This window comes from Microtus pennsylvanicus, chromosome 11 (genome assembly GCF_037038515.1).
Source record: "Microtus pennsylvanicus isolate mMicPen1 chromosome 11, mMicPen1.hap1, whole genome shotgun sequence".
NCBI lineage: Eukaryota > Metazoa > Chordata > Mammalia > Rodentia > Cricetidae > Microtus > Microtus pennsylvanicus.
The window spans coordinates 7166548-7738851 of record NC_134589.1 but is presented as its reverse complement, the minus strand read 5'-3'; the positions used below and the strand labels follow the sequence as shown (position 1 = coordinate 7738851).

Genomic DNA, 572304 nt, shown 5'->3' with positions numbered 1-572304 from the left:
TGTTTGTTTGTTTGTTTTTGTTTTTCGAGACAGGGTTTCTCTGTGGCTTTGGAGCCTGTCCTGGAACTAGCTCTGTAGACCAGGCTGGTCTCGAACTCACAGAGATCCGCCTGCCTCTGCCTCCCGAGTGCTAGGATTAAAGGCGTGCGCCACCACCTGCTTTTTGGTTTTGGTTTGGTTTTAGTTTTTCGAGACAGGGTTTCTCTGTGTAGCTTTGAGCCTGTCCTGGAACTTGCTCTGTAGACCAGGCTGGCCTCGACCTCACAGAGACCCACCTGCCTTTGCCTCCGAGCGCTGGGATTAAAGGCGTGCACCACATCACCACACAGCTGATTTCCTATTTTTTTTCCTTTTTTTTCTTCTCAGAGACCATGTGATGATTTCCTATTTCTTTCTTTTTTATTTTGTTTTTGTTTTTTGTTTTTCGAGACAGGGTTTCTCTATGGTTTTGGAGCCTATCCTGGAACTAGCTCTTGTAGACCAGGCTGGTCTTGAACTCACAGAGATTCGCCTGCCTCTGCCTCCCGAGTGCTGGGATTAAAGGCGTGCGCCACCACCGCCCATCGATTTCGTATTTCTTTAAGGAAAAGCAGTTTACAGAAATGACCAGTTGCTGAGAGAACACACCTCTAGCTCTAATAACCTTTCCCCAAGATCCTCCACAGGTCCTACCCAGGACTACATCAACAAGGCCTTTGTATTTGTTTTATAGCTTCCCTTTACCAACAGGGACATTGATTTGCAGAGAAATAACCATTCTGTTTTCCACTCTTATTTTACATATGATGTCATAGTTTATGAAATTATGTAAAAGCTACTAGAAGGTCTACCAGCATAAGCAAGCCTGGGACAACTGGGGCTTTGTGGAAGCCTGGCTCAGAGAGGGGAAACAGGCCTGCTCTCAGGGCTCTAGAGGGGTCGCCTTGCTCCGCAAGGGAATCTAAGGCATGCATTGAATCCAGGAGTCGGGTCAGAAGAGGTCAGATAAGAGATGTCTGTTTAGGTCACGTTGCAAGCCCTGTGTGCTATACTTTACAGCCATTTGATAAGGGGTTCTCAGTGGTCATTTTGACTACACATAATTTCTATCTTGTATATAATTTGGAACCCCATTCCCACATTAAAAGTAACTTCTAGACCGGGCAGTGGTGGTGCACGCCTTTAATCCCAGCACTTGGGAGGCAGAGGCAGGTGGATCTTTGTGAGATCAAGACCAGCCTGGTCTACAAGAGCTAGTTCCAGGACAGGCTCCAAAACCACAGAGAAACCCTGTCTCGGGAAGAAAAAAAAAAGTAACTTCCAGACCTAGAGCCTGAGGATGTTTGCTTAAAGTATAATAACAGGGGCTCTTTCAGGTTGTGGCTTCAAGACGAGCAAAAAGACAAGGAACAGCCGTCTCACCGAAAAGGGCCGCAGCCATGTATAGTAAATTTCTTGTAGGAACCGTGCCCGGTGCAGGCCCAAGGACAAGGCCATTTAGGCTTCAGCGTAGTTGAGGCATCCGCCATCACGGACATTAATAAAACAAGTGTTCTCAATGTGTATGTACTTCCTGAGCTCTGCGTCAAGCTGCTGCATGACTGCGTGAGCTGTGCCCTTCATAGCAAAGTGCTCAGGGGCGGAGCCCATGAAACCCGGAAGGACCAAGCAACCCCACCTTAATGTGGACACGACCCACGACCTCCACCAAAGCCCATGTAAATAACAGGTTTCATGAGAACGGAAGAAAAGCCATCTGGGGAAAATAAAATGGAGATTATATATAAAAAGAAAAGTATAATACCATGGGAATCAGGAGGATTCTAGAACTGTCTCTTGGGACTCAGAGTGCTTCCTTGTTTTCTTTTCCTTTCTTCTTAAAAAATATTTATTTTATGTGCATTGAAGGGCTTTTTTTTTTTTTTTGCCTGTATATATGTCTGTGTGAGAGTGTCAGATCCTCTGGAACTAGAGTTACAGACAGTTGTGAGCTGCCATGTGGGTGCTGGGAATTGAACCCAGGTCCTCTGTAAGAGCAGCCAGTGCTCTTAACCATTAAGCCCTCTCTCCAGCCCCATTTTTTCCTTTCTTTTGTTCTGTTATGATAGAATTTCATTATGTAGATTTGTTAGGGAGCCCAGACTGGCCTAGAATTCATGATCTTTTTACATCCATCTCTCAAGGGCTGGGATTACAGACGCGTGCCTCCGTGCCCAGCCCTCTGAGTTTACTTGGGAGAATCGATGAGCCCTGATCTACCATCAGTGAGATTTCTGGGGATGAGGGCAGGGAAGCCATGGTGGCACATGCCTTTAATTCCAGCACCCAGGAGGCAGAGATAGACAAATTTCTGTGAGTTTGAGGCCAGACTGGGCTACAAGAAGCCCTGTCTCCGAAAATGAAACAAGGGGGCTTGGGAAATGGCTCAATGGGTAAGAATGCTTGCTCTGCAAGCATGAGGACCTGAGTTCAAATCCCAGTGTAAGAAGATGGGCAGGAGTGTACGCAACTGCAACCCCAGCACTGGGGGATGGAAAGAGAGAGGCACCAGCTCTCCCGACTTCCATGGTCCTATCCAACTGTGCTCCACTCTCCTTCAGGATGCTCCATAGCTACAAGTTATGTCTGAATAAAACCTGAATCCTAGGAATTCAGGAACCCTTGGGAGGAGGTAAACAGGCCTATCAGAGTCCACAAGGCAAGCTTCAAGACAAACTTGCACCCAGATGAGGCTCAGCTGGGGAAAGGTAGGAAAAAGATCAATGCTGATTAGGTCCATTTTATTTTATTTTGGAAACTTGTCATAAACTACAGTCACCTGGGATGAAGAATCGCCTCCATCAGATGATCCTGCAGGCAAGCCTGTGGGGCCTTTTCTTGATTGTTGATTGTTGATTAATGTAGAAGGGCCCAGCCCACTGTGACTCTGGGCACGTGGTCCACGGTTGTATAAGAAAGCAAGCTGAGCAGGCCACAGGGAGTAAGCCAGAAAATAGAATTCTTCCACGGCCTCTGTGTGCATCGGTTCCTATATCGCCTTCCCCCAGTGTTGGACTTGGCCTGTAAGCTGAAATTAGTGTGTTTTTTGTTTGTTTGTTTGATTGATTGATTGATTGTTTGATTGATTGGTTAATTGGTTTTTCAAGACAGGGGTTCTCAGTAGCTAAGGAGCTGAAATTAGTGTGGTTTTTTTGTTTGTTTGTTTGGTTGGTTGGTTGGTTGGCTTTTCAAGACAGGGGTTCTCAGTAGCTAAGGAGCTGAAATGAGTGTCTTCTCACAGCAACGGAAAACAGCCCAGGACAAAATCGCTCCCCTCAGTCGTGAGTAAGGAACAGGACATTACAAGGGGTACCCTAAGACACAGGGGGCTGACAGCTGAATGCCATTTCCTCTGATGCATAGCATGGCCAATGGCAAGGGCTTTCTAGAACTTGCAGAAAAGGTTGAAGGGAGAGAAAAATACCCAGTGGAGGTGAGGGTAGGGCTTACCCTGGTCCCTCCCATGCCATCCTCTTGTCTGAGGCCCTTGTCATCCAAATCCAATTTCCAACAAGAATTCGAGGGTGCTAGAAAAGACTCCCTGTGGGGTACAGAATAAGGCAAGGCATAGGCATGAGGGCGGCACAAATAAGAGACGGCAGGCACATAACGAAGTCTACTGGTGTTATTATCCCCATGAAAAGTACCACACTGGAGTCTACCACATGTGATATGTACTTCCTGTACAGTCTTTTCTCAGCATCCCCTTAGGGAGAAACAGTAAGGTTTCATGAGGCATCTTGGCTTCTCTATTGCTTGCTAGTACAGCACATGCCTGCCCTGAGACCCCACTGGTACGTCAGTCAGTCCTCACAGCACCCCAGGGTGTGGAAACATCTCACCAACATTCCCTAAAGAGACCGGATATGGAAACACCAGAGCCAAGATTTGAACCCAAGCCTTACCAGGTGCTATAGTGTCCCTTATTTTAACCAGCAAGCAGCTTTGGCTCAAAGTTTAGACACTACTCAACTGAACAGAGGAAGTTTCAATACTTGGGGAGACTCCCAAACTCTGTGTGGGTGGCCGATTAGCAGGAGGTCTTGTCAAAGCTTCTACCATCATACTGGCCATAGAGGATACATGAATGAATGAGCATGTCAGTGCTCTGGGCAGATTTCATGTATGAATATAGAAATTTGAGTCCGATATGATTTCATGTGTAGCCAAATAGCATTCTGGTTGGTTTGTGTGTTTCCCTGACACACCAACCATTTTTTAGCTCATGAGTCAAAAAGATACAGAATGAACTAGTGGTTTTTTGGTATCTAATGTGTCTTGGGGTCAAATATGCACTTGCTGGACCTCTGTAGGTTTTTGGCACAGCCCCTGGATGAGGTAGGCAGGTTAGAGTAATGTTTTCCCCAAATTTACAACCTCAGAAGTTGGGTCTTTCCAAACGTAGTTAGTTAAGAGGGGTCCAAGGACACAGGAAACATCCAGGAGAGAAGGCCAGTGAAGGCAGAGGCAGAAGGCAGGGCGTGGTGAGCTGCACTTTATAACCTTGGCCCTGGGAGGCAGAGACAGACCAATCCTTGGGGCTTGATAGCCAGCCAAGCCTAGCCTAAAAGACAAGTTCCAGATAAAAGTGAGAAACCCTGTTTTGAAAAAAAGGTAGACAGTGCCTTAGGGATGACACCCAAGGTTGTCCGCTGGCCTCTGAGTGCAGAGGAATAGGTAGGTGTGCCCACCACAACTTCATACACATAAGCACACGAATACACAGGTGGAGACCAAGTGATGCTGATGCCACACAAGCTAATGATGGAGGAGTTGCCAGGAGCTATTAGAGGTTCCAAGGGGCCGGACCTAACGCTCCTCGGGCCCCTAACACCCTGAAAGTACCCTGTACACATCTTGATTTTGAACTGCTGGTCTCCTCCTCTGCAAAGAATACTTCTCTGTTGGTGTAAGCCACATCGTGGTCGGTGGCCATTTGTTACAGCAGACCAAGGCCCCACTTAAGAAACTGTCCTTGGAGTTGATGTACACATCCTTTCTCTCCAGAAGTTTGATTCAATAAACTTACAAGAGATCCCAGAGCCAGGGACCTCAGGTCTCTGTTCTCCTGACTTAAATTGGCAATTACAGGGTGCTTCCTTCCTGCCTCTCCCTAGCCTCCCCCTTTTAAATTGTTTCCACCTGTCACTAAGAGCCAAGCCCATCCTTTGCCAAAACTCACCACTGACCATCAGAAAAACACTAATCCCAAATGCTGGGGACCAAAACTCAGGGCTTCTGCCCTCTGAGGGGAGCATGAGGTGACTGGGGAGCACAGAGGACACAGACAGGCCTGGTTGTGACGGAGGACGGACCTATTGCTTTCTAGGTTGGCACCAGGCCTGACACGTGGGAGGCACAAGCAGGCATCTGGCCTGGCGGCTAGGACCTCATCTCCCTCACCCTTCTCCGGGATTGCCAGAGGGAAGATCAGGCTAAATTAGCACGTGTTCTAGAAGTCAGCAGCCCAGCAGCAGAGAGGGGAAGGAAACCAGAAACCATCAACGCAGGGGAACGCTATGATAAGGATAACACTCTCCAGGACACGGCTGGGCTTCATAGAAATTTTGTGTCACAGTGACGAAGACAAGCCTGGCCATCATCTAAGAGGAGACAGAACTGGGGATGTCAGAGATATAGTCAATGCCTGGAGACCGTCTCAGACAAAGCATAGCTTAAAGAAGGCTCAGCTCCAGGGGTGATCTGCCTACCTTCTACAGAGACCCAAAACAGCAGGCCTTGCGTGACTCCAGGCCTGGGTCGCTCAGCCCTGGTTTGCTGGGTGGAGATAAGTATAATCCAGTTTAAGGTCCCTGGGGCCACAGAGAAACAGTGTTGACAATCTCAGCATAGTTTGCTTCCATGGCATTTGTCCCTTAAAGGACTTAGGGAAGCCTTGTGAAGAATATTCTAGACGGATGGGAATGGCTAGAGGTTGGAGAAGCCACCCCAGAATTAGTCCGGATGTCCTCCTTAGACTGAGACCCATGGGGAGGGCCAGAAGAAGGTGACTGAGGGTTGTGATAACCACATCTGACAGCAGTTGTCCTTCAGCCTCCCACCCCCACCCTGTCCTTCCCCCGTATTCTGCTCACTGCCCGAGCTTGCCTAGCCCCACCCTCCTGCCTAGCCCCACCCTCCTGCCTAGACCAGTCCTGCAGACTCTGGGGCCCATGAATCAGAGGCCGGGCTCATTTCTGCAGCCTTCTGTGGTTCTCGGGGTGTTCAGGTCAGCATGCTTGGATTTCACCATAGTGGGAGTTCCCGGGGTTCTGCCCCAGGGAGCTTCCTCTGGGGGGCACACCCTCTGACACCCAAGGAACAGGCAGCAAGGAACCAACCGCGCCAGAGGACTCTAAGGGAAAGGACAGCTCAGTAAAATGACTCAATGGCAAGTGACAGAGGGCCTCGGAAGAGGCAGGCACAGGAAGCAAATGGGTCATTTGGGGAACCCGCTGGCCTCTTAATAGGGGCTGCTCTTAATGGCTGCTGACACGGGGAAATGAGAGCCCGAGGCTTTTCAGGTTCTTCTGAGTTTGAAAGGCTCAGAAGTCAAAGTTACGTAAATTCCCTCATGTTTAAACACTAGCAACTAAAAACACCACACATTTCAAAGGCGTACTTGCGACAGATGAGTCCTCTAAAAATGACTCCAACTGCCTCCTGTCTTAGACACGCTTGATGTTGCTCCATCAAAAAGCTAGACACGGTGGGCCATGCCTGATGTCCTAACACGTGGGAAAGAGAGCCCAGGTCTGGGGCTGGAGTTTACCGATAGAATGGTCGCCTAGCACGCGTGTGAAACTTTGGGTTTGATACCTAGCATGGCAGGACACAAGCAAATTAAGGAGGGGATGAAGTTCCTGTTGCCTCCCTTTTCACAGTGGACGGAGGTGTGAGGTATCCACTCTAAGGCTGGTCTATGGGGTGTTTGTTTTCTTTTTGTAACACAATTTCACCCCATAGTGCAGGCTGGACTGGAACTCACTATGTGTCCCAGGCTGGTTCCCAACTTGAGGCAATTCTCCTGTCTCAGTTTCCTAAGTTTTTTTTTTCCTAAGGTTTACAGATATGAACCACCATCTCAACATTTTGGGTCCTTGTTGGGAACTGATTGCCAGATCTCAGGAAAGTCCTGTCTTGGTTTCTCTTGCCCTCAGGAGGCAGAGGCAGGTAGATCTCTGCCAGTTCAAGGTCAGCCTGGTCTACACAGTGAGTTCTAAGCCATCCTCAGCTGTGCTGGAAGATCCTGTCTCAAAAAAGAAAACCAAACCAAACAAAAAGGAACCCTAACAAAACCAATTTAAGGGCTTGAGGGAGAAAAGCGTTTACCCCGCCCACAGTTCAAGGGAACAGTGGAGAAATCAACCTGACAGGAGGGCAGGAGCTTGACACAACTGGTCATGTCCTCTCCACATCAGGAAGCGGAGAGCAATGGATGCTGCTGCTTTAAAAAGTCTATTTTTTTTTTATGTGTTTGGAGATTTTTGCCTGGATGTGTGTCTGTACATCGTGTGCATGCCTAAGGCCCAAGGTGGCCAGAAGAGGGCACTGGATCTCCTGGAACTGGAGTTACAGACAGTTGTAACATGTCATGTGGGTCCTGGGAATTGAACCCAGGTCCTCTGGAAAAGCAGCCAGTGCTCTTTACTGCTGAGCATCTCTTCAACCCACTTTCTGCTTATACAGTCTGAGATCCCAAGCCCAGGGAATGGTGCCACCCACAGTGAGCGGGTCTTCCATCTCAATTACCCAATAAGATAGCCCCCATAGCATGCCCAGAGGGTCACTTCCAGATGATTCTAAATCACATCAAGCAGACAACTGAGATCGACTATCACATGTTCTAACCCCAACACCTGCAAGCATGATTTTATTTGGAAACAGGTATCTATAGATAATAGAGTTAAGATGATGTCGCTGGAACAAGCCTCAATCCAACATGATGGGTGTCCACATAAAAGAAGAAAAAAACTGAGCCAGGCACAGTACTGTATATCTGCATAGCAATGAGTAGGCTGAAGCAGGAGGATTGCAAATTGGAAGCCAGCCTGAGCTACATAGTAAGGCCCTGTACCAAAAATCTAAAACATAGGTGCAGGCAAAACACCCATACACAAAAAAATAAAAACAAGCTGGGTGGTGGTGATGCACACCTTTAATCCCAGCACTCGGAGGCAGAGGCAGGCAGATCTCTGTGAGTTCAAGGACAGCCTGGTCTATAAGAGCTAGTTCCAAAACAGGTTTCAAAGCTACAGAGAAACCCTGTCTCGAAAAACAAAAACAAACAAAAATAAATAATCATCTTTTAAATAAATAGTAAAAATTAAAAAGAGAGAAGTTCACATTTCCCTGTCTTCAGGTTATCATAGGTTCAAAGATTCAGAGATTGCAAAGGCTCCAGATACCTTTACCCTAGCCTTCTATGACACTCTTCGGGGACCTTGGGCTAAGCTTACAGGACCATCTAATGACAAGGGACAAGTCCTTGGCTATGCTGGTGCTCTGGGCTCAGGGCCTGGGTCCAGAGAACTCCTCCACCCTCACTGTGGCTTACTTCACATGTCTCTCGCCTTCAACTTCAAGTGCTTTCTGAAGAGCAACTGACTCCTGGAGCTGACAGAGGGCTTGGGGAGGGGAGAAGGCAGCATCCTGCGGCGTGAAGCTGTCAAACCGGGAAGTTAAATCAGCCTTGACATCGACTTCGTTGAGTTATCGTTATGACTCCAAAGCTTCCTGGTACTAAAGGACACACACACACGCGTATACACACTCATGTTGTATACACACACAAATACACACTTATGTGTACACACACACATGTATACACGCCCCTCCAAGACCACATTTAGGAGACCAAAACCTCCAGAGAAGGGATAACAATCACAGGGACAATGGCAACGCATCCTTCTCCTCACCCTTCCCTTGCGAATAATGGCTCCCCACGTGATCTCATTGACAATCAATTCTAGGTTGATTTGTCTAGACAGGAGAGTGAGAGAGATGTTTCTCACAACCCTTTTCTTCCAGAAAGCCTCCCTTCCACGCTCAGAGGTTGGGACCGTGCAGGTTAGGGTGAGACAGAACTATGAAAGCATCCGAAGCCCAGTCCGGGTCTGAGATGTTGAGGCTCACCATGAAGGGAAGAAAGGGGAGCTAGAGGAGTTTCCTAACCAAAGACACAGACACCTGAACCTCCTGCTTTGAGGAAACTTCCTTTAAGCCTTTAAGCCAGTGGTTCTCAACCTTCCTAATGACACAACCCTTTAATATGGTTCCTTGTGCTGTCCCAACCATAAAATTATTTTCATTGTTACTTCATAACTGTAATTTTGCTACTGTTATGAATCATAATGTAAATATCTTAGGTGACCCCTGTGAAAAGGTCATTTGACCCCCAAGGGGTGGTGACCCACAGGTTGAGAACTGCTGCCCTAAGCGTTGGGGACAGCTGAGCAGAATGTCACATCATGTTGGGCTTCAGAGCGTGCGGAGTGATGCCTTCAGTTCTAATCAGCTCCTCCTTGCTCCTGGACTTTGCAGTGAGCTCTAGGGAACAATTTAATTGGTAGTGGCAAAGGTAGTAATTTTAGCCATTTCTGTGGCCGTCTAGAAGTACCCAGAAGCAGCCCAAGTTTCCTTAAAATGCTATTGACGTTTTTCTAGACAGACACGCGTCTGCTATTTTGGTAAAGATAGTGTCCAGTCTCCCTGGTAACCTCCTTTTGCCCACCATCTTCAACCTAGTGATATGATCCCTTATACAGCTAGAATCTTCCTTCTGTCCTGCTTCCCATTGAAGAGCCCTGGTTACAGGGGCCTTCCTGATTCGGGATTGGGACTTTCCTTGAATATTATGTTAGGCAAATTGCTCAGTCTTCCAGGTTTTTTTTTTAAATTACTGGTGTATGTATGCATGATGCATATTCGTGAGTGTGTATGCCACCGTGTGCACCTGGAGGTCAGAGGCAGTTTTATGGGGTTGGTTCATACTCCACCGTTATGTGGGCTCTAAGGATTAAACTCAGGTCAGCAGGCTTGCATGGCAAGTACCTCTACCCACTGAGTCATCTAAGTGGAGCCCAAAGCTCTGGCTAGCTCTTTCTTGAGGCAGAGGTAGGCGGATCTCTGTGAGTTCGAGACCAGCCTGGTCTACAGAGCTAGTTCCAGGACAGGCTCCAAAGCCACCGAGAAACCCTGTCTCGAAAAACCAAAAAAAAAAAAAAAAAAAAAAAAATTTAAACTGAGAAATGGCAATAAGGCATCTACCCCATGAGTTTAACATGCAGAATCAGTAATTACTAGATCAATAAATGAGGTAAGCCCAACGTTGGCTCCTACTTTCTTTTCTTTTTTCTTTTTCTTCTTCCTCCTTACTCTTTTTTTTTCTTCTTCTTCCTTTTCCTCTTTCTCCTCTTCTTTGACCGGGTTTCCTCTGTAGCTTTGGAACCTGTCCTGGAACTCACTCTGTAGACCAGGCTGGCCTCGAACTCATAGAGATCCACCTGTTTGTCTCCCGAGTGCTGGGTTTAAAGGCCTGTGACACCACAGCCTAGCTTTCTTTGTTTTGGAGTTTCCACGTAGCCTTGGTTGGCCGTGAACTATGTTTTTGAAGATCATCTTGAACTTGTAATTAATTCCCTTACCTCCACTTCCTAAGTGCTGAGGTTACAGGATTCATGACCATTCCTGGTTTGCACAATGCTGGAGAGCAAACCCAGGATTTTGTGCAAGCTCTATACAACGGAGCTACCTCCCCAACTCTGGATCCTGGTGTTTCAGTGTTCCTACTGAAGGCATATTTGCCATGAGAGGGAAAAAGGCCTCCTTCCTCCCAGAGTGCCTGTCATTTTCCCATCACTCTAGGGCCTGGGGGAGTTCCAGCTAACGGGGTCTGATCTTCTCCAATGGAACTGCAACTCTGCCTGGCTCTGCCAGCTGCTGAGAGACGGTGATGGGAGAGCCACACCCTGGGTGGAGAAGCCCACCAGTCTTTAGTAGATACTCAGGCCTTAGTGCCCAGGGTGTAGTTTGTCCCAGCAAAGGGGGTTGAGAGGCAGCGGAGGCCTGCCTCCTGCAGATAATGCTCCTAACAGTTTTCTGTTAGCTCAATTCTGGGAAACACTGGCGGCGGTGAACTGGTTCTGTGCAAAGATGGGTGCCAGAGACCAAGCCAGGTCCAGCTGGCACTTGACTTTGGGATTGCTTGGTGCCTCCTGTGTGTCCTTAGCTCTGATTAGCTGCAGCCTCTTTTTACTATACACAAATACCATAGGGTGTGTGCCTATGTGGTCCCCGGTGCATAGGCCTGGGAGAGGTCAAGTGACACCCCTCAGATGGTGCAATGACAACTGGGATTCATGCCTAGGATCCTTGTCCCCAGAGCCTGTGTCCCTAGTCTAGGCTTGTATGGGCGGTGGTGGCGCACGCCTTTAATCCCAGGCAGAGGCAGGTGGATCTCTGTGAGTTCGAGGCTAGCCTGGTCTACAAGAGCTAGTTCCAGGATAGGAACCAAAAGCTACAGAGAAACCCTGTCTCGAAAATCCAAAATAATAATAATAATAATAATAATAACCAAAGAAACTCCTAGTCTAGGCTTGTAGACACTGGGACACCAAGGAGAGGCCTGCTAAAACAGCAAGCCTGGACTCTCCCCGTCTCTCCTGGTCTTCAGGGGACAGTTACCTAGTGCATTCCTGCCAGGAGCAGTTCTCCCAAGGCATTCTGTCTCTGGTTGAAGTTTATGCCAGCTTTGTCAGGAGCCCAGAGCTCTGGCTGGCTTTCTTGCCCACTCTCTTCAGCCACTCACCGCTATCTTGGAAATGTCCCAGCTCAGAATCAAGGAGCCTGTTAGTAACAGTAGCACATAGTGGCCCTAGATTTTGTTGGCAAACACCGGCAAACAGGCTCAGCTGCTCATTAATCATCCATTCTCAATAGACCAAATAGAAAGACGGGATAGTGAAAAGCAGAGAAAGATTCATTCAATGTGGCTACCCTGGGAAGAGCGAATGGCGAGGTCCACTGACCGCACTAAGTCATTCTTTGGGATACTGTCTTGAGGTTTGGGTTGAAAAGAAGCCTAGGGGTAATCATAGCTACCTGATAGTCCTAATCAAGGCATGATTCTGCCCATCACTGGTCCATCATTGTCTCAGCTCTAGCCCCTCCCAGAAGATGCTCCCATAAGTCATCAAAACCGTGTCAAGACTCTCTGCCTGTCACCAGGCTTCAGCCTCTCCCTTCCCCCAGTGTGAAATTCCTGGGCAGGTTTTCATTCTCTGGGGATCCTTGTTTCTATCGCTTGAAAGTACCGGTATCTGTCTTCTACAGATTCTCTCTCCTTCCAGAATGCTCCATCCTTTCTGTTATAGAGAGATGGAGGAGACCTGACAGCTGGTTTAGCAACAGTAATAGTAACTTGGGTCTACCCTTTACAGATCAGCAAGCACGATCCAATGCTTGCTTCCCTAGCCGCTGAGGAAGAATTCCTGTGAGCTAAACTATGACCGTCTTCTTCACAGATGTGACTCAGACATGTGACCCCAAGTTCTCACAGCTAGGAAAGCACAGCCAATTTGTTTATGACCCCCTGAGGTCAGGCCTCATTTCTGGAAGACTTCATAGCCTGTCTGCTCTGTTACCTTCCCTTAATCTACTTCAGCCCTTCTTTGGTCCTACCTCAACCCCAATGTTACTCCTGTCCCCAGAGGTGCCCAGCCAGGCATGCGACATCTCCCAGGCCAAGAGGGTCTTCTGATACAATGGCCTCCATGGTACCAGAGTCCATGTGTGCTGTGAGGTTTCTTCAGGGCTGTCACATGGTCCCAATGCCCAGCTCTGAAGACAGTCAACAGAGCACACATTAGGGAGGACGTTTCCAAAGTTCAGTCTAAAACAGGACTTCTTTGCCGGGTGGTGATGGTGCATGCCTTTAATCCCAGCACTCGAGAGGCAGAGGCAGGCGGATCTCTGTGAGTTCCAGGTCAGCCTGATCTACAAGAGCTAGTTCTAGGACAGGCTCCAAAGCTACAGAAAAACCCTTGTGGTGCCCGAACAGGGAAGGTTCGCAAGTCAGGCAAGGGGCTAGAGATTGAAACACACACACACACACACACACACACACGGGGTGGGGGTCATCCTTGAAACAAGAATGCCAATTTTATTGTGTTCCAGGGCAGCTTATATAGGGCTCTCCTTGACTAATGGCCACACCCTAGCTCTCTCGGGATTTTTCAGCTGCAAGCCCACCAGAAACCACTCCCCTAATGAGGATCTTGTGCCTAGAGCAGCTTAGAAAATTCAGGTTCTGAGGGTCTGCAGTCCCCAATAAACCCTGTCTCAAAAAAAAAAAAGCTTCTTAAATTGTCCTTACTCTCAACTTCTTTCGGCCCAAGAAATTTTTATGTGACCCCCCAATGTAGATGGATGTGTAAAATAAACATACAAACCAAGCTTTTAGTAATAATAAATCACACATAAATTCATTATAGAACAATTTTGGGGATGCATATAATTTTGCCATTTATTAAAGGAAGATGAAAGCAAATTTGTACTAATGAGATGGATGTGCTTGTTTATTTTTACATAAATAATTCAATGTTGGATGAATATTTGATACTGCAGGGAATAGTGCCTCTTGCAACATTTCCAGAGTTGACGGATATTTTGATTTTTCTAACAGTCAGTAATGACAACATCATTTTACATGAATATGCAGCACAAAATGGCAGAAGTATGTTCAGGGCCATTTCAGAAATTGTTTGAAACTCTGTCCTAATCCCAAGCCAAAATTCACATAATGTTTTTTTTTAACTTAATGAATTTATTTATTTATACAATACTTAAGTCAACCACTCAGAGATCAATGTTTACAATCAAATACTCTAACAATATAACCCAGTTGACTGATGGGGGGGCTGGGGAATGGCTCAGAGGTTATGAGTGTGCACGGCTCTTGCAGAGGACCTGAATTCAGTTCTCAGCACCCACTCTGGGTCTCTTACAACTATAACTCCTGTAACTCCAGCTCCAAGACCTGACACCCTCTTTTGGGCTCTAAGGATACTGAATACATATGCACATTCACACAAAGGAACACATATACATGATTAAAATTAAAAATATTTTAAAAGATATACTAATTTGATGCTTACGTGCTGAGGAATAATTATAGGAAAACCTTTTAAAAATTAATTTTTATGTGTATGGGTATTTTCCTTATATAAAGGTCTGTGTGCCGTGTGAGTTCAATGCACAGGGAACCCAGAAGAGGGCGTTGCATCTTCTGGTACTAGAGTTACAGATGTGGGTGCTGGGAATTGAACCCAGGTTCTCTGGAAAAGCCCTTAACTGCTAAGTCACCTCTCCAACTCCATTTATAGGAAACCATTAAATGTCGTTTTAGGTGGTGGTGGCCCAAGCCTTTAATCCCAGCACTTTAGGAGAAACCCTTGTCTTGAGAGAGAGAGGGGAAAAAAAGTCATTTGTAGTTAATCCTTATTCACCTGTAAGTGCAGAAAGCTTTTTGTGTGTACAGTAAACATGTTGCAATTCATAACATACAATTGTCTAGGTCTGAGTGGAGGCAGAATTTGCTGGTGTTTTGTGGTGTGGCAGCACACACCGTGCAAAGGACAGGTGTTTACCGAGGCTGCAATGAAGCCGTGCAACGCTACAGGGGCGAGCAGGGCTGTGGGAAGCACCTTGAATTCATTCTGGGTATTTTGGTTGTTATGCTTTCAGACAGCACCTTTTTCCGCGTGTCAGTTTTTTCCCAGCCTCCATGGTTACAGTCCTCCATAGTGGCAGGAGGCAGGATCTACAGAAGCCAGCTCCAACCTCCTATCTTTCATTCCTTTGGAGACAGAGGTGCTAACCACCCTCTGGGAGATTCAAACTATGGCCCAAACTCCCCACTGTCTCCAGGAAACTTGGGAGAGACTTTGTCTGACTTCCTAAGATCTCCGGTCACTTAGACCCCAGGTGTATCTGACCTGGGGCCTGGGTCTAAGAGCCCCCAAATGAGGTACTTTAACCCCACAGTGGGGCATAGAGACAGGCCCCACCTTGAGAGCCAAGAACCATTTGATTGTCCTGGGGATTTTCCCAGGAGCTCCATTTGAGGTCAGCCCAAACCTTGGAGGTGCCCCAGGTGGTTCCCGAGGACTGGAAACTCCAGTGAAAATGTCTTTGTCCTGAGGCCAGAAAGTGAAGGAGCCCAAGTCACAGACAATAGTTCTTGACTTGGGTCGCTCCGGCTCCATCCTCAGACTCTCAGCACCAGGCTTTCCTGTGTAGAGGGGTCCCGGATAGAAAGAGATGAAAGAGATGTGAGGATAACAGTGTTCTCCTGGGAAGGGGCTCTGCAGACAGCTCATTCCGAAATGGAAGTGAGGGCTGGGGAGCATGGCTTGATGGTAGAGTGCCTGTCTAGCATGCACCAGACCCAGGTTCAAATTCCAGCACTGCAAAGAAAGGAGCTGTGACCCACCTGGAACCACACCGCAGGGAAAATACCCGAGCAAACTGAGTGTGGTTTCCAACTCCTCCACAAGGAAGTGGGATTAGCCAATCCTTTAAAGGCTGGGGCAACCGTAGTAAAGTGAACTAACATCCCAGGGTTAATACCAAGAGGTATGCCTGGGGCTAGAGGGTGTTTTGGAGGGGCATGCAGCTGCAGGAATCACCCGTGCTCAACTCCAAAGGCAGGCTCCAGCAGCCTGGGACAGGCGGAGACACATGCCCAGGCCTAAAGGCTTATAGGTCAGGTAACACCTTCAAGGTTCAGTTAAGACCTTAAATCCCTCCCCAAACTCTGGGGCGTAGCACTTACTACAGCTTTCCAGCTGGGCATTCAAGCCTCCATTTGGTCTGGCTGATTTCGCCTGGCTGCCCACAGACGGCAGCAGCCTAAAATGTTGGGGTGACATTTACCTTCAGTGGAGTTTTTGGGGAAAGGGGAAAGATGGAAAGGACTGGGATTGTCAACAATGTGGGGGGGATTAGCATTTTCTTTTTGTTATCTTCTCACCCTTGACAAGTGCTTAAAAGGAGCTGGTCTAGACCCCCCACGGAGAGAAGCAAGGGGGGGGCTGGGGGGTGTTCCACCAGGCAATTTGAGGACTGGGACCCAGGTGGCTTTTGTCCTCGAAGGGGACCTCTTCTAAATCCAAATGTTTGTGGAAGACACTTGCATTTTAAGAAAAGGAGAAGGAATTTCAAAGGTACTAAAAGAAGGAAGGGAAACCCAGGATTAAGGGGGAAATCTGCCACTTGAGAAGAAGGAGCCTGGGAGCCTGGCCATCTGCTGGGGATGGAGCCTGCTCCAGGATGACCTAGGGATAGCATTCACTCCCGACCTCACCCGCAGGAAAAGAACCTAATTTTCTGTAGGGAGGAGGGGATAATGTACCCCTTCCCTTACTGGGGCGGCTAGCTTTCTCTTGAGGCAGGTCGGCATTCCCAAATGATTTACTGAACATGAAATAAGAGATGAGGGTGAGGGAGAAGTCTCAAAGAAAACCAGAAAAGCATTTATGGAACAAATAAGAAAGAAGGTGAAAAAGTCCTAGGACTCAAGCAGTACAGGGAGGCGCCCAGCAGGGAAACACTGGGGTGCAGCATCTGTGGGAGGGCCATCAAGAAACTGCATCTGCCGGCTCTCTCATCAGGGGAGTGTTAACATTTGGGGGTGTTGTACCCATTTTACAGATAGGAAGGCTTGGGGGGCCAGAGTTGGAATGTTAAGCCAGGGGTAACCCCAATCCTATCCAACTAGTTTGTCCTAGAGCGCCCGCTACAGCCGCCTCTGACCCAGATTGTGACAGCCCTATGAATCCGCGGAAACTGCTCGGTACCTACACCAGGTTTCTCCTCGACTACCTCCAGGTGAAGTTAGGAAGGGACCCACCCACACAGGGGTAGTCGAGATAGGGGGAGGAGCTATAAATTCCCCCGGGTCACCCAGTCAGGGTCAGAACCCCAGGGCTATTCCGTTCCCTAACTGCTTTGGGCGTGTGTGTGTGTGTGTGTGTGTGTGTGTGTGTGTGTGTGTGTGTGTGTGTGTCTAACTTTTGTCTCTTAGTTGTCGGTAGTTGGTTCTGAGGCTTGACCGCAGTGAGCTAGCCTCGTGCTCTGCCGCAGGAGCTAGCCCCCTAGACCAGGCACCCAGTTTATGGATTTGATTTTCACACGAGAAAAGTTTTTTCGGACAGACTGGAAAAGGAGGCGCGATCCTGAGAAGGCAGGGTTTCCAGAGGACGCAGAAGGAGCTTGAGGGACTATGAGTCAACGCTGGGGGAGTGGAGGATGGGGCCTCCAACGCTTCCACGCCCACTTCCTTTAAATAGTTAGGAAACTTCGGCCTAACGTCGAATTTATTTCTTTCAATGATGATTCGTAGCTGGAACTTCCTCTACAAAGAAGAGAGCTCGATGGTGGCTGCTTCTCAAAGGATCGGGTCGGAGAACTCGGGAGTGAATTCCAGGAGGTTCCCTGAGAGAGGGTACTGACGATGCTCGTGGTCGCCAGGCAGAGCGATCAAAGCCAGTTCACCACGCTGAAAATTTACCACTGCCCAATCCGGGTATGGACTCGGGCTGGCCTAATCCTCCCGCGTTCCAGATTGAGACGGAATTCACAGAAGTCACGGAGCCCACGCTCCTGCTCGTGTCCCCAGAGTCTCTGGCCCAGAAGTGGGTAGCTGGAGTTGGTGGGGGCGCGAGGGATGCCTCCTGGGCAGGGTGGGGAGTAGATTCCTTACCATTGTTCAAAACTGGAAGAGCCCAGAGAGGGCCTTCTCTTGGGCTCTGGGGAGGGGATGCGCTCCTGGTTCTGCGGAGTCCAAGTCTGGTTCCGCCCCAGAGCACGGGGGCCGTGGGGTGGGGGCGACTCCTCACAGCAGGACCAGCTCCAGCTACCCCACAAGGAGCTGGGGGGGAGTCTAAGGCTTTTGGGTTTGAACCTGGGAGGCCGAGCAGTCAGGCTGAGTTCCGGGACAGCCATTGGCTGCTGCTGCGGCGTGACGTAAGCGCGGAGGGGTGAGGGAGGGAGGGCTGGGAGGAGCCAGGGAGGGGAGTGTCCCAGAGCCTAGCACACCCGGAGCCCGGGAGCCAGAGGAAACAAACGCCCGCGCTGCCATGGGTCGTCAGCCCTGCCGAGGCGCCAAGCACACAGAGGGGAGTGCACAGCTGTGTCCGGCCCGCGCTCGGGGAGCTGGGGACCGAGGTAGGCGATGGGCACCCGTTTGTGGTCCTGCAACCGTGTGAGGCCTGGATTGGCTCGAGATCCTTGGTCGCGTGGAGAGGATAGAAAGACCCCGGGGATGGGGAGACGAAGAGCAGGGCGCGCGCACACACACCTCTGCGCCCAGCGTTGGTAGGCATGGCTGGCCAGGGGCATCTTGGGTGTCCTGGACCCAGAGCCATACGCCACACACCGTGTCCCAGAAAATCGCAATGTGCGAAGGAAGGGGTGACAACAGGGCTCAGCGTCGCCAAGACTCGCCAATCTGGCCACTGGAGCTGCTCCGGGTGGGGTGAGTGGGAAGGTTTTAAAGGTCCACCCCCTCGCGCAGGAATGGGGTGTGTGTTGCCGTGGGCCTGGCACACAATAATCGCGGTCACCCCGAGGGGGGCGTGTTCGCACAGACTTCTCCATGAATAACAGCCGAGTTCCTGTGTAGTGGCAGAGAGGTGTACTCGCGCTCTCCGGCTTGTACACACGCCGCAGTAGGCGCCACCCGGTGTCGCCCGGCCCGGGAGAAGGAGGGCAGGAGCCGTCTGGAAGGCAATAGCCTAGCGAACAAATACTCCCCCCCCCTCCCGGCCCGCACAAGCCCTTCCCTCCCCCGCCCCGCCCGCCTCCCTCGGAAGACTTGGAGGCCAAGGCCGCAAGAGGCGCAGGCTCCTGGCGGCAGGGTGGAGCTGCCCGAGCTGGCCACCCCATTTGCAACCCCGGACGAGGCTTTACGCTGGGGCCCCGCGCGCGCGCCGGCTGCTCCCCGAGCACCGTGCTCGAGGCTTGTTCAGGGGCGGGTAGGTAGCGGTCGGTTAATGATTTAACCGCTTGCTCGGGACGTTGGAGCAGTGATCCTGGTCTCTGGCTCCTCCCCATTCCTGGAGCGCCCCCAGCCGGGGGAACAAATCTGCCCTCCTATGTCTGTGGTGTCGCCTGCAGGAACTGCCTCTGACTGTTAAGGGGTCCTCTGGCTGCTGTAGGTGAGTGCCCCAGACTGGAGGGGTGGATGGCTGTTGAGCTTCCTGGGAGAAGACGGTGGGACTTGCGTGAGTGTGTGCCTGAGGGGGGAGGGGCGCTCCCTCTCTGTTAACTCAAACCAGGTTCCTTGTGTTTGCCCAATGAAATACTGCGGCCTGGGCTTCGGAAGTTTTCTTTTTCTCCCAGGGAGAATGAAGAGGAAATACAATGCTTTCTCTTTTCTTCTTGGCTGGGAACTTTTCCCCCCCTCCAACACGCTCACCTCTTGCAATCTGACCGGCTCCCACGTCCCTCTCTGGCCCACAGCTTCCATTCCTTGCTCAGGTAGTCGAGCAGTGAAATGGGCAAAGAGCCCTTGTGGGCGTCTCTTTGAAGCCCCTTGTCTAATCTTTCAGGAGAGGATGGGGTACTTCCCTCCTTACCCCCAGCAGCCATCTGGACCAGAGACCTGGGGAACATAAACAATGAGAGGCCCCTGGCAGGGGGGCTCTGCCATGCAACTTCTTTGCCCTGTCTGGGATTTCAGTAACGCCTGCAGCAGCTCCTCCCGCCCTTTTCTGAGGCCAGGCTGGAGGAGGGGACCACCAGTGGGGTGAAGTGAATTTTAAAGAACAAAGGACAGGGCCCACAGCAGGGGGAACTCTGCTGCGGGCTACAGGTTTCTCCCAGAACTTGGGAAGGAGGCCGGGTTGTGCTGGAGCCGAGCCAGGCTTCTGGGCAGCCCAAGGGCAGTTGGCAATAATGGGGCATCCACTAGAGGCCTAGGAGTTGCAGTCCGTGTTGGGTAGCTGGGACTGTGCTGCGTGTGTTGCCATGTGCTACCAGCTCTGGGCAGCGGCCGGTATGTGTCTACTGATTAATGGGTTTATCTCCTCGGAACTGGGACTTTGCCCCTCAATGATTTCCCACCTTGGGGAACATCGGGAGACATGGAGGGGAGCTTCTCGGGGGTCCTGGGGACCTGCCTATGGAGGGATTTGGGGAGCTGGTGTGCTAAAGTGAGTCTGCTCCCAAGCAATGGTGATTTAGGGATGTCTGCCCTCATGGTAACTTCTCCGCGTTCACAGGGTCCCTTGCTCACTTGGTGTTCATTGTCCTATACACTCAAGCCACTCCTTTGAGCGTTTCTTCCATTTTCTGGGGCTTCTGTCTTTTTTTTAAGTCCTCCTTTCTCCCTTGGTTTGTTTCTCACACAAGCTGGCTCTCTCTTCTTGTTCCAAGCCTATGTGTGCCCAATGGTCTCTTGAAACTGACAATCTAAACTTCGGAGCAGGAAGTTGCAAGCAACCTCCAGTGGTCCCCGGGGGTGGGGGGTGTGCTATGATGTTGACCTGTAAAAGGAATCCCAGACCCTCCTTTCAGATCTTTTCCAGAAGGCCCTTGGGTTGCCTCTGGTTCAGGACCACCCCCTTCCCCAACTGATTTCTATGACCAGGATAGGCTGTGCCCAGCTGTGGCAGGTGAGGTGTCTGATGTTGGTGTCTCTGTCTCCTTCTCTTCCTCCTGGTTTCCCTGCCTCCCCATTTCCTTGAAGTTTGGATGGAACTGGCAGAGGAGGGAGGTCCACAGCCAGCATCCTGGATGACCCTGGAGTAGCAACTCCAGCTGTTCTGGTTAGGACATCCCACAGACACTTAGGCGCTTGCCCCTGTTGGGGGGAGGGAGGAGTCTGTCCCTCAGAAGAACAGAGGAGCTGGATTGATGCCAGCGATAAGGCTGGGGAGTGGAGAGGGGTTGAGCAATCTCACCCTGGGAGTTGAGCATGGACCGGAGCTATGCTTAGGGCTTCTGACCTAATGTCTAGAGGCTTTTCCTCAGCCTTGGGAGAAAGGACCAAGTCCCTGGGCCAGGGAACACGTTGAGCAGTAGTTTAGCAGAAGTCTTTTTGACTGCTGACTCCAGCTTCTGCAGTGCCTCACGAAGGCTCAGCCCATGTCAGCCAGAGTCTGGGCAGGGCCTAGGACAGTCATTCAGGGAGGGACAGGAGAATGGCTAAAAGTAGCCCTGCCTACTTGCCTGGTGGAGAAAGTTCAGCCATTAGCTTCCCACATTCCTACTCCTGGTGAAGCCCCGGCTTTAAAGTGGGCCTTCTGGAGCCTTGGGCTTCCTTCCAGTGGAGGAACACTGGAGCCCTTCCCTGCACCCCAGGCATCGCTAGCTTGCTCCTCCGGCTCAGTGCCAGGAGGACAGTGCTGGCATGCTGGCATGCTGGCAAGCAGAGCCTCCTCTACCTGAGACTGGTGAGGTAGGATCTCCTTTTTCAGTGTGAGGTGTAAACAGTTTGGGGGTGTCATGTATGCACACCTAGTGTTCTCCCCCTTAATCCTAGGGCCAGGGCAAGAGAGACCATTGTATGTCTTGGTGCTCAGTCACGGCTGCTTGGTTCTCAAGGTGGCAGATGATGCCAGCTGAAATCACCCCACTCCCCGCTGTCTCTGGGTTCTCCTTTCTTCTGTCTCCATTTAGTAGCTGAACTCAGTCTAGAGACCCCAGTTTTCGATCTTCCAAGATGAGACAAGAAAGCGGGTCTTATGTCCCAACTTCTCCCCGGCCCACCGCTTCCTCTCTGCGTTGCAAGCATCCCTCCAAGCCTCCCATTCTCTTATAACCCCCTCCTTTCTTCAGAATGTTTCCCAGACCCCAAAGCTTCAGAGAGGGACCCTCTGCTCTTGTCCCACTCTGTCCCTGGAGATTAAGGCTTGGAGAAGAAGAGCTTGGAAGGAGCAGAGACTAGTGGTACCCTGTGTGGAGGACTGGGGAGGAACTGCTCTCTCCAGGGGTTTGGCAATCTTCTCTTTTGAAGTCTGTATTGTTGTTGGTGGCATCCAGGTCTCCCAGATTCTGGTGTGGTCTCTCCCTTACCCTTATCCTAGGGAAGAAAGAGAGGTCTCACCATCCTTACTGAACTGAAATCAGAGGGAGACGGAGTTCTGCCTGAGAAGAGCAGGCCCTCTCCATCTTGCATCAGCAAAGGTCAAAGGTGAAGAAGAGGAGAGGCTAAAGCCACAGGCAGGGTTGCCTCACGACCCCGCCCCGGCTACTGGGTGGCAGTGAGGATGGACTCTGTAGCCCGGCTTTAGGGGTCAGTTTCATGTGGCACCCTGGGACCTGTTGGGTAGGTGTGTGCCCAGGGCTGACCGAGGGTCCTGTGTCAGCGAGCATGCTGATGTCTCCCCAACACCTGTAGACAAAGCACATCTCAGTGTCGTCTTCATGTCGCCTCTTGCCCAGTGCTGTGCTGAATACTCCATGTGATAAGCCTGTTACATCTTCACCTTAATGTAGGTAGGTGGCTTTGAAAGATAATGAGGAAACTGAGGCACAGATAGCAAGCTCGGTGTGGTGAGCCAGATTATGACCTGGGGATTCTGGCCCTTGACCCATTTAGCCCCAGCTCCAAAATCAGGAGTGGAAGATGGGCCATCCCTCCTGGGGGTTTCCCTGGAGATCCCACAGTGCCCTTGTGTCCTCCACTCGGCCCAGTACCACTTCCTAGGAGATGTGAAGTCTCCACTCAGCTGAGTACCACTTCCCAGGAGACGAAGTGAAAGTGAGCCAGGCCTGGGGCGGATCTGGTTTCAAGTGCGGTGGCTTCCTTCTGAGATGAGATTGGGAACAGAAGCGCTGCCACCAGCAGGAGGACCACTTCTAGGCCCGGGCAGCTTGTCCTGCATAGGGACAGCTCACTTCCCCACCGGACACCCTTTCCTGTTCCCTCACTGGTGGTGGCAGACTCCTGGAAGCCCACGTTTCCAGGAAGGGAAGTGTAAACAAGTGAAGCCGCCGGATGTCGTGGGGCACTGGTTGTGCGGTGGCTTGGCTCCTTGGTCAGTTTCCGGTCCCTCGCAGGCTCTGGCTCCTTTTCTCTTCCCTTGTGGGCAGTCCACATTCCCAGGCCATGGGTGAGAGAAGCCTTTTCCTTCACCCCACCCCCACCCCACTGGCTTCCTTCCCCTGGTTCAAGGCAGAGAGTTCTGGAATGAGGATAGAGGTGGATACGGGGCAGAGACTAGAGCCCAGCTCACAAGGGCTCCCGGAAGGTGCACCCCCTGTCCTACCGTCTGTTTCTCAGGATTAATCAGCTTTCTCTGGAATGGTAGAAAATGAGGTACCCAAACTGGTGATTTAAAAAAAATAAATAAAAACTTTTTTTAACTTTATTTTATGCACATTGATATAACAATGTCATATTATCTGTAACTGGAGTTACAGACAGCTGCGAGCTGCCATGTGGATGCTGGGATTTGAACCCAGGTCCTCTGGAAGAGCAGCTGGTGCTCTTAACCACTGAGCCATCTCACCAGCCTTGGTGATATTTTTTTAAAGAATTTTTATTTATGTATATGAGTGTTGGCCTGCATGTATGAATGTTCACCGTGTGTGAATTGCCTGCAGTGGGAGCCAGATTCCTTGGACTTAGACTTGGACACCTCCATTTGCTTGCTGGGAACCAGACTCTGGCTCTCCGCAAGAGTACCAAATACTCTTACTGAGCTGTCTCTGACTTCTGAGATATTGAGATATTCACACACACACACACACACACACACACACATACACACGAATGGGGGTGAGGCATGTGATGCTGTGGAGGTCAGAGGGCACTGTCATGTGCTCGGTTCTCTCCTCCCACCATGCTGACCATCAAGCTTGGTGACAAATGCCTTTATCTTGTTGATCTGGGGAGATTTTTAACAGGAAACTGTGGAGCTCTGGGCTTCCTCTGGGTGTTCAGCACCTGTAGTCCCCACCACTTCTTCAAGACCTGGGGCCCAACCATGAGAGTCCCCCCCAACCTCCAATATGCTTTATACCAGATTGGAAAACACCAGAGTTGTCTTGATTCTCCTCTCAGCTCCATCTTTAGGAGCTGTGTGGCTAGGGTGACTTAAATGGACTCTCTAAGCCTCAGCTTTCTTGTCTATGGGATGGAGACTCGGTTGTTGAACTGTGGTATTTGGTATCGCAGATGCCCAGCACAAGGGGCTTAAGTACCAAAAACAGTTTAATGAGAACAGTGCATCTAGGGCCTGGAGGGGCTGGTCTACCTCGCACTTCTTGCGACCTGTACGCTGGGGAGAGGACCCCCTGGTGCAAGATCTGGCTGTTTCCCTGAGTCTAGGTGACATCTCACATCTGAGATGTCCGACGATTGGACCAACATTGGGAGGCATCATTCCAGACGACTCCTGATTCCAAAGTAGACGGCAATCCCTCCTTTCTCACAAGTACAGGGCTGATAACCCTGCCAGGTTGTGTTTCCCAGACTTCTCAGCCTGGCTCAGGTCTTGGAGTTGTATATCCTTATACATGTTAAGGATTGCAGATTTGAGTGGGACGTGGTAGCGGACATCTATAATGCCAGGACCCCAGGGCTGGGGGCAGGCAGGAATATCTGTATGTTGGAGATGATGAAGAATCTCTGTCAATCCACTGGAGAAGGTGACAATGGCAGTAACTGTAGGACAGTGCTGTTACTAGGAACATAACACTGGGAACCGAGGGTGACTCAGTGGTAGGACACATGCTGAACATGTGTGAGGCCCTGGCTTCTGTGCCCACTTCTGAATGCCAGTCCCACTTCCCCCAGTGAAGGAATAGAAGGCCAGGCATACACGTAACTTTAACTTTCTATAAACATTTGCTGAGCCAGGGTTTCTCTGTGTAGCCTGGCTGTCCTGGAACTTGCGTTATATACCAGGCTGGCCTCAAACATATAGAGATCTAGGCAAATCTGCCTCTGCCTCCAGAATGCTGGGATTAAAGGCATGCACCACCACTGCCCAGCCTACTTTTTTTAAAAAATAAAAAAAAAGATGAATTTTTAAATTAACCCAGCAACTCAAAATATTACCATTTCCGTGCATTTGTTGAAAATTTGAAATGGTGGGGCTGGGGAAGTGGCTCAACACACATACACACACACACACACACACACACACACACACACACACACACAAATAAAAAAGTCAGTGGACATAGTGAAGTGCACCTTTATTCCAGGACTTGGAAGACAGAGGCAGGCTGTTCTACATAGTGTGTTCTAGGCCAGCCCCGGCTACATAAGACCCATCTCAAATAAATACATACACCTGTGGTATATTTTATGTTCTTTAAGATAAAAAAGCTTCCCCTGGACAGTGGTGGTGCACTCAGGAGGCAGAGGCAGGCGGATCTGGTCTACAAAGTAAGCTCCAGGACAGCCAAGGCTATTACACAGAAAAACCCTGTGGGGGGAGGGGGATAGAAAAGCTTGAGGATCCGTCCTGTCTCTCACACTGTGTACTGTAGTCTGGATGCCAAACTTTATAAATATTTGATTAGTGTTTGGATTTCAGAAAATTTACAGTAACAGCCACACACTCAGGTTTTCCCAACACGCTGAAGTTTTCCTGTAAAAGAACCAAAAGTCTGACTTAACATTTAAAATAATTTGAATTAGATGTTAAGAATTTGTTTCCCAAGTCATACTAGCCACAGCTTAAGCACTTGGTGGCCCCTCCTGGCTGGTGGCTACCATATTGGGTAACTAGGTTTAGGATATCATGGGGACACTGAGCTGTCTCCAGCCCTTTTTCTGTGTTGTTTTGTTTTGTTTTGTTTGTTTGTTTGTGAAGACCTGGCTGGCCTGGAACTCACCAGATAGACCAGGTTGTTACCAAGTCACAAAGATCTGCCACCATACCCAGATTTGTTTTTAAAGAACAAACAAACCAGATAACATCCTGCTCTGTGCCTCAGGCTAGGCTAGAACTCCCATCAACGCACGCTACCTCAATTTTCCTCACGCACTTCACCTCCTCAGTGCAGAGATTATGGATGTGAACCACTGACCTCGCTAACTTGGTTGCTCCTGCTTGTTTTTGTTGTTATTTATGTTATATTTTATATAATACTATTTATTACCTCTGTGCGTGTGTGTGCGCGCGCATGTGTGTGAACAGGGTCCAGGTGAGCATTCTACCATTGAGCTGTAACCCCGACTTAATGTTGAAAGAGGCTCTGGCCTACATTGCCTAGGTTTACCCTTAGTTTACGGCATAAATCATGTGCTATACTTGAACTTGCGTCCCTCCTGTCTTAGACTGAGGAGCTGGGCTCCCACGCCGGTAGCTCCAGGCCTGGCACTTGTCTGTTGCTGGTCTTTGTGTCCCCTTTTTTGTGACTCTGTAGAGGTCACAGCCGTCTGCACTTTCCCGCACTTTTTGGTGGGGGTTGTTCTGTCTCCTATGACTAGTTAGTTTGCACTGCCTTTGCCCATACTCTCGCTTTGTTCTCTCTTGGGAGGAGAAGCCTTTGATTGGTGAGATGAAAGCCAGAAGACAGGGAGCAGCTTGGACCACATACAAATGAGGCACTTGGCAAAGCGTAAATCACCATAATGTAAACAGGCATATGATAAGTTAGCCAAAATATTTGCAGACTATGTCTAAGATTTAAAGAACCAGGCAAGTCCACTGGAAAATGGGAAGCCCCTCCTGCCAATAATGGAACGGGCAAAAAGCTTCAGTGAGCAATTTCCATTAGAGAAGGTATGAGCTACAATGCTACAGTTTTTTTGTTTTGTTTTGTTTAAAAAAAAAACAGTCATTCTTAGTAACAAGAGAAATGCAGACCTCAGGTTTGGAAGGAGAGGTTGTGTTTGCATTTTAGTTTGAGTTCAGTGAAAGCCTGGTGTGATGCATGCTTGCCATTCATTACAGCAGTTGGGAGGCAGAGGCAGGAGGATAGCTGAAAGTCTGAGGTCAAACTGTCTGTGTAGCAAGTTCCAGGACAGTTGGGGCCACATAGCGAGACCCTGTCTCAAAGAGGAAACAGAAGCTCGGCAGTGGTGGCACACGCCTTTAATCCCAGCGCCAGGGAGGCCGAGGTAGGCCAGCCTGGTCTATGAGTTCCAGAACAGCCAGGGCTACCCAGAGAACCCATCTCATAAACATAAACATAAAGCAAAACAGGAGCTAGAGACTGAGACAAACAAAGGGAAGGCGCGGGTGCCGAACGTTGGGCACCGTCACCCTGTGTTGCTGGAACTGTACCATGGCACAGCATCCTGAAAACAGAAGGACAATAAGAAAAAGAACTGATTTTTTTTTTCCCAGCAATCTTACAGAAATAAATTCAAGCTGGCATTTTTAGGGAAAAATGGAAGTTACAGAGTCTAACCAAAGAATAAAACATTTATGAGAGACTGGCTGGACGGACACTGGGGGCATCAGGACTGCATTTGAAGTGGCGTGTAATTTACGAGCGCAGGAGCGCCTTCAATTCCAGAAGGAACAATGGTGGGCTTTATTCCCTGTCTGCAGTGCAAGGTCCTAGCTGGGTAACGAGGGGGAACTATCCAAAGCTGTGCTACCCCACAGAAGTATGTGAGCTTTAAAGTCAAGTTTTCGTTATGCTTTTAATGTATTTATTTTAACTGTATGTGCATGAACATGTGCACATGTGGAGTGCAGGTGCCCACAGAGGCTGGAGCCCTCCAATCCCCTGGAGCTGGAATTACAGGCAGGGGTGAGATCCTGGTGTAGTTGCCGCAAACAAAACCCAGGTCTCTTCTAAGAGCAATTTTACATCCTCTTAGCCCCTAAATCATCTGTCTAGCCCTTCTTTTTTTTCTTTTTTTCAAGACAGGGTTTCTCTGTGTTACAGCTTTGGCTGTCTAGGAATTTATTTTGTAGACCAGGCTGACCTCAAACTTAGAGACCGGCCTGTCTCTACCTCCTAAGAGCTGGGATTAAAGGTGCCACTACTGCCTGGTTTAGCCCTTCTACTTTATCTTTTGAGATAGGGTCTGTCACCCGTGGCACAGGAACTTTCTTGCCTCCCTGGGGCTGGGATCACAGGCACGTGCTACTCTGCCAGAGTGTTTATGTCGACGCTCACAAATCCGAACTCAGGAGCTCATGCTTGCATAGAGCTGCCTCCCCAGCCTCCAGGATGGCGTATTTAACAGCTCAGCAACCACACAAAGCCAGTGGCCACTCTACTGGATGTCAGGTGTGGAGTGTTTAATAACCTGAGGGTGAAGAGGTGGCGTGGGGCCAAGAGCACTTTCTTCTCTTGCAGAGGATTCAGGTTCAGTTCACATTACCTCTATCACGAGCTACACAACTGCCTATAACCCCAGGATCTGGGTTCCCTGGACACCTGCAAAAATTGCATGCAGATACGTACACATAAAAAAGTAAATATAAAATCTTTTTTGTTTGTTTAGTTTTGGTTTTTTGAGACAGGGTTTCTCTGTGTTAGCCCTGGCTGTCCTGGAACTCACTCTGTAGATCAGGTTGGCCTTGTACTCAGAGGTTTGCCTGCCTCTACCTCCAAGTACTCTGATTAAAAGCATGTTAAAAATTAAAAGATTCAAGGCATATGCCACCACCGCCCGACTAATATAAAATTATACACATACATACATACACACACACACACACCCATAGAGAAGTGGTGGAAAATGGGAACTGGGGAGATGTTCTGCTATGGAAGACTGCTTTTTTCCTTGCCTGATTCACTCTGTGGTCCCTGCCCTGGCTGACTTACGGCCGCCCAGCTCCAGCATCCTGCTACCTCACCCCAGCAAGCAGAGATGGCCAGGCCATGTGCATCCCGTTGCAGCTGTGGAGAGCATGGGGTGATGGTGGCGCCTCAATCACTTTCCCCTCCCGGAAGGAGCCATCAAAGACAGGATGTTTCTCTCTAGGAAGCAGGATGTGTGCCCTGGCTCTGCTTGGGCAGTGTCAGCCTGGCTTGACTGGCCTCTGGGAAAGGTGGAGTAGACGCCTAGATGTGAGGATTAAAGGACTGCCTTGGCTCAGGATTCTGACCTTTCTCCTTGAGATCAGCCTTGGATCGGGGCTTCCTTGGGAAAATTTGAAGCTAGACCTTGTGCTGACCCCATTCCTAAGTACCCAGGGGAAACCTGGCCTGGACTTCTGATGGTTCCTTTCTGCTGGTTTCTCTGGAGGACCTTGGGAGGCATGAAGTTGAGCCATCCCTAGGGCAAACCTCTAATCAGGGAGCTGGGAAAGCAGATTCTGATCCTAGTCATGTTCTCTAAGCAAGCCCATGCTCCTGAGCCCCTCTGAGTGTATGTGTGCCAAGGACGGCCAGAGATGGCCTTCCATTGATTGGTTCAGAAGTTATGAGAGGGAGTGAGGACATTTGACCTGCCCGAGCCTCAAATTCCCTTCCTTTAAAATAGGGGTGATCATTTCACCCTCCTGCATGGTTGTATTGAGGTGCAGAAGCTTGCATGCCTGTTCTCCTGGCCTTGGTGCTAGACACACAGAGCTATCCAGTAAAGGGGAATAGTTGACAGCCAGAATTTTCCTGTGCATGGTCAGTTGAAGGGAACACCTTGTGCTCCTCACCCTTGAGTGACCCCTGCCCTTTCCTGTTTCCCCTTGTCTCACGCTGTTGCCTCATAGCATGGGGTGGCCAAGCTGGGACTATGGGAGGAGCAAAAGCCCAGCTTTCACCTGCCTGGAGTGTCTCTTGACAGGCTGTCCTGTGGGGGATTGACCTCTAGAGGTGCTGGCTGGAGGCCAGTCTCTGTTGGGTGGGCATGGTTACCGGTCACCTGCTTGGCCAAGAAAAAGGGTTGAGCACCAGGAAGCAGCTGCTGGGGAGTGAGTTCTCTTTCTGGGGGTGGGAAGTGTGTTGGGGGAACAGGTGATCAGTCTTTGCAGATCTAGGAGTAAGTCTATTTAATCTTTTTTTTTAAAAAAAGATTTATTTATTATGTATACAGTGTTCTGTCTGCATATATACCTACAGACCAGAAGGGAGTGCCAGATCTCATTACAGATGGCTGTGAGCCACCATGTGGGTGCTGGGAATTGAACTCAGGACCTCTGGAAGAACAGCCAGTGCTCTCAACCACTGAGCCATCTCTGCAGCCCCCCTATTTAATCTTTATATCTTTTATTTTATTTTATGTGTATGGCTGTTTTACTTGCAAGCATGTAAGTGCAGCTAGTGCCTGCAGAGCCCAGAAGAGAGTGTCAGACCCCCTGTGAACAGCCGTGTGGGTGCTGGGAATTGAACCTGGGTCCTCCAGAAGAGCTGGCAGTGCTCTTAACCTGCTGTGCCATCTCTCCAGCACCCAGAGCTTTATATCATAGATTGCCCACTCTTACCCCCTAGACATTTAGCAGAAAGCATGAATCTTGGGGGTGACCTGGGGGAGGAGGGAGGGACAGTTGTCAGTGGGAGAGCACCTGCTGAGGTGCAGAGCCACAGGTCCTTGGTGCTGTCCCTCTAGATGCTGAGCCCTGACAATGGAGAAGAGTTTTAAACTGTTTTGAAATTAGTCTTTTCCTTAAGGCTTTGATGCTTTGGAAATTATTATTATTATCATTATTATTATTATAAGCAGTTTCACCACATTAAAGGGAACTTTTGGGGAAGAGAGGCTGGGGAAATAGCTCAGTCAGTAAAGTAGAACAAGAACCTGAGATTGATTCCTGGAAGCCATGGTTAAGGGTGTGTGTGGCTGGGGGCGTGGTTTGGAAGGTAAGGGCACTTGCCCACAAGTCTGATAACCTGTTGCATACCTGGGTTCTACACCGTGGAAGGAGAGAACTGACTTGTGTAAGTCATCTTTTACTAGTGTGCCATAGTGCACATGTGCACACACAGACACACATGCGTGAACACATGCATGCACATGTGAGTGGCCACCAGGAAACACAGGGTCTCACTGTGTAGACCAGGCTGGTCTCAGACTCACAGAGGGCTACTAACCCCTGCGTCCCAAGTGCTGGGATGAAAAGCACGCACCACCACACAGAACCTTAGTCTGTTCGCCTCTTGAGCCCAACCTATTCTCCAAAGGGTTGAGCCCAGTCCTTTTCAGGGATTGCATATCCAAGCAGTTGAATGGATAAATGCCCGCCTCTGTGTGCCACTGCCTGCTGTTTGGGGAACTGTTCATGTGGCTGCGTGGCCTCTGGACAAGCACCCCACCCCTGCCCCCACCTCTCATGGTTTCGTGACACTCCGCGAACCTTATGCTTCCTCATTTTCTCAGCCCGCCCACCCCTTACTGCTAAGCATCTGGTTCTTCCCTGCTTGTCCTCTCGTGAGTAAGGCTTTGATGGTGAATATTTGTGCATTTGGGGTTTTCTCCTCCTTTGACACAGTTCCATGAGGTCTGTTTCCAGATGTGGGGTTGGCTGAATTACTTCCGCTCCCGGCCTCTGCTCCTCAGCTCCCCGACAGTTGTGCCCCTCGGCCACCCGGTCCTGAGGTCGTTAGGATGTGAGCAGTTCCTGGGATGCTGTGCTATGACTGTCCCTGCCTTGTGGAAACGTCCCCCCCCCCCACATACACCTTTTCTGGCTCTCTATTGACAAGTTGGTAGACTACACAGGAAGGTCTGACATCTCCCTGGGGGGGGGGGTGATTCATTTGCAAGTGTTACTTGGGGGAAACTTTCAGGTTGTCAGAGACGTGAGTTCTCCTACCACCTGGGTCCCCGAACTCCGTGACCTTTGGCAAGTCACCTGTCCTTACCCCACCCCCTCTGTGGCCCCAGAGAGCGACATTTTAGCACCCACCCCTACTCCTGGGCTACGTGACAAAAATCCAGTCATGTGTGGGAAGAACTTAGCGGAGCGTCACAGCTGTCCTTTGGTGTCCACAGTGGATTGATTCCAGGTCCCCTGGGATACCAGAGTCCACAGATGCTCCAGTCCCTTCCATGAGATCTCACGGGGCGCCTAAGCTCTCGATTCCCACAGTACCAAATGAGATGTGGAGGCTGTGAAGATAGCTGTGTGACATCGTTCAGGGTTCTGCGTGTTCAGTATGTATGTGTGTAGTGGAGGGAAATAGCTGTGTGACATCGTTCAGGGTTCTCCGTGTTCAGTATGTATGTGTGTAGTGGAGGGAAATAGCTGTGTGACATCGTTCAGGGTTCTGCGTGTTCAGTATGTACGTGTGTAGTGGAGGGAAATAGCTGTGTGACATCGTTCAGGGTTCTCCGTGTTCAGTATGTATGTGTGTAGTGGAGGGGTATGCTCACCTGGGCATGCTTGTGGAGGCCAAGCTGGACGCCGGAATGCCTTCCCTCTTTCCCCACCTTTTAAAAAACTTAATTTTATTTATGATTAGTATACCAGTTTGTATATGTGTCTGTATTTGATGATTGCTTGGGTGGGGGAGGGGCACACACTTTTCACAGTGGATGCAGGGATTGGATTCGGGAGGTCAGGTTTGTGCCACAGGAAGTCAGGTTTGTGCAGCGGGTGCTTTCCTGCTGAGCCATCTTTCCAGTTCGCCACATTTTTTTTTCCCTCCACATTTCTTTTACTTATAAAACCTGTTTTTAGCCGGGCGGTGGTGGCGCACGCCTTTAATCCCAGCACTCACAGAGGCAGGCGGATCTCTGGGAGTTCGAGGCCAGCCTGGTCTACAAGAGCTAGTTCTGGGACAGGCACCAAAGCTACAGGGAAACCCTGTCTCGAAAAACCAAAAAAAAAAATAAAAATAAATAAAAAAATAAAACCTGTTTTTAAATTTATTTATTTTTATATAAGTGTTTTATGTCCAGATATGTATGTTGTCATATGCATACCTGGTACCTGTGGAGGTCAGAGGAGGGGATTGAATCCCTTGGGACTAGAGTTACAGTTAGGAGCCACCATGTGGGTGATGGAGATCCAACCCAGCCATCCCCGCCAGCACTGTTGACCACTGAGCCACCGCTCCAGCCCCCGCCTTACTTTTCAAGGCAGGTTCTCACTAAACCTGGCTGACCAGGGATCTCCCAGGATTCACCCATCTCTGCCACACACGTGTACCCCAGCCTGTTCTGAGCACTTGTATTCTGATCGAGTCCCCAAATGGGGACTCTGCAGATTTAGAAGGCTGTCCATCTATGGATTTTATTTCTTAAAGGACAAAAAACTAAACCTTAGTAGTTACTGCATGGTTGGCAGTTTAACCTATGCGGAGCTGAGCGTGATGGTGCATGCCTTTCACCATAGCACGCGTGGGGCAGAGGCAGGAAGATCTCTGAGTTCAAGGCCAGCTTGGTCTACTGGTGAGTTCCAGGACAGCCAGGGCTACATAGTGAGACCTTGTCTCAATCAATCAGTCAATCAATAAATCAGTCGATAAATCAATCAGTCAATCAGGTAGGTGTTTCTTACATGGTACCTCCACACTTTTGATTTTGCGCCTCTGTTTCAGCAGATGGAATCTGGAGGAGGATTTAAAACAGACTTCAACCTGTAGTCTGGGCTGAGTCCCTTAATATGATGTTCCCATCTCTCAAAGCCTGATTCCTTACCCAACCCAGGTATTTTAGAGAGATGTTTGTCATGGAGTGGGAAGTGGGGTCATGATGGTGATTGTTCGTGATTCATCCCCAGCTTTTATTTCTTGGAATCAGGGCTGTTCAGGACAGAGAGTATCTTAAATAAGTACAGCCCAAGCTCCTTGTACAAACAGCAGACTTTGAGATACCGGGATCTGCTGCAACCACAATACCACACAAACGCTTAGAAGTCCTCCTCTTTAACAGTGTGTGGCAAAGCCCCTACAGCTCTGCTGTCCCTCAGCTGCCCAGCCCTGGCCTCTCCCTGTCTTCACTTCATAAAGGCTAGTGAGTGTTCTGGAGAATACCAGATCTTTCTCTATTGGTCTTTCTTAGAGGTGCTGCCTGCGGCAGCTTGGGTTTCTTACCCCTTAGATGTAAAGAAGCACTGGAAATTTGGACACTCCATCTTTGGACAGAGTTAAGACATGCCTAGGGGCAGGTACAGCATTGTCTCTGTGAGAGAAGGCATGACTCAGCTCTGGGAAAGGATCCCTGGTGTCCCCTTGGAGGCTGCCCTTTGACCCGCCCTGGCCACAACTCTGAAACCCTCCCAGGATGTGTCCCCGGTGTCCTCCCCAGCCACTCTCATGTCTTGCCTCCTCCATGCCTAAACTCCAGAAAAAATATTCAGACTGAATTTCTGTTTCCCCCTCCTCCACGACCCCCAGGTCTAATGCCACCAGGAACTTCCCAAGGTCCGTGGTTTATATTCAACACCAAGGACCAAACTCAGCTGGCCTGTCCTCTGACCACGTGGGTTTTCATTCTACCCTTTAAATACTACAAGCATGTTCCCACCCCAGAGCCTTTGCACATGCCATGTAGGTTTCACAGGCTGCCTCCTGGCTGCTCAGGGTTCAGTTCACAGTACCCCTTCCCTAGTGGGCCCTTCCGCTTTGTCCCCATTTCCACACTTCCTCACATCACCCAGTCCCCCTGTTGCACACACACCCCTCCCCAGTCTCCATCTGTGTGTGCCTTGGGAATGATAATGGGCCGTCTGTTTTCAGGGCCTGGAAGAATACAGTCATCCCTCAGTATTCATGGGTGATTGGTCCTGGGATCCCCTCAGATACCCAGATCTCAGATATTCGAGTCCTTTGTCTAAAATTGCATGGTTTGCATATAACCTGGGTACATCTTCCTATGTCCTTCAAGTAGGCTCTGGGTTCCTTGTGCACACACAACGTGTGGGAATGGTTGACAGAGTTGTACAATCTTGTTTACAGTAAAGGATATGTGTGCATGTTTGGTGCCTGTAGATTTTTCCCCCTGCAAACTGTTTTCAGACTGTGGTTGGCTCAGTCTTCGGGTGCAGAAGGAACCCTTGCAAGCACAGAGGGGTGGCTAAATGTCAGTATTGTGGGGTCTGCAGTAACACAGCGAGTGAGTGAGAGAGCAAATGCATGAACGGCAGATGCAGCCTCTCAGAACCAATCCATCTGAGTGAGGGGCTAAAGTTACCACGCTTAGTGTCCTCTTCTTTCTGGTCACATTGCCTGGAGCTGGTGTCAGAGGGAAACCAGGAAAGGATGGACAGAGGGCGTGGCTGCCCTTGGCAGTGGTGGTGGGTGGGCGTTGAAGCATGTGTAACTCTGTATACTGACGGGGTGAGCCACCGGTCAGCTGCAGAGGGGGAGGCCAGCCTGCCTGCCTGTGTCAGGAGCATAGCTCTGGTTCCTGCCTAGGACTGGGATGCCAGGGACAGGTCCCTGCCTGGGCATTTAGAGTGGGACATATTGGTGCTGCCTGACGTGTTTGTCAGTCTGCTGGCCAGTCTGGGAGGGTACTTTTCACCGTTCATCCCTCCAGAGAGGGTGGCAACAGGTCCAAGCAAAGGCTGTGCTTTGTTCCCAGAGTCCTGGCTGTGTGTGGGGTTGGTGGATGGGCTTGTTGGTGTCCTAGGGAAGGTGCCAGTTCTAGAAAGTCTTGCCCTTGGAGGCTCAAGAAGATTAGGGAGCATTGCAAGCTGCTGGCCAGTTTCCCTTGTCTACCCAGGAAAGTGGGTTGAGGCCTCCGGGTGGGATGGGGTATCCACCTGGTCTCATGGGACAGCCAGTTTTAGCCACTTCCCCAGAGCTGAGTCATGGTGTTTAGCAACACTCCTCCCAAAGCCACAGCCCCTGCGGTCTGATCCCTTTCAGAAGGGAGGTGGAGGGCCTCCAGGGCCAGCCCCAGGCAGGTCCTCCTAGCTCTGCTTCCCCCAACGCCCCTGACCACCTCGTAAGTCCCAAACATTGTCTGTTAGAAGCTTGGAGGACTTGCTGTTGCTTGGGCCCTTGAAACCAACACTTCAAGGTTAGGTTTTCATTGACCTTAAAGTCTGTTGCTGTGCTCAAACTCTGAGACCCTGGAGGATGAGCCTCATCTTACGACCGGGGTGACAGGAGAATCTCTTGCTAGATTTGGAAAACGTTGTCTCGTGCCACACAACCTGTACCTGGTCTCGTGAACAAGATCACAGGAGGTAGATAGCACCGCACAGACCTGTCATTGTTTTTCAGGAGGCAGAGAAGGGGTTCTAGGTCTGGCCTAGGATGGCACGCATGGACGTGGAGTGCCACACTGATTTTCATTAGGTGTCCCTACTCTCTCTCCCTTTCTCTGTAGCCCCACTGGCAAAGCAGTGTTGGGGGAGGAGACAGTCAATGGGATGATGAAGGCTTCCTCCTTCCCTCTAACTGTTACACTCTGGATACTTGGTCCCTCTGGGTGGCTGCGTGAGCATCTCTGGAGGATCCTGGGCTGCCGAGCCTGTGGTTCCCCCACCTTTTCTTCCTATTGAGCTCTTCAGATGGGAAACCACAGTATGGCCAAGCTTGCAGGAGGACGGGTTCCTAGACTTAACAGTGTGGCCTTTCACAAATCGATACAATTGTGGGTGCCCCTCCTGTCTCTCCCTGGCTCTTGCGTTCCTGTTTCTTATTTTCATTTTTGCCTCCCGGGGAATTAGGGAATAGGCGCCCTGGCCATTTCAGATGCCATGACTGGGGGGTTGGGATGGTGGTGGAGGCTGCTGGTATCTTAACAGAAGAGATCGGGGTGCTGCAAATGACCTACTACTCAGCCAACACCACCCCCAATTTAAAAAAATTGACTGTCCCCATGTATCCTTAGGCCATCATAGAAAAATGTCTGTTTTTAGAGGCAGCGGGCTCCTTCCCGGACCTCCTGGGCAAGTGGTAGGGGGCACTCCGTTGGTGGCGGGCAGCGAACAGGGCTCTAGTACAGTACCCAGAATCAGAAGAAAGCCTTAGCAGGTGCTCGCCCTAGGCTGGCAGTGCTCATTGGGGTGTGAACCCAGCTGAGGCTGAGTCACTACCTCAGTGACCCTGCTTTCTCATCCGAAAGATGGAAGAGTCTGGTGTCCCTTCCAGCAGTGTGGGAGTCTAGCACGCTGGGTGAGGAACCTTCTGTTCACCTGGTAGCAGAGAAACCAGAGGGGTGGCCGGGGTCACATTTTAATGACAGAGACCATGCCTCCCTTTGTTTTTCCTTTTTTTGTTTCCTAATTGGGGTGTGGGGATGAGAGATGGCTCAGCAGTTAAGAGCACTGCTCTTCCAGAGGACCCAAGCTTGGTTTCTAGTACCAGCTCTTACTCCATTTGCGGGGGATACAACACCCTCTTATGGCCTCCCTGGGACACTGTATGCATGTTGTACATATACATACACCCCACACACTTAGAAAAATGTATATGACACATACATCACACCACAGTCCATGTGTGAACCTCCCGCCTAATCTCCCACCTTGTTTGAGACAAGGTCTCTTGGTAACCACTGTTAGGTCAGGTTAGGGAGCCTCCATGTGTCTGTGAATTCGTTGTCTGCCATCTCTCTGTAGGTGGAAGGATGCAGATACATCTGGCTTTACACAGATTCTGAGGCTCCAGACTCAGGTCCTCACACTCGAGTGGCAAGCATTTTACCCATTTCTTCAGCCCTTTTTTTGTTAGGCTAAAGAGAGTTTTTCTCAGAATTTGCTCAGGGTTCTCCCTGACCCTAAGGTGGCCCAGGTCACCTGTATAGTAAGTAGATCTACCTGCCGTTGTGCCTGGTTCCTCTTGGTATTTGCTGAGACAGGCAGTCTAATTGCTTGGCTGTTGCTCTCGGTGGTGGGGGATCAGACTGGCTGTTTGACTGGAATGACAGACCGTAGGGGAAGGAAGATGCAGGGAGCAAAGAGAGGTCAAGCAAGGCGCCCAGGGGCTGTGCTGTGGGCTGAAAGGGCTGACATGAAGGCCGATGGAGAGATACTGAAGGACTGCATGAGGTTGGGGTGGTGGTGGCCCCACTTTAAATGTTGAAATCCAGCTGTGTGACACACGGGTGCTAGACAGGAATTAGAACCGGGACCTGTTAGAACCCTCTGGAAGCCTTAGCCTGACAGGAAGGTTAGAGTCCAGCCGGCAGGGACAGAGTGATGTAACAGGTGCCTGTCAGGAGGGGGGACATTTAAAATGCTGCGTGAAGCAGGTGGCCTGGAGGACTAACTCTGGATATGGAGGCCTTCTGGAGCAGCACTGTCTCTACTTAGGGTTGTTGTGGGCTCCGGATGTTAGGGTGTTGGAAGAGGATGCCTCGTATCAAACGCAAGGGAAGGGTGGGTGGCTGGCAGTGACATCTGGAAGTCAGCAGAAACAGTCCTGGGAGGTTTGCAGGGAGGGGGATGTTATTGTGGTTGGGTTTTGGGGGGGTAGGGGTGGGGGGTCATTTGTTTGTTTAGCTAAGAAAGCAAGAACAAGAGTGAGAGGCATGGGGCAGGCAGGAAGACCAGTTAAGCAACAGTCAGGGAGGGACAGGTGGCCTGGGTGGCCTGGCATGGGGCAGCGGGAGCAGCCCAAGCCTGCCAGGCCTCACTGAGCCCTGCAGTGCAACAGGTGGGCCCCAGTAAGACCTGGCTGTCCAGCTGTCAGTGGGATAGGGAGGGAAGGGGCAGACAGCCAGGGGCCCAACTCTGCTGGGGAGAAAGGACCTGGCTTGGGACCTTGACACTAAGCTTTCCTTGCCAGAGGCTGTGCCCTGAGATCCCCCTGTGCTGTCCCTGGACTTCTAGTTAGTCACCCAGGGCTCTGCATGTCCCCAAAGAAAGTCATCTAGAGTCCCATCTCCCTCCAGCCTCAACAATAAAGAAACCAGGAGGGAATTTCCCCCAATTTCATCTCCCCAGGGGATGGGCGATAAAGTGAGTCTCTAGCAGAGTTTGGGGCCTCACAGTGATGTCACAGGCAGGAATCTTCATGCATGTGGCACCCCACAAGAGCAGGAAGGTCAGGGAGCTGGTTCTGTGGGTTCCTGCATTCCCCACCCTAATTGTGATTCAGAAAGAGTGAGGCTGGCCAGTCGCCCGCATGTGTGGAAGTGACAGGCTCGGTTTGGGCCTGGCCTGGCCATTCTGTTCTCTCTGACTCAGGCTGAGGTGTCCACCGACTCCACAGGGATCCAGGTTAGACAGCAGGAAGCTCCTGTCCACCACTGGCTGTCTGGAACCTGTTTGCTTTAGTACCTTTGGGATTGTAACTACCATTTAAAGTGGTTTGTTCAAACAACAGTCCAGCTCAGGCAGGGATAGGGGTGACCATGTGGAATTTGAGGAGATTATTTCCATCTCAGGTGTCAGAGAAAAATATGTCTCTGCTACCAAACTCTCGCCCAGTTTATAAATATCTTTTCGTGTTAGGAGGCGTAGGGGAGGAAGGCCACTACTGGCAGTTTTCCAGCAGTTTTGATGAGAAGTCAAGGGTTAAATGGTGGTCCTTTGGTGGGTGGACATCGTGAGGCTCGTCTATATTAACCCTTTGCTTTCTGTTCTCTGCTTACAGCCCTCTGATTACCCTGCCTACCCTTTGCGCTTGCTGGACTTCCGATCTCACCCCACAGCTGCCTGTTACCTTGGGAGTGTCCGCCTCCCCTCCCGGCCGGCACAATGCCCATCCTCAAGCAGCTGGTGTCCAGCTCTGTGCACTCCAAGCGCCGTTCCCGGGTGGACCTCACAGCTGAGATGATCAGTGCCCCTCTGGGTGACTTCCGCCACACCATGCACGTGGGCCGGGCTGGAGATGCCTTCGGGGATACCTCCTTCCTCACTAGCAAGGCAGGTGAGGCTGATGGGGAGTCCCTCGATGATCAGGCTTCCACCTCCTCGTCTTCCAAACGCAGCCTCCTGTCCCGCAAGTTCCGGGGCAGTAAACGGTCACAGTCCGTGACCAGAGGGGACCGGGAGCAGAGAGATATGCTGGGCTCCCTGCGGGACTCAGCACTGTTTGTCAAGAATGCCATGTCCCTGCCGCAGCTCAATGAGAAGGAAGCCACTGAGAAGGGCTCCAGCAAGCTACCCAAGAGCCTGTCGTCCAGCCCTGTGAAGAAAGCAGATGCTGGAGATGGTGGCCAGGAGACTGGCTCGGGGGAGGTGGGTCCTCATCGGAATGGGGCCACAGGCCCCCACTCTCCTGACCCACTCCTTGACGAGCAGGCCTTTGGAGACCTGACAGATCTACCTGTTGTGCCCAAGGCCAGCTATGGGCTGAAACATGCTGAGTCCATCATGTCCTTCCACATTGACCTGGGGCCCTCCATGCTGGGCGATGTCCTCAGCATCATGGACAAGGATGAGTGGGACCCGGAGGAGGAAGAAGGTGGTGGTTACCGTGACAATGAAGGCCCCGGCAGCATGGTCCAGGCACCCCCTTTGCTGGAGGTAGCTCCTCCTATAGGAAGACAGGAAAGCAAGGCCAGCTCGGACCAGACCTCCATGCTGCCCCCACATGCTCTGGAGGATGACGGGTGGGCGGCAGCGGCCCCCAGCCCCAGCTCAGCACGCAGCGTGGGCAGCTATACCACCCGGGACAGCAGCTCCCTGTCCAGCTGCACCTCAGGCGTCCTGGAGGAGCGCAGCCCAGCTTTCCGAGGCCCAGACAGGGCCCGGGCTGCTGCCCCAAGGCAGCCAGACAAGGAATTCTCCTTCATGGATGAAGAGGAGGAGGAAGATGAGATCCGCGTTTGAGCTGGACAGAAAGCTGACGGTAGCTTCCACAACTCTGGGCTATATCTTCTCCCTGCTGCTGCCTTCACGATGACCTTTGACCTTCCTATGTAGGTGCAGCTAAGAGCCTCATATTGGAGTAGACCCTGGACCTCGGGGACTGGGGTGCCAGGGAGGTAGCATGGGTACTGATGGCCTGACTCTGACCTGTCCTTCCTCCACCGCAGCAGCCTGGGACAGAGCTGTGTCCCAGCAGGAATCCATTCTCCTCTCTCTGGGCCCCTTGCTTCCAGCCTGACCTCAGATGGATGCCAGATGTTAGTCTGTGTTCCCATAGCGATGGCAGGGCAGCCGGGTGTGGCCTTCTCGCCAAGGTCATGGACCCTGGGGACCAGGGAGGTAGGGTGGCCACATGTCCGGGATCTTCTTCCACCCCTGGCTCCTCACTGGAAGCCTGGTGCTCTTAGGGTTCAGCTGGAGCAGGGGACAGCCTCAAGCAATACACTAACCGCAGTCCTTCCGAGGGGCCAGGACAGGGTGGGGGGCAGAAGGAACTCCCCCGGACCCCAGCTTCTTGGTTTTTTAAGAAGGGGCCCTTCCTCGGTGACACTAGGAGCAGGAAGGGCTTGCTCTGCCCTATGGGTGCATTTGTTGGTTGTTCTTACGTTTAAACCGGACTAGAGCAGTGTCAGTCCCCTACCAGGGGACTGTAACCCTGTTAGCAAGATTGTCTTGGTGGCACAATGACTGTTAGCTTACTCCAGTCTGGGTGTACAGACCCCGTCCAGGCTGAACCGTGTGGGGCAGCCGCCACCAGTGTTTGTCCATGAACCCCACCTCCATAGCTGTTAACAGCTGAGTGAGGACTATGTAGGAAAGTTCTGGAATATGACCGTTAAATAATGCATTGTTCCCCGAAGTGTGAGCTGTGTTTTGACCAGGTGGTTCCCTCCCCCTGCCCTCCTCTGAAGGAGGCAGGGTCTCCTTTTCTTCTCAACCTCTTTCAATTTGGGGTGGGCAACGGGCCAGGCTTAGCAAGACTGTATTCAATTTGAATTCCAAGTTAAGGAAAGTGGGTTTTTATTTGTTTGTTTTTTGAGACATGGTCTCTGTAGCCCAAGATGGCCTCAAACTCAGAGCAAAGCCTCACCCTAGGAGCTGAAATTACAGGTATGCACCACGGCTCCTGACTGCTTGTCTGAAATCTGTTTGCTCGGTTCCTGTAACTCTACCCAGAACATAAGCAGAATCAGGGGCCTAAGCCCCAGGGGTGTCTGTGCTGGGAACAGGCTGGCCCACCTCCTGGTCTAGTATCACCAGTAGGAATCTGGAGAGAGAGCAAGCTAAATTACAGCAGGATTCTAGCCAGATGAGGGTGGTGGCCTGCCATGGGCTGTTCTCCTTCCAAAGTCCTCCCAGATCCTGACCCTGGAACACTCACTGGGCTCCTGACTGGTGCTCCTACATAGGTAGGCTTTGACAGAGCCACAGACCTGTGCCTCTGGCCAACAGCACACGCCCCCTCCCAATCTACCTGGTCATTTCTAGACTCTAAACTTTGTATTTTTTTTCCATGACATTGATAAAGCAGTAAGAAAACATTAAAATTTCCTCCTAGCACCCCTGGTGTCTGCCTCTCCTTCCTGGGGTCTTATTTCAGGGTGTGGGGAACTGGTCAGTGTCTCAGTTCTAGCAAAAGCAGGAGCTTGAAGCAACTGATCATGCCCAGTTCATAGGAGAAAGGGCAGTGAGTGCTGGGGCTCGACTCATTTCTCTCCTTTTCATACAGCCTAGGAGGGCAACCCAGGGAATGGTGCCACCCATAGTGGGTGGCTCTTCCTACCTCCAGTAACTCAGTCTCACACACACACACACACACACACACACACACACACACACACATGCACACGCCCAGAGGTTCTTCCAGGCGATTCTGGATCTCCTCAAGTTGACCATTGAACCATTACAGTCAACCAGGAGCTTCTGGCCTCAGTGAGTTTCAAGGTAGCTTCTTTCCCTGCTTGCAGCCACCCTACCTTCAGGACTCTTGGAGGGACAAAGCCTCCTGTGCCTCTCAGCTTGAGCAGGCCCCTGCAGGCTCTGTCTTCTCCACGGCTACCTACCAGTTGGGGGCCCCCTCAGTTACTGGGCCTCTCTGTTCCTTGGCCCTTTCTGTAAAATGGGAGTGCTGCTGCTCTTGCAGGATGGGGTGGAGCCTGTGGTGCAGGGTTTATTCGTGTGTTCCTGGAATGGGACTGCTCTGTCCTCAGGCCCCAGGAATCATGCAGGATCCTGCAAGCCCCGGGACTTAGGGAGCAAAGATAAATGGCCTCCTTCCCGTTCCACCATTTGTCTTGGAGAGCAGACTTCCAGATGGCATCCTTTGCCAGGGCTCAGCCTCATGCTCAGTAAGGACCTCCCTATTCCAGAGCTGCTAGAAAACAAGCCCCTCAGGCTCAGTGCAGCCTTGGAGCCACCAAGGCCGTGCTGTGCCAAAGCTGCACCATAGTGTAGAGATAGAATCGGAAATCATTGACAACCTCTGCCCCTTTCACCACTTGCCCTGGGCGCATCTCTGGAAACGAGGTCAGGGTGCGCCTGCCCTGGGTGTGGGAACCAGGTGACCCCTCCACCTACAGCCCCTGCTCCCGTCTCGACCCCGCCTCTCCCACACCCACACTCTAACAGCCCCGCTGGCTCTAAGAAGCTTGGACAGGGCCCCTGCTTGGCTCTCTGGAAATTTAAGGAAATGAAAGGAATTCTTGAGCTGAGTTCTGGCGGAGTTTTCCAGAGTCGACAGAAATCTGGGCTTCCTGTGCATCCTCTCCCTGGGAAACAATTAAAGGCATAATTAGAGTGTCACCCGTATCTCACTGTCCCCAGACAGGCTCATTAAGACTACTGAGAGACATGTTTAATGAGGAGTTAAGAGCAGGGTGGGGCACGTGGGAACCCTCTGAGAGTATTAGGGCTACTCTGGCCTGAAGCCTGTCTTCAGTGATTTGGGTAAGAAGGAACTATTGGGGTAATGGAGCAAGAGATACCCTTCCCTCCCAGTCCCTCTGCCCACCCCAGACTGACCTAGAAGTCAGCAGCCACGGCACGGTAGGAGCCTTCCCACCAGGCCTTCTGGGGACTTGAACAGTGACGGGCTCCACAGACCCAGGAGATGCAGGTAGGAGAGCCTCGCTGACTGCCCCCCACCTTCTAACTCATGTGGCTGTTTTTGGTCTCTGAACTGTACCAGAGAAACCTAGGGGTTCCATACCGCAGACCATACCCCACCCCTTTCTCAAGCTGACCTTGAATTCTGATAACTTGTCCTCCAGTCTCAGCCTCTAGAATGCTAGGATTTCAAGCGTGAGTTCCAGCTCTCAGGTATTCTATGAGACCTTGTACGTCGAATGACTTGAAACCGTCATTTTAATTCAGCTCTCAAAACCTGAGGAGACCCCCAAGGCTTGTGGCCCAATAACAAGCCAGCGTGGGGCCTACTGCCTGCTCTTCCCCTGCCCGGGCCCAGCTCTCCTCCACACATGTTCCCTCCATGCTACCCCCCAGGCGCTCTGTTTCCGTCTTGGACCCATACCACCCTGTCCTGTTCCACTAATGTGATAAAGGGATGCGTGTGGTGTGACTGCCACACATGAGAACCATTCTCAGTGTTTGGTCTCTCGAGTGTCACGCAGCCTTTATGAAGTGGGAGTATTTATAGCACATCTACTTAAGCATTTTTAATGACATTTATTGAGGGCTGAAGTGGGAGGAGTGTTGTCCACAGTGTACCTGGAGAGGTCTGAAGACCACTTACAGGACCCGGTTCTCTCCTTCCACCACGTGGGTTGCAGGCGTCGAACTCAGGTCCACTTAGAAGCAAACACCCTTCCCCACAGAGCCACCTCGATGGCCAGCACACGGCCGATGAAGCAGCTTAAGATAAAGGACCTAAGGGACTCCACGCAGCTAGGGAATTGTGAAGTTGGGACACATCAGGAATGGCTTCTGGAGTCACTGCTCACAACAGCTCGGCCTTTCCGGAAAATGATCTACACACTGGGACCCAGAACGACCAGGTAAAAACTGCCCAGTGGGCAGCACCTGGCCGAGGCCTGGCTGGCAACCCCGCTGGGTTTAAACTCCTGACTTTTCAGTGACAACTGTTCACTCGCGGAGAGGCTGCTGGCTCTGCCTAGCAGGCAGTGCAAAGGTCCTTCATGTCCCAGGTCCACCTTGTCTTTTCCGTCTCAGCCAGGCTGGACCTTTGCCTCTGGAGCCCACAGCCTCAGATACAGTCAGTTTGATCCCGTCATGCCACATACCCAACAACTCTTCTCTCCACCAAGACTCAACACTTTGTCACAGGGAGGGAGATGGAAGATGACAGGATCTTGACATCCTGGGGACTCTTAATATCATTCAAGCCTCAAATCTGGTTCCCCAGTTGTTCCCACATTACAGATTGGAAGACAGAGACTGGAGGATGGGACTGAGGAGAACCACAGAGCAGAGAGAAACTTGCCAAGTTGGCCAAGCTTGGGAGGAGAAGAATACTGAGGGTTGGGCCCTGTGTATCCCAACTGGGAGGGCTTTAGGAACTCAGGGAGAGATGCAGGGGGATGGCCTTCACAGGTGTGCAGGTGCTATTGTCCTCCCAGCCCTGGAAACATCCTGTAACAGCTTTTCAGAGACCCCACCCCCACCCATCCTGTCCACAGGTTGTCATTCCTGTACCCTGGACTATAGCCCTAACCTGTGCACATCCATCCCTGGCCGAGGTCCTGATGGAGGATGCAGGAAGAAGTTAGGAATAAAAAGAACATTCATCTGTTCACTCATCCTTCTCCCTTCACAAGCCCCACTAAGCCCCTGAGGCTTCCTGCCATCAGCCAGATGGGAGTCTATGAGGAATGATCTGAGGGAGGAAGTCAAGTTCGCTGACAGATGGACGTTGGCGGTTTGGCCTCTGCAACCTGTTGCCCAGCCCCACTTAGCTGCTGTTCCCCTGGAGAGAGACTTTTGGGAGCTGGTGGGGGCAGGGGGGGGAGAGTCAAGGTTAGCTGTGACCCTCCACTCCAGGAATCCAATCCTAAGGTTACACTAGGCAATAAATAAACAAAAAGCAACCTGCCAAGCCCACGGGAGCTCTGCCGAATTGTGTTTACTTTTTATGTCCCACTCTAATCCAGAAAGGTTTGGAAGCAGCTTATGAAGTTACACAAAATACAATAGGGTAAAAATAGACCAGAGAGAAAACAATACTAGAACAAACAGTACCACGAACTAAGTGCCCGGTGGGCCTGCCCCGGGCTCTGAGCTGTCAAGGTAGGAAATATTCTCCTGTTTGTTCATTTACAGGGTTGAGATGGATGGATGAAGAACAGGTTAGTGTTTGTTTCTTGACACTGAAGTCTCAAAGGAATTTTTGTTTTGGTTTGATTTTGGGGTTGTTTGTTGGTTGGTTTTTTTAAGAGCCCTTTTCTTGCAGAGGACCTGAGTCCAATTCCCAGCATTCACATGGTAGCTCACAGCCGTCTGATCCCAGGGAGCCAATGCCCTGTTCTGTGTCACCTCTGTGGCACAAGGGATGCACAGAGTACACATACACGCAGGCAAGACATTCATACATGTAACTAAATCTAAAAATTAAAAAAATAGTCTGCGTATGGTGGCCCACAGCTTTAATCCTAGCACTTGGGAGGCCGATCTCAGTGAGCTTGATGCCAGCCTGGTCTATGTGGTAAGTACCAGTCTGGCCTGTATCATGAGTTCCGGGCCAGACAGAGCTACAGAGTGAGACCCTGTTGTAGTGATATTTTGTTTATGCTTTAACAAATAAAGCTTGCCTGAAGATCAGAGTGCAGAGCTAAGCCCCATTAGAGGTCAGGGAGTGGTAGCTCACACCTTTAATCCCAGGCCTTGGTAGGGAGAAGCAGAAGGATCTCTGTTAGTTCAAGGACATCCTGGGCTACTAGATTGAATCTGTCTAAAAGAGAAACAGAGCTTCACAAAGGTGATCCTGCTGACATTTGGGATCCCATACCTTTAATCCCAGCACTAGGGAGGTAGAGACAGAAGTGATGTGGCTGGGCAAAGAGAGGAGTATAAGGCGAGAGGAGACAAGAGCCTGGTACAGTCTAAGGTTTGGTGGAGACAGTTGCTGTCTGAGGACCAAGTCTGAGGAGACAGTCTGAGTATAGGATCACCCCTTTGATAGAGGTAAACACTTTGATAGAGGTAAACCCGTCAGCTCTTACCCCCTAATATCTGACTCCGGGTTTTATTTATTAAGACCAATTAGAATTTGCGCTACACCCTGTCTCAAAAATATAGGAATAGGCATAAACTGATAGGTATCCTAGCCCCTTAGGAAGAGCCATTCAGCTGAGCCCCAGAGGACAGAACTCGCCACTTGAAGACCAGGACAAGTTCTTACTTAGCCAAGGGCACACAGTTGGATCGAGCATGGATTCGGGCAACTGTGTAGGAGGGGAAGGCTGAACAGGCCAGTAGCTGGGGGAGTTTGTTGTCAGCTTTCTGTCACCATAACAAATGCCTAGGAGAATCGCCTTAGAAAAGGTTTGTTTCGTGCAGGTTTGGAGGTCCCCGTTCAGTCTGTTGGTTCTGTTCTCAGGACTGGGTGGAGACAGCATCATCGTGGTACAGACAGACAGAGATAGACTTCTGGGAGGAGAGGCAGGGGTGGGAGGAGGGGAGCATTGTCCTTTTCAAGTAATGGTCTTAAGAGGTGGGGCCTCTGGGAAATGACTAGGTTGAGATGGGGTCATAAAAGTGGGGACCAGAAAGGGACCACAGCTCAATCTCCTCCTCCTCTGCAGGCTGTGATAACAGGACCTTGCCACCCAAGTAGAGAGCCCTCCCCAGATATCTGTCACATCCTGGATTTGCCAGAATTGTAAGAAAAGTCTGCTGGGCCTTGTGGTTTATGACTGTAACCCCAGAGGCTCTATGCAGAAGGTATCTTAGGTTCTAGCCCAGTCTGTCTACAAAGCTAGATTCTGTCTAAAAAAAAAGAACAAAACCAACCAACAACAACCACCAGAGGCTGGCCGGCATGAGGGCACGTGCCTTTAATCCCAATACTCTTGAGGATGAAGAAGGGTTATTGTAGCCAATAGCTAGCTTTGGCTACATAGGGAATGAAGGCCCTATCTAAATAAAACTCAGTCCCCAGTGCTGCTGAGGTGCAGTTCAGTGGTTCAGGGCTTCTCTAGGATGCACGCAGCCTTGGGTTAAATCCTTAGCACTGCCCTTCATGAAAGAACTGTGAGTACCAGGGGCGACTTCCTCAGTCTCACCCTTCGCCTTATTCATTGTGTGTATGCACATGATACACAACTATGGTACTCATGCCATGGCACGTGTGGAAGTCAGAGGACAGCCCTGTGGAGTTATCTCTCTCCTTCCAGCTTTATGTGGGTCTCAGGGATTGAACTCAGGTCATCAGGCTTGCAGACTAAGCACTTTTACCCTCCGAGTCATCTTGTTGGCCCTACCTTATTATCATTATCATTATTATTATCATTATCATTATTATTATTATTTATTTGTAGCCGGGCAGTGGTGGCACACGCCTTTAATCCCAGCTGTCAGAAGGCAGATACAAACGGATCTTTGTGAGTTCGAGGCCAGCATGGTTTACAAGAGCTACTTCCAGGATAGTTATGACTGCCTTGAAAAACAAACAAACAAATGAAAAGATTTCTCTTGTGTGTGTAGGTGTTTTACTCCGTGTATGTCTGTATACCACCTGCATGCAGTGCCCACAGAAAGCAAAAGAGGGTGTCAGATCCCCAGAAACTGGAGTCATAGATGGGGGATAGCTGCCATATGGATGCTGGGAACCAAATCTGGGTCCTCTGCAAGGACAACAAATGTCCTAAACTGCTGAGCCATTTCCAGCACTCTCCCTTTTTAATTTTTATTTTATTTTATTTTTTTGACAGACTCTCTTACTGAATCTGGTACTCTGGTTTTGCCAGTGAGCTCCAGGAACCTGTTTGTTTCTACCTCCCCAGTGTTTTGTTTGTTTGTTTGTTTTTGTTTTTAGGTTTTTCAAGACAGGGTTTCTCTGTAGCTTTGGAGCCTGCCCTGGAACTAGCTCTTGTAGACCAGGCTGGCCTCAAACTCACAGAGATCCGTCTGCCTCTGCCTCCTGAGGGCTGGGATTAAAGGTGTGTGCCACCACCGCCCAGCTCCCCAGTGGTTTTTACACAGGTTCTAGGGCTCCAAACTCAGGTTCTCAAGCTTGCATGACAAGCACTTCCCCCGCTGAGCCAGCCCTCACCCTTGACTTTTGGAGACAGAGTCTTATTTCTGAGGCCCTGACCTTGCTATGTAGCCAGCCTTCTGCTCTCTTCCTCCACCTCCAGAGTGCTAAGATCGCAGGCATGCACCGGTACACCACTGCGTCCAGTTAATGATGTGCGAGGGATGGAACCCTGGGCTCCCTGCCTGCCGGGGAGCACTCCACCAGCTGAGCCACAGCCCTATCTCCAGGGTGTGCGCTTCTAAAAACAGTCTGTGTTGTTACAGCAGCCCAAGCCGACAGAGGTATCCACCAGCTGTCTACTCGTCTGGAGAAGATGCATCGGGACCAGGAAATCAACCAAGAGATGGAATCCACCACCTCGTCTAGGAGCCAGAGCCAGGACAGCTGTGGGTTTGATGAACTCCAGAGGAAGGCAAAGTCCTAGCGGACAGGAGGTCATGGAGGATGCGCCTGTGCCCCTGTGTTGTTCTAAGTCTCCCTCTCATATCCTGGCCCCAGGTCAGGGCTGTTTATTCAGGCAGAGAGGAGGGTCCACCCTCTGTCACCTGCTACTGCCACCCACGCCTTCTGGGCTGTTGCACAAAATGGGCACAATGGCTTCCCTGTCAATAGTGGGGCCTGGAGGGTGTTTCCATCTGTGCTCTGTCTGTCTGCCTTGTGACCCAATAATTATTTAGAAATAACAGGCCAGAGGGCAGTTGGTGGGGATGAAAATGGAGTTTTTCTTATGGACACAGTAGACCTCAAAGAGAGATCGAATCTGTGACCTCGGTCGGACTCACAGTGAAGGACGCTGCACAAAGCCAGGCCTGGGAGAATCATTCCTTCTAGGTCAGTGGGTGCCAGTCTCCATGGACCCCTGCTGCATGACCATCCAGAGTCCTGGGTGGTCATGCTGCACCCCTGGGGGGCCCAGACCCCCAGGTTAGAAGTTTGCTAACAATTACAGTCTACTTTGGCGATTTACAGGTTTGTTTGAGAAGAAACAGAGTGCCCGAGGCGTGTGGGAAGAGCTCCTCCTTTCCAGGGCTGCCTTTCCAAGGCTGAGAGCTCCTAGCACAAGGACTGTGGATGCCACGGTTTTAGCCTTCTTTCCAGAGTGAGTTCAAGGCTTTGTAGGCAAAGGATTTTTTTCTAAAATACACGTAAGTAGGATATCATAAGGTGGCTGTCTTTAGAGCCACCACCGCCCCAGAGCATGTGTTAAGGACATATTCTACCCAGGGCAGAGCATGTGTTAAGGACATATTCTACCCAGGGCAGAGCATGTGTTAAGGACTTATTCTACAACTGGACTTCCTCTTCGAACCTTCTTCTGCGGACCCAAGACTGATCTCAAACCAAAGCATAGGAAGACTGTCTTTTCCAGGTTCAAATAGGGACTCTGGCCAGGCAGTGGTAGCACATGCTTTCAATACCAACACTTGGGAGGCAGAAGCAGGCAAATCTCCAAGAGTTTGAGGCCAGCCTGGTCTACAAACTGAGTTCTAGGACAGCCACAGCTGTTAGAGAGAAAAACCCTGTCTTGAAAAACAACAAAAACAAGAAAAAAAAACACCCAAAACCAAATAGGGACTCTGTTTCTGGACTTTTCAAGAACATAGAGCCTCGCCTGGTGTGCACACCTTTAATGCCAGCCCTTGGGGCAGAGGCAGAGGCAGAGGCAGGTGGATCTCTGTGAGTTCAAAGGCAGCTTCAACTACATAGTGAGTTTCAGGACAGTCAGGGCTATGTAGAGTCCCTGTCTCAAAAACCTAAAACAATAAAGTAAAATAAAAGCACACTGAACCTGTGTTCCTTGGCTCATGACCCCTTCGCCCACCTTCAGAGTAAGCAGGTCAGCATCTTCAAATCTATCTTCCTCTGCCTCCAGATACTTGATTGCTGGGCATGGTAGCACACATATGCAATCCCAGTACCTGAAGGCTGAGGCAGGAGGATGGGCAGCGAGGGATATGTAGTGAGACTGTCTCAGAACAAAATACCTGTTTCTTTATTGCCGTTGAAGGTCTCTCTTGCTGTTTTAGTGGTGGAGTCTCAGGTTCTGGAGACCAGGGCATGGGCTGTCGTTCTGCTGTCCACACTAGAAAGCAAGTGGTTATGTCTTCTTCATGCTGAGTCTTCCAGAGGGAGAAGGTGGCAGGTTACTTTGGTCTGCCTCGGACTCCTGAGTCTTGGGATTAAACTGTGTGATTCTACTAGTGTCAAGTGCTTGCCGTCTGAGTGAGTGAACGAGAGGGTCCCTCCCAGGGACTAGTACACTATGATGTTTAGTATTTACTCTTTTGGCTTTTTGGGGGGGAACCTGCCACCCAGCTCCAAAATAAATCACATGGAGGCTTATTCTTAGTTACACACGTCCAACCTTAGCTTGACTTGTTTCTTGCCAGCTTTCCTTAGCTTATAATATCCCATATACCTCTTGCCTCTGGGATTTTCCCATTCTATTATTTCTGTAAATGTTACTCTTACTCCATGGGTTGCTGCATAGCTGGGTGGCTGACCCCTGTTCTTCTCCTTCTCTGGCTACTTCTCTTTCTCCTCCCAGATTTTCCTTCTATATATTCCCTCTGCCTGGGGGCCCCATATATCCTTGCCCCTGCCTTGCTATTGGCTGTTCGGTTCTTTATTAGCCCATCAGGTGTCCTAGACAGGCAAAGGATCACAGCTGCACAGAGTTAAACAAATGCAACATAAACAAAAGTCACACACCTTAACATAGTTCCTCAACAGACTGGGTGGGCCAGAGGCCAGACAGGCAAAGGACAATGGAGACATGGGAAGAAAGCAGGTGCAGTTCCAGCTGGCCCCATCTGCCACTCCGCCTTTGGTTGACAGTGGGGTCTGCAGTCTTCCCCGAGCTGTAGCTTATGAGGCTCCTTTTCTGTAAGGCCTGGGGGATAATGTGTAGAGGTAGTGCAGGCTCCTCTCTGCTCTCAAGACAGGCCCTGGGAAGCCACTGCTCAGCCTGGAGGGGCTCTGGGCCCAGAACCATAGACAAATGGTGAGTAACCTGAAGACCAAGCCAAGACTCCTGGAGGAAACAGTGTAGAAGGGAAATGAGGGGATGACCACACCAACCTGCGCTTGCTTACTGAGACTCCCAAAGATCCTAACTTACTGACTCTTCAGTCCCTAGGCCCTCTCGTAGGTAGGTATAAGCAATGACCCTGTCACAGTCTTGGGCCTCAGGGGCCTTGTGTTGTCCTGAGGAAACAGGGTCCTCTTCCTCACTGAGGCCTGGGAACCGCAAAGGAGTGAGGTCTTGGGAGCAGACCTGAACTCACGGTTTTTAGGAAGCAGGGTGCAGACCCGCCAGGCTCAAAGGCATGGAACTCTGCCTGTTGGGCCCCTTTGCCCTGCAGTGTAGGTGGCTGTTATGCAGTCAGTAGATGTCCCCACTAAATGGCATCTTTGGGACACACAGAGATGGAGAGAGCAGGGCACACTAGGTCACTGTCTCTGGAATTGAGCAGCAACAGTCGCAGCTGTGGGTCACCTCCCCAAACAACCATGACTCTCAGATGGCAGGGTTCATCAAAGCTTTGAGTTTGGCCCACCCAGAGCACCTCTTACCAGGCCCGCAGGGACAGAATAGTGAAACGGACGAAAGGATAGATGGCACTGTAGACTGGGGACAGGGAAGCAGGGCCCTTGTGCCTCAGGCCCCATGTATTCCCAGTGTCATACCGAGATAGCAGATAGGCCCTGTCCTCTCATGGAAAGACAACTCCCATGGAACTGGTACTTGTAGGGCAGTGGGGCGGCTCAATGGGTAGTGGGGCTTGCAGCCAAGTCTGATAATATGAGTTTGATCCCTGCAACCCATATTGTGGTGAAAGGAGAGAACTGACCCCATAAGTTGTCCTCTGGTCTCTAGAAGATGCCTTGGCATACACCTTCCAACATACAAAGTAAATAAGTATAATAAAAAATAAAACAGAAACATGGTTTAAGCCAGGTATGATGGCATACGCCTTTATTCCCAGCAGTCAGGAGGCAGAGGCAGGGGGATCTCTGTGATGTAGAGGGCAGCCTGGTCTAGAGAGCAAATTTCAGACCAGCCAGGGATATGGAGTGAGAGCCTGTCTCAACAAAAAAACCACAACACCCCCTCCACCCTGGTATTTATCCAAAGTAGGTAACACTTATAGATCCATATAACTGATGGGGAACCTGGGATGTGGAGAGATGATCGGAAATTTGGCTGTCTCATGCCATGGGAGTCTTTCTATGAACTCAGGATGAGAGTGTAGGGGTAAGACAGGTATATAGGATGAAAGGGAGATGGGCCCTGGGCAAGGCTGGCGAGGTGAGGGGAGGACACCGGTGGGAGGTGCAGAGCCTGGCGAGGTGGGGGAAGGATGGGTTGCTGACCTCACCATTCTCTGCAGCCAGAGAGTTCTAAAGCTCTGGGCACTCTGGGCAGATGCTTTTCAGAATGGGATGTTTATAAAAAAGGCAGAGCGGCGGCGTAGTGGTGATGATTCATGGAATTTGTAGCTGGGGTTGAATGGGAGCCTCGTAATGACAGTGATTAAAACTTAATGCCAATGTGCAGCAGTTTTGGTGTCCACTCTGCACCTGTGAATTCATTAACAAAGGACAACATGGGTATTCGGGGCAAGCTACAGGGCACAGAAGCTGGATCTGGAATGACTCAGATGGGACGTTCCTGCATGGGGCACCTGTCCCCATCCCCAGAGCATCCCTAGACAGGGGTTGCTTTCTTTCTTTGTACAGAGGGATGCTGATCCACCCTGGGAGCCACGATGTTGTCTAAACTAGGGGACAAGCAAGTTTCCCCTAGTCCCAGGGACATTTGTCATCAGTAACCGAATATAACTGGAGGTGGCCAGTCTGAGTCCCCATGGTAGCCTCATGGTATGGGTCTCAGTCCAACCTTGCCTGGGACTCAGACTCTCTGTATAGCCAAGAATGACTTTGAACTTCTGATGTTACTACTTTTACCCCTCAAGGGCTAAGATTACAGGCATGGGCCACCACACCCCAGTTCATGTGATGTTAAGGATTAAACCCAGGGTGTGGCACATGCTAGACAAACAATTTACCAACTGACCTAAACACCCAACTGTTTTTTTTTGTTTTGTTTTGGTTTTTTTTTTTGAGACAGGGTCTCACACTGTAGCCAAAACTGGCCTGTAACTCACTATATAACCTAGATATCTTGGTTACTTACTTTTCCATTGCCATGAATAGACACCATGACCAAGGCAACTTACAAGATACAGCATTTTGTTTGGGGACTCACAGTTCAAGATGCCTACAGTTTGTGATCATCATGGCAGGGAGCTTGACAGCAGGGAGGCCGGCTGTCATGACGGTGGAGAAATAGCTGAGAGCTTACATCTGATTCATGAGAGAGAGAGAGACTGTAGCGAAATATTTCTTGACTCTGTGTGAAGATGTGTCACTGTGATTGGATTACTAAAGCGCTAAATGGCCATTAACTAGGTGGGAAGAGGTTAGGTGGCACTTCTGGGGACAGAGAGGACTCTGGGAAGAGAAAGATGGCGTTGCCAGCCAGGCACAGAGGAAATGGGGTGGGTAGTTACAGAGTAAAGGTAACCAAACCACGCAAAAGAACATAGACCTTAAAATGTGGGTTAATTTAAGTTATAAGAACTAGTTAGGAACAAGCCTAAGCTAAGGCCAAGCTTCCATCATAATTAGTAAGTCTCTGCATCATTATCTGTGATCTGGCGGTCCTGATGAAAAGGTTTGTCTGCATGTGGCATTCGATGTGGGGGCTCGAATATCCAAACATAGAGCCCGAGAAAGGTAAGAAAAGTTCTAAGCAAGGAGCTCGATGCGGCTTCTTAGTTCTGCAGTCTCTCAGGCGGGCTGGTAGTTGGCAAACAGAGGCATGACTAACTACTGACTGGAGCCAGCTGCCAGAGCCATGTGCCAAGCCGAGCTGCAGGCAGTCGACATGGCAGTTAAGATTTGTGTCGCATGGTCAGAGAATGCTGCAGCAGGTGCCCAGTAAAGACATTGCTAGACTGAAAAGTCTCTAAACAGGTTACAGTATGTTTTAAAACTGTGCATAGGCTTAAAAAAGAAAAGAAAATGCATATAGACAGTCATATAAAATAGTTTATTAACAATAAGATAAAGTCTTTAAAGAGAGAAATAATTGATATAAAAAAGATAAGAAGTAAGCCACATAAAGATGGAAAATGCATGGAGAGTCTGGATCCTACATAGTATCTTGTTGACTTTGAATTTTTTGACTGCTGATGAATGAATGATGCTGTGGTCCAAGCACTATACAGTAAGAGTGCAGCTGACAATCTCTAGGCTAATACCCAACCTGCAAAGCTTTGGGGACCTGTCTTTTGAATAGTCATTGTCATTTCTGTAGGACCTTTGTGAAGTCATAGTGTTCCCCCCTTTCCATAGTGAGATTCGTCCCAGCAAACCTCAACAGTGTATTAACCATTTGTTGAGCACAGCTTCTTCCTGTACTGGTAACTGAATGACCTTTTTCCCACACTGTGGGGCCCTGGTGTGAAAGTATTTACTCAATGAAACCTTCATTCTCACAGTCAAATCTACATAAAGCTAGTCCCCCACAAGTATCCTTTATGCAGAACATCTGACAAGGAAAGGAGCCTTGCAAATAGACCACATAAGAACCTCAAAAGACGGGTACTGAGTAGGAGAAACAGCATGTCTGCCCTTGCTGGTAAGTATGACCGCAAGGCCCCGAATTCTCTGACAGCCGACCCAGGAGAGTGTAACCTACTGGCCTTTGCTCTACCCTAACAAGCTATTGATATTCTGTACTTACCTTCACCTTGGTTTCATCAGACACAGATCTTAGTCTAGAAAATCATCCATTTGTGCCTTTACCCCTAGAGATACAGGGGAAAAAAGCTTGGATGGCTTAACCAGCCCCAGAGAAAGAAATTTCCTTCTCATCTAGGTGCCAGTGGGCACCCCGACGCTTAGCCAGGGACTGGAAGTGACAGTCTCTGGATTTTACATGTTCCAGCTTTTCACTTTTTTTTTACTTAATATTTATTTATTATGTATACAATATTCTGTCTGTGTGTACGTCTGCAGGCCAGAAGAGGGCACCAGACCCCATTACAGATGGTTGTGAGCCACCATGTGGTTGCTGGGAATTGAACTCAGGACCTTTGGAAGAGCAGGCAATGCTCTTAATCTCTGAGCCATCTCTCCAGCCCCCAGCTTTTCACTTTGATCTAGTGCTAAGAACTAGCACTTTAATTCACCTTTAATTCAGCTAGCAAAAACGCCAATGCACAATCGCCATCGCTTTCCTCCTGTGGCTCACTCTGGTTGCCATGATTACCACGATGCTGTGTTCCCAGGGAACCAAGCAAGAGTGCTCAGAGAGAGTGCAATGGCACCGGCGCGTGCATTTTCCTCCATCTTTTTCTACACTTATCAATTACAAACTTCTAGCTTAACTAACCACACAAATGTCGTGAACACACAAGCTCTCTCCCTCCCCTCCTAGAAATCATAGCCCTTTCCTTTGTTTACCCTCTTCAGAGGGACCCGGATGCTTCACAGCCCCCTCTGAGACAGAAGCAAGCTAACAGGTGCCTGCTTTGTCTGCCTCTTCTGATTTCTTGACCCTGTAAAATGCGTGCCTGATATCATTGTTATTGCCAAAGAATTGTTAATTGTGTCTGTGTGGATATGTAAACTGGAAACCTTGTGTGATGGAAGAGAACACATCGAGAAGGAACACCAAGAGAGAGAACATCGAGGGAGCATTGGGGAGAACATTGGAAGAATAAATTGGACATGATGAGAAGACTCATGTGAGCCGATTCACTACTTTTACTCCCAGATCCCTTTTAGTCAGTTTTTGCTTGCTATAGCATTTCTTCTGGATCCTGAGAGGTTTAGGGGCTGGTACCCCAACATAAATCTCACTAGAAGAATAGTTGTAAGAGAGACTGCTGAATTAAACCAGCCTAGATACTTTAAGAATGCCTTAACTTGTTGGGTGATGGTGGCACATGCCTTTAATCCCAGCACTCAGAAGGCAGACAGGTAGATATCTATGAGTTTGAGGCCAGCCTGGTCTACAAAGCGAGTTCCAGGATAGGCTCCAAAGCTACAGAGAAACCCTGTCTTGAAAAACAAAATAAAACAAAACAAACAAAAAAGAATACCTTAACTTTAAAATGAAAGTCAGAAAATGTGTTGCTTTGGGGAAGAGGTTATGGTTTTGTTTCCACAGAAAACAAAAGACTGTCCTTCAAGATTGATAGAAATCAGGTTTGATCCGGGAAGACCCCATGAAAACCTTGGCTATAGACATAAAGAAATAAATCTAGAAAAACTACAAGACAGGAGATCTATATTTTATCTGCTCCGACATAAAACAAACAAAAAATCTTTGGCTGTCTTGTGTACAATGCATAATCCATACTTGTGTTAATGTAGATATGTATATTAACTTTAAAAGTTTGTGTGTTTTCAGAACAAGGGGACAGGATACCAATGAAAATGGCGACCCAACCTCTCAGTGCACCTCTATTGCAGTTTCCTCAGAGTTCTGTACCAGAACAACTTCAAAGCAGTTAGCTATGATGGTCCAGCCTCATAGACTCCTCCAGTCAGGACTTCAGATAAGCCTTGCACCCTCCCATCACACTGAGACTAAAGCTAGCTAACTCTCCCAGAACTTGATCTTTTTTATCTCAATCTTCTCAGGTTCTCTAACAATTCCCTTGCAGACAACAGAAAGCAGTCTAGGGTATACAACCCCCACATTCCCAAGAGGTAGGGTAGGTGGTTTTTGGTTGTTTGATGAACATTTGTCATCATTTAGGGGGCTTGGTCACAAACTGTTATTGGCTAGGTTCAGGGAGGAAACTAAGCAAAAGAATTCAGACTCAGGGATCTCGTTCTAAAAAGAAAAATGGCGATACAGAAATTATAGAATAAAAAGGTAGATTATTGTTTCTACTTTCAAGCTCAAAAAGCAACTACTATGCCAGACAGTGGTCACACATGCCTTTAATCCCAGCACTCTAGGAGGCAGAGGCAGGCATATCTCTGTGAGTTTGAGGCTAGCCTGGTCTACAGTGAGAGTTCCAGGACAGCCAAGGCTACACAGAGAAATCCTGCCTTAAAAAACCAAAAAAAAAAAAAAAGCAACCACTAGTCTCATATAATTTACATAGGTAGGAATTTTTGTATAATTATACCAATTTAAGGTAATTTTGTTATACTGTATATATGTTTCTATTCTTGTTTAAGGTATTGTACCTATGCAGCTCATTTAAAAAGGTAATCTAAAGTTTAAGCCTTGAAGGCTGTTTAGGATACTAAAGAAATATAGGTTAATAGTCACCTATAACAATCAAACTTATAGTCATGTTAGGTATATTTTCAAGGTCAAACAAATATATTTTAAATAGATAGTTGGCCTTCGAATACTTCAAAGACCTAGAGAATATAGCATTTTGATATTTTGGTAAAATAAAACATTTCATAATAGGGAGACAATCTGTTCCTGGCAGTACCAATTACTTTAAAAAAGAATAATGGGCATCGAAGAACTTCCATATGGGGTTTGCTTTCTTTGTAACAAAAGCTAGTCATTTGGGCGAGAAACTGCCCTTGCCTAAACTGTTGACAGTGTGTTGTCCAAACTGGACAAATAGGTCACACACACACACACACACACACACACACACACACACACAACTGCTGAACTTTGCAAGACATGGTATGATAAACATTCAAATATTCCTGCTTCACAGAAAAGTCTGTTGGATACTCTAGGCCTGTAGGACAAAGATGGATGCCTCAACGATGCAGAGGAAACTTGGGTGACTGTCCAGGCAGCTGTTTCTATCATTTCTATAGCTTTGTAAGTTGCTTGCTCTGTACTTCTTGTTTACTTAGGTAATATTGTATCCTTCTCGGGTCTCTGATGGAGCTGAAGATGAGATAAGAATACTTAGTTTTTTTTGTTATCAAATTCAAACAATAAACTTACAAAAGAGATATAAAATGTATAAGGTTGAGAGACATAAAAACTTAAATTGTTTATCTAAGAAAATGTTTTGAGGTCTCCAAAGATAGTTTAGGATGGTAATATAAGTTATGACAGAAATGGTTTGGGTATAAAACTTTAAATTCACCAAGATAAGACAGATAATAGAGTATTTTCTCTGAACTTGCCAAATACAAATGGACTGGACATTGTGAATGTAATTCTTACCTGATAATTGCTCTTATTATTTATAGTTTTATTATATTAGAGTTAAAACCTTTCTTTTTTTATTTAGACAAAAAGGAGGAAATTATACGGGAATATTTCTTTACATTCTGTGAAGATGTGTCACTGATTAGTTTAATAAAGGGCAGGAAGAGGTTAGGTGTGGGGGGCCAGCCGTGATAATCTAAGTCTGAGCAGGTCACCCAAAGGAAGTTCTTTGCTTCCAACCATTATCACCTGGGACTCTGGCTATCAATAAATTTATTTATTTATTTATTTATTTATTTATTTATTTTGCATCAATCGACCTTTAATATCCAAAAGAGGCGTGGATGCAGAGCATAGATGTGGCAGGGTCTCAGTCCCTGCACCAAAAATGAGAGATGAACAAAAACTAGACACTTCCAACTGGCCAGTCTTGGAGGGTAGGGAGAAACACAGATCTGGACATTCGTAAGAAAAATAAAACCTAAAATCAAACATTCAAATCTTGTACCCAATGAAAGGTTGAAACAGGGAACTCAGTCACTACCAGTTCCCACCCTCCCCTGCCAGCATTGAAGAAAAAAACAGCTCAATACACACTAAGGGATCAGGAGGAAGGGGCATTCTCCTGCCTTCCCCCACCCCCAAGAATGGGCTGGGGGAGCTAGATTTCCCCCACACTTACAGTGTCCCCCACCATCAATAAATTTAAATAAGAGGCCTGAGTCTCAGTAGTTTACCCTGAAGCAATACCTGGTAGCCAGAAAACACCACAAATTGAGATTACCCGACCCCCACCCAAGAGCAGACCATTCAAAGGAAATGCCTGACATTCCAACCTCTGTAGATAGGATCACCTGCCAGTGTACCTCACCAGGACAAGCTTTCATAATTAATAAGTCTCAGTGTCATTATTTGTGAACTGGTGATCTCGATGAGAAAGAAAGTTCATCTGCAAGAGATAGAGACACAGATAGTGGAAGCATCCTAGCTAACTGGGAATGGCACACCTCCTCCAACAAGGTCATACCTCCTAATCCTTCCCAAATAGTTTCACCAACTGGGAGAGACCATGATTCCAAATATATGAGCCGATGGGGACCATCCTCATGGAAACCACTATCCTAGATTAGCCACGCAATCACGGCAATTCTCCTTCCGTAGCTTCCAGGCATGAGCCCCCATGTTGGGTTCGTTCCTGTTTTTGTGTCCTGGTTCAGTTTCATTTGTCCAGCTTCTTTCTGTGTTTTGCAGGGGATTGAACGTAGGGTGCCATGCACAGTGGGCAAGTTTTCCATCGCTGAGCCACACCCTCAGCCCTTTCTTCTGCCTGCTGTTAGCTCACCAGTGAAAGGGGTGAGGTGCCTAACACCCCAGGGGCGTATTTGTGGCAGCTGTTGCAGAAGGTGACAAGAAGGGGACTGAAAGCTACTGACGGGTGTGCTCTCTAATGCTCTTGAGGTCAAAGGTGCAAAGTCCGGCGATCGATATCAGGTCCCTCTGGAGCCTCGGGAGGCAGTGTATGACTCTCGTAGCTTCCAAGTGATGACTGCCTGCAGTTCTTAACTTCCTGGAGTAGCAGTCTGGTTCCGGTCTCCACTTCTCTCTTCATGTGGCCTTCTTTCCCACATCCTCAGGATCTGGATGTCTCCAATCATTCTTTCCTTTCTCTGCTTTCTAAGATAGACTCTGTGTCACCTGACATGGTCTGTAACTCTTCTTGCTCCTGCTTCAGCATCTCAGTACCAGGATTACAGGTGTGTGCCATGCCTGACTCCTCTCCTCACACAAGGGTATCCACTAATATGGTTGAGGACAGACCCAAATTCCAGGGTGATCCTATCTCCAGACCCACAACTTACTGATGCCTGTAGTCTCTATTTCCAGATAAGGCCAAGCCCACGATAGAAGGCGGTAGACCAGGTAGGGGTCAGTTCAGCCCACTACAGAAGGACTCTTTCTTGTATTGCACTAACCATGAGAAGGCCAGGGGAGGGAGCCCATGCTTTGGCATTCAGGAGCGTGCTCTGCAGACCAGATACTAGAATGTCCCCTTAACCTAAGAGAGGAGAAGCGGGGCTCCACTCAGGGGAAGCGTTTCAAATGAGGGTCTGAGGTTTCATTCACTTTGGGGCGCCAGAGTTCCAGAAAGTACCTCAGGCCACGACTCAGGTCTTCAACTACTACTTTCACATCCCCCTTCCCGCCTTTCCTCTCAGCCCATCCTCCAGGGCATCCATCCTCTCCAGGGAGTCATTGGGAGGTTAGGCTACCTTTGTGATAAAAACCTACAACTCTGGCAGCTCCTGCCTTTCAACCCAGCAGGGGCAGGCCTAGAGGGTCTTTGTAGCTTGTTCTACCTCCTGAGTTCCAGGTTGATCAGGGTGATGTATAGAGACCTTGTCTCACAAAACAAAAACAAAAGCAAGCCACCAAAGTGGCAAAAGACTCCACTACCTTCATCCTTTCTATCCTGCCATCCACTGTACCCCTTCATTGAATGCTTGTTTCTTGCCTCAGGTCTTAGCTCTGGTGGTCCCCTCTTCTGGAACACCCCCCCCCTCCCATCACCCTTTGTGTCTAGACTTTTCTCCTAGCATGCTCTCCGCCCCCTTCTCCCTGTCTTCACCACTCCATCCAGCACTTACTGTCTAGAGTGTTGAGGGCAGTGATCCACCATCTTTAGGACATTGCTCTGCACTGTGCTCTTGGCCTCGCGGCACCTGATTTCCTGCTCTGTTCTACCTTCTCTTAAATGAGCCCAAGGTGACAGTCCTGGGACCTAATCAATACCTAGGGGTAGGGTCAAGAGATGCAAGGGATTCTTCCCCAGGGACCCTTAGACCCTAGACCTAGACAGCACCGTAGCCATTCTGCCTTCAGTGCCCAGCGTGGACAAGGACAGTGTGAGTGATCCCAGGCAGCTCTTACTCCAGCCTCACCCAGCTCCCGCGCCATTCCCACTGTGGGCTTATCTCTCCAGCTGTTTTCTTTTCAGATCTGGAGTTCAAAAGAACAAACCTAGGTGTGGCAACCGCAGGAAACAAAACTGGCAGGCTGGATCTTGTCCGCTCAGCCACAGGCCTGGGGCACTGCTTACCTCTCCCTACTGGGTCCAGGGAGGAGAACACTCCGGTTCTGGTTCTGTTGTCCTCAAAGGCCAGTGTGTCCCATAAACAGTGGTTCCAGGAAAGGCCAGGCCAGTTCAGGACCCAGCAAGGGAAGAGGACAGCCTAGTTTAATTAGAGTTTTAAAAATGTTCCTAAAAAAGCTAATTCAGATGTCCTCAGCCCTGCAAGGCAGGGCTGGCATCATCATAATAAAACAACGTCTGCATGGAGATTTCATTTTCAAAGCACTTTGGGGGTGGCTGGGAAGGGGAGGCTCTGGGGTGGCCCAGTGGATTCCTAGCTGGGAGGTCACTCCCCCCCCCAAACCAGCCTTGGGTTGGTTCCACCGGCCAGCCAGCCGAGTTTACAGTTGCGATTGCCTGCAGGGTAAACAAAGGGCCCTTCACGCAACTATTTCCGATTCTTCTGGACTTCATTCCTTTAGTGCTCTTCCAGGAAGAGAGCACACTTGGGGCTTGTCATTCAGTCTGGAAAAGAGGCTCTGAGGGCCTTGTGAGAGGGAAAGTGGCTGGGACCTAAGGGAGAAAGCGTTCCTCTGTCCCACGCCACACCCCACCCGAGGCTCAGGCAGTCGATAGCACTTCTGTGGTAGGTTAGAGCCAGCATCTCCCTTGCTCACCTGTGGCTGTGTCCCCACAGGCACAATGGGAGCCTCAGTTTGGCTATGTTTGGCGATACACAGAGATAAACAGGTGTGAGTCTGCCAATCCCTCCCCACCTGAGGATGGGGATTGTGGGAACAGTGTGGGGGCGTCGGGCCCTGGGGTGCTTGCACCTGCTTGGGTAGGAGGGCTGAGACAGCTGTCAACCCAGTTAAAGAGTCATATGCAGTCACCTAGCCACTAGCCCCCTGAATGAAGAGGTGACCTGGGGGAGAGGCTAGGGGCAAGCACCAGCTAGGGTCTGGCCCCTTAAGTGTTGATGGATTATATAGGGACCACCTGTAGGGGCTCTAGCAACTTGGAGCGATCCCAGTGAGAGACTTAAGATGGAGGAGATCATCGCGGGGCTGGAAGGGTTCACGTTCGCCTTCGAGCAGGATGTGGAATTGCAGAAGGGGACTGGGCTCCTGCCTTTCCAGGGCATGGACAGTGAGTGGCAATGGCCTGGTTCACCTGCTGTCCTTGAAGCTGTCTTCCCTGACTTCCTTCTGTCTGTCCCGTAGGGCTTCTGGGTGGTTCACGGTCCAGGATAGACAGATTTCCGAACTTCTCCCTGGCCTTCAGGGCTTCCTGGCTGCCCCCAAACACTTGCACCTCCCGTCTCAGAGATTTCCTGAGTTTAAGTGGAATTTAGAAGCTGGCTCCAGAAAGCTGGGTGGGGTGGGGGAAAAGGGCTTAGGAAGAGGGTACCTTTGACTAATAATTGCCACAAGAGGGGACAAATGAAAGCTGCTTCGGATGGTAGAAACTGTAGCCAGCACAAGGCCGAGACAGGAGGATTGCTATGAGTTCCAGGCCAGCCTGGACCGCAGAATCAGATCTTGTGTCATAAACAAAGAACCAAGCGAACAACACCGGAAAGCAAGAACCCAAATGTGGTAGCCAGGAAGAATACTTGGGGGGCTCACACAGATCCAAGCCCGTAGGAGGCTTTGGTGGAACTTGCTGAAGAGGAACTTGAGGTGCCTTGGCGGGGTGCTCAGCTCTGGGGAAGCTACCTTCTCCTCTGTTCTCTTCTCCAGAGTCCAGCTCAGCTGTATGCAACTTCTTCGCTAAAGGGCTCTGTGAGAAAGGTGAGTGAGGCCGGTTTAGGCTGGGCAGGAACAGGAATGGCTGCATGGGCCTTGCTGTGTTCAGCCAGGGCCTAGAGAGAGTGTGAGATTTGCACCTGGGGTAGGACAGGATTCAGCCTCCTGAGGAGAGCAGTGGCCTGGAGGTGGCCCACCCCCTGGCATTTGGACTGGGGCTACCCCATTCCCTTCCTTAAAAAATTTTTCTTTAATTATTCATACCTGTGTGTGGTTATACAAACATAAACACGTGTGTCCTTGGAAACCAGAGATGTTAGATCTGTCTGGAACTATAGTTACAGGTGTTTGTGAGCAGCCTGCCGTGGGTGCTGGAAACCAAACTCAGGGCCTTTGGAAGAGCAGCCAGTGTTCTTAACCACTCTATCAGCTATCTCTCCAGCCCCAAACTCCCTTCTTGATGGAGGTAGTGCTGTGCAGGCTTTTTGGCTGTGTTCTCAGGCTTCTGTCTGCCTTACTCTAACCCATCCTCTTCCCAACCAGGCCTCCCCACCTTGAATCAACATGGAAACTAGTGAGTGCCCTTAGGGAGCCTCTGGAGTGCTGGCTACTGCTGTTTAAGGATCTCCCTCTCAAATCCCTCCCCTTGAAGTAGGCTGACTACTCCCAGGCCTCTGGCCTTCTCTTCTGAATTGTGTGTCACTTTGAGGTTCCTCCAATAGAGACATACAGTTGCCAAAATACCTTACCCTTAATGGCTGGGTTTCCCATTCCTCCCCAAAGCCTACCTATAGATCCAGATGGAGAGGCTCTTTAGGAGCATGCCTGGGGAACCCTTATTCTTCTGTTCCTAAAATCCAGGAGGTAGGAGGTCAGGCAAGGAGGACCCCGAGCCTGTTTGTTCACTTTCAGATGGTTGGATGCGAAGGGAAAGGAGCTCACTGATCATTCAGGGCTCTGGGCAACTGGAACCTTCCAGGTCTATTCCAGACAGAGTCTCCGAGGAGTCATTGGACTCAAAGAGATGGCTTCTTTCTTGCAAAGATAGCAAGTTGCTATTGAGGAAGGTCATAGCACTAGGGATGTGCATGGGGAAGGGGGAAGAGGCACTAGAGGGCACTCCGGTCAGGCATGACACAGGTCCTGTTTAGCCACAACCCTCCCTTCTGCTGGCAGTATCTCCTGAATAAAGACACCGAGGTGGTCAGACCTAACTTTTCTAGTGCTTGCCCATTATAAGAATCACCTATTTCATAGCTATGTTCTTCTTTAGTTTTTTTTGTTTTGTTTTGTTTTTTTGAGACATTGTTTCTCTAGCTTTGGAGCCTGTTCTAGAACTCATTCTTTAGGCTGGCCTCGAACTCACAGAGATCTGCCTGTCTCTGCCTCCCAAGTGCTGGGATTAAAGGTGTGCGCCACCACCCGGCGGCTGCATTGTTCTTAACATTTGAAGTCATGAATGCATGCTGAGCAGGTGCTCCGTGGGTAGCCTAACATATGTTAGGCCTGTGATCCCTAGCATGCATGCATACACTGAGCATGCCTGTAATCTCAGCACTCAAGAATTGGGGGCAGAAGGACCAGAAATCCAAGGTCGTTCTTGGCAACATAGTAATTTGAGCCCAGCCTGGGCTACATGAGACCCTGTTTCAAAACATAAGAGAGATGATTCAGCAGGTAAAAGCATTTGCTTCTCTAGCAGAGGACCCTGCTGCAGTTCCCAGCAACCACCCGGCAGCTGACAACAGCCTATATTGCGGTTCTAGGGGATCACATACCTCTTCTGACCTCTGAGGGCTCCTGCACACACAATGTGCACACATACACTCAGGCACACACACAAACACATACAAAGAAAAACAAGAAACCAATCCAAAACATTTCCCCCGCTGCAAAAGTCATGAACTCAACAAGCCCTTATGGTATGCCAAAAGCTGAGCTGTCTATGGTTGTGGGGTGAGGCGACTGCTCTCTTACAGGGGCGGCGGGGCATCCTGGAGGTTCTTGGGGTCTTCTGACTCTGGGAGAGAAGCCCACTGACTCTTAAGAGAGCCTCTTGCCCAGTGTGGTACTCTGACCCCTGTCCCAGCCCTTCCGAGGTTGTGTCCAGGTGATGGACACAGATGACAGAGGTGGCCAGTGGCGGTGTCATAGGCCCTGGGGAGCTCCTCCAGGCAGGTCAGGTGAGGCCTACAGCAGGTGCTGTGTTCTGCAGGGATGCTGTGCCCGCTTCGACATGAGAAGGGCAAGAAGATGGTGGTGTGCAAACACTGGCTTCGAGGGCTCTGCCGAAAGGCTGATAGCTGTAAATTTCTACACCAGTATGACGTCACCAGGATGCCGGTGTGCTACTTCCACTCAAAGTTCGGTAATGCCCTGCCTGGTCTGTGGGGGTGATGGGTAAGGGTCGAAGAGGCCCGAAAGACCAGCCTTGTCTGTCTGAGCCCAAGCTTCCTGCTTCTCTGAACCCTAAGAAAATTGAACCAAGGCTGGGCCCGGTGCAACACACCTGTAGTCTCAGCACTAGGGAGGCTGAGGCAGGAAAATCAGGAATTCATGGCCAGTCTCAGATACAGAGAAGTTCAAGGGTAGCCTGGACTGCACGAGACTTTGTCCAAAAGCAACAACAACCAAACAACAAACCAAAAGGTCAGTTGTGGTGGGGTATACCTTTCATCCCAGGAGGCAGAGGCAGGCAGATCTCTGGATTTAAAGTCATCATCGTAAACTTCAGGCCAGCCAGTAGGGGCTGGGGAGGTGGTTTGGTGATTAAAAGCACTTCAGCATTTCCAGAGGACCTGGATTTGGTTCCCAGAATCCACACAGCGGCTCATAGTCTCCTAGAACTCCAGTTCCAGGGCATCTGATACCCTCTTCTGGTGCTCTCAGGTTCCAGGAACACACATGCTTCATATACACACATGCAGGCAGGCAAAAACACCCATACACATAAAATAAAAAGAAACAAACCTTTAAATAAAAAATAAAAATAAATAAAGGCTGCAGACCCAAATCTGCCATGGGTTAGTCTCAGCACGGCAGTCAGCTCCAAGGGAAAATAATGTTGTTTTCCACTTCAGGCATGGCTAACCCACACCCAGAGACGGTCAGGAACAGCCCTGAATGACCCACCTCTCAGTCCTACGGGACCAGTCAGGCCTTCTCACATGAGATGCATTTGGTAGCTGCACTCAGAATGGTCACCAGAACCCAGGAGACTCCCCCTGCCCCCGGCTTCTTCCTGTTCTCCTGCTATTTCTAACTTATTTTAGATGAAAATGTCATCTTACCTCCCAAAGTGGAAAGCCTGCATTGCTTGATGGAAAGAGAAGGTCACTGTGTATATAAAGCCACGAAGTTCAGAAGTCTGGTCCCTAAAATTATCTTGTGTGGTCAGGTCTGCTCCAGACTCCCTTGGGGCCTCAAGTCCTTGGTCATCCCAGGAGCTATTTAGGGCAGCCACAGCCACCTTTCCAAACTCACCAAAAGATGGAGCCCATAAATGTTTACCTTCCCAGTGTCAAGTCTACATCTTGGTGTTTGATTAGTTCCAGTGTGGCTGGGATTATCTAGTCCACTGGTTTCTAAACTGAGGGGTTGGAGGAGGGAAGGGGAGAAGAGTGGGAGGAAGGGAGCCTGCTGGATCTGTGGGCCCACCCCTCATTCAGGAGACTTCAGGGCCACACGCCTTGCAGGTAGCTAGTTCCATCAGTGCTGATGGAAAGGGTCCTGGCTACCCTGAAGCTGGCACAGTCTCTCTGGGGATGGGGAGGGGGCAGGCAGGGAAAGTTCATCCCATTCTTCTAGTCCAGCATTCCAGACTGCCTGCTCCAGAGAGCCGAGTCCTGTGGCAGTTCATGAGGGCTGCCAGAATATCTATCCAAAATAGAAGGACAAAGTTTATCTGGAGACAGGTCCCTGAAGCCAGGACATTCACTTAGAAATGTCCTTTTACTCTCTCAGCCCAGGGTTTCTTGTTTTGGTGATCAGATGTGGTACTGGACCATATTTCCCTACAAGTAATTTAGGACAGATGTGTAAACTCATGATTATATGTAAACCAAGGTTTTGCTTTTTTTTTTTTAAAAAGATGTGTTCTGCCTGCATGTATCCCTACATGCCAGAAGAGGGCGCCAGATCTCATTACAGATGGTTGTGCGCCACCATGTGGTGGCTGGGAATTGAACTCAGGACCTCTGGAAGAGTAGTCAGTGTTCTTAACCACTGAGCCATCTCTCCAGTCCAAGGTTTTGCTCTTAACAGTGAGTGAAGGTCTCTAGCATTACACAAATAATTATATAATTATATGCTAGATGTGGTGGTACATGCTTTTAATTCCAGAACTCCAGGGGCAGAGAGAAACAGGCCAATCTCTGTGAGTCTGAGGCCAGCCTGGTCTATTTTGTAGAATTTCAGGCCAGCCAGAATGACATAGCAAGACTGGTTTATATATATGTATATATATGTGTGTGTGTGTGTGTGTGTGTGTGTGTGTGTGTGTGTGTGTGTGTATGTATATGTATATATGGTGCATGCTTTTCTGCTTTTTACCCTAGTATTTTGGAGGTTGAGGAAGGAGGGTTAAAATTCAAAGACTGCCTGAGCTACATAGGTTGTCTTTTAAAAATCATGTATGTATGTACGTGTGTGTATCATTCTTCATTCTTCCTTGTCATGCCGCCTCCACTTTGATACAGGGTCTCATTATGTAGCCCTGGCTGACCTGAAACTCACTATGTAGACTAGGCTGGCCTGAATCTCACTTTGTAGACTAGGATGGCCTCAAACTCAAAAGATTTGTCTGCCTCTGCCTCCTAAGCCCTGGGCTTAGAGAAATGTGCTACTATGGCCTTCAGCAGTGTCTCTATTTAAAAAACAAAAACAAACAAACAAAAAACAACACCCGGCATTCCTTTAAATGGTGGCACATTCCTCTAAACCCATCGCTTAGGAGGCAGAGGCAGGTGGATTTCTGTGAGTTCAAAACCATTCTGGTCTACAAGAGTGAATTCCAGGGCAACCAGGGCTACACAGAGAAACCCTGTCTTAAAAAAACAAAACAAAACAAACCCAAACAAACCAAAAAAAAAAAAAAACCCCAAAACCCCTGCTGGATCAGCAAGTGCTGCAGAGAAAACACGAGAAGTAGACTGACCGGAAGGGGCTTGATGCAACACTGTGAAGCTGTCCTCGCGGTGGGCCAGTACTTTGCCGGAATGACACTGTTTTGGGGTCAGTAATGCCTTGTTCATGGTCTGTAACTAAGCCTAAGAAACTCGCATGCATGCACACACACACGCACTCATACACTCACTCACTCACTTGTGTTGAGGCTTGGGAGCCGGAAAGAACATTTAGAGACAGGATGGCCAACGCTGGAAAGGAGTATGTGCAGTTACAAAGGAGAGTGGAGGCTGGAGTGTTGCTGCCACCTGCTGGCAAGGAGAGGGTATAGCAACATGCAGTGGCTCAAGCGTTCACCAGCTCCATGCTTGAGGTCGTTTTGAGTCCTAAAGAGGCTTAAACCCAGGGGACAGCACTCTACCAAGTTGGCTAAGGATGTGTCACTAAATGCTTTTGGTGTGAGGGCGAACAGATGAGGTACTTGCTTCTCCCTGAAGGCTGGCATTTGCATTTGTGAAATGGAAGGGCTGGGAAGGAACGACAAACGCTTAGGAATCAAGAGACCTCTTCCTCAGGTGAAGCATCGTCTTGGAGAAGAGCCCTGTGTTTAAGCTAACTCTCTGGCAGACCGTATGAAGTTCCTCTTTGCTCCAAAGCGCACAGTCGTAGGGTTTTAGGGAGGGTGAGAGCAGAAACGTTCACAGGTTCTCCAGGGAAAATCAACAGAATGGGCCATAATCTCTCTCCTTCAGATCTGCCTAAGGGAAACCTAAAAGCCACAGAATGCAGGCAGCCTATGCCCAGAAAGCTGTCTCCTTGTGAGAATGCAGTAGAATAAGACTTGGTTTACTGCATAGACAGCACGGCCTAGGCTCACAGCTAAGGGGTGGGTCCTCTGAAAGGGGCCCCACTGGGTCCAACCAGAAGCTCTGCTCTGTCCATGGTATTCCCTCCAAAACACCCCTACCCCTCCTTGGGCTCTGGGAATAGTGGAGGGGAACTTCCTCTTCGAGTGGAAGAGGTCTTCCGAAGATGATGGACAAACAGAAGACGGGCCAGTGGATCCTATGGGAGGGAGGACCCCGGTAAACCAGGTGGGGATGCAGAAGTGGTCAAAAGCATGGACCTGCTTATATACAGAGCGCGACGGGTTTTTCAGGTAACTGCAGCAACAAAGACTGCTTCTTCCTCCACGTGCAGCCAACTCCCAAGCCCCAGGACTGCCCTTGGTACAACCAAGGGTTCTGCAAGGATGGTGAGAGCTCGGCAGACAGGGATGGGATGCAGTGAGGGACGAGGGTTGCCCAGACGGGGATACTCAGCAGGCAAGGAGGAATACTCCCCACCAGGAATTGTGCCATCTACAGGCCCCAGTGGAAAGCCTTTCTGAATTTGTCCGAGGCTTGCACGTCAGTGGAGAAATCTCCTGAGACACTGGGGAATTCAGGCTGGTGTAGGGCATGGGGCTTCCCAGGGAGTGCTGGGGGATTCACAGCCTATCCTTCTCAATGGGTGGATGTGGGACCTTGGCTGAGAAGCCTAGCAGGCTAGGCACATGCTGAAGGCCACTTAAGTTCTACCCTTTGCCCTGCTCCCAGCCAAGCATAGAAGGTAGGGTGCCTGTGGGTCCTGGGACTTATGATCACATGACTTCCAGTGTGATGGGGGAAAGATGGCTCCAGCATGCTCTCGCCTTTTTTTGTGCTGGGGGAAGGTAAAGAAAGGGATAGAACCCTGGGTAACATGATCTACTCCTGCTTTACCACTGAACCACATGCCCAGCCCTTCCCAGAGGCAAGGTTTCTACCCCTGTCTGTCTCCTGGCTTCAGGGACATCCATGGCAGGAAGGCTTATGCACCCTCTTCCCAGTGGAAAGCCTACCGCAGCCCATGTTCTTCCTCATGAACTATTTCATGTTTACTCCCTCCTTGGGAAGGAAGGCTCTCTTGCTGTTTGTTCTCTGTCTACTAGGTCCCCTGTGTAAATACCGCCATGTTCATCAAGTCATGTGTCTCAACTACTTCACCGGCTTCTGCCCCAAGGGACCTAAGTGCCAACTTGGGCAGTAAGTATGATTCTTCCGTTCCTCAATCCACTGGAGCGCTGGGCCCTACCATCTGGATGTAGACCATTCTGGACTTTCCTTTGCCCTTAGTGGGAGATTATGTAGCTAGTGTATCCCTAGTGATTTCCATCTCAATTTTATTTTATTTTTATTTTATGAACATTAGTGTTTTGCCTGCATATATGTCTGTGTAAGGGTGTCGGGTCCCCTGGAACTGGAGTTACAGACAGTTGTGAGCTGCCATGTGGGTGTTGGGAATTGAACCCAGGTCCGCTGGAAGAGCTGTTAGTGCTCTTAACCACTGAGCCACTTCTCCAACCCCATCTCCCTAGTGATTTTTACTGCACTGTTGCTCTCACCCTGGAGGTCTGGGTGCCGTTGGCTGGGTAGACTCCAGCCCTCTCTCTTAACACGTATTCACAATGGGGCATTGTGGAAACATTCCTAGTCACTTCCTGAGTCCTTTGAAGCACTGTGCAGGGCTTAGGGCGAGGACTCCTTCCCTGGTGGCTCTGGAATGGGAAGTCTGCAGCAAGCTAACGAGCAGGACTAGAAGGCTAGAGCTGACTCTAACACACACACTCTCTCTCTCTCCCTTGCCATCCTGTTCCTCCCTCCCTCAGTCCCAAGATGAGTCCAGTCCTGTACCCCAGTAATATGAAGGTAAGTGTAGCCCACATAGTGTTTCCCTCTTTTGGCCCCCACACCTGTCTGGGTTTCCTGGCACTGTGCTGTTCTCAGGAGACCCCACTTTTTTGAGTCCCAGTCCTATAAAAGACACATGTGGTCCCGTGTATGGGGCACCTTGTTGAAATAACCAGGCTAGCTAAGGATAACACAATTATATTCTATTTATTATAAGGGGAAAACTCACGAAACAGGAAATGAGAAATCCAAGCACAGCAATGTCCCGTGGGAAAAGGCGCAGAAAGCGGGCACACGGGAGGTGCACACGGTTTACCCTGGGTCCCAGCACCTGCATACAGTCGTCTGTCATTTCTGCACCCCTCCAAAGGACCCCTCCATAATCTCCCCGAGGCCTTCCTTTTCTCTAGCTGGGTAACACGAGGATGGTTTCTTTCCTTTGCTTGCTGTTATGTTTTTTTGTTATTTATTTACTGTGTGTGTGTGTGTGTGTGTGTGTGTGTGTGTGTGTGTGTGTGTGTGTGTGCATGCATGCCACAGTGGGTGTGTGGAAGTCAGAGAACAACAACAGGGGGCCATTGGTCTTTTCCTGCCACCCGAGTCCCGAGGGCAGAGCTCAGGCCCTCAGGCTTGGCAGAAGGCACTTTCACCCACTGAGTCATCTTGCCACTGACAAAAACCCAGGACTTCCAAATGAAGTCTTCTAAATGAAGACTAGAGCAATTCATAAATTTCCCTGGTTCCTAGGGAGATACATATTATCGCCATTGTTACTAGACATCAGTGAGAACTCACACCAAGGGTCAGCACACTGCTGTCTTCAGATGTCCTGCTCAACAAAAGTCCCCACCCCTGCCTCAATGCTGGAAACTGGATCCAAAGTCCTAGGTGGCTAGGCCAGTGTTCTATTACTGAGCAACAGCTAACATCCCCAGCTTCCTAATGAGTGACTCCCCCTCCTTCCCTCCCGTTTTCTCTCTTTTGAGGTTTTTGTTGTTGTTTGTTTTTTAAAGATATATTTATTTATTATGTATACAACATTCCTTCCCTGTATGCTTGCATGCCAGAAGAGGGCACCAGATCTCATTACAGATGGCTGTGAGCCACCGTGTGTTTGCTGGGAATTGAACTCAGGACCTCTGGAAGAGCAGTCAGTGCTCTTAACCATTGAGTCATCTCTCCTGCCCCATATCTCTTTTCTTTTGTAATTACTGGGAGGCAGGTAACTTCTTCCAAAGGCAGTGTTAGATAAAAGTGTTGATAACACTGTGGAGGTGGAGGCAGAAGGTTCAGGTTCAAGGCCACCCTTGGCTAGTCTAGAATTCGAGGCTAGCCAGAGTCACATGGGACACTGTCTCAAAAATAAAGTGTGTGTGTGTGTGTGTGTGTGTGAATATACTCAAGTCATGTCATATAAAATTCTTGAAAAACTAATTAAAAATACATTGGGAACACCAAAACAAATCAATGCCAGCCCCCCATCTCAAAGCAATCTCTCATGTCAAAATACAAAAACCAGACCCCAAACCTCAGAACCTGGGTATTTGAGTGACCATGTCTACACCGGGAGTCTCTGCAGCACGGGTACCTCCTGGCCCTCTGTCTGCAGCTTGTCAACCAGCCCGGGGATGGAACAGCTCCAGCTTCCTCTGGCAACACTCTAGCAACCCCTTCCCTGGCAAGGTTCACGGTCTACCATCAGAAGAGGCCGGCCCTGCCTCCTGCCTGCAGCTCAAGCTTCCCACCTGCCCTATAGGTAAGTGAAGGAGCCTGCAGGTCAGGGAGAGCACTTTGGTCTCCTGAGGGCTGCAGGGGAGGTGCTGAACATCTAGATGGAGACCATGACTCCACATCTGCAGCAGATGAGGATGCCACGCTGGGGTTCGGGGATGTGAATGGAGAGAACCGAGGGTCTGGTGGGAAGGTGCATGCTTGTAATCCCAGAATGCACCGGGCAGTCTGGAGGACTGCACCAAGTCCGAGGCTCATTTAATCTACTTAGGGAGCTCCAGGCCAGACAAGGTTGTGTGCAGAGTGAGTCCCTGTCTGAAAAGAAAACTGAACTGCTGGGTGTGGTGGTGTGTACCTTTGGTCCCAGCACTCTGAAAGCGGAGGTAGGGGATCTCTGTGAGTTCGAGGTCAGCCTGGTCTACAGAGTGAGTTCCAGGTAATCTAGGGCTCCATAGTAAGATCTTGTCTCAAGATAAATAAGTAGAATACAAAAAATAAACAATGCCTTTATGAGGTAGATTACTGTCTGTCCTGCACTGTGATTTTTCTCTTTAACCAATGATCAGGTGGCACACACCTTTAATCCCAGCACTCGGGAGGCAGAGGCAGGTGGATCTCTGTGAGTTCGAGGCCAGCCTGGTCTACAGAGGGAACTGAATTCCATGACTGCCAGGGCTACACAGAGAAATCCTGTCTCGGAAAACAAACAAACAAACAAAAAAGTGGAGGCAGGAGGATCAAAAGTTTAAGGTCATCCTTGGCTATATAGAGAGGCAACCTGGGCTACAGAAGACCTAGCTTCAAAAAGAAAAAAAAGTACAGTTACACCCAGATGCTGGGTAAGAGGGCAGAACTCTTTATTTTCTTGGAGGTTTGACTTTGAAAAGCACGAACCACCTTGTCTGCAGGATGGGAGCTGAATGGGAATCTGAAGTCTCTCTTTTGGGTCCAGATTCTGCGATTATTCCCAGGCTGGTCTCAAACTATTGTACTTACCAGGTCTTTCCACCTCAACCTTCTGAACAAGACCCCTGTGAGGCTGGAGTAGCCAATAAGTTTTTGTTGTTGTTTGTTTGCTTGTTTGTTTATTTTGAGACAGGGTTTCTCTGTGTAGCCCTGGTTGTCCTGGAACTCACTCTGTAGACCAGGTTGGTCTCGAACTCACAAAGATCCCCCTGTCTCTGCCTCCTGGGGAACTGAGATTAAAGGTGTGAGTCACCACTGCCCAGAGCTGATGAATTCTTTAGAAAACTAGCCCATGGTTCTCCAGACAAGTGGGGACTTTTCTTTGCACAATTCATAAGAAGGCATGACCCTAACTTTCTCTCTTTTCTTCCAAACCCAGGCCACCAATGCCAGTGACGAAGGCTGTACCAGTCAGAGTCATCAAGACCCAGCCTGTAGCACAGGAACTGGAAATCCTCCTAGTAAAGGGGCTCCAATGGCCTTCCCCAGGGAATTCTGCACCCAGTGGTCCAGTGAGCCCCATCACCCAGTGAGATACAGGATGCAGAAACAGCCTACAGCATCTGGCCTATTTCCAACTGCCCTGTGTGTGAACAAGCTGCCAAAAAAAATACAACAGGACCAGAGATCGGCTGACTGTGGGAGGGAGGAGTTATCTGTGAACCAGTAGAGCCAACTGCACTGAACTCAACCAGGTCAGTCAGTGTCCCATATTCATGCTCTTGCTGACTACTCTGGGCCAATGGTCTCAAGAGCTCCTGAAAATGGGCAATCCAATCAAACGGTGGCTTTCAGCCTGACAGCTGCTTCCCAGTATGGTTTGTTTAAATCTGAGAATATATTCTGTGTCTTACGTGAAGTTGTATTAATTCCTTCTTCTTCTTTTTCTTTTCTTTTTTTTTTTAAGGTTGTGACAAAGCAGCTATCTTGGGGTTTATTTTGAGAGGACATAGTCAACCATGGCAGGAAAACCATGGTGGGAGTGTGAACTGGCTGGTTGTGTTGAATCCATTCAAGGAAGCCTAGAAAGAGAAATGCTCAGCTTCCTTCTTTTTCGGATTTGGTCTGGGAATCCAGAACATGGAGAGGGTGCTACCCATGTACTGTAGCATGCTACATGGATTGCGTGGATTCATGGGTTCATGGCCTGTCTTCTCCACTCAGTGAACCCTAACACCTTCGCAGATACATCTGGAGGTGTAGCTCCTAGGTACGCAGCCTAGCTGACATAGATTAACCCTCACCGGGGGATTAGGCCTTGGTATATAGAAAAGGCTTATCCTGCTGAGCTAAGGCAGTGACCAGGACAGTCTCCACCATGACGAAGCAGACACAACAATGCCGTTTATCCACTGGGAAGAAGGGGGCAGCTAAGTGGACTTTTTCAGTACAGAAGAAGGCAGTCTGCAGAAGGTCTAGGTGGAGCATGGCTACCTGGCCTCCTTCAGCATGAGGGCTTTGCCGAGGCAATGCATAACACAGGCCCAGGGGGGCAGTTTGTGTGTTCGGATACCATTTCAAACCACCCTAGGATGCTATGTGATAGCTTTTGGCCATGTAGGAAAACCGCCGAACCTCCTCTAGCCTGCTTCCTCAATCTAGAACTCAAGTAGCCACAACACAGGGCTGTCATACAGGTGAAATGACCCAGTACATGTGACAGAACTCTGCAGGACACGTGGTGGCACGGAGCACTTGGTGACCGTTGCTGTCATGACAAGCATGTCATGACAAAGCTCTAGCATGTCGACGGTGGAGATCACATGTGACCAGCGCCTTTTACTTTCATTTTTAATGGCTTTCAATATTAATGCCTTTCCCTTTGGGAAATTTTGTGTGGGATAAAAATATGTACAATGGTTGTTAGCATCCAGGCAAACACAAACCTGGCCCAGCCCCTTGGGGACCTGGCAGAGACAGAGTGGGCACCCCGTATGCATGGCAGGTAGTACCCTGACTCTAAGCAGGTGCAAAGGTCCTTTTAAGAGACAAGTCTCCCCTACTCCTGTTCTCTTCCTGTTGCTCTAAAGAGGCAAGTAGGTCTCTGCCCCTCCCTCCCTCTCTCTCTCTCACTCCCCCATCTCCCTTTCACCTTCCCTCCCTTCCTCTCTCTCTTCCCTTCCCTTTGCCCTTCTCTCAATAAACTCATGCTCTGTCTGCTTGGCCTATTTGTCTTTCATCTGCCACGGGACCTGCTAAAGGCCCCTCCCACTTCACCATGTATTCATAACAATGGCCTCCCCTCTAAACAAAATAATTCTTTGGGGAAAAAGAAATCCCTGCTACGATGGAACCAGAAATTCCATCGTGCCCTGCTAATTATACCAAGAACAGGAGCATTAGAGATTTACTAGGTGCACCTGATCGCAAGGATGAAATGCCTACAGTTCAGATCCAGAGCCTGAGGCCATTAAAGGCAAAAGTTCAGTTAATAAATACAGAGGAATCAGAATTGTGTGGTATAATGAGAAAAGAGTAAGACATCAGGACCTTCCCTTTTAGGAGAGTTATGAGGGGTACAGGCCCATATAGTAAGACTGAGAAACTGTAATCTAGCCTGAGGAAAGTTCCTACTTGAAAAAGCAGTCATTCTTATCTCTGGCAAGAGGAACTTGTGATCCTTTCATTAATGCATAACTGATGCCTACTGTCAAGTTCAAGGCCAGCTTCAACTCCAGGTCTCAAGCTACACCCCAGCTCACAGGCCCCCTGTCTCCAGTTTAATCCTATATGCAACTATGCAGTATACAGGGGTAACCTTTTCTCAATTAAAGGCTTCAGGCAGCCATTCCAATTCACCCTCAGATTGTGTCCATCTCTCTGTGCCCCCTCTCCCACCTCCTCACCTCCTCTTTGGAACCTGACCCCCCCCCTGCCGAAGCTGGTCCAAGTGTGGGCTGCTGTGAAGCTTCTCTTTCTAGGTTGAGAGCTTTTAAACAATGTGTGCGTCCCTGTGGTGGTTTGAATGGGAATGGTTCCCATAGGCTCGTATATTTGAATGCTTGCTCCCCTAGTTTGTAGAAATGCTTGGGAAGGATTAGGAGGTGATGGAGGAAGGTCATTGGTTAATTAATAAAGAAACTGCTTGGCCCTGATAGGTTAGAACATAGGTGGGTGGAGTAAACCGAACAGAATGCTGGGAGGAAGAGGAAGTGAGCTCAGACTCGATAGCTCTCCTCTCTGGGGCAGACGCGATGAAGCTCCGACCCAGGATGGACGTAGGCTAGAATCTTCCCGGTAAGCGCACCTTGGGGTGCTACACACATTATTAGAAATGGGCTAGTCTAGGTGCGAGAGTTAGCCGAGAAGAGGCTAGATATAAAGGGCCAAGCAGTGTTTAAAAGAATACAGTTTGTGTGTTGTTATTTTGGATACAAGTATACAACTTTTGATTTCGTTAGTGGGGGTAGAGGGGACTTTCAAAACAGTGATTGTCAGCAGACAGAAATTTAAAAACAGCCGTTAGTCAGATACCTAAAAGGACCTTCGAAGCAAGCAGATGTTGTTTGGATACCCTGGTTGGGTCACTTTGGTCCAGTTTATGATTGCTTATGATTTTGCTGGGCTGCACTCACCCCCTAGTTAGGTCCTGTATAAAATATTCTTTCTCAAAATGGAGTTTGTTCTGTTCCTTCACCACGACGGTCATGGACTTACCCGATATAAGCCTCTATAAGTTGCCTTAGTCATGGTGTCTTAGCAGAGCAGTAGAGTAGGAAAGTAACAAGTCCCCGTCAACCATCCCTTCTTGGATTAGAGTTACATATCTCTTCAGGGAGAGTCAAATCTATCCCAATTTAAGTGTTCAGAAAGGAGGCTCAGGGAACCTACAGCACCCTTCCCATGGTGCTGCCAACCACTTCTCTGAGGGCAGAAGAGGTGAATGATCCACTCAGAGGTATTTATTTTTTAAAAATATTTTCATTATGAAGAGTGTTGACTGGTTTTCTCATTAAGATAGCCTGTGAATAATACGATAAATTGTATTTTCCTTTCTTGATACAGGGTCTTATGTTGTAGCCCAGGCTGTCCTCAATCTCACTATATAGCTGAGGTTGACCTTGTCTCTAACTCCCGAGTGATAACTACATATACAGCTCCACTGTATTTGTGTGGTGCTAGGGAACGGAACCCATGGCCTCTAGTGACATGCGCTCTTCCACTGAGCTACTTTAACCCTTAAAATAGCTTTTAAGACAAGTTCTCATTATGTGGATCAGATTGACCTTGAACCTGTGATTTCGTTGCCCTGATTTTTTTGAGACAGGGTTTCCCAGTAGCTGTGGAGCCAGTTCAGAACTCCCTTTGTAGACCAGGCTGTCTCTGCCTCCTGTGTGTGTGTGTGTGTGCCAGCGAATTTGTCATCTCCTTGCCTCAACCTCCCAAGGTGTGCTTCACCGTGCCTGGTTTAAGACCCAGCATTGCTTTTGTTGATGCTGGAGATCATACCCAGGGCCACATTCAAGCCAGGGAAAATCTACCTTTGGGATACACCCCCAGGTCCTGTGTGTGTGGCGGGGGGTGGGGTGGGGTGTGTGGGGGGGTGGTTGGGCATGCATACCACATTCTAGTGGAGGTCAGAGGTGTGGGAGTTGCTTGTCTCTCTCTACCACATGGGTCCTGGAGAGTCAAACTCTAAATTTGTTTGTGTGTATTTTGCCTGTTATGTGTAAGACCATAAGCATGCCTAGTGCCCTTGGAGTTCAGAAAAGTCTAATTTCCCCTGGAACTGGAGTCACAGTAATAATCTGCCATAAATACGGTGTTGCGGGAGGTCCTCCCACTCCTCCAGCTTATCGCCGCTGAGATACCAGCCCCTTGGGGCGTGGTCTCTCTCCCTTTAAAAAAGCGGCCACTTCCCTCTCCTCTCTCTCTTCACTTCCTGCTCCGCCGGCGACTAGACTCCTGGTCGCGTAGAGGGCTGTTGCCTGGGACAGTGATCTGTAAGTTTTTCCCCTTTAAATAAATATCACCCTATTAATCATAATCCCAAATTGGTGTGGCATTGTTTGTGACTTACGCCTTCATTTTGGCACCCAACGTTTGGTTTTAGAACCTCTCCCGGCTCGCAGCCGCGAGTTCGGCTTGGCGGCCGGAAGTTCGGCTTGGCGGCCGCAAGTTCGGCTTGGCGGCCGCAAGTTCGGCTTGGCGGGAGCCCTTGCTTCCTCAGCCGCTGCCTGTGCCTTGCAGCGGCGGCCTTGGCCTCCCGTGGTTTGCTCTTTTCTGAGTTGTTTTTAAATCTCCCTTGCAAGCACAGCTCTTAAAGTGGCACGAACCAGAGCACGCGGTTGCTGAAAGCTGCAACCCCTCAGGGTGACTCTGTCACGTGGAGGCATAAGCAGCTTCCAGATTGCTCTTCTCTACCCCTGGATTCTGGGTTTCTGGTTCCATCTCTGGAATTGATTTAATTACATTTACTTTGTTGAGAAACTTGCGTTTTCCAGTTTTTAACATCTACTAAGGCACTGAAACAGGACCATGTTTTCATCGCGATTCTGCAACAGCGCCACCTGCTGGACAATAGGTAATATGGCAATTTTCGTTTCTAACGCAAATTTTACTGCTTTGTTTTCACTAATACAATGGATTAGTAATTTTGTATTTACTAATACAATGAATTACATCATACAAGGTCTATATGATTATGGGAATACCTTAATTTGCTTGTTACTAGGCTTCAGTTTTCTTTTCCATATTCTATCATTAAGGAAGAATATGGCACTCCTAAGAATGATAGAATCTTTACGAACTAATAATGAACAACTAATTGACAGGATTAAAATTATTGAAAATCAGAGGTTATCTGAACAAGTGGATACTATGACAGACAAAATTGATTCCATATCCAAGGGTATTAGAAAGTTACCTGAAAGGGTTCAGGCTATTGAATTTGACCTTCAGAGTTTATCACAAAGTTTTGATAAGGTAACAGACAGAATGTACCTCCAAGATGGGAATCTACATGATATACAAGAAAAGTCTAAGGAGGACATGTTATCTTTGAAGGAAAAAATTAAAGCTTTGGAATCACAGGTGCAGAATGGGGACCAAAAAATTGATACCTCAGTGAAATCACTGGAAATATATACAGGTCAAGAGATTCAGAATTTAAGAGAGACAATGATAAAAAGATTTGAAAAGATTGGAGAAATTATTGCAGCTGGTGAACAGAGTAAGGAGGCACAAGGACAGGATACAATGCCTCCACCAGCTATTAGAACTGGCTTACCCAGGGTTCTAGCGACATACCCTATACTTGATTCTGACAAAGCGTCAACTTCTAAAGGCTCAAAGGGAGTCAGAGAAGCTAGATGGACACCAATAGCAATGAATGATCTGAAAGAAATTAAGCAAGCTGTTGTTAATTTTGGCTTGCACAATGCATATGTAAAGGAAATGATAAAGACTTGGGCTTCTAATGCTAGAGCTATCCCCCATGATTTCCATCAGTTAGTGTCTGCAGTTTTAGATAAGGGACCTTCCTTGATGTTTGGAATTTATTTCAGAGAAGAATCCAAACATATGGAACAGCAAGGAAGAGCAAAAGGTATTGAGGTTTCCCAAGATCAAATTCTTGGTGCAGGAGAATATGCTGATCCACAGGTCCAAGCTCTTTATGATGATGAAGTACTGTGTCTATGTCACCAAGCAGCTTTAAATGCTTTGAATAGGATACAAGATCCAGCAAAAAGGGTTGAATTATATACCAGAATTAGGCAGGGACAGAGAGAACCCTTTATTGACTTTTTGCAAAGATTGATTAAGGCTCTGGACATAGGGGTAACAGACCCAGAATCTAGACGAATACTTCTTGAATCTCTAGCTTTTGAGAATGCAAACATAGAATGCAAAAAGATAATTGGGCCTTTAAAGTCTAGATCAGCACCTATGGATGAATGGATTCAGCATACGATGAATGTTGAGACATTTAGCTAAAATGATGAATCTTGGGTAGGAGAAGTGATTTCCAAAGCAATGAGGAGACATCAAACTGCCAGGTGTTTTAATTGTGGTAAATTAGGACATTTACAAAGGGATTGCAGGCAAAGAATTTCTAGGAATAATATCTCTTCTGGGAATGACAAAAATAGGAGACCTCGGCCTTCAGGTATATGTAGGAGATGTGGTAAAGGCAGGCATTGGTCCAACGAATGTAGGTCAACAACAGATAGACGGGGCAATCCGATATCATCGGGAAACTCCATGGGGGGCCTCTCGCAGGCCCCCAAGCCAACAGTGGCCCAGTCATTCCCAGTCACAGTGGAGAACGTGCCTCACCAAGAAAATTAAAAGCTCCAATTTCTGCTGTAAAAAGTAATACTGGTCTAAATGATGAATTACGTGTGGAGGATGAGTCAAAAAACCCAGTAGGACAGAGTAAACGTATATTTTGGCAGACTTCTATTAATGATCAAAGACCAAAGCTAAGAGTCTGTATAAATGGCACTTTTATTGAAGGCTTATTAGACACAGGTGCAGATGTAAGTATCATTACCCCAGAATCTTGGCATCCGAATTGGCCTCTTCAAGAGGTAGATGTTCAGTTCCTAGGAATTGGAACCCTATCTCGTGTAAAACAAAGCACAAGATGGGTTGAATGCATAGGGCCCGAAGGGCAAATAGGAAGACTAAGGCCATATATAGCCAATATTGCCATAAATTTATGGGGCCGTGACCTGCTACAGCAATGGAATACCCAGATTAACATTCCTGTATTTCCAGGAATTCATAATTCGGGGAAGGATATGATGAGGTATTATGGAAAAAGGTCACCAGCCATTCAGGCTGTACAAGAACATACAGCAAATACCAAACCTTTAGAGGTACCAACAGCCCTACCTTTAAAATGGCTAACTGAGAAGCCAATATGGATCAAACAGTGGCCTCTAGCTGAAGATAAACTACAGGCATTGGAACAGCTGGTGCAAGAGCAACTAGATGCTCACCATATTGAAGAATCAACCAGCCCTTGGAATTCTCCTGTGTTTGTTGTAAAAAAGAAATCTGGTAAATGGAGAATGGTGACAGATCTAAGAGCTGTCAACAAAGTAATTCAACCTATGGGCCCACTACAGTCTGGAATTCCTTTGCCTTCTCTGTTACCAAAAGGATGGCCTCTTATAGTTATTGATTTGAAAGATTGTTTTTTCACTATACCGTTACAAGAAAAGGATAGAGAAAAATTTGCCTTCACAGTGCCTACTTATAATAATTCTCAGCCTAATAAGAGATATCAGTGGACTGTCCTCCCACAGGGTATGCTCAATAGTCCTACACTGTGCCAATATTTTGTAAGTAAGCCATTGGAAATAATTCGTAAACAATTCCCCAAGTCCATCATTTATCATTACATGGATGACATCTTGTTATCTGATTCAAATAAAGATACTTTAGAAAGGATGTTTGAAGAAGTAAAGAAAGTCTTGCCTAGGTGGGGATTACAAATTGCCCCTGAAAAGATTCAAAGAGGAAATTCTATTAATTACCTAGGTTACAGAATAGGGTTAGAGAAAATTAAAACGCAAAAGGCACAAATTAGGAGAGACCGCTTAAAGACTCTTAATGACTTCCAAAGATTGTTAGGAGACATTTCCAGTCTACGACCAGCTGTTGGGATAACACCTGATCTAATAGTTCATTTAAACAAAACCTTAGATGGTGATAAAGATTTGAATAGTCCAAGAGAACTGACAGCTGAAGCAGAAAAGGAACTGACAATGATTGAGGAAAAATTACAGGAGGCACATGTGGATAGGGTGAACCCAAATCTTAGCTGCATCCTAGTCATATTGCCTTCCAGAATTTCTCCTACAGGGATTCTAATGCAGAGGGAAGATATTATTTTAGAGTGGATATTTATACCTAATAAACCAAGTAAAAAATTAAAAACTTATGTGGAAAAAGTCTCTGAATTAATTATAAAAGGTAAGCTGAGACTTCGTCAACTAGCAGGTATAGACCCAGCAGAAATTATAGTGCCTTTTACTACTGAAGAAATAAAAAAGTTATGGGAAGACAATCAACCGTGGCAAAGAGCTTGTGCTAATTTTTTGGGAGAAATTAATAGCAACTATCCCAAAAGTGGTAGACTTAACCTCATAAAAAGAACTTCTTGGATTCTTCCTAGAATTGTACGTGATGCTCCAATAACTGGAGCCCGTACTTTCTATACTGATGCAAATAAATCAGGGAAAGCAGGTTACAAGTCAGATGAATTGAGTAAGGTGGAACAAAGCCCTTATAATTCTGTCCAGAAGGCAGAATTATATGCCATCCTTATGGTGCTAAGGGATTTTAAAGAACCTCTTAATATAGTTACAGATTCACAATATGCAGAAAGAGTTATCTTGCATATTGAGACAGCTGAATTTATACCAGATGACACAGAGTTGACTTCATTGTTTATCCAGGTACAAGACATAATCAGGAACAGGCTTTGTCCGATGTACATAACACACATCCGGTCCCATACAGGTCTGCCTGGTCCTCTAGCCCAAGGCAATGCTGAGATTGATCAATTATTGATTGGAAGTGTGTTGCAGGCCTCAGAATTTCATAAGAAGCATCATGTCAATAGTAAAGGCCTAAAGAAAGAATTTTCCATTACTTGGCAACAAGCTAAGGACATTATAAAGAGATGTCCTACTTGTTCTTTCTATAATCAAACACCGTTGCCTGCAGGGAGTAACCCAAAGGGCACTAAGAGAAATGAAATCTGGCAGATGGATGTGTTCCACTTTATGGAATTTGGTAAATTAAAATATGTACACCACACCATAGACACGTATTCAGGTTTTCAATGGGCTACTGCCCTGAGCTCAGAAAAGGCTGATTCAGTAATCACACATTTATTGGAAGTTATGGCCATCATGGGTATACCTGCACAAATAAAGACAGATAATGGTCCAGCATATGTATCTAAGAAAATGAAATGCTTTTTTGATTATTATAATATAAAACACATTACAGGTATACCAAATAATCCTACAGGTCAGGCAGTTATAGAAAGATCAAATCGTACTATAAAGGATATGCTGAACAAACAGAAAGGGACCGAAAATACCCCCAGAAATAGATTACATAATGCTTTATTAACCTTGAATTTTCTCAACGCTAATGAGAAAGGAACGACAGCAGCAGAAAGACATTGGATAATGGAAAAGTCTGCTGAACTAAATCAACCAATTTATTTCAAAGATGTGCTGACCTCTCAGTGGAAGCCAGGAGATGTGCTACGTTGGGGAAGGGGTTTTGCTCTTGTTTCCACAGGAGAAGAAAAATTGTGGATACCATCAAAATTAATAAAGTTTCGATTTGAAGAGGAGAAACCTCTTGGAAAGGAGAAATGACAACTCATCCACAATGATGATATTCATACAGGTGGTAAGAAAAACATATAGAATGGGGGCAGGGTTCTGTTCTTATCTCCACAGGAAAACACTCATCTTTGAAAAATTCAAGGGACCCTGGATATTTGGATACTGACAGATGGAAAAATACCTGCCCAATAGGAAATATCAAGAAAACTGAAAGGGTTGTGTAAGTAATATTAAACCATATTTCTAAATTTATAAAGCTGGTTTTGAAGTTGGACTCTGGCTCAGTCCTTCTCCAATTCCAAGCCTGTTAGTAAGAGAAAAACCCAGAGTTTCTGGAGTTTCTGTCTCATGTCAAGAGCCATGATATGGGACAGAAAGAAATATGAGTTTAGAAAACATCTTTGCTTTTCTTCATATCTATCATACTTTTCATTGAATATATCTATCATGTCTTTCATTGAATATATATATATATATATATATATATATATATATATATATGTCTATATGATTAATGCTTAAGTTTTTCATAATGAACAATGAGTTTTTCCTGAAGTGACATTTGAAGTTTCCAGGAAGAAGATGGGGCCCCATAACAACAACTCCACCTGGTTGATATGACGTCATGATACTGATAGCGCTACAACAAGACCTGCTTTGGATACCAGCTGCACAAGACAGTTCCAACTTGGTTAGCTGAAATGGTGCACATCTTATACAACATTTTGGCCAGACCTGCACAAAATACTCAGAGACTATTGGCAATTTTAAAAGACATTGATCTTGAAATTTAACCATCATTTTACTTTCACAGGATCCCCCAGAAAGAACGTCGCCCCTATGACAGCTGGAAGTAATTTTAGAGGACGACGTCCCCTCTCCCAGTAAAGTTTGCCCTTGGGTTTAGGGGCATCATTTAGGGGTTGATTATAATTAGTATACGATTGAGGGTTGGGGAGGAATTTTATAAGCTCAGGGATCGTTTTGAAAAAAAAAAAAGAGGGATGATGGGATAATAGATTTGTAATTGTGAGTTACTGTTGTTAGACAAATATATTGATATAGATTCTTGTATATTGATACAAAGTTAAATTGTATTGACTATTGTATGCATTCATGTTTCTACCTCTGTTTAAAACATTTTTTATGTATTGACATATATTGTATTGTATATATTTACCATATTGCAGTGTACATTTCTACCTCTGATTAAGATACTTATATAATGTTCGTGTATTGGTATATATTTACCCACTGCAATGTATATTTGTACATTGTTTATATTTGGAGGTCATTGTCCTCATTTGTTTCACAGTCGTTTATTGTCTTAGTCTTTAAGTTAGATAGATATTGAGAATTATATAGACTAATAGTCATCTAAGTTTGTCATTTATAATTAGACTAATCAGGTTCTTTAGATATAGAGATTATACTCAGTATAGATAGATAATCTTCAACTTCTTCAAAGAGCTGTAGAAAATGGCCTTTAATCTAACTCAGAGTTTTGTGGTAGCGAGACACAATTGCTCCTGGCAACACCACTCTATTCCCGAGAGAATGTTGAGCACCAAAGACACTCCACCTGGAGCCTTTCCTTTTGGCAGAACTGGCCTTGGGGCAAAGAAATGCCCATACCTCAACCGCTGACAAAGATACAGAGCGTGCATCAATGGATAAAACAGGGCTGTCTTATCCTGCCAAGACAGGGTAAGATAGTTTTGAAAAGTTGCTTGCCTTTGAAAATGGTGTGTCAGTTATGTTAGGCCTTAGCCAAAGTTGGTTGCTTCAACGCTGCTAATGTGACTTTGGGTGATTGCCTAGGTAGCTAGTTGTCTCTGTGATTTGTTGCATGTTTTGGAAGTTGTTTTACTGAACTTCCTAATTACCCAGGTAACATTATTTCCCTTCTCAGATCTTTGATGGGGTTGAAGACTATATAAATGTAGTTACTTTCTCTCATGACTTGGCCAAGTTATTTATTATACAAGACCTAAGCTAGTTAGAATAGGATATTTGTACTTATTGTATATAATTTCATAGTAGGTTTAGAACTCTCTTATTTAAACAGAAGGGGGAGGTGTTGCGGGAGGTCCTCCCACTCCTCCAGCCTATCGCCGCTGAGATACCAGCCCCTTGGGGCGTGGTCTCTCTCCCTTTAAAAAAGCGGCCACTTCCCTCTCCTCTCTCTCTTCACTTCCTGCTCCGCCGGCGACTAGACTCCTGGTCGCGTAGAGGGCTGTTGCCTGGGACAGTGATCTGTAAGTTTTTCCCCTTTAAATAAATATCACCCTATTAATCATAATCCCAAATTGGTGTGGCATTGTGACTTACGCCTTCAAAATACCTCCATAAAACCCAGCTGTGGGCTTAATTAGTGATTCATGTGGGAGGGCCTATGGTGGGTGGTGCTATAAGAAAGCAAACTGAGCAAGCCAATAAGCAGCTCCCCCTTCCATAGCCTCTCCATCAGCTCCTGCCTCTAAGTTCCTGCCCACTTCTATCAAAGATGAACAATGTTAGCCGGGCGGTGGTGGCGCACGCCTGTAATCCCAGCACTCGGGAGGCAGAGGCAGGCGGATCTCTGTGAGTTCGAGACCAGCCTGGTCTACAAGAGCTAGTTCCAGGACAGGCTCCAAAACCCTGTCTCGAAAAACAAAAAAAAAACAAAACAAAACAAAAAAAAAAGATGAAGTGTTGTGGAAGTGTGACTTACCCCTGCCTGGTGGCCCACACCTCTAACCCCGCAGTCTGCAGGTGGATCTCTGTGGGCCAGCCAGGACGACAGTGTGACCCTATGCTCAAAACAAAACAAAAACCTGCGATGATTCTACTCTTTTCTACAACCGAGCAGCTGCTGAGGCTTATAGTTCGTCTGCCCCATTTCGTCTCTTAAACGCTAATAGAATTGTTTTTTAACGAAAGAAAGAGTTGGTTTCGGTAGTTTTATTATTGGCACCCTCTCTGTCTGCAGCACAAACTTCGAGTGTTTCGTCCGCTCTGGAGCTTCTCTGTCACACCCTCCGTGGCTCTCCGACGTGCTCGGTCGGCATTACTTGCGCCAGCGCTGCAGCTCTTGGGACAAACAGAGACAAAGATGAGAACCTGGGAAGACGTGTCTTACTGGCTGTTTTTTTTTTAAAAAAATATTTATTTATTTATTATGTATACAATATTCTGTCTGTGTGTATGTCTGCAGGCCAGAAGAGGACAGCAGACCTCATTACAGATGGTTGTGAGCTACCATGTGGTTGCTGGGAATTGAACTCAGGACCTTTGGAAGAGCAGGCAATGCTCTTAACCTCTGAGCCGTCTCTCCAGCCCTTACTGGCTGTTTTTTATCTTTGCTTTTTAAATACTTTTGTTTCATACATTTAGGAATCTTCTTGGGCCTAAGAACATCCTGCTTCAGTCTTCAGAGATGAAAAAAAAATGTCCAGGTCAGGTGCGTAGCACCAGCAGCACTGGGGACAGAGGTAGGACAAGGTCAACCTGGGCTAGACATTAAAACGCAACGTGACTAATACCTTTGGACTGGCTCGCCTGGGAGCAAGCACTGTCTTTAGAGAGATGGGATTCTGCTTTTAGGCTTCTTGTTTGTATCGGGATCCCATGTTTCACGAATGGCCCACTGCCTGCTACAAGAACTTGTGTCTATGGCAGAATGCTCAGCATGCAGGTTGCTGCAGGCCCCTTCTGCTCAGTCACCTCTCACCCTGACTCTCCAGACAGGGACTGAGTCAGTACACTGAGTTTTCATCTGAAATAGCCTAGGCTCCTGCCACCTCTTAAATTATGAAAAAATACTAAACTTTTTTGGGGGTAGTTTCCTATGAACCATGAGTTTTTTCTTTCTAAATCCGGAGTTTTTTGTTTTTTTTTTTTTTAGACCAGGCTGGCCATGAACTCAGAATTTTGCCTGCCTTTGCCTCCCAGTGCTGGGGAGGTTTTTTTTTGTTTTTGTTTTTTTTTTTTTTTTGCAGTACATGTGTGCCTGATGCCTGCAGAAGTCTGAAGAGGGTGTTGGACTCCTCGGAACTGAAGTTAGGAATGTCTCTGAGCTGCCATGTGGATGCTGGGAACTGAACCTGGATCCTCTTTAAGAACGACAAGTGTTCTAACCACTGAACCAACTCGCCAGCCTCCAGATATGTTTAAATGAACAAAAGTTATCTTGGATTAAGAGAAAAGAAATTTGGACATTTTCCTCCTGTCAGGACTTCGTATGAGCACAAGTATAACTAAACAGGCCATACAGTTTGATTTTCAGAGACAGGGTACCATGTGTGCATAGTCTAAACCAGCTTTGAACTCATTACCCTCCCACCCTAGCCTCTCGAACGATGGGATCACAGGCATGAACCACCATGTCTGGTTCAGGGAACTTGGTTGTGAACATTGAAGGCAGCCAGACTCAGTGGCTGGAGAGATGGCTCAGAAGTTAAAAATGCTTGTTGGATTTTCCTTAGGTCCTGGGTTAGATTCCCAGCACCTACAAGGCAGCTCAAAACCATCTGTAACTCTAGTTTCAGAGGATCAGATGCCTTCTCTGGTCTCCACGGACACCAGTCATGTACTTTGTATACAGACATAGACATACTTGCAGGCAAAATACTCATACACAAAAAAAAAAATTAAAAAAAAAAGAACTAAAATACAAAAAAGCTGGGCGGTGGTGGTGGCGGTGCACGCCTTTAATTTCAGCACTAGGGAGGCAGAGGCAGGCCTGGTTTACAAAGTGAATTCCAGGACAGCCAGAGCTGTTACACAGAGAAACCCTGACTTGAAACAAAACAAAATAACAACAACAAAAAGATATGCAGACTCTAGCCAGGTGTGGTGGCACGTACCTGTAACCCTAGCACTCACAGGCTGAGGAAGGGGGATGAGAGCTCAGGGCAGAGGTCAGGGCTGGGGTCTGAGTCTGGGTCTAGCCTGACCTGCGCAGGGAGACCTGGTGAACAAAAGGCTGAAGCTGCTTAAGCATCTTAAGCACATGGTCTGTTCTGTTCCTCCTGCTCTAGGTGGCAGAAAGCCCTTCTAGTCCACTGTGGAAAAGGGGTTCTCAGGCACGAAGGACGGCGCCTCCCCCTGGCGGGGAACAGTTTAAAGCAGGAAAAGCAAACCAACCCACCAACTGAAGGCCTCTGGTCCATCACAGGTATCACTAATGGGCAGCGAGAGCAGCCATGTAAATATAACTCAAATCTTGCGGACCTTTAATGGAGCCCAAGAGACCCAGCGACATCAGGGCTCCCGGATACTACCACCAGAGCCCAAAGGGAGGTGACGAGTCACTTAGGCTACCTATTACGATGGCTTACTCAGACGCTTGAAGCTCCAGTTACAACACAGGATGAAGTAGCCAGCGAAGAGCATGGTGAGGCTCCCGACGTTGCTCTTCTTTATGGTGGCGTTGCACATCACCCAGCCTGTGCAGGGGGGGGGGGCGTAGATCACATGGTTAGTGGCCGGGGCATGGCCCAGTATGTGCACACCATTCAAGTCAGTCCTGCTAGACTGTGCAATGAACTCTAACTCACAGAACTTCTGGGCCTATATGAGTGTGGGTTATACAAAGTATATACATTTCCATAGCTGGCAGCAAGGTTCAGCTATGGAGGACTTGAGTAAATTCAAATCACGTGTTCCCACGTTGGGCTTTGGGTTAAACTCTGGAGCAATGCAAGTGTAGACGATTGGCTAGCTGAGGTTCAGCATTGCCTCGGCTGATCACTGTGAGGAAGGAGTGGTTAGGGACAGGTGGCAGGGCTGTCTTTTAGGAAGAGTTGCTGCTCTGTTAGCTTTGGGGTTCCGAATGACACTCGACTCTGAAATGGAAACACGGAGAACGACAACCACTCCTTTCTCTTCTTGGCTTAACAACCTACAGTGGAGAAACTTCTCCACAAGCCTGGGGCCAGCAAGAGAACCCACCAGTCAGTAGTGACAGCAACCTCACCTTTGTGCACGGCTCCCAGGAGCCTCATAAGAGGGAAGCTGGAAGTTGTGTGCGCCGGGGCTTCGGAACTCCAGCTATCAGCCGAACTTCGTCCCAACCAGGGAACTACGGTTCCAAACAGAAGTCGCTGTGATAGTCCATCTAGAATCGCCCCTTCCCACCGTGCAGCTGCGGGGCCCCATGGCTAGCCCTCAGGAAAAGCACACCCCGACAGGAGGGTCAATGAGCACCTCACTGGGATGCAGTTACACCACACACTGAAGTGAAATCCTCCTCAGAGACCCTGTACTGTGATAGACCCATCAGCTGCCCCTTCTGCTTGCACATGCCTGGTCAAACCACGGTTTATCATCTGCTGAGATTTCAGCAAGAAGTAGCTATTTCTACTACAGGTTGAGTATCCTGAAATGCCTGCACCGAAGAGTTTAGATTTGGGCCTGAAAACAATCTTGAACCATCTACATGTGTACAATGAACTGTCTTAGGCCCCAAACCAGAACCAACTATGGAATCTCTCTGTTCTCTGCTCCCCTGCCCCACTGGCGACTGAGCCCAGGACCCTACACACAGTAAAAATGCATGTCTGCCTGCCCTCTACCACTGAGTTGCATCCACAGCCCCCAAATCCATCTTCGCTTCTGATGAATTTGTCTGACGAACCCTGTCAGCATATTCTGAAGATTTTTTTTTTAAGCATGCCTGTTTGGACTGCGACCGCCTATGCGCAGCTAGGCTTGGGATCATCTTCTCCCCAGGACTGTAGGTACCCACGTCAGCACTCAAGATGCTGTCGCTCTGGAGCACTGTGGATCTGAGCTTAGGGACGATCGTCACACATACCCCTACTCCCTGTCAGTCATCTTGATCTGGTATGTCTGCTCTGACCCCACTGCCAGGCCTCGGCTGAACTGTCCTATTTATGCTGACGTGTGACTAACAAGTAGGACCAGAAAAAAAGGCACGTGTTTCTCTTTCACGTTTTCCTCTGTGTTCAAGCCAGAAGGGGATCCCAACTGGCCGTGGTTTTCTGATCTCAGTTTGGTTTGTCAGGACAAAGGATAAATTAAGATAGATGGGGTCAGCAGGTGTGCTGAAAGCTGCCGTGAATATAAAAATGCTCAAATGATCATATTACACATGGGGGCTGGGACAGAGGGCTCAGCAGTAAAGAGCACTTGCTACTCTTGCAGAGGACTCGGTTTTGGTTCCCAGCATCCCTGTAGTGACCTAAACCATTTTGAAATATGATTCCTAGCAATCAGACACCCTTTTCTGGCTTCCATGGGCAACTGTATGCATGTGGCACATGACACATGAACTCACATGAATTACCACACATATAAAAAAAATCTTTAAAAACAAAAGCATACTCGTGTCCAAGGAATCACACAGTATGTATTTGTGCAAGGTCAAAGTCTCTTAAGAACCAACAAGAAAGAGAAAAATCATGGGGCTGGAGAGATGGCTGCAGTGCTGAAGAGGACCTGGGTCCAGTTTCCAGCACCCACATCTAGTAGCTCGCAACCACCTATAACTCCAGTTCCAGGGTCTCTGATGCCCTCTTCTGGCCTCTACAGGCACTGCACTCGTGTGCACATTTTACCCCAAACTTTCACATACTTGAAAACAAACAAAATGAACAAAAAAAGACCGATCATAAAGCCTGGAGATGTAGCTCAACTCAAAACACAACGTGTACCCTCTAGAAACTGCCACTGTTGGGCCAGGGTCTCAGCGGTGTTGGTGACCATGGACTCTGTTTTTCCTCTGTTGTTCAAGCTGGGTTCACTTCCAGGTACAGGTTCGGAGAAACATACACAAAAAAAAATCTGAGCTATGATCACGGATGGAGCGCAGAGGCCATGGTCACTGCACCCACAGGCCTTTCTTTCCTATGTGCCGCTCCGGACACTGGGCTCTTATCCCTTATAGCCTTTCCCATCCAATTTCTTTTCTTTTTCTTCAAGACTATGTAGCCCTGGCTGTCCTGGAACTCATTCTGTAGATCAGGCTGGCCTTGAACTCAAAGATCAGCCTGCCTCTGTGTCCAAGGGTCCGGAATTAAAAGCGTGCGTTACCACGCTCAGCTTGCCCATCCAATTTCTGTTAGGCCTCTTCCCAGTATAGAAACGCAACTGCTGTCAGGATAGCAGCCTGGCCCAGTCTAACCCTTAACTCTCGATGGAGAAGGGAGAAGAAACATTCCAGTTGACTCTGGACTGAGAGGTCTCTCCTGTCGTTAAGTCAAGCGTGGGGTAGACTGTGTAGGTGTGGCTAAGTTAACTGAATGAAAACAAGGACTGTCATCCCTATTTCAAAGGTGCAGAACATTCTGGAGGGGCGGGGTGGTCCTCACAAATGAGCCTGCTTACCTTTCGAGACACTCACACCCTGGGAAGTGGCAGGGGGAGGCATCTGAGCCACTGGGTTCCAATGCTGAGGCCCCCTTGGCAACACTCCTAGACCGATGTAACCTGGATAGAGTTCTGGAAACCACTCGAGTCCCACAGACCGGGGAAGAGCCTCTGAGTCCGCAATAGCAACATGACTGACGAGGGAGCATTTAGACACTGGGTACTGAGCTGAATATGACGGTACCTGGTACCCTGTCTGAGGTGAATGGGGTTGGCGGAAAGACACGGGTTCCAAAACGTCCCTCTTGCTTCCCACTAATAGTGTTATGGCAGAAACTTCTGGAGGAGACTTCACAACTGGAGAGGCGAGGCACTGATGCCCTGATTCTGGTACAGAGAGAAGCTTCCTCGAAGTTCCCTCTGGTGGAGTAAGTACATTCAAAAGTGCCAGGGCCGCCTGTGTTTTTGCCTTTGTGGGTAAAATGGGGTCCTTATTATCACGGCCCGAGCAAGCTTGAGCCTGTGCTTCTGTGGCAGACATGCTGTTCTCAGGATTTCTGTTGTGCTGGCGCAACTCTGTTCCGAGGTCGAGCTCCTGGTGCTCTCTGACTAGTGTTTTACCCGGTGGAGCGGAGAGACGGTCCAAGAGGAGTGATTCTGACTTTTTTTGGGTCTCAGCATTGCCAGGGTAGGGAGAGACTTCTGAGACGTGGTCTCCATCTTGGGAATTGCTTTCCTTGTTCAATATCAAGGGTTGGCCTCTCTGAACCCCATGGTTGCTATTCTTTGGTGAATGACAATCACTAACAGGCACGTCTAATAATTTTGCCAGAGGTTTCTGTCTTTGGGGATCGACTGTGTCCAATTTCAAACTTGCAGAAGTGGCCGGTTTAGCATGATGCTGAGTTGAGGAATATTTTTTACCTTGATCAGATAAAACTGGTTCCACCGAGCCAACCAGCAATCCTTCTGTTTCTGAGGGATGACACAGACCTCCCTTGGATCCAGTCACATCTTTGGCAAGTTCTCTCTTGGGAGAGGTGGCCTCTGATGCACTAGACTGAGGGGTTGTGACTCTCTGCAGAGTCACCTTTATCTTGGCGTGACTGAGAACTTGGAAGGGGGGCTGATTTTGATCATTGGTTTTTCCTCCTGCCTCTGTTGTACCCGCTCTTTCCAGGACACCTGCTGTCAGTGGAAGGGTGGTAGCCGTCCATTCTGGGCTGCCCTTTTCTGAGGGGGCATTTCTTTTTGCACCCTCTGTCTCTTGCTCTCTCCTTTTAGCTCTGGTTAGGTCTTTGGTAGGCCCCGCCTCTTTTTTAGCACGTGAAAGTGAAGCTGGCTTGGACTGATAAACTTTTTGATCAGCAGATATGGGCGGTCCTATCATCTTACAGTGTGGCAAGTGGGATTTTAATCGTTTAAATGGCTTCTTACAATAAGGACACACCTCCATCCCGGGGCCAGCATCAGCCATCCTCTTTCTGGGAAAACAATGAAGAACACAGGTAATCATTTTATGCATGATTTTTTTTTTTTTTTTTTATTTTTCGAGACAGGGTTTTTCCGTAGCTTTTTGGTTCCTGTCCTGGAACTAGCTCTTGTAGACCAGGCTGGCCTCGAACTCACAGAGATCCGCCTGCCTCTGCCTCCGGAGTGCTGGGATTAAAGGCGTGTGCCACCACCGCCCGGCTTTATGCATGAATTTTAACTCCTTATTTTGTTTGCTTTTCTTGGCTCAATGGTTAAGAGCACTGGCTGCTCTTCCAGAGAACCTGGGTTCAATTCCCAGCACCCACATGGTGGCTCACAACCATCTATAATGAGATCTGGCGCCGTCTTCTGGCATACAGGAGGAACACTACATAATAGATACATCTTAAAGAAAAGAGATCTTGCCAGGCGGTGGTGGTGCAAGCCTTTAATCCCAGCACTTGGGAGGCAGAAGTAGGTGGATCTCTGTGATTCTGAAGCCAGCCTGGTCTACAGAGCGAGTTCCAGGACAGGCTCCAAAGCTATACAGAGAAACCCCGTTTCAAAAAACAAAAACAAAATAAAAGATAGGCTCTTGTAAAGCCCAGGCTGGCCTCAGATTCACTCTGGTCTATGAAGTTCCAGGAAAGCCAGAGTTACATAATGAGACCACCTCAAAATAAATAAATAAAAATAAAAAAACCCACCACCAACAAAACAAAACCAACAACAACCCCACCCCAAACAATAACCACAGCAAAACTAAACCAAAAGATTTAAGTCTAATAAACTAATGCTTAGCCAATGGGAAAGACATTAAAAATGTCAGCCAGAATTCAATTTTGTTATTTATGCCAAGTGGAGGTTACATAAATTTAATGAAATTGTTTAAAAACCCTTAAACATTAGAAGAGGAACTCCTTAGGGCTTTTAAGAGCAGTTAAGTATTGCGGGATATTTGATCTCAGTGTGTAGCCTTGTCTGCCCTGGAACTCGCTAAGCAGACCAAGCTGGTCTTGAACTCACATAGACTGGCTTGCCTTTGCTTCCCGAGTACTGGGATTAAAGACTTGTGTTAGTTTGCCTGACCTCTACAAGACCCCCATGTTTGTGGATCACTGTTCACGTGTTTGGCAGAAACTTTGAACGTCAACTTCTATAAAGATTAAAACTGGAGAGCTGATGCAAAAGGTGGCCAAGTACTGACTGATTCCTATACAAATAACTGGATTATGCCCCTGGCAGATAACTGAGAATGCTTCTGAAAATCAGAGTCAAAACTTCCCCAAGTATCCTGGGCCCAGCGTACACTTATTCGAAAAAATAAAACCAAACATTCAAAATCCGAGACAAGGTCTCAAGTAGGCCAGGCTAGCTTCGTTTCACAATCGAGAATGACTTTGACCTACCGGTCCTCCAACCTCCACCTCCCAAGGGCTGGGATGACAGGTGCGCGCCCCACACGCCCCGCTGGGACCTCGTGATTTCCCCTGATCACGCTCACCTCGCCACGAGCAAGGCGTTCCCACGCCTGCCGGCCTCCCCACACCTTTCTGCCCGGCCTCTTCCAGCAGGTGGGCGGGACCGCTCCCCGTGGGGGCTGGGACTCCGTTAGTCCGTTCTCCTGATCTGCATTCCCGACCTACAGAAAAGGTCGTGGGAAACAGCCCAGCCCTTGGACACTCCACCGAACCGTCTCCGCACCGCTCGAGACGCAAAGTTCCACGCGGCGCTCCCTTCGAACTCGGGACTCACACCGCCTTCCAACCATCGAACCCACAGCCTGTGGCCGTCCGCGTCAGTGCCTGATGGAGCTCGCCCAGCTCTTTTCCTTTTCATTTTCCACCGCACAGAGATTTAACACAGATACACGTATCAGTTAGTGTTCCAATAATTGAATGTATTCAAATCCGGCTTGACTTTTATGGCTTGTCCCGATTTGTTTTTGAACAGGCCGATGCCTCGGACACCTACACGGGGTCCTGGAAGTGCCCGGTCTGTTTTTCCCTCTCCGGACACGCCTCTTCCTGGGGGCGGGGTCGTGGGTGAGCGCGGCCAACGGCGTCCCCTCCACTGCGCAGCCGCAGGAGGACGGTACCACGGCGCCTGCGACATGGGGGGGCGCGGAGGAGACGCCGGAAGTCGCGGTGGTACGGGTCGTCCTGAGGGGTACTCAGCGCCCGCAGCCTCTACCCGCGCGGCGGCCAGAGCCCAGGCCCGTGGGGGTGGGCGTGGCGGTCGTCGCCGGAACACAACCCCGTCCGTTCGCTGTCGGCGCGGGGCGGCGCAGCCGCGTCGCTCGCCTTCACCAGCGGCCATGAGCGAGCGCCTCCGCCCCAGGTGAGCGAAGGGACCCACTCACTCTCCCCGCGGCCCCTCGGCCGAGGATCCCTGCGCGATGGAGCCGAGGGGCGCACGAAGCCGGGGTGCTGCGAGGCCCCGTCTGCGTCGCTCTGCGGTCGGAGGAGGCGGGGAGAAGGTTGCGCCGCCTAAGACACCTGGACCCTGCGGGGAGCCAGAGAGGTGACTCTCTGGAATCCAGGTCTGCTCCTCCTCCGTCTTTTTCTGGTTTTCTTCGACTTCTGCCCTTTCCACTTTGGAATGAGGTTTGTTCGGTTCTATAAGACAGACGGTGGACCTAAAGCTTTCCTGTCCTAAATTTAGGCGGGCGGTGGTGGCTGCGGGGGGTGGGGGTAAGGACTAACTGAGCTTGAAGAGGCCAGCCCCCCAAGAAGGCGCCTCCGAGGGGGACGGGACGCGACGGGGCGGGGAGATGCTGGCGCCCCAAGGTCAGGGGAAAGGCGGGGGTTGGGCTTAGCCCTGCAGATGGGAGGGCTTAGGGCTGTTCGCAGCTCTTTCTCCTGAGCTGTTGTTAACCCAGAAGGGCAGATGGACCCTGGAGGGTCGTGACCCACTCTCGGTTGTGACATTAACAGGCAGCATTCTAAACTGTCTGGCTGAGGAGCCGTTTGGCTTTGAGGCGGGAGGTGGAAAACATTGCGAGTTAAAGCTCGTTTGCCTTTCCCCTTAGCGTAGCCTCAGGCCCCAGGCGGCCTCTGAGAGCTTTAGGCCCCCACGCAGAGGAGGTTTCTTTTTCCCTTCTCAAGAAGGTGGGAAGAAGTAAGTTGGGATGCCCTGCCTCAGAATGAAGAGGGTCCGCATTATTTCCTATTAGAAAGTTACCTCTAACTACGGAGCTCGACGACCTGTACAAGTTTTACTTTCTGGTTTTTCTCATGAAGAATAGACTCAGAGAGCGTCGTTTAATTATTTAAGTTTATCCAGATTCACGTCTCTTTATTTCATAGTAGTTTCAGGTGCATCATAGCATTGCTTTTTTATTTTCTCTTTTAAAAGATTTTATTTATTTTTAGGTGTATGGGTGTTTTGCTTGCGTGTACATACATAGACCACGCGTGTCCATAGAAACAAGAGGAGGGCATCGGATCTCCTGGACCTAGGGCTGTAGTTGGATGTGAGCCAACATGTGGATGCTAGGAACCAGACCTCAGTCCCCTGCACCAGCAACAACTATTTTTCAGTCTTGAGCATCTCCCCCAAGCCCTGTATCTTATTACATGCATTCATTGGTTGTGAATGTAATCACTGTTTTCTATTGCTTCTCCTTGAAATAGTTATTTCTTGGGATTAAACTCACCAACATCCTGAGCATATTCGGTCCAGTGTTGAAAATCTAGAGGTCCCTAGACGGAATTGAATTGTTGATTTTGTTTATGTAGAAATTGTGGCAGAAAGTCTGTACTTGTGTGAACAAGATGTTCAAGCTAAACTGGAAATTACAAGGTGCCTATCAAAATTATTATCTGGTCTTTGGCATTGATGCAGTACCTAAAGGTTTAATCTTACTGATTGTGCAGATAGCATGAGGTCATAATCTTGCCAATTATTGAAGATGATTTATGGTCCAGCTACAGTCACTTCTTTAGGATTAGTAAGCCTGAGCTGACTGCCATTATTTGGATTCTCTTGGAAAGTCTCCCTCACCTGACAAACCCCAGCATTTTCTACCAAGAATAGATTTTTATTTATTTGTTTGTTTGTTTGTTTTTGTTTTTCGAGACAGGGTTACTCTGTGGCTTTGGAGCCTGTCCTGGAACTAGCTCTTGTAGACCAGGCTGGCCTTGAACTCAGAGATCCGCCTGCCTCCGCCTCTGCTGGGATTAAAGGTGTGCACCACCACCGCCCAGCTAGATTCTTTTCTATAGTTCTGTAAACTAGTAATCTGAGTTTGTACTGACAGTAGATTCTTTTATATAGTGCTGTAAGCTAGTAATCTGAGTTACTGACTGTAAATTCTTTTATATATCTAATTTACAGGAGTCGTAGTGTGTTTCTATCTTCTGGTGACTTCTTTAAAATAAGCCCTTTGGTGAGGACAGATCTTTCTTGCCTACTTTTCTCTTCACCCATGAGCTAGCTTGGCCAGCTACAGTGTCTTTATCTCCAAGGCAGTTCCTGTCTCTGAATCTGGTCCCTCAGTTAAAAGATGAAGAGCTGAGCTCAGACTTTTTTCAGACTTTGACAGTCGACTGTGCAGGTTGTTGAAGGGTGGTAAGAAAGCCTGACTTACCACACATCCCTAATTTTTACGTATGAATCGTGGGGAGAGATGCCCCACAGCAAGAAGTAAACTCGTTTAAAGAAACACACGACATGAGGTGTAGTTAAACTTGCTTCTGATCCCAGCCAGCACTCATAAGACAGATAATCTGCATTTGAGGCCAACTTGATGTCCAGGCCAGCCAGGCTACATAGTGAGACCTCGTCTCAAAACAAACAAACAGACACACAAAACCATTTGAGAGGCAGTTTCTGTACTCTGATTCCATCTGCCTAGGTTCTCCAGAGGACCAGCAAGATAGGACAGAAGAGAAATAAGGAAAGTGATGGAGTCTGCCGTCCTTGGGGTAATAGATGTCCAACAGTTTTCTTTACCTAGGTAGAAAGGAGAGAATCTGATCAGTTACAGGGCGCCTTAGTAATAAGGCGATTGAAAGCTGCTTCTAGTTATCTAATAACAGCCAAGAACAACGAAAATGGAGGATTCATAGAGCTCATTCTTAGCTCATTACTACCCAAAGGAGAGGACAACTCAAAGGCCCAAGAGATGGCACTTGTACCGTGAGAAAACTGACAGCTCTCTCACATGGCTTTCTCAGGGGTAGATAGATGGGAACTAGAGAGCAGCCCTTCTGCTAGTCTCATTACTGGGAGGAAGCATGCCCTGCTACCGATGAGGACATAATAGTTTTTGGTCAGGCTCATAAAGTTTGGTGGGAGTGACTCAGCAGCCCCAAGCATAACCAGCTGTTGGCGTACTGATAATAGACGTTTGGGGCCAGTCTACTGCCTCTGAATTTTTCTTTGACTGTCATGACTCCCGGCAAACATTGCTTTACTTTACATCCCCAAGTAAGTTACCTGTTTTATAACATTTTCCATAATAAATTAGTCTTTTTTCCCCCAGTGAAGCAGGAATTCCTGTCTGTGGTCTTTGATAAATTTTATTCTTGAATTTTTTTTTTTTTTTTGCTTTGTATTTGTTTGTTTTTTGGAGGGGGTCACTGTGTAGCCCTGGTTGTCCTGGAAATCGTTCTATGTGGTTAACTGTGGTTGTGCATGAAGATGTTAGGGATTGTGTGCTCCCACAGTATTTATGCTGGGCATGGCTACAGCAGCAGTAGCTGCAGGGCTGCAGCCAGCCTCTCATGAATGCGCTAGTAGCACATTGGGTTGATGTGACTCAGCCTGTGAGGAAGTTAGCTTCAGTACTGAAGGCTGTTGTAAGAGCAGCAGGGACTGGCATTAGACACATCTTGGGATGAGTGAGTCCTGGCACTCTGAGTGGTCCAGTGAGTGCTTGGTCATAGTTGAGCAGTGAGACTGGGAAGGCAGTAGGTGGCATGTCCGAGTCTGGGGTAGCTGTGTGAAGTAACCTGAAGGAGGTGCTGGCTGATGACAGGGTTGGGCACAGCCTGTTTTTTGTTTTGTTTTGTTGGCCATTCTCTGTATACTGGTGATGAGATGCGCCTGGCACTCTGTGCTGAGTCAAAGCTCCATATGGTGATCCAGTAGAGCTTCTGTAGCGAAGAGACTGCTGCTCAGTGTAAGGAGATAAGGTCTCACGATGTGGCCAGGCTGGCCTCAAATGTGCAGTGATTGTCCTGCCTCAGCTCCCTGCTTGCTGGCATTGTAGGCATAGCCACTGTGCCTGGCAGTAACTAGATTTTTTTTATTTTTAAATTAATTAATTTTGCTTTTTTTGAGACAGACTTAGATTGCTGACTTGGAGCTCACTGTACAGAACAGGCCTTGAACTTGCAGTGATTCTCCTGCCTCTGCTTCCTGAATTCTGGGATTAGACATGCAAGCCATCATACCCAGCAGGATGTGGATTTTAAATTTTGTTTTATTTAAATTTAAATGGCCACATTATTAGTAGCTGCCATTTTGGGCAGGTTATCCCAGACAGTTGGGTCTGGAGCTCTTCCTCCTTGGATTTATTCCTGTTTTCTAGTTTGGGATTAAAATCCTTCTGATAGCCCTAATTCTTGTAGATAGTTTAAATAAACATATATTCTCTTATACTGACTGAAAGCACTTGCTGGAGAAAGATGTGATTTATTCTCCCCCTTTTACCTGGCAGTTTTAACCAGAGTATTCTGTCACTGAGTTACAGCTCAGCGCAGTGATGTAACGGTGATAGTGGTGTAGCCAAGCGTTTTCAGTGTTGGCTCAGAAAAGAAACTGCCACCCCACCCCACCCCAGCAGGGCCTTAGGACCTCTCACCTCTGCATTCTGTATGGCAGCATGTTGTGTGTATTTCAGGACAAACAGGCAGTCAGTGTCCTCACTTCAGTGCTCCGTGGGGCAGGGAGTGGAGTGGGGTTAGAGTTATAATTTTAGGATTTGTGGCAAAGGAGATTGAGTTGGTACCCTCCTGTTTCTCTGTTCCCAGCAGGTGCTTGGAAACTAGTCTTTCTCCGTAAGGCTCGGCCTCACTAGCTGTCTCTGCTTAGTGTCCAGCATTGAAATATTAGAATTCTCCCACTGGGGTGTCGTGGTTGTAGTAGAACTCTTAAAATAACTCTCAAGCCATTTCTGACAACTCTGAGGCCTCTCAGCTGTAGTGCCCCCCCCCCCAACCAGGAATCTAACAGTTAGTCTTTGTGAATGTTCTCCAGAAACTGGGGCAGATAACCTTTAAGATGTTGACCCAGTTCCTGATGTATGTGCCAGGTGGGAGGCCTCCCGGAGACTTGATTTGATTCAGCCCCTGGGAAAGGGGTCAAAGTGACCCTTAGATGTTTTATCTTACCTGGCAACCGCTCTCCAGCCAATTATTGGTAATAGCCCTTTTGAATAAGCCAAACATAATAATCAAAGAACAACCCCCAGACACCCACCTTGCTTCTGTGGCTTTTTCCTTTAAAAGTAGCCTGTACCAGCTCTTCGGGGTTTTTCTGGCCTCCCAAATGCTGAAAGACCCTGTCATAACAGAATTAATAAAATCCTCATGCTTTTACATCAGCTGTGGTGTGAGAGGTGGTCTCTTGGGGTGACTCCTCCTCGGTGTTTGGACTCTAGGATCCAACAGTGGTAGATTAATTTTTTTAGCCTAGAGGGTGCATTTTTGTGTGTTGTTGTGGTTTATAATTGAAGTATCTGCAAGCTCCCTAACTGCTTATTTTTCTTCTTTGTGTTTAAATTTTAGGAAAAGGAGAAGAAATGGCAATGATGATGACAACCACCTACCACCCCAGACCAAAAGAAGCAGTAGGAACCCCATCTTCCAGGACTCCTGGGACACAGAGGTAGGCAGAATGACCGCAGGCTCAGCTGCATGACCTGGTCTCCATTGCATAATTGGAAGAAGTTCATTTTTCCAAGAACACCTCACCTGCCTTTACTTCTTTGCATCATTATGTTAAGGCAGAGTTTTGATGAATAGCCCTGGCTAGCCTGGAACCCAAACCTGGTTGGCCTCAAGTTTGTGGCTGTCCTTTCCCTTAGTGCTGGGGTTGCAGTTATGTGCTGGCACACTAGGCAACCTGTATTTCTACTTTTGAATCAAAGCCTCTTTGAGGAAGATAGGGACTGACTGTCTGTCCTGTCAGGTAAGCAGTGTGCACATGTTCATTTTCACCCACCCCCACCCCATTTATTTATAATCGTTTCTTGGACTTTGGAAGCCATCTTTGAATCCTCTAATTTTACATTTCCTGGTGGTTTATGGGAGGCATATTTGCAGCTCTAGACAGCAGAGTGTGTACAGCGTATGCACATGGATCCCCTTTTTGTTTTGGGATTAAAGGCATGCACCGCCACCGCCCAGCCACAGATCCCTTGTTACAGGGTTTTTATTTTACATTATTTTTAAACGAAAGGCCAAAAGAGGGTACCAGATCTCATCTGTGGGCCACTATGTGGTTTCTGGAAATTGAACTCAGAACCTCTGGAAGAACAGCCAGTGCTCTTAACCGCTGTGCCATCTCTGTGTGCTAGAAACTGTTCTTCCATAAGGCTGTGAGGGGAGGAGAGTGAGGTAAAGGTGGGAAGCACACTCAAAGTTTTTTGCATTTTATGTTTTCCAGAAAGAGTACTCTGCTTTGGGGGAGATATATATATATATTGGTGAAGTCGGGGATTGATAATAGGACTCAAGGTTAAAGTGCTGTTGGTGAATCATGCTGCCTAAACATTCTGGCTCCGAACAGTTGTCATGCTACGGTGACAGACATCTGGGTTCTTAGACACTGAACACATCCTGCTGTATTTGGTTCCACTAACAGGGTTTGGCTCATATCTAGACTCTGAGCTAATAATCCAAAGTCACCAATGGGGGCACTGACCTTAGTGTTTCAGGACCAGCTAATAAACAAATCTAGAGTATGTTCCTGTCATGATTAGGCTTGAGTTCTGATAACATTTCTTTTAAAATCTTAGTTTACTTTTTTCTTCTTTAAAAAAGTGTTTAGCCTGCCTGGGGATGGGTGGGGTAGGTGGATGACATGCCCTTAGTCCCAGCACTTTTGTGGCAGAAGTAGGCGGATCTTGTGAGTTCGAGAACAGCCTGGTCTACAAAGTGAGTTTGAGGACAGCCAGAACTACACGGAGAAACCCTGTCTCGAAAACAAAAAAGTCTTTAGGTGAAAAGAAGTTGAGGTTTGGTTGAATGGAATGATTGAGGAAATACTGGGGGTGACAGAAACCAGAGGCCAGAGTGTGCTGTGAACATCTTAGGTCAAAAAGTAGCAGCCATGGCTTGTCACCATCCTGTCTGTGGTTTTGATGCTTTAGAACAGGCTTAAAAATGTCATCTTCTTTTTTAACCTAAAAATTTTGTTTCCTTTTTAAAAATTAAAAAAAAAAATTATCTTTACTTATCTTCATTTGTGTGTGTCCTGGAGGTGGGCACTGTGGAGGACAGAGGATAATGATGCATAGAGGCACTGGTTCTCAAATCCTTCCACCGTGTCGGCTTAGGAATCAAGTTGATTGTCAGACTTGGGCAATGTCTTTGCCTGCTGAACTGCCTCACTGGACTTGATTTTGTTGTCTGTCTTCTTTTTCTTTTCCCTCCCTTCCTTCCTTCCTTCCTTCCTTCCTTCCTTCCTTCCTTCCTTCCTTCCTTTCTTTTTTGAGACAGGGTTTCTCTGTAGCTTTGGAGCCTGTCCTGGAACTAGCTCGTAGACCAGGCTGGCCTCGAACTCACAGAGATTCACCTGCTTCTGCCTCCCGAGTGTTGGGATTAAAGGCGTGCGCCACCACCATCTGGCTTTTCTTTTTCTTTCTTTTTTTAATTTTTAATTTAATAATTTTTTGTTTTGTTTTTTTTGGGGGGGGGGTTCAAGACCGGTTTCTCTGTGTAGCTCTGGCTGTCCTCAAACTAACAGAGATTTCCTCCTCTCCACCTTTTTGTTGTTGTTGTGTTTGGGATGGGGGTGGATAGGATCTCTCCCTGTAGCTCTTGTTAGCAGGAACTTGCTGTGTAGACAAGGCTGGCCTTAAACTTGAAGAGATTCACCTGCCTTTGCCTCCCGAATGCTGGGGTTAAAGGTGTGTGCCACCATGCCAGGCTATGTTGTTTTAATTGTAGTTTGTAGAAAATACCCTTGACTTATTTTCTACCATCCATGCATTGGTGTCCCAGAAGAAAATAGTGGCTTGTGACTTAATCTTTGGGTCCACATATCTTTCTTGTCCAGAGAAGTTTCACTGTTGAACAAGTCTGGAATCAATAGTCTGAAGTGTAGGCTAGCTGGTCCTCATTACAGTTTAAGGCCACGGTAACAACCTTTGTCTGCACCCATTGGCAAGCTCACTCAACTTGGTATCTTAACTATTACTTTCAGTGTTGCTTTCTGGCCACAGGCTGCTGTGCTGTGCTGTGCTGAGCTTACTCAGTGCTGGGGTGATGAGTAAACAACAGGTGATCTTGGAGAGTCAGAGGCTGGGGTCTTCTAAAGTGGGAAGTGAAGCCCGAGTGACTGACTACCCCACTGGAATAGGTTCTTTTGTTTGTAACTCTTTTCTGATAATTGTATATAAAAGAGAAGAATAAATTATTAATATTGTCAGTTGATGTAATAAATAAACTACTGACTTAATACAAGTGTTACTTAACCTTCTAATTCTGAGGCTGAGTCAGCAAGATATGCTTCCTTTAGGATGAGATAACCCATTTCCTGGGGCTGGAGAGATGGCTCAGTGGTTTAAGAGGACTGGCTGGTCTTTCAGAGAACCCAGGTTCAATTCCTAGCACTCAACAACTGTCTGTTACTTCAGTTCAAGGGGATCCAACACCCTCACACAGGCAGACAAAGTGCACATAAACAACACCAATGCACATAAAAACAAAACAGTCATTTCCGGGGCTATCTTGAAATACTAAAATAGTTTTAGAGTTCTTTTTCTGGTAATTTTTTCCATTTGTGAGACATTTGTTTAAAATCACTACCTCTAATCAACTTCTAAGACTTGCTCTTTTCTGCTACACGTTACAGTTGGCCGTGCAGCATTTGTCTCATGCAGCTGTTCCACTGGGTCAGTTGTCTAAAGCTGGAGGTAGCGGACACCTCTTGCCTTGATGTTCTGAGTGAAGGGCAGTGAGACCTGACTTGGAGAGTTGCTCTGCCAGCAGGAGCTTTGCTTTGTGTGCGTTTTCTTCCTTTCATTTTAATTAAGACTTTTCCCCACTCAGGTGGAAAAATTGGGCCACAGAAAAATAGCATGGTTGATAGGAGGCAGGGAAGGGGCGTACAGCCTGGCTTTAGAGCTGCTTGCCCTCAGCTGGTGTGAGCTTCTTTCAGAAGACATGCCAGCTCAGATGGGCTTTGCTAAGTATAGCCATGAGCAGCCAGACCCTAGGTTTCACTTCAGTCACAGCAGAATTATATCATCTGGAAAGTTTTCCCAAAGTAGATGCTATGATATGTAGTATCTGGGGAAGTAGACAAGAAAAAGCGGAGATGAGTTATTGTTTGAGGACTTAAAAAACTTTAACTCCAGTGACTTAGAGTTAAGGACATGTAAGCCTTAGGATTCTCCTTTGCCTGGCTTTCCTTCTGTGTGCATGGTGCATGCATGTATGCAGGCCAAAGACTGTGAGATTGGGGGTGGTCTGTTCCTCTATTGCTTTCTACCTTGTTGCTAATTTTTAAAATTATTATTTGTATGCAATTATATTTGTGCGGGAGTGTATGTGTGTGTGTGTCACACTGCATGTTTGGAGGTCAGGGAACAATGTTGTGGTTCTTTCCTTCTTCCTTTACATGGACTCTGGGGATCAAACTCAGGTGGCCAGGCTTGCACAGCAAGTTCCTTCACCCACTGAATCATCTTGTTGGCCCTCCACCTTATATTTTGAGACAAGATCTCAGTGAATCTGTAGCTTTCCATTTTGGCTAGTTTGGCTGGTCAGTGAGCCTTCAAGTTCTTACTGTCTCCAACTCCCCAGTGTAGTCCCCTGGGGTTACAGATGCATTCCTTCCACTGCCAGTTTCATATATGGGCTCTGGGGATACAAAGTTGAGTCTTCAGACTTGCGCAGCAGGCACTTTGCCAATTGAGTAATCTCTCCAGCCCCTGGCACTATTTTTAAATTAAAGTATAGTTTGCTAATGTAAGGTTAATTTTTTTAAGCAATTCTTAATGAACCCTGATAGTTAACACATAAGCCAGGCATGGCTCTTTGCTCAGTGAGCAAGACAGGAAGTGATTTATTAACTTGTATCTTCCTTTTGAGTCCTGTATAAAGGCAGCAGAATTCTCTCTTTACTCTTTCTTTTCCTTCTCTCCCTTCCTCTTTTCTTTTTTAAAGTTTACTTATTGCACGAGTGTTTTACCTGCATGTATGTACATCACATGTGGCCCTGTTGCCCCCGGAGATCAGAAGAGGCATTGAGTTCCTTGGAACTGGAGTTTGAGTGGTTGTGAGTTGCCGTGGAGATGCTGGGAACTGGCCCCTTTGTCCCTTGTAAGAGTAACTCAGCAATATTATTGAGCACCTTCTAAGGCTGGTAAAAACGGACTAGATTAGGCTATGTCTGTAATCCCACTACTTGAGAGGCTGAGGTAGGAGGCTCACCATTAATTCGAGACCAACCACAGGTTCTTGAATTACCATAGTAAGTTCTAGGCCAGCCTGGGTATAATGTAAAATCCTGTCTCAAAAGCAAACAAACAAACAAAAAAAAACTGTAAAGAAGCTGGTTGGACTCACAGAAGCTACTCTGCTGTTTGAGTTGTGGTTGAACACATGTAGGAGTTTTCAGAGGCAGGATGAGCACTGCTGTAACTGAGAAGTAGCTGTTAGCTGACAGTAGGAATGTGTATTGTGTATATTTATTCACTCATTTATTATTTACTGGAGGATTGGACCTAGAAACTTGTGTAAGTGCCAGTCTGTGTTTACTGCTAAGCTACATTCCTAACTCAGTTTAAAATCTTTTTTTTTTGCTTGTTTTATTTTATTTTTTTTTATTTGTTTTATTTTAGCTCCCCCCACAGGGTTTAGCTCTGGCTGTCCTGGAACTTGCTCTGTAGACCAGGCTGACCTTGAACTCACAGAGATCTTCCTGCCTCTGCCTCTTGAGTGCTAGGATTAAAGGCATGCTGCACCACTGCTGGACTAGCATAATCTTTTAAAAAGATGTTTTCAAGTTTCAATTCATGTGTAAGAGTGTTTTATTTTCATGTTTATCTGCACTATGTGTCTGTGGAGGTCAGAAGATGATGTAGGTTTTTCAGGAACCAGAGTTATGTAAGGTTGTGAGCAACCATGTGGGTACTAAGAACTAAACCCAGGTCCTCTGCAAGTGCAGCCAGTGCTCTTCACTGCTGAGGCATTCCTTCAATTCCAAGTTGGGCATTTTTCTTTTGAGGTTTATGAAGAATTTTGCTGTAATTTTGATGGGCATTGCATTGAATCTGGAGATTGCTTTTGGTAAGACTGCCATTTTTACTATGTTAGTTCTACCTACCCAAGAGCATGGGAGATCTTTCCATTTTCTGGTGTCTTCTTCAATTTCTTTCTTCAAAGATTTACAGTTCTTGTCATACAGGTCTTCCACTTGTTTGGTTAGAATTACTCCAAGATATTTTTTATGTTATTTGTGGCTATTATGAAGGGTGATATTTCTCTAATTTCTTTCTCAGTCCAATTTATCATCTGTGTAAAGGAAGGCTACTGATTTTTTTTTTAATAAATCTTTTTTTTTAAAATATTTATTTACTTATTATGTATACAATATTCTGTCTGCAGGCCAGAAGAGGGCACCGGACCTCATTACAGATGGTTGTGAGCCACCATGTGGTTGCTGGGATTTGAACTCAGGACCTTTGGAAGAACAAGCAATGCTCTTAACCACTGAGCCATCTCTCCAGCCCCCTGATTTTTTTTTTTTGAGTTAATCTTGTATCCTACTACATTACTGAAGCGTTTATGAACAACCTAAATGCCCCTCAATTGAAGAATGGATAAGGAAAATATACATTTACACAATGGAGTGCTACAGAGTGCAAAAAAAAAAAATATGACATCTTGAAATTTGGGGGCAAATGGATGGATCTAGAAAACACAACATTGAGTGAGGTAATCCAGACCCAGAAAGACAAATATAATATATACTAACTCATAAGTGACTTTTAGACATAAAGAAAAACTCGCCTATAATTCACAATCCCAGAGAACCTAAACAACAAAGAGGACCCTGAGAGAGGCATACATCGATCTAATCTACATGGGAAGTAGAAAAAGACAGGATCTGAGTAAATTGTGAGCATGGGGATAATGGGAGAGGGTTGAAGGGGAGGGGAGAGGGAGGAGGGAGTGTTGCAAGGAGAGCCAGGCCACTTGTTCTTCCTGGCTGCCTGGCTAGCTTAGCCCCGAAATAACCACACAGATACCGTATTAATTAAAACACTGCTTGGCCCATTAGCTATAGCTTCTTATTGGCTAACTCTTATATTAACTTAACCCATTTCTATTAATCTATATATCGCCTCATGGCAGTGGCTTTCTGGGTAAAATTCCCAGCATCTGTCTCCAGCGAATCCATGGCATCTCTCTGATTCTTTCCTTCTCCCAGCACTCAGTTCTGTCTTCTCTGCCTACCTAAGTTCTGCCCTATCAACAGGCCAAGGCAGTTTCTTTATTCATTAACCAAGAAAAGCAACACACAGGTGATTCCCACATCACCAGTCAGTAGAACATGGGACTCTTTATATCAGGGTTGTGGGTTCAGGCCCCATGTTGTGCGCCAGTTGTTGCAAGGAGAGCTAGGCCACTTGTTCTTCCTGGCTGCCTGGCTAGCTTAGCCACCAAATAACCACACAGATAGCATATTAATTAAAACACTCCTTGGCCCATTCGCTAAAGCTTCTTATTGGCTAACTCTTATATTAACTTAACCCATTTTTATTACTGTATATATCGCCAAGTGTCAGTGGCTTACCAGGTAAAATTCCCAGCAATTGTCTCCGGCCGATCTATGGCATCTCTCTGATTCTTTCCTTCTCCCAGCATTCAGTTCTGTCTTCCTTGCCTACCTAAGTTCTGCCCTATCAACAGGCCAAGGCAGTTTCTTTATTCATTAACCAAGAAAAGTAACACACAGAGGGGACTTCCATATCAGGGGAGCAGAGAAAAAATATTTAGCTCAATAAAAACAATTTAAAGAAAATTATTTTCCTTCTTCCCTTCCCTCCTTCCTTCCATGGTAAAGGGAGGATAAAGAGAAGCCTGTGAGTCTAGGTGATAAATACACACAAGCTTTCTGTTTCTGATTATTTTAGTTGGCATATGTTAATTATACACAATAATAGGCTTTATTATGGCCACCTTATGCATACATGTAAGGTATTTTATCATATTTACTCCCTCTTTCCCCCTTTCTTCCCTTCCTTCCCAGAACCTCTTCTACTCTGTCTTCATTTATTTTTTGATTTACTATTTTTGATGACCTACTGAGTTTCCTTAGGGTTGTTTTTAAGATTGTGGATGAAGTTATTCTAGGAGCATATAGGCTTCTTGCAATGGATGCACCACAGAGCATGTTGAAACCTTGCCCTGCAACCATTAGCTTTCTATAGATACTCAGGAGGAGTGAAGGTTTGTGAATCCCTTACCCCTCTGCTACCATTGTGTGCATATGGGTCACGGGGATACTGTTCCACCTGCATGTCAAAAGAGGATGCTATATCTCATGGTTGTGAACCACCATGTGGTTGCTGGGACTTGAACTCAGGACCTCTGGAAGAGTAGCCAGTGCTCTTAACCACTGAGCCATCTCTCCAGCCTAATCTTTAACTTTTAAAAATTGCATTTATTTATTTAGTATTACATTCACCCAGAACAGTGGAAAACTTGTGGAAGTTGGTTTTCTTTTTACAGTATGTGTGGGTCCCGGCTGCTGAATTCAGGTTGTTAGGCATGGCAGTAAAGTACATTTACCCCTGAGCCATCTCACTAGCCTAGACAGGTCTGATCTTGTAAAGGTCTTGGCCAGTAAACACTGCTCCTCTGAGACAAGACCTCACAGGCGTTCTGTATCCTCTAGTCCTCCCTCTGATGCCTCCATTCTTTCCTTCCCAACCTTTGATGTGAAGGAGGAGGCATTACGGAAGTCCCACCTGTGGCTGAGTATCCCTTACCACTTGCCTATACTAATCTGTAGGTAGAAACACCATAATTGAGATAGCAGTTTGATGGGCAGGCACATCATGTCCATTTAGCTTCTCTGCTGAGGCCTAGGTCCTCTCCACCCTCCAGCATGTGGACAGGTTTATGGAACCGGTTGAATCCTTCCCTTGGAATAGGTCTCACATACAACACGGGAGGTTGGTTTACCTTATGGATTCAGTGCCATAGGCACTGGCCGGTAGTAGTGTAACACAGCTGAGAAAGACTCAGTGAGAGTGCTCCCTCAGCAGCCTGCATAGCGTCCCGTCCTTTAGCAGTGTGACAAGTAGCCGTCAGGGAGAAGGCTTCCATCCTTGATGGCTTATTTCTCTCTGTCCTGTACTCAGTTTTGTTTGCATTTTGAGAGTCTTACAGCCCAGATGGCCCAGGCTGGCCCAGGCTGCTCTTCCTACCTTCATCTCCAGAGTGCTGGAACTGCAGGCATACTGCCATGCCTGGCTAAGTTATGACTTTATGAAGCAGAGAGACTCCACGGTTAATATGCTTGCTTGGGCAGTTTTTGAAAGTTTAGGAGTAGAAAGCCATATTTAGAGGTGTTTAATTTCTGCTATGATATAAAGAGGTTATCGTTTAAGCTAATGTCCCAGCCTGGTAAGGATAGAATTACAGGCAAGCCTACCCAGAGGAGCAGCATTTCTGGTGAGCAATTTGAGAAACTAAAGATGACCTTCTTTGTGTATTCATTCTACACCGCAGTCCTGCATCTTCCTGTCTGTCACACAGCTTACCAGTGTTCTGGGGTGACTGCTGGTTTTTCTCATTTCTTTGCACCTCTCAGCTTGAACATGGATCTTCTCTGGTCTGCTACTTTGCCCCTCTTGCTTCCTAACTCACCCATCTATAGCTTCCTAGGTGCCTCTTCCTTTCCCTACCCCCAGCTGTCTTTGCTTGTCTGCAGCCATCTGGTGTTTTCTCAGGGACCTTCCCTCCCTCTTCTCCTTGCTGGGCTTCCTTGTTGACTAAACTTCTTGGGGGTGTGAGCAGTGGTTGATACTCAGCAAATGATTCCGGGTGTCTCCTGCTCTTATGTGCATGTCCTACCAGGGCCCTCACAGCCCCCTGTTGGGTATGACACACACCTGCAACACATCCAGGCCCTGTGCCTGCTTCCTGCTTGGCCTATGAGGAAACATTAGTAGGCCTCTTTTCCATCTCTCCAGACCTCATCATGTACAGATCTTTGGGATCCTAACTCCCTGGGGCGGATCTGAGCATGACTTGAATGTTTGGAACCTCTGCTTGTGCCTCAGTGGCTCTTGTAATCTGGCCATGATCTCTCTTTGTGTTCTGTTTTACCAGCTCCTGACACCGTCCAGGTGTGTCACACTGAGCCTGTCACCCTCAGGACACTCTTTTTCCATTTGTACTTTGAGTTTATGCTGCTTGCCTTGGTTTGTCATTCCCTGCCTATTCCAAGTTTTCCTCATGGACCAGTGGAACTTACCCAGCATGCACCACTGCATTTCTTTTCTAGCAGTAGCTGTGTACTGGTTATCTGTGGATGCATTACCACCATTTTCCTCAGTTGAGCTCAGTAAATGTTTACCAACTGCTTGAGCAGCCCTGGTGACTTGCTCATAGTAGCCAGTGGGCATGAGAACAGCTGGTGTTCTGGCAAGTCTGCCAGAAGCCCACAAGTGACTCCAGAATGTCTGGTCAGGACAGCGCCCTTCTGGCTGCACCGCCCTGCAGCAGTCATGAGGATATAATAACCGCCTGTACTCTTGACTCTCCATGGGTTTTAGTAACGGGACTCTTCAGAGTTGTCAGTGTTTCCATGAGATTATTAGCAAACAGCAGGGAACCAATTGGGGCAAAAGAATTTGGTGCCTTCAGATGCAGGTATAACAGGGATAGGATAGTTCCTCTGGGCAGAATGGCAGTTTGAACTCAGAACTGTGTTTCATCACATAGGAGCATCTCCTTCCAGCCATCTGATCCTGAAAGGTAGCATCACTGACTGAGAGCAGCTTGATCAGTCTTTGCCCATTTCACCATTTCACCTGTGGCTGAGAGAGCACAGGGCGACTGTTTGTGCTCAGAGACGGGTGAGCAGTTCATCCCAGCGGTTGGCCTGCCTTCCCTGCCCACAGGCAGCTCCTGGATGCCCTGCACCACTTGTCCCGTTCCTCCTCTCTTCTGGAGGGTGAGGGAAGGCCTTGGTGAGAGGCTCCCCTGGAGGACTCATTCCAGCCACAAGCTTCTCAGTTCTTGTGGTTAGTCATGGAAGCAGAGCAGCCTTCCTAGAGTCTGACTGATAGATCGGTAGCTTTTTCAGAGTCTGTCTCAAAGTTGTAAGTAACTAAAGACCTTACTCTGTTTGTAGTAACATTCTTTCCTTATGGTTCTTGTTTTCTCTCTCGCTCTCACTCCCCCCCTCCCCTCGTTCTCAAACTCTCTCTCTCACACACACACACACACACACACTCATGGGGGCTTTAAAAAACTAAAGTAAACAAATAGTTAAATAAGTAGTTAAATCAAATAGAAGATCCCAACTCTAAATGCCTTTTTGTGATGTGATGTACACTATACACACAGAGATGTATATATATGGCAAAGAAAAGGTTTTTTTTTTAAAAAAAAATCAAAAATATTCTGTTAATATTTCCAGATTTTTTTTTTTTTTCCGAGACAGGGTTTCTCTGTGGCTTTGGAGCCTGTCCTGGAACTAGCTCTGTAGACCAGGCTGGTCTCGAACTCAGAGATCCGCCTGCCTCTGCCTCCCGAGTGCTGGGATTAAAGGCGTGCGCCACCATCGCCTGGCCAGAATTTTATAGTGTGGTTTGATCATATTAACCCTCTTCCCCTGCTCCTTACTTCCCTACCTGCCCGACTTTGCGTTTTCTTTCTCTTTTAAAACACTCATTGAGTCCAATTTGTGCTGCCCTAATACTCTTGGGTATGGGAGGAAAGGTTTTTTTTTTTCTCTCTCTCTCTCCAAGACAGGGTTTCTCTGTATAACCCTGGCTGTCTTGGAACTAGCCAGCCCAAGAAAAAGAAACAAACAACCCAGATGATACATTATATGTAGGGTTTAGTCTGAAGAAAAAGTGACTTTTTAGATGTGTAAGTTTCTAGTGCTGAGAATAATTTTGTGCATATATATGTAATGAATGTATTACAATTTAACTAGTTTGACCAGTTAGGTTTGTTTGTGAGACATTTTACCCATGTTACCATGAGTTGGTTTGCAAGATTTAAAAATGAACTAGGAAACAAACAAAAAAATGAACTGGAGCATTGGACATGGCGACATCTACCTATAATCTTAGCACATGGGAGGCTGAGGAAGGCATGATACACATGCCAGGCCAGCCTGGACTACATCTGGAGGCTGCAGCTCGAGAAACCCCAGCAAGACCAGCTAGTTAGAAGCATACTTTTTAAAAAAGAGCTCCTTGACCTTTTAATGAGCTTTCATCTTTTCTCAACAGTGTAATTTTGGCTGATACAGTTTGAAATATGTGCAACTTGACATGCAAATTTGACTCACTAAAGACTTAACTCTGGTTCTGCCTATGATTTTCAGAAAGTGCCTGTAATGAAAGTAAAGAAAGCAGACTAAGAAACAGAACTTTTTGCTCCATGAGTTTCTTTCTGATCTAGGGTAGTGACCTACTTAAATATCCATGACCTCAGTGTAGGTAGCCATTCTAGCCTGTTAAGGTAGCTTGGGAGAGGCCTTCGTAGAGTAAGCTTTTTGTTTTGGCATTGGCTTTAAGACTTATTTAACTCCAGCAGGGCTGTGATGGTGCATGCTTTTAAGGCCAGCACTCAGGAAGCAGAGGCAGGCAGACCTCTACGTTCAAGGCCAGTCTAATCTACTGGGGAGTTCCAGGATATCCAGGGCTATAGAGCCCTGTTTCGAAAAACAAATAGACAACAACAATAAAAAGGAAAAGAAAATTGAATACTGCTTTAATTGCATAGACACTACCTGTGAGCACTGAGTATGTGCTTGTGCTGAGTAGCTTAAATCATATGTGGGTGTCAGGTGTACCAATCGATGCTTCCAAGCAGTGCATTTTGACTGTTTCAGGTGAATTACCTGTATGCATATTAGTACCTAGAGCTAGGACTTAATAATCACTTTGAAAATGTAGATCTGGAAGCATTTATAAACCTTGTTTTTATGGGATGGAGAGATGCTCAGTGGTTAACAATGCTGGTTGTTCTTACAGAAGACCTGAGTTCAATTCTCTGCACCCATATGGTAATTGGCAACCATTTAACTCCAGATTCAGGGGAGCCAACATCTTCTAAATTCTTTGGGCACATGGTGCACATACATATATGCAAGCAAAACATTCATACACATAAAATAAATCTTAAATCCTATTTTTAATGGAAATATATAACTACAGAAAAATTGATAGAGGGGAAAAGGTATCTATAATCCTCCCATTCTTTTTTTTTTTCACATGGGAGTTTTATTGGAAGAGGCGAGAGAAGGGGCAGAAAAGGGGACAGAGAAAAAGAAGAGAAGGAGGCAGAGATGGGTCCCTGGGGACAAGAGTGGCCAGAGAGAGACAGAGACAGAGAGAGCGCTGGGAGGTGGGCAAGGCCCACCTTTTAAAAGGAAACATAGCGAGTGTGCACAGGGAGTGCTCTTAGTCCTCCCATTCTTTTAAAATTTGTTTTATGTATTTTATGCATATGAGTGCTCTATTTGTATGTATGCCTGCATGACAGAAGAGAGCATCAGACAAAAGAAGCCATTAGATCCCATTATAGATGGTTGTGAGCTGTCATGTGGTTGCTGGGAATTGAACTCAAGTCCTGAGGAAGAGCAGCCAGTACTCCTAACCATTGAGCCATTTCTCCAGCCCCATAATTCTCCCATTCTAACGGAGTAACTACTTTGGCCTGTTTTCTTTCTAGTCTTTTCTTTTATGTATAGACTTTACGTAGCTGTAAACATATTTCAAAGCAAATATCTTTGTTAAGGGAACGTACATTAGATATATATAGCAAAGAGCCAAATTTCAAACCAGATTCTAAACCAGCTCAATTTGTACCCCTTCCTTAGGTTTTTATTCCTTCCCAGATAAAAGAGGGTAGTTTTAATTCTAGTGTTGAAAGGCAGACATTTTTCAAGTGACTTGCTCTGATAAAGCCTCTGATTAGCTTCTTTAAGATAAGTAAATGTGGGCTGGAGAGATGGCTTAGGGATTAAGAGTGCTGCCTGCCCTTCCAGAGGTCCTGAGTTCAACTCCAGCAACCACATGGTGGCTCACAACCGTCTATAATGAGATCTGATGCCCTCTTCTGGCATGCAGAACATTGTATATGTGATAAATTAATCTTTTTTTAAAAAAAGATAAATAAATGTTAGGTCATGCTGTGAGAGGGCACAGGGGCACATACTCAGGCACACATTGTGTGTTGGCACCAAGGTGGACAGGCTAATTTTTAAGTGTGTTTTGTATTCTACTTAAGTAGTTACAGGACATTGTTTTGTGTGCAAGTTGTCAGTTACCTGTGTCAGTGGTTCATTTTGTGGACAGGGCATGCCTTTTCTATCCCTGTACCAGTAAGTAGCTGATACTTTCCTTGAAGCTGAGAACTAAACACCTTTGTTTATGGAAGTGGTGGATTGAATGAGAGGTTAAAACAGAGAAGTGAAAAAATAAGATGTAGGTGAAGGGCGTGCAGTCAAGGTCCATGTATTAGACCCAGCACTTCCTACCTGACAGGGTGGTTGTGTGTGAGAAGCCCAGTGTTGTGAGTACATGAAATAGCAGTTTCTTTGTTCAGTATATACTTTTGGGGGGATTTTTCCTCCTCCTGTGTCACCCGAGGAGCCCTCTTCCCACTTTCATGTCTTGTATGTTGTATCACACTGTCCATCCCACATCCTTAAAATCTTTTTTCTTCTCATGACCCCTCTCTAGTTGCACATAAAGTCTGGGAGAGCTTAATATCATGCTTTCATTTTTCTTGCCGTACAACCCAGAGGACCACTCCTGGGCATTCCACCATACAGCACTTGTGCATTTGTGTGTATTGCTCTTTTCATAGCAGCAAGATGGAGTCATCTTAGGTGTCCATCAGAAGATGAGTGACTGAAAGCGCTGAACACATACACAATGGATCTTTTGTTTTGTTTTTGGAGACGGTTTCTCTGTGTATCCCTAGATGTCCTGAAACTCACTCTGGAGACCATGCTGGCCTTGAACTCACAGAGATCCACCTGCCTCTGCCTCCTGAGTTCTGGGATTAAAGCCATTTGCCTTTAATTTAAAGAAAAATCACAGTGGAATTTTCCTGAGCCATTACAAAGAAGACTCTTAACAGGGTGTCTTATTTTAAGCCCAAGTAAAGTCATTTTTCAGGAAGACTGGCTGATATGACCCTGGCCTTTTCTTTTTCTTTCAGTCTTCGAGCAGCGACAGCGGTGGGAGCAGCAGCAACAGCAGCATCAACAGCCCAGACAGGGCCAGTGGGCCAGAGGGCAGCTTGAGCCACATCATCCCTGGATCCTGCCCCAGCACCCCCCAGCCGGTGCTGCCCGAGCAGTCTGCACTGTGCCAAGGCCCTTACTTCCTTATCAATCAGACCCTGAAGGAGGCCCATTTTCACAGCCTACAGCACCGAGGCCGGCCTCTGACATGATGCTCGAGCAGTTTCTTGCCTTCTGTGAAGGGACAGCACTGTGCATACTGAATATTTCAACTTAATGATTTGTTTTTAAAAGTTGCACACAGAAAAAAAATGCCTGTTGGCTTTCAGTCTATATTGAGTATTGGGTCAGCAGGCAGCTGTTTACGTGGGGTTTTGCTGCATTATTGCGATTTCAGAGGGGCTTGGGAGCAATTTTTTATAGGATTCTTTTGAGAGGGGGCATCAAGTCCATGTCATGGCAGTGTTTGAGGAAGTCTCTGACTGATTTCCACATCTGTCAGTTAGACATTTATTGTAAGAGCCTCTTAAAAATGTGGGATCTTCAGTTTTTTTTTAACTCAATAAACTAGTAAAGAATATCTAGTTTCCATGGGGAAAAAAAAATATAAGTTTTCTCTCCAAATATAGGAAGTTTGACTCAGTCTTGCACTGATGTTAACTGCCATACTACCTCTTAGTGTGTAGGTGTCCATGGAAAATCCTTCCTGGAAGGGAACAGCCGCCTGCCCTGAAGACCGGGAGGCCAAGCACTTTCCCTGCCTGGTTGTGTCTGTTCCACATTTGTATTCCCAGGGAGGATGTCACTTGCATACCTGTTTTCTTCTAGTCTTCACTGCAGATGCTACAGAGAACCCCGTAGTCTAAGAAATACCTAGTAATTATCTTATAAATCTGCGTATTAACAGCTTAACTGCTAACCCGTGCAGTGCCCATAGCCAAGGCAATGGTCAGTGCTGATGAAGCACAAGCTGCCTGTTAGATAAAGAGTGAGGATTTAATTCATGCTTGACAGCACCCCTGCCTGCTAGGGGGCCGCATTCCATCATCAGAACCGGGAAGATTGGGGCAGTGTAGAAACACAAGCAGAGGCACGTCTGGGAAAGCGATGCAGTAGTATTTAATTAGAGCCTGGGCCTTGTTTCCATGCTACTTTGTCATACTAGAGAGCCAGGCAAGCTTGAATAAGGAAGATGCAGGTGAGTCGTCTTCCTCGCTGGCGAGCTGTCTGAACAAGGAGCCAGGATGTGTCGGGTCACCTGCTCTGGAGAGTGCTGGGGGGCCAACCTGCTATTAGATGAAGAGGAAGTGCCTTAAGCCTCCTGCCAGCTCCCCCGCCACTGCACCCCACTCAGGCCACACAACACAGGCAGCAGCACTGAGGAGCAGGGATGGCTCTAGTAAGAAGGGTCCTAGGGAGTTGCTGGACCAGAGCAGGCCACGCCAGGAAGAGTGGACACGCACTGCTGCTCTGAAGGCCACAGCATGGAGGCCAGCTGTGTTGACATGGGAAATAGTGTTATGAAGCCCGGAGGTCAGAAAGTTGCTTTCTTTTAGGACTGCCTTCCAGATTTTAAAACCCTGTGTTTGTTGAGGACGCAAATCTTACTGGGTTTGCTGGCAGGGAATGTGGGAAAGGACTTTTCTGGAATTCTATCTAACAAACAGTCAAACAGTGCTCTAAGAAAAGCTGTCAAGCACACATGTACACAACACAATCCAGAAATACCCAGGAGGGCTCCGGCAGGCTTAATGGATGGCATCCTACCAAAACAAAACATGTATTAATAAAACAATGATCAAGAAAGCCCGCTTCCTGCTTCCCACCCAGCTAAAGGCACAGATGGGACCATCTGCAAGACAAGGGTCTGCTCCCATGCTCTGATGGCAGTGCTGGAGCCAGTCACCAGTCAACTCTCCCTACCCTCCAACATGCAAGAAACCACCTCTGTCCTGTGCTGTGTGTTCTTCACGGGCTCGAGCCAGTGGGCGTCCTTCTATGAACTCAAGCTAGAAAAACCTTGTATTCTTGTGCCGCCATTAAAAAGCAGCCTTAGTGCATTGCCATATGGTGCCTAATTGGTTATTTCTAAAAGAGCTGGTGGGGGTTTGGCTCCCGAGTGGAGGGAGGGGGTTGGAAGAACCAGGAGAGCCTCTTGGCACTAACCTGGGCTTGTGTTTCGACGCCTCTGCCGGTTGTTTTTGCCTTTCTCGTGCTTGTCATGCTCAGGGGAAGCAGCCCAAACCTCAAAGAAGAAAGACAATTTCACACGGTGAACAGCCAGCCGTGGCCCGCGGAGTCTCTCGAGCTACTCACCTGATCTGACTGGAGGCCAGTGGCAGGATGTTGTGGGGTTCCTGGGAGTTGAATGTGCTGCTCCGGGAGGCAAACTGTTTCTCTGTACCAGTAACCAATCCAAATAGAACCTGCAGGTCAGAAAGGGAGGGGGCCCAGTGACTCACCCCAAGAGACAGTGGCTTTCCTGTCTAGCCATCGTTTGGGAGAGTACTTTTAAGTGCTAATTTTTCAGAATTATTCCTTAATCTGCCAAGGGTGAGACTCTCAAAGCCATGGAGTTCACTTCTAAAACATTTATTGTGTATGCGCACAGCCGTCCATGTCCACAAGCACACCTGAGGTCAGAAGACAACTTTCTGGAACCAGTTTTCTTCTCACATATAGGTCCAGGGACTGAACTTGGTGTTGGTGGCGCACACCTCTCACACTGAGCCCGGCACCCATGTATTTCTTTTTGTGAGGCTGCATAAATAAACTAACCCTTACCTCCAGCATTGCTATTGAAGATCTCACCCCTGTGCCCGAAGGACTGGGGCAGACTTGCTTAGTGATTTGAACCAGATGCACCCACTCTCCTCACTAGTCACACTAGCATGACTGTGACCCAACTTACAGAAGTCCGCTGTACCAGGCGATTAAGGTTGCTGTTGAGATGTGGTGTGAAAACATCCAGGTCAAAAGGGTCGATGAGGGCCTCTAGCCTGTCGGTCACTTTCTCAAGTCTGCGAAGAGTCAGAAACTTTATTCTCCACACACTTCAGGACAGAAAACGACCTGGCAGTAACCCCAGAGGTGGGCATTGTCCAGCCGAGTTGCAGTGTCCTTAGGACAATCAGCCAGACATGATGCCTAAGTTATGTGCCTTCTGCTTACCAAACAGGTTCTGCCTGCTTCACTTGGCTGTGAAATTTATTCAGCAAGTGTTACTTAACCTACCTGTTACGCAGTGACTCACTGTAAGAGAAACTAAACAATGTGCAGGATGTGGCAGGCTTTCTTTGGGAGTACTTCAGGAAAGGGGCCTCAGCTTAGGCTGTTGAACACCAGCATACAGACTATTGTAAGATTGTGCCCAACCACAGCTAAGTAGTACAGGACACACAATGGGAGATGTTTCCCTGTGGTGTGGCCTCAGGGCTGCCCAACTGCTCAGCTCATGGACACCACCACCAAGACAGGGTTTCTCTGCTTGTAACCCTGGCTGTCCTGGAACTTGCTCTGTAGACCATGCTGGCCTCAAACTCAGAACCGCCTGTCTCCGCCTTCAAGTGCTGGGATTAAAGATGTGTGCCACCACTGCCTGGCAGCTTTTAGATATTCTGCACAGTGCAAGACATAGTTTATTGCTGACCCAGACAAAGATCTAAATCCTGGACCTGAAGTGTGGTTTCAACTGAACGCTGCACTCTCCTGCCACTGTAAGTTGGGAAAACCCCTAGAGGAAACCTAAGTATACTGTCCATTAATTGCGTCAGGAAAAGGCTGCCTTGGAGGCGTCCAGAAGGAATAGTCAGTCACCTGGAGTCTGGCTTGCTCCGGCCACTCTTCACTTCCTCCCCCTTGCTGGTCAGAACGATGTTGAGGTAGCGCAGGTCATAGAGGAGCTGCAGGGCTCGATTCTGGGTCATTGGAAATGTCCCTTCTTTCTGCAAGTGAAGGCTGGCTGGTGAGGGGCTGATTGCTTACATGGGTCTCAGAGCAGCTGCAGGTTCTGCTTGTATTACAGCTTGGTACAGTTTCAGAAGGTGCCGCTGATACCCACAGGTTCAGTATAGAACCCTGGTCTTAAAATCTCAGAGACCCAGCCCTTAAAGTCAGGCTCTGGACTGAAGGTGGCTATCACAAAGGGGCAAGGCTTCTTGCCTGGAGATGTATGTGAGCTCTGAGGCTCAGAAGGGAAGACTTCTAAGTCAGGATGGCCCTGCCTTTAAATGTTCCCAATGAAATAGGACAAGTCAAGGGTCAAAGACACAGGTGTAGTGGCGGCCGAGAGGCTAGGGCCTCCTCCCATCCAAAAAAGAACCCCTGGTACCACAGGATCCTCCATCCTGCATCTTACTCAGCAGCCAGCATGGAAGGGATGGGTGTATCTCCTGTGTGTGGAAGCCACTCCCAGCTGGGCGGCCCATCTACTGCTGTCTGATCCTGCGTACATCAAGGGTTTAAAGGCTTGCCCAGAGCCTGCATGAGCAAATGGTGGCACTGGTGCCAGAGCTTAGCTGTTTTCACTGTGAAAGCTTTTATCATGCTGTTCACCAGTCCTGACTTCAGGGTGACAGTCAACCTGCAGAGCTGAATGCCTCTCCTAACACAATGAAGCATATTTATGGGACCGGGGCCAGGGGTGGGCAATGATGCCATTCTGTGCCCTTCATACAAACTGCCCAAATCCAAGAAAAAGGTCTGTTCGTTTGGGAAAACATTGGATATCTACCGTTATCTGTTGTTCCTCTGTGAGTTGCTCATAGGCAGCTGTGACTTGGGCCACACAGGTCTTCAGCATCTCCTGCAGGGTCACCTTGGGCAAGGCATGGCCTCCAACCCGATTAACTTCCTGGCACAAGCTAAACAGGAAGGACTGTACATACCAGGATGGCTGAAAGATAAGAACATGTTGCTAAGTGCACTCAGCAGGCCCCACGCAGTCCTCACTTAGGATACCTTGACCTCTCCAATCAAGCATCTGCCCACTGAGCGAGTGCTCAGCTGGTCCTCGGAAGGCACACATGGAAATGGCTTTCTCAAAGCACCCTGCTCCCTCAGAGCAGTTTGTCCCCTTCGGTGGCCCAAGCACCCGTGACGGTGGGACGAACTCACTTGCGTAGGGAGGCGTATCTTGGACGTGACACTGCTGCCAGACTCGGTCTCCTCTTGAATTTCTAGTTCATCCCAGTTGGTGGCAGTGGCCAGGATTGAGCCAGCATCACTTAAAAGCAATGACTGAGTGAAGCCACAGATCAGGAACTGGTGATAAAAAGAGAACAGACCATCAGTTCCTTGGGGCCCTTGCAGCTTCGGTTTAAAGTGGCCAGTGTGTGGGTGGCAAACAGCCAGCCCCATTCCCTTGGCAAGTCAACACCCAGGAGGATGCAGTTGCCAGCCACCTTAGTAATGCCTGGTGTCACCTGGATGGAGACCACAGGGGGCTGTGGTATTGACACACAAGCAGGAAGCAGGATTCCCTGTCCAGGTTGGTAAGAGGAAAACATGCCATAAAGTCTAGGGTGAGGAACAGAAGTTTACACAGGAGCTGCCTGGCGCAGGTTATGGCAGATATGAATAAGCATTAGCTATGAATAAGTCAGCAGGACTGAGAATGGCCAGACTGGAGTAAGGCCCCAAGAAGTCCCGTCACTCCCTGTCACTCACTTTCACAAGCGCTGAGCTCCAGACCCGGTAGGCCACGACACTCTGTTGGAGCAGGATTTCCTTCACTTCCTGCCACTGGGCCTGCATGGGGAGCACCTCCTGAGCTTTCTCCTTCCCCTGCTGTTTCAGAGCCCTGGCCTCTCTTGCAGGTTTTTCCGAGCCCCCACACTTTCCCACAATACACTGCTTCAGGTGAGGGCACAGTTCTCCCAGGGACTGGCAAAGTCTGGCCATGAAGAGGACTGCATGCAGTTTGCTGCCGTGAAGGATATCCTTCTGATTGCGTGTGACTTCTTCAATGGTCTGCAGCTCTGCCTGGATGCAGCCCACAATGTACTTGATGCAGGCCACAGACTGAGTCCGCAGCATGTCCTGCACAGTCCCGGCATCTGCATGTCTGTCAAAGGCAGAGTTCTTAGCCTGGTGCACGGGAGAGGGGTCCTTGGGCAGTGGTGTGTCACTGGAGGGAAGGTAGGCCAGGAGGTCGTCCAGTTTAACCTTCAGCTTAGAATCCAGGGCAGAACAGAAGCTCTGGACCCCAGGGCTGACCGCTTGGGCTTTCATGGAGAGGCCACTGTTGGCAAACTGAGGCCGGTTTGCCACGCTGACCCAGGCAGCATCAGAAGGCAGGTCGCTGGGACTCTCGGACCAGAGGAAGAGAGACATGTTCTGCTCAAAGTGGACATGCTTATTCGATGTGGAGTTGTTGCTCTCCAGTTCCTGCAAAGCTGAGACCAGAAGCTCTTTGGAGCTGCTGGAGATGGATTCAAAACCTTCTCTGGTCAGGGTCTAAAGAGGAGAGCAGAGTTTCAGTCATTACTTCATGGAACTTTCCAAACGAGCTGAAATGGCAATTTATGCCAGCATCTGGAACGTTCTTTACCACACTCAGAGTGAGTATTGGCGCCTGAGTGTGGAATGCCACGCAGGCTCAGGGGTTAACGGCTTGTTCTACCTTGGTGGCACTTTGGGAGGTTGTGGCTACTTTAGGAGTGGGTTTAATGAAAGCAAGGCCACCGGTGTCTCCTCAGGGTCTGTGTTGTTGTCCCTCCCGCCCCATCTGCTTCCTGTTTGCCACACGGTAAAAAGGTTCTGCTGCATGCTCTGGTCACGTGTTCTGCCTCATTACAGAGGCTCTAACATGCTCTGGTCACGTGTTCTGCCTCATTACAGAGGCTCTAACATGCTCTGGTCACGTGTTCTGCCTCATTACAGAGGCTCTAACATGCTCTGGTCACGTGTTCTGCCTCACTACAGAGGCTCTAACGTGCTCTGGTCACATGTTCTGCCTCACTATGGGTCCAAACCAGCCAAGTCACCATGTACTGAACTCTCAAAACTCTGAGCTAAAATACATGGTTCCCCAAGGTATTTCATGGCGATGAGAAAAAGGGCTAACGCTGTCAGCACTGTGTGGCAGAGGACAAACCATCATGGAGGGGCATCAGACAGGGACCTGCTAATTCTCTTAGCTTTTAGAAAATTTAGATGTGGTAAGAAACAGGGAAAGAAGGCATCTAGTACACGAGGGCATTTTCAACGTGGACAAAAGGGCACACTAGGCTTGGGCATCAGGCAGTCCAAGAGATGCTCACCGCACCTGTAACCGATCTAAGAAGAGCTGCTGCATCAGGTCCTCCCAGAACAGGAGCGGCTTCTCCAGAAGCCGCCGACACACCACCTCCCAGCTGTGGCTGGCAGACTCGTTGGTGAGCAAGTCCCATACGGCATCTCTGATCCCTGCGAGACCTTTCATGCTCTTCACGTACATAAGCAGGTTGGTGATCCCATTCTTAATGTCTTCACTGCACCTGCAACAAGACCACTTCCTTGGGCTCCACTAGATTCCTGACTTCTGCGTGTGTGTGTGTGTGTGTGTGTGTGTGTGTGGGTGTGTGTAAAGAGAGGGTTCACTATAAACTCCTGGCTGGCCTGGAACTTGCTGTTTCCTGCGCACTGGGATTGAAGGTGTGCACTAGCATACCTGGCCTTGATTTGTGGTTTTTATTTCATTAAGAAAATTCCTCAAACTTCATCTGAAGCCTCTGGCCTGGGTCCATCTGCACATTTCTAACTGGACTGACGCTGGGGCTCTGCAGCCCTTAGCACGCCACGTTTTATATAGAGCTCCATGGCATGGCGCAGAACCAGCACATTAAACAAAAGCTCAGAGTAGACATAACTCAAACATAAGGAGAAAAGCTTTTACTTACTGTTTCAGAAAGATAAATTATTTTAAAGATATTATTATTATTATAGACAGGATTTCTCTGTGTAGCCATGGCTGTTCTGAAACTCATTGTGTAGTTCAGGCTGGCCTCAAACTCAGGGATCTGCTTGCCTCTGCCTCCCAAGTGCTGGGATTAAAGGCGTGCACCATCACTGTCTGGCAGAGATTTTATTTTTAATTATGTGTACTTGTGTGCTTGTGTAGGTACCCCCAGAGGTCAGAGGCAGCAGATCCCTTTGGAGCTGGAGTTACAGAGATGGATGTGGGCTCTGGGAACTGGATCCACATCTTCTGGAAGAACAGCAAGCGCTCTAGACTGCTGAGCTATTTCTCTAACTCACGAAAAAATAGCTTTCTGATTCTCCCACACAGATAACTAAGAGGGTACAAGGGGAGCAGTGCACCCCGAGTGGGTGGCTGACATGTGGCACGTCACCCAGGTGACTGAGAGTCTCAGCGTATGCCTCCCAAGTGTGGCCACATCAGAGGCTGCATGCAGGTCAAGCCTCGGGGATGCTCTCTGACTGCTTACATGTCGATCCACTTCTGCAGCGTGTCCTTCAGGTACTCCTGGCTGATGGGATGAGCGAGCGTCCGTAGCTCTGGCTGGAACTCCATAATGGAGGCTGGCAGGTGTCTGAACCAGCTGCACAGCTGCATCTCCCCTTGCAGGACACCGATGCCCTTTCCTGAAGAAAAGCCAAGGGAGAAGAATCCAGGCTGTGCTCTGAACAGCATATTAAGAACTAAACAACCAGTAGGGAAATCCTAGTCCACTGCCCTTGTGGGGCAGTCTGGATAAAGGTTAGATAAAGGAAGAATAGGAAATGTCAGGCCTTCATTGTGTGTGGCAGCTTCCTAACACTCTGCCATTCTGCTGGTTGAGAAGAATAGTACAGCCAGGAGAGAAAGGAAGGCAAAAAATGGAAGAAATGAAAGAATGTTGTACAGTCGTGTGTGGGTGTGAGCATGCATGCACAGGTGGGATCTTGCTATGTCACTCAGACTGGTCTCCAACTCTGAGCCCTAGTGGTCTTTCTGCCTAAGATTTCTGAGTAGCTAGGGATACAGGCACATGGCAGGCACCGAGTATTTAGGGGCAGGGTTTCTCTGTGTAGCTCAGGCTGTCCTGGAACTCACTCTGTAGACCAGGCTGGCCTTGAACTCCTCCTGCCTCTGTGTCTCCTGTATGACAGCAAGTAATAGGCCTGCCACCTCCCGGTTTCAGCTTTTGGTTTAACCTCACTTCCCCAGGGAAGTCCTCTTTGGCCTTGAGAAGATCCCTCCAATGTTGCTAGGCAACCGGTACTTTGCATTTACAGCAATGACTATGCTTGGCATCAAGCAGCACCCTGCACCGCTGAAGATTCAGCATCTGCTTTTACAACTCAACTACGATGTTCGCGGAGTAGGAGACGAATCTTCTCAGTTCACTGATTTATCCCCCAGAACCTGGCATAGGAGCTGGGACATGGGGCAGATCAGCTGACGGAATGAGGAGAAAGGGTCTGAGCTCACCTGTGGGATGCTGGCTTGTGATTGTCTCCAGGGTGGAGAAGAGCAAGCCACAGGGCAGGGATGGGTCGGGCAGCACGCCTTCCGGTAGAGTGTAGAAAAGGGCATGGGCTTGGTTCAGAGTGGTAGCCAGCAGCTCCACCAAAGAGCAAATCTGGGTCTTGATGCTAGCACCTGGAAGAAGAAATCACCCTCGCTTAAACTTTCCCTTTACCGAGGCTGGACACGGGACACTGATGCCTCAGGTTGTCTCGACACATGCCACTCCATCTCGTTAGAGAATTTTAGAGGAAAGCACACCCACCGTGGTGAGGCTGGTTCAGGAGTTTCTGAATAGTCGCCTTTCTGGCCATCAGGAAGTCTGTGAGGGCTTGGCGGGGAGAACTCTCCTCCAGGAGCATTACAGAGCAGAGGGCCTCGGCCACAGCCTGCTCTGACACATTCTGGCATCTGAGCAGCATCTTGCTTTCATGCAAAATAGTTGACCTAGGAAGACTCACAAAGATCAACAAGGAATGGCTAACATTTGGGGTGAAGTATCTCACCCCAAACTAGGTGAGAAAGAAGAGGGACTCCGGGACACTATCGGGATTAAGTGAGGTCCAGACATCCTTAGAGAGACTGGGCACGCTCACTTACCGGAAGTGGCTGGCTGCTGCCACCTGCCGGATGAGAATGGGGAATCTCGAGAGGATGGGGCTGTATCTGGAGCTAGAGGAGTCCAGCTGGAGCAGGCTGTGCAGGTGGCAGCAGAGCAGGTAGAGCTGTGTGGCCTGGAGATGCTGAGAGGCTTCCATGGAGCTCCAGATCTTCTCGGGGATCTCGAACAGCAGCTTGATCTGGGCAGCCATGCTGTAGAATTTCTCGGATGGCGGCTGCGGCTGGAGGGCAGAAGGAGAGCGAACAAAAGCATGGCTCCCTTTATATGGGCTTGGGGAGAAGTCGTGGGATACTTTAAGGTTTGAAGCTTTTGCCAGATGTGGTGGTGCACACCTTTAATCTCAGCACTCAGGAGGCAGAGGCAGGTGGATTTCTGTGAGTTCAAAGCCAGCCTGGTCAACACAGAATGTTCTAGGACAGCCAGGGTTAAACAGAGAAAAACCTGTCTTTTTTTTTTTTTTAAATCAAGTTTCTTTAAGCTAGACTTAGTCATTCAGCCATGGGGTAGTGGGGTCTGACGCAGGCCAACATCTCCCCATCTAGTTATTGGTGGCAGGAACCCTTTATCCAAGTTCCTCCTTTGTCTGATGTCCAGCCTTCCTACTTTCTCTCCTCCCTCTTCGAGGGCACCAAAGATTTCTGTGCTCACTGCTCATCTGGCCCAGGCTTCAGGCCTCTCAGTCTGCCCTCTCACCTCACGATTCTGTCTTCGCAAGTGCCATGCGTGTGTGTGTGTGTGTGTGTGTGTGTGTGTGTTGGGGCAGGGCAGGTGGATTAACTTTGGCTCTTGTGCGCTCCTCCCTATCCGCCATGAGAGGCAAGCAGGTCTTCAGACATCAGATGCTAACAGTTTGATCTTGGACTTCCCAGGACCCAATGCCGTGGGAAAATTAATTTCTAGTCTTTATGAAACACACAGTGTCGAATATTTTGTTAACAGCCTAGCTGGCCGGAGACAATCTCCCAAACCTTAGTTGTCCTCACTGAGGAGGACCCACACCTAAAGCACTTCCTCTGGAACTATTATGTTAGATGGACACAATTTTGGTGATTAATCACTTTTATGCTAAAATATTTTCTACTGCTATTCTAAATTATTTAATTAAATAAATTGAACTTCTCATGGATTTATTTCCTTGGTTAGAATGTAAGCTGCAGGAAAAGGATTTGGGAGGCTTCTTTTTGTGATTTGAATGGGGAAGGAATTTGTGGGGCTGCCCTAGAAATACAACAGCCATAACTATGAAAATCAATACATTTTAAAAACTAGGTTTATATAGTTAAAGTTTTGGGGGGGGTTGTTTTATTTTTATTTTTTTGGTTTTTCGAGACAGGGTTTCTCTGTATAGCTTTGGAGCCTGTCCTGGAACTAGTTCTTGCAGACCGGGCTGGCCTCGAACTCACAGAGATCTGCGTGCCTCTGCCTCCCCGATGCTGGGATTAAAGGCGTGCATAAGTTAGCCAACGAAGTCTGGTCCTCTGAAGGGGGCTGTACTTAATGCATAGACTAGGGAGTGATAAGGGCCAAGGTGTTTCCAACCTTCTATGTCCATTTTCATTATACTCGCCCAGTTTTTTGGTTTGGATTTTTCTGAAACCCAAGTAGCACGAGAAAGCTAGCTCTGAATGAGAGTTAGATTGTGCTTTTGTTGTTTCTTTCTTCTGGTTCGGTAAGTTCTCCCAGGTTAAAAATATTTACTCTATATGCTCTCTGTTTATACCTAGGCCAATGGACATGCTTAGGATGCGCTTCCCACCCCACCATTCCGCATCAGGTCTTTAATGTTTCAGGGAACGGAAGACAGGATGCCCTGAATTTTCTAGACCAGCTTCGTTGCCTAAAATGAAATTGTTCGCCTATTACAAGGGGGAGGGCCTGACGGCTGAGGTTGCCCTCCCTCAATCCTCCAGGCTCGGGTACCGGGTGGGATGAGGAATGAATGACTTGATGGGAAGGTGTGAGCAAACTGGAAGAATCTGTTCCTTGACTGTCGAGAGACCCCTGGCGTTTTCAGTTAAAAGGGAAGGAGAGCACCGGGAACCCGAGGGACGCGAGGGAATCGTCCGGAAGTCCGGGAAGGCTCCTGGAGCAAAAGGCCGGTCGCCTTTTCGGGAGCGGATCTGCGTCCTGAGCAAGGCCAACAGAAGCCCGGACCGGCGCGAGGGGCGGGCTCCTCCAGCGGAAGGTGAGGGGTGGGGTCCGCCGGACGCCGAGGGCGGCGGGACGTGGCGGGTTCGGGTCCCGGACTGACCTGCGGGGCCCGCGGGAGCCGGGGTGCCGCGGAGCCGGCCTGGCGGAGGCGAGCGCAGTATTGATCGGTGGCCCGCACGGCGTCCACCAGGCCCTCGGCGCAGCGGCGCATCTGGCCGATGGTGTCGGCCGCCTCGATCAGGTCGCGGTAGCGCTCGCCCACCATCTGCCGCAGCTCCTCCTTCTTATGCTCGATCTCGGCTCGAACCTGGCGCTCCAGCCCGCGGATTTCCTCCGCTCCATGCGTCTCGAAGAGCGCGTTGGGATCGCGCAGATCCAGCCGCTTCAGAGCCGGGGAGGCGGTCGCGGCCGCCATGGTGCTGAGCCAGTGGCCACCCGGCCGCTTCCGCCTGCCGACACCGTCCCGCCCCCCCGCCATCTTGGATGAGGGCGGAAGTACTTCTGCCAGGCCGGGAGCCGGTCCGGTCCCACGGCCTGAGCCACGGTGGCAATGTTGGCCTTGAGCGCTCGTTTTTTTTTTTTTTTTTCTTAACATCAGAACCTCTCCTCTCTCCCTCCCATCTTCCTTTTCCTCCCCCTTCTCCTGTCACTCCGCGTAGGGCAGTGTGGAGGTCACAGAACAACTTGCGGGAGGGTCCCTCCTGCCTTCTGGGTCTCAGGATAGAACCTTAGACAGAGGCTATTCGACTTGGAAGCAATAGCCTTTACCCGCTGTGCCTTCTCGCCTGCCCTGAGCACTGGTTTCCTTGGAGAAGCGAGGTTGTTAAGGTCGCTGAGTTAAGCGCTGAGCTGGTATTTGCTGGTCAAAGCCTTACAGTGACCTGGAACCCCCTACGTCGCACCCTTGCCCTTTCCTTGTGAGAGAAGAGCTTCGCAGAGCGGGTTAATCACGTCAAAGACGCACCCTTGGCCGTGTTGCCGTCACTCTTAAGTGCACACCTGTGCCCTGGCAAGACCATGTCATCCAGGACAGGACCTTAGGACTCCTTCCTAATCCTCTGGCCTCGACAGCTGTGGTCGACCCAGTGAGCAACGTCAAGGTATAGCTTCCTGGGTGGCCTGGCGTCTGGGTGCAGTAGCCCCAGCTCCTTCGTTTTTCAAGAACGTTGGTCAAATGCAACTTTATAGGAAGACTAGTTTGAGCCTGTGCTTGTTGATCGTAAAGAGCACCACGTACAGTGGTCACCCCTTAAAGCATTTGTTTTATTGCTGATTAGTTCTTTGGATCTTCCATTTTATTTTCATTACTGTTTAGTAGCCACAAAGCAGGTTTCCCCTGTTGCAGTCTCCTGTGATGGAGACCGGTGGGGAATCCATGATGCCTGAGGATAGGGCACCTTACGATTGAAATCCTGGACATTCTGCTCTGCTCCCCTTCGTTGTGGAAAAGTTTGCTGTTGAAGAATCCCTACCTACGTTAATGCAGAGAGAAAAGTATTATGTATTCAGCAGTGCTGTGTCACAGCCTCTGGGTTTTCGCTCCCATTTTCCACCGTCACTATTTTGAGACAAATGTCACAGCAATAGATTGATATCTAAATAAGCGCTTTATTATGACAGTGTTCCTGCCCGTGCACAGGGAATTTTATTTACCTTGGGGAGAGGTGTTATCTCAGGAAGAATTTTATTTACTTTGGGGAGGGGTGTTATCTCAGTAATCATAAGCCTCTTGGCTCTAGAGTTCCTTCTCTGTCAGTGTTCCCAGTACAGCGCGCCCCCTGGTGGCGTAGCTGCGATGTGCAGTCCTTCCTACGATCTCACTCTGCAGGCTGCAGGCGGTTTGCTTCTGAGCCTGAGAATCTGTTTCCTGTGTTCGGCAAGAGCGGCTCTGTCTGGCAAGACCTTTCCGCAGGGCTCCTTGTACCTGTGCGCCTGCCTGGGAACTGGGACTGGTTCAAAAGACAAAATTAGCTGGGGATTTGGAGGCTTCGTGCTGCCAGAGTGCGGGGGTTTCATCTTGGTGGAGGCATAGGTGTGGCTTGCAGCATCTTATGAGGGGTGGCAGGGACAAGACTGCAGCCATAGCTCGCAAGGGCTGGTGCCGGTGACGGGTGTCCTCAGGCTATGCCCCGCCCCCATCACCCTGTGGCCTGCTTTGGATTGGGAATGCTCTCCCCCGCTTTTGTGCCTGCCTCCTCGACTTATTTGCCCATCCTTCCCAGGAGTTATGCAAGCTGCTTGATGTCTTATTGATGCACCCAGTTTCAGAACCGTGGGCTGTGGCTTGTCCTGAAACCTAATGCTAGTTCCTCAAGCTTCCAACTCCAAAAGAGTTGCTAAAGCCTTCTCCGCAATGAGGGGGATGGGACTGGCTACAGACCAGTTAGTGTGGGACTTGGGGCTCTCTGTGTGAGAAGCCCCACTGCTAAGCGTGTTTTGAGATCGGGGTTCGCTTTCCCGGCCTTGGTGCCGTTTCCTTGGCTGAGTTCGCCAGACTGGCCTGAAGATGCCACTGTTGCCCCTCTTCCTGCTCAGGGCTCTTCCCAGATATCTTCTCAGCCTGGCCACTGGAAAAGCTCCCTGGGCCCTGGGAACATGTGCCTTTGGCCCTGCTTTCCAAGCCTCCAATCTTTACCCCAGAATTCGTGGAGCAGCCCCCCTCCTTTCCTGATGTTTTCCGCCTATCAGCTAGAACTATGAAAACCAGCAACTGGGCAGAGAGTGCAGCCCAAGCAGCTAGAGCAGGCACTGTGCTGGGGATGTTGGGGACAGAGGTCACTTAAGCTAGTAGGAAGTGCAAGGGTACTGATAGAGTTTAGTTTCAGTTTATGATTGGATGCAGGGATGTGTTGGATGTGGCTTTGATTTTAATTTAATCTTTGAAAAATCTATGGGTGCGTGTACCTGTGTATGTTTGTACAGTATCTGCAGAGGCCAAAAAAGGGTGTCATATCCCCTGGAGCTAGAGCCACAGGTGTTTGTGAGCTGGGAACCAAATTCCTCTGCAAGAGCAGCGAGCACTCTTAACCATCTCTTCAGAACCTTGAGTGTGACTTCAGGTATCAGTCTTCCTTTTAGCTCAAACTTTAAGCTGTAGCACTTCAAGCAGCCAATGTTTGACCAGCTCTGTTCGGCTCCACCCAAGTCCCTGGAATCAAACAGGAATTCTTCCCCAGTCCTCGCTGCCATTCAGAGCGCCATATATTGTTCGCATATGTCATCTCTACTTCTCATAAGGATCCTATACAGAGGTGGCATCACAGATAACTAAGGTTCTGGAGGACTAAGTAACCCGCCTGAGGTCACCAAGCTGCTTGGTGGCCAAGCCTGTTGTCATGGTGTCAACTGGACACAAACCTAGAGTCACCTGGGAAGAGGGAACCTCAGTTGAAGAATTGCCTTGATCAGATTGGCTTTTGGGCGTGTCTGTGAGGCATTTAAAAATGTCGCTAACTGTTGTAGGAGGGCCAGCCACTGTAAGTAAGGTCATCCCTGGGCAGGTGGGCTTGGGCTCTATAAGGTAAGCAAGCCAGTAAACAGTACTCTTTCATGGTCTCTGCCTCCAGGTTCCTGCCTTGAATTCCTGACCTATCATTCCTTCCATCAGTGATGAACTGTGACCTAGAAGGTGTCAGGTGAAATAATTCCCCAAGTTGCTTTTGGCCAGAATATTTTATCACAACAACAGAAAAGCAAACAGGTACACTTGTTTTTGGAGTCCGGGATCTTTTTACTGAGTCTCCTGATTAGCTTTAAAAAGGTTTCAGAATATCAAGATGGCCCAGACAGCACTGACCGACATTCACTGCAGAGGGATCTCTGCAGTTAGGTTGACAGGCTGGGGAGCACGGTGCAGCCTTGCCTGCTGGCCAAGTATTGGGACGTTAGCAGGAGGGTTGCCTTTCCAAGTTGGGGACATAATGTACCACTTTTTCTCGAGGCCTGTAAGTGTGTACCCTTGTGTCATTGAGAACACTGAGGGGAAAGGTTTGTCCTTGGCCTGTTTTTCTTCCTCTTAGGACCTCAGCAGGAGCCCAAGCTGGTCCCCGAATCCATGGCAGTACTCCTGCATTAGCCTGCTGAGGGTTAGGGTTACTGGTCTGAGTCATCATGTTTGTGGTTTTGCTCTTGTGTTTTGGGTGTGTGGGGGAGGAAGACAGGGTTTCTCTATGTAGCTGTGGGCTGACTTTGAATTTGAGGTACTCTTTTTTTTATTTTTTTAAATATTATTTATTTATTTATTATGTATACAATATTATGTCTGTGTGTATGCCTGCAGGCCAGAAGAGGGCACCAGACCCTATTACAGATGGCTGTGAGACACCATGTGGTTGCTGGGAATTGAACTCAGGACCTTTGGAAGAGCAGGCAATGCTCTTAACCTCTGAGCCATCTCTCCAGCCCTGAGGTACTCTTTTACTTTTGCCTCAGCATTGTGAATGCTTGGGTTTGTAGGCATGTGCCACTACAATGCTTGGCCCTTGCTTACTTAACACAAACAAAAACACAGAAATCTTTTTTTTTTTTTTTTTTTTTTTAGGACGGGGACTGTCTGTGTAGCCCTGGCTGTCCTAGAACTTGATCTGTAGACCAGGCTGGCCTTGAACTCAGCAATCCATCTGCCTCTGCTTCCCAAGTGCTGGGATTAAAGGCATGCACCACCATGCCCAACTGAAATCAACTTATTTTTATTCTAGGCATATGGGTGTTTTGTCTACATTTATGTATACCATGTGCATGCAGTGCCCATAGGGGCCAGAAGAGGGCGTCAGAACCCCAGGGAGTGGCATTATGGAGGGTTGTAAGCCACCATATAGATTCTGGGAACAGAATTCAGGAGTCCTGGAAGAGCAGCCAAAGCTCTTCATTGGTGTGGCAGCTCTCTAGCTCCTCACCCTTCTTACTTTTTAATAGAAATATAGAAAGCTAGCTTGACTAATGCTTAAAACAGAAGAATCTTGCTGTACTTTGGATATTGAGCATCTGCTACAGGTTCACAGGCTAGAGGTTGGTTCGTGGGGTGGTGCTTTGGGGATGTGGGGAATCTTTAAGAGGTAGGGTCTCGTGTGAAGTCAGGTCATTGAAAGTATGCCCTTGAAGGGGACTATGTGACCTTTGCCCTCTCCTTGCTTGCTCTTTGCTTTCTGGCCATGAGGTGAGCGTCTTCACTTTCTGCTGCGTGCTCCCCCTGTGATGGGCTGACTCACTGCAAACCCGAAGCAAGGGGTCAACCAATCACTCAAACTGGGAAAAAGCAGCCCCTTTCTCTATTTAAGTTGACGGCTTCAGGCATTTTGCTACACGAATGCAAGTTCCTAACAGATTTTCAGATACCGTGCGCCTTTCTTGGGACAGCCTGGTGCCTGGGAAAGGGTCCCATACTTTAAGTCTTATGCAAAATGACCCAGATGATACTTAGAAAATATGCCATGCTTTTAGATTGTATAACGACAAGGTGTCTACACAAAGGATGCATAGGAAAAGGCATGAAGGACTTTTAACCATCCCTTGCTGAATGGTTTCTAGACATCCATACAAGACTGGTTTCACCCAGATCCCGATCCAACCCCTGTCTCAAACCTCCCCTCAGATGTGACATGGCCGTATTCCTGCATGCATACACGGACCTGAAAGGCGAGCCTGTGAGCTTGGTGTGTGCCCTTGCCCTGGAGGGAGTGATATTCACATCTCGGATACGCTCACACAGAGGATAGTCGGGGAGACAGATTTGAAGTGGAAATCAGAAATTTAGCTCTGGCTAAGGGAGAGAGCAAGAAGGAGGGGAAAAAGGAAAGTGGGGGAGGTGGCATTTGAGGAAGCAGAGACTAGACCGTGTCAATAAAAGCCAGCTAGGGGTTGCATAGAAGGCTGAATCCTACACGCTTGCCCAGTGGGATTCAGATAATTGGTGTTTGCTCTTGGCCTGAGATGCCGATAGGATTAATGCTGGCTGTCTTGACATCTTATCTTTATGGCAGCATTTATCAGCCTGTGTCTGCTGGAGGTGACATTTGTGGTAGAAGGGGTGGGTATTTGACTTGGCCGTTTGCAGATACCGGAGGGATTACCTTTCCACTAGGAGTTAGGTACGCATCTCCTCTGGTGAAGGAGACTGCGTGTCTGGGCTCCCCAGGTCCTCAGCGCTCTGACTGTAAAGGGCGTTGTGAGGACCACAGTCCATGCCTCATGCTGGCCGCGCACAGCTCCTGTCATGGGGCCTCGTGCCGTGCTGGGTGCTCCAGGGAGCACTGAGCTCCTGCTTTGGCTTGTCCTCTTCTCCCTTCCACCCAGCTCTATTCTCCAGCACTAAAAGAGTAGAAGAGAACCATCAGGAATGGCCTTAGAGGCCTACCACTAAGTATCATGTAGCCCAGGCTGGCCACAAACTTCCTTTGTAGCCAAGGATGACCCTGGACTTCTGATTCTCTTGGCTTTGCTTCTGTGCACTAGACTTACAGGCACACACCACCACACCTATTTTATGTGATGCTGGGGATTGATACAAGGGTTTAGCAGCTCCCATGGTCTCTGTGGCACAGTCACAACCACATAAAGACCAACAGTAGACAGTAGATGCTTGCCTGGGAGTGGCCATGTTCCAGTAGGTAGGGCCTGTATACCAAGCCAAGCAGAGAGCCCTGGCTCAATGACCCCTGTGTGACCCCTGTTCTTTTTCAGCTCCACTTTCTCCACTGTGAGTCAAGCCACCGGCTTCTCAGTGAAACTCGAATTACCTGCAGTTCCTCCTGTTTCTACTCCGTGCCCCCCTTGAGTTCCCGCTCCTCAATGCAAAAGCCAGCCAGATCCTTTCTGTTTGCTTATTTGAATAGTTAAACCCTTGAATACCTCCTGCATGGAAGCTGGCTATCCTTTTTTTTTTTTCCCAGTCAGGGGCTGGCTGGTGAAGACCTTCTAAGCCCCTGCGCAGCCTCACTTCTCCTTCCCTCCGTCACCCGCAGCCTCCCTGGTCTTTGGTTCTTAGGAAGGAAGGCTTTCTTGCTGTTTCTCTCGCCAGGTCATCCTAGGCTGGGGAGCCAACCTGGACCAGTGCAGGTGAAATAACAAAGGCGCACATTGACCAAACGTCACGGTGCGAGCAACCTTACTCCGTTCTCTCATATCCGACGATGCTCCAGAGCAGGATCCTGGTTCTTATCTTTATGGAGGAGGAAATTGGGGCAGGGAGGCTTCCGATTTGCTCCCAATCATTGAGGAAGTAGCAGAGCTGATGTGAAAGTCACCTGGCTGCCCTCTGGAACTGGTGCCGCAGCCCCCACGCTTTATTGCCTATGTATTTTCATCGCAGCATTTGCTACTGTACTGAAATTGCAAGGTCATTTATTTGTGTATTTTATACACACACACACACACACACACACACACACACACACACCCCACACGGGGGGCGGTGCAGGTGGAAGTCTCAGGGCAACTTGCAGGAGTTGGGGAGTCGGTTCTCTCCTTCCACCTTGTGGGGTCTAGGGATCGAACTCAGGTTCTCAGCTTGGGAACAAGCACTCCACGCACTGAGCCATCTCACAGGTTGATTTGTATATTTTGGATCAAGTGTCTCCTACTACAAGGAGCGGAGAACTGCACTGTCTTTTGTCTCCCTGAATCCCCAGCTTCTAGAACAGCCGCGGGCATATAATTGGCACAGAGTGTTTGTAGAATCCATGAGTAATTTAACTTCGTCAGTAAGTAATTCTTGGCATGCTAAAAATGTATCTATGAGATATAATCACATTGCATCTCACTCTAAAGGAGAGAGACAATTCATATTGAGTTCATTTATACTGTTTTTATGAACATTGTTTATTTTAAAATTTTTTAATCACCCCATAATGATATACATGGATGGGCTTTATTATGCCATTTTCACACATGTCAATAATTCCCTTTGATCATATTTGTCTTCCATTACCGTCTCCCCCTTCTCCATTGATCCCTTCCCTTTCCCAGTCTTCCCAACCATCTATTTTCAGGTCTTTTGTTTTAGTGACCCAGTGAGTTTAATTATGGTTGCTATCTCAGGAGCATGGACAACTTACCAGTGGCTACCTCACTGAGGAAAACGTCTCTTCTTTCCCCAGCAACTGCCAACTGCTTAGGTCCTCAGGGACCCCTTCTTCCTTCAACATCCCCACAGAATGATGATGGACCCAATCTTGTGCCCAGTTTCTTATGTGGTGGTAATCATGGCCGCCGTGAGTTCAGGAGCATGTCGGCCATGCCATGCTGGGAAGACGCTGTTTCCTGTCTCTCCACCTCTTCATCAGGCTCTTACGTTCTTCCTTCTGGTCTTTCATGACATTCTTTGAGCCTGGAAAGTGGTGGTCTGGAGACACGTTGAAGGGTGAGCCTGCAGTAGTTAATCAGCGGTGAGACCAGTTGTGAGCCTCTGCAGCAACTGCCACTCACTCAAGAAGGAAGCCTCTCGGACCGAAGCGGATGGCAGCACTAACGACGGCAAACTGGCAGGCACACCATGCCCACTTAGCAGAGAGTAGCTGTAGCTGACTACTAGGGCCTCTGTTCTCATTTATATTCAAATCCAGCACTGGTGTCCTCATGCCAAAGTGTGAGACATCTTTGCACTTTCTTTTTTAAAGATTTATTTATTTATTATGTATACAACATTCCTTCTATGTCTGCCTGCATGCCAGAAGAGGGCACCAGATCTCATTAAACCACTGGGAATTGAACTCAGGACCTCTGGAAGAGCAGTCAGTGTTTTTAACCTCTGAGCCATCTCTCCAGCCCTGTCTTTGCACTTTTGAATGTTGTGTATGGAATTATGCAGACGCTGCTGCATGGGAGCCCTCTGATCTCTCATCTGGAAGTTTCTGGGCCGAGTCTGTTTACAGATGCATACTCCACAACAGCTATACTGCGTATGGTGATTTGAGTGATAAAAGTCAGCCTTGGTCTCAGGCATTTGAACACTTGGTCCCCAGTCGGTGGCACTGTTTGGGGAGGCTTATGAGGTGTGGCCTTGCTGGAGTGTGTATGTCACTGGGGGTGGATTTTGAGGTTTCAAAGCCTCGTGTCCTTTTCCATGTGTCTCTCTACTTTGTGTCTGGGGTTCAAGATGTGAGCCCTCAGCCTCCTGTTCCTGCAGCCATGCGTTCCATCCGCCCACTGAGAACCACACTCGGGTCCACTGCAAGAGGGTCTTCTATAAACTGAACATTGAGGAAAACACAATCATTTGACTGAATCATGGAAGAGCCTGGGCATTTAAACAAACGTATTGATTGGGGATGGAGAGATAGCTCAGTGGTTAAGAGCACAGAGCTTGGTTCTCAGCACCCACATAGCAGCTCACAACTGTCTATAATTACAGTTTCAGGGGAACTGATGCCCCTTCTGACCCCCTCAGGCACCAGGCATGCACATGGTGCACATGTGTATGTGCAGACAAACACTTATATACATGAAATAAAAAAAATCAATTATATTGTGTTTATGCAAACTGACATGGTGTGCAATTGGAGGTCAGAGGATGACCTTGTGTAGGTGGATGTTTCTGTCCTGCTGGGTCCCACAGCTGTTCAATTCCAAATAAAGACACAGAGGCTTATATTAATTATAAAGGGTTTGGCCTATTGCTCAGTGTAGTAAGGAGGAGGCCGCTCATTGGTTCCTGGCCACTTAGTCCTGATATAACCACACAGTTACTGTATTAATGAAATCACTGCTTAGCCCATTAGCTTTAGCTTCTTATTGGCTAACTCTTACATCTGAATTTCACCCATTTCTAGTAATCTGTGTATTGCCATGTGGCTGTGGCTTACCAGGTAAAGTCTTGTCCGGCTCCAGTGGGTCTACATGGCTTCTCTCTGACTCTGCCATTCTTTCTCCCAGCATTCAGTTTAGTTTTCCCTGCCTATCTAAGTTCTGTCAATAGGGCCAACACAGTTTCTTTATTCATTAACCAATAAAAGCAATGCATAGACAGGACCTCTCACATCAGCTCATGGCTTTTACTAACTAGCTTTTGCAACTTAAATTAACCCATAATTTTTACTAATGTTTAGCCATGTGACTTTGTATCTTTTCTCAGTAAGGCATTCTCATCTTGCATCCTCTGTGTCTGGTTTATGACTGTGTCTCTGCCTTTCCTCTTCCCAGAATTCTCCTAGTCTGGTCGCTGCATCTCTATTTCCTGCCCTGGCTACTGGCAAATCATCGTTTTATTAGACCAATACAAGTAACAAATCTTTACAGTGTAGAAGAGCACTATCCCACAGCAACCTTTTGGAGTTGCTTCTTTCCTTCCATTTTAGCATGGGTCCCAGGGATTACACTCAAGTCATCCCCTTGCACAGAAAGTGCTTTGCCCACTGAACCATCCCACCACCGCCTTGCCTTTCCTTTTGACTGTGCTTTTGGTACAGATGCAGGCAGCAGTCTCCTGCGTTTGAACACTCATGTGCCAAAGCTCCATTTTCCCAAGGGAGATAGATACAAGCAAGATTAGAATTGAGTCCTTGGGCGCTGCCCACTTCAAATGCCTTTTGAGAAGCTAGAAGTCCCATCCTTCATCTCTGTTGGAACCCACAGGTCCTGGAGTTATTTTTGGAAAACTCTTTAGGATCTGAAGCACTGTCATGTTAGAAAGCCTACTGGTGCTTGTCTCTTGCTCTGAGTGTTTATTCATTATCATTATCTGTGTGGGGTGATGGTGCATACGCGTGTGTGCAATTGCGTGTGAGCACTCTCATGGGGTCATGTAGGGAAGCCAGAGGTCAATATCAAGTGTCTTCCTCAGTTGTTCTCCATCCTATTTTTTGAGACAGGGTCTCTCTTGCTGAACCCAAAGCTCACCATTCATCTGACCTGGCTAGGTGGTGAGCCCGTGGGATCTCTGCCTGTCTCTATTCCCAGCACTGGGCTTACAGACATGCCCCATGGTGCCCTGCTTCTATATGGGCTCTAGGAACCCAAACACAGGTCCCCATGCTTGCATAGCAAGCAGTTTACCTACTGAACCATCTCCCTAGCTCCCGAAGTATTTACTTTGTAATTGATCTTGTCAGTTTAGTTATCTTATGGTTTGCTGTGCTGGGGACCAAGCCCAGGGCTTCGTGCATGCTGGGGAAATGCTCTCTGTCACTGAGCTATAGCCCCAGTCTCTCTTGGTGGAAATTGTGCACCCGCTATCGGAACCGAGCATTGGGAGACAAATGAGAGGATGTTCTATGCCTTCTGTGTGTGCCTCTTCCCTGCTTCACCGTCTCAGTTGCCCACTGAGCCAATCAAGCCCAGCCAGCAAAGGGAGATCAAAGGAATCTACTGTGATTTCAGTGGCTCTTAGACTGTAGCATTTCCTCAGGGCCTCTCTTGACATCGTTCCTCCTTCACTCTTCTGCTTCAGGGTTGGCTGACCTTGTCTCCAGACCCATCCCTTGCCAACTTCCTTACTGCCGCTCATTCCTCTGCACGTGGTTCCTTTATGGCATGCGTTTCTCTGTTTCTACTGGGCCATCTGTTTCTATTGGACCCGTGACTGATGCAGGAAACGACAGACCCAAGACAAAGGTGCTTCTCTTTCGGCTTAGCACCAAGACATAGGCTGGGCATGATCCCAACAGTGGGGGAGATGAAGAGTGTGGGGTGATGGTTTAGTGGTTAAAAGCCCTTGTGGTTCTTCCTGGGGACCTGGGCTCGGCTCCCAGGACCCTTACATCCACCTATAACACTTCTTCCAGGGGATCTGATACCCTCTTTGTTGAGGGAGCTGCGGGCTGTGTTCCTGCCGCCCCAGCTCCTGGTCGCCTGGCTAGCTTATGCCCCAAAACAACAACACACAAACTGTATTCTTTTAAACACTGCTTGGCCCGTTATATCTAGCCTCTTTTCTGCTAACTCTTGCACCTGGACTAGCCCATTTCTAATAATGTGTGTAGCACCCCAAGGTGTGCTTACCGTGAAGATTCTAACCTATGTCCATCCTGGGTTGGAGCTTCATCGCGTCTGCTCCAGAGAGGAGAGGGGAGTATGGCCTCTGAGCTCACTTCCTCTTCCTCCCAGCATTCTGTTCTGTTTACTCCACCCACCTATGTTCTAACCTATGAGGGCCAAGTAGTTTCTTTATTAATTAACCAATGAAATCAACACATTGATATATGACATTTCCACATCATTTCCCCCTTTTCTGTTTAAACAAAAAAAGAAGGCTTTAACTTTAACATAGCAAAATTACATATAACAAAACAGTTATCAAGCAAGAATTACAGTTACAATATTTACATCTACCTTATCTTTTATCATAACAAAAGAAAACAATAACTATCTATATATTCTTCAACTGCATCAAAGACTCCAGAAGGATATAATATTACCCAAGTAAACAAGAAATAAGCAACTTTCAAAACTCTAGAAATGACAGAGACATTTTGCTGCCTGGACAGTCACCCAAAGTTCCTCTGTACTGTTGGGGCATCCATCTTCAGCCTACAGGCCCATAGTTTCCAGCAGACATTTCCATGAAGCAGGAAATTTCAAAGGCAGTCACTATCTGCTTGTCCTGAAGAATGTCTTGCAGACTCTTTCATGAATCAGGAACCCTGAAAGACCATCTCACCTTTAGGCAAGTTCAGTAGTCCTCTCTCTGCGGGTTCTCTGTGGCCAGTTTATGTAATAGTCCAGGTAAGAGCAGTTTTCTTGCCCAAATAGCTATCAAACTCCATAAGAATCCTCTCCGATGCCCATCTTCTTCTTGAAGTAGATTGGTGCTGCCAGGAGCAGAGTGTCTCATTGTCATGAAAAACCCTAAGTTATTAAAACATTTAAAAATGCTATATTCTGTATTCTTTGAAAGATACGAAAAATGTCTATTTAACTGAAACATATCTTTATATATCTAGAAAATCTAACTAACATGACTACAAGCTTGACTATCAATGATTATCCATTAACAACCTATATACATTACATTTTTAAATGAACTACACAATCATAATACCTTAGTCAAGATCAGAAATACATACATATATGTACATATAACAAGATTGACCTTAAATTTAAATCACTAAAGCAAAATCCATATCAATGCAAATTATTCATATCTATATGAATGTAAAATGTAAAAGAACATTTATAAACAATATTTGGGAACATGGGCGCAGTTTTTTCTCTTCAAACTGCTTCCTGCTGAATGGGGGTGCTATTATTCAGGTTTTTTATGGGATAACCTGTCTGCTAGGTTCATCTCAGTCGGCAGTTGAGCAAAGTAATTTTTTGAGGGTGTTCACAGCAACCTTTCAGGAGGGCATGGTCCATCATACCATATTGGGATAGAAGCAATCCACAGACTCTCACCCTCTGTGAAAACAAAATAAGAAACTCCTTTCCAAAGCATCATGTCCTTAGATCCAAATTTCAAAGTCAAGGCATTTTCAAATATCTATGTTGGATTAGTTCATCAGCATTTATAAACAAATATCTTTTAGCAGCTGTTGCTCTTTTCTCAGCATTCAAACAATTCCAACAGAGCATAATAGCACATAGTATCAAGATTCTCACTGTATTTTCCATCTTTGTGTGGCTTTATTATAACCTCTATTTTGTTTATTTTTACTTTTATTTTATATTCTCTGTATTATCTTTGTCCTGGAATAACTTTGTAGACCAGGCTGTCCTTGAACTCTCAGAGATCCGCCTGTCTCTATCTCCCAGGCATTGGGATTAAAGGCGTGTGCTACCACACCTTGAAGTCACAGAGGTCAATCTACCTCTGCCTCCTAAGTGTTGGGATTAAAGGTGTGTACTACCACACACAACTTCTCTCTTTCTTCCTTTTTTTTTTTTACTTTAAGAACTTTAACTTTTAGCATGCATAAATTTTTAACACACTGTAAATCATTTAAATATTTTCTTTGACTTTGAATCTTTCTTTTCTGTATCTCTCTCTTTTTTTTTTTTACCACACGAGCCTTTAAATTACTGAGCAATATGGGTAGGATTAAAGCCATGGCTTTGGCAACTAGATCCAGCCCATTCCTTTGCTTTCTGTCATTCCAGCCTTGTGGCTGAGGTACCGGCCAGAGCCTCGTCCAGTGCCACAAGTCTACAGTGTTTCAAGGTCCTTGCCAGCAAGTAAGCTGCAGCATTATGTCCACAGACAACACTCAAGTCCTCTCTCTGTAGCTGTCCCTCCTGCCTCAAACAGTCAGAGTTTGCCCTGGCAGGACGGCCCAGAAAGCCGGCATTTTAAAACAACTCAGCTTTTTTCCTGCTACTGCTGAAAACCGAAAAGCATGCTTTCAGCTTTTCATCAATACCGTTTAAGTGTTTCGTAGCAGGACCTCTTTAAGAGCTTCAGGGTTTTGCAGCTAAAGCTGAGTCAGGAAGCCTCTCTTAGATGAGAGCACTTGCTTGTCTCTAGCAAGCAGAGCAGACCCGAGAAATTGCTGCTACCAAGAAAACGTGCTTTACTCTTTCCCAAGCTTTCTCAGGCTTTCAGTGGATTCAGTTGTCCACACATCTGGGCGCCATTCTGTAGAGGGAGCTGTGGGCCTCTTTGGGCACCAGGCACACACACTGGTATAATACATACATGCAAGCAAAACACTGACACAGACCAAGGCAGTGGGGCTGTATTGGGTTTAATTAAAGATGTGATGATACCCATCTGTACCTATGTAAAGCCCGTCTCTAGTGCAGGCTCTCAGGGATGCAAGGTTGCTTACACTCGGAAAGATGCTCAGCCATTTCCAGAGGCAAGTGGGGACAGAGGGGCGTGCCCATAGCAGCCCTAGTGGGCAGGCTTCAGTCTGAGTTCCTCTGGTGGAGAACACCATTTCTTCTGAAAAATGCCATATAAGCAGCACATTGGGAAATGTTTAAGAAGTAAGTCACCGGAAAAAAAAAAGAGAAATGTTTGCCTTTCATTTTCTGGTATTAGTGGTTGTCCAGCTACTTTAACAGCAAACACGGAGACCAGTGTATCTCCAAGTGAAGCCGACAATGACAGGAAGGAAGGAAAGATGGTTCTAGGTTCTCCATTGAAACCTGACAGATGAGCAAGAAAACCAGCATTGAAAATCATAAGGACATATTGTAGGAACAGAAAGAAGTCTAGTGATGGGCTGGGGGAGAGTTTTGTTGGAAGCCACCACTTATGTACTTGAAGCTGTTGCTGCAGTCTGGACTGCCAAAGACTTTCCTGGGTACCCTGGGTTATCTTGTATCCACAGGGCATGGGAGGAGAAGGGAGACCCCATTCAGCCCAAAGGCAGCATGACCCTCATGCCTCAGAAAAAGACATGAAACATTGTCTGCACCTCTCAAGATCCGGAAAAGGGTATGCAGCATCCGTGTGTGCTATAAGAATGTTCAGTCTCGGTATTGGCGTAAAAACAGACAGGAGAACCAATGGAACCAAATCGAAGACCCGGATATTGATCCACACCCCTACGACCACCTGATTTTTGACAAAGAAGCAAAAAAAAATATCAAATGGAAAAAGAAAAGTATATTTAACAAATGGTGCTGGCATAACTGGATATCAACATGTAGAAAAATAAAAATAGACCTATATCTATCACCATGCACAAAACTCAAGTCCAAATAGATCAAAGACCTCAACATAAAGCCAGCCACACTGAACCTCATAGAAGAGAAAGTGGGAAGTACATTTGAATGCATTGGCACAGGAGACCACTTCCTAAGTATAACCCCAATAGCATAAACACTAAAAAAAACAATTAATAAACAGAACTTCCTGAAACTGAAAAGCTTCTGTAAAGCAAAGGACACAGTAAACAAGACAAAATGACAGCCTACAGAATAGGAAAATATCTTCACTAACCCCACATCAGACAGAGGCGTGATCTCCAAAATATACAAAGAACTCAAGAAATTGGTCATCAAAAATCAAATAATCCAACAAAAAAGTGGAGTACAGATCTAAATAGAACTCTCAACAGAGGAAACTAAAATGGCTGAAAGACACTTAAAGAAATGCTCAACATCCTTAGTTATCAGAGTTGCAAATCAAAACAACTCTGAGATTCCATCTTACACCTGTAAGAATGGCCAAGATAAAAAATACTGACGACAATTTATGCTGGAGAGGATGTGGGGTAAAGGGAACACTTGTGCATTGTTGGTGGGAGTGCAAGCTGGTACAACCCCTTTGGATATCAGTGTGGCGATTTCTCAGAAAATTAGGAAACAACTTACCTAAAGATTCAGCAATACCACTTTTGGGTATATATCCAAAAAAATGCTCCATTGTGCCACAAAGACATGTGCTCAACTATGTTCATAGCAACATTGTTTATCATAGCCAGAACCTGGAAACAACCTCGACCAAAGAGTGGATAAGGAAAATGTGGTACATTTATAAAATGGAGTACTACACAGCAGAAAAAAATAACATATTGAAATTTGCAGGCAAATGGATAGATCTAGAAAACATCATTTTGAGTGAGGTAACCCAGACCCAGAAAGACAATTATCATATGTACTCACTCATAAGTGGTTTTTAAATATAAAGCAAAGAAAACCAGCCTACAAATCATAATCCCAGAGAACCTAGACAACAATGAGGACTCTGAGAGAGACATACATGGATCTCATCTACATGGGAAGTAGAAAAAGACAAAAATCTACTGAGTAAATTGAGAGCATGGGGACATTGGGGAGGGGTGAAGGGGGAGGAGAGAGCCAGGGAGGGGGGCAGAGAAAAATGTAGAGCTCAATAAAAATCAATTAAAAAGAATGTTCAGTCTCCTTTGACAGTAACCGGTCTCTTTTGTAAAAGGCGGCCATTATTTCTTGGCGACAGTCAGAAAGTGATGGATTAGAAACAAAGAAGCATGCTGAGAAACACATACAGCATGAGTTCAATGCACCGGAAGCAAGTTTTAAATGTGAGCTCATATGCTCTGTTGTGTGTGTGTGTGTTGGGTGTATATATGTGCATGCAGGTACGTGTGCATGTGTGTGGAGGCTGGAGGTATAGCTATGTTGTGTATGTTACTCTTCACTTTTTAAACAATGTTAAGTGTACGAATGTTCTTTTGGCATATATCTATGTAGACTGTGTGTGTGTTTGTGTGTGTGTGTGTGTGTGTGTGTGTGTGTGCGGTGCCTGTGGAGGCCAGAGAGGGTGCTAGGTTTGTTGCAAGTGGAGTCATAGATGGTTGTGAGCCTCTGTGTGGATACTGGGAATTGAACCCTGGTCTGGTGGATGAGGAGCCAGTGTTCTTAGCCACTGAGCCATCTCTCCAGCTCTCCTCCACCTTGTGTTTTGAGATAGCAGCTCTCATGGAATCTATAGCTCATCAATTGGCTGGACCGGCTATGGGATCCCGTGGGCTCTTCTTGTCTGCACCTCTCTAACATCAGGATTGTAGGCTTGTATCACAGCTTCTGGCTTTCATGCGGACGCTGGGGATTGGAACTCCGATTCCATGCTGTTACTAACTGAGCCATCTCCCGGCCCCTGCTGCTCGTTGATAATGGGATATTCCCAGTGTATTGGAGACCTGAAAGGGGGGGAGGCTTCCAGTCTTTGGGAGCAGTTGAACTGTCCCTTGTTTTTGGCAGCTCATCAGACAGAGTGATTTGGCTCCTGGGGCTTCACTGGCTGGCTGAGCTGGCTCCCGTCCTCTTCTCTATTGGAACAGATGGGAGCCCACTCTTCATTAGCTGTCATGCTAAGGGTCTTTCCCTCTTGCTCAGCTCTGTATTAAACTCCCCATGTCAGTGTCATTTAAAGACCAACAGGAGGAAGAGATGGAGGAAGGGGGATCCTGGCACCAAACCATCAGCTCACGGGGAGTCAGAGTCTCTTGGCTTGTACCCTCGAAATCACTCCCCAGCCCTGCGAGACGGACATGGAGTTCTACTCCATTAAGGGAAATTTTAAAAATACGTTAATTTTAATTAATTTTTTTAATTGTGTGTATGTGGGTGTTTTGCCTGCATATATGTTATGTCTGTGCGTCATGTGCTTGCAGTGCCTGTGGAGGCCCGAAGAGGACATCCTATGCCCCGGGGCTATAGTTACAGATAGTTGTGAGCCACCGTGTGGCTGCTGGAATTGATCCCAGGTCCTCTGCAAGAGCAGCCAGTGCACTTCACTGCTGAGCCATCTCTCGAGCTTGACTTTTTTTTTTTTAACATAAATTTAAAACTGGACTCTCTGAACATGGCGAACAATGAGGGCTGATGAGACGCCAAAGACAATGGCACGTGGTTTTGATCCTACACAATCTGCTGGCTTGGTGGGAGCCTAGCCAGTTTGGATGTTCACCTTCCTAGATATGGACGGAGGGGGGAGGACCTAGGACTTACCACAGGACAGGGAACCCTGACTGCTCTTTGGACTGGAGAGGGAGGGGGAGAGGAGTGGGGGGAAGGGGAGAGGGGTGGGAGGAGGGGGAGAAGAGTGGGAGGAGGGGGAGACGAGTGGGAGAAGGGGGAGGGAAATGGGAGGCTGGGAGGAGGTGGAAATTTGTTTTTTTCTTTCTTTATTGTCCTTTTATCAATAAAAAAATTTTTACTTCTAGAGAACACTTTCATGTTTTGTTAATTTTAAGACAGATATTATGTAGCTCAGGCTAGCCTCAGCTAATGGATTTTTTTTTGTCTCTGCCTCTGCCACCCTCAGTGCTGGGTGTTCACATGCCCACCATCGGGCCTGGTTTGAGAACACACTTTTGAAAGGTAGGTAGGATAGGATGGATATAGACAGGAACGCGAGAAAGAGGCAGAGACAAAGACAGAGAGACAGCATGCTAGTTCAGAGACTTGGCCTTTACTAAGAGTATCTGGGTCTCTCTCGAGCACAGCACTTTTTTTCCTTGTAGTTTTACCACGTCCCCCTGACTGGCCTCAAACTCCAGGGCTCAAGTGATCTTTCTGTCTCAGCCTGTGGGTTCAAGCCACCATCTCAGTTTTCTTGGCACTCTTTGAGGGAAAGCAAACTTCCCCAACCACACTCTCGTGGTAAAGTGGCTTGCTGCAGTGGGGCCCCCATGAGTTCTTCCTCTGCCGTTAAGATGTCCTTCATCAGGATGGTGGCAGCGCACACCTTTAACCCCAGCACTTGGGAGGCAGAGACAGGCGGATCTTTGTGAGTTCAAGGCCAGCCTGGTCTATAGAGCGAATTCTAGGACGGACTCCAAAGCTACATAGAAACCCTGTCTTGAAAAAACAAAACCAACCAACCAACCAACCAACCAACAAAAAAGGTGTTTTTCATAGGTACATCCTGGAGCATCAAGAGCCCTCGAACCTTCTAGCAAGTTTCCATGTCTGCTCAGCAGCCCCAGGACACATTGCCAGTGCCAAACCACATTTTGTGTGTCCTTAGTTGGACTAGAGATGTTCTACCTTACTAAGAATGAGCCGTCTTGGCTGGGAACATGGCCCCTTGTGGGGGTTAGGGTGTCCCTTCTGATATCTTGGAGTTGATGAGTGTCTTGTTAATGCCTAGTGAGAAGTGACTTAGGGAGAAAGGGTCAGAGTGTGAGGAGGTACAGCCTATAATGGCCCAGACAGCAGGGTGGCAGGAACAGGAGGTGGGCTGATCACATGGCATCCCGAGTTAATGCAGAGAGTGAGCAGGAAGTAGGACTGGTTTATGGAATCTCAAGGCCCACGGCCCACTTCCTCCAGCAAGGCTCCACCTCTTTTTTTTTTTTTTTTTTGGTTTGATTTGTTTGTGACAGGTTTTCCCAGTGCAGTGCTGGCTGTCCTGGAACTCACTCTGTAGTCCAGGCTGGCCTCAAACTCAGAGGTCTGCTTGCCTCTTCCTCCTGAGTGCTGGGATTAAAGGTAGGCACCACCACTACCCAGTAAGGCTCTGTTTCGACATCCCCCAACATTCCCAAACACTGCCAGCAGCTGGGGACCGGTGTGAGCCTATGGGGGGCATTCCACAGTCAGACCTCAACTGTGGCCTTCAGAGGGAGCAGAGGGAAGGAGAGACATACTGTGGTCTGTCCTGTCCCAGGTCTCTGGGCGGGAGCGTGGAAGAGAGTTTTAGCTAACTGTCTGACTCTGCCAAAGAGCATTTAGACAGAAGCTGAGCAAAGCCTTCATTGAGGCCTCCTCTCCATTTGTGGCTTCACTGAGGTGTCCAGGGCTGCTATCCATTCACGGCTTTCCTGAGGCCAGGGCTCCTTGTCATTCTTTCCCACCAGGCTCTGTTGGCAATGCGGAGGCAGCTCAGCTAATGGAGTAATCCCAGGCTTGAACACTGGAGGTCAGACTGCGGATCATCACAGACAGGAGTTACAGCATCCTCCACTCTAGCTTATAGACGTGGGCTGGAGCAAGGCCAGGCAAGGGAGGCCAGAGTCTCCTGCTGGAGTGGTCTGAGAACCTCCACCCCCAACCTCCAAAGGCTCATATGTTTGAATGCTTGTTCCCTAGTTGATGGAGCTGTTTGGAAGGATGAGGGGGTGTGTTCTCATTGGACGAGGTGTGTCACTGGAGATGAACCAGTCCCAATCCTAATGCACTCTTTGCCTCATGCTTGTGGTTTGAGATGTGAGCTCTCAGCTATTCCTGCTACCCGCCATGCCTTCACTCCGCCATCATGGACTCTAACCCTCTAGAGCCATCAGCCCAATTAAACTCTTCCTTCTCTAAGTTGCCTTGGTTTTGGTGTTTTCTCCCAGCAATAGAAGAGTAATTAAGAGCCAGGAGGTGGTGGTAATCCCAACACTTGGGTGTCAGAGGCAGGGGGATCTCTGTGAGTTCAAGAAAAGCCTGCCCTTCTGGGATAGAGGGACCTACAGCCGCAGGTATTTTCCTAGTACTGAAGTCCCAGCTTCCCCAAGGTGCTTAATATTCAGTTTACATTAAGAAACACAGGGTATCTAGGATGCTCTCCCATAGAAGGAACAGTGGGCTGCATTCCTGCGGCCCGGCTCCCGGCCGCCTGGCTTTACACTCTAAATAATCACAGAAACTGTATTCATTTAAACACTGCCTGGCCCATTAGTTCTATCCTCTTATTGGCTAACTCTCACATCTTGATTAACCCATTTCTAATAATCTGTGTACCACCATGAAGTGGTGGCTTACTGGGAAAGATTCAGCATGTCTGATCTGGTGGCTGGCACCATGGCGTCTGCCTCACTGCCTTCTTCCTCCCAGCATTCTGTTCTGTCTTCCCCGCCTACCTATGTTCTGACCTATCAGGCCAAGCATTTTTCTTTATTAATTAACCAATGAAAGCAACAGATAGATAGAAGACCCACCTACATCACTCTCCTACATGGGGTGTCTAGGATGCTCCCCTACATGGGGTATCTAGGATGCTCTACTACACAGGGTATCTAGGATGCTCTCCCACATGGGGTGTCTAAGATGTTCCCCTACATGGGGTATCTAGGATGCTCTACTACACAGGGTATCTAGGATGCTCTCCCACATGGGGTGTCTAAGATACTCCCCTACATGGGGTATCTAGGATGCTCTACTACACAGGGTATCTAGGATGCTCTACTACACAGGGTATCTAGGATGCTCTACTACACAGGGTATCTAGGATGCTCTCCCACATGGGGTGTCTAAGATGCTCTACTACTCAGGGTATCTAGGATGCTCTACTACACAGGGTATCTAGGATGCTCTCCCACATGGGGTGTCTAAGATGCTCTCCTACATGAGGTATCTAGGATGCTCTCCCACACGGGGTATCTAAGATGCTCTCCTACATGAGATATCTAGGATGCTCTCCTACATGGGGTATCTAGGATGCTCTCCTACATGGGGTATCTAGGATGCTCTCCTAGTGTGCTTCTGTTGCTGTGATAAACACCACAACCAAAGGCAACTTGGGGAGGGAGGGGTTCATTTGCTTACACCAGTTCACGAAAGAGGCTGAGGCAGACACTCCAATCAGAAGAGGCCACGGATGACCAAGCTTACTAACCTGCTCGCTCCCCCTGGCTTGCTCAGCCACCTTTCTTATACAGCCCAGAACCACCTGCCCAGAGATAACACTGCTCACAGTTGGCTGGGCTCTCTGACATCAATTTGCAATTAAGAAAAATGCCTCAAAGTCACGCCGACAGGCCAACCCAATGAAGGTGACTCCTTGGGTGAGGAATCTTCCATGGTGTGTCTAGGTTTATGTCAAGTTGACAAAAACTTTGACACATGCTGTCCTTGTGGGGGACCCATTTAAAATTGTCTTCAATGATTTTTTTTTCTTCTGGAGAAGCATTGCTGTTGGACGGGTATGCTTTATGCTGGCTGACCACAGAGTGACCAGCCTTTCATACTCTTCGTCAACTCTATGTATTTTTGCTTTCAAATGAATGACTTCCCTTACCCGGGAACAAGACTGCTACCCCAGACCCCCACAAGGCATAGGAATTACTGATGAGGAATGACTGGCCCCTGCTGTCCTTGTGTGATGGCTAATTGTGGATTTTGCTCCAGGGACTCTAGAAGTTGACCACTGGGGTCCCTGCCCTGGCCCTTTACAGTGTCTACTTTGTGAGGAGCTGTGTGCAGGGCTAGCAAGGCTTTATTTAGTAGACCCGCCCCTAGGCTGGGCTCTCTGTAGACCTCCATGTTACTTTCTCTGGTGGCTTGTACTGTCAAGGAACCTTCTCCACTGCTTAGACAACTGGGGCCCCTGCTGCTTAATAATGAGTGGACCGGGCCACGGCGCAGCAGTTCTGATTCCTTTGGGGGTGGGCCTTGCATCACCCCTCCCCCATCTTTTTTGTGCCTTTGGGTGTTTTGCTGGCATGTTTGTCTGTGTATCACATGTGTGCCTGGTGCTCACAGAGGCCAGAAGAGGGCATCAGATCCCCTGGAACTGGAGTTACAGGTTGTTTGAGCCACCATGCTTGGAACCCAGGTCCTCTGGAAGAGCAGAGAGTGCTCTTGGCCTCTGTGCCATCTCTCCGGCCCCTTGTATCACATCTCTTAACAGGCTTCATAAAAAGGCCAGACAGTTGTCTCTCTAAGCCAGGACATTTCTTTTCTGCTTCCGGTCCCGGTGGCAGCAGAACAGAAGAGGAACAGGCGTGAGTAGCTCTTCCTGCTGGATACGGTCTCCCAGGAAAGAAGTCTGGTCTTTCTGCTCCCCACCGATGCCAGGGAAGAGACAGATGCTTGTCCCCATCCATGTGTCAGCTCTGTACCCGTGCACTGAGAGCCTAGCCTGTGCCTTTGACTCCCTCCTGCTTCCTGTCTTGGTCCACCGGGAGGCAGGTGCTCACTGGACCAGGTGAGCCAACCCCAGCATTTCATTTTAATGACATTACCCTCGCTTCTATCTTAGGAGAATCAATAATGCTTTACAGTGGGTTCCGCTAGGGCTTGGTTAATATTTAGCCCTGTTTTCAGGCAGAGTCCAGATACGAACAGCCAGAGACATCTCTAGGACAACAAGCAGCTCACCCGCTAGTACGGTCAGCCCCTCTGAGTGCCAGAAGGGGTGGGCTGGTGTTGAAATGGCCATCGGGGAGTCTTTGTCTTCGAGACAGTATTCTCTGCCCAGTGGTTGCTGAATCGAATAAGTAACGACAGCTATGAAAGATTGTCCTCTGTAACAGAACTCTGTCCCTAGATGAGCTGCTGGAAAAAAACAAAAACAAGCCGGGTGGTAGTGGCGCAGAGACAGAGACAGGCTCGGGAGGCAGAGACAGGCAGATCTCTGTGAGTTTGAGGTCAGCCTGGTCTACAAGAGCTAGTTCCAGGACAGCTAGAACTATTAACACAGAGAAAACTCTGTCTCAAGAGAGAGAGAGAGAGAGAGAGAGAGAGAGAGAGAGAGAGAGAGAGAGAGAGAATGCCAATGGGAATTTATTCACAGAGGGTAAATAAACTCTTATGTGAAGATTGCTTTGATGGAGCGTTTGCTGGGGAATTCAGTCTTTGGAAGCTGGCAAAAATGTGGATGAGACAAGTGATTGGTTCTAAGTTGTTACTTAGGAACCCTAATCACTTTCCGAACATGCACCCCAACCGCTTGGATCCTCCTGCTGTATATCCCCAACAAGGCAGAAAAGCTTGGCTTTCACCCATTGTGACTTCCCTTCATTGACCCGTCACCATCGGAGCTGCTTGGGGGCGGGGACATGGCTGTCAGCCTCCGTTGTCTTCCCACACCCCAGGGCTCATACTGAACACCTCTAGGAAAGCTGGGGCCAGAAGCTTCAGTGAGCAGCGCTTGCACTGTGCCCACGGAGAGATCAGATCCATGTAAGCAAACAGGCTCCTGTCTGCTGGTCCACATTGTCCCCTCCACTGACCTCTTCACGTCATCAGTGCATGTTCTAAGCTAAGGCACAAACCTCACACAGAACAGCTCCACGGCCAAGGTTACTCAGCTGTCTGGTACTGAAATCAAAGCTAAGGTCATTCAGCACCCCACTGCCATAGCGTTGCCCAGTGTGTCTCCTGCTAAGTTTTTGCAGGATTAATCAGCCCTTAGCAACCCCCACTAATGGGAGATGAGAAGTAGTTTGCAAAACCCATCAGACCATTGGGAATCACAGATTCAATCTGAGGCATTAATTAAAAAAAAAAAAGAGGTTTATTTTACTTTAAATTACACTCATGTGTGTGCTTTTGTGTGCACCTGCGTGCAGGTGTTCACAGCAGCCAGAAGAGGGCATCAGATCCGTGGAGCTAGACTGTGAGCATGGGTCCTAGGAACCAATCGGGTATTCTGCAGGAGTAGCAAGTATTCCTAACTGCTGAGCTTTCTTTCTGGCCCCGATGGATTACTTTTTATTGTCTCACCCCCAGCTCCAGAGGACTTATCTTCACGATGTTGAGTTGAAGCTAAGAGTGACTTTCTGAACCAAAATTGTGTTAACATCCTTTTTTTTTTGTTCCTCTTTTGGATAACAGAAATCCAGAGAACAAGTCATCTTTAAAAATAAGATGCTTCAGGGACTGGAGAGATGGCTCAGGGGTTAACATCACTGGCTGGTCTTGTAGAGGACCCAAGTTTAATCCCTAGGACCCACATACAACCATCTGTACCTCTACTCCCAGAAACTCCAGTGCCCTCTTCTGGCTACCGCAGGTACCAGGCATCCACATGGTATACAGACAGACATGCAAGCAAAATACTCATACATATAAAATAATATATATTTTAAATTTTTAGTTAAAATATATAGGTGCTTTAACAGGTGAAACATAAATTTTCATATCATAGGACCTGACTGCTTATCTGTAGAGAATTAAGCATCCATCTTGTATGTGTGCTTGTATGTATGTGTGTCTGGTATGTATGTCGTGTGTATGTATGTATTTTGTGTGTGTGGTATGTATGTGTATATATTGTGTATTGTGTATATTATGTGTTGTGTGTTATTTGTATGTGTATGTGGTATGTGTTTATGTTGTATGTATGTGTTCATGTATACAAATGCACATGGGTTGGACGTGTGTGTATGTGTGTGTGTGTGTGTGTCTGAGGAAAGCCTTGAGTGTTGATCCATAGGCACATCTACTTTTTGTTTGAGACAGGGTCTCATTGGCCTGGACCTTCGCCGCTTAGGCCAGGCTGGTTGGTTTGATGCACTTCCAGAGGTCCAGCTCTCTCCACCACCCATCTCTCCATTTCTGGAATGTAAGCACTGCCCTTAACTTTTCATGTGGGTTCTAGGGATTGAACTCAGGTCCTCAAACTTGCGAGGCAAGCATTTCCTGGACTGATCCACCTCCCGGCCTTGTACCACATGTGTTAAAGTTCCCTTCTCCCTGCCTTCCAATGACCTCTCTGTTGCTGAGTACCCCAGACACCACTTAGACGGTCCATCTTGAGGTATTGGTGGTGGCTTAGGATCAAAACCTTGTTGGAGACAATTTACCAAGCTTTGGGAGCATGAACACTATAGGGTTACTCTGACCTATCTTCTTGGAATGACTGTCATCCATTCTGGGTTTCCTAGAGAGATTTCCCTAAGTGGAAAAAAAAAGACATTTATTCAAGACGAATATTTTCTGATTGTAATGATAAAGTTGTATCTATAGTGTTTCTTTCCATTTTTTCCCTGTTAGCATTAAAAAGAAAAAGAAGCAGTGACCACTGTTTGTTATGGCTGCCAAGAAACCCGCCCAAAGCTGGACTCGTAGCTAACTTGGCCTTTGGTAACAGTCTGGGATTTTTCTGTATATGTTTGTCTTTTTGCAACAACTGTCCCTGTAGTCTTGTTTTATGATTGTGCTTTTACTTTTGGGTAAATTTATTTGTCTAGCATAAATCCCCAATGAATGTATCTTCCTAAGCCATAGTCGGTAGTTTTTGGGAGCCAGGTGGTATGAGTGACGTAGCCTGAGAATTAAGGTGGCCCACTAAGGGAGGATAGCCACAGGCAGGGCAGTCAGCCATTGTGACCACTAAATAGTCCTTAAGGAGACAGAAGAAGAAAGCACATTTTAAAATACATTTGAAGTCTACGTGTGGGATGCTGAGAGTGATGCTTCTAAAACCCAGAGAGCACAGCATCTCCCACACCTGCACCTGTGTTTCTTCATCTCCTAGAGCCGTGATCAACCAAGGGACGAGGGCTGGACCTTTTCCTGTCATCTGTATACAAATCCATCCATAGCTGGAAACAAAAACCACTGGTAGTGTGAGGGACAGCTTGGAGAGGCCACACGTGTGCACAGCTGATGGAGGAGACGTAGCTATCCCTGTGAAGAAAGGGGCTCCCAGTCCATGCCCTGCACATAACTATATTCTCCATTAGCTGGTCTTGATTGAACATTTCCTATACACATTCCTGAGTCTCAGTATTGTGATTTTCAAAATGCCCAGCTTTGCATAAAGTTCTTTAAAACTGTCTTTGAGATAGGGCGATGACTTGCTGGACCAGCTTGGTGACCTGAGTTTGATCCCCATAACCCATTAAAGAGGTGGAAGGCAAGAACCGTCTCCATGAAGTTGTCCACTGACATCCACACATGTGCCATGGTAAGCATGCCCCCTCCCCACTAATAATAATGACATAAAAACTCCTTTGAGAGTTGGGGAGATGCTCTTTTGGGTAGCACACTTGATGCTCTTGTGTGAGGGCCTGAATCTGGGTACCAGAGCTCATGTAAAGGTTGTCTGGACATGGCAGCATGTTTGTAAAGCTCCGTGGTTGGAGATGGGATCCTCTAGGCAAGCTGGCTTGCTTGACTGGAAAGCTCTGTATTCAGCAAGAGACCCTGCCTAGTAAGTAAAGTAGAGTATAATGGAAGGAGACAGCAAGGTCAGCCTCTGACCTACACACACATGGGCACATGCACACACATGCTCATGTACACACACAAACACACATATACACATGCACACACACTAACACAGGCATAAATACACACATATACATAGACAGGAAGAAAGAACAGCCTCCCCCAAAACCAAGAACAACAGCAAGACCCCAAACCACCTTTGAGGAGCTGTCAAGTTACATTTCTGTTTTCTTTCATTAAGAAGTCTTATCCGGCATTAAAAACAAAACACTTTCCAGGTTTCTCTTAAAGGGATAATTCTACTTCATTTTTCTTCTCATTTGTGTGTGTGTGTGTTTGTGTGTGTGTGTGTGTGTGTGTGTGTATGTATGTTGGGGAGCAAATTGTTTGCCCGCAAGAATCATGGTCTGTCTTTTACCTTTCAGGTCACAGATCCCACCCCTTCCCCAATGTCTCCCTAAGTAAACCTAAAGCAATCTGAGGAGAGAAAAATTCAGTCTGGTAACAAAGCATGCTTTGTCTTGATAAACACAGTGGTCAATGACTCCGACCCTTGAAGTTCTGGGTAAATGAGTAACTGATTGTATCCGAGAGGCGAACTCCCATTTGTATTCCGACTCTCACAGTGCGCTCCTCTCTGTTTTACTCGGACCTAGCTTGTTTGAAATTGTTGAAACAACCGTCCAGACTCAGGGGCAGCACCTGTGAGGCAAGACACTTATTTAGCTTAGGGGCCCTCTAGCAAGAACAATACAAAAATACCTTGCTTTCACCACTTTTTCTTTCTTTTTTTTTTTTCCTTTCCTTTTCTTTCTTTTTTTTTTTTTTTTTTTACAAAAACATACTATAATATGAACATACCGCTCATGCTCCTCCTGGGTCTGGGAAAGGCCCATGCAAGAGAGATGCTGGAAGCTTAAACTTGATTGGTTTTGTCGTGGAGGGTCCATTTCTTTAGGTTCAGTGTTGCGGTACATGTTCACCTATACTAGACACACACGAACTAACTACTTCAGCTTACAATCACGGGACATGTATGTGCTGGCTCCGAAGACACTAGGTAGGAATATACAAATGTAAATATCAGATCACGAGATTACGTAGTGTATAAGCACATATTCACAGGTTTTGGTTTAGTTTAGTTTTGTTTGTTTGTTTTTTTCCCCCTGATTTCTCCTGGGCGGCTGCTTTCTTCAACGTCACACCCAGGCAATGATGTCCTCTTCTCCAGGCTTTGAATTGTCTGCCTGCAGGAAAATGTTCACTTTAAGGGAGAAGTAGTCAGCGGAATAGACTCAAATCCTGTCCTCTGAACTGGGCTCATGTAGAACAAGCCAGCTAGAATGGGTGGGGAGGCAGGAAGCAGGTGAGTGGGAAACGCACTGCCTGGAGGCAGGCTTGGCTTGTGTGTGTGCCTGCATGGTGGGTTTCCGGCTATCTCAGATACTGGTTTGGAGGTCTCCGTTGAGGAGGGTCCTCTGGGTCTCTGTGGTCTCATTCAGCCGGGATTTGTCCTGCTTACTGTCGCTCCGTTCCCCATCCTCGGTACCACTCACCTTGACCAAGCAGAGAACATTCTGGAAGCTCTTCTTGAAGTTGTCAGATAAGAAGGCATATAGGATGGGGTTGGCACAGCTGTTGGCGTAGGTGAGGATCACTACAAAGTCAAACATGCCTTTCAAGGCAGGGGTGGGGCTGATGGCCACGGACACGGAAGAGACATTGAAGATGTAGAAAGGGAGCCAGCAGAAGATGAAGACAGCCACTACGATGGACACCATGCGGGTGACCTTTTTCTCTGACTTCTTCCTCTTGGACGATCCTACTCGGATTCCAGAGGACTTCACCTTGATTATGATAAACAGGTAGCAAAGACAGATGATGGTGAGGGGTACCAGGAACCCCAGGATGAAGGCATAGATAATGAACCCTGTGTACCACGCCCCAGATTCACCTGGCCAGTTGATGGTACAGCTGCTCCTCCCCCACTGGTTGCTCCGGAGGCCAGCATATATCATGATGGGCAGGATGACCAGCAGAGAGAGGCCCCACACAGCCACATTGATCATCTTGGCTGTCCGGGGCCGTCTCCACTTGGCTGACTTGATCGGGTGGACCACAGCTAGGTAACGGTCGATACTCATGACCGTCAGGCAGAAGATACTGGTGAACTGATTGATGCCATCTACAGTCATGACCACCCGGCAGATGGCCTTGCCAAAGGGCCAGTGGACCAGTGCCACCTGCATGGCCAAGAACGGCAGCCCCAGCATGAAGAGTTCATCCGCAATGGCCAAGTTGAGGATGTAAATGTTGGTGATGGTTTTCATCTTGGCGTAGCGGAGGATGACGTAAATGACAAGAGTGTTGCCGCACAACCCAACAACGCACACCACAAAGTAGATGAACGTGAGGACCGCGTTGCTTGTCATGTCGTAGTACGGCTCGGTCTGGTTGGAGCCATTGCTTGGCCCCAGTGAGCCATTAATGTCAAATGGAGAGGGTATCCATAGTTGACTCCCATTGCCTTGCTCAGATGCCATCTCCATGGCTGCTTTTCAGTCAGCTTAGAACCAAGCAGAGATCAGAGATCTTCCTTTCACTTTGGTGGGCTCTGGGGGCCAAGATTCTACTGTGACATCTGGGAAGAGAAAGAGAAAAGTGACCATAAGTCCCCAAGCTATTTAGACTCCCGTGTTCCATGTTTAGACAGTTTCCTACCATTCTCTCTCTTTTGTGTCTTCATGTGTGTACAGCTGTGTGTGTGTGTGTGTGTGTGTAGGCACAGTACCCCTCCCCCCTTTTTGAGTCTGTTTCTCACCATGTAGCCTAGACTTCAGGGACCCACTCGTGTCTTCCCCACCACCGCTGTGATTACAGACATGTCTCCGCAGTTTCCACCTGGGTTCTGGAATTGAACTCAGATCTCTTGCTTGCAAGTTAAGTGCTTTATTGACTGAGCCATCTCCCCAGTCTCCCTCCCTCCTTCTTTCCCTCATTCCACCCCTCCCCCCCGTTTTTAGAGACAGGCTAGCCTAGAACTGCTGCGTAGCTGAGGCTGGCTTTGCAATCAGGGCTCTCTCCCTGTCTTAGCTGCCAGGGCTTGGGGTGAGCTACCTCGCCTCGTTCTTTTAGATGTGCCTTTCAACTGAAAAGCAAGTTTTCTTTCTTTCTTTTTTTTTTTCTCATCTAGCTGCCAGCCTGCCTGTCAGCCTGCAGACTTTTTGAGGTCTTTGGAAATGGTGGGGGAAGGGTTTGAGTTAAACCATCATCTTTGATGACGCACGTGAGGCGAAAGGCTATGGCTTCAAACACATGGACTTTGACCCCTAAGGAATTGACTGGTCCAGACTATAAAAAGGCAGATCTTGGAGGGGTCTGACTCTGACACCATCACTCTGAGCCCTGTGCAGAATCCCGTGCTGGCTTGATGCCCGCCTGGGAGAGTTCCATTCAGAGACTCCCATGGTGGGAAAAACCCAAGAATTTAAAGGAAGAACAAATCTGGGCTCCATGATTGAGCCCCACGTGACCTCATGCCCAGCCCTTAACTGCTGTTTCTTTCCTTTGTCAACATGGGGGTGTCATGAGGGTTAAACAAGAGAAGGTATATGCAAATGCCTAGCACTGTGCAGGCTCATAATCACAGCCTCATAAATGTTAGCCCCTCTACTGTCTCATTATCTCTAATTTATTGAAACCTGCCTACACAGTGAATCAAGTTAGAGTCTTCAGTATTAAAAGTTAGAGTCGGCCCCCCCCCCACTTTAAAAATGTGGGCTTCAGGCTGTTTTTTGGCTTGGATTTGTTTCCCCAATGCCTGGTGCCCTTCATTCCCCACCAGACTCCCACTTAGGAAAGCCCTTTCCTGAAGTTTCTACTCCCTCAGGGGTGGCCTTTTGCCTGCAGTCAATAGATTAGGGCAAAAACAGAGGCTAGGTAACAGGCACAGACTCTTCATGAAAGTCAAAAGAGGCTTTTAAAAACTGACGACCTTAGGCCACACCCGTTTTTCCCTTTGTCTCCCTAAACATGTGGGAGTTGTGGATACTGTCCTCCCTCACTTAAAAAAGTGGAAACTGAGGCACAGAGAGTTAAAATCCTTGGTGGAGTGGGTACTTCAACATGAGCCACCTGGCACCACGTCATCTGGGATTTTCAATGTGACCTGGCTGATGCTCTCTGGATGGAAACCCGTGGCTGGGTACTTGAGCTTAGTGTAAAGCAACCGACTCCAAGTGACCTCCATGCTGAGAAGATAATGAGAACGCTGTTGGCTTGGCCTAAGATGTAAAACACCAGCTCAACCTATAATTAACTGATTTACCACAGATATAAAACATCATGGGGGTGGGGGCCACTGTGATGGAACCCCCTCTAGCAGCTAACACTTCAACAGGGGAGACAGGCAAGGGAATCAAGTCCTATAGCGTGTGACTTGCGTGGAGATAGGGCCATGAACAAAGGATGTTAGGACACAGCCCTTCCCTGACTGTGTAGGGGGATGTTCTCAGGAATTTGGGGGCTGGGTCTCGTGTATATGTAGAGTGAGGCAAGAGCTCAGGGTAGGGGTCCATCCAGGAAGAGAGGAGCTGGTCAAGGACTGGAGTATACAGGACCACTAATTCTCTTGCCTGACATCTTTCCCCAAAGCATACTTTTCCGAATCAATGCCTAATGCTGGCGCAGACTGCAGAGAAATTAAAGACGTAGCCGGCAACAGGCAGGTGTTCCTTGCCCTCCTCTGCCTCCGATTCATTCTGTACTGCCAGGTGCCTGGCTTTTCTTTCTGCATTAATTCTTCCAGCCCATATTTGGTACAGTGAGGTCGGAGATTTTGCGTTTGTAATTTGGGGACCCACTGCCTTGTGTCTGCCTTGGGTAAGCAAGTATAAGCAGGCAGCTCTTAGAGCCAGAAGATGTGAAGAAACTGGTTTTGTATCCCCAGATTAACTTGGGTTATTTCCACTGTTCGGTTTTTTTTCTTCTTTCCCCATCTTGCCAGCTCCTTAATTCTACAGACCCAGAATCTTATTCAAGCTGCATGCAGAGGAACCTTTCAGTAATCATTAGCTCGTGCCATCTATATACCATGAGAGGGCAAACTTCAGTATCTGACCGAGACTGAAGAACCCCCTGGGGCTGTAGAGTTCATACCTAGAGCCAAGAAAGAAGGAGGAAAGAAGGAGAAGGAGGAGGAGGACAGGAAGAGGAAGAGGAGGAGGAGAGGAGGAGGGGAGGAGGAGGAGAGGAAGAGGAGGAGGAGAGGAGGATGAGGAGAGGAGGAGGAGAGGAGAAGGAGGAGGAGGAGGAGGAGGAGGAGGAGGAGGAGGAGGAGGAGGAGGAGGAGGAGAGGAGGAGAAGGAGGAGGCGTGGTGGTGGTGGTACAGGGCCCAATGTGATTCTTCAGTTCTAACTATGCCCGTTGTGCAGAATGAATGGGGTGGGGGTCGCTTTTCTCTGGAACTGGCTGAGACACACTTCCACTTTGGGAAGGTAAGCCCTACAGGGATTCAGAGCCTTGGAGGTGGGTGGAGGTCATATGCTGGAAACCCCACTGGGAAGAGGGGGGACTCCTCCAAGGAAGACAGGAACTTAAAACCTAGGGGGTCCTGTATAACTAGTCCGGTGCCTAACATCTCCAAGTGATTGCTCCTCATTTTGCGTTTGTCTCATCGAAAGAGAATTCCTAATGCCACCAGTCGATACTTGTTGAATTGTGGTTAAATTAAATGCACCAGGAAGTCTGATTTTTTGCTTTGTTTTTTTTTTTCAGCCACTAGCCATGGCTTGGTGGGTGGTTTCCCCTGAGAGAGTCCTGGCTCTGTTTTAGAGGAGGGTTTCCCACTGTCTCAGGGAGCCTCTCTTGTTCCCGTATGCTCCCTAGCCCATGAATTCTGAGGTGGGATGGTTGAGATTCCACCCAGCTTTAGTTTTACTGACTTCCCAACATCCTTCTATTGTGATCCCTCAAGACCCCCTCCCCTAAATCTGCTAGATGCCCCCACCCCCACTCTGCTCGAAAAATCTGGGGCTGGACACTGAGCCGATACCAGCAGCCCTGTGTGGTTCAGCATGGCGCTAGAGTGCCCCTCAGCACTGGCCGGTGGGTGGGAGGAAGATAAGTGAGCCTCTGGACCGCAGAGTTAGTCCAGGGATAGGGATATTTGGGGTCAACAACTCGCTGACCCGGGAAACAAATTGTTCCCTAAAGGATTTCCCACCATTTCCAGGAAATTGTAGAGAGAGTGGACCATGGTGCCCGCCCGCACAACCAGCTTCGATACGCAGAGGGGACTGAGGTGCCAGGGACAGCGAGGAGCGCCAACAGTCGCTTGGGGACTTGACCATTCAGTGGTTGGTTCTCTCCTATCTAGACAGATGTCTCTGCTCGAGGGCGGCTGGGTGTAGGAGGGACCTGACCGCATACGAATCTGGTTTGCCTCCCCATCGGGGGATGGAAGAAAAACAAAAACAAAACAAAAACGGAAAAACCCGCTTTCCTTCTCTCTCTGCGATGTCTCTATCCCCTGTTTCCCCGCAACTTATGTCTCAGGGTATGAACTCAGGAGCCCTGTGGCGGCACCTGGCACGTCCCTTCTCCTCTAGCTGGTCTCGCTTTCCTTGGACCGGGGCTGTTTCGCAGGTGGCTAGGATATAAGTTGTTCCCATCACAGCTACTAACCGGACGGTCAGGCTCGCAGAGCACACGCCACCGTACCTGGGTAGTGGCTGTGCGGACCAATCCGTCCTGGAATATACTACCTTTCCACCCGTGACGCCAGGATACGCATCTTTCATTTCTACCTGTCACCTCCAAAGGCACAAAAGCAGAGAACTGAGCGCCGGAACCAATATACAGGTCGCTGGGATCAGCGCTCTATCCCTAGCGCGATGCACGCAGGTGCCCAAGTGCGCTCGTCGCTCCCACCATCTCTCTGTGACACACACATATGCACACACACGGGTAACTACACACACCCCTCACCTTGCTTTCCACGAACACTCGGTTCTCTGGGTTCTCCAGCACCCCAAAGCTGTCCTTTATCCAGTCGTGCGCCGGTGAGTGCAGTAGCTTGGCTCCTGGGCTCTCAGCTTCCTTGGCTGGCTCCTGCGAGCCCCCTCTGGCATTTGAAAGAGCTAGCCTGAACCTCGAGAGAGCTAGCCTGGCTTGCAGATCATCGACACCCAATAGCGGACTGGTGCTCTGGGCGCCGGTGGCCTCGCGAGCGCGCCGGTGGCTGCACAGCTTGCATTGGCCCAGGCGGGTGGCAGCCCCTGGGCACACTTCCCCACGCCCCCTGCTCGTGACGTCACAGCAGCTTCGCTCCGCCCACCGGTCCTGAAGCACCGGTGAACAGAGTGGAGAATCCTGCGGGTGACCTAGGGCACCCGGGGAGGAGGGGTCAGCGGACCTGGATGCTGGTGGAGGGGGAAGCGATGTCAATGTCCCTATGACTCCTCCCGGTGAGGACCCGCGCTGATTTTTCTCCGATTTTAGAGACTCGGTCCGATTTTACCCAACAAATTCCAGGCAGTTGTCGCAGGGGCTGGGGTGACCTAGACTTGCTCCGGGACCTTTAAGTCATGTTCTCAAGTTTACAAAGCCGTGCCGTACCACGGACTAGTCCCAGACACAGCGCACGGGTTGCAGATCCTGGCAAAGGACAGAAGAGAAAATGTGTGTGTGTGTGTGTGTGTGTGTGTGTGTGTGTGTGTGTGTGTGTGTGAAAACAGCAAGCAGGTCTCCCGCTGCAAGCGCCTGCAGGTGTGTGTGCCGCACCTGGCTTCAGTTCCTGCAGCCAGCAGGGGCTCCGCGGGGCTCGACAGGTCTCCCAACCGGAGGCCCCGGGGCCGCACAGTCTCTCCTAGCTTTAATTTAGCCTGTCAGTCAGTGCTTGCTGGTTTGACCCAGCCCAACCGCTCCTCCTACGCGGCTGTGTCGCTCTGCGGGAGAAAAGAGGGACCAGCAAGAAGTGGGAGATGTGTCGCATCAAGTTGCAGCTATTTATTTTTGACTGTGATGATTCAGTCGATGTTCCAATAGTTTAATAAGTCGTAATCAATCCTATAGCCTCCCTTCCCTCTCAACACACACACACACACACACACACACACACACACACACACACACACACACACACACGGATAGTTCCTAGAGCATGGGAAATCAGAAAGCAAACCCCAATTAGCTTTCTCTGTGGTCTTAGCTGACCTCATCCGGCCATCCTGTTTATTATTGGCTTGTGGGCTCATCTGGGCAAAGCATAAATCCAGAACTACGTGTGTTGCAGAGAGGCCTGGGCTCTGCCGGTGGTTAGTTCTGACAGCGAAAGGGAGCCAGAAGGTAGAAGCAGGCGGAACTGCTTCTAAGTCAAAGTCACTCACAGGCGCTCACTGGCACCATCTCTGTGAGATCTTGGTTAGTTTGGACCCTGTGGGCTTGGTAGAGATTGAACTAGGGCTTCAGTTAGGTCGCAGTAGCACTAGGGGTCAGCTCGCCTTTAGATTTTTATGGGGCAGGGTTGAGGGGCCGAATAGTGCAGCTCTCATGAAGAGGGGAGGGACCCTGGGGGAAAAGGGACATGGAATGAGCTCAGGAGAAGACCTCCCATCCCTGTGTTACAGCTGCTAGGATGCATATTGCCACCTCTAGTCTAAAACCAGTGACCCCAGCCGGCTTTCAGGGACAGCGAAGAATGAAAAGCTAGTGCCCATTTTGAGTTCAGATTTCCCCCAGGTCTCGCGTGACCTTGTAAAAAGCTCTTCAAGGGTTGCTGCCCAGTTGGTGGATTGTTTAGAAAACTAACTCACGCAAAAGAGAAACCCCTGCTTCTCAGTGGGTCCCTTTCCTATACACAAGGCGACCCCCAGGGGGCGGTGTACAGTTTTTTCCGCTTCTATACTTCTGGTTTCCTATCAGCACCACCAGCGCAAGCAGGCTGCTCCAGTCAGCTCAACACTCCTCTCCCAAACAACCTGGGGAGCATTTCTGTGTGTTTTTAACGTGCTGAGCACACCCAACGGAATCCCACCCTTCACACCCTTTGTGAAGTCTTACCCCAGCGCTCTCTCAGTCAGGTCTGGCGAACTCAGCCCCGTGGATGAACTGCAGACACGCCCATCTCTTGTGCGACTGACCCAGTGAGATCTGAGCACTGCCCTTGACAGCGGAAAATGTCACCTAGAACAATTATTGATTTTGTCCTCCTCGTGTGTGCCTCTCCCCTCCCCCGACCCGTGAATGCCTCCGAAGAACTCTTTGAAATCGCTGCGGGCTTTGCTGGGCGCCCCCAACATGGAGTTCCATTCCCTGTTTGACAATGCCCTGCTCTTTTGACAGTGTCCCAGCAATCTGCAGCTCTCCTGGCCTTCCTCAGCAGCTCATTTAGGAACGAAGTAAAAAAAACCTTGAGCCAGAAAAATACAGGGGTCGCGGGTGGGGGAGGTAACCTTCTCTCTGACTTCTCTGTTATCTTTAAGGCAATGAGATGGCAGCCTTCTCCCTTCTTGCGCTTATCAGAAGGGCACTAGGTGGCAGGAAATGAAGAATGGCAATGGACCGAAGGGCCAGGCCAGGGCTTAGCACACTCTTTTGGCGAAGTTCACCTCCTGGGAGCTCAGCAGGCAACAGAGACCAGGGAACTCTCAAGTAGGTCATTCTGTCTGGTCGCTTAGAGGCACTATCAATTAAATGGGGGGAGAAATTGTTCCTCTGACATCAATTTGGTGGGAACAAATATTGCACTTAGGCTTAGGGGAAAATGTGAACCCCAGGAGGAGAGCTGGAATGATTGGGGGTGTTAGATGGTGGACCAAGCGTCTGGCATGGTCTCTGTCCTTGCGTGCGTCCTATTTCTGTGAGTGGAGAAAGGGCAAGGCCCCTGAGCTGCAGAATGTCAAGTGTGCAGTGGTTTGGAACTCACTATGTCACCCAGGCTGGCATCAAACTTCTGGTCCTCCTGCCTCTGCTTCCCGAGTGCTGGGATTGCAGGTATGTGCCACCACACGAGCCTTAATGTTTGGTTTGGAAAATATGGCATATGATTACCATACTTCTTTAAAGATATAACCATTTGACCTAGTAGGCTTAGTGGCCTCTTAGATGCACCAGGGGCAACACGAGCCCCTTTCTCTGCCCACCCCTTGCAGTTTCTATTCTGACTTGGCACCAACTTCACCTTGTCTCTTTATGTGGATGGACAGTGTGGAGCCTGTCTGGAAATTGCTCCTAAGCCTGGCATTCCTTTCCTAGCTCCTCTTCCTCTTCCCTTCCCCACCTTGCTGGTCCCAGGAGGGACCTCAGAGCCTCTGACGTATAGAGCCAGTGCCCCATCATGGTGTAAGTAAGGAGACCAGACTCCAAGGGGCCAGGTAACTTGCCCAAGGCCATCCAGTCAGGAAAGAGAAAGGCAAGAGTCCATTTGGTTGGGTGAGGGGATGAAGTCCTACCAACCACAAGTCTCAGCATCTCCCTTCCCCCAGTATGCCATTCCTGGTAACATAACAAGATTCTCGTGCACTTAGCCTGGAGCAAGTCCTTGGTGAGAGTTGGGAAAGATGGAGCTGTCTCCAAGATGTCGTCCGGAGTGCTTACGGGAGTACTCATCGTGACACAGGCTTTTCAGGAGGAGAGTGTGGACAGCTCAGGAGAAGCGGCCCACCACGCCTGCCTTGCAGGTGTAGAGTGCCCACTGAGACTACCACAAGGTATCATTTCTCCTGGCCCATTGTACGGAGCACATGCCTATAATCCCAGTGACCCTTGAAGACTTTCAGCACCTGCCACTGGCACCATTAGTATGGTCATTTCAAGACCTCTTGCAGGAAGCAGCTGGTTGACCTTTACCCCTTCATCTTCACACTTGACTTAGCCCTGGCAACCTTCCTGAGGATGTTTTTGAATGTGTATTGGGTGCTTACTGTGTGCTGTCCTGGGTACCTAACTCTCACTGCAGTCCTATGTTGTGATCAATGTTCCCTTAGTGTGAACGGACCATCCAGGCACAGAGAGGCTGGATTCTTGTTCCAGTGACAGAAGTTACCTGCTGTGTGAATACCCACAGTACAGTTCCCCAGAGCAACAGAGTTTGGGCAGCTCCATCTTCTACATCCTGATTATACAGAAGAGGGACCATTCCCCTGATGGGTAGCTTTTGCTGTCTTCTCCCCCATCCCCCCCTCTGTGTGTGTGTGTGTGTGTGTGTGTGTGTGCGCGAGCGCACAGGTGCATGTGTGTCAGAGTCCCTGTGCACATGTGCGTGCATATATGTGAAGGTCTGAGGTCTGCCTTTGCTGACATTCCTTAGGCACTGTCTATCCCCCCTCTTCCCTGTGTGTTTGAAGCAATCACCGACTGGGAAGAATTCACCACGTATGAATAAGGGATCCACCTGCCTCCATTTCCCTAGCACTGGGCGTTTCAGGCAATGCATTACCATACTTCCCCTACACCAAGTGTGGGTTCTAGGGATCAAACCCACATCCTCAAACACAGCAAATACTTAATGGACTAAGCCACGCCCAGCCCTGGTTTTAATTGTCTGTAGTTATCCTTAGCCTCAGGATGTCTTTGCTGATGGATTCTGATTAGTTCCCAGATACTCAGCGTCTCCGACAGCTGTCTAGTCCTCCCCCGACCCACTTTCCTGCTCAGAAGTGTCTGGTTATGGTCTGCAGTGTGGGCGTGTGACCTGCTGCTCGTCTTTGGGCAGGAGGGAGAAAGGACAGCTGCCTATAGAGTGGGACGTATGACACACTGTGCAGAAGAAGCACCTGGGGCTTTTATCCAGAGGACTGTCTTGGCTCTGTTCTTAGAGATTCTCAGCCTCCAGGCCTGGGATGGAGCCCAGCTCTTTGCAGCTATCAGGTGGTTTCACTGTGAGCTGGACTGGAGATGCCCCAGAAACTAAACCTCTTGGTTTTAGATGAGGGACATAGGAGGAGACTGTACTGGGGCAGCCCCCAAGTGCCCAGATCTCTCTTTACTCTAGTGCTTCTTTGGGATTCCTTGTGGTCTAGCCCGAGAGCCTCCCCACTGTGTAGGGCTTGTATGGTAAGCACGGGGTCTTGGAAAACCTTTGCACTCCTGCACCGGACCAAAGTTCTGGAATCTCTCACCTAGCCTGTGCCCCACGTGACAGAACAGGACAGAACGGCAATATCTCCATGCCTTCTGGTCAGTTGCCATCCTGAACGTGCTGTGTCTTTTAGGAATGATGTGGTACATGAGAGGCACAGCATCTCACAAATGGTTCAGAAACTGTGCATGGATCTCTGAGGTTCTGTCTGTGTGTGCAGTTATGAGGGCTTATTACCTAGTCTCAGTGATAGTATGAATGGTGGCTTCAGACGGATTCATCTTCCTTCTTGGGGTCTACATGCTTGTGTGTAACCAGGAGTCAGGAGGTGTAGGAGTCCTGCCCTATCTCCTCACCTCCCTTTATGTTGTTCCTGTCCATTTCTTCCTGTTCTATGGCAAATAAAATGGCATTGTCCTTTAACGGGATACTCGTTTGCATTTTAGCATGGCTTTTGGGGGAGGCGCAGACGCATGGAGGGTCTCCAGCTGGAGATGGTGGCTTGGTATTGGTGGTTTGTGCTGAATTATGTTCCATCTCTTGTGGCTTCGGCTCTCTCTCTGAGTAATTTCTGCTGCTGAAGGACCTCTGTCCCCAGCAAGCCGAAGCTGGGAACTGCCCCAGTAACTGTAGTTGATAGACAGGTATTTTCCTTCCTTTGTGGGGGCTGCCGCCTAGTGCCAAACCCTACGTAAGCTATGTTTTACCTCCACACATGTACTTGTGATAAAGTTTAATTATTAAACTAGGCATAGTCAAAATGAACAATAATAACTAATAATAAAATACAGCAACCATAGTAGTATATAAGAAAGTTTTCTTTTTATAATACTCACGAATGACTTATTTCTGGAATAATTTCATATGTTCAGACCTCAGTTTACCATGAGAATGGAAGAGAACTCTGGAATGAAGGGACTTTGCTTCCAAAGAGATTGCAGTTCCCATGCGGGCCTCAGGGTGGCGTGAGCACACAGAACTCCTCACAGGGTCCACCGCTGTTCTCTCACCTCCAGCCCTGCAGAATGGAACCCCAAAGGCTTCTCTACAGCTGTGCTTTTTTTCTTCTTCCCCCTTCTCCGTCCTTCTGCTACTCTTGAGGAGTGACTCAAAATGATGGCCTTGGTGCCATTTCGGGAAGAGTCACCATGGATCGGGAGAATGTCATGAGCTGCTACAAGGGATTGGCTTCAGATACTCAGTCTCCTGGAGTAAAGGAACCGCTGGATCTTTCTACCTCAGCCTCCCAAGTAGCTGACACTCCAAGTGTGCCTCCTGTGCCCCGCTTCTGGCAGAGGCAACCGCGCGATAGAAAGAGCCTTGTTACCCAAGTGGATGCTCACAGGCTCTTGAAAAGCTGTTGCCAGGAGCTGCCTGCCTATTTCTGCTTCTGCTGAGTGCTACCTGAGTGCCTACGAGGCAGGAAACCCTCACCCTTCTCAGTGACACAGGAGTGGGCTCCCTAGAGCCCTGGATTTCAGTTGCAGGACCAGGAGAGGCCTTTGTTCAGCTGGGCGATGCCCAGGGATGGGCTCTGGCCACTTTACAAAACGACGGTTCAGTGGTGGCTTCTCCCTCGTGGGACAGCTGGCTGGCTGACTTTGTTCTGTGGTCCGGCTGCTAGTCCCCAGGCTTCACGGTACACGCCTGCTCAGGGGCCCCAGAACAGATGGCCAGTCCAGGGAGGGTCGGGGGAGGCTTCCTCATGCAGCAATTCATTATTGTCTCCTCTTGCCCCCACCCCCAACCGGGCTCCGTGCGTTTCTTCTGTCCTGCTCCTGCCCCCACTTGCTCTCCTGTGACTGGATCTCTTCTAAACAGATTAGCCCCGTGGCTGCTGCCAGAACTTCATTTCTCCATGCTACTTCAGACACCCAATCTTTCTCTCCAGAAAGGCTCTTTATTTGGGAGTTAGAGAGAGCATGATAATTCTTGGGCTCTGTTTTTGCCAGCTAGGACACATAACTGTTTGGAATGACGGGATGTCAGGCTTAGGGGGAATCCTTACACCTAGGAGAGGCGGGTAAGAGCTGGGAGGGTACCAAGGTGACTTGACAGAGCAGGTGACTGGAGGAGGGGGGTGGGATCAGAGCAGAAGGGCCCAGTAAGCTCACTCAGATAGAGCTGAAACAATGTTTATGCAACATATATATGCATAACATATAAAAATTTTAAGCAACTTATGAGACTCGAGACGCATCTAAACATTGTGTCCATCCTGCCACATGAAGATCTGGCACCTAAACTTTGTGGTTTCAGCTCCAAGCTGAATTTTCAAAGACAAGTCCCCCCCACCTCAAAAAACAAACAAACAAACAAAAAACTGTTTGGCAGCGGTGACACTGGGTGCATGTTTAGTTTTCTGGGACAGGTTGTTCTGAGTGTGAGTTGACTGTTAGACTGTTTAGAAATAGCAACCGTTCATTCGGTGTATAGCTCTAGTGTGACTGGCACAAGCAAAACACCAGTAGAGAACACACAACTGACAATGTAATCATGCCTGTGAAGACCGTCTCTCTTTGTGGTGCTCCCGTGTTAGTACAAGCGCCTTCATCTATACATCTGTCCAATCTATTTTCTATCCATGCAGTTTTATCTCCTCATCATCATCCATATATCCATCAGTCCACCCATCCATCCGTCATCCATCCATCCATCCACCCATCCATCATCCATCATCCATCCATCCATCCACCCATCCACCCATCCACCCATCCATCTATCCACCCATCCATCCATCCATCCACCATCCATCTATCCATCCATCTATCCATAAATCTATCCATCCATCCATCCATCATCATCCATCCACCATCCATCCATCATCCATCTATCCATCCATCCATCATCCATCCATCCATCCATCCATCCATCCATCATCCATCCACCATCCATCCATCATCATCCATCCACCATCCATCTATCCATCCATCTATCCATAAATCTATCCATCCATCCACCCATCATCCATCCATCCATCATCCACCATCCATCATTTATCATCCATCCATCATCCATCCATCCACCCATCCATCCATCATTTATCATCCATCCATCATTCATCATCCATCAATTCACCCATCCACTCATGTATCATTCATCTGTCTATCTTTTCATTCATCTATCCAAGTATCCATTCATTATCCATCCTCCATCTATCCTCCACTCTTATTTCTATCTATTCATCATCCACCACTATCCATCTATTCCTCTTTCTGTCCTTCATCCACTTAACACCCATTCACCCATCTATAAATACATTGTCAATCACTTATCACCTAACCATTGAACCATCCATCCATCCACCATGCAACCAACCTTCTATCCATCAATTCACTGATCCATGGATCCATCTATCTGTCTGTCCATCTATCCTCTAACCATCTGTTATCCATCCATCATCCATCTGTCTATCTGCCCATCCATCCATCCATCCATCCATCCATCCATCCATCCAGTCAACAAACCAAAAAAGCATATCAGAGAAAAGGGAGAAATCTTGTTTTCTAAGCCCCAAGCTCGAACTTTCAGTCGTGTTTTTGGAAGAAAGGATCCCATAAAATCCAACCCCAAGCCTGAATCCTCAGCAGGAAACATGCAGGGAAGTATTTAGATTTGAGGTGCCTCTGCTTCTGTGGCTCTTCTAGAAATCAGGGGTTTTCTCATGGTCACTTACACTATATTCAAGGGAGACTTTAGAAGGTTGTTATGTCTAAACAGTTTCTGTCCCTGGTTTTGGTATATTGCCACAAAATTGGCAGTTTGTCAAAAAGCAATTAGTGGAAGCTGACTTTGTGGCTATTTGATGTAGGGGGCTGGGAGGGAGGGCAGCTTGGTGCCCTGCATGGGAAAGGCTGCCTGGTGGGTTTGGATGACTCATCCCGGTTAATTTTCCTAAACTTACATCATCTTCCATAACTGGGGTATATATAGTAAAATATATGCTGATTATACGAGCCAATCTTTAATACAAGGCAGGAGTAGGATTTGTTTAGCCAGTAAAATCTTTTGGTTTTGAATTGAGCTTTCTGTTTATTAAGTTATATATGAAGCGGTCTTAGGAACTCAGAGGGTGGAGGAGTTGGGCTGCTGAGGACAAACTGCACAGCCCTGCTCCATCCCTCCAATTCTGATACCCTCCCCCAGGACAAGCACTTCCAATAATTTCTGCCTTTTTTCCCTGCTAATTTATTCCTCTGTGTGTGTGTGTATGTTTTCGAGACAGGATTTCTCTGTGACTTTGGAGCCTGTCCTGGAACTAGCTCTTGTAGACCAGGCTGGCCTTGAACTCACTGAGATCCTCTTGACTCTGCCTGCCGAGTGCTGGGATTAAAGGCGTGAGCCACCACCGCCCTGCCTGATTTACTCCTAAATGCTATAAATGGTGCATGTACACTTCTGTGTTTTTTTTTTTGAATTTTCTCTTTTTAGGTTCTGTTGACTTCCCAACTCAGTACTTCCAAATCTCCCAATTCTCACCTCTCTCTTTCTATTAAATCAGTAGCCAGTGTTTGCATTTTTCTAACTGGAAATATTTATATCTGAGCCATGTGCTCTCCTCTGTTGGCCCCTCTTTCTTGTAGAGCCTTTTGTTTTCCCTGGGTTAATGATTACCTCTTTTCTTGACTTTTTTTTTGCTTTCTTTTCTATGTGTTTATCAATGATTCATTCTCAAATTCTTATGGTTGAGAATTTATTCCATGTGTTACTTTCATTTTTGGTTTGGAAACCTCTTGGGTTTGGTTACACATCCTTGATGTCTCTAGCACGGTTTAACCCTTCTCTTCCCTGTCATGTTCTTCCTGCTTTCCAGTGTTAGTTAATGTTCTCCCTCTTATTTTGAAAGGTTTATTTATTTTTATTTTATGCGTGTGCATGTTTTGTCTACATGTCTGTCTGTGTACCACGTGTGAAGCAAACTCAGAGGCCAGAAGAAGACATTGAATCCCTGTGGAACTAGAGTTACAGACAGATGTGAGTCATCACCTGGATGCCAGGAATTCAACCTGGGTCCTCTAGAAAAGCAGCCAGTGCTCTTAGCCACTGAGCCATCTCTCCAGGTCAGGCTTCCCTGCTCTTCCTCTGAGTTTAATTTACTTGGTTGTGTGGGTGGAACAGTGGCTCCTAACCTGTGGGTTGTGACCACTTGGGGGGTGGGGTAACCCTTCCACAGGGGTCACCTGAAACCACCAGAAAACCCAGACATTTACATTATGATTCGTACCAGTAGCAAAATAACAGTTATGAAGTAGCAAAAGTAAATTTATGGTTGGGGGGCTCACCACAACTTGAGGAACTGTATGTATTAAAGGGTCGCAGCATTAGGAAGGTTGAGAACCACTGGTCCAGAGGAAGGGAATATTACAGCTGGCCTCACAGATGATCTGATCTCCTGGTCCAGACAGCCCATGTATTCACACCCCATATTGGTTGAGAGACTGGGATGGAAATGATATTTCATGTCCAAGATTAGGGAAAAGAGCTGTTTTAGAGGTAGGGGTGTGTGTGTGTGTGTGTGTGTGTGTGTGTGTGTGTTGTGTGCGTGTAGAGGTCAGAGGACAGCCTAGTGTTATTCTTAGTCCCCTTTAACCTTTTGTTTGGAACAGGATCCCACCATATAATCCTGGCTGGCCTAGAACTTGCTATATAGACCAGGCTTGCCTCCACCTCAGAGGGCCTCCCGAGTGCTGCTATTAAACCATGTGTCACCTTGCCTGACAATCTTTTTAAGTAAAGATTTAATAAAGCATGTTTTGCATTTTATAAAGATTTCTTTATTTTTATTTTCATGTGTGCAAATGTTTTATATCTCTGTACAACATGTGCGTGCAGTGCTCATAGCAGCCTGAAGAGGGTGTGGGGTCCCCTGGAACTGGAGTTACAGATGGCGGTGAGCCTCTGTGTGGTGCTGGGAACCAAACCCAGGTCTCCTGCAAGAGCAGCCGGTGCTCTTGACTGCTGAGCCTTCACTCCAACCCCCAGATTCCTTTTTCTTAAAAGCTATTGCTACCTTAGGCACTTGGAATGATTTCTCTTTGCTTTAGTTTCTTCTTTCTGGGGTTCTCATTCAGCTAGACCACGTTTCTCATTGTTGGCGTTTTTATCGTCTTTGTTTTTCTTTCTGCGTGATATTTTATTGCCAGCTCTTGTGTTGCTTTTTAAATTTTTCCACTGTAGGACCTTCCGTCTCTAGGAGCCCATTCTAGAAGCCGTCACTGTTTATAGCCTTCTGGTATTATGTCATGGACATGACCTTTCCTCTGAGTCCCAGAGGACCATTCTTATTTTTAATCTTCTACCTCTTGCTTGCCCGTTTCCGTCAGAGTCCCTTAGCATATGTGTTTGGGTCTGTCATTCAGGGTGTTCTGGAGATGTCCTTAGTGATCCTAGATGCATTATATTCCAGTGAAGAGCACTTGCATACCTTCTGGAGACTCTCCTCACGTTGGTGTGGTTAACTAGGATGAGGTCACTCTGTTGATGAACCTGTGTACCTTATTCCTTCTCTCACCGCCCTGATAAAGCACTTGACAAAAGCAATTTCTGGTTTGATTTTTGGCTCAGCATTTAAGAGGACAGACAAGCGGTGGGAAGGCCCGGCAGCAGGAGCCTGAGGTAGCCGGCCAGTCACATGGCATCTGTAAGTCAGGAAGCAGAGAGAGATGAATGCAGATATTCAGTTCACCTTCTTCTTTGCATGGAATCCAGGGCCTGGCATGCATAAGGGGATTGCCCACATTTAGGATAGGGCCTCCTCGTGCCTGAACTGGCCTTGTTCCGTAGTCAGACTGATGACTATCTTTGTTTGTTTGTTTTTGTTTTTTTGAGACAGGGTTTCTCTGTAGCTTTGGGACCTGTCCTGGAACTAGCTCTTGTAGACCAGGCTGGCCTCAAACTCACAGAGATCCTCCTGCCTATGCCTCCTGCCTCCTGAGTGCTGGGATTAAAGGTGTGTGCCACCACCGCCCAGCCTGATGACTATCTTGAATATCACCATAGAACCTTCATCCTGCGACAGATGGATATAGAGACAGAGACCCACACTGGAGCACTGGGCTGAGCTCCCAAAGTCCAGTTGGAGAACAGAAGGAGGGAGAATATGGGTAAGGAAGTCAGGACCACGAGGGATTGGTCCACCCACTGAGATAGTGTGCCTGATCTAATGGGTGCTCACCAAAGCCAGATCAACTGGGACTGAATGAACATGTGATCAAACTGGACTCTCTGAATATGGCTGACAATTGGGGCAGACTGAGAAGCCAATGATAATGGCACTGGGATTTGTCTCTACTGCTTGTACTGGCTTTTTGGGATCCTAGTCTATTTGGATGCATACCTTCCTAAGCCTGGATGGAGGGGGGAGGGCCTTGGACTTCCCACAGGGCAGGGTACCCTGCCCTCTATTAGGACTGGAGGGGTGAAGGGTGAGGGGGAGTGGGGGAGTGGGAGGGAAATGGGAGGAGGGAAGGAAGTGGAATTTTTGAATGGTATTATTTATAAAGCAATAAAAAAAGGATAGGGTCTCCCCCCTCAATCCAAACTAGAACATGCACCCCCGCTCCCAAGACACACTAGGTGATTCTAGATCCTGTCCAGTTGACAGTCGCTTTACACCACCAAGCTCTACAACCCCCAGAATGTTCTCATTGGCTTGTCAGCATCCTCAGAAATCCAGCCTGCATCCTGGAGTTCTGGAACACTGCATAGTTCTAGTGCTTACAGAGCCAAATGGGAGGTCGTGCAGGATGTCACCATTCGGCTTGCCAGATGGGTAAAGTCCCTTTCCTATAGTCTTGGACCTCATCTTCACCTTCTGGAAGACCTCAGAGCTCAAGTCCAGAGCTCTATCAGCCTGACCATTGCAAAGATAGCAACGTAGGAGGAGAATTGCAATGTGGAGGCAGGTCTAAGCATCTAACTGAACAACATGAACTCCACCAACCGCCCTCCTCTCTCCAACCTGGAGCCCTCCATCCCTGCCCAGCATGGATTCCACCCACCCCAGGCAAGCCCCCAGTCCCTGGACAGCTTCTGCAATGTGAATGGCATTTTAGTCTGATTGTTTTCTTACATTCAGGCCCATCGTTTGTTTTTTCTCTCCTTTTTGAAGTCAGCTGTCTCCCTGGCCATTTTCCAACTTCTAAAATGGTGTCACGGTTTCCTTGCTGGATGCCGTTTCTTTCATCATTTTCTGCTCCCTTTGAAACGTTGGCTTTGTAGTTTTTCTTTACTGTCATTTTAGAGTGGCGTGGTGGCTTGAATGACAATGGCCTGCAGTTGGTTGGTTTTTACTCTTACTCTTTGGGGGCCCGCCAACCAACTCCCAAATAAATCATACAGAGTCCTATTCTTTCTTATGAATACCCAGCCTTAGCTTGGCTTGTTTCTTGCCAGCTTTTCTTAAATTATCCCATCTATCTTTTGCTTCTGGGCTTTTACCTTTCTCTATTTCTGTTTATCTTTTTTCCTCCTTTTTATTCCCTGTCTGGCTGTGTGGCGGGCCCTCAGCATCTTCCTCTCCTTTTCTTGCTCCTCAATCTTCTCCTTCCAGATTTATCTTCTTTATTCTCTCTGCCTTCCAGCCCCACCTATCATTTCTCCTGCCTTGCTGTAGGCCATTCATCTCTTTATTAGATGGTTCAGGTATTTTAGACAGGCAAAGTAACACCGCTTCACAGAGTCAAACAAGTGCAGCATAAAAGAATGCAGCACATCTTTGCAACATTAAAACAAATGTTTCACAGCATAACCAAATGTAACACGTCTTAAAATTATATTCGACAACAATGGCCCTCATAGGCTCAAGTCTTTGAATGGTTGTTTCTGAAGTTTCTATTTGGGAAGGATTAGGCAATGTGGCCTTGGAAGTGGTGTGGCATTAGAGTTGGATTTGTGATTTCAAAAGCCCACTTTGGGTCCAGCCTCTTGCTCTTTGCCTGCTGCTTGTGGATCAGCTATTGCTTCAGTGACATACCTGTCTGATTCTCACCATGATGATCACCGGCTAACCCTCCAAGACCTTAATTAAATGCTTTCTTTTATAAAGAGTTGCCTTGGTCATGGTGTCTCTTCAGAGCAATAGAATGGTAACTAAGATAAGTAGCTTGGAAGCAAGAAGAGAAATTCACAGGGATAATCTGTTTGGATTTTTAGAAAATACTTTATTATTTATATGTGTAGTAAGTATACTATCTGTTTGCAATGCCCATGGAGGCCAGAAGAGGGCATCAGATCTCTGGGGCTGGAGTTACAGGAAGTAAGCCACCTGATGTGAGTGCTTCGAACTGAGCTCAGGTCTATATGGAAGGGCAGCAAGAACTTCTAACCACTTAGCCATTTCTCCAGTCCCCAATCTGACATATTTAAACAGGCATCTTAGTAGGCAGTCTGCATTTGAGTTTTGTTTGATTTTATTAATTTATATGCACAGATATTTTTAAAAGGTTTATTTACTTTTATTTTGTGTATGAGTGCCAGTAGAGATCAGAAGAGGAGTTGAATCTCTTAGAACTGGATTTACAGGCGGTCATGAGCCACCATGTGGGTGCTGGAAACCAAACCTGGGTATTCTATAGAAGCAGGAAATTACCCTTAACCAATGAGCCACCTCTGCAGCCCCATGTGAAGGAATTTTAAATTCTTATTTAATTACTTTAAACCTGTTGAACATTGTCAACCTGGTTAACTTTGGACTTGGTTATCAATTCGGTTGGCTAAGTGCCTTTTGGTTTGGACAGCTCACACGAGGTCCCCACCCCAGGGATGTTCTGGTGCCTCCCTCTAGGTCAATCACGAATGGTACTGGTGGTGAGACTGTACCCTTGGACTTTCCATCAGACGGTGCCATTGTTGTTGTGCCTGTCCCTGCAATCGGGGATGACTTGAATTCTGCTGCATGCAACCCTTTCCTAGAACTAGGGTCTCTAGCTGGTGACATGCAGTGACGATGCCAGATGTGTGCTATTTCTGTCTAGTTGGGGTTCCTACTCATGACAGACATGTGAGTCCTTTTGGTCTTGTGGGGTCAAATGACTGCAAGATCAGCTCTAGTCCATAAAGCTCTCTTGACTTGAGCCTTCCTCTTGGGTGTCACAGCCTCCCGTTTTCTTCCTCTTCCTTTCTGATCTCCTCTGTGCTTCTACATTCACCTAATAAGATCTATCTAGTACTTGCTTTGTGCCCGCTCCTGCCCAGGGAAGAAACACGTGGCACTGATGGAGAGGCATGCTTTAGGGTTCCCATGCAGTGCGTTCTGTGTTCTGATGGTAGAATGGTGTCCTTTGGGGGACATAGTGGGTTAGGAAAGGGGATAGGGGAGAGGGAGAGGCAGGCAGGGCCATGGTTGAATTGATAGGGCCTCAGGTACTGTTGTGAACTGAGTGGCATTCCTCAGAAGACGTTGGTATCCTAACCCCTGGTTCCCACGACTTGGTCTGATTTATAATTAAGCCCCACTAGCTGTAATTGAGCATGGAATAAGTGGAGACCACACACCTGAGAACTAGTGAAATCTCTTTGTTCAGAGCTTGCTAGAGCGAGGAGTCCATCGTCATCATTTATGTTTGGCAGAGATTTGTGGCTGGGCACGGGAGCCAGGAAAGCTCCAGTGTAGGCAGAAGGGAAGGCTTGCCTAGCATGGGGACCGTCGGGATGATCAGGATGTTGGCAGGCGGCCTAGAAGCAGGACTCCTTACATGCTTGGTTAGAGAGAAGATTTGGCTTTCTTCAGTATATTTATGACCCTATGGGGCTGTTAAGGTGCTGTCAGTACTTTTCAAGTCCTGGTCATTTAGGGCCATCCGTGACAGGGTTATGCCTGGCCTGGTCACTGCAGGCAATCTTGGGCTAGGCACAGGTTCTGGTCAGAGATCTGTTTATGCATATGGCCTGGTATTTCTTGTCTATCCAAACCCTTGAGAGTTAAATGGAGGCTCTTAGGGTGAGTCCTAATCCAACAGGACTGGTGTCCTGGAAAGAAAACAGAGATGAGGGTGAGGGGAAGGGCCACATGCTGATGCAGGCAGAAAGGAGAGCAGTGCAGTGTGGACCAAAGGTGTCAAGGTTAGTGAAGTGGGGAAGTCCTCCCTGAAGCCTCCTGGGGAGTCCTCCCCAAAACCTCTGGGGATTCCTCTTTGAAGCCTCCTGGGGAGTCCTCCCTGATGTCTCCTGGGGAGTCCTCCCTGAAGCCTCCTGTGGAGTCCTCCCCAAAACCTCTGGGGATTCCTCTCTGAAGCCTCCTGGGAGTCCTCCCTGAAGCCTCCTGGGGAGTCCTCCCTGATGTCTCCTGGGGAGTCCTCTCTGAAGCCTCCTGGGGAGTCCTCCCTGAGTCTCCTGGGGAGTCCTCCCTGAAGCCTCCTGGGGAGTGAGGCCCTTTCCATGCCTTCACTCTGACTCTTGGCCTGAAGAACTGTGGGACTGTGGGACAACACGTAGCAGCAGGAGCAGGGCAGGAAGACAACCCCTTTGTAGGATTAACTGGCATCCAGAAGAGCGGGGCTGTTTTTCACACATCCTGGCCATGGGTCACTGGCTTCACACTAACCCAGGGACTTCTCAGAATGTGATTCCCTGGTCTTTTACATGGACCTGTGGAGGAGGAGTCTCCGAAGAAGGGGTCAGAGGACTTGATCTGAAGTCCCAGGTTCACTGAAGTTCCGGAACATTTTCTTGTAGGCGTGTTTCATTTGTATTTTAATAAATAAAGACTGTCTGAAGATCTGAGAAAAAAACAGCCCCACTGGTCAGCCTTATAGACTAGGCAGTGGTAACAATCACCTTTAATCCCAGTAGACACACTAGTTGCCATGGAAACCAGGTGGTGCCTGCCTTTAATCCCAGTCCTAGAGAGGATTATAAAATGGGAGGAGACAGCTCTCACTCACAGTCTCATTCTGAGACTCCTGGAGGCAGGATCATCATTTTGGAATGAGGTAGAGGTAAAAGCCAGTGGTTGGTTGCTTTGCTTTTCAGATCTTCAGGTTGAACCCCAATTTCTCTATTTTTATTAAGCATGCTTCATTTTCTGTTTTTAATTTCAAGATTTTTAGTTACTATTACTTTTATTTGATTTTTTAAAATAATTTTACATTGTGAGTGTTTTGCCTGAGTGCATGTCTGTGCAGCATGAGCATTGCCTGATGTCTGCTGAGGCCAGAAGAGGGTGCTGGATCTCCTCAAACTGGAGTCAGAGATGGCTGTGAGCTGCTGCGTGGTGCTGGGAATCAAACCCATATCCTTTGGAAGACCAGCTAGTGCTCTTAACTGGACCTGCATGGTGGAAAGAGAGAACTGATTCTTGAAAGTTGTCCTCTGACCTTCAACCTTGTGCTGTAGCTTGGAGGTGGACTGCAGATACATGTGCGTGCATGCACACATACACACACATAGACAATAAACAAACAAATATAAAAATTAAAACCAAGACAAAACCCACTGAGGGTGAGCATCACCCCCATACCTGGGTAAAAATTCATATGATCTTCCAGTTTTTTCTAGGCTAAACTGTAGCTTCCTTTAGACATGTTTTCTTGACCATGTGCAGTTAACTCTTGGCTTCTCCAGCCTGTTCATTCTCCCCATCCCTTCGCTCTCCTGGTTTTGCAGCCCCATTTCAGCCCAGCAGCTGATGAGAGCCCCTCTTCTGTTCCTTCCACCAGGAGTCATAGTCTTTGACATGCCAAAATCCGACTCTTCTGCCCCTCTTGCCTAAGAACCAAGGCCGGTCCTTCTACATCCCACCTTGGCACACAGCAAGGAAGAGAGTCTGGGACCCAGGTTCCTGCTGTTGTTTTGAAAATCAAACAGCTCCTTCTAGAGCAGCCTCCTTCTCTTCCCTCCCTCCCTGAGGCCCATAGGTCATCCTGTCCCCACCACCCCCACCTCCCACGCTGTCAGTGTCACCCCACCCTAGTGCCCAAGGACAGTTATTTTATTTGGAAATCAAGTGGGCTGCAGCACCAGGAAGAAATTCTTTTCCATGCAAAGACAGTGTGTGTGCCCTGAAGAGCCTGGTGGCTGGGAGAACAGGACCGCTCCTCTCCTCACACCGCCTCCTTCAATCCTCAGAGTTACCCTAGGTGTGTGTGACCAAGGCGGCAGCTGGAGAAGCATCGAGAAGCGTGGCCGTTGTCGTTAAATTAAGAAAAGATGGGAGAGCGAGAAGCAGGTGAGGATGGCTTACCTGCTGGCAGTGTAAGGCTTTCTCCACATTGTAGGCGAGTTTTAAAGTCTTGCTGCAGGTGGCAGGAGCTCTGTGCAGAGTCTCAGCTTTGGGTGCACAGAGACTGAGAGGCAGCGGGGGTTGAACATTTGCTACGAGCCTTCTAGGCACCTACCCTAATGATCATATTTGGGGAAGGGGGCAGAGTCCTATGGAATCTTCTGACAATACATGGGGGCTCTCTGTCTGGGAGAAACAACTCCCTGTCTTGGATGGCAGTAGCTTCCTTAAGATAACTGACGCATAATCGGAATCCACCAGCTTAGCTTTCCTTCCCTGCTTTATTGAGGTAGCGTTAACCTGTGGACACTGGTATGTTTCAGGTGGATGCCAGTTAGGTTGGGACAGTACGTGTAGTGAAACGGTCAGCACGTTCAAGCTCAAGTTAATTTGCCCACAGTTATATCTTGAATATACAGGAAGAACACCCTGGTGACAGTCGTTTAGAAACCCAAGCTCCTCCCTACACCCTTCCTCGCCGTTCTTGGACACTGAGGTCATCACAGGCATTTAGAAGTGACGTCACTATCCTCATGCCCACAGAAGACCCCCACAGGACCTGAAGACAGGTTCGGGCTTCCAGGAAACAGAAGTAGAACAGAATGAGGCTCTTTAGAGATCCAAGAGTCTGGGACACTTCTGGAAGAAAGAGAGGAACTGCTCTAGGGGGAGACAGCAGCCAGATGGTCCAGGCGGCACGTCAACTTCATCTTCCTGACCAGCTGTCACTGGGGAAATGTGCCCTAGGCTGGAAGGGAGCCAGAGAAAGAATGGATGAGAAATCGGGCATCTAGATATCTTCAGGTCGTATTCTCCAGCTCCAGATGACAGTGGTCTTCGTGAATATAGACAGGAAGTGAGGCCGTCTAAAACCCAGTCTTGAGCTGTCTGTCTTTAGTCGGCGTTTCTTCCTGACGCCGCTGTCCACCGTCAAGTCACCTGCAGGTCCACCTGCGTGGGCTGCTGTTTGCACATGCTGGCACTGGGTTGATCACCAGCTAGTGGGTGACTGCACAACGTTGGGGCCTGGCCGCATGACAGCAGCATTGCCAGGCAACAGCTGGCTCACTTCTCACGGATCAGCGGCTGAGCTCCTGGTGAAGACCTCTCCCTGTCCACCCCTCTGCAGAAGCATTTCCTGTAGGACCAGGGACAGGGCAATAGAACACACTGGTCAAAAGCCTAAGGTAAAAAACACTTGTGTCGTAGGACGGTTCTAGCTGCAGATAGTGTGTTGTGAGAGAGATACGTGGCTCACAGAAGAATTGATAGTTTGGGTATACCATATAGACAATTTCATAATACTTTTTTGTTTTGTTTTTCAAGACAGGGTTTCTCTGTGTAACAGTCCTAGCTGTCCTGGAACTAGCTCTTGTATACCAGGCTGGCCTTGGACTCACAGAGATCCTCCTGCCTCTGCCTCCAGAGTGCTGGAATTAAAGGTGAGTGCCACGACCGCCCGGCTATAGTTTCATAATACTGTAAAACTGTTTTGAATGCATGCATGTGCATGTGTGTATGTGCGTGTTCTTGTGTGCACATGGAGGCCAGAGGGAAACCTCTGAGGTCATCCTCGGGAATGCCACCCAGCTCCTCTGGGAAAGGATCTCTCAGTGCGTGGAACTCACCAAATAGGCTGGCTGATCAGCAAGCTCCAGGGGTCCTCCTTTCTCTGCTGTGCCAGTTCTAGGATGGCAAACACGTGCTCCTGCAAGTATGTGTCAGCACACCCAGAAGTTTCCCATGGGTTCTGAGGATCAAACTCGGGTCCTCATGCTTGTGAGGTAAGCGCTTTACCAACTGCCCAGATTAGCTTCAGTTGTCAATGTGACGTAGCTAGAGCAGTGGCTGTCAACCTTCCTAATGCTGCGACCCTTTAGTACAGTTCCTCATGGTGTGGTGACCCCTGATAACCCCCAGCTATAACATTATCTTCATTGCTACTTCATGACTGTAATTTTGCTACTGCTATGAACTTTAATGTAAATATCTGGTTTTCCAGTGGTCCAGGTGATGACCCCTGTGAAAGGGTCCTTCGGTCCCTTGAGGGGGTCTCGACCCACAGATTGAGAACCACTGGTCTAGCATCACTGAGGACCTCTCAGCCTGAGGGGTTGCCTAGATTAGCCAGTGACCATGTCTGTGCGGGGATTGTGTAAACTGATGATGTAGGAGGGCACAGGCCACTGTGGGTGGCATTGTCTCTAGGCAAGTAGACCTGAACTGTCTGAGAAAGTTAGCTAGCTGGGCAGTGGTGGCGCACTCCTTTAATCCTAGCACTTGGGAGGCAGAGGCAATGGAGGATCTTTGTGAGTTCAAGGCCAGATTGCTCTACATACCAAGTTCCAGGCCATCCACAGCTACATGGAGAGAACTTGACTCAAAGGAAAGGAAAGAGGGTTGGCTAAGCCCTAGGATGGAGCCTATGATGGAGCCAGTAAGCAGCATCCTTCCCTGGTCTTGGTTTCAGTTCCTCCCCAGGGATGACCTGGAAGCTGAAGAAAACCCTTGCCTCTCCCCAGTTGCTTTGGTCATGGTTTTACCACAGCAACAGAAAGCAAAAGCAAAGGAGCCTCTCCCTTAACCCCTTTACAAATGTCCCCAAAAAGTAGCCAGGAAAGAGACAAATGGGGAGAGAAATGAGGGGGTAGGTGGGCACATGGTGCCATGGCGTGCTTGTGGGAGTCACCTGGGTCCTGGGGCTCAAGCTCAGGTCCGCAGGCTTGGCGGCGAGCATCTTTACCCGCCGAGTACTTCTATTGGCCCTGTACTTCTATTTTTTGGAAAACCCCCTATACCGCTTTCCACAGTGACTTGTCCCAGTTTTATGCTCCCACCCACAGCCAGTGTGTATTTATAGCCTCTACTTTGTATACGGAATTTGTTTATGTGAATTAGTGGGCTTTCAGGTTGTATCTAACACTGGGCTCATGAATCTCAGCTTTTGGGAGGCCAAGGCAGGAGGGCTCAGAGTTCCATGCTAGCCTAAACTTTCCAGCAAGACCCTGACTCTGAATGAATAAATAACGAATAGAAACAAAAGAAAATGACAAGGTTGACTTTTTCCCTATTCTACAACAACCAAAAAGAATTGATCGGATCTACTTTGCTTTTTGAGACAGGGTCTCCCACTGGCCCGGTACTCATCCATTCGGCTAGACTGACTGGCCAGCAAGCCCTGGGTCTGTCTGCCAGTCTCTTCCTCCCCAGCCCTGGGATTGCGAATGTGTGCTGTCCGTCATATCTGGTGGGGATCAGATTCAGGTGCTCATGTTTGCATGGTAAGTATTTTACCAGCTGAGATATCACCCAGTCTTTTTTTTTTTTTTTGGTTTTTCGAGACAGGGTTTCTCTGTAGCTTTGGAGCCTGTCCTGGAACTAGCTCTTGTAGACCAGGCTGGTCTCGAACTCACAGAGATCCGCCTGCCTCTGCCTCCCGAGTGCTGGGATTAAAGGCGTGTGCCACCACCACCCGGCTATATCACCCTGTCTTAATCAATGGCACCATCATGCAATAACATAGACGGTAGGAATAGGAAATGCATCCACGACTGAGAATTTTCCAGAAGTCCCAGGCTTTTGGAAACAATCGAAGACCTTTGCGTGATTAATAAGATGAGATATCTGCATGAGTAGTTTAAGCATAAAACTTTATGGAAGCCCCTGAAAACAATTCTGCAGGGACCTTGTTTCTTTTAATTTCCAAAGGCCAAGCGGGTTGGGATGCAAACATTGCTTCTAATGAGCCTCACACTTAGTCATTTCCCCAAGTGGAGTACATTTCCGTAGCGGTGGGAGTTGGTGATGAAGCCTTTTGATTCCCCACATCGCTGCAGTTCCAGCCTGTTTAGCACAGTGGCCACATATTGCTAATAACCTGTGGGTCAGCCTTGAACCTCGGAAGTCTCAGTGCTCGGAGCATAACCAAGAGAAAGAGAATGCTGCCAGCCATCCCCTTTTCCCACGGAAGTGGCCAACCACATGCAGATGTAATTAAACCAAGGTTTCTTTTTTTTCCCCTGAGTTTTCCAACCACGTATTTTATTAGAGTTTTCCATGGGGTTAGTAGGAGGAGAGAGTCTGGGGGTCAGAATCAGGAAGGAGAGACTTGTTCATTTATGCCACAGCAAGCCTGCAACAGATGCTCTGACCATGCATTTCTTGCAATGAGTTTCCACTCCAAGCAACAGAAAGTCCTAAATAACTGGGCCTTGTCTTATAGAGAAAAAAATCTACAAGGAGTCTAGGCCCAGTAGAGTGTCCCATAACATCAGTGACACTGATGCCTTTTTGCTCTGTGGAAGGTTGCTTTCATCTTCGGGTTCCTTTGTAGTCCAAAAGGGCTGCTGCCCTGACAAACATTGCTTCTTTCCGACAGCAGGAAGGATGGAGCGGAGGAAAGCTTGCTTCAGCCTTTTACTACGGGATGCTTTGTGGTTAAAATGCTGTCACATGGGCTCACACAGCTGCAAGGGCTACTGGGAAATGTAGACCATATCCTAGCTGTCCTAGTGTCCCTCCAAGAGCTAGCGTTTCCGCCGGGCGGTGGTGGCTCATCCCTTTAATCCAGGCACTCAAGAGGCAGAGGCAGCCTGACCTCTGTGGGTTTGAGGCCAACGCTACGGAGTGAGTTCCAGGACAGCCAGGGCTACACAGAGAAACCCTGTCTCAAACCTCTCCCCCACAACGAAAGGAAGGAAGACAGGAAGAAAGAAAGAGCTAGAGTTTCTTTTAGGGAAGAAAGAGGAGACTAGGTTACCACAGATAACTAGCTGTCTCCACTCCATGTAGCTGCAAAAAACTAGAAGAGGTAAATTTAATCCCAGCACTCAGGTGGATCTCTGTGAGTTGAAGACCAGCTTTAACTACATGGTAAGTACCAGGCCAGCCAGGGTTATACAGTGAGACCCTGACTTAAGAACAAACAAACAAATAAGAAAGTAAATAAGCGAATAAATATTTAGATAGGTTTATTTTCCAGGGGATAGAACCAACTGTGTGTTGCCAACTCTGCCCACTGTATATGAGAGAAGAGCCTTTGGGGTATCCAGAAGGGAGACCAGTATGGAGCCATCAGCCCCCTGGCCTGTCTTTGACTTTTCCTGGCTGGTTGACATTAGAAAACTCATGAAACTTCTTTGTGTTTGAGAGTTGCCATGGATGACACCCAGTGACCCAACACTTAAGACATGCCCATACTAATAAGTCATTTATCTGAATTCCTTTTTCATATTTTATAGTAGTTCTTTGAGAATTTTGCATGATGGACATTGATCATATTCAACCCCCCCCAACTCCTCTCAGATCCATCCCTGTTCCCTACCCACTAAGCTTTGTGATCGATATCTATCTATCTATCTATCTATCTATCTATCTATCTATCTATCATCTATCTATCTATCTATCTATCTATCTATCTATCTATCTATCTACCTATCTACCTAAATATGTCATATATATAAATATAATATATTAACTATATCTGTAAAGTCCAATTTGTGCTGCTCATAGGTTCTTAGATTTGGGGCCTCCTACTGGTGCGAGGTTGATTTCTAAGGGACCCCACTCTTAAAGAAATTTCTTACAGCCATTTGTCATTTGAATGCCCCCATGGCTCCTCCTTGCATGGTGGGGCAGCCCCTTGCTTTGATGTTCCGTCCCTCTTTGAGAGCTTCTGTGTTCAGTGGGTAGGGACAGGCTGCTCTCAGCATCATTCTGAGTCACACATGATTAGGAAGATACATCTGCCAGGGGACAGAGAGGGAGATAGGCAACTCCTATTAGCATCTAAAACCAATTATGAAGGCTTTTTGCCGTATCTGCGGCGAGGGGTTGTCTGAACAGCCTCCAATACAACTGGGAGTTGGCTGTGCTTGGATGTAGACCAGTGGGGAGAAACAGAAGGGAACAGGAGGTTATCAGTCCCTGACTAAGGAATGAAGCATTATGTCCCCTTTACAGTGGGCTGCTTTTCTTCCTCTGGAGTGGCGGTTCTCAACCTGTGGGTGGCGACCCCTTCACAGAGGCTGCGTATCAAATATTCTGCATTTCAGATATTTACATTATGACTCATAACAGTCACAAAATTACAGTTATGAAGTAGCAAGAAAAATAATTTTATGGTTGGGAGTCAGTGCAACTTGAGGAACTGAATTAAAGGGTCGCAGCATCAGGAAGGAAGCCGTGCAAACTTCCTATGTGTGGCTGGAGAGAAGATATGTTAAGCTTTGAAGAGCATGTGTTTGCTGTGGTAAATACCCACTGCTCCTATTACTTGGAAAAGTCGCTGTAGGCAGACATAGGAGCCAGTGACTTTGATGTCTCCCCACAAACCTTCATCTGTAGGGGCTCAGGAGATGATTCTGTCAGTAAGGTGCTTGCCATCCAAACTTGAGGTGGTGAGTTCGCTCCTCAGCACCGCAGCAGAAGTTGGGCCTGGTGGTGCATGCCTTCAACTTCAATCTCAGTTCTGTGCTGGGAGGAATCAGGAGGAACTCAGTGGCCAGCCAGTTTACTGGAGTCAGTGAGAGACCCTATATCAAAAAGTAAGATAAGGTAAAGAGTGATTGAGGAAAACAGCCAATGCTGACTTCTGGCCTCTATGCACCTAAGTACACACTTGTGTATGCATGAGTGCCCTTCTCCATTTACCCTATAAAACCAGGTAGTAACTAGGTTTGGCTTGTGATCCACCCTCTGCTAATTTTTGAACTAACATTTAGTGAACTAACTGGTCAGTTCACGTCTTCTCTCCTTCCTTTGGATGTTTAGACTGTGGGTTAACATATCCCTATACTGACTCAGCCCCTGCAGCTGTGGCGGGTTCCACTGTCCCACAGGAAAGACCCACTCTGTTGCTGATCTTGATGTTTTCAGGGCCCAATTTTCTAGAGTTCTGGCAAAAGATCATTTTAGCTGATTTCTTGTTAACGACCGTCCCATCGGTGGGTTTGGATGGCCTCCCCGATGCTCCAACCAGTCATAGAACAGTTTTTCAATTTGAGCTGATGGGCTCCAAGAGACAGGAGTTAGAGCTGTCTCGCCTCAAGAGTTTTGGCACCCAAAGCACCACCCACTGGGATAGACTAACCCAGGCGCAGGTGTCAGGGCACTCAGGGACTTCTAAAATGTTGTGGATACACAGCTGTGCATTGGTATGTATGTATGTATGTATACATGCATATATGTATGCTGCTGTCCATTGGTTTATACATATGTATGTCCGTAATGTCCTATAATTGTGAGAAAAAACCCACATCTTTCTTTCTTTTTTTTTAATTTTTATTTTATTTTTTTTATTAATTTATTTATTAAAGATTTCTGTCTCTTCCCCGCCACCGCCTCCCATTTCCCTCCCCCTCCCCCAATTAAGTCTCCCCCCAGCCCGAAAAGCAATCAGGGTTCCCTGTCCTGTGGGAAGTTCAAGGAACCCCCACCTCCATCCAGGTCTAGTAAGTTGAGCATCCAAACTGCCTAGGCTCCCACAAAGCCAGTGCGTGCAGTAGGATCAGAAACCCATTGCCATTGTTCTTGAGTTCTCAGTAGTCCTCATTGTCCGCTATGTTCAGAGAGTCCGGATTTATCCCAGGCTTTTCCAGACCCAGGCCAGCTGGCCTTGGTGAGTTCCCAATAGAACATCCCCATTGTCTCAGTGTGTGGGTGCACCCCTCGCGGTCCTGAGTTCCATGCTCGTGCTCTCTCTCCTTCTGCTCCTGATTTGGACCTTGAGATTTCAGTCCTGTGCTCCAATTTGGGTCTCTGTCTCTGTCTCCTTTCATCGCTTGCTGAAGGTTAATATTCAGGAGGATGCCTATATGTTTTTCTTTGTGTTCTCCTTATTTAGCTTCTCTAGGATCACTAATTATAAGCTCAATGTCCTTGGTTTATGGCTAGAAACCAAATATGAGTGAGTACATCCCATGTTTCTCTTTTTGGGTCTGGCTTACCTCACTCAGGATAGTGTTTTCTATTTCCATCCATTTGTATGCAAAATTCAAGAAGTCCTTGTTTTTTATTGCTGAGTAGTACTCTAATATGTATAAATTCCATACTTTCTTCATCCATTCTTCCATTGAAGGGCATCTAGGTTGTTTCCAGGTTCTGGCTATCACAAACAATGCTGCTATGAACATTGTAGAGCATATACTTTTGTTGTATGATAAGGCCTCTCTTGGGTATATTCCCAAGAGTGGTATTGCTGGGTCCAGGGGTAAGTTGATCCCGAATTTCCTGAGAAACCGCCATACTGCCTTCCAAAGTGGTTGCACAAGTTTGCATTCCCACCAGCAATGGATGAGTGTACCCCTTTCTCCACAACCTCTCCAACAAAGGCTATCATTGATGTTTTTGATTTTTAGCCATTCTGACCGGTGTAAGATGGTATCTTAAAGTTGTCTTGATTTGCATTTCCCTGATCGCTAAGGAAGTTGAGCATGACCTTAAGTGTCTTTTGGCCATTTGAAGTTCTTCTGTTGAGAATTCTCTGTTCAGCTCAATGCCCCATTTTATAATTGGGTTGATTAGCCTTTTACGGTCTAGTTTCTTGAGTTCTTTATATATTTTGGAGATCAGACCTTTGTCAGTTGCGGGGTTGGTGAAGATCTTCTCCCAGTTGGTGGGTTGCCTTTGTGTCTTAGCGACAGTGTCCTTTGCTTTACAGAAGCTTCTCAGTCTCAGGAGGTCCCATTTATTCAATGAGGTCCTTAATGTCTGTGCTGCTGGGGTTATACGTAAGAAGTGGTCTCCTGTGCCCATGTGTTGTAGAGTACTTCCCACTTTCTCTTCTATCAGGTTCACTGTGTTCAGACTGATATTGAGGTCTTTAATCCATTTGGACTTGAGTTTTGTGCATGGTGATAGATATGGATCTATTTTCATTCTTCTACAGGTTGACATCCAGTTTTGCCAGCACAATTTGTTGAAGATGCTCTCTTTTTTCCATTGTATACTTTTAGCTCCTTTATCGAAAATCAGGTGTTCATAGGTTTGAGGGTTAATGTCAGGGTCTTCTATTCGATTCCATTGGTCGACTTCTCTGTTTTTATGCCAATACCAAGCTGTTTTCAATACTGTAGCTCTGTAGTAGAGTTTGAAGTCAGGGATGGTAATGCCTCCAGACGCTCCTTTGTTGTATAAGATTGTTTTGGCTATCCTGGGTTTTTTGTTTTTCCATATAAAGTTGATTATTGTCTTCTCCAGATCTCTTTGGTTTAATTGTAGTGGGGCGATCTGTTCTTGGTGTTGCGTGCGGTCCCTGCAGCCTGTTTCTGCTGCTGGGATGGTTCCTGCCGCCAGCAGCCTGTGTCCTCTGCTGCCACTCTGGTCCCAGTGGGTCCCCGCAGGCTGTGCTGGGCGTCCTCCGGCCGCGTTCCGCCACCCGGTGTTCCGGCCGCGTTCCCCCACATCTTTCTGTTTGCCACCTTAACCATTTGTGTGTGTGTGTGTGTGTATGTGCGTGTGTGTATGTGCGCATACACTCTTGTTATTTGCTGCTGTGCAGCCCAGGCTAGTCATCCTATGAGATTTGGGAGATCGTGTCTCCACTGACCATCTCACAGTAGACATATCCAGCTTGATATGGGTCCTGTCAACCTCAACATGTGCCCTCATACTTGTGTGGCCAGCATGTTACCCACTGAGCCATTCCTCTCACCTGTTTTTGTTATTTTGTAAGTGGGCCAGTGAGCAAGCCTGCCCACTGGAGTCTGGTCCCAGAGACCCACACGGTGGAAGAGAAGAAGCAGGTTTACAGTTGCTCTCTGACTTCTACTGGTGTGCCTTGCTACACATGCTCCTCCTCGCTCCAGAATAAATAAAGTTTAATTTTTTTTCTGGTTTTTCAAGACAGGGTTTCTCTGTAGTTTTGGAGCCTGTCCTGGAACTAGCTCTTGTAGACCAGGCTGGTCTCGAACTCACAGAGATCTGCCTGCCTCTGCCTCCCGAGTGCTGGGATTAAAGGCGTGCGCCACCACCGCCCGGCAGTAAAGTTTAATTTAAAAAAAAAGCAAAAGCAGAAGAAAAATGCAAACAGGATAATCTTCTAGTCCCTTATTTATTTGGACATGGTTATTGGTATCTCCCTTAGGCTAAGGCACTGGGCTTCTGCGGGAATTCTCATCTTTTAAGGACACAGCCAATAAATAAGTAGACATACCATCCTACCGAAGAAGAGAGATTATTTAGCTGTGGGTGTTTTATAGAAAGATCAGCAAGTGCTGAGGTTGTGGCTCATCAGTCAAGAGCACTGGCTGCTCTTCCAGTGGACTTGGGTTCAAGACTCAGAACCCATATATTGGGTCACAATCATTTGTAGCTCCAATCCCGGGGGAATCCGACACCCTCTTCTGACCTTTGAGAGCACCAGGCATGCATGTGCTGCACAGATATGCATGCAGCAGAGTACTCGTGCATATAAAATGAAATAAATAAATATTTCTTGTCAAAATGTGGCATCTAGCATTCCAGGACAGAAGTAGGGGAGTGGACCTGTGTATAGCCCTTCCTACGTCAGGTTCATGTGCCTGTCTGCAGAAGCTCACAGCTGGAAGTAAATTACAATAAAGCTTACTCATGAGACTTTGGAAAGATGGAGGTAAAATTCACATCAGATCAACTATTTTCTTTCTTTTTAAAAATATTTTTATTATATACATATATGAGCATTTTGCCCACATCTATTTTCACCTGTATCACAGGCTGTGTACCATATACCTGCAATATGCCAGGAGGGGGTGTCAGATCCCCTGGGACTGGGGTTACAGATACCTGCGAGCCATCATGTGGATGCTGGGAATTGAACCCTGATCTACAAGAGCAGCCAGTGCTCTTAGCTATGATGCCATCTCTCCAGTGTAACCATTTTCAATAAATGGTTAAGGGTCATTAACAGGATTCACACTCACGACCTTCATGTACATCCAAAACTTCTCATCATCCTAAAATAAAACCCTGTATCCACTAAGCCCTTCCTACCTGTTCCCTCTTTCTATAGCCCCTGGCAATCAGAACTCCTCTTTCTCCCGTGGAGTTACTACTCTAGCTTTTGCATGTGTGTGTAATCAGAGAGGACATGATCCTTGGTGTCTGGCTTCTTTCACTGCGATATGTATCAGTGCTTCATTTTCATGGATGAATAATATTCCATTGCATAGATATACCCTTTACGTTTATTCATCCACCAGTCCTTGGACGCGTGGGTTGCTTTGTCTCTTGGCTGTCTTGAGTGGTGTTTCTAGGCACATTTCCGGGCAAGGATTTTTTTTTTGTCTCCATCCACTGTTCTTGGTGGGGAAGGGGTTATGTGATCTAGCTTGATTTAGAGGTCATTCCGTTTCCAAACCATTATAATTAATAAGTGGAGAGTGACCTACATTCTCTTTTTTCTCTTCACTGAGCCCAGACTTCCATTTCTCAGGCTTGGGATAATAAAAAAAAAAAATCTCTGTCCTCTTTGTTCCAAAAGAATCTCCCCATGTCAGCTCCCCTGTTGTCCCAGGGCTGTCACCTTAGGGCTGCAATGTCTTCCATTCAGACATTGTTTCACATTCTCCTGATGGTGTCTCCCCAGGTCCTGCCTTGGGGGAGCAGGAGCAGGAAGAGGTAACTGAGAGAGGTTGTGAAAATCCCTCTTCTGGAGGAATGCACCCTCCTCCTTGGTGGATTTCCTGCAATGCCTTACCCCACCACATTCTCCTGTGGACAGGAAAGAGGTACTCACTCCAGGACTGGGGCCAAAGGAGTTCAGGGTTTCCTGTCCAGCCTTATTTCTGAATTGTTCTCCTCCATCTTATGTAGCCCAGGCTAGCCTTTGACTAGATCTGTAGCCATAAATGACCTTGCACTTCTGATCTTCCTGCCTCCACCTCTCCAGCACGCCACTACGCCCTGCTTTCCTGACTTTTCTTTAAGGAGATTGCTCTATTTGATGCTACCTGGGAGTTCTGCTGTGAACGGGATGGAATATAGGAGAGAAAGAGGGAAAAGGAAGGATGGGAGGGTAAAGTTTAACATGCGGAGTATATAAATACATAGGGACAAAACTGTGTGGAGACATCGGTTAGTTCTTTCTCTGTCTTTGACTTTGAAAGCTTAATTTCTCTAGCATTTCAGCCTCTCCAGCATTTAGCAGAGAAGAGAGCCCAGTGTTAGGAAGACACAGATTAGTTGACTTCAAGGGACTGAGGCAGGATGGAGCCCGTGCAGTTCCTCTACCACAGCTGTGCCCAGACCTTGGGGATTCCCCCGATCCTGGGATGGGAAAGCACAATGGGGCATCCTTTACTCTGATAGACTCAAAACGAAACATCAGCTCCTCTTTGAGGTTTAATTCTGGAACTAATCGTGTTTCTTGCTCAGGTCATCCTGCCTCCAGATTTCTCATTGTCTGTTGGGCTGGAGTCTGTGAGGACCCCGTGTTTGCTTGTTAATCTAAGGGGTGGCCGAGCCCTTGGCTTCCCAGGGCAGGGCCACTTTCGTTGTCAGCGGGATGCCTTGGGTGTAACTTACCACTGGGGGACATCTGCATTATCTAATTTATTCCTTTGAAGCATTTCATTCTTGCTGATTGCTGCTTAAAGGTCATTCCCAAGTAAACACGGACTGAAAGGTCAGCGTACCCAGCTGAAGAAGCCTCTGAAAGTGGCTTTGATCCTGCTCAGTGTCAACTTCAACCTCCTCTGACCTTCCCTGCTGCCGGGAGAGCCTCTTCTGGTGGCCTGTGGCTAATGGTGTTGCCTTTGGCTTTTAGGCACTGGGACTTGGAATGGGTAGAAATTGTACTGCAAACTTAATTTTGTTTGTGTGTACATATGAGTGTTCGAGTGTGTGTGTGTGTAAGCAAGAGGTCAATTTTAAGTGTCATTCCCCAGAAGTCATTTATTCTGATGTTTTAAAAATGGCATATATATTTATGGCTTTTAAGACAGAGTCTTCCAGGCTGGCCTGGAACTTGCTATGTAGATCAGACTGGTTTCACATCCTCAGATATCCACCTGCCTCTGCCTCCTGGGTGCTAGGATTAAAGGTAGCACCACAATACCCAGCTGCTTGTGCACATATGTGTGTTCACAGGTATGCACATGTGTGGAGGTCAGGTAACAACTTGTATGAGTTGGTTCCTTTCTTCCACTGTTTGGGACCCTGGGATTGAATTTAGGCTATTAGATGGGCAACTGTCTTGACCCGCTGAAGAATCTTTCTGTCCTCACTCTGTTTTTTTGAGATAGGGTCTCTCACTGGCCTATAGCTCGCAGAGTCAGCAAGCTCCAGGCTCCTCCCGTCTCTGTCTCCCCAGTGCTGGGATGGCAAGCATTTCTCACCAAGCTTGGCTTTTCCACATGGGTTTTGAGGAATCACTTCATGCTTGTGATTCAAGTACTGTATCAACTGAGCCATCTCCCCACCCCCCCTCAATTCCAGTCTGGACCAAAGTGCAAACCAACCATGAGGCATAGGGGCTGGGAACAGAGCCATCACCAGATGGCAGTGAGGAATCCTGCCCAAGTCACTGAGCAGCCGGGGCAGCCAGGCTCCTGCCCACAATGAGTCAGCTGCCTCAGACAAGTCCACGCGATTGTAGGTTTGCTGAGCAGATTCTAGACGAACATAGGGCAGGGAAATTACAGCAAAAGACCAGGGAGTGTCCCTTGGCATTTCTCAAACAATAAAGAAGGGGCACACGCTTCCATCCAAAGTCTGGGTGTATGCTCCTCAGGGGCAGCGGACAGGAGATGAGCCACCCAGAGAGTCACACTGGACTCTGGCCTTGGCTTCCTGTCACTTTCTGTGTGGGTTCATGCAGTGGGATGTAAGTGCTGTGGCTGTGGACTCACTGATTGTCACATGCCTGGGCAATGCGGCAGGCTCAAGAACCAAATACAGAAAACAGTCAGTCAGATTTGGGCCCAAGGAAGGGTCCCTGTGGGGAAAGATGGATTACCGCGGTAAGGAGGAAGGTTCACGGTTGGGAGAACCAAGGAGGGAGACTAACGGTATTGACAATCAGTGGGGAAGGCTAATAATTGTGGGGAGCCAGATGGGAAATGTGTGGCCGTGAAATGAGTGAGGGGGAGAGAGAGAGAGGAGAGAGAGAGGGAGAGGAAAAGAGGGAGAGAAATCACTGTCATAGAGACATTCCAGAAGCCGGCTAAATTTCATTGTGGCACAGAGGTTCCCTGTCACGTGCTTCAATGTAGCATTCCAACATCGATTTAGCTCTATGCAGTATGTCTTTTTGGGGGGAGGGGAAGGGGGGGAGAGAGTTTGGTTTGGTTTTTTTGAGACAGGGTTTCTCTGTATCCCTGGCTGTCCTGGAAAGCCCTGGTCACCCTGTAAACCAGGTTCTCTAACTCAGAAATCTGCCTGCTTCTGTCCTGGGTACTGGGATTCAAGGCATGCATCACCACACCCAGCTTGACGTGTGTCTTTTTCACAGGTGTTGAAATCGAGGCAGGTACAGGGCTGGGATGTTCAAACATCTGCTTCTCAGAGGGCGAAGCTGCCATTACAGCACCCGAATGGGGACATTGGTGAAGATCCATGACTAACCCTCAGCACTGGGCAAAATAAGGAATGTCCATTTACCTGTGATGGCAGTGACATAAATGTGGAGACCACTTTCAGGAGTGGGACTTGGCAATGCCTGTCAAAATGAAGTGTGTCCTTTTCTTATGACCCAGCTTGCCTTTCGTGGAAGGGATGTTGTGGAAACAGCCTCAATGAGACATGCATAAGAGTGTAATCTAGGCTGGGTGGTGGAGCACGCCTTTAATCCCACCACTCAGGAGGCAGAGACAGGTGGATCTCTGAGTTCGAGGCCAGCCTGATCTACAGAGCGAGTTCCAGTACAATCAGGGCTACACAGAGAAACCCTGTCGATAAAGCAGAGAGTGTTATCTATGCCAGGGAGGGTAGAGGTATCCCGTAGGTTTCTCAGGAAGGTATGTCAAATCCAAACGCACAGTCCCACAGTGGGTACCACACGGCAAAGGAGGGAGAGGCGAAGTGGCCCTGGTGGCTCAGAAGGTGCCTGTGATAGGCCACCAAGTCATCCAGTATGTTCCTGAGTAACACCATCATCATGGAAGGATATAAGGGTACATGCAAATGTATTTGTTTTCAAATTAATATTTACATGTATAAATATGCACAGTCACATTATATAATTTAGCTTTATAGACATCCATGCATGTATCTCTAAGAAGATAGATTTGTGAACATACATGTGTGTCAAATATGTATATGTCCATTTATCTATGTGTATGTTTCTGTATGACACACAAAAATATTTTAGAAGACATTACTTTGAACTGTTAATAGTAGTTATCTCCATCGTGACCACTTAACTCCACCCCTTAAAGGCTTCACAACCTTAATAATGGTATATTGGGGTGAGCTTCCAACACAGGAACCTCTAGGGAACACAGCAGTTACCTAGGGAATTACGAATGCATACAGGCCCCAGGGGATAAATTGGCTTTCAAGAGAGACAGAAATTGGGTTTCGAGATGGCTGAATGGATGCTTGTCAACTTAGCATTACCTGGGGAAGCCTCTCTGGGTACCAGAGAGGGTTTTATCCCTACTCATAGTCCATCACAGATGCTCTGACTCAGTCCATGGCAGGAGGGATGCGTCACCCAGAGACGTCCCACTCAGCCAGCCATAACCTTTGTTTTTGACATGCTGTAGCTGGGGAGGGACACAAATGAGTTGAGGAGAAGCCTGCATGATGCTGAGAGGGTTAGGCTGGCCTCCTTCCTAATGCAGGACTCAGGAAGAGCCCAGTGGAGGAAAGCAAGGTTGAGAAAGGCAGATTCGTGCCTAGAAGGTGGTGACTAGCAGTGGGCTGTCCGCTGAAGAAAGGGCCCTACACAGATGCACAGGCTAGACTGAGTGAGGCCAGAGTGTATAATTTACATCTGACACTAAGGCCCTGCCAGCCCAAGGGAGGATTACTATTCTGTGACCCTCCAAGAAAGAAAAGCTACCCCAAATTATAATACCCATTTATGCTTCGAAAATCTTGCCTAGGCAAACAAAAAGATCTCTTTTAGGGCTGGAAGGTAGCTCTGTCTGAAAGTTGTTTGTCCTGTGAGGATGAGGACCGAGTTCCAACCCTCAGAATTATGAGTCAAATCTCATGGTGGACACTGTCATCTCAGAGGAAGGTGGAGACTAGAGGGTCCTAGCCAGCCATGCTGAACCAGTGGGCTTCAGGTCCAGTGAGGGACCCTGCCTCAAAACATAAGGTGGAAAGCGATAGGGATGATACTGGTGTCGGCACATGCACACACACGGGCACACACACACACACACACTCACACGTGCATACACACAGGCACGAGTGCACACACAGACTGTGCACACGCATGCATACACAGAACCCAAAAGAAAACTGGAAACCCTTTTAGGCTTAGTTTGATCATATGTTATACATATCCATAAAAGAAACCATATACATAACAAATACATGTTTGTACACATGTATGATCCTCATATACACAGAAAAATTGTAGAATAAATTGAAGAGGAATTATTTCTTAACACATCCCTCATGGTTTGAATCTGATACTTTGCTTTTATTTTTCAAATCAGTTGAACTCAAGGGAGTTTTCTGTTTTTCTTTTTGGCGTGGTATTTTGCCTGGGGCCTTGCTGATGCTAATTCAGACTGGTAGATTTAAAACATATATTCAAGTCAGGCTTGTCGGTGTGTACCTGGAAACTGAGGCAGGAGGATCATGTGTTTCAGGCCAGTCTGGGCCGTGAGGAGCATTTGAAATCAGCCTGAGTAAAGTGCATTGGAATCCTATCTCAAAAGAAAAGGCAAAAGCCGGGGTGGTGCAATGGCTTGGTGTGTATGGTAGCTGCTAAGCCGGACATCCTGAGTTCGATTCTTGCTCGAAGGAGATGATAAAAGGAGTATACCAACTCCAGCCAAGTTGTCCTCTGCCAGGAGCTGTGGTGTGCACAGGTTTTTGGTGTTTTGTTTTGTTTTGTTTTGTTTGAGACAAGATCACCTGGAATCAGGCTGGGCTCAAACTTGTTCTGTATCCAATGACAACTTGAAACTCCTTCCTGCATAAGTCTGGGATTCCAGGCACGTCCCTCCACACCCAGTTCCTGCTACCCTGAGGATGAAGCCTAGGGCTTGGTGCTTGCTGGGCAAGCGTGCTAGCAGTCCCCGAATCCAGCGTTTCAAGATGCTAAATTGTGGTGAATGGAGGTCAAGAGTGCATCTTACAATCGGCAAGATATATATGGGTCCGCTTTCCTTCTACGCCATAAGGGTGGGGAAGGCCCAGGCTAGCCTGGAGGCAGACATGGGAGGCTTTTGGCAGTCCCCAAACCTTGTGCAGTGACACATATAGTAAACACTCTTCTGCAGTGGGGGCGCAGCGTCAAGTGCCCCCGCCTGGGACGGCTTCACGCCTTCTGTTAGATGGCTGAGGAGTGTGCAGACAGATTGCCCTGGGTATCCTAACAAACGAACAACCCGGCCCCCCCCCCGCCCTTCCCCTCCCTCTTTTTTTTTTAAACAATGCCATTAGAAAGCGTCGGATATGACTCATAACGGCACACGAATAAAAGGCAAAAGCCTCTATTGCTTTCTGTGGGTTAAATAATAAAGAGTGTCTGTGGGTGCAGGGGCAGATGGCAGAAGCTCCCAGCAGCTGGAGGTTGCTTGTCTTCATTAGTGTCACCGACAGAAGGCCTCCCCTTAGACATGGGATAGCCCTTGGTCGCCCAGCTGATTCTCTCCAGGAGCCTGCAGGGTTCAACTTGGCCTCGTTTTCAAGACTTTAATGAACTCCTTAGCTGGCAGGAGGATTGCCCTCACTCCCGTAAGGACGTCTCTTCCCTTTGTCCAGGCTCTTGGTTCTTAACTGAACACTCTGGGAGACTTCCTTGGTTTGTCACATCTGGGCGTCTGCTAAGCAGGTTATTGTGTCCTAGCCTTGCTGTCAAGGATGGTCCGGGCATGGGCGCTCCATTGTGCTTTGGTTGGAAAACTATAGCCAAACAAAGTAGCCTCTGAGGGCCAGAGGTTCTAGGTTGCCCCACCCTCTCTTGAAACCGGGAGACAAGAAAATGGGCCATGGATTTTGTTGGTGTCAGCTGCAGCCTCTTATAGGGCAGTGTCATAATTGTGCACAAAAATGTACAATTATAATCGTTCACCCAGCATTGAATTTGGAAAGTTCCTCTTGGTGTAAAATCAAAAAAATCATGCATGGAGCCATGGAGAGGGTAGGGGACAAATTTTGTCCAGTGGTTCTGCATCCTTCAGGTATGACTGCGTAGGGGATGTCCTGGGGTGCTGCCTGAAGTTCGGGCCTGGAGTCATATACTCAAAGCTGGACATTCTGCATCTTTACTAGTCCCCTGGTGTGGGGTCTGTGCTTGATGTGCAAATGTCACATCACATCACATGTTGGGTGGCAAGGAGTGAACTTGACCCTCGAGTCCCGATGGTTAGGACTGGTACTTTTTCTTTCAGTGCTAGCAATGGGAAAGCCCCTCCTGAAACCCCAGTGCTCAGCTGCCCTTCCCTCTTTTTTTTTTTTTTTCGAGACAGGGTTTCTCTGTGGTTTTGGAGCCTGTCCTGGAACTAGCTCTTGTAGACCAGGCTGGTCTCGAACTCACAGAGATCCACCTGCCTCTGCTTCCCAAGTGCTGGGATTAAAGGTGTGCGCCACCACCGCCCGGCTGCCCTTCACTCTTGTAACCCAGGCGACCTGAGTACCAACTCAGTGACTCTGGGAAAATCAAGATGGTTGATCCCCCAAGGGAAAGAGTGTGTTTATGTGTGTACAGGTGTGTGTGTGTGTGTGTGTGTGTGTGTGTGTGTACACACACGTGGAGGCTGGAGGATCCCCAGGAGTGCTGTCCCTCTCTCCAAGACCTCGTGAGTAAGTTGGGAGCATGGGGACCATGGGAGAGAGTTGAAGGGGAGGGGAGATAAAGGCAGGGGAGCAGAGGGAAATATATAGCTCAATAAAATCAATAAAAATATCTAAAGTAAAAAAAAAAGGAAGGGGAGAGAAAGGGTATCTTATTGGCCTGGAACTCATTAATTCGGCTGGACTGGCTAGCCAGCCTGGGCCAGGGATCTTCCAATCTCCGCCCTTATCCCTGGAGGATTGTCAGAGAACGAGTTTAGGTGTCAGCCCTCGTCTTGTCCCTTGTTTGAGACAAGTTCTCTTTTCCGATTGATTGATGGGTTGCAGCTATGTACCTCAGGCGACCTGGCCCTTGAGAACTTCAGGTTATTCTCCTGCCTCCATCTCCCATCTTGCCATAGGAATTCTGGGATCACAGATGTGGCTATGATGCCCGACTTCATGTGGGCTCTGGGGGTTCAGGCTCAGGTCCTCATGCTTTTGAAGCAAGTGCTCGATGCACTGAGCTATCTCTGAGTCCCCAGTTAGGTCTTTTGACTGTCCCTTAGAGAAGAAAACTCTCTGGGTCCCCTAGCAGTCATAAGCTTGTGTCCTATAGAATACGTGGGACACCATGAGCTTTTCTGGCAGTTTTGGCCCCTGGATGGTTTCTCACCCGCCATGGGACTTGGATTCTCTATTACAGCATCTCCTCTGCTCCGGCCTTTTCTTCCCCTCATCCCTATAATCCACTGCTTCCTGATTTTTCTCTAGTGGTCCTCTGAACAACCCACACTCTCTACTGGGAAACCTTACATATTTCTCAACATATAATTTTTAAGGCTTCACTCTCAAGGAAATGAGTTTGGGGTGAGTAGAAAGAAAGTTCATTTTTCTGACTTTGAAGTAATTTGTATGCATAGTGGGTGGTAAATCGACCTAAGCCGTGTTTTTTTTTTTTTTTTTTTTATGGTCTAAGAGAGTTTGTGGTGGAGGGTTGCGTTGCCGGGTGGGTTGTGGGATTGTGCGGATGTGGGTTTGGGCGCATCAGGGCAGACTCAGCAGGCATGCCTGTTGAAACCCACACAGCTTGGCTTGCTAAGTGTACTTGGCCAGATTCTTGCGGTTAGTTTCTGCCTCTGTGCCACTGACTCTTTGTTTGGTTTTGTTTTTGAGAATGAGTCTCCTCATGGAGCCCGGGCTGGTTTAGAGCTGGTTGATGATCCTCCTGCCCAACCTCCTGAGTACTGGGATTATAGGAACACATCCCCACACCTGACTGGTGCCTTTGTTCACCTTGGTGTTTCCACCAACAATGTCCGACCTGGTCTGGGGATGTCAGCCACCACAGAACAATGGTAGACCATTTCCCAGCATGCACGAAGCCCCCATCATGGCACCAGCACCATCCAACCCAAACAGAACAAGAAGGGAGAGAGTAGGGATTCCTTCTTCCTCGGCCTGTTGACTGTTCACATCCTCCACATCCTCTGAGGGTCCTGCCCACTACCCACGGTGCCCTTAGTGACCTCCGCCCTATGATGTGTGGCATTTACAGGCTATGGCATAGGGTCCTGGGGAGAGTGGTAATCATGGCCTGGCCAACAAGGGCTCCTTGGGGGAGATGCTCGGCGAAAAAAGGGAATGATTAGCGAGCACTTGGAGGGGCAGGGGCATTTCAGGGTGAGCTCCCCCAGCCCCCTGTCAGCCTAATCACCTGGAGTCCCACCGGCCCCCTGGAATACCAGCTGCGCTCACTTCTTTGATTAATTCCTGGCTTAGCGATAGCTGTGAGATTTTTCACTAGGAGTCCGGCTGGGCAGTGTGCATTGTAAAAATTAATTGTCTTAAAAAATGCAGATCGCTGCTCATTTATTTGACAAATGCTTATTAAATGTCCCCCCTGCCCGCCAGAGAGGGCTGGTCCACACTCACTGTAGTCCCCTTCAGGGCTGAGCAAGTTAATTGATGTACGTGTTAGGAGCGTGGCATCATTGTTGGGAGCGACTTGGCTAGTTAACTGTTTGGAGTGATGTGTCTCTGTCATCGCTCACCTTGCTTCTCAAACTCGTGTCCGTGGGCTTCGTTTATTCCTTAAGCTCCACAGCAGTGACGTCCGACCTGCGATGTCTGAGGTTGAAGGCACTGCCTCGTATCATGTTTATCAATTATTAATATTTCCAAAAGTCGAGCAAGGAAGAGGCAAATTAAAATCCTATTTCTTTGCTCCGGGCTCTGGTAGCAGCCCCTTAGTTCCCTATCTCTGTTGGTCACATTGATCCTAAGTGCCGATTGGTCGTGGCGTCTGTGTGTTTTTGGTGCATGAAAAACGGGAAAGAATTAATTCTTAACTTTCACTGGACAAATTTGTGTCAAACCAATTTTTTAAAAAATGATTTATTTTTATTTTATATTTTTGCATGTTTTGCCTGCATGTATACTTCATGATGCCTGGTGCCCTTAGAGGCCATAAGAGGAAACTGGAGTCTCTGGTACTGGAGTTACACATGGTTGGGTGGCAAGTCACCGTGTGTGTCCTGGGATATGAACCTGGATCCTTTGCAAGAGCAGCCAGTGTTTTCAGATGCTGAGCCATCGCTCCAGAACCTTCCAAACCGTTTTGTGACTCTTGTTTTTAGAGGCGGGTTAGTGAAGTAGCAATCGGAGTCTTATAGTCAGCAGAGAGCTACTCAGTGGCTAGTAAAATGAACACAAAGTAGATTTTTAGTAAAGAGGGCATGTCTCTGGAAGGTTCTGGAAGAACTTGGCATAGCCCTCTCAGCCCCAGAAGAAGCCACATCAGGGTACAGCGTTCTAACATCTAGCAATCAGGTGATCCCCTGGCAGCAAGTTGGTGTGAGCCCAGAGCCCGTGTATTATGATTTTCTGGGCTGAGGGAGGAGAACAGGACTCTGGGGTAGATACCCTGCTGTGACCTCATGGTAATCTGGAAACACGTAGAGAGCTTGCGGTGTTCAGAGAAATGTGGACCTCTGGTGTATGGAGGGCTCTGCCGGGCTGGAGACTTGTAGCCTGAGCCACGGCCTTGCCAGCCGTCTGTCTGTGGACTTGTTGGGAGTAAAAGAAAGTCACTCAGTTATCGAGGCTGGCCTGGTGGTGACAGGCAGCCCTGGGACCTGTGGGCATGGGAGGGAGTGTGCAGTGGGGGAGGGTGCCTCCCTTAGGACTTTGACTCTGGTCATATGACCCAATTCTGCAGCTGGCCAATGGAAGGGAGAAAATTCTTGGGAAGCAATGGATTAGAACAAGTTGTGGCAATTCTCATGGGAACCCGGTGTTCCAAATTGATAGGGATGTCATCTACCCAAGAGGCTTAGGGGTCTTGGTTTCTTGGCTAGGTTTCCCGGCTGGTTTGATTAAGCAAGTAAGATAAAAAAAAAAAGCTTTCATCCAGCATTTTTTAAAAAGCATGTTGGGATTGTTAATTTCTTTTGTTTTTAATTTTTTAAAATTTATGTACATTGGTGCGAGGGTGTTTGATCTGGAAGTGGAGTTACAGACAGTTGTAAGCTGCCACGTACATGCCCGGAATTGAACTCCAGTCCTCTCTGTAAGAGCAATCGGTGCTCCCAACTGCTGAGCCAACTTTCCAGCCCCTCAATCCCTCATTCAGTATTTTTCTAGCTTAATAAAACTATTTCCAAGTTATGAAAGGAACCTAAGAAAGGCAGGAGAATCTTCTGCTCTCATCTGGACCCAGTGTCCTAGCTCGTGATGTATAACTGGTATGGCTTCCCCTCTGGCCTCTGCTACTTGCCTATTATTTTTCTGTGATAACAAATGGTACATGTGTAGGCCTTTAATCTGTGTGGCTAGCTAGCATACAGAGCCTCCCCGCTGCCCTGTGACAAGAATGGCAAAAATCAGTGTGTATTAGTGTCTTAGGGTCGCCACGGCAGAAGCAGAACCAAAGGCTTATCTACTGGGTGGTATGCAGACTTTATTCTCTTGCTGGTCTGAAGCCAGAGGCCCCAAATCAGGGCATCATCAGGGCCATGCTGCCTCTGAAGGCTCCCGAGGAAGGGCTTCCTGCATCCTCCAGCTCTTGGCGTCTCCGTGCATTCTTTGGCCCATGGCCACATTGCCCTAATCTCTGATTCTGTCTCAACATTTCCTTCTCCTCATCTCACGTGTTGCCCTCATCTTCCCTTCTGTCCCACAACCTCATCATTGCCTACCCGCAGTGTCCTGCATCTTGTGCTAAAGTGTTGAACACTAGCATGTTGAACTACAAGAGCTCCCCCTCTTCTGTTTCTTACAGTGCATGTGTCACAGGGTTTAGGGGCCACTTGGTTAATCCAGATGATCTCACCCTTAGGTTTTTACTTAATGACACCTGCAGGGACCCTGATTTAAATTAGGTGAAGTTACAGACTCTGGAGTTTAGGGTGTGACTATCTTTGTATTGCAGGCTACTCTTCAACCCACCCACAAGACCTTACCTGACCTTACCCAGAGCCCACATCAGGCCAGCTCTGGCCTCCCCCCTGCCCTGCCAGTAGCATGGAATGTGGAGTCCCTTGACTGTGCACAGGTGAGGGACTGGCTTTGCAAGGTTAATCTCAATTACTTTAGATCTAGAATCACCTTGGAGACAAGTCTCTGGGTGTGCCAGTTAGGATAATCGATAAGGGAAGACCCGTCCACTCTGGGCAGCACCATCCCCTGGGCTGGGACCCTGGACTGGATAAAAAGGAGGAAGTGAGCAGAGCACAGACATTACTCTCTTGTGATTCTTGTCTAGGAATGTAGTGTGATCAGCGGCTTCAAGCTCCTGCCATTATGATTCCCTCATGATTGACTGGACCCTCAAATTCTGAGCTAAAATAAGCCCTTTCTCCCTCCATGAGAGTATTTTACCACAGCAATAGGAAAAGCAATGACTAACAGCCCCCCTTCCCCTCTACACATATGCTCGGTACTCCCTCCTTTCCCACACTCCCTCCCCAACACCGGAACCTTGTATCTTTTGCAGGTCTTGGCTTTCTGGCCACATGCCCTACAGTGTTGGTGACAGCAGGAAGGTACCCTCCTCCTAGCAAGGCAATGCCCAGCCTCTCCCTGGCATCAGCTAAACTGCATGGGATAAGCATCTTGAAACCCTTGCTCTGACTTCATCCCAGGGACCTTTTAGCATTTCTGAAGACCTGCTTTTTGTCAAGATATAAAATTTTTTGATAACAGATACATTAAAATGCTCTTATGTTCCAAAATAAAGTAATTCTCTGTCTCCCCCCAAAAGTCAGAAAGAAGGTTTTATAACTTCACTTTGGAACCGCTTAGCTTTAAGCTTTATTTAATTTATGATTGGCTATGATTTCTTGGCTTGCATCGTGCATACTTAAGAATTCTCTCTGGAAGTGAGAAAAGTCAATCCTCGGATTAGTTTTTGAATGAGATTAAATCTTTATGAATACTAAAGTCAATAATTAAGAAGGGTTAATGGGCGTTTAACTAAATGTTCATTAATTTAGGTCTGGGCAGTTGTGTTTTTCTTTTGTGTGAACATGCCTCTTTTTTCCCATTCTTAACCATTCCTCAGGCCCCCTTGGAGCTCAGAGCCCCAGATTCTGGTCCATTCATTTCTGATTTCTGAGACTCCTCTCCTTTTTTTTTTGTTTGTCTTTTAATTCCCATTATGAATTGAGGGTGTTCTCCTCCCTTCATCTCAATCTGAGGCCCCAGCCTGTAGGGTTCAGGCTCTATTTTTGAGACTGAGGGGCTGTCTCCTGTTTCCATACCTGAACTAACTGGCTTTAGGTCTCACATCTGCTTTCTCTGTCGCTAGAGTAGTGGTTCTCAACCTGTGGGCCACGACTTCACTGACAAACCTCTAGCTCCCAAAGTATTTACATTGCAGTCCATCACGGTTGCAAATTTACAGTTATGAAGTAGCAACAAAAACAATTTTATGGTTGGGGTTTCACCAATCATATGGTATGGTTTCATCACAACATGGAACTGTATTAAAGGGTTGTCGCATTAGGAAGGTTAAGAACCACTGGTCTAGAGCATTCTGGCTCTAAACCTTTCTGGGACAGTTTGATGGGACAGTGGACAAGGAGGTCATTCAAGTGAGGGACACTGGGAAAGGCTGGGAACGGAACTTAATTGCTGACTGTTGTTACTACGCTTCTTAGCGTGGCCCCCGTGGACTTACTAACTGGGAGATGCCAGAAGAGGCAGGTTTTGTTTTGAGTTTTGAGACATGTGCTTGTTCTGTAGTTCAGACTGGCCTGGAACTTATGAAACTCCCGCTTCGGTTTCTGGAGTGGCTGCTGGGAACACCGTGACTGGTTCAGAGGAGTTATTTAAAGCACTAACAGTAGAGAATGGGGGAATTGACTTCTGCTAATTATTGTCTCAGATGATATCACCTGAGGGTTGATTCCATATTCAATCGGTGGTAGTTTTTACTTAGTAATTGGTATCTTATTAAGCTGGCAGCTGAGCAAGCCGGAGTATGAATTTTAAACACCTTGCTCGGGGCTAGAAGCTTCCACCCTAGCAATAGATTTCTGTAAGTAGGCAAGATGTATGCTTGGCTCCTCTAGAGCATTTGTCTTAAAGCCTCAGAATCAAATGTTAGACAATGGTGAGTAGGGACAAGACTGCTGACTCAGTTTCTTCCCTGAGCCCTGGAGAACAGCTCTGGTCTGCAGCAGGCTCAGAGAAGCAGTGCCCAGTTGCTGTGACCTCCTCTGCTTAGGTTGGTCACTGGTTAGGTGCCTAGATTGTCCTTTTCATGATTTACTTGTTTCCATCAAGGAGTCAACCTGAAAGGGAGTAGGTAGTGCTGTTTCAAATATGGAGGAACCTCTGTGTCCCAGTTAGCCATAACTGTCAACTTAACATAGTCTAGCATCATCTAAGAGGAGAAGCCTTGACTGAGGCATTGCTTAGATCAGATTAGTCCATGGCTGTGTATGTCAGGGAATTGTCTTGAAGTAGGAGGGCTCAAACCACCGTGGGTAGCATCATTCCCTAGGCAGGCAGTCCTTGGTTGTATAAAAAAGCTAGCGAAGCATGATCTTGCAAGGAAGCCAGCAAGCTGTGTTTCTCTGTGTTTCATGCTTCTAGGTTGCTGCCCTAATTTCACTCAGTGATGGATTGTGACCTGGAAGTATAAGCTAAAATAAACTATTTCCTTCTCTATATCGCTTTTGGTCATGGTGTTTTCTCAAAGCAATAGAGAAGAAACTAGTTCACGCTGCCAGAGGCTTTCTAGGAGTTTCCATCTATAAAGCTCTGGGATAAACCAGTGTGATGATGCTACCAGAGCCTTAGATTACTAGTGCTCAGAGAATTGGAGGGAGCAGAGCTGTAGCTTGCTTTCTTTGGGGTCACCAACCAGCTCCCAAATCATGATATGGAGACTTATTAGTGCCCCAGACTGTGGCAGCTGTTTTTACTTAGCTTTCTTTCTTTCTTTCTTTCTTTCTTTCTTTCTTTCTTTCTTTCTTCCTTCCTTCCTTCCTTCCTTCCTCCCTTTCTTTCTTTTTTAAGGTTTCAAAGGTACTTTATTTTTTCTTCAATATGCTATATTTTAGTGAATACATGATTCTTTGACTTGGCATCATTTATAGGTTGGTTTTGAAACAATTCCTTGATTATTGCACCAGCTGGCATGACTACTGATCATTCCATTCCTAATAAGGTACCAAGCCACATGGCTAGCATAGACAAAAATAATGGGCTAATATAAGTTGTAAGAGTTAATAAGAATTTTGAGCAACTAGGCCTATCAGTTTACAATTAATATAGACCTCTGTGTGATTTCTTTGGGTCTTAACGATTGCGGGAGCCGGGCAAAACAGAAACCTGTGACAACAGAATGGCGTGCCAATATGGGGCTGACCAAATCTACTTGAAAGCCCGAAAGAGCTTGGGAAGTTATTCTAGATAAAAAAGAATAGAGTTAAACATGGCTTCTTAATAGCAGCATTTTCTTGGGTGGGCTCTGCTTACTAGAGGCAAGCGCTCTCATTTAAGACTGATTTCCTGACTCAGCATTAGCTTCAAAACCTTGCAGCTCTTTTAAGAGGTCTTACCACAAAACACTTAAATGGTGTTGATAAAAAACTGACTGTGTACTTTTTGGTTTTCAGCCATAGCAGGAAAAAAACCACACCGTTTTAAAATGCTGGCTTTCTGGGCTGTCCTGCCAGGGCAAACTCTGAATCTTAAAGCAGGAAGTCCAGCTACAGAGCATTTGAGTGTAGTTTGTGACCAGATTGCTGCAGCTTGCTTGCTGGCAGAGACCTTGAAACACCATAGAGTTGTGGCAATAAACATGGCTGCAGCTGGTATCTCCACCGTGAGGCTGGAATCTCAGAAAGCTAAAAAGTGGGCTGGATCCAGCCATCAAAGCCCATGGCTTTAATCCTACCCACATTGCTTAGCAAATTAAAGACTCATGTGGTCAGAAAAAGAGAGAGAGAGAGATAGTAAAGATAGATTCAAAGACTAAAAAAAATCCTCACCTCTTGGGAATGTGGGCATTGTGTTCTCTAGACTGCTTCCTGTTGTCTGAGGGCAATGTGGTATCTCCAGGGGATCCTGAGAAAATTGAGATAATGGTCAAGTCGTGGGAAAATGGTTGTCACACTTGCTGTCCAGTCTCAGAATGTTCCCATGCAGAGGGATCAGTGTAGACATCACCTGTCTTGTACGTTTTCTTGGTTTATTTCTTTATATCTGCAGCTGTGATTTTCAGGCGGTCTCCCCCTGAAGACCCTCTATTGATCTTGAAGGAATAAGCTTTTCCCCATCATAATACATTTTCTGGATTTCCTTTTGAAGTTAAGGCATCCCTAAAGTATCTGTGCTGGTTTAATTTAGCAATCCCCTTTACAGTCCCACTTTTCTTAGCAGCTGCTGTTTGCTCATCAGCATTCAAAAAATTCAAAGTCAACGCAGCATCATACAAGACTCAGACTCCCTGTGTATTTCTCATTTTTATGTGGCCTTTTTCTTTATGTACTTTACTCCCTCTTTAAAGGTTTTATTATTTTTAAGTTATTTATTTTTTCCTATGACTCTCTATACCCATTTTCTTTTCTTTCTTTAAGCACATTTTAAAACATACTTTAACCTGTTTAATGGTCACTTCCATCTGGACCTGCCTTCACTGTGTATCTCTAACCTTTTCTGACTACATGAACCAAACTTTAAACTGCTAAGCAGCTTTGTGCTGACGACTGGCTCTGTCCCACTAGGGTCCGAGACAGCTGAGCTCTACACCTGGCAAGTCTGGCTGAGAGCTACATTCAATCACCCCAGTCTGGGAAGTTGGTGCCCTGCTCTGTGGCAAGTGTTTTTTCTTAGCTTGCTTGCTACTTAGTATACTCAAGTGCTCACTGTAAGGCTGAGCCTCTTAAAGGAGCCATATCTTTTTCCCCCAGCTTTCTTAGCCCCTATGTGGAAATCCATGCCCCATTTTGGGTGCCAAGCATAGCAAGCTTTCTTTTGGGTCACCAACCGGCTCCAAAATCACGACACAAAAAATTTTATTATTTACAAATGCTCTGCCATATTTTAGGCATATCCCACTAGCTGTTATACTTAATTTAACCTGTTTGTCTCCATCTATGTTTTGCCTTGGGGCTTTTTACCTTTCTTTCATTCTGTATGTCCTACTCTATGTCTGACTGTCAGAGAGCTGCCTGACTGGTCCCAGGCATCTCCCTCTCTTCCTCGCTCATTCTCTCGCCATCTATTTCTCTTCTCTTCTCTTACTTGTTCTCTCTGCCTGCTAGTCCTGCCCTATCCCTTTACTGCCGGCGATTGACTGTTCAGCTTTTTTATTGGTCCAATCAGGTGCCTTAGGCAGGCAGAGCAACACATCTTTACATTGTTAAACAAATGCAGCATAAACAAATGTAACATATCTTTACATAGTTAAAGTAATATTCCACAACACAGAACTTGTGGGATGTTTGTTGTGGTGTGTTTTCAAACTGTGCAGGAGTATGAAGTTGAGTTGGACCGTCACTTCTCTTCAAGTTTTGTGGTAGGTCACATGTTAACTAGTGACTGAATAAAAGTTTTTTTTAATTAAATTTTGTTTCATTTATTGGTATGGTGGTGATAGTGAGGTGTCTGTATGTATATATGTATATATACACATATATGTATATATATTTATGTATGCACACACATATATTCATTCTTTGGTACATGAATGGAAAGCAGAGGACAATTTGTAGGGATTAGCAATCACCTTCTACTGTGTCAGTCCTGGGGTTTGAACTCAGGTCCTCAGGCTTGGCTATAGATGCCTTTATCCACTGAACCATCTCCCTGGTCTGGCAAATGCTTCTTGAGACTGGTGTAAAATGCCACTGAGTGATTTGATCTCTGAGATTTATAGGTTGACAGCAGGGAGTCACACAGCTAGTTTTCGAACCTCTGGCATTTGGGGTCAGATAGTTCTTTGTGCTGGGGTTGGGGCTTTGTAGGATAATTAACACCCCTGGCTTCTACCCTCTGGATGCCAGGAGCACTTCCCAATCCCACTTACTAAAAGCCTCACTGGGTAGTGATCAGAGTGAGTTTTTCTTGGCTGAGAACCTCTGTGTGCTACTATGGTAAATGCAATAGGATTCCTGGGACAGTTTGATCCAGTGTGCACACGTTAGTCCTCTGATAACTCTTAAGAAAATCTTTATAAAGTATAGCCAACAGATAACGCTCTTGTCCCTGTTTGACTTACTCACTCAGTAAGTAGGGGCCATCTGCTCTAAGTCCTGCAGAAACAGTAGTGCAAAATGCAGGCATGGTGCTGTTCCCATGAGCTGGCATTTAGGGAGAACAAGGAAGTCAAGAAAGGACTGTGTTAGGTCAAATAGTCAAGGGCTGGCCCTTTGAATGGTAGCATTTGAGGTGAGGTCCAAGGGACAAGAGGGTCCAGCTAGGTGCTTCTGGGAGCTTGGTGCTTCGGGCAGAGGCAGTAATAGGTACAAAGGTCATGCAACAGGAGAAGGCTCTTGGGGTCAGAGGTGGGCAAAGAAGAGACTGTGTTGTGGGGAGATAGAGACCCCTGTTGAGGTGGAGGGTGGTGGGCAAATTCTAGGAATTGTGTATATGATTATATATGTAACATGTACTTTAATTTTCAAATATTCTATTATATAACTGTACTGGCTGATGTTGTGTGTCAACTTGATTCATGCTAGAGTCATCAGAGGGGAAGGAGCCTCAGCTGAGGTAATGTCTCCATGAGCTCCAGCTATAAGACATTTTCTCAATTAGTGATCAATGGGGAGGGCGCAGACCCCAGCCCATGGTGCATGGCACCATTCCTAGGCTGGTGGTCCTGGGTTCCATAAGAAAGCAGGAAGAACAAACCAGTGTCAGCAAGTCAGTAAGCATCATTCCTCATCGCCTCTGCATCAGCTTCTGCTTCCAGATCTGCCCTGTGTGAGTTCCGGTCCTGAATTCCTTTGATGATGATCAGGGATGTGGATGTGTAAGACAGATAAACCCTTTCTTCCCAGAGTTGCTTTTTGGTCATGGTGTTTCATCACAGCAATAGAAAACCTAAATAAAACAACTTAGTAACAAGTTGGTACCTGGGACTGGGGTATTGTTGTGATAGGCCATGCTTTTGTTTGGAGTAACATGGACTTCAGGAGTTTGGTTAGGAAAGCAGAGGAATGCTTTAAGCACTGCTTCATGAGTCATCCTAGTAGGAACATAGGATACAGTGGAGTTAAGAGTTATTTAAACTGTGGTTTCCTGGTTTCAGAGGAGAAGAATATTAATATGTGGCCTAGAAATAGTTCTTGTGATATTTTGGTGAAGAATGTGGTTGCTTTTGGCCCTTGACCAAAGAGTCTGTGGTAGGCTAAAGTGAAGAGATTTGGATTAATTCTGTTGGCAGAGGAAATCTGGAAACAGCCTAGCATTGACTCTGTCATGTGGTTACTAGTATTCATGCTTATAAAGACTTATAATGAAAAGGAGCAAGCTGAGGAGAAAAAGAACACCAGGAAGTAGAATGAACTAAATCTCGTGTTCAAGGAGATAAACAGATTAAGAAATGGAATAAAGGGTGTGATGACCTCAGGGTAGGTAAGTTCACACCCAGCTGAGTTTCCAATTTATGGAAAGGAATTAAAGAAAAGCTTAGAGCAGGATGTGGGGGTACACACCTTTAGTTCCAGTACTCTAAAGGCAGAAGCTGGCAGATCTCTGAGTTTGTGGCCAGCCTGTTCTACAGAGCAAATTCCAGAACAATCAAGCTTAGGCAGCAAAGGTAACCATCAAAACCAGAAAGCTGGCAAAGATGTAATTGAACGAGGGGCCATGTTCCAACCCCAGTAAGCAGCAGACCTTGGCAGCTTTGCCTACATGGTTCTGGCTTTAGAGTTAAGGATAGAAGAAATGGGTTATGGAATTTGCCTCTGCACCTAAAGAAACTTGCTGAGCCCAGGTTTGTGTCAGGGGTGTCCCTCATTGGAGGCTTAGAGAGGCCATTGTGTGAAGCTATGAAGAGGAAGCCTGGTTTGCCTTGGAGACCCCAAGATGTTGGAGATGCCAAAGTCTGGGCTACCTGCTGAGGAAAGCTGCTAACAGGAGTGGAACCAGCCCAAGAGAAAAACGGTGTGTTGTAGTCAACAAAACGGAAAGGAATTTGGAGTTTGCCCAGCTGGTGTTTGGTTTTGCTTTGGTCCAATATTTCCTTGCTACGCTCCCTTCCCTATGTTTTGAAATGGTAACATATATACTGTGCCATTATATATTGGAAGTATCTACTCTGCTTTTTGATTTTACAGAAGATTATAGTTAAGAGATTGCATGAATCTCAGAAGAGACTTTGAACTTTAGACTTTTAAATAAATCTGAGACTGTGGGGACTTCTGAAGTTGGACTGTATGCAGTTTTGCATTGTGATATAGCTACAAAGCCTTTGGGGGTCTAGGGAAAGGAATGTGGTGGTTTGAATAGCTCCCAAAGGGAGATGGTACTATTAGAAGGTGTGACCTAGCTAGAGTCGGTATGGTCTTGTTGAATGAAGCATGTCAGTGTGGATGCAGGCTTTGAGGTCTCATATATGCTCAGGCCACACCCAGTGAGACAGACCACTTCCTGTTGCCTGCACAAGATGTAAAACTCTCAGCTGCCTCTCCAGGACCATGTCTGCCCACAGGCCCCCATGTCCCACCATGATGATAATGGACTAAACCTCTGAAACTGTAAGCCACCCCATTAAATGTTTTCCTTTATAAAAGTTGCTGTGGTTGTGGTGTCTCTTCACAGCAGTAGAAACCAACCCAAATAAGACAATATCATATAGATAAGGTTTTTTTTCAAACTCCCCAAGTGAATGGTAAAAACTGTAAACCCTCCAAACTTCAATACCACATCAGCTTCTCATTCTATTCACTTCTGTGGTCCCTACCTGCAGATATGAGAGCTAGCCTTAGCTGGGCCTATTGTCCACCATAGGCCACTGGGTCAGAGTTTCTACCCATTTCCCATGCTGTGTAGCATGATTAGTAAAAACCCAGAGACAGATATTGGGGTTCAACCTGAAGGTTAGAAAAGTAAAACAGCCAGCCATTGGCTCTTACCTCACTACCACTCAGTTTCTATGACAAACTAGTGTGGCTACTGGGATTAAAGGTGTGTGTCCCACTGCTTGATCTGTAAGGCTGACCAGTGGAACTGTTTTACTCTCTGATCTTCAGGCAAGCTTTATTTATTAAAATGCAAATGAAATATCACTACATTTCCTCCCTTTTGTCTAAAAAAATTATAACTAATATAAGAAAACTATATGCAACAAGTACAATGACTACATACATTATATTCAGGCAATAAATACATCAACAATGTCTAGTCCATTTGCATTTGACAAATTCAGAGAAAATACTCCACATCTACCCTAACTTGGTGAGTCCAAAATCTTGGACTAATTTACTTTCTATCATAACTTGATTTCTGCATCAGGTAAATCTTTTGTGTTTTGCTTGCCTAATTAGGACAGCGTACTGTCAGCAGTTGAGGCAAGGACATTTTCTTGTCCAGTGGTTTACTTTGGTTACAAAGAAAGTAAACTCCATATGGAGTTTCTTTGATGCCCATTATCTTCCCTGAAGTACATTTCCAATCAATAATTGATTGATTTCTGCATTAACTTGTACTAGAGGATGTAGCAGACCAGTATGGGATTGGATGTATGTTATGTATATGTATATGTATATGTATATGGAATGATGCCTATTCCTAATTATATTTTGTACCTGAATAAATAATAAAGTCAATTCTGCATCATTCGGTATAAATTTAATGGTTTCAATATGCAAAACAACTCTTTCTGTATATTGCGAATCAGTAACTATGTTGAGAAGTTTTTTTATTGTTTTTGTTTGTTTGTTTGTTTTTGGATTTTTCGAGACAGGGTTTCTCCGTAGCTTTTGGTTCCTGTCCTGGTTGTAGACCAGGCTGGCCTCGAACTCACAGAGATCCGCCTGCCTCTGCCCCCCGAGTGCTGGGATTAAAGGCGTGCGCCACCACCTCCTGGCAAGAAGTTTTTTTAAAATACCTTAGTACCATGAGGATAATATATAATTCCAATTTTTTGACAGAATCACAAGGGTTTAGTTCTACTTTACTTAAATTTTCTAATTTATAACCTTCCCTTCCTGATTTTCACTCTTTACTGATTTGCATCAGTATAGAATATAGGGGCTCCAGTTACTGGTGTATCCTGTACAATGTGAGGAAAGATTCTCTTGCTTTCAGGATAGTTGTTGTTAATCTCCCCAAAAAATTACTACAAGCTCTTTGCCAGGGTTCACTTTCTGCCCATACTTTGTTAATTTCATCACTGGTGAATGGTGCTACAGTTTCTACTGGGTCTACTCCTGCTAGTTGACGAAGCCTCGATTTTCCTTTTAGAATTAACTCAGAGACCTTTTCCATAAGTTTTTATTTTTTACTCAGTTTATGTGGTAAAAAGATCCATTCTAAGATAATTTCTTCCCTCTGCATTAAAATTCACTGTATCGGCGTAAATAAATGCAATGCAGATATTAAAGAATATTTACCACTTTAATGATAAACTTACAGAACCGAAGTTCCCGCGTGGCACAGCAGGTAGGAAGAAAAGGGCGGAGCCGCCTCCTGTGTGCCCATTTATCGGTAGGCATTCGTCCGAGGCAAACCCCGCCCCCTAAAGGGGCTGTCTTAACCCTACAATTCACTACAATATCACTACAAATCACTACAATTCTGTATCACACAGTAATATATTTTGATCATATTCTTTTCCTTCCCCCCAAGTCTTCCACGATCCTCTCCATCTTCCTACCTACTCACCTCTATGCTCTCTTTTCAAAAACAAAAAGTCAAAACAAGCAAACAAAAATACCACCAAGACAATAAGTACCAAAACAAAACAAAAACTTCACACACACACACACACACGCACGCACACGCACACGCACACGCACACACACACACACACACACACACACACACACAAAGACATGGGTCCATTTTGTGTTGGCCAACTTCTTCTGGGCATGGGGTTCCATCCTGGAGTGTAGTTGATATATCCAGGGACACTCTCTCAGAGAAAATGGACTTCCCTTTCCCAGTAAATGTCATCGCAGTAGCTGCTTGATCAGGAGTCGGACTTTGTGTCCATGTTCCCTTCTCCACTGGGCACTTTACACGTATGCAGATGTGCAAGGGGCATATGCAAGGTTTTCTGTACCCCGATATTAAGTCTCTGTGCCGATGCAATAAATTAGATCAGGCCAAATTAATAAAACCAGGCTTAATCTGAACAAAGCAATTCCCAAGTGGTCTCCAGGGGAAGGAGAAACCACTTGGCAGGTCTAGAGTGTCTTAAATACCCTATAGGAGTGGTCTTGAGCATCTCACGGGGAGGAGTTGCCCCTTGGTGGGCTTTCTGAGGGGTTTGGAGAGGGAGGAGGGGGAGCTGAGGCAGAGCTTCCACCCAAACAGCTTAGGCTATCCACGTATTTTTGGAAGGTGTGTGCTTGTTTGTGTGTAGGTGGAGTCTGTTGTTTCCCAGCTTCCCAGACCCGAAACAATCACACAGAATCTATATGAATTACAATACTGCTTTGCCAATATCTTAAGCATATTTCTAGCTAGCTCTTACATCTTTTAATTAACCCATTGTTATTATTCTGTGTATCTCTACAAGGCTGTGGCTTACCCGGTAAAGTTCTAGCATCTGTCTCCTCCGGTAGCTACATGGCGTCTCTCTGACTCTGCCTCCTTTCTCTCTCTATCTCTTCCAGCCTGACTATATTCTACCCTGCTATAGGCCGAAGCAGCTTCTTTTATTAACCAATGGTACTTATTTATAGCATACAGAGGGGAATCCCACACATTTGTGCGTGGGATTTTCTGTGAATATGGAAGCATCCTTGCAGATTGGCTCTCTTGGTGTAGGACACCCTTATGGCTTAAGGTGTTGAGATGTTCTCTTACTCAGTTGGTCCAGGACTAGTCTTGAGTGCACCAGATGTCCAGCACAGGCATGGCCCTGTCCACTGAGTCATCCGGGTCTGGTATTCCATACTGCCCTAGTGACTTGGGCAGGTCCCTCCAGAGCTTCCCAGAGCCTCGGTTTCCTTGTCTGTAAGGTGGGGATGGTGGTTCCCAGCTCTCATCACCACCTGTTATTAGGAAATTGATTCTTTAGTTTGTTATGGTGTTTGTTTTCCGAGGCAGGATCTCACGGTGGATTCCAGGCTGGTCTTAGCATCTTCCGGCTTCAGCTTGTGGAAGCTGCAACTGCACTAGTGTGGGTACTACACCAGAGCTGCCGTGAGAGGATGTCCCTCCCCTCTGCATCAGCATGAGTTACTGTGACCATTGCTGTGACCAAAATACCAGAGGAGACACAACTTCAGGAGGGAAGTATTACTGGGGAAGCTGGGTCTCTCTTTTGAGGTTTTGGTTTTGTTAATAAAGAGTTTAGAATCAGACTCAAAGGGCGATTTCATTAGAGCTTAAGAGAGAAACAATAGAGCAGGGAAACTGTAAATCTTAGACTAGGGAGGTGGAGAAGGAGGAGAGAGCCGGACCTCTTCTCTTGGAGTGAGAACCTCCAGAGTGTCAGGGAGCGCATGCCCAGGCTTTGGTCCATATCTGAAAGGAAAAGAGGTGGAAAGAAGAAAAGGCAAAGATTCTTTTGTCAAGAGTTAGGAGCTGCATGTCAGAAGCTGTGTAGCCTTGTCTTATAGAAGCTTGGCAGCAGTGTGTGTGTGTGTGTGTGTGTGTGTGTGTGTGTGTGTGTGAGAGAGAGAGAGAGAGAGAGAGAGAGAGAGAGAGAGAGAGAGAGAGAGAGAGAACAACAGGGGGTAGGGGAGGGAGCTTGACTAAAGAAAGGGCTTCTGGGAAGGAAATGGGAATAATGAATCCTCCCCTCTCCTAGGCAATGTCTTTAGGTGACTCAGATTTCTTGGTGATGGTTGTGGTGTATGTGTGAGGTGTGGACTCTTGGCTGGGTGACTAATAGGCCCAGTTGGATTAACTCTTAACAGGAGGAGAACGTAGACCATAATGTTTTGGAGCTTTACCCAAAGGCAGGTATATAATGCTTAGATTCTGTTCTTTTGGCTGGGAGGAAGTAGCTTGGCCTTACTGGGCCTCAACTAAACCCAGGAGCCTCCACTTTTTCGTGTGGTGATTTAAATTCTAAAGAGTAGCAAAATATACAGGATAATTTTTGATTGCTGATTATGTGTGTGGGGCCCAGCCCCCCGTGGGTAGTACCATTCCTAGGCAGGTGGTCCTGGGCTGTGAAGAAAGGTGGCTGAGCAAACCAGGGGAGCAAGGCTAGATGTAGCATTTCTCTGTGGACTTGGCATCAGTTCCTGCCTTGACTTCCCTTGGCTATGGACTGGAACCTGGAACACCCCCCAACCCTGCCCCAAGTTGTTCCTGGTCAGTAAGAGAAAGCAAACCAGGATCATTTTTTAGAGACCACGTGACATTTCGCAGTCCCTGGGAGGATGAACATCTCCTCTCTAATCGGGATTAGAACAGGAGATTGTGTTTAACTGGAGCATTGATGGATGCAGGGAATTAAAGTGGGGAATGGAGAGACAGGCTGGCCATAAGTAGAGATGGCTAAAGGGGCAATCCAGGACGAGGGAGGGAGGAGGCCTCATGTTACCCTGGAGGGTAACCAGGTGCCTAGGACAGGTGAGGCAGGGTGGGTCCCAAGAGGTATGTCTGTGACCCCAGAAGAAAAGTCAGGAGACTGTGTGCTTGAAATGGTGGAAAGAGGGAGAAGGGCCCAGGCCGGAGAGACGCTCTGTAGGTTGATTTAAAAACTTGGCTAATTTTCCTTTCTGAAAATTTCCAACATATATAAAAGTAGGAAAATGCAGTGAACCTGCGTGGGGCTGCTCTTCAGCTTCAACAGGATGCGTCTATGCTCAGTTCTGCTCAATCTCAACTCTATTCACTTCAGCTCTCCATAGACTTTTGTGTGAATCCAAGGCATGGTGCTAGGCAATGACTACCTTAGTGGGGGAGTTCTGTGGCCTTTTTTTTGGGGGGGGGATTGATGGCCCTCACCCCCGGTCTTATTTTGTGTTGTTTATTATAACAAGTTGTTTTGGGGCTTGATATTTGTTTACTTTTTTTTAAAAAAAAGTTTTTAGACAGGTTGGCTTTTAACCATACCCTTACTTTTCAGCTTCCCAAGTCCTGGGATCACAGACATGTGGCACCTTGCCTTGCTGACTATCCCTGGCCTGGTGAGTGTCTTGAGGGCATAAGACCAACCCTCCAGGTCATCTCCTCCTGATATAGCACCCTATGTGTTCACCAAGAGCAGCTGACTCTTGCTGTACTGATGTAGAAGAAAGTCAAAATGATAGAATTGGTATTATAAAGGACTTACTAATGGATCTTCTTAGGAGACAGTAAGTCACACAGTGGAATTTAACTAAGGAGCGCGGCCTCTAAAACACCCCAAAGATGCTGGGCAGTGGTGGTGCATGTCTTTAATCCCAGCACTTGGGAGACAGAGGCAGGAGGATCTCTGTGAGTTAGAGGCCAGCCTCATCTACAAGAGCTAATTCAGGACATGCTCCAAAACTACAGAGAAACCCTGTCTAAAAAAAAACTACAACAACAACAAAAAAAAAACAACCCCCCCCCCAGAAAACAACAAAACAAAAACCAAAAAAAACCTAAAAAAACCCCAAAGATAAATAGTGTAACAGGCCTGTAACATGAATTCTAATTTGCCTTAATAATAAAAGCCCAGAGAAGCAGAACAGCCAGCTACTAGTATTTACCTCTACCTCACCTCAGACCAAAATGGTTATTCTGTTTCTACAAATCCTCAGACTGCATCTCTGACTGAATTCTCAGACTGCACTGAGCTCCTGTCTCCTCCTGCCTTTTATTTCTCTCTCTGCCCAGCCATATCACTCCTGTCTCCAGTTCCCTAGTGCTGGGATTAAAGGCATGGGATCCCAAGTGCTGAGATCACCTTTATGTGAGCTCTATTTCTCTTTTAGACAGTTTTACTCTCATGTAGCCTAGGGTGGCTTTGAACTCACAGAGATCCATCTGCTTCAGTCTCCTGAGAGCTGGAATTAAAAGCATGTACCACCACTGCCTGGACTCTATAGCTAACTAGTGGCTTAGCTCTGCACTTTGTTCTTCAGGCAAACTTTATTTGTTAGATTACAAACAAAATCTCACTCCACAGGCCTGTTAGAAATGAGCAAAACCTAGGATGCTAGGGTGTGAATGCGTCCTCGCCAAGTCATTAGACTCTGATTCCCATGACGAAGGAGAATAGCTCTGTCTCACAACCGGCCTCTAGGTTTTTCCCAAACCAAAGAAATATCTCTAAGGGGCAGCTGGAGGTAGGGGCGGATATGGTGTAAGGTTGCTACTACCGTTAAATACAGATCTGCCATTAAATCCTTTGGGCTCTCATCAGGAAAGCCATAATTCTGGCAGGTGGACAAAATCACCCCAGGCAACAACTGTTCGAACAAGAACAACTCCGATGTACTTAAAACATAATTCTGGCACTATGTGATATCTTTGCTGTGTAAATCTCCTAGCTGCCTAAGTGGCCAGAATTGTAGTCTCCTGTCTCTGTTTTCGTTGTTCCAAAGGTCACCTGGGTCAGGACCCGAAGGAGATTTAAGGTTGACAGCGGATGCAGAATGCACAATCCAGGGTGCATATAACAGTATATACACCAAGTAACAGAATCTGCTGCGGGATGATGCGCATTAGTGGAGAGCCAGGGAAGTGCTATACAAGAGTTCTTCCTTCATCTCTAAGTGTGTGGACTGATTTTCAATAGGAAAGTAAATTATTCCATAACAGGGTAAAGGAAGCCTACCCCTATCTATGTGTGTGTTCTTTGATCTATGGCCGCTCCACTGGCAGGCTGTTTTTCTGCCCTGATTCCTCTCTGCTAGGTTGACAAATACAGTAACTTTACATTTCAGAACAAAACAAAAAACAAAACAAAACACGACATTAGTGTGAGTATGTCCCCTACATCGCCAGGGACATGCTTAAACTAAGAAATTATTTATTTTCTTAGTATATTTCCCTGACATTCAAATTGAATCAGGACTCTGGCCTTCATTTTGTTGCAGCTAAATCTAGTCATGATGTTTTCACAGAAGCCTGCAGTGCAAAGCCCCTGACCTAGCATTGTTTCTTAGAGTATGGTCCTCAGCCGGTCCTCAACCTTGGCAAGGCTGGGTTCAAAGTGAAAGACTGCAGGCATTTAGAATGCAGAGCCCACGTCCTTCTAAAGGAAGCTGTTGACCTTGAGGATAAAGCCACTGACCTTCGGAATGTAGCCTGTAATGACCTCTGACACTCAGCACAAGGGCCCTGTTGCTCAGTTAGGGCTTAGGACCCGTGACAAAAGATGTAGACTACATTAAGTACGTCAGAACTGGTACAAAGTGTCCCTTAGGTAGGGTGTCTGTAGCCTCCCCTAGGCTTCCAGGGCCGTGTGTATGTGTTTTGCATTGACTTTGGCCCTGGGCTTTGCATTTGAGGCCTTGGGGCTCTGTTTTTGCCCGCCCGCACCTGTTTCTGCGCTCATTGAAGTCTGTGAACCAGAGACTTTATTCTCCAGGCAGGATTCGACGGTTGCGGGGGGCGGGGCCTGGAGGTGGAGGCCACGTGTGCTGGAACTAAGCAGGAAGTGACAGCGGGAGTGGAGCCCGGCGAGCCAGTGGCTTTCGGGGCTGATGGAAGTGGAGAGGGGGCTGGAGAGGGCACCCTAGTGAGTCGCCTTTTCTCTCCTTCAGGCCCGGGGTCCCTGGCAGTCACAAGAGTGTGCAGCGGCCTGGAGATGGCAAAGGGTTGCCCTGGGGAACGCAGGTCTTGGAGGAGCAGCAGGGGGCTGTGGCAGGTGGCAGAGGAGGGAGGGTGTTCGGGTCCCTTCTGCTCCACCCTAGGATGAGCTGGAGACAGAGATCTGCGGCCCCTCTGTGCACAGCCAAGGGCCACTTCATTCATTCTTTCATGGTGGCGTGTAGGGGGAACGAGGGATCGCTGGGAGCCAAAGGCAGCAGTTCAGAGGTCCGGTCCCTCCCACTCCCCGCTGCAGCTGGTCTGGGGAGGCCTGAGAGTGGCGGGGTGCTTGGTAGAGAACTTTTTCACATTCGTGCTGGCAGCTCAGCGCCTGTCTCCAGGGCACCTCTGCTGGAGCCTGGCCTGCGTGTTCTGTGTGAGCTCACTGAAGCCAGACTGTGCCTGACTGTAACTAAACCAGCATCTCGAAAAGGGGGAGGCAACGGGTTTAAAAGAGGAGGGGAAACAAAACAGAACAGAACAGGCCTGAAGGAAATGTACTGGCTTTATAGGAGGTGGCTGCTCTGTGTGCAGTGAAAACGCACAGATGGGTGATATCATTTTTGAAGTTAGGATGGGCGGAGGATGGTCCTCTCTTCTGGTCACTGGTCCACTTTATGATGCTAATAGCCGGCCCTTGAGGGAAGTCCGGAGCAGACTGCCTGGCATGATATGGAAGTGTGATTGGCATGTCCTGTTCCTAAGAGCATATTGGGACAGCCGGTGCCAGTCTCCTATAGGGTAGGCCTCACTAAACCATTGGTAGTGTAGAAACTGGTCTGGATTTATGCACTTAGCTGTGTGCAAGAATTCCCCATGGAGGATAAACCTGGCGTGCTAGCACACCTGTAACCCCAGCATTTGGGAGGTGGAAGCTGGAGGGTTGGGAGTTCAAAGTCATCCTCTGCTATACAGGAAGTTCCAGGCTCCATTAAAAACAAACCGGAACTAAGTAGCTCCCTCCCCAGGGGACCAGAACTAGTGGCCCTCCACTGCCTTTGAGTAGCCAGAGTTTTCAGTGAATGGAAGAAACCTCTCCAAGGGGTGCTGGGCTCGCCTGTCATTAATGCTGTTGCTGATGGACAGATGGACCGGGTATGGCTTCAGTCTAATACGTTCTGCTTAGGAGAGGATTGTCTTATCCCACCAGCCTCCATGATCACCCACAACTCCCTTCTGTTTGATTTTTGCTGGGGTAAATGAGGATTTTTTTTTTTTAACCAGTAGCTGTCAAAAGACACAGGTACTTTGTGGATAGCAAGGATTGAGGGGATGTTAGCTTGGTGTCTGTTTTTGTAACCTGTTAACATTTTACTCACCAGCAACTGGGAATGATCATTGTATTAGTGGTCCAGTGAGGGGCTCAGTTTAGAAACAGTTGCAAGTCCCTCTCATTTTTTTTTGTTTTATTTTTTTAGACATAGGATCTCACCATGGAACTCTGGTTGGCCTGAAACCCACTATGTACTGGCCTCAAACTTGCAGAGATCGGCTTGCATTGGCTTCTGCGTGCTGGGACTAAAGACATGTGTCACCGTGGCTGGACTTGGGGGATGGCTAATTGTTTGCTTGCAGTTATTTCTTTTTTAGTTGTTAATTTGTGCAGGCCACTGTCTTGAGTGCCTCCCTCAGGGGTGTTCAAACTGCACCCCAGGATAGAGACGAGTACAGCCAAGTACAAAAAGTAAACTCACTTGAACATGGTGAGATTTGGGAGAGGATGCATTTTCAATCTGCCTTTTAATTTGCTTATGTAGTGTTTGTCTGTGGGACTTGTGTCTCCCATGGTGCAAATGTCAGAGGGCAGCAAGTTGGTGCTTTCCCTCATGTGAGTATTGGGAATTAGACTCAGGTTGTCAGGCTTGGTGGAGCTTTTGTTGTTATTTGATTGCACGGTTCTCATACAGCAGTGTCCTGTTGAAATGGTAAAAGGTTGCATATATTTGGAATCTGAACCCACTTGGTGGTTTTACCTTAGACCTAGCACAGGGGCCCAGCTGGGCTCCTCTGAGCCCACACCCTTTCCTGAGTGTGGATTGGGTACAGGGCCCTGTCCACAAGTTGCCATGGTTTCCTCTAAGGTCAGCAGTGGGAACATCTTCAGCCCTTGATATGCAGGCATGGAATTCCTGGCTGCTCAGCACTGAGGGAGCCAAGCCAGGTGGGGCCAGGTCCAGTCCTGTGGGTGCTGGAGAGGGAAAGGGGAGCTGAATGAGGCCTTTCAGCTGAGGCCCCACACCTAGTGTGTGCCAGGGCACAGGGCTGCTTCTCAAGTGGACTTCCTTGCTTTGGAACTTTCCACAGGAGAAGCCTGACGCTATCGCTTCAGAGCTAGGAGGGGGTGGGCTGACTATGGCCTCAGTGCTGAGCATGGCTAAGTCTGAGGAGGTTCTCTGGACCCACGCAAGAGAAGCCCTTTCTTTTCTTGGTGGGCCATGCTGCCGCGTCACCGTCAAGAGTGCTGAGCTTCAGGGCAAGCGCCGCTCATAGTTTTATTTCTTTGTGCTCTCTGGTTCTCCTGTCTGGGTAAGCTAGCTCCTTCTCATTCAGCAAGTAGTTCCCAGGGGGTGCCCATGCCCCTTTTCACAAGGCCTTGGCAAAGCGTGGTCTCCATCCTCAAGCAGTTTAGGATAGAAGAGATGAAGGAGGCAGACTCCTATAGAGAGCAGCAAGGATATGTGTTTGGACACGCTGGGGGATTGTGGAATGTTTTATCACAGAGCTGGCATCAGGTGGGCCTCAGAGGAGACTCTTGGGTTCAGAGGGTAGGAGCCATGGAGGGAAGGCATCCCTGAAGGGGCTTATGGGAGCAAAAACATGGAGGTACGGCTGTCTGGGTCTGTAAAGATGCTATAATGAACTGAGTTGAATGGGAGTGTGGCCCCTATACGGGCATTGTTGGACTTTGGCTCGGAGACTCCATGGAGGAGTGAAGGGCTGTCAGTGGAATTTCTCCTGTGTTTAGCCAGGAGCCTGGCTCGGGGAGCCGGGAAGGCGTGAGTAGGAATCAGATGGAATTTAGAGGGAATTTGAGCTAGAGGCTCACATTGGCAGGGACTGGGACGAAATGGCGGGCAAGGGCAGGTGCATGGAATGAGTGGGGAAGGCTGTGGCAGGATCTCGATGGCCCCTTCCCTCCACCTTGTGCAGCTCAGACTCTTCATGCTTCTCTCTTGAGCAACTTCCCAGTACTGCAGCCTCTTGGGAGGGCTTTCTGGCCTCTTTCTCCCTGTGTTCTCAGGTCGCTTTTTAAAGTTATTTGACTTTTACTGTTCCTGGAGCCCGGATGCAAGGCTGCTTACTGCATTGGGGCGACTGGAAGGTACACACCACCTACTCTGATGGAAAGCCCCGTAGGCAGGGGTTTGGGGCATGCATATGTCACTTTCAGGGCCCCTCAGCATTTGACTCTCTTGTTCTGTACACAGCTGTATCCAGCATGCTGCAAGGCTACAGCTCCGTGTTCCAGGCCTTGCTGGGGACCTTCTTTACCTGGGCAATGACTGCTGCCGGAGCAGCTCTTGTGTTCGTATTCTCCAGTGGGCAGGTGAGTTGCTTCCTTTCTGGAGGTTCACAGGGACCCTTTGTGAGCTCCGAAACTGTCCCTCTTCTGCACAGCGATTGGCAGCGGCCACACGGGCAGTTGGTGAGGTGGCAATGTTCTCTTACCTCCTTGTTTTCTCTCTGTCCCCTTACTAGGTCAGGAGGTAGGCACCTGTTGGTGGCACACAAGCCACACATTGTTTTGCCCTCACCTGCCTCTGGCACCCCAGCTCAAAAGGGCGTGGCACGGAGTGACTTGCTATTTCGCCTCCATTAACTTGCTGCCTCATTCCGAGCTTCCATCTAATTTCCTGCATGCCTGGAGCAGGGTGTACTGTGCAGGATCCCAGCTGATTAGGTTTCAGATGGAACTGCCCTCCCTGTGGCCTTGAGTTAGTTAGACAATTGGTTAGTTAGACCTTGCGGGGAGGAAGAGAGCTGCTTCTCTTCTACCCTCCCCGCCCAGGGCATTTCGTTCCTCCCCCTTGGCTAAATATTGACAGGCTCACCTCCTTAACCCCTGCAGACTTCTATCTGCCTACCTCTATTCCCGAATGAATACAGGTAGTCCCACTCCCTCATTTTCTCTTCCGACATCATGTAAGCCCACCCTTACCTCAAATGCATCCTCTCTTAGGTGAGTACAGATAAACTCCTAGCCCATATGCATACTGTGTCTGTCCAGCCCTTGCCCCACACGTCCTACGGATAGCCCCCAGTACCTCCATTCATTCTCATGTCGTACATTCTGGCCCCACATTCTCACGAGATCTCCTGTATCTTCCTGTCCTTCTTCCTCTACACTCATCCTTACATCCTCCTCTGCCCTCAACATACACCCTCCCACACTCTATACCACAGGTATAGCCCATACCCACCTCTTATGCCTGAAATTCCACTCTCCTCCAACCCTGCCATCTGCAGCCCCGGGTCACTCATGGCTCTCTTGAAGAATATAATTCTTGCTTTGCTCGGGGCACTTGGAGATGCTGTAAGGGTGGCCCATGAGAGAGCCCTGGATCTAGAAAGGAAAACTCTAGAAAAGTCAGTGTCTCAGGCCCCATGTGTTATAGACCAGTTTGACAGGTACTGGCTTCAGCAATAAGGTACCGCCTCCCACACTGCTGCCTCCACCTTAACTGGGGAGGCTGGTTGGCCCAAATCTATCATGTGGAGACTTGGATCTCAAATTACACAACCAGGAACTATAAGGCACCCAAGATCTCGGTGTATAAGACACCTAGTTAGGTCAAATTCACAGATAGAAAATGGCCCTTGCCAGAAGCTGAGAGGAGTGGGAGGGAGTGAGAGGGAGGTTGCTGAGTGGGCACAGAGAAGCCTTGTGTGCAAGGACCACTGTCTCACTTAGCATGGTGTCCATGAGGTTCATCCACACTGTCCCAGAATGGGGCATCTTCCCTTTTTAATGCTGAAGACCATTACATTGTATGTGCAGACCACAAGAGATTGTCTACTGTATGCGATGGACGCAGAGTAAATTGGAACAGATGTGCACATTTTATACCTATGCAGTTCATTATTTTATAAAGGCCCATGAATCTGGGCCGAGATCAAGTGACAGCTCCTCATATTTTCTTCAGGATCCTTCCCAGTTACTACCCTGATCTGGACTTCCATTCCATGTATGATACCCTGACTGTGTCCCGTGTCCCCCACAGGGTAGATGTTCCCGTCTGGGTGCTGTTGTGAGATGCTAGCCTCACGTAGCGTTTACTGTTTGGTGTCTGGCTGAGTTCACCCTGTTCAGTTCCCAGTCTACCCACTGCTTCTGTCTGTTGTGTATATGTGTCTATGCCTATCTATCCACACATGCATGCACACAGTGTGTTCTTTGTGCATGTAACGTGTGTGCGTAATTTCTTCACCCTGTGGTAGTTGGTTGTCCTCCTCGCTGTATCTGTCTTTCTGTGGGTGGGACTTGGTGTAGTTTCTGGTTTTGGGGTCTTATGAACAGTGCACAATGTTCATGGGTTTGGTGATTCCCAGCATGCATTTCTGTCATTTCTCAATAGTGGCATGTGTACTGTAGTCGACTGCCATTAGTCCCACCACATGGCTTTCTGTGTGACATGGTTGTGCCAGTTTATGTCCCAGCCTCTGTGACCATTTTGGTTGCTTCTTATGTTCCTTACCAGCCCTTGGTCATTTCCACATTTTAGATCAACTACATACTAAAGGCGTAGGGGTGCTGGGTAAGAGAGAATGAGTGGCCCGTGCACCCCAAGACCCCCTCCCCCTGCCAAGGATACTTCTGATTGACTCTGGACTGGATGGAATGTTTAGCTGATTCCTGTCACACCCCACCCCCCTTGGCCCGTTCTGTAAGACTGGAGGTCACCACCAGCTTAGGAGTAGGCCAGTGACTCCTTTGGGTTGTGTGGCACTGTTCCGGCTGAGGCACATCATCATGACCGTCATCATGTCCTTGGAAACTGAAACATCTCACTTTTTCATTTTCAGAGGCGGATCTTAGACGGAAGTCTGGGCTTTGCTGCAGGGGTGAGTCGCTTCTAGTGGGTGAAGTGTGTTGATCCTAACCTTTGCCTCCCCGGGGCTGCCAGCCCCTCACATAGTCCAGATGTGCTTCCTATGAGAGCTGACACCTCCTCCTGTCGCTGACTGTGTGAATTTCCCGGCTTATTCGGTACTCTCTACTCTTTAGATGGAGAAGAGACTTAAAAAATAAGATAACATCCGGGGAGGGCCTAGCCTGATAAATAACATGAATTAAACATCTCCTTTCTCTCTTCTTGAAGGACTTTTTAAAGGATTTATTTTTATTTTGAATCATGTAATGTGCGGGAGGTGGGGTAGGGGGTGGTCGTGGTATATGCAGGTCCCCCTTAGGTCAGCAGTATCCAATCTCACTGGAGCTGGAGTTCCAGAAGGTTGTGAGACTCCTCTTGTGGGTGCTGGGAATCAAACTTGTCATCTGTAAGAACAGTATGTATGCTTGCCTGCTTCACCGTCTCTCCAGCCCCGGGACTTTTTATTTTTGGTACTCTGAAGCAACAAGAAAAAAAAATCATAATCTATATCCTCAGTACACATCACCCACCTGCAGCCGTGATTGACATTTGGCAAATCTCATCCCATCTGTCTCCCTGCAGCCTTCTTGGGAGCTCAGAATGTTTTATGAAAGCAAATCCAGATCCATGTAATTTCACCTGGAAATTCAATATGTATCTGAAACTGAGTGACTTCTTGTGAAACCATAATCAGTATGCCACCGTCACACCTACCAAAATGCAAACAGTAATTCCTTGCTGTCATCAAATGCTCAATCCGTGTTCACATTCCCTCTGTCTTTCCCAAGTGACCTGTAAGATTATTCTGCAGGAGCTGGGATCCACAGAAGATTTGTTGGCCATGTTTTCTGACTCTCTCAAGCCTTCCCCTATCCCATATCCTAAGCTGGTAATTTGTTGGAGAAACTAGGTCTTTGTTTCTAGAACGTTCTACATTTTGGGTTTGGTGGATTCCTTTCCTGTGGTGTTTACCACTTGTTCATTTGCTGATCTCCAGCCAAGAGTTAATTCACCTAGAAGCTTAATTCCTATTTGACTTTTCTTTAAAAAGTATTTGCATGAATTTGTGTTTGTGTGTGAGCATACCTGTGCCATAGCGCACATGTGGGGGTTGCAGGGTCTTTTGCAGGTCATGTCCTCCTTCCACCGTATGTGACCCGAGGGTCAGACTCATGTCGTTAGGCCTGGAGGAAAACTCCTTTCCCACTGAGCCATTTCGCACTCCCAGGTTTTATTTCCCAAACATGGGTACTTCACGGTGGTGGGGTAGACTCCCAACTGCATGGCTGTATCAGCCAGCGCATACTGTGAGCTTTCTCTCTTAGTCCGGCAGAGCTCGGTTCCCATTTGCTGTCTCTATAGTCCACTGATATGGGAAAACTTGTCTTAGGGTGGGACCTCACTGACATCGCCTGAGTCTGAGCTGTCACATAAGGGTCTGTCCTCAGGGAACACAGAGATCCTCAAGCTTTTGTAGGTACATAGAGAGCAGTAGCCGTTTCTAGGCTGTCAGCTTGCATACACTCCTCTCCATAAAGCTGTTCTGCCTAAGAATGCTCTGGAAGCTGGCTCTCCTTTCCAGCCTCCCCTAGGAAGATGCCCTCTGCCTATTCTCTTGTCTCCCAGCAGCAAAAACACTCCTGGCACAAATTGAGATTTAGGGTGATGTAATTCCCTTTGAGGTGAATGCCTCCAGTGACCTACGGACCCCTCATAAAGCCCCACTTCTCAAAGGTTCTGTTACCGCACAGGAATGCCACCCTAGAGACCCAGCCTTAAACTTATGGACCCTTGACGGCCTCTCCCATAGCAGCTTGGTAGGACTCTGAGCTATCTGCTGAGGGTTCCCATATGAGAAGCTGGTGTGTTGTAATGTGTGAAGATGCTGAGGGGCAGGGTCCTTCTCCAGCCACTGTCCCCAGACTCACCTCAGGGTCCGTGGTACTACTGTTAAGTGAACGATCGGGACCCTTCAGGTTGGCGTAAGGCAGCCTTTCACGTCTCTGTTTGTGGACTCAGCCTGACTCTCATGGCTCCCAAAGGCCAGTGATTTCTGAAGGCTCACGGGTACCACGGTGGCATCTCTGTCCCCAGCTTTCCCCTGGCCCTGCTCGGTCTGTGCAAGCATGGTGGAGGGTGGCCTGACCCATGCTGCTAGGCGAACAATCTATGGCGAGAAGAGGGGCACCGAGGCACAGCAGGAATGAACCACTCAGAGAGAAGATAGATTGTTGCTGTTATTATTGTATGTTTTCTCTATGATTTCACACTCAGGCTTCCTTTGTGACTCTCAGCAGTGTGGGGGAGGGAGTGATTTATATCACCCCTCCTCCACAGTGCGGGGATGTAACAGTGTTTATCTCGGGGGAAGAGCTCCTTGCTTTTTCTTGCCCTGCTGAGTGTCAGGGTGGAGTGTTTCCTAACCGAGTGGCCCTGAGACCTTCCTCTGGAGTCTCTCGAGTAGCCACCACCCATCTCCTGCCTTCATCTATTTCTCCCTGTCTTGCTTGTACTGGTGCCTAGTTAGTATGTACGGTGCCTAGTTAGTATGACTACCACCAGTCTGTATTCCTGTCACCCCCACTCTCATCCTGCTGCCCCACTTTGGAGGCCTGGGCCTATTGTACAAATTAGCTGGAATGCTCTTCTTGGGGATGTAATCCTTGACGAGGATGACTCCCGTTGTCCTTGTAAGGAGAGTGATGTGAAGATGAGAAAAAGCTAAAATGGTCCAGAGATGGGATGTGGCTCAGTTGAAGAGCATTTACCTAGCATGTGCAAGGCCCTGGGTTCAATTCCCAGCATCTCCCTAAAACAAAACACCTAGAGATTCAGGTTACATGGCCGTGTATATGTTTGAGTCACCCCATCTTTGTAGTTTCTCTGTAGGAACTGGTAGATGCCTAATAGCTGCTCCTTTAATGTGATTGGCTCAGGCAGGTTCTCACAAGATGCTCCTTTAGCATTATGGGGTTGGTTGCACCTGTCTGTCCATCCATTCACTCACCCACCCATTCATCTGGCATCTGGTGGAAGCCTGTTCTTCTCTATTTACTGTGATGAGTGCAGGGCAGCCGAGGGACAAGAAAACACTTGTGTCTGTCAAGAAGTTGTAATCTACTGGCAGGGGTGTGCCAACCAGTCTGGTGGGCTAACTCCATCTGCTACCTGTTCTTATGAATAGAGACAATGCACCAGAGCAAGCCACACCCACACGTCCCAGTGCCCTCGGCTGCTTTCGCATCGCAACAACAGCACTCGCAAAGACACAGCTATTTGTTCTTTGGACTTTAAGAAAAGTTTGCTGGCTCCTGAGGTGATGTGGGGGGCTGGGAATTCAGAGCCTGGTGCCTATGTGAATAGCCGGAAAGGAGAGGACCACAGCTCTGTTCTGTTGGGCCCAGCTGTGGGTTCCAGAATGTACCCTGGAATGTCTTGGGAGCAGACGGTTTCCTGGGAGATGCCTGGCCTGTGTGATCCTGCAAAAGAGGCTTGGTGTTTCTTTCTTCTTTTGCTGAGGGTCCTGTGCAGACAGGAAGGCTTTGTAGTGTAGTATGCTGACTTACATGGACTCATACACCATTCTTCATGCTATTAAGACCCAGTGTTTCAGAGCTAGAGAGCTGGTCCAGTGGTTAAGAATGTGCGTTGCTCTGCAGAAGACCCGGGTTTGGTTCCCAGTACCTGCATGGGATGACTCATATCTACTGTAACTCCAGCTCCAGGGGCTCTGACTCTTCTGCACTCCATGGGTACCCATGCTCACACATACACACCCACATGGAGACACAGGCATACACATAATTAAAATAGAGTAATAAATATTAAGAAAGGACACCGTCTCCAGTGCTGGTCAGGGCAAAGGTGCTGTGACGGCAGATGTTGATTGGAAACTTCATGGGATTTAGACTCAAAAGGAGGCAAAGCTCTGGGTGTGTCTGTGAGGGATTTCTCTGGTAGGTTAACTGAAGGGGGACGAGGAACCCTCCATGTTTACAGCACCATTCGTAGACCAGGGCCCCAGGCTGAATAAAGGAGAATCAAGCTGAGCAGCAGCGGTCATCTCTCTCTGTCCCTAGCTGTGGAAGCCGTGTGACTGGCCACATCATGTTTTTGTTGTCAAGACGACCCCCACCGTGATAGACCATATCCCCTTAGACCGTAAGCCAGACTGAACCTCCTTTAGGTTTTCGTCTGGGATTGTGTCACAGCCACAAAAAGAATATCTAGTCCAAGCGAGATTTTGAAAGCAAGCTCCTGTCTCAGCATAAACCCAGTTTAGCTTTACAGCTGCCTTTAGTAGCCCTGGCCTAGAAGTCTGAGGCTGCCTGACCTGGCATCTTTGGCGGTTGTGTTAAGCAGCCCTCTGGCTTTGAGTATGTCACCTTCACTATGACACAGTGGTCTCCACCCTGGTTGCATGTTGCAATCACTTGGGAAGCTTGTATTAAATTTTTAAATCACGTCTATCTATCATCTATCTATCTATCTATCTATCTATCTATCTATCTATCTATCTATCTATCTACCTACCTACTATCTATCATCTATCTATCCATCCACCTATCTATCTATCTATCTATCTATCTATCTATCTACTATCTATCTATCTATTTATCTATCTATCTATCTATCATCTATCTACTATCTATCTATCTATCTATCTATCTATCTATCTATCTATCTATCTATCTAGTCTGATGGGGGAAGCATGAGTGGAGGTCAGAGGCCAACTTGCCGTAGTCAAGTCTCTCCTTCTACCATGTGGATCCCAAGGGTCAAACTCGGGTCCTTAGGGTTGGTGGCAAGCACCTTTGCCCACTGAGTCTTGCTTGCCTTCACCTGGAGAGCTTTCATCTTGCCCTGCTTGCAGTTCCCTGAAGAATGCCAGCCAGCACCAGCGTGTGTGGCCAGTGGCAAGGATTTTCAGTCTCCTGGGGATCACATTCTAATGAAGGGAGGGCTGCTGTTCAGAGAAATCAAACTCCCCTCAAAATCACCAGTGCCTGTGAGGCTACGAATTGAACTGAGTCACCCTCAGGGTTAGGATCTTGCTTAGGGGTTCCAGGCATGGAAGACAGGGGCCTGAACTGTGTGGGAGAAGAAACTCCTTCTCTACTGCAGCCCTGCCTGCTGAAGGCCCATTACATCCGTCGTGAACTTGCTAGAGGATTGGCTCCCAACTGTCAATCTAGCCTGGCAAAGTGGGCAGTTGCCTTACTCCTGGTTCATTTCCAGTCAAGCAGGCGATAGTGGACAGCCACCGGTTGGGAACACAGGCTCCTCTTTTTTTATTTGACTCTTGCAAAAGAAAGACAGGAGGCAGGAGCTTGGGAACTAGAACTGGGGCTGAAATCCCACTTGGTGCCTGAATGCTTGTTGGATTACATACTGCCTGTGAAACATCACAGGACTGGCTGGGACTCGTGGGAGTCAGCCCTGGCATCAGACAGGGCAATGCTTCACTGGATCCAGACAGATGGCAGGGGCCTAGATTGTTCCCCAAGACTTTTGTGAACCAAGAGTCCATATTTTAAAAACCTAATTGAATGTTTAGCTGGCTTGTTATAGACCTATCTGATCTCAGTGTCTTCTGCTGCATTTGAATAATCACGGGTTCCTGGCATCATTTTCCTTGGGCGTTTTCATCCCAATCCTGTTGAAAAGCATTATGTTAAACATCACATCTCTTGAAAGATGTTCCTAACTGACTACACAGGATCAGGTGAGGTTGCCTCACGTCTGTCCTTTAGAATCTCTAGGACAGGGGCAAATCTCTGTACGTTCTTAACTGCTTCGTGGAGAGGCTGCTGCTGAACCATGCACAATCACTTTTTAGCGTCAACTAGCACACAAGAGGAACACCGGCCAGTAATCTATGCCTTGTAAGGGGCCGGTGTCATTTGCCAGACTGTCAAATATGTGTTCAGTTTGCAAAATAGCCATTGTTTTTTTCCTTTGGAGTGTGGAGCAAAGTTGTCTTCAGACCAGTCAGGCCCTCATCTAGTGAGTGTCTACTGTGTGCAGAGCATTATGAAGAGTAAGCAAGGAAGTGATACTCTAGCTAGTTCTGCAAGAGTCTCAGGGTCTCTTGGGACAGAAATTACTTTTACCCATAGTGAAACATGAGCCAGATTAGTATGTGGTAGTTAATGAGATGATGAGCAGAAGGTATTGGGGAGCTAAAGGTGGCTTCACGGGTAAAGGTCAGGAGGGAAGACAGGTTTTGACAGGTGGGGATGCTGCAGGGGGAGGACGAGGAAATGAGTTACAGGCAGCATAGATGACAGCATGGAAGTGCTATGTATGGAAAATTCAGGGGTGGAAGGACTGGGGAGATGATGGCTCACACAGGGGAAGGACTGGGGAGGTGATCGCTCACACAGGGGAAGGACTGGGGAGGTGATGGCTCACACAGGGGAAGGACTGGGGAGGTGATGGCTCACACAGGGGTGGAAGGACTGGGGAGGTGATGGCTCACACAGGGGAAGGACTGGGGAGGTGATGGCTCACACAGGGGAAGGACTGGGGAGGTGATGGCTCACACAGGGGAAGGACTGGGGAGGTGATGGCTCACACAGGGGTGGAAGGACTGGGGAGGTGATGGCTCACACAGGGGAAGGACTGGGGAGGTGATGGCTCACACAGGGGAAGGACTGGGGAGGTGATGGCTCACACAGGGGAAGGACTGGGGAGGTGATGGCTCACACAGGGGAAGGACTGGGGAGGTGATGGCTCACACAGGGGAAGGACTGGGGAGGTGATGGCTCACACAGGGGAAGGACTGGGGAGGTGATGGCTCACACAGGGGTGGAAGGACTGGGGAGGTGATGGCTCACACAGGGGAAGGACTGGGGAGGTGATGCTCACACAGGGGAAGGACTGGGGAGGTGATGGCGCACACAGGGGTGGAAGGACTGGGGAGGTGATGCTCACACAGGGGTGGAAGGACTGGGGAGGTGATGGCTCACACAGGGGAAGGACTGGGGAGATGATGCTCACACAGGGGAAGGACTGGGGAGGTGATGGCTCACACAGGGGTGGAAGGACTGGGGAGGTGATGGCTCACACAGGGGAAGGACTGGGGAGGTGATGGCTCACACAGGGGAAGGACTGGGGAGGTGATGGCTCACACAGGGGAAGGACTGGGGAGGTGATGGCTCACACAGGGGAAGGACTGGGGAGGTGATGGCTCACACAGGGGAAGGACTGGGGAGGTGATGGCTCACACAGGGGAAGGACTGGGGAGGTGATGGCTCACACAGGGGAAGGACTGGGGAGGTGATGGCGCACACAGGGGTGGAAGGACTGGGGAGGTGATCGCTCACACAGGGGAAGGACTGGGGAGGTGATGGTTCACACAGGGGAAGGACTGGGGAGGTGATCGCTCACACAGGGGAAGGACTGGGGAGGTGATGGCTCACACAGGGGTGGAAGGACTTGGGAGGTGATGGCGCACACAGGGGAAGGACTGGGGAGGTGATGGCTCACACAGGGGAAGGACTGGGGAGGTGATGGCTCACACAGGGGAAGGACTGGGGAGGTGATGGCTCACACAGGGGAAGGACTGGGGAGGTGATGGCTCACACAGGGGAAGGACTGGGGAGGTGATGGCGCACACAGGGGAAGGACTGGGGAGGTGATGGCTCACACAGGGGTGGAAGGACTGGGGAGGTGATGGCTCACACAGGGGTGGAAGGACTGGGGAGGTGATGGCTCACACAGGGGTGGAAGGACTGGGGAGGTGATGGCTCACACAGGGGTGGAAGGACTGGGGAGGTGATGGCTCACACAGGGGAAGGACTGGGGAGGTGATGGCTCACACAGGGGAAGGACTGGGGAGGTGATGGCTCACACAGGGGAAGGACTGGGGAGATGATGGCTCACACAGGGGAAGGACTGGGGAGGTGATGGCTCACACAGGGGAAGGACTGGGGAGGTGATGGCTCACACAGGGGAAGGACTGGGGAGGTGATGGCTCACACAGGGGAAGGACTGGGGAGGTGATGGCTCACACAGGGGAAGGACTGGGGAGGTGATGGCTCACACAGGGGTGGAAGGACTGGGGAGGTGATGGCTCACACAGGGGAAGGACTGGGGAGGTGATGGCTAACACAGGGGAAGGACTGGGGAGGTGATGGCTCACACAGGGGAAGGACTGGGGAGGTGATGGCTCACACAGGGGAAGGACTGGGGAGATGATGGCTCACACAGGGGAAGGACTGGGGAGGTGATGGCTCACACAGGGGAAGGACTGGGGAGATGATGGCTCACACAGGGGAAGGACTGGGGAGATGATGGCTCACACAGGGGTGGAAGGACTGGGGAGGTGATGGCTCACACAGGGGAAGGACTGGGGAGATGATGGCTCACACAGGGGAAGGACTGGGGAGATGATGGCTCACACAGGGGAAGGACTGGGGAGGTGATGGCTCACACAGGGGAAGGACTGGGGAGGTGATGGCTCACACAGGGGAAGGACTGGGGAGGTGATGGCTCACACAGGGGTGGAAGGACTGGGGAGGTGATGGCTAACACAGGGGAAGGACTGGGGAGGTGATGGCTCACACAGGGGAAGGTCTGGGGAGGTGATCGCTCACACAGGGGAAGGACTGGGGAGGTGATGGCGCACACAGGGGAAGGACTGGGGAGGTGGCTCAGTTGGAAAAAAACTTGCTGTGCAGGAAGTTCTATCTCCAATCCTTCTGTAAAAAACCAGGTGTAGCGGTGCTTGCCTGTAATCCCAGTGCTGGGGAGCTGAGCTCCGGATCCTAGTGAGAAACAGGCTGATCGGAGGGGCCTGAAGAGATGGTTCAAAGGTCAAGAGCACCTGCTGCTCTTCCAGAGACCAGTTCAGGTCCCAGCAACCACCTGTAACTCTAGCTGCAGGGGATCTGCTGCCCTCTTCTTTATGGGCTCTGCACTCACACACACATACACGGACACAGACACAAGCACATATATACATAGCACACCTTATTAAAGCCTTATTAAATAACAAGCCTTATTAAAAAAGCAAAATAGATGGCTCCTGAGGAAAACAATCAAGATTGATGTCTCCACCTGTGTGTCCACACATACCCACACCTAGAAACATGTGATCATGCTCATTTGTGTGTGTATATATATATGTGTGTGTATATGTATGTACACACATACACACACACACACAGAGAGAGAGAGAGAGAGAGAGAAGAGAGAGAGAGAGAGAGAGAGAGAGAGAGAGAGAGAGAGAGAGAGAGAGAGGAAGGGGAAGAGGAGGAGGAGGAGTACAAGAAGGAATATACAGGGGTGGTGTTGGGTTTGGCTGGTGTATAGCTCCGGAATAACTGCCTGGAGCCCAAATCCAGAAAATCTGAGTTGCTATGGAAAAGCACTGGTCCTTTCTTTAGATAGACAGGGAATCCCTGGGGTCTTGGGGATGGGGAGAAGAGCAGAGCTATATTTTGGGGAGCATGCAGGGGAACTGCAAAGGTGAGGGGAAGTTACAGGAAGATAAAACTAGAGCTTGAAAGTCCAGAGCGAGCTCTAAGGGTAGTCCTGCCTTCAGGCTCAGAGAGTTGATTGACAGGTGTCTGAAGGTGAGGGTGGCCAAAGAGATTGTGTTTCTGGTGTCTCCATCTGGCTCATGGGTAGAGGGGGAACCTATCAGAATGAGGGGGCTCTTCCACTCATTTGAGTGAGTTTGTACTTTGGAATCTGCATATGTTGGGGTGGTCTCCATGGCAACCAGACACCTACAGTTTACAGTGTTGGTGGTGATGTTTCTCCCGCTGCTCTGCTGTTGGTGATTCCTGTCTGTTAAGATTAGATTTGACCCAGGAGTGAGGCTTGGAACACAGTGGCCTGGGAAAGAAATCTCCCTTCTGCAGCACTGTGGAGAGCGTGACTGGAAAGATCTGTGGGATCAGGAGTCAGGGGCAGTTCTTCACTGCTCTGCCCCTACAGGATTCCCTTTTCCTTTCTGCTCCAAAGGTCATCATGTTTGTCTTCCAGGCAGTTAAATGGCAGTGGGGCAGGGAAGGGGACATTCCCTGCAAGCCCCAAATAACAGCTCTCGGTATTTCATTGACCAGGACTTGCTCACGTGATCAAATCTAACTGCAAAGACAATTAGGAGACATGGTCCTTTAGTAAAACAGCCACATGTCTAGTTGGGGTTCTGTGCTGCAAGTCAGCAGAGAACAAAATGTGGGGTGAACAGCGAGCATGCTCAGTCACAAGGCCTAGAGTGGTGAGTACGTTGAGCCTCAGTGCTCTTACTGGTTTGACCTTCTCTGTGTGTATTTTATGCCCTGGTTGGGTTCCTATGCTGTGATGAAATACTATGCTCGAGACAACTTGGGGAGGAAAGGGTTTATTTCTTCTTATACTTCTCGGTAGCAGTTTGTCACTGAGTGAAGTCAGGACAGGAACTCAAGCAGGGCAGGAACTGATGCAGAGGCCCTGGAGGGGTTCTGCTTACTGGCTTGCTCCTCGTGGCTTGCTCAGCCTGCTTTCTTATCCTATCCAGGACTACCTGCTAGGGTTGGCACTTCCCATAGAGAACTGATTCCTTCTACATCAATCAAGAAAATGCCCAACAGGCTTGCCCCCAGGCCAATCTGGGAGGGGCATATTTTCAACTGAGTTTGCTTTTCCTCAAGTAACTCAAATTGACATAAAACTATCTGGCATATTTTATATGTTGGTTTCTTGACAAGTCATGTTATTCTTTCATGAATGACTTTCTTTCTAAATGATTGATCATAGTGTAGGGGTTTGGTCAGAACGTCAGGTGCTACTCAGGGTGCATGGTAAAGCAAGTCCTTTGGTCTCGGCCTCAGCCAGATGCAGAGAGAATATGATAGGAAGCCTAAACCAGGCGTAAGGGTTTGGTTCATTCATCACATCTTTTGTGTGTATATATGCATATGTGTAGATAGATGCACATGAGTGTGTGTGTGTGTGCATGCACATGTGTGCCTATGCACGTGAGTGTGTGCTGGGTGGGGCAGAGGGCAGTGTTAGCTGTCATTCCTTAAGTAGCATCTCTGTGGGACTCGCTCCACAGTAGACCAGGCTGGCCAGTAAGTCCCATGGATCTGCCTATCTCTGCCTCCTAGGTGCTAAGATTACAAATGCATGCTATCGTGTCCCACATTTTTATGTCCTCGTGTTTGCAAAATAAGCACTTTATTGACTGAGTCCAAGCCCTTCATGCATTACAACCCTCCAGCAGTAGATCCTGCCTCAGACACTGAAGCCTGTGGACCAGTGTTGTAAGGAGGCCGCTCGTTTGTTTCCCGGCCAACGAAACTCCAAAATAACCACACAGAAACTGTATTAATTAAATCACTGCTTAGCCTATTAGCTCTAACTTCTTATTGGCTAGCTTTTACATCTTAATTTAACCCATTTCCATTAATCTGCATATCGCCACGTGGTTGTGGCTTACTGGCAAGGTTCTGGCGGTGGCTCCATGACTTCTCTCTTGACTCTACATTCCTTCTCCCAGTATTCAGTTTAGTTTTCCCCACCTAGCTAAGTTCTGCCTTGCAATAGGTCCAAAGCAGTTTCTTTATTAATCAATGGTAATCATAGCACACAGATAGAAATCCCATATCACCTCCCCTTTTTCTGTTTAAATAAAAAGGAAGGTTTTAACTTCAACATAGTAAAGTTACATATAGCAAAATAGGTATTAATCAAGAATTACAGTTACAACATTTATATATACTTTATCTTTTATCATAGCTAAGGAAAACTATAACTATAGCTGTCTATTATTCAACTATATCAAAGACTCCAGAAGGATATAATATTACCTAAGTAAACAGGAAGTGCATTTTAAGCAACTTCCAAAACTCTAGAATTGACAAAGACATCTCACTGCCTCTGTAACATTGGGGCATCCATCTTTACCCTACAGGCCCATAGTATCTGTCACTATGGGAGGTACCTTTTCCTAGGCAGGAAGCTCTGAACTGTGTAGGAGTGGACAAATCAAGCTGAGCACAAGCAAGCAAGGACATGAGCAACAACCAAGTGAGAATGCGCGTACACAGTCCTTTCTCATTGCTGTTGACTGCGGATGGAATGTGGATAGTTTTAAAATAAAAAAAAATAGATTTACCTCTTTTATTTACATTATGGGTATGTTTTACCTGCATCCAAGTATTTGCATCATACGGTGCCAAGTGCCCATGGGAGTCAGAAGAGAGCACTGGAGCCCCTGAAGTTGGGCTTACCGATGGCTGTGAGCCAGAATGTGGGTATCGGACTTCTCTGCAAGAGCAATAAGTACCCCCACCTTCCGAGCCATCTCTCCAGTCTGTGACTAGGTGTTTGAAGTTACTGCTTTGACTTCCCCAAAATGACGGACTGTAACTTAGAATTCCGAAGTGAAATTAACCCATCCTGCTCAGGTTTCTTCTTGTCAGGGTGTTTTCTCACATCAACAGAAATGAAACCTGGACAGAGACCCCTCAGTCTGTCTCTCCTTTCTCATCCCCCCCATTCCCAGCCCCCTGCCTCACTCTCTCCAGCTGGCCTCCAGGCTCTCCCATGCCCTGGCTCTCACCCAGAGAGAACAAGGGTTGCTTTCTCAGCTTCCCTTCAGTTTTCTACTGTGAAGATCTAGGGAGGAGGAAATCTTGAGCCCCAGGCCATAACTACCTCTGTCTGTAGGTGCAGAGGAACCGAACCTCAAGAACCAAGGTTAGTTGTCGGTGTTAATACCTATTAAGGGTAAGTGCGTTCTTGGTCCTGGGGCTGTGTTGTCTCAGAAGCAGAGAATTCTGGATAAGGCAGCCTCCTATGGCCAGCAGGAAAATGTGATCTCCCAGCATCTGCAGCTGAGCAGGGTGCAGGGTCCCCAGAAGCCAGGGCTATCTTGGCTGTGGAACTGGAAGAAGCAGGGAAATAACATTTTTGTAAAAATTCTACATATTAACATTAATCTTGTTAGCCTGCATTATTTTTAATCTGTCAGTCCACCAGCCTGTCTATATAGATTCTTTTGAAAGTTATTTCTTTATTTATTGATCTCATAACACAATTACATCATTTCTCCCTTCCCTTTCCTCCCTCCAAATCCTCCTGTACACCCTCCATGCTCTCTTTCAAACTAATGGCCTCTTTTTTCATTAATTGTTATTACATGCACATATATATGTATATACATACATACATACATACATACATACATAGATTTATTATAACTATAACCTGTTTAGTCTGCATGATGTTTTCAGGGCTGAGCATTTGGAATTGGGTAACCCTAGGGAAGACTCTTTCCCCAACTCTCAGCATTCTCTAGGTGCTTGTAGTCCTTCATGTGGGGTTAGGGCCTTCTGGGCTTTCCACCATCCACAGCCTGTCTGTTGTTGTTCTTGTTTAGTTCATATTTGGGTCGTCATGTGGTGAGGCTGTATGAGTGTAGCTTTAGTGTTCCTAGGAGACACAGTGTCACAGCACACTCCCTGACCCTCTGGCTCTGCGATCTTCCAGTCCCCTCTTCTACAGTGTTCCCTGAGCCTTAGGTGTGGGAAGTGTTATACAGGTTTTTGATGATGTGTGCTGGTCTTGATCTAGTGATCCTCCTGTCTCAGCCTCTTCAGTGCTGGGATCACAGGTGTCGACCACTGTGTCTGACTTGAGATTTTTTTCCCTCCCTCCCTCCCTCCCTCCCTCCCTCCCTCCCTCCCTCCCTCCTTCCTTCCTTCCTTCCTTCCTTCCTTTCTCTTTTTGGTTTATTGAGACAGGGTTTGGAACCTGTGCTGGAACTCACTGTGTAGGCCAGGCTGGCCTCGAACTCGTAGAGATCCACCTGCCTTTGCCTCCCGAGTGCTGAAATACCACCACCAGACAAGATTTTTCTTTTTGCAGGAAGAGAACAAGGGATCAACATGAAGTTCAGGCTAGCTTTGAACCCACAGCAGTCTTCCTGTTTTGGCTTCCCAAGTGCTGGGCTTATGGGCATGGCATGCACCACCATGCTCAACTTTTATTCATTTTCCCTTAATCATGAAGTTCTCTTTCTGAATCAGGACTCACTCTTCCTCTGTCTTTGTCATGGAGTTTCTATCGCATTGTCTGTGTCTCCAGATGGTGTAACTGGAGTAGCCAGCGTGGCAATAGTAGCCAGTGTGGCTGTAGAAGTCAGTGACAAGCTCTGGTTGCTCTGCTTACCCCCAGAACTTGGTGAGGAGGAGAGCAAGTCTCTGGTTTGTAGCTAAACTGTCCATGCCTGTAAGTGACAAGACCTTTAAATTCCAGGCACCTTGAGGTTCCAGGAGACAGAGCCCTTCCCCTCCTAGTTTGTGCTCCTGGTGAGGTTAGATTCAGTCTGTTTAATGTGTCCATTCTTTGCAGAGAAAAGAAAGCACTAAGTACCAGGGAGGTGAGAGTGTTAATAGTTGGCTGTTGCAAGCTGCTTTTTGCTATTGGGCTCCTGGCTTTTTAATCTCAAACCTGACTTTGGCCCTGGGCCTTTCTCCAGACCCTTCCTGCCCAAGCGAGAATCGTGCATCACTGGCTGTACACTCACCTACACACCAACGCCCTTTCTTCCTGATCTTCTCTTCTGCTCTGGCCTTTCTTTGGAAACCTTTCCCTGTGTCTGAAGCTCTCCTCCTCCTGTGAAGAAATCACTCGTGACAGCCCCGGAGCTAAGCGAGTTAGCTCACTAGGAGGGTGGACAAAACAAGATAACTGTTAAATTGCATAAATAGGGGGAAAACAGATTAGCGGTGCATTTAAGATGAGGAAGGGATGCTGTTATTATTGAGGCAGACACTTTAAATAGATTCTGAACTCAATTTTTTGCCCAGCACTTTGTAATCATGCATGAATGTTGGCGGAGGCTATTCATTCGTTCCTGGCCCCTCAGACCTAAATAATCACACAGAAACTATATTATTTAAAACACTACTTGGCCAATAGCTTAAACGTACTGCTAGCTAGTTCTTATATCTAATATTAACCCATTTCCACTATTTTATATTTTACTACGAGGCTCCTGGTCTACTGGCAAGGTTCCTGTGTGTTTGTCTCCCTACATGGCTTCTCCTTGACTCTGCCTTTTTTCTCCCAGCATTCAGTTTAGTTTTTCCACCAGCTCTATTCTACTAGGCCACTGGCCGGTGCAGCTTTATTCATTAACCAAGAAGAGCAACACATATACAGAAGGACTTCTCATACCATTTTCCCTTATCTGTTTAAATAAAAGGGAAGGTTTTAACTTTACCATAGTAAAATTACATATAACAAAACAGTTATCAAACAAAAATTACAGTTAAAATATTTATATCTACTTTATCTTTTATCACAACTAAGGAAAACTTTAGCTATCTATTCTTGAATTCCATCAAAGACTTCAAAAGGATATAATATTACCTAAGTAAACAGGAAGTGCATTGTAAGCAACTTCCAAAACTCTAGAATTGACAGAGACAACTTGCTGTCTGGACAGTCACCCAAAGTTCTTCTGTACTGTTGGGGCACCCATCTTCAGCCTACTGGCCCATAGTATCTGGAAGACTTTTCCACGAAGCAGGAAATTTCAAAGACAGTTCCACCTATCTTGGCAGTTTGTCAGCACATTCTCCTGTGTCCTACAAAATGTCTGGCAGATTCTCTCAAGAAGCAGGACCCCAAAAGATGGTCTCACCTTCTTTAGGTAGCTTCAGCAGTCATTTTTCTGTGGGTCCTGCAAATCCAGTTAAGCAGTGCAGGCAAGAGCAGTGTCGTGCTCAAATGGTTAACAAACTCCATAAGGAGCCTCTTCGATGCCCATCTTCCTCTTGAAGTAATTGGTGCTGTCGGGAGCAGATGTGTCTCATTGTCATGAAAAGTCCTAAGTTCTCAAAACATTTTATATGCCATATTCTGATGGACTCTGAAAGATTTGAAGAATACCTATCTAACTGAAATATATCTCTATATATCTAGAAAACCTAACCAACATGACTAGAAGCTTATTATAGATGGTTATCTATTAACCTATATTTCTTAATTATACATTATATTTTTAAATGAGCTACACAAACACAATACCTTAATCAATCAAGAACAGAAATATACATATATAATAAAATTGACCTTAAATTTGTATCAATAAACCAACATCCATACCAATGCAAATCTCTATAGTGTATTCCCTTTTAAATGTAAACAAACATTTATGAACAATAATTTAGGAAATTTGGGTATAGTTCTCTCCAACTGCTTTCTGCTTTTGCCAGGTGAAGTATTTTCTTTTTGGGGGTGTTCACGGAGACCTTTCAGGGAGTGTTGGTCCATTAAAACACATTAGTCTGGAAGGAATCCACAGGTTCTCATCCTCTGTGGAAACAAAAGAAGATCCTCTTTTCCAAAGCAACAAATCCTTAGGCCCAAATTTTGAAGTCAAGATACCTTTAATATATATATCATGGTTTAGTTTTGCAGCCCATACAATGAAATGTCTCTCTGTACTTAGCTCCTTCACTGTCAAAAAATTTAAAGAAAACACAATAATATACATAATCCAGACTCCCTGTCTATATTCTATCTTTACGTGGCTTATCTTTTTACTCATTTTATCTATGACTGTCTTTACTCTGTCTCTTTAAAGACTTTGTTTTAATGTTTAAAATCATTTACTTCTTTTTATAACTGTCTATATTCTTTTTCTTCTCTCTCTCTCAAGCCTATGTACATTTACCCAACACTGTGATCCATTTAGAGGTCTTTTCCATCTGAATCTGTCCTATTGCATATCTGCCATTTTTTTTCTGACCAGGACTTCTTAAAATGCAAAGCAGTGTGGCTAGGACTAAGGCTGCTTTGCCTTTTGGCTCCACCCAGTCCAACATAGCAGAGGTCCATTCACTGCCTCTGAGACTCATGGGTGGGAGCCATGCTCACCACCTCCACTCTGGGAATTAGTTGGCCCATGCTGCCACCAAGTAACTTGCAGCACGATGTCCACAAACCCCATTCAAGTGCTTGGCCTCCTGAAAGAGCCAGACTTAGTGGTGGCAGCATGAGCCAGGAAGCTGCCATTTCCAAACCATGTGCTTTTTTTCCTTATCTCTGAATCAGGAAGACCTCTCTTAAAGGAGCCACAACGCTTTTACTTGCTGCCAGCAAACAGAGCCCATGTGTGGTGGGATGCTCTCTCAGATTTTATTGATGTAGTCACCCACATTGGTGCCAATTTGTTGGTGGAGGCTGTGTGTTCATTCCCGGCTGCTCAGACGTGAAATAATCATGCAAAATCTGTATTATTTAAAACACTGCTTGGCCAATAGCTTAAGCATATTGCTATCTATCTCTTATATCTTAAATTAATCCATTTCTATTATTTTATATTTTACTATGAAGCTTATGGACTACTGGCAATGTTCCTGCGTGTCTGTCTCCGACTTCTCCTTGACTTCACCTTCTCCCAGCATTGTTTAGTTTTCTTGCCTAGTTCTATTCTGCTAACCACTGGCTGAAACAGCTTTATTCATTACCCAATAAAAGCAACACACATATAGAAGGACTTCCCACACCACATTAAGATTTCTGGGGGGTTGCAAGTGTCTCCCCAAGGAACACTGGTACCTCTGGGGCTCCTGAATTCCTGTCTTGTCAGATGGCATTATTTTATTGCTTTATATATTTCAAAACACTTTCTAGTCTGTGCTTCCAGTTCTTGCAGTGACTGCACAGCTGTAGGTTTTATTTATTATTTGCATCTGGTAGATGAAGACTGGACCACATCCCATGCTGGGATCCCTTCATCTGCTCTGTTCATGGGATGCTCATGGCACCATGGGAAGAAAGAGCCTCTGCTGGTCCTTCTGGTTCAACACCAGCACTGCAGAGTCCTCTTCCTATGAGCTGGTAAATCATCCATTTATTGGACAGCTCATCCCCGACAACTCTAGGGGTCAAACCTGGGGCCTGTGCATGCCACCCCAGGCCAGTCTTCCACCACTGGTTCATGTCCTCAGCCCCTCTTCTGTTTATTTTTTACTGTCAGGCAGATCTTACCTACGTCACTTAGGTTGGCATTGATCTCAAGCCTTAGTCCAGGCTGACCCTGAACTTGATCCTCACTGTTCAACCTCTGAGTATTGGGATTCCCAGCATGCACCACCATACCTGTTTTATGGAGTTCTGGGACTTCGTGAATGCAAGCTAAACACTCTACCAACTGGTGTCTCCAGCTCTCATTTTTATTTTTTTTGAGGCAGAGTCTCGTGTGGTTCAGGTTGGTTTCTAACTCACTCTCTGTTATTGGGTTATTGTTTCCTGCCTCTGTCCTCTGGGTCCTGGGATTGTAGATATGAGCCAACATGTCCGGATAAAAAAATATCTCTGAAGCAAGTGTTGGGCTCAGGTGTGACAGGGGCTGGAAGTTTCTTTTGTGGCTGACTGCCAGCAGGCTCAGCCCGGTTTCTCCAGACTCTCAACGCATGCCGGAGCATCAATCTGTGATCTCAGAACAGGCCCTGAGAAACCATTCTCACCAAGACTTTAAGGAAATCATCGCAGTGATTCTCCCAATGAAGGAAGAAAGTAATTGAATGCAAACTCATTACATCTCTGAAGCTCCGTGAACATCTTCCCGTGATTTAATTTTGATGAACTTCTCAGGATGTAGTCAGGCCAGGAAATGTCTTAAATGGTTGGCCGGAGCCGGGTGAGCTCAGGACAGGTGCAGCGGGCCTAGGGCGGAGCCTTCTTTCAGCCAGACAGATGCTCCTGTATCAGAAAGGGCTCCCATCACCGGGCTTGGGCAAACTCGCAGAGATCTGCCTGCTTCTGTTCCTGAGTGCTGAAATTAAAGGCAGCGTCACCATGCCCGGCATAAACATGCTGTTTTTAATGAGTTACTTGTTAGACATTTAAATTCCTCTCATGTTTTTGAACAACACCTCCTCACCCCCTTAAATTCAGAGACTAGAAGCACACATCTAGAATGCTGATCAAGAGGCCTATGAAGAAAAGAACACAATCTCTCTTCCTCATGGAGTCCCACAGGCCTGTCCTCCTCTTTGGAAGGGACCATTTCCTCTTGCATTTCTAAACAATCTTACAGTTTCTGGGTTTGGGCGCTGGGGCCCTTACATTTTCTTGCACCCTCTGGCTTGTTGGTTAATTGCCTGGTGGGCCTGTCATTTTCCTCTTTCCTCTGTGTGTCAACCATAGCTGTCTTGCTCTGCTTGGTGGGGAAGTTCATCCACTTGAACTCCAGTAAGAGAGCAAATGCTCCTTCTGAGGTTGGTTTTTCAACACTCTGTTGTTGTCCCTTCAGAATTCTCTTTTCTTTTCTTCAGCACCAATCCTATCTGTGGGCTTGTTCCCACTCTGATATGAGTGCACGTTTTCCTTCTTACACATGTTGACTCTGAGTTCTCTCGCTTCCATCAGAGGTTTGTCTTCTTCCTGTTTGGTTGCTGTGGTCTCCTTTAGCAATGCTGGAAGTTGGCACTGAAAAAAGACTTCCAGTTGGGTAGAGGGGCCAGCATTCCTGTGGCCAGTGTGTGTCAAGTAGCATATGTTTGCCCATTGCATCCTTCCTACTTGAGGGAGCTGGGGACCGTTACTCCAGTCCTACAGATGACAAAAAGCCATATATCCTCAGCTCTGTGGGGTTCATAATCTTCCCCGAGCCTGGCAATTCTATCCAGCCAGTGAACCTAGGCATCCTCCTGATCCACCTCCTCAGTGTTGGAATTACAAGTGTTGTGTCCCCATGCCCGTTTTATTTTTTAAATTTGGGTTCCGGGGCTTGAACTCAGCTCATCATGCTTGTGAGGCAAGCACGTTACCAACCAGTTTGTCCCGCTGGGCAGTGGTGGCACACATCTTTAATCCCAGCACTCTGGAGCAGAGGCAGGTGAATCTCTGTGAGTTTGAGAGCAACCCGGTCTACAAAGTTGGTTCTAGGACAGCCAGGACTGTTATACAGAGAAACCCTGTCTCGAAAAAGCAGACCCCCCCCAAAAAAAACCCAACCAGTCTCTCCCTCCAGCTCCCAGTTTGTCATGTACTTTAGAATTTCCGTTTCATTTGTGGGCACCCCCCCCCCGTTGTTTGCATGTGCTCGCATGTGCCATGATGACATGCGTGTAGAGGTTGGAAGACAATCTGAGGTAGTCCGTTCTCTCCTCCATTGTGTGGGGCCTTGGAGTGAACTCTTGCCCTTGAGCTTGGCTGTGGACAACCCCCTGAACCATCCTGTTGGCCCTGCGTGTTAAATTCCTCTTTTTAACCAGAGGCTTTTGAAGTCAGCCATTTAAAAACCTCTCTTCTACTTTCTGAAGCCGTCCACTAGTTTTCCACCTTCCCACCCACTTCTCGCCTCAGGCCGTCAGTCACTGCTGTGCTCTCCTGTCCCGCCTTTCTGACTGCAGTGCCATCTGTGCCCCACCTCTGATTCTAGACTCCAGGCTAGCTGGCTGGTGGATGGCCTGTCCCGCCGCTTCAGCCCACAGTGACTGCTGCCCCCTCCTTCCTCCCTATTCTGCTCCACACTGCTCTTCCCTGAGGCCTCTTTTCTCAGTCAGGCACCACAGTTTTCAGGATGGGGAAATAGGGCTTAAAATGCCCAAAAACTGCACACATAGATAGAGCTTGGAAGGCTTTGGTTCAGCCTCTCAGCTCAGGTCACTGGCTGTTGTCATAGTGGAGACAGAGCTGTAGAAACAGGCAGTTCCTGACATTCCTAGGCCTGCTCTTCTGTTGAGCATTTTACATGGAAAAGCCCAGGAAGCCCTTCTTGTACCAACCCCAGGAGATTTCACCATCATGGGGGAAGGCAGAGTAAACACTGGGAAGGGCATGAGTTTTTTGAAACCTCAAAGCCTGCTCTGCCCCCAGTGACCCAGCTCATCCAACAAGTCCACACCTCCTAACCCTTCCCAAATGGTTGGATCAGCTGGCTTCCTGTATTTTTGTTTGTTAGATCAGGCACTCCCAGAAGAGACTTCCCATGCTATGTCAGTCCCTTCCTGAGATTCTGCCGTTCCTCCTTCTCTTCATCTCCCAGGAATCACCACCATTGTCCACGTGGGGTCCTTCACTTCCTCTGGGGAGGTCAGGGCAGGAACACTTTGACTAAGATCTTAGTCACTTTTCTATGCTATGGCCAATCACCATGACCCAGACAATGTATAAAAATACATTTAATTGGGCCCGTGGTTTCAGAGGGTTTAGAGTCCATGACGACAGAGCCAAGGCATAGTAGCAGGTGAGAGCTCACATCTTGATCTGCCAGTAGGAACCAGAGAAGAAGCACACTGGGAATGGCTGGAGTCTTTTGAAACCTCAAAGCCCACCCCCAGTGACACAATTCCTTCAACAAGGCCACACCTCCTAATTCTTCCCAAACAGTTCTACTAACTAGAGACCAAGTATTCAAACCTATGAGCCTGTGGGGGCGGAGCAGTCTCATTCCAGACCAAGCCATGTGTATTAGCCATGTTTGCATAACCATGTCCATGGTGCCTGAGGTGCAACTTAAAGCAGTGAGGATGTATTTGGGCTCTTGGGTTCAAAACCAGAATACCAGAGCATGTGGCCACCTGTCACTCACAGATGCCAATGAGCAGAGACAGGAATTGAACCTTAAAACCGTGCTCCATTCAGAGAGCCAGAAATTTGAGAAGACAGTGGATCAACATCTTAAAAATCTGTCTTCCTCCTCATCTCTATCGGACATGGCAAGAAACGGGGCAGTCAGTCAGCTGTTCCGGAGTGTTACCTTATCCCTCTGGTTAGAAGCTCGGCATGCTTTTGAGACTGATATTTGTGTTTCTCGTATGAACCCTCACACTCTTCCATTATGTTCTAGATGTCTGAACTCAGGCACTACTTGAGACAGTGAGAGTCTGATTTACATCTTCTCCTATCAGCCTTCTGTCCCAGACTGGCTGGCTTGGGTCAGGATTAATTTAGTGTGTATGGGCTCAACTCTCATGTGTGTGTTGATTCGTTTTTACAGTGTGGGGTTCGAGTGCGTCTTTATAGTACAGACTGCAGAAGTGTTCCTGTCCTTTCTGCCATTGTTCCTCCTGTCCCCTGCCAGTTTCAGTGCATCATGGAAGGGAGTCTTCACATGGGACAGCTCAGTTCATGGTCGTGGGAGCATGTGACAAGAGGTCGTTTACATCGAGGTAGTCCAGAGGACAGAGAGCAAAACAGGAAGTAGGCCAGGTTAGCTTATTCCCAAGGATGCACCCTCCAGTGGCCTGCTTCTGCTACTTGGGCCATATGCTCAAATTTCTAGAACCTTTCAAAATAGCACCAGGTTAAGACCAAGTGTTTAAAACATGAGCCTGTGTGTGTGTGTGTGTGATTCCAAGCATGACTGTGCTTTCTTGAGTGGTGGGCCGAAATGTGAATCTTGGCCCTCGAGGGCCTGCTCCTGAATCTTACTGCTAGTGACAACCAAGAGAGGCACAAAATCTCCCCTGAGGGAGCTGAGCAACACTGGGAAATGGAGATGCTCATTCCTAGATTTCTGGGTTTTCTCTCAATGGAGCCAGGCAGCTCGTCCCACTCCCCTCCTTCCAGTGTGGGCAGGGCTGCTTCCTTGCCACCAGATCTGGGACAGATTGGCTCAGCGTGAGTGAGTGGTGGTGCTGGAGTGGGGAAGCCTGGCCAGCTGGTGCAATTGTCCATCAACAAGCCCACGGTGAGAGGTGCTGATGGATCGGTGGCTGGGTGCCACCGAGAGGCTGTTGAGGGCAATGTGTTCACACCCTCTTGGTGGGCAGCTGGTGGGAAGGGCTAGTGAGCATGCTCTCCCCTCTGCCATCACCCCCGTTTGTTTGTTTTTCTTCTTTTGTCTTCACGAATTTAATAATTTTGGTGATCTTAATGATTTTTCTGAGAATCTTCTTTCATTTAGCGAGTCTGGGGTAACCAATAAACTAATATGCTCACCTGTTTTGTTAATTCCAGGAACAGATTTGTGGAAAAGGGGCATTGAAGTCAAACAAAGAAGCTAAGTTTTGGGGCTGAGTATTGACATGGTTGGTCAAGTGTTTGCCTTGCAAGCATGTGGACTTTAGTTGGATACCCAGGACCCATGTAAAAAGCCAGGCAGGGTGGCCTGCACCTGTAATCCCAGCGTTGGGGAGGCAGAGACAGGGTCTCTGGGACTCACCAGTCTGCCAGACTGACAGAACTGGAAAGCTGTGTTCAGCAGGAGACCCTGTTTCAAGCAATAATGCGGAGAACGAAGGAGGAAGTCACCGAATGTTGACCTCTGCCCCCCATGCACTTGCACACATGTGCATACACACACAGAATGTAACTGTACCTTTGAAGCCCAGACGTGAGTGATGGTATTTGATTTAAGAAACTTATTGTTTCCTGGTTCTTCATCGGGGATGATCCATGGCAGCCAGTTAGGTGCTGGGAGGCCCCCTTGGGTCTAGTCTTGCAGGTACTTCAGTGTTTTATGAGAACTTTCGTCTCAGCTCTGAGCCGGGGCCTTATAAAGTACTTGGGGGTCACAATGGTGACTCAAGTCTATTACAGGGACTTGTTTAGGATGAGCTCTAGAACCCACATGATGGTGTCCAACATGAGCAAAGTTGGCTCATGAGAATCTGGGGTGCACACATCCTTCCAAAGACTTACAAATGGATATAACTTACATGCAGTATTCCCAGATCATAAAGTTGCAAGTCTAATACAGTTTTTATCTTTTAAAAATTTTAATAGGAATATTAATTGTGACTTTATTTGTATTACCCACCACTGGTATCAGTCTAAAGCTCTGACTGCAGCTAAGTAGAATAATGAATTATGGCCTAGCCATATTAAACCACTTATAAATAAAAGTAACAAGGTACTTGAACATTGATTGGATCTTTTAATCATGATGAATAAAAAAGATATAAAAGAAAATGAACATAAACTGGAGAAATGGCTCCATGGTTAAGAACACTTGCTGCTCTTCCAGAGGACCTGGGTTCAGTTCCCAGCACCCACAGCTAACAACCGTCTGTAACTCTAGTTCCAGGTGATCTGAATCCCCCTTCTGGCTTCCACAGCCACATACACCCATGTGGTACACATAAACTCATGCAGAAATGTTGTAAGGAGAGTGGGGCCCTTTGTTTGTCCCCGCTGCCCGGCTAGCTTACACCTGAAATAATCACACAGAAACTGTATTTATTAAAACACTGCTTGGCCCATTAGCTCTGGTTTCTTATTGGCTAATTTTTACATCTTAATTTAACCCATTTTTTATTAATCTGTGTATCACCACGTGCTAGTGGCTTACTGGGAAAGATTCTAACCAAAGTCCGTCACAGGCAGTAGATTCATGGTGTCCCTCACTCTGCTCTTCTTCCCAACATTCAGTTCTGTCTTCTCTGCCTACCTAAGTTCTGCCCTATCAGGCCCAAAGCAGTTTCTTTATTCATTAGCCAATGAAAGCAACACATGAACAGAAAAACCTCCTACACCACAGAAATACATATAAAATACACATTAAAGGGTCACAGCATTAGGAAAGTTGAGGACCAATAATCTCAAAAGTCACATTTATTTATTCTTCAAATAATAGATATAGTTTATATCTATTCTGTCTCACTAACTCAGTTTAAAAACTGATTCTGCCAAGACAAAAAAATAAACCAGAAACTCACCTGGATCTTCCACACATAAAAATATGTAAATATTAAAAAAGGAATTAGACATTATGATTTCATTCACTTACAACTCTACAAATGGCAAGCAGGTTGACCGAGGGTCAATCCCTGGCTGTGGAGATGGGAAGTCAGGAAGTGACAATAATGGGGACCTTGTGACTCTAGGGGCAGCAAGCATATGTGCCACTGTGGTTACAAGGGTCTCGAGTTTAAATCTACTCTAAAATAGCAGTTCTCACCCTGTAGGTCTTGACCCTTTTGAGTGTCAACCGACCCTTCCACAGGGGTCTTTTATCAGAAATCCTGCATGTCAGATATTTACATTATGATTCATAACAATAGCAAAATTACAGTTGTGAAGTAGAAAGGAAATAATTTTATGGTTGGGGTTACCACAACATGAGGAACTGTATTAAAGGATCGTAGCATTAGGAAGGTTGAGAACCACTGATCTCAAAGTAACATTTATTTATTCTTCAAATATGTTTAGTTTATATCTATTGTGTCTCACCAACTTAGTTTAAAAAGTGATTCTACCAAGACGAAAAACAAATAAGAAACTCACCTGGATCTTCCATTCCTCTTGAGAAACAATATTTAGCAATACACACATTGGTTCAAGTCAGGTCCTCCCCAGCCTCTGGCAAAGGCAGTTCTACTAGGATGAAAGCCAAGGCCCACAAACATTGATAGCAAGACTGGGGAGATGACTCAGTGGGTAGGGTGCTTGCCTCACAAGCATGAGGACTGAAGTTCGAATCCCCAGAATCACATAAAGCTTGGTATGTAGCACACATCTGTGTGATTTTATGACGAGTGGGACATAGAGACAGGAGAATCCCTAAAAGCGTGTGTATCAGCTCACCTGCCACACTCAGTCAGTGGTGAACAGCAAAGAGACTCTGTCCCTAACAAGGAAGAAAGTGTAGATTGACCTATGGGCTGTGACATACGCGTACCCATGTAGGCATGAATATGTGTACACACACACACACACACACACACACACACACACACACACACACACACACAAGCATCCAAGTTGTTTCTTTGTGAATCACCAAAGTCATTGTTTTCACCTGGACTTTTCCCTTCTGCCTCCATTTTCCTTTCTCTGCAGCAATAGACTCAAACTGAGCAACTTGAGGCCATGTGAATGCAGAAAAGCCTTTAGATTTTCTGAGGGTGACCATGGCCTTGAGAGAGACTTGAGTGCTTAGATCCCTAGTATGTACATACCCCCATCCCCCAGACCTACGATGTTTGGGTAGGAGTCTTTCTCTGGAGCATGTCCCTGCTCTTTAGCTGCTGTTCAGTGCCGTGATTTGACACCAACTGTAATTTTGTTAGATGGCTGGGGATTTCCTGCTTAGGAAAGGGATGAAGAGCCCAGAAGTGTGTCACTGAGCATGTTGGGATGGATGACCTCTTCATGCTTACTGACTAGCCGAGGGAGTAGCCTCGGCCCCAGGGACTGGCGGTGACACACCTCAGGCAAAGGACTTGGGCAGGCTAGGAAGTGGAGCCCAGGTCTCCCTCCACATCTACCTCTCAAAGGGAGGCTCCAGTGTGTGCTGTGTTTTGACAACTGTACACAACTGTATATACCTACCCAAAGACACAGAAAATCCATGTCACATCTGGGGTGTTTCCAGTTTGGAGCCCTGGGAACATTCTGTGCAAGGCATTGTTAGTTATGTGCTTTCATTTGTCTTGGGAAACTAGCAAGGGAACGAAATACTGGGTTATGTTGTAGATTTTTCTCATGTGTATGGGATTGTTTTAAGCATATGTGACGTGGGTTGTGTAAGGCAAGCTTTGACTGTCTCTGGTGCTGGGTGAGCATGGGTAAGAAACGTTAGCTGTGACAGCAAATAACTGTAATTGTATGGGACTGACATTGTCTGGGGCTTGTTGATCACCTTACATAGACTGAGCCACTCTTTGAACTTGGTTCATACCTGAGTTATGACCAATTACTGACATGCTGGATTGGAAAGCTGACTCAGTGTAGAACCCCTGTGTCCACTCATCACGTGATTCAAGATTGGGGGACATGGAAGTGAGGGGTACCCCACTCTGGAGCATCCCATGTACATTCCTTCCTTCTTTCTATAGTCAATCCATTCTTTTCCATCTCAAATCTGGAGCATGGCTGTAGCCCGACTCCTGGTCCTTGGTTTCCAGCCTTATTAACTCCGTCCTACTTTCTGATATGGTGGGACTGGAGTTATACACCCTGGGAGCTATTATGTCGGGGCTGGGAATCAAACCCTGGTTCTTTGGAAGAACAGTGGTTGTGAGTTGTCTTAGGGATGAACCATCTATCCTGCTCCAAGCCTCCATGTGTTAAAGGTTCCACGACCTTTCCACACAGCACCACCAACTGTGGACCAAGGATCCACATTTCTCAAAGTCCAGCACACTGGAATGTGACAGTAAGCAAGATTCCAGGTGTGGGTGTCACCTGTTCCCTTCTTCATGTCCTTTTTGTGTCTTAGGATCCCATCTGGGGGCATAGGTCACGCTGGAGGAAGGTATGGAGTTGAGTGTATACATGTCCCTCCTTTCTGTCATTCAAGGCTGCTCCTGGTGGCCTCAGATCAAGTCACTCAGTCCCAGCAGCCATACTTCTTCATTGTCACCAGAGGGGCTCTAAATGCCAGCTAGAAAGCTCCCGTTCTTGGACTTTTAACCTAAACATGTCCAGCCTTCAAGAGGCTCCCCGTGTAATCTGTGAGGCTCGGCTGTAACGTCTGTTTTATCCCGCTAGTGTCTCCTTTGATGTGATGATGATGATGGTGGTGACTTCTCCACATGTCAGTCTAGATGCCTCTGTCCAGATGTCTCGCATGGCTTCTGGAATCTTTCCTTTGTGGAACACAGTCAGCTCCTGGTAAAGGCAGGGCATGGATCTGCTTTGGGTCTTTTCTTCTTTCCAGCCCTCCAGGATCTTAATAAGTTACATAATCACTACCCAAGTCTTTGTTGGTTGAATAGAAAAATGTTTATACCTGATTTGGAGACAGAACATAGAAGCATTGCTTGGCTTTGTACCTTGGGAGTAATTATTGCCTTGATTTTTATGGGTTGCAAGTTTGTGCCTATTAGTTAATTATACTGTAGCTGTGTACACTCTGTGTGTGTGTGTTGTAGGCTAGAGATAGCTTCAGGTGTTGCTCCCAGACTGTTTTTTTTTTGAGACTCTCAGTGGGGCCCGAGAGCCCACCCATTAGGCTAGCCAGTGAGCCTCAAGGGTCTGCCTGTCCCTCTTACCCAAAGATGGGATCAGAAGCATACACCACCATTACTGGTTTTTTATGTGGGTCTTGGGGATCAGACTCAGGTCCTTGTGTTTCCTCAGGAGATGTTTTCCGGATGGAGTCATCTTCCCAGACCCTCTAAACTAGAGTCCGTGTTCATTTCCTTTGCCGCCCATTTGCAGACAGCCCACTCCGCAGCAGGTGCAGGGCCACCTGAACTGCAGACACCGTTTGAAAGGGGCAGAGAATGGAGAGCAACAAAGTATGTGTGGCCATTTCTGGTCCTTCTTTCTCTTTAAGATGGAGACTTTGTTCTGTCATTCCAATACTCTTTCTGTGTTGAACCCCAAGTTACTGTGATAAAGGGAAGGACGGCTTCACGGCACCCATCATTTCAGCGTTCTGTGCCATGTGCCTTGGGGAGCTCTTCGCAAACTCACTTCTATTTCTGGAGTGGAAACTGTCCCAGGTGGAGCACCACACAGATGAAAAGGCTTACCTGTGGTGGGCTCGGTGTTTGGTTGCTTGTGATTATTTTGTGCTGGTACCTCTGACATCAGGGAGAAGTTATAAGCAATGGGAAGTATGGGTCCCTGAGACATGATATTTGGAGAGCAAGGCTCATATCATGAACTTGGCTAGATTATAAGAACGATAGATGGGAAATGAGGAATTTACTCTAAGGGAGTATAAGTAAGAATCTAGAATATTCTGTTTTTCCTGGACTCCCTTTTACCGTGTGTGTGTGTATGTTTGCATGTGCATGCGTGTGTAGATGTGTGCAGATGTGTGTGTGTATGTGTGTGTGTGATGCATGCCTGTGTCTGTGTGCAGAGGCCTGAGGAGGACACTGGATATCCTGATCTATGACTTTCCACCCCAGTACCTTATGACTGGATCTCTCAATAATGCTAGAGCTAGGCTGGGGCCAGCAAATTCCAGTGTCCTTAAGTCTCTGCTCCCCCAGAGTACTGGAGACACGCACGCACACACACACACACACACACACACAGCCCCTCAAACATTTTTGTATTTGTTTCATTTGCTTGAGTAAAATCAATGACAGTTCAGTTTTGATTTTTACTCAAATGCAAAAATCAGACTAGCTGTCCCAATACTCCCAATTTACTTAATGAATAATCTCTCTCTGTGTTTTGAAATGTCACAGTTGTTATTAATAAAATCTATTTATCTGCTGAAACCATCAGCAACAATAACAGAAAGCTTGAGTAATATCAAACACCCAAGAAATAGCGTGTGCGGCTTCTGGGTGGGGACTGTGAGTTTGGCGTCGGGCCATGGTTCCAGACAGATCCTCGCTGGTCATTTTCAGCAGCATATCCGTGGGTGATCCTGAATTACTCTGAGCTTTAGATGGGAAGCCCTGGCGTTCAAGGAGGTGAAGTCCATTGTCGCTCTGGCTACCACATGCTGAAGCCCCAGGCCTGTGCCCTGCTGACATCACAGAACAAACCCTGGGTGCTCTTGTCTTCAGGTTTATGCACCTTGCTGGAGTGACCTCCCTCAGCCCCTCCCTCCTTCTGCAACCTATTAGCAATCTCTAATAAACTGGTCACCATGGAGGTGTTTTCTATTTTTAGAGAAGTTCCTAAAATGGTGCAGAGAATTTCCATGTATCTTTAGGATGTGAGCATCTCCCACAAGTCAAGTCTGTGGAAGCCTTGAGACACCACCACTGAGTTCCCCTTCCTCTTCTGTTGCTGTGGGGGAATCCCCTGACAAAGAGACACTTAGATGAGAAAATGGCTTCTTTTGGCCTACAGTTCCAGACGGGACACAGTTCATCATGGTGGAGAAGACCTGGCAATAAGGAGGAGGAAGAGAGGAGGGAAGAGAGAAAGAGAGAGAGAGAGAGAGAGAGAGAGAGAGAACACGACTGAACGTGAGAACATGAAGTGTGTCCAAGTTCTAAAATCCCAGAGCCTACCATCCCCACCCCGTGATGTACTTCCTCTAGCAAGGTGTTTTGGTTTGGGTTTTTATTGCTGTGAAGAGACACTATGACCATGACAACTCTTATGAAGGAAATATTTAATCGGGGTGGCTTGCTTACAGTTCAGAGGTTCAGACCATTATCGTCATGAAGGGAGCATGGTGGCATACAGGCAGACTTGGTGCTGCTACATCTTGAACAGAAGGCCATTTTCTTTCAAATCACCACACAAGGCTTCAGTTTTAGATTTTCTTCCCTTTTATTTTATTTTGTATATTTGGATGTTTTGCCTGTGTGTGTGTCTTTGCACCATGTGTGTGCAGTGCCTGAGGAGGCCAGAAGAGGGTGTTAGATATCCTGGGTCTGCAGTTATACACCATGTGAACCATAATGTCAGGGCTGGGAATCAAACCCTGGTTGTTTGGAAGAACATGGTTGTGGGTTGTCTTAGGGATGAACCATCTATCCTGCCCCAAGCCTCCATGTGCTAAAGGCTCCATGACCTTTCCACACAGCACCACAACTGTGGACCAAGGATCCCGAGGGAACATTTCTCAAAGTCCAGCACACTGGAATGTGACAGCAAGCAAGACTCCAGGCAGTGGGCGTCACCTGTTCCCTTCTTCATGTCCCTCTTGTGTTTTAGGATCCCATCTGGGGGCATATATAATCACATGAGTCCTTCTCTGGGGGCCTGGGCCACCCTGGAGGAAGGTGGGGAGTCAAGTGTGTACATGCTTAGTGTTGCAATCCCTAGGTCAAGGTGCTCTTCTGGGCGGGGATCACACTGTACGCTCCTTAATTGCCTGTTTGCCCATCTACATCTGGGGCACTCAGGGACTATTAGAGTCATAAATTTATTATGCCCCATTCCTCTTCCGGATGCAGGTCCTCAACAGGCCCATTCCGTCGTTTATTAGTGGCCTGTAGTTCTGGTATGAGCAGAAGTGTAACTAGCTCTTTTATGGTCTCATTTTATTTCCTTCAGAAACCTCCCCGGTAGCATGGTTCTAGTTTTAATTTTTTAAGGACCCTCTACATTGTTTTCTCAGCCAGCGTTCGTCAGAAGAGTGAAGGCATCTGAGTGTGAGCCTGTGCGCTTCTTAATTTGGAAGGTTAAAAAATCACTTTAAATGCAGGCAACAGACTCAAAAGGCGGGTTGAATCACTTCCTGATCATTCGTTCTGGCTTCTCCACCCCCGCTGCTCCCCTTCATTAGCAGGGATGACAGAGGACTTGTTTAGGTGACAAATACTAAACACGTCCCCATCCAAGGCTGCTCTGCTGAGTGGCGGCAGCACACAGAGATGCTGTGAGCAGAGCCAGAGCCTACCATGTGCACAATCCTGGGAGCTTGGGGAGAGAGCAAATCCAGCGAGATGGATAAGGGCCCCGGTCAGAGGGGAACTGGGCTCAGTCAGGGGAAGGAGGAACATGCTTAGTGAGCAGAGAGTTGGGAAGTGGGAGGATCCAGAATAGTCCCTGCCTCCTGCCAGCTCCGGGGTTGGTGTGGGGGCCCCCGTTGCTACATTCTCCCATTAGCCCTGGTTGGTAGCATCACTTCCAGTTGGCCAAGAGGACTCATGTTGTGTGTTGGGGCCACCTCACTAGTTAGTGCCTGATCGAGCCTCTGAGTCCAAATTCTGCGTTATGTTGTCACGAACACAGACTGCCAGCCAAGGGTCAGAGATGCCAGGTCCTGACGTTGCCACAGATGGAGACACAGAGTTGCAACAAGAGCCAGAGAGTTCAGCACACCTCTGAGGGGGCAGTAGTGCAAGATAGGGTCCTCACAGTTGCTTAGGTCAACCCTAACTTTTTAAGTAAGTTGTGGTAAGATTTATACAATGCAGTGATGACCATTCAGTGGCGTTCAGAGCATCCACAGTGAACAATTTTCCCATCCTCCACTACCAGATAGTGATGTGCTCTGTCTGTGTGAATGTCTATATTTGTGTATTTCATATAAATAAAGTCAAGCATCTGGTTTGGTGCCATCTCTCCTCTCCAAGGGCCTTCTTCTCACACCCTTGTGAAGATCCTTGGCACGATACGGGCCCCGCTCTGATGCCATCTCCATCTTAGTGTGGCAGAAATTCTTCTGACCCAGAAAATAAGAAAGTCACAGGTTTGACATTAGCACAGGGGCATCATGTCCTCCACACATGCCCTTGAAATAGCTTTTCTTTGGCCCCACTCAGTTTAGACAGGAGCCCAGTGCATTGTACAAATTGTTCTTTTGCCACTTCTCAGTTCATGTGTAAAACAGGAGGCTGGCAAGGAAATAAAATAAAAAAATGAAGACATTCCACAGTGGATCTAGATTTGTCTAGAAGGGCGAAGAACAGCGATTTCTGTGGGGAGGTCCACCTGTGTTGACTTGGATGTTCCTCCATTCCAAGCATCCATCATTAACTTCTATCTTAGTCAGTGCTCTATCGTGAAGAGACACCACAACCACAGCCACCCTTAGAAAGGAAAACGTTAATCGGGGCTGGTTTACAGTTCAGAGGTTTAGTCCATTGTCATCATGGTGAAAAGCATGGCAGTATGCGGGCAGACATGGTGCTGGAGAGGTAGCTGAGAGTTCTACATCTGGATCAGTAGTCACCAGGAAGAGAAAGACACTGGTCTTGGCTTGAGCATCTGAAGCCTCAGAGCCCACTCCGTGTGACATACTTCCCCCAACAAGGCCTACTTACTTCAGTAGGGTGACAGCTCCAATAATGCCACTCCCTGAGTCTGTAGGAGCCATTTTCATTCAGACCAGTCCACACCTTAGCAGGGGCATGCCTCTCTGCTCCATATTGAGCAATATATTTGTGGGAGCTTGGCATGTTTCTCATGTATAGTGACATGTATTAGTTGTGGTGATCCTCTAGAGGTTCTAGAGTACAGAATCAAAAGGATAAATATATATTAAAGTGGATTTATTGGGTTGTCTGACCTGATACAGTCTAGCTAGTCCAGCAATGGCTAGAGAGGCTGAGAGTCCAGAGGTTCTTCGGTCTAGGTGGCTGGATGTCACAGCAGCCCCAATCTGGTGCTGAAGGCCTCGAGGGTTCCTGGAGAGCTTTTGCTATTTAGTCTGCACTGGAAGCCTGGGGAAGTTGGTTCTGATATTGGTGAAGGAATGCTTCAGCAACAGGAAAGATGAACTCACCAGCAGAGTGAAGGCAAGCAGGCATAAAGCAAAGGCTTTTCTGCTATCTCTTTTTATCCGGGCTGCTATTGGGAGGTGCCACCGATATCTAGGATAGGTCTTTCCTCTTCTGATAATATAAGCCAGGAAATCTCCCACAGCAGTGCTAAGGGGCTTGTCTTTTAGTTGATTCCAGACCCAGTCACACTGACTACCAAGATTAGCTATCACAGGCAGGAAACAGATTTGGTACCCAGAGATGCAGAAGATGGACATTGCAACAGAGGTGTTGGAGTAGGTGTTGAGACAGGAAGGAACCAAGAGGCTGGGGAAGTAGTTCAGGTGATACTGGAAGAGTTGCTTCATCTCCTCCCTGTATGTAGAGCAGTCTTAGAAGGTCTGATGAGAGGGTTCCATGGGTCTTAGGGTTTTGAAATTGTTGAAGCGGGAAGGCTGTGTTGGAAACACGTTACTGATTGGGTCAAGTTCACAGAAGAGAATGAGAAAGTTTCCAAGTCTGTCCCTGTGCAGGTGGTGAGCTTACATGGGCTGTTGGAATCTAAAGCTGGTGAAGTGAAGTCTGGGTGGGGAGTCCTTAAATCCTTTTGTTGTCTTTTACGACAGCCCGGACTCAAGGCATCGAACTGTTCAGTCTTTGCTCCCATCTAGTTAAGATGCACCTTTCATCCTTCCTGGGCGCTTCAGAGGCTGAGGCAGTTTTCCATGGGTGCCCTTAAGACCTTTGCTGGAAAATCATTTCCAGGGCAAGTGACTTGGTGCGAGCAGTCGCTGGGAGAAGGGACACCACGGCTTCCTGCCTTGCCCGTTCTTTCTTCCCGCTGCCCTAATGCCTGGTTCTGTCACTGTGTTATTTCGGAGATGGGTGACGCGGCATAATTAAGTAAATTTTAGAAATCCATTCGGCATTTTATATGTCGTCTGTGACTGTTACGACAGGCGGTGGGTGTACTCTCACCATGAAGATGTCACAGCATGTGTAAGATTAAAAAGTCACAGGCGATTAGTTAATTTGGTCAACTCTGGAGAACAGGTTGTCAAATTGAGCTTGTTGACCTCTGAGACCTGCCTCATTTTTTCCTTCTAGTCATTGAATTGATTATGGTACAGCTTGGTTTGTGCCCTGCAACCGGCACTTACTGCCTGGGTGAAAAGGAGCAAATTGCCTTAGTATTTAAGATTCAGTTTCTTTTCATATTTAATGTGTATGTTTTTGTGTGTGGGAGTGGCCCGGTTTGCTTTTCTGTTGGTCTGAGAAAACACTGACCAAAAGCAACTTGGAGATGAAAAGGGTTTGTTTTAATCTTACAGCTTTATCTTATCTTAGGTCACAGCCCATCACAGAGGGAGATCAGGGCAGGAACTCAAGGCAGGAACCTGGGAGCAGGAAATCCGACAATGGGGGAACACTGCTTACTGGCTTGTTCCAAGGCTTACGTTCTTATACAGCCCAGAACTACCTGCCCGGGCATGGCACTGCCCACAGTGGACTGGGCCCTCTTACATCAACCGAGAAAATGCCACGCGGATATATACCCATAGGCCATTCTGAGGGTGGCTGTTCCTCAGTGGAGGTTCCCTCTTCCAGGTGTGCCAAGTTGACAACCAAGGTTAGCTGTGGAAGTGGGAGGACATCTACATGCATGTGCACTCTTGTGGAGGCCGGAGATCAACTCTGGTGTTGTTACTCAAGGGCATCGCTATGTTTATTGAGATAGGGACTCTCATGGAACCTGGAGCTGGCTAATCCATCTACACTGGCTGGTTAAGAACACCCACTATGCTTATTGAGATAGGAAACCTGGAGCTGGCTAATTCGTCTACACTGGCTGGTTAAGAACACCCACTATGCTTATTGAGATAGGAAACCTGGAGCTGGCTAATCCGTCTACACTGGCTGGTCATCAACCCCCAGGGATCCACGCTCTCCACATTCCCAGAGCTGGGACTGCAAGCACGGGCTGCCACACTCAGCGTTTTCAGCACAGACTCTGGAGGATTATACTTAGGTCCTGATGCTTACCTAGGAAACAGTGTTCTGACTGAGCCCATATCCCCAGCCTGAGATTAAGTTTCTTGTTCCACAAATAACAACGGAAAACATTCTCCTCCTTGGGCTGTGATATGAAGACAGGATCTCAGATGTCAACGTTGGTGGCTGGAAATGGCTGCTGATCAATAGATATTAGCTTCCCTCTTCATTTTTAGAGACGAGGACACCGAAGAGACCCGTCTGACATTGACATACTGGCATCTTCAGACATTTCAAATGCTGTCGCATGGCACAAGGGGCAGGCCCACCGTTTTTGATGTGCCAGAGAGCAGGAAAAGAGATGAAGAGGCAAACATGAAGAGGAGACACATGTCAGTTCAACACAAAGAAGATCTCTCTAATAACCAGCCATGATCTCATGCACTGGAGCCTATGTAGTTTGGAGCAGTTTGTATTGGGAGCTTTAGAACAGCACTTCTCAGCAGCCTTAGGACTCACATCTGGGGCCAGATGTCTGTTGGTTGTCAGGGGCTGTCATGCATATTGTAGATGTTTATCATGAGACATAGCCCTTCTGTCCCACCCTCAGTGACTCTTGCTTGACATTGTCATCTGTCCCATGGAGTGAATCACTCTTGGATAAGAACTCCTATGCCAGAGGCTAGCAAACTGGAGTCCATCCATTCAGATCAACACTGTCCTGCACCAAACTGGGTCTCTTTATTTTTATTTATCCTTATTAGCATGCATTAATTATATTATACATACCAATGGGTCTCATGATGACCGTCTCATAAAATATGCTACATATTCTAATCATTTTCATTCCCCTTGTCCTCTATGGCCCTTCCCATTCCCGCTGATCCCTTTCCTCTCCTCAGCTAGCCTGCCTCCATTTTCATGCCTTTGCTGTTGTCGACCCAATGGGTCCATGCTTGCAGGAACGTGAGTGAGGGGTTATTTACAAGAGCATGGGCCACCTACAGTGGCTTCACCTTTGTTAAGTTAGGTTCATAAAACATGAATTCTGGGAGGAACTTTTGGAATTTTGGGGGGTAGTCTTTTGGTTGAGATAGTAGCTACCACCATATTATTATGACATAGATAATAGTGAGGTCCTCCTGGAAGGCCTTATGCATTGGTTCCTCCTACTCCCAAGGCCTTATGGGTTTCCCCCACCCCAAGACTTTATAGTTTGGTTTCCCACTCCTCAGAAGGCATTATAGGTTGGTTTTCCTCAGAGGCCTTATGGGTTGGTTAATGAGAGTCCCTCTATAGGGTCTCCACCTTATAGGATCCCCCACCCCAAAAAGCCTTTATGGGTTGGTGTACTGGCTGAATTTGCATGTCAGCTTGACGCAAGCTAGAGTCATCAGAAAGGAATGAACCTCAGTTGAGGAAATGCCTCCATGAGATCCAGCTATAAGGCATTTTCTCAATTAGTGATCAGTGGGGGAAGGTCCAGTCCATATGGGCGGTGCCATCTCTGGACTGGTGGTCCTGGGTTCTATAAGAAAGCAGGCTGAGCAAGCCATGAGGAGCAAGCCAGTAAGCAGCACTCCTCCTTGGCCTCTGCATTATATCCTGTCTCCAGGTTCCTGCCCTGTTTGAGTTTCTGTCCTGACTTCCTTCAGCGATGGACTACAGTGTAAGCCACCATTTCCTCCCCAGCTTGCGTTTTGGTCGTGTTGTTCAGTTGCAGCAGTAGACGCCCTCACTAAGGCAATTGGTCAATGACTTGCTCCCTGTGGTTTCTGCAGGTCATGTTAGCGGCTTCCTATTGGTCCCTGCTAGCACCAGCGGTTGAGATGGCCACGTCCTCAGGGGGCTTCGGTGCCTTTGCCTTCTTCCCTGTGGCTGTTGGCTTCACTCTGGGGGCTGCTTTCGTCTACCTGGCTGATCTCCTGATGCCGCACTTGGTGAGTATCATGATCCCCTGAACTGTCAAGTCAGGAGCCATTCGGTTCTGGGCAGTACATCCATTTCTGTTTTGCCTTGCTGGATCCATTCATATCTCAGGTAGCATGGTAGATTCTTCACAGACAAGACAGTAGTGGAAGTGAGTGGTGATTCCTTCCTTAAAGAATGTGCTTGCTCATTAACATGACGCATCCATCACAGCCCAGAACCACATCTTGCTAAGTTCAGATTGTGAATGTCAGATATGTAAGTTGTACCTGATGTGGTGTTACATGTATGTATACATGAGCAACCGGAACTGGGGGAAGGGAGTGCCTTATGGTCCTGGTTTGGGCCTCAGGAACTGCTGAACTCATCAGGGAGGTGACAGCACACCTAAGGACAGTGACAGACATTTACTAGTTCATCACATCTGCATAGGTGAACAGGAAGTGGCTGGAAGAGGGGGAGTCTGGGAGGTTGAGGTTCACTTCTGATGTTTATGGACCACATCCCTTTTAGCTCCTGATTTCCTCCCTACCATGTGGGAGGAACAAACAACAAAAGCATTGGTGTCGGGGAGAATTAGAGCTATTGACTTCTGTGTGGAAATCAGGAGGTGATCTGGGTTTGGTCCGGCATCACTTTCTGGCGTGAACTACTTGGCCAAGCAGAGAGCCAACTCCAGGCTTGTGTGATGGCAGCTGGAAGAAGCCTTTGGCTAAACTCTTGTTACCACGGTGAATGCTATTGGCAGTGGGGGAGGTTGATGCCAGTCACAGGGTGGGATGCATGTGGTTCACTTACCACATTCATACCCAACAGGTCTTAGAGGTGGGCAGAAGTACTTCCAAGTTGGTGCCCGGGTTCCCTGATCACACAGAAAGGGAAGAGGGAGAGGAAGAAACTGAGATTGTTTCTTCTGTTAGTTTGTGGAGTGGTTGGAGTTAGGGGATATATGCTCCAGGATGTTGGTGAGACCTCTTGTGTGCGTACTCCCTCTCCACCCCTCCCTCTGCCCTCTAGTCATTCTCCACCCCCTTTCTCTGCCTACCTTCTTCTTTCTCTCCTTTCCTCCTTTCATCTTTTCCTCCCTCCCCCCCCCCTACAGGTTCTCTCTACGTAGCCCAGGGCAGCCTTGAACTCCCAATCTCCCACTTCAGCTCCTAGGTGCTAGGATTTCAGGCCTGAGCAGCCATGCCTAAGCCTTCTCCTGTCTTGCCTTAAATTACCAACTAGAGAAAGGAAAGAGTGACCTCATGGGACCTAGACTGCTGGGCCCCGGGGCCATCATGAGGCTTCTGTCACTTGCAGAGGAGACACATTTAAGCACATTGCCTGAACCAGTTGGATGTGATGGCTGCGTGGACGACTGTGATAATATCCCAAGGAAACACCATCTGTCAGCTGTTTTCTCATCACGGGAAGCTTGAATGACGGTGTCTGTTTTTGCCCCCTGGATGTTTGGCGTCCTTGCTGTCGGATGTGACTACTGGTGGCTTTTAGAGGCTGTCACGGGGAGCTGTTTATTCTGCTCTGAAGCCCATCTAGCTATGTGTGAACTTCTTAGTGGAAGGTTGTGAATACAGTGTCCTTAATTCCCAGGCAGGGGATTGACGTGGCTCTGTGGCTCCGTGGCTCCGAGTGTCTCAGTGGCTCCATGGCTCCATACAGCCTGCGCCTGCCTCTCATTCTTCTCTCTCACTGGGGCTACCCAGGCTCCTAAGCCAGTCTCTCATTAAGAGCCCTTCCTGTCATGATTGGTCTTCATTCCTGGGACCTCGGGAGAGATGGGACTGGTGGACACCAGGCTTAGTACCAGGTGTGTTTGAGCAGCTGCCTGAGCAGAGGGGCGTTCTCTGGGCAGTGTAAATAGTTGCTGGCCAGTTTGCACTGGGCTACGGGCTCTGTTGTTGTTGTCGTCAACCTTCGGTTCCCGTTTGTTTTCATATATGCTTTAGATAAGGACACAGTTGCTCCTGGGTTGAGTTCTGGATAGATAATAAAGAAAATCAGAAATGGCTATGGAGAGGAGGCTCAATGTTATGGGGTGGGGTTGGGGAAGGGTTGAGATAAGAGACACCCAACCGTCAGGAATCAGACCTCGCCTGTTGGCAGAAGACTCAGTAAACATCTGTTCTGGGGCACTGGAGAAAAAATTAATTGCCACGGTTAATGTGAGAAGGGGAGCGAACACGTCTCAGAAGTTCTCATAAATAGGCAGGCTTTGTTTCTAATTGCCCCCGCTCCTGAATACAGATGTCCACGGAGTCATGCTCAGAGACAGCCCGCTGCCCTGCACTGCGAGGCTAGCTAAAGGTTTCCCTCTGTGGCACTGGTAATTTGCTTCCCCGACTTGAAAAGGGCTGCAGCTTGGCCCTTCCGCAGGTGCCATGTGGAGTGTGAATTAATGGGTTTTGATATGGAGTCCCTGTGGTTCTACGGTATCGATTGAGTGCAGGCAGGGAATGAACCTTCCCAGGGCAGCAAGACTCGATTCCCTGAAAGCTGACTGCTCCTGGAATTTGGGAGCCAACCACTTTTGAGGTGGGGGGGATGAGTTGCGCCCGCGGCAGCGGTGGGGGGAGGGGGTGTACATTCAGCTGAAGCCACTTCAGTTTTTTATTCATGGAATCTTACCGAGGAGTCAGAGTGGGCAGGAGATGGCTCTGGAGGAGCAGAGGGAGAACTCAGCTGAGAGGAACAGGCCCATAACTCTCGTGCTGCAGTTTTTGGTGGGCAGGAGTTCCTTCCAGGAACCACACGTGACTAATGTCCGAAGTGACATGTCACAAGGGCAAGCTTTGACAAGCAGAGGGTTGTTTGCTAGTACCTTTCTCTTTTGTAGATTTTTTTTCTATCACTAGCATGCCTTATTCTAATTTGCAAAGAACGAGAGAGAAAGTGTGCCTTTGTATGGGCGGCTCACGAGGATATGGGGTAAAGCTGGTACCATGGGGGGCCTGATTGGAGCTACAGGGAAGTGAGACATGGTCCTCACCCTCAGCTGTCCCAGCTCACTCTTCCTAACGTTTCCTTGAGGGTTGAGATATGGGCTCCTGCCTCCCCCCGTGAGGTGCACTTTGGGCTGGTGTATCGTTGGCATTTAGCTGGGCCAATGGCAGCCTCTGCAGCCGTGGTTGGTTCCTTCCTGAGGGACATGGTTGTGCCAATAGAAAAGGCTGGAATGTAGGGTGAACTTTTATGGTCCCCGGTCAGGGAAGGATGCAGCTTTGAAAGGGGACCTCTTGGTTACCTGTCTGCATGTTTGTATCAGCTTGTTTTGGTAACGAACTTCTCTAGGCCAGGTGACTGAAACAGCGAGGATTTATTTATTTTTTCCTTCCTTGGAGGCTGGAGGTCCAAATGCCCAGTGTCCCCATGCCTTTGCTGTTGGGCTGTTGGATTGCCATGTTCTCTCCGAGTCCTTATGCGGTCCTCTTCTGTGTAGGTGATCCTTCCTGGTGTCTCTATGTGTCCAGATTTCCTCTATAAGGATGCCACTCCATTTGGTCCATGGCTCTGCAATAATTTAGCTATATTTTTTTTCAATTTTTTTAAAAGATTTTTTTTTCATTTTATATACCAACCACAGTACCCTCTTCCTCCTCTTCTCCCTCCCCTCTCATTTTCACCCTTCCCAACCCTCCATCCACCACTCCTCAGAAAGGGTAAGCTCTCACATGGGGAGACAACAAGTCTTAAATATCAAGTTGGGGCAGGGTCAAGCCCCTCCCCCTGTATCTAGTCTGAGCAAGGTATCCCATCATAGACGTAGACTCCAAAATGACAATTTATGTACTGGGAATAAATCCTGGTCCCACTGCTAGTGGCCCCACAGACTGCCCAAGCCACAAAACTGTCACCCATGTTCAGAGGGCGTAGTTAGGTCCTATGCAGATTCCCCAGCTATCAGTCCAAAGTCAGTGAGCTCCCACTAGCTTGGGTCAACTGTTTGTGGGTTTCCCCATCATGATCTTGACCCCTTTGCTCATGTAATCCTTCCTCCCACTCTTTGACTGGACTCTGGGAGCTCAGCCCAGTGCTTGGCTGTGGATCTTTGCCTCTGCTTCCATTAGTTACTGGATGAAGGTTCTATGATAACAATTAAGGTAGTGGTCAATCTGATTACAGGGGAAGGCCAGTTCAGGCACCCTCTCCACTATTGCTAGGAGTCTTAACTGGGGTCATCCTTGTAGATCCCTGGGAGTTACCCTAGCGACAGATTTCTCCCCAACCCCATAACGGCTCCCTCTTATCAAGTTACCAGTCATCTCTCTTAAAATCCCATCTCTAGACAGTCACATTGTGAGGTGCTGGGGTTAGGATTTTAGCATACAAAATTTGGAGGGGCTTGATTCATCCCAAGAGAGCATCTCTGAAGTTTCTGGGTATTTATTTAATCAGTTAATTAGATGTATTATTTATGTGTGTACGCACACACATGTGTGAGTGTGTGGATATCAGAGATCAACTCTGGGTGTTGTTTCTTAGCCATTGTCCACCTTCACCTTGTTTTTTGGCTTTTTTGGGGGGGCTCCCATTGTTTTTTGAGACAGGGTCTCTAACTAGGATCTGGGCTCACTAATTTAGCCAGGCTGCCAGCCAGCATACTCCAGGGATCCAGGCACGGCAAGAACTTTACTGACGGAGCCATCTCCCCAGCCCTTCGCAGTTTCTCTTGATACTTGTAGGGTTAAGCCAGAGAGATGACTGGGTAGAGGAAGCTCATCCTGTGGATGCTGTCATAGGCCACCGGGCAGGCACAGTACGTTCCTAACCAGAGCCCACTCTGTGCATCATGTCCCTAAGCACTTCCCGGTGGCTACGTGGGGGTTCCCCGAGGGGCCTGCTGTGCTGAGGAATCTGTGACTCCAATTAACACTCCACTCCTGAGTGGAGAATCAGCATGTATGACAGTGGGGGTCCTGGTGGGGGAGGGGGCGAAGGATGTTAGGAAAGGCTTCCTGTTCACAGAGCCTCAGAGACTGAGGTGCTCTTGGCCCCCTGAAACCCCAGGTCTTTCCTCTAGGTGAAGCTTTAGGGAGTTGGCATGCCTGGTACTTTTTCACAGTTAGAAATGGCATAGCCATGGTGGAGGCAACTTGTACAGCTCTTGGGGATACCTACAGCCTCCTGTGGCTCCGAGAAGTGTGATCACATACAGCTTTGGGTTCTGCTGGCATGAAACAACTTCCTAATGCCGAGGCCTTACTGACTCATATAAAAAACAGTGACCTTATGGGTTTACTCCCCAGTACCACAAAACAGCAACAGCACACAACCCAAAAAGCCAAACAACTTAGCCATTCTGTGGCCATGTGTGAGTGCCTGTGTATGTTGGAACACCTGCCATGACCTCCCTTTCTTCCATCTATGCCCCGTGCTTTCTGGAGCGGGCAGGATAGATGGCTTACGTGTCTGTAATGCTTGTGCTTTAGCTGTTCCTGTTGTCCTGACTCATTGAGGTGTCACAAAAACTAACTGAGGCTTTGCAGGCAGAGGACTAGGAGGTTTCAGGACTACCTGCTCTTTTAGCTTTCGACCAGGGTATGAAAATATGCCTGGACAATGAAGTTTATTCCCAAAGGAGCCGGAGTGGGACAGGTGTAAGCATACGCAGAAACAAACACACACATACACACACACGAACTTGCTGAGGGAGACTCCTCAAGCACTGAGTGGTTCTTGTCGTCATAGGTAGGGCTTCTAAAATGTGAACATGGAATCTGTTAGAACCTGTGCTCATTCTCCCATTTTTTCATATGTCAGGCTATAAAGTCGTGACTGGTTGGTTCTATTGCCACTACTTGAGTCAGGCAGCATTTCAGGCACCACCTTGGAGTTACCTAGAACCTGTGGGTGGTTGGGGTGGCAGAGACGACTTGTGGAGTGGGTGCAGAGACACCGAGAACGCACCTAAGTTAATGGCATACCTTCTTACTCTTCAGGGGAACTGGGACAGGGTTTGGCTTGCCCGCAGGCTGCAGCTCTCTCTCGTCAGGTGGCAGGTGCTTCATGGAACACACCTCCCTTGCTGTGTCTTGCTGCTCAACAGATCTCAGATTGATTGGGCCAAGGAGTCAGAGTCCCAGGGAGTTGGAGGGGAAAGAGCCAGTGTCAGGGAAAAAATGGACAGTCAAGTTTAGGGACAGAGAGGAGGTTTGGCCAGTTTGTAGGGAAAGAGGGGGCAGTTAAAGCCACTGGGATGTCATTCTCTCTCTCATGCAGCCTTGGGGATGCTCTAGGCTTAGGTGGAAGAGATGGGATTTTTCTTTTTAAACACCGTGTCTTGGAGACAACCCATGAATCGGATCACAGCCGTTGTGCTTTGGAAATTCCCTTTTCCAAATACACAGGTGAGAAGTAGGAGGGCTGCCTCTGCCTTGATGTGCTGAGGTGGGGAGCCGTGAATTTATTATGCAGACCTTAAAATCATTAAACATAATAAGATAATGACAGCGGTTAGCAACGGCTGCACAGGCCAGTGGGTTCTTGTTTCTTCCTGCTGAAGGGCTGGGGGCTAAGCGTGTGTGTGTGTGTGTGTGTCTTTCTTGCTGTGCACATGACCCTTACTTGGTGTGGTCAAAGAAGGACCTGAAACAGAGTCAAACTGGTGCCCCATCCCCACCCCACATCTCTTCAGCAACATCCTTCCTTGATTATAGCCATCCTCACACGCTTTCTCCTTTTAGGATTGGACAGTGCTCCCTGGACCAGTATCCTCTGGACCAGGCCAGCTTTAGCCAAAAAGCCAGAGTTGCTGCTCACTCTGAGAGCTGGGACTGGCCCTCCTGCATATCCAAACCCATGCCAAGAACAGGGCTGAAGCTGGGGTCTCTTCCAGGCTGGCATGGTGGAGAGGATTCTAGGTTTCTCTAAATGTTAACCTGAATGTAAACATAAAATACAAAACACAATACAAAGGAGCGATAGAATTGCCAGCGGGGAAGCTGCAAAGAAGCAAGCCCTGCAGCCTGTGGTTGAGATAAGCATCCTTAAAGCCAAAGATCTGCCTCCATGAAGCAAGGGCTCACCTGGGTGGCCACCCACTCCAGATCCCTTGGCCACAGCATTTGAATTAGCAGTTTGCTTTCTGCTGGTCTTCAGAAAACTGGAGATCAGGCATGTGTTCCCGTGAGTGGTCATGGACATGCATGTGGATGCATTCACACACACATTCACAGTTACGTATGGCGCGTACACACACACACACACACACACACATACACACATACACATACATGCTTTCATGTGCACACTGATGGGCGAGTGTACACACACCTGGGTCCTGTCAGACCCATGGACTAAGGACCTACTGCCGCACAGGATGGCAGTGGTTACAAAATGCAGAAGAGTGTCTCGGGACAGGTTGACAGAAGCAGCCTACGGCAGAAACTGTTGTTCAGCCCTGGTACCCAAGGAGCAGCCTGGACTTGGCTAGTGTCAGCTCTAGGCATGATGTGCGCAGTAGTGGTTTGGTTGTACAGCCTGAGGCAGATCTGAGAGCAGCATGCTGTCCCGAGCTCCGAGACAGTGTGGGTTTTCATGGTCTTCTGGAGAAGAATAGTGCCGTGCCAGGTTCTTTGAGGACCTTACTTCTCCTTTCACAACACGATCCTGAGCACAAGCAAGGCAGATGCCACCTAAGTGTGTCCCAGCTGTCCTTCAGCTTGCTCTGCTGAAATGAGACACCAGTCTGGGGAGCTTGAATAGCACACGATATCAATGTCCTGGCTGATTTGATTACAGGTAAGGGCCATATCCTCCCAGTTTGCAGATGGCTACCTTCCCATTGTGTCTGTACACGAGGCAAGGCAGAGAGATGCTGAGCCTCCAGTGGTCTCTTCTCATTAATACACTAATCTTTTCATGAGAACCCCACCAATATGACTTCGTATAACCTACTCGCCCCCTCTAGAGGCTGCTCGTAGCATTGCACACTGCTGTGCTTCAACATAGCAGTCTTCTTTGGTGGGTAGATAGGACATGGAGATTTTGTTTGTAAACACCTAGTATAAAGAATGTGAAGACCTCCTTTCTTCCTTCTTTAGGACATAAGAGCGCTTTGTGAAATTTTCCAAGCAGAACTCCAAATGGACAGCTCTCAGGAAATGGGCAGCTCTCTCTGGCTAGCAGGAAGAGAACTGTGCTATCTTTCAGTGGAATAGAGTTGATGCTGCTCTTGTATTAAGCTCTGTTTGTTCTGAAAGTAACAGCTGGTCCAGTTTCCTTCTGGTAGTGCACTCATGGCTTGTAATTTCCCATTCTGATACGTTTAGCATTGTGTTTTAAATTTAATAAGCAACAGAATTAGGTCTTGCCTTTTTTATATTGGTGTTTGGACATACATGTTTGCATGTGTGTGTGTGTGTGTGTGTGTGTGTGTGTGTGTGTGTGTACATGAGTGTGTAGAGGCCAGAAGTCAGCCTAGGGTATCTTCCACAATATTTCCCACTTTTTTTGGGGGATGTCTCTCACCGAACCTGAAGTTCATGAGTTTGGCTAGGCTGTCTGGCCAGTGAACCCCAGAGATCTTCCTGTTTCTGGCTCCCCAGGGTGGTCACTGGTGTGCACTCCCTCGCCTGGCCCCCTTATGTGGTGGCTGCCTGTGAAGCTCAGTTATCCTGCCTGCGCCACAAGCACTCTTCTGACCTGTGAAGCTCAGTTACCATGCCTGCGCCACAAGCACTCTTCTGACCTGTGAAGCTCAGTTATCATGCCTGCGCCACAAGCACTCTTCTGACCTGTGAAGCTCAGTTATCATGCCTGCGCCACAAGCACTCTTCTGACCTGTGAAGCTCAGTTATCATGCCTGCCCCACAAGCACTCTTCTGACCTGTGAAGCTCAGTTATCCTGCCTGCCCCACAAGCACTCTTCTGACCTGTGAAGCTCAGTTATCCTGCCTGCCCCACAAGCGCTCTTCTGACCTGTGAAGCTCAGTTACCATGCCTGCGCCACAAGCACTCTTCTGACCTGTGAAGCTCAGTTATCCTGCCTGCGCCACAAGCACTCTTCTGACCTGTGATGCTCAGTTATCCTGCCTGCGCCACAAGCACTCTTCTGACCTGTGAAGCTCAGTTATCCTGCCTGCCCCACAAGCACTCTTCTGACCTGTGAAGCTCAGTTATCCTGCCTGCGCCACAAGCACTCTTCTGACCTGTGAAGCTCAGTTATCCTGCCTGCGCCACAAGCACTCTTCTGACCTGTGAAGCTCAGTTATCCTGCCTGTGCCACAAGCGCTCTTCTGAGCCGTCTCCCTTGCCCTGGGCTTGCTTTGTGTCTCACCTGAGCTCAGTCTCCTAATGGGGCGTTTAGCTGATTTCGCCTTCACACGACGATTGCAATGCTTAGATTCATGTCCCCCACCTCACTGTTCTCTGTTCTTTATCCCCTTTGGAATTTTGTTCTTGCTATTGCTCTTCTGGGGCTCTTATCCTGCTGTCTTCTGGGTTAATCTAGTGTTCCGTTCTGTTTCTTCTACTGGATATAAAACTGTATAACCCGGGGTTGAGGAGATGGCGGGGTGAGTAAGAGCCCTTGTCACACAGCATGAGGACCTGATTTCAAATCCTCAGCACCTTTGTTAAAAAAACAAAACCAAAAATAGATGTGGTTGACACACACATCTCATCTTGGTGCTGAGCGTGATGGAGACAGAAGGATCCTTGGGGCTTGCTGGCTCCAGGTACGGTGAGAAACCCTGTCCTAGGGAATAAGGGAAAGCATGGCAGAGCAATTCCTGGTGTCATCCTCTAGCCTCTGAGCATGCGCATAGGTGCATGTACTCCCCCCCGCCATGTATATATTCAACACACACACACACACACACACACACACACACACACACACACACACACACCTCTTTGTGTTATATTTTGTGTGGTTGCCATGGTGATCCCTGCACCATTAATCACTATAGCTTACCTTGGGTTAACACTGTGTACCGTTTCTTATGTGATATTAGAGCTGCCTAATAATAGGCAGCTTCCCCTTCCCTCCTGGGTCCCTTGTGTCGTTTTTTTTTTTTTTTTTGCCACACATTTTATGTATTCAAGTGTCCTAAAACAGTCAGCGCACGGCTGCTGGCACTTTGGCTTCCAACAATCCATTACCTTTAAAGGAAACTGTGAAATCATGCATTCTGCCTTTTGCGAGGATCACAGCCCCGGGCAGTCCATCCACCAATTCCCAGAAACGTTTTATTGCCTCTTCTATTACTTTATTGAGCCTGAAACAAAAGTCATGATGAATTTAATTCGAATCATTGCTCCAGATCCGTTGTAAGAGATGTTGGCCTCACCATTTTTTTCTTTTCTTTCCACTCTTTGACCCCTCTGGCCTTTCAGATAGGGCCAGTCTGACTGTAAGGCCACTGTGTGTGTGTGTGTGTGTGTGTGTGTGTGTGTGTGTGTGTGTGTGTGTTGAGGGCAGTGATGGTTCATGGATGTGTCTGTGTGCCTGTGTGTGGAGCCCTGAAGGTTGACTTTGGGTACCTTTCTTCATCACTGTCTACCTTAGTTTTTGAGGCAGGGTTTCTCGCTGAACCAGTTCAGTAAGACTCTGAAGTCACAAGGCTCTTCCCGCCTCCACCTTCCTACTGCTGGAACTGCAAGTATGTGTTGCTGAACCTGGCTTTTACGTGAGGGTTGCTTGAGGTTCAAGCCAGGCCAAGCTTGTGTGGCAAGCGCTTTGCCCACTGACCCATCTTCCCAGCCCTTAGGGTCATTTAGAAGGAAAAGCCACATACATTTCTGAACAAAAGTTTCTATTTTTCCTTTTTGTTCTTTATCTTTCTCCTTTTTTCGGTTTGATGTCTGCTTCTGGAATAGCGGCCGCGTTCTGGCTGCACGCTTCTGAAGACTTTAATTAGCCGACACTCGGATGACCCTGGTGTTTAACGGGGTGTTGCGTGATGGCAGGGCTCAGAGTAATTGGATGATAGCTGCGACACCGGCTGATTCACACAATCACCCGAAGGTGTCACTCCAGAGAAGGCGACTAGATTTAGCTTCGGTTCAAGGGTTCTAAAGCATTGTTCCAGCTGTCCCAACGCTTCTCAGTTTCAAGGAAACTGCTTACATTGAGAAAATCACCTCTTGGCAACAATGGGATTAAGTGCTCTTTGAGAGATTCTGTATTCTAAGGCTTGGGCGTATGTTAGAAACAGAAATGACATGCTTTTAAAACTCCAGCTTTCTGAAGCTCTCCCACCCTGACGGTCTGTCTCCAGGGAGCTGGAACAAAGCCAGGACTCTGCATTTTTACCAAGTGTCCTGGAAGATTCTGATGTAGGAAACCCATAGACTTGCTGTGTCTGATGGATTGTATATAACAATTTTAACAAAGAGGTATTTTGTCCTGTTCATTATTTTTATTTTCTTTCAAGAGAGTGTAGAGGCAGCATAGGCATTATTGATTCACGATGCAGATGACGACCCTGTCCAGGAGATATATGAGCTTCACTGAGTCTGATAGCATCTTGATAGTGGGGCAAGGACAGAGCCCAGGCTTCCCACGGGCTCTCCTCCACCTCCTGTTTCATGGACCTCGGGTGGTGATGCTGAGATGTAATGGCTCATATTGGTCATCAGCTTCACAGAGTCTAGAGTCACCTAGGAGACATATACCTGGGCATCTTTTACAAGGAAGTTTCTAGATTGGGTTGGTTGAGGTAGGAAGTCCCACTGTAGCTGTGCAAGACACCATTCTCTGGGCAGAATCAAAAGGAGTGAGCTGAGCACCAGCGTGCATCTCTCTCTGCTTCCTGAGTGTGGATGCGATGTGGCTAGTTGGCCCCAGGCTCCTGCTGCCGTGCCTCTCCCGCCATGGTGGACTGGACCCTCGGCTCATAAGCCAAAAGGATCCTTCCCTTCCTTCAACTGTCTCCATTACAATAGCGAGAAGGGTAATGGGTGAATATCATCTGAGATGGGACAACACCCTCTGCATTTTTCTCTCTCTGTGTAGCTGCCCTCATGGTGTAGAAATACCGTTCTGTGGGGTGTTTTGTTTAGGGTGATTTATGACTGAGACCACCTTAGCAAGAAGGTGGTGCCCATTAGACCATTCTGAATACACAATACTCTTGCCACCGCAAGGTGCCATTCCCTGGGCTTGGGGTCAGAGGGAAGAGAAGGTTTCTGTGTAGGTTGTGATGTTGTCTAGGATATTTGTGTCTCTTAACCTGGCAGTGTGTACTTTAATAGTTCAGAAGGGTAAGAGAAGATACCTAGGGCCTAGCTGGAAGATTGGATGGTGGCCTTGACTGGTAGACCAGGCATGTGCTATGCCTGTTAATGGCAGTGGATCTGGGCGGAGAGGCTCACAGGAGATGGAGAATGGGATACGTGTTATTCAGGCACCTGGAACTGGAGAGACCCCTACACGTTTGGTGAGGGCCCTCCATAGCATAGGGAGATTTGACGCTTGACTGAGTGAGATAGTAGCTGGCTCAGTTTGGTTCGGAGCTCGTCTCCAGACCAGAATCAAAAGAATGTGTCAGGCAGAGAGCTATCCGAGACTAAGAGTGGGTAGAGCCTGGTGGGCCTCAAAAGCTGGCCAGACCCTTTTTGGGACTCAGTGAGGCAATGTGGGCCCCAAGGCTGCCTGTATCTGTCTACCACGTGGCTGCCCCAGTGTCTAGTGGGTACGACAACTATGTGTAAGAGAACAGATCTGATAGGCTAATTGTGCCAGGAGAGGGAGAGAGGACTAATGTTTCCACAGCACTGGAGGCCCAGGCCACTCGCTTCACCCCACCCGTCAGGTCAGGTCAAGGTTTACTGGCTGCTTCCTCCTGAAGGAAGGGGCTTCCAAGAGACCAGGCTGAGGCTCTGTCCCCTCAGGGGTGGGGACTGCAGGAGGATGAGCTGAGGTGGCCCGAGAGGGTTCTGTGTTTGTTGTGTGGGAGAGGCAGGCTCTGCAGAGCATGAGGTGAGGGTGAACTGCAGGCTTGTGTGGGTGAGCTGTAGGCTGGTGTGGGTGAGCTGCAGCCTGGTGTGGGTGAGCTGCAGGCTGGTGTGGGTGAGCTGCAGGCTGGTGTGGGTGAGCTGCAGGCTGGTGTAGATGAGCTGCAGGCTGGTGTGGGTGAGCTGCAGGCTGGTGTGGGTGAGCTGCAGGCTGGTGTGGGTGAGCTGCAGGCTGGTGTAGGTGAGCTGCAGGCTGGTGTGGGTGAGCTGCAGGCTGGTGTAGATGAGCTGCAGGCTGGTGTGGGTGAGCTGCAGGCTGGTGTGGGTGAGCTGCAGGCTGGTGTGGGTGAGCTGCAGGCTGGTGTGGGTGAGCTGCAGGCTGGTGTGGGTGAGCTGCAGGCTGGTGTGGGTGAGCTGTAGGCTGGTGTGGGTGAGCTGCAGGCTGGTGTGGGTGAGCTGCAGCTGGTGTGGGTGAGCTGCAGGCTGGTGTGGGTGAGCTGCAGGCTGGTGTAGATGAGCTGCAGGCTGGTGTGGGTGAGCTGCAGGCTGGTGTGGGTGAGCTGCAGGCTGGTGTGGGTGAGCTGCAGGCTGGTGTGGGTGAGCTGCAGGCTGGTGTGGGTGAGCTGCAGGCTGGTGTGGGTGAGCTGCAGGCTGGTGTGGGTGAACTGCAGGCTTGTGAGGGTGAGCTGCAGGCTGACGTGGGTGAGCTGCAGGCTGGTGTAGATGAGCTGCAGGCTGGCATGGGTGAGTATGCACATGGGAGTGTTAGGCATTAGGGCATCTGCCTGTGTGATGTGTGCACTTGTGCCGTGTGTATGGGCAGTGCCATAGGGACTTGCTTTAAGGCTATGGTCAAACCTCTCTGATGAATGAAGCAGTGGAGACAGACCCCTGAGGGCTGCTTTCATAATACTCTAATCAACTGCCTGACCCTATGACCCTGTGATGTCTTTCTAAAGGGATTGGTCAAATGCAGCTCAGGACCACATCAGCTACATCCCAAAGGCTGCCTTCATGTGGTGGGTTGGTGCGCATGCTCACTCGGCATCCCTGGGGAGTGGGCCCTAGGAACCCCCTCACCAAACACTACCCAAATCTACAGATACCTAAGTCTCTAGTATAAAGTGACATATAAGCCATACATATAAGCCATTCATAGCCCCGTGAGCTTTAGTTCGCCTGTAGGTTACCGGAAGTACTGACTGCAGTGTGAATGCCTGTCAGGTAGACCATGCTGTGTAGGCAGTGGCAGGGGAACCTCTAGGGTTCACTACAGATGCATGTTGCGGGCTGAGCCACACAAGGGAACAAGATGGGAGGGGAAGAGTGCAGAAGAGGCAGGACGTGTAGGATGATGGGGGGAGGGGGAGGATGGGACACTATACATCCTGTCCATACATACAGCTCTTTCATTGGCGTGGGTTGATATAGTGCTTGCTCAGCCACAGGTTCAAACTTTGCTTTGGAACTTTCTGGAATTTACCCTTTTCAAATTTCTCTTCTTTCCCCTCCCAATTGCAAATATCTGTTGTGTGACCCCTGTGGACTGTGACCTGCAGGTTATGAACTGCTCACCACTCAACCTGCCCCTTCTCTTTGCACCGCACTTCCCTTCCCCATCCCCTCCTCCTGTCTCTTGCTCCTTCCCCACTTCCCTCCTTTTTCTTTCCAAGGTTGCAATTTGTGGCCCAGGCAGACCTAAAACTCTTCATCCTCCTGCCTCAGCCTCAAATGTGCTAGAATTAGTAAATATATTATAAAAAGATCGATTGTTTTTAATTATGTAAATATGTGGGGGGCATTCAGAGAGGCCAGAATCAGATTCCCTGGAGCTGGAGTGATGGAGGCAGTGCTTCAGTTGATGGTCCCTCTTCCTGGCTGACTCTAGGTTTCTACCCGATTGTCAAGTGAAGCTAACTGTGGTACACACTGAGGTCTGCCTTGGTCCCTGCTGGGTCCTGGCTAGCAAAGGGTCCATCATATAACGGATCTTCAGGAAGTATCTGATGGATGAACAAGTAAACAGGGATATTTAGATTTCCATAAAAGTCCCTCCTTTCCATTCATTTCCTCGCAGCTGAACAGCGCAAAGGAGCAGCTCTGTGCCCTTTACAATTGACCACTTTTTCAGTGCTCCAAACACGAGGCTCAGATAATTAAACATGCAGGGGAAGAAAAAATGTGAATTTTAATGTGAACATTGAGTGTGTTCTGTGGTGGTTCATGCTTTATTTACTTTCGTAATTATATTTGCCTAAGAAGCTAAAAGACCTCCGCCATTTGTAGTCAGTGCTTTTTGAGCCAGAAGGGAAGGCAGGGGAGCAGGGAGAATTGTCTGTTGTTGTGCTTCAACAACACTGATGCTGGGACCTCCCCACTGGAAAGTCACATTTCCTGTAGCTAGGTGAGGTGTGTGTGTGTGTGTGTGTGTGTGTGTGTGTGTGTGTGCATATACATGCATATGTATGCATATGCATTCTTCCTCGTGAGGACTACACTCATGAGGACTACACAGGTGCCTGCCAGCAAAGGCTGCATCTCACTTCTATCCAGGCCTTGGACTTTGGATGAGTTGTTGCCATTGCGATCTTATTTGTTACAGAGGACTTATTAGTGAGGGGAAGAATTTCTTTGCAGAGGATTGGGGGCAGGGGCAGTCTCAGGAGGAAGGAGAAAAAGCCCTGGCCATGTGGGTTTCAGACTTTGTGGTTCTGAGACAGGCTAGCTCAAGCTGACCTTAACTCCTGGTCCTCCTGTCTCCACCTCTTGGGTGCTGGAGTACAGGCATGTGCCACCACCTAGCACCCAGTTTCATGTGGTGCTGGGTACAGAGTCCGGGCCTCATGCGTGCTGGGCAAGCACACTACCAACTGAGCTACGCTGCCAGTCCTGGATCACAACCTTGGACCCCAGGAGGACTATCTGTGGGTCTGCCACACTTCGAGAGCCAGGTTCCACTCCATAAAAATGGCCTGAGCAATGGTCCTCAACCTCCCAGAGCTGCGACCCTGGAACACAGCTCCTCATGTTGTGGTGATCCCAACCATAAAGTTACTTTCTTTGCCACTTCTTAACTGAAATTTTGCTGCTGTTATGAATCGTACTGTAAATATCTATGCTTTTCAATGGTCTTTGGTGACCCCTGTGAAAGGGTTGTTCGACCTCCAGAGGTTGAGAATTGCTGGTTTAGAGGTTCCCAGAGTAAAGCCCTGGCATCTGTGTCTTAACTGAGGTCACCAGTGGCCTCCGTGTTCCAGGTTCGGTTGGTGCGGCCTTGCTCGAGGAAGTATTGTCACTGGGGTGGGCTTTGGGGGTTCATAACCTCACCTTACTTCCTGTTTACTCTCTGCTTCATGCTTGGGATTGAGAATGTGAGCTCTGAGCTTCCTACTCTGACCACCATGCCTTCCCGTTGTTAGGTCTTCTCACCATGATGGACTCTTAGGCCTTTGGAGCCATAAGCCAATATAAACCCTTCCTTCCATAAGTATCTTTGGTTGTAGTGTTTTATCTCAGCAACAGAAAAAACAACAATACCGGGTCAAAATAAACCTCTCTTCCTTCAAGTTGTCGTGTCAAGCATTTCGTCACAGTGATGAGAAAAGCAGCTAGCACCCTGGTTGTCATTTAGCTGCCTGCTTTTCCTTCTCTGGGACTCCCTGAGTAGTGGCGTATGTATAGTAGAAGGTGTCTGGAAATCAGTGCGAAGGGGAACCATATAGGTTAGGTCGGCACTGTGGCCGCCTAAGACTTCAGCAGCTGCCGGCCACCATGTCCCCATCATTTCCTTTGTGGCACCAAGCAGAAAGCGTTTGGTGTGATACCACCGTCCTTCTCTCTGTCCAGTAGTCTTTTACTCTTCTCTGCATGATGTCCCCATCTGTGCCCAGAGGCCTGTGCCTTGCTTTGCTGCGCTGTCTCCACCGCCCCTACCCCTACCGCACTGGTACAGCCTCTCTTTGGAACCTGGTACAGGAGAGCCTGAGGACTCTGAGACTCTGACCCCATCTCCCTTTGTCTCCCTCACTGTGAGCACCATCTCGTTGTACACAAGATCCTGCTTTCCAGACTTGAGGACCTTGAATACCTTTCCAGTGCCAAGGAGTTTCTTCTTGTTCCGCTCAACTTTCTGTTGCTGATGTAACATAAAGCAACAGACTAGGTGAGTTATAAAGAAGCAAGGTTTGTAAAGAAATGGACTTTGTGCTTCTAAAGATGTAGGATGAGAGAGTGTGTCTGGTGATGACCATGCTGATGTCAGAATCCCAGCATGTCAAGGGGCCCCAGTGTGGCATGGGGCAAGAGACAAGGTGGGGCACGGGAGGGGTACATGCATACGTGTACCAGTCCAGCCCTTCTCCCTCTTTTCTGAAATGCGTGTATATGAGTGTGTGTGTCATGTGTTTGCAGGTACATGTGCAAATGCCTGCATGTGTGGAGGTTGAAGGACAGCTTCAAGTGTCATCTCCAAGAATGCTGCCCACCTCCTTTGAGACAGGAAGCTGTCCCATTAGTCTTGACTGACAGCCAGTGAGCTATAAGATCGTGTTGTCTCTGCAGTCCAGAGCAGGGATTACAGGCTCACACTGCTGTCTATGAGCCGCCATTTTATGTCAGCTGGACATCAGGTTCTCATGATTGTATGGCTTGTGCCTTATCAACGAGACATACCCCCCTCCCAGGATTCAGTAATGGAGGCTTCACCCTATGACCTTATCCAATCCCAGTCCTATTAATGCTGTCACAATGGGGGTGAAATTTCAATGCATGAAGATTTGGGGATACCAAGATCATATCTAACCATAGCTCATGAAAAGTTATTTCCTTCTTTATTTCTCGAATTCTCTTCTCTCTGGAGGCAACGGCTGTTTTAAAGGTTGTTCTCTATCCATATGAGTCTATACCGAAAGGGTTATTTGAGCAGGGGGAGCTTACTGCAGAGGATTGCTGGTCAGGAACCAAATTGTTACCTGTCACTAGAACTTGGGTGTGGCAGAGGGAGACTTCCAAAAGCAGCTGCTACCCCGCTAGGGCTGATGACCCAGAGGAGGGAGTTAGTCTGTTAAAGCTTAGAAAGGGCAGGCCCCCCTCAGAGCAGAACCACTGTCATCTGAGGGGAGGTGGCTACAGGCTGGCGTTGGCATCCTCAACTGAGCACAGTGACGGTCCTTCTGTGAGTGTTGGAAAAGCTCACGGCGGGGGCAGGAGGAGGACATTGCTGCCGCACTGCAGGGCGATGCTCATAGCAGCAGCCAGGGAACCAAGGGGCTTCAGCTCCCCAGTTTCCCCAACCTCAGATGGCAGAGCCGGGAATGGAAAAGCCAGCACAGCACTGGTGGAGGCTGCTAGTTGTTATCTGAACACCACAGAGATAGAGAACGGTGCCCTGGGCTGAAAACAATCGAGGTGCTGCCTTCACTTGGCCCATGCGCCCCATGGCACCATATGCAAAGGCAGTAAGTCTGTCTGCCCGGGTTGCAGATACTGACTCTAACTGGTTCAACAGGGTTGGAATTCATGAAGGGACACTGGCTAGTTTCTGAAGCACTGGAGGGAAAAGGGAGACAGAGAACTTGGCTAAGGATTCAGTTTTTAAGAATAATGGTTAATATTATCAATTTATCTCCTAGGCTCTAAAATCACCTAGGAGTCAGGTCTCTGGGTATACTTCCGAGGGACTGTCTAGGTTAGGTTAGCCTCTGGTCTGTCTGTGAGGATTATCAAGATTAAGTGATGAGGTGGGGGGACCTCACTGATTGCCAGGCCTATGGTCAGTTTGACAGTATTAATAATATACTCAGACTTACCAATAATGCACTGATGTTACATTAAGTGAAGAAATCAATAAAGCATTTCCCCTCAGAGTTACTTAACCAAGAGTGAGTCCAGATTTGACTTCTCTCCTGCTTACTGCCCATGTCCTCTGTCTGTTGCTTGAGTCTGAGTCTGAACCTTCCTGGAGGCTGTCTTGTGAATCTGCGCCCGTGTTTGTATCCCTCTCTATGTCTCTGTGTGTCTGTGTGTGTCCGTATATATCTGTTAGCATGTGTGTCTGTCTTTTGTGTGATTGTGCGTCATTCCTAACAAAGGTCTTTGCCCTGTATTTATTGAGCAACCTAGAAAGCACCACATGGGGAGAAGGAATGAGGGATAGTTTGCAGAAATCTGTAAGAGTTTTACGGGGGATTAAGTCGCTGACTCCAACTGACCCAGATACCAAACAGTACTACAAACATTGTTTATCAGGCATTATCCAAATGTTCTGTTCAATATTTATGGTGGATATTCATTTAATGAGGTTGCCTTCAACCTATATTTTCTGTTCCCAGCCAATGGCTGTCACAACACAGGTACAAACACACATTATTCTTGGATCAGGGGCATTGAGGAATACGTGGCTTCAGATTACAGCTACACCTTAGCTGCTGTTGTAGAGTTAATCACAGGGGAAATCCAAGGAAAATAAGGTTGACTGTTGCATTGTTCTCTTAAACAAGGTTAAACCAACAGGCTCAGCACACAATAGGACAGCAGTCTCAAGTCTGAAATGACTTTAAGTTGTGTTGTTAACTCTGCCTGTGAGGTCTAGCAGAAGTTCCAGTCCCTTAGAATGTCAGAGATATTCTTCTCATAGTGCCTCACAACAGGTCCCCCTCTGTGTTCACCCAAGAGCATGCCAGTGGAGGATGTCTCTGGCACAGAGCAGCTGATCAAGGCATGGTGGACTGTAGGGGAGCCTGATCAACGTCACTTTGTTCTGGGTGGTCCTTTATGGGGGGGGTAGCCTGAGTCAGCATCGTTCCCATGGTCCCTTAGGAACGGTGGCCAAGTCGACTGTGAGGAGGAGGAAGCCGCAGAATGGCTCTTTCTGGAAAAGACCATGTGTTAAGGTTAATCCTGAGAAGCAATTTATCAGGGTTCAGCTAGGCAGTTATCAAGCGTCACCTCAAGGAACTCATTTCAGAGATAGGCATTTGCAGCTGCTGCAGTTGGAGTGGCTCGAGTTAAGGCCACTGGTGCAGCGGTAGTGCCACTGTGGCAGCAATGACAGCTGCAATAATCGTGCAGCGAATATTCTTGTCCCTTTCCGTTCCGGGACGTAATGAATTTGTTCTAAAGTAGATCCCCAGGCCATAGATGAGGCAAGTTAACAGGTATGGACTCACTCTCTAAGAATTAATATCGAAGGATTTTGAGCACTGACAGTCTTCCGCTCTTCTGACTGGGGACACAATGTAACCCTCAGTTTAAGTCCCCGGTGGCATGTCTTTCCTGCTGAAAGGAACTGTGTCCTCAAACTGAGCCAACCAAAGCCCTTCCTCCCTCAAGGTGCTTATTCTGAATTATTTGGCCATAGCCATGAGAAAAAGTATCCAAGGCAACACCCCAAATGAAGTATTGGACGGCTCTGTTGAGCAAACCAATGTGGGTCAGAGAGTGCCAGCTGCCTGCGGGCTGCCCTGCGCTGCATCTCTGTTAGACACACGTCAGATGCAGCTGCTGCTCGTCTAGCCAGCGCCAGAGGAGGTTAAGGGAATGGTAGAGGTAGGAGACCTAGCTGACTCTGTGCCTGCCTGATCACATGACCGTGCCCAGCCTGCAGTGATGCCAAGGACAGCTTTCTAGCCCTTTGAGCTCCTGTGATGAGAAGCAGATCAGTGTGGGAGGACCCAGAAGATAGGCAGCCACCTGGTACATGGGGTGTTAGTGTGCACCAGCAGGAACTTGGAGCCTCCGCCTCCAGAACCACCTCAGCTGAGTCTGCAGTCCCAGGTATCCCCGTTGCTAAGGGTTGTACATGGGGAACATCTAAAACACGCGTCTAGAATGACCTCACAGAGCCAGTAAGGGCCTGGTCGTGAGAACCTATTAATTTCAGCCTCAAGTTCTCCCCAGGTCTCTGATGATGCACCAAGGGGAGTGTTACCCGCAGAGTGCTAAGCCCCATGGGATTCCCTGGCCAAAAGGACCTTGGGGAGTCCAGTCTAGGTTTTAAATAATTTCCCAGCAGCTTCTCAGGATAAGAAGATCATATGGGTGGGTTCAGCTGGGGGCAGAACACATTTCTGAGTGTGGTGGTGAAAGCCGGAGGGGCGGCATTGCCCTTTCATCCCCACTGACGTTTTCTTTTTCACAATTAACTGTACATTTGACAATTCCGATTACTCTCTGTTCCGACCCGAACCCTCTCTCCAGTCCCTCTCATCCCTGTCAGCCCCACTCTCCCTACCTGTCTTTCTCGTCCTTGTGATTTTAGTTTGGTTGTGACTCCGTTGAGTCTTCTGTGTGACCCCTGGCTAGGCACTGTTCATTGGAGCCAGGAAGAGACATCAGTGGGTTCACAACCAAAGACAATGCTCCTGCCCCCGGCCCCTGATCTATCAGCAGGAAAGAATCCAGAAGAGAGGGTTAGAGTCCCTGATCCCCTCTTGCACCCCTGCCAGGCTGTTGACAGGTCCATTCTAGATTTTTTTCAAGTCAAAAAAATTCTTTGAAACTTTCATAGTTGTATATGATGTATTTGATCCTATCCACTCTTCTAAGGTTCAGATTTTATTTTTTGGGGGTGGTGGGGTGGATTTTTTTGTGCTTCAACAGTATTTTCCTTTTAAAAAATTCTTTTATTAAATTTATTTTTTTAAGTCTTATATATGTGTACTGTGTTCACTTATTTCTCCCACCCCACCATCCCTCCAACCCCTTTTATGTCCCTCTCACCCCCTCCCCCGCTCACTCTCAAATGCTTGGCCCTTTTCTTATTATTCACAGACACACAGACACACACACGCCCCCCCCCCCAAGGAATATACAATGCACACATATGTTAATAAGTATATAAATAGAACTCTGTGGTTCTGCTTAGTGTTGCTTGTATGTGTGTGTTTTCAGGGCTGACCACTTGGTACTGGGTAACAATTAGGGGTCTTGGTTCCCAGGGCAGAATAATTCTCCCTCTCTCAGTAGTCCCTGATGGAGCAGGCCTGTTCTCACTCAGACCCCATCCGGGCATCAGCAGTTGATTACAGTGATTACAGTGTCTGTGTCTACCTGAAGGTAACTTTCTGCAGCCCTTCCTTCCTGGTTTCCCAGCTCTTAGTTCCTTCTGCCCTGTCTTCTACAGTGTTCCTGGAGCTTTAGAAGAGGCAGTATATATGCCATTTTTAGGGCCAAGCCTTTGCCTGTCTTCAGTGACTCTTTGCTATGTGGGGGCACTCCCTGGAGAGGGGACACAGGAAATTCTCTGTCATAGTCACTTAAAGACTACTTTCTTCATTGACTCCTTCTCTGTGTTCTCCCAGAATGCCACCAGCTCTCAAATTTCAGCTCCAGGCATTAGGGAATTCCATGAGACTTTCTCAGGGGTCTCAGTGGACTTTGGTCCCAGGTTTGGTAATTGGGTAAGTTTTTGTTTTGTTTTGCTTGTTTTGTTTTGCTTGTTTTGTTTTGTTTTGCTTTTTCGAGACAGAGTTTCTCTGTGTAGTCCTGGCTGTCCCGGAACTTACTCTGTAGACCCGGCTGGCCCTGCACTCACAGAGGTCTGCTGGCCTCTACCTCCTGAGTGCTGGGATTAAAGGCGTGTTTTGATTTTTTTTTTTGAGATGATCCTTGTAACAGCTCTGGATGTCCTGGAACCAGCCTTTGTAAACCAGCCTAACCTTGAATTCACAGAGATGTTCCTGCCCCTGCCTCTGCCTCCCAAGTGCTGGGCTTAAGGTGTGTGCCACCAAAGCCAGGCGGGTGAGTTTTTAACATCCTCAAGGGATCCCAGCACATTGAGTGTAAAACGACATTGTGCTATGAGGTGAAACTGGAAGACTGTCACTTACTTCCATATTCTACCCTTTGAGGCTGTGAGTTCTCGTTTCTCCCCATCACCAATGGCTGCCATGTTCTCACAGGGCCTCTGTATTCTCTGGTTCATTTAGTGTTAGCTCTCGGAGCCAGACATTATTCTTGAAGAAACGCAAGCAAACAGCAAGGCTATGGTTGCTGTTTGTAAGATGGGCTCTGGTGTATGACAGGAGCCTCCTAGTCTACTGGTTCTGTGTCACAGGAGGCTTCCTGGAGCTGTCTCGAGTTAACACTTTAAACATTAGATCACAGTTTGCCAGGGGGATGGACTTGATGGCAATGGGGAAGGGTGGCTGCATTCAGAGGAAGGTAACAGAGTATCTAAGGTCAGGCTCAGTGGTCTGGTCAGTTCACCTTGGCCTGTGTGTTAGTTAGCAAGTGCTACTGTGTAACAGATGCGGTGCAGTGTTAGTGGCCTACAGTAGAGGTGACTTTCTAGGTGTCTGTAGTTGGCTCCACTGATCATCCTGGTATCGGCTGGCTGGCTTCCTCAGGTGTCTAGAGCCAGCTGGGGGCTCATCAACCTTCACAATATTAAGCTCCAACTTTGCAGATTGATGGTACGGATCCAAGTGCCTATCACTTGCTTGAACCTGGATGAGTTCTCATGGCAAGAACAGAGGCATAAAGCGGGAGAGCAGAATTGGACAGGTCTCTGATGCTAAGGTGTAAATGGACACAGTGGTATTTCTTCCCTGCGTCATTGACTTGTCAGATCCCACGGCAGGGCTTGGGAAAGAACCTTTGCAATCTTTATAGCTGATAAAAGACTAGTGTCTAGAATATATAAAGGTATCCCACAAATAAATGAGAAAAGGGCAAGCCGTGCTCAACAATAACAGTAGCATTAACGAGTAAACTCTTCGAGTAGGAGTTTAAGACAGATAGACTGCCAAGGACCAAAACATCCATGAAAGGATACCGAGCCTCTAGTGGTTAGGACATGCAACTTTAATATCAACTACTATATTTGTCCCCAAATGAAAAAAAAAAGTTAATTGATGCTAAGAACTGGCAGAGTAGGATTTGGGCAAATGGGAGCATGTCCATCGTGGGCACTGGTGGCAGTGCAAGCTGGTACAGCCATCTGGTGAGTTAGTGGTTCATATCTAGTAAAATGGAGATGTTTGTTTCTGGTGGTCAGACATTTCCAATTCTAGCTGAGCAGTATCTAAACAGCTCTACAAATGTACGTGAAGAGCTGCTGTATGCTCATTATAGCAGTTTTTGTAATGATGAAACATTAGATACAGAGAAGCTATCAGTCACCTGCAAAATGGGTAATCAAATTGTGTTAAGGTAGTACACTAACAGCCACTTTTGAAAGTTGCAGGCTGCCACGTACTATTAAGTATTAGTTACTTACCACTTGAAAACATGAAATAATAGTGGTTTTTGTTCTTGTTCTTGTGTTTTGTTTTGTCTTCGAGACAGGGTTTTACTACGTAGCCCTGGCTGTCCTTGTGAGACCAGGTTAGCCTTAAACTCAGAGATCTGCTGGCCTCTGCCTCCTGAGTGCTGGGATTAAAGGTCTGTGCCACCACTGCCTGGCTGATAGTGTGTGTGTGTGTGTTTTATAGGGATATAAGCAACATTAACTTGACATTGTACTGTACTGGGAAATAGCAGGATATGACTATGAAGGCCCCCCAGGGTCTTTCCCAAATGTTGAGTATCTCTCGTAGTTGGGCGTTGAGAGGAAGAGCTTCAGCTCACTCTGTAACGGCGTATTACTAGGGGTGGATACCCATTTTCATATTGTTTCTCTTCCTTTTATACATTGCTGAGAGTGTCTGGAGTGATTTAAAGATGATAGATAATGACATTGACGGTGAGACACTTGAAGTGGATGAGTGGATTTGTAGGTACCTCAAATCCCCCTTCCAGATTTTATTGTAACAGCCCTGGCCTTTGATCGCCCTGGAACATATGTACCTTAGCTTTTTTGTGTCTAGGTTATGGAAGAACTATGTAAGGTTTTGATGTGTGTGTGTGTGCATGCATACTTGTATTGGTTTTGGGAGGCGTTACCAAGAAATCTTGATATAAGGGCTGGTAAGATGGCTTAGTGAGCTTACTGCCAAGCCTGAAACCCTGAGTTGGTTCTCTAGGGACCCACGTGGTGAAAGGAGGGAACTGAGTTCTCTAAGTTACTCTCTGACCTACAGCACACACACACACACACACACACACACACACACACACACACACACACACAATGAATGAGGAAGTAAAGCCCTGCTATTATCAGGTAACTGATTATCCCCTGTGCTTGAACACCCCCACCCCACCCCCAGGTCTCCTTCCTGGCCGTTTTGCCAACAACTACCATAACACTAAGTCATAATAACTACTGAAAAAAGCGACCTGGATTTGACAGCCTCTGGGTTTGTAACACACAGGAAACATATCACTTGTGACTCTGAGGGCACCACCCTGGCTTGAATCTCGGCATTCTTCCTGCAAACCCAAGCAGGGCTGGTCACCTGTTCCCACCATAGCTAATTAAGCTTTCTGTGCACTGCCGGCTCTGCCGCGGTGGGTGTGAGCGATGCCAGGCCTCTCCTGTAATGAGATGTCTCGGCCTTGACAGCATCATCTGCAACAGCCTGATCTCCATCCACGGCTGTGCTCTGTAATTCAGGATGACTTCTCCCTGAAAGAGCGAATTGCTTGACTGATGAAGACAAAAGGAATTGCCGGAGAGCCCCTTACACATGCGTTCTTTTTATCCCAGATGACAATCGGGACCCTAAATAATTCAGCTTCAGTAATTAGGTTTTGTCACATACATACATGAAGCTTGTCACGGAGGGAGCACTACGGCTATGCTCACAGGCTGCTGCTGCTTACCCCAGGCGATGGCCTGCTTGCTGTTAAGATGGGAACGTATCACCTTTCCCTGATGACTGCCATGTTCTACATGCCTCCTCTCGAAATAGTGGCATGAGAGAAACCTTCACTTGAAGCCTGGCTTGATGAGCTGTGGGTGCGAGGGTGCTTGACAAACTGTCAGGGTGAGTTAGCAAGCGGTGTAAGTCCGCTGATGATTCCTTAGAACAGTGGACGCCCTTACAGATGTTTTGTTAGAAGGAAAAAGCCCCTGAGCAGCAGATTGTTTAAAGGTAACCTGTATCCTCAAGACATATCCCGAGATGATCTGAATAAGAGAAGCTGACAGAAAAGAGTGGGTATGCCCTGTCGCCGTCATGTTGGAAGGCACGGTGGTTGCTCTCTGCATGGAAGGGAAACTTGAGTCATTCTCATGATGGATTCAGTTCACTGCAGATGCAAATCTTAAACAAGAGGAAGGGAAAGTCCAGAGTCTGGAAAATACTGGGAAATGCAGCCAAGATCATTTTATACAACAGCTTGCCCATGTTGGCGAGGATACTGGCTTTTTATTTATTTTTTAAATGATGTTTGTGTTTGTTTTTTTTTGTCATGGTGGAAAAACACCACAGCATCCTCCATCTTATTTTACCAGGGTTCTGCGTGTGGTTCAGTCTTGTTCAGTATAGCCACAGTGCCATGAGAGTAATTTCCAGAATATAAACAGGTACTCCCTTTTGTTCACTGCTCTCGACCGTGAGCAAACAGAGCCTTGTGCTAAGGGGACAGTTTAGCTAATTCCTTCCCTTACAGACATTTGCACATTGGGTGGTTATAGGGAGAGAAACACAAATACCTTGTTGAGCTTCTTGGGCTGGTGTGTGTGTGTGATGAGTGTGTACAGAAGGACATCAGCACTGTAGTGTGTGCATGTGTGTGTGTGTGATAAGTGTGTACAGAAGGACCCCAGTACTGTAGTGTATGTGTTTGTGTGTGTGTGTGATGAGTGTGTACAGAAGGACCCCAGTACTGTAGTGTATGTGTTTGTGTGTGTGTGTGATGAGCGTGTACAGAAGGACCCCAGTACTGTAGTGTTTCCTTTGCCTGGGAAGCAGTCTGGCAGTGCTATGGAAAACAGTGGGCACTTCCCCCTTTACTCTTTCCTGGGGCCTCTTGTGACTGTATCACCTGCGCGGCGTACACAGGTGCTGCTCTGAGAACCGCCTGTGCTTGGCTCCCGTCCTCGTGGCCCTAGGAAGCAGATCTCTGCAGCAAACCATTTTACAGATCAGAGAACTGAGGCCCAGAGCAGCGATGGAACGGAGTCTGTATGACTACTGCTCAGTGCTGCCTCTCAGGTGGTTTGGATTTATTATTCTTTCCTTTTAATCATTTGCCTTCCGTCCCTCGAGGCACTTTTCATCCCAGGATATGTCCCCACTTCACCCGGGGATTTTGTTAAAACACATGTTCGTGGCTCGTGGCTCATCTCTCTAATCCCAGCACGTGGGAGGCTAAGGCAGGAAGATTTCTGTGAGTTCGAGGTCAGCCTGGGCTACACAGTGAGTTCTGGGCTAACCTGGGCACAGTGTGAGATTCTGGTTCAGAAACAGAAAACAGGGCTGGAGAGATAGCTCAGTCAGTAAAGTGCCTGCCTTGCAAACGTGAGGACCTGAGTTCAAATCCCAGAACTTATGTCAAAATGCTTGGTGTGGTAGAACATACTTGGAATCCCAGCACTGGGGAAGTAGAGACGCAAAGATCTCTGGGACTTTCTGGCCAACCCTCTAGCCTAAGTAATGAACTCCAGGCTAGTTGGAGACCTTCTCTTAAAGGAAGTGGAGTGTTCCAGAGGGTAAGACCTGAGGTTGCCCTGACCTTCATATGTATCCATGCACACACACACCAGAAGTAAGAACAGAAAACAAACCAAAAACTACAGTCCTAATGGAGCAGGCCTATAAAAGGCTTGGGTTTTGCCTGGAGCCAGCTCAGTGACCAGCAGTGTTGGACACAACAGCACAGTAGTCATGGAGCTTGGGGTGGGGCTCAAAGTGCCGCATTCTGAAAAGCCCCACTGTGGCTTCAGATGTATCCCCAGGTTTGGAATCACCGTCAGTGTTCTCTGACCTTCTCAGTGTCTCCCCTTAGTGGTTGTGCGGTGACTCGGTGGACCGGGTTTGGGGAGGTAGCTAAGGAGCCATATTGCTTCTGGGGAAGACTCTTATTGCAGAATGTATTGGTTTGCCATGGTTGCTCTGATAAGGGGCTACAACTTGATTGCCATCAACTACGGAAATCCATTGTCTCAGTTCTGGAGGCTAAAACCTAGAAAGTTCTAGAAGCACAGTCAAGGTAGAAGAGAGTCCTGTTTTCTGAAGATACGGGGAAAAGATCTTCCTCACATCCCGCAGTTTCTTTGGCCTTTCCTGGATAACCTGTATACCTCTCTTTATATACATTCCCAGATAACCTATATACCTCTCTATATACATTCCCAGATAACCTATATACCTCTCTATATACATTCCCAGATAACCTATATACCTCTCTATATATACATTCCCAGATAACCTATACACCTCTCTCTATATACAAGTCCCCTTTCTTTATAAGGACCCCATAGGTCAATAGAGTTAGGGACCACCATCACCACTACCTGCAAAGACCATGCTACTGAGTATAACTGTGAGTAGTGGGGGGCCAGAACCATGCATTTGCTATAGTCCAATCTGTGATAGGGACATAGGGCATAGAGAGCCGGAGGATTAATAACTCAAAGCCAATACCAAAAAGTCAGACACTGGCATTTAGAGCGGAAAAATGAAACTGGGGTCCCATGTGAACACAAAGAGTTTGGCTGGAAATTAAGGGCACTAATGAATGCCACCCAGCAGTGTAGGGGACGGCATCCAGCCTCACCATCAGTACCATTTTATCCTCTGGGTGTAGATGCTGTTACAGGGCCCTTGCTCGGCGGCTCTTTCTGCACAGCCCCCGTCGCTCTCTCTCAAGCGCTTCAGCATCACAGCTTCCTACTGGCTCGTGGCAGAGGGCTGTGTCCATCATGCTGGGTACTGGGAGAAAGGCCTTGGAAAAGTTACCGTGCTTTCCCCTGCCTCTAGCCTGTGCCCCCCCCCCCCCACTGTGCTCTGATGAGCAAATCAAAGCCAGCAGAATTTGTAGAGGGAAGACGTCTTTGTTCTGAAGAGAAGAAAATCAATTATGTAAAAAGATTGCTGATGGTGGGAGCTTTAGTACCTGTACTGGGTAGCAGAATTATTAGCTTTGGAAAGAAAAGAAGTTGACTTGGGATGTTGTGTTGCAGATAAACAAATGGCCTTATTCATTTAGTGTTCTGGTTCTGGGAGAAGGAGTGGAAGAGTCGAGGCTGTGTGACTTGGCCCTCCTTGGCTTCCATGAAAGGCACAGCTCCACGTGGTGCCCTCTCTAGAGAAAGTGCCCTGGGATAACTGGAAGGCCTTCCTCAAGCAGACTGTGGGGCCTACCCCCAGGCACGCAGGTTCTGGATGCCTAAAGGGGGTTCAAGAGTTTGCATTTCTTGCTGGTTCCTGGGTGTTGCAGATGTTGCGCTCTCATGACCCTACTTTGAGAACTGCTATCTTCCTGAATTTAAATTCCGTGTGTCTGCAGCTTTCTGGTATCCCATAATGCTCAAGGAAAAGAAAGTTAGTTTGTTGAGTCAGCAAGAAGTGCCGGCCCAGCTGATTCCTTTATTAAACATTTTGCAGAGAACATTCTCTAAAGTCGTGTGTGTGTGTGTGTGTGTGTGCATATATGGAATCAAAGGTCAATTTCAGATGTCATTCCTCAGGACAGCCTTGTTTTGTGAGACAAGATCTCTGGTGGGACCCGGGCTCCCTGAATTAGGCTAGGCTGGCTGGCCAGTGAGCCCCAGGGATCCTGTGTCTCTGCTGCTGCAGTGCTGCTGGGTTACAAGCTCAAGCCACCACGACCAGCTTTTTAAAATTTTTCAGTTTTTAAATTTTTTTTTATGTATGTGAGTGTGTTGTCTGTGTGTATGTATATGTACCACATGTGTGTCTGGTGCCAGGGAAGGCCAGAAGAGAGATTCTTCTGGAACTGGAGTTACAGACAGGATTCCACGTGGGTGCTGGGAATCCCGCTTAGGTCCTCCAGAAGATCCACACTTTCTCTTACCCGCTGGGCCGTCTCTAGAGTCCACACACCCAGCTTTTTATGTGAATTCTGGGGATTGAATTTGGGTTCTCATGCTTTAGGTCAGGTACTGTATGAACTTAGAAGCCCCCCCCCCCACCCTCACTAAGTCTTTTTATGGGGAAGCATAGGTACCTTTTCTAAGCCAAGCTGGTACCAAGAGTTGGTTATTGCTGTGACAGACCTGACTGTGTTGTTTATTGGGATGATTGTGGAAGAACTTTGAAAGTTTGGATGTTTCAGTGGACTGTTCTGTAGTTGTTGAGTATTGCAGATGGAGGGCTGGCTTGTTGTTGAAGGAGCTGCAGGCTGCGTTCCTGCCACTCAGCTCCCAGCTGCCTGGCTAGCTTATGCCCTGAAATAATGACACACAAACTGTATTCTTTTAAACACTGCTTGGCCCATTAGCTCTAGCCCTTATTGGCTAATTGTTATATCCCGATCAACCCATCTCTAATAATCTGTGTAGCACCAGTCTTACCGGGAAAGATTCAGCATGTCTGACCTGGCAGCTTGCTCCATCGCATCTGACCAGAGAGGAGAGGAGGCATCTGCCTCACTTCCTCTTCCTCCCAGCATTCTGTTCTGTTTACTCCACCCACCTATGTTCTAACCTATCAGGCCAAGCAGTTTCTTTATTGATTAACCAATGAAATCAACAGATTAATATATGACACTCCCACTTCAGCTTGTGAAGGTTCAGAGGGCAAACAAGACTCCAGTAGGCTGTTTGCATGGAGAATTTATAGTGTGTGGTCAGCTCTGCCTAACAAGAGATTGGTACTATTGAAGTGAAATCTTTGAGTTACTGGGACATTTGATGCTGTTTAGTGGGAGCTGAGAAATGAGTGGTGGTTAAAAAGAGGCCATCATCACTGAGGTGGCATCTTCTGAGAAGTGGTTCCTGAGAGTCAACACACAGAAGCCGTGTTCCAGAGGTGGTCAGGGGTGTATCTTGTGCTGGCAGCTGAACTTGGTAGTGTAAGAGTCATCCAGGTGGTCCTGGCTTCGAAGGCTTGAAGGGGCCATAGAAGAGTATGGCACAGTGTGCCCGGGCTGGAGTCCTAGAAGAGAGCCCAGGAGAGGCCATTGGTGAAGGTGCAGCCTCGGCAGCAGTTTAAGGCCCAGGACTGAAGGAGTTGTGCAAAAAAGTCAAGGATTGGCATTGTGAAGAGAGCCTGTGAGAGGCTGCTGGTGAAGGTGCAGCCCAGTTGTAGCAAGGGACCCCAGCAGTACCATGGGACAACCACCAAGAACAGCAGCAGCAGTGGAGGGGAGCTGGCCGGAGCCTAGGACACAAGCTGTGTGTGTTACAGAGGGGCAGAGCTGGAGGAGTGACCCACGCCCTTCAGAGGAGCCCAGAAGATCATGAGTGAGTCCCTGATCATTGGACACTGAGTTATGCACGCTGTTGGAGTCTGGTTTTTCTTTGTTCAGGTTGTGTCTGTGCCCTGGTTCCTCTCTCTTGAAAATGTTTAACTTAATTTTGATTTTTATAGGTGCCCACAGCAGAAAGACTTAGACCTTGTAAAATAAATTTTGGATTTTTAAGAGATTGGCTATATTAATGAGGCTAAATTTTTAATGTGTTTGAATTCGTAAAGGCTGTGGGACTTTTAAAGTTTTTTATATTTTGAATGTGAGATCTTAGGGATGAATAAGAAAGGAAAGATTATGGCCTAACAGTGATGTGTTTGTGTGTCAAGCTGATAAGAGTTGTGTTGACTAGTCTTATGTCAACACACAAATGAGTCATCTGAAAAGACACCAACTGAGAAAATGCCTCAGTTAAGAAAATAAGATTAGGCTATAGGTAAGCCTGTAGAGCATTTTCTTAGCCAGTGATTGATGGGGGAGGGTCCAGCCCATTGTGAATGGTGCCATTCCTGGACAAGTGATCCAGGGTTCTCTAAGAAAGTGGGCTGAGCAAGTCATGGAGAGCAAGCCAGTGAGCAGCACCCCTCTCTGGACTCTGCATCAGCTTCTGCCTCCAGCTTCCTGCCCTGCTTGGGTTCCTGTCCTGACTTCCATGATGAGCAGTGATATGGAAGTGTAGGTCAAATAAACCCTTTCCCCCCAACTTGCTCTTTGGTCGTGGTGTTTCGTCTCAGCAGTAGCTACCCTAACTAAGACACTTCCTCTCTGTACTCAGTTCGCACCAGGTCTTTCAGGCCCGGCTGGTCAGATATAACAAGAAGCTGCATTTCGGGGGATGGAAAAGGCTTATGTAAGGAAGCCACATCTAAAGATGGCAGGTGAAAGGCTTAAATGAATTTTCTAGACTTGGTGACATAAGCAGGCCATATGTAACTTCACAGGTCTTCGCATGCCAGTGTAAGATGGACAACTTGATGCGCATTTATGTGCTTGAAGTGAAATTATTTTGGGGACTAAAATTTCTTCCTCATCCTCCTCTCTTCTCCTCTTCCTTCTTCTTTCCTTCTCCATCTCTCCCTCCTCCTCCTTTCTCCCTTCTCCCTTCTCATTTATTCTACTTTTTAAAATTTGGTTTGGCTGCACCAAAGCCACATCAGAGAAAAAATTATGCACCACATCTGAGCAATATGAACATGTTTAATACAGTATTTTAAAAAAGATTTATTTTTGTTTGCGTGCATAAATCTCTGTCTGTGTGTGCATATATGCTGGTGCCTCCAGGGGTCAGAAGAGGTGTTGACTCCTTCCTTGGGCTGTTGTTACATTTGATTGGGAACTGCCTGACTTGGGTGTTGGGAACCAAACCCAGGTCCTCTGCATAAGCAGAAAGCACTCTACCTTGGAGCCATCTCTCCTTCCCCAGGATATGTTTTTAAAAGAGATTATATCATGGTTTGTGGATTTTCTTTTTTTCTTCTTCTTTTCTGCTTTTTTCTTTTCTTTTCTTTCTTTCTTTTTTTTTTTTTTTTTGGTTTTTCGAGACAGGGTTTCTCTGTGGCTTTGGAGCCTGTCCTGGAACTAGCTCTTGTAGACCAGGCTGGTCTCGAACTCACAGAGATCCGCCTGCCTCTGCCTCCCAAGTGCTGGGATTAAAGGTGTGCGCCACCATCGCCCGGCTTTCTTTTCTGCTTTTAATTGAAAATTTCCACTTGGCCTTGGCAGAACTTGTACCCATTTACAGTCTGCCCAACAAAGTATGAGATGCCCCAGGGTCTTAGCCAAAGAAAGGTGCAAAATCCCGTTTCATAGTGTCTGAACTCTGCCCAACCGTCTTCCGTAGTTGTGCCATTCTGGGGCCTTCTGTGTCGTCTTCTTTCCAGGTGCACTGTGGCTCTTGCCTGCTGCTTATGTCAGAGTTCCTTACATATTGAGGAAATAACCTGTCATGGCTATGTTTTCTGTTTGTCACTTACAACTCTGTTTATGTGCCTCTGATCATATGGGTTTCTATTTAATGTGTACTTCAATTATTACTCTTTCTGGAATGATGCTTAGTAAGTCTTCATCATTCCATCATGGTTAAAGCATTATTGTAGTAGGAGCTGCGGGCCTCTTCCCACAGCCCAGCTCCCAGCCGCCTGGCTAGCTTATGCCCCAAAATAACAACACACAAATTGTATTCTTTTAAACACTGCTTAGCCCATTATATCTAGCCTCTTCTCGGCTAACTCTGGCACCTGGACTAGCCCATTTCTAATAATGTGTGTAGCACCCCAAGGTGCACTTACCGGGAAGATTCTAGCCTATGTCCATCCTGGGTCGGAGCTTCATCGCGTCTGCCCCAGAGAGGAGAGCTATCGAGTCTGAGCTCACTTCCTCTTCCTCCCAGCATTCTGTTCTGTTTACTCCACCCACCTAAAGGCTAACCTATCAAATGGGCCAAGGCAGTTTCTTTATTAGCCAATGACCTTCCTCCATCACATTATCTATTTTCTATTATTTTATTCTCATTTTTCTGCATTCAAATACTCGTGTGTGTGGGCACGCGTGCATGCATGTGTTTGTGCAGGTTTGTGTAAGTGCATATGAAGGTGTGAGCATGGGTGTTTGGAGGCCAGAGGGTCAACCTGGAATATGTTCCTCAGGAGCCTCCCTGCACCCCCTTTGGAACAGCTTTTCTCATTGACATGGAACTTTCAGGAAAGCCCCAGGGATGCACCTACCTTTATCTCCCTGGCACTTGGATTGGAAGAATCCACTACCACATCTGGTTTTAACACGGATTCTGGGAATCGAACACAGGTCCAAATGCTCATGCCGCAAGCACTTTACTGACTGAGCTGTCTCCAGCCCTATCTGAGTGCTTAAACCATTCCAAATTCATTCTGTTAAAAAAAGTGAGATGGGGATTAAAATCTGTACAATTCCCCTGGGCCCAGAAATTACAATGCCATTGTTGGACAACTCACCTTTTCTTCATGGTTATGAAATGCTAACTGGATAATTTACCAAGTTAAAGGATACATTTGGCTGCTATTTTCAAATTTTTAAAAATTTCAAGATAAATATGTAGTAGGCATTAGCCCTGTGTGCTTGCCAGACATTTAACCCATGGTCTGGTTCAAATGAAGATGTACTGTAAGGGCAAAATACATTCCAGATTTTTGGGGTGTAATAAAAAATAAAATCCATATAAAATGACTTATTAGCATTTTTACACTGCTTACGTATTGGGGTGGTAATAGTTTGGCTATAATTGGGTAAAGTAAAATATATGATTAAAATTAATTTTACCTATTTCTTTTTTTGTTTATAGCTACTACTAGAGAATTTAAAATTCTATTTGTGGCTCATATTATATTTTTACTGTTTCATGTGTCACTAATCTTTTCTGGGTTGTCGTCTCTGCCTCGATGCTGTTTCAGTTCTAAAAACGCCATGTTTTGTTCTTTGTCTTCTGTATTACTTTTCCTTGTCCAAAGTTTCTCTCTTCTGAAAATAAATCTTTACCTGTGAAGTTTAGAACCAGTGCTCTCATCCCGCAAGTGTCTTCTAGGTACTTACTTATTTATCATTTATTTATTTATTTCTGCTAGCTTTGTTTCAGATGTGTGGATCCACATAGGCAGCAATGACAGGGTGACAGCCATTTGAGCTGCTGAGGAGCAAAGCATGCCAGTCCATTTCCATGCCGTTAATTATGTCGGTCTTGGAGTCTTTGGTGTCATTCACAAGCTGGCCGCATTTTTGATTGAGCAAATTGTGGAGTTTGCTTCCTTCAGAGATGATTGCAAAGGGATCTTTCTGTCCAGCACACTGACAATGAAGCTATTGTTTTTGCCTAAGATAAACTGTTGATTTTTCCCCCCACACTAGTTTTGTTCTAAGATGCCAGAGTATTTTTAATTTTTTAGTTTTTTGCTTTTGTTTGTACATGTGTGCACGTGTGTGTTTGTGTGTTTGCACATAGAGGCCAGAGGTCAACATTGGTGTGTTTCTTACTTGTTCTCACCTTTGGGTTTCTGAGACAGAGTCTCTTACCCTACCTGGGGCTCACCTGAACAGCCTGGCTGGCCAGTGAGCCCCAGAGTCTCGGCCTCTCCAGTGCTGGGGTTACAGTCACACGTTCCCAGGGGCCAGACTCTCACTCTTGCCCAGCATGCACCGTCTGCTCCTTACCAACAACATCTCTCCAGCCACAAATTGGGCATTTTCCATGTAAGCAATTATTCTGCATGCTTCTCTGAGATTTGCATATATACAAAAGCATCTTCACAGTTATGAAGCTTCCCTTGCCCCCACACAATTTTTTTTTTAATCTTTCATGTTTCATCCCTCATGGCCTGTGTCTGACAGTCCTGTATCTATGACCTGGCCTTTATTTATCAGACATACTGCTTGCCCCCCTAGGCTTTTATTTCTGTCTTTTCCACATCCCCTCCCCCTCACTGAAGTTTGCATTTTACTTTTAGTGTTGAGCTGTTCTTTTCTTCCCCTGAAGTATTCATCTGAGTGATGGGGCTGCCTGCCTGGGAGAGCCTCTGGGCGCAATGAAATTATGGAATAAAGCCCTTTTACAACCAATAATTAAAAATATTTTCCTGCCATACTTGACACGGAAATTAGGGTAGATCTGGGGAAGCTCATTAGTACGAGACATTTCCTTTTCATTTTTCTTGTCCCCTGAAGGAGACCAGCTTTCTCTGTGACTCTTGTGAGAACACTTGCTCTTCTTTCGTAGTGTCATTTAAGAATGTGTCATCTGCAGGTTTAATAACTGTTTTGCTCCAAAGCTCAGGTATGACGGGACACAGGCTGTCTTCTCAGTGTGGTTACTTGTCATCTGTTGATCCCCTCAGGACCGGCAGGCATCTCCGACCTTGTGACATTGTGACAGATAATGCCGTTCATAAAGCTCTGGCTTGGGAACCTTGCAATCGAGTTATCAAAAAAGTTGAAAGGAAAAAAGAAACCTCTTGGTGTCTTAATTAAATTTAGGATTTTGTTTTGGACTGTACTGGTAGTTTTCCTTGGGTACAGGAAGACTGTGGCCTCAGGTCGGACCTCCCTTAATGATGTATACAAACTATGAGCCCAACACCATTGCCAGCATTGGGGTGGGCACAGTCCAGAGGACAGCCATGCCCTAACACTTTGTGATCATCTGCCCCTTGATATGGGCAGGTTCTCTGAACTGGACACTTAGGACTCCATAACACAGCATATTTTGCCTCTGAACACCCTGGAGAGAAAGACACTCTGATTTCTCTATTAAAATGTGACCAAGAAGGGTCTGGGAATATGGCTCATGAAGCCCTGAACTCATTCCCCAGCACTACATAAACCATGAGGTAAGGTGGTACCTGCCTGTAATCCCTGTACTCAGGAGGGAGAGCCTTGGCTACATGATGCTACATAGGAGTTCTGGGTCAACCTGGATCTCAGGAAACCCCATCTCAAAAAAGAAAAGTAAAGGAGGCTAAGGAGCGAGACAAAGGTGATGTTGAGACATGTACTCCAGATTTCTCTTTGGCGGCGATGGACAGATTTCTTCTTCTCTCTCTAAGGCATGCTCATTAAAAACCCTGCTCTCTTCCCCATATTCCATGGTTGCAGCGAGACAGCTCTGAAGAGCAATCGGCAAATCTGTGCTCCCGAAACTGGGGGTGTTGGTGGGTTGTGAGCTGCGTTTCTGCTGAGCAGCCCCGCCTTCATGGTGGGAATCAGTCCCTGGGGGTGGCTGCTGCTGTGGAGGTCAGAGGCAAGCCAATGCCATCAGAAAATGGGAAATGTTTCTTTTTTAGTTCATGTGGGATCTTACTAAAAGAAGTACAACCGCAGGAGACTCTTGGCGAGTCTTTCCCATGTCCCGTCTCGTCGTCTCATCGTTGTGGGTTGAGTTCTGTGGCTGAAGGTGGGACTTTACATGCCCTTTGGGAAAGAGAAAACTTTGTAAGGAAGTCATCCTTTGGGTGTGTTTACATGTGGAGGTTTCCCAGCTTAGGCAGCCACCTTCCTTTGCCATGTATTTTTTTTTCTGAGTCCCATGAGGGACAGGCGGCATTTTTACCAGCTGGGAAACAGTTTACGATGCTCCCACTGGGAATGTCAGTGGCTTGTAGTCAGCTCAGCCGAGTGTGTGCGGAGGAGAACCTGCGATGGCGAAAGGGTTGTGGCCAGTCGCGGAAAGTGTGTTTGAGCTGGTTGTGCATGTCTGTGGATGTTTGGTTTATTGTTTTGGACAATGATGGAGCCCAGGACCTTGTGCCTGTTCATAAAGTGCTCTACCCCTGAGCTACGCCTTCAGCCCTGTTGTGAATAAGTTTGATACAGATAAATCAAAGCCATTGAATATAAACGCTCTTGAGTTTTAGGCTTAGGTATAAAAGGGGTGGTGGCATAGCCCCTGCTATCTATCTATCTATCTATCTATCTATCTATCTATCTATCTATCTATCTATCTATCTATCTGTTTAATTGCACTGTTTTGACAAACACTCAGCAGACTATAGCCAGTCTGGAAAGCACAGATTCCAAAGGAGTTGCTGGATGCCCTGTGTAGAAATGGCCTACTTGGTGGTGGTGAGCTCTGGAGAGGGCCAGTCATAAGTTTCATTGAGGTGGCATTGCGGAAGCCTGAGTCAGGGACATCACTGTACACACTTGTCAAGAAGAGAGACTTGGGGGCTGGGGAGTGGCTCAATTGGTAGAGGCTGGATCATGGGCACCCAAAGGAAAAGGCCAAATGTGGTTGCCTGTGTCTGTAACCACTCCTGGGGGTAGAGGTGTGGGGGCCGAGACAGCAGATTCCTGGAGTTCCTGGGCCAGCTAGTTCAGACTATTGGTGATCGTTGGGTTCAGTGAGAGAACCTGTCTTAAAAGAAAAGGTGGAAAGTGACCGAGGAATTTACCTGACACCAACTTCTGGCTTATACATGCATACATACATGTACATGTGCATGTACTTAAGCACCCATCTGCCTATGCATGTGCGCATGCACACACAGAAAAAGAACAGAGAACGGGGTGCTAAGCCACAAGACTGACCGGAACATGAGATTTCAGAGTGCGAAGAAGCTTTCTGAAGGACTGGAGGGGTGGCTCCTCTTTTATGAGCTCTGCTCTTACAGAGGACCCAGGTGCGATTCCCACCTCCAACGTCAGATGACTCAGAGTTTCCTGTAACTCCAGCTCTTGGGGATCCTGTGTTCTCTTCTGGCCTCCGTGACCACCCGCACTCATGCGCTCGCACGCGCGCGCGCACACACACACTCACACACACACTCTCTCAGTAATTCGATGTGTTAGAGTCTTTCGGGAGGGCTGGTAGGTGGTGAGAGGTGCTGAGGGTGGCAGCTCTAAGAGCAAAGGTGGAAGGAATATTTTGGGACGAGGTTAAATGTCCTAAAACAGCTGCTGGAAGTTCACTCCGTGGCTTTCAGAAAACATCTGTCTGTTCCTTTCTTAGACTCTGTAGCCCAGTAACTGACATGTGACTCAAGGAAGGAAGGGTTTGTTCTGGCTTGCAGTCTGGGGGTGCAGCCAGCAAGGTGGGGAAGGCGTGGCAGCTGGTTGCACTGTATACACAGTCAGGAAGCAGAGAGCAGCGAATGTTGCCACTCAGCTCGCTTTCTCTGTATGTAGCCCATGACCTGAGCCATCCAACAGTGTCACCACATTTAGAGTTGATAGTCGATCATTAACTCAACCTAGAACCTTCCTCACAGACACGCACAGAGATTTGTTTCCATAGTGAGTCTAAATTCCATCAAGTTGACGATCAACTAACCATTAGAGTTTTCTATTGCTGTCTTAAGAGAGACTCCACCAGTAAAAATAGCAACTGGCTTATTTAAATAGGACTCAGGGTCCAGGATCTTGGGTTGGAGGTGTGGTAGGTGTCCAGTGGAGTCCAGCTGTTTGTTTTCTCCCCCACTTTTGACAATCATCTCTCTTCCTGTAGTTTGAAACCCAGTACCTAGCTGGGTTTTTTTTTGTTTTGTTTTTTGTTTTTTTCCTGCAGACCAACAGTTCAGAGTTTTGGTTACAGAAAAGGAAAGAAACAATAAGAACACCAGGCTTGCAAAGTTCAGAATGACAGCCGGGATCATGGGAGACCTACACTTGTTCCCATAACAACAAGATCTCCTCAGTTCATCCACGCCCGTTGTCACAGCCTCCCAGACATTGCTTTTGTGTCTGCTCTTTATTATTATTATTATTATCTGTGTACTCATAACTTTTCTCTCTGGTCAAATCAGGGCAAAGAACCTCAAAGGCTGAGGGAATTCCCAGCATGCATTCTCTTCCCACAAATTATCCCCCAGAGGGTCTTGACTTTGTTGCATGAGGGGGCATGGTCTCTGATTACATCTTTATACATCTTCCTGCCCCATTGCAAGACAATGAGAAAGTCAGGCTACCATGTTTATTATGACTTCTCCCCATCTCCTTTGTGGCTTGGGCCAGCTGTCCACTCAAGGACACAGCATCTACTTCTGAGTCTCCTGGCTGGTGGTTGCTGTAGCCTGGACTCTGGCTAGTGTGCTAGGAATGAATGGCTGAGAAGAGCTGGATGCAGGACGGGCTCCATCTCCTTGTCAGGTTCTGATGCTGCAGCAGGTTAGGGGTAGAGTGTTTTTGCAGGTGGCCTTCCTTCCTCAGGTAAGCCTGTGTGGGAAACTCCTCACAGACATAGCCAGAGTTGTGTCTCCATGGTGACTCTATAGCCTATCTTCTTCTTTCTGCACACTGTGCCATCTCTCTGAAATTTTCTTGCAGCTCTGAGCATGACTTTTGAGGTACAAATTGCTCATACTTCCCAAACCCCTACTTCACCCAAAGCCTCCTGCCTTCTCGTGGTATATTTCTCTTTTAGAGCTTGTTATCATCTTTCCTTATACATTTATCTCTATTATTAGACTTCTTTACAAAATTACATTTGCGTTTATTTTATGTGTGTATACGGGATGCATGTGTGTGCACGCATGCATATCTGCCTTGGCATGCTTGTGGAGGTCAGAGGACAACTTGTGGGAGTCCTTTTTCTCCTTCCACCACATGGGCCTGGGGCTCAAATTCAGGTTGTCAGACTTGGTGGTGGGTTCCTTTGCCCACTGAGTCATCTTGGCAGCCCCGTTACTCCGCTTTTATCTGTCTTCCCCATTGGAATGGAGGCTCCTTAAGGACAAGGATTTGCCAGTCTTGTCTGCCAGCACTGATACAGGGACCTCTGTGACTTCTCACCCAGGAAAGAAGGGAGGGAGAGGGAAGGATTCTCGAGGACAGGGAAGATAGGAGCTGCTGTAATCAAGTTTACAGATGGGGTCTACACCCTAGGAAGTCAGGGGCAGCCCAGATTCTTCTGTGTAGATCTCTCCTCATCTGCAGGCTACTTGATGGCCCAGTGGTCCCCAGACTTTTGGCTAGAAAGCTGGTGATGACAAGGAATCCAGGGACTGACATTCGTTATTATTCCCCTGGTGACCCTGCGACTCAGCATTCCTTCCCTTTCCTGTGGCTTCACGGGAGGGAGAAGAGCCTGGGAACACAGGCTCATCTGGTCAGTCATTTCCGGGCACCGTGGCTCTCCCAGGCAGCTGGCAGCTGATGGTGTTGTCTAGGTCGTCTCTTTATTGTTTTATGGAGTGGACTTTCATCTACTGTGGGAGCTGTTACCCTGTGACTGCTTCCCCTAATGAGGCTCCATTTTCCCCAGACTCATCACTGTGGTGTGTGTGGAGGTGGAGAAGGGGACGTGTTTCTCTTCTGCTGGCTCATTTTGCATCACTCATAGAAGGTGCTAGAACCTTCTTTCCTGCTTATCTCCCAGTGTCCCCCTGGATATTCTTGACGTCTTCACTTTCTCTGTAGCTTTTACAGGTGGCTCATCTATGTCCTGTCCTTACTCATCCACCCAGGGAATGGGGCTGCTTTGCTGTCACCTCGGTGATTAAGAAGCCTGTTTCCACTTGGCCAGGACCTCTTCACTTTCTCTGCTGTATTAGTTTGTTCTCACTGTATACAAATGGCTGCTAGTTCAGTGACTCTAGGTCACACCCATCTGTGAGCCCAAAAACTGGGATAGAAGTCAGGGAGGATGTGGCTGGGTTGTCTGTTAGGGCCTCTGTGAGCACTAGAGTCAGAGTGACTGATAAGAGACTTGTGTGGACCCTGAGTCTCTGCTAATCTCATTTCTGTCAGCAGAGTTCAGTGCAGCTGCAGGTGTGGGGTCTTAGCTGACTTTTGTATCCTCTTGGGTCCATCTATATCCTTCCCACACAGCCCCGTCCGTATCCTTCCCACACAGCCCCGTCCATATCTTCACACAGCCCCGTCCATATCCTTCCCACACAGCCCTGTCCATATCCTTCCCACACAGCCCCGTCCATATCCTTCCCACACAGCCCCGTCCATATCCTCACACAGCCCCGTCCGTATCCTTCCCACACAGCCCTGTCCATATCCTCACACAGCTCCGTTCATATCCTTCCCACACAGCCCCGTCCATATCCTCACACAGCCCCGTCCGTATCCTTCCCACACAGCCCCGTCCGTATCCTTCCCACACAGCCCCGTCCGTATCCTTCCCACACAGCCCCGTCCATATCCTCACACAGCCCCGTCCGTATCCTTCCCACACAGCCCCGTCCGTATCCTTCCCACACAGCCCCGTCCGTATCCTTCCCACACAGCCCCGTCCATATCTTCACACAGCCCCGTCCGTATCCTTCCCACACAGCCCCGTCCGTATCCTTCCCACACAGCCCCGTCCGTATCCTTCCCACACAGCCCCGTCCATATCCTCACACAGCCCCGTCCGTATCCTTCCCACACAGCCCCGTCCGTATCCTTCCCACACAGCCCCGTCCGTATCCTTCCCACACAGCCCCGTCCGTATCCTTCCCACACAGCCCCGTCCATATCCTCACACAGCCCCGTCCGTATCCTTCCCACACAGCCCCGTCCATATCCTCACACAGCCCCGTCCGTATCCTTCCCACACAGCCCCGTCCGTATCCTTCCCACACAGCCCCGTCCATATCCTCACACAGCCCCGTCCGTATTCTTCTCATACAGCCCCGTCCGTATCCTTCCCACACAGCCCCGTCCGTATTCTTTTCATACAGCCCCGTCCGTATCCTTCCCACACAGCCCCGTCCGTATTCTTTTCATACAGCCCCGTCCGTATCCTTCCCACACAGCCCCGTCCGCATTCTTTTCATACAGCCCCGTCCGTATCCTTCCCACACAGCCCCGTCCGCATTCTTTTCATACAGCCCCGTCCGTATCCTTCCCACACAGCCCCGTCCGTATCCTTCCCACACAGCCCCGTCCGTATCCTTCCCACACAGCCCCGTCCGTATCCTTCCCACACAGCCCCGTCCATATCCTCACACAGCCCCGTACGTATTCTTTTCATACAGCCCCGTCCATATCCTTCCCACACAGCCCCGTCCGTATCCTTCCCACACAGCCCCGTCCATATCCTCACACAGCCCCGTCCGTATTCTTCTCATACAGCCCCGTCCGTATCCTTCCCACACAGCCCCGTCCGTATTCTTTTCATACAGCCCCGTCCGTATCCTTCCCACACAGCCCCGTCCGCATTCTTTTCATACAGCCCCGTCCGTATCCTTCCCACACAGCCCCGTCCGTATCCTCACACAGCCCCGTCCGTATCCTTCCCACACAGCCCCGTCCGTATCCTTCCCACACAGCCCCGTCCGTATCCTCACACAGCCCCATCCATATCCTTCCCACACAGCCCCATCAATCTTCAAGCCAGCCATGCACATAAATTCTTTCTTTCCCTCTAGTGTCTGATTCTGCATTCCACCATAACCAGAGGAATCTCAGCTTCAGTCATGCGACTTCCCAGGCCAGTTCATCCAAACTGGGTAATATTCTTTGGCTATGAGCTGATGGCCTGTTGCAGTCCCCGAGTCTGGGGAGTTGGGGAGGGTTTCTGTTTAGAAGTCTGCCTGCCTCATCTGTGCTAGGGGTTGAAATTCTAATTCCCAAACAGGAAGGTTTCCTCTACTGTTTGAGTTCTCCAAGAGACGAATAAAGAGGAAGGAAGGCGTGGATCACCCATGGTGGACATAACAATCTCTCTGGTGGCCTTTGCAGGGGCCTCAGCTGTGAGCCTGTGAGGGGCTCTAGAAGAATCAGATCGAAGAAGGTGATTGCAGTGTCAACCAGCTTGCAGCTTTTTTTCTGAGAGACCCAGACCACCTCAGAGCTTGGTGATTGTTTTTGAGTCCTAGTCAAAAAGACAAAACAGAAAGTCCAACAGGCAGTTTGATCATAGCTTGTTCTTGACCAAGAAAATCTCTCTCTCTCTCTCTCTCTCTCTCTCTCTCTCTCTCTCTCTCTCTCTCTCTCTCTCTCTCTCTCTCTGTGTGTGTGTGTGTTGGAGGGGAGCGGGTGTTTAGACCAGACTTTGACATGAAATTACCACAGTGCTTTCCAGGAGAAGAAACATTTCCTATTGCCAAGGCCAGCTCTGGTGGGCCCCGCAGGGGCTGTCACCATTGCTCCAGTCTGTGAAGGGGACTCCATGGACCACAGTAAATAACCTTAGAAAAACAGATGAGGGTAAAGTTAGAGAATGCATATATATATGCATTCTCTCTATATATATTCTATATATATATATAGAATCTCCTAGGATTCTAATGAGGGAAAATGATTATCAAATCTGCATTGTTGGCTCAGGGCCCTTGAATGGAAGTGGGAGAGGGTATTGATTAGCTAAATGGCTCTTTAAAGCACCGGCTATGTTTGCCCTCGTGCCTCTTAAGCAGGCAGCTCTTCTCTGTCTCCGTACTTATTGGATTTCAGATGGCAGTGCATACAAATTCTGCTTCTGCTGGGTAAACATTAGGCCTGTGATTGGATAGGAGATCTCGGAGCAGCTCTGCCAAGTGGAAAGGTTGGAGAGCAATCTAGACCGTGATGCCCAAGCCTGTCTGGACTGGGAGCACCTCCTCCCATGGCCACTGATTTTCACCCTCACTTCTCCCGAAGCGGGCATCCACAATGGCGTCAGGCATAGGGAGGACAGAGAGCAATGGCCATGATTATGCAGGCAGTCTCTTTCCAGTCTACCGGGGGAGCAGGCTTGTGTGCCCTCACTCAGAGCTGAGCAACCTTGATCTTGTTATAGTCACACTGACAGTCCCTGCTGCCTCGAAGGCAACTGTTTGGTACTTGCTGTCTTTATTCTCATTGTGGAGACAAGCTCAGGCCCCAGCAGGTTGGAAGTAGAATTTGGATCCGCAGCAGGCATCCTCTTGTTCTAGAGCAGGATTGTGGGACCTGTGTTGCAAACCATATATGTTTTATGGATAAAGTCTTGTTCCTCCAAATGGTGATGTTGGGGGCCTACAGTTCCTGCAAGCCCCAGGCCTTCTCTTTTTTAACTGTACAAACTACAAGCAAGTGTTGATGCCATGTGCCCAATCAGGTAGGTAGAGTAGATTATGCATGGTGAACAGTTGACTTAAGGGAGTCATTGGCATAGGATTGGAGCTGGGCTGTCTTTCTGAGGGGATGGTCTCACCAAAGCTCTTCCACTCCCCAGCCAGAATGGATTCGAGAAGCTTGGAATACTCCATATCCAGGGTTCACCCCTATCCAGCAAGTGCTCCTGTTTGCCTCGCCCTAGCATTGCACAAAACACTGGGGGGTGGGGGTGGGGTCAGTGCCATCATGATTGCATGGCTTCTGTGTATGCTTTTCATCTGATGGAAAAGGAGAGAAAATGCATTGTCTGGCTGGAGAAGGTTGGAAATAAAGGCTCTCATTACCACTGGGGCAGTGTGCCATTTCCTGGGGGGGGGGGGTATGAGCAGTGTGCCTCCTGAGAACTTGAATGACTTCCAGAGAGGAAGGGGGAGGACCTGTGTGCATGGATGTAAGGTGAGGGACGGTAAATACCAAACTTGATCTTTCCTATGAGTGGATTCTTGGCATGGGCTGTCATTAGAAGTCTCATTAAAAAAGATATTTTGTTTATGTATGTGTCTCTGTGTAGTGTGTGCATGTGTGTGCACCTGTGAAAAGCCAGGAGAGGGTGTTGGATCTCCTGGAGCTGGTGTTAGAAGGGGTTATGAGCTGCAAGTGTTGGTGCTGGGAACTCAGGTCCTCTGCAAGAGCAGCAAATACTCTTGACCATTGAGGCATCTTTTCAGATGCCACTCCTGCCCCAGCCCTAGTCTGTTTTCATTCTCAAGTTTGTCATCAGACATGGCTGTCATAAGCCCTTAACTCACACTTTATTTTCTTTCTTCTGGATCATTCCCTGTAGAGAACAAAGAAATAGGAGCCCGAGATAAAAAGCATAGAACAGGAGACCCAAAAAGTCTGGGGGATTTGGAGACAGGATACAGGCCTGTGGGGGACAGCGTTGAATAAGGGTAACACTATCGAAGGCCAGCTGTGTCACTGGCATGGAGGAGCACCAGGGATCCTCCGAGTCTCACACCGGTTACAGGTGCAGGGCAGGGAAAGGCCAGTAGGGAGCCCAGTGCACTCGCTCGGAGGACTTAGAACTCCCTGAGTGAGACGAGTCTCCATCCTCTGCCTTGCTTTGTCAAGAAGCTCCCTCTCATTTTTTGGTGATGTTAGGGCCTTCAAGTAGCCCAGGAATCCAGTGTCCCTTCACCCAGACCCTTCTAGACAGTGATATCTGCTAACCAATCGTCTGCCACCTTTTCCGTCACCACTAGATGAGAATCTTCAGGGCAAATGCTGGTGGCTGCTTTCTCCTCTTTAGCTCTCTTGCTGCTGGAGAGTGGTCTGAGGTTGGATCTGCATGAACCCCAGGCTGATGGGGCTGCCACACATTCCCTCCCTACAGCAGCATCTGGTCTCTGCCTCTCTGTGGTTCAACCATGGTCTGCTGGGATTCCTCTTTGCTTCCTACCTGAATAGTGAAGTTGATGTCACTGAAATGTTGCTATAGGCAAAGGCCACCTGCTGAGATTTCCAGGGTCACGTGTCTCAGAACAAGCAATTAGACCCAGGATATGTGCATAGTGGTAGATACAGAGATAGGTTTCCTGGAGAGAAAGGGTGTAAGTGGACCAGGGCTGGAGAAATGTCAAAGGTTCAGTGGTGTTTATGTGGGGTAGATGGGGACATTTATGTAGTGTGCACTTGTGTGTATACTTATTATGGCTGCCATGGTGATGGTGGGGTTCTACTCTCTCTACCTAGACCTTCTTTTATGTAATAATGGTTACTATTAGAATTATTTGGGAGATGGGCCTCTTTACATGCCTGTGGGGGGGTCACCCTGATCACATTAATTAATGTAGAAAGACCCTTATTAAGGGAAGACTCATTATGAGTGGTCCGCTACCTGGGCGGGGGACCCAGGATGGCCTAACGTGGAGAAAGTGAGTGAATACCAGCTTGCACACACACATTGCTGTGTTCCCGATGAGCAAATGCCACATGACCAGCTGCTTTAGGCTCCTACGCTTCCCCGCCATGATAGACCATATCCTTGACTGAGTCAGAATGCACCATTTTCCCCTTAAGTCGCTTTGGTCAGAGTAGTTCATCAGGGTAATGGGAAAAGAAATGAAGAAGCACGTGTTAATGTTAATGCCCCCTTTCTGCCCTTCTCTGGCTTCTGAGCGCTGTGGCTACTGAGTGGTTCCTCCTATGTCTGTTTCCAGGTCCAGATAAAGCAGCATGGCAAATGCCTAAGAGGGGCAAGTGGGAATGTGAGAAGCAGGAGGCTGTAAGGGAGGAATCTGGCTGCTGGTTCCGAGTGAAAACTCAAGTCCTTCTGGGGACGGGTGTGACCTTCTATATCCGGGATTTAACCCCTGGCTTGCTTGTTACTTGTCCTCATTTATTTTGGGAATGCTGGCCTTTTAACTGCAGAAGATTAAAGGCTAAGTGTTTGGGGACTTATAAAAATCATTTGAACTAAAGCTAACTTGTTTGACTCTCACTGGCACCCCCACCCCCAGTTCAAGTGCATGGACTGGGGAGTCGGTGTTGGATTGTGCTGGCCTTTCTCCTGGGTACTAACCCTCAGGCTCATGGTCTCAGGGGAAGTGAGCTCTGTATCTTTCCAGATACATCTGTGGCCCTGGGGACAGTATTCTAGGTTCCATTATATGCTGGAATGCATCCTCTGCTGTCACTTGTATGAAAACCAGGTCCTCAATGCTTTCTAATTTGAAAAAAAATATTAGTGATAAAATCAACATTTTCTTTGATGAATAATTGTTCTTAACGTTCGATCCATCTCCCAGGAGCCAGAGAGATGACTCCATCTTCCCCTAGATTGTTTCCTGTGTACTAATACTCATATCTTAAAGCTGTATATATTGCTGAATGAATTGAAAACCTAGAGGCAGGGGTGGGGGGACAAAGAAGGAAGGGGATCAGGAATGTGGTGACACATTGTACTTACCCTGGTTTCCTGGTGTCCACTCCAGGACAACAGAAAGTACTGACTTCATCCCCAAGAGAGGTCTTGTTTATTCCCCAGGATCATCCTCCTCTTTCAAGGCATTTTTATTAGCACGTCTTACTCATGTGAAATGCTGTGTTTTGTTATGGCCTGCTTATACAGGCACACCCTGTACTTTGGTCATATTTATCTTAGGCTCCCTTCTTATGCCTTCTCTCTGGTCCTCCTCACATAGGCCCAGGCCATCTTCTAGTGGCTCATTGAAATGGATCCTGTCTTCTGGTACCCTCTCCCTTCACTACGTTTTTCATAAGTGGGGAGGGCTGGCTGGCTTGGCGGAACTGTCTCTCCCATAGAGGGGCACTTGGTATCTTTTTTTCTGGAACTAGAATGTAGAGGTAGATGGACAGATGGGTGCACAGCAGGTGAATGCCCTAGACTCTCATGACCACATGGTGCAATGGCAGGGGCACATCAGCAGAACTTCCTCTCTGCTCAGAGTTGTCTGCTCTTAAGGTGTTGAGATAGAGGCCTCTGTCTATCTGGGTCTCCTCCATCCTGGGATCCATCCTGCTTGTTAAACTTCTCTTCTTCCTGTACTTCCCTCCATCTGGGCATCTTCCCATCCTTGCTGCCACCCCAACTCTTATTGATAGTTCTCTTCCTCTTGCATGTTATTCTAACCCTACTACACACTCGCATGTCCCAAACTTCAGTTCTTTTCCACTTAAAAAAAAAACCCAGGATGGTTATCTAATTGATATTGTCAACAACAAAGAGTTTTCTGCCTGGTTTTTGGCATTTGAGAAGGATTTTATTGCTTCATTTAAATCCTCCACCCCCTGGAGGTCATCAACTCTCAGCTATGAGGTAGCTGATGGGACTAGAGGCCCAGTGGGGCTGTGGCTCTAAATTCTAAATGGCTCATCGAGGAACCAAAAATGGCCCCATTAGTCCTGTGCTTATAACTCGAGGCTAATTTGTTCCCATCAAACTAATAAGCAAGCTTGTGCTGCTCCACAGTGTCCTGGGAACTACCCCATTGTCACTCAGTGTCGTTCTCATTAAGAAGAGGGTAAAAGTTCAGCCTTGTAGGAGGATCGAGGGCTTAGTTCACTGTTGCTGAGACAGGTTTGGGTACTCTCTGGACTCACCATAGGCCATACATCACACACAGAAAATGTGTGCACCTTGAAGGGGTATCCCACCTTTGCATCCCACCTAGCCCATCTTTGGGTTCTTGAGGGCCTTGGAAGCTCCTGCCTTCTTGGACTCATTTATCCCTAGAAATACCACAAACCACATTATCATGACCATGCTGGTATAGAGATGAATATGATTGTGCCTAGACTCATGCTTTTTAAAAATTTACTCATTTTTCTTATTTATTATTTGTGTTTTTAGGCTTACCATATTGTTTCACTTTGTCTTTTTTAAAAAAATGTTTTACTTATTTTTTTGATAATTTCATGTAATAGTTTTGATATTCTTTCTCTTCTCCCGACTGTTCTCAAATCTCCCCACTCCCACCCAACTTCATGTCTTTTCTTTTTAAAAAATCCAAACCCTTGTTAGGCGGGGTGGTGCACACCTTTAATCCCAGTCTTTGGTAGGCAGAGGTAGGTAGATCTCTGTTAGTTTGAGGCCAGCCTGGTCCACATAATGAGTTCCAGGCCAGCCCCAGCTAGATAGTGAAACCCTGTCTCAAAAACAAATAAATGCCTCCAAAACCAAACCAAACAACAAAATCCCCAAACTCAAACGAACAGAACCCGCCCCCTCCCTCTAACCCATGGATGGAGTTCAATCTGTGTTGGCCAACTCCTTCTGAACACAGGGCCTGCTCTGGGCTATGACCAATGCAGTCATTGTCACTCTGGTCATCTGAACGTAGTTGACCCCCATAGGCTCATAAGGAGCAGCACCATTAGGAGGTGTGGCCTTGTTGGAGGAAGTGTGTCACCGTGGGTGCAGGCTTTGAGGTTTCCTATGCTCAGCTTACTGCCCAGTGTCTCAGTCAACTTCCTGTTGCCTGGAAGACATAGCTCCAGCCCCATGTCTACCTGCATGCCTCCATGCTCCCCGCCATGATGATATTGTACTGAACCTCGGAAGCTGTAAGTGAGCCACCCAATTAAATGTTTCCTTTCTAAGAGTTGCCATGGCCATGGTGTCTCTTCACAGCAATAAAAGCCCTAAGACATACTCCATTGAAGGAAACTGACCCTCTCTCTCCCGGCAGCTATCAACTACAAATAGCTTCTTGGTCTGGGGAGAGACTTTGTGTCTCCTTCACCTTTTTAGTGCTGGGATTTTGTCTGGCTTGAACCTTTGAGCCGGTCTTGTGTGTGGTGTCACAGTCTCCCTGAGTTAGTTTGTGTGTATCATCTCTGTTGTGTCAGGAAGATGCTGTCACCTCTGGCTCTCAGAATCTTTCTCCTCCTTCTTCTGTATAGATTTCTGATCCTAGAAGGGAGAGATGTAATAAAGACATCTCACTTAGGGTGGAGTAATCCAGAGCTTTCAACTACTTGCACATTGTCCAGTTTGGGTTGTAGTTTGAATAAGAATGTTTAGTCACCACAGAGAGGAACTATTTGAGAAGGATTAGAAGGATTAAGAGGTGTGGCTTTATTGGAGGAATTGTGTTCCTGGGGTGGGCTTTGAGGTTTCAAAAGCCCAGGCTCTATGACTCTCTGTGTGTGGATCAGGATGTAGCTCGCAGCTACTGCTCCAGTGCCTGCCTGCTCGTTGCTATGCTTTCCACCATGATGATGACAGACTAAGCCTTTGTAATCAATCCTCCCGATGAAATGCTTCCCTCTGTAAGAGTTGCCTTGGTCCTGTTGTCCCTTCACAGCAATAGAGCAGTGACCAAGACAGGCATGTTTGTGTTAATTATTGTGTGTTATTGTGTTAACAACCTTTACTCATTGTTGTTCATGTTTTCTTTCTGATTTGAAAGGAAGAAACTAAAATATCTTTGTGGGCCCCTGCAGTGGGCACTGGGCTTTGTGTCTAGGGGGCCACTTGACTCTGAGGCCAACAGAACTCATCGTCACAGAAGCTGAGCTCAAGACTCTGTCTCAAAGTTTCTGGAACATTGTTTTGCAAGCATTTACTGATGAGTTAAGAGACGTGTTACTTGGTATTTGAGGTTGGTGTTCTGGTTTAAGAGAGTGTCCTGAGGATGTGGTCTGGTACTATGAGGTTGGAGTTCCAGTTGAAAGGGTGTGTCCTGGGATGTGGTCAGGTACTATGCTTTCTGATAATATTGTCTTGAATATTCAGTAAATACTCAGTAAACCACATCAATCCCAGAAATTTCTGTGATGGAGGCCTCAGGGAGTTTTGGGTGACAGGCATCACTGTGGATGAAGTTCTCACATGGCCTCGGCTTGCCAGTTTGTTTATGTTTTCATTCCCATGAGGTGACCAGACAGCTTCCATGTGCTCCTGAGTTAACATGACCCAACAGACCCTTACACTAGGGACTGGCTCCTATTTTGTTCAAATTGTTTTTGTTGAGCTTCTTCTTCCTTCCTCTTCCCTCCCCTCCTACCCTCTTCCATGGTCCTCATGCTCCCAATTTACTCAGGCGATCTTTTTTTTTTTCCTACTGCCCATGTAGATTAGATCCATGTATGTTTCTCTTAGGGTCCTCTTTGTTATCTAGGTTCTCTGGGATTGTGAATTATAGGCTTTTTTGTTTGCTTTATGTCTAAAAGCCACTTATGAGTGAGTACATATAATGTTTGTCTTTCTGGGTTTGGGTTACCTCACTCAATATGATGTTTTCTAGATCCATTCATTTGCCTGCAAATTTCAAGATGTCATTATTTTTCCTTCTCTGTAGTACTTCATTATGTAAATATACCACATTTTCCTTATCCATTCTTCAATCAAGGGGGCATTTAGGTTGTTCACAGGTTCTGGCTATGACAAACAATGCTGCTATGAACATAGTTGAGCACATGTCCTTGTGGTATGATTGAGTATCCTTTGGATATATACCCAAAGTGGTATTGCTGGGTCTTGAGGAAGGTTGTTTCCTAATTTTCTGAGAAATTGCCATAGTGAAATCCAAAGCGGCTGTACCAGTTTGCATTCCCACCAGCAATACAGGAGTGTTCCCTTTACCCCACATCCTCTCCAGCATAAGTTGTCATCAGTGTTTTTGATCTTGGCCATTCTTACAGGTGTAAGATAGAATCTCAGAGTTGTTTTGATTTACATTTCTCTGATGGCTAAGGATGTTGAGCATTTCCTTAAGTGTCTTTCAGCCATTTTAGATTTGTCTGTTGAGAATTCTCTGTTTAGGTCTATACCCCATTTTTTAATTGGATTATTTGTTCTTTTGATGACCAATTTTTTGAGTTCTTTGTATATTTTGGAGATCAGCCCTCTGTCTGATATGGGGTTAGTAAAGATCTTTTCCCATTCTGTAAGCTGTCGTTTTGTCTTGTTGACTGTGTCCTTTGCTTTACAGAAGTTTTTCAGTTTCAGGAGGTCCCATTTATTAATTGTTTTTCTCAGTGTCTGTGCTACTGGGTTAGATTAAGGAAGTGGTCTCCTGTGCCCATGCGTTCAAGTGTATTTCCCACATTCTCTTCTATGAGGTTCAGTGTGGTTGGTTTTATTTTGAGGTCTTAGATCCATTTGGACTTGAGTTTTGTGCATGGTGATAGATGTGGATCTATTTTCATTCTTCTACGTGTTGATATCCAGTTTTGCCAGCACCATTTGTTGAATATGCTTTCTTTTTTCCATTTTATATTTTTTGCTTTTTTATAAAAAATCAGGTGTTCGAAGATGTGTAGATTAATACCCGGGTCTTTGATTCAATTCCATTGGTCGACTTCTCTGTTTTTATGCCAGTACAAGGCTGTTTTCAGTACTGTAGCTCTGTAGTAGGGTTTGAAGTCAGGGATTGTGATGTCTCCAGAAGTTCCTTTATTGTACAGGATTGTTTTGGCTATTCTGTGTTTTTTTTTTCCATATGAAGTTGAGAACTGTTTTTTCGATGTCTGTGAAGAATTTTGCTGGGCATTGCATTGAATGTTTTCTATGTTAATTCTACCTACCCAAGAGCATGGGAGATCTTTCCATTTTCTGGTGACTCCTCAATTTCTTTCTTCAAAGATTTACAGTTCTTATACAGGTCTTCCACTTGTTTGGTGGGACTGGCTCCTCTTTGAGGGCTAAGCAGTTTGAAGAAAGACACACTAGTTAGCTAGCTTTGAAAAAGCAAGTATCCATGCTGTGACTTGCTCTTGAAGGAGGCCACATGGCCAGAACCCAAGAGTGGCCGCTAGGTGATAGGAGTTGTGGCTATCTAGTAGCCAACAAGAGAATGGAGAGTTGTATCATTTATATGAAAGGAGCTGAATTCACCCAAAAGCCACTGTCTTGGATGAAGACTTTGGACCTCTGATGGGACTCAGCCTCTACTCCAGGCTTGATTTCAGCCTAGTAAGCTCTGAGCAGGGGTCTAGCCAGCCCACACCTAGACTCCTGAGCCCTGAAAGTCAGAAAGGGGCTTCTTCAAATGGCTGCATTTCGGACAGCTTGCTCCTCACGCGAGCATAGTCTCTATTTGATGCTATGCTTTGGAATTTAGGCAGAGAAAAAGAGAGAAGGGGAAGGTGGCAGTCCCCACATCCCCACAGCGGGAAGCAGAAAAACAGTCCCTTAGAAGCAAGCTGCTTCAATACTGTGTCAGCTGCCAGCCCTCATCAAGCTCAGAGGAGCTGAATAATTAACTCTGCTCCAAGCAGAGAGATGCCACGGATAAAGCCCCATCCCGTTAAAAAGAAATCAGATATGTTTTTCAAAGCCCCTGCTTTCTCTTTGAAGTGGTCTCTACGCCATTCACAGTTTCTCTATTGCCAGAGCTCTCCTTCTCCTCTTACAGCCCGTCTCTTCCTCTCTACCTTCTGTCACCTAATGGTCCATCTTTTCCGGAAGGCTTGGTTTGTGTTGATTACCCCAGTGGACAGCTTCTTCTATGAAGCTGTGTCTCAGCCTAGGAGGTGGTGGTTATCAGGATGCAGAAAAGCTGTTTTTTGGAGAGAATTGGGGGTTTCAAACTCTAGTGATCAAGATTATGTGATGTAGTTGAGAAGGCAGTGGCCTGGGAGGCTCGGCAGAGACCCAAGGATTGACAAAGTCCTGGCTGCGAAGATGAGAGGGTGCGATCATGACTTGCTGGCCTCCTGACACTCAGTGCCAACCCATGTCCAGCATCCAAAAGCCAATCCTTTGACCTGTGAGAAGATTTTGGGAAACATCATGTATGCTAACCCGGAAATGCTGCAGGAATCTAGCACCGGAACCCTCTTGACATGTTTGGGGTCCCAGTCTTTCTCTCCTTTCCTCTTACTGTTAGTCTTTAACTCTTCTGATGTGATTCCCGTAGTGAATAGTGAAGGCATTAGTACTCTAGTATGGCACGAGGACATCTCTGTCCCTACCGAGAATCAAACTCTCTTAGTCTTGCTTTTCAGGTTAGACCATCTTTAACAGTAGCAGGGTCATTTGTTAGCTTTTTCTGGCGTAGCCCAGAGATCTGCTCTGCAGGCTAGGCTCTTTTTAAAAATTTTCCTTAACAACTGTGTGTGTGTGTGTGTGTGTGTGTGTGTGTGTGTGTGTGTGTGCGCGCACATGCCTGTGGAAACCAGAAGATGGTGTCAGATTCCACTGGAACTGGAATTGCAAGTGAACGGCTTAATACGAGTGCTTAGAAATAAGCCTAGGTCCTCTGCAAGAGCGGTAAATGCTCCTCTCTGCAGAGCCATCCCTCTGACCCCTGTTACCTTTCCTAAGGGTACAGTCCATCCTGCCTGGGGAGGCATGTCAGCAAGCACTTAAAGCAAGCAGCCACATTGCACGTGAAGTCAGGAAGCCGAGAGACGAATGCCAGTGCTCGGTTCAATTCTCCATTTTCTGTTTGCATTCAGTCTGGACCCCTATGGGATAGTGCCACCACAGTCAAGATGAGTCTTCCTGGGCTGGAGAGATGGCTCAGTGGTTAAGAGCATTGCCTGCTCTTCCAAAGGTCCTGAGTTCAATTCCCGGCAACCATATGGTGGCTCACAACCATCTGTAATGACATCTGATGCCCTCTTCTGGCCTGCGGACATACACATAGACAGAATATTGTATACATAATAAATAAATAAATATTTAAAAAAAAAAGATGAGTCTTCCTTCCTCAGTCAAACCCCTCTGGAAACACCCTCACAGACATGCCCAGGAGTGTGTCTCCCAGGTGACTCCCAATCCGGTCAGGTTGACATCCAACTGAACCTTGCTTAGTTCCTGCTTTCTGTAGACGGAGATGAGTTCTCTGTGTGTGGGGGATGGGGGAGCTACATGCATTGCAGATAGGAGGTTGAGGTTTAGGACTCTGTGATTCTACCATGTAGGAGACAGAGACCACACCTAAAGGAGCACCGATTGCTTGGTGGTGGAGATATATGGGTGAACATAGTAGTTTATAGCTGAGTACCTGTTGTGCGCAAGTAAACTCTGCCCACCATGTGGCCCATGTCTTGGTGGTGGTGGCTGTTTCATTTCTCTTCTTCCCCCTCCTTTTCTCTTTCTCACCCATTCTCCTCTAGGCCTTTTCTTCCTTTTTTGATTTCTTCAGTGGGGTCTTGTTATACAGAACAGGCCAGCCTGAAAGTCACCATCCTGACTCCCTGACAGGTGCATCCTTGCGGTGTCTGGCGTCATGTTATTCGGAACCACATCCCTTCCAGCACATTGCTGGTTGCCCCGTGGGAGCAGCACAGTGCTGGGTGAATGATGGTATTTGGAAGCAGAAGATCTGGCTTCAAATTTTCCCAAACGCTGAGGCAGGAGAATTGTGAGTTTGAGGCCAGTGTGGGCTTCATAATTAGTTCTAGACCTGATGTTAAACAATGGGAAAAGAAGAAAAAATCTTGGAGGAAGGGGATCAGTAGGAGGGGGATAAGAGAGGTCAGTATGGAGTGAATGTGGTCAAAATTCATTATAAACATGCATGGAAATGTCAAAATAAATCACATTATTATATATATTAATATATGCTAATGCAAAATTAAAAAATGCTGCTTGCTCTTCTGATTGATAGTGCGATGCTCAGTGAGTCATTAGCTTCTGTAAACACTGTTTCCATAAATGAAAAAGTGATTTCTAGGGCTGTCACGACAAAGTCCCCCCGGACTGGATGGTTTAAAGCCTAGAGATTAATTTCCTCACAGCTTTGGGTGCCAGACATCAGAAGTGAAGGTGCTGGCAGGGTGGGGTTTTGCAGATGCCTGGAGGAAGGCTCTGTCCACACCTCTCTTTAGCTGGGACTGACAGCTGGGTCTCCTTCGGTTTTCACACTGTACTCCTGTCCAGATCTCTTTGAGATCTCCCCTTAGGAGGACATTAGTCATTGGTTTTGGGCCCACAAGGGTTATGTGGTCCACCTCATTCAATTTACTATTATTTATAATTTAATTACTCTCTCTCTCTCTCTGTTTGTGTGTGTGTGTATGTGTGCATATGTATCTCACACTACATAATAGGAAGACTACTATCCTACAGCTTAAAACAATCCCCCCCCCCGCATACTGCCACCCACAATTAGAGACCCTTGCCTTTGAATTATGCACTGGTACAGAGGATGTGGACAGTCACATTGCTTTGCCACATTCTAAAATACTTGCTTAAGCTAACACTCCCTGGGCCTACTCTACAGAACAGCTTATGGAGCTGGCTCTCTCCTTCCATTTGGGGCTCGGTGATTGAACTCAGGTTGCCAGCTGCTATGGCAAGTGCCTTTACCTGCTTAGTCATCTCCTGTGTCCTCGAGTCCAATCTTAATACAGGTGCCTCTTTAAATACCCTATCCCAAGATTTGGCTGCTGAGGTATCAGGGTTTGAGATATAAACTTTCTTCCTAGCAAGGGGAGGGAAATGACCCCATATCTTAGTGCCACCTGGCCAGGTGCATCACTATTGGTCTAAGACAAGGTAAGAGAAAGCGTGTGAGAAGCTGAGCGCTTACAGATGACAGTTAGTGCGGGCAGCTCCATCCCACTAACCCCTTACCTGATTGGGGTCCAGCCTGTTTTGTTCTAGACCTTTCCCTCTTCTCTGTCCCATGCCGCTGGACATGGCTCTCCTGCTGAGGGCTGGGACTGGCTGGGGCTGGCTCTTGGACAGGTGTGGTCAGCCTTTCTTTCCTTCTGGTGTCAGCTTGTCAGCAGTGAGTGTCAAGGCTCTAGGGATTGCTGGTGAGCTGGGCTGTGCCTTTTCTCCTCTGCAGTGCTTTGACAGAGAGCTGTTCTCCAGCATTGGTGTTGAAAGGCCTGGCTTAGCCATTTCTATCCTTATTTCTTAAAATTGGGTCTGGTTTTTTAAAATAGAGTGATCACCGAATTAGTTTTCTTAATCTTCAGCTAGCATAGGGAGAAGGGTTATGCATACAAGCCTGTCTGACAAATTCTACGAAACCATTTTCATACATGGTGAACATGAAGTGTTGCTTGCAGAAGTGATAAGATTGGAGATCGCGGGTTCCAGCTACTTTTCCCCCCGACTTAATGAAACAGAAACAGGTCCAGTGCATGTTGCTGAGCCTGGACTTGCTCAGAACACTGCTCCCTGTGGCATCATGTGCTGAACACTGTTAGGTCCATATATGACTAAATGACATGTGATTACATAAACCCTGTGCTCTCTACTGGGAGAGTTCATGGAGTCACTGCCTGCTTGTGTATAGATTTTCCCATATGTGTATATCTGTGGAATCTGTCCTATCAGAGCAGCCTATGAAGCAGGGAACTCTGAGAGGTCATGGGCAAGAACGGACAGTGTCATTAGGAGTTTTTGGGTTTTTTTTGTTCACAACACAGGTGTGCCTGAGGTCTCAGAAGCCCAGAGAGTGATAATTTAAACAGGTCACTATTCTAGAGCACAGTAAGCCAGTGACGGGGCACCTGCAGAGTGTTCACAGCTGCTGCGCTGGTGTGTGATTCAGAGGCAGGAAAGCCTGTGTTTTGAGTGGCAAGATAAGGAGGCAAGAAGAAAGAGTGGCCAGTTGTTCCAAGGTATAGGACAGTGTTTTCCTCTTTGACTAATATGTTTGTGCATCAAATAAAATCAGTACATCTCGAGGTCAATATAAGTGTGTGTATGTGTGTGTGTGTGTGTATTTATAAGCACAAAAATGCACAAGTATAAAACTAAGTGTGAGCTGGACTCACGATTTGGCTCTTCAAACTGTCATAGAAAATGGGACAATACAAATCAATCAAATCCAACAGTGTTTTTTTATCCACTGGCTGCAGGGTGTCAGTGGTACCGGCTTCCACCATCTGCTCCTGGGGCTCCGAATAGCTCTGTCCCATGAGGGTGCTGAGTGGAATTAGCTCACCCAGTGAAGCTCTAGAGCCTTGTGGAGACTCCTGCCATCTTCCTGGGGCTCCAGGGCTGTGGAGTGAGTGGCCTGCTCTGGCTCCAGACAGCATTCGTCTGCGGAGCCGACCTTGATGCTCGCCCTGCCTTCCCTCCACAGTCACACAGTCACAGCACCGTAACCCATTTACCCAGACATGCACATGTAAATGCGGCCCCGAAAATCCAGCAGTGGGGCGGCTGACCCTGGCATTTCTTCAGAATATCATTGTAATAAAAATATAACACAAAAAGCCTGAAGCCTGCAGACCTCTAGGATGTGTTCTGTTTTGGGTGGAAGAGACTGAGCTGGGGTTAAACTGGAGTTGTTATCTATAGTCTGGATCTACAGGGAGCTGTCAGGGGCTAGGTCCAGTTTCTCAATGTTGCACGGAATAGTCTCTGTGCCCGTGCATATGCTGTGGATGGCATCGGTACCACAGACTCCTCCCGGATGACACTGACCCTCTGTACCCACAACACTGCAGGTGCTCCCAATAAGGAGCAACCAGAGATTTTGTCATCCTTCCACACAGTCAGGAAGCCCTGGCTTGGTTTTGTCCATGAGATGATAGCAAATTTGATACAAGCAGAGATTGGACAACTACTTGACACTGGAGGCAAGTTTCAAGTTTACCGTGCACAACCTAGCCTACCTGCATGGAGGATAAGCCATCACAGAGAGAGGGGTCAGTGGCTCACAGCCGGTAGTTAGCCAGCTCTGGACATCGACCAGAAAGATGCATGTGTCAGCCCAGACCATCCACCCCTCGGTGAGCCACTAGCTTGCCTGAAGCATGAATGAGGCCCAACAGCATCAGAGCCCAGTGGACTGCAGAACAGCAGTAACTGATGCTGGTTTAAAGCAGCAGTTGGGGTTGGGGGTTGTTACCTTAGCAACAGGTACCTGAAACACATGCTCATTTTTCTTTGGTGAAGATTTAGTGATCTGAGATTCTCTTGTCAGATAAGTCAGGAAAACATTGCCTAAGAAGGACCAGAAGGGGCTCACTGGCTTACACGGATGCAATTTAGTGCTACGAAGGATGAGGGCTGGCATTAGATGGCAGCCATTGAGTCACCTGTGAGTGTAGAGCAGAAAGCAGATTACTTTATTATACATAGTTCTTTGCGTTCCTTCACATCGTTTTAAGGAAAACACATTATGAACTAAAAGAAGTTCCCGATTTGGGAAGCTTCTGCACCATCTCTGTCACCCACACCAGCAGGGCATTCAGCTCTTTGGAAACTTGCACGCCGTCTCTCTGTCGCCCACACTAACAGGGCATTCAGCTCTTTGGAATCAAAGCTATGAGTGGCCTACCTAGAATGCCTCTTGGCTACCTCTATAGATCCGCACCTTTGTAGAACACTGTCATGCTTTGACATCTGTTCGGTGTGATTAAATAGCCTTGATTTATGAATAGTAATTGATTGCCATCAGGAATAGGAGAAGCCTTTGTCTCACAAAGGCAGTCATCACACACTGACGTAGCTCAGGTGCAGCCAGAAGTCAGTGATGGATGGCGTCCGTGTAGCACTTGAAGGCCTTGTCGAGATGGGAGGAAAGAGAGCTGTGGCCTTGGAGGGTCATCAGTTTCCGGGTGGGAAGGGATCACCTGAGCAGGGAGCAGGCTGGGTTGCCAGTCCTGTGCTTGCCAGGAAGGAGAGCAGAGTGGAGAGTTCCAGGCTTACATCTTCATGAGGTTTCAGACCTCATACTGATGGCTGCTCATGACCACCTCTAGCATGGAAATGGGGGATCCCCACCCTTTGTGATAATTCAATTGAGGTGCATTTGAGCCCCCTTTCCCCTTTTTGCCGGTCTCACTCCTTCCTTGTGTGCCCACATCTTTCTTCTCTGCAGCATGTAGATGGCTTGGAGATTTCATTGTATTGAGTTAATTCCCTCAACTTAACTGTATGTCTAGCAGAGTGTGGGGCTCATGGAAGCTATGGATATATGGAATATACAGTGCCTTCTTGAAGAGCCTCGTGGTTCTAATAGGACCATAGGACACGATGAGCTTTCATTTTGGTCATCAGATGGCAGGAGCATGTAGATGTCAGGGGAGGACACAGGGGACACCCTGCACCCAGAGGAGGCTGGGTGTATGCCTGAAGGCTTCCCAGAAGAACAAAAGAACTCAGAGCTCTAACCCCACCTTGCTGACTCTTCATTGGATGTAGCATTCTTGTTGCCATGAGAATGAGGGACCAAAGCTGAGTTAGAGATGAAACACTGTGTCCTGGAGATGCTGAGAGGGCTGCACTTTACAAGTCACTAGGGGTTCTCAATTGTCATTTCTGTCTCTATGACCCTACAGTTCCCGGGTGTCTAGGGAACTTGAGGTAAAGGGGGACATCAGTGTTAGCAATCTGAGGGCCTGAAGTCAGACTGTGCCCCAAGCCCCTCTGTCTGTTCAACACGGTGTCCCCATTTGCTTTGAGGATGGCCATTCCACATCCTGGGCCAATCTGGCCCTGGGCAGAAGGCCATGCTGGGTTCCCTTCAAGAGAAAATCATTTATTATGTAAGCGTCATTCGTATTCTAGCTGGCAATCGAGGGAGACATTTATTTTTTTTCCATTATGTGGAATAATTTAAGATTATGTTATCAGTGTCATTTTTATGGCAATTTCTCAGCCATAAAAGCAGCATCAATTATTCAGCATCACCTTGTGTGTCTGGGTTAAGTGGGGATGGCGGAAGGTAAAGGCGGGCAGGGAGGAAAGTGAGTTCAGGTGTTGCTCCAGGTAGGCCACCCTGTGGCCCCTTCCTCATCTTTGCTGAGTCCCTGACAAGAGCCCCCTTTAGGGCCCTGTTCCCTTCTCCCCTGGTGTAATGTCCGCCAGGGGGCGCCAATTAATTACCCGACCTCTCTCTTGATTCTTCTCCAGGGAGTTCTGACCTCTTCTTCACAGACCATACTTAAAGAATCTCTGTTCTGGGGGATTTGGAAGCTCAGCCCGCAGAGTCTAGGTTGTCTAACACCAGAGGCAAAGTTAAGGAGTCCCCATCCCAAACCTTGTGAGCATGTGGGCTTGGAAAGATCGAATCCTGTGAACCGCCGGCATGAGAGCCTGGCCAGCTTTTCTTTCTCCCTAGATTCCATTGCTGGTAGCTTTGGGATGCCCAGCAGGGGAGAAAGAGGACGTATGACTTGAAGCCTAGTGAAGGCCACTATTGGGCAGATGTGCCAGTCTGTCTACAGAGAGTTTGGGAGATGGCAGGCCCTTTAGGGGTCAGGTACCTGTTTATGTAGGTGTGTTTTGTGTTTAGGTCGCTGTCCTGTCCTCCATCTGAGGCTAAAACAAGGTCTGAGAGTGGAAGGGAAGGACGTTGGGAATGCCATCAGTGTGTGAGCGAGAAAGGAGTCCTGGGGTGCTGTTGCCTGAGGATGACTGTGTCCTTCTCATAATGTTAATGTTCTCTCGTGTGTGTGTGTGTGCTAGCACATCACAGGAGTCTAATTTTACCTACCACCTTGTTTAAGACAGCATCTTGCTCATTATTGCATGGGTCAAGGCCACTGGCCTAGAAGTGCCTGGAGAGTTTTGTTTTCTGTCTCACATCTTCCTGTAGGACACAGGGATTTCAGATGTGCGCATCTTCCTGTAGGATACACGGATTTCAGATGTGCGCATCTTCCTGTAGGATACAGGGATTTCAGATGTGCGCATCTTCCTGTAGGACACAGGGATTTCAGATGTGCGCATCTTCCTGTAGGACACAGGGATTTCAGATGTGCGCATCTTCCTGTAGGACACAGGGATTTCAGATGTGCGCATCTTCCTGTAGGACACAGGGATTTCAGATGTGCGCATCTTCCTGTAGGACACAGGGATTTCAGATGTCCGCATTGTTGGGCCTGTGCTCTTAAGTGGGTGCTGCTATCCAAACTCAGGTCGTCAGGCTCAGAGCAAGCTCTTTATCCGTGAGTCACTTCCCTAGCCATATTGACTTGTTTGGGGCGTGTGTATGTGGGCGATTTGGGCAGTTTCTTCCTCACCTGGGGGCAGCCAACCAAGGTGAGCAGAATCATCTTAGGTTCTGGGTGTGAGTCCTTTTGTGTTAATGTGAGACATTTGTAGAATCTCTTCCCTTGCCTCTGTCTGTCCTTCCTCTCCCACCTCTCTTTCATCTCTCCTTCCCCTCCTTTGTTCCTCTGCATTCCTTTTACTATTCATCTCAGCTCCTGCCTCTTTGCAGGAGTGGGCGGAAACTGTCTTGTGTATTGTGGGCCGGACACTGGCCTCAAACCACGCATGGTAAAAATAATAATAACAGTAATAATTGTAATTCCACTGCATGCGCATGGAGCTCTCCAGGTCTGGAACTGTGGATGGGTGTTGCCACCTACCTCCAGCGGCCCACCTTGACTTTCCGCATGGAGTTGGGTTAGGAGTCATGGGTGGAAATGGGGGAGGAAGGGCAGATGAGAGGTCGGAGGGGAGTGGGAAGGGAGGGGAATGTTCTTCTTGTGGCTTAGAAGGAGCCTCCGGTTTTGCACATCACCATTTGGAAGCCGTGAGGTGACACAGCAAGCCCGAGCTGTCCAATGCCCTTGTGGTGGTGATGGGAAGAAGGTGACTCGCTCTTCTAATCACCAACCAGGCACTCTCAGGGCTGTGGCAGAGAGTCAGGAACCTGTCACATGTGTCCTGGAGACTGAGACGTTCCCTTGGCCCATCTTATGAGGTTACCAGGTTTCAAATAGGGAATGTGAATGGAAAATCATCATGGAGATTGGGATGAATTAGCCCTGGAAATGGAAGGAAGGCCAGCACCTCAAGGTGGTTACCACAGCATCCGGAGAAAGGCACGAAAGCTTTCGCCCTCCTTTCCTGATGCCTCCTGCACAGGCTGAGGCTGTGTTTATGAAGGGCATCTTTACCCAGAACTCTCCCATTCTGTCACTCTGTCACCTGGACACCAGGCGCACAGCAAGGCAGGGTCCCTCAGAGCAGCAGTGTTGTCCTCCCAGGTCAAGAGCCACCTTGTGCCTGGAGATGCCTTCTGACCCCTTCCCGTTCTGCCAGGGACATCCTGAGGAAGCTGCCAAAGCAGAGTTCATGTGTCCCACTGGGAGCTGTTCCTGCAAGGGTAGAGGCAGGGTCGTCTTTCTACATTTTCCACATCAAAGTCTGGGAGTAGAAGGTGATGAGTGTTTGGAATGCAATCAGCCAGTGAGCAGCAGTGAGAAAGGAGCCCTGGGAGGCTGCAGCCTAAGGGTGGGAGACAACGGAGGGGTCACAGGTGTCGGAGAAGGGTGCCACCATCCCAAGTAGCCTGAGAGAAGCTTCTGTAAGCCGTTTGCATACCTGGGCTCTTCTGTCTTTTTAAGTTAATACTTGCCAATTGTCCATATTCCATCCATGCCTACAACAGGTAAGGATCAAGTCTATACTCCCCTACTTCCACGCTCTCTCCACCCCCTCCCTGGAAAGCGCCATTGCATTTCTCAGGTTGACTGTCCAGTGCCTGTGTGTGTGAGAACCTGTGCTGCTTGTTGGCCGTTCTGTGTGTCTGGCTGAACTCACCTAGCCTCAGCCCTCCTCTCTCATCCATTTTGCTGTAAATAACAGTGTTTTGCTCTTCATTGTGGTCAAATTGTATCTACATCCCATCTTCTCCCTCCATTCTTGTATTGACGGGCATATCTTAGCTGTGACCAATACGCTGTAACAGTCACAAGGCCTTAGCCTTCTGAAGGGTAAATGTGTGGTCAAGTTCGTTCCAGTTTTTTAAAAGGGAAGCCTCTTGGGGCTGGAGAGACGGCTCAGTGGTTAAGAACACTTGTTGCTCTTGCAGAGGATCGAGGTCCAGTTCCCAGCACCACATGGTGTCTCACAACCATCCATAACTCTGGTTCCAGGAGAACTTATGCTTTCTTCTGACCTTTTTGGGAATCAGGAGCTCATGTGGTACATGAACATAGAGACATGTAGGAAAAACACACATGTAAAATAAGATAAATAACATTTAAAAAGGGAGTCTCATTTAAAAAAGTTTATTTAGTTGTATGTGTGAGTATGTGCAGGAGAGAGAGAGAGAGAGAGAGAGAGAGAGAGAAGGAGAGAGAGAGAGAGAGAGAGAGAGAGAGAGAGAGAGAGAGAGAGAGAGGGAGAGAGAGAGAGAGCGCACACACTGGAGTACACATGCAGACAGAAATGTATGAAGACAACTTTTGGGAGTCTGTTCTCTTCTCTCTACTGTGAAATCTGGGGAGGAAATGCAGGTCTTCAGATTTATACCTCCTAAGCCAGTGGTTCTCAAACTGTGGGTCATGACCCTTTGGGGCTGAGCTACCCTTTCACAGGGGCCACCTAAGACCATTGGGAAATACAGATCTTTGTGATTCATAGCAGTAGCAAAATTTCAGTTATCAAGTAGCAACAAAAATAGTTTCATGACTGGGGTCACCACAGCATGAAGAACTGTATTAAAGGGTTGCAGTGTTAGGAAGGTTGAGGATCACTGCCTTAAGCCGTCTTGCTGGCCCTAAAAGGGCAGCTTCCCGTACAGCTGGGGTGGAGGCTTCTAAGTGTACTTCCTCCTACTCCCTAAAACATGAATCCGAAGCAACACAGCCACCGGGGTCTGGGTTAATGAAGTGGTAGAAAGATCTGAGGGCTATGGGGATGCCATGATTTGTTCTCCTTTTCTTTTTTTCTTAAACGCTTGTCTACACAGAGAGGCCACTGTCCCAAGGATCACAGCCAAGGTCACTGTAATGCAAGGATCACACACACCTCCATGTTTAATAATGGCAAAGCTTATACAAATCACTGGACAACCATCCGTCACAGAGCCGGGAACAAGAGTGGCTATAACCCTTGACTGTGACATATTTTTCTTCATTTGTTTCTGCATTTACTCAATTTGTTTGTGTGTGGTATATGTGTGTGTACATATGTGTGTGGTATATGTGTGTGTGCATGTGTGTGTACATATGTGTGTGGTATATGTGTGTACATATGTGTGTGGTATATGTGTGTGTACATATGTGTGTGTGATATATGTGTGTACATATGTGTGCAGTATATGTGTGTGGTATATGTGTCTGTACATATGTGGAAACGCACATATATGAACGTGCGTGTGGAGGCCAGAGGTCGATGCCAGATGTCTTCCTGGGCCATTCTCTGCCTTATGAAGCTGGAACTCCTCAGTTCTCTCAGCTGGTTGACCAATGGGATCCAAGGATCCGCTTGTCTTGGCCTCCCCAGAGCTGGGTCACAGGCATCTTCACTGTGCCTGGTGCTTGAATGCTTGGGGTCCAAACTCAGTTCTTCACACTTACACAATAAGCGCTTGACCCACTGAGCCACCTTCCTGGTCCCTTTCTTCCAAACATTGTCACTATTCAGGTCTCTAATTGTTCAATCTGTCATTGATTGTTTGTTATGGTCTCTCAAAGGAGAAGGGACGGTTCGTGCAGAATGGGAATTGGCTCTTTTATATCTCGAGGAGCTGCAGAGCTCTGGTAGACAGTTGATGCTTAATTAAAAATGTATTGAATCGTGAGGGCAGGCAGGCAGCAGTCATCCGAGAAAGTGACAGAATTCTTTTCCTGGTAGGAACAAGAGCCCGGGATTCCCAGCATTAATCTGTAATAACGCGGGGAGCTGTGAGGTCTTGGTCAGCCCAAATCTTTCAAAACCAGGGCTGCTCCACATAGCGATATTGTCATTTGATTGTCCTTTGCTCTGAGGCTGTCTCAAACATGATAGAATATTGAGAAATATCAAAGGAACCACCCACACACCTCCGTGTTCTGAGGTCTGGGGAGGGGAGACTAAAATCATGCTATTAAAAACCATTGTCCTAAATCAACCTGATTGTCTTCAAGTTGTGCCTTCCTGGAGGGTTTCAGTTGGATGAGTGGTCTCAGCCTCAGCTTGGTGCACAAGAATGCAGTGGCATTTCCCCTGCAATGAAGTGATTCCCCCCTACCCCTCCATCTTTCTCCCAGTTCTTCGCCGATCACATCATCAAAGAAGGAAGACAAAGGCGAGACCGTCAGCTGTTCCCCTTTCATGGTGAAGCACGCTTTTTATTGCTGCCGTGATCTGTCAGATAGCAGCGGGAGATGTAGAATTAGAAATAATTAAAGCACACAAACAAACAAAGAGCTGCGACTCCGTGGCCCACGGCTCATCACGCAGACACCAGCTGTCACCCGAAAGTGGTTGAAGGGGCCTTCTGCAGAGGTGTGGGCTGCCTTGCTCAGGGTTTCTCATCCACCCAGGATCCTGTCCATCTGTGGTGTCAGCCTTGACCATGATGCCAAGAGCCAGATGTCATGCAGTGTGACAGAGGGGAATTCCAGGATTCAGTGTAGAAGCTGGGGACTGTGTGGGACTGGCCAAACAAGGATGGGGGCTTCTGCCCCTCTCCCCATTTTCAGACAAGATTAAATGAGGCTTTGGTACTCTTGGTAAAGTACTCCATAGAAGGTTTGATGTGTAAAGAATTAAGAAACTATCGAAAAAACTATGGGAAAAAAAGATGTGAGACACCATGAAGTATTCATGTTTAATATTTAATTGGAAAGAAATGATGAAATAAAATATCAGAATCTTTAGTTTCTTTTTGTCCTTGATCATCATGGCCATGATAAAACAAAAAGGGGTATGTGTGTGTAAGGTACAGCCTGACACACCTTTTCTGAAATTCTTTCCCAAAAGAAATGTCCCCAAGGAAAGCTGTAATTTGTATGCCTTTTTTGCTTTTTGACCTGCTGTTATGAACCGCTGTCCAATGCTGTGCCCTCTCCATGGTGATGGACTGAAAGTCTCCAAAACTGTGAGACAAAATAAATGCTTCCTCCTCCTCTGTTCTTCCGCCAGGAGTTTGTGTTATGGTGATAGAGAAGTAGCAAATGCAGAAAACTAATACCAGAATTGGGGGATTGTCATGACTAACCCTGATTATACCTTTCTTTGGTGTGTGGGAACAATTTGGAACCATTTAGAGGTGTGGCCCATACATGCCCTAGAAGCTGTAAGCAGACTTAGTGTGTGATTCTGCTGGAAACTCAGGAGACCAGAATCCCATAAAAACTCAGACAGTGAAGAATGTTCTCACCTGGTTCCTGATGCGAGAAGCCCTCTGCTGAGAGCCGGGCTGCAGACCGTGCCTGTTATGTCCTAGCAAAGACTTCTGTTTATATTAACTGTGTCCTAAAATTTCATGGGAGGCCAACTTTAAAGTTATGGATACGTCTAGAGAGATGGCTCAGTGGTTAAGAGCACACATAATGCTCTTGCACAGGACCTGAGTTTGATTCCCAACACTCACTCACACCCCCTGTAACTCTAACTCCATGGTTATCAGTCGCTCTGGCCTTTGTGGGCATCTATACTTATATATACACATACACACACATGTACACACATATACACACATACACATACATGTACACACATACACACACTCTCTCTCTCACACACACACAGACACAATTAAAAATAATAAAAAGAAAGTAAAGCATAAATTAACTTGACAGAGGAGATTCCCAGACAGCATAAGCTTCAGGTGATGGGATGGTTTTATCGCTGGCTGCTTTTAGTCAAGTTTATAGTGAGAATTGTGAGCAAAAAAGCAGAGCAGAAAGATTTGAAAATATGTAGGCTGTCTGGAAAAGGAGTAAGCTGTAAGTTGTGGACAAGAAGGGCATAGTCTGTAAAGAGATCAGTTACGTTGAGGAGAAGCCAAACACTTTCCACTGAGACAATCAAATATTAGGCCAGACCTCACTCACAGCACATTTCCAATAGAAATTTACACACTCCTCCGAAGGATTTTTCTTGTGAATAGTGAACACCAGGGTTTCTTGCTTACATAGGGCTATCTATGGAATTCTATTTTTAGATTCCTTCACCTGGACCTTTACAGGCCTCTTGTAGCTATGGTCAGATCTGGTCTGTTAACATGGGAGCAGATTTGGCATTGTCTGTATAGCATTGGTTTAGCAGGCACACTGAATGCACGAGCCATGGCGGTGTAGAGGTTTCTACCAAAGTAGATGGAGTTTTCTCTGGGCCGCCAACTCACAAATAATGACATGGAGACTTATTATTAATTATGAAAGCTCAGCCTTAGCTTAGGCTTGTTCCTAACTAGTTCTTATAACTTAAATAAACCCATATCTCTTAATCTATTTCTTTTACACGGCCCAGTTACCTTCACTCTGTACTGCCCACCGTACTTCCTCCATGTCCAGCTGGTGACTCCACTCCTTCCCAGTGTTCTCTCTCTGCCCGGGAAGTCCCGCCTATCTCTTCTGCCCAGCTATTGGTCATTTAGCTTTTTACTACACCGATCACGGCAATATATCTTCACAGTGTCCGAATAGCCACAACACCCAGATCTTGGAGGGTGCTTGCGAGATCAGCCTGTATGTGATCGAACCAGGCTCACTGTGAGGATCTCCTGGGAAGCCGCTGTGTGCTTCCGCGCGAGTGTGTGCCCTGGTCACTCGTTGTGGAGCTGTGGGGTCTCATGTTTCCCCTGCTGCCTTTCAGTCTGTCCTCCCTATTCTCCCACTCCTCCATTTTGAATTAGGGATCCTTACTCTGTGCTTTTGTAGATGGTTAGCATACACCTCGAATTTTGATTTTCCAGGAATTCACAGCTGGGTATTGCCTTAGGTGTCAGAAGAGACTTTGAACTTGAGATTTTGAGTGACATTGAGGCTATGACTTTGAGGACTTTCAGAGGACAGAATGCATCCTGTTTGGTGGGGTGGACACGACCCTTCTGCATCCTAGGAGCAGAGCGCTGTGGCCTTATGGGAGGTGTCCTAGTATCGTGTTGACAAGTGGTGGCCTTGTGACCATTGGTCTTCAGGGTTGACTGGATTCACAGTAACCGATGCTGAGACTCATCTGTGGGTGTGAGGGTATTTCCACGGGAAGATTGCCTGGAGTGAGAAGATCCCTTCTGTATGTGGGCAGGACCATCTTCTCAGCCTAGGGCCTGGCTGGGTTAAGTGGAGAGAAAAGGGAAAGGTGGAGAAGTTGGGGCTTGTCTCCTTTCTTTGCTTCCTGGCTGCGGTGAGGTAAACTGCATTGCTTTGCCGTGCCTTCTCCACCATCATAGACAGAATCATATGAAATAATCAGCAAAATTAGCTTTTTATTAAACTGCAGGTTTCTTGTCTGGCATTCTGTCACAGACCCCAGAAGAGGCAGCTACGGGTGGGATGGATGAGTGTCCCCATGTGCTTAAACAGGTCATGTTCCAAGTCTGTCATACTCAGTACCCGGTAGTGACAATCTCAATCTCTCTCTCTCTCTCTCTCTCTCTCTCTCTCTCTCTCTCTCTCTCTCTCTCTCTCTCTCTCTGTGTGTGTGTGTGTGTGTGTGTGTGTGTGTGTATGGGGGTGTTATCATTTAGGGGATCAGTGCCAACTCCTTAGACCTTGGGTCTTGGAACCTGCAAAGTCATCTACCCAAAGCTTGCCATCTTCTCAACAGTCCAGTTTGTGAGACCTGGATCATGTCAGGTACTCAGCCCTTGGTACTCTTAGCAGGACATGGGTCCTTTGTCCAGATATCTGTGGTCCTGAGGGTCTGGAGTTTCCGAGGACACGGAAGTGCTGTGGTGACGTCCTGCTTCTTGTTTCAGGGTGCTGCGGAAGATCCCCAGACGGCCCTGGCCCTGAACTTGGACCCTGCACTGATGAAGAAGTCTGATCCCGAGGGCCCTGCCACACTGCTCTTCCCTGAGAGGGAACTTTCCATCCGGATAGGTAGCGTTGGGCTTCTTTCAGGCAAGCTTTCTGCTGCGGACGCTGAGCTGGACCGGAGGGAGGGTCCAGACCTGGGGCTGGTGCTTGGAGAGGAGGGAATGCCGGATGCTCTGCCCTTCCCGGCTGCTCGCCTCACTGCTCACAGTGGTGCTCTGTCTGTGCTCATTCATCTCGTGTTCATGCAAACGCTTGTCCATTATACAGGCAGTCGGAAGAGCTTTGTTGCTGTTCCCAGCTTGGGTGAATGGGCAGGGGTCACTCTGAATGGGACTGATTTAAGTTAGAAAGGGTGAGCCTTGATTGGTCCACTCCCCATCTCCCCATTCCCGGTGAACCCCAAGTGCCCTTTTCATTTGCGTGATGTTGACCCTCTGATTCACCTGGGAAGGAGCACATGCGTCTCTTGCATTGTCTATATGGGGTCAGAACACTTTAAAGACAAGAAAACAACGTCATTTCTGCTGAGTTGCAGGGAAGAGTCTCTCCAAAGGAGTCAGATATTCCTCAAACTCAGATGGGTCCAGGCTGAGCTTGGATTCTGCCCTGTGCAGCTCTCAAGCTCCCTGTTTCCATTCAGATTCTGCCCAGAGTGCATTATCCAGGAAGAACCTTGGGTGCCTTCTTTCTGGTTGACCCTCTCTGCCTCCCACCACTTCCTGGCTGGGATAGAACCGGGAAATAAAATCCATCTGATAGGCTCTCAGGCTGTGGAGGGCCAGTGACAGCTTCCCTCTGCCACCTATCACACACCTCCTACACTCTCAGTGTCCCTGTCGTTCTCTCCCTCAGGACTGTGGTCAAGGGCTGTCTTCCACCAAATGCGTCGTTCTTCATGTCCAGTCCTGAGTGCATAGACACATAGATCTCTGTGAATGCTCACTTGCAATTTTCTTTGCTTTACTCCTGTGTGCCTTTGTGAGGCTGTTGTGGCCCTAACTCAACGTTTTTGTAGGGTAGAAAAATTGGCCTGGCCATACTTCTTTGTCTTTTCAACCAAAGGAGTTGGGGTTTCAGGGTGGCTGTCAAGAAACAATGTGAAAACTGCCAAACACACACACACACACACACACACACACACACACGCACGCACGCACGCACGCACGCACGCACGCACACACACACACACACACGGGTGTGGATGCGTGTGTTGTGGAAGCCAGAGGACAACCTTTGCCCTTATTCCTCAGCTACTCTGGACCTTTTTGTCCGTTTGTTATGAGACCCGACGGTGGTTGTTTTACTCACCTGGAACTTGCCAAGTTGACTAGGCAGGCTGGCCACATAATCCTAGGGATCTGTCTCTCTGTGTCTCCCTACACTGGGACTTCAAGTACACATCATCGTGTCCTGCTTTTTTAGTGTAGGCTCTGGGGCTTGAACTCAGAACCTCATGCCTGAAAGGCAAGTGCTTTATAGACTGAGTTATCTCCCTAACCCCTCAGGGTACCTTTTCCAGGGAGCTTTGGGAGTTTTCTGCATCTTCCCAGGCAACCCGTATTCCATGGTGGGGCTGCATGGAGGGAGCTGCAGGCCTCTCACCTGCCATAGAACATGAGGCACCACCTGTTACCTGGTTGCCAAGCAATCCTTGTAGCTGTTGCTAACCGTTCTGCTGCAGGCCTGGATGCAGCTCTTGAAGATGGCTTGCTCGCTGCCAGCTCGTCTCACCTGGATGCACCTGTGGGTGTCAGGCATCTGGGGAGTTTCAGACTGATAATGTTTTTGTGCTGCCTGGCCTCCTGCAGACCAAGCCTGAAGGGGCACTGCTTGTGCCATCTGGATTTGTCCTTTAGCTTGCTGTAACCGGAGCAAGGAGGCCAGCTTAATGGGCATTTAGTGACAAACACCAGCCTTTAAAAAACAATCATGGCACTGCTATCATGTTCTGTAATTGATTCAGCAGGGGGAAAAGCCAGAGAAGCCATGCCTTGGGAGGGAAGTTCAGCTGCCCTGGGTGGTAGCAGCAGCCAGGCTGGGAAAATCATTTATTAGACACTTAGCTATTGATGGTTGTCTGTGTCTAACATTTATGGTATCAGCTATTCTCAAAGCTGGGGCTATTTGGGGATGTACTGAGGCCAGGAGTTCCTTTAAAGCTCTATCATTCCCTGTTTTTCTCTTTCTCTTCCTCTCTCCCTCTCTTCCCCATCCCTCACTCCCATTTTTCTTTCTCTCTTTCCATTAACCTCCTACCCATCCCTCTACCCACCCACCCTTCTTAAGTCTTTCTTCTAATTCAAAATGTAATGGCAGGGATTAAAGAGAAAGAGGGACTTTACTTCCAACCTCAAATCACTTGTAGCTTAACCCCCAGCCACAGGCACAGGCACCATCTCTGGCTTCCTGTGTGTCCTCTGAGGATCTCCGGGCCTGTTCTGTGGTCGTCCTTGGCCATCGTTCTGTGTCTTGTGATTTTGAACTTGACCAAATGTTATTATTGGATGGGATACTCTTGGATCCATCCCATTTTGTTACTGGCCTTGACCTTGCATGACTGATAGTCCTTTAGATTAATTCTACTGTTCCTTGTTATCGAGAATTTGGCAGAGAACATTTTGACACTAGTGAATAGTTGTTTGTCTGTCTGTCTGTATGTTTGTCTGTTTGTTTGTTTGTATGTATGTATGTGTCTAGGGGTCTGTATATGAGCATCAAATGCTTAATTAGCCTCTTAAAGTATGCAAAATTTTTGTGTACTTGTGTTGTTTTTTGGAAGTTTTATATACGTAAATAATACATTCTGATCACTCGCCCTCCACCATTTTATATTCCTCCCACTGTTATCAACCCCTCCCCTCCAGTTCCCTTTTCAGATTCATGACTTTTGGTTTAGTTGTGTGACCTGACCTATGTGTTTTGAAGGCAGAGGGCTGTAACTTCTACTATACTTCAGGTTCCCCGAGACTCTAATGTATCCTAAGTCTTTGACATTTGTGCCTCAGTTCCTCCCACCAACCATTTTGAATTATCATCCTCTTTAGGTTAAGAATGGATTTCTTTTCCTCCATCCCTTCTGGGCTCAGGCCTGTAACCTTGACTTCTTCATTGAAAGGGTGGGAGCAAGGCATGGTGGTTGTTAGAATGTGCCACAAGGTAAGAAGGGAAGCAAAATGAAATATGGTAGGACTTTTGTTTTTGCAGAAGGCTGAAAAACAAAGGATTAAGATGATGATGGTGATGATGGTGGTGATTGTTGAAGGAGCTATGGGCTGTGTTCCTGCCACAGGCTCCCGGCCCGCCTGGCTAGCTTATGCCCCGAAATAACAACACACAAATTGTATTCTTTTAAACACAGCTTGGCCCATTTCTATTAATGTGTGTCGTGCCACTAGGTAGTAGCTTACCGAGAAGGATTCTAGCCTACGTCCATCCTGGGTCGGAGCTTCATCGGGTCTGCCCTGGGGAGCAGCATGGCGTCTCTGACCTCACTTCCCTTTTTCCCAGCATTCTATTCTGTCTACTCCACCCACCTAAAGGCTGGCCTATCAAATGGGCCAAGGCAGTTTCTTTATTAGCCAATGACCTTCCTCCATCAGGTGATGATGGTAGTGATGATGGTGGTGGTGATGGTAGTGATGATGTTGGTGGTGATGATGGTGGTGATGATGGTGGCGGTGATGATGATGATGATGATGGTGGTGATGATGATGGTGATGATGATGGTGATGATGGTAGTGATGATGGTGATGGTGGTGATGATGGTGGCGGTGATGATGATGATGGTGGTGGTGATGATGATGGTGGTGATGATGATGGTGATGATGATGGTGATGATGGTAGTGATGATGGTGATGGTGGTGATGATGATGGTAGTGATGATGGTAGTGAAGATGTTGGTGGTGATGATGGTGATGGTGGTTATGATGATGGTGGTAATGATGGTGATGGTGGTGGTGATAATGGTTATGATGGTGGTGATGATGATAGTGATGATAGTAGTGGTGATAATGGTTATGATGGTGGTGGTGATGATGGTGGTGATGATGATGATGGTGGTGATGATGATGGTAGTGAAGATGTTGGTGGTGATGATGGTGATGGTGGTTATGATGATGGTGGTGATGATGGTGATGGTGGTGGTGATAATGGTTATGATGGTGGTGGTGATGATGGTGGTGATGATGATGATAGCCCAGATCTCTTTATCACTGTGGGTATTAAATAATGTAAATAAATGACCAGATCTACTTTCTTGCTGTGGGCTCTGTACAGGCAAGTGGACCAATTATATATCTTTGATTATGGGACTGTTGTCCGATGATACACTTTCAAAACTCTTTCAGCTTCTGAAGAGTGATGCTATACCTGATCCAAGTGAGCTTAGAACCCAGATAGCACTTGGCTTACTTCCTTGCCTTCCTTTCTTTTTTTATGAGTTAGGCAGTGGTTTGGGAGCAGTTTTCTTGTGGGTTGTTCAGAAGACAATGTAGTATTCCCATGAACCTGATTGAGCTGCCCAGACAAAACAGGCTGGCATGCTGAAACAGAGGAAATACTCTTCCCACCCCCTTCCCTGCCAACCCTGGGGGCAGGAAGTCGGATGGAAGTATCTAGGTGCAGGGTAGCTTCTTCAGAGGCCTGTTCTTGGCTTGCAGGTAGCTGACTTCTCCTCTGAATGTCTGCTGTGATGTGACACTAGACCTGGGGAGATGAACGAATGTCTACTCACCCCAGATAGGGTTCTGACAACAGACCAAAGTATGGATACCACCAAGGCCAAGCTGGCGAACCAGTGAGTTTTGCTGAGGTCTATAGGAACAGAATACTCAAAGATGGCTTCAGCATTAAAGCCCACCCCAGCCTGAGTGACAGCTCACGAGGCTGGGACCCTGGGGCACACTGCACAGTCTGCAAGCAACATGTTCAAGAGGCCACAGAGTGTCCTTTGCTGGTGACAGATCAGCTGGTTTCTGCTTCTTCCTGGCTGCTTGGCTTCTCTGAGAACTATTCCCAGCAGTCTTTCTGTTTATATACATTTTGGGGAGTGGGGACAAAGTGAATCTGGTTGGTTTCAGGGACTTCCTAGAGTGATTTTGAGTTGCTTACTTCCTGGATTAAGGAATTCCACCTATAAGGTAGAGTGCTTTGTTTCCCTTTAGAACCTCCTCTTGTTTCACCTCTGCATAAACATCCTCTCTTAACACAATCCTCTTGTTTCACTTCTCATTACATCCTAGTCTTAAGATGTTTCTCTCCAAGACGCAAGGGTTTAACCTTAGAAGAAACACAACACAACACTGCCCCGTCTCCTTTGTAAGGACATGGCCCTATGGGATTAGTTCTGAGTCTTAATGACCTCACTGAGACTGTCTCCAAGTAGTGTTCACGTCCAGATATGCAGTGTTAGGACTCTGGACAGCGGGTAGGGATTCCCAAGTCAACGCATCTGTGTTACTTTTCTCATTGCTACGGAAAATACCTAACACAAACAATCAAGGAAGGGCGTGTTTGGACTCAGCAGTCTGAGGGTGCTGTTCATCACGGCAGGGAAGGCATGGCTGCAGAAGCTGGAAGCAAGTGCTCACATCACGCCCACCATCACTCAAGGAACGGGTGGGGGTTGTTCTGCTTGGATTGCGTTTCTCCTTTTATTTCAGCCTGTGACCCCAGCCCACAGAATGATGCCACTCACATTTAGGGTGGCTTTTCCCCTACTCAGTTATCCCAATGAAGAAATTCCATCACAGGCATGCCTAGAACTTTGTTTCCATGGTGATTCTTAAAGCCATCAAGTTGGCAATCAAGATTAACCATTGCACCATTTAAGCACCAAACTAGTTTTGAAACATCTTCTCACAGATGGTCATCAGCCCCAAGGAGTCACACATGGTGAGAAGAAATGCTTCTCTTGGCTTCTTTTAGATTCTCTGACTGTTGTTCTAGTCCCTCATGCCAGTCGGGTTGGGGTAACTTGGTGTTGGAGAATGTAGGTAGACTTTTCTTTCCCACCAGCCAGTTCCCAAATAACCAGAGACTTACTAATTATAAACGTTTGGCCATTAGCTCAGGATTGTTACTAACTAACTCTTGCATCTTAACCCATATTTCTTATCTACCCTCTGCTAACCTCTACCTGTCAAGCTATTGAATAGTCAGCTTCTTTATTAAAGCAATCATGGTGACATAGATCCACACAGTGCAAAGAACTACTCCACAGGAGAATGCTGTCTTCAGAGCAAAACAGCTGCCATCTGCATCAGATCAGCTACAGGAGCAGGCCTGGGGAATGTTGATGTTTCCTCAGACAAGAAGGGGACAGGGGGGTGACTGGCCCCTCGCCTGAATTGTAAGCTCCACCCACATACCCCTCCCAGCTGTTCCTATATAATCCTACCCCAATTGTATGTGACCTCAGGTCTGGAGAGGTACTGAATTTTATAGCTTAGGGAAGTTAACTAGAGGGGAGGGCTCTGTCTGCAGCTCCGGGGAAGCCATCTTGACATGGTGGAAAGACACTCTCCAGTGACTACATTGGGGTCCCCCAAGCTCCTGTCATAACCCTGCACCCTTGCGTGCTCTGTAGATATGCCCAATAGACTCATGAGTTCCCTAGAGTGAATGCTCGTGAAGCTGATTGTTGGTTCCCTCGTGACTGCATCTTTTTGCTCCTTGATCGGTGCTCACCCAGCTACACACACAGTCCTAGATTCCAGGTGAAGGCACCTTCTGAGGTTCCAGGGGATGTCTTGGTGTGGGCTCCATTCCACAGGGCACATGCACACCCATCGTCTGCTCACACATACCTGAACGCAGGAGCACAGTTCGTTTAGTGGATGTGTGTCAGGTACAAGTAAGGGGGGCGGGGGGAGAGAGAGAGAGAGAGAGAGGGAGAGAGAGAGAGAGAGAGAGGGAGGGAGGGAGGGAGGGAGGGAGGGAGGGAGGGAGGGAGGAGGAGGAGGAGGAGGAGGAGGAGGAGGAGGAGGAGGAGGAGGAGGAGGACAGGAGAGGGAGCCTGGGGTGGTGAATCCTGACAGTAATAGAATGAAACCCCTTTTAATTCATCCGGAGCCTTGGAGCCCGCTGCCTGCAGAGCTGCTTGAGGTGTTCATTAAGTCCTACAGAGGAGTTAAGGATACTGTCTCCTTATGCAAAATTTAACATTTGCTTGGTTAGCAGGCTCCATCATATTTATAAGAGCCCGACGCATTCATTTCAGCTCATAAGTCTATTAAACAGGGTAATGTGTTTTTAATGTGCGCTCGGAAACAACTGAGAAGCGGCCAGAGCCCCACCAGCTGGGTCAGGATACTCCTGCCGGGCTTTTATTACTGGGAGATTTAGAGGGCTGCTCCCAGAAGCAGCTGTCTTGACTGCTTCCTATATATCTTGTTTTGCTTTTCAGCTGCTGCTTTTCTTCTTTCTGTTCTTTAAACTCAAAATTCTGGGTAGCACTTGAGTATTTAGGATTTTTTTCGCCTGCCTTCAGAGCTGGAGAGAGGTGGTCAAACTCACGGCCTCAGGCCTCATGCGGTTGGACCAGCACTATAAGCCTGAGCTACAGCCGCAGTCTCTAAGTATGTGGGATCCTTAGAGGTTTATTTTTCTACGAGTTCACTCCTGGCTCTGATTCCTGTGTTTCTTTTCCTTCTACTGTTAGTATCTTGCCACGTAATGAGCAGAAGCTTCTTTTGATCATGGAAGATTGGAAGGAAATACTTTCAGCCTGAGAGGTGGAAGGCCATGAGCGTGGTGCGCAATTGTGTTTTGAACTCAGTGACGTTCACCATAGCGCTGGCGTCTGGAATGTGGTGGCTGCTCCCCCACCTTGAGGAAAAGGGGTTGGTGATGGGGTCAGTGATGTGCCCAGCTTGACCTGGCTGCTGTAACCACTCCACAATTGGATAGGAAACAGCACACCCCTCCAAATTCCCATTGGCCACACATGTAGTAAACCCCAACCATTTTTCTTTCTCGTTTGAGACAGGGTTTCTCTGTAGCTTTGGAGCCTGTCCTGGAACTTGCTTTGTAGACCAGGCTGGTCTCTAACTCACAGAGATCCGCCTGCCTTTGCCTCCTGGGTGCTGGGATTAAAGGCATGCACCACCACCGCCCGGCTCCCAGCCACTTATTTAACTTGGCTCTGTGGTTTTGCTCATTCCAGAATGCCATCTCAGTGGAATCATACAGCCTTTGCCGCCAGACTGCCCTCACTTGGCATCATGTATCTGAGAACACTTCATGATGTCATAAGTAATAAGAGTCACTTCTTTTATGACTTAATACTATTCCCCGTCATGTGACTCCACCCCAGGTTGTTTATCCACTCTGCAGCTGGAAGCTGTCTGACTTGGTTCCGTTTTTGGTAATTGAGCAGCACCGCTATGGATATTCACATGCAGCTCTGTGTGTAAACAAGAGCTTTTGCTTCTTTCGGAGCAGGGTTGAGAAATGATGTGATGTGTGTCTGCTGGACTTTGCAGCAACCGCCCAAACTGTCCTTCAGAGTCATTCCACCAGACTTCCACTTTCTGTGAGTCCCGTCTAGCCCTTGGCAGTGGGAGCTTCATTTTTCTTTATACATCTTAGCTCTCATAGTGGTCTCTTGTGACTCTAGTTCGGGTCTCCCTAATACCGTGTTTGGCGTTTTGTAGTAATAGGGGCGGCGGCGGGGCTACGTCCCCAAAGCCCCAGCCGCCTGCCTGGCTAGTTTATGCCCCGAAATAATTACACAGACACTGTATTCATTTAAACACTGCTTTGGCCCATTCCTATCTAGCCTCTTCTAGGCTAATTCTCACATATTAACTTAGCCCATTTCTAATCATCTGTGTAGCGCTCCTAGGTGCGCTTACCAGGAAAATTCTAGCCTAAGTCCATCCTGGGTCGGAGCTTCATAGCGTGCGTCTTCCCTGGAGCAGGTAGCATGGCGTCTCTCTCTGAGGTGTCTGCTCCCGAGAGGAGAGCTGTCGAGTCTGCCCTCACTTCCTCTTCCTCCCAGCGTTCTGTTCTGTTTACTCCACCCACCTAAGGGTGGGCCTATCCAATGGGCCTAGCAGTTTCTTTATTGCTTAGCCAATGAAATCAACAGATTGATATATGACACTCCCACATCAGCGTTTCTTCGTGTGCTCCTTTACCATCTATATATTACCTTTGGTCTCCAGATCCTTTACCTGGAAACAAAGACAAATATTTGTTTGTGTTCCTAATGCAGAGCCCTCGGGGCTCATTACCTGCATCGCAGATGAAACCCTGTGTCAGACCTGTGGCTTACATTCATTTTTCTCCTGGTTTCTGCCTTATTTCCCTGTTATTCCTGAACGATGCCTTTGAGGGGAAAAGGCAAGCTTTTTGGAAAAATATAAGTCCAGCTTACCAGTTTTTTTTTTCTTTTTCCAAATTGTGCTTTTGGTGTCCTATCTGAGAATCCTTTGTTTAACTCATGGTCACAAAGATTTCCTCCTGTATTTTCTTCTAAAGGTTTTACATTTTCTGTTTAGGTCTGTGTGATGTTTGGTTCATTTCACGCAACCTGGAATCACCTGGGAAGACTACAGTGAGGGATTGACTACACTGGGTTGGCCTTTGGGCATAGCTATAGAGGATTGTAAAAATTACATTAACTGAGTTGGGAACAGCCACCCACTGTGGGCACCATACCCTGGGCCTTAGAGTGGGGGGGTGGATGCTGATGTGTTAAGATACACTTTAAACTTTCTGGGCTCTGTATCACTACAAGGGTCCAAGGCCCAGAGACCCGAGGGCAGGACTTTACCGGGGACTTTCCTCTGAGAGTCATGGTTGAGTAGCCTGATGCTCCGAGATGCCCCAGGCACAAGCCTGCCTAGCACATCTGTGGGAATGGCGGGGCCCAGGAGCCTGTGGCCAACACTCCTCCTGTGACTCCCCAGCACACAGGATAAGGGCTCTTGTGGCATTACAGTCTGGGGCGGCAGATGAACCAAGGTGGGTTCTGGTGTGGAGCTTGGAGTGTCGGGGTGGAAAGCTGGCTACAGGCTTTACTACACAGGTGAGCGGATAGATGCAGCAGCAGGTGCAGCCACTGGGGACATCAGCTACTTTCTCTGGTCTTGCCTTTCAGCCAGGTGTTGCCATGGTAACTGTAACCTTTCCTCTTCTCTGAGGCCCACCAGCACTTGATAACTTTGCTAACTGGTTTTGTTACTCCTCTCTGGTCTGATTTCATCTTCCTTCTTTTCTCTCCGTCCTTCGGGACTTCTCTTGTTCGCTTCTTTGAGCACTTCTTTCATACTGGTCTCGGTGATCTGCCTCTCTCCCCTCGTCCCCCAGCCTCTCCCTCACTTCTGAGCATGGCAGCTCCTTGGAGGATGCTCTTGCAGCCCTGGGGCCTGCGGTGAGGACATTTTTCTGCCCCAGTAGTACCACAACATTTGGCGATACTACTAACTGGAAAAGCCCTCCAGAGGCGTTTTCTTCTCCCGGCAAATAGAGATGTACAGGGGCAGATACCACCCCGGGGCTGTTCCCTTCTTTCTGGAAAATTCAATCTGGGTAAAGTTTCCTCCAGGCCCTTGCTGTGGGCTGGCGTAACAGAGCAGAAGCCCATTAGCCTACGGTGCTAATTAAATACATTCTAGTGGTGGGTCTCAGGCCTGCCATTCACTGGGTATCAGCAAGAAGTCTGCGGAGCCAGACTTGTCACAGAGAGGAAGCCAAGCTTTGAAGCCACCTTTCCCAGAGCCTTGGTGACAATATTTCAGCTGCACCTCATCAGCTCTCCTTGATTAGCTGTTAGCCACCCATGTGTCAAACTGTTTGCACTTCTCCCGTGTTGGTCTCGGTCCCACATGGTTCCCACATGGTCTTCGTTCCATCACAATCACCTGGAAGAGTCTTCATTGCGTGGCCTTTGCATTGTGGATCCGTCTGTGACTGGGGAAGAGGAGTAGGGCCGGAAATGGAGACTGCACGTGCATCCGAGGGGTCTTGTTATCTAACCAAGATGTCAGAACCCTTCTTTGCTAGGGGTTGGATTAAGGAGTGCCGAGGCTCTGGCTGGTGGTTGAAAGCCTTTGTAAGGCGAGGAGACAGGAAACACGACAACAGAATGTAATTGAAATGACTCTCTGAGAACTAACAAGCTGCCCTCTGGCTTCCTGTCTAGCCTGTTGTTAGGAGGCGCTATGGCTGATTTGACATGCGGAAGGCAGAGGGCTCCACAAAGCCGGTTTTGATTGTACATCTCGACCACTAGTAGAAAGAACATTTTAAAAAACCATACCTGCATTCTGAAAGCCTGGTTCTGCCACAGGGCACCATTGGGAAGGTCGGAGGGGCGGGTCTCTGCTGTGCAATGATAGGTGCTTCCATTCCTGTTTCCCTCTATATAGAAATGTCACTTCAAGCTGAAAATGTGAAATTTTCATATTTGCGAAGGTTCTAGTTGAAGGGATTGTAGAGAAGGTTCTAGTTGATGGGGATTGTAGAGAGGTTTTAGTTGTAGGGGATTGTAGAGAAGGGTCAAGTTGAATGGAAATGCTAGCTGATCAGATAGCTTTTAAAGTCTTCCAGGAATGCTCTGGTCTGTCTAGATACTCTGAAGGAGCTATTTATTGATTTCTCATTTGTACTCTGGCTGGGATGGACCCCAACCCTTTCTTCTTATAGCCCCTCCTCGTGTGCTTGTGTGTGTTTATAAGCTCATGTGGAGGTCAGAGAACAACTTGGACTGACTGTCACCCCTCAGGCACGCTCCACTCTTCTTTGAGGCAGGGTCTCTCACTGACTTGGGCCTTCACCATGTGTTAGGGCAGCTGACCAGCGAGCTTCAAGGAACCCTCCTGTCTCTACTTCCTACCTCACCAGCAAGGGGAATGTAAGCATGTGTCTCTGTTGTAGGGGAAGCCCCAGCCAATCACCTTGCTTGTAGGGCGGGATCCCCTCAGGATATTTTTTACTAATAAATATTGCTGGTGTGCTCCCCCCCTTCCCTTCTGCTTTCCTGTTCTCCGCGGGAACTTCGGTTCTGTAAGTCTTTCCCTTATTAAAGCTAAATATTTTATTATAATTTCTGTCTGCCGTTCATTTACACCGCTACACTCCATGCCTGGCTTTTTATGTTGGTTCTGGGAATTGGACTCAGGCCCTCACACTTGTGAACCCACTTAGGTGACACATGAGCCTTTCCAGGAAAGGTTTAATATCCCAGAGGTTTACTTTTAAACAGAAACTGTGTGTGAAATTCAGAGATTGCCTTCCATGCTACTGAACGCTGAAGGCTGTGGTTTTGCCCTCTGTTCTGTTGAACCCCAGCGATGTCCTTGTTAGAGTGAGCCTCAAACTGTGTGCTTTACAAGCAAGGTGATGGACTTGGTGATGTTTCAGGGAACACTGGTTCAAACCCAGTCTGGGAACTCAAGCGTTGTCAGCTGCATGGAGTATTTTATTCTCAGCTCTTAGTGGGCAGCTGTGATCTCTCTCTAACAGTAGCCATTAGGTTGGGTCATAAGGTCACCGACTTGTCTTTTAGCCTCACATTCGCCTAAGCCCAGCTCTTAGTGTCCCCTGGGATCTGGAGCAGAAAGGGCCACTAAGACTTGCGAGCATCCCTTCTGAGGCTCAGCTATCCATGGGGCTAGGATCATAGGACATCTTCTTTTACTTGCGTCTGGCTTCTGTGGCTTCTGATAATTTTCTTTTGGTTCTTGGAGCTGTCAGGGGTAGGCATGAGGCTGTCATCAAATGTGGGGGTCACAAGCTGTGCCCAAGACAAGTCTGGCCACCTATCCTCAAAGAGCTGATAAAAAGAGCCAGATTATAGTGGATGTAAAGAAAGGAGGTTTATTCACTGTGGCCACGCTGGGAAGGGATATGGCAAACCCTGACTTTAAATGTCAACCTTCCACAGGTGAACTCTGAGCTACAACAGTGACTGGCCTGACATGACATGCCCACTGTGCAGTAATGGCATGAACATCATGGGGTAACCAACCATTTTCATTTGGATTTAAGTCTCACTGTGTGTTATGAAACTCATAAGTTGGCACCATTGTTGACCTGAGAATCTATGGTTAGTAAGATTAAACTTTAGAGGGCCAAGGAGATGCATATCTAAGCAGTCCTGGTCAAGGTGTGGTCTTTCCTACCACTGACCCATCATTTTCTGGGCTTGAGTCTTGTCCTGTAAAGTGTGAAATCTCTTTCTGGGAGACCCATTCCCACACTGGCTGGTGCCCTTTCTTTCTCCCAGTGTGAAATTCCCATTTATTTAGGGCCCACTGTTCAGATAGTCTGATACTCAGATTGAGAGACACAGGTATCGCTTTCAAATGTCATCATATCTCCTAGGCAGGCAACCAGGCTACCTTATGAGTACCCCAAGGACAGAGACGAGGCACGCTCTTGATACAGCAGCTGTCCAAAACATGGTTGGTTCAGAATAAATTTGTAGTTTTGCTTTCTTCCCCATTGTCATTAGCTTTCGCAGTTAGATGACTCACAAAGATGATGGAATTTGCCCAAAGTTTCTAGGAGCATTTATGTAGAGCAAATTGTGCTCACAGGCGCTTTCCCCGGGAGGGGGAGGAGGACTGAAAGGCCCAAGGCTCGTGTGGGGCTCCAGGATTGTTGCTTTCATTAAGTTCTGTGCCGCCCAGAGCTGCAGCATTGACTTCATTTGTCTGTTGTAATGGTGCATGAGTCAGCTTTGCCTTAAGATGCAGCCGGAAAGCTCAGCAGTTTGCATCGTGAGGGGATATTTTGCTTTCATATAACACGCAAGCAACAGGGTGACTCTGTCTCCAACCCTCTTGCTCCTTGGTCCCAGGCTAGTGAAGCAGCTCTTACGAAAGGCATGCCCCGTGAGGATCAGAATAAATGAGCTGGTAGATGCCCGTTTAGAATTCTTCATGGCAGGACCAGTGATGTCGCTCATTTGATAGAGGGCTTGCCTAATGTAATCCATCCCTATGTCACTTACACCCATCCTGGGAGCACCAAGGAGGCAGGACCAGAAAGTCAAGGTCATCCCAGCTGCATAGTGAACTCAAGTCTAACCTAAGCCGCACGAGCACTTATCTCTTATTTATTTATTAAAAGTCTGCTGAACTTTAACACGTTCGGCTCAACTCTCTCTCCACCGACCAGCAGCAGACTAAATGGCAGATGCTGACATTGTGCAGAAGTAAACACTTGGCTATTTGCCCCATCCTCTCTGTCACAGATAATATGTTTGTGTCTAAGTTTTAGGAGGCCACTGTTCTAGGCTAAGCATCCGTGCCCAAATACTCCAGAATGAAAGTCAAAATGGCGTCACTCATGATCCAGTGTCCCCCCCAAACTAAGCTGTCCATCCAAGAACAGAGGGTTAGAGAGACAATGGCTCACGAATCCCGTTTTCCTCATGAAAGTCTCTTTTACCTTTGTTCTCATACATGGGCGCATGCACTGTGCTGGTTAGCTTGTGGCAACCTGATGCAAGCTCCTGACTTCTGGGAAGACGGAATGTCTATGGAGGAAATGCCCCATCAGACTGGCCTATAGGCAAGCCTGTGGAGTATTTTCTTGGTTAGTGATTGATGTTAGAGGGCCTAGCCCACTGTGTGTGAAGGTTCTACCACTGGCTTGGCAGTCCTAGCATAGATTTGAAATCAATCTGAACAAGCCAAGGGGAGTTGGTCAGGAAGCAACATTCTTCTGTGGTCTGTGCCTCAGTCCTGCTCCAGCTTCCTGCCCTACTTCCCTTCGATGGATTAAGGTCAGGATGTGTAAGACTAATGAACCCATTCCTTCCCAAGTTGTTTTTTGTTTATTTTTCAGCACAGGAAGCAAACCAGTATGTTCCACACTGTAACCTGACCTAATCTGATATTAGCCAGTTATGTATTTTTCTAGTTTTCTGCATTCCTGTCAAGAAAAGTGACTTGGAAGATGTTCCTTTAATTAAGGCTTCTATTGCTGTGATAAAACACCATGACCAAAATGTGGCTTAGGGAAGAAAGTATTTATTTCATCTTTTAGCTAGTCTGTCACCCAGGAAAGTCACGGAAAGAACTCAAGGCAGGAGCTGATGCAGAGGCCATGGAAGAGTACTACTTGCTCCCCCTGACTGCCTCAGCTTGCTTTCTTTTAACTCTTCGGCCCACCAGTCTAGGGGTGGAACCACCCACAGTGGGCGGGGCCCTGCCACCGTCAATCCTCAGTCTAGAAACTGCCTCACAGGCTTGCCTACAGGCCAGTCTGATGGGGGGCATCTTCTCAGTTGAGGTTCCCTCTTCCCAAATGACTCAAGGCTGTGTCAAGTTGACCTAGAAACAAGCCGGCACAGAACCAGGGTGCTTTTTGGGGTTTTGTTTCTGTATTCTCAACCCTTTTCTGTGCATAAAACCAACCGCTCTGCTTGGCTCAGGGGAAGGCTTGTTTTCTGTCCTGGTACAAGGTGTTGCCTGATTCTAGTATTGAAAACGAAGCCTTTAAAGAGCTTTAAATGGCTGTAATTTGATCATTTGATACAGCCAAGAAGAGGGTACCTGTCACTATAAGTCTTCTTTCAATACTAGAAAGAAAGGAGAGGAGAGACAGCCTTGCCGGTGGTCCCAACAAAGTCCTGCTTGTAGGGGGACCTGGAGATAGGCTTAGAAATGGGCCTTACTAAGGGGATATTGGGAGATAAGCTTAGAAATAGGCTGGTTTGGGGAAACCCAGCTTAGTGTGATCTTGTCCTTTTCTCTGGTCAGCATCCTCCTATTCCCCAAGTTTCTTAGAAACTCCTCAAGGAGGAAACAGCACCCCAGCTTGTGAAGATAGCCAATGGGATAGGTGTGTTTGTCCCTCAAAGGCCTCCCTTTCTCTCCTGTGGTGTCTCCTTACCCTGGGACTCCCCATCACAACCTGGCTCTTTCCTTGGTGAAAAGGCTGTATTTCAGGCCCAGTAAGGAACCGCACACCTTTGTTCTGTATCTCTTTTTCAGCTCAGAGCGCTGTCTGTCCCAGGTCATTAAATTCCACTTAAGCAGCTGGTTATTGCAGTATAAGAGGCTGGCTCTACAGCTGGAAAAGCCGCTGCTCCCTAGAATGAAATATCTGAATTCTCTTCTGGGCTTCTGGGAATGTGCTTGAACTCTGCTGGGACCTTCTGCGTGTTTGGTCCCTGGCTCTGACGGCTTGTCTGTGGCCCTAGTATAGCTTCTGCCGTGTTTGGTCCCTGGCTCTGATGACTTGTCGGTGGCTAGAGTTGGTTTTTTTTTCCTTTCTTCTTTTTTTAATGACAGTATCTCATTTAGCCTAGCCTACCCTTGAACTCCATTGTGGAGGTCGCGATGAATGACCTTGAGCTTCTGAGTTTTCTACCTCCACCTCTCCAGTGCTAGGATTGTAAGTACAGGCTGCCATGTGTAGATTTATACAGTGCTGGGGATCGAACCCCAGGCACTGAGCATGTTAGGGAAGACACTTTACCAACTGAGCTGTGTTCTTTTTTTTTTTTTTTTTCTATTTTTCGAGATAGGGTTTCTCTGTAGTTTTTTTTTTTTTTTTTTTGGTTCCTGTCCTGGAACTAGCTCTTGTAGACCAGGCTGGCCTCGAACTCACAGAGATCCGCCTGCCTCTGCCTCCCGAGTGCTGGGATTAAAGGCGTACGCCACCACCGCCCGGCTCTGAGCTGTATTCTTAAGAAATCCAAATCATTGGAGATTCTCATCTTACACGTGGCCATTCAGTCTTCAGCCCAGGAACTGAGTCTTGGTTGGAAGGCTGTATGCTGAAGGGCAGACATTCACGTGGCCTGGGATTGAGCTCCCCTTGAATTCTGACTATATTCTTACTTGTAATTTCTTTCTTTTTTCTTTTTTCTTTTTAGTTTTTTGAGACAGGGTTTCTCTGTAGCGTTGGAGCCTGTCCTGGAACTCGCTCTGTAGACCAGGTTGGCCTCAGCCTCACAGAGATCTGCCTATTTCTATCTTCTGAGTACTGGGATTAAAGACATGAGCCATCACTGCCCAGCACTTAAGTGCTTGTATTAAATAGACGCTTGCACATCTATTGATTATCTGGGACCAAGTGAATACTAGAAGAGACGAGTGGTATTTGAAGGATTTGGGGTCCAGGAGGTGAGAGGAAGGAAGAAATCAGAGGCACAGCCATATCAGGCCTCCTAAGTCACAGGAAGTCTTTGAATTTTGTGCTGAGAATTTCATTAAAACCACCAGAAGGTTTGAGCCCAGCCTGACTGAGATTTTGAAGGACAACCCTGGATCCTGCACTGGAGATAGATAAGAACAGGGAGAGCATTGATCCATACCCCCGATGCTTTTTCTCTTCCACCTCAACTGCTTCTTTGGTCCTGGAAACACTCAGCAAGCAGAGGAAGCTCACGTTTATAAAATGCTTCATGAGAAGCTCCTTTGAAAATGTCCACACCATCCAATTTTGCTAAAACTGCTCTTACTCCTGAAATAGAATGCAATCCAACCTCCATCCTGCAAGCTACTTCTCTGAAATATCATTTAGGGCAGTGAAATTCCACAGCAACTAAAGTCTTGGGCGAGTTCCTTGAGGTTTCTGGCAGCTGGACTTAGCCTTGTCACCCCCCCCCCCACACACACACATTGTTCTCACAATCAGTCACAGACCCCTCCTGCATTCCCAGCAGGGCACTGGGGATGAGCTAGGGTGTCACAGGCACCAGGTCACCCTGAATCTCTGACCCCTTCACAGGTCACAGTCGAAGGGCTGGCTCCAAGTTCACGCCATGTGCGGGTTCATGTTTTGTGTTTTTTTTTTCTTCTTTTAGAAAGAGAAACCATCCAGCCAGCCCTGAAGTTGGGTGTTTTGTCAGAAGTGTGTCCGGTTGTTCAGCTCTGCTGTGGTCCACATCCCTCTCTTCTTTCTCTCTTAACATTTATGATCACTGGAAGAGTAGTGTTCTCAGATATCCTGTCCCTTTTTCCCCCAGACAACCCACCCCTTTCCCAGCCTCTTCCTCCCCTATCTCTCCCCCTGCTCCCCCCACTTCATTCTTTTTTTTAAAAAAAAATTTGTTTGTGTGTGTGTGTGTGTGCGCATGTGCACATGTGCATGCCCACCCATAGCAACCAGAAGAGGGTGTTAGATCTTCCGGAACTAGAGTTACAGGTGGCTGTGAGAGGCCTGATGTGGGGGCTAGGGTTGTCTGCAAGAGCAGCAAGAACTCTAACCCCTGACCCATCTTTCCCACTCCGTCTTTGTTGTTCGTTTGCAAGACAGAGGAGAGAGGTTTTCAGCACATCCCGTCTTTCCTCCCCTGACATCTCAAGAGCTCATGGTGGCAAATTGGGAAATCCCAATTTCGAATCCCACAGAGAGCCACATTCGGAGGTGAGGGTTCGAGGATTTCCTGGGCCCAGCCGGGGTCCTGCTCTTCTTGGGTTCGGGGGTGTTCTGCAGGCTGACTGCTGTTGACTTGAAAGGTGTCATCCGTTGGTTTGTGTCTTTACAAACTGAGGACAGAGTTTCGGGGAGTTGACGTTGCAGAGGGGGACATTGAATCTTTGTCCCCACTGTCTTCTAGTGCCAACTATCATCCACTCACAAGCTCCCTCCCCATACACACTTTTTGGACTGGGGGGTCATGCCTTTGTGGGGGACCTTTAAGATAAAAAATCTACCAAGAAGTGTGTGGGCTCCAGCAATTGACGTGAAGTGGAAACTGAAAAGGCGTCTAGACATGAGCCCTCAGCATACCCAGGCCGATCTGAGTTCAGCCCCTTCCCTGATCCCTCTATGTTCTGTGAAGACCAAAGGGAGGGTTTTGTGGGGACAGCAAGCGGGAGGAGTGTGTATGCAGATGAAGGTCTCATTTTTAAAAAAATTAAAAGGGCACGGCTGCTATTATGGTTTGGATTTTGAGTGTCCCCAAAAGACCCATGTGCTGGAAACCAGCCTGAGGTACTAATGCGATATGGTGGTATCTTCAGGAGATGGAGCCCATGGGCAAAGAGTGATGTCATTGGGTTGGTCCCCTCTTTTCTCTCTTCATGAGGTGAATATTTTCTCTACCACATGGTCACATTATGATGTTCTGTGTGCCCCAGACCTAAGGTGACTGGGGAACAGAGCCTCTGAAGCCACAAGCATACATCTTTCCTTCTTTAGAGTTGGTTTCCTCAGGCAGTTGGTCTTGAGTTCACAGAAAGCTGATTGACATAGGTTTCAGATCAAGGCTGTGTGCATTGGACGTGGATCTTTGAAGTTATCACCTGGTTTAATGGCCTTTGTCATAGACAAAGACACCATGTTTCCCAGGGGAGGAGTGGCGGGTCTCTGATGGCCTGGTGCACCTGTGAGTTCTGCCCTGTTAGTCGCTCTCCTTTCTTTTGTCCTGTACCCAGAGGTAACAGTGCTAATAAGTCTGGGTCTGCAGGTCCCATTAGCCTTCATCCCGTACTGGGTGACCTGCCTCAACTTCTCATCCTCACCGTGGTCCTTCCTGCTGGAGGAAGGTGGTGATCCCTGTAGAGACGGAAGAACGGCCAGATCAGACTGATGCAAGCCTATCTACTGGAGGGTCTGGAGAAATGGCTCAGTAGGAAAGAGTTTGCTCTGCCCAAGCAGGAGGATGCGAGCTTGCATCTCAGTAGCTAAACAAGAAACCAGGTGTGATCCCATGTACACCTGTAACCCCAGCAATGGGAACTGGAGGACAGAGGAGCTGTGGTGATGTTAGCTGTTCTTCACCTGCCCATGGCGATCCCACGGCTTCACTTTCTCCCCCATCTGTCTTCTCCAGGTCACAGCGTCCTCCAGGTACATGTTAGTTGGAAGCGTTTCCCTGTGAGATACAGCCTGGCTTTCCTGGTCTCGGAAGCTGGAGCAAAACACATTACCTGTCCTTAACAGTGCCCAGCAGTTGTTGCAGAGAAAACTATTTGGAGGCTTCTAGAAGGACATGGGGTGGGCAGTCTTTCTTGCAGATCCTTGGATGTGGGGTGTAGAAGACCCCTCCCCAGCCAAGTCCTCCCTCGTAGCTCTTTTCTCTGTGCACTGGCTGAGGCATCACTGGGAATATGGAGTTAATTTCTCTTTTGAGTGCCCTTTACCAAGTACTGTCTGGCATGATGTCCAGGGAGACATGTACAAGTAACTGCTCAATCTGGATAGGAAATTAATGACGGATCATATCGCTGATACTACCAAAGTCAAGTTTGAGGAAACAGTGAGTTTACTGGGGTTCCTTCCAGGGGTCTGATGGAGAGGTTAATTTCAGGAGCAGGATGACTCCAAGGCAGCTGCATCACCGAACCCCCCGCCCCGCCCAGCATGGGTGATGACTTTTGAAAGCTGGAGTCCTGGTGCTTACTGCAGATCTTTGAGGCAGGTTAGTAGGTTAGAGTCTCTTTCAGGCAGCTCTGCTGCTATCTGTCTTTCCCTCAATCCTTACTGTGTGCATAACCTCCAGGAGGGAGGGGCTTTTGCACCTGGTCACTTTCAGGGACTTCCTGAGACTTGTGAGTCATTAATTTCCTAAGTCTCAAGGAGTGTCTCTCCAGAATGGGATGTTTTAACTCAGAGGAAATTGCTGTACAATACCAAGCAGGTACACAGTGTCATGTCAGGTCACTGACCGCAGAGTAGACAGACAGCCCTGGACAATTCAGTAATGACCCAACTACACAGATGCTCTTTCCCCTACTTCCTTTACTCTCTCCAGCTTTCCCATGCCCCTCATTAATTTGAAGATGCTCTGAAAAGTATGTCAATTCCATCTCAGTGTTAATGAAATATCGTGTGTGTGTGACAGAGAGAGAGAGAGAGAGAGAGAGAGAGAGAGAGAGAGAGAGAGAGAGAGAGAGAAGGGTGGAAGAGATAGACAAACAACAGACAGAGAGAGAAAGAGGGGGGTGTTGAAATATTTCTCTCTCCAGCTGAAGAAGTGTCTGCTAGTGGCATTTGCCTCTGCCTGGACACGTTTGGTAAAATCCCTTTCCTGACCCCACCACGAGCTGAGGTGTGGCAGCTGTACCATATCTGCCGGCAGAGGTCGTACCTGGTGAACAGAAGCCAGATCCACCTGCATTCAGGAAGACAGCTTCAGTAACTGCAGAAAGACTTTAGTGTACCCATGTGAACTTGACCTTTGGCCCATGTCCGATTGTTAGTTTCCCGCCTAGATATAGAAGGGAAGTGGGCTGGGCAGGGCTCTTGTGGAGGGGAGAAGTGGCAGAGAGATCTGGTGGCCTTGGGACAGTACTGTCCTGGTGAAGTGTCCACTGCTTTGTAGGGACAGCCACACACAGCCTTGACCAGCTTAGAAAGCCCAGAACAGAGGTTCAGAAAAGGAATGGAAGGTGCCTTGCCCAGTGGAACTCAGGGACCAGCCTTCGGGCTCACAGAAACAATTGCAGGACAGAATTTGTAAGAGGACAGGGACCTGCCTGGGCCAGCGAGACAAGAGGTAATGATGAGGGTCATATATGTTTAAGATGAACAAATGAAATTAAGTCTATTTTTCCTTCCCGCCATAAGGTTTTGAGATGTTTTTGTTTGCGCGTGTGTGCCTATGTGTGCTTTTGTGTGCACGCATGTACAATGGGCACTCTTGTCTGCCTGCATCCACATTTCACCTCTTGATAGTATGTCATGTCTCAGAGATGAAAAGCAGTGTGGAGATTAATGGGGTACTCAGAGCCGGTTAGCTCTGGAGCGGGCTCATTGACTGAGCAAAAATTCCATTGTTCTGAAGACAAGCTGCTCCCACTTGATCCCCTCTCGGGAAACAAAAGCCGCCTTTGTGTTCGCTTGTGTTCCTAGGCAAGGGCAGATGTGCGGACGTGTGTTGCACTAGACAGCACTAGACGCTGGCATATGGTGGTGTGGGTGTGAGTGGCTGGTTCCTGTTTACACAGAGAAAGTGTGGGTTTCTGAAAAATGTCTACTTAGCAGACTTTTTATTTTCGTGGATTCAGGGACATTTCAGTTAAAGGTGTGAATCCAGGAGCTGTGGGGTGTAAGCTGCTCCAGGCTGACGGCGCATGGGACCATCTGGGCCGTGTGGCGGGTGCTTACTGTCAGCCTGGCTCAGCTCTGCCCACTGCCAGGATTAATAAGGTGCCAACACGTGAGGGTAGTGCACATGGAGGGTGGTGGGATGGACAGAGGGAGGTCAACAGGAGTGGGCCAGGGTGGAGAGTCTCATGCATACCCATAGCATTTAACTTATAGAAAAGACCGAGTAGGAACAGGGAGAGGCCAGTGCTATGGGAAGAATGTGTGACTTTGATGTCCTAAGAGAACTAGACACACCATGCAGGTAGGGCCAGAGGAAACCAGCAGGAGGCAGAAGTCAAGATTGAGGGGACAGTGGAGGTCAGAGCATGGGCCTCTCTGAAGAAGTTCCTGCAGGACTGGAGAACCAGCTCAGCCATCAAGTTCACAGGTTCAGGTCCGAGCTCAGCCATTAAACTTACTGGTTCAGTTCTGAGCACAGTATCAGGTGGCTCACAACTGTTGTATGAGTTCTAATTGGTCTTAATAATAAAAACCCAGAGCCAGATATCAGTAAATGCTGAAAGATCAGAGAGACAAGGAGCAAGCCACAGGCAACTTGTACCTTGCTACCTCCTCAGCTGAAAAAGGTATGAGCTCCTGTCTCCTCCTGCCTTATATCCCTCTCTCTATCTAGCCATATCACTTCCTGTCTGTCTGTTCAGACCTCCAGATCTCTGTGGTTAACTAGTAGCTAGCTCCGCCCTCTGATCTTCAGGCAAGCTTTATTTGTTAAAGTACAAACAAGATATCACCATACACAGCTGCCTATAAACTCCAACTCCAGGGGGACTTTTATCCCCCTCTTCTGGGTTTGCAGGCACCTGCACTCATGGGCTCACAACCCGCACATATATACACACAATTAAAGATGAAAACATTAAAAACCAAGAGGCAAAATCCAAGGCTGGTGAAGAGTTCAGGACGGGCCAGTGTCTGGTCTCTGTGTGCTGCTGCTCTGTCCCTGATGCCTGGGAATAGTTCTGTTCACTGAGGAGGAGAAACATGCCCCTGAGAATCTCTATCCTCTTTGCTGTCTTTAGGAGTTAGCTCACTGTGGAGGGCACAGTACCTCCAGAGTCCATAAGACCCCACAAATATGAAAACAGACTAAGACTGGAAATAATGATGATGACGATGATGATAAGAGCCCAGGATGGGGGATGGCAACACGTTCTTGAGGTCATACAGCAAAGAAAACCTGGATGATTTTTTTCACATAGCAAAACGTTCACAAATGTAAAGAAAATTCATTTGTCTCTGCTTCAAAAGAAGCAAAACCTCTACAAAACAAAAAGGCTCAGATATTCACACTATGATATGGAGTATAACTTTCTTCCCAACTGTCACTTTTTGGCAACATCACATCTTAACTTTCTAATGCTGGTATGCAGACTTGACATTTGAAACCTTTCCTGGTAGGTGGGAACTAGAGACATTTGAAGACTTATATAATGGATTATAGATGATGTTAATTATAAGAATGTATTGATGTATACAGCCTCAGGTCCCCTGATTCCTTTGATGAAGGAAGTGTCCTGGTTGCTGGAGAAATGTCTCACAAAGCTGCCATGCTGTAGGTGGTCTCCATGTCAAGTTCATGGTCCCCAGCCTCAGTGGAATCTTGAGTGACAAGTCTCAGATCTGGGATGTACACCAGGTGTGTGCCCCTCATGGGTTCCCTAGGAGTTAATAGTCTGTGTATTTACCTCTTTCCCCACCCCTAACCTCATGCCCATGTTTGGACTTTTCCACTTCCCCATGTGAAGCCATCTCCTACTTCCCTGGGCCAGTTGAGGCCCCTAGAACTCCATCCACTCCTACACTCTTGACTTCGCCTTCCCTCTTTCTCTGGCCTGGTCACTTCAGAGGATGTCAGCTCTTTTGTCCATCTGCAGGATTCGTCTGCCCAGCCCCACAATTGATCTCCATCTCCTCTCTGCAGGAGCTCGCCTGCCTGGTTAGCTTTCCTTTATTACATTTGTAACATTTGCCCTGAGGGCTTCTTTTATTCCACTCAAGGATGCTCAAAATTTCTCATTAAAATTGGTATTTTTGACCCCACACCCTACAGTTTCTTCCTTGCCATGGCTCTGTTTCTTTCCCCAATGTGGATTTACTTGTCCAAACAGTTATAACATGGCCCAAGGACATTTTGCCATTATGGTACAGATCAGGACTTTCCAGAACAGCTAGAAGGTAGCAGAATAGTTTTTGTTGCTGAAGAAGGAGGGGGAAAGGTGTGGAAGCAGCTATGTTACATATTTTGATTTCATCCTGGAAGCACATCTGGGGATGCTCCTGGTAGCCCAGGGCTCTGAGAGGTCAACACCTGCAAGCTAATTGCCAGTGGAGGCAGGAGGGCTTGAGAAGGTAGGTGGGGCTTGTATCTGGAGTCCTGACGTAGGTGATAGAATTGGGGCTTCGATGAGGGATCCTTATAACACTGGCATTGTGGTCACATCTGCCTTCGCCCATGTCACCATGTCTTTGGTACACATGGGACCAAGTTCAACACTCCTCTCTGGTAGGGCGTTGATGCTCCTTATCCAGCATCCTTTTGTAGCCGTCGTTGTTGTTGGAGGCAAACTTAATTTCGTCTGTGAGATTTAAAGGAAGTTCCAGGTATAGAGTTGAGAACTAAAAAATCATTTACATTTGGACATTAAGCATGGCTCACTGCTGTTTTAATATTTTTACTTGAATTATCTTTGTAGAATAGGGAATATTGTCTCTATGTAGGCAATGTTCACAGTAAAAGTCTTGACTGTGAGTTGGGGAGAGACTTCGTTCAGACTACAGTGAGGGGCCCTCTTCCCTTTTTATGCTTACTGTGCTTCTCCTTCATAGTGACTGAATTTCCCCTAAAGACTTTGATCCCTTAATTTTATTTTTAATTATTTATTTAGTTTGAGACAGGTTCTCAGGCATCCACCCCGGGGCTGACTTGATTTTGCTATGTAGTTCAAGGGATGGTGAACTTCTGATCCTTCTAGGTGTTGGAATTACGGGCTTGGGCCACCACATCTGGTTTCATGTGGTTCAGGGAATGGACCCCAGGGCTTCACACATGCTTGACAGGCCTTGCTAAGCAATTACACTTACAGTGGAGCTACACTCTCAGCTCCTCCATCCCTCAATCTTAAAGGCCCGTGAAGGCCGAAAATCAATTTTCTGATACATCTTCATTGATTGAGAGGAATGTAAACCCTGTCTATCCAAGGGTCAAAAGTTTTGATCTGTCTGAACAAAGGGGGTCATGAGAAGGCCTGTATTTAGAGACTGGAAGACCCTTACCTAGAACTTCTCTCCCACAGATGCCTCTAGCATCTTGTTACAGTGCGAAGGAAGGGAGATGCCAAGGATCCCATATCCCCTGGGGCTAGTCCCCGCTTAATAGCCCCAGTGGCTAAGAGCGCTGTTGCAGATACCAGCTGCAAAATTCCCCATCTAGCATTTTGGTGGGAAGATGAAGTCATGCTGTCCACAAGCTGTTTGTCTCCTCTCTGCCGTGTCTACATACAGTTTCCCAGCCCCAGCACGCACACCGCTGGCTGTGGCCAAGGAGCAGCCACTCTACTCCTGCATCTCCACTTTGACCCTCCTTTCTGTGGAGGCCCCCGTAGTGTTGATCCATGGCCTAGCATGGTTCCTACTGTCATGTGCGCATTGTCTGTTTCTGGAGTTGGAGGATGTGAGTGGATTCACAGGGAGGACCAGAACTGAAGTGTCTGGTAGAGTGGAGAAGAGGGGGAGGGGACGAGTTGGCCCCTTGTGTTGTTTGGGGGTAGGAGGGTGTGAAAGGACATCTATTTCAGGGTGTTGGTGGGATTGGAAGCCCTTTGCCAGTTCTCATGTGAGTCCTGCCATGTGGATGTGGGCAGGAGGTCTCACACCGTTCCCCTGAGTCATCTTCTGACTTCACTCCTTGCACACTCTTCTAGAAACTAGAGAAAAGTACAGGAACTGTGTCTGCTTCCTAAATGTCAGCCCTCCCTCCACACTTCTCTCCTCTGGCGACTGCCTGACGTCAATGGCCGCCTTTTGGTCTCCGGTCTTGTCTGCTTTGGTAAATTTGGCTCCCAGAGCACTTCGGGCAGGAGCAGGGATTCTGAATGGCCAGCCAGGGCTCTCAGGTACAGGACGCAGCCCAGGCTGTGTCACCTGAAGGGTGTGCTCCATCTCATCACACATTTCCGAGGCAGAGTTCCATCTGAACACAACACAGGCAAGAGCTGTAATAGCTGCGGAGAGGAGAGATTATGTGAGAGCTATGTGGGTTTGAATTTAGACCTCTAGTGAGATTTGTGTAAGAGGGCTGTGCCTTTGGCTGTTGGTATGATCATACCGATCATATCATGCCAGCCTGGTTCCACTAAGCATGAGCTATGTTGTATCATGGGAGCCTGGATGGTGCAATGTGCCTCACACAACATGGCAGCCTCCTTGACTTGGATATCTTCCCAAGCCGCATTCCATCAGGAACTGCCAGGTGTTGCATCTCCCAGGCCTCTCGCTAACACTTGCCCACTTTTACCTCCTGTGAGTTCTGAGTTCCAGATGTGGTAGGGAGGGATCTCACCATCCCAGTCTTCATCCTGACTTCTCATACTTTGCAGTGGGCTTTCTGGATGCTTGTGGCTCAGATATTTGACAACTAACTTTTATTTCCTGTGGACGCCTGGTCTGGGATGGGGATCCCTCTCTGTATCCACTTTCCTTTCTTCTTTGGTTCTGATCTCTAACACATGCGACTTTCTGGGATCTTAAGGGGGTTTGAAGGAAAATGACCCCCCAAAGGGAGTGGCACTATTAAGAGGCATGGACTTGTTGGGGGAAGTGTGTCACTATGTGGGTAGACTTTGAAGTTTCCTATGCTCAAGCTACTCCCACTGAGGCAGACCATTTCCTTATGCCTGTCTATCAAGATGTAGGCCTCTCAATTCCAACACCACATCTGCCTGCACGTCACCATGACTCACTGATGATAATGGACTGAATCTTTTAACTGTAAGCAAGGCCTTCCAATGAAATGTTTTCCTTTATAAGAGTTGCCATGGTCATAGTGTCTATTCACAACAATAGAAACTCTAAAACAGATATCTACTGTTGAAACTCTACATCCTGGTCATTCTGGAACACTCTATTCAGTTTTGACCTGAAAACCACCATTAGGTATTAGAACATTGCCAGTCTTCATGCTAAAGGGGTTAGCTACAGGGTTAGGGTATTAGTGTACAAGTGGTGACTTGCTCACCAAGTGACCCCAAGAGGCACAAAGGTGCCTCAAGAAGTGGTGCTTAAGTATAGACCAGACTGCAGTCTCTTGGTGTGAGGCTGGAAGTGCCATCCAGATTGAAGAATGGAGATGAGTTGGAGTTGGGGGCTCGTCTGGGATGACTTCTGCTGGGATTAGCATTCGTCCTTGTACCTTTGACTGGGGATGTGTTCCTGAAGCTGGAGTCATTCTAAGCCCGTGTTCATATCCCCACAGTGAGACAGATATCTAAAACATTGGCCATGACTTTCTTTCAGAGCCTTAGATGATTTTTCTGTGTGCTGCCATTGTCTTTTTGCTTGTCCTATGGTTGACTTTGTTTCTTCCATGCAATTCATGAGAAGTCTTATGAATAATTAAAGGAAGAGGAACAAGGAAGTGGGGTAGAGAGCAGGGCTGCATCATGCATCTGAAGTTGTTCCTTGAGTAGCTCAGCCGCATGGTGCTTGTCTAAGGGAGTTCTTGAAAGTGGCAGCTGCTCCCCTGAAATGGGGGCAAGAATGCTGGGAACATTGTTTTCTGCTTTGTGAGGTTCATGTTACTGAGTTGTCTCGTGAGTGCACTGGCAGGGACTTTGTAACTAAAATGTAGTCCAATTACAAATGGTAGAACTCAGTGCTTCAAAAGTTTCCTTATTCCATGCAGGATTTGTATCAAATTACCAGTAACTAGGCTATAAGAAACCCACACACAACACATTTATTCTCTTTCAAGTTTTACAGATCATAAACACAAAGTCAGTTGCGTGGGCTAATGTAGGTTAATGTCCATTAGGGTTGGTTCCTCTCCCAGCCTGAGCCTGTGACATTCCGTGACTTTTATCTGAATCACTCCAGCCATGACTTCCGGCTTCTGCCATCACATGGCCTTCTCTGACTGTCCTCCTGCTTCCCACTAATAGGAACAGTTAGGATTATATAACCCTTACCCCTCAGCTGGAAGCTAGTGCAGTCCTCAAGAATTTATATCCTTAGCTCAATTCCATTGGCAAACATCTTTGCCATACAAGGTAGAGTCATAGTTTTTAGGACTTAAGAGGTAAACTACGGGGGAAGGTATTATTCAATCTGACACAGCATCCCATTGAATCATCACACTCCCTGAATCATGGATCCTATAAGTTCCCAGCATCCTTCCCTTCTGAACACCAGGAAAGGTATTCAGCATGATCAAAAGACAGAACTAGGATCCGTGCAGCCACTGGTACCCTCACCTCCACACTCCTCCACCACTTCTGTGAACATAACTACATGAGGGTTGCGTCTCCCAGAAGTGGATGGGCTCAGTTACATAGCCACACCCTCCTTTCCTACTGTCTGGTCCATATATGGTCAGAGAATTTCTTATATCTTAGGAGTGGATAGTTGCCCTCAAAGATGCCAAGCTCATTAGGTCAACAGTCCACAGGAAAGAAACATAGCATGCCAAGGTCCCATTGGAATTTAGATGGCTCCTTCTTAATTAGCATTCAGTTGCTGTGATGAAGACCATGATCCAAGCAGGTTGCTGGGGTGGAGCGCTCATTTCAGCTTACACTTCTACATCACAGTCCACCACTGAAGGAAGTCAAGGCAGGAACTCAAGCAGGACACTGGAAACAGGAACTGAAGTAGAAACCACAGAGGAACCATGCTTGCTGAGCCCACTGTCCTATACCGCTCACCTGTATCACAGCAAGTACCAGGGCTGGTACTGCCCACAGCAGGCATGGCTCTCTTGTATTAGTCATTAATCAGGCCAGTCTGATGGGGCCAGGTCCTCAGCTGAGATTCCCACTTCCCAGGTGACTCTGCTTTGTGTTGAGCTGACAAAAATTAACCAGCTCAGCTCCTCACCCAGACACCTGGCTTGTCCATCCGTCCATGGCCCAAGGCGCTGGGTCCATCTTTGTTGCTTTAAGCTGTAACTTGTTTACTGGGGTGACCATTTCTGAATGGAGCATGGCTTGTAAGGATGGTCCGGAAGGTGACAGGAGATGCTGTAGATAGTGTCACTAGCAACCTCTCCCTGTTCTGGACACCACACTGAGAAACCCGGTGAAGGCTGAATACTCCAGGCTCTCTGACTAGAAGCACCATCCTCTATATTCCCAGGCTTCGGTTGCCATGGTCACCTTTTTAGAAGGAGCCTTTCCTCCATTCCTGACCCTTATTCATCATCCCCCCTGTCCCTAGAAATAGCTGCCACAGGTGATTAATGGTTTGGGAAATCCCTCCCCCAGTGAGAACCTCACTATGTCTTCTCCATCGCAGGGTATCAGTGCCCAGGACAGCCTGGCATGTACTATGGGAGAGCAGCCTCCAAGGCCAATAGCATCACGAGCTGGCAGAGGTCTCCGGTGCAGGAGCCCCCTGACTGCCATTGTGTATGCAGCAGGCATGAGGACTGATGAGCCATCGCTCCAGGGCTGGAGATGCTGCCTGCCGACTTGTTTGAAACTTGAGATTTTTTTTTGTCCTCTTTTATCCTAAAGGCAGACAGATCTTTCTAGACAATTGAAAAGACCCATCAGGCCCAATTACTTTGAAAAATTCTTATTGTTTCCTTCCATTACCATCTCTCTCTCTGCTGGCTCCCTCTTGAAATTTAATGTGGAGAAAACGTGAGAGTAAGCAGCACAGAGCTCCCAGGCTCTGGGAGATCGCCTGCTTGCCTGCCATCTCTGAGGCTCGGCTGCCCTTTTGTGTTGCAGGGCTGGCTCGAGCTTTGCATGGCCATGACTGCCAAGGAAGCCTTTGAGAGCTTATTGGAGAGCAGTATTTCTAGTGGTGGCTCCGGGGCGTGACAGTGTGGGAAATGCTACAGATGGGAACGGGGCTGAAAGAGTCCTGGGGGCGGGGCATTGCTAGTGGCTCTTGGACAGCCATGCACAAAGCCAGCCTTGACCTTGTGTTCATGCATCTCCTCTGGGCTTTTCCAGGAACTATGTAGCCCAGGCTAGACCAAAACACCTGGGTTCTATCAGTTTTCCTTTCCCTGGCCTCCCAAGCAGCTGGGACGACAGGCCCATGCTACTGTCTACTGTTTTTGTTCACTTCGCTGGAGTGTCTAAATTACTTCTTGCTTCCCAGACTGCAGTTTACGATCTTTGCCTGAGATACAGAAAAATCGCAAATCAATTTTAGGTTCTACTGTGTATTTGCAGTGCAGGACCCATGCTATATGATATCTCTGGAAACTGGAGGTGATTAGCAAGAAGAGACGCGGGCCATGGGATAGCTTTCAGAAGATGGGGCTTTCAACGGAATCTGGGCTCATTCATCAGCTGCACACGAATCCCTTCTTCACTTTCTGGTTCTCAGCGTTGTATGGTCCTTCCATCTTCTTACTCTCCACCTGTGGGTGTGGACCCCTTGCCTTTCGCTCACTTGTTTGTTCATTCTCTCATTTATTCACTCTCTCACTATTCTCTTCCCAGCTTTCCCAGTGCTGCTGTAACACACTGTCGCATACTTGGATGACGTCACGCAATGTGAATTTCTCTTCTCAGCAATGACATCGGGTATGAGTGGGGATGAGTCCCACCTGGCGGCTCTTGGAGGAGATCTTTCCTTGCCTCTTCCCAGATTCTGGTCAACTCCATCTATCTGACGTAGCTCCTATCCCACACTCCTCTCGGGTTCTTTTCTGTGTGTTGTCTCTACATTTGCTTTGAGGTCCCCCTGATATGATGCCATCTTAATAATGTCGGCAAATGCTCTACTTCCAAAGGTCATGATCTGTAGTTCCAGGTCATATGAGTTTGGACCGGACACTGTTCTGGTGTCAGCCCCAGCCTTCATGGTGTTAGGTACTGCCCATTTGAAGGGTACCAGATCTATGGGCAAGGGCAAACAGGCCCACAAGCCTTGAACCTGCGGGCTTCTGGGGACAGTGATGGTTGCATCATTACCAGATATTCAGGTGTGAGCCAGAGCCATCTTCCTGTGCCTGCTTTTCTGGCCCCCTGCCAGATCAGTTGTTGTCACATGTCCCCGTTCTGCACTCAGTGCGTACCTGGTCCTGTTGTCTGTGCTCACAGACAAGGGCTGGTTCTGGTGCCAGCCTCTGCCTTCTGCCTGCAGTCTCTGCCTCTGGTAGGATTTCACAGTGAGCCGTGTGTCAGCTGACCACCAGGATATAGTACCCCTTTGCTTTAGCATGGGGCAGCAGGTCAGCCAGTAAAGCCTATGGCTGGTATAGCGATTTCCCATGACCCAATAGCTGCACAGATCTGTCAGCTGCAGCTCTGTCCCCAGCATTGGAATTCTACTCATGATGCCCTCATTGGCTTCCAGCCTCCACTCTCATAAATCCACAGAGAAATCGTTCTGACTTAGCTTGTACCCAATTTTTCAAATTTTCTCAGCTTTGTGGATAGGCTCTTAGACTTTTTTAGTTCCATGACCTCCTGCAACATAGTCCTGGGAGGTGACGTGTTTGCTTTCTCTAGTGGATACAGGCATTTGGGTGATATTTGGTAAGCTTGGTTTCTGCTTAGAAAGAGGGAGACATAAAACTAAGGGCCTCTCCTGCACTATTGCTGGTGAGAGGCCGGGCTCTGTAATTGCAGCTGGTCCCTAATTAGGGCCTACTTCTTCAATGCACTAACTCAACATGCTTGTTAGCATGGATGTTAGTGTGTGTGTGTGTGTGTGTGTGTGTGTGTGTGTGTATGACCAAAGATGAACCCAGCATCCTGGGCTGTGCTAACAAGTTAAACTGCAGTGTCTCGTGGTGGTACCAGTGTCTACAGATGCCACCGAGGCTGTCGCTAAGTTATCGTTGCCTACTCTGCACCACCGTGTCCTGTCCTGGAAGGTGACCTGGCCCTCTTTAATCTCTTTATCCTTGTGATGGTTGATGCTAACTGCCTACTTGATAAAATCTGGACCCACCTGGGATGTAAGCCTGCTGGCACATCTGTGTTAGTCTCTGGGAATTCCAGGGATTGTTTTATCTTCACCAATATGGGAGGATGCATCTGAATTCTGAGGGGGACCCTTCCGTAGGCGGGGATCTGGGTCTGTGTCAAGTGGAGGCAGCAAGCGAGTACCAGAGCGTTTGTCATCTCTGTCCCTGACTGTGGACGCCATGTGACCCCCTCTTTCAGCTTTTGCCATCTGACTTCCCCACTGTGATGGAGAACACTCTCCAGCTGTCGGCGGAAACAAACTCTCTCCCGCTGAAATTGTTTTTGTCGGAGAAACTTCTCATAACAAGAGGAAAAGAAGCCAAGATGGGCTTCATTCTGCCCTCGTACGAGAGCCCTGCTTGGCAGCCATAGCAGCCAGGTCAAAGTGCAAATCTGATGGCTTCAGGCCAAGTTCAAGTTTTTAGGCCCAGTAGGACCAGGTTCATGGCGGCTTCTCTTCCTAGCTGTTACTCTTGCAGGTTCCCAGACCCCCTGCCATTCCTTCTCAGAGATGCTTGCTTGTGCTTCCCTCCAGACTTCTGCATGGCCCATCCCTTCCTCCATGTCCCTTCCAGACATCATGATGGCACCTCCCTCCCATTTCCTTGCCTTGGTGGCTCTCTCTGCCTGTGCTCACAGCATACCTCATTCTGCCACATCTGCCTCCTTCCCCCAGTCTGTGTATCCTGCCCACCACTGTGACCCTGAAATATGAAAATGGCCTCACACTTCAAATGTGGTGTGTGTCATTCAGCTGGAATAGGACTGCGAATGGGTTTAGCTCTCCACGAAATTCTTCTGTCCTTTCTTTAAATTAAAATGGCATGCAAAGAAAATGGGGTTTAAGATTAAAAAGACAAAGCAAAATGGAAGCCATGGTAATTGTTTGTTTGAGGATGAGAAAACCAAATAAGAGTCAGTGTCCATTTCAGGTTTTGGTGAGGAATTCTCTAGGGGACTCTTCGTTAATCTCCGGTCTCTAACCAGCATAGATATTACACTATCTTGTGTGTGTGTGTGTGTGTGTGTCACACGTGCACTTGTATAGATGCATGCATCCCCCCGTGTGTGTATGTGAATGCTCATGCAGGGAGACAACCCCAGATGTTGTTCCTCAGTTGACATCATCTTGTTCTATTTATTTTTATTTCTAATTAAATGTGGGTGTATGCATGGTGATAGATGTGGATCTAGTTTCATTCTTCTACATGTTGATATCCAGTTATGCCAGCACCATTTGTTAAATATGCTTTATTTTTTCCATTTTATAATTTTTGCTTCTTTGTCAAAAATCAGGTGTTCAAAGATGTGTGGATTAATATCCGGGTCTTTGATTCAATTCCATTGATCCTCCTGTTTGTTTTTATGCCAGTACCAGGCTGTTTTCAGTACTGTAGCTCTATAGTAGAGTTTGAAGTCAGGGATTGTTATGCCTCCAGAAGTTCCTTTATTGTACAGGATTGTTTTGGCTATCTTGGATTTTTTGCTTTTCCATATGAAGTTGAGTATTGTTCTTTTGATGTCTGTAAAGAATTTTGCAGGGCATTGCATTGAGTCTGTAGACGGCTTTTGGTAAGATTGCCATTTTTACTATGTTAATTCTGCCTACCCAAGAGCATGGGAGGTCTTTCCACTTTTTGGTGTCTTCTTCAATTTATTTCTTCAAATATTTGAATGGCCAAGATCAAAAACTCTGATGACAACTCATGCTGGAGAGGTTATGAGAAAAAGGGAACACTCCTGCATTGTTAGTGGGAATGCAAGCTGTTACAGCCCCTTTAGATATCAGTGTGGCGATTTCTCAGAAAATTAGGAAACAACCTTCCTCAAGACCCAGCAATACCACTTTTGGGTATATATCCAAAGGATGCTCAATCATGCCACAAAGACATGTGCTCAACTATGTTCATAGCAGCATTGTTTGTCATAGCCAGAACCTAGAAACAACCTAAATACCCCTCGACCACAGAATGGATAAGGAAAATATGGTACATTTACACAATGGAGTACTACACAGCAAAAAAAATATAACAACAACTTGAAATTTATAGGCAAATGGATAGAGCTAGAAAACATCATTTTGAGTGAGGTAACCCAGACTTAGAAAGACAATTATCATATGTACCCACTCATAAGTGGTCTTTAAACATAAAGCAAAGAAAACCAGCCTACAAATCACATATTAGAACCTACATAACAAAGAGGACCCCAAGAGAGGCATACATGGATCTAATTACATGGGAAGTAGAAAAAGACAAGATCTCCTGAGTAAATTGGGAGCATGGAGACCATGGGAGAGAGTTGAAGGGGAGGGAAAGGAGGAGAGCAGAGAAAAATGTAGAGTTCAGTAAAATCACTAAAAAATGTGGGTGTGTGTGTCAGCATGTGTGTGGGGGGGTGTCAGCATGTGGGTGTGTGTGTTAGCATGTGGGTGTGTGTGTCAGCATGTGGGTGTGTGTGTCAGCATGTGTGTGTGTCAGCATGTGGGTGTGTCAGCATGTGGGTGTGTGTGTCAGCATGTGGGTGTGTGTGTCAGCATGTGGGTGTGTGTGTCAGCATGTGGGTGTGTGTGTCAGCATGTGGGTGTGTGTGTCAGCATGTGTGTGTGTGTCAGCATGTGGGTGTGTGTGTCAGCATGTGTGTGTGTGTCAGCATGTGGGTGTGTGTGTCAGCATGTGGGTGTGTGTGTCAGCATGTGGGTGTGTCAGCATGTGTGTGTGTGTCAGCATGTGGGGGTGTCAGCATGTGGGTGTGTGTGTCAGCATGTGTGTGTGTGTCAGCATGTGGGTGTGTGTGTCAGCATGTGTGTGGGGGGGTGTCAGCATGTGGATGTGTGTCAGCATGTGGGTGTGTGTGTTAGCATGTGTGTGTGTGTCAGCATGTGTGTGTGTCAGCATGTGGGGTGTGTCAGCATGTGTGTGTGTGTCAGCATGTGGGGTGTGTCAGCATGTGTGTGTGTGTCAGCATGTGGGTGTGTGTGTTAGCATGTGGGTGTGTGTGTCAGCATGTGGGTGTGTGTGTCAGCATGTGGGTGTGTGTGTGTCAGCATGTGGGTGTGTGTGTCAGCATGTGGGTGTGTGTGTCAGCATGTGTGTGTGTGTGTCAGCATGTGGGTGTGTGTGTCAGCATGTGGGTGTGTGTGTCAGCATGTGGGTGTGCGTGTCAGCATGTGGGTGTGTGTGTCAGCATGTGGGTGTGTGTGTCAGCATGTAGCTTGTGCACACGTGCAGGTGTCCACAGAGGTTAGAAGCAATGAATCCCCTGAAGCCAGAGTCACAGGAAGATGTAAACTACCATGTGGGTGCTGGGAATTGAACCTGGGTCCTCTGTAAGAGCAGCAGGTTCTCTTAACCGCTGAGCCATCTGTCTAGACCTTGGTCCTTGAGACAAGATCTCTCATTGTTCTGGAACTTGCTAAGTGAGCGAGGCTTGCTCAGCAGCAAGCTCCAGGAATCCACTGTCTCCCTCTCCAACAGTGAGTTCACAAGAATTTCTCCAGCTTGCTTTGTTACATAAGCCTTAGGTGGCTGAACTCAGTCCCTACTGTCCAAGCCATTACCTGTGGGGACATTAAATGTCATCCTCAGGGCAAACCGTTCCTTGCTCTCATCACCTTCGATGGGCTGTGTTGAGCCTCTCTCTTTATGTACACTTCAGTTTTTACTGTGAGCTAGTATATCAGAAAGATTACCAAAAATAGACCTGCTCCCCACTCGGTGACGTCTCTGAGGAAGGACAGGCTCAGTCATCATTCTCTGTTGTCGTATTTAGTGTTGATGTCACCGAGCACATGAAGGTATAGCTTGAATCACCCTTTAGTGTCTCCATTGGCTCTGGACTGCACGGTAGGCTCATAACTGCTATCAGACTTCCAGCTATGAAAGTCACATGATCTGAATGCTAAGTTTTTTACGGCACTGGTAAACAAACTAGATTCTGAGGACTTTTGGGGTTTTAAGGCATTGAATCATACCAATTGCACGCTAAAGACAAAAAGATTTCAAAAATCTTTAATAGGGCCTTGGGATTACAGGCACTTCATTAAACACTAATTCCTTCAAAACTGGCAATTTGTGCATGATATATATTAGCAATTTTCGCTTCACTGCAGCATTTGGCTAAGCAATACCCTTTCCCAGCCATCCTTCACAGAGGAATTTATTGAACATTCGCAATTGGGTTTTGCTGATGGTTATGCTCAGATGGAATTTCCTTTCCCTAAACACAGAGTACGTAGTTGTGCGAGGCAGAGAGAATAGAGAACAGAGGGGAAGAGGGGGGTGGACATGGGGACATGCCGTGGAGGACAGTGAGATCAGGTGTTTGTTTCTCTTTAAGGGGAAGCTTAGTCGGCTTCTTCATGTGTGAGTGTGTGTGTGCTTGTGTGTGAGTGTGCATGTGAGTTGCTTGTATGTGTGTGTGTGCATGTGTGTGTACATGAGTGTACATGCGCCTTGTTTTCTGACACTGGATTACAAGTGTCAGAAATGGATCCACCCATTAGGCTAGGTTAGCTGGCCAGTGACCTTCAGGTTCCCCATCTCCCCTCCCCCCGCCAGTCTCTGACTCATCAGTGCTGGGATTCTATGTGCACTTCATCACACTTGCCTTTCTATGAGAGTGTTGAGGACCAAACTTGGGAGTGTGTGTGTGTGTGTGTGTGTGTGTATCTTTGAGGGCTCACCACCCAGCTCCCAAATAAATACATGAAAACCTATTCTTACTTATACATGCTCAACCCTAGCTTGACTTGTTTCTAGCCAACTTTCCTAACTTAAACTAGTCTGTTTCTCTTCTATGTTTTACTTCTGGGCTTTACCTTTCTTTATTCTATGTCTTTCTTTCCTTCTTACTCTGTGGCTGGCTGTGTGCCTAGGTGGCTAGCCTCTGGAGTCCTCCTCTCCTCCTTTTCTCCTTGCTCTTCTTCTCTTTCTTTTTATTCACTCTGCCTGCTAGCCACGCCTATTTCCCCCTCCTGCCCAGCTATTGGCCATTCAGCTCTTTATTAGACCAATCAGGTATTTTAGGCAGGCACAGTAACACAGTTTTACAGAGTATAACAAATACAACATAAAAGAATGCAATACATCTGCATCATTAAACAAATATTCCACAGCATAAACAAATGTAACACATCTTCAACTAATAACCCATGACACTTGGGCATACCAATCACTTTATAACTGGAGCTAACTCTTTATTATATAAACTGTATACCTCAGGGCTCTCTATAGTATAAACAGTATATTCACAGTGCTATTGGGTTTTTTAGGTAGTTTTCAAACCAGATCAGGGATGTTTTATTCACCCTATAGGACTTCTTGCAATCTGGCTTCTCCCTGTCCCTCTTCTCACTGTTCCTGGGGTCTCCCAGTCTCCATGGTACCCATATTCCTTCACAATGTATCTCAGTTCCTTCAATACTGCCAATGCAATGTCCCGTAAAATCACCAAGGAGAAAGCCAATTTTAGTTAACCAGTTAAGCAAAGGTATGAGTGGGTATTTGCTTAGCTATATTATTGTTCCAGGATCTGGGGAAACAGAGTAGGGTGAACCTGCCTGTAATGGGCTGCATCCTCCCAGCTCAGCCACAGTCATGGTAGCCACACCTATGAAGGTGACTGCCTTGTCTGAGCTGCTCTCCTCTCCTCCTGGCAATTTCCAGGATGTTTCTCAAGCCTTAAATACTCCATCCTCTTTGGAACCCTCTTTAGCGAGGCTGCAGTGTCAGTCCCTTTTAGATCCAGTACTTTTCCTATCTATGGTTATTGACATTGACCGTTCTGCTTTGGACTTCGTCAGTCTCATGTATCAGTTTCTCTTGCTGCTTGCTTCTGCCTTCAGATACTGTGCTGTCTTACCTGTCTCTGTATTCCATCATGTGGTTCTAAAAGTACCTGGGATATGACAAGCACTTGGCAGATATTAAAATGTCATATCTTTTAGGTTTTTAAAGATTTGTTTTATTTTTTTCAAATTATTTCTCTGAGTGTGTCTTTGTTTATATGCATCTGATTGTCAGTGCCTGCAGAGGTCAGAGGCATCAAATCCCCTAGGAGCTGGAGTGACAGTTGTGAGTCACCTGCCTGAGGGTTAGGAACTGAATTCTAGTCTTCTGCAAGAATAGTATGTGCTCTTAACTGCTGAGCCATTTTTTCAGTCTAAAACAATGTTTTAATCAGGTAGTGTATCTGCTGCTTTTTAATGTTTTCTTTTCTATAGACTAACTGCTCTCTGACAGTTTCATACATATATGGAGTACTTCCCGTGTACTCCCACCCACATCTTCTCTCCATTCCCACAATGCTTGCCACCCCCACCCTTGCCTACAGATCCTGTTCCACGCCTTTGTCTTTCTGGTTTGTTTTGTGTCCCACTGTTTATAGGCTCACTGTTGGGCATACAATTGAAGACACTGACTATCCCTCCAGCAGAATTCATCAGTAGCCAATGGTTCAACAGGGAGGGGTACCATGATTGACTTTTGAAAGGCCCAGTCTTGGCATTCATCCTATAGACCAGGTTGTCCTTAAACTTACAGAGATACACCTGCCTTTGCCTCCCAAGTATTGGGAATAAAGGTGTATGCCACCATACCCAACTCTTTCTTTTTTTTTTTATTTTAAGGACTTTATCCTTTTTCTTTTCTCTCCCAAGCCTACATATATTTTTTTAACACACTTTAAACAATTTAGAGGTTTTCTTCATCTGAATCTATCTTTCTCTTTCCATATGAGTCTTTAATTTGCTAAGTGATATGGCTAGGATTAAAGCTGTGGCTTTGACAACTGGATCTGCCCGATTCCTTAGCTTTCTGAGAGTCTAGTGTCATGGCAGAGGTACTGGCAGGAACCATGTTTATTGCCACAACTCTATGGGGTTTCAAAGTCCCTGACACCACCAAGAAGCATGCTGTTGGCAATTCATAAATACCATTTAAGTGTTTGGTGGCAGAGCCTCTTAAAAGAGCTGCAAGGTTTTTGCACTAAAGCTGAGTCAGGAAGCCTCTCTTAAATGACAGCACTTGCCTCTAGCAAACGGAGTCCACCTGAAAAAATGCTACCAAGAAGCTGTGCTTAACTCTGTTTTGTTTTTGTTTTTTGTCTAGAATTATTTCCCAAACTCTCTTAAGTTTTAAGTGGATTTAGCTGTCATGTTGGGTGCCATTCGTTGACAGTGCTTTCTGTCCTGTCCAGACCCACAGCCCTTCAGCCCCAAAGAAACACACAGAGGCTTACATTAATTATAACTGGTTGGCCTGTTAGCTCAGCCTTCTTTTTAACTAATTTCTACATCTTAGTTCATAATTCTTGTCTGTGTTAGCCACGTGGCTTGGTACCTTTTCCAGCGAGGCATTTTCACCTTGGTTCCTTTGCTTCTGGGTGACGTCTGCAGACTGTGCTTTCCTCTTCCCAGAAGTCTCCTGCTCTCGTCGCTCCACCTCTACTTCCTCCCTCGTCGTCCCACCTCTGCTTCCTCCCTCGTCGCCCCACCTCTGCTTCCTCCCTCGTTGCCCCACCTCTGCTTCCTCCCTCGTCGCCCCACCTCTGCTTCCTCCCTCGTCGCCCCACCTCTGCTTCCTCCCTCGTCGCCCCACCTCTACTTCCTCCCTCGTTGCCCCACTTATTCTTCCTCCCTGGCTACTGGCCAATCAGAGTTTTATTAAAATACAAGTGACGGGGTACAGCATACATTGTCCCACAGCATACTGTCTCCAAAACTGTGCCACCAGTGGGGAAACAATGTTTGCCACATGGGGGACACATTTCATATCAAAACCATAATACTTTTTTGTATGCGTTTTGGATTTTTAATAGCAATTAAAGCTCTACCCCCTCCATAGTTTACCCATTAGTCTTCCGACATTAGGTTCTCAAGTTATGTAGCAGGAGGCACATTTGAAGAACAAGTTGTGCTATATAGGTATCCAAAGAATTAATTCTGTTTTGAGCTTCTGTGGTCCCCATGGTTTTATCCAATTGTATCAGGCTTCTTTCTCCTTCTCCCCCACTTCATCTTCCTTTTTTTTGGGGGGGGGTGGAGATGAACAGGGGGTATTGTTTTCTTTAAACTTCATGTAATCAATTGTCTTGACAGGGAAACAATATTCCTCATTCTGATTGGCATTGCATTTGAAACCAAAGTTGCAGTTACCATTGTGAAGACCTCCCTCGTTTCCCATGATCAATTTAACATGATTGCCTCTCAGAGAAACCACCTGTAAGATACATCAATGCTATCAATGAGTTACGAGCCACATTCATTGGCCTTTATCTTTCACTTGGCCTTTTCATGCAACCCATCCGCTTGTCATAGGAAGAGGCATGGTGGCCGGTCTGTGTTCTGGATGGCACCTCATGGAGCACTTCATATATGCAGAAGCTTTTGTGGTCCAGCCAAATGGATGGGTTGTAAACCAATTGTTTCTGTGTCATGCCACCTTGCCCAGAATCTGCAGAAATTGATAGCATCTTTTAGCCCTGGAGTCTAGAGATTCAATTTACTCTGTAGTTCACTTAGAAAAGACAGAGAAAGAAACAATGCCAAATCAGTGGGGAAATAGATTCTCCAATCTGGAACGAACCATACAATGTTATTTCATTTATTTCTTCTCATTCTTTTTTCTGCCCAGTAAAGAGAATTCTCTCTTTTTTCCTCCTCCCTGCGACTCTTTAGAGGTGAAGGTGTTTTCTGTCACTTCTGTCCCTACTCCCAATCATATAAGAGAAAAATTATAAAAATTTTAATAATATGATTGCATGCCCTCCTACTTCCCCAGAGGCTCTTTCCCTCCTGTGTACAACTTGTGAAGACTCCAGACTCTTGGCTTTGTATTGATAACCTTTTATTTCCTTCCCTTTCCTTTCTTCATATTTATGAGTGTTGCCTGTGTACCATGTGCATCCCTGGTGCCTGTGGAAGCCAGAAGAGGGCTTCAGATTCCCTAGAACTGGAATCAGAGATTATTGGGAGCCACCATTTGGCTCTGGGAACTGAACTCAAGATCCTCTGAAAGAGCAACCAGTGCTTTTAACCACTGATCCCATTCTCCAGCCCCCCTTTCTTTTTCACTGCTGAGGGTTCAACCCAGGTCATCAGGAATGTTGGGCAAGTATGCTCCACCACTAAGCTGCACCCCAGCTCCAGGTAGAAAGTCACTGTGAATCATCTACTCTGTATTGGACTCTGTGCTGGACCCTGGGAAGCAGCAGTTCCACAGAATAGAACTGCAGAATCCCACCCAGACTTGTGAACTAGTGGGAGACAGATACAATGATTTCAAAGACACCCATGCAAGTTTGAAAGGAGTAATAAGATCATGGTATATATGTTGGTAGTTAGAGGTGTATGTGTGTCTATAGCAGTATATGTAACAATATCAAGTAGGAAGAGACCAAAAAGAGAAATTAAGTTAGATATGGCTAGAGATAATGACAAGGAAGGTAATTTTGAGAGGAGGTCTTTTTGGGAAGGTGGTATGTGTGTGTGCACAAGAGTGTGCATTTGGAAGTCTGGGGTAGACCTTGCCTATCTTCCTTGATTTCTCTCCACTTTATATATTGAGGCAAGATCTCTTAATTGAACCCCAAACTCCCGTCTTTGAGTAGCCTAGATAGCCACTTTGTTCCATGACTGCCCCCTGAGTAGCAGAGTTACAGGCAGGTTGCCCTGCCTCATCTCATTTATGTGGGTGTTGGGGATCAAAAACTGAGCCCTCATCCCTGCGTGGTAATCATTTTGTTCACTGGGCCATTTCCTAGCCTGTGAGAAGACTTTCATGAAAGACATAGAACAGAGCCTAGAATCCTGAACTCCTAGGAGCGAGCAAAGAGAGAACCTTCCAGATTGGAGACAGCAAAACAAAAGGCCTTAAGGATTGTGGGGGATGCAGGTAGGAGTGGTGTGAACCCCAGGCATAACAGGTGTGCATGTGCACATGCATGTATGCATGTGTGTGAGTGTGAGTGTGTGCACATGTGTGTTCAGGGTAAAAGATCGAGTCTTCTAGTGATCGGGTCAGCCCAGCAGTTTGGCTCTCTAAAGGAGCTGAGCCCTTCTGCCACACCTGTAACAGAGCCCAACAGGTGTTAAGCCTTCTAGAGTGCCTCCCTTTTTCCTTGGACTTGCTGCCTCAGACACTGCTATGTATTGACTGGAATCCCAAACCACAACTCTGATCCAGTCCATCCCACTCTGCCCTAGCCCTTTATGTAAGCGGAGATTGCTTGTTTGTTTCCTGGCTGCTCAGACCTGAATAATCACAAGCAACTATATTAATTACAACACTGTTTGGCCAATGACTCAGGCATATTTCTAGCTAACTCTTACGTCTTGAATTAACCCATTTCTATTAATCTGTGTGTCACCATGAGGCTGTGGCTTACCAGGTAACGTTCTGGCTGGCATTTTTCTCCTTCATGGCATCTCTTTGACTCCACCTTTTTTCTCTATATCTCTGTTCAGATTTCCCGCCAACTTTTAAGCCACTGGCTGAAACAGCTTCTTTAATAACCAAGGGTAATAAAACATATTCATAGCATACAGAGGGGAATCCCGTATCACTCTTGTCCCTAGTTCTCTTCCCTGCCTCATCCATCCCTTCCCTTCCATATCTACCTGGACTATATGCCTCTGAGTGACCCTTCATCTCCACTGGTAGATCCTCTCCTTTACCTGAGTCCTGTGCCCACATCCGTAGCTAGGGCACCGCCGCCTAGTTCGTGTGGGAGCCATTTCTTCTCCCAGCTTCTCAGTCCATGCTGTTCTTATTCTCGCTCTCTGCTGAAGCCTTCTTTAGATTCTTGTGTTGGTGATAGCACTCTTGCTTTACCCAGGAGGCAGCTGTTGTAATACACGACTGCTAAACTCCTCAGTGAAGTCTCAGACCTTGTATATAATATCTTGTGGACTGACCCAGAGAGGGGCAGAAGGGACTCCGATCCATGTACCTTATGCCATCCAGGCCCTTTGAGCACTCTCTGCAGATGGTTCCTGGGATCTTGGAGTTCTCTCTTAGGTCCTCTGAGACTGGCCTCTAGACAATGGAAGAGTGGAAACTGGGTGAGGAGTGCATTTAGTGAGATTCAGTGGCTAAGTCTAAAAATAACAACTAGCTCTTCACCCACATTTTTATTGGCTATATGGGTGTCACATGACTCACTTTTCTTACCAGGAATCATGGGAAGTGCTCTGGAGGAAGAGGAGACAGAATTTTTCTCTGTCTTTCTCTCCCTCTCTCTCTCCCTCTCCCTCTCTGTCTCTCTCCTTCCCTCTTCTTTCTCTCCCTTTCCTTCCTCTCCCTCTCCCTGTCCCTCTTCTTCTTCTCCCTCTCCCCTAGCTCTGTGCCAACATTCCCAGGACATCTATAGGGATTTGCTGTTCTTTTTCTTCTCATCTGACAACACCTTGCCAGTATCTTTTGGGGCTGTCCTTTTGTAGCTGACGATTCACTCAGTGGCCCCCTTCCCCACATCCTCCATCATCTCATCGGCTTTTCACCTCCTTTTACCCCCACTCTCTCCTGGCTGTCTCCCCCATGTCCCCACTCCTTCTTGGCTGTCTCCTCCATGTCCCCACTCTCTCCTGGCTGTCTCCCCCATGTCCCCACTCTCTCCTGGCTGTCTCCCCAATGCCCCCCACTCTCTCCTGGCTGTCTCCCCCAATGCCCCCCCACTCTCTCCTGGCTGTCTCCCCCATGTCCCTACTCTCTCCTGGCTGTCTCCCCCAATGCCCCCCACTCTCTCCTGGCTGTCTCCCCCATGTCCCCACTCTCTCCTGGCTGTCTCCCCCAATGCCCCCCACTCTCTCCTGGTGATCTCCCCAATGCCCCCCACTCTCTCCTGGTGATCTCCCCAATGCCCCCACTCTCTCCTGGTGATCTCCCCGTGTCCCCCACTCTCTCCTGGTGATCTCCCCCGTGTCCCCACTCTCTCCTGGTGGTCTCCCCCGTGTCCCCCACTCTCTCCTGGTGATCTCCCCGTGTCCCCCACTCTCTCCTGGTGATCTCCCCCGTGTCCCCACTCTCTCCTGGTGATCTCGTCTCACCCATGTTCTCCATTCTCCTAGAACCCCTGGGCTGAGGCTCTCATGTCAACTGTCCAGCCATGCTTTCTCTCATGAATGTCAGAATCAGACACCCTATGCTTTCTGATTTTTTTGCTCATTTGTCCAGCAGCCATGTATATTCAGTGGATCTAAACTGGAGTACACCGATAGATCTACTTCCCCCAACCTCCGCTTTCTTCATATCTTTTATTGCTCATATCGGGAAGAATTTAATGGAACCAAATTTACTCAGCCTTCCCAGCCTGCAGCCCCAAGCATCATTTATCTCTCTTCCTTTTCTCTAATCCTCAAATCCACTTAGTTCACCAGGCTCTGCTGATTCTGTTCCACAAATACTTCTCAAATCTCTGCCCACTGTGGCTGCCGAGTGCCGCCTTGTGCCTCACCCAGACCATCTGGCTGCCCCTCCCACCTTCCCTGCTCTTCCCGCCTCTGGGCCCCTGTCATCTTTCACCCACCCGATTCTGTGTATTCATTTGTTCCATCTTCTCAGCAAGTCAGAGTCCATTGCCCCTCACATGGCACCCAAGCCATGCTGATCAATACAGCACAAGGCTCCCAGTGCAAATCAAATCTCCTCCTACAAGATAAATGAAAACAAAATGAAAAACGACCCTAGTGCCATGAAAATGAATCTTTGTGGCTGAGGATTAGATTCCAAGTGACAGTACTATAGGTGGGTTATGAAGGAGTCGAATCTTAAATAACTTAGGAGGGAGCAGAAATTATGTGCTGTTGAAATGTCATTCAGTAGCAGAAAGGTCTCTTGTGAGGGGAGCAATACCAGCATCCAAGATGCTGAGGTTGGAGAACATGGCTGTGTGAGATGTGTAGGTGAGCAAAAGGAACACCTCTAATTGATGCATCTTACACAGTATTTCACAGATGCATATGGAGTGGGATTCGCTCATCATTACCAGTCAACATTTGAGTGTTGTTTCCATAGCTGTGTCTTCAAAAATGTATGTATTATGTTGGAGAATTCTCTCCTTTTCAGTGGGAAGAACGGGCATTTTCTCCGTATCTAGGCGCAGTGCATATCTGGGCAAGAGAAAAAAGGTTGTTAGAATTCTGTTCGACTGCTAGGGCTCCTCCTGATCAATATGCTTGATCAGTCGAGCATCACGTGAGCCTCTGCAACCTGTCCCTCCCAGTCGCTACTGACTTTGAGTGAAACAGTCTCAGAGCTGAAGCAGTGGGCAAAATGCTGCTGCCGCTCGGGCTCTGAAAAGATCACGTGTGCTTAGAAATAGCTTTGTTTAGAGCAGAGAAGCTTCCAGATGGCTTGGTCATCAATCAAAGCCGTCACATGTAAGTGTCCATTAACCCCAAACCTTGGGTCGTGGGTAGATCCAAGACCGTGGGGCTCTATTATATGATTTCATTTAGATTCATTATGATTCCTCGGTGGAAAGCACACAGAGTTCCGCATGACTCTTAGCACTGCAGCCAAGTACGGAAGCACACAGATAGTAAACTTTAGGCTGTGCACTCCTTCTAACATCTAGAATGTAAGAAAACAGAAGTTTAGACTTAGGGTCCAACATAACAGTCCTGTAGAAATGAAGATATTCTGAAGATACACCTGTCTCTTACTCCTTAGTTATCTGTCCAAACAGTGGACCCCAGAAATTAAAATTTTCCCAGGAGTCTCATGCTGGAAGAAGAAAAAAAAAGCTGAAGCCTGGTGGTGCCGGTCAGAGGGGAGCTGGTCTCCTGAAGAGAGATTTCACCCGGTTCCGACAACTTTTCAGACTACCCTATAGGATGAGACTCAAGACATCAAGACAGTGATGGTTGATGGGCAGGATGGCACTTAGACCAGTGCTCAGTTAGCCATACCTCTTCCCATCCTTGCAAACTCGAACCTCATGTTAGTGCCCAAAGGTGGACTTGGGAGTTGGGGGTGGTCACTGGACCTCTTTGTAATTATTTGACCACATTGAATACATCTCCCTTTTCAGCCTTTAGCTGGTACATGTTTGATTAACTGTCCTGTGAGGATGGGAAGCCGAGCCTGGCTTGTTACAGGTCTTACCGGCTCAGGCTCTGACCCTAAGCCCTCCAGTGACGCTAAGATGTTAAGCTGAGTCCCCATCTGATGCACTGTGGCTCCACACCCAGGTTCTTAGAATATCTGGTCCTGATTCGTAGGATGTGGGGAAGAATTTTCTAGCTCCTGAAATATTTCTGGAAATCAAAATACAAAAAAAAAAAGAAAGAAAAGAAAAAAGCCTTTTCTGTTTTAGAAACAGTGATTTCAGTATGAGGAAAATGGAGTTTCCAAGGCAGGCTGGGAGCAACTGGGGAAAGTTTCGTCTCTAAACTCCCACTCAGAAATCACGAGATAGGGAAACATCATGGGTAGCAGAGCGAACTTGCATTTAGTGTTTAGCTTTGTGTTGAGGAACGGGGGAGAACAAATGGAAGCAGGGCTCCACCCAGCAGAGCTGGCATTTTTAATGACCATTTTTTCCCTCCCTATTCTATATTTGCAGTAATCTGGGCAAGTGCCTACACAAATAGCCACAATTTGTAAACTGTGCCTGACATATTTTCTGCTCTTCGAATTCCCTGAGTGCCTGCAATATAATTAGAAATAAGCAATCTTTTACATCAGTAATAGGAAAAGGGACATGGTCTCAGCATGCAAATAAGACTCTCCCTAAACAGAAAATTACAGCTGCGAAGCCGACTGTCGTCACTGAGCAAGAAAGGTGGCTGTTGGAGGAGGTGGGACCGGCTGCCAGCTCTGCACACCGACATTTTCCTCTTATGTTCAGTCACCTGCTGAGTGCACAGGCAGGAGGAGGAGGAGGCTTAGATGATGCAAGAGCTTAGGGAGAGATGCTCAGGGCTTACTTGGTGGGACTAAGACTGGATGGTTGAACAGACCCACTGGTGAGCTTCCTTAGCCTTAGCCTTATTGCCCAGAGAGATTTCAAGTCAGGTTTGACAACCGGTGCAATGGTTTCCTCAAGCCCATTCTTCTCCTTAGAGACAAGTGCAGCTTGGAGAGCTGACATTAGCTGGGCACGCATGGAAGTAAATGCCAGAGGGTGGTTGTAGCAAGGGACCAGGGCTAAGGAGGAAAATAAGAGAAGGGGATGATGCAAGGTAAATGTTGTTGGCCCCAGGGGGACCAAAGAATGAGAGGATTGGGGATTCACTGTGAAGGGACTGGGACTATGGAAGGCCCGTCATCAGGGATGATTCAAGTTGAGAAGTAGGAGTTAGTTTTATTATTAATGATGCCTATGGCACGTGGTGTAGTGGTACATGCCATTAAATCTAACACTCCGGAGGCAGAGGCAGGTGGATCTCTGTGAATTTGAGTCCAGCATGATCTACATAGCAAGTTCCAGGCCGCCAGAGATAACAGGGCTGCTTAATAGTAAGACCCTGTCTCCAATCAACCAGCCAATCAGTCAATTAATAATAATAAATAAATTTTTGACAAAAATAATTTTGTCCCACCTGGTCCTACACACAGAGGACAGAAGTCTACATTAATTATAAACTGGTTGGCCTATTAGCTCAGGCTTTTTGTTAACTACTTCTTACACCTTATATTAGCCCATTATTCTTGTCCATGTTAGCCATGTGGCTTGGTACCTTTTTCAGCAAGACATTCTCATCTTGCTTCTTCTGTGTCAACTTTCTTCTTCCCAGAATTCTCCTGTTCTAGTTGCCCCACCTTTATTTCTTGTCTGGTTGCCCTTCCTATACTTTCTGCCTGACTACTGTCCAATCAGCATTTTATTAAAAATAATACAAGAGACAGAATACAAGACTATTGTCCCACAGGACTTCCCCACCCCCTTTTTAAACAAGAACTTTGAATCTAGTATCTTTTGTTTAGCTTTTTGTCTAGACCATTATTCATAACATCTTGTAAACAACACTCTAAACAAAGATAAATATCCATAATCCATTTTTTGGGAATGTAGGTGTAGTTTTCCAGGCTACTTTCTGCTGATTGGGGGCACTGATAATCTTATGGGAACCTAAAGAAAATTTAGAATTATGATCAAGTACTAACTGAAGTATCCTATGAGGCTTGATCATTTCAGGCAGCAGTCTTGAATCTGTTGTGGATGTAGAACTCAGACATCTGGGCTATCTGCTCCTATTGGAGATTTCTCAGGTGGTCTTCCTTGATCAAACCTGATTTTTCTTAACTCAGAATGAGGCCACAGTCTCTCATTTCCTGTGAAAACAAAAGCAAAACCTCTTCTCCAAAGTAACATATCTTTTGACTTAAATTTTGAAGTCAAGCCATTTTCAAAATATATATGTTAGATTAATCCAGCAGCATTTGTAACCCAATATCTTTTAGCAGCTGTTGTTCCTTCTTCCTCAGCCATCAACCAATTCAAAGACAACACAATAATAAATATCTTGAGAATCAGCTACCATATTCTGTTTGGGGTGAAACTGTGTTTTTGTGTGGACAGTGGCTTATGGCTGTCAGCAGCAGCATGCTGCCCTTCTGAGCCAGCTGTGGGGCAGACCGGCAGGCACTCCCAAGGCCACTGGTGTTAGTTCAAACAGCTTCCCTTTCCATGGCCAGGATCACCGTCTGAGAGCTACTTGGGTCCAATAAGGGGCCATACTGTAGGGTCCTCCAACTCTCTTACATAGAAATTGCTACCTTTTCCTCCACTGTGAGCAGTGATGGGAAACATATGGTAGGCTGTCCTCTTAACTCTCCAGGGGCCAGTTGTTTCTGATGAAGCTAGAACACATTTAAAAATATTTATCTTATTTCAAATTATGTGTGGATGTGTGTGTGTGTGTGTGTGTGTGTGTATGCACGCGTGCCTGTGTGTGCATGTTGTGTGTGCCTGCATGCATGAGTGTAGTGACCACAGAAGCCAGAAGAGAGTACTGGATCCCCTGGGCTGGAGTTACAGGCAGTTGTGGGTCACCCAGTGTGGGTGCTGGGAACTGAACTCGTGTCCTCTTCAGGAACAGCAGGTGCTCTTAGCCACAGGGCCATCTCTCCAGCCCTAGAACCCATTTTCAAATTGGTAATTTCTCCCTTTCAGCCTGACAGGTTTATTGACCATTTCTCAGTCAAGTGACGAATCCAGTTCACCTGCTCAGGGACACCCTGCCAGCGGCAAGAACAGAGAGCAGAACTCAGAATACGTCCCCAGATGCCCTCTGATTACCTGGCCAGCTTCTGTTCCATGAGACTTTGAGAGGCTTTGTGGCCTGGCTGTCGTCATTTGCATATTCTCCAGGAGTGCTCCCCAGCTGGCCCTGTCATTAAGATGGTGACAGGAGGGGTCATCTCTAAGATTTTCAGCAGAATTTTGTCAGCAGCCCTGTGGAGGGACTTAGAGGGGATTAGAAGGGAAGTGGTATTAGGAAAGCGGATCCAGTCCAGATGGCTAGAAAATACCTCAGCCCGCTAAGGCAGGCAGGCAGAGGTGGAATGACCTGGGCTGCATTGCTCTGCACAGGGCCCAGCTCTTCCCCAGGACTCGTGCAGATTTCATTCTCCTGCTCCCGCGATTCCACGGAGCCAGTCGGTCTACAAGTCACGGGGACTGCACAGTAAGCCATCTTCCCGATTCCCCGGAGTCACTCACTGCTTCAAGCAGGCTTCGGGCTCTTTCATCAACCTGCCTGAGCCAGAGCTCACTCCTGAAGGCTCATTAGGGTTTGATATGAAACTCAGGGTCCTGAATTAAACACTTGCACCAAGCAACGTGCATGAATAAAACAGCCGAGCCAGCTGACTTAATCATATGCTTCGAAGGCTTCTGTATGCAGCTGCAACTGGGGGGGGGGGGTCATTGCTGGAGTTCTCAAGGCAGGCATGAACGCTGGCATTTGAGAGTTCAGGAGAATCTTCCTAATCATCGTAATTTATGAGTGCAACACTTTTGTTGATATATAACTGACATATAAACACCTATAAAATTGAAATATTTTTCAAAGATTTTAAATGTGAACACTTTTTAAAATGATGTGTATGGCTGTGATTCTCTGCGTGGGTGTATGCATGTGGGTACGGATGCCCAAGGAGGCCAGAGGCACCATACCAATCCTCTTGGAGCTGGAATGACCGGTGGTCGTGAGCTGCCTGACGTGGGTGCTGGGTCCTCTACAAGCGCAGCGCATGCTCTAACTGCTGAGCCGTCTCTCCAGCTCATCCCATTTAAATGTCTTCAGTATTAAAACAACATTTAAATTATTAGCAACTATTTATTATAACCAAATTAGTATTCTAATAGTTTACATTTGAGGGGTGCCAATCCATAAATTGGGACATATGCATATACTTTTGAAGCCACCACAGCAGTGACAGTGCCTCCCTTCTATTGCTGACTTATTCCATGGTCTGATTATTTACCTGGTCACTCATTGACAGACGTTGAGTCTAGTTACAGTTTGAGGCTATTACAAGCAGTGATTTAATTAATACAATTTCTGTGTGGTTATTTCTGTTCTGAGCTGTTTTCTAGGGTTTCTGTCCTGCCTGGTTTCTGTTTTTGTTTGAGCAGGGTCATACAAAGTTACTAGGAAATTTATTTCAGATCAGAAATATGCTTAGCCAATCTCTTTTCTGTAACTCTTTATGATTGTCTTGAGGAACAAATCTTTAGCTTTGAAGTCAACTTATTAATTGCTTCTTTAATGGATTTGACTTTGTGTAGGAGAAGAAACTCTCGTTTTACTAGAGGTGACAGAGAGTTTTCTCTTAGAGGTCTTCTGGTTTTGAGGTTTACATTTTGGTTGGCGATCTCTCATAAGTTAGTTTGTATGTGTTGTGTGAGTTGTGGATCCAAGCACTTCTGTGTTGCATGTGGAATTAAGCTGCTCAAAACCCATTTGTAGAAAACCCTTTCCTTTGGGTCTTTGTATGAGTCCATCTCTGTTCACACTCTCTTCTGATCTAGGGACAGTATTATACTGATACCAAAATATCACAGTGACTGAAGCTTTGTGTTATGTATATCGTATACATGTATGATGTGTGTGAGTCATACTGCGCATGTGGGGGTCAGAGGGCAACCTTGGGTGTCTTTGCCTTCTGGCTTATTTGAGACAGGGTCTTTGGTTGTTGACCACTGTGTACGCCAGACTAGCTGGCTCCCGAGATTCAGGCAATTCTCCTGGCTTTGCCTCTGTAATAGAAGCATGCTGGGATTATAGATGCCGGTGAGCCCCAGCGGTCTCCCATCTCCTCTTCCCCAGTGCTGAGATAATAAGCATGTGCCATCACACCCAAGCTATTAAAATCTATTATTATTGTTGTTGTTATTGCTAATTATTTTATGCAGGTGAGTGTTTTGCCTGCAAGCATGTCCATGCACCGTGTGCGTGCAGTACCAGTAGAGACCAGAAAAGGGCATCAGATGCCCTGGAACTGGAGTTGTAGATAGTTGTTAGCTGGCATTGGAAGGCTGGGAATTGAACCTGGGTCCTCTCGAAGAGCAGCCAGTGCTCTTAACTCCTGAGCCGTCTCTCTAGTTTCCACACCCAACTTTCTATATGGGTGCCTGAATAGAACCCATGCGATCCACTTCCATGGCAAGCACTCTAGAGACCCAGGTCTCTTCACAGCCCCCTCTCACACTCCTTTTGCCCTTTGTAAGATCAGACATTCACAGTGACCACAGCGTGAGGCCACCGTGGTTCAAAACTATAAAACCACGGTTTCAGACAACTGTTTTGATCTCCCACGTCTTTTACTACACCCGCTTGTCGTCTTCAGGCTTCAGTAGCTGCATGAGCAAGCAAAATCTACAAATTGTCTAAGTGTAGGTTAATTTCTCATTGGATTTAAATGTCAAGTCTGAGGGAAAAATCACAGAAAACTATGAAGAGAATTTTCATTTGTTTAAAATTTGATGAAGATTTCCTAACTGAAGGTTTGATGTTGGCTGAGCATTAGCCATGGGAGGCTGGGCATGAGAAGCTGGCCCACTGGTTCAGAGCACTTGATATTGTCGTGATGGGCCCAGGTTTAGTTCTTGGGACTCATACGGTGTCATACAGCTGTCTGTAACTCCAGTTCCAGGGGATCCAGCACTCTCTTCTGGCCTGCTCAGGCACCAAACACACATGGTGCACATACATACGTACATACATACATACACACATACATGTGCATACAAAACACACGTAACACATGGATGAAATAAATCTTTAAAAGAAGATATGAGGTGGGGTGGAAGGTCCAGGAGTCCCTCCATGAGGCAGCTTGTTGCTTCTGCTAAAACCCCTTGCCCTTTGGTCAGGACCTAATAGTCCAGGGCTGCTAATAACTACGAAATTGTGTGAGGTTGTTTGGAGGGTGTCCAAGCGCATTTTCCTTTCTAGTGAACTGGTACATCTCATCAAATTCTCTAAGATGTCTGCACCCAGAGAACGACGTTATGAGCCTCACCATGGAGAGACTCTGCTGGAGTCATCTGGGGAACGGCGAACCCTTCTGCTCACTTGCTGATGTGAGGTTAGGCATGAGGCTGTGCAATCATGTTACACATCACCCCCTTCCATCTGTGAGACACTGAACTAGCGCATCTCAGTGTCAAGGTGATGCCATGTGAGGCACAGTTGTGGTATAGACACAGAAGTAAAGATGCCCCAACTGGATGGCCTTCTGAAAGCTCGTATTTTCCTGTCTCTGTTCTTCAATCTCAAATGTCATTTTCTCTTTTCACAAGGAGAAAAGCCTTTGCAAGAATCAGCGTTGACGCTAGGGACATGCTGAAATGAGTATCAACTCCGGGGTTTTCAGAGTCAGATTCACAAACCCATAATCAAAGTAGGTACTCATGCGAGTGTGTGTGTGTGTGTGTGCGAGTGAGTATATGTGCATGTATATATGCATGCGAGTGAGTATATGTGTGTATATGCACACATGTATGTGCACGTGTTCACGCATGTGAATGTATGTGCGTGTGTGCTTGTGTGTGCGTGCATGTGAGTGAGTGGGGGTGCTGAACTTTGACACTGGGTGGCTTTCTGATTGCTGTTTACATTATTTGAGTCAGGGTCTCTCCCTAGACCTGGAGGTCACCCATTAGGCTAGGCTGTCTGGCCTGTGAGCCCCCTCCCTAGAGCTCCACCTGTCTCGTCTATACCTGCCATACACACCGAGATTACAAGTGCAAACAAGCTTCCTCAGTGGGTCCTGAGAATATGGATTTAGGTCCTCCTGTTGTTTGGCAGGCATTTTGCTGACTGAGCCGCCTCCCCAACCCGTAGGTACTCTTTGTTTTAATTAGAATAAACTAATTGTGCAAGGTAATAGTCTTCATTATGTTTTCAGAACCATATATGCGATGCACCTTGTTCATATTCCTCTCGTTACTTTTCCTGCCCCTTCCCTCTTCCCACTGGTCCCTTCCTCTTCCCAAGTAGTCCCTATGCTCCTTTAATGTCCTGTTGGAAACTCTAGGCTTTGTGTAGGTGAGAAAACACGTGGTGTTCATCTTTCTGCCTCTGGCTTATTGTAGTTATAATGATTTCCAGTTCTATTCTCTTTCTCGCAAACATCATGATTTTATTCTTTGTAGCTCAACAAAAAGTCATTCCTTATCTGTAACACATTCTTTTCATCTCTGCGTCTGTTGGTGAGTGGCTGATTTTGTGATTTGGTTATTGTGAATACTGCAAAAATAAATGCTTGGTGGAGGCGTCTCGATTGTATACTGACTTAAATTCCTTCAGATATATACTCAGGAGTGGATCATATGATAATTCTGATTTTAGGTTTTTGATTTTTATGAAGACTAGACTGACTTAGATTCCCACCAGAGGTGCCTAGCATCCTCGCGGTCCTTGCTGCTGTTTGTCTTCTGATGCCTCACTAGGGAGAGATGACATCTTTGTTGTTATCATCATCATTTGTTTTATTGAAATGGTCTCACTGTATAGCCCAGGCTGCCTTGGAACTCACTGTGTAACTTTGAACTACCTCAAACTGCCATCCTCCTGTCTCAGTCTCTCAGATGGTGGGCTATCTGGACCTCAGTACAGTTTTGATTTGCATTTTCTTGATAGCTAAGAATGTTAAATGTGTTTCTTGTATAATTACTGACCATTTGCACTTCTGAGAACTGTCTCTCCGGCAATTTGCCTGTTTATTGGTGTGATTGTTCATTCCTTTGGTGTTTAATTTTTTTAGATCATTGTATATTCTGGGCATTAATCCCCTGTGAGATGAATAGCTGGCAATGAGTTTTTTCTGTTCCGCAGGCTGTACCTTCACCCAGGCCATTGTTTTCCTGCTGAGCAAAAGCCTTCATTTCATGCAACCTTACTTACCCATTCTTGTTGTTTCCTGAGCTATTCAGAAAGCTGTTGCCTATGATTATATCTTGACGTGTTCCCTTTATGTTTTCCTCTAGTAGGTTCAAATTTTCAGGTCATACACTAAAGCTTTTGATCCATTCTGTAATTTTTTTTTCCGTAGGGCGTGGTGGTTCAAATGAGCAATGTTCCCCCATAGGCTCAGGTGCTTGAATATTTTCTTCCCAGGAGCTGGTGCTGTTTTGGGGAGGCTTAGGGGGTGTGGTCTTGGTGGAGGAAGTCTTCACTGGGGTTGGGCTTTGGGAGTCCATAGACTCACCTTATTTCCAGTTTGCTCTCTCAGCTTTTCGTTTGCTGTTGAAGACACCTCAGCTTCCTGCTCTTGTCACTGTGCCTGCCACATGCCCCAGTGGCTTCCACCACAATGGGGTCCTGTCCTTCTGGAACTGAATAAACTTTCTTCCAGAACTCACTTTCTTCACGGTGTCTCATCATAGCAACAGAAAGTAACTAGTTCACAGGGTGAGAAAATGCATTAATGTAACCTTCTTCAACTAGATAGCTAGCTCTCCACACATCATTCGCTGTTTTGCCAACACATGTTTTTGGCCTTCTGGTTCAGTACAGTGGCTATAGGTGTAGGTTTATCTCTGGGTCCTTTGTTTGGTTCCACTGACACATGCACATTGGTGCCACCGCCCTGCTGTCTTCTGATGTGGGAAGTCCTTCTGTATATGTGGTGCTTTTATTGGTTAATGAATAAAGCTGTTTTGGCCAGTGGCTTAGCAGAGCAAAGCTAGCTGGGAAATCCTAACAGAGATATAGAGAAAAGTAGGCGGAGTCAAAGAGATGCCATCTAGCTGCCGAAGGAGACAAACACCACTGGAAACTTTCCTGTAAGCCACAGCCTCGTGGCGATACACAGATTAATAGAAATGGGTTAATTCAAGATATAAGAGCTAGCTAGAAATATGCCTGAGTCATTGACCGAAAAGTGTTGTATTTAATACAGTCTCTGTGTGATTTTTCGGGTCTGAGCGGTTGGGAACAAATGAGCAGTGTCTGCGTGTGCTCTTCCATTACTGTGGCGTCATAGTGTGTTTTGCTATCAGGTACCATGGGTTCTTCCAGCATCCCTCCTTCTGCTCAGCACTGCAGTGGTTATTCCGTGGGTTTTGTGATTTTGCATGAATTCTTGAATTCTTCCCCCATGTCTGTGAAGAATGCCATTGGAATTCTGATGGGAATTGCATCAGATCTATAGATTGCTGTAAGAATGTTAATTCTTCTAATCCATGAGCACAGATGGCCTTGCCACCTTTTAGAATCTTTTTCAGTTATGTCCTTTAGTGTTTTATAGGAAGTCTTTCTACTCCATGGTTAGGTTTTTGTTTGTTTGTTTATTTATATACATTGTGAGGCTGTTGTGCATTTTACTGGTTTTCTCATTTTGCTCTTAGAATGTTCGGTGTTCATGCACAGAAAGCTGCTGATTTTTATATGTTGATTTTGTATTGCGATTCTTGACTGAAAGTGCTGATCAGATTTAAGAGTTTTCTGGTAGAGACTTTAGGGTTCTGTCTTCTGCAAGTAATGATAATCAAAGCATGGACTCTTCATAAATGGGATGGAAAAATTTTTAACTGTGAGATCACTGTGCTCTTGCCACTAGATGAGAGGACCACTTAGACCCTGACATTAACATTCATAATTTGTCTTCCAAAAGACATTTAAGGAGCAACAGCACAAACCACTTAGGTTGCTAAGAACATCAAGGACAAATTGATTATTAAAGATGGCTGGAGACAGGCAGCGTGTTTGCAGAGGACAAACATAGCAGTAAAGGCTGCAGGAGAGCTTTAGGAGAAGGGATTGAGAGCCTCTAACGTCAGGGAGAAGAGACTCCTGTCCCCGAACTACCTTGAAATACAGCACCATGGTCTGTGGCTGTCAGTCAAGGGTGGCATTTCCTGTTTGGGCTTGGAAAAGGTACTGTTGGGGTAAACTGAGGAGCCAGCATGGCAGCCCCATATGCTGTTCATGGATGAGCTTTAGCAGTAATCTAGGATCCACAAGTCTTTCTAACATCTACATAAAACTGTGGGAAGAAAGCGCTCCTGGCGCTGGTGCTGCCTCATCTCTCCTGGCGTATGGAAGCCTTTGTTCAGTGACAGCTCTGCTGACATTCCCTGGGTGAAAGTCTGCCCCTGAAGCCCTCAGGGCCCCTGAAAGCTCATGCTCTGAACTCAGGATAGTCTATCATTTTAGCTACATATGAAAAAATTAGACAAGGCTAATCTTGGCAGTTCTTTCATGTCTAAGAACTATATGAGCAGAGAGGGTGACACATGAGCTTGGTCCCCTTCATCTGTATAATATGTCCAGAGTGGAATGCTGGTCCTCACCTTCCCATCCTGCAGCCTGCTCATGGACAGTAATGAACGCCCAGAACTACAGAAATGCCTAGAGTCTCACTGTGAGGGAATGGGTGCTAGATTAGGACCCGAGGAATCCTACTTTTCTTTTATACTTTAATTGATTCATTTATTAATTTTTGAGACAGGGTCTCTTGTAGCCCAGGCAGGCCTCAACCTTATTATGGAGCCAAGGATGATCTTCAGCCTGTGATTTAGCTGCCTCCACCTCCCAGGTGTTGGGTTTGCAGATGTGTGCTGCTGGTCCTGGTTTATTCAGTGCGGGCGATCTAACCCGAGCTGGTCAAACTCTCTACCGAGGGAGCTTCAGCTTCAGCCCATTCGCTGCCCTTTGAAAACTGCAGCTTGATTATACTGACAAACATGATACATTGATATTTTTTTCATACAGGGTTTCTTTGTGTATCTCTGGCTATCCTGGAACTCACTCTGTAGACCAGACTGGACTCGAACTCACAGAGATCCACCTGCCTCTGCTTTTCAAGTGCTGGGATTAAAGGTGTGTGTCACTACCACCTGGGTGATGCCTGGACTTTATAAGCATTTAAGTAATACAGAAGATCCATAGAAGAAGGCCCAAAACAAAAAAAAATTCCCACATCTCATGTCGCAGAAATAACAAACGTAACTGTTCTTTTTTAAAAAATCAATTTTGGATATCTGCCTCTGCATATTTACATGAAATTTTAAAATAAGTATAAAATCTGATTTTAATTTAAGTGAAGGTCAGTTAAATGATTTACTGGCCTTTATAGACCTATTCACTCATGCAAATGATGGACAGATGGTGATAGGTAGACAGACAGACGACAAACAGATAGAGACAGATACATGCATACATGTATACAGACAGATGGATGCATGAACTTTATTGGTGTTTGTGTTTGGTTTTTTGATTTTTATAGCCATGTATCATAGTTTTCTGCCTTCCCCTTGGCAGACTAAACGGCTTCCTGTGTCTCTTTTGGTCCATACACATAATCAGTAAGTGGATAAATAAACAGAGAGAAGGGAGAGATGATTACAGACACATTCCAGATGGTGTAGTAGGAGGGGCCACCGCTGATGTGCCATTACTCAGCCTTGGTGATGTCCCCACATTAAGTAATATTGTGTGTTAGTTATGACCAGTGACTCCAGGGCTCCCAGAGGGGGGTCTGGAAGAATTTGCTTCAGGTGATGTTCATGTCCCCTCTGTCTTTCCATGCGTTAGGGTGGTTGCCTGGGCCCTGCTCTGTGCAGGGCTCTGTGATGTATGCGGAGGCCACTGAGACCCAGGTTCTGTGTCCATGTAACTGAAGTAAGCCTTTGATGTGTCCTGCCTTGTCTTGGGGGTACTTGCTGACCCTTTGATTTTCTCTGTAGTGAACCCCATGAACATCACTACCAAGCCCAGATCCCCCACTTCATTCCTTAGGCTGCGTGATGCCTTTATTCTTCATGTTCTTGGGAAGGTCTCAGCCTCTCCTTCCTGATGTCCTGGTTGAACACCGCCCATTTCTTGGTTGTAGTCCCAACACAGGTATTCAAGGGAAAGTCCATGTCCCTGTCTTAATAATTTCCAAAAGTTGGCACAGTTTGGGCCTCCTTAATCTGAAACCCGCACAGAAGTGCTCTTAAATCAACAATAACAACAAACCCCAAACTTCTGAATGCTATCATATGTTACATGTTATCATAAGTGGAAAATGCCACACATGACCGTGTCCTCCCCACAGGGGTACACCTGTCACCCCAGCACCCGGGAGTGTGAGCGAGGAAGCTTGACAGCCGAAGCCAGACATATAGTACAGAAAGCTAGCAAAAGCCGTGTAAACAGGCGTGTAGGAAGAAAATGGATATGATGTGTAGACTTTTACTCCCATCCCATCCTCTTCTCATTATGTGCATGCAATTATTAAAAAATCCAGAAAGATGCAAAATCTAGATTGTTTTCCGATCTTTATAATTTTGTGCAAAGTGTATCCAATCTGTAGGATGAAAAAATGCCCAATTTTGCATTTGTGTAGAAGAGAAATTTTCATTGTATAATCAAATGCACTTTCTGAGAGGAATGAAAAACATTTAATTTTGATTCTTAATTATAGACTCCTAGCTCTGGATGGGATATTAAAATGTAATCCTACAGGTGCTGATGAGAAAGAGCCCCCACTGGAACAGTTTAAGCAGCCAAATTAATAATGTAGTATTGGATTATAACCTAAAATATAAACACCCATGTACCCAGACCAACATAAGTAACTGATCGAATAATAAAATTATAACAAAGGAGAAGAGAGAAACGTGTGTAGCGTGTAGACGCTCTCTCCTTAAGGAGCAAGAAGGTCCCTCTCTCCTTGAGCATGGGTTGTGCCTAGTAGCTCACAGCGCAGGGAGTTGAGCATGGGAAGTGGGGTCAGCTGCTGACCTTTGCTTGGTGATGAAGGTTAACTTATTAGATCAGTCATATTGACAGCATGTATACTAATATGATAACAAGGACCCCTGATATCTCTGTAGTCTTCTGTCCTCAAGTGCCCAAGCCCCATCTTATGATTTAAAAAGGAAGGAAGGAAGGAAGGGAGGAAGGAAGGAAGGAAGGCCCAAATCAAAAGGCATCCTATAAAATGCCTGACCAGACCTCATCCCAGTTGTCAACGTTGGGGCCGGAGGGATCTATGGCTCAGTGGTTAAGGACACTAACTACTCTTCAGGACCCAGGTTCAGTTCCCTGCACCCACATGATGGTTTACAATTGTCTGTAGCTCTAGTTCTAGAGCATCCAGTGCCCTCTTCTTCATACATGTACTGTATGCATATGGTACCCAGACACATGTCCAAGCAAAATCATTCAGATAAAAAAATTGAAAATAAAAAAATTAGCTTTTTAAAAATGCCAAAGTTGAGTATGGAGAAATGGCTCAGTGGCTAAGAGTGCATACTGCTGTTGCCGAGACTGGAGTTTGGGTCCTGGCACTCATGTCCAGTGGTTTGCAATGACTTATAACTCCAGTTCTAGGGGATCTAGTGCCCTCTGCTGGCCTCTGTGATTACCTGCACTCATGTACACATACCCACACAGACAAACACATACACACAATAAGTTTTTAAAAAATACCAAAGTCATCAAAAATAAAAGAAGTCTGAGAATCTATCACAGCCCAAGGGAACTCAGGGAGCTCTTATGATTTCTTATGATTTACTATGGTGTGGAGTCCTGGATGGGCTCTTGGGCCAGAAATCACTGTAAATCAAGTAAATCAATGAGATCCAATGAGGTGTGGTGTTTGGTCCACAGTGACTCATCAAGGTTGGTTCTACAGCTGTGACACATACACCATAGCAAACAAAACCTCTCACCAAAGCGGAAGGAATCTGGGCGAGCAGACCATGAGGTCTCTGTACTGTCTCTGCACCTCTTTTGTAGAAGTAAAACTACTTTTGGGCTGGTGAGATGGCTCCACAGGTAGAGATGCCTGCTGCCAAGCCTGACAGTCTGAGTTCAATCCCCGAGTCCCACATGGCGGAGGGAGAGAACTGACTCCGGAAAGCTGCCCTCTGACCTCTGCACGCACACCCATGTGCCTGCACATGCACACATGGAAATACAGACAGACAGAAAAGCTTTCTACACAGTTTACTGAAAGCTGAATTTAAGTATTGGGTTACCCTCTAAGTATCTGAGAGTGTCACTGTGAAGGTAAGACATCAAAAGGTTTGTTTTTTCAAGATTTATTTATTTTTATGATCTGTTTGTGTTTGAGTGTTGTAGTAATATGAGCGGCGGGGCTGCGTCCCCAGCACCCCGCTGCCCGCAAGGCTAGCTTTACCCGAAATAATTACACGGACACTGTATTCTTTTAAACACTGCTTGGCCCATTTCTATCTAGCCTCTTCTCGGCTAACTCTGGCACCTGGACTAGCCCATTTCCAATCAGGTGTGTAGCACCCCAAGGTGCGCTTACCGGGAAGATTCTAGCCTACGTCCATCCTGGGTCGGAGCTTCATCGCATGTGCCTCAGAGAGCAGAGCTATCCCCACATCCACCCAGGAGCCAGGAGCATGGCGTCTCTGTCTGAGGCATCTTACCTCACTTCCTCTTCCTCCCAGCATTCTGTTCTGTTTACTCCACCCACCTGTGTTCTAAGCTATGAGCCCGAGCAGTTTGTTTATTATTAACCAATGAAATCAACAGATATATGACACGCCCACATCAGAGCGTGTGTACACATTCATTCTGCTGCCCGTCCTGGCCAGGAGAGGGTGCGGGTCCCTTAGCCAGAGTTTGTAACTGCTTTTCTTGTTCTCTCCTTTTGATGACTGAAGAGTTTACAGAAGGATTTGTCATTTCATAAGAGATAGTAAATGAGCAAGGGACCAAGAAGCATTTGTCATAAAAATGCAGGACCAGTGAAACAGAAGAAAGTGAGCTGAGGGAGGTGGGACTCAAGCTTGTAATTCTAGCCCTTGGGACGCAGGCAGGGTTGCCACCAGTTCAAGGTCAGGCTAGGGTACAAAGGAAGTTCATATCACCCCTCTTTCAAAATGAAAGCAAACACACAGGAAAAGGCACAAGTTGCCTTTTGGGTGACACCTGTTCTCCACACTGGCCATGATAGCTGTGAGCACTGTCTCTAACACTGGCATTCAATGACCTAGAACTTTCAGGTTCAGCTACCTAGGCTACCTGGCTAGTGAGCCCAGGGTCTATCTACCTCTGACCCCTAGTGCTGGGATTACAGATATGTTTCATCATGCCCAGCTCTTTAAAAAATGTGCACTCTGAGGCCAAAACTCAATCGCTTGTGTGTTCAAGGTAAGTACTTTACCAAATGAACTGTTCCTACTGGTGCCATTTTGAAAATGAAGACCAATCCAGTCCCTCCCCACCCCTTGCCCCAGGTGTAAAAGATGGGGGCAACTGTGAAGTCGGAATAAAGCACACTCATCCGCTGTCATGGGACTATGGGTGACATTCAGCCAGCTCACAATGGGAGCCTCAGAGTCGGGCAGCTGGAGCAGCCCCTTTCCGAAGGCAATGAGCTGTGATTTCTCTTATCCAGCTTCAGGGTTTTCTCCCACTTTGATTACCTTTCAGGAATAATTGGGGGAGGGAATAATTGGTGGGTTTCATTTGAGCATCCCAGGCTGATGGTGGAGGACAGGCTTGGTCCTCCTGTTCCTTCTTTTGCCTATTTTAATGTGACACCAACCAGTGTGACAGTAATTGTATCTGATGGTCTAATTGCCCACCCTTCAAAGGAGTCAGGAAAATGGGCCATATTACACAGCCACCAATAATTTCGCCTTGTGAATTACTGTTCAAAGACCCAGTGTGACTGTTGTTCATGAAGCAAAGGCAAGAGAGGGGAAATTAGACTGGAGAGACGTGGACAATTGATCACAAGGCTTTCTCTTGCACTTACTCCCCAAAGCATACCCCTTAACACATGGCATGGTTTCTCAGTTTAACGTAGTTTTACCGTGATGTAAAGAAAATGATGTTGATTAACGACAACAGACAGCTATGCTAGCTAGCATTTGGTCGGGCAGTGCCTGATTTGGTTTTATCTAACCCAGGTGTAGCCCCATGCGTGCTCCTCTGGGCCTCCTTCAGCAAAGGACCTGGGGTTTAGAGAGCTTGCTAGGGAACTGGGTATTTCTTTCTGCCTGTGACACAGGGAAACTGAAAAGGTTCCCAGGGGCGTTAGGTTTTTGTGATATGTCTGCTTGCTAGCACCATGTTGGAATGAGCAGAGTCCATGTTTAAAATGTAATAATATGCTTCCTTGATGCTGTAGATCAGATCAGAAATATCCTCCGCAGGCTTATGTTTTGAAACCCTGGTCTTTGGCTTATGGGGCTATATTTTTTAAAAAAAATAATAATTTATGTATTTTAATTTTGTGTGTATTAGTGTTTGCCTGCGTGTATGTATGTACACCACTTGTGTGCAGTGCCTGCAGTGGCCAGAAGAGGACATCAGAGGCCCTGGAGCTGGAGGTTGTGAGCTGACACATGGGGGTTAAGAATTGAACCCAGGTCCTCTGAAAGAGTGACCAGGCTCTTAACCACTGAGCCATCTCTCCAGCCCCTTGTGGAGTTATTTTGACAGTTGTGATGTCTTTAGGAGGTGAAGCCTGGCTGGCAGACGTAGGTCACTGGGGGACAGTAAAGAGTGTATCCACCCCTGGTCCCAGCCTGTATTCTGCTTTCTGCTTGCTCTCCTCCATTGTGAAGCCATGTGGCCTTCATGCCATATTCTGTCCACCATGAACTTCATACACTCTCCCTGATGCTTCTGAAACCAGGTGCCAAAGCAAATCCTTCCTCCCTCAGTCACTCCTGTCATGTGACATAGTCACTAAAAGTTACTGGCACACTCAGCTCTTTGGTTCCTGACAGTGGCTTCGGGGTCATGGAAACCTAGCCCCGCCCATGAAGCTCTGAGTCTCTGCTCTTTTCTTGCTATACCAGCCCTGCAGTAAGTTCTGCCTATGGTGGTTTTGGCCATCACAATCCAACTTTCTACCCAGCCAACAGGAGGCTCTGGGGCATGGCAGACTGGGGTGAGGTGTCAAAATGAGGAGAAAGAAAATTTCAATTGTGACCCGCATGGGAGAGGTGGATGAGTCAGGAAGCAAACTCTCATTGCCATTGAACATAAGCACAGGAGCTGGGTAGCCACAGGAACGCGATGCAGCATGGCAGGCACACGTATGAACATGTACAACCACAGGAGTGCCTTCATGCGAGACGAGGAACTGAAGGATGGGGAGGTTTGGAGGGTTTGGAGGATTTGAACAGCTTTCCCCTAAAACTGCCTCACTCTGCGAGCTTGCTGGTATTTGTTGGACAACCTCAGGGGGCCCCAGGGTTCTGCTGCTCTCTTGGTTAGTCCCCTGGACAGCTTGACTGCTGTGTTCAGAATGGTGCCTGCTCCTCTGGCTGCGATGAGATGTGTGTGTGTGTGTGTGTGTGTGTGTGTGTGTGTGTGTGTGTGTGTGTATGTGTGTGTGTGTCTCTCCCCCCGCACCAACCCCAGCCCATGGGCTGCTCTCAGGGACAGGAAATCTGCTCCACTCTGCCTGGGTGTAATTAAACTTTGGGTTGAAGTCTTACCCCAGGGCACTACTGGCAAATTCAATAATGATGAATTAAGTGGGGGGTATTTACAGCATCGATGCGAACAGGATTTAAAATAATGTGTACAGTTCACTTAATTACACTCCTTGTGACTCCACACCCACTCCGAAATGTCATCCCGCCACCCGCTCTAATTGCAGCAGCCCTGCCATTTCTTTCTCTGCCTGTGCTTTCCATTTCTGGCTCTCTCCATGTCTAACTCTAGATCTGTTTGCTCCATCGGGGTGTCACTTGTGGGGCTCCCCCCCGTTTATTCCACCTGTGGCCATTGTACTGTTCCTTAGCTTTGCTTGTGGAATGGCTTTCCTTTGCCCCTATTTTCAGGGGGAAAGAATCAGTGACTGGCTCCTGAACGCCCCATGCTTTCTTCCTTTTGCTTGACCCAAAGTCTCGTTGAGGCCTCTGGCTATACTGTCTCCCCGAGTGAGGCTGGCAGGACTAATGTAGGCAGTGCACACATATCACCACACCCTCCTTCCCATCAGCACACTCCTGTAAGTTGCCCCTGGTCGTTTCCTTGGGAGGAGGATTTGGAAGGTGAACATAGGTTTTCTGCCTGTTCTGATTACTCCAGGCTTCTACCAAACAAGAGTTTGTTGAAGGTGGATTACCAAGCACCGGGCTCTTCTTCCCTTTCCTCTGCCTAGAATCCTGCACAGTCTTGAAAGTGGATGCCACTGGTCATTGTCCCTTGGCGATTCATCCTGTCTGAGGATGTATTGTGAGTGGGAGCTGCTTGTCTGGGATGGGGGAGGAGAAGGAGGGTCAGCCTTGCTTCTAGCAGGGAAGAGGGCAGACCCTGGGGTCTCTCAGTTTGCTTTGGCGCCACATCAGGGAAACTGCCCTCAGAAGCTTGGTCCCCTGAGCAGATGTGTAAGCAGCTATCGCCAGCCTTCTGCTGTCTCAGTGCGGCAGGGATTCTCAGCCTGTGGGTCAAATGGCCCGTTCATAGGTCAGAGCATCAGAAAACACAGATGTTTACATTACAGTTCATAACAGTAACAAAATTATAGTTATGAAATAACAGCCAAAATAATTTTATGTTTGGGGTTAGCACAATATGAACTTTATTAAAGGGTCACAGCATTAGGAAGGTTGAGAACCATTGTTCTATCGATCACAGTTGCTAGGAATCGTCATCAAGGAGCAGGGACTGGGCTTGAGAAAGAAAGAAACACACTTTGGCTAGCTGTGGGAAGACAGACTGGATTAGGACACTGGGCCCGCTCAGCCTCACGGCACACTGGCAGTAGGCAGTGTGGCTGGGATGCCGTGTGTTTATCCCCCGCCCCCCCATGTCCACCAAGGTCCCTATTTCTGCCTTCCTTCAGCTGACTTTGCGCTGTCGCCTCCCTTAGCCACCAGCAGTTGAGGCCCTGGAGTTGCTATTCTTTCAATCAAGCTGAGAATCCGGCCATTACCTGTTGTCTGCCTCCAACCCTCTCTGGGGAGCAGAGAGGAGCACAAGGGTAGCCCAGGCCTACCCATCCATTCAGAAGGCATGTCTCAGAGGATACCGGTGGCGTGTGGGTGGAACACCCCCAAAGGCTTATAAACCCAGAAATGTGGGTGTCAGATGGCAGTTCCCTTCAGTTCCAGGATTCTGTGGGCTGGGATCCCCTGCCTGTATCGGGATAGAGAAAGAAGGCCACCATGAGCCATGTACTTTTGTTTAGGAAAACCATCTCTTCTCCGTATTCTCGCCAAAGGACACCGTGTGAGCTTTCTCCCACACCAAGCAGCTTTTCAGTCCTTGGCAGGCATCGTTAAGTTCCCTACAATTCAACTTAACTCTATCAGCATCTACCTGGAGAAAGTGTCGTGTTCCACGGGTGAAAAGCTCAGTCCCACAAGCCTGTCTCAGCTCAGGGCACTGGCCATCCACCGGCTGGGCTTCAGACCAACCAATGGTGAAGAGGCCTTCAAGCCCCTCCTCAAGTTTTCTCATTGTCTAGAATGGCTCACAAGCCCTGCCTCAAGTTTTCTCATTGGCTAGAATGGCTCACAAGCCCTTCCTCAAGTTTACTCATTGGCTAGAATGGCTCATAAGCCCTTCCTCAAGTTTACTCATTGGCTAGAATGGCTCATAAGCCCTTCCTCAAGTTTACTCATTGGCTAGAGTGGCTCACAGGACTCTGGGAAGGAAATTTAGTGGATTGTCAGTTCCTTACAGAAAGCTCTGATCATGCTGTGGAGATGTGGAGGCCAGGTGTGGGGAAAGAACCTCACAGTGTGCACCAGCACCCTACGCTCTCTGAACCCAGTCCTCCTGGCTTGTTATTTTGCTTTCTTATGAAAGCATGCTTGTCATATCATTGGCTGTGGGGCATAAATCCAGACCTCAGCCCTTTCCCCTCCCTGGAAGTCAAGCCAGTATGTGGGGGTCCCAGCTGTCCTACTCACACAACCAGTTCCCAGGCTCTAGGGGGCCATTGCAGGAGCCATCGCTTTGCCATTAGCTGCATTCTAAAGGGGTATCTTATGACTCGGCTTTCTCTCTCAACACAGGAAATTCGCAGGGGCCCAAGGAGCCCTAGGACCATAGTGAAGACCGAAATATATTTTCCTTACTACGTCACAGTGTCCTCTCCACCTGCAGATCTCTGGGTGATGGATAACATCATCCCTGCACCCCCGGGAGGAAGGCATTGGCGAGGATGTTCGGAGATAATTAGATGAAGGCTAACAATGTAGGCTCATTAGCAGGCAAACTTTTTCAAATTACGAGATAAGTGAGCCTGTAAAACGCTGCCTCTGGCAAATCAGGAGCAGTGTTATCTTCGAAGGCTCTCGCCAGGCAGCCAAAAATCTGTGGGAGAGTGTGGCCAGGAGAGGCAGAGGGCTGTCAACATCCAGAGAACATCGGGGGCCGTGAGAGACCAGCTCTCCAGCTTTGGCCTTGAGCCAGGCAGGAAAATGGATGAGCAGCCTTTTGAGGTTCTACCCAGCACACTCTGCACATGAATAGATAGATGGCTTGCATGTAGACCATTTTCAGAGACAAAGCCAGGCATACATCCTACCTACACTTCCTGACTCCTGGCAGCTGTCGGGAGACCATCCAGGTGTTAAAGAGAGTCCAGGTAGAGATTGTCATCCACTTGGAGGAGACCATGTTCCTGAGAGACAGGATGTTCTCAGTCAGGTCCTCAGGAAGTCTACCGTCCATTAGACTTACCTAAAACATTGGCTGAAACTGCAATATGATTCTTTTCCTGCTGCAAGCCTCTTTACTGAGCAGGAAGTTGTAAGAAATTCTACAGGATGCATATGTGTATGTATATATGAGTAATATGTATAGCCAGCAACCACACTGAATGCTGTGTTTTGAGCAGAAAAATATTGGAAAAGATATATGTCCTTGTATGATTATTATGTTTTTTTTTTTTCTAGAGGAGCACATTAGAAGCTGTCGTAGGTGGTTAACTGCGAGAGGAGAGACTTCTGTTTTCCCCTTCCGCCCTTTGGTTCTGTTTGTGTTTCTAAGTGCCATGGTCCCCTCCCACCATCAGTGTTGCAGGAATAATCTGAGCAGTGGGATTACAAATCACTTCCTTTTCTTTGTCTCTTTCTGTATGAAGAGAATCATTCTTTAAAAAAATGCACCAGCCTCTACTGCTAGCTACAGGTTCTCTGGGGAAGGAACCCAGTGTTCAATGTTTAGCATGTACAGTCATGCCTCAGAAACCTAATTCCTCATCCCAGGCATTTCCAAATGGGTATTTTGACCAAAACTGAGGCCTCTTCTGCTCTCCAGAGTTGGAGTTTTCTGGTACATGCCTGCTCCTCCTACCGTCCCCCCCCCCCCAGTTCAGGATATGGATGTCTGGCTCATCTGCTGCCCTTCAGAATGTGTGTGTGGGCCTCACACTCAGAGGAATCTTGGGTTTGCTCTTTAGAGGTCAGCTGGAGGAAACTCTTGACGGAGCCTTGTATGCCTAGGTCAAGTCCACCTGGCTAATCTCTTTCTATTAAGGGCAGCTGTGCCCCGTTTCAGGGGTGAAATCTATTAGACTTATACCAGGGGTTTGTCATTGTGAACAGGAGGAGACTGGGGGAGGCTGGAAGAGACTAGAGGAGGCTGGTACTCTCTTTAGAATTAGAATTTCTGCTTCTGACTTACAGAGGCCATATCTACAATTTTACCATGAATCTGATATTTCCTGACGAGTATGGCAGATAATATTTTGATAACTAAGAAAGATACTTCCTCTGCCCAATAGTTTTGTATCTGTGTTAAGTGAAGATGGCCTATCTTTTTTGTTTTGTGACCTCCTCTGGCTTGAGTAGGAGGTTAGTTAAGCTAGTCTCATCTAGGACTGGGGAGTGTTACTTTTTTCCTTTTGTGTGTGCTTTCCTGTCTGGTCTCTGGGGTGTTGGAGGGGGTGTCAGTAATTCCTTGGTAATTTCCTAGTCAATGTTAAAGGTAAAAAGTAGGCACATTAATTCTGGTAGGGGTGAGCTTGCAGGGATTCAGGAGTCTATGGTCCTGTGGAAGGGTGTAGGGGACTTTTGTAGGTTGTACTCCAAAGCAAGAGAAAGGAAATACTTAACTGGTTAGAATGGAAAGCCCCTAGTTAAGGTTGCTTGGCAATTTCTGATTGGTTGGGCTTATATTGATTTGGATATGGTTTGCTTACATGGAAACACCAGAAGTTGGGGTCATCTCATTCTAATGAGCTGTGTAGTGTGTGTGTGTGTGCGCGCGCACGCGCGCGCGCATGCACGCTCACCTTTATAACATGCATCGTTGACTTGGTGATAAACACAATCTGTACCCCCTTTCTCATCCCTCACAATCAGATGTGGGGCCACCGGTGCTGACTCTTAGTGCTCTTCTTCCCTCCCATTTCCATCACTTCTCTTTGACCACTTCCCAGGTAGTCCCTGGAACTGCTCCTCCCCGCCCAGAGGAAGCTCTTGTGTCCAAGTTCGTACATCACCCCACATCACCCCCAGCACCTTCTATCCCCACAGCCTTGCATCTTTCACTCCTTTGGACTCACGGTCTGTTGAAAAGGCAAACAGCTTGTCTTTGTCTCTTCCCCTATGACAGCATCACTTAGGATCTGGACACGATGCTTATTCTTGTCTCAAAATGTCTATATTTTGACTCTTGAAAGGTAAGGATGTGTGAGCTGTATTCACACTTCTAGGCTGAGGAAGGTTTTCCTTGGTGCTTCAGTCTCTGTTTAGACTGCTGCCCACCACCTGGAAACCTGCACTAGCTGTGTGCTCTCTGCCGGTCTTATACAAGCACGTGTGCCAGACTCTTCTCTTTTTTTCTCTTCCCTTTTCATTTAATTTTAAATATAACTTTCAGTCATCTTTTTGGGGCATCTGTTTTAGTATGAAGTCTGTATAAGTTTGTGCGTGCACAGGTGTGTACCGTTTTGAAATAACTATTTTTGAAAACTGTTTAGGAAAGCAAATGTCTCTTTAAATCTTCCCCTTGCTCATGTTCATTTTCTTCCCCTAGCACCCTTATTGGGACACAGTGTCTCCTGATTATCTCCCCCGTGTCTTACCATCTTTTTAATGATGTATATCCGAGGATCTCTGCCTTGCTGATCCACGTCTTACCTCAAGCTGTTGAACTAATTGAAATGCCAGTAGGTTTTGACTTCGAGGTCTAGTGGCTTCTTCTTAACGTATCCGTTTTCAGCGTGCAAGACTCAGTCCTTAGAGTGTTCATTTCATCTCTCAGATCTTTAATCAGGTAAGACACATTGTATATTACATTTTAAATGGCAAGTCTATCACAGAAAGGTCGCGTCTCTCTGTTTGCCTCATCCACTCCCCCTTATCCACAGAGCATCCTTTCCCCCCGGGCTTTGAAACATTTTAGTGCCCATTGTTCTCTGCTGGGTGTGTTTTCCATCAGAGCTCCAGGGCCCTTGTTACGGGAACTTTCTCTTAGAGAATGTTAGAGTTAGGCTAAACTCAACTGATCTCTGCAGCAATGTCCAACCCGCGAGGCAAGTGGAAGGTCAGCCTGCAGGATGTGTGAAATGCAGGGATTTTCCTTTTCGGAACAAAACTCATATTTGTGTGAGTGCTTGCATGCATGCATGTAGACCAGAGGCCAGCACTGGGTGTCTCCCTCCATCATCTATCTGTCTTGTTTTTGAGAAATAGCATTTTCCACTGAAGCCGGAGCACCCTGTTCAGCTGGTGCCCAGCCAGCTGCATGAGTCTTCCCCAGAGCTGGGATTAGAGGTTTCTTCACACTGCCATGAGCTTTTCTGCATGGGTACTGGGATGACACTCAGATCCTCACATTTGCGCAGCAAATAATTTACTGACTGAGTTGTTTCCCCGAGCATCAGTAGTTTATGTGCTGAGCTTTCCCTGGACACGCACCTTTTCGGGAAAGCTACCCACTTCCGTGCGAGTCCTGAGCTTTTCCACACCTGTGGTCCGAGCCTAGACTAAAGCACTGGAGTTGATGCCCTGCCTGTGACTTGCGGGAGGCCGGGAGTCTGCATTTTAACACTATCCCTGTGATTCTCAGCCCTGTTCAAGCGAAACGCCGTTTATCCTGGATGGCCGAGTGTCTCCAGGGAGATGTGGAGGTGGTGACAGGAAGGCCAATGTGTTCCCGTGGGCTTCAACAGGCAGGATCCCTTTGAAGGCTAAAGACAGCTCAGTGGTACTGTGTGTGCTTAGCATATACACAGCTCTGGGTTTAGTCCCTAGCATGTTAAAAAAAATCATTTTCAATGGCCAGGTTGCTATTATCAGAACTGGGGGTGGACTTGTGGAACCTTAGATTACTTTGTGCCGGTGTGCTGTGAAGGAGGTGGCACAGTCTCTGGTTCATTGAAGGTCTTTGGAGGTGTTTTTCTGGAGCAAAGGGAAGAGGGCAGTATTTATTTATTTATTTATTTATTTATTTATTTATTTAAGATTTCTGCCTCCTCCCCGCCACCGCCTCCCATTTCCCTCCGCTGCCAACCAAGTCCCCCTCCCTCATCAGCCCAAAGAGCAATCAGGGTTCCCTGCCCTGTGGGAAGTCCAAGGACCACCCACCTCCATCCAGGTCTAGCAAGGTGAGCATCCAAACTGCCTAGGCTCCCACAAAGCCAGTATGTGCAGTAGGATCAAAACCCAGTGCCATTGTTCTTGAGTTCTCAGTATTCCTCATTGTCCGCTATGTTCAGCGAGTCTGGTTTTATCCCATGCTTTTTCAGACCCAGGCCAGCTGGCCTTGGTGAGTTCTCAATAGAACATCCCCATTGTCTCAGTGTTTGGGTGCATCCCTCGCAGTCCTGAGTTCCTTGCTCGTGCTCTCTCCTTCTGCTCCTGATTTGGACCTTGGGATTTCAGTCCGGTGCTCCAATGTGGGTCTCTGTCTCTGTCTCTTTTCATCACCTGATGAAGGTTAATATCCAGGAGGATGCCTATATGTTTTTCTTTGGGTTCACCTTCTTATTTACCTTCTCTAGGATCACGAATTATAGGCTCAATGTCCTTTATTTATGGCTAGAAACCAATTATGAGTGAGTACATCCCATGTTCCTCCCAGTCTTCTCCCAGTCAGTGGGTTGCCTTTTTGTCTTAGTGACAGTGTTCTTTGCTTTACAGAAGCTTCTCAGTTTCAGGAGGTCCCATTTATTCAATGTTGTCCTTAATGTCTGTGCTGCTGGGGTTATACGTAGGAAGTGGTCTCCTGTGCCCATGTGTTGTAGAGTAGAGGGCAGTATATTTTAAAGCTATTTAGTGATATGAAGGGGAAGAGAAAGAGGCCAAGAGAAAAATCTAATCGGGCATCAGCTTCCTTGGGGTTTGTATTCCGACATTGCCCAGATTTCAATTAAGCAAAGCACCTCTTCCCCATCCCCAGTTGATCATGGGTTGCCATGGCAGCAAGCATACTGTGCAATGAGTCCACCCCACCCCCACTACCTACCTCTGGCAATGCATAGTCTATGAGTTCTTGGTTTCTCAGTAGATACAGGGTCCTGGTGGCTCCATGGGCAGATAGCAATGGGAGGTCAGGGCTGGCAATTCTGGAGATACTTTGGCTCTGTGCCTTCCGGAAATATGTCAGGCTACCCTGTCTGCCAGAGCATGGCATTCCTGCTTGCCTGTATTGGAATGATTCAGGAACTCATAAAGAGATGCCACAGGTCATCCTGGAGGCAGTGCACACTTGCACACACGTATCCAGGATGTGAGTTCGTGGGCTTCCCTTGGGTCCTCTTCGAGGACAAAGATTCTCAAAGTGGGTTCCAGGGTCTTACTGTATTGACCCTTGTTTCTGTCCAGGTGCCCAGCTGTAAATAGCGAGGTTGTAGAATCTATCATCGTGTGTGTGTGTGTGTGTGTGTGTGTGTGTGTGTGTGTATGAGAGAGGGGGAGAGATGAAAAAAGATTGTATATGTGTAGTTGTCTGTAACTGTCTCTCAGTTTCCTGGCCTTGGGACCCTTCTTCACATGAGTATGTAACCAATGCCAGTTTGAACACCGCCAGGACCATCTACCCTTCCTTTGTTTCCAGGCAGATGTTTTGGATTTTTCTGAAGCCAAGAGAAGCCAGACTCTCTCGGGCCATGTGGTTCCTTTCTCTTGAGTTTTGCTGGGTGGCCTTTGCTTCCTGTTCTTGGTGTGCCCTGTGGAAGAAGGAGCAGTGTGGGAAGGCTGCTTCCGCTCTGCCTCGTTTAGTCCAATGCTCTCACCAGGCACGGTCCACTCTGGAGCACAGGGGCAGCCTCTTCTGTCCCTACACTAATTTCCCTCAGTCCCACTCGGCTGGATTCCTAATTTCTTTTATTTCTGCTCTCTCAGAACCAATTTTTTCTTTGCTCCATTGGCTCAGAAAATATCAGGTCAGCTGAAGATATCTCTGCCTGCCAGCTCCCTTCCGAACCTGGCTTGTGTTCGGAGAGCAGAGGGCCCCAGAATCCAGGTGGTGCCCTCACTGATTTGTTGAACATCTAAACATTGTGCCTAGTTTGGGGCATAGAGACGACATAATTGGGACTGCAGAGATGACTGAGTAAGGATAGTGTTGCTATTTGAGTACCTGAGCTCAAATCTCAAGAACCTATGTGAAAATCTAGATACAGTCACACACCTGTAACCCTGGCACCACTACTATTTGTCCACCCATCCACTCATCTATATATTATTTTTATCTATCTACCTACCTATCTATTTACCTATCTATCTACCCACAGTAGGATCATAAGCAGCCACGCAGCATGCTTTAGGGACGCAATTAAGCTACTTTCTGCTCATCTGCCTAGCCAGAGCATGTTTTTAGGAAGTGCAAGCTTGTATCAGTGCTACCCAGAGTAAACTTAATTAGAAGAACAAATCTATTATTTCAGATAGCAAAAGGAAGGAAAGATAAAGGAATGTTACTTTGTATTCCAGAGTAATTCAGAGCACCTTCAAGGGCATCCTGCTCCTCCTAATTTTATTGATGGAAAGTCTCTATTATCTTTAGCTGCAGGTAATCCTTCCTGAAAGTTGAAAATGTCAGCACGACTGCAGAATTTTAAGGCATGTTTGCATTACAGGCAAACCAAGGTTCTCTGCTAACATGGAGATTTGGGATTTAATGGTACTTGACAATTCTGTACCAAATTCAATCCTGATCCAATTTTTTTTTCTCCTTCACCACAGGTAGATTTCAGTTGTGAATAGATTAGGTGTGCTGGGGCACTGTTCATCTTTCTTATTATATTTTTATAAATTCAATCCAGGTTCATTATAAAAGCAGAGAACCAGGCTTTGTTCCCAGCTTGTTAGGCGAGGAGTGGGGTGTCCTACTCTGAACTGCTTCCCGCAGCCCTATTGCACGAGTCATATTATCCCCAAATAGCAAGTGGGGAAACTGAGACCCAGGCGGCACAGTTGATGTCCCCAGAGACCTTGGGCTAGAAGTTGGTGGGGCTCCATTACCAATGTGGGGAGGGAGCCAAGTAACAACAGCTGCTTGACAGTGAAGGCACATCGAACTCTTTTGAGATGAACAGTTATTATTTGCAAAATAAAAGTTTAAAAGCCAGCTAGGGAAGATGGACTTCGTTTTCAGGCCCTGGAGGCACTTTTCCCCCCCTGCTTCCTTCAACACTTACCTGGGGGAAAAGAGGAAAGGTGAGAAATCAAAGTTGAGAGAGAAGAGTGTGAGGAGCCTCCTGCGGCTTCACTGGGCTTCTTGATTGGTGTCTGCTGGGAGGACTGGAGGCCACTGGCCATGCAGGCAGTGTCAGCTGGCTCTGCCTGTGCCCTGCCCGTCTGACCCACCGTTCCTTGCTTTGATGACAGCCCCCAGGAGAGGTTTGGAAGAATTGCCACACCAGGGAATTGTGCCAAGTCGTAATCAGCATGTGGGCACACACATATACCCATCTGTCTGTCTGTCTGTCCATCTCTCTCTTTCCATGAGTGTGAGAGGAAAGGAAAGAGGGAATGTATCTAAGTTTATGTTTGCAGATATATATTACTTTCCATATTATATGTGTGTGTGTGTGAGAGAGAGAGAGAGAGAGAGACAGAGAGAGAGAGAGAGAGACAGAGAGAGAGAGAGACCTTAAAGATGAGAGAGGACTTTCCAGAAGCTCTTCCATTCTAGTCAAAGGAAACAGGGACCCCCCCCCACACACACACACCCCAAAGATCAGAAGAATTAGGTCAGGGACAAAACTATAAACTAGGGAGCAGTCTGGAAGAGGAGCCAAGAGCTCCCCCCTCCCCCAGTACCTCTCAGCTCCAGTGGGCTTCTCCTGCTGAGTCTCTGCCCTCAAGGTTCTGAAAGGACAATTTGCCTCTATTCTCTTTTCATGGAGAACACACAGGTGTGCTGTCCTTACGGGAGGGGAGACTGCCATCATTCTTACTGTGTTTCTCTCTTCCCTAGCATCTTGGGTGGTGTTCACCTCTGCGTGGTCTGAGATAGTCTCTGATTACATCAATAGCATGAATATATTGCAGAGAGAGTTGTTTAGCTGATTAGGAAAACAGACTTTTCTAGACACAAACATTTAGCTTCATGATGTGTAAATTATGTGCATCTGGGTGCTATGCTAATTGCCTCTCTGAGCCCTTGCTGATTAGCTGTGAACTCACACAACCCTGGGGTATTCACAAGCATCTTAATGGGGCTCACCTCATAGCCTGGCAGCTTCTGCCAGTCTTGGCTGCTGCTCTACCTGAAGAGCACAGGACACCCATCTGCCGTGATGCCCTTTGCTCCCCTCCAGGAAAGTGCTTTCCATTAAACCTACATTGCTGACTCTTTGGGGGCCTAGGCAATTCTCTTGCTCAATGATCTGGAAGGAGTTAGAGTAATTTAACTAATGACCAAAAAATAAAGAAATATAATGAGATCTTTTAAAGTCCGTATCAGGAGTCAGCCATAGGTCTAATCAGAGCCTGGTTTTGCAAATAAAGATTTATTGAAACACAGACACACAACCCACACATTATCTGTGCATGTCTTTGTGCTACAACAGGCAGTTGAACAGTTGCAACAAAGCCAGAATGACCCTTGAGTCAAAAAGTCGGCTGACCTTTGAGTGCCCATGAAGTCAATCTTTGTGTATATGAATGTTGTTCTAGCAAAAAATAGGACATTGTACAACTACATCCTTAACCTTAAAGAAGATCAAAATGTCCCCGAAAGCAGGAGCAGAGTGCTCCGTGTGGGTGTGCGGATGCTTTCTCAGGAAATATCCCCGCAACACACACACTGGCTTTTGTGCTCCTTATAACAAATATTCAAGTGCTCGAAGTGTGCCATATAAGTTCTGCAATATCCTGTGCAGAACCAATTCTTGTCATTCTCTCTTGGTATGTCTGTGAGTGTGGAAGGTGACAGACCTTGAGACATAGCTGGTAAGTGTGGACTTGAAAACTGGTGAGTGTAATGACAAACCAAGCTGCAGAGAGAAGCCTGGCCTCGTACTAGTGCATGTGCACACACACACACGCGCGCGCGCACACACACACACTCATGCACACACATAAGCACTCACTTGCTCATCCACACACGTATTCTCTTTAATATGCCCATCAAGCCATGCCTGAGAAAGAAAGGCTCCCAAAGCACTTCTCAGGGTAAGATTTATGCCACGGATGTCTCAGAACATGATGTATTGGCCCTTTTGAGTCCAAACAACATTTGGCCAGTTTGTAAGTGGCCATTTCTAATTCCTGTCTAGCAAGATTATATTGTTCTAAGCAACAACCCGGAAGGGGGCTGGAAGGTAGCTGTTTGTGCCTGATTCTGAAATAATCAGGACAATGAGCGCTCACACACGTCTTTTCTAAGAGAAGAGGAAATTAGACACCTAGTTTCGGTTTGGGGTTTGACTGCTTGAAAGTCCTCATACTGCTTCCCGACCACTTGATGCTAAAGGAGATTCAGTTGGGAACCACTGATGTGAGAGCACATTTATGGGTCATGCTTCATTCTGTAGAAAGCCACCTCGCAAAGCCCAGCAGAATAAATGGTATGTGTGTTCCTATGGGCTTACACAGATCTAGTATAAAAATACGTGTGTGCAGGTGTGTGTTCATTCATGTGCTTGTGTGTGCAGGGGTGTGTGTACATAGGTGTGGGTGTGTGTGTGTGCACTCATGTGGAGGTCAGAGGTTAACTTCAGGTATGATCCTTCAGGCTCTGTCAACTTTCTCTTTTGAGAAAACATCTTTTTATGAGCCAAGAACTTGCAGAGTAGATTCACTGGCAGATCTACAAGCCCTAGGGACGAGCACTTTACCAACGGAAGCTTTCTCTAGCCCTAGTATACAAATTTTAAAACTTGTTCCAGTGTTTAAAAAGAAAGTCACCACTGGGTGGTAAGTGGCTTTTAGATTTTCTTGGTGGTTATCAGTGTTTTCTGAACTCTCTGTAGTTTAGGGATGGATAATATTATCCAATGACGTTGTAGCCAGGTGCGCTGCAGCATGTTTGTACTGCTACTGCTTGGGCCACTGAGGCAAGACGACCCCTTGACTTTGAAATTTGGATCTAAGGACATGATGCTTTGGAAAGGAGTTTCTTATTTTGTTTTCACAGAGGACCAGACCCTATGGATTGCATCTATCCCAATTTGGTATGATAGACCACGATCTCCCGAAAAGTTCCTGTGAACACCCTCAAAAAAATTACTTCACTCAACCGCCAGCTGAGATAAACCTGGCACACAGGTTACACCCTAAATGATCTGATTAACAGCGCCCCCATTCAGCAGGAAGCAGTTTGGAGAGAAAAAAACTGAGCCCATGTTCCCAAAATATTGTTTATAAATGTTCTTTTACATTTAAAGGGGGAAATGATATAGGTATGAATAATCTTCATTGGTGTGGATTTTAAGGTCAATTTTGCTATATGTATATGTATTTCTGCTCTTGATTAAGGTATTGTGATTGTGTAGTTCATTTTAAAAATATAATGTATAATTAGAAAATATAGGTTGTTAATGGATAATCATCAATAATAGTAAAGCTTGTAGTCATGTTAGTTAGATTTTCAAGATATATAGAAATGTATTTCAGTTAGATAGACATTCTTCATATCTTTCAAAGACTGCAGAATATGGCATTTAAAATATTTTAATAACTTAGGACTTTTCATGACAATGAGACACTCTGCTCCTGGCAGCACCAATCTACATCAAGAAGAAGATGGGCATCGAAGAGGATTCTTATGGAGTTTGATAGCCATTTGGGCAAGAAACTGTTCTTGCCTGGACTATTGCATAAACTGGACACAAAGAACCCACGAAGAGAGGACTACTGAACTTGCCTAAAGGTGAGATGATCTTTCAGGGTTCCTGATTCATGAGTCTGTGAGACATTCTGCAGGACACAACAGATAGTGACTGAACTGACTTTGAAATGTCCTGCTTCATGGAAATGTCTCTGGATACTATGGGCCTGGAGGCCGAAGATGGATGCCCCAACGGTACAGAGAAACTTTGGGTGACTGTCCAGGCAGCGAGATGTCTCTGTCATTTCTAGAGTTTTCTTATTCCTTGTTTACTTAGGTAATATTATATCCTTCTGGAGTCTTTGATGGAGTTGAAGAATGGATAGGTAGTTATTGTTTTCCTAAGTTATGATAAAAGATAAAATAGATATAAATATTGTAACTGTAATTCTTGCTTGATAACTGTTTTGTTATATGTAATTTTGCTATGTTAAAGTTAAAGCCTTTTTTTTTTGTTTAAACAGAAAAAGGGTAGGTGATGTGGGAGTGTCATATATCAATCTGTTGATTTCATTGGTTAAGTAATAAACTGCTTGGGCTCATAGCTTAGAACATAGGTGGGTGGAGTAAACAGAACAGAATGCTGGGAGGAAGAGGAAGTGAGGTAAGACGCCTCAGAGAGAGACGCCATGCAGCTCTCTTCCAGGCACATGCGATGAAGCTCTGACCCAGGATGGACATAGGCTAGAATCTTCCCGGTAAGTGCACCTTGGGGTGCTACACACAGATGATTAGAAATGGGCTAAATTAATATGTGAGAATTAGCCTAGAAGAGGCTAGATAGAAATGGGCCAAGCAGTGTTTAAAAGAATACAGTTTCCGTGTAATTATTTCAGGGCATAAGCTAGCAGGCGGCCGGAGTGCTGGGGACGCAGCCCCGCCGCTCCTTAACACTACACTGAACAATAGAGTGAAACCTCATAATTTAAAAAAGAAACATTATTTTAATGAACTTTAACGGAAATAATGTATATTATTTTAGGGCACGAGGAGACAGCCTGTCATCCAGCAAACGCACTTGCTTCTCACTGACTGGACCCAGTGGTTCTGTGAGTAGTTAGAGCAGGCTTTCCCTCAGGCTCTCAGAGAGTCTCATAGACTAGAGAGCTCGGTTAGTGTTGGCCTGGGGATACCATGGGGTTCTCTCAGGAGACTGAGTGATCGTTTTGACAGCAGGGTCAGAGGCTGGTGGTGTCTGGAACAGGCATGTTCATGCCATGCCAGAAGGCATTCTGGGGTCCACCTGCATAGGCTCCTTCCTAGCCAGAAGCAACTGAGACCTTTCGCGGTCCCAACCTTCTTCCGGGGACACCTGCATCAGCCTGGAGGTAGATTTGGCTGGAGAAACCCAAGCCCCAGGATACATTTGTTTGTTTGTTTGTTTTTGTCTTTAAGAAGGGGAGGAAGGTCTGGAGAAAGTTTCGGGGGAATGAGTGTTGGGAGAGAGTGCTGGGAGAGACTGAGGATGTCAAGGAGGCATCCCTGTTGTGCTGTATAGTTTTATGTCAACTTGACATAAGCTGGAGTTAACTGAAAGGAGGGAGCCTCAACTGAGAAAATACTTCTGTAAGATCTGGCTGTGGGGTATTTTCTTATTTGGTGATTGATAGGGAAAGCCACAGCCAATGCTGGGTGGTGCCATCCTTGGGCTGGTGATCCTGGCTTCTATAAGAAAGCAGACTGAGCAAGCCATGGGGGAGCAAGCCCGTAAGCAGCACCCTCCATGGCCTCCGCCTCCCTGTGGTGAACTGTTACCTGGAAATAAGCTGAACCAAACCCTTTCCTCCCCAAGTTTCCCTAGTTTCATTTTAACTGTAGGCCCCAGGATGGGGTTAACTCCTGGTTGGAGGAACTGCCATTGTCATGAGATGGCGGACTTACAGGAGAGATATGGGAGGGAAAAATGGAGGGGGGGGTTTGATAGATAGACCCAGGGCTGGTGAAGGCATGCCTCCTCATTTTGGGAAGTGTATTTTTCTCAATCTGTCTGCCATGGCTGTATTTTCTTTTACATTTCCCATGTGCTGTGAGAGCAAAATGCTCTCCGAAAGGGCTTTTAGCTGAGGTAAGGAAATGATGGTTCCTGCCAAGGAACCTCGTTTTACCTCCCAGTCTTAAAAAACACAAAACAAAACAAAAATCTCTTTTTGAAAAAAAAAATGTGTGTTTCCATGTGTGTGCAGGAAACCACAGAAGTCAGAGGGGAGCTGGTGTTACAGGTACTTGTGAGCTGCCCCATGTGGGTGCTGGGACCCCTGCCTTCTAATCTCAAGTTCTGTTGACTGAAGTTTCTGTCCTGCCTGGTTTCCACAGCCATTAAGTCCCAAAGAAATCATACAGCGGTCTACATCAATTATTAACTGATTGGCCTAGCATTTCAGGCTTCTTATTAACTTTTATAACTTATATTAGCCCATAATTCTTGTCTGTGTTAGCCATGTGGCTTGGTACCTTTTTCAGCGAGGCAGTCACATCTTGCTTGCTCTGTGTCTAGCTTCCTCTCTGTCTGGATGACGAATGCAGATTGCAACTTCCCTCTTCCCAGAATTCTCATTGCCCTGCCTGTATTTGCTGCCTGGTCACCCTGCCTGGCTACTGGCCAATCAGTGTTTATTTAAAATACAAGTGACAGGGTACAGACCATTGTCCCACAGCAAAGTTCCTCTCCTCTACCCCTCCCGTGTGCACTGAGAAAGAATCTCTTGTATATTCATGGTGGCTGGATGCAGGGAAGGGGCCCGCATAGGCCTGCCCAGCGCTCGATGGGCTCTAAGAGTGGGGCAATAGGAAGAAATGTCCACACACTCCAGACAGACCCAGGGGACGATGGTGCTAAGTCAGAACTTGATGACTGGGATGGAATTCATTAATCTAGGAGTGGGGCATAGGGGAGTGACTGGAATCTTAAGGGAGGGTCTGTTGACCCTGCCGCCTCTTCTCCTGTGAGGGAGCATTAGCAACGCTGATTTCTGAGCTTCCAGAGGGCCTTGTACCTGCCTAAGCATCTCTTATGGGTAGTCACAGCAAATTTGATTAAGATGTGTGGTGGTTTGATTGAGATGTCCCCCATAAGTCTCAGACATATAATTACTTGGTCCCCAGTTGGGGGTGCTGTTTGGGGGAGGATTAGGTGGTATTGCCTTGCTGGAGGACCTATGTCATTGAGGGCAAGCATTGCAGTTTCAAAAGACCTGTGCCACTTCAAGTATATGCTCTCAGCTTCCGCTTGTGAGTTCCCAGCTCTCAGCTACTGGCTCCAGCTGCTATGTCTGCCTGGTGCCGCTGCCGCCATTATAAACTCTCACCCTCTCGACCTGTAAGCTCCAGATAAGCTCCTTCTTTTAGAAGTGGTCCTGGTTGTGGTGTTTTATCACAGCCACAGAAAAGTGTGCCACATACATACATACATACATACATACATACATAGTGCTAATAGCATTTCCTGCCCAGAGGACAGCATTCCACGTATGGACTGGACCATAGTTGGGGATCTAGAAACTGTTCAACGGCTTGTCTAAAATGTCAGTTTTTCAAGTCTAGCCATTTTGTTAGTTGAGGTTCCCTCTTCCCAGATGATTGTAGCTTGTGTCAAGTTGAGAACAAAACAAACAAAATAAAAAATCAACCAGCCAACCAACCAGCACAAGCATGCACCATGCCTGACTTTTTACTTACATGCTGGGGATTTGAACTCATGGATGTGTGGCAGGCACTTGACTAACTGAGCCTCTCCCCAGTCCTGCAGGGACTTTTTGGATGCAGATGTCTTGCTGATGAAGGTCCCTCTGGAGTCTGTGATGGTCTGCTTTGCATGCAGGGGCTTTTGCACTGGGCGGCCTGGTTGAGGGTGGTCCACAGAGCAGCAGAGCCAGGATTTATTTCTGAGATCATAATTAACTAAGCCAGGAGTGAATCCAGGTCCGTGAAATGGCTGCTTGTCCCTCTAACGTAGAGCAGCTGATCTGATAGATGGGCTTTTAATATTAGTGGATATTTTGGTTCTATTGCCTGAGAGTAGAAATGATTTTACCTGGATCCCAGGAATGAGGTACATTTTAGTGGGTGGTTTGCTTAATGGATGAGAAATCTTTCGATATTAGTGAGCCGGCCTCTTCTGCAGCTGTACATTTAATTTCTGCCAATTACACAGACCCATTTGCTTATTCATAAGTGTTCAAGGTACAGCTGGGGCGGCTTTTGGTGCCTGTCAAAACATGTGCTGCCCGAGATGCCCAGGAAATTGACTGAACCGCCCAACACATGCAGTTTCTGACCTCAGATCATCATGTGGCCTGTGCTTGTTGGAGTGATAATGGCAAGACCCTTTAATAGCTAAGAAGGTTGAAAATAAACTTTGGGTTGTGTTTCGTAAGCTTCAGGGTGGGGCCCAGATGTCTCTCTGCCTAGAGGTCAGTAATGGAACATGACAAATACTCCGGTTCTCTTCCCATGAAGTTTCCTTGGTCCCCAGTGGAATCTTTTCCGGCCTGGAGCTCTGGAAGGCACAGGAAGAACATCCTTAACAGGCTCCAGACAGAGGCAAGTGTCTGCCTGCTCCACGCAAAATGTGATTAGTTTCCCACCCTTGCTCCTCATAGGACCTGGGTTCTTGACTGGGTACAGTTCCTTGTGTCAGATAGGGTGCAGTGTGCTGGCCTGAGGGCAGGAGCCGGTGGGAATGGGGGGGGGGGGCGTAGCTGTTCAAGCATGAGGACCTGAGTTTTGGTTCTCAGAAAAGTCAAATGCTGTAGTGTATACCTAGAACCCCAGAACTCAGGGCTGAGGAAACAGAAACAGGAAAATCTCAGGAATGCAGTGGCCAGCCATCTAACCAGAATGGTGAAGCTCAGACAGAGAGGCCCCAAAATAAATAAAAATGTTGGAAATTGATTAAGACAACCAACACCAACCTCTGCTGTCCACAGGCACCAACACACATGCTCACACATACACATGTATGCATGTACACACACACACTCACATATAAACATACACATGTTAAGTATGCATCTCCACATTGGAGCTCCAAACCAGTGGAGACAGTGTGCTGGATGTCTCCCTTCGGCATTGTGGGTGCAGCTGTCGGCTATAATACTGACGCCCGCTGCTACCAGGCAGACCTCATCAGTCATTGACAGATATAAGTGGATCACAGAAAATTACCTGCCTGTGAGGAATTAGCCAATCACATGGTAATTACTTAAAGAGGCCTCATTTGGGCTGAGGGCGTCTCACAGAAGAGGAATGAAATGCGGGAAACGATGGTCAAAGAGATACAAATTAGGGGAAATGCCACATCCTCTATCCCATAAATGGACGCACTTTTGAGAACTACCCAGTGTGGACGGAGATTTGACCAATGAGATCGACAAAATGCTGCTTATGGTGGTGTCAATGGTGCCATCTTCCTGATCCTCCCAAATTTCTGACCAGTTGCATAGGTTAGTGTTTGCAGTGATATTTAATAAGGAAACAATGCAGAAGCAGCCTTAGTGCCCAGAGGTATGAGAAAGTCTGGACTAATTTGTATTGCTTGGCAATGCCTGAAAGGGTATTTAACCTTAAAAGGAAGTGCTTCTGTTATGTTTCGTGGGAACAAAGAGCAGTCTACCATCGTGTAATATGATATTTCAGCCCAGGGCAACCACATCAGGGGTGCAGAAGGAAGTGCACCAACCTCCGTTGTTACTTTTTAGTCCCTGAGATCGTGGTGGCTTGCATCGTATTCTGTGTACTTGGTCAGTTTCCCACGGTTCCTTCTGCATGTATTTATAATTTCATGATCAGAAACAAGACCATAGATGAGGATGTTTTGAGTGAGGCCTATGACCCTGTGTCAAGGCGGATAGAGCCCAGTCCTGTTGTGGTCTCTTCCACCCATAACTTGCATTTAATTGATGAGGCTTCCATGACATTGATTCAATGCTCTGACATTGGTTTTTACGCCAGAACCTTACATTTGTATCTCTCTGTTGTCAGTTCAAAGGGCTCTGTGAGATTCAAGGATACCATTGGTGCAGAGATTCCATGAAGTAAGAGGAATTGCTGGGCGGAGATGTCCGGAGTGCCCTTCCCTCTTTTTACTGTTCTCTTGACAAACGATAGGCCAAGTTTATTGTCGCTGTGCAGCTGACCCACCTGTCAGTTCCTGACAGTTGGGCCACAACTCACATAGCGAATGTGTCCCAAAGGTAATTCAGCAAAATTACTACCAAGTCAAAAATCACCCCTGTGGAAATCCTTTTTCTCTCTTAAACCTTCTGGACTCAGTTGCTCAGAATATTAAAGGCAAGAAGTTACTTCTGTTTTTGACCCTGTCTTATTGAAGCCTTCACCTCTTCTACAAATTTAAGGGCAAAATCAGTTTGAAGAAGCAGTGAGAAAGAGAGCAGAAGGGGTGAATGAAGGGAATACTTTCTTCTTTGTCTATTTTTATTCTTTTATTTATGTGTGTATGTCTAGATGTATGTGTATGCACCCATGAATGCAGTTGTCCATAGTGGCCAGAAGGGTGTGTGTGTCCTCTGAAGTTTAAGTTACATGTAATTGTGTGTTGACAGAGGTTTCTGTCTTGCCTGGTCCCACAGCCATTCAGTCACAAAGAAACACAGAGGCTTACATTAATTATAAACTGGTTGGCATATTAGCTTAGGCTTCTTATTAACTCTTATATCTTACAGTAACCCATAATTCTAGTCTGTTTTAGCCACGTGGCTTGGTACCTTTCATCAGCGAGGCATTCTCATCTTGCTTCCTCTGTGTCTGTGTGACGACTGCAGACTGTCTCTTTCCTCTTCCCAGAATTTTCCTATTCTGGTCACCCCACCTCTACTTCCTGCCTGGCTACTGGCCAAGCAACATTTTATTAAACCAATACAAGTGACAAATCTTTATAGGGTACAAGACCATTGTCCCACAGCACCCCCCCCTTTTTTAAAAAACTAAAATCCTGAATCTAATCTCCTTTGTTTAGCCTTCTTCCTGACCATTATTTATAACAACTTGTAACCAATACTCTAAGCAAAGAAAAATATCTGTAATCCATTTTTGGGGAATGTGGGTGTAGTTTTACAGGCTACTTCCTGCTGATAGGGGGCTCTGATAATCTTATGGGGACCTGTAAAAATTTTAAGATTACTGAAACTTAATAAACTTAAGATAATTGTAATTAGTCTCTGAATGGTTGATAGGGTTTTCCTGAGGTTCCTATTTGAAATTTTGGCCAGAACATTGTAAGAAGGTGAACAATTTCAGCTAACCAAGTTGGAACCACCTTGAGCAGCTGGTACCCAAAACTGGTCTTAAAGTAGGGCTATTAGCATCATGACATTATGTCAACCAGCTGGAGTCATTGTTGTGGGGCTCCATTTTCTTCCTGGAAACTTCAAAGATTACTGCAGGAAAATTTATTGTTTATTGTGGAAAACTCAAGCATTATTCATATAGACATATTCAACAAAAGATATGAGATAGACAAAATAGGTATGAGAAAAGTAATGATCTTCAGAAACCCATTGCCATTGTTCTTGAGTTCTCAGTAGTCCTCATTGTCCGCTATGTTCAGAGAGTCCGGTTTTATCCCAGGCTTTTCCAGACCCAGGCCAGCTGGCCTTGGTGAGTTCCCAATAGAACATCCCCATTGTCTCAGTGTGTGGGTGCACCCCTCCTGGTCCTGAGTTCCATGCTCGTGCTCTCTCTCTTTCTGCTCCTGATTTGGACCTTGAGATTTCAGTCCTGTGCTCCAATTTAGGTCTCTGTCTCTGAGCCTAGGCAGTTTGGATGCTCAACTTACTAGACCTGGATGGAGGTGGGGGTTCCTTGGACTTCCCACAGGACAGGGAACCCTGATTGCTTTTCGGGCTGGGGGGGAGACTTAATTGGGGGAGGGGGAGGGAAATGGGAGGCGGTGGCGGGGAAGAGACAGAAATCTTTAATAAATAAATAAATTTAAAAAAAAAAAAGAAAAGTAATGATCTTTTTTCTTTCTGTCCCATATCAATTGTGAGCTATCTGACCTGGGTGCTGGGAACCAAACCATGGTCTTCTGGAAGAGCAGCAAGTGCTGCCATTGCCACACCAGCTCTCAGCCCCTTTCCTATTCATTTTTAAATGTATATGAATATACACTTGTCTTTGAATGTGTAAAATGCTCAGAGGATAATCTTTTCTGTGGTTCAGATTTACGAAACCAGTTGCTGGCCAGCAGTTAGTTAGAACCAAGCATGCAAGAGACTTTCAGGTCTGTGTGAAGGTTCTCCCTAGCTTGAATAAGATACCTTCTCCAGGCACTGCTCTCTTTCCTGGGACTGACCAGGCCCTGTAACAGGCTCCATTGATGCATGTGGTCTATGAAGTTGAATGTGTGGTGCATCATGTCACACAGAAAGGGCCTTTTCCCAGGATGGGTGCCCATTCTGGAAGGGAAGGGAAGGAACAGAAAAATGTGACCCCCTGTGGCAAGAGATGGCTGCTACAACTTTTAGCACTCTAAAAAGCAGAAGTAGTAGCTTGAATTTAAAGGAAATAATTTGGCAAATAATTGGCTCACAACTAAGCAAAAAGCCCTAGGACCTTTTAACAAAGAATCACAGAGAAAATGTTCCCATACTCTCAAGCACAACAGCAGAATATAAAACCAGGCCATGGAGTCTGCTGTGCATTCTGTGAACCAAGCACTAGACCACATGGTCCCATGATTCAGTTGTTGGGACAGTCTCACTACGTAGATATGATCAAATGCATACATTTTATAGCAAGGAAACCAGGAACAGCGGTAGCACCAGCCGACTGAAGCTAATAACCGAGAGTGGTGGTTTGAATGAGAATGGCCCCACAGGTTCATCTCATTTGATGCTTTGTTGTCAGCTGGTAGAACTATTTGGGAAGGATTAGGAGGTGTGACCTCGTTGGAGGAGGTGTGTCACTGGGGCCAGGCTTTGTTCATTTTCAGATTTGTGCCATTCCAAGTGTGTTCTCTGCTTCTTGCTTGAGGTTTAAGATGTGAGCTCTCTGCTGTTCCTGTCACCATACCTTCACTCTATCAACATGAACCCTTACCTTCTGGAACTGTAAGCCCAATTAAATGCTTTTTTAACAAGTTGCCTTGGTCACAGTGTTTTATCTCAACAATAGAGGAACAAACAATTTCCTGTGGCAGACATGTGGTCCTTTCATCCTTTCTCCTTGCAGTGACACAGCCCTGACTCCAGATACACAAGAATACAGAATCCACATTCAGGAGCTGGACAAGGGGCTGGGCAAATACAGATGAAAGAAACTGTGCTGGGGGTATGAAGATATCTTTTCTGACGCATGCTCTTTAGTATAATTATATATGATGTATATAGTGTCCACATTTGTAGGTGCATATGTGTATGCGGAGGCCACGTGTTGACGTGGGTGTCCTTCAATTGCTCTCCACCCTAGATTTTGAGACAGGGTTTCTCACCACATCTGGAGCTTACTGATTCAGCCAGGCTGACTTGTTGGTGAGCCATGGAGATCCCCCTCAGCACTGTGGTTACAGATACATGTTACCCACTCACCTTTAATTTTTTTATGTGTATAAACACACACACAGAGCATGGAAGAAAAAGATCCACTAATATTTCCCCTTCCTTATTGTTCTCAGAATCAGCTTAATTAGAAACTGTCATAAATATGCATTGTTGTCAAGTACCTGCCTCAACAAAGATACCTCTTGCCAGGGTAGAGACGTGGGAATTGAAGAGATATAAGTAAAGAATATGAAGGCACATAAAAATGATAAGACAGAAAACAGAAAGTATTGGAAAGGGCATTCCAAGTGATTACTGAAATCCTGAAAATTTGCCCGTGTTTATTTTTCCACAGCTTTTATACCCAACATAAATGGGGGAGAAGGTAACAAAAGACTTTATTAGCATGATAGAAAGGGTAACTCACACAATCAACTCTGAGAAGTCAGATCATTAGCATTCTGTCGTCTAGGTAGCTAAGGTGTTCTAGGTCACAGACACTGAGAAGCACCCTTCCCTAGGTGACATCATCATTAGAAAAGAAAGGAGCAGAAGTACATTTGCATAACCTGACCACCCATCAGGATGGCATCAAGCAATATTAACTTCAAAAGAGCCAGGCAACCACCACCTAAATTAGGAGGCACAATTATGCCTGTCAGTCTCCAGACACTCTGACTGACAGGTGGAAATGGACCTGCATTTTTCAGCCTCCACACATTGTAACAGGGCTCTCTAAGAGTTCGGTTCTGAGGGCAGGGAAGATGGATCAGCAATTAAAGTGCTCTTACTGCTTTTGCAGAAGACCTGGGTTCAGTTCTAATTGCCCACATGATGATGCAGAACCATCTGTAATTCTGGCTTCCAGGGAAACAGTGCCCTCTTCTATCTTTTGCAGGCAGTGTCTGCACATGGTACACATATATACATGCAGGTAAAACCCTCATACACACATGTATGTGCATGCTTAAATGTGTATAACGCATGTGTAGTGGTCAGAGGACAACTGTGGGGTTTGGTCTTTCTTTAGGTGCCTCCCACATTTTTGAGACAGGTTTTCTCTTTGTTCTGGAACTCCGGTGAGAGTCTTGGAGCCTGTTTTTCTCTGTGTCCCATCATGCTCTTACTGGGATTACAGGTATCTGCTGGGCTTGCGTTTCTTCGATAACATTTATTTATATAATTTAATGTGTGTGGTGTGTGTGCACACGCATGCACACAAGCACACATACATGCTATGGTGTGTATTTGGAGATCCGAGAGTGACTTACAGAACTTGGTTCTCTCCTTCTACCATGTCGGTCCTAGGAATCAAACTTGGCATTCATTCATACTGCCAGCCTCTTGCTAGATTTTTACAAGGCTTCTGGGGATCTGAACTCAGGTCCTCATACGTACAAAGTGATTGCAGTGTTGAATGAGCTGCTGTCTCCCCAGGCCTCTTCTTTCATACTTGTGGTTTGCCTGCCGGTGCTGTCCGTATGCACACAGTACATAGCCACTCTGCATTCCTGTTACTGTGTTTTGTAACAGGGCTTAGAAACAAAGACTTTTCTTCTGAAGCTGTGTGCACTCAGTAGGTAAGACTCTGCCTGTTGTGTTATCCTAATGAACTCATCTCCAGTGAGATCTGGGGATTTTGTTCGCTCTCTCTCTCATGGCTGATGATCTGTTAATTAGCATTGCCGTATTCACTGGGGGCCTGAGATTCCATCACTGGGTCCATTTGATTCAACCAGTCACCCTCTCAGGGAGTGCAAACCATCTGTGTCCTCCTGTGGCCGGGCCCATGGGCTGTGAAAGAGGAGGCTAGCTCCAAATTCACCTCCCTAGATGTGTCTTGAATCCTTGAGGACACAGTCAGGCCTCCAGACCATCTGTGCATGCTTGGCTGCAGAGTGGATTGTGGCTTCCGTTGTGCTTTTGAAAGTGGCTTCTGATAAAGATGGCTCGCCGCCACCCCGGAGAGGACTTCAGAGCTTGTCGTGTTACAGAGGCAGCTGTGTCTAGGTAACAGTTTACTCAGCTCCTGGCTCCAGGTTTGTGCCTTCCAGGTGTCGTCTTTGGATGTGCAGGGAAGAGAATCACAGCCTTGGTATCTGGGAAGAGGAAGCAGGGAAGCAGGAGCTAGACTCCTGGACAGCCCTCAAGTGTCCCATTATGCCTCTAGACTGGGGGCTGGGAATTCTGGGGACCCCTGGTCAGGCTCCGCAGTCCAAGTCATCTAGATGTTATCACCTTAAGATGTATGAGTCCACTTCTGCTTCAGGTACCCAGAAACATGCCTTCATCCAGGAAGCCTGCCTAATATGTCTGACAGTAAAGCTGTGACCAAGGGTCAGTAACATGTGCATGTGTCACACACACAGACACACGCACGCACGCGCACACACACACACACTAAGGCATTAGATCAAGTATTACACACGAGAGCCAGGAGACCACAGAGGTATGCTTTGTTTCTCTTTTAAATGTTATTTATATATTTTTAGTATGTGATCTCCGTGGAGCAGGGCACATAGGCCACAGCATGGAGGTCAGAGAACAGCTCCCAGGGGTCAGTATTCTCCTTCCACTGTGGGTTTTAAACATCAGATTCAGGTTGTTGGGTTTGATTGGCAAGGGCTTTTAGTTGCTGAACTATATCACCAGCTCCCTGGTGTACCTAAACTGGATCTGAGGAAGTTCTGCCTTCCCTTCATAGTAGGAATTCCCCACTTTTAGAAGGCAGTTCTTTGAGTGGAGATGGGAAGGAGGACTGTTGAGGGTCCCTGTCACCCTCAGTCAAGGGCATGGACTACATAGTGTCATATCTGTCCATCATCCCAGAGTGTGAAGCTTCCACATTCCCACCGTCAAGGATCTCCAGGCATCCAAGAAACACCAGTAAAGCAACAGTCTAAGAAACAGCGACTCTCTAGTGTAAACCAGGGAATATTTTTTTTTTTTTTGAGACAGAGTCTTTTATGTATCCTAGCCTGATCTTGCACCTGAGATTCTCTTGCCTCAGCCTCCTAAGGCTGGAATTTGGGTTCTGAGACGTCATACTGATAATCAAAGTGGGGACTTTTCAGATGCTTAGTATATGAAATTCAGTCCCTGAGTGTTCTTCGGGTCCTGGACCACGGTGTATTTCTGTCTCGTTGTCTGTCTCTAGCTATATGAAATTCAGTCCCTGAGTGTTCTTCGGGTCCTGGCCCACTGTGTATTTCTGTCTCGTTGTCTGTCTCTAGCTATATGCTTACTGAAATTGCTTCCTTCTGTCCATCTGCTACAGCTGCTCTTAAGTCAATCGCCCACACCTGCAAGTCACCCTGCATCCTAGGAGAGGGACTCTGATTGGCTGATCCTGACATCTGAGTTGTTCCCCTTGAGTCTCAGGGTGACCAGGAGTAGGGCCACATACATAATTCTGGAGGGTTCTGGGAGAAAGGGAACATATTGCCAACAACACCAATCCCTATATTCAGGACTTAGACTATTTCAAGCACTCCCGTGCATTCTCTTGTTGCATCGTCACAAACCCTCTGCCATGTCCTTGCTTGGTTCCAGGGATTGCTCTCATTGGAGTGTTGGCAGAATGAAGAAATGACAGACATACAGACAACGACGTAGAAAAGCTGGGATGGGGTAGGGTGGACTCTCTGATGCAGAAACTTAGCACATTTATTGTAGAGTTGAACAGAGTGGAAGTCATCATATACAGCTGAACAAGGAGGCAGTGTTATTATATACGGCTGGACAAGGAGGCAGGGCTATTATATATGGCTGGACAAGGAGGCAGGGTTATTATATACGGCTGGACTCCCATGGGGCTGAAGTGTTGGTACTTGGCATGACCAGCACCTATGTCAACAACACCCATTCACCCAGGACTTCTCTCACTCCCTACAACCCTTCACCTACAGAAATTGTTTTATTGCTGCAGTGTTTTCAGTCAGGAAGCTACAATACAGAGCAGTGAGAACCCCTGGTTAGCAGGTGTGTAGCAGGGTCATGAAGTAAAAAATGATGGCCTGATTTCACAATCTATGCTCCTTATCAACCCTCAGCCTCCCTCTCCTTATGTGGCACCTGCATCCTTCTCAGAGCCTAGACTCTGGGAACAGTGTCTAGTTCCTGAGTCCTTGCTGAATGACTGTCCCAGGGGGTGCTTGAGCCAGCAAGAGGGGATACTCAGACTGTGGCAGTCTAGATGTAGAATCGTCCCTGGCTTGGAGGTGTCCTCTTGCTGCTGCCTGCCCAGGCTGCAGAGTGCACGTTTTTACAACCCCTCTCTCTCTGTTCTTTTTGCACAGACAAGAGTGAGAATGGCGAGGTATACCAGAGGAAGAAGGTGGCAGTCACTGGCCTCCCAGAGGGCACTGCCCCCTCAGGGGCTGTGCAAGGGAACTCCGGGCAGCCTGGGATGAGCAGCTGGAGGAGGATCGCTCTGCTTATCCTGGCCATCACTATACACAACATTCCAGGTAAGGACTGGTCCTGGGGCTGTCTGCCACCTGCTTTAGGGTCGCGCCATTGTCCACACAGCTGTGCAGCTGGAACTGTCGGTAGTGACATGAGTCCTATTTGAAGAGGAGTGGAAGCCACTCTATGCTATGGGTGATTCATTTCTAGAATGATCTTTTTATGTTCCACCTCCCATTCCAGTTGCTTTAAATAACCTCTGCTATTTTGACCCAAGAGTCCCTTTCTTTACAAATTTGGTACCAGGTACCAAATCACATTGAACATAATTCTGTAACTCATGTGATTTATGGGATGGAGGAGCCTCCTGTAAGTGCAGGATGTCTCCAGTTCTGACGGATGCTCGTAAGGATGCAGTGAACTCAGTGGACTGGGAGATAGGTAGCTCAGTCCGTGACATGTTCACTGGGCAAACATGAGTTTCCTCACAGAACCCAAGTCCAGAAGTTGGTTATGGTGGCATGTGTCTGTCATCTCAGTGCTGGGGTGGTGGGGACAGGAGGATGCCCAGGCCGGCCAAATTATTTATTTGGAGAGTTCCAGACCAACAAAAGACTCTACCACCAAAAATTAAATGGATAGAACTGAGAAGCGACACCAAAGGTTTATGTAACTTTTACATAAACACACGTGCGTGGACCGTACTCAAACATGCACCCCCACAAACATGCACCCCCACAAACATGCACCCCATCGAGCGCGCACACACACATATAAACCCTAGTATGGAATTCTGCCTTGATTAACACTCCTAGTTTACCCACAGGCTTTCTCGGTAGGGACTCTCTCAGTCCTTTACGGATCTTTTCCTGTTACAGCGTAACTTATTCGACGCCTTGGGGTTTCATTTTATGGGGGAGTCTTACTGGTGCTTTATTTCAAAGATAATATCTTCTTTTAGAGCAATGAGAAGACATGGGTAAGCATAAAATAAAACAAAATAAAGCTACTACAAAAAATTCAATGATTGAAGGATCCCGAGCGGCTGGGGACACATTATGGAGCCCCAGCTCTGCCTCCCACTGATGAGTTTATCTCCAAACACTGTTCTGTTTCCTCACGGATGAGATGGGACTAATATGCCAGCTGGTTTCTTTTGAGACTTCTACCAAACATGCGTCCAACCATAGGCTGTGTTCAGGCCCACTGAGCATCTGACAGATGGGGGTCATTGGATGATGGCTCTCTAAGGTGGCATTTCTCTTGTGAGGCTCATAGAGATGTGATTCTGCCATCTCCTGGCATTTGTTTTGTAGAAGCAGAGAACACGGCAGGGATGAAGTTCTCCCTCTGGAGAACTCGATACTCTGCTATCTGCATGAAGAAGACAGCGTGTGTAGCCTTGTCTGTGTTATTATATCTAGTGTATATGGAATCTTCCTCAAACACCATGCCCCAGAATAAGTTGGGCTCTTTCTCTGGGAGGAGAAAAACATGTTTCTCTAGTAATTTCCATTGCAGCTATAGCAGTTTCCATTGGCTAATCACACACAGGCTGCTTTTGTTAGAGCTGTCCTGATTGCCCATCTCTCTCCCACTTCTTTCTCAGTGTTTTAGGCCCTCTCTGAGGCAGATACACACATCCTGGTTAAGCTCTCCATTCAGAGTGTCTTCCCATGGAGTCATACATGGGACCCTTCCACACAATGCCCAGAGAAGATCTAAGTGGATTTGCACTGTGTTGGAGGCTCTCATCACGCTCCCCACAGTATCTTAAATGACCTATTGGAAGTCTGAGGGCTCCTGAGTCTCCCAGTCTGTGAAACACCAGTCATTACAGAAACAGGGTTGCCTGGGTCATCCTGTCGGCCATGGCTTAGTCCCAGCATGCTGGAAGGTAGAGACAGAAGGGCGCTTAGCTACATAGCAAGTTCGAGGCCAGCCTGAGTTACATGAGATCCCATCTGAAAAATAAAATCCCCTAACTGAAGTTCCTAGCAGGGTTCATTTCTCCTGCCTCGGATTTCTGCTTTAGTCTGAAGAGAATAACTCACCCACGCTTCCTGTCAGTAGCACGCCATTCTCTGACAAGAGTCATCTTGAGAGCCTGTCCAGGGCTAGCTGCCTTTGAAAAGGTCTCTTTTTTATCACCATCCTTTATGGTTTATTAAAAATTTAGGTGCAGCGTTGACATTCCCCACGACCCTGAGTTTTCAGATAGACTTTCCACAATGACTTAATGGATAATTGATTTTTTTTCTGAAGTTTTTGTCTTTGCTGGTTCAGTTTTGTACATCCTGAGGATGACATTTTGTTTAAAAAATTGTGTCATAGTGTGGAAAAAAGAAAGAAGGCTTGTTGATGGATGGCCTGGCTCTGGAGTGCTCTGGAGTGTGAGGACACACTTGAGGGCACTTGAGTTACTATGCCACCTCTACATGTGAGGACAAATGAGTTCCTGAGCCCCTGGGTTTTACGATGCCCCCTAACTCCAGTGAAGTTATGGGCCCCTGCTCGTTATTCTCCATCACTGCGACAAAATGCACAAGAGAAAGCAAGCTAAGGAAGAAAGGTTTGCCTTGCTCAAGAGTTCAGTTCCAAGTCTTTGGGCTCGAGGCAAGGCAGAGTGTAAGGGCAGCGGGTCTGTGTGCTATCTCCCTTTGGTGTGACATGTAACGTCACATACTCCGTTACTTCAATCTGTTGTTTCCCCTCATTTGATGGGGCATCTTTCTCAAAGGTCACCACCACATTCAGTCACGGTGTATACTGGAGCTCTGACCTAATCTGTGGCTACTCTGTGCTCCAATACCAGGAAGAGTGGGTGTGTTTGCTTCTTACCTCCATTCTAGGAGAGCAGAGGCTAGCGTACAGCTGAGTGATTCATTTTCTTTTGGTGTTGGCTACCAGGTACACTAACGGTGTGGGTGTGCGCGCGAGCGTGCTGTGAAGGTTGAAATCCGATGATTTCCTCATTCAGTCTCCACTTGCTCTTTGAGTCAGCGTCTCTCACCAGGGCCTGGGGAGTGATGAGGCTTGAGTGACTGGCCTGTGAGTGCCAGGGATCCACTCATGTCCGCCTGCCCAGCTCTGGGGTTGTAGGTGCGTGCCGGCACACCCAGCTTTTTGCACGGATGCTGGGGATGAGTGGCAGGCTCTCATGCTTGCTCTCTTCCCCCCCCTCCACTTGAGGTTGATGATGGCGACCCACAGTGGAGCCTGAAGAGCTAGCTTGCTTCTCGTTCTCCTCTCCTTGCAGTCAAGAGCCGAGCTCATTTCGGCGGTTGTTGCTATGATATAGAGGCCCGAGGGCTGCTGTTTGTGTCTCCGGGACAGCACAGCGCCTGATTTTAATTATTTGCTTTGTCATCATCGCTAGTTTCTAATAATGGCTTCGAAAGGAACGCTCGGGGATTCAGTCAGAAGTGATTTTAGTTTCAGGGAACTCAACAAATTTAGAAAACAGAATAGTAACAGTGGCAGGCTGTTCCTGAAGGCTAGGGTTATGACTAATTTTTATTTTCTGCATGGTTCTGTAAGATTTAGAACCAAACTTCCCTATGAAAAAATATGATTACTTGTAACCAGTTAAAGGTGGTTTGGGGGAGGGTGTCTCCCCAAGTGAGCCAACCACCTCAGGACCCTGATTTTCAACATACCCACCCAAGTAGAGAAAGAAGTTATACAACAGGGACAGCTTCGTTTGGGCTAACCTGGTGTCCTCATTTGATGGTGGTAGAAAAGGAAGTTAGAGTTTATGACAGAGATGATGATCTTGTTTGGGATAGCCTGGTGTCCTTGCATGATAGAACAGAGATAAGAACTCTTTGGGGTAATCTCATTCCCAAGGGCTGCATCCTCAGGACCTAATGACCTCCCCAAAGCTGGCATCTCATCCCATCCTTTGTTTTGGAAACAGGATGAAGGACTCTATTAGTTAGCTGTTGTTGCTTTAACAACTTTTTCCTAACACAATGGCTTTAAAAAAAAACGATCAGACTTATTCCTCTACATGTGGAGGTCAAAGGTCTTAAATCAGTTCTTAAGCCGTTAACAGGACTGATTTGCTGAATCCTTTCCTTGTTCCCTCGGCTTCTGCATGGCTGTCACTCTGATCCATGTCCCATTGTTTTCTCTGCTGTGCCTGTTCTCCCCCTGCCACCCTCTGGTCTGAATTCTTCCACTGCATTTAGAGCCGCCCCAGATAACTCAGGACCATGGGGATCTGCCATTCTTTTTTCCAAGAGGGCAGCTGTAATAGACTCAGGCATTAGAACTCAGGCGTTAGAGCTCTAATAGGCTCAGGCATTAGGTGTTTTTGTTGTCCTGTTGGCTGGCCATAGGAACCAAAACAATCAAGCTGGCCAGAGACAATTAGCTTGAGTCTTCCTGAGTCTCCGTCTTGCCCTGGGACTTCTCCTGGGCTCCGTCTCTGTTGTCTTTGTTTCCCATCCCAGGCTGCTTCTGTTTGGGCTTCTAAATGATTCTCCACATCTGCTGAGCACATTCTGTAACTTACCTGGCTGTTATCCAGGGTTAATGGAGCCCAGTAAAACATGGTATTTACCCGGCTTTCTCTCCTGTGTGTTCAGTGAGGGCATGAGGGTACCTTGGGGGTATTGCTGAATTCATCACTTGTGTGCCACTGGGACTTCAGAACCTCACAGAAACCACTTAAGTGAGGAATAGGTTTTGGGTTCAAAGGGAAGACAAATTTGTTTTGACCTATGATTTCCCTGGGTTTAGCCCATCACGGAGAAAGAAGGCATGGCAGACAGAGCACCTTGGTCTGTGGCATAAGTGACAGGACCCAGGAACCAGATACAAGGTTCTTCTTCTAGCTAGGCTTCTTCACTGCTCCAAACAGTGCCACCAGCTGGGACCAAGCCCTCAAATCACAAACCCATTTGGGGCACATTCCCGGCTTCAACCATAACAGTTTCCCTGCCCATTGAATGGACCCTCTTCTCTGCTTGCCTATGTAATTATCACCATGTCACCCTACTCATGTGCCACTTCACTTTTTGTGACAAAAAGACGTTCATGTCAAATGCACTTCTGGCTGTGTTTTACTGGAGGTAACAACACATTCAAGTGTTTCCTCCCCTGCCTGGAGAACCTCTCCATATCCCACTCTTCTCCCATGATGCTCTCTTTTAAAGAAAGGGATTGCACAACGTCCACTGATCACTTGAAGATGTTGCTTAACCTCCCACGCAGAGGATACTGTTCTGGCTGATTTTCTCCTTTTAAGTTGAGAAAGAACCCACGTTCTGCCATACCTATCCTTTCGAGGTATACAGCAGTCGAAGGGTGGATAATTATCACCACTGTCTACACCAGCCGGTAGAGAAACCACACACCTGGCAGCAGTCACTTCCCAGTCCCCCAGCTCCAATTCCTGACTCTACCCAACTTTCCCTCTCAATTTTCTCCCTCTGCTCTCCCAGGGATGGTGTCCCATACTGTGTGCGTGGCTGCTGCGCTGCTTTCTTCACTCGGTTCCTTTGTTTCTGGCATTTGTATTAGCACTGCCTTTCTTTTAAGCCCAGAACATTCTCCATTCTGTGAGGGGTGGTGAATTGTCATCAGTGGGATTGCATCTGGAGACACAGTTTGGCTTCCAGGGAGGTTCCACTAAGTGAAGGCCATCTGTCTGGATATGGACACCATCCCAAGGTGAGGGGACTGGATCAAAAAGAGAGAGTGAGCTGAGTCCAGTATTCATCTCCTGCTTTTTAACTATGGATGTGGTACAGTCAGCTGCCTCAATCTCCAAACTCCATGACTTCCCTGCCATGAAGGAACTCTCAAACTGCACACCAAAATCAGCTCTTGAGATGCTTTTGTCGTAGCAACAAGAAAAAGAGCAGCCACATGGGTGCGTGTCACCAGGCTTGTATTCATCACCTCATGGGCGTTCGGCTTCCGTTTCCCTCGTTCCGTGTTGAGGAGTCTGATTTTGTGTGGGCATGTTCTGCTGTGTGCCTAGCTTGGGGCAGAACTGCCCGATCGCATAGAAATCTTTACATGTCTTGAAGTCCATTGTTTCTTTGGTTAAGCTCCTCCCACTTAGTTCCATTTCTCCAGCCTTTTCTGTTTTTGATAGGTAGTAACTGAGAACTGATCACAACACCCCTCGATAAAGTACTGGTGTTGGGGTGTCTGTGAGTTCCACTCTTTAAGGAGTGCTGATCACTTTCGGGTTTGGATCTTTTTTGATCACTAAACATCAGGGTGCTACTGATCATGGCATAGAGCATTGACTTCTGTGTCCTTCAAGTGTTCCTGTTGCCCCAAGGTGGCTTTGGAGGGCCAGCTCTCAGAACAAGGTTGGGGCAACAGCCTACAAGAGGCCAGTAATTACAGAGAAAAGCTGGCGTCTCATTTTCCTGGGACAAAGACTGCGTGAAACACTCTATTATTAGAATATGGATTTTCCCAGGAAAAACATGATATACTAATCATCTTAAGTGATGTTCTGCTTCCAGATGCTGGGGTTCACTCTCAGCCCTTGGTAGTGCAGGCCCCGCCATCAGGTGAGGACCACACACACCTGTGAATTCTTGGTCATCATCAAAGGTATCTACTAAGGCCTTGAAGTTCTAGACATCATAGAAAGTATCCCATGGTGTGTTTAGGTATTTGTTCTCTTGACTGAGACAGAGATGCAGAAGTTCAAAGATGGGACCTAGGGCCACACCGTCACCACAGGTGGAGCTGACTCTTGCTCAGCCCAGTCTCTCTTCCTGCTTTGCTGAACTCTTGGACTCTTTTCTATCTAAGGATGGCAAAGCTCTTCAGTTATTTCTAAAAAAAGAAAAAAAAAAAGAGAGAGAACACATTTTGCTCTTCTATTTTTTTTTAACAACATGAAATGTTAGCGTCTGTGGCACCAGCCGGGTGCGTTTGGGGACCTTCTCGCTCCAGATGTCCTGGGCCCTGTTCAGCAGCAGACTCAGGCCAGGCAACCTGGATGGGAGGCCTCTTCCATATCCAGGGTTGTCACTGAGGGGGCTCCACTAAGGGCTGCAGAAGAATACCCGAGTGGTGTCCCCTCCACACATCCATCACCAGCAGGTGAGGATAGATGGGTCAGACACGAGCAGACTGTAGAGTCAGTTGGACCTGAATAATTCCTACAGCCACCAAGTGCCGTATTAGCCACGTGACTTCGGATACAGGCCTGAGCATCTCAGTGTTGGCAGATGTGTGAATTGGTGACGTCTCACCTTGCAGCTCAGTATGAAGTGAACATAGCAGTTACAGCTATTGCAACAGGCGGGCCACCTGCTGTGCCACCCAACTTTAAGGGAGAGCAGAGCCTGTGTTCATGAGCTCCTTTGTGCCCACCTCCTTTTCGCTCATTCCCCTCCTCCATCCCCCCCCCCCCCCCGCCACCTGCTCCTTCTGGGGCACCTTAGTTTAATCCTTACGGATGTTCTGGTTGGAGTCAGGTGACTTTCAAGCGGGCAGCTCAGAGCGCTTTGGTTCTCATATCCAGCAGGTTACTTCACGATTCCTCTCATTTGCTCCAGGAGTTTGAAAACACTGTAATATTCTCCTCTAATTATCTGCACCTCAGTGGGAGGCCCGACATTATAATTAGCATGGGCTCCTGCACGGGATGACATTTTGCTCAGCAGATCGTGTTCCTGGGTGTGTGCGGTGGCAGAAGTTGAGAGCACACTTTCCAATTATGCTGTTGGATGTGAGCATGAGGCCTGCCGTGAACTCCTGAGGGGGAAATCGCGCTTCCAGGGTCCCTGCGTGATCCCATGTGGACGTGCCAGGCAAGCTGAGAGGCCCACCACCACTGCCAAGGGCTGTGCGCGCACAGGACTCCAGAGCCACAAGCTAAGGCTACACGTGGATTTGTGTTCAAAGGAAGATGAGTTTCAACACTGACTCTGTTATGTCATTTCCCTCCCTCTTATGCAAAGAGAAAAGTCAAAGCAAGATAGTTGGAAGACAGTTTTTTTATTGATTTGCCAAGAGTCTGGTTAACCTCATGCTACCTTGCTACCATGGCCAGAAAAGGATTTAAATAAGAACTTATTTGTCTAGCTATTTTTCTTTTGATTTATTAGACTTATTTTTTTATACAAGGTCTCATTCTATAGGCCAAGCTAGCCTGGAACCTACTCAGTATCCCTGAAACTCTGGCAACCCTACTGCCTCAGCATCTTAGGTACTGGCATTATATGCATGGGCCACTATGCACAGCTCGAGAAAGAAGCCCCCAGGGGTTTGGTGGCCAGCCAGTCTAGCTGAATTCAGGGGCTTCAGCTTCAATGAGAGACCCTGTCTCAAAAAATAGGGTGGAGAGTGGTTGAGCATGCCCTGACATGGACATGTGGTTTCTATACATGTGTGTTGTAATAGGAGCGGCAGGCTACCTGACTTGGCTTCTTTCTCCCAGCATTTTGTTCAGTCTACTCCGCCTACCTAATTTTCTGTCCTATTAAAGGGCCAAGGCAGTCTCTTTATTTAACCAATGAAATTAACACAAAACAGAAGACTCTCCCCATCACATGTGCATATACATGTACAAGTTCACCTGTATAAATGTGTGCATGCATACACAAATGGGCACATACATACATTAACACAAAGAATACCTCGAGTAGCCAAGGATGACCTTGGGCTCTGGGTTATCCTTTCTCTATTCCTTGAGTGCTAGAGTTATAGGTGTTCATTTATGTTGCTTGTGTGGCAAACATTTTGCACCTGTGCTGAAACCCCTGATTCAGTTCTGCTTTGTTCCTGAGTGGGGGCAGACATGGATTCAGAGAGCATGTTCAGGAGAAGTGGTGCATGCTCTGAATTATGATGTCCAGTGCTGGGCAAAGGCTGCTCCAAGAATGAGAAGATTTCCTCCTGCTTCTCCTCCTCCTGTTGCTCTTCCTGCTGCTCCTCCTCCTGCTGCTCCTCCTCATGCTCCTCCTGCTGCTCCTCCTCCTGCTGCTCCAAGAATGAGAAGATTTCCTCCTGCTGCTCCTCCTCCTGCTGCTCCAAGAATGAGAAGAGCTCCTCCTGCTGCTCCAAGAATGAGAAGAGCTCCTCCTGCTGCTCCTCCTCCTGCTGCTGCTCTTCCTGCTGCTCCTCCTCCTGCTGCTGCTCCTCCTGCTGCTCCTCCTCCTCCTGCTGCTGCTCCTACTCCTGCTCCTCCTCCTGCTGCTCCTCCTGCTGCTCCTCCTCCTGCTGCTGCTCTTCCTGCTGCTCCTCCTCCTGCTGCTCCTCCTGCTGCTCTTCCTGCTGCTCCTCCTCCTGCTGCTCCTCCTCCTGCTCCTCCTGCTCCTCCTCCTCCTGCTGCTCCTCCTCCTGCTCCTCCTGCTCCTGCTGCTCCTCCTCCTGCTGCTCCTCCTCCTCCTGCTCCTCCTCCTGCTGCTGCTCCTGCTCCTCCTCCTGCTGCTCCTCCTGCTGCTCCTCCTGCTGCTCCTCCTGCTCCTCCTCCTGCTGCTCCTCCTGCTCCTCCTGCTGCTGCTCCTGCTCCTCCTCCTGCTGCTCCTCCTGCTGCTGCTCCTGCTCCTGCTGCTCCTCCTGCTGCTCCTCCTGCTCCTCCTCCTGCTGCTCCTCCTGCTCCTCCTCCTGCTGCTCCTCCTGCTGCTGCTCCTGCTGCTCCTTCTGCTGCTCCTCCTGCTGCTCCTCCTCCTCCTGCTCCTCCTCCTGTTGCTCCTCCTCCTGCTGCTGCTCCTGCTCCTCCTCCTGCTGCTCCTCCTCCTGCTCCTCCTGCTGCTCCTCCTGCTGCTCCTCCTCCTGCTGCTCCTCCTCCTGCTGCTGCTGCTCCTCCTGCTCCTCCTCCTGCTGCTCCTCCTGCTGCTCCTCCTCCTCCTGCTCCTTCTCCTGTTGCTCCTCCTCCTGCTGCTGCTCCTGCTCCTCCTCCTGCTGCTCCTCCTCCTGCTCCTCCTGCTGCTCCTCCTGCTGCTCCTCCTCCTGCTGCTCCTCCTCCTGCTGCTGCTGCTCCTCCTGCTCCTCCTCCTGCTGCTCCTCCTGCTGCTCCTCCTTCTCCTCCTCCTGCTGCTCCTCCTGCTCCTCCTCCTGCTGCTCCTCCTGCTGCTCCTCCTGCTGCTCCTCCTGCTCCTCCTCCTGCTGCTGCTCCTGCTCCTCCTCCTGCTGCTCCTCCTGCTGCTCCTCCTCCTGCTGCTCCTCCTGCTGCTCCTCCTCCTCCTGCTGCTGCTCCTCCTCCTGCTCCTCCTCCTGCTGCTCCTCCTCCTCCTGCTGCTCCTCCTCCTGCTGCTCCTCCTACTACTACTCCTCCTCCTGCTGCTGCTCCACCTCCTGCTCCTCCTCCTGCTGCTCCTCCTCCTGCTGCTCCTCCTCCTCCTGCTGCTGCTCCTCCTCCTGCTCCTCCTCCTGCTGCTCCTCCTCCTGCTGCTCCTCCTGCTGCTGCTCCTCCTCCTGCTGCTCCTCCTCCTGCTGCTCCTCCTGCTGCTCCTCCTCCTGTTGCTCCTCCTGCTGCTCCTCCTCCTGCTGCTGCTCTTCCTGCTGCTCCTCCTCCTGCTGCTCCTCCTCCTGTTGCTCTTCCTCCTGCTCCTCCTCCTGCTGCTCCTCCTCCTGCTGCTCCTCCTCCTCCTGCTGCTGCTCCTCCTCCTGCTGCTCCTCCTCCTGCTGCTCCTCCTCCTGCTGCTCCTCCTCCTCCTGCTGCTGCTCCTCCTCCTGCTGCTCCTCCTCCTGCTGCTCCTCCTGCTGCTGCTCCTCCTGCTGCTCCTCCTCCTGCTGCTGCTCCTCCTCCTACTCCTCCTCCTGCTGCTGCTCCTGCTGCTGCTCCTGCTGCTCCTGCTGCTCCTCCTGCTGCTCCTCCTCCTCCTGCTGCTGCTCCTCCTCCTGCTCCTCCTCCTGCTGCTCCTCCTCCTGCTGCTCCTCCTGCTGCTGCTCCTCCTGCTGCTCCTCCTCCTGCTGCTGCTCCTCCTCCTACTCCTCCTCCTGCTGCTGCTCCTGCTGCTGCTCCTGCTGCTCCTGCTGCTCCTCCTGCTGCTGCTCCTCCTCCTGCTGCTCTTCCTGCTGCTCCTCCTGCTGCTCTTCCTCCTGCTGCTCCTCCTGCTGCTCCTCCTCCTCCTGCTGCTGCTCCTCCTCCTGCTCCTCCTCCTGCTGCTGCTCCTCCTCCTGCTGCTCCTCCTCCTGCTGCTGCTCTTCCTGCTGCTCCTCCTCCTGTTGCTCCTCCTGCTGCTCCTCCTCCTGCTGCTGCTCTTCCTGCTGCTCCTCCTCCTGCTGCTCCTCCTCCTGTTGCTCTTCCTGCTGCTCCTCCTCCTGCTGCTGCTCCTCCTGCTGCTCTTCCTGCTGCTCCTCCTCCTGCTGCTGCTGCTCCTGCTACTTCTCCTGCTGCTCCTCCTGCTGCTCCTCCTGCTCCTCCTCCTGCTGCTGCTCCTGCTCCTCCTCCTGCTGCTCCTCCTGCTGCTGCTCCTGCTGCTGCTGCTCCTGCTACTTCTCCTGCTGCTCCTCCTGCTGCTGCTCCTGCTGCTGCTCCTCCTGCTCCTCCTCCTGCTGCTCCTCCTGCTGCTCCTCCTGCTCCTCCTCCTGCTGCTGCTCCTGCTCCTCCTCCTGCTGCTCCTCCTGCTGCTGCTCCTGCTGCTGCTGCTCCTGCTACTTCTCCTGCTGCTCCTCCTGCTGCTCCTCCTCCTGCTGCTCCTCCTGCTGCTCCTGCTGCTCCTCCTGCTGCTGCTCCTGCTGCTGCTCCTGCTGCTCCTCCTGCTGCTCCTCCTCCTCCTGCTCCTCCTTCTCCTGTTCCTCCTCCTCCTGCTCCTCCTCCTGCTGCTGCTCCTGCTCCTCCTGCTGCTGCTCCTCCTCCTGCTCCTCCTGCTGCTCCTCCTGCTGCTCCTCTTCCTCCTGCTCCTCCTCCTGCTGCTGCTCCTCCTCCTGCTCCTCCTCCTGCTGCTCCTCCTGCTGCTCCTCCTGCTCCTCCTCCTGCTGCTGCTCCTGCTCCTCCTCCTGCTGCTCCTCCTGCTGCTCCTCCTGCTCCTCCTCCTGCTGCTCCTCCTCCTGCTGCTGCTCCTCCTCCTGCTCCTCCTCCTGCTGCTCCTCCTGCTGCTCCTCCTCCTGCTGCTCCTCCTGCTCCTCCTCCTGCTGCTGCTCCTGCTCCTCCTCCTGCTGCTCCTCCTGCTGCTCCTCCTGCTCCTCCTCCTGCTGCTCCTCCTCCTGCTGCTGCTCCTCCTCCTGCTCCTCCTCCTGCTGCTCCTCCTGCTGCTCCTCCTGCTGCTCCTCCTGCTGCTCCTCCTGCTGCTCCTCCTGCTGCTCCTCCTGCTCCTCCTCCTGCTGCTCCTCCTGCTGCTCCTCCTGCTGCTCCTCCTGCTCCTCCTCCTGCTGCTGCTCCTGCTCCTCCTCCTGCTGCTCCTCCTGCTGCTCCTCCTGCTGCTCCTCCTCCTGCTGCTCCTCCTGCTGCTCCTCCTCCTGCTGCTCCTCCTGCTGCTCCTCCTCCTGCTGCCTTTGTCCTCCTCCTCTTCCTCTTGCTCCTCCTCACCTTCCTCCTCTGCTGCCTTCAAATAGACACTTGCCCCTCTCCTGGCCAAGACAGCATAATGGGTCCATGTAAGCTTATGACCTCCTGGAAAAAAAAAAACCCTAGCCCCTTAGCTAAAATCTGCTTTTGAGGAAGGAATCCCGTCTGCTGGAGACCACTGTGACACTTACCTTCAGGCCTTTGCTAGGAACACTGCCCAGCGCAGCACCCACTGCTGCTACATAAGACATTTTAGTTAGCACTACATTTTCTAGAATTGCTTCACCTCCCTTGTGAAAACAATTCAGGTATCATTTATTGTGTATCTCTCTTAGTCATTGGCTGCTGGGAGACTAAGGTCTATATTTCCTTGGTAACAGTGACATATGTTCTTAGGGTCTGAATTAGTGTTCTACCATTTAACAACCAATCATATATCACTCTCTAATTGGTTTCAAAAGGAGCAGGAATTTTTCATTAGTTGTCCCAATTTTATCCCCATAGCGCCGTTTTGTTTCCTGGCTACTGATTATATTTCTAATCTAGATACATGACCTGAAGATGCTTATTTTGGTACAGATGAAAGGAGAGGAAGGAATTGTTGTGGTACTCTCTGAACATTTGCAGTGAGAAACAGCTACACACCTGCATCTCAGAGATGCGGTACAGGAGGCTGGAGAGATGGCTCAACCATTAAGAGCACTTGTTCTTGCGCAGAGGACCTGGGTTCAATCCCCAGCACACACATGGCAGCTCACAACTATCCATGGCTCCAGTCCTCTACTGACATCCAAGGGTACCAGACACTCACGTAGTGCACGTACATACAGGTGAGCAGAGCACGCACACACATACAATAAAATGAATACATCTTAAAAAAAGAAATGCAAAAGAATACAATGTGGATTTTTAAACTCCCTGATAGCCATAAATAGGAACAATATGTGAATATGCATATGTTGTATGTATATGCACATATATCACTTCTTATGCAGTCTCCCCTGGGGTATACATTTAAACAAATAAAATAGAACAAATGGGATTAATTTACAAAATACATATCATATAGTGCAGCCACATTACTGCCATTTCATCGTGGAATCTGTATTTGAAACTTGGAAGACAATGTAGGTTTTGAAGTGTGTGTTTTAAGTTCGTGGCACCTTTTAATGTGGATATTGAATTTTAATGATTAAAGTTAAATTTAGTCATTCTGAAACAGAGTTGTGAGCTAAGAACTTAGCTCACTGTGTAAAAACCACCTGCCACACACAAACCCTGATAACCTGAATTCAGATAACTGAAGCCAAGTTAAAAATCATATGTTGTGGCTGAACATGGTGGTGCAACCTCTCGTCCCAGCACTGAGGAGGCGGAGACGGAGCTAGCACTCGGGAGGCAGAGCCAGGCAGATCTCTGAATTCCAGAGCAGCTTGGTTTACAAAGTGAGTTCCAGGACAGCCAGGGCTACACAGAAAAACCCTGTCAGAAAGAGAGAGAGAGAGAGGAAGAAGGAGGAGAAGGAGGAGGAGGAGGAGAAGGAGGAAGAGGAGGAGGAAGAAGAAGAAGAAAAGGAGGAGGAGGAGGATGAAGAGGAGGAGGAGGAGGAAGAAGAAGAAGAAGAAGAAGGAGAAGGAGAAGGAGAAGGAGAAGAAGAAGAAGAAGAGAAAAGAAATCTGAATGATAAAGCAAATCCCTGCAATCCCAGCACTCATGTAGCCAGATGGCAGGTAGAGAAAAGAGAATTGCTTGGAAGCTTATGCTTGAAGCAGCATCAGCCTGACGCTTCCTGAAAAAGATGGAAGAGAGAACCAACTCCCTTACCTCCACACATGCATTGGGGTATATACAACTCTCTCTCTTTCTTTCTCTCTCTTTATCTAAAAACAAAAACCAAAGTTGTACATAATGGATGAACGTTGCACACATCCTCAGTCTTTAAATTTATCCTAATTAAAATGGAAGGAAACGGTCTGTTTTCTCAGGGAAGCTAGCTAGCCACATTTCCAGTTCTCAACAGGGAACTGTGGCTGGCAGCTGCCATGGTGAAGGACTCTGCTCCAGTGCTTACAAAGGGATAAGGGGAATGAAATTGAGTTCTTGTAATGAAAAGAGCCTTCAGTCTAACCAAAGAAACACAGTTTATTCACACATTGCACAGAAGCCAAGCCTGATGGTGCACACTTAAATCTCAGCACTGTGAGGCAGAGGCAGGTGGATCTCTGTTGTAGAAGGGGCTGTTAGTTCGTTCCTACCTGCTCTGCCCCAAAATGACCACAGAAACTGTATTAAGTTACTGCTTGGCCCATTAGCTCTAGCCTCTTATTAGCTAACTCTTTTATCTTAATTTAACCCATTTCTATTAATCTGTGTATCACCATGAGGCTGTGGCTTACTGGGTAAAGTTCTGGCGTCTGTCTCTGGCAGGGCTACATGACTTCTTTTCTTCGCCTTCTTTTCTCCCAGCATTCAGTTTAGTTCCTCCTTCCCCCTACCTATCTCTGTTCTGCCTCCTCTGCTATAGGCTCAAAGCAGTTTCTTTATTAACCAATGGTATTCACAGCATACAGAGGGGAATCCCACATCAAATCTCTGGGGGTGCAAAGCCAGCCTGTTCTACATAGCAAATTCCTGGACATCCAGAGCTATATAATAGACCCTGTCTTAAAATAAGTAAATCAACAGTGTATAGAGCGAATGAATCATCACAGGAAGTCAACACAGTCTATGCAAAAGCCTTGGGGGCAGGATTGTGGATTTCTGTTATTCTTGTTTTCTGTAGTTTTTGAAGATGAGGTAGTTAAAAAGTCACGTTGACTACTGGAAACTCTGGAATTCAGAGCTTGAGATACAACTCAAAGGTAAAGTTCTTACCTGGCGTGCACAGACCTTAGGTTCTATTTCCAGCACTGCAGGAAAAATAAAACAAAACAAATATACCAAATGAAAACAAAACAAGGAAACAGCTGTCTCTTGGCATTGGTGTTGTCAACTGTCTGGGAGCATTTCTGTCCCCTTGGAGGGAGGTGCTAGCCACTTCTCTCCTTGCTTGGAAGGAGCAGATGAAGGGAGGAAGGGTTGATTTGACTGACAATGTAATGGACCACTGCCTATCGTGGGAGGCGAGGAAGCCGTGGCTGTGGGAACTGGTCACCAGTCAGGTGGTCACCGTAGTGTCCACAGTCAGGAAGCAGAGGGAGGGAACTGTTGGTGCTTGCCTGGTATTCTCCTCTTCAGTCCAGGGTCTCAGCCTATGGAACAGTGCTGGTTGTATTCAGGGTGGGTCTCCTATGTCCGCTTCACTGTTACTGGGGGGCCTCCCTCACAGATAAACCCAGAGGTTTGTTTCCATGCTGATTCTAAACCCCATCGAGTTGACAAGATCAGTCATCACTGGAGGCTCAGAGGGGACTAGGAGAACACCTGACACAAAGGGACAGATCAAGGCCATTGTCTGGGTGACAGATGGCTCTTCCTCATCCCACTCATAGAGCCACAGCAGTGACTTGCCTCCCGGATGTGGGGGGGTAGTCTGTGTCAGGGCAGATTCCATCCCAAGTGCTCTTAGCATGTGCTTCTTCCTGAGAAGTCTGCATGAGATACACATCAGACCCTTGTGGTCCCTGGAGAAGCCACACAGAGGACCAGCCCCACAGCAGATGTCAGGCTGCTACCATCCCTTTGAGTGGAAGGTGTAATGGTGACAGCAGACACCCCAGAGTCCCCTGTGGGTGGTCCACCCCAGCCCAGAGTTGACCTTGGCAAGAGTGTGATTCACTTTACCGTAAATGGAACTGTGGCGTTTCTAAAACATTGACTCATAAAAACACTCAGCACCTTTGCAGCCGCATCCCCTGCTTCCAGTCTCTCTCCTTGTCCCCCTAGGAGCTTTTCTAATTTGTTCCCAAGCCACAGCAGATAACAAGCTTTATCAATTGATAACGTTCAGGGTTCACACTCTGTAACAACCCCAGCTGATTCCTATTCATGTATGCTAATCTTAACGCGCATTAATTATGCATTTAATAAGTCCTTGTTTATTCTGTTTGCCTGCGTTCCCTGGATGGCTTTTATGGTGTGAGGTTGAGAATAATGACAGTGTTACTTGTGTTCTACAAATAACAATTAACCGAGGGTGGATCCTCAAATGGAAATTCCATTTTCCTTTCCTTTCTCAGATGAAAATGGCATCTAATCATCTCCTAGGCCTCGTCCCTGCTCTGTCCTGTGTTCACCCTCAGGGCTATGACTGCCTGTGGTGTCCTCCTGTGAGCAGAGATGTGTCGTGTCCTGATTTGACCGACTTCGTTGCTTTGTGCGCCCTTTTCTAGGCTACTAGGTCTGGGACGTGAGCTCAGTATGGCATCTGGGGAGAGAAGATAGATTCCCTCCATAGACAGACCCCCGGGTGTAGTGTAGCTTTAAGATAAGTCATGTGAAGCCTCCCAAAGCCCCCAGGGGAGGGTTGTGATGAATCTAAGCTCCAGGAAACACTGGGATCATTGTGCCATTTTGAACCAGCCAGCTCTATTCTTCTGCAAAGAGACAACCCTGTGGCCTGCGTGTTTAGATATGACCTGCCCGCTTATGAGTGTGAAGACCCTTATTCAAGTCTTCCCCCAGCCATTTGCTGCCTGGAGCTGGGGCCTTTGGGACTATCCATCTGATTGGTTTTGTCCTGCATCCTGTGCTAACCCTGGTTGTCCTAGTTAGGGTTTCTATTGTTGTGAAGAGACACCATGGTCATGGCAACTCTTATAAAGGAAAACATTTAACTGGGGCTGGCTTATAGTTTCAGAGGTTTAGTCTTGTAATCATAATGGTGGGAAGCATGGCGGCGTGCAGGCAGACATGATGCTGGAGACGGAGCTGAGAGTTCTACATCCAGACTGACAGGCACCAGTAAGAGCATACTAGGTCCAACTTAAACATCTGAGACCTCAAAACCCACCCCCTAGTGACACACTTCCTATAACAAAGCCTCGCCTACTCCAACAAAGCCACACCTTCTAGTAGTGCTGATCCCTGTGATCCTATGGGGGCCGTTATCTTTCAAACCACCACACTGGTTATGTCCAGTTGTCTGCGGATGACCACAGCCCTGTGACCTGGCTTGCGCCTCACTGGCTTAGTTCCTGTATCACTGCTGTGGCATCATACAGGACAGAAGCACATCCAGGGAGATTCACATGAGCACACCGTTTATAGGTGCAGTCTAGCCCTTACCACAGTGGATGTCAGTCTGCAGGAAGGCAAGACAAGTCGTCACATCCCATCGGTGTCCAGGAAGCAGAGAGTAATACCTATAAGTTCCTGACTGACTTTCTTCTTTTAGGCAGTTGGGGACCCCAGCTCATGGAATAATGACAGCCATGTTTAGGGTAGGTCTTCTGTCATCAGTTAATCCAGTCTAGAGACTCACAGACACCTAGAGATTCACCTCCTGGATGCTTCTCGAACCTGTCAAGCTGACAACACTAACCACCACTCCCACCCTCCCCTCTGATGGCTGTATATTAATGGTAACAGCTCCGTGGATACCCCTAGGCACTGAGATCCTTGCAGCCCATTTGCAATGGCTCAGGCTCCCTCCCAACCTTGCAGCCCCCTTTTCTCCGTTTCAGCAACACATACCTTATAAACGGAATTGAAGTGATAACTCTGAAGTTATTCTGTTCTATTGATAATTCTCCTTGGGAATGAATGGATGATGTCACAGTGCAGTGCATTTTAGTTACTTGTTGCTGTGACAACATACGCTCACAAGGCAGACTTCGGGAAGAAAGGTGTGTTTTGTTTTCTGGCTCACAGTTTGAGGTTCCAGTCCATTATGGTGGGGAAGGCACAGCTGCAGGAATGTGGGACAGCCAATCACATACACTGACATTCAGGAAGCAGAAAGAGATGAATGCTGGTCCTCATTCTTTTTGTATTCGGTCCAGGATCCCCTGCAGGGAGCAGTGCTGCCTTCCTCTGCAGTCATGCCTAAAGACTAAGCCAAACAACCCTCTTCCTGTGTGTCTGGAAGCTTGTCTCCTAGGTGCAGCCTAGATCATGCAAGAGATCCTGGACAGATCCAGACAGTTGAAGGATGCCTGAAAGATGTAATTCGCTTGTACACCAGAGACAACATGAAAGTTAGGGATTTTATTTGACTGATAACAAACTGGGTTATCAGAGTTACTCAGTACCAAGGGAGAGGTCGGAGTAGTGTGTGTCTTGGGAAATATCCCTCTTGACTGTGTGTGAGAACAACCCAGGGTAGAGACCGCCAAGTCTGTGACGGAAGGGACGTCGTTCCAGGCTCCAGCCTGGCCCCTGCTTTGCCGGTGCTGTGAGGGTCGCTAGGGTCTTGACACAGGATGGGTTGAGACATAAAGGATGGAGCTGAATAGTTCTTTTCTGGGTTGATAGATGCAACACTTGGCACTGCCCCACGTTGGCTTCTTCCGACTCCTAGCTCCGTCTCCTTCAGCCGTGGAGCTCCCTCGGCTCACCATCTTGCTTCTCTGGCCCCCGTTGAGGCCCACGAGGTCAGCTCTTGAGAGTTTGTTCATTTCTTCTTCCTCTTATATTCTTAGACATCCTTCCTGGCCCAGGGATCAGAACACAGCAGTAGAAACCAAACACTCAATCCTGTTTTCTGGAGCAAATGAGGTCTTCTTAAATGTCAACACCACAATACAGGTGTCTCCTGTCTTCTTTTAATCAAGTGTTTTTCTCCAGGCTTTGCTGTTTGCTACAAAATCAATAAGTCATGGTGACAGTGACATCTTGGCTTTGCTTCCATGCCCTGTCCTCTAGGGTTAGCCTGCTCTTCTCCCCTCTAACCTAGGCCTTGTAGGGCTTTTGTGTTAGGAGTGGGGCTGCTGTAGATGTGTAGTTGACAGATTGAGTCACTGTTTCCCCCAGAGGAGCAGGGAGTAAGCCAAGGGGGACAGCATGTATAGATAGATGTTCAGGCCACATGAACTTGGGGGGGGGGGTAAAGGGAGAATGCATGAGGTCTGGGGAAGTGCTTGGGGATATGCTTCTTCCTGGTCTTCTTGGACTCTGCCATATGAAGAGCCCGTCACTCTGCCCTGGTCTGGCTGTCCTAGAGGACTGGGGTAAGTGCTGGGTTTTACCTCCTGGTAATTCTGAAGAGTGCCCTGTTGCTTAGAGACAGGGATGGTGCCTGAAGTGAAGATAAGGTTGTCAAGGAAACCAAGCCACAAATTCCCTTGTTTTTCTTCGGGTTGCTGGACTGAAGAGTAAAGGATTTTGACTCTGACAACTGGAAGAAGATGCCTTCCTTTCCGTGTGTGTCTGGTGAATTGATGTGTTGACCAAAACACAGCCGAGCTGGTCTCTAAGTTGATAAACAGGGCATCGAGTTCTGACTCATTATTTCTGTTGGAAAGCCCTTTCAAGTATAGATACAATTAGGCGGCCATTTCAGCCTGGACTTTCTCAGCCACTCTGTCATACAAATTCGCCTCTTTGGAATTCTCACTTCCTGTAGAATCCCTCATCTTGTCTGCTGCAGTTTTCTTCTTGAGACTCCCAGTGGGGTCTTTCCCCTTTCTGATTTCCATCTTGGATGTAGTTCCATGCTTGAGATGGTGAGCCTCTGACACCTAGACATCTGCCTCTCAGCCCTGGCATCACTCAGGGTCCAAAGAAAAGGGTTCTCCTTCACCCTCAAGGACATCCTTTGTGAAACTTAAAAAAAAATCCCTCAGTACCCTCTCATCTGCTCTAGCCTACTGTGTCAGCACTGAAGACATGTGGGGGTGACATCCAGGAATGGAGCCCAAGTTCTCCTGCTCCACTGGGGCTATTAAGGTCCAAATGGGAAGGTTTTTGATTGGTGGTCAAAAGTAGCTCATACTGTAAGAAGTCTGCTGACAGCCTGCCCCCCCCCCTCTGTGTGCGTGTCTGTCTGTCTGTCCGTCTGTCCATCTGTATCTTGCCTCCATGGCTTTTTATCCTTCCCTCTCTGTTGTCCACCTCTTCTTTCCTGAGTGTCCGTCCCTCATGAGTGAGCATCACACGTTTTCTGAGCCCCTCCATCCCTGCTTCTGACTATTCTTCTCTTGCCCCGTACAAACCTCCTCCACAAATGGCCATCCTGAGCGCAGTTCAGTTCTGTCCCTCTGCCATGCCCAGGGGTGTTTTGGAGAAGTAGCATAATTGCTCAGCCAAGTGGGGGAACCTTAAAACAGAGCACAAAGCTGCTGGGCAGAGGTGGGGATGAGGATGTCAGAGCACAGAGGAGAAAAATGAGGGTGGGGTACTGTGTGGGCCCTCAGGCAGCAGGATGTTGAGGTACATCAGGACCCCTCAAAATGCACAGTATTCTCATTAAGCGAGAAAAAGAGGAGAGACCTGCTCTTCAGAGCCCTAAGAACCTGCTCCAAATGTCCTGCTAAGTGTCTCTGCCACGATGGCCTTCAAACATGCCCGTTCTGGCCCTACCCTCTGTGTCTCATGGTAGATAATGCCCTGATCATCGTCACTCAAGAAGCCTTACTACTGTCATGGTACCTCCCCACCCCCATTTCCATCAAACATCAAGCATACTGGCCCCATCCCGCCACATCCACTCCCCAGCCTCTCCTGGCTCTGCTACTTTATGGCGCTATCCCACCCTAACACCTGGCACTCTGTCCCAGGCTCAATTCTTTTACTTTTTTTTTGAGATTTTATATTTTTCTATGTGTATAGGTGTTTTACCCCCATGTACGCATGGGTACCGTGTGCATGCAGTGCCCACAAAGGCCAGAAGAGGGCATCAGAGCATCTGGAACTGGAGTTCAGATTGTTGTGAGGAACTATGTGGGTACTAGTCACACAACCCAGGTCCACTGGAAGAGCAGTCAGTGCTCTTAACCGAGCAGTCCCTCCAGTCCCCCAGTCTGACTTTTAAAAGAGAAATTTCTTTTCCTGCTGATCACCACCTCTCTAAGGAAAGAAGAGAAGGTATTTCCATTCCTGACATCTTACCTCACCACTCACCTCCCATGCCTTTGCCCTCTATGTTCTGCTTGCCTGGAGACATAGCATTTGAGGTGTCCCCAGTGGCAAGGAAGCTCCTGGTGTCTCTGTGTCTCCACCAACACTTGTCATTGCCTGTGTTTTCCTAGTGGGTGTTGTGCACCTACAGGTGGGGTTGCCTTGTTTCCGTGATGGTTGATAATAGTGCGCAGTTCCTGCGTTAGGGATCCCAGACCTCATGGGTATCTGACTTAAAGTGTGGAGCCTCTCCTTTAGTCCCTGGGTCACACTGCAGTGACACATATTGTGCAAAGTCGTGGATCTGCAGACTCTTGATTTCATTCCTATTCCAAAGAATTCACCCGAACCCAGGGGAGGAGGGTGAACCTCTGGTTTGTTTAGGAGAAGTGGGGTGTGAACCATTCCCTGGAGGAAGTATGGTCTGTATTGATGGGGGAGCTTATATTTCCTTGTACTTTCATTTTACATCATGAGCACCAATAGCATCAAATAAACCTTTCTGTGCCCAAAGACTTGGAACTCTTTTTTCCTCTCTCTTTCCTTACCCAGAATTTCACACATATATTTTCAAGTTCAGGGATCCTATGGGAGGTTATTTTGTCCAAGTTTCCATTCATCTGCAAGAAAAAAAATACCCTTGTGTTTTCACGAGTGTTAGAAACTTCTCTGTGATAACTTCAGAAAGTCAGGCTCTGTGGCCATCGCAGACCAAATGGCACTTGTGTGGCATTAGCAGTCCTGGACATTTCTGGTCTCTGATGAAGTCACCATTTTCCTCTGATTGCAGCCCAGGTTATTCCCTTTCAGCATGATCAAGTTGAGGTATCTACTGCCCAGCAATAATCTTAAGAGGGACATAAGGTGGGAGTGATTTAAGGACTGAAATGGGGCTCTGGAAACTACCCCATGGCTTGGAGAGAGTGCGAGGAATGGCAGGTAGAATGGGCTTATAGGTCTGTGTGCAGCTCAGAGACCATTCTGTGCTCTCTACCAAGACAACAGGGTTTGTGTTTGGCTGCTGTGGATGAAGGATGCTGGAGAGACTAGTGCTCAGACTGATGTCTGGAGTGCTTATCACATGAAAATGGGGAAGAAACACAACCATTTGCTTTAGAGCTCGCTCTTCACTCTTTAAACTTTACCTCCAGGTTCTCTGGTCTGAGAGGAGGGAGCAGGAAGTAAGGGAACCCATGCCCTAGGTCAAAACTGAGTGAGTCAGAAACACTTTCCTTGAACTCTGATTGTACTAAAGTGGTTTTCTTTCATGGAAATTTTTTTCAAGGCCCAGGAGGCTAGGCATCTTAAGTGAAGTAGTAGGCAGAGATGCTTTCTTTAGGTGCTGCTTAGTGAGCCACTTGTTCTGGGTCTCTGTTAGTTACTTTTCAGGCTGTGTCAAAGTACCTGAAAAGGCTGCTTAAGGAAAGAAATTTATTCTGGCTTACAACATAAAGGGACTAAGTCCTGGCTTACAGTTCAAATGGACTGAGTCCTGACTTACAGTTCAAAGGGACTCAGTCCTGGCTTACAGTTCAAAGGGACTCAGTCCTGGCTTACAGTTCAAAGGGACTCAGTCCTGGCTTACAGTTCAACACCACCTGCGTGTCCTGAGGAAGGCCTGGAGTCAGATTCCCCCAAAGAGGTAATAAGAGAAGCAGGGAGAATGCATGGGTTTATTCAACAATGAATTCTTTTGTGCACCCAGCGCTTGTTGATCTGAGAAGAATCACTGAGCAAGCCATGGGGAGTAAGCCACTAAGCAGCACCCCTCCATGGCCTCTGCTTCTGCTTGAGTTCCTGCCCCAACTTCCTTCAATGATAGGCCGTGACTGTGATGTGTAAGACAAATAGAGCCTTTCCTCTCCCAAGTCGCTCTTGGTCATGGCGTTATCACAGCACCAAAAAGCAAACGAATACCCTGTGCTTGTCTCTGTTCAGCCAGTTTTGGAGGGACAGGCAAAGTCACAAAGGGAGTAGATGAACCATTAATGTGCATCTGGGCCACAACTTAATAAGCCTTCTCTACGTCAAAAATAGCCTGAGCTGAATTTTATTATTTTCCAATTTCAATTTTATTTGTGTGTGTGCACACATGTGTATGCATGCACACACAAGCTCACATTTGTATACGGAAGCCAGAGGTCAAACATAGGTGTCATTCCTTAACACTTGCCCACCTTGTTTTTTGAGAGAAAGTCTCTCATTGATCTAGAACTTGCAAATTAGGCTCTGATGACTCATGGCGAGCCTTGGGGATCCTCCTGTCTCTCCTCCCCATCACTGGGATCACAAGTGCATGCCACCATGCCTGACTGCTTACATTGATTCTGGAGAACCACTGCAGTTCTTCATGCTTGTGGGCTAAGCATTTTGCCAACTGAATCTTTTCCTCGGCCCCCAAAATGTATTTAATACACTAAAGAGCACGCTATCATTGGTTAGTTCATTGTTGAATGAAATGACATTAAATGTGACCAGAACACTTGTTAGTCTATAGTTAGGCAAAAATAATACAGCAGGAATTTTTGACTTTTTAAATAAAGATGACAGAGTTCATATAATTTATTCAATATTAATATATATATTTGAAATATATATAGTGTATGTATGTTTTACATAGTGTATGTATATCATATATACATATACCTTGGCATTGATGTATATATATTATATAATGCATACTTGTATATATTGTATATATAATATACAGTTATATATACACATACCTTGGCATCAGTGTATTCTGGATACCATTTACTTCAACCCTTATGATCACATAACTCACTTCTGCTTCCTGGGTGGGTGGAAGAGAGAAGAGAAAAAGCAGAGAGTGACAGGTGACGGCTCACATACTTCCAGCTTAGAGAAACATTCGAGAAAGATCGTCACGGAGGTCTGCCAGATGCATATGGCTTTTGTTCCATGACAAAGTCAAAAAGTTTTGAATTAAAAAAATCACAAATTAAATCACTTTCTAAAGGAAGTATTTTTGGCTCAGAACTGTCCAAAACTGTTCATGGTTGCCTTGGCGGTACAGGCAATGGACACGGCCACCTCTCTGGATAACCTGTTAGAGAAAGAGACCCTAGGATCTGCCAAGGCAAACTGCAGCTATGCTCAATGTCAGGAACCTTCAAGGTCAGAAAGTGGTCTGGAGCCAGAGCTTTCTTCCCCCAGGCACAGAGCCTGGAAAAATTTATTTGCATGCTTATTAGTGGATTAAAAGTAAATCTTGCTCTTGAATAAAGACCCGTTCTTCATATCTCTCCACTTAAGCTGGTCCTGGGCTGTGGTGTATGAAATCTAATCTGCAATACCAGGAAATGGTTATTTGTGTGAATGTTCTCCCACAGCCGTTAGGCTCTCTGGAGCGTTGGAAATGATAGGTTTCTGTACTCTGACTCCCAGAGAGCACGGGTTTATGTATTCCACCTTTGCCTGCATGGCCAGCACTGAGTGGGGGGATTAGAAGCCCCCAGCTGCAATTGCCAGAAGCCTGGAACATTCTACAGCCCCATCACCTTCGTAAATATGCTGGCTTTGTGCTTAGAAATAATTTGCAGACTCTCTTCAAGCAACTGTGCCTCCTGGTCCTCTGCTTTACAAATGTTTTTCTCTAATTAAGAAAGGGAATTGGTTGAACTCTTGCTGGGGTAGATTTTTTTCCCCTTCCTGGCAGGAGAATGGGCACTGGAAGAAAGAACACAGAGAGAGAGAAAGAGAGAGAGATACAGAGAGAGAGTGAGAGAGAGAGAGCGAGAGAGAGCGAGAGCGAGAGAGAGAGAGAGAGAGAGAGAGAGAGAGAGAGAGAGAGACTCTGATCCCACCAGTGATAATCAAAACTGAGCCTTGAAGCCCATTCCTTCTGGAACACACTGCAGACACACCCTCAATGACCCCAGGTATTTGGATTCCGAAATTCAAGTCCAGTCTGAGGACAGTGGTTCTGGAAATGAAATTGCTCTATATAACTGGGCAACTACCTTCGGAAACTTTTTGGGCAGATGATGTTGAATGAAGCACGTGGGACTTTATATAACCTCCCTGATGGGTTTTCTGTCTTCCCAACTTTCGTAAGGCATTGGCCAGAAATACAGAGAATCTGAAATATGAACCTCTCTTCTCCCTGGTTGATAAGTACACTACAGTGTTTCTGGGCACACAAACCCCTTTAGTGTTTTTATTTTGCTTGTGGCTTTGAGGTTACTTCATGGTGCGAGAAGGAAGGCTTTGTACCTGGTTGCTTTGCCTTCTGGAAAGTTCTAACATACAGTATTCTCTTATTTAAGAAAAGGGTGGCATGGATTTGGGAAGGCACCATCAGCCTCTGTCCCACAAAGCAGTCTGTTAGAAGTAAACTTTCTCTGTGAACTCTGGAAAGGGGACCCCGCTGTATGTCACACAAGCAGTGTGGTCGTTAGGAGGATTCTGGCTCAGCCAACCACTAGGGCACTTTGGAAAGTTAATGAGCTAAGGAGTGGGGTTATGGCTCAGTGGTAGAGCACTGACCCAGCTGTGGGTGTAGGCTCCAGCACTGTACTGAAAGAATTGGCTTGTTTTGTGGCTATACTTCTTTCTATAATATAAAATGAATGTACCTCTACATTCCTCTAGTCAGTGACCTACTTTTCTGTTTTGTTTTATTGTTTTTGTTTTTGCTGCCCGCCCCCTAAACAGGAGGCTGTTCCTGTCCTGTTAATGCTGTGCAGCAGCCATCACTTCCCTGTGGGTCTTGGCACTCCGCGGTCCTACCTGGGCTGCACCTTTCTCATGCATTTCTTCTGGAACCTTCTGAGTTTAAAGGATTTCTTGCCCTTCCCTGCCCCAATGAGACCATGAGCAGATACAGATATGGCCCTCTAAAGTTGAGGGGCTAAAGTATAGGTTTGATGTCACCCCATTTCATAGCCAGGGCTATTTCAGCAAGCAGTTCCTGATCTGATTTAATCTTGGTAGTCTGCAGTGAGCAAGAGGTAGGTGGTCTGTAATTCCTTTCCTTGATTTTCTACCCACTAAGAGATGTTAGGCCTGAGGGCCTTTGCCTTCGTGAACAGATTGGTGCGGAGACCTTGGCACTGGTTAGTTTTGAGCTGAGTGGGGGCTTGAAGAGGAGATGAACGTGACTCTCCTGTGTTCCCTGTCACACTTCTGCTCTTAAAGCCCTTGCCTCCCACTGTGGGAGAAAATAAGATGCTCTTCACCAGGCATGGGTCCCCTGGCCTTGAGCTTCTCAGCATCTAGAACTGGAAGAACCAAATCTCTCTGCTTTCTAAATTTCCCAGTCTCTGGCATCCTGCTCTAGAAACGCAGAGTGAACCAAAACAAGTACCAGAGTCCTTCCCTGAATGGCACACCTGCGACTTCATGTCTTCAAGGTAACAGTTTTCAAGGGCCCTACCCCCGCCCCGTAGGACCTAGTTTTGAGGGCACCTCAGAACTTCCATCTTCCATATGGGAATATCCTCAAAGTAGGGCTCCAGTCAGAAGGGTTCTAAGGAGTACCTCTTGCCCAGCGATCCTCTCTATACTGACCCCATTTGAGTCATTTTGTCCTCAGAGAAGGACCTCTCATGCTGAAAATAGGTGATATTTATGTCTAATCCACCTTCCAAATAGTCATTAACCTTTGCCCTCCCTCCCCCCCGGAATGCCTGCTATCTCCCATTTGCCAGCCCTTGTCACCTCTTACCTCTCACTCTGTCCAAGATGTGTTTCCATAGCAACCCAAGCATCTCTCCTGAAGGAGCTAGAGGTAGCCAAGTTCCTTCATCCTCAGGCACACCCTGATTTGCTGTCTCGGGCGCTTGAAATATATATAGTGTATGCATGTTATATAGTGTATATATATCATATATAAACCTTGGCATCAATGTATATGTATTATATAATTCATACTGTGTATATATAATATACAGTTCATATATATATACATATACATAAATACACACCTTGGCATCAGTGTATTCTGGATACCATTTACTTCAACCTGTCAGCTGGGGAGCAGTAGCCTCCAGCAGGGACGAGGAGCAAACACCTTCCTCCCAAGCATTGCTGCCCCAGAGACTATCCTGTGAGGAGAGAGATGTCCAGTGTCTGCCTAGGCCCACGGAGCAGCTCCAGACCACCCGCAGATGCTGAGCACTTGAGATGTGGCTCCTGTGACTGAGAAGCTGGAGATGTAATCGGGCTTCATTTCAACTAATTTAAGATTAAATAGCCACTTGTGGCTACTGCATTAGCTTTGTGGCGAGGGTCAAGAGTGGAGGAGGAGAGGGATAATAGCAGCCATTGCTCTGAGACCAGAAAATCCCCAGGAAGTGTCTTGTTCTTCTCTGGAAGCCGTCCTCATGGCTTCCTAAGCCATAAATAAGTGGCTTTGTGGATGGCTGCTCTAACTGGCAGGTCGTCAATCCATGGGATTAGGGTTATTTTACATGTGTGTGTGCACGTGCACATGTGTGTAGGAGCAGGGACACGTGTGCAGGAGCAGGTACATGTGTGCAGGTACAGGTACACATGTGTGCAGGAGCAGGTACACGTGTGCAGGAGCAGGTACATGTGTGCAGGTACAGGTACACATGTGTGCAGGAGCAGGTACACGTGTGCAGTACAGGTACACATGTGTGCAGGTACAGGTACACATGTGTGCAGGAGCAGGTACACGTGTGTGCAGGAGCAGGTACACGTCTGTGCAGGAGCAGGTACACGTCTGTGCAGGAGCAGGTACACATGTGTGCAGGAGCAGGTACACATGTGCAGAAGCAGGTACACATGTGTGCAGGAGCAGGTACACATGTGCAGGTACAGGTACACATGTGTGCAGGAGCAGGTACACATGTGCAGGAGCAGGTACACGTGTGCAGGAGCAGGTACATGTGTGCAGGTACAGGTACACACGTGTGCAGGAGCAGGTACACGTGTGTGCAGGAGCAGGTACACGTGTGCAGGAGCAGATACACATGTGTGCAGGTACAGGTACACATGTGTGCAGGAGAAGGTACACATGTGTGCAGGAGCAGGTACACATGTGCAGGTACAGGTACACATGTGTGCAGGAGCAGGTACACATGTGCAGGAGCAGGTACACGTGTGCAGGAGCAGGTACATGTGTGCAGGTACAGGTACACACGTGTGCAGGAGCAGGTACACGTGTGTGCAGGAGCAGGTACACGTGTGCAGGAGCAGATACACATGTGTGCAGGTACAGGTACACATGTGTGCAGGAGCAGGTACACACGTGTGCAGGAGCAGGTATATATGTGTGCATGTACAGGTACACATGTATGCAGGTACACATGTTGCAGGAGGAAGTACACACGTGTGCAGGTCTAGGTACATATGTGTGCAGGTACATGTGCATGTGTCTGCTCAGATTACGATTGCAGTTCTGAATTTCAGTCCCTCTATAGAGGAAACTGGTGTCTTCATTAGACCATGAAATCCTTGCTGCGGTCTTAAAGCTGCCTTGAATTTATCGCTTTAAAGCATATCGCCCTACAGTGTGAAGTAAAAACTAGATTTGTTAGTTGAGCCGGTTCTGGAGGCAGAGTTAATATAGTTTCTGTAAATAAACGTATAATTTAGTAATCAAAGGAACGTGTCAGGCCCTGAGGACCGAGGACAAGGTGTCTCCAAATCTGCACTAATAAAGGTGGACAGGTGGAGGTGTGGTCATTCTATTTTGGTCACCCACAAAGTACCCTGATGGGATAGATTGATGTTAGTTCACAGTTTGAGAGGTGCAGTCTATCATGGCAGGGAAGGGGTGCAGAGCTCATCGCTGTGGGAGCATGCAGCAAGGTCTCCTTACTTCCTGGTACTGCGATACTGAGAGAGCTCAGGCAGAAGTAGAACCAGCCTGTACCCCCTCAAGCCCCAGCTCTACTTATGTCACCGAGCTACCAAAAGCTTCCAAGTTTCTAAGCTGCCTCCCAAGTGGAAGACTGACTGCTCAGGCATGAGAATGGTGGGGGCGGGGGGGACGTATTTCATATTCACACCATAGCAAAGTTTCTTCAAAGGGCTGGCATCGGATTGATTCAGAAACAAAGCCATTTCTGCCACTGTGTCATTATACTGAACATTCAGTTCTGCAAGAAAACATTTGCTTGGCCTACTCCAGAGAAATCGTAGAGGTTGGCAGAAGGGCGGAGAGGAGATCAGCTAATGATGCCATTACCACAGTGTAAGACAGAGCTAGGGCTTCCTCAAGAGAAAACAGGACAGCCACCAGAAGAGGGGGGTGAAGATGCTGGACATAGAAAGATAGCCCTCTAACACACACACACACACACACACACACACACACACAGAGAGAGAGAGAGAGAGAGAGAGAGAGAGAGAGAGAGAGAGAGAGAGAGAGAGAGAGCACACGCCTCTATAAACAGAACCAGGTTTGAACCTACCTCTTGGGGTTATATGATTAAATCTGGTACTCAGCCGCTCTTGTGCCTTTCATGGATGAATCACAAAACAGGTTAATTAGAGGAAGAGGGCTCAGGTGATGACTCTGTTTCTCGTAATATGCTCACTTTACAGGTGGAGGAGCTGGACACTTGTCTGAGGCTAAGTAACAAAAGCCATGGGACAGAAATGGGTGTCTGGACTGCAGAGCCATGCTCCTGACCCTATCTGTTTACCCTGATATCAACAAATGCGTGGTGGTTTCTCAAATACGTGACTTACGGCTGGAATACTGTCACTAATGAGACGGAGGCAGAAGAATTGCTATGAGTTTGGTATCAGACTGGGCTACAGGGTGAAACCCTATCTCAAAACGCAAGATAACAATGACAAAGGCCATTGTCTTTCTGCACAGTTGGCCAATGCTGTTGCAATCCCACGAATGCATGTTTGTTGTAGGTGGTACCCAACCCTAGGCTCCAAATGCCAGATCATCCCAATGCAAATTCATTTTTTCTCCCTGCTCTGACCTCATAGCAACCAGAACATCCAGGATCTGGTGGTCATGGTTCATAAGCTTGACCTTGAGAATGGATATGAAGGATGAAGCCCCTAATATTGCCTGGGTACTTGTCTCCCGTCGGAAATGATCTTCAGTTAACTCAGGATGAACTTGGGGAGCAGCTTTCTTACAATAATAGTTTTAGAATGTGTCACTTCAAAAAAAACCTAGCATCATTCACATTGAGGGAAAAATTGGAGGAAGGAAGTCAGGGCGGTGTCTTCAGTGGTCACTGTGTTGGTGCAGACAGTTGCTCTCCCGCCTCCCGTTACAGTTTTGTCAGCATTTTCGTCATGGGTGCAATTTCATAGCCTTATGCTATAAGCTTTTCCTTCAGAAACAATATGTTTTGCAGCAAAATTAGGCTCTGGTATCTCACAGCATCTGCTGCGTTCATTACGTGGATCTGGCTGAATACAAGGCACCAGTTTAAGGCAATGGTGGTGGCTCTGCCCCGGAGGGCAGGCCATCTGCTCTGGTTGGGACAATAAGGGCTGGGAAAACCTGAGCCTAACAGACAAGAAGGAAGGAGACTGATGCCTTTGGAAAGCAATCCCCTCTCCTCCCCATAAATAGTCAAAGAATTTTAGAAACAGAATGGACCCCGGTGATAATGTAGGCCACTTGCTTGTTTTAAGAGGAAACCAAAGCCTGGGGACATTGTGACTTGTGAAGGCTGGCAGAGCTGATGGGGTTAGCAGGGATGACTGTGGTACGGAGCATCCCAGTGACCTCACCTCGGATGACAGGGATGCCTAACCCCTCCCATCACTTCTGAGACCCAGGCAGGTTTCTCATTTTGCTCTTTTAGTTTTTTATCCTCGGTGCGGTGGGGCGGGGCAGGGCAGGAAACGGCCTTTTCCTATAAAGCTTTAATGATACAAAGCTTCCTATCAAACGATAGCCAGTGATCACTATGGACTGGAGGTTTGATTCTCCTGCCTCCGGAAGCTGTCATTTGAATACTCCATGCGATATAGTAGGAGTCAGGAGCTGGGGGTGATTGGCTCAGGGGGTGAGATTGTCACCGGAATTAAAGCCTGCATTAGTTATTGTTTGCACGGTTGTGACCAAACACCTGCCAAGAGCAGTGTAAGGGAGAAAGGCTTTATTTTGACTTGTGGTTTTAGCAAGGAGTGGCTACTGGGTCAGAAGGCAGCTGCTCATGCTGCATCTGCAGGAGTAAGCAGGCAGAGGTGAAGACTGGCCCTCCACTGGCCTTCTCCTTTTCGAGCAGTTTCAGACCCTCATCTGTGGAGTGGCGCCAACCACATTCTGGAAGCGTCTTCTGGCCTCAATCAACCCAGTCTAGAAACAGCTTCACAGACACACCTAGAGCTGTGTAGTGACTCTGAGTATAGTCAAGTAGGAGTACCAGAAAGGAGAGGGTCCCAGACCTGGTAAGCAGCACCCCATTGCTCTCTCCAGACAAAGAATATTTGAGTTGTAACTGGGTATGTTTGCCCTCCTCCCTTTATTTCTATATTAAAAAGGACAGTAGGTGATAGAACTCTGGAGTGCAAGGTAACCCGCAGCCCTTTGTCCACACTGTAGAGGCTTACCGATGACCTCAGAGGTGACTTGGCACCACCAAAGCACACTGCTGAGATGGTGTGCACAACAGAGCAAGTGGAAGCATCAGGCCATGTCTCCCTGATAGTAGCCCCACAGCCCGAGACCAGGGGCATAAATCTACCTCTCTCAGAGGCCCGCTGGCATGTCCACCAGAACACGGGGCCTTGAGGTGACTGGCTTCATGTGCTAATTGCACAGTTGGCTGAATTACAAATGACTGAAGCTCACCATTAGCCTCCCTCCAACTTGGCCTTTGAAGAGCCCTGGGATAATTACCAGGCTGGCACAGGTGCTGCGAGTAGATGGACTTGAACTGGTGTTTCCCATCGACTGCTCTTTCTGACTCATCTACCAATATTTTTGGGTTATACAAAATCACACTCTCTCCCTGTACAATTAGCTGTTCCTTCTGCAAATGCAATTCATTTGCTTGGGTACCTTTGTTATCTAGATTACATCCAGCCTCGGACTGTAGATAATGGCTCCATACCAGTTGGACCTGAAGTGGGTTATGCAGTTCCTGTTAGCCTAACATAACAAAGCCATTGTACCAAAGGATTGACCACTGGGCAGAGCTCTAAGCAGAACTCCAGGGAGATAATATATTCCTGAGATTGAAACTCAAATGGAGTCCTATGGAGTCCTAGGATAAAAATGCATTGAGGGGTTAGAGATGTTGCCCAGTTGGTAGAAGACTTGCTCAGCATGCAAGAAGCCCAGGATTCACCCCAACACAGCATAAAGGGCCTGGTGACTCATGCCTATAACCCCAGCACTCAGGAAGGGGAGGAAGATGGCTCAGAAGTCCAAGTTCACCTGCTGCTTAAAGAGTTGAAGGCAGTAGTTCAAGGCTTTAGCATGGATAAGGATCTTCCTCTATAAGGATTCATCTTGTCATGGGGCTGGTCAGTACAGATGAGGGCTCACACCAAAGGCAAGAGCTATCAAGTCCTAGCAGCCAGGGACCTCCCATCCCAGGCTACTAAGGGACAGCAATTCCCAGAGGGTGGAATAGATTTGTGGTCCTTTATTCTGCCATGTATCTATTCAGTGCCTTCTCTCTACCACAAGATCTGCCCTGTAGATGCTGAAACCCTGGTTAGGGAGGGCTCAGATCTCCAAACAAATCTGGGAGAGATTGGAAAGTACACTCCTTTAGGGTACTTCCATTGGAGACAATACATGCTAGAACTTCCTGGGATCCACGGGCTACACAGTCTCCCTGCTGCCCCAGAGTGGTCTTGGGGGCTCTTTTGTGTCCCTGAAAAAAATGCTTCATATCTAAGCTTGTGGCTTAGACACTAAATGCTTAGACCAGGGAAACGTTTGTGCTGAGGTGGAGACACACACAGCAAGGGCTACCTGTGGGGTGAAGTCTGCTTTGTCTGCAAGGCCAGATGGAGCCAAGGAGATTCTCAGCAGTACATTGGCCTGGTTCTTAATTATGTATTATAATTTTAAATGAACTACACAAACACAATACCTTTATCAAATATATATATATATATACCTTAAATTTGTATCAATAAACCAAAATTCATATCAATGCAAAGTATTCATCTCTCTATACCATATCTTCCCTTTCAATGTAAACAAACATTTATAAACAATATTTGTGAATTTGAGTGTAGTTGTCTAGACTACTTCCTGCTGATTGGGGGAACATTGTTAATCAGGTCTGTCATGGGGTAGCCTGTGTACTAGGTCCATCTCAGTCAGCAGTCCTGAAGCCATAATGGATGTTGGACCATCTGGGTCATTGTTTCAAGGGGTCTTGTTTGATTCAACCACATTAGTCTGAAAGGAATCCACAGGTTCTCATTCCCTATGGAAACAAAGTAGAACCTCTTTCCCAAAACATATCCTTAGACCCAAATTTCGAAGTCAAGATACCTTTAAAATATATGTGTTGGTTTAGTTTAACAGTCTGTACAATAAAATGTCTCTCTGTACTTAGCTCATTCACAGTCAAAAAATTCAAAGAAAACACAATAATATACATAATCCAGACTCTCTGGGTATATTCTATTTTTATGTTACTTATTTTTTTACTCCTTTAATCTATGACTGTCTGTACTGTGTCTCTTTCAAGACTGTGTTATTTTGTTTATTTTTTGTTAAAAAAACATTTCTTTTTATAACTATTTCTTCTCTCTCCCAAGCCTGTATACCAGGACCCATTTAGAGGTCTTCTGTCTTTATTGCATGTTTTCTGTAATTATTTTTTGACCAGGAGTGCCCCTCCTCCATTTTTTTAAAATGCTTAGCGGATGTGGCTTGTTCCAACTCCACGGTCCTGCCTACTTGCTCCTCCTAGTCTAACATGGTGGAGGCATGGTTTTGCTACCTCTGAGAACTATTTTCTCTGCCCCAGATCCAGGGTCACAGTGGGTCTGTGTCACTATTAAGCAATTTGTAACATGCTGCTCACAGACCCGATTTAAGTGCTTGGCTTCCTGAAGGAGTTAGAGCTGTACATGCAATTATAATGAACCAGGAAGCCACCATTTCATAAAGAAGCCATGTGGTGTTTTTTTTAATGCTAAAGCTGAATCAGGAAGACCTCTCTTAAATGAGCTGTGGCACCCCTGTTTGCCACCAATGATCAGAGTCCATCTGAAAAAAAATGTGGCTAAACTTTGGGGGGTTTTTGTATGTAGATTTTTTATAAACTCTCTCCAGTTTTATGTGGATTTAGCTGGTACACATTGGCATGCCAATCTGTTGGTGGAGGCTGTTCATTCATTCCCAGCCGCCCTGACCCAAAATATTCACACTGAAACTGTATTAATTACAATGCTACTTGACCAATGACTCTAGTGTGTTCCTAGCTAGCTCTTACATCTTAAATTAGCTATTAAATTACATTTCTATTAATCTGTGTACTGCCTACCAGTAAGGTTCCATCTAATGTCTGGCATCTGTCTCCTATGTTGGCTACATGGCTTCTCTCTGACTCTGCCTACTCTCTCTATAGATTTTTTTCCAGCCTTGCTATATTCTAATAAGCCATTGGCCAAAAGCAGCTATTTTATTAACCAATGGAAATAAAACATATTCATAGCATTCAGAGGGGGATCCTACATCACCAATGGATAAACTGTTTGGTGCTCTATGACCCAGGACTGAAATGGAGAAGAGCTAAGAGTCATAGCAGGCTGCTGTGGTCAGAGAGTCAATTTAGATCTAGTCCAGAAACTAGAAAGCAGTGTGTATCATTTTCTGTGACAGAGCCCATGAGCTTAAAAGGGCTGAAGTCCACAAGGTTGCATGCTTGACTCAGAGGTCCCTATAGGACAGGCTGGATGGCTTGTCCCCCATAGAGCAAGCTGAGGAGCTCTTGGATGTTTTTAGTCTGAGATAGGCTTCCCATTGACCATCATAAAGACTCTGGCATGTCTCCTAGGCTCTGGTAACATAACCAGCTGGCATCTATAGCCATTGTCTTTCTGTCTCTTTCCAGTTTCCTATAGGGCACCTGCAGAGCCAATTTGATTGAAGCAAACCACCTTCCTTGTCCAGCAGATAAAAATGGGCTTGTTAGCTCCCTACACCATGGTATTGTACATCCCTTTCCCTTACCCTTTAAACCAGTATATTGCAAAGCAAGTTTAGCCCCTGTGCCTTCCAGCCTCCTCTTAGGCCCCAGGAAGAGCCATCGCTCTGCCTTTATCTCCCTTCCAAAGCTTTGAAATTGTCCACTGTCTAGAAGGGTCTCTGACTCCAGGAATTCTTTATGAATACCACACTCATCAACCCCTAGTCAATCACCCAGGCATTTGCACTTTGGAAGCATCACAAAAGGAAGCCAAAATCAGTAAGAGTAGGGGTTTGTTCCAAGCATGGTAGTTGCACCAGGCTCATAGTCTTCTGTGAGTCAGGTTACAGCTTGTGGTATCCTTACCAAAATTCTTCAGTACCAATACTGGGCTTTGATGGTGATCTGGGGCATAATCTAGTCACTTTAATCCAAATGTATAGCAACCCTATTGTTGACCGAGGTTTCTGTCCTGCTAGGTCCCACAGCCATTAAGCCCCAAAGAAACACATTAATTATAAACTGGTTGGCCTATTAGCTCAGGCTTTTATAACTTATATTAACCCATAATTCTTGTTTGTGTTAGCAACTTGGCTTGGTACCTTTTATCAGCAAGGCATTCTCATCTTGCTTCCTCTGTGTCTGGGCGATGACTGCAGACTGCCTCTTTCCCCTTCCCAGAATTCTCCTGTTCTCATTGCCCTGCCTATACTTCCTGCCTGGCTACTGGCCAATCAGCATTTTATTAAAATACAAGGACAAATCTTTACAAAGTACAAGATCATTGTCCCACAGCACCCTATTAAGATTTTGCATACATCATAAATACTTTAAAATTAATTGGGGGCTGAAAAGATGGCTCAGTAGTTGAGAGCACTGGATATTCTTTCTGAGTACCAACGTTCAATTCCCAATACCTACACAACAGCTCACAAACATCTGTAACACGAGTACTAGGGGAGCAGACTCCTTCTGGTCTTATTCACTTTGTGAGTGTCAAAGAAGAGCAAAGAACTACTTCCCTCAGGTGAGGAACATATGCCCAGACTGCTGGGTTTTACATACACACTTCCCATCTAGCCTCCTTGTCAGGTCACCTCAGCACACAGTCCCCCCATGAGGAAGCACTAAGAAGTAACTTGAGCATTTTGTGAGGACCCTGGTATTTATTTTAAAGGGGTGTGTGCATGCCCACAGATGCCAGAAGAGGACATCAGGTCCCCTGGAGCTTGAGTCACAGGTAGTTGTAAGCCGTCTGCCATGAATGCTGGGAACCAAACTTGGGTCCTCTAGAAGAGAAGCGCACATTCTTAACCACTGAGGCACCTCTCGCCTAGGACTTACTTTAGCACAGAGCACCTGGGATCAGGCTCTGCCACCTGCTATGTTGTGTTGAATAAATACCTTATACCTTTAAATTTCCATCTCCTTATCTGGATACACAGACAGTGATGGCTTACATCTTGCAAGGCAAGGCCATGCACACCTAGTATTCAATGCTTAGGAAAAGCTTGGTAAGTGGAGCTGCTGGCATTGTGAGGCGTACACTGCACCCAACCCTCCCCTTTGTCTGCCCTCCCTTTATTCCCTGTGGTGAGTAGAGCCTCCCCTGCAAGTGTCTCATCTTTGAAAGCCCTGTCTAATGCTTTCGTCTTCAGCTGGAGAGGGAGGAATGGGAGCTACTCCACTACAAGTAGTTCCTTTGGTCTTTTGTCTCTAGTGCTCCGAAAGCCACATTCTGCAGATGTGGACCCTGAGCCTCAATGAAGTCCCCTGTGACTCCAATCATCCACCCCCCTCTCCTCAGGCACATCCCCATTCTTACGTATTGCTGGTCACTCACAAGGCTTCCCAAACTGTCCCAGGTCCCAGGCATTTGTGTTTGACAGGAAATTCCGTATGGGTAGATCCTTGTTTTCCATAATGTCCCCTCTTCTCTATGTGTTTTGTTTTTCTTTCTTAAATTTCAGTTACCTGTAGTCAGCTGACGTCAAAATATTAAATGGAAAATTAGACAAATGAAAACTAACTTTTTGTGCTGGGAAAATGGCTCAGTCAGGAAGTGCTGCTGTGTAAGGACTAGGACCCAAGTTCGAGCCTACGGGTCCTATAGGAAGAAAGCTATGGGAGCAACATGCTCCAGTAACTCTAGAACTGGCAAGGCTGAGACAGGAGGATTCCTGGAGTCGCTGGCTGGCCAGCCTACCTGGATCAGTGAGCTCCAGGTTCAGTGAGAGACCCTGCCTTAGAGACACTAGAAAGGTGTTTCAGGTGCTCATTTCTCAGCCCACTAGCCACTGCCATTCTCAGCGGGGCTTTTTCCTTTTTAGCAAACTGTCTCCATTCCTGTTCCGCGCGACTTTCTCCATTTGCTCCTGGCAGCGGCTGAGCTTTGTACCTAACCTATTTTATGTTTTCTCTTAAACTCTGATGAAATTGACCTTGAACTTCAAAAGGTGGGGAACGTTTAAAGACACCTGATGTCAACCTTTAGCATCTGCACATACAAGTTCACAGTATACCCATATGCACATATGCATGCATGCACACACAAACACACACACACACAATAGGTTTTGAGGTCCACGCTTTTCTGAGTAGCTTGAATGAATCTTGTACTGTCCTGCTCTGTCAGGAGACATGAGTCATCTCTTTGTCCAGTGTATCCACACTGTATACACTACCTGTTCATTGGTAACTTTGTAGTTATTGTGGCAATCAGCTTGACTCTTGTGGTAAAGCAATTCTTGGAGTCAAGAAGCCTTTATTTTACTGTATAATGTCCTCCAAGTGCTTTCAAATACTACATAGCGAAGCTGTAAAGTTCATATTTTAAATGGAAGTTCTGGACTTAAGGAAAAAAAGATTTTACATTGCGATCGCTACCGTCTATATTTATCATTTTTATCTCTTACTCTGCCTACTTCATCAGTTAAGCGTGATCACAGATGCATTGCAGGGAAGAACACAGTGTAGAGAGAGCTGGACACTGTGATTTCGAGACAACTGCTGGCGGGCTTGCCATGGGCCACCCAGGATGGTGAGAAATGACTGCTCACTGTGTGACAGGCCAGGCTCTTCATATGCAGGCATGGATAAGCTCAAACACTGCTCTGCTTGGCCCTGACCAGGAGACTGACTGAAGCTCTTAGTCCCTTAGGATATGCCATGGTCTCCTGTGTCTCTTCTGGGGGAAAATATGAATCACTTTGGCCTGTAAAACACACACACACACACACACACCCTAATATAAGGCACCTACCACCTTATAATACATTGTCATTTATCTTTTTTCTATTGTTCTTTTTTCTAAAGTAACAAAAATTTCTTTTAAAAACTGTTGATTACCATGTGTGTATGATGTGTGTGTGTGTGTGTGTGTGTGTGTGTGTGTGTGTAGGCATGCATGTGCCACAGTGCTTATGTGAAAGGACAGCTTCATAAATCAGATCTCTCCTACCACTGTGAGTTCCAGGGATCAAATCAAGTCCTCAGGCTTGTGAGGCAAATACTTTTACCCGCTGAACCATCTTGCCAGCACTCTCAAGACAACTTTGGCATCAGGCTTGGGGTAAAGATCTTTTAGCTTGCTGAGCACTTGGCTCCAGAGAGCATGGCGCCAGTACTCAGTGTGGAGTAGAAGGCTGTGTCGCCTTTAGGTGTAAATGTGCATGGCTGTTCTCTGGATACGCTGTGTTCCTCTGGCATCTGATTCTCTTTGCCCAGCTTCCCACTGTGAGGTGGGCTCTCCATTCTGTTCTTGTCCCTTTCCCCTGTTCATCTCTGTCACCTTCCTGCTCTCTCATCTGACGTGTCCCAGGAAGGGAAGGGAAGGTGGACGGTAGAAGGCTCAACTAGCAGAGGCCAAAGGTCAGACCATCGAAAACAGCCCAATGCCATGGAGAAAAGGGGTTTCCAAGAATCCTGGACTGGTGTTTTTGGGCCCTTTCCTCTCCCCATGCCCACAGGGTGACCCCTAAAGAAGTCTGCAAAATACATGCCAGCTGGCTTCCCTGGGCATTCCGATGACAGCAAATGGCTGGCAGCCCATCACTACCAGAAGGAGGTTGAGGGAGACCTCACTGGCTAAGGGAGATGTGACTTCCAGGCTCATCTGTCTCATTTGTTGGGAAATAGCTTTCCTATCTGGCCAGCCTCCTGCTGAGCCAATCTGAGGTGTTTCCTGCTGGCCAAGGCTGAGCCAGAGGCTCCAGCTCATAACTCAGTATGTGAGCCACAGTCCGAGGGAGCGAGGCTGATTGGCATGCTGCTAGAGGAGGAATTTGCATTTCGTCCTGTTAGCAGGGCGCTGAAGAAAAATCAGAGTTTGACCTCTTTCTGCTTATCTTGTTTCTTTCCCCTTCCACTTGTTTCCCCTCGAGTATTTTTTCCTTCTGATTCGTTCATTCACCTCATCTGTCAGACACTTACCTGTGTGTCTAGTCATCCAGTAATTGACAAGCTCCTAAACCCTAAATTCTTTCCCTTGGGGGCTATAGCTTGCAATCGTCCTTGCCTTTCTGGAATCCAGAGCTTAAGAAGATGGGCAGACAGACGGCACCCTATACGCTATAGACACAATCAGTTAACTGCTACAGTGGCAAGTCTCCGGCTGCAGAAACTGGCCTGCTGTGCCCGAGCCTTCCAGCAGGAGACGACATGGAAGGGTGTGGTGGCTATAAAAAAGTGTCTGCCATATGCTGAGGAGGTGATTTCATCGGGAATGTGTTTGCTATCAAGTGCGAGGACCTCAGATGCCCAGAACTAGTGGAGATAGACCCCTGCTGCAGAGATGGATCCCGGAAGCTCACTGCCTTGGGTTTCTCCTCACTGGGATTTGGCTGCTGCTTTGTAAGCAGATCTTTAGCTCAGAGGCAGACTGGGAGCTGGACTTCAAGCAAGCAGCCACATGAATGAGCTAAAAGTAGATCCACAAGCCCCAGTCCAGGCTTCTAGAGGAAGGCAGGCCAGGCAAACCCATGGCAGCAGCCACATGAGAGAAGCTGGGGTAGCGCCTCCCAGCCATCCTGGCCCTGGATTCTTGGACCTCGTTAACTATGAGCTTATACAGGCTTATTGTTATAAACCACTAAACTGGGAGGTAGGGGTGTGTTAGGGAGTACCTTGTGGTACAGGATAAAGAAAGCCCTTAGTGTCTGGTTGTCTGCAATAGCTTTTATTATGAGTTCACTTTGGGCTGGCAGCTTGTGTGCAGAATTCTTCCCCACAACCAGAATGCCTCTCCTAGCTTTACCCATCACACCCAGCATTGGTGCTGTTGGGGAGACCAGTGTCCCAGTGTCTTTCTTCCCCATCCCTCACCCACAGACACTGCATGAAATAATAAATAAGCTTTGGTTTGCTAAGTCCCAGAATCCATCATGCAGCATTAGATACATAATCCAGAGGAGACGGTCTGGAAGGAACCTGGAGGAAGAGAAAGAATTGAGCCGTGGAGATATGAGCTGAGAGGTTTTGCCAAAGAATCCCAACAAGAGCTGCACAGCATGATGGAGTCTGCTGAGTTTTGGGGGAAGAACGGAGGCCTGCGCCTCCAGCAGCAGAGAAGAGATGAAGGAGTGGTTGAGATACCACTGGGAGGGACCAGACAGTGGACAGGGCACCTGGACTGTGAGGCCAAGGCTCTGCTTGAGTGTTGCTCTTCATCTCAAGGGTGATGGGAGGTGTGGGGGATTTGGTCAGGAGACCCACTTAGCAGACTGGCCACTAGGCTGAAACATGATTGCCTGGGCCCCAACCAAGGATGGAGTAGCCATGCTGGGCCTTCCTGTCCACTCTGGCCTTGTAGGACAAATTGGTTCTGCTCTGTTCTCCAAGATGGCGGCGCCTTCTCTCAGGCATGCCCCTTTCCTGGCGCACAGGAGTCAAGGGGGCGAGTTTGCAGTACTGACGGGCTAGGGTTGACCTAGGGCCGTGTGTGTGTGTGTGTGTGTGTGTGAGAGAGAGAGAGAGAGAGAGAGAGAGAGAGAGAGAGAGAGAGAGAGAAGAGAGAGAGAGAGAGAGAGAGAGAGAGAGAGAGAGAGAGAAAGAGAGAGAGAGAGAGAGAGAGAGAGAGAGAGAGAGAGAGAGAGAGAGAGAGAGAAACTGTAGCGCACAGTCCTGTCTTGTTCTGTCAGTCTGAAATGGGGCCTGGGAACCTGTACCTCCAAGGGGCTCCTAGGCAATGCAGATGTCCTACCTGGAGACCCAGTGAATTAGTAAGAGTGTTTGTGAGCAAGGGAACTCAGTTTTGTGCTGAGGCTTTGGCATGGCCGAGTGACCCTGTGAACTTGGTTCCAGGGTTTATCTACAGTCGTATTTTCCTTTCTTCTTCCCTCCTTTCTTTTCCCCTCCCCTCCTATCCTCTTTCCTCTTGTCCTCTTTTTTTAAAGAAGGATATCATATGACCCAAACTGTCTCCAAAACTGATTGTGTAACCAAGCATGGCCTCAAATTTCAGATCCTCTTACCTCTCCCTCCTGAGTCCTAGGATTGCAAGCACCAGGAGGTGCCACCCCACCCACTTATTCAGTGTGCGGGGATCCAGCCAGGCTTTGTGTATACTAAGCCACATTCCCAGCCCTCCTTCCTTCTGTTCAGTATCAGACTAACCTTGCCAATAAATGATCCCTGAATTCAGGAAGTCATTTCCTTTACCACCCCCAAAATCTTGACAGTCTTTCCTTAGAAGTGGGTAGGGTGTGTTCAGGGTTCAGTGCCTCCCTGATGAGGTGCACTCTTATCTCCCAAAGGCATCCTGCCATGCAGGAAACTGCAGTTCTGGTCTGACTCCCTCTCCCTGCTTCCTCACGGTGTTTGAATTCTCCAGCTCACATTTGTTATATTTCATATATTTGCCTTTGAACTTGATATTCCGTAACCAGGATGTTGTCTTTCTCCTTAGCCAGAGACCACTTTGATTATCCCAGTCTAAGACTGCTAGACTACTTTAGGCATGCGGGAAACCTCACTACTGAGTGATTCCAGACATTTTAGTCTATACAGAGAGGTGAATGTTTGCTTCAACTCTTCCATTGAGTTGCCATGGAAATTAAGCTTCCTGACTTGGGCTTCTATTGGTAGAGCAAAACAACTGAGACTAGTGGGATTACGAAGAAAATAGGGATTTTATTTTGTTTTAAGTTACAGGGCTAGAAATCCAAGAGTTTCCACGAACATGGTACCAGCATCTTCATGGCTTCTGGTGAGGGCTTTGTGACAAGTGGAATCATATAGAGGTAGTACACATGGCAGTGGTCAGCAGGCCTATGAAGAAGCAGCCACAGCAGCAGGGTGACCTTGCTTTATTCCAGCCAACGCTCAGAATAATGAATCATGATACTGAAAGGTACTCTGCGTGTTACCAGAGGAAAAAAAAAGTAGTAACCATCCCCACCTGTCTACAAACCCTACAAGAGTGGCCTCTCAGCAAGATAGACTGATACAATAGTGGCACAAATATTACGGGAGTAACCAACTACTTTTTGATTGGAATTAAGGCCCATTTCAGAGATGGAAGCCATGCCTGACATTACTATAGGAGCCAAGAATTTGATGCTAGATAGATCATTGGCAGGGAAAACTTATTATTATACTACGAAAGGAACAATAGCATGACTCCTAATGACACATTGCTGCACCCATAGGTCAGAGCACCACTCAGCCCTCAGAGAAGCTTCTTCTTACTGTAGATGGGAACTAACACAGAGACCCACAAACTGACAGGGTGCAGAGAGTGACAGACTTTGGAGCACTCATCTTCATGAGTCCAATTCTTGACCCAGTTTCTTAAGAAAAGTGTTAACTCATTCTTAAAGATAGAACCACTGTGGTATGATCCTAATTAGTCTTATCAATAAAACCAAAAGTCAGATCCAGGAGTGAAAGTGGAAAGATCCGGGAAAGAAAGAAGTCAGCCCCTAGAGAGACCTTTTCCCTCTACCAAAGCCTCAGACCAAAGTGGGCAAGATGCTGTCTCAGAAGGCTGATGCCCAGCAGAAGGCGGGTCCCGGGCCTGTCTCCACTATTGCTTGTGTGCTGGGGCCAGACATCCAGACCTTTGGAGAACTCCTGGGGAATGGGGATTCGCATCCCCCCTTGGAATGAACGGTTCTTGCTCAGAAGCCCCACAGAACACTCGGCCTTTAATCAGACCGAAGTTTGATGGATGGGTCATACAGTCTTGCCTGCACAGTGGGCGACTGATCAGAGTCTGCTGAAGTGAACTGAAGGGTGGAATTCAAGTTCTGTCTATTATCTTCCCTGTAATAGGCCTGCTCTGAGGGGGTCTTCACCTTGGTGACAGTTTGCTTCCTCTCATCTCTGATCATGACACCAGCCTGACCTCACTCGCCTTTGGTCCCGAGAAGTTCTGCCTTGAGTTGAGTTACAGGAAGCTGGTCCCCCCCCCCCCCGCCCATGGTTCCTCCCGGTGGTGCCCACTCTAGGTGCACATGCAGGATAGGGGCGAATGCAGAGTGAAGTGTCTGACATGGGCAGAGGGAGGCAGCACTCTGCCTCCTATACCTCTCCCCTGGTGGGTGGCAGAAAAAATGGAATGCGGATGTCTGGGAACTCGATGCTCAGTCAAATGAGAGCAATGATAACAGTAATAACAATAGTCCAGCCGAAAGGAGGCGCAGGGGATGAAACAGCTAGTGCTGTGTCTGTCACCTGTGCACTGTCGGCCCATCTTCCCCTCCAGCTGTGCTGCTACTCTCCTGTGGTCCAGCCCCAATCCACAGCATCCTCATCCAGTGTCTAGGGTGGGAGCCTGTCTATGGTGATGTTAGGACTGGTGTTCATTCAGGGTGAAATTTACCCCTTGGTACCTGTGACCATCTGAGGCAAGCACTGGTTTTGGGTGGGATCAGAGCTTGGTCATGTGACAAAGGGCCCTCCTACTGCTCTTGATTATGTGTTTATCTTACTGAACATGATTTTTTTAAAAGGTAGGTTTGACTCATACCTATAATGCTGGCACTTGGGAATTTGAAGCAGGAGGATTGCTGTGAGTTCTAGCCTGGGCTACAGAGTGAGACCCTGTTTCAAAAACAAAACAAAAATGCAAGAAGGAGGGAGGAAGGAGGGAAAGAAGGGAGGCAGGCAGACTTGGGGGATGGCTAAGTCACTGAAGTGCTTACTGTGTGGCGTGAGGACCTGCTTTCAGACCCTCAGTGCCTGTGCTTTAAAAAACCAAGTTTAGCAGATGAAATATCATTACTGGTAAAGCAGGGACAGTCAGGTCTCCCTGCCCAGCCAATCCAGCTGAATCAGTGGACCTTAGGTTAAATGAGAAACTTTGTCACAAAGGAATACAATGGTGAACAATTGGAGAAGGTACCCAGTGTTGACATGGCTTCAACACACATGACCAATGCAACTGAGGAAAGAAAAAAAGTGTTTATCCTCTACTTTCAAGTAGCCAGCCACCATCTAGGGAAGTCAGGACAAGAACTCAAAGTGGGAGCCTGAAGTCGGGCCTCTTTGTAGCATTACCTTTAACGAGGAACTCGTTGACAGCAGAAACCATGGAGAAACTCGCCTTTCTGGCTCGCTCACTGACCTGTGCTTAGCTAGATTTTTTATGTAGTCCAGGACCACCTACCCAATGGATTGTGTTCTCCTATACCAACGGACATTCAAGACAGTGTCTCAGACGTGCCACCATCCAGTCTGATATTGGGAATGTTTCATGGCTTTCTGTTCAAGTGATTTCCAGCTTGTGTCAACTTGACAGTTAAAGCTAATGAAGACAGGTGGTGTGGTGACTTTGGGGTTCCCACTACAGTTTGGGAAGGAGCAGGCATGTAGCTTCAAAAAGGAGTTTGTCAGGATATGATTGGGTTTTATATTTACTGGACTTTTGCTTCCTCAGAAAGTATTTATACCACCCCCATGACTGTACATGTGACTGTCGGAATGATGAGGAAAGCCTGTGAAAAGGGGCACCAGCTGTAGAACCCTAAGGATTTCAGCTCACAGGAAGAGGGTTCCCTTAAAATCTCCAAGGTGTGACAGCAAAAGTGATCAGGAGCCAGGGTTGGCGACCCACACCTGTCATCTCAGTCCTTGGCAGGAGGATTGCCCCAAGTGTGAGGTTAGCCTTAGAAACACAGTGAGTTCTAGACCAGTCTGGGCCTGTGTGAGATCATATTTACCAAAAAAGGATGGTGGGGGAAATGGCTCAGTAGGTCAGGTACTTGCTGTACAAGCACAGGGACTTGGCTTTGGATCCTCAGTGCTCATGTGAGAGCCAGCCATGCCAGTGTGTACCCATCATCCCACTGCTGGAGACAGGAGGATCCCCAAAGCTCCCTGGCCATCCAGCCAGCTAAATCAGTGAGTTCCAAGTTTAATACGAGACCCTCTCTCAAAACATAAGATTCAGAATAAGTGGAGAGAATAAACCTGGTATTAAGGTCTAACCTACACACCACCCCCCACACACAAAACACATAACTATACCAAAAAGGAAGGGAAGGGGGTGAAGAAAGGGGAGATGGGCTGGTATCTTAAAGGCTCTGGTATCTCCAAAGCTACAGAGAAACCTCTGTCAACAAATGGCACCAAAGTGGACAGCTACATCCACGTAAAACCTGAGAGAGCTTGGGGAGTAATTCTAGACACAAAAGAACAGCATTAAGCATGACTTTTTCTCAGGTGGGCTCTGTTTGCTAGAGGCAAGCGCATCTCATTTAAGAGAGGCTTCCTGGCTCAGCTTTAGCTGCAAAAACCTTGTGGCTCTTTTAAGAGGTCCTGCCACCATACACTTAAATGGTGTTTATGAGTAGCTGACTACATGCTTCTTGGTGGTGAGAGGGACCTTGAAGCTGCATAGTGTTGTGACAATAAGCAGGACTCCTGCCAGTACCTCCATCATGAAGCTAGACTCTCAGAAAGCTAAGGAATGGGGTGGATCCAGCCGTCAAAGCTATGGCTTTAACCCTAGCCATGTCTCTTAGCAATTAAAGACTCCTGTGGTCAGAAAAAGAGAGATCGACAGTAAAGATAGATTCAGACGAAAAAACCCTCTAAATGGTTTACAGTGTGTTTAAACATATATGTTGGCTTGGGAGAGAAAAGAAAAAGGATAAAATCCTTAAAAAAAATAAAGAGAGTAGTTGGGTGTGTTGGCACACACCTTTAATCTCAGTACTTGGGAGGCAGAGGCAGGCAGATCTCTGTCAATTCACGGACAGCCTGGTCTACAGAGTGAGTTCCAGGACAGCCAAAGATACACAGAGAAACCCTGTCTCAAAAAAAAAACCCAAAGTTTAAAAGTAAAAATAAAAGAAATAGCGTTTAAAATAAAGCCACATAGATGGGAAATACACAGAGAGTCTGGGTACTGTATGTTATAGTGTTGTCTTTGAATTGTTTGATGACAGAGGAAGGAGCAACAGCTGCTAAGAGACATTTGATTATAAATGCTGCTGAATTAATTTAACATATGTATTTTGAAAATGTCTTGACTTCGAAATTTAAATCAAAAGATGTTACTTTGGAGAGGAGATTTTGCTTTTGTTTCCACAGGAAATGAGAGACTGTGGACTCATTCTTGGTTAAGAAAAATCAGGTTTGATCAAGAAAGACCCTCTGAGAAATCTCTAATAGGAGTGGATGGCCCAGATGATCCAACATTTCAGAGGACCTCTGTTGGAGTTTCCCCTGAGTTCTATATGCAGAACAGCCTCAAAACTTCTGCCTGATATGATCAAACCTCACAGAATATTCCAGTCAGAACTTGACCATAATCCTAAATCTTCTTTAGGTTCCCATAAGATTATCAGTGCCCCCAATCAGCAGGATATAGCCTAGAAAACTATGCACACATTCCCCCAAAATAGATTATGGATGTTTGTCTTTGTTTAGATTTCTGGTTACAAGTGGTTGTGAATAATGGTCAGGGGAAAAAAAGCTAAACAAAGGAAATTAGATTTAGAGTTCTTGTTTTGAAAACAAAAGGGGGTGTGGGGGGGAAGTACTGTGGGATAATGCTCTTGTACCCTGTAAAGATCTGTCACTTGTCTTAGTTTAATAAAATGCTGATTGGGCAGTAGCCAGGCAGGGAGCATAGACAGGGCAACCAGAATAGGAGAATTCTGGGAAGAGGAAAGGCTCAGTCTGCAGTTGTAACCCAGACACAGAAGAAGCAAGATGAGAATGCCCCATGGATAAAAGGTACCAAGCCATAGACAAGAATTATGGGTTAATTTAAGATGTAAGAGTTAGCTAATAAGAACCTTGAGCTAATAGGCCAACCCGTTTATAATTAATGTAGGCCTCTGTGTGTTTCTTTGGGACTGAATGACTGTGGGACTGGGTGAGGCAGAAACCTCTGTCAACAAAGAGGGGTAGAGGAAGGGAAAGAGAGAGGTGAGGAGAGGAGTGGAGGGCAAACAGCAACTGACTGTGGCATAACCCTTTCAGAACCTCTTGAAGTCTATCTGTTCCTGTAAGCTGATGCAAATGGACTGCACTGACTGTCTCTGCTCAGAAGCTGCCTCTGTGACCCCTGTTCCTACATCCTGCAGGTCACTTTCCCTGCCATCTTCCCTTCATCTGAATGTGTATCTCATTTCCTGCCTTCATGGGAGGAAGGGGTCCATGACAGATCTAGAAATCACTGGGTAAGCTCCTGGCCATCGAGGAATATCCTGGGTGCCTTCTAGTCATGAAAAGTACCCCAGCTCCCATCCTGAAATTTTTACCTCTTAGAAGCAGTTAAACATTTGGGGGCATGGTGAGGGGCCTCATTCTGGTATCTAGGACAGCTTTTCTGTCTTGATGGAAAGACAGGATGTGAGGTATAAAATAAGACATGTGTAGGAGGGCATATAGCGCATTTGCCTTTGAAATTGGATTATATTTACAGTAAGACAGGAAGATAAATGTAAAATTCTGTTGGCATGGGCTGTGGGGCAATTGTCTGGAAGAGCCGGGATCGAAGGCATCTGCAGTTACAGTGGTAACTAAGAATAGAATGTTCCATTGGCTCTCCTGATATGTTCAAAGTCTTTGTTGAAGCTCCCCATATGCTTGTACATAGAATAGGGTGATGTTTTCCTCAGATTCTGGCTCCTAGCCCCTGCCTCTTATTTCCTGTCTACAAGATTATACCACATGGCTTCAGCTTGTGTCCTTGTGCTTAAAGGTGGATGTGTATGCAGATGTGTGTGCATGAGTGTGGAGGGACATGGAAGGCAGAGGCCAGCCTTGGCTGTCACTCTTCAGGTGCCAGCCCAACAGACTCTCACTGGCCTGGAGTGCGCTGGCTAGCCCTGGGGATCTGCTTGCCTCCTCTTCCCAAATACTGGGGTTACAAATACATTCTACTGCATCCAGACTTTAAAAAAAACCACAACATGGATTCTGAGGGATTGAACTCAAGTCTTCATGTTTTCAGAGCAATCACTTTGCTAGCTCAACCATATCCCCAACTCAGGAACTTGTTTGTGTTTTGGGGGGTGCTTGTTAAATGGCCTGTGGTACACAGTGGCTTTTGTTAGACAGGCATTTGTGTCCTGTGAGTATATGTGCTTTATTTTAGCTGCAAGAGAGGTGAGGTGTAATATTGTCCAGCTAAAGCCTTGTTTCTGGGAAAGGAGGAAAGAGTGGTTGAGAGAGACTCAGTCTCCTGCAGGATGTTATTGGGGTCTTTTGCTTTCCTCATGGGACCAAATACCTGACAAGCAGCAACTTAAAGAAGGAGTTTACCTTCAGCTCACAGTTTCAAGGTACAGTCCTGTGATGACCATAATTTGATTATATCTGGAATGAACTACAATCCAGAAAAGGAGGGCACACTTGAAATCCAAACCTTAAGACAGAAAGACACAGGTTTTGATCTGGACCTTGAGGTGGGGTGACACACCTGTAAACCCAGATCTTGAGGTGAGAAGGCACACCTTTGTTCTGGGCCACTCCTTCCACTAAAACCTAGATTAGGACAATGGAAGAAGGAAGGGTTCTTGTCAGCACCAGACACTCCTTCACTGGCATCGGAGCCTATGTCTTTGCGATTCCAGTATATACAGACGACCAGCCGAGAAACCCAGCCTCTTGGAACTGAGCAGCAACTAGATGCTTGGACTTTGCATTTACAGATAGCCATTGTCGAACTGCAGCCCATAAGTCATTCCGAGAGAGAGAGAGAGAGAGAGAGAGAGAGAGAGAGACAGAGACAGAGACAGAGACAGAGACAGACAGACAGAGAGACAGACAGAGAGACAGACAGAGACAGAGAGAGGGGAGAGACAACTCATTCCATAAGTTCTGTGACTCTAGGGAACCCTGACTAATACAAGTCTGTCATGGCAGGGAAGGGATGGTGACAGGAATGGCTCTTGGCTGTGGAAGCATATAGCTCGCTTGTTCACATCTGGACAGATCTAGAAGCAGAGACAAGACAGGAAATGAAGCTGGACTATAAACCCCAAGGTCCCATCCCCACCCTCCACTAGTGACCCCATGTCTCCAGTGAAATTCCACCTCCTAAAATTTTCACAACCTCCCAAATCAGCACCATGAGCTGATGGCCAAATATTCATGTGTGAGCACGTGAGTCTGCAGAGACATCTCTGGATGGGGTAGAATCATGAGCACATGAGTCTGCAGAGACATCTCTGGATGGGGTAGAATCAGCACTCAGTGGACAGACCTCGTCTGCAGAGACATCTCTGGATGGGGTAGAATCATGAGCACATGAGTCTGCAGAGACATCTCTGGATGGGGTAGAATCAACACACAGTGGACAGATTTTGACTGCTGATTGGTATGAGGAGCAGGAGAGGATAATAAAGTGTCCCCTTTTTCCGACTTAGGAATCCAGTGCTAGTCCCGGAAGACAGAAAGTGCATGCTTACATGGAAAGGAAGGAAAGGAGTGGAAAGGAGGAGGTCTGTGGTTGGGAAATACTGCTCTGAGCTTCTGAATGCTTCCTTGGGAGAAATAATAACCTCATGAACTTGGCACACAGCAGGAAGGGCCTGGCCAGCAACAGGAAGAGGAGTGTGAGCTGAGTTCCTAGCGGTCCTTCACACAGGGCCCTGCCTGGTTGTCTTCATCCCTTGGCTTGCTATAGCAAAGTGCTGTAGATTCTACACGTTATGAGAAACAGAAATGACTCATCACCGCTCTGGAGGCCTGGAGGACCCAGACATGGAAGTAGCAGAATCAGTGTCTGAGTCCGAGCTGACATTTTTGCTGTGTCTTCACATAGTAGGGTTCCCTTGTGCCACTTTGAGGAAGGTGCTGAACTCATTGCTGAGAGCCCCATCCTCCTGACAGAGTAATCTCCTGGGGCCCACCTCTTGGTAACTTCACCTTGGGGCTGAGAATTCTGGGATGTGAATTTGGAGAGGAGACCACACAATCATCACTGCCCCCACCCCCACCCCATCACTCTATTCCGGTCCCTGGCTGCAGGTATGCTGAGCTCTCCTGTGACCAAGGAAGCCATACCTTCTGATGATGCCATTGTTCTGGGGAGGGGGTACTCTGAAGGGTCCTCTTCTGGTCAATTTCTGCATATCCTTTACCATGCAGCCCCCAAGCCACTTTCTGGTAAAGGAACCACATGCAGGCAGCAGAACCTCTTTGTCAAGGACCGTACCTCATTCTGTTTAGGTCCCAGCACAAGTGAACAGAAGAGCACAGGGCCCTCCTGAGTATGGGGGTCAGCTGACCTCTGTTGAGACACAGCATTTCCGCAAGGCTGCCCTACAATATCCACAGGCAGAGAGAGAGCGGGGAGCCGTGGCTGGTTCCTGTGAAAGGGTCTGATTATCCTGTCACTTTGGAGTGGTGCCCCAGACATCAGTGTGCTGAGGGCTGGTTAAAATCACCCATGGTGAGGTGGCAGGCATCTCACCTGCTGCCAGTAGATGAACAAGGCCACTTGAGAGGCGCCTGAGGAGGACGGACAGTCCTGGGAGGCGTGCCGAGGTGGAGGATCAAGCACCAGATTGGAATCAGTCAAATTTTGTAGCATTAGGTAAAGCAAACAAACAATGATTTTTATCCGTGAAGGTAGCCGGTGTGGAAAAGAAGGGCCACTCTGTAAGGCAGAAAGATGGGTTTGTTCTGAGACTGTTTTATGAGATAGGGCATATTTTGGAAGTCTACAAGGAAGGCCATAATGAATGTAAAGCTTTTCATATTTTTTGTCAAGTTGACCAGGCTGCAACCTAGACAGCCAAAGAAGTGACTGTGACCTTTACTATTCTGTGGTTGGCTAGGGACCTGCAACCTTCTAGATGTCTAGCTAGAGCTGGTGACGGTGACCCTCACTATTCCATGGATGGCTAGGGACCTACAACCTTCTATATGTCCAGCTAGAGCTGGTGACTATGACCCTCACTATCCCATGGATGGCTAGGGAACTGCAACCTTCTTTCTGTAGAAACATCACCGACAGTGGAGACACTTGGGAGCTGAATGAAGGAAAACAATGGCCATGACTGCTCCTAGGTTTGCGTGAGGAGAAGGTTTATTGTAGATAAGAGGGAGAGAACAACCAGAGACATCTGGAAGGGTCCAGACTGAACATGGCCATGAGTGGAGAGGTTTGGGAGAGAGCAAAGATGGTACCTGGGAACCCAGAGACCAAGAAGACATGTAGCCAAAATGGCTGGGTTATATAGGAGCCAGAGAAGCTGGGGGAGGAGAGGTGAAGCTCGGGGCTGGAGAAGCACGAAGAGGAGCCAGGACTCTGTGACAGGTAGGTGTTGAGAGACTGGGGCCGGCATCTGCTTTGGTAGGTTAAATGGGCACCACAGGCCTGGGTTAATGGAGGAGCCTTATGTCCCCTTTGGCAGAGACAAGGAGAATGACTCCTTTTAGCAAGTAGAAGCTATCTTCTTAAATCCCTGAGAGAATGTTGGCTTTTGTTCACATGCCAGACTTTGGGAAAAAGAATTTATTGAGACCTAACACTGGGGAGATGGCCCAGCTGGCAAAGTGACTGAGTTTGAGCCTCCAAAACCCACAGCAGAAAACTAGGCCTGATGGCATGCACCTATTATCCCAACCCTGTGGGAGTGGAGACAGGTTAGGGTTAGGGTCGCTGGAGCTCACTGGCAGGCCAAACTAGCCCAGTTGGACAGCTCCAGGCCAGTGAGAGAACCCACCTTAAAAAACAATGTGGACAGTGCCCGTGTGGCTCTACCTACGTGTGTGTGTGTGTGTGTGTGTGTGTGTGTGTGTGTGTGTGTGTGTGTGTGCAGGCATTCATATGCACAAATACAAACAAGAATACGTACACAAAGATACTTGACAGAATGGTGTGTGGTCCCTTTTCCACCGTTTTCTGCTTCCCTTTCCAGAGTGGTAGCTTCAAGGTACCCTAAAAATGTGTTTAGCAAAGTTCTGCCGAGAGTATCAGTGCCCTGTAGCTGCTGTAACAAGTACAATAACACGACAGATGTTCTGTCTCCCAGTTTGAGGGTTAACACCAAATCCATCATATCCGTAGGGCTGATCTCCTCTGGAGACTCAGAGGGAAAGGCACATGCCTGTCTCCCAGCTCCAGGGACTCCTGGTAGTCTTTAGAGTTCTTAGCTTGCAGACACGTCACTCCTGTCTCTGAGCCTGAACTCTTTGTCTGTTGATGTCTCTTTCCTTAACTTTCCGTGGAGAGAGATATATTAGTTTAAAGTCCACTCTAACCTGGGCTGATCTCATCTCAAGGTCCTTGCTCTTATTACATCTGTCAGGCGCCAGGTTTCAGTTCAGCTCATATTCACAGAGACAAGGGCTTAATGGAGAGAACAGAGGGATACAGTTCAGCTCACTGTGAATGAAGGAGCCTTTTTGTCAATAGAATTCTTGTGATTTTTTTTTTCTTCCTAATGGTGCTGGATGGACTGTGAAGTGGATTCTCAGCTCTGGAGTGTCCGTTCTTAAAGACACTGGTGTCTTGTATCTAATGTTGATAACAGCATCCTGGTGTCTTCCCAGCTCCCACATCAGCTCAGCCGAAACAAATGACTGGAAATTGAGATGTGGTTAACGCACTCGCCATGCAAACCAGAGGACCAGAGTTCAGATCCAGACTCTGTGTAAATGCCGAGTGGGTTATGTAGCCCTCCTGTAATTCCAGCCTCAGAAGATTGAGACAGGAGATCCCGTGGCAGGCAGGTTAGGGAGCCTGACCATCCTGATGAGCTCTGGGTTTGAATGAAGACCTGGCCTCAATGAATAACGTGGGAAAGTGCTGGAAGATGATTCCTAGCAACAACCATAGTCTCCCACATGTACCCACACAGGAGTGTACACACATGTTCACATACACATGCAAAAACTTGTATATGCATGTATGCATTCCACATACACATATGAAGGCCTTCTTTCCCTGGGCTTCCTGGATTTCTTTTCTAATGGGAAGAGAGTGACCAGAGGAGACCAAGAAAATGTCCTTTCTAAGTATAGGGTAGATGCCAAGACTGCTGGCTTCGGTCTAGTGGCATTGTGGTTCTGAATGCCCCTATGTAGACTGCATATGCAGCTGAAGTATGGCTGGGGACCAGATGAGGCTGCAGGCATGCATCAGGAATGTATGAAGTCCCGTCAAGTGGACAGGAGAGGGCAGGAGAAGGTTGATGTTGCTCACAGTTTCGGAGAGTTCCAGTCCACTACAGCAAGGAAGCCATAAAGGACAGCTTAGTCATGGCTGTGGGAGTATGTGGCAGAAGCTGTTCAAATCACAACATACCAAGAAGCGGTGACCAAGATCCTGGGGTCTAGCCTAAACTTGTTGTGACCTGTTTCCTATAGCTAGGCTTCCTAAAACTTCACCCTGGGGAACAAATGTTCAAAACATGAGTCTCAGAGGACATTTTAGAGTCAAATATAACACACACACACACACACCACCACCACCACCACCACCACCACCATCACATACAATAGAGTTGTGTTTTCTGGTATATATGTCTGTGCAAACGCACGCATGCATGCATGCATGTGGAGGTCAAAGGTCAACCTTGCATGTTATTACTCTAGAGCTATCTGTAACAATGAGGGTCCTGCTTGTTGGGGTTTCTGTCCTGCCTAGTATCCCCAGCTGTTTAGCCCCAAAGAAAATCACACAGAGATCTCTAAAAGTTATAAAGCTGATTGGCCCATTAGATCAGGCTACTTATTAGCTCTTGTAGCTTATATTAACCCATTATTCTGATCTATGTTAGCCATGTGGCTCAGTACCTTTTTCAGTGAGGCAGATCACATCCTGCTGCTTCAGTGGTCTGGGCAGGAGTGGGAGGAATCAACTTCCTCCTTCCCAGAATTCTCCTGTTCTCATTGCATCATTTCTACTTCCTGTCTGGTTTTCCCATCTATACTTCCTGCCTGGCCAATCAGTGTTTATTTAGAACATGATTGACAGATTACAGACAATTCTCCTGCACCAGCTATTCACCTCATTTTCTTAAAACAAGATTTCTTTCTTTTTTTTGGTGGGGGGAGGGGTGTTTTCAAGACAAGTTTTCTCTATGTAGTAGTCCTAGCTTTCCTAGAATTCACTCTGTAGACTAGTCTAGCCTTGAACTCACACAGAGCACCTGCCTCTGCCTCCCAAGTGCTGGACTCAAAAGCATGTGCCATCACTGCTGGGCAAGACAGGGTTTCTTACTGCAGCCTGGAACTTCACAATTCTGCTAGGTTGGCTGGCCATGGACCCCCAGGAATCCTGCCTCTACCTCCCTGTCACTGGAATTACAGATATGGGCTGCCAACTCATGTCCTGGGGCTCCAAACTCAGCTCCTCCTGCTTGTATGGTAAGCTCTTCACCAATGGAGCGCCCTCCCTGGCCCACCAATTCTGTCTTTCATCTGGGAACTCTAGTTTATTCCCTGCCCCAGAATGTAAGATATTTATTCAGCTCATCCAGGTCTGTACAAGGGTGGGTTTACTCTGAGCTCAGCCAGGGAACAGGAAAGCAGCAGTCCAAGGACTGCGTTCTCTAGGAGGAAGTCAGAAAACCTAAGGCCCCGCAGTACTCAAGACTTGACCCTATAAGGACTCCGTGGCCCTCAATTCTGTTTGCTCTCTGTTTCTGCCCAGTTACTAGGAGTTGGGTCATGTCCTTCCCAAAATTTCATTAGGTTAGGGAGGAAAAGAGAAGTCAACATGAAAGGGAAAGGGTCTCAGGGAAACGGGCCTCCTGATAACCAGGACAGAAAAACAGATGCCCGGATGCTAATGAGGAGAGTGGAAACATCACCCAGTGCCTGCAGCTCCCACAGAGGTCACCTCCGCGCACAGACCAGCGGGGGACAGCTCTAACAAGGACCTGACATCCTCTCCTGCTCCAGGATGACCTAGGCCATTGCATTTCATGTAGTCGCCCAGTAATTAATGTTTCCAAGACAATTCTGAGTCACCAGTGCAGAAATTAAGTAAGATTATAGATGCAGGAAAATGATCACAGCCCTTGGGAATGACTTCTAGCAACATAAAGGAGTATCACTGCGGAGCGGCAAGGCCTCGGCTGTGGGAGAAAACAGACTAATTGGACTGCCCAGCTCCTCTGTGGCTCTGAGGCAACCCAGTGAAGCTGCGCTCGCTCTGTCAGGGTGCAGGGGTCAGGCACGGCAGGCCACGAGAAAGTGCGGTGCTGATAACTGCTTCCCCAGCACAGCCATGGCTCTGTGGTGTCCCCCTGTGAAGTGATGGGTCTAATGCTGGTCCCTGTAGGACGAACATGACAGCCACACAAAGCATGGTGTCTCAGGATCCTCCGTGACCATTGTGTTGGATCCCCAGGGCTTCCACCGCAGAGGACCGTCAGCTGGGTAGCTTGAAGACAACAGAAATGTCCTGCTCTCTCAGGCGGCTAGTTTTTAGAGTCCGAGAGGAAGGTGTCAGCAGGGCCGGGCGGGCTCCCTCGGAAGCCTCTCTGAGGGCTCATCCTTGATCCTCTCAGCTTTTGGTGGCTGTCGTCAGTCCCAGGCATCCCCATGGACACCTCTTGGCATCCCCTACCAACCTCTCCCTCTGTCCTCCCCGTATGTGGAATGGACGCTTAAAAGAAATCCCAAACTAGCTCAGAATTGAGAAATAGATGATTATTTATTTAGGGGTAAACTCACAAATCAGAATTCTCTGTTTGAATGGAGAACAGGATCAAATCCAGCAATCCAAAGAGCAGACGGGGAAGAAGGGCTGGATGCAGGCTCTGCATCAGCATATATAGTATAAGAGGCCACGCCCCCGTAGGCTGGTAACCACAAGCTGTGAGACTTCCTACAGCACCCATGTGCCCCTGAAGCTCCACCTCCTCGTGTAAGAACTCTGGCTTTGGATTTAAGACCCACCTTACTCCAATGAAGCCTCATCTTAATGAATTTCATCTACAAAGATTATGTCCAAGGGCTGGAAAAATAGTTTGCAAGCACAAAGATCTGAGTTCGATCCCCAGAACCCATGTTTTAGAAGTTGAACATGGTGGCCCACATTTGTAACCCTGAGGTAGGGACAGATGGATTCCTAGGGCAGACACAAATCTGAGGGAGGCACTGTCTGATCCAGGACATTGTGTGCAGTGTACAATTGGTTCCTTGCCAATTAGGCAACACTCACCCCTCACACCTTGAAGCCTGAAGTCCTTTGGGTTAGCGCTCTGACCCTCTTGAGACCCAGGGAGGCATTGCTTTGGTTAGTTTTTGTTTCATGCACTAAAGCCCAGGCGAAACTGTGTTCATTCACAACAGATCCTAAACCCTGATCATGGCATTTTAGATCCACTTTAGACTGCAGATACCCAGGACCTTGGTCTTTCTCCCAGTACCCAGGTCAGCTTTTAGAGGAGAGAGGTGAAGCCGGAGGCTGGAGAGATGACTCAGTCAGGGAAGCTCCTGTTGTACCAGCAGGAGGACCTAAGTTTAATCCGTGTTTAAACAAAACAAAACAAAAAAGCTGGGTGTTGTAGTGACTGTTTGCTCACAGAGCTGGACAGGCGGAGACAGGCTGGGGTCTGGAGCTGACTGACTGGCTAGCCTTGCCAATTCTGCAAGTTTCAGGCCAGTGAGACACCCTTATTATAAACAAACAGGCAAAGAAACAAACGGAAAAGAAGGAGGACAGCTCCTGAACAGTGACATCTGCTGGCCTTCCCCTATGTGAGAAGTTGCATGTCAATCATCTGCTCAGGAAACCTCAGAACCCGCACTCCTGAGTCCTTGTGTTGAGGCAGATGGTCATCAGAGAGGTACCTCACTTTAGGACAGTCAGGGTTCTACTAGGAACTGTAGCTTCAGCTGTTTCTACACACTCATCTTCTGTCTGTCAGGAGCAGGTGAGACCTTCCTTGGGATGCCAGTGGGAAGCAGAATTAGACCATGGGCAGTGATGTCGGGGATTGCCTGGAAACTCACTTTCCTGTGGGTAGCCATCAGGTAACACAGTCTGTCTCCTGGAAACTCACTCTCCTGTGTGTAGCATCAGGTAACACAGTCTGTCTCCTGGTTTTTTGCTCAGGATCTTTCCTGTGTGGTTCCAGATAGTTTTTATTTGGGAAGTGTAAAGTATATTGAGGGGGAGGATAGGAATGGAGTCAGCAACCTGAGGGTTCCCCACAAATTCAAAGCATCTGTCAGAGGTGGGCTCCAGGTGGACCCCTTATGGTAGTGTCTTGACTTTGCCATCTGGTACTTGTAAACTCCTGCCCTGAACAGCTGTCTGTCATTATGTCTTCCCCTAGCAGGGAGTCTGGCTCATCTCCAGGTCCTGGTTCTTGCCAGGTGAGACTGAACCAGGAGCAGGTGACATGGGGGACCTTGGGGCAGACCCAGGAGAGGAGTTCTATGTAGATAGCTTACAGTGGCTCAGAAACATCCCAAGATGGAAAATTGGGCCACCACCAAGTCCTCCACAGCAGAAGAGAAAGAGATCAGGGTTCCACCCCGATCTAGCTTGACTGCAATGGGTTTAATCCAGTCCCTGTTCTTAGAAGGGCAATGGCTTGGTCCTCCAAGGCTGCCTATAAAAGGCGCCTCAAGGCACAGGTCAGTGCTAGTATTCCTGTGTGTTGATGTGTGGGGATCTTCTACTGCAAACAGCCAGTTCCTTGTAGCTGCAAACTGGGAGCTCAAAGCCAGACTGGTCTACATAGTGAGGTCCAGGCCAACCAGGACTGTATGGTGAGATCCTATGTAAGAAGAGGAGGAGGAGGAGGAGGAGGAAAAGGAAGAGGGAGGGAGTTTTAGGGGAGTAATAAAGTATTCCTGTGGGGGTATCTGTGAGCATGTTTTCAGAGAGGAGAATGAAAAGGGGAACGACATGCCCTGAGTGTTGACACACCATCCCACGGTTCAGGGATCCAGACGGAATAGAAAAGGAAAGCTGGGCAGTGGTGGCACATGCCTTTAATCCCAACACTTGGAAGGCGGAGGCAGGTAGAGCTCCATGAGTTCAAGGCTAGTCTGGTCTACAAAATGAGTTCTAGGACAGCTAGGACTATGACATAGAGAAAACCTGTCTTGAAAAATTAAAAAAATAAAAAAGAAAGAAAGGAAAGAAAGAAGCCCACAGCACAGGTGTTCTCTTTTTACTCACAGGCCCCATGCTCTGAGGTGTTTGCCACCCAGTCACGATACTCTGATACCTCTGATGCCACTGGCCAGAGGAAATCTTACACAGTGACGCCCAAGTCTTACTAACATGAGAACCCAAGCAGTTTGGGCTTCCATGTTGTCTCCGTTCATTCTCTGAGCTTGGCAATCCCTTCGCAAGCTCTCTGGCCTTTCAACCATATGTTTTGGCTTACAGAAAGCAGAATTACCTCCTGTTCCAGGTGCCCGCCATGGTCCTAACAGCTCCCATCATTCATAAGCTCCTGGAAAACATCAATATTTTGGCATGCACACCTGCTCAAAGTCAAGTTCAGACAATTGTTTTCAGCTTTACAAATCAGTGAGAATCAAATTATTCAAATGATGTTCTAGTGGTTAGAGTGGTAGTTGAGACCAACCTGTGGTTTTGACTGTGCTGCAGGAGACAAATACACTGCGATATTGTGTGTGTGTGTGTGTGTGTGTGTGTGTGTGTGTGTGTTTGTGTCTGCATGTGTGTGTGTATTGGAGGAAAATAAGTTGATCTTTCTGTAGGCAGATACTGTTTGTTCATTTCCCAGCCACTCAGACCTGAATAATCACACAGAAACTATATTAATTACAACACCATTTGGCCTGTTAGCTCAGGCTTCTTGTTAACTAACTCTTACATCTTAAATCAACCCATTTCTATTAATCTGTGTATCACCACGAAACTGTGGTCTGTGGTAAAGTTTTGGGGTGTCGGTCTCCTTCGGCAGCTACATGGCATCTCTCTGACTCTGCCTACTCTCTGCCCTTTCCAGCCTAGCTTTACTCTGCTAAGCCATTGGCCCAAATAGCTTTATTCATCAACCAATGAAAGTAACACATATACAGAAGGACATCCCACATAATCTCCCCTTTTCTGTCTAATTAAAAAGGAAGGTTTTAACTTTAGATAGTAAAATTACATATACAAGACAGTTATAAAGCAAAAATTATAGTTACAATATTTTGTCCATTTACATTTGGCAAATTAAGGAAAATTATCCTATCTTTGTGAGTCTAAAGCTTTATATCCAATTTATTTTTTATCATAACTAAGGAAAACTATAACTATCTATTTTAGACTCTTCAAAGACCCCAGAAGAATATATTACCTAAGTAAAATAGGAAGTACATTGTAAGCAACTTCCAAAATTCTAGATTTGACAGAGACATCTTGCTGCCTGAACAGTCATCCAAAGTTCTTCTGTAATGTTGAGGCATCTATCTTCAGCTTAGAGGCCCAGAATATCTGGAAGACTTTTCCATGAAACAAGAAATTTGAAGATCTGTTCTGCCTTATAATGGCAAAATCCATTAGCTGCTTTCTTCTGTGTCCTGCAGAATGTCTGGCAGACTCTTTTATGAAGCAGGAACCAACCCTGAAGGACCATCCAGCTTTTGGAAAGTTCAGCAGTCACTTTTCTGTGGGTCCTGCATGTCCAGTTTATATAACAAACCATAAAGCAGTCCAGGCAAGAACAATTTCTTGCCCAAATGGCTAGCCTTGTCACATTGAAGGCAAATTCCACGAGTTTCTTCAATAGCCATCAACCTCTCTAATTGGTGGTGCCAGAAGCAGACATGTCTCACTGTCAAGAAAAGTATAAGTTGTTAAAACATTTTAAATGCCATGTTCTGTAGGTCTTTGAAAGATTTTTGAAGAATACTTATTTATCTGAAATATATCTCTATGTTTCTAGAAAATCTAGCTACCATGACTGCAAGTTTGACTATTATAAATGACTACCTATAATCTGCAATTTTTAATTATGCATTATGTTTTAAATGAGATACATAAACATTAATACCTTAACAAAGAGTGGAAATATACATATAACAAAACCTTAAATTTGTATCAATAAACCAAGATTCATGCCAAAGCAAAGTATTCATCTCTATATCTTATTCCCCCTTATTTTTTTTTTTAGAAATTGACTGTGACCATTATTATAATCAACCCCTTTTAAATGAAAATAAACATTTATAAACAATCATTTTGGGAATTTGGATGTAGTTTTTGAGACTACTTCCTGGTGATAGTTGGGTGAAGTATTCTTAGGGTTCACAGAGACTCACAGAGACCTTTTGGGGGAGGGGGTCTTATTCCATAAAACCACATTAGCCTGGAAGAAATTCACAGGTTCTCATCTTCTATGGAAACAGAAGCAGAACCCTTTTACCAAAGCAACATATCCTTAGACCCAAATTTTGAAGTCAAGATACCATTATATTGGTGTAGCTTAGAAGCCCCCAAAATCAAATATCTCTCTGCAGTCAAAAAAATTCGAAGAACAATAATTTTTGTAATCTGGACTCTCTGTGTATGTTTCATATTTGCATGGCTTGTTTTTACTCCTTTATCTATGACTGTCTGTACTCTTTTATAGTACTTTTACTGTCTTTTTAAAGACTTTACTTTTTTTTATAACTATCTATACTCTTTTTTCCTCTCTCTCTCCCAAGCCTATGTACATTTTAAAATACACTGTGACCTGTTCAGAGGGTTTTTTGGTCTTGTTTTGTCTTTATTGTGTATCTGCAATCATTCTTTGACCAGGAGCACTTCTTAAAATGCTAAGCCGTGTGGTTAGGACTAACGATGCTTTGCCTGTTGGCCTACCCAGTCTAACACGGTGGAGGTACGTTCACTGCCAGCTCTGTGAGCCATGCTCACCACCCAGCTCCAGGAATGCATCCGGTCTATGTCACCATTAAACAATTTATAGCACTCTGCTTACAAACCCCATTTAAGTGTTTCATAGCTGGACCTCCCAAAAGAGCCAGAGTTCGTTCTACAGAAGGACATCACATATCATCTCTCAGTGTGGAAGATAGATTCAATGTGGTAGACGATTTGTGGCTAAGCATGCCTCTCTCCAGGTGAATTTTAGGGCACTCTTCTGGCTAAGATATTCCCTCATCCCAACTCTTTCAGATCCAAGCACACCATTAATATTTCTTTTGGTTTTATTTTCCCCTTCTCCCCTGTCCTTTTTTTGATCACACTTTCTTCTCATTGCACACATCTATGTCATTCCTTCAACACTTGTTCCCTATCCAGCTGCTGAAAGCTAAGCTCCAAGCTGTGGGCAGTAGGTCTATTGTCCTAACAGCTAAGCCTTGAGAAGTGGGCAGTCAGTGTGTTGTCCCACACCAACCCAGGCATCCTGTGATGCAGGCACACTTCCTTTCTCATTCCCTCTCTTCCCCAGCTCTGCTCTGCCGAGTGAGGGATGGTGTCCTTCACCCTCTGCTTGTTCCACTAAAATAACGAACAGCATTCTCGCAGGCAGGGTTAGCCATTCTCCATGAGGAGGGTTTTGAACATCCGGTGTATGGCTTTCTGAGCTCTGGACACACAGAAACTTTCCAAGTTGTTCCCAAACAATTTGGAAACGATACATAAAATGTCAGATACTTACTATTTTATTCTGAAGTTTTCGTAGATGTATATATTGTATGTTGAGCACATTTGCCCTCTTTTCACCCTAGCTCATCTCATTAGTCCTTGTCCCCTAGACAGGGATATTTCTCCTTTCCTGCCACATGTGCATGCGTGATTTCATGCATTTGTATAAAATCTAGGAACCATACATGAGAGAAAATATGCACTATTTGCATTTCTGAAATGAAGACATTTTACACTTTTAGATATAGTATTTGTTAATCTTGTCTCAAAAATAAAACAAAGCCTCGTTTAAAAAAAGATATAATTAGAAGGAGGTTATGCCTGATACCATGCTAGGTCTGGAGATCCTGGGGTCCGAAGAATCCCAGGAAACCTGGGTCTATAGCCTGTGGAAGAGTTGTGGTAGGCCGGGCGGTAGTGGCGCATGCCTTTAATCTCAGCACTTGGGAGGCAGAGGCAGGCGGATCTCTGTGAGTTCGAGACCAGCCTGGTCTACAAGAGCTAGTTCCAGGACAGGCTCCAAAACCACAGAGAAACCCTGTCTCGAAAAAACAAAAAAAAAAAAAGAGTTGTGGGAGTGTTCTGTTATGAGGAAAATTAAGTCTAACGTGGAGAATGGGAGCTGCAAAGTCTGCCCCCATGGGTGGAAGGCCAGGGGCAGTCAAGGGAAACCATTTTCATAGTGACCAAAATTAGTTCTGCCGAGACCTTCTTCATGTGGGCCCCTGATGAAGGCTTGTTGCCAGCCCTTCCTGTGCCCACTCTGTAGGAAAGATCTTAAGGCGCACGGAGAGCCCCTGGCAACAGCTTTCCCTCTCTGGTTTGCCAACCATACTAGATAGCATGAAAAGGAATCTACTTTCTTGTTTCAGCGAGAGAAGGGCCTGGTGGGGTGAACAGCAGAGAGCCCCCTTCCATTCCCCGCAGGAAGGAGTGTATGCAGCAGAGAGATCATTTTCCTGGGAGGAGCGTGTGGACAGGCTCTGGGCCTCATGACCCTTTTTCACTTCAAATCCATCTCTGTCTCAGATGACTAGTTTATTGCAGTCTTAAAGTAACATGGTGTCAGATGGTACTCCTTGACAGTTTGACATCTGGAAGATAAAAGTCATGAAATCGCTGTCTGTAAACAACACATTGATTTTCGCTCCTTTCTGGATTACGACTGGCGTCGGCTGTAGCTGATGCCCAGAATGTCTTATTGCACTACTCAGTCAGCCTGCTTCATTGCCCTTTGGCGCGTCTTCTCGTTGATGACACCGGGCATGTAAACAGAGATTGTCTCCCTCCCCCAGACCATGGAGCCTCAGCTTGGGCTCCCTCCTACAAGGTGGGCCTAAAGACAAGGCATGGCTCTAAATCACACTTCCTCTTCTGGCTCATTCCTGTAGCATCTTGAATGACTCTCTGTACACCTTAGCTTCTGGTTCCTCATAGCCCCCTAAACAGTGTGGAGGGTAAATTTTTAAAATAGAGACCAGAACCTGACATATGTAAGGGCTAAGTTATATCATCTGTCATTTCTAACACCATTAAGATCAGTCATAACCAAAGTATCCATATAATAACTCCTTGAGGTTCACCCATGTGCATGTTGGCAAGCAGCAATCTGCCCGCCTCTAAAGTGCAGGCAGAGCCCATATTCGTCATCAGCAAGAGACCAATGCACATGGGTTAAATGAATAACACAAGCTGAAAATGAAGGCCAGAAAGAACTCGAGGTATCTATTGCTTGTTCAGTGCATGCTTCGCCCCACAGAGCATTGACTGGGTGTATTGTTTGGTTGGCCAGCATGGTGGTTACCATCTCAGGTACTGAGAAACAAGTGCCAAGGAGGGCTTAGACATGTGAGGGATTTCCTGGGGGGACCCAGGGAGGGGTGGTGGGCTGCAGTGCCTGTCGTGTCCCCTTGGAGGTGAGAAAGAAGTGGAGAGGTCTGGTGAGGACGCGCCTGGACCACAGAGCAGCTTCCAGCATGTTTCCTTCAGCCCCCCTAGAGAGGAGTCCCGCCTTCTATTCGCGTGAACCTGTGCTCACTGACTGCGGGGTTGTGAGGGTGCAGCGTTGTATGCTGAAGGAGCACTTGGGCTACTAGAGGCTGGGGAATCTGTGACCGACAGAAAACGGACTCTTTCTTGGGACAGGCTGTGCTGGGGTTTGAATGAGAAGCATTGTCGATTGGCTTGTGTATTTGACCTCTTCGTGCCCAGTTGATGGTGCCACTTAGGAAGGTTGTGGAACCTTCAGGGGCTGCAGCCTTGCTGCTGGAAGTACCTCAGTCTATAGCCCCACCCACTCCCTGCTGGATCACTGCTTCCTGTGTGTGCTTGAGATATGATCTCTTAGCTTCCTGTTCCTGCAACCGCACCTTCCCTGTCATCATGGACACCTAGCCCACTAGAGCCACAAGCCCAGAACTCTTCTTTATTTCCTTTGGTCCCTTCATCATGGCAACAGGAATGTAACTAAGCCAGGCATCGTAGCTAAAGACCTATGGTGTTCTCTGCGTTCCCTACCCCTCCACAATAATTCCTACTGCCAGATGGCTGGTTGTATTTACTGGAGCATAGCCAGGAGAGAGCAAGCAATGGAGCAAGCTCCAAGAGTTGGTGAGCGTGGTGTTGTAAGCAAGGTTAGGGTCCCTGACATATCAGCCCCAAGACACTGTCCCTACAGCCTAAGGACTGACTTCTTGTTGCATGCCAGGGTGGGGTATGCTGAAGAGGTTGAGGCAGGAGAATAACCAAAAAGATAGCTTGTCATGTGCTAAGTTAACTGCTTTCCTGTAAGAATGGCATCCTGGAACAGCCTGAGTACATCAGCTGCTCCCGGTGGACAAACGAGGAGACAATTGCTATGAGGCCGGGCAGAGTCTAATTCCTACCAATGTCACTATCGCCATTTTGCCTACTCCCTGTCTTTTCTTGTCACCTAGTGTCATAATCTCTTGGTCTCCTTTCTAAAATTTTAGACTTTTAGATGCTAAAATTTTAGACTCTAAAATTTTACCTATACTTATCAATCGTTTTTGAAACCTAATCTCTCCTTGAACCTGGAACTCATTGATTCAGCAAGGCCATTTAACAAGCAATGAGCACCAGGGACCCTCCTGTCTCCATCCCTCCCAGCTCTGGGCTTACAGATGCCCACCACAGCACCTGGGCTTTATGCAGGCACCGGGGATCCAAACTCAGGTCTTGATGTTTGCAAAGCAGGCAATTTACTGACAGAGCCTTTTCACCAACCTCAGGAAACCGTGTGGTATATTATCTCACTGGTCACCTCCCCCACCTCCCTTTTCTAGAGTAGAGGCCATTGGGGACCTTTGACCTTTAATAATTCGTGAAGGGTGAGAGAGATAAAGTCACCAGGCACCATCTTTATTTGCATCTTACCTTCTACACAAAAGCTCACGGTCCAGTTGATCAGCAATTTCTGGCATCTTGGTGATCTCTCCCCCTATTCTGCCCGTCTCTGCAATCACCACTGTGTTGGCCCCTCAAGGAGCTGAGACAGGCTGGTCACTTGAGTGCTGTGCAGGCTCTTGAGGTTTGTAAAAAACAAATATCCCATTATCTTGCTCTCCCAGCCCTGTCTTAGTTATGAGTCAAATGGCCTTTGTTGGATATGGGGAAAATAAATCTGTCTTTGGGGTACCTTAAAATACAGAGATAAAAATGACAAACATGTTGTTATTGGCTTAAACTACCTTTGTGGCTGACCTGATTTCACTTTTGTGGCTACAGGGATTAATGTTGCTGACTTCATCTAGATTCTAGAAGGAAAGAAAGCATCCAAGCTCTGGTGAGCAGAGCTCCCTGGACCTTTTGGCTATGTTTCTCAGCATGCCGTTGATGGGGACTGAACTGATCCCACCATCTCTGGTCACACGCCGGTCTCTGGCTTGTGTTTAGGGACACTGGGTAAAGCTCCCACCCCTCACTGTAGATCCTTAGTTTTCTCTTGTTACTTCTGTCAGGGCATAGGATCAGACCTCAACTCCAGAGCTTGGACCCCTATCCAGTACCTGTAATGTTTATGCCTGCTCCACGCATTACCCTATTTAGCCACAGCTATCCATCCATGAGTTCTCTCACGGCTTGTGGAGGCTCTTATGACATGAGACAAGGCTACTGTGGCCTCCCTGGGAGAATGAGGTTCACTGAAGGGGAACATGAGGGCTGAGAACTGTGGGAGGGAACCCCTGGGGCGGTGCTGTTCACCCGTCACCCCAGCTGCTCTGGAGGTTGAAGCAGAAGCACGGCTTGAGTCCAGGAGATCTGGGCCGTGGTGAGGTAAGCCACCAGGTGTCCGTGCTAAGAGAAACATGGATGTGCTGATCTCCTAGGAGTAGGAAGACCATCTGGTTGCCTGAGCAGGGGTAGATATGCACAGGTCAGAGACCTATGGGAGGAAGCCTGTCACCTCCCAAGCCACCCAGAACCCTTACTGTCTTAGGGTTTCTATTGCTGTGAAGAGACACCATGACCACTGTAACTCCTATAAAGGAAAGCATTTAATTGGGCTGGTTTACAGTTTCAGAGGTTTAGAGCATTATCTTCATGGTGGGGCATGGCGGCATGCAGGCAGACATGGTGCTGGAGAAGTAGCTGAGAGTTCTACATCTTGACCTACAGGCAACAGGGAGTGAACTGAGACTGGGCATAGCTTGAGCATAGGGGACTTCAAAGCCCAGCCCCACGGTGATGTACTTCCTCCAACAAGGCCATACCTCCTAATAGTGCTGCTCTCTATGAGCTTATGGGAGCCAAGTATATTCAAACTACCATGCCTACCTATCCTATAGTTACTGACAAGTAGGATCCTCTTCTGTGATGGCTATGGATGAACCGAGTGAATCTAAGGATGGGAGGCATTATTCTTAAGATGGCCTTGACCTTGGCAAACACTGAAAGTCTTTGCCTCTGCTTCTACTTCCTGTTTTATCAGTGGGAAGCCTGGGGTTTGATAACAGAGGGACCAGTATTTATCCCTAGTGCATGAACTGGCTTTTTGGAGCCTATTCTCTATAGAGAGATGCCTTGCTCAGATTAGATATAGGGAGGAGGGCCTTGGTCCTACCTTAACATGATATGATAGACTCTGTTGACTCCCCATGGGAAACCTTACCCTTTCTGAGGAGTGGGTGGCGGTGGGATGGGGGAATGTGGATGGAGCAGGAGAAGGGGATGGCGGGGGGAATTGGGATTGGTTGAAAAAAGAAAATTAAAAAAGAAAACTCAGGAGGATAGCACTGTCCCCCTTCTCTGAGAGTAGTAAAGTTTTGGAGACCATTCCCCAAGCTCTCATGAGGTCAGCCTTAAAATTAACCCCTCTCTTGGATGCATGTAACTTCTGAGCAGCATGTCTGAAAGAGAGAGAGAGAGAGAGAGAGAGAGAGAGGACCAGAAAAAATTGAGCGAATAAGGAGGCCGGTTAGTGATGCCTCAGCACCTTGTCTTTGAGTTCTCAGGTTGGATCATGTAGCACAGAAGTACAGGCTTGAAGGAAAATAGGTCCTGGACTCACAAGATGTTGGAGAAACCAAGTCCTGTCTCATTAAGGTCAAAGAGGATGAGGCAGGCAGCAGATGATAATCACATTTGCCAGGGGCCTGCAAGAACTTCCTGGGATGAACGCTTTGAGAATGAAACTGGCTACTGGCAGGGGACTTGTGCTTGCCCTGATGGTTGGATGGGTCATTGACCATGAACCTTTGTCTGGGAAAATTCCACTAAGCCCCAGTTCAGGGCAGAGTTCTTACAGAAAGCTTTCGGTAGCTCCTTCACACTGAGCTGGCCTCTCCATCCCGCCTGTCTCTCTTTCTCAGAACCCTGATGCTTCAGTGAGTCCTGACTTCTGAGCCAGTGTCTGGTACCAAGGAGTCTCTTAAAAGCTGTGTGTGAGTTGAGGGAGTGAGCACAACACTGGGATGAGTAGATTTTATCTGAAGCGGTTTGTGCAGACACAGCCGTGAGGTGGGGGAGGATGACTCTGAACAACTCAGAAAGCTCTTAATTATCTCCCAGGCAGTGTTTCCCAAAGCAACTCCCCACAAAGTACAGGTTCCAAGAGCTGCTAATGGGTGCTGTGTATTACAAGAGTTCTCTTGTCAAATACACTGGGGAAACAATGCTCTGCAGGTTTCTTTACTACTGAGGATCTGAGACTCTTAGAATGTTCTGGTGGGTTCTGGCCCTTCAAGATGACAGTCAAGGCTCATAAACTCATTATGTTGTACTACATGAGATTTTGATCTTATGATTTAAAATAATATTTGTGAGGTCTTGGGACGTAGCTCAGAGGTAAAGCATTTTCCCAGCATGCTGGAGGCTCTGTGTTCAATCCCCAATTCCACCAAAACATAACTCAACACTAGAGCGTGTTCTTAGGATTTGTGAGACCCAAGTTCAGTCCACAGCATCAAATTTTTAAGAAAGTGGTCAGCTGGAAATACTTTCATATGATTAAACTTAACATTTAGCCATGGAACCCTTCTAAATGTTTTTGGCACCCAAGGAGGTGTTTCCACTGACCCGTAGTTGTCTTAGTTACTGTCTTGTTGTTGTGACAAAACACATGACAAAAGCAACTTAGTGAAGGACAGTTTGGTCCTGGCTCACAGTTTGAGGGACACAGTCCATCATGATGATGGCCCCAGCTCACAGTTTGAGGGACACAGTCCATCATGATGATGGCCCCAGCTCACAGTTTGAGGGACACAGTCCATCATGATGATGGCCCCAGCTCACTGTTTGAGGGACACAGTCCATCATGATGATGGCCCCAGCTCACAGTTTGAGGGACACAGTCCATCATGATGATGGCCCCAGCTCACAGTTTGAGGGACACAGTCCATCATGATGATGGCCCCAGTTCACGGTTTTTGGGACACAATCCATCATGACAATGGACCCAGCTCACAGTTTGAGGGACACAGTCCATTATAATAATGGCCCCAGTTCATGGTTTGAGGGACACAGTCCATCATGACAATGGACCCAGCTCACAGTTTGAGGGACACAGTCCATCATGATGATAGCCCCAGCTCACAGTTTGAGGGACACAGTTCATTATAATAATGGCCCAGTTCACGGTTTGAGGGACACAATTAATCATTATGATGGCCCCAGCTCACAGTTTGAGGTACCCAGTCCATCATGACGATGGTCCCAGCTCACAGTTTGAGGGATACAGTCCATCATGATGAGGAAGGCACAGAGCTTGAAACAGTGAGTCAGGTTGGGAAGCAAGAAAGAAGATTCTGGTAGGAAGCAGGGGACAGGGTAGCAGGACATAGGCATGCTCAGAAGTTTGTTTCCATGGTGATTCTAAGTCTTGTCAAGTTGGCATCAAGATTAAGTATCACACCAGAACATAGGATTTCATCTGGCATGCTGAAGGAGACTGAGGAAAGAGAAGGGTTTCCAAGCAGGAATCTCTGCCACACTGGGATGCTCGCCCCAGTATATGAGAGTCTGTACTACTGTAGTTTTGGGATATAAATTATCTGGGAAGACAAAGTATTCATCCACTGGAGGTTACTAATTTCTTCAACTGTAGTCCAGTTGAGCCTCAAAGGTCTTGAAGAGCTACTGTGATCAGGATTGGATATGAACATCTTGAGTCATTCAGGTGAAGCTGGAGCTGACTCCAAATCCTGACTGTTTCTCTGTGGTGGTTTTATGCTGAACAGATCTGCAGAGCAGTAGGGGAGTCCAGATCAAAGTGACACTCATCTCCTACAAGGGGAAACTCAGCATCCGGGACCCGTGTCCTCATAGGAGGGTCAGACCTACTGCTCTGTCTCATGCATCCTGGCCTCACTTCAAACTGAGCCTGTGCTACAGACAACTGACTGGAGGATGGAGCCCTGATCCCTAGTGAGCAGCTGAAGCCGACCCCATGTTTTCACCTCCTCATGATGGAACTTGTGCCACATTGCCCTCCTTTCTCTTGCTTGTTTCCTCCTGTTCTTTGAGTGTGTATTGCCCTGAGCTTTGCATGTAACTTGCAAAAGAATTGCAACCAAACTCAATTCATGCAGGGTGATGGTTGAAACTCCTGGACTAAACTTATCATTTATCTTTTGTTAATCTTAGGCAAGAGAGAAGAGCGGAAAACTGGGACTCAACAGACATGGCTGCCAGACATTGTGTGCCCACCACAAAAACGTTATGCTTTTATGAGCTCTAGCTTCTGACCTTTAAGATGCAGATTGATCGTATCTTTACCCTATGGTGGCCAGTAGGTTAATATTTGAAAATATGAAGTGCAGTACCTAGATAATAGCAAGTTACTCAAAGGCCACACCCTGATGGCCCCCTGTGTCTTCCCTTGCCTGCCGTTTCCTTTAAGCACCCACTTTAGAATGTTTAACAGGGATTGGAAATTGGAGTAGCAGAATGGATTGGATTAAATAGTTTTATTTTCCTTGATTTGATTGGCTTAGCTGGAGCGTCACTCTACAGTTTGTATTACTGGGGAACAGCTAATAAAGAGGGGGGAAGCTCCATGTTGGAGATTCTACCAATAGGAATGGGTACTTAGAAACTGGGCAGATGCCTTTCCAGATGGACCTATGCTGGGATTCTCCCAGAAGGAAGGTTGGAAACAGATTGGATAGTGATGTAGTATCTCAGTAGCTGGGGTGGGGAATGCAACCTCACTAGGGAGGGTAGTGAGTTGAGCTGTCTGCAGAGCTGGGTCTCAGGTAGCAGCGGAAGTGGACATTGTGTGGCCGACTTCCTTGATCATGAATATCTGCTTTCCACAGAAGTGGAGAGGATACATCCTGTGTTGATGAAGTCAGCCCTGCTGACATCCCAGGCATCCTTTAAGTGATGGCGCAGTAGGGGAGACTGACTCAATCACTCACATTCTTCCTTCAGCATATGAAGAATCTCTCCTGGGATGTGTGGGTGGCTGAGATTAGACACTGGCTGTGATTAGCCGCCCTGGGACTGCTCTGTGCCCCCACAGACCAAACTGTCTGTCTTCATGCCCCGGACCGTCTTCTGGAACAAAAGGGAGCAGTGGGCTTCGACCTATGAGAAGGGCCTTCTGTACAATGCAGAGGGTTTCCCCTGATGTCTTTCCTAATAAGCACAGGCTTACGTACTGCACAAAACCTATAGATCACGCGATTTGTTAAGACAGAACCTAAGAAGAACCCTTTAATCAAAGAAACCAGAGACTTGCTTTTCTCATGTACTTCTGACAGAGTCACAAACGCCAACTAAAGAGAACTATTTTATATTCATGTGTGCACACATAAATGTGTGCTATATACACATGTGGATACATATGTATTTGTATGTATAATATGTATGATAAACACTGCACAAATATACACATACAAATATAGACACATGGCTATATAACAATAGGTATAAAAGTATGAATATGAATGTAAATATGCATTTTGTGTCACATATACTTGATAAAACTCTCTCATCAAATGCTTATCATACAGCTGACCCAGAACTCTGCAGAACTCCCGTGAGCAATGCCCTCCTCCTCTCTCTGTTTGGATTTTTTTTTAGGTCCTGTTTCTGCTTACGCCTAATATTCCTATAATGGGAAGTCCTCACCACAAGGCTTGTACAGGCAGCTAATGATAAGCAAGGGCGTCACATATGAAACCCAGAGCTGCCCACCTGCCTCTCTCTGGATTGGTTCTAAATCCAGAACATTATGTTTAGCTTTCCTTAATTAGTTAATTAATTAATATTAATTAATTTTGTCGGGGGGGCGCATATGTGGAGGTCAGAGGACAGTTTTCACGAGTTGGCTCTCCCCTTCTACCATGTGAGTTCCAAGGATCCAGTTCAGGCCTCCAGCCTCGGTGACAGGCACCTTCAGCCATCTCATCAGCCCGCACAGCTTCTTTTTCTTGAGTGCTACAGCTGGTCTTGCTGTAGCAGCTCCTCCACCCTTGCTTTCCGTGTGCCACCTCTGTCAGGCCCCTTTGTGGTCTTGGCTCTGTGCTCAGCCCTGATTTTCCCCGCGTCTCCACTGGTGTTGCTGATGTTGCTGATGAGGGGCAAGAGCGGCGTAGTTGGCTCAGCTCTGCCCATCTCCTCCCAGGATGCATAAACTCATTGTAATTCACCTACCGAGAGCAGTCAGTTGGGCAGTGAGGAATTCATTTCACTGCACCCTGATGGAACCACTTCTAAAAAGCGTGTTCGTGTGGCGCCTGGAGAATTAAAAGCCTGAAAGCCATCCAGACACATGGAACTTTATTTTTCTCCTTTCACCATCTCCTCCCTGATAAAATGCAATCTAAAGGATATTGTCGTTCGCTTGAAATGTTTCTGAGAATGAAACTGTGCGGGTTTTTCGTCATCTTCTCCTGCATTTGTTCGCTTGAGGAATCCATGAGCCAGACATTACTCTTGATATATTTTTTTCTCCTTTTCATATGGTGGCCACTGACAATTTGTTGTCTAAAGAGGCGGTACATAGTTTGTTGGGTGGAAGTGCACACGCATGTTCAGACCAAAGGTCAACCTCAAGTGATGTTCCTTAGGTGCTGTTCATCCTGGATTTTTTGAGACAGGATCTCTCACTGGGATCTGGGGCCCACCCTGCCTGGCCAGAGAGCCCCAGGCATCAAGCTTTCTCTGCCTCCTCAGAACTGGAATTACAAATGCATGTCGCTGCCCTGGGTTTTTATGTGTGTTTCTAAGCCATCTCCCTAACCCAAAGTTTCTACAGTCTGTATAGATCGTATAATATCTTCATCTTTAAATCCAGCCCTTTTCTTTTCTTCTGGAATCTCTAGTATTTACTGTAATTTCTCTAATATGTATTTATCCATAATTTCCTTCAGGCCTTTATAAGCTGGCCCAGTTGGCGTGTACACATTAGGAATAAACAGCAGTGGAGAGTTGTGTCTGCCAGTGTGAAGGCCAGGGGGTTGTCAGCCTAGGGATTCTTAGGAGATCAAACCAAGGGCCTGTTAATGGTGCCAGATATGGGTTCCATCTCTTGGTGCAGGTCTTCATTCCAATCATTTTTTTTTTGGATTCAAAGGGGTATTTATTTTAGGGGAAAAACTACAGAACACCTACAGCCAGGAAAGGAGTCTAGTCGCTGGAGCAAGAGCTGGAAACAAGAGAGCGAGCAGAGGGGCTGCCACCCTTCTTTATTTATTCTTTTTTTTCATATCTATCACCATGCACAAAACTTAAGTCCCAATGGATCAAAGACCTCAATATCAATCTGAACACACTGAACCTGATAGAAGAGAAAGTGGGAAGTACTCTACAACATATGGGCACAGGAGATTGCTTCCTATGTATAACCCCAGCAGCACAGACATTAAGGGCAACATTGAATAAAGGGGACCTCCTGAAACTGAGAAGCTTCTGTAAAGCAAAGGACACTGTCACTAAGAGAAAAAGGCAATCTACTGACTGGGAGAAGATCTTCACCAACCCCGCAACAGACAAAGGTTTGATTCCAATCTTAAAGTGTCTGCTTACTCCTGTAACGTTCAGGCCACTGTTGCTCCCACAGGCTTATCTTGTCAGGCCAGTCATTGCTGTGACTCACAGGGCTCACATCTGAGTCTGGCTGATGATAGCCTATCGGAGCAGGCACCTTCCGACACCATGAAAGCTTCCAGACCAATACAATCTGGATCTCTCCATGTTCTGTGACTCAAGTATATGATAACTTCAGGAAAAAGTAGAGGCAGATCTGGGAGGTGCTGGGGGAGTGAGGATGGATATAATCAAAATATATACATTGTATCAAAGTCTCAGAGGATTAATAAAACAGCATTTAAAAGGGGGTGATATTCTGGATTTTATCTTTTCCTTTCATATACAATTGGATTTATTTCTTTCAAAAAACTACCTTATCCTTCAAAAATAGTAGATTGTGTAACTATTGTATGACTCTTTGCTAGTTTCAAATGAGAAAGTAAAATGAGGCATTTTTATGTGCCTTGAGTCTCAGAAGTAACACTGAGAAATGGGGTTCAGGTATATGGAGATGGTAGCAGCAGATACAGTCAGAATGCTAATGAGGGTCTAAGCAGGGAAAACAATCTCAGGCTGGAGCTGGGCATAGCAGAGAACAAGGCAGCATCTTCCGGCTCCCTATGCCCCTAGGGTTCATCTGAGCGCCTGCATCCCTAGAGTTGCTGGGAGGACTGAGTGTCCGTGGGTCCAGCATAGCTCTCTGAGCTCTGGCCCCTTCTTCCTCCCAGTTTCTCTAGGTGTTAGGAGCCTCTCCAGACATCTTCCCATTGTCCCAACTCAGGGTACCAGAAACTATCCTCACCTCTTTGTACCCCAACAGTTCCCTTTAAACCTTTAATATCATTGTGTAAACTTCTTAGACTTCATCTGCACATGACCAGCATGGCCATGCCACGTGGGGCCATTTCAAGGAGAAGGCTGGCTGCTACCTGGCCCCAGATACCAATACACTGCTGTGCTGAGCTGTAGATGGCAGGAGCTTACCTTTTTACCCACTGTTAATCTGCTGGTGGAATGCTGTTATGTCTAAGAATGCCCGCACTCCAGAACACATTTGGGCTGCTGCTGCCTGACCTTGGGGTAGCAATTCAGAATAGTGATTGAGGCTTCAGACTATTTTCCAGCCTGGTTGGTTTTTTTTTCCCCCTATGCTATGGTGCAAGTCAAATCCAGGGCATGATAAATGAACCTGTATCTTAGGTTATTCATCATCCTGAAGGAACTGCCAGGGTCTAATTTTATTCAGGAGTCCTCCGAGGAGGCTAAAAACAAATCCTTTCTTCTCATTTTCTTCAGGTCAAGCCCATAGACGTTACAAAAACATGAATAAGTTCCCCTGTTCCAACACATCCACCAGTCATTTAGCAGTCAGTTAGTGACCCCTCGTGCTGCCACCAAGAGGGACTGCTGTAGACGCCATCACAAGACTCCGGCCTTGGGCTTCTGTGCGTGTGTGTATGTGTGCGAGCACGCGCGTGCACATGCACACTCCTTGGTATACATATGTGTATATGTGTGTGGAACAGGCCAGAAGACAACCATGGCTATCATTCTTCAAGAAAATTCCTTTTCTTGTCCTAAATTTTCCAGCCATAGTTGAACTAGCGTCTCCTTACTACATCCTCAATGGACTTGGGAATGACTCACCCTGCCCATTTCAAGTCACTCCTCCACCCCTGGGGCCTCTTGTCAGTGGATTTGTTTGCTGGTAGTGGCCATGTTTAATATTTATGAAGCCTCCCCAGGAAATGTTAGCAGTTGCCTAAATTTTAATGGTTTTCAAATTGAGGAGGATGAGCCACAGCGGCTCCCCTGATTTCCTGTGTGGCCTTTGGGTTGACATTTCCTGGCCATAACTCCGAGAACTAACATCACGCACACATCGACTGGAGGTCCAACTGGAGAATGGGTGGCACACAGTGAGGAGATTCAGGGGCCGGAGCTAGGCTGTGACGTCATAACGGCACACAGGGGAGACCCTTGGCAGTCAGTGACGGAGGGCCCTGGAGATGTTTCTGTGGGAAACTTCTCAGGGGGACTGCATTCTGTCTGGAGCAGTGTGAGCTATGTAGAGTCTGAAAGGGGATTATTACAGCCCTATAGTTCTCATTCCTGGTCCCACCAAACTGGGATGACCACATCCTATTTCAGAAGACCGCTTGATACCCGAGCCCATGCCATTAGGAGCACAATCAGGCAAAAGAAAGCTTTACTCCTCAGAAGCTCCAAGGCTTTCTGCCCCAGAACGGGAGGCAGCTGAGCTAAGAGGATGGTACATCTCCTTTCTTCTCACAGTGCCCTTCCCAGCCCAAATGTTGTGGCCTCCAAAACCCTCCTCTGCTGTGAAACTGCTGGCATCACGTTCTTGGTCCTTCCAGCCTCCGGGAGTGAGATGGAAACTTCTTTCATTTATGGACCACTCCGTCTGGGGTGCTTTGTTCTGGCAGCCTGTGGCAACTAAGACGGCTGTCAAAGCGAAGTCACATAGATGTTGATGTTTGGAAGACAAGTAAGACAGTCTTGCGAACTCTGTTTCGTGACCTTAACACCAAGAGTCAGTGGTGCCCACAGCAGGAAGAAAAGACACTTCTCCTTTCTCCTGGGCTTTCTTCCTGTCTACTTGGACTCCTGGGGTGTTCTGGACTACTTTGAATTTTCATTGGAGTTGCCAATCACTGGCAGGAAGAGAGCAGGGATTTCTAGAATGTTTCAAGCACTGTCATGAGCCCTAGAAAATTTTAGCCTGTTCTAACTACCCCCAGGTCAGTTGCCACTAACAAGATCACCCTGTAAACAAAGCCACAACACTCTTTTCAGTTCTGTAAGAACCTTATGTAATGGGGTAGGACCCAAGATTGGATCTGTCTCAGCCAAAGGTCCTCCATTATGTCATTATGTGTTCTCTCTCTCTCTCTCTCTCTCTCTCTCTCTCTCTCAAAGTTCTTTGACAATTTTGTACAGCACATTTAGATCATATTCATTCCTCTTCCTGCTCCCCCCAGATCCATCCCGGCTTCTCTACACACCCAATTTTGTGTCACCCTCCCCTCTTTAAAGACCCATCAAGTACAGTTTGTGGTCTTCACTGGAGGGTGGTCTACCTGGAAGGGGCCACAACCTTAAAGAAAGCTGACCCTCCCTCCCCCATCTGCCATCAACTGCCAATAGCTCTTTAGCTCGGACTGGCGCTCCATGCCCACCTTCCCTCCCCCATGCTGAGGCTCTGAAACTCGTGTGCTGTTGTCTCAATAGCTGTGGGTTCACTTACGCAGCTTCCCTGATGTCCTCTGGCAGGTTGTCATCTACCGCCTGTGGCTCTCACAAGAAATCTTTCTGACCCCGCTTCTGCAAGGATCCCAGAATCAGAAGGATAGGGTAGTGGCAAGGGACAGACAGCCCCATCCCGGTCCCAGGGGAAGACTGTGGTGGCTACAGCAGCTTTTGCCTTGGTGCTCGGCTTGACCTCCCCGTGGCCTCCCCTGCAGTCAGCCATCCTCACTGGTCCAAGCAGTTTATCTCCCTTCCTTGTCCCGGGGGCCAGGGCTAATGGCAGAAGCTTCCTAATGATATACCAGGCAGTGAGCGTCTTGTCTTAATTACCTTCCTCATTTGCATTTTTGGTGGAACACCTGGGGTAGGAGTCGGCATTTTAGCTCCCTTCCTTTCCCACCAGCGTTTTCTTCTTCCATCTGTTGATTCCCTAATTTATGTTCTTTCTGCGTGTGTAATTTATCTTAGCTTCTCTTTCGTTTAACTCATTCCTATCACCTCCCACCTTTAAGCACATTGACAAAACCCTTCTCTCCCCCTGTTACCTTCCTCCCTTGCTTAATCCAGTGGGAACCTGAGCTGCCCATGGCCACCTTCGAGGTCAGCCCCATGCTCTAGAGGCAGTGAGTTGTGGCTCCCTTCCTCTGGACTGCCACCTTGGAAACCATCTCCCAAAGTTCTCTAGTGGAGGGCCCCCTGCTGGTGGTCTGCCTTAGGTGCGTAACTGCCTGGGAACTGAAGCATTCATTCTGCTGAAAACGGAGCTGCAGAAACTGATGTTTGATGCCCACAGGGCCACACCACATCCATGAAAAAAAGCCATGAACCCAGACAGCAAACTGGAGATCAAACAGCATTCTGGGAATGGTGACAGATGGTGACATCAGTCAAGGCCAGCCCACCCCTCTACAGCTGGGTCATTTTGCTCATCCATTGTCCCATCCCAAAGCACCAGTGAGCATGCATATGTCAGAGTGCTGAGCTGTGTGCTGAGCCACTGGGGGGGGGGGGTATTTTGCTGATTAACTTATGTACCATTGCTCTAGGCTGCTCTGTGATTTACATTAAAATGACTAATTAGAAAAAAAAACATTAACAGAGGAACCAAGCAGCTGTTGTTCATGGCTTTAAAGAGCGATTTTCCCCCAAAGGGAAGTCTGCAAGTCTAGGGTCAATAGAAGCCTTTAGTCCCTTCCCAATTTTTAATGCCTGCCCTCAGCTGGCCAGAGTCCCAGGGAAGATCCCTGTCCCGGCAATCCAGCGTCACCCATGGGAGTGGGTTGGGGGCCTCAGCTGTGTTGAACACGGCAGAGGACGGCAGTTTGGTAATGTCTGGGTCACTTGAAGGTGGAGGCTGCCTGGGGGCAGCAACTTGGATGTGCCCCAGCTTTGTTTTCTCATGGGTGCGGTGTGGGAAGCTCTACAGAACGAGGCTGCCCAGGACCTCAGCCATCCCCACTACAGCCTGCCCTGAGCAGGAATAAATTCATCCCTGTCTGCCCCGTGTGGGAGCGCATCAGAAATACCAGGCAGATATTAATATCGGGTACATCTAGCCCTCTGCTTGGCACTGTGGCTTGGACTCTGGGTGGGAACATCTGGAGAAGAGGAGGAAGAAGAGACAGCTGTGGGCCCCAAGACTCTGGCTCTACGAACCAGGACTTACCTGAGCCAGCATCCTGTCCCCTTTGTCCTCTGCTCCAGAGCCTGGAGATGAAGGTTACTGCCTATAACTGGCCTGGAGTTCTGAGGATCATCACCACCCACCCCCGCCCACACCTTTCTAAGGAAAAGGACTCTAGAAGATGAGGATTTTGAAATAAGGTCCTAGTAGGAAGCCATCATCATCATCGCAGAGGAAACACTTGACTAGTGGGGATGAGCAGACAGGCAGGGTCCTCAGAGACAAACTGGAGTGACTGAACTATAAGATAAAATCTATTCGTTTCATTTTGTATGTATGCGTGATTTGCCTGCATGTAGGTTTGTACACCACATGCATCCCTGGTGCCTGCAGATGCCAGAAGGGGGCATCAGATCTCCTGGAACTGTGAGCCATCATGTGGGTACTAGAAATCAAACCTGGGTCCTCTGCAAGAGCAACAGGCGGTCTAAAACTCTGAGCCACCTCTCTAGCCCCATGAATGAAGTCTTAATAAGCTTGCTTTTGGGGGGCTCACTGGCAGAGGGTTTATCTAGCTTTAGCAGGATCCTGGATTTCATCCTCAATAGTACCCCCCCCCAAAAAAATTCAATTTTTTTGAATTAATCAGGTCGCCTTGATCTTGACTTAGCTGGTGGCCTTGGTGCTGTTGACTTAGTTGGCTTCCTTTTCCATAGAGCTTTCAGGAAGGAGTACCTTGGCGACTTCTGTGTGGCTTGCTGTCATGTGTAGCATATATTTGGGGGAAGCAAGACTGAGGAGCCTCAAGTTGCTGTGTGGTCTTAGGAAGAAATTCCCTCTACAAACATGTGACTTTGGATTGGAAATGGCCCAGGCTGGAACTTGGGGATTTCCACTACTTCAGAAGGTTCTAAAACTCTGTATTCTAGAGTTATTTATTTATTTATTATTTATTAAAGATTTCTGCCTCCTCCCCGCCACCGCCTCCCATTTCCCTCCCCCTCCCCTGGTCGAGTCCCCCTCCCTCGTCAGCCCAAAGAGCAATCAGGGTTCCCTGCCCTGGGGTAAGTCCAAGGATCACCCACCTCCATCCAGGTCTAGTAAGGTGAGCATCCAAACTGCCTAGGCTCCCACAAAGCCAGTACGTGCAGTAGGATCAAAAACCCATTGCCATTGTTCTTGAGTTCTCAGTAGTCCTCATTGTCCGCTATGTTCATCGAGTCCAGTTTTATCCCATGCTTTTTAAGACCCGGGCCAGCTGGCCTTGGTGAGTTCCCTATTCTAGAGTTAAGATACTTAGAGAGAAACCAGAATCCCAAATTCTCAACTAGACTGCCTACAGTGGCACAGGTACAGCGTGAAAGATTCACTAGGAGAGAGCCCATAAAGGTAAAACGAGGCCCCGAGGAATCGTTGACCTTTGGGCTCCAAGCCATTCTTGGTCTTACGTGAATTCTGACCCTCAGCCTTCTGCGTGCATCTATGACTCCATTGTTTGATGCCTGTGTCTGACCTACTCCAACTGAACAGGACTCAATGAAAGAAGCAAGTCATTCAAAGGGACAGTGGCTCCTTGAAGAAACACCAACTCCTCTCGCTCAGCAGTTAATGCTTTCTCATAAAAATGCTCCAGCGTAACCCCCAAAACCCTTGGTCTTGACCCAGACAAGTACTGAGGATTCTTCCTGCTTGCTCATAGGAGCATCACCTACACACACACAGGAGGAGGGGCTGGTGTCAGTGGGTATTGGTTCTTGCTCTGACTTGGAAGTACATGTGGAGTTAGGTCATACAGATATGTCCAAGGATTTGTTTCCACAGTAATTCTAAATTTCATCATGTTGATAATCTATTCTCTCTCTCTCTCTCTCTCTCTCTCTCTCTCTCTCTCTCTCTCTCTCTCTCACACACACACACACACACACACACACACACACACACACACACACACTTTCATATACATCAAACAGGAAACAGACTGGAGTTTACGAACCCAGATTCAAAATGCCACCGTTACCTTGATTTTTCTGTTACTTGCAGCCTGAAGCCGTCCTGCCTGACACCAGGGTGGCAGGGGAGGTGACTCCTAACCTCTGGGTCTTGTGTCTGTTGCAGAGGGTCTTGCTGTCGGTGTAGGATTTGGAGCTGTAGAAAAGACTGCATCTGCCACCTTGGAGAGTGCCAGGTAAGCCAGCGCCTGGAGTCTGGAGCACGGCCCTCACACCTCTCCGTCTTCTGCACTTACTTCGTACCTGGGAGGTTGCTGGCACAAGCTTGCTGAGCATCCTCAGCCCCATCGTGGCAAGAGTGATGACGTTAGTGGAAGTTCAGGCGTGAGTGATGATGTTAGCGGAAGTTCAGGAGTGAATGATGACGTTAGCAGGAAGTTCAGGTGTGAGTGATGACGTTAGTGGAAGTTCAGGTGTGAGTGATGATGTTAGTGGAAGTTCAGGTGTGAGTGATGACGTTAGCAGGAAGTTCAGGTGTGAGTGATGACGTTAGCAGGAAGTTCAGGTGTGAGTGATGACGTTAGCAGGAAGTTCAGGTGTGAGTGACGACGTTAGCAGAAGTTCAGGCATGAGTGATGACGTTAGGGGAAGTTCAGGTGTGGGTGATGACGTTAGTGGAAGTTCAGGTGTGAGTGACGACGTTAGCAGAAGTTCAGGCGTGAGTGATGACGTTAACAGAAGTTCAGGTGTGGGTGATGATGCTAGCGGAATTCAGGTGTGGGTGAGGTACTCAATCAGACGAGCAGGCTTGCAGAGTCTTTCTCTCTGGAGCCGGCTAACGGGTAGCCACGCTGTAAATTAAACCACGATGTAGCAGCATACTCTAGTGTAAGCCTGCGATGCATAAGACAGAGGAGAAGGGTTAGCAGAGGCTGCGATCAGTGCTCTAAGTGGCTCCTTGCTTCTGGGAACCTCCCTTTCTCTTGTTACTGGACATTCCTGGTCCCCCACTCTTAGACTGCCTTCCCAGAAGGCTCTTTTGCCTGTTGCTCACCAGTGACCCATCCTGAAATGTCACTACCCAGCAGTCTATCCCTGACGCAGCTTCTCTTTTTATTCTGCACACACTTCCTGGGCAGCTTCTTCCATTCCTGTGACTTATTTCCCACCTAATTGCTAGTGATGGCCACATCTGGCTCCAGCAGAAACCTGAACTCCTTCTATGGGGCTGGCTGCCTTCCAGACATCCCTGGACAGGTGTTCCTCAGAGTCTCGGTGCTTTACTGTCACCATCTCTGTCCTATGGGCCCTGTCCCCCCCTCCAGAGTTGCCCTTCCACCAGCATTTTGCCAGCCGAGCCAAATCCACTGTTTTCCTCACCATCTCAGCTCGCCCTCTTTCTCTGGACCACCCGACCTAGTAAGTTCTTCCTCTCTGTTAATTCCATTGAGTCAAACAGGGCCTCAGTGTGGCTATGGCCTCGAATCACACAATGCCATTTGTTTCATGTGATAAACCCCACAGGGTTTTTATAAAACTCACAAAGCCATAACCACTCTGTCCTCTAGGCTGAAGGCCAGCAGGGATGGGGCTACAACCTCAGCCACCTCCCAAGGACTCGGGGTACAAGGACGAGTGGAAACAATGGATAGAGATGTCTGGGAACGGTGCACACCGAGGGAACTTAGTACACTCACTGTCTAAAAGCACGAGTCTATGAGCACTTCCAAATGTTCAGTTCACAAACGTCCCCTATACAAGAATGAAGATCTGAATTAGGTCCCCAGAACTTATGGAGCAGAGAAGCCAGGCAGCGTGGTGCATCCCTGGAATCCTGGCACTGAGAGGCAGAGACAGGAGGATCCTGGAGCTAGCTGACCAGTAGCTCAGCCTAACTGATGAGCCATAGGCTAGTGAGACACCTTGTCTCAAGACAAAATGGTGAACAATGCCAGGGGAGCAACACCCTAAGGTGGTCTTCTGGCCTCCACATACACAGGCATGAACATGTATGTACCCCCATGTTTGGCATACATGAACACACACGTGCGCGCGCACACACACACACACACGTCTGATGGGTCAGAATACCAAGCTCATTGCCTTCATACAGGCTAGCAGGAAGCTCTTCTGCTCCCCACCCGCACAGGGGACCCCTACTGTGAAGACCAGCCCTATGTCTATGGGCCAGGTATGTCAGGAGTTCCTGCATTGCCCGTTTTCTGTCCTCACATGAGGCCTTTTTACACCCCAGGAGACTGCATCAGCCTTGTATCTGTGACCAAGATGCAGTGGAGCCCTGTGGGTTAAATGGTGCTGTGTCCCAGATGCAATGGGTTAAATGCCTTCATGGTCAGACACTGCATCCTATATGTTAAAGCCTGTATGTTAAAGCCTATATGTTAAAAGTGTGTTTGCTACAGGAAGCCCCAAACATGCAAGAGGTACTTGCATGCTCCAGGTTGAAGTATGACCTATTTTAGCTCATTCTTCTTGCCTCTTGGACTCCTAAGCCATGTTCACTTTAGCCTCATGGCAAAAATGACGCCTTTTGTAAAACTCAAATCAGAAAGTGGATGGGGAAGGAAGGAAGGACCTTTAGAATGTAAGAAATATCACCAAAGCCAAACCAAAAGAAAAAGAACCACCCAAGGGCTAATGATGACTCATGACATCCCCAGACTGCTCTGCTCGTGTCCTGGGAGAGGGCAGGCTTGCCTCTCTGTCCTCTTGGCAGAGTCATTAGACCATGAGAACCTCCAGGGTCAGGCAGTGTCCCTGGGTCTGAGAGCCCTGAGGAGGTGACCTCACGAGCATTCAGAGACCAAGCTCTCCCAGAAATGGGGGAACACATGTGTTCCACGGGGCCAGTGCCCAAAAGTGACAGCCATGCCCCAGGCAGTGTACTCATAGGCCAGGCTCTGTCTGGTGGCACCATACCCCCGTGACATCTTGATATCAACTCCGATATCCCTCTCTGCCGTCACCTGCCCTTTCTGCTGGTCTCTGTGAACATGCCTCAAGGAAATGGAGCAAAAACATTTCCAACATCCTCTCCCAGTTACCTTAGCTGCTCTGTTGTACCCACATCACCAGGTGCTTCTTAGGCCCCCGCAGTCCTCTCACCCCTGGTAACGACCTGGGGACAGAGTTGTTGGAGATCTGCTGCCACCGTGGCTGGCACTACAGATACAGAGTTTGAAGGAGTATAAACCTGAAGCCAGTGAAGGAGGGGAAAGACGCCTCCCACCTTCAGCCCAGCTGCCTCATGGCTTTTTACCAATTTGCTTCCTTTCTTCCGATGCCTGTATCCTTGCTCTCTGATAAACACAGAAGCAGACAAGGCTGATTAACCCTTTCTGGTTCAGCTCATGCTTTAGAGCAGGGGTTCTCAACCTTCCTGATGCTGCGACCCTTTACCACAGTTCCTCATGTTGCAGTGACCCCCCCCCAGCCATAAAATTATTTTCGTTGCTACTTCATAACTGTAATTTTGCTATTGTTTTGAATTGTAATGTAAATACTTAATATGCAGGATATCTGATATGTGGCCCCTGTAAAAGGGTCATTTGACCCCCCCCAAGGGGTCACGACCCACAGGTTGAGAATTGCTGCTTTAGATGGATTCTCATGAGAAGAAAGGTAGTGGCAAGTGAGAATCTGCCTCTGGCAGCCACAGGTTGGGGGAGGAGACCTTGATGAACTGCAGATTGGGGAGGCAGTCCTATGATCTTTGAGGCTGTAGGAATCAAACCAAGCCCATGGTTAGTTAGACCTGTAGAGTGCTTGCTTAGACAGTGAGCTTGAGGGAGGTAGCTCCTGACCGCCTGCTCATGCTGGGGCTTTCGAGCCTGTGCTGCATGTGGAATCCGGAAAAGCGGGCTGCAGGAGCATCCGAATGCCATGCCAGGGTCCTGCCTCGGATTACCGCCTGCAGCTTTTACAAGACACATTATGGTAGGTCCGCCCCTCCCACCACCACTTGTTAGTTCTCTCTGTGAGGAAAGGAGATCATAGTCAGCTATGCGGCAATAACACAACCACAGTTATTAGAGGAACCGCTGGTGAAACCCAGATGTCACCAGGGTTGGACAGAGCAGCAGAGGTGGGAGTGGTGGCACTGAGTAGGGGACTCTGCACCTAGTCCCTGTCTTTTGGGGTCTCTTGGACTCACTCAGTGTTTCATTTGGACCCTAAATAGAGACCCCAGATTTTAGGGTCTTGTGGAAGCTGCAGATACTGAATCTTCTAAGTTCTCTTGATCTAATTCATTCATTCATTCCTTCATTCCTTCACTCACTCACTCACTCATTCATCCTGTGTGCACTTCAGTGGGCACAGGTGCATCCCCCACATTGTGACAGCCGCCGTGTAAAACACGGTTTGTATAAAACCTTCCAAGTAGCATGGAAAGCGCCCCAGTTCTTCCAAAAACAGGGTACACTCAAACGGCGTGGATGTCCCTTCTCAAAGGGACCAAGGAGCACTAATAGTTACCATGGACTAGAGAAGAGAAGTGCTCACATAAAAGGGACTCCAAAAGCAGGGTGGTGAGTGACTTCAGAGCCTGGGAGGGCTTCAAGTACTGCAGACATGGCCTCTTCCGTGGAGTTCAGGAAGCTAAGACAGTCCAGGCAGAGAGAGAAAGACCAGGATATACTATCTGCATATATGAGGGGGCTGTAAAATGTCCCATAATCCAGGAGCTTATGTGGATGGTGTGCTCTTTCCAGGATCTCAGATGGAGAGGGGATATATAGCAAAGTATCTTTAAGATATCAAAGCCTCAGGCCCATACTGCACAAGGCTATAGAATACGAAATATATACTCTATCTCATCCCAGAAGCCACAAGCAAAGAAGCCACAAATCCAGGATGCCTCAAAGCAGACACTTAAGTATAGATAAGAGCACAGTGAAGGGCTGGAGAGATGGCTCCGTGGTTAACAGCACACTTCCTACTCTCCTAGAGGACCAGAGTTCAGTCTCAGTACCCATACCAAGTGTCGCACCACTGCCTATTATTTCAGCTCCAGGGAGCCCAAGGAGCTCCTCTAGCCTCTTCAGGGACTCACCCACCACCTCAACACACGCACACACACACACACACAATCATCATCGTAATAACAAGAATATAAGATCTTAAAAAAATAAAATAGAGACAAAAGTCAGTTAAGAGAACAAACTGCCACCAAGGAGGAAAACACTTTGGTGTAAAGAAGACATCAAACCCATATGACCAGCCTCTGCCAAATTCTCAGTATTATCAGAATGAGGGTTCGTGGGAGACACAGTCCAGGTTAGACCAGAGAGGTTTCACGTAAAGTGCCGTCCTGATTGGGATCCCAAAGACAGCTGGAGAAGTTGGCAAGAATCTAAATCTGCTGCACCATGTCATTACCAGTAATGTCTCACTGAGGAAAACAGCCTTCTACGGCCACATTAAGAACTGGGAGACTCGGGCTGAAGACATGGTTCCGTATTGAAAGTACTTACTGTGCAAGCATGACAACCCGAGTTCAGACCCTGAGCACCCATAAAAAAGCAGGGCAGGGTGGCACACACCTGGAATCCCAGAGTTGAGGGCTGGAGACAGGTGGGTCCTGGGGCTCCCTGGTCAGCCAGTGCAGCAAACAGTGCAAACCATAGATTCAGGGAGAAACCCGGTCTTAAAAAATAAGGTGGAGAGATAGAGGAAGGTACCCGAAATCACCCTCATAACCTCTGCAAATAGACATTCACACAAAAGGACCTGACAGCTGGGTAGGAGGCATCCAGTGTGTGTCTTCCTGGTCTTGGAGCATCTCCACATAGCTAATCTAGAGTAAATGATTTATTCTGGGGTCACAATAATAAGGATGCTTTTTAACCTTTAGTGAAAAATAGAAACCCAACAATCAGACAGAAGTCCTGTAGCCAGAGAGGAAGATCCAATGCCAACGCTGCTAAAAAACAAAAACAAAACAAACAAACAAACAAAAAAAACCAAAGCAGCCACCAGTTTCCCCTCCCCTCCTGCAGTGGGGAGCTGTAGAAGGATATTTTATGGAGAGGGGAGCAGACTGCAGGATGACGTGAGAGGCATGTGTTTTATGCACCTGCAGCCTGAGCCTAGATGCTTTAAAGGCAAACCGTGTTGGAACTGTGAGGAGAGAAGCTAAAACTGTGGTCCTGGGGGGAGCACAGTCATCTCTTTTTGAGGCTTGTTAGGAACAGGGCCGGAAAGTGAGCAGAATGGAGAGAGGTATTGTACACTTACATATCCTGGGCACATCTCCTGTATTTTCCTATGTGAGAGGGAAGGTACATGCATGGCATGACACAACATGTCTCTGGGGGTCAGAGGACAACCTCAGGGGTCAGTCCTTGTTGTGAGACACAATACACATCTGTTGTCCACAATGAGGGAGCCTACAATAGACCAAAATACAAATACTACTGATGTCTAACTTGGTGAATCAATGAGTTTTATTGGGTCACTTAGAGGAGGGTGGGTGAGGGGTCATTTACAGGAACAAAGACAGCCGCAGCATCAGCACGGGTGACAGCTCACAGACTCTGGGAAACCTGGAGCACACTGCACAGCCACAGGCATTTCAACAGGTTGGAGAGCATCTTTTCCAAGTGGCTCTGATTTAAACCTTTTGGAACCTCTTGGTTTCTACTTCCTCTGAGCAGCTGGTCTGGTCTGAGAGTCCTTACAGCTCCGCTCCCCTGAGCATCTTGCAGCGCAGCTTCCTTAGAAGGGGATGCTCAGCTTTTGCTGCTTACTCTGGCAGGGAGAGGCCTAGTGAAATCTGGTCACTTTCAGGGACTTCTGCAGCTATTTTGAGTTGTTTACCTTTCTGTTTCAAGAGCTTCCCTGTGGGATAGAATGTTTCAATCTCGGAAGAAAACTGCTACAACAGTCCTCTCCTTAAACTGCTACAAAACAGTCCTCTCCTTCCCGGTAATTGAAACATTCTGCTTTGTTGCTGCATACAGTGGGCTAGTCCCGGCAAGAGCTTTCAGATTCTGAATTCCGAAGTCTCTGCCTCTCATCCTTCAGGTCATGCGGGGATTATGAGTGCACTACCATGTCTGGCCTTATGTGTGTTCTGGGGATTCAAGCCCAGGTCCTCGATGTTTGCACATCAAACACTTATCCCACTGAGCCATCTTTTCAACCTTAAACCATGCTTGTTTCCCAAAGTTGATTGGTGCCGTGCCACGGAGCCATTACCATGCAGGTCATTCTCATCTAGGCCGCATTATCCATCTTCAGTGTGGTATTGTTGCTCATCATGAGCAGAAGCGGCAGACAACATGATTTGTGAGTGGGCATTTAAAACCAGAAGCAGCATTAAGATCAGCATAATCAAAGCTGCAGGGGAGTGATGGAAACCAGACTATCTATGAAACTCAGAACAGGACGAGCCTTTTACAATTGTGGTGTGAATTTCAGCCAAACCCAAGGGCAGCCAGCTGGGATAAGTGGGGATGATGCTGGGGAATGCAGTAAGGAAACGCCAAGGAAGCCCCCCTCCACCAGTGTGTTTGTAAGGTGGATGGACCCAGGGGCCTGGACACGGCCCAGCCTTGGTGCAGACTTGGGACAGAGCCCCGGAGGTGCTGGATGCAGCCACCTACCTAATCTGGGATGGCTTGGGGAGGTGGGAAGGAGATGCAGGAGCCTTAGACGGATTCCACCACAGAAAAGATGTTTACTGGCCTCAAAGAACAAACTTCAGTAACCCCAAAGAAAGGAGGAGAGGAGAAAGAAGAACTCACCAGAGGAGGAGTTTCTCACAGACCACAAATGGTGTTTGTTTAGAAGGGACATTTCAAGATGAGGTGTCAAGGGGCCATAGTCAATCATGTGACAGTGATGGGCGGGCTGACATGAATAAGGGAGTTACTGCTCCCCTACTGCAGGGACTGTAAATGGTCCCATCCTCTCTAGGGATGCTGGCAGTTTAAGTGATTAGCATTCTATGTTCTGTGTTGCTGAGCTGGATACCTGTTAAGGTGTTGTCAGAGAGCACTGTGGGGGGAGGGGTGGGTAGAGTACACCCTGCAGGAGTCTGTGCTCTCCTTCTACCTTCTGAGTCCTGGGGATCAAACTCAGGTCGGTAGACTTGACAGCAAGTGCACTTACACACTGAGCCATCTCGCCATCCCTCGATGTGTTTTTTACTTCTGACTTCCAGTGGGCTCATCATTATTCCGGAGCCCTGTATACATAGACACAGGTGGCCATGTTTGGCTCAGCCCCTGTTTCTGTAAATAGAGTTTTATGGAAACACAGATTCGTCAGCTTCTTTACCTGCTGTCTCTGGCTCTTTGGCTACATTGACTGAGTGGGTATTTGATGTAGACTTCTTGAGGCTGAAAACATTTTCTGACTTTACTTAGGTATAGTGGACACAGTCCGTAGCTTTGACCCAAGTTGATTACTGAGCCCTTAGATGCCAGACTATCTCTTCATGACCTCGTGGGGCCTGTTTGCAATGCATCCCTCGCCTGTATGTCAGCCATCACTGCCAACAGAGATGAGAACAGCGAAGAGTAAAGATTACAGTAAAGTACTTTCTTCTGGTCGCAGCATTTTGCTCTGACTTCCTAAGGCAAGAGAAAAGCAGGAGGCACCTAGCCTAGAATCAGCGTGTCGCTACTGCCACCAGGTGCCAACATGCTGTTACTGTTCTCCTTATCTCGCCCAATGTCCTTGCTGAATCAGCTGTAGGGCAGCTTTTCCTACTAAAAATCAGTACCCAGCATGGGTATGGTGGTATAGACCTATAATCCTATCATCTTGAAAACTGAGGTAGGAGGGTTTTAAAAGGTCAAGGCCAGCCTTGGCTACATATAAATTATCAGATGAGTTAGCTACTTAGCAAGACCCTGTCTCAAAAAGGGAAAGAAAGCTGACCACGAATGTAGCTTAGTAGTATGTATTTTGCATGCACAGGCCCTGGGATCAATTCCCAGCATGGAATAAACAAGGTGTGTGTGGCGGGGGCAAGAGGGCATGGCTGTAAAGCCCAGTGCTTGGGAGGCAAAGAGAGGAAGATGAGAACTTCGGGATCCTCCTAAGCTGTATAGCGAGTTTGAGGCTAGCCCGAGACATGAGACACTGTCTTTAAAAAAAAAGTGTCCCCCGAGTCAGGAAGACTCAGCCAGCCATGAGCATCCCATGGGCCAAGGGACACATGGCTTGGCTTGGCTTTGCTTTCTGATCTGGTTCCCTGGTGGTTTCTTTTGGCTTCAACCACAAAGAAATTCCGAAGACCGTATATCCTTGGGGAGTTTGATGATTAAAGTGATTTTCCTCTCATAAGTATCATTAAGAGGAGACCACACCCTCATCCCTCACTTCACGGTGAACATAATTCAAACCAGCAGGGAGAGCAAAGGCAATTTATGCTTGAATACTGAGCTTTGAACTCTCCTTTCCAGCCTGGGCTAGGGCCATTTATAGGCTGTGAACTTCTGGACGGATGAGTTCAACAGGTGTCCTGATGCAGGGCCGGGCAGAGTGGACAGTGCAGCCTGCAGACTGATCACACACCTTGGACAGCCAGCAGAAGCACACCCCCAGGGGCTGGTTGCATGCACTTCGTGTTCTACGCCCAGGCTGGCTCCTGCTGCCCAGTGTCCACACTTAATCAAGGATGTCTGGTGGGTTAGCCTGCATTCAGAGCTACTTGCTCAGTTAAGACCAACTTTAAAGTTTGTGTCTGCTAGCCTATCAAAGAGTAGAGATCATAAATAATAGAAGTCTTTTCTTCTGGCTTATAAAATACCAGCATTGCTATGTGACCAATCATGTAAGGCGGGAGTCATTAATTAACCACTTGTTTAGAATAAAAAAAAAACAGTGATGTGCATGTTTTCCTATCTCACTGAGCATCTTTTAAGGAGCAAGCCGTGGTGACTGCCTCCCAGCAAAGATCACATGGCAGTGTGTATGATTGCCCCTACACTAACCCAGTCCACCTGCCTTTAGGGACATCCCAGGGTGACCCTCTCATCCTCTGGGTTGTTGATCTTAAGCTCCCCATGCCCTCTGACTTGGGCCTCCTTGGAAGTGGTCTCTGGACTGAAGTGTGGCATGAGGGTGTGCAGGCGACCTGAACACGGCAATGCCTTTTACCCTGTCATCCCCTCTCCTCACAGCCCTTCACTCCCCTCCGCTGCTCTTCTTTATCTGCACTCGAAGATCCTGCTCTCAGTTTCACTGAAGCGAGCAGGCCTTTCTCCTGAATCCATCAAAGTGTCGGCTCTGGAGTTCTCCAGTGGTCCACATCCCTTTCCTTCAGTTTTCCTTTCCCCGGCACAGTGGCATTTGAAAATGGACCACAGCGCCACCGTGTGGTTGTCTGGCATCATAGCTCACTAGGTGAGGTGATAGGAAAAAGAGACTTTAGAAGGTACTTGAGTCGATCCTCTGATCTGGTGTTGGGCTTAAATAGAACTTATACCCATATTGACTCTCTTCATATAACTACACCCTTTGCATATATTATCTATCAAGTTTTCCATCTGTCTTTATCTTCTATCTCTCTATTTATCTGTCTTTTTGTCATCCATGTTTGTAGGAGTTGGTAAACACTCCCTAGATGTTTTGTAAAAGAGCATTTTTATAACCGTGCTGTCTGGCTCGGAGCGTTTCACACCTCATTTAGTTCATCACAGAACTGATTCATCATCGTTACTCCTTCTCCAAGAATTAAAATGGATCTCTTGTGTGACCATGCGAAGTGGCCAATAGAGCAGGAGGCTACTGTAATCAAGGAAAGTGGAGGTGTGGGGAGCCCAACCCCAGAGCCCCCAAAGGTCAGTTCCATTTGCCACACCTGTAGTGCTCTAGTAACTTTAATAAGATTATCTTATTTTATGCTTCTGAGTGCTTTGCCTGCATGTATGTTTGCACACCATGCCCACACATGTCAGAGCAGGGAGTTGGATCCTCTGGAACTGGAGTCATGGATGGTTGTGAGCCACCACGTGATCGCTAGGAATGGAACCCAGGTCCTCTGCCAGAGCAGCCAATGCTTTTAACCGCTGAGCCCTCCCCCTGCTCCTTTTTCCTCAGGCTTGGACAGTAACAGGAGTGGGTCTGATCTGATTTGACCACCATTAGGAGGGTTCTCGTGGGCCATGTCAGATAATAAAGTCACGCATCTGCATGGCATCCCTTTGATCCTCAGGCCCCATTTTTCCGGACAACGATAATATGAGCAACTATCCCAGCCATTTCTAGCAGAAAAATGCACTTGGAGTCAAGGGCTGATGGGCTCTAAGTGATCTTCAGAGACAAAGTTGCTTTTGAAGTTTGGTTGTTTTCTTCAATGGATACTTTCAAGCAAGATTCTGGGTAGAGTAGACATCCACTCCTGACTCTGTGCCTTAATCAAGGAAGACTTTGATTAGCCAGGGCAAAATATCAGCAGACCACATATAGAGGAGCTCTTGTCTAGGGGGACAGGAGACCCATACCTGACTTCTTCCTCTGCCCTAAGAAAGACATCTTTAGCCCTAGATGTCCCTGCCTCCACCTTGGACAACAGAGAGACCTCTAGATATCTCGGACCTGGCTCGCCATTCAAGGTTGCCCCCACTTCCCCATCATGGCTGCATTTCCCTCTGCTTAAACTTCAAGAAGATCCTTTCCAACTCTAGAGGGAAATGGTGAGGCCTGAGTGATCTTTGTAGAACTGCTCCATTTGTGCTAGATGCGTTCAAAGGATAAAGTCGTCGGGGGTGGGGCTGGCAACAGAGCAGGGATGTGCACATCAACTTGGAGGCCATCTCCAGGATCCGTGCCCCACCCAGGGCATCTCAGTCTCCATCAGGGAAAAGCTGTGATCCGCCAGTCAGAGGCTTATGAACAGATGCGTATCTTCATTCTCTTAGACACACACCCTGCAGGGGAATAGCTGGGATCCATGGTCATCCTACGTTTAACTTTCCATGGAGTTTTGAAGACCTTCCTGTGGGTCAAAAGAACAGGAGGCAGATTAGACCAAGAGTTTATCATTAGTGCTTTAAAGCTCTATTTCTCAAACGCATGCTCGTCCCAACAGCCCATGATGCCTTGGGTAGTAAACTTCGTACCATGATCGCCATGAGGATTAGTGTCTCTGGTGCTCACTACTGAGTCCTCCTTTCCGCTCATCGAAGTGTCAGACTGACAAGAGGACCCACAGAAGAACTGAGGCCCTAATGGGAACCCTGTCCACGTACCCATCTCCAGTCAAGCCCTTGCCCAGGTCTCTGGCCCTGAGAGAAAGTGTGTTGGGTGCGGGAAGCAGGCCTGGCTTCCTACAGCCTCTCCTTTATTGCAGGTCTTTTGAAGGGTGGTATGGAGGCACATGCGGCAGAATACCCCGTGAGTGGTTTCAGAGCCTGGCTCTCTAAGGTGATGGGTCGCTTTTCTCTGTAAAGCGTGGGTATCCATAGCTACTGCAGTGTGGGTATCCCAGCAATTACCTGTGTTTGTCTGTAGGAAGCACCCACAACAGTTTGAGACAGGCATGCCACAGGGCTTTATACGTCGTAGGAGATAGCCAGGCCCCTGTTCTCCCCCATCCCTGGCCAGCCCAAGCCCCAAAGCAAGTACTCCATGCCTTGAACCTCCCCTCCCCCACCACACACACAAAGAATCAATGTGGAGACAGTTTCTGCAGTGTGTAGAGTTCAGGCCCAGGTCTCTTGGTACAAGAGGCAATCCGAGTGATTCCTGGCCTTGGCATCCTCCCCAGTCACCCCCCAGTACAGTTCATAGCACTGCCGTGATGCAGAGTTGATGTGTTCCTTATTCCTTGCCCTGGTAATTCCTGCCCAGTATCCTTAACCTTCACCCTGCGCAGGATTAGGCAGTGTGCTGGGCACCAATGTCTTTCCCAGAAACCCACAAGCAACTTTAGAAGAGACAGCCCTGCGCCTGATCAGAGAGTCTTTCTTTTGCTTCCCTAATTACCTGGACTGACTCCCAAGCCCCTCTGATCTCACCGCACACATCACTGTCTCAAAACAAGGAGGCCACCAAGCCACCCCCACCCGGTTTGCCCTAAGCGGCTTGCAGCCACTTCTCCCCCCCTCCCCGCTCCCAACAGCAGCACAAGGGGCCCTTTATGCCCACCCCTTCCTCCTCCACTGCTGCTTCAGCCGCCCCCACCCAAGTCCCTGGCGACAGGGGCTGGCCGTCTTGGCAGGAGGAGCCACGGATTCACAACACTGTGCTCTGTTAGCCTGGAGCAGCGAGGGGCGGGGCAGGCCCACAGAGCCCTCTGGGAGCCAGTATGCTTTCTATGTGGCTTTCCCAGGCACTCAGGATGACAGGTTCCCTCTCTTCTGCACTGCTCTCTCTCCATCTCCCCCAGCAGCTTGCAGATGGGGGGGGGGGGGCTATTGTCTTCTAGGACAGACCGCTGGGGCAGCACCGCAGAGGGAGGGAGGATGGTGCCCATCCCCATACATTTTGCATAGGGAGCTAAGAGGTAGTTTGGGGACGTTAGTGCCCGTGCGGTACTGAATAAGAACATGTGTCACCAGTGGTCTGTTTATAATGATTACTTGATGGGGACTGCTGCTGAGGCCTGGCTATTCTTTAGCAAGTGATGGGATTTGACTTCCGTCCATCAGATTCCGGAACCCATGAAGCTGACATTTCCTGAGCCCTTTCTACACCGAGACCTTGCATCCTGATGTAGCCTGCTGTCTGTGCCTCCCAGTCCTCTGTGTGGGAGAAGATGTCCTCCTCACTCTGCAGACAGGAAATGGCCACATGACTGCTCAGGGTCAGGGCAGAAGTGGGTTTTGAACCTGAACAGCCCAACTGCAGAGCCTTCGTCTCTAACCACTGCCCTTCTTGGCCTCTCAAGCCACACATCTCTTGTAACCTAATGGCTTAGGTTACATCCCAAAGTGTTAGGGAACAGGGCTCAGCTCCTGTCAAGGCATGTCAGCTCATGCTGTGAGTAGCTTGGATGTTGTCTGTAGAAGTCCCAGTTCTATGTCCCTGGGATATTCCTGGAGACAATATGTACAAAATTGCCCCAGGGAGAAGCAGTCTGTCCAGCCAGTCCTATAGGAAGCAGACATTAATGCCGATGAAGGGTTTGAGTGTGTGTGCAGGTGCTTGCGCTATGGTGGGAACTGTCGCCCTTGACGGCTGCCCTGCATAGTGGGCAATGAAGGACGGGTGGAAGGGAGAAAGTAAGGAAGAGAGGTTGGGAAGTAAGGAGGGAGGAAGGGAGAGGGGAGGAGGAAAGGAACACACCGGAGAGGTGGGCACTTACCTGATGAATTGATTACCTAGCGTCACCTTGTGCCAGGTGGACAGATGGGCGAGGTCACTGAGGAAGACAGGTACACAGTAGGGGCCACGAGTAGTCTGTGAAGGTCCCAGAATGGAGGTGATGGTGAGGGAAAGGTATCTTAAGACCCAGCATCGGGAAGGTCCTCATGTGACAGTAGGTCCTGGCTAGTTCTGATCAGCTTATACTGGATTAGGATGGGTCCTAAATCCTCTACAACTGGGAACACTTATAAGATGGGGTGGGGGGATATGGATGGAGCAGGAAGAGAAAAGTAGGAGGAAAAAGGCAGGGAAGACGGAAGTTGGAAGGAGACAATGGGGATATGTAGTCACACAGATTCACAGAGGGAAGACACTCGGTTAACAGTGGTGGCAGAGTTCAGAGTGATGCAGATTCAAACAGAAACCATCCTCAAGTCTTCAGGTTCCACCCAGAGCTGGAATAGGCAGGAACAATCCTCCCTGGAGCTGCCGAAGGGAGCCTGGCCCTGCTGATCCCTTGACTTAAGACTTCTGGCCTCAAGAACCCTGAAAAATCTCTGCTCTCACAACTCCGAGGAACTCGGGGAAGAACTCAGGAGAGCCTCCTGGCGATACCCCTGGGTGCCTAGCCTGGTCCCTGCGTATCTTTCTAAGCCATTCCCCCCCTCCCATAAAGCCTCAAGGTTTCATTGTAACCCATGTTCCATCCGTGACCCTGTATCTGGTTCTCTTTACCTTTGGTAATTTTGGTAGTAGGAGCTTGAAATTTGGGAGGCTAATCCTCTTGCTCCAGGTCACCCTCAGTTCAATTTGCACCTGACTGCAAAAAAAGCAACGGTGTTCCACCTCCTTCAGCAACCCTCAGAGCCCGGCCCAGCCCGTGAGAGTCAGGGCCGTCCGTATTGGAGCTATTAAATTGTCATAAGAAAGAGGCCTTTGTCACAGGGACACAGCCCTCAGCTCAGTCACAGAGACAGATTGTGCCAGGAAACAAATAACAGAAAAAGAGAGAGAGAGAGTTCAACCACAGCGTTCTTTGGAGCTTCAGTCATCTGCCTCCCGCCTGTTCTTAAACGAAGAATTTCCTTTTATCTGCGTAATTCCTTCAGATAGGTTACTGGCTTATAATTCCATCCAGAACAAAGAGCCCTGTGGAGACCCTTGCCCAGACCTTATGCATGGCCTGTACCCTGCAGTGGGGAGGACAGAGGCCCCCTAGACCTCGGGTACCCAGGAGAACCTGGGCTGCAGTGAGGAAACAGGAGCTTAGGGTCCCAGAAGAGCCAGGGCCGCAGTGGGGAGCCAGAGGCCCCTTAGACCTCAGGTACCCAGGAGAACCGGAGCTGCAGTGAGGAGACAGGAGCCCCTCAGGCCTCAGGGTCTCAGGAGAGCCAGGGCCGCAGTGGAGTTTTCAGTCACTAGGAATCAGCAGGACTAAGTCATGAATACCTCAGCTCACAAATCTACTTTCACATCACAGCTGACATCTGCAAGCCAGACCCAGGGCCTCTTGATCCACGTGGCCCTCAGGTACTGCCACCAGGCCAGGAAGTCTCATGCAGATACTTCCACCACCCCATCTCCTATCTCCCCACCATGCCACCGCAAGTCTTCCCAGAACATTTCCCACAAAGCCCTCAGCTCCAGTAGCCAGCCTGGGCCTTACCCCTGAGCCTGGGACTTCCTTGAGCATTTGTAGAGGTTGAGCAGCGGGAGGCTGCCCCAGTGGGAAGCCCAGAAGACCTGGGCCTCTGGCGAGGGAGGCCCACATCCTGGCCACGGAAATGAACACACTCCTAAGAAGGACTTAGCTGCTGGTGCTGGGGATGGAGCCCAGGGCCTTGTGCGTGCCAGGCGGGCAGTCTGCCACTCCGCCGTATTCTCAAACCCTTGGTTACTTTGTGATAGGAGCTCACTGCGTAGCCCGGATTGGCTCCAAACCTGAAAATATTCTTCCTCCAGCTCTTAGAATGCTGAGATTACAGGTGTGTACCATCACAGTGGCAAGAGTTATCAAAAAAAAAAGGATATGGCAGGGTATAGCTCAGTTGGTAGAGTCCTTACCTAGCACGCACCTGTCTTGGGTTTGACCCCTAGCATGACATAAACTGGCATAGCGGTACCTGCAAGGTCATCCTGAACTCTGTGATGAATTTGGAGGCCAGCCTGGCATACATGAGACCCTGCCTATAAATGAATGAATGAATGAATGAATGAATGAATGAATGAATGAATGAACATGAGACCTTGCTTATAAATAAATTGATTTAAAAAAAGATATGTCCATATTTAGAGAAGACAGAACAATGTGTGTGGGGTAGGGACTCTGCCTTGTCTTTCTTCAAGACCCGAAGCCCAACGTCCTGAACCAAAAATGGGGATCAAGTATGAATGTACAGTAGGGCCATTGAAGAGCACAGAACCCAGGCTCTAGCGCTGGCGTGTCATGTAGCACGTCAAGGTTGGGCCCCAGCATCTGCAGTTCCCAGGAGCCCTGGTGTGCCACACAGTATGAGAACCAGCTTTTTCAAAAGGAAAGCAGGAAACAAGAAGCTCCTGACACCCCCACCCCTGCTCCTGTGCCTTCTGCTCCCTCTGTAGGGGCTATGTTCTCCCAGACAGGTAACTTTTGCATGGGAGTGCGTTGCCTCTGGCTAAAGCTCAGTGAAGTTAGCTCAGGTAGACAGCAGTGAAAGAGACGCTGGATTTTTATGTCCTGAGGACGGGAGCTCAGGATCCAGTGCAGACTGACACGCAGGGGTCTTGTTCCAAAGGCGAGAACCTGACTTTCTGGTCCCCTCTGTGATGGTTTCCCTTAGCTCACGATGCTGTGCATGCGCGTGTGTGCAGGGCCATTTTAACTTTTCTTAGTAAAATAGATTTGCCTGACGTGACTCCCATGGGCATTTTCTGTGGTGCACAGCCATGTTGTACCACCATCCATTTCGAGAATTCTCTAGCTCATCCCGAGCTGCAGCCCTGTAGCCATTTAACACCAACTCCTCCCCCTTCCTGGCATGCAAGCTTTCTGCTCGCTCTCTCTTCCTCTCTTCCTCTCTGTCTCTCTCTCTCCACAACTGACTCTAGAGACTTCGGTATCTGTGCTTTTCCCACTGGCCCTGTCACTTAGCATAACCTTCCTGAGGCTCATTCGTGATGTAGTCTGTGTCCGTTTCCTTCCTTTTCAAGGACGAGCGTAGTTACTCTCGCGAATGGACCATATTTTGTTTTCTGTTCACCTGTCGGTGGACAGTCAGTCATCTTTCTTCCCTTAGCCCCGTGAACAACACTGCAGGGGTGGTGTGTACACACCTCTTTGGGGCCCTGCTTTTAATTCTTCTCTGTGTATATTCAGGAGTCATTGTGATTTGACTGGTAACTTTAGAGGACTCGGTCAGGGTGTGTTATCTTGGCTGGCACACCGTGCTACTGGGCAAAGGGTCACAAGGTGGAAGAAGGAGACTCTCACAGATTTGCAGGGCCAGAGACCAGGCATGTAGAATGTGCTCAGCCCTGAGTGGGACCCCACATGGATATGGCCACACATCCACATTGCTGACCTTGTAGTGGGGGGAGTGGGGAGGAGGTGGGAGAAGCAGTGAGAGTCACGGGGCTACTCTGATTCCAGCCCTGCACCCCAGCTGATCACCTAACCAGGTGGGTGACATGTTCATGACCCCTACTCTGCAGCCAGATGGCGGCAACAGGCGACCACCAGCTGCTGACTGACTCTACACCCCTCTTGCCCAGCTCATCAAGCCACCCTGTGACCACAATTGGCTCTCGGGGCACAGTTGGATGAGGATGGTAACAGCTGCCTCCCTGGGTAGTGGTCCCAAAAGACTCCATCCTGCTGGGCTTGGGGGGTGACTCAGTGGGTAAAAGGATTTTCTTTTCGGGTGTAAGAACCAGGTTTTAAATCCCCACAGCCTGTATAAAGTCCGACATGGCGGCTCAGTGCTCCGATAGGGAGATGGGAGGCAGAGACAAGGTAAGATTTTTGGAAGCTCACAGGCCAGCTAGCCTCCCATAAACAGCAGAAAAGCAACAAAGAGACCCTGTTTCAAAGAGGCAGAAGATGATGACTGCTATCCAAGGTTGTCCTCTGACCCTCACATTCATCCTGTGACACGCACGTTACCCATATTACTACGCATGAATGTGCTCCAGTGTGTGTGGGAGCATGTGCGCACACACATACACACACTATCACAAACACACACAGACACACAGTACACACACTCAGTTGCAAATGCACAAAGACACACAGTGCACACAGTCACAAATACACTCAGTCACACAGAGCACACATATGCTCACACACAGGTACACAGTGTACACACACTCACAGGCATGTATATACACAAAAACAGTCAGACACACGGTGTACACACTCACTTGCACACAGGTACACAGTGCGCGCGCGCACACACACACACACACACACACATATATATATACACACACACACAGGCATGCAGTGCATACACATTCACATATACACACACATTGCACACATACTCAAGCATGCACACACACAGAGAGACACCTAAATACACACTGATGTTCCCACAGTGTGCTGCAGGGACAGAAAACTTGTCACTCAAGGCTCCAGTACTACTGTGACATGCCTGCTTGAACCTTCTTGTTCCATTCTGCTGTCTCTTTTCCTGGCTCAAGCCTGCCTGGTCTGCTTGAATTTGGAGCTGCTCACCTGCCTTCGTTGTTGGTGCTGTCTTTCATTGTCACCTTTGGCCCAGAAACTCAACTTTTTTTTTTGTGTGGCTTGTCAGGCTAGCCTGGTGCTCACTATGTATCCCAAACTGGATTCAAACCTATGCATTCTTCTTGCCTCAGCCTCTTGAGTGTTAGAATCATCAGTGGGAGCTATGGCACCTAGCTCTATTTTTATTTGTTGGTTGTTTTTATTATTTTTAAGAGGTCTTACCAAGTAGTTCAGGGTAGACATGAATCATTGTTCCTGCTGTCTGCCTCCACCTCCAGACCCTGGTATGACCAGCATGGCCCACATGCTCAGCTCCGATGTCTATCCCTTCCCCATCTGGACTCCTCACCTTCCTTCTCGACATGGACTGCCCCGTCCCTTCATGTTGTTTGTTGCAGCGTCTGTCACCTGTCATTTCACAGGCAGGGCACACCTGGCCTACCTGCCCCTTCCTGCTGCAGACTGGGTCTCAATGTGACCTGTGGGATTAGCTTTCACCTCAAATGTTCCATGTCTGCTTTTCTCTCTGTGGTTTAGTAAAGCATACAGAATCATATCCCTTGATCTTGTACTATGCAGAGGGAGAAACAAGGAAGTGTAGTGGTGAGGGTCACCTCTAAGGACTCTGGAAAGTTCCTCTCCTTACCTGGTAGAGCTGTGAGAACAATTGGGGGCAGCACTCAAAGCTCACAGTGTTGCTGTGGGAGCCATAACAAGGGCAGGAGCCAAGACTGTCTGCAGGTGGCCTTCCCATGATGCCTGTTGGTTACCTTCTCTGAAAAATCTGGTTGACTGAACTCAGTAGGAACTTTAAAACACATATACTTTCCTTCTCGAGGTAAGGATTCATGTAGTCCAGACTGGCCTCGAACTTACTGCATAGCCACGGGTGGTCTTGAACTTCTGATTGGCTTGCCTCTCTGTCCCAGAGATCACATTTGTTTAGGCATTGCTGGATGGAGATCAGAACCCAGGCCTCACAGACACTAAACAAGCTACATGCCCAGCTCTGGCTTCTGATCTTGTTTTGGCCTTTAGCCTCCAGGAGCTGGGGAGAATAACATCGGTGTACCTTTGAGTGAAGAGCTGGCATTGTCCAGCATGGCCTGTAGTGAGCAGGTCAACTCAAATATGTGTTCAGAGAATGACAACGGAAATAAAAATACATATGATGAAAATCCTTGGAATCTAACGCTCTCTTTCTCTCCTTTTCCCACAGAGATAGATAGATAGATGGATGGATAGATAGATAGATAGATAGATAGATAGATAGATAGATAGATAGATAGATAGATAATTGTTTGTATTCCATACTGACCCTTTGGGGTTGGATAGCCAATAGGTGAGCTCTTTTTTGGGGAAGACTATTTCTCCCATTCTCAGCATTCCTCAGTTGCCTGTAGTTGTTTGTGCAGGGTTGAGGCCTTTGTGGGCTTTCCCTGGACCACATTAGCTTGCCTCTTCATGTGGCCCTTGTTCAGCTCACATTTGGGTAGTCGTGTCGGTGAGACTTCATGAATTTAGTTCCTGACGCTTCCGGGAGACACAATCTCACAGCAAACTCCCCAGTCCTCTGCCTCTTGCAGTCTTTCTGCCCCTTCTCCCACCGTGATCCCTCAGTCATGGGTGCAGGGATCCTGTTGTTAATGTGTCAGCTGGGAATGAGCTTCTCAACTCTGCATTTTGATTGGGTATGGTTTTCGGTAGTGGTTGGCAAGCTGGACACTCTTCCCAAAGGAGCGGCCAGGCTAATTGGAACAGGACCAAAAATGATCAAAATTATAATTAAAACTAAAACTCTTGGAACTTGGGGATAAAAAAGGAAGGATCCGATTACCTGGAGCAGATGTCTGTTGGGACCCCTATCAAACAAGAGAGCAGTAATTTCCCAGTGAGGCAGATGAATTTTACAAGGCTAAGCGGAGCAGTTGCGCTCTAGAAAACAGAGCCTGGGGTAACAGAAACTAAGAAAAAGCCGGAGAATCCATAGGAGGGGAACAGGATGCAGGGGAGGCAAGAGATTCAGTCCAAAGCAGATCTTTTGCCATGATTTTTCAAGAAATGAAGTCTAACTCCAACCCTGGGTCATTTGAACCTAAGAGCCAATACCCAGATGGCCTGTGGGAAGAGGCAGAGTATAGAAGACAAGACAACCAGGTCACTCCGTTCTTCCCATCCTCTGCTTCTTTGGCCCAGGCCCCCTTCACTCATACTTCCAGGGTGTGTTACCCATTATTCTAGGATCTACCTTGTGCCCAATCAAAGGGAATGAAACTGTCATTGCTCCAGCCTTCATTCCCAAGGAGTCAGAGACCGTGCCTGATACTGGGTCATCTGATAGGGTACAAACAAGACTTGAAGGATGGCATGATGATGATCTATCAGTCGGGGTCCACTAGCGAAGCACAACCAATAGGATGTGTGTATGGTACGAACAGATCAGAAGGAACCAATGGGATGTGTGTATGGTATGAAAAGAGCAGAAGGGACTGGCTCTCATAAGTACAGAGATCAGGAAGTCCAGATTCACATTTTGGATAGGGAACTCAACCAGAGAGAATTGAAGGTTAAGGTTCCAACCCACAGGGAGTTCACTGGAGGAACCCTTTCTCACTTTGGGGCCATGTCTTTTTTGTTCTAGTCAAGCTTTCGATTATTGAGATAAGGTCCGCCCAGATCAGGATAGGCAATCTGCTCTATGTTACCAATTACAGTGTTTGCCGTGAGACTGGGGGTGTAGCTCAGTTGCTAACCTGATTACTTAGCATGCAGAAAGCCTCGAGTTCAATCCCCAGCACTGAATAAACCAGGTGTGGTGGTGGTGACACACTCGTGTAATCCCAACGCTCTGAGGTGGAGCAGGAGAGTCAGAAGCTCAGGGTCACCCTTAACTAGCCGGTTCAAAGCCATCAGTGAGACCCTGCTCTAAGATACAAAGCAAAGCAAAAATAATGTAATTTTCATCACTTCTAAAAACACCGTTGCAGCAACATCTAGAATACTTGACCATCCCTAAGCACTCCATAGCCCAGTCAAGTTGAAAGAGAAAATGAGCCATCACCCACGAGACCTGTGGAGACTGCTCAGCTGAGGAGCAGAGAGCAGCCAAGGTTCAGAGGGCAGGCAGGTCCCATGCAGACAGTCCTCAGACAGTGGGCTCAGACGGCAGGCCACGGCCCTGTGAAAGGAGAAGGTTCTGTGTGGTCACTGTTTCTGCAGGGATTATGCTTGGTTGTCTGTCTGTCTGGATTCTGCTGGCTGGCCTCTCTGTGTGGCAGTCTTACTTTTTCCAGCTGTTTGTAGTTAGAGGATAGTTTTTTTTTTTTTTTGCCACACTTGGGGGAAGACTAGACAAAACGAGGCTTCATGGCTGAGCTTCGCATTTTGCTTGGCACCAGTTACTCCATGCCGTGGACTTTGCCTCCCCGGCCGTTTGGTGGAGAGAAGACCAAGCAAGAATGACTTCATGGCCCCGTAACAGAGCAAGCATGTGTGTCTCTGTGGGTGTGGGTGTGGGTGTGTCAAGGGGGATGATTGGGGCTTTGTTCTCCTTAGGAAACGATGATGGTTTGAAGACTCTTGTGCTTTCTTTTCTTTCTTTTTTTTTTTTGTCAGTCTTTCTCTCCCTTCAGTGATTCTTTCCACTTCTTACCCACACTGCGGCCCCGCCCACATATCCCTGCCCATACATGTGTGCCAGCCTCTCTCAGGACAGATCTGCATTGTTCCAGTTGAGATCCACATGACAACCTTGTTCATAACAAGGCTCACATTCTCTTTGTCATAGTCCCAGGAGCCTGACTCCTGTTTACGCTGCATCTCAGTTTGAATTTGCAGATGTCCAATGTTCACCAGCCACCCATGGCTATCGTATTGGGCAGAGCATGGGTTCTAACTCTCAGCTGCACAATGCAGTCAGCTGGGGAGCTTTCAAATGCTGAGGCCAGGGCTGGAGAGATGGCTCAGTAGTTAAGAGCACTGGTTTCTCCTCCTGAGGAGCTGGGCTTGATTCCCAGCACCTACTTGGTGGCTCACAACCCTCTGTAACTCCAGTTCTGAGGAATCTGACCCCCTCTTCTGGTTTCTGTGGGCACTTTGCATACACATGGTGCACAGATATCCAGGCATGTATATGCAGATATACAAGCAAAACAGGCATATACATAACATTTTTTTCAATGCTGATGTCTAGGTCCTAGCTTACAGCCATTCTAAACTTTTATTACAGCCTTTTAGTGTGTGTGTGTGTGCCTGCACACACGCTACAGAGTGTGGATGAAGGTCAAAGAACAGCTTGAGGGTGTTGGTTCTCTTCTTCCACTATGTGGGTTCTGGTGTTTGAACTCAGGTCAGTCTTGGCGGCAAGCACCTTTATTCGCTGAGGCATCTCATCACCCCTGTTTTTATTTTGTTATTTGGGGTTTTTGTTGTTGTTGTTTTGGTTTGTGAAACAGGGTCTCATGTAGCCCAGGTTATATATGGAGAAGAGTTATGGACTTCCAATCCTCCTGTTCCCATTGGGATCAGAGGCATACAACACCACACCTGATTTCTATGTGGTTAAGGATTGAACCCAGGGCTTCCTGGGTGGTAGGCGAGTACTCTCCCAACTGAGCTACATCCCCATCCCTGGTGATTTTAATTTAAAACTTGGCTGAGCTGAGTTCTGGGCTCCTTGGACAGCTATGAAGGACAAGGAATCACAAACCACGGTAGTCTAAGGTGCTGTCCTGGCGAGGCAAATCCCTCCTCTGTTAAGGCCAGCTCTCTCTTTCCCGCCTTCCCTCTGAGGCCCACACTGTAAACAGAAATTAAGCAAGCTACAACTTGGGTCACAAGGGAAGAAAACGAGAAACGGGAGAGTATTAAATTCTGTCTGGCAGGCAAGAGGGGACAAGCCAAGCTCCCTTGTCTTCTTGGGGTTTGTTTACCAACAGGTTCAGCGTGTGTTTGTTTTACCACTGCCCTTTAAGCTGGCAAGGCATTTCCCACCCCCTCTGCCAGAGTGTTCTCTGAGAATCGAGGAGCTATTAAGAGCACTGACTATTTAACATGGCTTGTCCTGTGCCTCCCTGGGATCTTGTGAAGGGATCAGAGGCATTTCCATGGGGAGTCTCCATTCTGGATAGAATAAAGGCATCGAGATGGTAGAAGACCGGGGGCACTGCCAATTCTGCACAGTCTATTCCTCTTTGCCCTAGACAAGTGAACTCTCCATCTTCTCAAATAGAAACCAGCCAGACTAACCGCAGGGACTCAGGTTTTTTAATGCATCCCGAAGTGATTGTCTCAGGGAACTGATCTAATGAGGCCTGAGTAATTCAATCAGAAGGAATGCAAACACAAGCTGGGTCCCCTGGCGTCTGGGTTCAGCTCCTGGCCAGCCAGGGCAGCTCACACACACACCTGAGGCTCCTCCTGACCAGTTGGTCCCTTACACTTCGGGGCTGCCAGAGGCCTAGTATCCATGTGTCTGTGGGATCAGAAACTTATTCAAGGCTTCCTGGAGGCTGGAAATCAGGGGAAACTCTGCAGAGGAAGAGGGGACACTCACTCCATCTTTTCTCTCCTTTTTTAAACTCTGTGTATGTGCATAGGGAAGGGTATGTGCATATGACTGCAGGAGCTTTCAGATGCTGGAAGTGTTGTTTCTCTACCTCGGGACTGAGATGATAAACAGTGTGAGCCCTGTGGTGTGGATTCTGGGAAGAGAACTCGGATCCTCTGCAAGAACAGGATGAGCCCTTAACCACTGAGCCGTCTCTCCAGCCCTTCCTCTCTGTTTGGAGGGTATCAGCAACTGATCCAAGATGATAGTTGCTGGACTGTATGCGTGCGGGAACTGTATATAGCTTGGTGTCTGCTACTGAGTCAGGCTGTCTGTCGGTTAGGCCACCAGCTTTTGTATGTCAAAACCTTCCAGTAGAGAAGATGAATTGGCCCCTCTCTCCTTGTCTAACTAGTCTGTCACCCTTATTTGCAAATAGGAAGCTTGGTCAGAAGTACAGTGTATCTGCAGGTAGGTGATGGTATTCAGTGAATTCTGCAGGATCCTTGGCTAGAGAGATGGCTCAGTGGGAAAGGTGTACCTGCTGCGCAACTGTGAGGACCTGAGTTCAGATGCAGCACCCACCTAAAAAGCCTAGCTCAACCATGCATGGTCTGTAACTTCAGTGCCATGGGAAGTAGAGACAGGATGAGATCTGCTGGCTTCTAGGTTCAGCTCAGGGTTTAGTGAGAGACCATGATAGAGGATGACAAACAGGACACCCAGCATCATCCTCTGGCTTCCGTGGTGTGTGTGTGTGTGTGTGTGTGTGTGTGTGTGTGTGTGTGTGTGTGTGTGTTTGATCTCCTGTTTATAATCTGATATATGGTGTCCCTGCACATACCAGGACTTTGAGCTCTGGTTTTCTCTCCCTGTTTCCACAAGCCTAGCATCCTTTCTCAAGTCTTTGAACAAGTTTCTCGCTACTACTTATTTACAAGTATATTTATATTCATCACTTATCTTAAACTGTTTACAAGACGTACAGCTCCCTATCTCCTAAGCTAAAAAAAAAATGAAAGCAAGCAAACAAAAACAAACAAACAAAAAACCAAGAATTTGCTGATTCACAGAGAAAAGAAATCTAAGGATTCTGGCTTCAGGCACAGTTTGGTCCAGAGGCTTAAATTATATCCTTAGACATCTGCTTGTTTTTCTCTCTCAGTTCTGCTTTCTTCAGTGTAGGCTTTTCCCCAGGTTCTGTGTTCCAGAACGATGACTTCCCAGAAACAGCTCCGACCCTGTGTCCTCCCTGGTTCATGCCTAACAAAAACAGGCCATCCTCTTTCTATAGCCCCCGTGGCGTCCAAGTAAACCAGTGTGGTTCACTGTGAGCAGAGGAGGAATGGCTTTACGCTCCAGGGCAGGCTGTTCTGCAGCCTGGAGCTTAGTGGGGCCCCAGCTGAGTCTCCTGGAGGAGGCTCCCTGCAGGCACCTGCTAGGATGCTAAGGCAAGAGAAGAGACCCTTATGGCGGAGCCTGTGGATTCTGTTTGGGCAAAAAGGATGTACAGAAGGATGCTAAGGGTTAGAGTCCAGGCCCTGCTGTGGGCGGCTGTGTGGTTATGAACAGGTTCCCAGAGATCTCTGGGATGTCTTTCAGAGCGTGGCAACTGTGTTTATGGAAACCATATGAATTAGTGAGTTAATCTATCCAGAATGTGAGGTACTGTATCTGCCAAATAATATTTGGTTATGTTACGAGGCCACAATGCAAGTTCTTTTGTTTGCTGATTGTTGAATAGAGCAATGAATTTCCAAGACTCTTGTAAAGATACAGCAAGGAGGAGGCACCCACGCCTTTCCTGCAGCTAACAACTCTCTGAAACCCTGGGTTGAACTTTGTTAGGAAAGGCATGTATTAGCTTTCTGCAAAGGTTTTGTGAACTGAATCTCTCTGAACTTCAGTCTTAAAAGAGTCACCTAAGCTCATCAGGAAAATTGGGGGCAATGGCTGGGAAGAAGGTTCTGGAAGTGTTGGTCATGCAAGCAAGAGGACCAGAGTTCCATCCCCTAGGACTCATACAGTCTCATCCTATTGTAACCCTGGAGATGGGGAGGTGGGGACAGGCAGACCCTGGGGGTCACTAGCCAGTCAGTCCAGCGGAACTGGCACATTCCAGGTAATTGTGAGATGTTTCAAAACACAACATTGAAGACTTCCTGAAGAAAAATGCCAGAGATTAACGATTAACCTCTGGTCTACACACACACACACACACACACACACACACACACACACACAGTAGGGAGACTTTATGTCTCTTGAACCATCTGTCAAGACACAGACACAAGCCTGGGTGATAGGCTTGGAATCTGGAGAACACCATCCCCCTGTGGTTGCCTCCCCACCACAGGAAGGGTGTGTGCCTTTGCTTGCTTTCTGCTTTTGCTGTTGTGGCCTCCCCAACTCGCCCTCCCCAGGGCTGCTGTAAATAAAAGGCCATCGGCATTGTAATACCTCTTGGCCACCAGGCTTTCTTCAGGTCAGAACTTGAGTCTTGAGGGATTTCACTGGGCACATGGCATTCATGTTGCCTCTGTCCCTTTTGACACAGGGTCTCAGTAGGAGCAGCAGGCCAATGTGGGGGGTCTCTTTCCTCCCTTATGGTTTGGAAGGGAACTGTTCTTGATGGAAAGCACCTGGTATTTCAGGAAAAGCGTATTAAGGGAATCCCAGTGGGAGGAAGAAAAATCACACTTAAGTCAGATCCCTCCACAGCTCCTCCGCTCTGCTGTCTGGATTCAGTGTCTCTTAAGTCTTCTTTGCTCATCCCCGGTCCCTAAGCCCACAGGGAGAAGTAGAGTGCATTCTTTGCCTTCCTTGGAAAAGAGGGGGTTCCAGGGAGATGTGAATGAATGTCTACTCACCCCACCAGCGGAGCAAAGGCACATTTCCACACAGGTTCATCTTGGGGACCCAGGGAGTCTATTGGACCTACTTAAGAGAATGTGGGTGACCCCCTAAAACAGTTGCATTGCTAGAAAGTCTCACCCCAACGTGGATGACAAACTCCTCAAAGCTGGATGGATGGTGCTCTTGCCTTCTGTTAGTGTTCTATGTTCAGCGTGGAGGGAGGCGTGAAGGGAAGTAGCTGAATCTCAAGTGAGGGTCGATGAGCCTCCCGCCCTTTCTTCCTGTGACAGAATGCCGCAGGCCCAATCGTATGAAGGGTCTTCTGTGGGCTGTCACATCTGTTCTGACTAGGATGACAATGGCAGTCATACTCCGAGAACTGTGCTCCCCAACAGCCCCCATCCTACTACATCCACACTGTGTCCATAGCACAGGACCGGCTCCATCGCAGAGTGCTCATCTTTGGGATGAATAATCTGTCATGGAGGACGCTGTGTGTGGTGTAGCACACTCAGCAACATTCTCAGCCCCTGTCTACACCATGGGCCAGAAGTTTTGAAGACTTACTATGTACCAGGAACTATAAAAAAAAAGGGGGGGGGGTGGGAACAAACAAAAAAAAAAAACAGTTGGGACCTTGGGAGCTCAGTCCAGTGCTCCAGTGTGGGTCTCTGTCTCTATCTCCATCCATCACCAGATGAAGGTTCTATGGTGATATGCAAGATATTCGTCAGTATTGCTCTAGGATAGGGTCATTTCAGGTTCCCTATCCTCAGCTGTCCAAGGAACTAACTGGGGACATCGCCTTGGGCACCTGGGAGCCCCTCTAGGGTCAGGTCTCTTGCCAACCCTAAAGTGGCTCCCTTAACTGAGCTCCCAAGGTCCCAATGAGGAGCAGAAGGAGGGAGAACATGAGCAAAGAAGTCGGGACCACGAGGGGTGCACCCACCCACTGAGACAGTGGAGCTGATCTATTGGGAGCTCACCAAGGCCAGCTGGACTGTGACTGAAAAAGCATGGGATAAAACTGGACTCTCTGAACATGGCGAACAATGAGGGCTGATGAGACGCCAAGGACAATGGCACGGGGTTTTGATCCTATGTAATGTGCTGGCTTTGTGGGAGCCTAGCCAGTTTGGATGTTCACCTTCCTAGATATGGACGGAGGGGGAAGGACCTAGGACTTACCACAGGGCAGAAAACCCTGACTGCTCTTTGGACTGGAGAGGGAGGGGGAAAGGAGTGGGGGGAGGGGGAGAAGGGTGGGAGGGGGGGAATGGGAGGCTGGGAGGAGGTGGAAACTTGTGTTTTTTTTTTTCTCCTTTTCTCAATAAAAGAAAAAAAAGAAAAAAAAAAACAGTTGGTTTCCACCACAGAACTCCATAGAACATACTAGAACCGAGTTAGAACAGGAGTGTGTAGACTGTGGGTTTGTACGGGAGCATAAGATGGATGGAAATTGATGTGTTCTTTAAACTGTGTCATTCAGTGTCATCCTGAAGAGCCCCATCTGGCCGGGGGCTTCCTACTTAGCGTCACGCCTCTCTTGAGCCCCTCAAATCCATCCCTTCTGTGTCTCCACAGTGCCACCACTGGGCTCCTTCTCTTTAAGGCATTGTGGGTAATGCCCCAGCTGTGCCAGACATCTGGATGAGAACTGCCAGTGGAGGCCAGTTCTTCCAGAGATCTCCAAACTCTGCCTCTAAGATGAAATGTAAAAGCGATCCTCTGAGACCTGAGCTCTGCAGTAGGTCATATGTCCTGTTCCCCATTTCCTGCTTGCCCCCAGAACTCTAGGAAGTGGCCGACTGGGTAAATCCAGCCTAGTCTAAGGCATGTCCTCCCACAAAACCACCAGCAGAGTCCGGAGTGATTTCAGTCCTCTCCAGAGAACTCACACCCTCCTGGGCACCTCCTCCTTCGAGAAAGTCCCCACCTGACTCTCCACACTCTGTCAGCTCTGCCACCATGAGGACATCTGTCCTACCCAAGGCCAAGAGAGTACAGGGCACAAGTGAGACAGGTGAGGAAGGCGGTTCCAGACCATGCCTTTTACTTCTGTTGGGTTTGTTGGCTTTGGGGTATCTCAGGTTATGTATCCTCAAACTTATGACCCTCTGCTTCCACCTTCCGTGTTCACATTGCAGGCGCATGTCACCAGGTAGAGTAGATTCTGTTGTCTCTTCATTAAAATCAGATTTGTGTTCATTGTCCTCTTCCTCCTTGGAGAGAGCCTTTCATATAAACATATAAAAACAGAGGGAATTCTGTACTGCCGTACAGTATAGATCCCGTAGATCCCGTGTGGTCATCACACAGTGCCAGCCGTTGCTCAGCTAAGCCATGTCTTGCCCCTTTTTATTCTCAAGATTTGTCAGCACACACCAAATGGGGGCCCCTGTGATGAACTCAGCATGCAGTGTGAACACCCAGCTACCAGGGGTAACCAGCTTTGCCACAAAAAAAGCACAATCAGGAATTTAAGTCACCATTTTGGAAATTGCCAGATCGGCTCCCTTCTGAACTGTTTATAGACAAACCCAACATCCTACAATTATATCCAACTTCCTTTTGGAGAGAAGACCCAGAAAATGCCCACTCTTTTCCTCCCTTTCATCTGAAAAAGCTGCCCCCAAATTTCAGCCTTTGCCTATGTAAACACAGACTTAGAGGCGGATGGGGAACACCCACCTCCAGGGGGGCTTTTATCTGCGATTATCTTATCAGGATAACACTAAACCAGCCCCTGGTAGAACAAGGCTGCTAGTCTTTGCACTCAGTTTCTGTTCCCAACCACCAGTTGGCTTTGTAAATCCACCGTTCAAGGCGGAAAACAATTTGAAAGGCAACATTGTTTCTGGACAAGGCTGTGATTGTGACAAAGAGATTGTGTGGCTCCCTTCGACTAATAAATCCCCCTGCTGGGTTCTGGGGTGGAGGGAGGAGTGGTTGGCAGAAGGATGAGGCAGTGTGTTAACCAACCTTCCCCAATCCATCTGAGGAGCTTATGTAGAGAAGTCATTCAGTACAGAAGGGCTTTCCCAGAGCCCCTGCAGTCATGGGGGTGGTGGGTTGTGTTTTGAAGATGTAGAGGGGCAAATGTTCCTGTAATAGCATTTCTGGGGTTACAGGGGACACCTGCCACCAGTGTTCTGCCTTATAGGTGACCTGGTGTCTTGTGTGGAGCAAGCTCATTGTATAAGTTGCCTAGATGTTTGAGTGGTGTGTATGCATGTCTGTGTATGTGTTCATGCGTGTGCAGGTGCATATCCACATGGCTAGAAGTAGAAAGAAGATGACCTTGGGTGTCTTCCTCTGTCACTGCCACAGAGTCTCTCACTGAACCCAGGCCTCTCCAATTAGGCAAGAATAGCTAGAAAGTCTCCAGGGTCCTCTTGCGTCCCCCTCCCCCAACACAGTGCTGATGTTGCAGATGTGGCCCGGTGTACCCTGCTTCTGACCCTGGCTCTGTGGGTAAAACTCAGGTCCTCATGGTTACCCAGCAGGTGCCTCACCTCATGAGCCACTTCCCCAGCCCCTCTCTGACATCTCTGAGATGGTTTGACGTCAGTGGACTCAGAAGCGACTTCACAGGGTGGGTGTGCCAGATCTCTGCCCTCTTACATCAGCGAGCCATCCCCTGGCCCCATCTTGATTCCGGGCAAGTTGAAAAGAGATACCTCATCGGGAGAGAACCAGGCCACGAACTGTATAAAAGTCCGGAGCAAAACCATAAATGGTGCATAAAAGTTGGGTGTTGAGGGTTATTAGCAGAAATAAGACAAGAACACTGTAGGCAAGGTGCCAGAGAAGGCTTTGGACTTGGATCAGCACCCCAGGCCTTGGGCAGGGCCTCCAGTTTTGCTTATAAAATGTAGACGCAAAATGTTAGCTCCAAGGCTGCTGTGGTAATATTTGGGATCTTGTGTGTCAAGTGTCTACTGGGACATAGCACACATGTCGGGGCATGCCAAAGGCAGGCAGTAACAACAACATAGCAATAACATCACTAGCCATAACACAATTGAAAGTGGATATATGCAGGCACCACAGAGAAGGGAAGAGGCCATTATGGGCAAACTGAGAGACTCCGAATGGATGTAGCTGTAGATTATAAGAGTTGGGTTTAGGGTCCCCCACTAAGGGAGTGGGTTTTATTGGTTGGGCATCTGACCACAGCTGGGGGACTTTCAAGAGTGACAGAGGTGGCAAGGACCGTCCGTTCAGCCCAGCACGAGCATAGACTTGGAGGTGAGATCTCAGGTTCACGGTGGAAGGGCCACTTCACAGGCCCAATCCTTTGCTCTGTAGGTGGGGATTAATGCCAGCCACCTGCACCCTGTAGCTGTCCTGTGGGCCCTGGGCAGTAGTGACTGCTCTTTTGTACTTTGGGTTCTTCTGCCAATGGATGGAGGGCAAGGATACAGAGGCTAGGGGTTTCGGACTTAGCCCCACTGCCCATTTTGGTCCCTGGAACTCGCAGCTGAATGCCAACATGTCTGATGTCCTCTCTTCTCCTCTGGAGACCCTCTGCTCCCTCCAGCCCACCCATCTCTGTTCAAGCTCTGTGCTGACTGTAATTATAAATATTTTTCTTTGTTATCATCTGTGTCTCCTCCCAGGCTCTGCCCCATCCCAGGGTCCATCTGTCCATACCTGGCATCCAGGTGTCGCACATGGTCTCCCGGGGCTGCTATAACAAACTGCCACAGACTTGGAGACTTGGAACTATAAGGGCTAAATCTTAGGAGGCCAGAGTCTGAAGGCAGAAGGGGAGCAGAACCTTGTTCCCTCGGAAGGCTAAGGGAGGAATCTTGCCTCTGCAGTTCCTGGGGGCTTCAGGCTTCCCTGGGCTCAAGCTGCATATGTTCCCTTAGCTGCCATCTTTGCAGGCTTCCCCATCCTCTCTGTGTCTGGCTCCTGTTCATATCTTGTGAAGACACCTAGGATGGGAATTAGGATCTTTCCTGATAATTCAGGATGTTACCAGAACCAGACCTGTCCTTCCTTACAGCTCAAAACTTCCTTTCCAGATTTTTACAGTCTCTGGGACTCAGTTTTAACACTGGAAGCTGGTATTCAATTCCAGAAGCCTTCCTTTACCAGAGGACTCTCTGGGAACAAATGAATTTTCATCTATAATGTTCCAGGTCCCCACAGGCTTCAGAGTCCCAGTTGGGCTCAGCAGTGAAGAGCCCTGGTGCTTCTTCAGAGGTCTTAGCTGCACCCATATGGCGTTCACAACTATATGTAACTCTAGTCCCAGGGGATCCAGAGCCAATGTCTTTTTCTGGCCTCTGTGGGCACCAAGCATGCATGTGATGCCCAGACAAACATGCAAGCAAGATACCCATATCCATAAAAATAAATGCTGCCATGACTGTCACCCCCATGCTGCCGTGATGAGCTATTCTTCTCTCTGGAACCAGAACCCCAGATAAAGTCCTCGAGAAGCTTCCTTGGTCATGGTGTTTAACACAGCAAGGGAAAAGTGACTACACACACCATCCTCTTCTGTAAGAAGCAGCAGCTGGGGAGATTGACTCGGTCAGTAGGTTAAGCATGAGGATCTGAGTTTGAACCCCAGAACCCAACGGTTTGTTTGTTTCTTTGTTTATTGTTTTCTTTAAGGGCTAAGGTAGCATGCTCTTATATCCCAGTATTTGTGATGAGGAAACAGGAAGATCCCAGGACTTCCTGGCCTCCCTCTTAGCCTATTTGGTGAGCTCTGAGCCAGGAAAAGACCCTATCTCAAAAAGGTGGATGGGGGGCTGGAGAGATGGCTCAGTGGTTAAGAGCGCTGCTTGCTCTTCCAAAGGTCCTGAGTTCAATTCCCAGCAACCACATGGTGGCTCACAACCATCTGTAATGAGATCTGGTGCCCTCTTCTGGTCTGCAGGCATAGATGCAGAATACTAAGAATACTGTTTACATAATAAATAAATAAATCTTAAAAAAAAATTTTTAAAAAAAAAAAGGTGGATGGGGCCTGAAGAATGACATACAAGGTTGTCCTATGCTCCCCCCACACACACACACACTTACACAAACCAATCTCTCAGAGAGCATGCGCACAGCCCTAGGTCATAATAGCCAGTCATACAGGCTTTTACAGCCAACCAGTCTTGATGGCAGTTACTCAGTTCTTCCCTAGTAGCCCAGCAGGAGCTGCAAATAATGGAAGAAATGGATAGGTGTGGCTGAGCTTCAATAAAATGTCCCTTATGAAACAGGACGAGCTCCAGGCCTCAGAACAGCTCGCCAGTTCTTTCTGTAGGCCGTAGAGAGCTGTGGATTGTTCTTGAGCAAAAGTAGAGTGTGGCGAGAGCATGGAGAATTGCCACAGCAGCTGCAGATACAAGAGAAAGGTGGCTTTTCCTTGCATATTGTTTCTCGATGGCCTTTGCACTCTGAGGCCAAGGGCAGCTCTCCCAAGGCAATACCGTATTTGCTGGTGCTACTGAGAAGCAAGATTCTTGCCATTCTGGGACCACTCAGGGAATGGATAGTTGACTGATCTCACTTTTAAGGACAATATCTAACAATGAGGCTCTCTCCAGATTGGGTCTCAGCTGGTGTCACAGCGTCTGTCTGGGTAAAGTATAGGCAGCCCTTCCAGCTTTAACATCTGCTTTGATTAGAAACGAGAGTTTTCCAGGCAGAGAACTGGCTGGCTTGTCAGCGGTCTGCGAAGCCTTGGCAAAATGGAGCCCAGGTGGAACCTTTGTGGAATCAAAATGCTCAGCCACCTTCTTGGGGTGGAAGAACAATGGGACGGTGGCATGTATCAGTGAGGGGTAGCCCAAGTGCCTACCCACACAGGGGCTCAGCCTCTCAATCTAGAGGAGAGAGTGACTCCTCTACTGGTGTTGTATAAACTCTTCCTGGAGATGAGCACCATCTGCTCACCTGTGATAAGACACTAAGAAGAGATCGGAGAAACCACTTACCCAATGCAGCAGGGTGAGTTGGCAGAACCCAGTCAAATTAAACAATGGCAGAAATACTCCCCCTGCAGCTGTGCCTATATGCAACAGAGGAGCAGGGCCTGCTGTATCCCACCCCTGCCCCCAGCAGTCAACACATGGTTATATCTGCCGGGAGTTCAGATGTTGTGCCAGGCTCCAGCAGACAAGTACAGATGCTAGCGTTTAGGAAGCCAACATCGGTGTCATACATGGAGGACCCACAGCAATTGGTATTTCCCCTTTCAAACCTGCATTTCATCTTGAGATCCTCATTGTGATTTCTCCAGATGTTTGGTTTCTGATAAAGATACCTGGCATGCCACACAACCCACAGAACCACCCCTGATAGTGGCGCTCTTTAGCAAACGGGTCTTGTCAAGGTCCTAGGCTAGAGCCCCATCCAGATGTGAGCAAGCTGCTTAGTGATGTAGCCAGCCTGGCCCAAGATCATTTGCTCTGCTCCTCTCTCCCTTCCAGCCACCAGCCAGTCTGTGTGGAGGATCTCATGGACATTGATGTGAACATGAATCAGTCTTTGCTGTTTTTTTCCCCCTGCTCTCACCCCACCCTATCACTTAACTGTAGGGTTAAGTGGAGTTATAAGAATCCACTCAGAAGCCCTCTTAGGTAGATGTTGGGTCAGCAGGGGATGGAGGACTGTAATAGCCTGGTTGAGTTTGGGCTCCTAGGCTCATCAGGAGTAGGTGCTTCCTTCTTCCTAAGTCCTCGAGAATGGGATTCAGACATCCTGTCTAACACAGTTGACCTCCCTATCTTTGTCATTGTCCTGGCTAGATAAATATGTGTGTGTATGTGTCCAAGTGTGTGTGTGTCCCTGTGGATCTCTTGTGTATGTATACATCGCTCTGTGTGTCTGTGTGTGAATCCCTGTGTGTGTATCTCTGCGTGTCCCTGTGTGTATCTCTGTGTGTGTATGTATCCCTGTATATGTGTCCCTATGTGTGTATATCCCAGTATGTGTATCTCTGTGCGTGTTTATATCCATGTGTATGTGTCCCTGTGTGTATATCCCTGTGCGTGTGCCTGTGTGTTTCCCTCTGTGTGTGTCCCTGTGTATGTTCCTGTGTGTGTCTCTGTGTCTGTCCCTTGTGTGTCCCTTGTGTGTGTCCTAACATGGATATGTGTTTATCCGTGTGTGTGTCCCTGTGTGTATCCTTGTGTGTGTCCCTATGTATGTTTATCCCTCTGTGTGTGTGCCTGTGTATGTGCCTATGTATGGCCCCCTGTGTGTGTGCCTTGTGTGTTTGGTGTTTGGGATAGACCCGAAGGCTTTAAGCATGTTATTCGTGTACTCCATCGCTGACCTGAACGCACGTTTGTCCAGCATGGTCAAGGCTATCCAGTAGAGCAGCCCTACTGTGCGCCCTAGGAAGGATTAGCACCTTCCCTCTTGCGCAGTCATGCCTGCATGAGGCCCTCTCCCAGCCTGGCATCTACTCCTGTCTCCAACAATACTGTGCACTTTTCCTGAGCCCTTCACTCAGCCCCTCGTGGCCTCTTCTCATTCTTCCTGGCTCCTGCGAAGCACAGCTTCCTCATTCAGAGGGTGGAAACAGGCCCAAGCAGGCCCAGGGCAGATCCGTGGCATAAAAGCACACTTGTCTTCCTTCAAGTTCACAGCTAATCAGCCCAGACACTTGACAATCACCTCAAGTGGCCTCCACAGCTAATGGCTCCTTTCTTATTTATACTTCACTTGGATTGTTTTCCTCTGGAGTCAGGCCATCCGCGCATGGAGAGGGGCCTGCCGATGGATGCCATTTGTGTGAAGCTGGGCACACCAGGGTTCGAGTCCTGGCTCTCTGGGGTGGGGATGATCTTGGAAGCATTTCTTAGCATCCCAGCGCTTCCATTTCTGCTGGCATAAAATGGAAGTAATTACCTTCGCTTGGCAGAGATGCCCCAGGTACCACAGGGTATGCAGACTTGGCTTGCACTCAAGAGACAACTGCCACTGTTTTATTAGCTTCATCATCATTAGCATTGTGCGCCTCCCATCCCAACCCTCTTTCTCCTGGGAGCGCTGGTCCCCAGGCTCAGGATCTCTGGGTTTCCAGCAATGCTTTGCAGACTCTCACTGGCAAGGCTCTCCACATCCAGGGTGGGGTGAGGGGACCCAAGCCTCGTCATTTTCAGTGTTCCTGATGAAGAAAAGGTTTCCATGCCTCATTCACTTGGCAGGTAGCCATTCTCGAAGCCTCCACAGAGTCTGTTCCAAGTTTTGACTTGAGCTCACCTGGGTGTTCACGGCAGCCATAGAGACGTGTAGGGTGGCCTCCTCCTCTGGCAGGGGCACCCAGGGGCACATGCTGATCCAGGTGGAGCGTGAGGGGGCAGGATCCAGGAGCAGACATCTTTTGCAGACCACAGTCAGCTTTCAAGTCGGTCACCATGTACTGGGACTCTGCACAGCTGTCGGTGACTCTGGAGCAGGGCAGGAAATAGAAAGTCAGCAAGACAAGGCTTCCGTTATAGAAAGGCCCGTGTCAGGGCCAGCAGAAAACTGGGTTGCAGAGACCAGTCATGTTTAAGAGAAAGACAGATACATGGTCTGCAAAGTAGTAACGACATTGGAGTCTTGGTCAGTGGACAGAAATTAAACCAGAAATTAAAAGTCGGCTGTATCTAAAGTCAATATTCTTTCTACGTCCATGCCAAGCTGCAGATGGAGGTCCAAAGCTCCAGCCGTTTTGTAATCCATCTGCTTTGTAATCAGGCAGTCATTCTGAATTTATCTGAATTATTTAGAGTATCTGAAATCACCCCCTGATCCCAGCCTCCCACTTCCTGTTCATGAGTGTGTCGCACAGGAAGTTGAGTAAAACATTTAGGGGCATCGGGTGCTGACCCAGGATGAAAATGGACCTTGGCGTGTCCTAAGAGGAATCCTATCAGGACTCAGGACCTGAAGATCTACATCATCATCTCCACCACGAGCTTCTGATCCTCTCAAGGGGTCAGGCTTTGTCCCTCCGCACGGAAAGTTATTTTTCCCTAATGCTCAACTCTAAGCCACCTCAACCAATTTAATTCTTCATATCTTAGATTCAATGTCACCTCTTCAAAAAGTCTGCCTACCTGCCCTTCTTCCTCTAGATACTTCCTTAAATTTGATAACATCGTACTGGTTAGTTCCATCTGGTTATGGCTCAGCATGTGGAGGGGAACCCAGCGTGTGGAGAGGAACCCAGTGTGTGGAGGGGAACCCCATTCAGTGTTTTCACCTTTATGCTATCTGTCTGGTTCCCACGCCATGAGAATCTGGGCCCTATCTTTAATCCGCTCCTGTGTCGCTTGCGGTCAGCTTGGTTCATAGAACATAGGAAACACTAGGTAAATATTCAAAGACTAAAGAGAAGGTCATTTTTCTTGGCATCCTTTGTGTCCCATACTTGGCCCATCCTGAACTGGCTTAGATGGGACTGCAGGTAGCTACTAAGCCACATAGTCCATGGACACTGTATCCTTAGAACCCCTGAGACAAGTACATCTGCCGAGACACAGATACAAGTCACTGGGGACCCAGTTCAAGCCCCCACAATCTTCAGAAGAAAAATGCTTTCAATCCTGCCTGCCTGAGGAAGCTGACCCTAAATATCTCAATCCCCTGATGACACCAGAGCCCCCTTCTACCAGCATTGCAGAAGAACCCCAATCTAGGGCCACATCTGCATCATTTTGGGTGAGCTAGAGGGAGACTCACCCAAGTCACACTTACAGAGGTACCTGTGATTAAAAAACAAAACAAAACATCTGCCTAGCTGCTCCTTCTGTTTAGGTAAAGTGTTTGGGGACAAAGTTTCCATCTCTTGACCTAGGAAATCTCTAGAAATCCTTCAGTAGCTTTCTGGAGTCCAGAGTTATCTCTGATAAATGTCAATATTGGCTGGGCAAGCTTTCTTGCCCTTGGGATAGTGGCTTCATGGTTGAAGATCAAGGTCTTCTGCCCTGGCTTGTTGGCACTTTTATGATGTGTTGGTTCGCTTGTAAGGTGTTTGCTTGCCCCAGCGGGCAATGCCTATGGGCCATGAAATGAGCACTGTGTCTCTGACTCCTTCATGCTGTTACCTGACATCCGGCTGACCTCTGGCATAGCGAGCCCAGGTGCTTGCTGGGCCAGGACTGGCTTCAAGAACCCAGCTCTGACTCATGAGCTATTAAGCAAACCCACTTTTGGAGACAGCATATAGATCGTGGCAAGCTATTAACAGGCTTACAGAAATAGCCTTGTGGCTCTCTGGAGACCTGCATGAGAACAGGAAACCTGCCCTGTGAGTCAGGGTGCGTGTCTACCCTCAAAAGTAAGCGCCATGCTTAGAAAACTGGACTCGGGGACTGAGGAAACTCTCTGTCTGCAAGAGTCAGATAGGTGAGATTAAAAGGGGGTGTGTTAGGAACACTCTCATGGCTTCCAAGGAGAGTTAGTTACCCAAGAGGAGTCCTGGGTCAGGCTTCTCTGGAAAAATGCAAGTGACAGGACCCTAGGGATGGCCCGTGTTCTCCGGGGGAATCAGTCACCTGGTGAACACATTTTCTCTTGCAGCTACGCTTTAGTTGCCTAGCTCTGCCTCTGCCTTCATGGGGTTTTCTACCAGCTCAACCCTTGACTGAACAAGTACTGGGTGTGGAACTACCTACCCATGGACCCTATTTTGTCCTTGCTACTATCCATATGAGCCCCAGGGAATTGGGGCAGCAAGCCCAGAACCAATCATATCATCGGCCATGTTTCTTCTTGCTTCCCTAGGTGCATACAAGCCATGCCACTTGGCTGCTCCTTCCTCTTCACCCCCATAAATGGGATCTGAGACTGGGGGTTGAGAGCATCAGCCAAAGTCTTTTGCCTGAATGAGGCAAATTAGACTGTGAAGTGCAGTCAGGAGTGTTCCAGAAGGTGCAAAGCCCTCTTCAGGAGCTGTAGCCACTTGGCCACATGTCACGTTAGGGTAGATGTCAGCTTGTGGTTGGAGGGAAGATCAGGATGACTGGTGACCACACTCCTGAGCAGTGTGGGGACACAGAGTTCCCTCAGATCTGATAGGGGGTTCAGCTAAAACAGCTTGGAAGAACTGCAAGGTGGGGCTCGGGACCCATGCACTTTTTGTGACCCATCTGCAAGGGAGTTCAGATCACCTGGCCTAGGCTGCTCCTCCATGGTAGGTTCTGCTGTTGACTCTCTAGTTATTTTCTACCCATGAAAATGTCAGTGGGAAAGCCATTCTTTACCCCTGGTGCCTGCAGGTCTGCCACCAGCTCCTCTCCTTTCCTGAAAGAAAAAAAAAGAAATAAAAATGGCTGTTCCTAGGTATGGTGGAAGAGCAGGTTTATTGTTGATATGTGGGAGAGCATAGCCAGAGGCAGGGACATCTGGGGGAGTCCAGAGTGGACTTGCCCTTGAGCCCTGTGAGGAGAGGGAGGAGGGGAAGGGAGAGGAGGAAAAAGGTACAGCAGGTGCAGCAGCCAGGAGGCCCAAGGAGAGTAGACAAAAGGACCAGGTAACCAAAATGGCTAGATAATATAGGCAAGGGCAGCTGGGAGAAGGGCAGCCCAGTCCAATGCCTGGGCTGGAGAGTTCAGGGAAGGGGATGTGTATGCCATCCAGTCCCTAGCCTGTAACAGGTAGGGGCTTTGGTATGTTAAATAGGCACCTCGGCCATTTGTCCCAGGTTAGAAACCTAACATTCTCTCTACGGTCATGGTCTTCTGCTCTCTCTCATCTGGACTAGCACCCACCACCAGCCACCACCTTGATCCACACCAACCATTGCAAAGACCTAAAAACGCATTCCTAAGCTCACATGACCCCTTTGCTTGAGTGGCAGCCAGCTGGGCCTGAGACAAACACAGAATCAGGAAAGATGTCTTCGTGACTGCTCATGCAGCACTTACGGCAGCCAGAAGGCAGAAGCAACACAAGCGTCCCGTGGATGGAGGAGCCAAAGTTACTGACACATGCAATGATGGTGCATTTGCTGTAAAAGGCGTGAAGAGGTGAAGCATCCATCTCAGCATGGATGGACCTTGAAGCTATTATGTTACTAGCTAGTGACCCCATACTTACGGTTTCATCAACATGCTATTCAGAGCTGGTGAATTCACAGAGGCAAAACCAGAGTGAAAGAGAACAGCCAGCTACTAATGGGTGGTGTAGGGGGCAGAAGTTGTCATGGTGATGGGAATGTTCTAGAACCCAACACTGCGAGTGGATTTTGATGCTACAGAAATGTGCTTTATCCTAGTCAGTGAGGTGGCTTGCACGTGCAATGCTAGTACTCTGGAGGCTGAGGCAGGGGGTGTGTCATGAGTTCAAAGCCTGTGTGAACTACACAATAAATTCCAAGTCAGTGTGATCCTCGGTGTGAGACCTTAATTCAAAAAAAATCAACCCCAAAATTAACTTTTAGAATTATTTATATTGCTGGTAAGATGTCTCTGTGGGTAAAGTGCCTGCCATACAAACATGGGGGCCTGAGTTCAGATCCTCAGAACCCACCCAGAATGTTAGGTGTGGTGGTATTGATCTGTAATGCTAGTGCTAGAGGCAAGGCAGAAGGAGCCTGGGTGTCAGGTATGAAGAGAAACTTAGTTCCCCAAACTCCAAAAGGCAGTCCAAATATCCAGAAATGAGCTCAACCCAGACCCTAGGAGGATTTCTGGTGATTAGATGTCTAAAAGCCAGTATTGCTTAGGAACCTGTGAAGCCAGCTGCTGGCTGCCAAGAGGAGTCATCCCTACCTGGGGCAGAAAGGACAAAAGGCTACCTGTGACACCTATCAGCATATCAAAGCACACGCTGGCATTGCAAGTTCCTGTGACACATTCCAAAGTCCATGCTGACATCCTAGCCCTTCTCACCTCCTCCCTACTCTCAACTCCCTCCAGCTCATAGGCTTCTTATCTCTTAGCTACCATTCTCTTTAAAACCCTGCTATTCTCATCGGTCTCTGTCTATCTACTATCTATCTGTCTGTCTGTGCGTGTTCATGTGCATGCATGCACACACACTCCACTCCATCTTCTCTCACTATGTTTTCTCTATTCTTTATTTATTCTCTCCTCTCTTGCAGATAGTCCTGGTCATGTCCAGTCTACTTCTTTCTCTCTCTTCTCTGGACTGTTCCAGATGCTTCTGCTTCTGGCTGTTCTCTCTCTCTCTCTCTCTCTCTCTCTCTCTCTCTCTCTCTCTCTCTCTCCTCTCTCTCTCATATTTACAATAAAAACTTTCCCCTTAACCCCACCATGGAGTAGTCATGTCCTCAGTTTATACACTGGGTGCTCACTGTAAGTGAGAGCACCATGAAACTCTCAAAGTAGCTAACTCCATGGGTATAAAGAACAGTTCATTATAAATATGAAACTGCCATGTGGCTGTCTCTCCATGGTAGAGAGAAGAACCAGAGACATTTCAGGGAGTCTGGAACTGCCATGGCTACCTCTCCAGTACAGAGGGAATAGCAAGAAGGTGAGAAAGCCTGGCTAGGTATTAAAGAAACAGTCCGGGACTAAAGAGAAGTCTGTGAACTGGAGCAGCTTGGAAGTTTAGGGACTGAAGAGTCTGGTGGCTCTGGTATGCATTAGAGGTGTTAGTAGGGACTGGGGCTCGAGCCTGGCGGTTAGGGTGGGGCTTCGATACAGGGAGTTCAGTTGCTTGCCCCACTCAGTGGAGCAGAATATTTTGGTAGCAGGTGCACGGGCAGGAGAGGGTCTCCATCTTATGGGTGACAGGAAGCAGAGAATGAATGAGAAAAGGAGATAGAGATGAGACAACTGTGAGAACCTGCCACTATTGACTTTCTTCCTCTGGTTGGGACTCACCTTTCAAAGTTTCCAGAACTTTCTAAATTAGTGCACCCACCAGGAGACTAAGCATTCAACACATGAAACTGTAGGGGAAATATTTCCTAGTTAAGCTATAGTACCACAATGAATCTCCTATCCTCTCCTTCCACCCCTCCCAGGGGAACCCCACTTCAGCTGCCTCGGTCTTTCACCCAAGCACAGGGGTTGAAAATCCGGGTGGGGGGGGTTGACTAGCAAAAGCTTTGGAGATGATACCATCGAGCTCTCTCCATCCATCCCACATGGGGTTTGCCACTGTGGGCACATCCTCTCTGGGCCATCCTATTTATCCATCATACCTGAAATATTTTAGCAATCAGGGCACTCTTCTGCCATATGGTTACTGACTGGGTCAAGAGAGAAACCCAACTGGTCACATGAGAAGCCGGCGAGTGATGTTAAAATACCAGGGCCTCGTTTTCCTTGGCATATTGTCACCAAGTTTAATGGTTATTGCAGACAGATCTTTTATACTTAGCAGTAGGTAGCGTTGGGGTATGAGCTAGGGTTAACAGTCACAGGCCACCCCTCAGACTGAGATTTCAGGAGGATCCATTTCTCGAGAGGCTGGTGTGTGCGAAGCCAACAAAGCTCTTTAGCTGTGGTCTCAGCAGTTCTGATGCGGGTTTCTGTCTGTGCCACGTGTGGGCTAGCAAATTAAGGAGAGAAACTGCACTCTCTGTAGGCCTCAATTTCTTCCTCTGGAACATGGGTTGATAACATGTCCCAGATAATCTATTACTGGAGTAAAACTAGAGGAGGTATGGCCAGCGTTGAGCATTGGGGCTGGGGTGGAGAGGGGCAGGGCTCAGGAGGCAATGTTGGTGTTCCTGCTGTGTCTGCATGGTCCTGGGACCTCTGCAGTTAGCACCGTACACTTATGGAGAAAGTGCGACGGTTGCGCCATCTGTCTTTCGGTATCCTTAGCATGTGCAAAGCAGCAGATGCCCAACCTCCTGGCTCATGTTCCCTCCAACCTACCCCACTGGCATGGACTTCCCAGGCTAGTTGTCACACAAGGAGACAACTCACTGTTAATTTATCTCTGCCCTTGCACCCTGCATTCTCTCTTGGCTGGCCAAACAAACACAGCCATTTTCCAGCATAAAGCCCCAAGGTCCTGGCTCCTTAAAAGTCAAGCCCCAAAATACACAATCAAGGAAGGGGGTGTTTCTCTTCTGCTGGCTTTCTTTGCAGCTTCTTCTTGCTGAGTTTCTTCCTATACTCGGTGTAATGGGTCTTGGTCCTGTGTTTTCTATTCTCTGAGTTTCAACTGGACACATGTTAAAGTTTCTAATCTTCTGAAGTAGTACTATCAAGAGGGGACCAAGATTTCAACACACGAGCCTGGGGAGACAGTTGATAGTCAAACCACGATCCCAACATTGTTCTTCTTTCTCCTTTCTTTAAACCTTCCTCTCCCTTGCCCCCCCCCCCCACATGCTCCGCTAGTGCTCTCCCGAGAGGCTCTGAGCTCTAGGGCAGTGTTGGAGAATGGGGTTCAGTAGCAGAACTGGCTGCTGTCACATCTGATGATCAGACACCCTGACCCCAGGATCTCCCTCCACCCTCCTCCACTCTCTCCTTGCAAGCACCCCCAGTTATCCACAGGACACTGACTTCAGGACACTCCAGGGTGTCCTCACCATTAAGCCCTTGACATCGCTGGGAATACAGGCTCTAATAGAAAGCGTTCCCTATGCCTCTTCCCCTATCCACATCCCCTATATCTTCAGTTCAATGTCCTGAAACTTAGTTCATTTGCAGAGGTATTATCATTCCTATTTGTTTTCAGGGCCCAGGCTGGTGATCAAACAAGGAGACAGCCGGGGCAGTGTTTCCTTCCCAGGCAAGGAGGGAAAAGCGCAGACTAACCGCCTAACTGCATGGGAATAGCCAAGGATTTCTCACCAGCCCCCAAAGCTCAGTTGTCTTTGCCTTCTACCCTTAGTGTACATCTAAAGGGAATGGAGGTGGAGCAGGTGGTTATGGCTTTGAACTTAGGCCACATGCCCTAAGGGTAAGTGAAGGTATGGTTTGGTCTAAATAAAGGGATAGGAGGAGGGGACAAACAGCCTTTCAGTTAGGTTTTGCATTGGCCAGGAGCCAGGGGAGAGCAGCGTGACAGACAGAGGCTGTAGTCAGAGGCTATTGAGAACGTGTGGACGCAAGGCATTCAGCAGCTAAGAGCATGCCCAGAAGACTGTTTTGCAGATGGAGAAAGAAAAGGGCCTTTGAACCTCGCCCGTTCGGCCTTTACTGCAGTTTCACTGAGGAGCCAAGTTCGTTCTTTCTTTCTTTCTTTCTTTCTTTCTTTCTTTCTTTCTTTCTTTCTTTTCCCTTTTTTTAAAGTTTCTTCTTGGAGGCATTGGTTTATGTTGTCCAGATGTGCACAATGAGCTGGCTTTGTCTTGTGGTTTTCCAGATGTGCTCACACAGGAAAATGAGCCTTGACAAAGCAGGCAGAGGGTTGGGGGGGGGGGGCTCTACAGCTCCCAGAATCTAAGAACCCACAATACCACCATTATACATCAGCCACAAAGCTAAGGACCAGGAAAAGAACTTCCGGACTGTCCGGTTCTGCCCCTATCACATAGTGACCTAGCGGGTGGTGACACACTCTGCGGACTGATCCCTTAGAGCTGGGAGCAGATATCAGCTGTAGTAGATCTGGGGACTGTCGTCAAATAGGTGACTTTTTCATAGACGCATGCACCTGGCTCTTTTCCAGGCACTGAGACTCCCTCAGTGAGCTGACAGATGGCGGTTCCTAGCTTGTCCTGATGCCAGCCTGGGCAAGGGAGGGGAGAATAAACAATTATATTAGGAGCTGAGGAGTTAATACTGTATGTTAGTGGGTAAGAAAAATGCCTTTGGGAAGGATAAAGGAAAGAAGAATGGAGGAAGGAAGAAAGTTAGGCTAGCTTTTAGGGGCATCCACTATCCCTGCTGTTTAACAGAATACCTCAAAACTTGGCACCTTAAGCCAGCAAGCACTGAAGGTCTGGGGGGAGGTATTCTAGTTGCTGTGTTAAAACCCTCAAACAAAAGCAAGTTCAAGGATAAAATACTGTTTATTGAGCTTATGCAGTCTATCATCGAAGGGAAGTCAAGGCAGGATCTCAAAACACCCATAGCCAAGAGGAAAGAAAAAAAATAAATGCAAGGAAATGCATGCAGGCCAACTGCTTTCAGCCAGCTCTCCTTTTAAATTGCAGCATGTGCTGGTGGGGGGGGTCTTGCCAGGGAATGATGCTGCCTACAATGGAGTGGTCTTCCTGCATCAGTTAACAGCCCCAACCCTACGGGCCAACGTGATCAGGATAATTTCTCACTGAGACTCTTCCCAGGTGACTATAGGTTTTGTCAAGGTGACCATTCAAAGTAACTAGCAAAGGGGACTAGGGATTTAAGAGAGGTTTTGTTCAGTGACTCTAGCTCAGGGTCTCTCAAGAGGTCATAGAAATATGGCAGCCAAGGCCAGAGTGACCTGAAGGCTTGACTAGGACTGGAGCATCCGCTTCCAAGATGGTTCCCTCACATGGATTATGGCAAGAGGCCTTTCCTCCTCACCATGTAGGCTTCTCATATGACTGGCACCTGGCTTCCCCCAGCACTATCAGTCAAGAAGCCAGAATTCCTTCTGAGACTTTGGAGGTGTTGAAGAGCTGAGCCGTGCATATCCGGGAAGGCAGGGTCCAGGGGAAATAACCTACCGTGAGAGTGACTAAGCCCTCTCAAGGAAGAGCAAGAAGAGGACGCGAGAGAAAACCAACAGGGGAGGAAATCGGCGGCTAACAACAGATGGGTCGTGTCAGGCCAGGGGGGGACTTGGCCTCTGCCTCTGAAAGAAGAGCCAAGCAGAGTTTTGAGCAAGGGAGCTCCATAGACCAAAACTGTTCCTTGAAGATCAGATCCAGTGAGGTGTGCCGAGCAACCAAGGACACAGCAAGGTCAATGGTGTCTCTGCCTTCAGACAGCGCAACTCACCGATTGTTCTCTGCTTCCGGTAGCTCCGGATAGAGGTATGAGTTCTGGAACAGAAAGCAGATCCCAACATGGACCCCTAGTGCTGTGACCCTGCTGTGTGAGAACAGACCCACCACTTACATTTGAGGGGGCCTTCGTTGTTACAGCTACAGAATGTAACATGTTCTTCAGTTCTGTAGGATGTGCCGTGTGAAGCTAAGACGGTGATTCCCCTGAGGGAGGCAGTGCTGAGCAGGGAGCAGGAGACCAGGGCTACCGGTCTTCTGTTTCCTGATCTTCCTGAGGGTCACTTGAGTTTGCCACTTTGTGGAAGCTCATCCAGCAGAATGCTCATCGTGTGTTCCTTTCCTATTCTGTGTGTGTGTGTGTGTGTTGTGATGCTGTGGGCCGAACCAGGACCTTATCTTTCAAAATGATATGAAGAAGTAATTCTTTCTCCCTAAATATGGGCCCCACCCAAGAACTAAAATTCTGCCTGCAAATTAAAATTAGCCATCCCCATTGGCCACCATGGCAGTGAGTAGCCAAGAAGGCATTGCTTAGTTTTGCCCATCTGGGGATTTCTTTTTCTTTTGTGGAAATGGGACTGTTAAAACAGCCTTTAGGCCTTACTTCTTACACTTACGATCAGGAGGCTCAGGCCGCCATGCGCGCGTGCGTGTAGAAGCAGATCTCTCACCCCTGTTGCTATGTATTTTTCCGTTGTTTGAACGAGAGTCAGCATATTTGTTCACCTGTTGTGGATGGGCATCTGCATGCTGTCCAGGTGGGGGCCAGTGTAGCAGTGCTGGGGCTAAGGACGTTCATGGTCTTCATCTTAAAATGGACAGGTGAGCGAGCACACAGCTCCGAGGCACAAGAACTCCCTGCTGGTTGAAGCAACCTTATGGCCAGACAGTGCACAGGGTTGGCTTTATTTGCTGGTAGTCTCAGCAGGGCAAAGTCCCCATGGCCTGACTCTGGGACTCCCAGATCCCCATGCATACCTGTTCTTCAGCACGTCTACAAGGAGAGGTGTGGAGAGACCTGAACCACCCTCAGCCACCACCCTGCCTTGTGGCCTGGCCACCTGGGGCTCTTCCCTGCCCGCTTTGGGGAAGGCAGCTAAAGGAATGCATTAGCAGAATGGATGGGTCATCTGAGCCTGAGCCAGACAGGCTCTCAGAATGGCAGGAGAAGGGCGGGGGAAGATCCCTTGCGTGCTAAGCCAGCTCTGCTGAACGGGTAGGGACCGGCAGCCCTGCAGGGAGCACCCAGCCCCTTCCCACCTGCAGGCTCATCAAACACCTTGACAGGCTGCCTGAGTGGGAAGCCGGTGATGTCATCACCAGGCCTGAACAATCAGGCTTTTAGGGCAGGACGATAACAATCAAAACAGTATGTAAGGACCTGCCACGCAAGAATACACATGAATACACACGCTTGCTTGTTGCCCCTGGGAGGCTCCAAAGCTGGGGTGAAGCAGGGCTTGTCACAAATATGCCTTTCTCTTTTCCTCACCAGCAGGCCAGGGACCATAGCCTGAAGATCAAGGTTGTGAGTTTCTCGGTACCTGTCTGTTTGTAGAGAAATCCTCAAGTTCTTCCCCCACATACCCCAAAGAAACCTCACCACCAAGCCCAGAGCTAAACCAACCTCAGGCAGAACAACTGACTCTCCATGCTTGTGAGCCCCACTGCACAAGTCTAGAGAATGCTGCATGTAAGAAGCTTCTTCCAGACCCCAGCCATGGTGATGCTGGAGAGTGGCCAGTGTCGCAGGACAGAGGAAAAGGGGGCAGTGATTTTCACATATTGTCTTTACAAACTTAGCCCCAGGAATTGGCTCACCACAGTGAAGTTCTCCAGAGCCTTCAGCTGTGCTGAGCTTAGCTCTTCTCAAAGAAGATGTCTAAGGACTGGGGGCAGGGGCGGCTTGACTGGTAAGAATGTTATGCAGATATTAGGACCTAATGCTATGCAGAACATTGATCCCCAGAACCCACGTTAAAACAGCACTGCCACCAACAAAACCCCAGATGTAGTAGTGAGCACTGTGATCCCAACACTGGGCACACGGAGACTATAGGATCTCTGAGGCCTCACTGGCCAGCCGATCTAACGATCCAACCAAATTGGTGATGTCTGGGTTCAATGAGAGGCCTTGTCTCAACAACAACAACAACAACAACAACAATAATAATAATGTGGAAAGCGACGAGGAAACAGGACTCAGTGAGTAAAAGCACTCGCTACACAAACCTGTGGACATCAGCTGTATCCCCGAAGCTGTGTGCAAGCTGGATGTGATGGTGTGTCTGTAATCCAGAGCTTCTGTCTAGTGAGAGGAGGGGACAGGAAGAGGCCCAGGAAGGTAATCTAGCACTTCTGTCCAATGAGAGGGGAGAGGAAGAGGCCCCAGAAGCTCCTGGACCAGCCGTCCTTCAGTGCACAGTATATCAACAAACAAGAGAGACCTGACTCCAAAACAGGGTAGAAGGCAAGGACTGACACCTGAGATTACCCTCTGACCTCCATACTTGTGCTATGACATGTGTGCACCCTCACACACAAACGTGTATATACCATGCACACACATATTAAAAATAAACATTTTTACAATATAAGATAATGATCTAGGCAAACAAGTGATATCAACCTCTGGACCTTGACATTCACATGCATAGAAATGCACGTGTCCCCCCATACACACTCAAGTACGCTCACGTGCACACGCGCACACACACACACAGAGTTGTTTGCTTCTGAAAAGACGTGGATGAACATAACAACTAAAACATTTTTCAATAAGATGGCTGGGATTGTGGTGTTTCTATGCACACTCTTATTCACAGTCACACACATATACACTCACCTGTGTGTGTGCACATACACTTGTAAATACATATATAGAGAGAGACACACAAGCAGATATATATAACACACACACACACACAGTTCTTTGCTTCTAAGAAGAAAGCAAAATGAATGAAGAACAATTGAAAACATTCCTCATGCTGTTCTTCCAATTAACCAGAATGGATCAGAGCCTCATCTCATTAGCTTGAGGTGTAAGGTATGTGTAAGGTAGTACCTGTATCTTTCCTGCTGGAGATTAAGTAGGTGTAAGGTAGTACCTGTATCTTCCCTGCTGGAGATTAGAACCAGGCAGCTCCTCTGTCTGCAATGGACTGATGCAGCCGCAAGAAACTAACAAGACCCAAAGTGTATGCTGAAGACTCATAACCCTGAGGACCAGTTACCCAACTTCTATCTACATATCTGCTCCCAGGCCTGTGGAATGGGAATAATAATTGAGACACCAGAGAGGCCTCTGAGGAGGTGAACATGCTGCTACGTGTAAAATGCTGCCAACCACACCCAGCATGTAGCCACACTCAATACAGAAGAGATTAGTATCTCTCTCTCTTTTTTTTTTTAGCCAGAGGACCGCAGGCTTGGTCTAATGGGTGTGGCAATCAAAGACTGGAACTGGTTTCAGCCACAAGTTGTTGCAATGGGTACGCGGGACTCTTCTGCACAGCTCCTGGCACATGCTCTGTGCTGACTCACGGTGGAAGCTTCCCCGTGCTCAAGGCCTGAGATGGCCTTAAGCAAAATGTCTGAGTGTAGTGGTCAGTAAATGGATTTCAAGGGTGCCTCCCTCTCCAAAAAAAAAGCTAAACCATCTCCTGAACAAGTCACTCAGCACAAGGACCTGCCTCCCAGAAATCGGGTGGGGACCACATATGTGCAAACCCTTGCTTTTGGCCTTGCAAGAGCCATGGATTTGGGTTTTCATTTAAAAAGCCAGTGGAGTGTGGCAGGACAGTGTCACAGAGGGCAGGTGTCAGCAGAGATGGGCTGTGAAGCTCTTCACCGTTGGCGGTGTTGTTTGGGATTCGTCTTTCACTTGGTAGGAGGGGAAGACTTGAGTCACCCTTTGGGTCCCCTTCTTCCTGGATGAAGCTCGCTTCTCCCTTCCTCAGCATTAGAGTTGTCCCTTCCTTCAAAGTCCATCTTGAGTATCACTTTGTCCATGAAGTTTCTGGATCCATACCCTATGCTACTTCCCTCCTGGCCATTAACAAGCTTCTAGGCTGTGTGACAGTTGTTGGCCAATGGATTCTTTTGTTCCTGGGTTCCAATGGAAGCTTCTTCCTCAAGGTGGGTCCCTCCCTAGTGCCTTTTTTCCTGGCATCAGCTTAGGCTTAATGGTCAACTCCTGAGACACTGAGAAGGAGAGCCCCCGCTGGCCATGCTACAATTAGAGGCCATGGGAGGTCCCAGCACTGACTGGAAGGTTGTACAGACCATGCCTCAATATTTGTAAGTGAATCCAGCCCCTTCCCCACCTCCACCCCACTGTGATGTCAGTGACCAAAGGATGCTGAGTGCTTAGCTCAGCACTGTCTCTTATGGAAGCCTTGGGCAGTGTCAACAGTAGCTAGCATGTAAGCAGTACCCACCATGGCCTCAACCTGAGATTTTATAATGATTATCTTCCAACCATGCAAAAGTTCTGCCAAGGAAGTTTTCCACCATTTTACACATAAAGTAGTGGCTGGTGCTGGGTCACAGTGTGCCTGGAGCTCTGAATTAATTAATTTTCTCATTGCTGCGGCAAAATGCCTAGTGAAAGCAACTTAAGGGAACGAATGGGGGTTTATTTTGGCTCACAGTTTGAAAGGAGACAGTCCATTCAAGCTGGGAAGACAAGGTCACAGGAGCTTGAGATACACGGTCATATTATGTCTGAAGTCAGGAGGCAAAGAACTATGAATTCTGATACTCGGCTTAACCCCAGCCCATGGAATAATGCCTTCCACCTCAGTTCACCCCGTCTACAGATGCCCTTACAGACACGTTCAGAGCACTGTTTCCTAAGTGGTTCTAGATTCTGCCAATGTGATCATCAACCGACTCGGGCTCCCACCCGTGTGTATTTGGCTTCTTACAGGTCGCACGGCCTCCAAAGGCACTGAACTTGCCACATCTCTGTTTTCTACCCTAGTGGTAAAGCCATCAAACAAGGGCCCCTCCAGGGCCACTTGCAATGCGAGTTCTCTGATTTGTAGCTGTGAGATGTGAGGCGAGCATTAGGAAGACATTAGGGGTAGCGGGCCTCCATTGGGAGGTCGAGGGAGGAGAGCTAGGCTTCTGGCTGTCCCAGGGTTTTTAAGGAAAAGCAATAGCCAGTCTCTTGGGATGAATGGCCTGTGATGAAAAGGGAAAGGAGGCTCTTGATTGCCTGGCAGCCTGGAAGGACCCAGGCCCTTGCCTCTGCACCTCTACCAGGTTGCAGAGCAAGGAACAGCAGAGACAAGGTGGAAAAGAGACACCCCTCCCCGAGGGTGTGTTTCTTCTGCTCTCCACCCAGACTGAGGAGGCCCAGTCTGTGAATGGGCACCCTTGAGGTTGCCTATACCTCCCTGGCACCTTACGTGGGGTTGGCTGTGTCTGCTGAGTCAATATTTGTAACTGAGCCTAGCCCCTTATGCACCCCCACCCATTCTTTCCACCCTCGGGGGTTTCCAGCAGCCTCCTGGCCCTAAGCAGCCTGAATTGTTCCTTTGTGTGCCTGCCCAGCCTTGGAGCACAGTATCCCTCTACCTCTGTGGCTGCTACCTCTTAAGTCCCTGCAGCAGTGTCTGGCTAGCCTGTAGGTGTCACCCACCCTGGGTGGGGACAGCAGCCTGCAAGAATTGCTCTGACATCATCAGGCTAGTGAAGGTTTTAGGGAGCTGGTTGTGTAGAGGGAGGTAACCTGGGCTAGCCTCCAGCTTGCTGTGGAGCTGAGAATGTCCTTGCATTTTGGATCCCCCTGCCTAAGTGCTGGGATTATGGACATTGACCAGGTTTATTCATGCTAGGGATAAAACCCGGGCCTTCTGAGTGCTGGGTAGCACTATCCCAACTGGACTCATCCTCAGCCCCAGGCCCTTTCTTCTCTAAGTAGCTGTTCCCTTTCCAAGGTAAAAGTCCTCCCCCTCCCAGGACTTGTCTCTGTTACCCATCCAGAGTGTCTTGAGGAAGTCCTAGGTTTAGTATTACCAAATCCTCTGTCCCAGAAACCCCCTCAGCTCTGGAGTATCCTCATTCCCACTAGGAAAGTTGTGAATGCCTGGGAAATTCTGATGCCTTGGCATTGATCAACATACACTGGCTACTGGTGAATGCCTGCGGTTCCATTAACCCCGCTACTCACCTACTCACCTCAGCCCCAGTCCAAGAACCCTTATTTTGTTGTCTTCTTGCTTGCCTTTTTTTTTTGGAGGGAGGGCTGCACTCATGTTCTCTCTCTGTCTCTGTCTCTGTCTGTCTGTCTCTCTCTCTTCCTCCCCCCTCTACCCAAGTATGATGTGAAATGAGATTTTAAAACAAGCCCAATTTTTAACCCCCCAAAGCTGGGCTGCAAGTAGCCATTTCTCTGGGTCTGGTCCGCCCTGGCAAATTCTGACTCCCCAGGAAAAGGAAAGTAGAAGTTTGGGCACTTAAGCCAAAGCCAACTCCTCTGAGCTGCAGCCCTTCCCCACAGACCCTTGGCTCACCTTTCCCAGGAGAGGCCTCCTCAGGACTGCTCCTGCCGCTGCCGTTGCAACCTGGCTCCCTGGGAGCCACTTACCTGCCCTGGCCTCCGCTAGTGATACCGTATCCTGTAAACCCTTTCCTGGCCCTCTGTCAAGGTCCCCTCTCTCAAACCTGGCAGCCAGGCCCTGGTGAGAGGTCACTAGGAGGTGCGGCTGCTCAGGGAAGGAACGCTACTATCCCATATTCATGTGGGCTGGTCATGAGGTATTTGTTTTGGGGAGCAGGAGAAACAAAACCCCAAACAGCACCTTGGCTGGCTCTGAGGGCTGCGGTGACAGGCTTAGGTTTGTGTGCCATCCCATCTGTGCCCCGCCCTCTTTGAATACTGCTTGGAATTTTGTGGCAGGTCCTAGAAAAGAAACCCCTCATCTCAGCTTTCCCTCTTCCAAGCTGCAAGGAAGGAGATCAGCCAGGCCTACTACCTCAGGAATGCCTCGGTAGAGTGCTTGGTTAGGTCAGAGGCCGTGGATGGCTGGACAGCAGGACTGTGGTGGGGCCTCCTCTAAGCCATCAGCTCTGTAGGCATTTTCTCCTCACAGTCTCCCATCCCTGCCAGCGCATCCAGAAGTAGGCTCAGAGTCTGTCCTCTGAAGACCTTCCCTGACAGCTGAGTGTCTTTCTCCCTCCCCTCAAGTGTTCATTAGTATCCCCTGCATCCCCTTCTGCAGTCCCATTACTGTGGCCACTACTGCTTGGTTGGTCCTGCCCCTGTTCCCTGGAATCCCCTCCAGGGCTTCCCAAGTTGGATTCTATGTAGAATAGACACCCAGTCTGCAGAGTCTCTATATATCCTCAAGCGCCCCCCGCCCCCAGCATCCATGGCTCCCATTCTGTGTTGGGAGCCAAGCTAGCAGCCTAGGCTCTTACAGCCGAGGTGGACTCAACCACCACCTCCATTCTCAAACCTGCTGATGTTGTTACTCATTGATCCCCACCAGAGCATTGTCTTCAGACTTCACAGACACGGGTCCTATAGTTTGTCAGTCTTCAGAGTGTCCCAGGCAGGGTGTGTTGTACAGCTCCCTGGTGCCTGGAATGGAGAACTGGTTCTGAGGGCTGGGGATTCAAATCCCATTCCAGAGCTGATGCAGGCCATGAAGAAGAGACCCCTTCCCTGCCCCTCTGGCATCTGTTGGACCTTGGATCTGGAGTGTCTCCTAAAGACTCACACATTGAAGGTTTTGCCCCCAGCTTATCAATCCAGTCATTGAGATGTGATCAGATTGTAATGGCTCTGACCTCATTTTTTATTATTAATAGATTCATAATTCAATGGCATTTGGGGAGCTGAAGGACACTCATGGGGGTGGGACCTAGTTAGAAATTGATAGAGACATGTCCCTGGAGGTTGTCTCTTGTCCTGGGCCCTTTCTCTGTGTCTCCCCACTTTCTTGATGTCATGGGAACAGCTCTGCCATGTGCTCTCTGCCATGATACTCTGTCTCACTATGACCAAGACACAGTGGAGCCACGTGACCACAGACTAAGCGCTCTGAAACTGTGAGCTGAAGCAAGCAAACGTGCCCTTCCTTACAGTGTCTATGTTAGGCATTTTGTTAGAGCAAGAAGAAAGAAACATGACGTACAGTTGGGGATTGGAACACAGCTGGCCTTGTGTGTTTGTGTATGTGTGTGCACACATGCATACACACACAGTGCCTTATACAAAGGAGAACTGTTCTAGAAGGTTGTGTAGGAAGGAGGGAAGGCAGAGAGGCTGTAGTTTCAGCCCGCACCATGGTCTCAGAAGCCCATGGTACGCTCAGGATAGACTTCCTGATCACACAGCAAAGCAGTGCCCTGAAGAGAAAGACCTGGCACAATCTTGGGGTGCGGCTAGAAACCCTGTGCCAGCGCTAGGGCAGGGCAGTGACAGCGAGGGTTGCCAAGGACGGAAGAATGGGGTTTCTGTGCTGCTTATCAGGGGCCCAGCTTCAGGGCAGGATGTGGAGGAGGCTTCCCCAGCCTGACTGGTAGATGGCGGGGCTTTGGGCAGAAAGCGTCACCTTGAACTTGCTGGTGACCCAGGATTGGTGACTCCATGTCCGCTCCTAACATGTTCCTGCCTGGGTGTATGGAAGGGTAATTACTAACAGTGGACTACAAGCCTGCCACCAAGCTGTGTCTCTACATCAGAGAAGAGACAGAGGACCTAGTCTGACCCCTAAGTGAATGGTTCTCAACCTGTGGGCCATGACCCCTTTGGAGTTCCATATCAGATCTTTACATTATGATTCATAACAGTAACAAAATTGCAGTTATGAAGTAGAAAGGAAATAATTTTATTGTGTGTGGTAGATCACCACAAGGTGAGAAACTGTATTAAAGGGCTGCAGAATTAGGAAGGTTGAGAACCACTGCCCTAGATTGATCTCTTTGGGAAAAAAAGATTTTTTTTTTGACATTGGGCTCTGCAAAAGGCCAAGACAGCTGGTCTTATTTGACCATGATCTAGGGAGAGGCAGTGGCCACTGGAAGACACTGGATGTAAAGGGGAGGGCAGTGCCGCCAGCAGCTATGGAGAAGGCTGTGTGGGGAGCACTGTCAGCAAGTTCTTGAGGTTTGTTTATGCCACAGAAATGTATGCCCAGTGCCCCCCCCCCTTCCTCGAATAGGAGTTCAGGGTCTTTTTGGACATAAAACTGGTAGAAGAAGCTTTTAGAAAAAACACTGTAGTTGGGTCTTCTATCTTTACTAGAAATCATAACCATGACCAAGGCAAATCAAAGAAAGTATTCAATTGAGCTTATTCCATTCCAGAGGGGTAGAGCCCATGATGGGAGAGTGGAGGCATGGCGGTAGAGACAGCTGAGAGCTCAGATCTCAGACCGAAAGCAGAGGCAGAGAGCACACTGGAAATGGCACTGGTTATTTTTGAAGCCTCAAGGCCAGTGACACCTCCTCCAAGAAGACCATACCTTCTAATCCTTCTCAAATAGGTCTGCTAAATGATGGCCAAGTTTTCCAGCATTTGAGTTAACCAAATGGAGTGCACACCAGCTGGATGTTTCTAAGTTTGATTCTGGTAGTGTTAGTCTTTGTCTAAGAAACACCCTGAAATGGTCCCAGGATACAGGGTCAGTGAGCCCTGTATGAGATACGTGTACATATATGGTGATGGTGGATGAAGGCAAACATGATGAAGATGAGATGAGGCCCCCAAACAAGATGGAGATGTGATATTTAATACTGACTGTTATCCCTTGTGCTCTTTGCTGGTGTCTAGACTGGCCATGGCCAGAGCTGGCCTGCTGGGCTTTCAAGGCAGCAAATTATGTTCTTATCCCGGAGCCTGGGAACAAACATGAAGTGGCCAGTAAGGACTAGATAAGGCCCAGATGCTGATCTTCAGCTCTCCCTTGGATCTGTGCAGAACTGAGAAGCAAATTGGGAGCCAAGCAGACAGACAGGAGTCAATTGACCAGAAAGCCAAGCATGAGGCAGTTTTTTCTTTTCCATATAGACCACCAACAATATGTTCAGACCCACAAGCCATCATTGTTAAGTGATTGATGCCCTTGAAGCTCTGTAGTCAGAAGGGCCTTCCATGGAAGCACTATTCCTAGACCTGTCCAGCCAAGGCCAAGTCTTATCCAGGTAGTTTCATATTGCCTTTCTGCTGCCCTCAGACTGGCCCCGTTCCCTCCTGTGCCATCTCTCCTTACTTTGCACGTAGGCATGAGTGCCCACGTGTGTGCATTATAAATTCTAATCATGTGTTTACCTCGCCCCCCTGATCAGTTATGTATTGCCCCTGTGCCCACCTCGTTCCCATTCTTCCTTCACCGTGATCTAATATTCGGCTTCTGCATAAAGATGTCTCTCATAGACAGGTCCCTGGCGTCTGACTCGGGCACACAGCACAGCAGTGCCCTTCAGCTCTTGCAGAGGCAGAAGGCCAGAGGCTCTCACAGAAAGCACCACCCAAGCATAGAGAAATGCAGCAAGGGACCCTGGGAAACCTGAGCCTGGAGCCGCAGAGAGTCAGCTTCATTCTGCGTATTTACTTCCTTGGGCTGGCTCTGCTGTCCCTTCTGGGGAAAATGAGGTGCACCCGTCTCTGCACCACAGGAAGCAGACACTCAAGGGCACAGAGGAAAACATTTCATTGGGCCCGGCTTACAGTTTCAGAGGTTTAGTCCGTTATCATCGTGGTGGGACATGGTCACATACAGGCAGACATGGTGCTGGAGAAGAAACTGACAATTCTGCATCTCAACCCAAGGCAACATGAAGTGAACCGTGACGCTGCACACGGGTTGAGCATAGGAGATCTCAAGGCCCCTCCCCACAGTGACACACTTCCTCTAACACGGCCACACCTCTTAATAATGCCGCTCCCGAGAAGGGTTGTGTTCTTTCAAACCAACACAGTACATGACTCCAGACAATAAGTTTTATGTGTTATTCTAATTTCTTCTCTGTTACTATGATTCAGACACTGACCAAGATCAACTTAGGGGAGAAAATGGCTTATCTTGGCTTGCAGACTACACTCCATCACCGAGGGACATCAGGACAGAAAATCGATCAGGAACTTGAAGCAGAGATCGTGGAGGAACTCTGATTGCTGGCTTGCTCTCAGGCTTTTCCTTGGTTAGCTTTCTTATACAGCCCAGGGAATAGTGCAGATCACAGTGGACTGGGCTCTCCTAATCAAGACAGTGCCCACTGGCATCACCCATAGGCTAGTCTGACCAAAAGAATTCCTCTCTAAGATGACCCTGGGCTATGTTAAGTAGTCAAAGTTTACTAGGACTTGTGCCTTCTTGACTTTTTTTTTTTTTTGCAGGAATTTGGCCATTGGAATTGGGATCCAGAATTTCCCTGAGGGCCTGGCTGTCAGCCTCCCTCTGCGCGGAGCTGGCTTCTCTCCCTGGAGAGCCTTCTGGTGAGTGTGCCAGCCTGTTGGCTCAGAAGGGAGTGGTGTGGACTACTGGGCGTGAACTCCATTTTTCAGGGTCAGGCTCATGCTGGAAGCCAGTGTGGGGCTTCTCTGGAAGAACACCACAAGTGTGGGTGAATGCCATACACAGAGTGGAGACCCCAAGACACAAGCTCATCTCTTAACCTTTGACCTTTGCACTACTGGCTTGAGTGTCTGTGTCCCTTTTCAAAGGCTTCTGTGGAAAGCAACCCATGGCCATTGCACTAGCCACTCACCCCATAACATGTCTCCTCTAAATGTCACAATATGCCCAGCTGAGGATCTTCTTGCCACGACCTGACCCAGTGAGTCATTATAATAACAGCTTTTCTCATGTGGCCTCCACTTGGGACACAGGCCTCCCACCTTTCTCTGCTAAAACAATCACTGATCCGTAACATAAGGTTACCACACTCATGCAGACTGCGGACAGGGACAATTTTAAAACGCCTTCCATTGTATAAGACTCCGTGACTTGCAAGTTTGCCCAGTGCTCAAGTGACTGCGTTTGTGCCCTCTCCAGATCCCTTTCTCCATTGTCAGAGACCCTCAAGTAGAGGATTTGGGAGACAAGGGGGGGTGGGTGGCCTTAGAGAGGTTTATAAGCTACCAAAGGTCACAGCTGTCATTTCTGACAGTCGAGGCACTCAGGAGAAAGGAGGGGAGAGATGCAGAGATTTGTGATCAGCACCAAGATGGGGTAGTGAAGCTTTGTTCTCTTCTTCAAACTCTAGTCTGGGCTTGATGTCAAAGCCACATTTTCCAAAGACAACAAGCCACAGGCAGGGGTTGGGTACATCAGAGGACTGTCTGTCCCGCTGGTATGTTCGTGGAAACACACACACTCTAAACGTGTTTTTTAAAAGAGAAAGATACATGCTATAGCAAGAATATATCTTGAAAACATTACCCTAGGAGAAATAAGCCACCCTCTCTTCACCCCTCAAAAACAAACAGAAAAACCCATATATGATTCTGTTTATAGGAAATATCCAGAGGCAGCAAACACACAGAGGGAAAAGAAATGGAGAGAGATTCATGGTGACTGGCTGGGAGGAGGCAGAAATAGGGCACAGCTGCTAATGGCCATCGGCTTCTTTTTAGGGTGATAAAGATGTCGGAATCAATGGTGATACTCACTTAACCTTGTAAATCTATAAAACCACTTGTCAATGCAGTAAATGTTACACGGGTTGCAAATTATGTCCCAATCAAATTGTTGTTGTCAAAAGATAATATAGGCAACTTAAAGATCCAAAGGCGATAAGGGATACGAAGCTACCATAACTGCTTCAGTGGGATCTGGCCAGACCAGATGCCCACCACACACGTCTGCTTTCTAGGGCTGAGTCAGCAGTCTGGGCAAGTGTCATATCTGCTTGGATCTCCCTGCATTGGTCAATGTCTCCGTTTCCTCTTTAGGTATGGACAGCTGAGCGGCATGGTGGAGCCCTTGGCTGGGGTCTTTGGAGCCTTTGCCGTGGTGCTGGCCGAGCCTGTCCTTCCCTATGCGCTGGCCTTTGCTGCTGGTGCCATGGTCTATGTGGTCATGGACGACATCATTCCTGAAGCCCAGATGAGGTGAAGAGCTTGCCCAGCTGTCTCCCCCTGCGCCAGGCCTAATCTGAGACTCCCCTGCCCCATCCCTGCTGCTTTCACACTTGTCTGCTCTCCCTCTGTCTTTTCTTATCCCCAAGATCCCTCTGCCCTTCCATCGATTGTTCCTGTCCCTCCTCTGCTTGCTAAAACTGAAGTGAAGAGAAGGAAGGTGACATCTCACGGTGCCATAAGGCAGGGGCCCCTAACCCTTGGTGAAATAGATGGTCACCTTTAGACTCTTTGTCTGTCTGTCTCTCTCTCTCTCTCTCTCTCTCTCTCTCTCTCTCTCTCTCTCTCTCTCCCTCCCTCTCTGTTGGATTGAGGAGAATGGTGGACTCAAAGATGCAAACCGTAGCCGTATATTTGTGTTTCATTACCTTGCCATGGGCCAGGTGTCAAGGGGAATTGTGGGCAGAATAGACCTTGCATGGCTTCATTCAGGTTTTTATAACAGAATAATTGTGAAGCTAGTTTATCATATCAGATCATTGCCTTTCATAAATAATAATCAGGGCTGGGGAGATGACTCCCCAGCACCACGCTTGCCACACAAGCATGAGAACCTGAGTTCAGTGTCCAGAACCCACATAAAAAGCCAGGCATGGTGGAGTATTCTGTAATCCCCGCACTAGAGAGGTAGAGACAGGTGGATACTTGGGACTCCATGGCTAGCCAGATTAGTCTGATTAGTGAGTTCCAGGCCAGTGAGAGACCCTGTCGCAAACAACAAGTAGACAGTGCCTGAGGAGGAGTGTCTCCCATAATTGATCTCCAATCTCCACACACATGTGCACACATGTATACCCATGTATACCTCTATCTATCTATCTATCTATCTATCTATCTATCTATCTATCTATCTATCTATCTATCTATTTATCTATCTATCTATCTATTTACCTACCTACATACCTATACCCTCTCCCCATGCACATGAAGAAAACATACAGTTACTAATTTTTAGAAGGTGTGTGAGTGTGCTTGTGTGTGTGTGTGTGTTCATAGAGGCCAGAAGTCAGATTCCTGAAACTGTAATCACAGGCAATTGTTAGCTGATTAATATAGATGCTGGAAACCAAATTCTGGTCCTCTACAAGAGAAGCAAGTGCTCTAACTGATGAGCCATCTCTCCAGACCTGTACTGACTGCTTTGGTGTGTCAGCTTGACCCAAGCTAGAGTCATCAGAGAGGAAGGAGCCCCAGTTGAGAAAATGCCGCCATGAGCTCCACCTGTAAGACATTTTCTCAATTAGTGATCAATGGAGGAGGGTCCAGCCCATTGTGGGTGGTACCATCCTGGCTGCTGGTCCTGGACTCTATAAGAAAGCAGGCTGAGTAAGTCATGAGAAGCAAGCCAGTAAGCAGCACCCCTCCGTGGCCTGTGCATCAGCTCCTGCCTCCAGGTTCCTGCCCTGCCTTCCTTCAGTGATGAATAGCAGTGGTGAAGTATAAGCCAGAAAGACCTGTGTTCCATTAGAGCAATAAAAAACCCAAGCTAAGATATCTCCTGATTGCTATTCAAGCGTGAGCTGGAGAGCCATGCTCAAATGATTTCCCTGTTCTGCAGCCTCAGGAACCACAGCCTAGTGAGGACATTTATGCTCAGGACTAGGACTCAGCATTCCCTTGGCCTGTGATACCCACTTGTCCATGTTGCCACCTTTAGTAAGATACTTAGTATTGTAGCTGGGTATTGCAGAAGAGGCCATAAGCTTGGACAAGGCCATAGGAAGTATCATTTTCCCTCCTTTCCTTCTAGTGGCAACGGGAAGCTGGCCTCCTGGGCCTCCATCCTGGGATTCGTGGTGATGATGTCCCTGGATGTGGGCCTCGGCTAGCTCTGACAACCGTGGGATCCGAGGAAGGAAAGTGCCGGACTTCTGCAGGACCACGAGCCTCTCTCTTCACCTTAACATCCCATCCCTTTCTCTCCTCTCTGCCTCCTACCTGGGTCAGCTCTGATTACGCTTTGATTTTTCATTTTGCTTTGGAGGGAGAAGCTGGTTTTCTTTGTAATCTCAAGGCGTCATAGGACTGGAGATTTGTGTTTGGGCCACTGAGTGGAAGGAATCTGTCTTCAGTAGGCTTGTCAAGGCCAACCCCTACTGTTTCACCTCCAGCCCCCCTCACTAGATGACTTCAGCTCCTCAGGGTCACCTCCAGAAGTCAGCTCTTGGGACACGAGTCCTGAGTGTGTTGGCCTAGGGTCTTAGAGCAGATGGCCAGAGCCCCTTGTGTTCTCTCAACCGTGGACCTTCTGTCCACCTAGAATGCCACCTAGAATACCAGGACAGACGCATCACGAGCACAGAAGGCTGTTCTCCAAGGCTGAGCCAGCTCAAGCAGGGTCTGCTTCTTCCAGGGAGGCAGCACGGGATGGCCCCCACACAAAGGGCACGGAGTCAGCTAGTCTTCTCTTTTGTCCTAAGGCAAATATTGGCATTACTGAGGCTAGAGAAATTTGGACATTAGGGTGACCGTGAGCGCACACACAGTGTGCTCTGTGAAAAGCCATGGGAGTATGGCTTTGAGCTGAGCCTCTGGCAGGTCAGAAGAACAGAGCCATTAGTCATGGTTCCTAGATCTCCCAGCTCTTAATCCTGATGTGTTTACAGCCCTTGTTTTTCCCGAGAGACTTGTGGATCCTAGCAAACTGCAAGTACTCAGCCCCTCCTTTACTAATGGAGTTACTTAAGTTAGCTCCAGGGGATGAGTGACCTTTAGAGCCAGCTAAGGCTCTTTCTCCACTGGCCATTCGGAAACATAACCCACCCAGACCTCTGGCCAGAGGGCTTCGAATGAGAAAGCAGAGGTGGGGTAGGCAGGTGTATTTTTACATTTCCTTTCTTAGAAAACTTCCCAGTCTGAGGTGACCCTGAGGAACAACTGGACCTAGACTAACCTGAGCCATCATACACATAGCCCCGCCAGTAGCTCTCACAACAAGCCTGAGACCTGAGCCCTCCTTGATCGGTGGTGTGTGTGGGACTCAGAGTGGACTCCGCTTGGGAGCCAGGCATTCAGGTACTGGGTTATCAGGGTCTACTCTGTGTTTACCTGTTCCGTCCCTGCAAGGGTGAATACCGTAGCCGCGGACGCTCAAGATCTCAGAGGCCAACCTCAGCTGGGAGTACGTACATTCTTCGGAAGCACTGGTGATCAAAATTGAAGGCGCATTCAGAGATTTGGTTGGCTGAGGCTGGTTTGGTGATTGGCACATGTGTCTATTTTGGTCTTGTGTCTTGGTATGTAGTTCTTTATGCAAATCGTTCTTTCTGCTGGATGAGACCTTGTAACTGTGATTAATATCAATAAAGGGAATTTTGTCGTGCACGAGCTGTGTTATATTCGGTCTTCGACGCCGCTTCTTTCCAGAACCGCGATGCCTCCTCTCCCACCCAGTGCCAGCAGGAATGAAGAGATGCTTGCAGCAGGTGACTAGTCAGCCTAGAGCTTGCCAACAGCAGTGCCCAGCTCCAGCTTACTTAAACAGAGGAGACTGAGGAATGGGCATTGAGAAACTCAGAGGATCTCCTGGGGACCTGGGCTTGGCAATGAGGTGGCTCTAAGACTATAGATCTTAGCTGTGGCCTGATGGCATTTGAAAAACAGCTCCCTTAGATGCCATGGCCCCTAGTGCTGGTAACTAAATACTAGAATACTAGGCTGCTCTACTGAAACTCCCTCTCCTTGATACCTCCAACAGCATCAAGGGAATTAGGCACACACGGTGCTGGACAAACATCCATCTAGAATTTTGATCCTGTGCCCATGAAGTGGCTGGTCTTACCCCTGAGCAGGTCTGACATGACAGTAGATTTTCCAGATTTGGGGGTTCAGATGATAGTGAGCACAGGAAGAGACATGGCTGACTCGGGGTATCACAGACTATTTTATTGTAACCTTATTTTCACATTTTGCAAAGATCACTGGCTTAGAGGTTTTTGCCATTCTTCATACAATCAAAATTCACTCATCCCCTTCACAAAAGGGGTTAGCCCAGTGCGGTGACAGTCCCCATTCCAAAGGTGCCTATATTAGAATCTATTTCGATATATATACTTTCTCCCAAACTTTTTATGAATAATTTTTTTAAAATCCTAAAATTACATTTGGAATTAGGAATTAATTCCCATTCTTGGTTCGTGTTCATCACAGTCTGTTGCTCTGGCTTAGAGATGGGCTGAGGATGTGTTCAATAAGTTTGTGTGTTGAAGTTTGATCCCCCACGTAGCAGTGTCACAAGGTTGAGAGATAGAGCCTAGTTGGAGGTCATAGGTCAGAGGAAACTGTTCTGCAGTCCAGGTTAGTTCTTGAGTATTGCGCTTCCTGACCTATGATGTGACGTTTCTCCTCTCCACATAGTGTCGTTGACCTAGTTTTTGTCAATTTCATTCAAACCAAGGCCTATTTGGGAAAAGGAAATCTCTACTGAGTAATTATCCACCAGACAGGTGGGCACGTCTAAGGGGGAATTTCTTAGTGAATGATTGAAGTGGGAGGACTCAGGCCGCTGTATGCAGTGTCACCTCTAGCCAGGTGATTCTGGGTCATATAAAAAAGCAAGCTGCCAGTCAGCAACACTCCTCCATGGCCTCTGCTTCAGTTCCTGTCTCCAGGTTCCTGCCTTGACTTACTTCAATGATGGACTGCCAGTTGGAAGGGTAAGCCAAATTAAATCTTTTCCTCATCAAGTTGCTTTTGGCCATAGTGTTTATCACAGCATCAGAGATGCATACTAATACAGACCACTGCTGTGGGACAATGGTCTTGTGCTCTATAAAGATTTGTCACTTGCACTGGTTTAATAAAATGCTGGTTGGCCAGTAGCCGGGCAGGAAGTAGAGGTGGGGCAACCAGAACAGGAGAATTCTGGGAAGAGAAAAGGCTCAGTCTACAGTTATCACCCAGATACAGAGGACACAAGATGAGAATGCCTCACTGAGAAAAGGTAGCATGCCATGTGGCTAACAGACAAGAACTATGGGTTAATGGAAGATGTAAGAGTTAATTAATAAGAAGCCTGAGCTAAAGGCCAACCAGTTTATAATTAATGTAGGCCTCTGTGTGTTTCTTTGGGACTGAACGGCTGTGGGACCAGGCGGGACAGAAACTTGTGTCAACAGAGTTTGACTGGCTGGAGCTGCCTAGGGGTAGACTTTTAGCCTCCAAAACTTTATGCGAAGTAAACTCTTTTTTTTTATACAGTCCTTAGCCTTGGGTGTTTTATTATAGCAATGGTAAACTAACAGGACACTCCCTTCTGAAGCAGACTAGACTACGACTCCATCAGCTCTGCAGATGACTGAGGATAGCACACGGAGAACTTTTATTTTCTGGCAAGATGCTGCCTGGAGAAGAGGCAGGCGAATGACAGTGTCTTTATGAAGTGCTTCAGAAGCCAGGAGAAGGAGTCCTGGGGCAGAGAGGATGCTCTTCGAAGAGCTGCCATCCAGGCAACTTCCTATTTTGCACATCGTCCTGTATCGCTCCCTTTGGGTTCTCTCTGTCCAGCTCGTTCCTGGCCAGTGTTTCAGTTCTCTCTGGAAAGCCTGTGACTTGATCAGCCCTCTCTCCATA

At 47.7% G+C, this 572304-nt stretch overlaps 7 protein-coding genes across 24 annotated transcripts; 4 read left to right on the top strand and 3 right to left on the bottom strand.

Moving 5' to 3' along the window:
• Nucleotides 1-17299: 17299 nt before the first annotated feature.
• On the top strand, nt 17300-42164 carry Cdc42ep4 (CDC42 effector protein 4). Of its 5 annotated transcripts, none has more exons than XM_075990011.1 (2): nt 17300-17714; nt 39385-42164. In XM_075990011.1, the coding sequence occupies exon 2, from the start codon at nt 39489-39491 to the stop codon at nt 40563-40565; it is 1077 nt and encodes a 358-aa protein (XP_075846126.1). In that variant the 5' UTR covers nt 17300-17714; nt 39385-39488; the 3' UTR covers nt 40566-42164. The 5 variants fall into 5 exon arrangements, with proteins under 5 accessions (XP_075846126.1, XP_075846127.1, XP_075846125.1 ...); XM_075990012.1 differs by having other exon boundaries at nt 17390-17605; XM_075990010.1 differs by having other exon boundaries at nt 17580-17718.
• A 21011-nt stretch (nt 42165-63175) lies between these two features.
• Nucleotides 63176-73468, top strand: Cpsf4l (cleavage and polyadenylation specific factor 4 like). The gene is made up of 7 exons (XM_075990340.1): nt 63176-63278; nt 63872-63922; nt 66093-66245; nt 70161-70256; nt 70974-71067; nt 71691-71736; nt 73322-73468. Exons 1-7 carry the CDS (start codon nt 63176-63178, stop codon nt 73466-73468), a joined length of 690 nt encoding a protein of 229 aa, XP_075846455.1.
• A 14195-nt stretch (nt 73469-87663) lies between these two features.
• On the bottom strand, nt 87664-96522 carry Mtnap1 (mitochondrial nucleoid associated protein 1). Of its 3 annotated transcripts, none has more exons than XM_075989997.1 (5): nt 96019-96522; nt 93060-94525; nt 90688-90792; nt 90050-90157; nt 87664-87800 (listed from the first exon to the last, which is right to left on the bottom strand). In XM_075989997.1, the coding sequence occupies exons 2-5, from the start codon at nt 94516-94518 to the stop codon at nt 87778-87780; spliced, it is 1695 nt and encodes a 564-aa protein (XP_075846112.1). In that variant the 5' UTR covers nt 94519-94525; nt 96019-96522; the 3' UTR covers nt 87664-87777. The 3 variants fall into 3 exon arrangements, with proteins under 3 accessions (XP_075846112.1, XP_075846111.1, XP_075846110.1); XM_075989995.1 differs by having other exon boundaries at nt 87716-87800; nt 90033-90157; nt 96019-96317; XM_075989996.1 differs by lacking the exon at nt 90688-90792 and having other exon boundaries at nt 96019-96317.
• A 49-nt stretch (nt 96523-96571) lies between these two features.
• Vcf1 (VCP nuclear cofactor family member 1) lies at nt 96572-119212 on the top strand. The gene is made up of 3 exons (XM_075990007.1): nt 96572-96854; nt 102251-102350; nt 117122-119212. Exons 1-3 carry the CDS (start codon nt 96628-96630, stop codon nt 117356-117358), a joined length of 564 nt encoding a protein of 187 aa, XP_075846122.1. The 5' UTR covers nt 96572-96627; the 3' UTR covers nt 117359-119212.
• Nucleotides 118244-129842, bottom strand: Cog1 (component of oligomeric golgi complex 1). Of its 4 annotated transcripts, none has more exons than XM_075989994.1 (15): nt 129471-129842; nt 127198-127439; nt 126863-127044; nt 126562-126732; nt 125576-125732; nt 124414-124624; nt 122814-123602; nt 122262-122408; nt 121879-122040; nt 120963-121090; nt 120058-120166; nt 119463-119572; nt 119313-119391; nt 118875-118909; nt 118244-118432 (listed from the first exon to the last, which is right to left on the bottom strand). In XM_075989994.1, exons 1-14 carry the CDS (start codon nt 129783-129785, stop codon nt 118895-118897), a joined length of 2817 nt encoding a protein of 938 aa, XP_075846109.1. In that variant the 5' UTR covers nt 129786-129842; the 3' UTR covers nt 118244-118432; nt 118875-118894. The 4 variants fall into 4 exon arrangements, with proteins under 4 accessions (XP_075846109.1, XP_075846106.1, XP_075846107.1 ...); XM_075989993.1 differs by having other exon boundaries at nt 118361-118435; XM_075989991.1 differs by lacking the exon at nt 118875-118909 and having other exon boundaries at nt 118244-118435.
• Nucleotides 128982-570057, top strand: Slc39a11 (solute carrier family 39 member 11). Of its 8 annotated transcripts, none has more exons than XM_075989998.1 (10): nt 128982-129404; nt 225538-225656; nt 228134-228172; nt 264962-265120; nt 334784-334928; nt 426445-426615; nt 507562-507631; nt 564991-565089; nt 566548-566706; nt 568484-570057. In XM_075989998.1, the coding sequence occupies exons 1-10, from the start codon at nt 129155-129157 to the stop codon at nt 568560-568562; spliced, it is 1290 nt and encodes a 429-aa protein (XP_075846113.1). In that variant the 5' UTR covers nt 128982-129154; the 3' UTR covers nt 568563-570057. The 8 variants fall into 8 exon arrangements, with proteins under 8 accessions (XP_075846113.1, XP_075846114.1, XP_075846116.1 ...); XM_075989999.1 differs by having other exon boundaries at nt 129078-129404; nt 334784-334907; XM_075990005.1 differs by lacking the exon at nt 128982-129404 and adding an exon at nt 221921-222038 and having other exon boundaries at nt 334784-334907.
• Sstr2 (somatostatin receptor 2) lies at nt 153881-164176 on the bottom strand. Of its 2 annotated transcripts, XM_075989990.1 has the most exons (3): nt 163548-164176; nt 158116-159200; nt 153881-157806 (listed from the first exon to the last, which is right to left on the bottom strand). In XM_075989990.1, exons 2-3 carry the CDS (start codon nt 159106-159108, stop codon nt 157759-157761), a joined length of 1041 nt encoding a protein of 346 aa, XP_075846105.1. In that variant the 5' UTR covers nt 159109-159200; nt 163548-164176; the 3' UTR covers nt 153881-157758. The 2 variants fall into 2 exon arrangements, with proteins under 2 accessions (XP_075846105.1, XP_075846104.1); XM_075989989.1 differs by having other exon boundaries at nt 153881-159200; nt 163548-164175.
• Nucleotides 570058-572304: the final 2247 nt, after the last annotated feature.

Coding starts and splice junctions, on each gene's coding strand:
- Cdc42ep4 (XM_075990011.1), top strand. CDS start 39,489: ATGCCCATCCTCAAGCAGCTGGTGTCCAGCTCTGTGCACTCCAAGCGC.
- Cpsf4l (XM_075990340.1), top strand. CDS start 63,176: ATGGAGGAGATCATCGCGGGGCTGGAAGGGTTCACGTTCGCCTTCGAG. Junction 63,279..63,871: donor GCCTTTCCAGGGCATGGACA/GTGAGTGGCAAT, acceptor TCTCTTCTCCAG/AGTCCAGCTCAGCTGTATGC. Junction 71,737..73,321: donor CCAGTAATATGAAGGTAAGT/GTAGCCCACATA, acceptor CTCTGTCTGCAG/CTTGTCAACCAGCCCGGGGA.
- Mtnap1 (XM_075989997.1), bottom strand. CDS start 94,518: ATGGCTGATGCTGGCCCCGGGATGGAGGTGTGTCCTTATTGTAAGAAG. Junction 90,158..90,687: donor CCTGGGAGCCGTGCACAAAG/GTGAGGTTGCTG, acceptor CCCCCTGCACAG/GCTGGGTGATGTGCAACGCC. Junction 87,801..90,049: donor CTGGAGCTTCAAGCGTCTGA/GTAAGCCATCGT, acceptor GTTTGTCCCAAG/AGCTGCAGCGCTGGCGCAAG.
- Vcf1 (XM_075990007.1), top strand. CDS start 96,628: ATGGGGGGGCGCGGAGGAGACGCCGGAAGTCGCGGTGGTACGGGTCGT. Junction 96,855..102,250: donor AGCGAGCGCCTCCGCCCCAG/GTGAGCGAAGGG, acceptor TTTAAATTTTAG/GAAAAGGAGAAGAAATGGCA. Junction 102,351..117,121: donor AGGACTCCTGGGACACAGAG/GTAGGCAGAATG, acceptor TTTTTCTTTCAG/TCTTCGAGCAGCGACAGCGG.
- Slc39a11 (XM_075989998.1), top strand. CDS start 129,155: ATGAATGACTTGATGGGAAGGTGTGAGCAAACTGGAAGAATCTGTTCC. Junction 225,657..228,133: donor TCGTATTCTCCAGTGGGCAG/GTGAGTTGCTTC, acceptor TTTCATTTTCAG/AGGCGGATCTTAGACGGAAG. Junction 228,173..264,961: donor GTCTGGGCTTTGCTGCAGGG/GTGAGTCGCTTC, acceptor TGGTTTCTGCAG/GTCATGTTAGCGGCTTCCTA.
- Cog1 (XM_075989991.1), bottom strand. CDS start 129,785: ATGGCGGCCGCGACCGCCTCCCCGGCTCTGAAGCGGCTGGATCTGCGC. Junction 127,440..129,470: donor GGCTCCCGCGGGCCCCGCAG/GTCAGTCCGGGA, acceptor TCTGCCCTCCAG/CCGCAGCCGCCATCCGAGAA. Junction 122,041..122,261: donor AGATACGCCTCCCTACGCAA/GTGAGTTCGTCC, acceptor CTTATCTTTCAG/CCATCCTGGTATGTACAGTC.
- Sstr2 (XM_075989989.1), bottom strand. CDS start 159,108: ATGGAGATGGCATCTGAGCAAGGCAATGGGAGTCAACTATGGATACCC.